The following is a 500044-nucleotide window of genomic DNA, read 5'->3' as shown; positions in this document are numbered from 1 at the left end:
TAAGTGTTAGGCTCTCACACAAAAGGTGCTTCCCACCATGGAGTTAAAACTTTTGAACTCACCACTGTGCTTGTAGTAGGTATTGTGCATGGAATAAGACTTTTCAGAGGGCAAAAAGACACGTTTTCACAGGGATATCTTCTTCCCCATAGACACCATCCAGATAAATACCCTACCTTTGCACCAAATCTGAAAATGCGTGTTCTTACAAAACAGTTGAAAGAATTTATTTAAAACCAGCAGAGTGAGTCAGTTTTAACTGTTTTTGTTCTTGGAAATGCCTAGGACTTTTTGACTGAAGCGTTCCTGAACAATTCATCCTGATTCTGATGCTCAAAATGGAGACTTCTGGCCCAGAAGGGAACAGCTTGGCAGTGGTGTAATTGGCAGCACATTATTTCCTATAATGAAAAGTGAATGGCAGCCTGAACTATAGTTATGTACTTGCTAAGCGTAAATATATAATTGTGAGCTATATGGAAATAGGTTTGTGATCATCACCTACAGCCTGCAATTAGCAACCAGAACTGCACAGCCTAGACTGCTATAATGATGTTAGATAATCACATTCACTGTGAACAGAGCAGATGTTAGGCCTGTGAGAGTCCTGCGTACAGTCTGACATAATGTTCCCTCTCCCTGCTTTGAATCCCTGGCCCTGGTAGCCCTCCAGCTTTCCCCTTTCCCTCACAGCCTATACAAATCTGCCTGGTTACTCTCCTTGAATGCTGGTTCTGGGAAAACACAAGCACGGGAAAACCAGAGAATGATGTGGGCGTGCCTACCATTAGGAACATCCAGTGTCCCACACATTTTTATGCTAGTTGGAGAATGTCTCACCTTGGGCTTTGTAACCTGTGGTGTGTCTCAGTATGCTGTTACAAGAACAGTAATGTTTCAGGGTCGCTTACCTGCAGAATTAGCTGCTTTCTTTACAGGAAACACGGTTTCAGTTTGAAAAACATTAGTAAATCCCAAACGAAACAGAAACCCTGTGGAAGTTCCTGTAAGTAAATGCATTAAGCCAGGTTGTGCTTTATTCCCTTATCATTCTTTTTTACCCTATGTATTTATTAAGCACTCAGACTATGGCTTAATACAAAGCAGAAGTGGCTCTGATACATTTTGTTTGCAGTTTCAGTCTATGCTCTCAAAGATAGGTGGTGCATTTCTTCAGTCTGCAGACCTCTCCAAAAGTAAATGGGGAGTGTGCAGATACTCAAGATTCTGCCTTTCTTCCAGGCTAAACCATTTGAACTGTAATCAAGAAGATGCTGGGTGATGCAGCACTGAGGTACTGACCAGTGTGGGTATGCATGGCAGAAGCTGTCCACTAGTCAAGCACAATAACACACTGAGACAGCTGGACAGTGAGAATAGCTTATGGTATTTGGGGGTCTTAGGGGTAAATGACAGCATAATGCTTCTGTTATTTAACAATAGGGCCTCAGATAAGATATTGTTAGGAAGAGATTTGAATGTAGATTCTGTAAGCATAACGAAATGGTGTCCTGGTCATTGAAGGGTTAGCGCAACAATCCCCAATTCCCTTAGAATCGCTTATTCTTTTGCATGGTGAGGGCCTACGGTAGCACCACGAAAGGAATTGTGCCAGTACCGTGTCGATACATCTGTGCATGAGAATTTCAGCTGTGAAATCTCTTTCTCATATCTGTCTGAACAGCTTCATTTCAGAAGCGAGCTCTTGCACTGCCCTAACGCCTAGATGTTTCTGTTACCTCATTTCACCTCCCCTGATGTGTTTTGCTTTTGTACTCTTGTTCCAGAGGCAGGAGACTAGAGACTGAACGAGTGCTCTCAGCTAACCCAGCCGTCACAGTGGTAACGCCACAGGGGTTGTGTGCAGGAGAAAGCTGAGACAGTTTTGCCAGGAGCTGGCTGGTGCCAGTGAAGTGCCTGCCTGGCAGTGCTCTCACAGGCAAACTTTGCACCCACATCAAGACTTCTGGCTGCATGTTGCCTTTTGTACTGAATTCTAGGTCGATACACTTTGTTAGCTGACTCAGAATCTGTTCTGGAGCTTGGGAAATATGGGAAGTTACAGCTTTTGGTTTCTTTCAGGGTTACTGCTAGTTTAGCATTAAACAAAGACAGGAGGCTAATCGGGATGGGAGGGACTTTTTGGACAAGGAATTCTTCTCGTGGATTGGCAGCCAACATCTGAGATAGTTACCACAGCCAGCAACTACGATGGAGGGGGAAGGATCAAAAAAGGCACAAGACTGCTGAGCTCCTAGCATTTACCTCATTTGAGCACAAACCAAGATGACTTCACCCTGTCAGTGCTTAGTCCTGATATAATCTACTCATATTAACTGTTTCCCTTGAGGACTGTAACACTTCAGGCATGTCTACGCTGTCAAATAACTCATGGCTTATTCCCAGGTCCTGATCCTCGTATTGCCCACACTCCACAAATACTTGATGGTGCCCAGGTTCTCTGTAGATATTAATTATAATATCTGTCCAAAACAAGCTCAGAAAAAAAATATATATATTAGACTTGATCCATCGTTATATCTGTGAAAGAGCAAGGAGTTTTAGGCAAGTTTTTAATTGCCTCACAATGCAAAAGAAGAGTCAAAAATACTGATTACTGGTAAGGGCTCTGTGTTTCAGCCTGTTTCATATTTTCTTCCCAGGGGACAGATCTAAAAGGTAGGTAGAGTACTCGAGAGCCGAAGAGCAATTATGTATTATGCAAGATGTTTAAGAGCAGCTTCAAGGCCATCTTGCCAGTCTCTTCTATAATTTTTTTTTTTCTTTCTTTCTTTTGGAGAGGCTGAAATCTCTGTCTGAAGCACAACTGGCTCCTACAGGAGATCCATCAGGCTGTTGCGCATCCCCTCCTCACGTTGCAGTCACCAATTTTCTAATTAACTTGCTGTGCCTGCCCCCATTAAATCAATCAGAGCCTTGCCACTGATTGCAAGGGGAATGGGAGCAGGCTTTTGCAGCAAGGCTCAGCATCTGCCGGAGCCAGGTTTTCCAAGTGGCACCACGTGCGAGTCACCGTCCCTGGGGGAGCCACCAGCGAGTGAGTTTTTGCCATGCTGCTGGCCTCAGCTCCGGATGCAGAGCACTTGAAAACAACTTGAGAACCCAGCAGTGCCCCAGTGAGTGTGACAGCAGTGACGAGCTGTCAGCAGCTCAAGGAGAGGCAGTCGGCACGCTTCCTCTTGCCTGGCTGAAGCTGAGGGTTTGGTGAGTGGTTGAAGAGGAACATCCAGGCCCCGAGGTCCCAGGGACACGTCTGAAGTACTTACGCTCTTAACAGGGAGGGAGAAGGAAAAGCTGCTCATCCTGAACACCGGGAGGAATTGAAGTTCTGGTGGTGGTGTTTTTAGGAACAACGGGGTGTTTGTTGGGTGTTCTTACGCCCAAGCCATTGCTAAGTTTGCTAGCAGCTGTCATCAGTGGGGTTTTCAACAAACTGCCAGGCTTTCCCAGACCATGTAGCCTTTTGTTCTCAAAAAACAAATGCCAGCATGTCATCATCTGCTCTCAGTGGCCAGTAAAAGGAATCTCTCACTCTGCCTTAGAGATTTTGCCATCAGCTGCCGAGGGCTCTGGTCTCCGAGAGCCTGTGGGGTCCACCAGGGACAGGCATCTCCTGGCAAAGGAGAGGAGGAATTGCTGAGTGACCCCCCCAAGTGAACAGAACTGATGGGGTGCAGCAGGTTTAGCTAATTCAGCTCCTGGATATCATAGAGTTTATAGATGCTTTAGCATATAACTGGTTTAAAAAAAAAATAATAATAATAGGAACTTTATAATCGATTTTCATCTTAAAAAATCAATTTTTTAGTCAGTAAAACATCAGTTTTATGATCCCCTTGATTGAAAAATGATCTTGAAAAATGTGTCCTTACAGTACACCACATACTCGAACACATCCATGTCTGTGGCTGTGCGGTGGCAGCAATGCAGTTATCTGCACTAACATCTGCACCGATATTTCCTTCAGCTACCTGATTCTCTTCTTACTGCCCTTCTCCTGGATCTTACTGGTCTTACTGCTGGCTCCTGGACAGGGCTGCTCATGTGCTTACTGACTTGGCTGAGTTCTGCCACACTCCATTCTTTTTCTCTTAGTTTTATTCTTCTGCAAATCTTACAACTTAGTAGGATTGATTATCCTACTTACCTGTTTCTATCCATGCAGCCAACCTCCATTTCCAACCCTGACCATGTGTGATTCTGTGAATTTTTTTATTTTTATTTTTATTTTCTGAAGGACTGAGAGTCAAATCCCTAAGATACCCAGGTAACTGACCGACATGGAAATCAAGAGGACCTTATTACAAAAAAAAAACTTTGATACACGTTGGCTCACCAGCCCACGGTTTGTATCCAAGGGCACCTCTCACATTTGAGCTGCTAGATTGCAGTGTGGGGAAAAGCATCACGGATTTCCCCTTTGCCTGAGCATTAGTGGCCATACAGAAGAGTCAGCATGGCTTGGATTCAAATCTGCGGGGGAAATCAGCCTCTGAAATAATTACTCATCTCAGGGAAATTGCAGCAGGGTTGATTATAATTAGTCTGACTAGTAAATGTAGCGTTCCTTAGTTTTTAACCTCCAATCACATAGGCTCATGCGCTTACATTGGTCAATATCTTCCTCCCGGTATTTTTATTCAAATGAGACATTTGATAGAAATCCACTCCTACAAACTTGTATGTCTGATTTCTCAGCATTTCATGCAGTTTTCTCAGAAACCTGTTCTAGCAGTACAACATTGTACTTTTCAGCAGTTTTCTTGTACTTTTTCTTGTACTATGCAATGTCAGATTGTACTTGTCAGCCTCTTTTATTCCTCCTCTAAATATACTTTCTAAAAATGTTTAGGTTTTCCCCTTATGGTTAACATCTGTGGGACTTTCACGTATGCCGGTAGTGATCAGGAAACATAAGCCAAGAAGCAACAATTTCAGATTGCATTCCCCATGTAACAGTCCTGCCTCTGTTACAGGCAGAACACACATGGGTCTTCATCGTGAGGCAAAGCCCGGATCAACTAGAATTCAGGGAAGATGAATAACCAGAATCAGAGATAAAATTCAAGGCAACTTACAGAAACTAAGCTGTTAAAATGCTGTGCAAAGCATGGGAGCTGTCACTGGTTTGAGATTTGTAGCCCTTTGCTTGTAAAGCCCAAACATTTAGGTTCATTTACACTGACTGTTCACATTTCAGGATCTGAGACATTTAAAACAGCTTTTGAAATAACCTGGAATAGCTCCTGCTTTTTTCATTTATTTTTTTTTTCTCCTGCACCGTCACCTTGTCGTTTTAAAAAGTCTGGTGTCTTGGGACCTCATAAAGCTCAGAGAGCAAGTGCTGTGTGAGAACGATCTCCTGCTTCCCCAGCAGTACAGAGCTCCTGTTTCTACTCCAGAGGAGACAAAGCCTGTGAGATACGGCTGATGTCCATCTTTCCCTTTTTTGGGTCAGCAGGTAGGACTCCAGAGCTGTCTGTGTCCAACATTTGAAATGAAGGACTGAAACATTTATTTGTCTGGCTGTGGCTTTCAGAAAAGCTATGGGAAGCTGCTCCTCAGAGCCTTGGAATATTATGCCTATTGCCAAAGAAGGTGGAGTGGAGGGAGGAGAAATATTATGTGGGCAATAAAATGTAACAAGCGTATTGTGTTTTATGGCTGCTGCCTTTGCATTTATGGTATGTAGATGTCTGTGGTCTGTATGTGCAAGCAGAAATGTCTTTGTGTCTTTGTATTATCAGATACTAGCAGGGCACAGGCTATCTAATCCATTGAAATCATAGTTATTTTTTCCTTTAAGAGCTAGAAAGAGAGCTTTATTTCTCAAGAAGGGAAGATGATTTAACTAGAACAGTTACAGGTGACTTCCTCCATCGCAATCAGTACATTTCTGAGCTCACAGTAATTGCTTTAAGGGTGTATTTTGTTCGATTTTCCCGAAGACATTTGTATTACTGTAGAAAAAAAAAAACTGGGTATTTTTCAATTTGTAATTCTAGTCTAGTGGCAAAATGTTAAACAATTTCATACCGAGGTGTATATTCTATTTTCAGCCCTTCAACACTTGGACTGTAATGACTTAGTTCCCCCACAGCAGTTTGCTGAGGGAATGTGTTTATTCCTCCAGGGACTGAGCATATATATGCCTGGGACACTGTCGGTCTGTGGCAATTTAAGAAGTTGCTGTTTGCAAGATAAGGTGCTGTGGATCATGCAAATATTCCTAGTTTACCCCAAAGTGAGATAAAATTCCTTCAATTAAACTGCCTTCCTTTGGGTTTAAGCTACGTGCTTTATTTAACAATTGGAGCAACCCAAGAGAACTTCTTCTGCTGATGGCAGTGGGTCAGAGAAATAGTGAAAACTTATTAAGCCACCATAACTCAGTTGTGTTTAATCAGGTGCCCAAAACCAGGTGCCCCTGCTCCACACCTGTGAGATTCTACCCTGCTGAAGAAGGCAGTGGCAGTGAAAATGCAGAAGGCATCCTCAGATCTATCCGGACACGGAGTGGATGGCTCCAGCAGTTCTGGAGGTGTGGATGTTCAGCTTACTCATGTACACAAGTAAAGGTAAATGCTGTCAATTCAGAATTTTCCTTTCCGGATCCTAACAAAGGTTTCTGTTTACTCCGTAGAACTTTAAAGTATTTTACAGCTGCCATTACGTTCCGTAATCCCTCCTCCATCATTTTCCACTTGAATCAACCATGTACCAAGCACTAGCAACATGATTTGGCAGCAGTTTCCCAAGAAGTCAGCGAACACACTGGATTCTCATACCTAAAATATTAAATCTCCAAAGTAGACTGCAGAGAATTATTCAGTCTTAGTCTTCCTTGAAAGAGACATGGGCCTCAGACTCACTGTTGTGTCACTGGGGTTTCATAAATCATTGCTCATCTACTGAGCTGCTGTAGCTGTCCTCACACAGGCACACATAGCTTAAATCTCTTCTCTTGTGGACTGAACTGAAATCCACTCATTTTAGGAGCACACACTTCATCACTTGCTGCCAAATCGCTGGGTGCACGGCGGCATGGTGATCAATTCTGACTCACTCAGGAGTTTGAGCCCTTAATTCTTTGTGATCAAGAATGATCCCAGCAGCATTTTGCAAGAACAGGGACGTTTTTACTGGAGTCCCATGAAAGGAGAGTGTGTAGCTACTTTCTTGAAAATTTTCCTTTGCATTATCAACTGAGTATAATTTTCTTTTTTTATGGTTTTGGGTGAAGTTCCTGTCTAATGTTAAACAGCTGCTTTGTTACATTCAAGTGATGGATGGAGTTATTCCTGCTGAGATGCAATTTCTTAAACACTTTGGCATCTTAATGAATGAAAGATGCTCTCCACTGAAGGTAAAATCACTTAGATCACCTCAGAACTGAGCTCTGAACATATGACTATGCTGAAGCCTGGGAGCCCAAGTGCTGAGCCACTGAAATATTTGGGGTGGGAAGGAGGAATTCCACCATTAGCTAAAATAATATTTGTGTTCTTTTTCTTTTTCTTTTTTTTTTTTTTTAATTATGTTTCTGAAATATGCCTTCAGAAATGTGTAGTGCCTTTAGAGAGGCAGTAGAGAGTGTGGGGTGGAGCAGCTCATGGAAAAACACAGCCTGTGATTTCTTCTTGCAGCCCACAGCTAAAAGGAAGGGATGCTGTTGGTCCTGTACCCCCAACACACAACCACAGCAGTGTTAGCAATCCCCATTCCTTGGATTTTTGGGCAGGGACAGCTTTAACTGTGACTCTTTCTGAGTGGCTGCTACAGGGCTGGGGAATGCTGCACTGCTGCTTCCCTCTTGGCAGGTTATTCCACCCTTTATCCTACCTTCTTTTTAAGATTAGCTTTCTGGAAATAAATAATTCTTAAAGCCAGGACGTGAATTAAAATCTGCATGGACCAAATGCACCCTTAGCTGTCTACACAATAGCCCCTGAGATAACTGTTCACGGCTGATGACAGGTGATTCCCACAGGTGTTGTACCGTTTAGCCTCAGTCCCAGGGTGGAAGGTTGAGCAAAGCCTGTTCAGCTATGGCATTTTGTTGCTCTTGAACAAATCTTGCCCTTCCACAGGTGTCCTACAACTCAGGTTTCTCTAAAACACAGGCTTCAGCTGTGTGGTTTTTAACAGAAAAGAACCCCAAAGAGACATCTGCTTCCTCCATCTGGGGCCATCCTCATGCTCATGTAGAGGGGAGCCCCTCCACTTTGACCGTATCAACAGAAATGCATAAAAGCAGAAGCAGAAAGAGCACTTTTACACTGCATTCACCAACACATTAAAAAAATAAAAATAAAAAAGTCCATCAGGACCAGTTATGGGCTTGTTCCATTGCATGTCACAAAACAATTGTCTCTGTGCATGCCGGTGCTTTTAGAGCTGACACTGCTGTTGACTTACAAGCTGTGTTCATGACGTCTGCCCATTGAGTACAGATTTCCATAAGTACAGCACCACGGTGAACAAATCAAACATACACTCACACCACAACCAGAGAACTGCTGTAGGAAGCACGTCCACCTGAGCCTCTCACATCCCTGCCCGTGTCTCATTATCATAAAGTGAAAATACCAGCATAACGTCACCAGGTTTTCTGTGAACTTAATCACAATGGCTTGGCAAGCATCTTTGTGTTGGTGTGGTACTGACACGTTGCTGTTATACAAAAAGTGGCGAAAGAGGAGTCTCCCCAAGCTGGGGAACGCTGAGCTGGTGTTCAGTAGCTCAGTTCCTCGTTCTGCCAGAGACTTGCACTGTGGCCTTGGCTCGGTTTGGATGTATTGGATATGTGTGGATATACTCAGACCACCTGCTTTAGCACCAAAGATAGATACAGATGCTTTCTCATCCAGGTTCAGGAGAGATCTTGGGGCCATATCCAGGCTGCCTTTTATACGTGCTCATATTGCTATCACAGCTACACCTTGGCCGGTCTCACACTGCCCCAAGAAGCTTTCTGGTGGCCATCTAAGTTCCTGTCGCAGTCCACATGCCACGCAAGGCAGTCTGAATACAGCCCTTCATCTTTTGTGCCTCAGCCCCTTCATCTTTAATGCAGGGACAGTAACAGCAAGGCTACGGAGGTGTTCTGGTCCCAGGAAAGAGGACAGCACGGCTACTGTAACAGGCAAAGATGTGCTATGCTGCAATAACATAAGGGGACCTGGTTTTAGAGGAGCTCGTCATCTGCAAGGGCTTACTGCAGAGCTTGACACTACAAAGAGAAAATCCAAGAGTTAAAAAAGAGATAGAGAAGTGAGCAAGAGTGCACCCTGGCATCTGTAGCAGCAATTTTACATCGAATGTGCTGTATTCCAGCTCAGCTATTTCCAGATGGCACTGGAATGTATTTTACAATTTCCTCTTGCAGTTGACTACTAACATACATACCTATAGTACAACAAAGATACACACAAGGGTGAGTTATTGCCTTTTCTTCATTGTACACCCTTTCCCAAACATCTGGAGCTTAATTTCTGTGGCATTTAGTCTTCCTCAGAAGAGTATCTCTGCCTGGAAACACAGTATATGCAGCAGCTACAAAAGATAAGGAGAAAGAGCACGGTATGGCTGATAATGAGCACACCAACAGCAAAAATGTACAGGGTTTTGTCACAGTAATCCTGAGGCTGGTGGAAAGGTGGGATGAAATTTGGCAGGTACACGGAGAAAACCCAGTAGTTCCCAAGAATGAACCAGAGGAAGAGGAAGAGGCTGAGGGTCAGGTGGATGTAGTATTTGTGAGCGTTCTGCCTCCAGGGATATTCGTCGTCGTCGTCATCATCAATCACAACAGACTTGGAAAGCAGCTGCCTCATCCTGGTGGAGTCGTACAGCAGAAGGGTCACCTGGAGACATTGGGGGAGAAAAGGCAGGAAGTAAATTGGGTGGGGAGAGTCTGAATACCTCCTGACCACTGCCAGCTTTTTGGGCAAATTAAAATTGAGCCCGGGAAAATGGTGTAAGAGGAATCAGAGCAGCCACAAATGGGGCAGATTCTGCTGGAAAATAAGTTTTTGCATACAGTTGATTCACCAGTGAGATTTAGGGCAGACATGGGAAAAAAACTTGCCAATGGTGAGGACAGAAAGGCATGGGAACAGATTACATGGGGAAATGGCAGCAGCTCTCTCACTGGAGATTTTAAAGAACAGATCAGAGTAACTGCTAAATTTGTTGAGGAGAGTAGTTCCTGCCTTGTAGTGGGTGGATTTGTCTCTCCTAGTTCCATGTAGCATTGCCATATAGGTTAGTCGGGTGGGCATCCTGGGAACGGGATTCTCTTGCTCTTCCCTGTCAAACTGACTGCTCCATGCAGCTTGTTAGCTTCGAGGTGAGCTCAGGACACAGGCTGGTGCCTGTGCTCAAGCCTCATCATGCTCAGTGATGGAAACGGGGTTAATTAGTGGATGAGCTTCAGTTTGGAGGAAGTCAGAAAGCCCTCCCAGCTGGATTTATAGATCTCAGCTGTATCTGACAAGTTTTGGAAAAGTGCATTTAAATCCTACATTCATTGCCTTGCCAAGCTGCGATTGAAGCACGTTCTGGCTGTTGCTCACATTATTAATAACTGCAGAATATCTGCTTATGGAGCACCTCCACATGAATTCAGCAGGGCTCTCCAGGCACTGTAGGATGGTTCGATTGCCTTGGTGAACACCTACAGGTCACCACTGCCTTTAAAAGATTGGAGGTCCTAAAGAAACGGATGAGAAACCTACAGATCTGCCCAGATCCTGACAACCAGAATGACTTTTAGGTCTCTGATTTCAAGCTAGCCCAACGTACTGCTCAGGCACTGCTCCCATCACCCAGGACCAGTCAGTGCAGAGTTTAACAGGGTAGAATTTAGGCAGTGGAATTTAGCTGGAGATGAAGCGCTATGAGATGACACGAGTTAGGCAAATCAAATTCCGACCAGATATATCACCAGGCTGCAAAATACGCAGTCCTGCTGTCAGCTGAAACCAAATTCAAGCCATCGTTTGATGTCAGCAGGAATTATTAACCGACCCACTCATTTTGGTTGAGAAAAACTGGATTCGAATCAGCAATAGCTAGGAAATCGTCAACGTTTTTGATGAATGCTTCAATTCATTAGCCTGAAAATTTCCTTTCAACTCTGATCTAATCTTTTCTAAACCATTATTAAATGAATCTTTGATTATACAAATAGGCCCGATGCTGTGATTGAATGACTAAGCATTTGCCAGGCGAACTCACAGCGTAGCAAATCCATACAGCCAGATTAAGCACTTTCTTTGTTCCCCATTTACTTATTTACTGACCAGAGGTCCTCGCAGTGATGATTCATTTCCCAGTGATGTGCTACAGTGTGGTTACCACTGCGAAAAGAGCGCAGGGGATGTAGAGACCTGCAGGGGAATATTCTTTCCCCCTTCTTTCAATCCTGGCAAAAGAAAATGAGCTAGAAACATTATCAAAGGGGCCATCCTTTGCCCTGGAGCTTATGCAGAGCTGAAGCTTTGTTATAGTGCCCAGGGTGTGACACAGATATGGGGGTACCTGGACTTGTCAAGCTGCCAGGCTCTGGCTCAGCAAAGATAAAAGTATAGTCTACTAGAAAATGGGGAGCAGTGGTTAGAAAATACTGTGCCTAAATTAATAAAGCCTGCTTTTTTCCTCAAGGAAACAGGACCCCGTTTGCCACAGCCAGCCACGTTCTGCAGGCATTTCCACCAGCAGGGATGGTAGCACAGATGCTGTGATGCAGGAGAAAGTCACACCACGCTGTGTGGGACAACGCTGAAGAAAACTCATTAGCATCTCACTTGCCTGATGGGAGCTTTAAGTGATGGAACAGGCACGGTTCAATCCAGGGAGCTGCCTTCAGAGCTGCGTGCACGTAGCTGTCTGGAGCCATCATTATGTCTTAACTAGCAAGTCAAAGTCTAGTCACACAAGATATTTCTCACACATACGAGGCACATTACCTTTAAGCTGCCAATCACGCCACCCACCAGCAGATATAATGGAATTAGTGGCTGAACTGGGCAGTCTTCCAAAAACTTCATTCCTGAACGGCAAAAATTAATAGCGTTTGTTATCTCGAGTGATCAAATAGTGCAACGAGCTATGCAGTGGAAATTAAAGGTGCTGCAAGAGGAGCACAGTTAATCCGAGCCAGGTATGCTGCTCCTTAGCATCAGCCACCTCATTTTTGTTGAATGAGCAGTTGACTTTGCTGGGTCAGGGAATTTTCATCGGAAGTAGAAAATTGAAAATTAAAACCATTTGTGAAAAAAAAAAAAAAATGAATTCTGATAAGCTTCTCCCAGGTCTTTCCTGCTCATTAGCTCCACGCGTGAGGCATGTTCCCAAGTCAGATGCCTCAAAGCTTGGGTGCCAGCACATGTGGGAGCTCCTGGAGCCATTTTAGCCTCCCCACCAGCTCATGGGGAACCAGAGAAGCTCAAGTTTCCAGGCTGTTTGGGTTGCTGGAGGCTAAAAGCGCTGGTTGTTATGGAGCCAGGGATCCTGGCAACCCTCAGATCTACTGCTAGAAAGCTGAGTAGGATTTAGGGAAGGGAATATATGGCAGTGCAAGGATGATGTTGGCATTAGACACTGAAGCTTGTGATACAGGTCTGTGGCAGTGAGACTCATCTGTCCAAATTTAGATGTCTGCAATGCAGGCATCTATATCTGAACTAGTTTCCTAGACTCTTTATAGTCAATAGGGAGAAATAGACACTTCGAAAATTCAATTCCTCTCGTCCTAAGATAGGCGTTTAAAATAGGTCAGATGAATTGTGCCCTGAAAGTGCCTCTTTCTCTCTATAACTATACAAGGAATCTAGACAGCCAGCTGTAAATACCTAAAGTTAGCAGGGATGAATCATTTGCCCAAGTCTCCTACCCACTGGCATCTTTAGTCAATTTTAAACTCTTCATTACACTATAATTTTGTTGTCATTGATCCCATATTTCAGGACTTCTGCTGATCAGCTGCAGAGGCCAGAAGAGATTTTCTGTTTTCTTCTTGGTGCATAACTTGTTTTCTAGGAGCATTTTTGACTTCCCTCTCAACAACTGGGGTTCTCTAGATGCAGGACACTGAAAGCAACATGCTGCTCTCAGTGCTAAACGTCTCTTAGGTAGAACATCTTGCCTCTATGTTCAGAACTACACCAAAAAAGACACAGGATAAGGAAAGAGGTACCAGTGCTTTCTGGTTTTGTTTGTTTTTCCTGCTTCTATAGCTGTGGTCTTCTTCAGCTTTTCAATTTGCCCACCAAATCCACTCCTGTTGCTGGTCCAGAATATTGCTGATGCTCTGAACCCCTCCCACACATTTTTCATAGCATAATATAGGTGTCCTGCATTGTGGTTGCTTGCTAATTTTAGGTTAGTTGTAGGATGCAGTGATCTGCCGTGTCTCTGGGCTGAGTCCAGTGGATTCTCCTAGACTAAACATTTATACCAGTCTTCTTGAAATTCAAAAGGGTTGGACTTGGCTGGATTTGGCCTCTCTCCCTTTTTGTCTGCTATTCCCAAAGCTGCAATTTTTTGTCCATTTTGCCACTATCTAACACTGAGGCCTGCTCAGACTTTCAAATGTAAAGAGGTGGGCAGCAGGGACATCACTGAAAATTATATCTTTTTCAGAAAGCAGCTGCCAGTGTTTCCAGAGTCCTTGGCCCTGCAATAGCCTGCCTCAAAAGCAGCTGGTCAGGGAGCTCGAGGAATATATTTCAGTTTAGGAACCCAGGCAATTGTTATTTCCAGTGTATTTCCAGTGTATTACTGAGATTTTGATTTGAGGGGAAAAAAAAAAAAAAAAAGGAAGAAAGAAATCAAGAAAACATGCCAATATTTTTATTGGAGCTAAGATTCTCTTTCCCAGACCAATCTGTTATGGGGTCCTTTCATATATGTAGCATGACAGCAGTCAGTCTTGGGAACAATTTAAATGACAGGAGAATATTCCAGACAGATATGACAGGAAAAGAGGAGGTGAAAGGAAGTAATGCAGTTGTAACTTCAGAAATGCAGCACTGTGGGTGATAAGGAAATATGGACCTAGTGTTGGCAGATGGGCAGTGCTGCATGTTACAGTGAAATCTGGGTGCATGTGTCTTGTGCTAAGCAGTTCACACACAGCATATGCGTGATTTATTTGGGAACACCAAAATGAGCAGGAGCTCGTTTCGGCTCTTAATGATGGGGTAGATGGACCATGGGAGATCAAAGCTCTGCTTTCAGTCGAGTGCTCCCTGCAACCTGTCCTGGCTCCAAGCATTGGCCTCATTTTAATTGCTTTACTCTTCCCAGGCAGCTGAAAATCACTGAAATGCACCTCGATGCACCTCGTACCAAAGGAGGTTGGCTTCGTGGCACCGAGGGACATAGTTTAGTGATGGCACTCTGTAGGTCAAGTTGACAGTTTGACTTGAAGGCCTTGAAGGTCTTTTCCAGCCCAAATGATTCTATGATTCTCAGGTAAGATCAATCTGATGTCTGCTGCCTGCTCCCCACCTTCTCACCAGGCCTTTTTCTCTTGTTCCTAGGGGATGGCTGCAGCCACCATCGCGTAGCCCAGCCCTCTGGCAGGCCTGGTCTGGGGGCCTTACCCTAGGATCTAGGTGCTGCAGAGGATTTATTGCAAAGTGAGTACCTTGGGCACCATTTTATCAGAAAACGTATCAGCAATTCAGGGGAAACTCACAGAATCCCTGCAGTGGCTGCAGGAATGAAATGCAAGGAAAGGTTATGTTAACAACAGCCACTAAAGATCAAGACTGGCTAAACACAGTACAGAGTATCAGAGCAGTCTTCAGACAACTATTGGGAGCACTTGAGGGTTGAGGAATTATTTAATTTGGTATAGACACTAGCACAAGGAGTAGTACTGTGTTAAATTTGAACAGGGGAAGACTTCGACTGGCTACTGAGACAATGATGTCATCAGCCTTCAGATCTGATTTAGCTGCCCCTGGGGAACACTGCTCATAAAGACAGCCTGGACAATGCACAGGATTGTGTTATTGGGAGCAATCTTTCACTGTCCAGAAAACTAGAAAAAATCTCCAAAAAACTAAAGTCTAGGAGGTCCTTCCATCGCTGTCATTATTATTGGAGTGTTTAATGAAAAATGTATCAGCCCTACCAGTAGAAGTTAGAAATTTGCTGAACAAGCCATGGCTCAAATGATGTCACAAGTCTGGAGCTTGGAAAATGTTGTGACTCCTTTTCATGTGTCATGACTTACACTGTGATTTACAGTACTCCTAAAATTGTAAAATGTATGTTATTCGTGTATAATTATTACCAGAGCTACCAGTTATTCATCTCCATTTTTTAACTAATATTATTATAATTTATTTGTTAACGTCTGAAAATATCTCACAGTTTTCCTCTGCAGAATGCAAGAGCCAAAATGACTGGTGACACATCAGCAAGTTATTCTCTGAGATCATGGTAACAGACTGTTATAAAAAAAAAAAAAAAAAATCAGAGGCTTTTGCTCAGATAATAAATATCTGCATTTTCCTTGACATTTAGTTTTCCTAAAAATGCCTTTGCAGATATATAGCTGCTGGAAACCAACATCCTCTGACAACACCATATTACGGTGACATTATCTCTTAATTTCAGTAAGTCTTCAGTAAGTCTTAATTTCAGAAAAAAAAAAGGGATCTGTATCTGATGGAGGAGATACCCACAGCTCCAGGCTAGTGTCTTAATTTACGCTTTCCACTTCTCTCTGATCTTAAAGATCTAATGAAATATTCCTAAGAAATGATATTTAAAAGTGGTCAGATTCCAGCCACGTATTCATTTCCAGGAGGCTAGCTGTCAACATGCATGCAAGCTGTACTGCACTTGAAATTTTACCTTCCCACCCCTATTCCACAGCTCAGGCACATTCAGCCTAGGGAAAAGCTAAAGCTGAAATCCTCTTATGGGATAAATAGCAATTTTAAGTCATGGCTAAGCAGAAGAGCCTATGTGTTGAGATGTAACAGTTCAGCCCATCTCCCTAGCTCCTAATTGCTTCTTAATCCCTAATTAGAACTCCCTAATTCTTAATTAGGACACCCAAATCAGAGTCCTGCCACAGCCATCAGTGGTATTCAGAAGGCCCCAGCTGAAGGGAGCAGTGCCAGCCTGTAGCTGAACACATTTTTACAGTTCTGGCCAAATTCTAGATGCCTACATTTAGGCTGGTTGTCCAGCTCCCTTGAAAGCCATCTCCTCCCAGTGCAGACATCTGAAGGAGGCTGTGGGACTTTGGCTGCCCAAAATGCCCATCTCTCTTAACTGGCTGCAGGGGAAACAGGCAGCGCTGAGCTTGGCTAAAGATGCGTACAGTCCAGAGCCAGGTGGGATGCATCCTGCCCACAGCATCTGCATGCAGAGCTCGTTTGTGCCAGGCCATCGTTAATAATGAGGCAGAAGGTGGGCAGGTTCTCAAGGACACCGAGCTGGAATGGTTGGTAGGGATTTTGAGGACAAGACTTACAATGTAAAGTGACCTGGATACTCTGGAAAAAGACATCCAAAATCTATGAGATGACACCTGATAAAGTCAAGCACTACGTCTGGGAGAGGAAACTGAAATGTAAGTAAAAAAAAAAAATTGAGGAATGTCTGATAGGGAGCAGCACTGCCAAAAAACATCTGGGCTTGCAACGCACCATAAACTACAGCAGAGCCAACGAGTTGGTACGGAGAGCATCCTTCATTCTGAGGTGCATTTACAGGAATCCTGCAGGTTAAGCAGAGGAGGAAATTATCCTGCACCGCTCGTTCCTCAGGTCTCAGCTGAGCCTTGTGTTCTGTCATATTTTTTTTTTGAGGGGGAAAAAAGTAAGTTCCAGAGGCCAAAGGAGGGAGGCAAAAGAGCAAAAGAGCTCTAGAAAAAAAGTGGCCTGTGAGGTCAGGCTGAAAGAATCGGGTTTTTGAGATCTCTTGGGAAAAGAGAGATGGAGTGGGGTTGTAACAGGAACCTTCAAGTACTTCAAAGCTTCTCGTGGGTAGGACAGCAGCCAATCTATCTTTGTGATCACGGGGCGTAGGACAGGCTGTAATCTGTTTCATTTGCCATGGGGAAGATTTAGATTGGATGGGGGGGGGGAATATTTTGTCTGTGAGAGCAATAAAAGGCTGAAATAATCTCCTTGAGAAGCTAGGGAATTTCCTTGAGTAAGGACAAGTCTGATGTCTGCTGGGGTGCCCTGAGCCTGTCTGAAAGGGGAGGGAGCTTCTGCCTCCACCGACGTGTCTCAAGTGTGGGTCACAGCCCCTGGGGAGGAGGTAGAAGGCCCAAAGGAAGCAGCGAAGGGTTAGCAAATACATTATTTTAAAATCTGTATTAATGATAAGGAAAAACTGCTGCTCAGGGAAGGAAAGAGCCTCACACGGTTTAACAAAGTATAAAATTATGCAAGTCAAAGTCTTGTTCTTTCCTTTCTTAAATAGTTGATTTTTAATGCTGCTTGCAAATCCAGCCTTCAGGTGGCTATAAAGAGACAGATGAGCCAAAAAACAGGTCGAGCTTTCAAAAAGGCGGAGAAATAGCAGCCTAGATGATCTTTTCCTCCCTTCCAGCCCTATGCTTCTAGGATTTTTGTGGCTCAGATCCTGATTAATGAAATCTTCTCGTGTCTCGGATGCTGAGCTTCCTCCCACAGACCGAGCCCAACCACCCCCAGCCCCTTGCCAGCTGCTGGTAGCCTAAGCAGCAACTGAGCTGAAGTAAATACACTGCTATCAAAGTGAATTAAAACAGGGCTGAGGCTCAGAGCATGTCAGCAACTTCACAGAATCACAGAATCACAGAATTTCTAGGTTGGAAGAGACCTCAAGATCATCGAGGCCAACCTCTGACCTAACACTAACAGTCCCCACTAAACCATATCCCTAAGCTCTACATCTAAATGTCTTTTAAAGACTTCCAGGGATGGTGACTCCACCACTTCCCTGGGCAGCCTGTTCCAATGCCTAACAAACCTTTCAGTAAAGAAGTTCTTCCTAACATCTAACCTAAAACTCCCCTGGCGTCTCTTTTCATGGTGAAAAGAGAGCACGGAGTGGTTCAGGTTGGAGGGGGCCTCTGGAGATCACCTGGCCCAGCCCAGTGATGGGAAGTGTTTCAGATGCCCCTGAAATAAGCCATGTGCAGCCAGAAAATTCAGAGTTATGGGTAAATATAGAGAAACTGAAACCTGGTTAGGTTCCAGCGTGTATCAGTAAGGCCTCCAAATGTCCTGACCCCTGCCCTGTGCTGAGGTGGCTCACACCAGAGATGTATTTGAGACAAACAGGATCAAAATTCAAGAACTGCTTGCTCCCCGCCATACAGCGTGGGCTGTGCTTCTCTGTCTGAAGCTTAAATACCAACACACGGGGCTAACAGTTGGGAACTTTAAGGTCGCCTACTCATTTCTCCCACAGGATAACGTGCTTCACAGCGTCAGGAAATTCATATTGTTACATTGCTGTAACAGTCGACTTACCTGTGAAAGTCATGGACAACGGCAAGGCAAGGAAAGCAAGGAGCCCGAATATAAAGCACGCTGTGAATGGAAAAAAAGAAAGAAAATACAGTGTTATTGGGGCTGGTTGAAGTTTAAAGATCAGAAGTGCCATCCAGTGCTTTCTGGATGCTGCTTATCCATAAAGATGTGTAGCAAGAAAAGCAGTGCAGTGGGGGGATGCCATGTTTGTTGTGCAGTGAGGCCTCACAGAGGGATGCTCTTGGGGCTGCATGTGAACTCTTCCCTGGAATAAGTGGACCTGAGGTGCTCAGTTACTCCTCAGAGAGCCTCTGGTGTGTCTGAGCCCTGGTACTTCCCCAGCACAGCCTGCTGCTGCAGAGGATGAGTGCTTACCTTTGCAGAAACCCAGAAATAATAGCGTCAATAACAGTGCGAGCGGCCTGTCTTTTACCAGAGCTGTCACCTCTGTGCCTAATCACGAGCACTTCGCAATATTAAAGCGAGCTGCTGCTCCAAAAAATGAGGAGGAAGCATAATGAGGAAGTGCTGTGGTGAGCATCCCTGCAGAGTACTTCTGTGTAAGTAGCTGCCCAAGGAGGCAAAAGAGCAGGACGTGGAGGTAGGCACAGATTGCACAGGGGCTGAGGAAAATAAAAAAAAAGAGTAGGATGTCTCCTTGGAAGCTTATGAAAAAAATCCCAGCTCGTGGCCCAGAACTGCAGCCTCTGCAAAACAATTTCTCCTCCTGTTACAGGAGGATAAACTGAGGCAGGAGACACAGGGGCACCATCAAAGTTCAGGCATCACCCGTATTTTTGAGGCTTCACCTCCTCCTCCTGTGTGGTGCATGATCTGCCCGCAGGGATGCTGTGGGGAGCTCTGTAAAAGGCTCGCCAGGACCCGCATTTATTTGGGGCTGTGCATCTGGCTCACAGGTGGCCGGGTTTGCGTCTACCCAAAAGCTGGGTTTTGGAGGAGAGAAATGGGAGGCAGGGACCGCTCGCTGCTGCTCGGGAGGGAAAGATAATGGCTCATTAATTCCCCTCCCAGAGCAGTCGCCGGGAATGTATTTACTCATTATCTCCCCATTCAGCTCCAGCCTCTCAGGTCTGGAATTGGAGGGGCAGATGCGTAGTCTGGGAAGGTTTCCAGCTCCGTGCTCACCAGCGTGAGACGCAATTGCCTACACAACTGGCAGGGCTCTGCGTGGCTCTGAGCGCTGCTAGCAGCATGGAAAAGCGTTTCCCCCAAAATGTGAGCGTGGAGGGGCGGTTCGCAGAAACGCTCCTCAGGCAGGACACACGCGTGCTTTGCCTGGATTTGCCTGGCTTGTGCTGCCCCAGCCTGGTCTGAAGACAAATTGCTCAGGAAAATGATATTTGCTGCGAGGGCAGCCCAGCTCTGCAGAGAGGGAGCTGCTCTCTGCGTGGTTTCACACATGATGGCTTCAACTTGGGGGTACCACCACTGGGCAGAGACACCCCTAGACCTATTCTGAGAAAAAGTAGCAAGAAAAAAATAAAATAATAAAACTAGTAGTCTCTAAAACCACAGGCAGGTGAGGGAAATACTCCAAGGCATGGCTCAGAAGAATATCTGCTCCGAGGAGCTGGTGTCAGGGCATCAGGCAGAGCGTCACCGCTGGGCACCTCTTTGGTGTTTGACATGAGCAAGGTCCTGCTTTGGGAGGCATCAGTGAGCCAAGTCCCAGTGTGCAGTCACAGCAGGGAAAGAGGAGAGGAGATAGCTTTATATCTTGCACATTCCTTGAAATCTGTGGGTAGGAAAAGCAGCAGGGTGGGTGCAGCCCCTGCCTCCTGCCCAGCAGGACATTTCGCTGCCATAAACCCCCTGTTCAGTGGAGCTTTCAGCCTCCTGCCAGAGCTCCCCACACTCTTCCACTGCAAGGAGTAAATGAACTTCCAATCACCACTGACACCATGGCTGTGTCATGCTCTCTCTTCCGTTCTGGAGTGATTTATGGGTGTAAATCCTAACCTACCCACTTCTTCGATGGCACACTGATATGGCAGTGGGCAGCCTACCCAGTAGAGTGTGTGACAAGCTCCCTGACACCAAACACAGGAATAAATGGGGTGTTGGGTCCTTTAGCTATCACTCTCAAATGCTGTTTGTTCTGTGGCCTGCCAGGTTTTTGCCACGAGTCTATGTCCTGATAAAAAAGGAATTATTATTATTATTATTTATTTATTTTTTATGAGCTGCTACCAGCTTCCAACCAAATTTTGCGTTCACCCCTGGGTTTGTCTTCATGGGCAAGCTGAGGAGCAGAAGCCTGGGTGTGAATTCACATTACTCCCTTCTGACACCCAAATTCGGGTGCTGGGACCTGGGACGGATCATGCCTTGGGGCAGATGCACATGACAGTGTGGGTGCAGCCTTGGAGATGACTGGAAATCAGCAGGAAGCTGGCAGCGTACCAGCATGTGTATGTGTAGCAGGTGTCTTCATCCCCAATTTATTCCTTCATGGTATCTGCAGGAATCCCCTACAGTACCGAGAGGGGCTTGGGGAGGACTCCAGCCCCAGTACAAAGCCACCATGGGGAGCAGAGAGCTGTGACAGAGCTGACTTGCAAACCAAATCCAGCCTCAGAGATGCAGCTGTTTGCTGTGTGCCATCACCGTCTGCTTAGCAAAGCTTGTGCTGCTGTGAAATAGCACCTGGGCACCCAGGTAAGCAATGTCAGCACCACGACACCTAGAAATTAAGTTGCTGGCTCCAGCACTGACACCAGCAGTGCTTCTCTCACCTGCAGTGGTGTAGAAGAAGGAGGTGCTGATAACCTGGGACCTTCAAGCTGTTGGGGAGGGTTGTAGGTACTTTGGGGGTTAGGCAATGCTGCAGAACAGCTTGCCTGAGTGTTATGGCAGGTCTCTAGCTACTGAAGTAGAGCCATGTCACATTTTCAGTCCTTTATTTGGACCCTTGTGATTAATTTCCAGATGTACTTTTTAAACACAATACAGGCATTGCATAAAGAGCCATCGGTTTGCTTTGCGATAGACCCAGCATAGTGAATTAGCCTTTTATTTTTTTTTCCTTTCGGTCAGTTAATTAAAGCTGCCCTGATGTTCTGAACTTAAATTGCTGTGCCAACAATGAAAAGAATTTAAATGATGCTGCACAAGTAGGTTGTCTCTTCAGAGTCGTTTAAATACCAGGAGACCATAGGTACAATATGGGGCTGTGCTGAAAGGCAGTCTGAAAAATATACCCAGGATGATGAGAAAATGTGAAATTGAGCACCAGTGCACTTCAGAAGGGCTTGCATTTTAATGAACAGAAAATCAATTTGGGATGCACTGGCTGATCCATTGCTAAAGCTGGGCTGATTTCAAACTTAAACGTAAAGAAAAGCTAAAGATGATGGATTTCTTGGGAGGGTATTTTCCTCATGCATGGGTGACTGCGTGTATCCAGGAGGGTGCTCCTGATGTAAAGGAGCACAGATGAGATCAGAACTAATCCCATTCTTTCAAAAAACGTTCAGAAAGATTATCTGTTTTCTCAGCCATCCTAAAAGCCCCAGTGGCAATATAATACCAGGAGGGAGCAGTAACCCTGGGTGCTCCTTCAGTGCCAAACCCAAGAGCAGCCCCAGCTGCTTTCCTGAATTTTGCTTTTCCCAGAGCCAGTCACACTGAAATGCATTTGGGAGTCTTCGCTGAAGCTGTTTTGTCTGAAGGCCTGCAAGACAGCCAGGAGCTATGAGGTTTAATCCCTGTAAAAGTTCATTCTGAACTTGGAGAGCTGTGCAAGTGAAGCCAAGGCATTAATACAGAAGCCCCCGAGGTAACAGCCACGGGCTGACAAGTGCAGTTGTTTGCGTGGGTGAAGCATCGATTATGGGGAGTGGTGGAGTATATTAAGGAGTTTTCTTCCCCACATACTTGAGTGGAATTAGAAGTTGTTACTACCAAAAACTGAAAGTGAAAGGCATTTGTGATTCAGAGTAAAAAGGAGATACAGTCAGTGGGAGTAAGTTGCTTTAAAATCCTTGCATTTTAACCTCCTGCCGAATCTACTTTAATCCAAATAATACAGCTCAGGTGGGTGTTTTAGAGATACAACTGCTAGTGGGTGCTCTATCAGCACCCAAAATTGTCCAGAAAAGAAAGCAGAAGGGGAGAAAGAAAAGGAAACTTCAGGTGGGACTTGGTATTACCTTAATTTCATTACATATCTCTATATATTAGCTACAGGTCTGTTTAAATGCAGAGGGAGGTTTCTCCCATAGCTGCCTTACCATTGCTGGCAATTTTGGAGATGCACCGGTGACAAGCTTTCTCCAGGCCGGCCGGCATCGTGAAGCACCTTTTGGGGTGTCTGTGGGGATACAGAAACAAACACAGTTATGAAAATCACAAGCAGTGTCTTCAGCTGACTCAACATCTTAGCCCAGAGGGGCTCACACACTTCAGCAGGCTTTCACTACCCCAAAAACCCACAAAGCCATGTGGGGGGGTCCCCAGAGCCCTGCTTTTGATTGGGGTGGAGGCAGCACAAAGTTTATTTGACTCTGTGAGAAAGCCCAGCGAAACAGGTACAGTTTGCTACACGACACAAAGCTCTGTGAAGATTATTTGGTGAGCAAAAGCGAATTCAGGGAAGAAAAGGAAGAGGGAGAGCGGGGAGAAAACAGTTTTCAGATCAAGGAAGGTTCTGAAGAGGAACGTGGAATAGAAACTGCAAGCCCCAGGGAGCCCAGAACAAGATGCCTTTGATTAAAAAGTAGCTGGATTAGAAAGCTGCTCTTTGTGACAGAGAATTTTTATGAGGTGGTGTGAGGGATGAGCAACCAGCTAGGCATTCAAGGCCGGGGCATAAGACACCACTAGACAGTTCAATAGCATCCTGTGTCTGTGGGAGTGTTGGTGGGAGTTCAGAAAGCTCCCTCACACACACATGCCCATGCTCCAAGCCTCTAAGACACCACAGGTCCATCGCCAGCACCAGTGGCATGAATAGGTGGAGAGAAACAAAGCTGGGTGCAGGAGAAAGATTGACCAGAAAGGGGCACGTGTGGTGATGGCACAGGAAAGAAGAGCCATCCCAAATCATGCCAAATCTCCCTGTGGTCTGCAGGACCGACCAGACCAGAGGTCTTCTCCTTCAAGCCCCGGGGCCTGTGAGTTTCAGCGGCCCAGGACCCTATGCTACCGTGGGGAATGGGATGGGGCCTGCTCCCTGCCCATTGCCAACTTTATTTCCTATCACATCAGCTGTAGCTACCGTAATTAGCCTCCCAAATCTCGGTGGGCATCACAGTGAGTACTGAACAAATTTGGGGAGCACATATCCCTCATCCAGGCCTTCCTCAGAAGAGCAAGTCCTGGGCCTTTGGACGACAGGTATTGGCAAACGCTTTTGGGGAGGACATGAGCTCTGTTACATGCTCAGGGAAAACTGGAAGGATAAAGGGAAACTGGTAGCTTTCACAGCCAAATTTCACCTTAATTTGAAGCCTTAAAACATTAGGTGAAGATTTATTCTTGAAAGTGCACAAGTAGACATTAATTTTGAGTATACTACTGGCTACTGACATAAGTGCTCTAAATTATGCACAGAGATCAATAGGATTTGTCTTTATGCGTATCTTCATGCCTGGAATTACCTTTGTGGCAGTAAGTCTCACGGAAACCCAATAACAAAATGCCACGTTAAAAGTTGGTTGAGCACCAAATTGCCATGAGCAGATCCGTGTCTGGATAGGAATGCTGTATGTCCATAACCAGAGGGTAAAAGGTATGTTTTGTCTAAATTTGCTGGTTTTTTTACATTACATGGGGAAAAAAAATGGTGAAGACAAACCGAAGGAGGGCTCGGTGTGTGTGAGCATGTCCCCACCTAGTGATGGAGCCCCGAAATGACGGTGAGCCAGAGCCCTGGCATGCAGTTGTGCCAGGTAAAACTGGGTAAAATCGTGGTGGTTACACAGAAATCCTGCTCACACAAGGGCACAATGCACATAACCACTAGGAGGTGGTGTCAACTCATTCCTCAGACCCTGGGTTTGACTCCTACAAGACTGACAAATCCCTCGAAAAAGCCGGTGTTTGCTGGATAAATGCATTTTGCCCCTTCACCCCAGCTTGTCAGTGAATCTGCAGTAGCTACCGTGAGTGTTAAAGTTAATATTTTATTTAATATTGAAATATTTTCCTATTTGTCGGTGCACGAGGGTGCTGGAAGTGCAATTCAGCTGGCAGGCAGCTCAGGAACAGTTTTGCCGTTGTTGAAAACTATCCCTGCCAAAGCTGAAACGATGGCTGGAGAGTTAGAAAAGTCACATACAATGGAAAACTCAGCCAAAAAGGAAAAAATAAAAATAAATTAAAAAAAATAATAATAAAGTGAAACACAGCCAGCTTCTGGAACTTCTCCCAGAAGTTGTTCCCTGGGGTCACTACCACAAGGTGACAGCACTACCCTTGCATTCACAGATGCCAGCGATGTGGGGGACAAGTTGCTGAGCCCCTACATCTCTCCACGTTGCCACTTTTTGGGGTGGCAGGTTGCAACCCAGGGAGCACAGAGCCACGGCACCCCTACGCCTCCTGCAGCCTGTCCCAACACCACTTCTCTGCTCTGTGCCCCCTCTGGAGGTGGCCCTAACGCTATGTCCCACATCACTTCTTTTGTAACTCTGCTCCTTGTCCCCAGCAAGCAGCAGTGATAAGCCTCTGTAGCACGGACCCTCCAGCCTGGTCTTTTCTTTATTTCAGGCAGTTTTGGCTTTGAACTGTTGTGCTGGTCATTATTCTCACCCTAAATATTTAGGTTACGAGGGACAAAAGAAAATGACCACTTCCACACCTGCCCTACAGCACTCAGTCTCTGCTCAAACTTAGCTCTGCCCTCTGCCAGCTTCAGGTGCCCCAGACAGGACTCAGGAGCACAGCAGGCAGATTTGCCAGCACTTCCCAAAACCCCAGCTCCCACCCAAAACTGTCGAAAGGTGCAGGGTCCTGCTGGGACATGGCCAGTGCTCACGGTCCAGCCAGCACCTCCAGGGCAAGGGCTCTTCTCCGAAGGTTGCTAGAGAAAATGTTTTTTCTTTGTTTCCTTAAAAAAATTCGCAGCCAAGTGAATGTTTAGAGAACAATCTGAATTAAGGTAATTCTAAAGTAACTCCAAAGCCAGTTTCCTCCTGACAAACCCCACAGCCCCACACTGGCTTTTACCCCACACACCTTTCCAGAGCATCCTCCACCTTCCCCCTTACCTGCGAGCTCCGCGGGACCCAAACCCCTTCACCGGCACTCCTGGGAGATGGGGCTGGGGAGCCACAAAATCCAGCCTTGGGCAGAAGCCAGGAGGGAGAGCGTGCCGGGACCCTGCCCGCCGGGATGAGGTGTGGCGAGGGCTTTCAGGTGCTTTTCTTCTTCCTCGTCTCCTGTTCGTGCACCTCTTGGCAGCTGGAGGGGCTGCGGGATGAGAGATGCGGGATGTGGGGTGCAGGATGTGGGATGTAGGATGTATGATGAGGGATGTGGGATGCAGGAGATCTTGCTGTTGGAGCCGATCCTCCTTCGTTTCCCCACTCCCACGGCTGGCTGCAGCCACAGCCCACCCGGGCGGCTCCACAGTGTCAGCAGGGGGAAGCAAAGGGCCCCACAGAGCTGTGGCTGTGCCGGAGGAGCAAAGACAATTCCTTCTCAAAATCTCTTACTAAAAAAAAATGAACAACGCTTTACGTCTATAATCAGTAGTGAATATTGAGTCCTTAGTCCATCCTTCATGCAATTTCCCCCCTTCCTCTTGATGCAATTGACAGAGCTCTTTGCATAGCTAGGAAAGCTGGCTGCTTTTTCTCTTGTGACTACAGGAGAGGTCTGTTTGTTAGCTGGGTGCTTGCGTCCCATCAGCAGGTGACAGCTTGCCACCTCAGGTCTAATTACGCGTGTAGCATCACCTCCTGGACAGCCCTTGTTCGGTGCAAGAGAAAAGTGGATCTGAGGGACAGCGCTTCGCCAGGATAAGCGACAGCATTAGTGAAGGTGGACGTGCATTTTGAGCCCTTTCAGAAAGGCCCCGCAGAGAAGGGATAGGTGACGAGCTGGCAAAGGGACTGCTCTCGCTCAGAAGGGACAGTCCTGCCTTCAGCTCTCAGGGTGGTGCAGCTCATCCCAGCTGTAATTCCCAGCTTACGGCTTTGATAATTGTCAGGAAAATGTACAGGTGGGGGCTTATTATAGCAATAAAGATAATTGCTAACGTGGCTTTCTATAGAAGTCTGGAAGCTTGGAGAGTTTTGGCTGAGGGACTTTGGCAGCTAAGACAAAGGCTTTTATTCACTGCACTCAAGCAGAAATTTGAGCACTTAAGCGGGAACCCAGTTCCTCTGTATGGTCAATGAAGAGAGAGGGGAAACTCCCCCAGGCAGCGTGGCTTTGTGTGGTCCCAGTTCTTCTTCGCTATAAGCTAATAAAGCTCCTTCTTCCAACAGAAAGCCACTCTTCCCAGATGTTCCCAGGCACTGGCACATCACTAGAAACAGCTGGAACATCAACAAGTCTTGACATTACATCTTGAGTCTACGCCGCCCACCTGTTTTGGGGTCCTTTCTTTCACCCTCACCAAAAGTGAGTGCTTTTGCCATCAGGCTTTCTCCTAACTCACTGGCTCAGAAGTCGAAATCAACACAAAAACAGTCCCCATCTTCTACATTTGCTGTTATTTTCCAATTGGAAGAATCTGACTTGGTTTTCTTAAGTGCTGCGTGTGATCAGGGATGTCACATTTTCTTGTAAAAAATGTCCTCGTACATTGAAATACAAACAGCTCATGGGAAAGAAATTCAGTTTACATTTAATTTCTTCCACTGTTCAAGGCGAAAAAAAGTATACTTACGTGCTGAGAAATGCTCTGCTAGCTCAGGGGAAACCAGTCATCAGTACTGACTTCCCAGCTTTTTAATGACCAGCTGTAGGGATCCCAGAAATTATGGCATTCAATCATCACAAAAGATCACGGCGAAAAATAGCTGGGACCAGGAGTCCCTGTGGGAAGCGCCACCCGCGCTGGTTCTAGCTAATCTGCAGTGACACTTTGGGGTGCCATTAAACTGCTCCATTCTGGTGCTTTTAAAGGAAGATTTCAGGCAGCTTTGAGGAGATGCTGACTGTGGCCTGCTGGTAGTGCCGTCGGGGTGGCGAATTGTCGTCCTTAGTCCAAAGTCTCCAGGCAGTGTGAGCCAGGAGGTCGCCGTCTCCATCTCCTGGGATGTCTGGGAGCTGCAGAGCTCCGTGCAAGGAGGACTTTGTGAAATGCTTCTGCCTGTTGATACACGCAAAATCAGACAAGGCACTTTCTTCTCACCCACATCACGACGGAGATTTTTATGTGTGTGATTGTCACAGTAAGTTACAGAGCGGCCTGAAGCCTGCCACTGTGGCTATTTTGGCTCCTCAGCTTCTTCCTCAAAGACTGTCTTGGGGAAGCGAGCTGCATTTGCTGGTCTCCATGGCAGTTTACTTGGCCAATGCCCAAGAGACAAAGCAGAAAATGAGAAAATATCAGACTGTGTGCTTCACGCTTCTCCTTACTCAGGGCAATTTATCCTAAAGTAATCTAAGAAATAGATGGAGAAAGGACCAAATGTGCTGGATAACTGATGGGAAGAGTAACTTTATTAAAGTCCAGTAAGGGATAGCTCCAAATATGCAGCACACAAGCAGAGGAGGACTACATTTGCCTAGGAAAGTAGATTATGAGCTACAAAGATACCAGCTGTGGCTAAAGACATCTGCAAGCCTCTAGTCTGGGTGCTGGGAGATCATCCTAAGAAAGTACCAGGAGGTGTTTTCTGGGTCTGGAGCCTCTGTCCAGGTCAAGGTGTTCTGGCCTCATTTGCTTGTGCCTTTGATGCTTCAATGACTCTATCAAATGGGAAAAATGGTTAAAAAAATGACTTCCTCAGGAATGTGTGCTGTTTTCCTGTAGAGAATAAAGAGCTTTCTGTCATTTGTATTGAATTGCATTCATTACAGGTTGTCATTCATCACTGGCAACTTGGGAGGTGAACCTGTGAGATGTCCTGGGCAAAGAAAGCTTCCCATGACATAACACATGAAGTGATATTAAAAGTCAAGTCCTCATTGCCACTGCTACCTACCAAAGTAACGAGTTGTGCAAATTAATCTGAGCAAAATTCACCCATAAGCCCTGAATATTAATCAGGAAATTCCTATGTTCTTTAAACTTGCAATAATAGAAAGTGGAATTACTTAAAATATGAAAACCAAGGCTCCTGCTGGGGTCCATGTGTTTGTTTGTGCCACTGTGGAGATGCTAGACAAGTGTGTAGGGTTTGTAAAATCCTTGGGGAATCCCTGAAAAAATGGAGTGGGGGAAAAAAAGGATTAGCTCCAACGACAAGGGCATCATAAAGCTACTGAACATTTCTCTCTTAATTGTGCTTCGTGCTAGAGAATAAGGGAAAGTCATCACAGCTGAATAAAACGCTGAACTCTCTTAGCAGCAAAACACCTCATTTAGTATAAGAGCGGGAATAAACCTCTCAGATCTAAAATATGGTTGACAAAAACACAAAAAGTTAATAACTCATAAAGGTTTTACAAACAATGAAAAAAGCCAAAGCCTGTAAAGTTACTACGCATAAAATATGATAATCTAAAGCAGCAGTTTAATTTGCACTTCTGCAGATCAGAGCTGATATTCCCACTGTACACAGCCATAAATAAAATATATTGTTCTGCTGACGACAGACGAAAACACCATGCATTTTCATGTGTTTTATTTGATTTTTTTTCACTTATAAAATATGCCTTTTGCCACCTGTCAGTGCATTTAACTCAGAGGATAACAGAACAAGCTTGACACCATATCTGTTAGCAGGACTGCTGACACTAACCCTCCAGAGGCACGGACCCAGATCTTTCCCTGTAGTCTTATGGGGAAACAACCATACATTTATTGTCGAGTGCTTACAGTGTGCAATAAAAAGTTGGTGAAGAGTTTCAAGGCAGGAATACTGCAGAACAGTTGAGTGACTCCAAACAGGTGGAGGATGAGGTTCACTGCAGCGCTCAGATACATGGAGTCGGGAATCTCTGGTGCAGTTGTCTACCCACGAACTTCCATTGGGGCCAGGGTAGAGCAATTAGGGCCATGCTGGAGGTGCTGGACCCCCATATGAGGGAGAGAACCTGCAGAAATAACCCTCAGCTCTGCGTATGTTTGTGTGTGTATTTAGGTGTGAGGTGGGAGTCCCTGCTCATGGTTTGCTTGTGAGAAAGGGGCTTTAGCCATGAGTTTCCATATGCAGAACATAGCATTGTCTCACGGCTGGAGAAGAAGGCATCCAGAGCAGGACCAAGAGCATGCTCACCTGCACGGATCACAAGAGGAGGAGAGCATTTTCCATGGAGCAGATAACAAGGAAAGACGGAGCTCAGCACCAAGGAGGAGTGTGAGTGTTAAGCAGGGGAGGGAGACAACAAGGGTCAATGAAGGCCTTTGCAAACAAAATGCCTTCTGCAACGGTGATGTTTCCTTCCAGGCCAGTTTCTATTTCATCAAGAGCCCAAGAGGATCCCCTGTGGTCTCCAAGGTCTTGCTCTGCAAGCAGGAGGTTGTCACAGTTCTCTAGACACCTGGACACGCCAGCACTGGCATGGCATAACAAGACCTGTATTTTGGGCTCTCTTTGGGTCTCTTCAAGAACTCCGTGTATCCTGAGTTTCAAGTACCAAACACAATTTCAGATCTAGTTGCAGATGTATGAAAGCCAGGTAAGGAGCCAGCTCAGCCTGGAGCTAGAGTAAATTGGGCTTCTGGCTGGTATGTGAGCAAGCAGACTCACTTGTGCAAATGGTCGTTTTTGGTGAAATGCTAGGCCAATCATTGCATCTCCTGTTTCAGAGGTGTGCTACCATTTGAGGCCCTGTTATGAATTCTACTGTCCCAAGGGTTTTATTTTTACTTTGTGAGTGAGATGTGGCAGTGCTTGTTTGGGCTGCACGAGTACCTCAATTCTCAGCAGATGGCACTATGCTCAAAGGTTGACTCTGGGAGGCACAGGGGAGGACCAGGTCCAAAGAGGAGATGTAGAGGTGTTTTTATGAAGTTTGGGTGCATAAGCAAGTTCCCAGTACCTGGCTGGCAAGCTGCAGCCGCTGGTGCACAACCTCAGCCTGCCGAAAATGGGTCAAGAGTGGGACAAGAAGTCTCGTTCCCCTGGGGAGAGCATGGCTCTGAGTGCCTCCAACACAGCCCTTTGGGGAAGCACCACTTCGGTGCAGTGCTCACACAAGATCAGCAACCCCATTCATATGGGCACAGGTGTGAATATGGGCTGTGGGTGCCTTGTATTCTCACACCATCTCTTCAGGAGCAGCACTTCTGCTTCCTTGGTCCATGGATCCCCTCTGCAATAACAGCTTGCTCACAGGCTTCATTCACGTTCCCCACATGGCACGAACTGAAGAGCTGTCTCAGGATTGGCAATTCCTGATGCAAAGAAATCGATTTAAAATTCAACATAGTCCATCATTTGAATGGAGAAATAAAGAGTGGGAAGAAGGAGCAGGAGGGATGGGGGCACCAAGCAGAGGTGCTGGATGTCTTGCTGTTAACAACATGCTGTTCTGCTCTACATCTACTTTTGCTTTGCTTTTTGTTTTGGTCTGAGAGTAAGCAGAAGACTGAAATAACTGAGGTGCTTTTATATCTTGGTCCTTTCTTATTCACAGGAGGAAAAGAGAACAGCAGCAAAGGAGATCCTTGGCATACATGCTGGCAATTGCAAGTAGCACAGACAAAGCTAGTTTCAAGGGACACCAGATTCAATACAGGCCTCGAGTAGGGTCCCCAGCAGAAACCCAGCACATAAGGGTGATCTCAGTGCTCTTCTGCTCTGAGGCAGAATAGGTTATTCACCATTTTCTACTAGTCTTCAAAAACAGCATGCATATGAGGCCCAAAGCATTGATTTGACTAAATTTGGTGCTTCCTGCCTTTTCTCTGAGTTACCGCTGGGGTCACAGGATCCTCAGATCTGTAAGTCCAGCACAGGTGGACTTAGGAAACAGCAAGAACTAGCTAAGAATGATTTAGGACTGGAGCTTCCCTCACCTGCAGCCAAATTAGCTAAGAAAGCATGTCATAAGGCCTACTTAATATCTTCAGGGGGTAGCAAAAGAGGCACAGAAACCAGAGTGTGGAACTTTTGTTGGCCATACCTTGCCCTGAGTATGAGGGAGATCTGAGCAGTAACTGAAAGAAAAGGTCTGTGTCCCTTTTGGAGCCTGCTCAGCTCACACCTGCCTGTATGTAACAGGTACCCATCTGATCCCAAGCTAAAATGTAGAAAAATGATGGTGTGAGGCTATTTTGGTTCTTTTTGTTTAACCTAACCATTCGGTGTGTTGCCCTCCGTGTTCACCTTGGAGGTGTTACACTACAGAAACCTCTGTGGAAGGTGTTCACAAGGCCTGTTCCTCCTGGTGAGCCACTGTATGAAGCCTGAGGTCCTTTTTGTGCTGTCTTCCCTCAGTGCACTGATTACCTCAGGTTACTTACACCCTAACACTACTTACACCCTAACCCATAACATTTCATTTGCAGAAAACTTCATCCTTGCTTTCCCTGAGCTCTTGGCCATTAGTTTCCTCCCCAGGAGATACTGAGTGCTGGTGCTGTCCTTTCACATGTGCCTAGTTCATTAAGCCATTCAAGGTGCCACCTTTTATTTGATTTTATATGATAAATTTTATTTTATTTTATTTTATTTTATTTTATTTTATTTTATTTTATTTTATTTTATTTTATTTTATTTTATTTATTTTATTTTATTTTATTTTATTTTTGCTAAGGCTGAGATTTACTAAATGGGATTGTAACCAAACCTTGGCTTTGATACACCACTGGAAGGTCCACAAAGTTCCTTACACCAAACATTAATGGCTTTTATATGGCATATAGGGGGCTCTCATTAAGGTCAGTTAAGATATTTTGTGATTCTTCATCTCTCGCCATCTCATTTTCTCTCTAAAAGTACCTCTTCCAAAGCCCAAGGACACCTGAGCACTTGCAGCAACAACAGTTGATCCCTCACTACAGTAACATTTCAAGGAACACAGATGCTCCCTTGGACGACTGAGCTCCATGTGGAGAGAAATTAAACACTCCTGACAGGTGAGAAAATCTGGCAAGGTGTCTATAAACATCGTTTGGAAAGTGATTGATGCCATTTTAATGAAGGATAAAGGGCCGCCAAGGCAGAGCAGCCACTCACCCACCCTGAGGGCCACTGGTATGTGGTGGAAATGTCACCAAAGGGCAAGCCTGCCCTCACTGCACCGAACCATCACCGGGACAGTGACACACACACACACATAGAAATCATAGAATCACAGAAATCATAGAATCATTAGGGTTGGAAAAGACCTCCAGGATCACCTGGTCCAACCATTCCCCTACCACCAGTGTCACCACTAAACCACGTCCCCAGGCACCACGTCCAGCCTTTCCCTGAACACCCCCAGGGACGGTGACTCCACTTCCTCCTGGGGCAACCCGTCCCAGTGCCTGACTGCTCTTTCTGAGCAGAAATGTCTCCTCATTGCCAATCTGAACCTCCCCTGGTGCAACTTGAGGCCATTCCCTCTGGTCCTGTCACTGGTCACCCGTGAGCAGAGGCCGACCCCCAGCTCCCCACCCCTTCCTTTCAGGTAGCTGTAGGGTTGCTCATGTTGGCTAGGTGTGGTTGATCCTCAGGGCTGAGGCTTCCTCTTGTGCATTGCCTGACAGCCAGCAGCACTGGGACCACAATCTTAACCGGGACCTCAGGGTGCTTCTGTGGTACAACCAAGGGGGGCAGAGGGGTGCCAGGGCTGCTTGGTGCTCTGGGCAAACGATCCTTTTTGTCTCCCGGCACCTCTTTGTCTTCCAGGTGTTGTTGCCATGGCAGCAGCCGCCTGTCATCGCTGCACAAGGTGAGGAACGGGCGGTTCACAGCAAAAACATCCCCAAAACCCTCATCCATACACAGAATCCAGATAAATTTCCAAGTCCTGAGAACACCTCATACTTTCCTATGTCCCTTTCTCCCCCATTCCTTCTACCTTGAGAGGAAAATTGTGTGTTTTCATTTTTCACCAGGAAATTTTTGTTGAAAAGGCAAAGGATGAGCAGCTGAATGATGAAAGACCCTCTTTGTCCTCTTCAGCACCACAACCTACTTGGTGAGAAGGAAAGGGACTACTGAAAACAAAATCAGAAGAGGAAGAAACAACATGTCCTGCTGCAGCAACCCTGTGGATTGATGGTGAGAGCTGGAATGACAAATTTATTTTCACCAAAAGTTTCACCAGGCCACCTCTGCACTCAGAGCTTATTGTGCTGCTTATGTTGCTTGTGTCACCAAAACCTCTTGCCTAAAAAAAAACAAAACAATTTTTCCTTTAAAGCTCAGACAGCAGTAGACTAACTAGTATTTCTTCCATCATTGGTGTTTTCCAGTTATGGTGTTGAACAGGGAGCTATACCAGGAACATGCAGTACGCAAAAACATTCTGGGAAGAAAGTCCCTGGAGGCAGGGATGAAGCAAACCTAAAAGGAGAAAAAAAAAATAATAATAATCAAAGGCAATCCACTTGCAAAGAGGGAAATATCTCATCTGGGAAGAAGAAAAGGGGTTAGGGGCAACAAGAGGCTTGCCAGGACAGCAAGACTTTCTCAGTAAACAGAATTGTACTTGAACTATTCCATGTAAAACAAACAAACAAACCAAACCAAACCAAACCAAAGAAACCAAACAAACAAAAAACCAAACACATAGTTTCTGACGAGGAATATCAGAGCCATTCCACTAGAAAGAAGTATTTTGGTAGAAACTTCTTCTAACTGAAGTATTCTGACCTTTGAAGGTCTGAAAGAAGTATTTTGGTAGAAACTTCTTCTAACTGAAGTATTCTGACCTTTGAAGGTCTGAAAAAAAAATAATTGAAGATCTGAAACAGCTTCCCAGAGTTGTCTCCTACTAATCATGATGATTTTAATCCTGGTTTCTCATGCACTCCTTTTGAAGCATCTCATTCTTTCTACCTGTCTTTTCTACCTGTTGCCAGCTGAATAGTTGTTTTTATCACCAACCAGGCTCAATTACTGAGATTAATTTGGCTCAAGGTCTCACGAACAGAGGGATTCCTGTGGCTCACAGAAGCAGTCTGCAAACAAACAGGAACTAAACAGCCTCCTCTAAGGTTTAATACAATTTCAGCAGAAAAATAGGGACAATACCTTCTGTCATAAAGTGCCTCTTCCACATTCTTACATTTCATGTAAGTGCTGTTCACGTCTTCCAGCAGGTATCCCTAAAGCAGGAGGGGAGGTGACGAGAGCAATACAACCCACAGGTGGGTGCTCGTCAGGAAGAAACAGGATGAGAAGGAAGCGAAGCACCAGCCTTGGCTCAGGCTGTGCCTGGAGCCCGGGGACTCCTTTCAGCTCCACCTCGCATCACTTGGCTTTGAATGGGTGGTTTGAAGCTTGGTGAAATTACATCACTGTAGGTGCCAGCGGGTCACTGTCACCAGTGGGCGTCAGATACCCAGGGGCCATAAAGGACTGCACTTCTGTAAGTATTGCACGTCTCTGTTAGAGAGTTTTACAAATGCTAAGTCTCCCAAAAGCAGGACCACAATCACTTGATATCTTTGGGGTCTTACATTTTTGATGGTAGGAGATGCTAAGAGCGAGAACAGGAGTTTTAGGAAGTAAAGGGGTCGTTTTATCCATTTCATTTTGCATCTATCCATAAGACTTCACTCCAGTAAAAGAATGGATCTGGGCTTGGATCAGATTTGTCAGCCATTAGTTCTGCACTCTTAGAGATGCCTGCAGAAACCCAATTATTATTATTTTGATGACAATTGAAAGAGCGTTTGCAGACTTGTGGAACAAAATGATGTAATTCAATCATTTTCTGTGAGATCCTAATGATGCCCTAATTGAAAAATGTACTCTGATGTAATTACCCCACATCTTTATAAGCCTGCCTCCGGAGCACAGTAAAAGAACAAATGGGAATATTTTTACTGTACCACGTGAGAAAAAGTCCTCAAAGTTTTCCTTGTATTATGTCATGAACGTTCTGGAGATGGAAGCCTCATAAAATTAAAATATTTTCCTCATTTGATTTGGCAGCCTCTTGGGGCAGGATCTGAAGGCAGCTTTAGGCACGGAAATCAAAGACAGATTTAAAGGAGGGACTAACATAAACATGTGGGTGCCCTGTGCCCTTGTATGTGTTCGGGTATCTCCCTCAGCTTCCACCTGCAGCTCCTGGAGGATGTAGGTCTCGAACATGCTACCATTTCCCAGACCACCTGCAGATATAGGTTAGATATGGCCGAGTGCCTCAAATGGCACTGGATGCCTGCGTTTAAGTCCCTGGGATGCTTCCCCAATGCAGGTTGTTATCCTAAGGAGTCATTCAGCTGAACCCTGGAAGGGCAAGAGGGAAGAGGATATGACTCCTTCTTCTCCACTTCTCCAAGTGGGAGCCACTGGTGGGCCCAGAACTCCCAGAGAGTGAAGCAGAAGATGGCCTTCCTCCTTTCCTGTCCTACCGGCACCCACAAAAAGCTCCTGCTCCAAGAGGAGCTTGAGGAGCCAGGAAGCAGCATGAAGAGAAAACAGCAGAACCAGAATTTTCCTATATTGACCCAAAGAGCCCCAGAAGGTCCCCCCCAAGCACACTCCCTGCCTTCTCGATCATCACAGAGAGTGCGCACATCTCGCCATCATCTGCACTGCATTTGCTGCCCCTGGAGCATTTCCTGATTATTCAGTGAGGGATAGACAGGCTCGTAATATATTAATAAGCAAGTTTTTTGTTTGTTTGCTTGTTTTTTATTTATTTATTTTATTTATGACACAGCCTGCTCCCTGCTCTGGGCTGGAGGCACAATGCAGTAAGTCATAATAAATCTAATGAAACAGTATAAATAAGTAACCAGCTTTAATCCCAGCTGCAGAATTATTAGGCAGGTTAATGAATGGAAAATTATATTTTTGTTTTCATTGTTCAAATTTCTCTGGAAGCTGTGATTTTCAGGGTCTTTACGTAGGACTCTGTGAAGGGGCAGGAGACAGCCAAGAGGCAGAGAGGCAGCAGTGACTCGAGCACCAGAGGGGAAGGCTGGTGCCACCGTCCTTCACTTTGGGACCAGATGAAGTGGGGTCAGGGGGAGCAGTGTGGTGCCACCAGTTGGGGTCAGCACAGACAGCTCCTGGTCCCTCTCAAAAGCAGCAGCACCTGGGGTCACACTGGGAAATGACACAGAGAAATCCTGGCCTTTGTCCCACGTGGCACCAATTCACTTTTAGGTACCACCACAGCAAATGCTGGCTGAGACCTGGGCAGGGATTTCTTTTTTGCTCATGATAAATGTTTTTATTTCTGGTATAATGCCATTTTAAGCCAGCTGTGACGTAGGTTTGGATGATAACATCACTCGCACCCATCAATCTTCTCTCCTTTGGGCCACAGAGTGAGAGGTGGGGGCCAGGCTTGGTCTCTGCCCCCTCCATCAGCAAGGAGCACCATGAACCAGAGCTGCCATTCCCAGGTGATGTCCTGCTCACCCTATTTCTCCTTACGCCAAGAGAAGCTCCTCAAGAAGCTGCAGGCTGAGAAAGCCTTTCGGGAGGAGGTTCAGGGCTTTCAGAAGACAATGAAGAACTTTCGGGAGAAGATCAATGCGTTTCGAGAAAAAATCAGAGCTTTCAAGATGGCCATCCAAGCCTTCTGGGAGGAGGAAAAGCCCATCTGGGAGGAGGAAGCTGCCTTTTTGGAGGAAGAAAATGCTTTTCAGGAGGAAGCAGAAACCTTCTGGAGGGAGTATTGTGACTTCTGGAAGCACTCGAATGCATTCTGGAAGAAGGATGCAGATTTCTGGAAAGAAGATCAGCTCCTCTGGGAGGAAGACAAAGTCCTTCTGGATGAGGACAGAGTCCTATGGGAAGAAGAAAAAGCCCTGTGGGCAGATGAAAAAGCTCTCCTGGAAGAGGAGAGAGCAGTCTGGAAAGACGAGGAAGCACTCCATGAAGACGAAAAAACCCTTGAGGAGGATAAGATATTGATCTGGCAGGAGGCCTTTGGTCCCGAGAGAGAGGACGGGCTGCTCCTGGCTGTCGCTGGGGTTGGTTCCTGGGGTGTTTCTGCCTGCAGAGGAAGAGCGTAAATTGTTCTGCTAGGCTTGGAAACATGAAAGCCACACATATGGGCATTTATTTAACAGTGCTGCACTTCAACCACTTCTCTGAAATAACATCTCTAGATATATGTGTAAATATGAGTAGTTTGCTTGTTTGTTGCTGCTGTTTGCTTTAAAGCCATTGCACACATTTTCAGGACATCATTTGTTCTTCTGAGGTCTTGCAGTCTGAGCAATGGGTGGGTAAAGCCATGAGGTGAGGGTTTCATGGCTGAGATCATGTTCTGGAGCTCAGAACTGCTCAGCTAACTTTTTGAAGTTTCTACCAACTGAGTCAACAGTTTATGTAGAATCACAGAATAACAGAATCACTTAAAGTTGGAAAAGACCTCTGAGATGATCTGGTCCAACCATCCCCCTTCCACCAGTGTCACCCACTAAACCACGTCCCCAAGCACCACATCCAACCTCACCTTGAGCACCCCCAGGGGCAGTGACTCCACCACCTCCCTGGGCAACCCGTCCCAGTGCCTGACTGCTCTTTCTGAGCAGAAATGTCTCCTCATTGCCAACCTGAACCTCCCCTGGCACAACTTGAGGCCATTCCCTCTGGTCCTGTCACTGGTTACCTGTGAGCAGAGGCCGACCCCCAGCTCCCCACCCCTTCCTTTCAGGCAGCTGCAGAGAGCAATGAGGTCTCCCCTGAGCCTCCTCTTCCCCAGCCCAAACACCCCCAGCTCCCTCAGCCACTCCTCACAGGCCTTGTGCTCCAGGCCCTTCACTAGCTTCATAGCCCTGCTCTGGACATGCTCCAGGGCCTCGATGTCCTCCTTGTAGTGAGGGGCCCAAAACTGAATGCAGCACTCGAGGTGCGGCCTCACCAGAGCTGAGTGCAGGGGAATATCAACTGATAAATGACGACCTTCCAATCCTCCACATTTAAGAGTCGCAGTGAAGACTCCTATGAGTCTTAATGACAGAACTCTTGCTGTTCCACCAGGTTTGGATTCTGACTCCCCACATAACTTCTCAGGAGCATGACAGGAACATTGCCTGCTTGGTTTAACCCCACACAACCTCTGCTTAGCTGACAGGGGCAGAGGATGAGATAGAAGTGGGAGAGATTACAGGAGTCAGCAGCATGTGGGAACCATGCAAGCTGGAGGGAAAGTTGGCAGCAAGTCCCTCAGCAAGGGGGAAATAAATTTAGCTGTGTGAGTATGTATGTGTGTGTAAGATCAGGAGAAGATACACACAGGGATTTGGGCTATTATTCACCTGCTGAGCAACTACTGCCAGAGCACCCCCTTCTTCTGCAGGGTGCAGGAGTCTCTTGAAGAAAATCCTTGATAGCTGCAGAGCAATACATGGTGGATGTTGAGCAATATTTTATGTGGTGTGAGCACAGACCTGGTGCCTTCTGCTGGTAAAAGCAGCTGTGGCGCAGAGCTTGCTGTTGTTCTTGCCCTGCCTTTCTGATATGTTGTTTTTTTGTGTTTGTTTTTTTTTTGTTTGTTTGTTTGGTTTTTTTTGTTTAGTTTTTTGTTTTTTCCAAGGATGAACTAAATTCAGATGTTTTGCTCCTCTGAAGGCAGAGCTGGAGAGGCTGATCTAGAGGCAAATCTCCCTGTGATCCTCTGCACATCCAGGAGAGTGGGGAACAAGAGCAACAGTGACAATTTCTCCTCCTCTCAGTCAAACCAGGCTGTGATCTTTCTCTGGTATGCTAGCATTAGCAGCTCACCCCCCTTATGGGATATAATCCCATATATATGGGATTTTACACTGAAAAGGCTCAAGGACACGGTGTAGAAGCCTTTACAACTGCTGCTGAAGAATCGAGTGACTTCTGCAACTGCCAGGCATGCCTGGGCTGTCACTCAAGTTCAGTCCTTTGTGATCTGCTGCGGGATAAGGCTGGGTGTCCTGATTAATTGCGCTCAGGACAGATTATGCACTATGTCTATCCTGAAAAAAAAAACATGAATATTTATTACTCAGTGAATAACCAGCCCATAAAAAAGCCAGCTGATTCAGCCGTGGTAGGAATGCTTTGCAACCTTTGTTATTATTATTCTATTATGTAAGCTGGAGATGAAAATGACCTATTAGACCATTCAGTGCAACTTCCTGCAAATTCAGGGGACTTACGCATTCGAGCTTTATCATTTAGGTGCTATAGAGAGAAAGAACCTTTCAGAAAATAACAGTATGCAAAAAGCCCTTGTCACTTAATATATTTTAATGTCAGAAAGCCAAGAATTTATCTCAGTTATTCAAATCCACACGTCAAATTAACATCCATTTAAACTAAAATTAGGTATGTTTTCTCTCACAAAGAACTCGAAGCACATGAACTGCTCTTATGAGAGCTCCTATTCACTTCCCCCTGCACAGGAGAGCAGAGCAGCGTTTCTCTGGTGAGAATGCTGTCAGTACCATACAATGGTTGCGAAACTTGAGACATTACACATTCCAGCAGAGAAGAAACCAAAGTTTAGGCAGGAAAAAAGGGTGTACTCATACACTTTTAGACTGCTGGTAGCTCCCCCCAAAATACTGCACCCATCTGGCATCAGTGCCATTCAGTGGCACTTGCTGGGGTGACATTGCTGGAGAGAGAAGCGAGCCATGTACCCAGGACTTACCAGGGTTGGGATTTCTTGATGGGAAATTAGGGGACACCTGCTCAGCTCTGGACTGAGGATGAATTTCAGGCATGAAGCTGGTCTTTGCTGACTTTCTGGACTGACGAAGATGACAAGAGGAGTAAATAAAGCAACCATTGTTGTGGTTGAAGTTTGCCACCTTCAAAAGATGCAGATGGATGCTGTAGAGCCGTGAAATTCAGAGTAAAATAATACACAAATACATGTCTCTTGGTAGAGTTGTTTGCTGGGGGGCAAGAAAGAAGAGGACATGCCTGAAGAGCTGAAGAAGTTTAAAGCATGGACTCATCTGAAGGAGGGTGGAAGGGCCTAAAGAAGCTGACAGATGCACCCATGCCTCAAAAGCTGCCATACCTATAATGCTCTGCCCAAATGCTTGTCTAAGCAGTTTTTGCTTGCTTCATCCTCAACGCTGGTGTGGTACAGCCACCACCTACCTTCTAAGGCTTCACTCATTTTAATATTTTCATGGTATCTGAGGTGAATCTCCCTAGTTGCACTTTGGATTTCTTACCTGTAGCCCTGTCCACTGCAGACATGGAGAAGTCTTTCTCTTTACCTTTTATTAATTTGTCTGACGCCTGTTTCTGTCTTCTCTATCCAACTCTCCTTAAACTAACCTGTCCCATCTCCTGTCCTCCTTCACTGACCACACACTTTACATATCTGGAAGGCTTCTGGCCCTGCTTCTGGCCCTCCCTCCAAACAACTGAAAAAACTGAGATAGATTGCAGCATCCTGATGCAATCCCAAAGATGTCAAAACTCTAGGTTACAGCAGAAGATATTGTTTTGCAGATGATATTTGTCAGGCAAAAAGAAGAAGAAAAAAAAAAGAGTACAATTTGTGTAATTTCAGAGGGATAACACCTAAATACAGGGAAACACGGTGAACCCAAACACACCTTATATGTTGGCAGTGCCAATCACTGGAAGCCGATAACTCTCCTGCTCTCCCTTTGGTGCTGTGGGAAGGCCTGGCTTGTACCAGAGCTTACCTGTCCTCTGGTGTGGCCAATGCACTTCTTATCCTTCCCTGGAAATCCTCTGTAAATTGGAGAAAAATATGGAAGTATTTCGGAAAACATTACAGAAAAATTATGTCTGGGCTTCATCCACACTGAACGCCAGCCCTGACCTCAGTCACAAGCAAACTGATGCTGATAAACCTAAAACTCGTCTTTCTAACAGATACTCAGGAGTTTTTCCTTTCAAAATTTCTGCTCAAGGGATTCACAGCAGGCTATTTTGTGTTCAGGGCCACAACGGTGGAAGTGACAGACTGCAACTTTGTACCTCTAGAAACACAGAACCACCCAAAGCCCAACGTGTCTTGCAGAGGGATGGCACCAACTTCCTCACAGAGCAGTATAGAGGCTGAGTCATTAGTGCCAAATCAGCATAAATATTTGAATGGGAGAAATAAATAGCTCCTGAGCTCACCTGCACGTTTGTAGAAATGCAGTCATCAAAAACCATTCCTGATGCATCCGCGGAGCTAACCTGTGGGAGACGCAGAACAGGAAAAAATGGTGAGGAGTTATTTAAGGCAGCTGACATGTCTGCAGGTGTCATAAGCTGGAACAGAATAAAATTAAATCTATTCAGTATATGTGTGTATATATATCCGTGTATGTGCGCGTACATCTATAATTTCCAGCTCTTTGTGTCAGTCATTGCATAGGAGGAGTGTAAAAGAGCTGTGACTCATGTGAAATTGGAGGTATGGAGAGCATCCAGCCAGAAATACAAATCCTGCCACTCTGCCAAGAGGCAAGGCTGAGTTGTTGAGGAGTCAATGCAGAGGGTGTAACAGAAAGAGAAGAAGCAAATTAAAATCAAATAACAACAAAAAATAATCATGTTTTTGACCTTTAGACTTCAACATCTACTTTGAGTTGGAGAGGAACCACTGAGAAGATGTATTTTTTAAACAACTCTGTAATGCTGAGAATCTCTCCTCTCTTTTTGCCTTTTCTTATTTTTCCATTACTTATTGATTGAAGCAGGAAAATTATTGCCAAAGAGGGAGAGAACTGCGGATTCTTGAAATATGGGGACTTTGGGGGAAGATTTTGGTCCTGATCCAGAAGTTTTCTCAGTCTACGCAATCCCTCAGAGTACTCAGAATATCCCAAGGCCTCATCTAAATCTCTATATAAAAATACGAAAAAAAAAAATAAAACAATAAAATAAAAATCTAAATCTGTATTTAAAAAGCTGTGATTCTGCTGGATCTTCAGAAACCATGGTGGCAGTTTTAAAGAAAAACATAGCTTGTGTCTTGGATCTTCAGCTTTGCACTACACTACCAGTGACACAAAGCCACCAAGCAAACAACCAACCTCCCTTGGCTGCAAACTATCCTCTTCTTTGTGATTTTTTTGCCCCCTGCTCTACTCATTGAGCTGTACTACCTCTGCTCTTGGAAGTGGTGCTTTGGTTCCTCCCACCAGGAGCCATGCACCTAATGATGGGCCAAATCGCAGCAGTAATGCTGGGGACCTCAGCGAGGGGCTGTGACACCGTACCTTTCATGGCACCACCTTCATTAGTTCTTCACCATGCTGCTCAAGGACAGCATGCCAAAAATTAATCTCACACAGCTATCCACCCTCCAAGTCTTTAACGTGAGCTATAGCATCACGATTTTCTTATCCTGCGGCACAGCTTTCTGAGCATTTTCGCGTGGGAGCTCTTCCAGTAGAATTACTGTTATTATTATTATTCATGTGAACACATTTCCAGGGCGCTGCTCAGGTAGACTGAGAACACTGAAATAAAAGTTGGGATGAAAAGCTGTAATTTAGCTGCTCATCCTGCCAGTAGATTTCCAATTCATGCATGTGTTTTGTTTTTTTTCCCCTTGTCCTTACAGATGGACCCACACACTCGCACCCTGACTGCCTTACTACAGGCTGAAGGAAATGAGTAAGACCAAAAGTAAGCAGGTGCCTCTTTTGTGAGCACACACAAAAAAGCCACTTTCCCTATAGGCTCCATTACAATGTCAAGCTGCAGCCCAGACACACAAAGTCACACCGCAGAGAAAGCTGTAAGTTCCCCAGTCGCTTCACACCTGCCATATGCACATTTCATTTTTCAAGTGATTATTACTGGACTTGCATCCTACCAAGATACGTGGCCTTTTCTTCTCAGCACCACTCAGAGATGCATCTGTGCAGCCTGCAGCTAGGTTTAATTTAAAAAGGCAGCCCAAACAGCAGCCCGAGGGAAAGTCATTAATACTGTGCAGTAATTAAGAGATGAAGAAACAGTTGCGTGACCTGACTCTTCACACAGAGCAGCCAAGGAGGGACACCTCCCCAAGAGGAGACGTAATCAAGGATAGATGGAGACAGACACAATTAACAGTGTGGATACAGCTTGAAATACATCCCCCTCCCTGCAAAGCAGACATGGCCCTGGTAGGGAGCAGCATGGGGAGAAGGAATTTGTGTAAACCGATGAAGGTGTAAACAACAAGGCCTGCAAGGATCCCTCCATGGGGAAGCAACAGCCCTGCACCACCCTGCTCAAAAGCAGCAGGATGCTTCCCACCCAGCGCATATCATGCTGCCCATTCAGGGGTTTCTGCCTTGCAAATCCAAGGGTGACGACTGCCAGGAGTCCCTAGGAGACCCCTGCTTCCCAGGGCACAGCTCCCTCAACCCTGCAGCCACTTTCTTCCCACAGCACCAGCTCTGGAGAGGGCAGTGGGCTTTTGTGTGCATCTTTGGCTGGTGGGTTCATGGCTGGGGGAGCAGCTCCCTGGTGCTCGTCTCATGTCCCCACACCTAAGTGACCCCACAGAACATCTCAGGAGTGCACCACCCACCTCCTGGGTTCTCTTCCAGGCACAGACCCACAGACCTGGTGCACTCATCAGGGATGGTGGAGGACTGGCGCGGGCAGACACAAACTGAGCCAGGAGTTGGGACATGGCTATGGCTTCATATACATGGATGGAACGGACCAATCCTGGATTTTAATGCCAGAAACCGGTCTTTACAATCACCTGGCATTTTTAGCATCCAATCCAAGAACCTCACAGAACAGCATTTATAACCTACTCCAACCAGATTTGACTGGGGGACAGCAGGTGAGGAGATAGCTACACCACCTCTGCATACTTATTCCCACATGTTGCACAGTTGCCATCTCCTCTCTCACAGACATCTGTGATTCAGCTCCCATCACAAGCACTTTCTACCAGCTGAGCATCTGACACCCTCCAGCAGTTTTATCCTACTGCTCTTCTGTGCACTAAGGACTAATGTGTCTGTAACAGGCTGGAAAATGAGCAGTCTGTGCTACCAGTGTGCATGGCCTGGGTGAATACTGTTGCCATCCTGGAAGACCAGGGGCACACCAATGTCCTTGCCTAGAGTGCTGCAGTTTACCTGGGAAGGAAACAGGCAGACATAAGAGACACAGATAGGTCTGGATGTCAGGGTAGGACAGCAACCACAATATAAACCTAAGCTCTGGACTAGGATCCACAGAGTCAAAGAGTTACAGCAGGGCTGAGGCTGTCAGGGAGCTCTGGAGGCCCCGTCCCCAAGCCCTGCTCCAGCAGGGCCCCAGCGCAGGGTGCCCAGGGCCCCGTGCAGGCGCCTTGTGCCGCTGCCAGGAGGAGCCCCCACAGCCTCTCTGGGCAGCCTGGGCCAGTGCTCAGCCGCCCGCCCAGCACAGAAGTGCTGCCTGGTGCTCAGAGGGAGCCTCCTGCCTGCCCCTTGGTGCCCATTGCCCCTGGCCTGGTATCCATCTTCAAAAATCTTACAGGAGACAGTGTCAAAGGCCTGAAGGCCTGAAGGCCTGTCTGACAGCAGGAACACATCTCTCAGAGGGCTGACCCTGGGTTTTGGGACACTACACAGGGCAGTGACCACAGTGAGGCCATGGCCAGGAAAACCCAAAGAGACAACAGCTCCAGCCAGGATAACTCTCCTCATAACGTGCCTACTTGCTGCCGAACAGCAAACAGTGAGAAATATATGCAATGTTTGGCTGCTGAAATGATTTGCATTTTATGTAGTGGTGCTGGGCCACTCTGTTGAGTGCTGGCATGTGAAAGTATCAGTTCACAACCTCAAGTACAGAGACAATAGCTGGTGCAGCACACATTGCCATTGGTGCATATTTTTAGACTGTTGTAGGCGTTTGCAGCCATTTTGAAGTGCCTTGATAATTTTGCAGATTTTTTTTTTTTTTTTTTTTTTTTTTTTCCAGCAGGAATTAAGATTGCTTCCTGAGGGGTCATATAATGAACAGTGTGCAAAAAAATAACCAAAAGACTCCGTTTTCCTCTCAGGTCAGGGCAGGCCTTTGGGGCCTACTGCAATGCTGAGGCTGCACAGCCATGGCTTCTGCTTGTTTCTCTGAAGGGCTTTGAGATGTCAGACACAGCGTTTTGTGTGACTCTGCCCATTTTACCATGCTCTCAAGCATCCTCCCTTCGCTCACAGATGGTCACATCCAGAAGCTTTCTTGGGGCCAGGGACATGTTTGAAAGAGAGACTTGGGCTATTGGGCAAGGGAAGACTCCAATACACAAGAGGCATTTGCCTTTAAGGATGTGACCTTAAAGGTAAGAGCAACCTTAATTCTCTTTCAACCAAGTTCTGCAGCTGGCAGCAGTTTGGTGCTGAGCACCAGCCAACCAGCCCCTTCCAAGGCGCTAGAAGTTTTCTAGCACTTAAAAATCCATCAGAGAAATCCTGCAGATTTGTTAAGTCATTGCACTGTGAAAATCCTCCCATGCCAGAGGGACATCTGAACCAAAAGGGACATCCAACGTCACAACCAGCTCCATGGTTTGTCCACAAAAAGAAAAGGCAGCAGCGTGACCCTGGTGACAATAAACACTCATCATTTGGATGATTAAGTCCTAACCAACCCCCCCAACGTTTGTGTTTCTGTGCTGGATGCCATCAGTAATTCTGTCCCCCCCTCACTGATTAGTTATTGTTCATAATGAGAATCCACTTTGCCAGTTTACCTCACCAGGCAGCCTCACCGTATTCATCATCACAGCATCCAAATATCCACCACTGCAATTGCAATCAAAGTGAGAGATGATCCGTGATATGGTTTTTCTCTCATTCCCCAGAGCTGGCCAGAAGGAAACAGCAGTGAGAGACAAAATGACCCTCTTGCTTTTAAACATGCCAGGCACAGCCTTCGGGGAGCTGGAAAAAACAGACCTCTTGTATTGAACTGTAAATTGTTGGTGCGGGATTATGTTGGGCTATTTACATTTTACTGCATTGGCCCAGCATAGGCCTTTTTTTTTTTTTAATTTTAATAAAGGAGTTGGCTTCTGAATGTTATCAGCCAAGCTCTTGAGGATTTGAAAAGCATGCCCAACCAGTCTACAAAAAGGAAGAGCTGCAGAGGTGGAAGCCGTACCCCAACAGGCTTGCAAGGAGCAAGGCTGGAAGCTGGCTACATATCCTGGCTACTGCGGGTAGCTGTTGTAGTTGTTAAAGAGCTCGTAGATACTCTGCCCAAAGCATGGTGAGAAGGCAAGTACTTACAAGTACTTATTGAGGGGGAAGGTCCAGATGGCAAGATACTACATCAGCAATAACACTGCACCAGTAGTCCACGTGCCACGTAGCTGTCCTATGACACAGTTGAAAATATAGCATAGCTCAGATTTTACTACATTTTATGGGTTTTCTCAAATACCTAAGAGTAACTTTGGGCCCAGATAAAGAGAGATTCTAGCAGGGCTTAGGCATGGCCTAAAAACAGCACTATTTTTTCTCAGTATTATTTTCATCCTTAAGGAGAGCTTTAAAAGTATTTCAGGAACATTGAGTGTTTCCAGTGAATGTGCAGGTGGATGCCCTGAAGCTCTCAGGCAGGCATCCTCCAGGCCTGGCCATGCCATGGGGAGATGATGCCAGCTTAGAAAGACCAGGGCAGCAACTCATTCAAAAAGGGCACAGCCATGCAAACGCTTTCTGAAGCAAAGTGGGTGGTCACCCATAAAGATATTTCTTCAGTGTGCCCGTGAGTGTTGAAGAAGGCCTGCGGTGCTCATCGTGGCAGTGAAGCCATGAAGAGACTTGGAGAGAAGCTGGTAAATGCTGGTGGATGTTCATGACCTCTTCCCAGCTCTCAGCTTGTAGGTGCAGGGACAAGCAAGATCTTCTGTGGTGAAAGGTGTAGCCCTGGAGGATGTGTGATCCCAGCACGGTGCCTGCGGTCCTCAGCACAGGGCCAGCAGTGGTGGGAAGAGGACATCTGATGTGGACACAGAAACGGGATGTCCATGTGCGGCTTTGTGGCTGAAATGCCTTCTCCAGCTTTCTGTGGCCATGGGAAATGCTGGTTCCTGTAGCCAAGCCAAGGTTTTTCTGTAGGAAAACCACCCACCAATTCCTTGCTAATTGCTTTTTGTGGTAAATTCAGTGGGGGCTGAATGCCACTAACAAGGATAGCTGCTCTGCAATTAATTATCTTTGGAAGGAACTGGGATTCAGCCAAATACCAATGAAGTCAGAGGGAAATGGGAGCTGCACCACGCACAAAGCAGTGAAAGAGTTTCACCTGCAGTCTAAGAGCTGTAGCGTTCCCTTCACAAAACCAGGTGGATACATCTTTCTGCAGTTCTTTGCAGCCACTTGTCACACCAGAGCTAGCCATTCCTTCTCCAAGTGGTGTCACTAGCATCCTGTGCCAATATTTTAAAAGAGAAACTTACCTAAGATGAAAGACTAGCAGAAGATGGAAGGAAACATTACCAGCCAAAGAGAATGGCTCATCCAGCACATGGGTATTGACTATTTGGATAAACAGCCCAGAGGTCTTGCCTAGGTCTCCTTTGTATTTCAAGAAAGCTCAGCCAGCCTTCTCTTTTCCAAAGCATCCCGCCTCATTAGAAACACCTTCTTTTAAGAAATCATTTGTGTGGAATTGCTTTCAAAGCACAGGAGAGGGTAAGGCAGGCAACCTTTCTCTGGGCTAATAGATGAGAGCTGTAAACATCAGACAAGGGAAATGTATGATCACCCCAATAAAAAGCACTCTCACAGTCACTGCTGAGTTACTGGGAGATAAGCAGTTGTCTTTGTTCCCCGTGACTCTCGGCTGCTATTAGCCAAATGAAATAATTACAATTATTCAGACCAGGCAGTTTAAGATTCCTTCCCATGCTCCTGCTCCACTGCCTCACTGATCTTTGTGTCGAGGATTTACAGGTCTGAAATTTGTGAAGAGACCCTGCAAACACGCTCAGGGTTTGGCACAGTAAGAGCGCACGGGATTTACTGCACATCCTGCCTAAATCTTACCTGCAGAGGGACCATGGCCATTTCTTCCAGTTTCTAGGAAGAAAAAACCCTACCAAATCTGACTTACATCAGCCCCAGTCACACCTCGGGTACTACACCTGAGTCCTGCTGATCTGACCAGGCACATCCCAAACTTCAGAGACTGCAAGGAGGTTTTTTCTCTCTGTCAGCAAGGCAGGAGAGGGGTTTGTTTGTTGTTGTTTGTTGTTGTTTTTTTTTTTTTTTGGTTGGGCTGTTGGTTTTTGCTTTCTTTTTGCCAAACTGGGGGATTCATTACAAAAACACCGTGGCCATTTGCAGCACCAAACACGCACATATGCAGCACAGGAGATCGAACGAGGACAGTGTTGCTGATAGGTGCAGTCGTTCTCATTACACCTGCTGCCATCTCTCACGAGTGTTTTAATTCCTAAAGAAGTAAGTGGAAGGGCAGCACTCACAGCCAGCGCTGTCATTAGCGCGGACGGGTAAATGTAACACTCGGGTATTGCAAATGCTCTGGCAGAACTTTTCATCTGCTCCTTTCATTACCCTTCAGGTTTATTAGAGGCCTTTCCGGCGTGTCTCTTTTCTGACTTATTCATCCAAGAATGACACCGAAAATGCTTCAAGAGCCGGTGAGGATGGAGAGGGAAAGAAGCTGTTGGAGAAGGAATGATCCGTGCCTGAATCAGAGAGTAATGCTTTGTCTGCTGGTGAGCTGTTCAGTTTGTTCATGTGCTTTTACGAAGCTAAGTGAGCTCTTTTAAAGTCCCCTTTTTAATTATTTTATTTATTTATTTATTTTAAACAAACTAGCCAAGCAGGGCTGTAGCACAAAACGTCTGCTGCCTGCTGGGGCAGGCACTGCTCAGGCCACTCAGCCCCTGCCGTGGCTCAGCCTCATGCAAAACACGACCAACACTTTCCTCGTGGAAAAGGTTTGATGTCTTATTGCTGTGAAGCCTCTTTATCTCAGGGCTTTCTCTCATTACTTTGATGATTGCTCAAGAGCAAGCCCACGTTTCTACTGCCTTATATTTATCTGAATTGCTTAGCACAAATGCTGCTGGTGTAGACTTTCTTACTGCAACTTGACCTTGACCAGGGTGGCGTTGGCCAGGTCACCTTTACAGCCAAAACCTGCCTCCCTGCTAGGCATGAGGAAAGCAGCACAGCACCCAGAAGCCTTCCTTCCCTACCACTGCTTCATCCCTCAGATGGAGAAGGCTCAACCTCCGTTTTCTACAAGCAGAACAACCAAACGACAGCCTCTGAGCAAGTTACTTGTGGCACGAATATATTGGCAGCTGTACGTTTTTTTTGTTTTGTTTTGTTTTGTTTTTTTTTTTAATCCTCCTGCCATACAGAGAGGATAAAATTCCTGACACAAACGGCAACTCTGCAGCAGGTACCTGCCATAATTACAGTAATTATGTTGTCTCCTATGAATCGGTGACAGTATGGGCTTAATGAGCCGCTTCCTGTTCGGCAGGTTGCTCCCAGCCCCTCGGATTTGCAACTGCAATGCAGAGCTGTCTCCGAATAACGTTAACCCTTGCGAGGGATGTGAGCACGCTGGGGATGTGCCCCGTGCATGGCCAAGTCTCCCTCCCTGCCAGGAAAGCCTCCACAACCGCACCAACCTTCCCTGCAAACCCCAAATCCCCTGCCCTTCGTGCTGGAGGTGCTCAGCCCTACAAACCACCCCACTGACACGCCGGGAATTGAGGAGGATCGCGCCGTGTCCCTCAAGGGACCTCATTAAATCCACAGGCTTGAGCGTGATGAAGGTGTAGGGAGGAGCGGACTCCTCATCAGATGCAATTAAAATCTGCTGTATTATTAACATAATAAGGGAACGGTGCCGGAGGAGGTCTCAACAGGAGAGCAGGACTCCTCGTGCCTGCTGGTAGCCCGATGGGGACAGGGCATGGCAATGCATTCCCCCAAAGAGCCTAAAAATATAACAGAAGTAGATCGAGAAATGTGAATTTTAAAGCAACTTGCTTTAAGAGAAGCTGAAACCAACCATCCTATAACCAAAGGAGGCTTGGGTGATGCTCTCAACTGTGCGTATCCAGCCCCTGTCCCATGTCCCACACTCTGTTCGGGGTAAAAAAGAGATGACGGTGAAGGACAAGTAGTTTGGTGGACTTCTTTCAAACCCAGCCCATCTCTTTGCTTTTTAGAGAATTCATCTGTAAGTGTCTGGAGGCCTCAAATGTTCAGATTTATGCCTACATTTGTGTGATAACTCCCATGAGAGGTGCAGCTGAGGAGCGTTGAGCACGTGCCTCCAACTCAAAAGGACTGACAGCAGGATCGACAGTCAGCCACTGACTGATTTCAAAAGGATTTACATTTGGGCTTGGTGTGACTTCTCCCAGATTATGATTCTGCGTAAAACAGAAGCCAACCAAACAAGAAGTCTTGCACCCTCGGGTACCTGGGGAGCTCAAATTTCTGCCTGAAGGCGTGGGTTGGTGCTGAGCACACAGCCAGGGACAGGACACTCAGCCTTCCTGCAGCTCTGCTCCTCTCCTTACATTGCAGCTTGTCAAAGGGAAAAAAAAGAAAAGAAAGCTAACAATAATTTTAGCAGACAGCACATGCGGAGCTGTCAAATAATACAACCAAGGTAGCAATTCAGAGCTCCGTGCAAATAAATGCTTGCCTGAAATCCTCTGTTCCCCAGCTAGATAATGTCAAGTCAACCCAAAAATTTAGGCACGCTGTATTCTTTGACTTAAGCTGCCCCCTTTGCATCTTCCTTCCCCTCGTGGCTAATGAGTCAACGAGCACTGACTGAGCTGGATTTTCAGATGCTTTGCAGATGAAGGGGATTCTCCGCCTCGGGCCGAGCCTGCAGTGACATCTCGTGGTCCCCTGCGATGTGGGGTGCTGGCTCCAGGTGGCACAGCCCCAGCCAGGGCCACGCAGCCACCTGGGCTGCTGCACTCACTGCTAATAACCAGCACACATCTCCCAGGGGAGTTTCCTTAGCCTGGGGCAACTGAATGCCCAGGCAAGGAAACAAAACGCACACCTCCTCATGCCAAATCCTTTCCCCTTTACCTGGGGAAACTCCAGAAATGATCCTTTTGTGCATGAACAGCTCGTGAAAATCAGATCATTGCTCAGAGAGCCTGCAGCTGGGCTGTGCTTGCCTGCAAAGCCCCGGTGCTTTTAACTCGAGACAAGCAGAGGAATCATCTCCCTCCTCCTGCCTTTGTACCTGTCTGGGACTCGCATACAAGCAGGAGGCTTTGCCCTTCACCTCTTTTGTTGTGGCTCTCAGATGGTTTCCACTGAAAACCAGCATGCTTGGGGGTGGTGTCTTAGTAGAGGAAATTAAACCGGACATCTCAGCGTTATCTCATTTACCATCCCGCACTCCACCGTATTATTTCGCCGCCTACTCATTTGTTTTCCTCACGCACGAGCCCATTCAGAGAGAATCCCATCTCTCTAAGACTGTTTAGTCATGCAGAGGATGCGATCAGCCTGCACAGAACTGAGATCACACCAAGGGAATCGCTTCTTTTCCCTGAACTCAGGGCACCAACATTGTTATGCAAAACAATAGCAAGAGGAGGAAAATGGTTGGAAACCATCACTGAAACACTACGGATCTGCTGCACTAAGAATCCCATGGAAACCAAAGCAACAGCAACTTATCCTCTAAGTGTCTTCTGTGTTAATAAATATATCTATAAATATATACAGGCAAAGACTCACTACTTTTTCCAAGGCAAAATAACTAGACGGCAGCAAAGATTTAGAGAAAATAATGTCACCCCTGCAGCACGGCTGTGACATTCCTGTGTGTTGGTTTATCATCAGATAAATCAACGTTTAGGCTCAGATCTGCAGCACCTGAGTCACGCCAAGGGAATGTGCAGAATTTAGACACTGAAGACAACAATTGGGATTTGAAAAGCCTCTCCGTGCTCCCCAATCCATCAGAATGTTTAATCCTGGGAAAAGGGAGGTGTGTGGTGTATGAACGAGCAGCCAGGGCACTGAGCTTACCTGCTTACGGCTTACCTGCTTACGTTTCTTATTCTCAGGTCCTTATGTTCGCACATTTTCTAGACTTCTCCTAAGTCTCGTTGCTCTTTTCTGAACTGTCTACAACACTTCCTAACAAGCGTGGCATACAAAACCAGAGCTGCAGCTCCAGCTGATCCCTCACCAGAGCCGAACAGTTGTTTTATGTCATGTAGGTGACAACCTTTACGCACCTCTGTGTATGTGTCCACTTTACAGCACCACAGCGCTGCTAGAACGGGTCACAAAACAAGCACAAGACAACCACTTGACCTTTTCTCCTGCCAGGCTGACCTTTAATTCCTCTCTGTCCTCTCTGCAACATTTGTCAGTCCTGTCCGATTTCTCAGGATGATTTGGGATTCTAATTCCACCCTTCAGCATGCTTACAACCTTACCTGCCTCAATGCACGGAGTAATTGTCTTTTTTTCTGCTTACTCTGCCTGAACTAGATCTCAAAGCAGTCACTCTAATCAGCCACAAAATCTCTTACCCGTCACCATAATTTTGGATGTGTGTATAACGTGATTTTTGGCTTAAACTATCTTTCAGACGTGTTGCATTAATAAGCAGAAGACTAATCGAGCCAGCAGACTGGTCTGAAGTTCCAGAAAGCGGTGATCAAGTCAACAATATAATCAAGTAAGCCTTGGTTCTGCTGCAGTCTATCACTTTATTTTTGGTGCACCCCTCCAAAACCCAACAACAACAAAAACCAAGACACGCAAAAAAAAAAACCACCGATTTTTTACTGTAAGCACTGGTAAGAAAACACAACGTAGTGAACCAGTAGACCACCTTCCCTACAAGGCCATCTGTAGGCACCTGTGGCATGTTTGAAAAGTGCACGCTGTGAAAGTAATCTCTGCATATAAAGACATTTTACAGTTTTAAAACAGATTCGTAATTATATTTAAGGCAATGCTGTTGATGTTTTCCGAGGACAGCTCAAACATAATATTAAGAGGAAGAGAGAACAGGAAGACCTGCCTGATGCTTTAGGAAGAGCCTTCTTCCTGACTTGTAAAACAAAAACCATTAAGAGGAGCAGGATTTGAACCCCCACGGGAAACAGTCCTATATGTAAGTCAGTGAAATTAAATGCTTACTTCACATTGCTCAGCACAATAATTTCTGTTCTTTTACCTCTTAAACCAGATCATAAAACTCTGGTCTGCTTGCTTCAGAGTCCCACAGTCCAGCAGCACAGCACCACGGGACCAGATTCAGCGCACTGAAGCAGTCGATTGCCCTGACTGATCCCAAAAGGTGTTAAGGGTAAAATGTGACATTCAGAGTTACAAAGTTACTGCCAGCTTTGGTAAAGAGGTTAAAGTGAAAAACATTTGTTCAGCACCTTCATTTCTTATTAAACGAGAGAAAAGATGAAAATTAAAACCAATTCAAAACATGAAAACCCATTTGCATTCAAATTCAAGCTATTGCAGATCTTTTTAGCTCAAGCCCTTCTGTCATCAGAAACAGTAAATTACACTGCAGCTAAGTAGAAGTCCTGCATTTTAAGGCTGCTTTTCCACCACGTCCCATTTAACCTTTTGACTCCATTTTAATCAACACACAAACTGGTCTTAACATGCAACAAACTTGCTCCATCCAGCCATGCTGGAGTCACACCGACATCAGACCTAGTCCTGCTTTCAGTCACTCCATGGTAAATACCCCCTTCACATAAATTCTTCACCCAGTCCGAGGGAAGAACAAGCCAACTGTCCAATTGTCCAGGACGTCAAGGGATTCTGCAAGGTATCCACAGGAAACTGCTGTGCTAACTTGGACCAGGAATTGCATTAAGAACGGAATATTCCTAGTGACTTTAAGGAGTTTGTCCCAAACAGGAATATCTGTAAACGCAGTCAGTGAAACACTGAAGCATTTTTGGTCCAATAAGATGCACACGAATCCTAAGTATAAAGTGCTCTCACAGTAGCGTGACTAGTTAGGATTCTGCTTAAAAATACAGCTTCCAACCACAGAGCTCCTTATGCCACGGATATTTTCACTTGGACAGAGAAATTAGTACTTGGAAGCTCTGAAAAATATTTTTGCTTCACGTACTCTTGAAAGAATAAAGTTAAAAACAGTGAAAAGTATGAAATTTGGTGCCCAGCAAGCAGTCCAGAAGAGAGAAACTCCATTAAACTCTGAAATTTTACATTATTTCAGTATTTGCTGTGTGCAAAGGAGCCAGTTCACTACAGAGCCCCAGATTCTTTCAGTGACTGGACGTAACTGGTGGCCTGAAGGAATCCACAACCCATACAACTCAACACCAGACTGAGTTGCAGTCGTTTTGTGAGCTGAAGTAACAACTTTGCTCATAACCCTGAAGATCTTGATGGCATAACTCAGCTCCTCTCGTCACTGGGATGTTTCCTGCAGCACTAAGAACACAGTGCTTCAGATGTACTGCTCTTCATCTCTGCCGTTCATGAGCAGCGACCACTTGTCCCCTTCCTCCTCAAAAAAGCCATTATGTCTGGGCAGCTTGTCTGAAGTCAAAGAAGAGAGAGAGACTTGACTGATCTGATCCCAGGGAGCGGGTCTGGATGAATCCCTCCTCCTATCATCCATCCCGATGTGAACACTGATTTGGGAAGGAGTCAGTGGCTTCATGCGGCCTTGAGCTTGTGCCTCGTAACTTTCTGTGTCTGGCTTCTTATAACTAAGAAGAGAGAGAGAAAAGACATTTAATATCAAAAGGTCAATGTGTGGAAGTGACTTTGGCATTACAGTAAGTCAGAAACTTCCCATAACCTGATTGCTATCTGCACTTCAGACAAAATATTAATGGCTAAGAGTGGTGATCACATGGCATTATGACAGTTCAAACAGTAAACAAGAAGGTCTCTCAAAATGAGGGTTTTATTCCAGACTGTGATCTCACTGAGCATTCACAGGATCAGAATCATGATGCAGTAACAGATTTCCTACATTAGTTGACACTGCACTGTACACTACAAAAAGCCCAAGCCACAGTAGAAATATTTGACGGTTTGGACTAATTTCAGAAACTCTAAAAATTTTGATTTTAAAAAGATGCGTGTTCACAAAGCTCTTCAAACTAGGTCCATTGCAACTGCACCCAAAAAATGTAGAATAAAATTTAATAGAATTTGAAAAATCTTGTTACATTTCAAACAGTCACTCACTTCTAATAAAAGAAAAGCAGGATGCTTTCACCAGCTGCAAGGGCCAAAAGAATAAACATACTTTGCTTCTTTTTCTCCTTGGCTAAATTAAAAAGACTAAGTAATAAAAGCAGGTGCAAGTCTTTCAAAAATCATTTACTGCTACTTTATGGAGAACTCTCATTTGAATTATTTGTTCGGTTGATATCCACAGCAAGAACAGCACCAATCATTACCTCCCTTGGTACTGAACTTGGTTCACAGTCTCCAACACAGCTGCCCTTGTGGCATCCACTCAGTACTTCAGCTGATAATTAAAGGCTCAATATAGTCTTAAGTCTGGGTGTGTTCATGATAGTGACATCCATCTCTTTTGGAGCCAAGAATTAGACACAACAGCCCCATGCTAAAGGGCTGTCAGGTGTTTTTAGGTATACAAAGCCCAAACTACTGTCTCGTTTGAGCTGCTGACAGCCCCCCAGTTGCTCAGTGTAAGCCCACTTGCCATTTCAGCTGCAGGGAGGACAGCACGACGGACACAGAAGAGGCTGCCATCGCAGCTGATCCCATCCAAGGCTGAAGCACGAGGCCGACGGGCATGAACACACCTAGCAAAAGAGCATATGGACATCAGCCAGGGCAGCTTGTCCCATTGCAAACATTTCTGTCCCTGCGTATCACAGAACAGAGCGATGTGACTTATTGAGACCTCTAGAAACACAACCAGATAAACATGTATTTACTTAGTTTTAAATATTTCCCTTCAGTTGCAAGGGCTGGGCTTTGCACAGATTCAGCTACAAGACTGCAGCCACAAGGTGAGCCTATTTGTCCCTTCTGCACGTATGAAAAAAAGTAAAAGCAATAGAAAGACAAAGCAACAGGCCAGGCAAACGAGGGAGATCTTACTGACAAAGAAAAAGAGAACTGCTCAAAATAAGTTTTAAGTTGGAATTTGGAGCATAAGATGTCTGACAGAAGCAGGGAGAATCTAAACAGTATGAGAGAAAATGTGCAGTTCAGGCTGAATAAAAGAGCGAGCACCAAGAAGTGGGATGATTTCTCTCATTAGAGGTGGTTTAAAATATACTACAACTGATCCCCAAGTACTGCTATGTAAAATAAGAGCTTTTTTAATTTTGTTTTTTAACATTTAAGAATTCACTCATAAGAGCTTAAAATTTGGAGAATATAGACTTCTACCAACATAAACATCTATAAACGTATGTATTTTGTCCTCCCTCCCTCTGCCAAGGCTTAGATGCTTCAGGAACCTCTTTTCAGTTCCTTGAGCAGGAAATCCTGCAAGAGACACCACAGAGCTGAGCACTGCTGCTGTCTTCCTCAGGCTGAGCTCCAGCAGCCACCCACCTGCTGCTATTGGTATTCCAAGCAGATTATAGATTAAGGCAAGAATCAGATTTATCCGTATCCTTCGTACTGTTCTCTTTGATAAGTGAATACTGGCAACAACATCTAGCAAGTTGTTCTGCAAGACAGAAAAGCATCGAAAGGTTTCCACACGCTGTCTTCAGAACACCGAGCTAAAAAGAAGAGCAACAAAGTGATGAAAGAAGCCAGGTCAAAACCGTAGTGCTCACTCGGATGAGAACAACGTCTGCTGCTTCAATGGCAACGTCGGTGCCCGTTCCAATCGCAATTCCAATGTCAGCCCTGGCTAGTGCAGGGGAATCATTGACTCCGTCACCAACCATTGCAACCTTCCGCCTCTCGTTTTGGAGCTCCTGGACCTTTGCAACTTTGTGAGAAGGAAGAACCTCAGCGAAGACTTTTTTGATCCCAACCTACACACAAAGAAAGAAACACGTGCTTGTTGGTGACATGCTTCACGCCAAAAGGAAAGGCCACCTGCTGTTCTTAGGGAAAAACAAACACCCAAACTAATTCTGGTCAAGGCCACACTTGCAAGTGGCACAGAAAGCTGATGACCAACATGTTTTTAGTGTAAAAAAGGGATTGATTACAGTCCCCTTCATCATTACCACAGAGAGGCGGGCAAACCACACACTGCCCTTGGCACATGTCAGAGTCATCAGGCACTTACACTAGGGAAAACACACATCAACCTAAATATGCAAGTCTCAGGGAAACTGAAAATAAAGTAGATGGCTGGATAAATTTACCTGTCCACACCTCAACTAACCTGGAGATGCTTAACCAATAGCTTAGTGCTGCATGTTGGAGAACAGAACAGAGGGGGGTGTACTAAAGAGGGCCGTGATAACACCCCTGGTCAGGCTGCTTCATCAGGTAGAGATCAGCTTTTCACTACAAGAGGTAGAAGTTATCTTTTTACGTTTCAAAAAGTAACATTTTAAAAGTGGCTCCCCATTTTTCCATTGGAAAGGAAATAAGTGACAAAATTTCAGTGAAAACGTGGGTTGGCACAGAGTAAGCTCCTTTGAAAACTTCACCTGGGTGCCCGCAGCCATAAATCAAAGTCTGTTTCTGAAAAACTTCTTCCCGTAACAAAGAAAGGTGGGGTGGGGAAGCACTTGAAAACAACTGAATGCAAAGATGAAAGAGTGAATTAAAATACGATCCCAACTTCCAGATCCCAACTTCCCTTACTGGGGACAGCACTGAATGCTTGTCTTCACTGAGGTCTTAGTGCAGTCACTGGACTTTACCATGCCCTACAACTCCACCTGATTTTCAGTCCAGTTCAACAGAACTTAATCTTTCTTTAACACATCCAGGGAAACTCTGCTTACTCCCAACCCACTGGAACAAGCAGATCCTTGGAAGCCCATCACACATTTTTTTTTTAAATGCAAAAAGGTACCTGAGTAGCAATGGCTTTTGCAGTTTTTCTGTTGTCTCCCGTTATCAGCACCACGTCTATTCCCATGTTTTTCAGCGTGTGCACAGCAAGGGCTGCCTCCTGCTTGACAGTGTCTGCTATGGCAATCATTCCACACAGGGCACCTTCACAAAGAGACATCCTGCGTTAAAAACAGCTTTGGGCAGCAAAGGGGCAACAAAAGTGTAGGACTTTCCCTCCATCACACCACGGTGGCTTGTAAAGCAACATTTTCTGAGCAGGATCGGCTTTCAGAAGCCTGAACCACCATCTGAAGTTTTCTAAGCTATGGCCCCTTTCTTACACACACACACACCTCTCTTTTATCTGTTCCAGATCTAACAATAGGCTCCTTTGATAAAACTCCTGGACCAGGAAGAAGGGGAAAATAGGGGAAAATAAGGGGGTGGCTTTTAAACACGCCCAACTGATAGGTTTTATGGCCTGGACAAATATGATTGAGGGCCAGAGAATGTTTTGTGCCCAGGTCAGGTGCTGAAGCTATTCCTCCAGGACGCAGTGCATTTGTTTTTATATCCCCTAATCTTTCAGGGTTGGATCTCTATCACAATTAATTACTTCTCTACAGGAATGCTGTGCCCAACTTCCAACACATCGACTGAAAGGCATTTCCGTGTTTTCTTCACGTGACTTACAAAAATCCCATGCTGTGTGACTGCACGTGACTTACAAAAATCCCATGCTTACTTTTTCAAAAGTAAGGCCTTAACAAGGTTTCAGTCCCCAGTTTCCCCGGTCACTATCACTACCAACAACAGGAACTCCAAGGGTCCTGATTTTCAGCATTTGATTTTGCTGGACCCTGACAGAGCCCCAGTGGAGACATGCAAAGGCCTCTGAAAATTACTCTGTGGGCACATCAAGATTATTTATTCACTGATTAATTCAGAGGCCCCAAATCAAGATCACAGGTGCACTGGAAATCTATCACCATTACAGCAGCTTCTCGTATTAAGGTGTTGTCTAGGATCCCTTTCGGCGTGGCACAGAACAGAAGCCCTCTGGAAAAACTCATTTAGTCTGATCTAGCATTTCTTTTATACTTGAACAATCTAATGAACTCCCACGTTTATTCATGAAGTATTTTGAGATCAGTAATGCAATGGGTCAACCTGAAATCCTTAAGTGATGTAAAATCAGGGTGGGACATCAGTTTGTGGTTGCACACCCTGCACCAGCACTGCTTTTTGGAAGCAGGAGGTTCAGAAATGAAAATTTAAATTAAAAATTACCCAACAAGATCTTTAAACACTGAAAGCAAATATTATTTATAACATTATAAGTTACTGTGATATTATAATATCATAATTGTATCATTATATATAGTATATATATATATTGTATTATTATATAAATACTGGAAGTAATAATAATAAGTAGTAGTAGTCGCTTGACACTAAGTTACCAATGACTTGGTTCACTTTGTTTTTATCCTTTCCATGGTAGAATCATTTGACATTGATTAAGTCTCTCCAAAGAACAGCAGTTACCATCTATAGCCACTAATACAGCAGTCTGTCCTTTGGTTTCGTGGTCTGTCATTGCATCATTTACATCATTTGCGATGTGCAAGCCATTGCGCCGCATCCACTCGCGATTTCCAATCAGCACCGAGTACACGTGGGAAGCTGACGGACCTTCGTGGAGAGAGAAAAGAAAAATGAGAGACTTACAAAAAGGAGACATGCCAGAGACATTATGTTTGAGAACGACAGTTTCAGGCTGCACTAGCTATTGAAACACTCTGCAGAGGTTTTCTTTTGTGTGAGTCTTTGACTGGGAATGGCCACATCCAAGACACTTCATCTGGGGGCTTATCGAATGAAATGAGGCTTATTTGAAGTGCTGCTGTCATGGCCAAACCCAAACGCATAGCCACTACCTGCTGACAGCCTCACAAAACTTTCCTCCTTCAAGACTCACTTCTGAGCCTGTTTATACACAGAACTGTGTCATGAACTTAATGGAAGCATTTGCACATATTTGCCTCTGTGAGTTCGCATTGTTTTTCTGGATAAGTGCAGCATGCACATTTCCTAAATGTCACGCCCCATTGTTCTCACAACTAACAACTTCTTTCAAATATAAAGGCTATTTTTGGTAACAAAAAAAGTAGTTTTGTTCTAACAAACAATGAAACAGTATGGAGAGCTCTTCATTAAGAAGTCAATCCAACTTCACAAAAGCCATCTGAAGCAAGAGAGAAGCTATTACATCAACACCATTCACACATGGCACAGTTCTGACGATTAAAGTTCTTATTTTATTTAATTCTTCTAATAGCTTTCTCAAAAAGGTCAGAAGAGACACAGTCTTCAGAGAACTGATGAGCTTCTTAAAGAAGGCTTTCAATATGTATTCTTTCTCTCGTACAATAACAAAGATCAAAGTGCCTTTCACAGAGCCTGAAACAAAAATAAATTTGTTGGCTAAATCAAAAACATTACGCACTGAAACTTTTATTGTGCACCTGCTGATTATTTTTTTTAATTAAGTGCCTTGAGAGATATTGAAACAGAAAACAAAAGGTCCAAGTTATTACAGAACTAAAAGGTAGGACATAAATGTAGCAATAAGATAACGTATGTTAAAGGTAATTGCTCCAAGTAAGAAGATCATGCTAATTGTCAAACTTTGCTCTCTGCTGGGCTATTCTTCTGTCCAAAAGGGACCTTGCTGACTATGGCTTATTGCCTAGGTATTGTGCAGACTTTTGGAGTACTCAGCACTGTAGCATCCAGATCCTTAATTAGGTTTCTGAATTCCAGAGCAATTGAGAGTAGGGGAGAAGAGAGTTCGAATTTTCATAAAGGCTTATTTTTGTCCCTCATATTCTTTGTCTCTCTCTCCATCCTTCTGCTGTTCCTAGTCTGGCAGGATTCATTAGCCCCTGGGCAGAAGTACCTTCTGATTCAGGGAGCGCGATCAGTGCGCTATCTTCCAGAGGAACGCTGCTGTCCCCACTCCTGTTAGCATCCAGCTCACCCAGCCCCTCCTCGGCCATGCCCAGGACAGCCTCAACGCCGCCAACTTTACAGCTGATGCCACAGCCTGGGACCGCCTGGAAGTTGGTGCAGTAGCCCAGGCTCTGGGTGCCAAGCTCCTGCAGATGTAAGCAGAGTTCACCGTCAGTCAGCGCGTGGTACAAATATTAGACAACTCCCACCAAAAAGAGACCTCATTCCTCCTCTTGACAAAGACTTAAAGCGGCATAGAGCAGAAATTAAAACAAGGATGTCCTAGATGTGCCGGGGTTTTCAAATGCAAAGAAGTTACAGTGTTGGTTCATGACCTCAGCCAAGATTAGGAACTAAAAAGAAATACTACAGCAAGCCATACAGCCTCTGAAAAGAGGCAACTTCTAATTAGCTTCACAGACAAGTGGCTGTGTGGCATCAGCTCTTATGTATATACACAAACACATATAAGGACAGTGAAAAACTGCATCTAATCCCTGTGATCTGCTGACCTGGTGGATGATTTCCTTAGTTTCTACTAAGGAAACTGCTTTTTTGTTTTGTTTTGTTTTTGTGGAGTGAAGGAGAAGCCAGTGAGTACCTTCAAGATGAGAAAATGAATTATCAGAACCCTGTAGTGTTTTTTTTTTTTTTTCCAATCTTTTTGCAATTCATTCATTTATAACCAAGTTATTCTGGCTTAGCTCTCAAAGTCAGAACTGTGTGTACCTTTCAGTGACCTCATTACAATGTCGAGATGATAAGGCACATGGTAAGAATACCTGCAAACAGTACAGCATTTGAATTCATATAACCATAAGCCACTAATAATTGGTGCACGTGATAATGACATAAGTATCAGGGAAACTAAGACAAATTTGGAAACAGAAAATGTTATATATAAAGGAAGCAATTGAATCACTACCTACACTCTATTTTTCCTTCTAAATTTACATGTTAACTTCTAAATTTCACCACTGAAAGATCTATCATTAGTAAGTTTCAGATTCATCAACTAATCACAAAAAGCCCAGTGACTTCTCTTAGCAGCAAGAAGCTGGTTATTTTTAAAGCAGGTTTCCTATGTTGGTTTCTATTTGTACCTTCATTCTTCCTGAAATACTTGATGAACACACGCGATATGTAAGCGACCTCTACGGATCTGCACAATTTGTGAAAACGTGAGCAATCTATTCATTCATTAGTGAAATTCACACATATCACAGGACAGTATTCATGTTTGGTTTAAAGCTGTTTGCTTAATCTATTCAGATAAGCAAATGACTAACAGAAGTCATAGAATCATAGAATATCCTGAGTTGGAAGGGACCCTTAAGGATCATCAAGTCCAACTCTTGACACCGCACAGGTCTACCCAAAAGTTCAGACCATGTGACTAAGTGCACAGTCCAATCTCTTCTTAAATTCAGACAGGCTCGGTGCAGTGACCACTTCCCTGGGGAGCCTGTTCCAGTGTGCAACCACCCTCTCTGTGAAGAACCCCCTCCTGACGTCCAGCCTAAATTTCCCCTGCCTCAGCTTAACCCCGTTCCCGCGGGTCCTGTCACTAGTGTTAATGGAGAAAAGGTCTCCTGCCTCTCGACACCCCCTTACGAGGAAGTTGTAGACTGTGATGAGGTCTCCCCTCAGCCTCCTCTTCTCCAGGCTGAACAGGCCCAGTGACCTCAGCCGTTCCTCGTACGTCTTCCCCTCCAGGCCTTTCACCATCTTCGTAGCCCTCCTCTGGACACTTTCCAACAGTTTCATGTCCTTTTTATACTGTGGTGCCCAGAACTGCACACAGTACTCGAGGTGAGGCCGCACCAGCGCAGAGTAGAGCGGGACAATCACCTCCCTTGACCTACTAGCGATGCCGTGCTTGATGCACCCCAGGACACGATTGGCCCTCCTGGCTGCCAGGGCACACTGCTGGCTCATATTCAACTTGCTGTCTACCACAACCCCCAGATCCCTCTCTTCTAGGCTGCTCTCCAGCGTCTCATCACCCAGTCTGTACATGCAGCCAGGGTTTCCCCGTCCCAGGTGCAGGACCCGGCACTTGCTCTTATTGAACTTCATGCGGTTGGTGATCGCCCAGCTCTCCAACCTGTCCAGATCCCTCTGTAAGGCCTTTACGCCCTCATTTGAGTCCACAACTCCTCCAAGTTTGGTGTCATCAGCGAACTTGCTCAAAATACCTTCTATTCCTACATCCAGATCGTTTATAAAAATATTGAAAAGTACCGGCCCTAAAATGGAGCCTTGAGGGACCCCACTGGTGACCGCCCGCCAGCCTGACGCAGCCCCATTTACCATAACCCTTTGGGCCCTGCCCGTTAGCCAATTGCTCACCCATCGTATGATGTTTTTATTTAGCTGTATGGTGGACATTTTGTCCAGTAGGATCCTATGGGAAACCGTGTCAAAAGCCTTGCTGAAGTCCAAGTGACTACTACAACCAGGTAATATGTGAAATGTCACCACATATGTTTAAAATAGCATCGTGAAGTAAATATAAGCATTCTTCCTGCATATATTCTGTAATCCTTTTTTTTTTCTTTTGTTATTTCTGGGAAAACTTCGTAAGATCTTGCCTGAGGACTCCATAGAATTACCAGAAAGCCAAAGCTTAGAATATGCCTTCTAGGTATCACTCAGAGTAAGATGCACAATCATAAAATCCGCCAGCTTTTCAGCCTGTTACTTTTCAGGGAGGCCTGTCCCTCTGGAACTTGCTCATTTCACACAACATCGCTGCATTCATGTAGATCCCTTCAACCCTGAGGTGAAACAGAAAGGCTCAGCACCTCTTTGCAGTATTTAGTCACTGCTACTCCTAAAGGATGCTCGCTGCTGGCTTCTGCAGTGCCAACCACTGCCAGGACCTTCTTCAGAGAGAGCACAGCTGTGTCTCCCAGCAGAAGTACCCTCATCACTTTAGGAACTCCACAGGTGATGGTCCCAGTTTTATCAAACATCACGGTCTTGATCTGCAAAAAAGAAACCACAGTTACTACCTAAGCTGTGTGATCGTAGGAATGTTTGCATGCTTTAGGCACATAAATGCAGGCAAGAGATCAATAATCAGATTAGTGTAACCAAACCACAATGAATAAACCTACAAAAGTCAGGGATTCCTGTACTTTGAACTGTCTGTGCAGGACTCCTCATGCCTTCTTATTCATTGCCCATACAGCTACAGTACCATGCTGTACCTGTATCAGGATCTCAGACAACACACTCACTGCAGGACTTGCACTTTGTGTGTATGTATTCTCATGCAGGATTCATGTAATGGCACCTTACTCACTTTTACCACAAGGTATGCAATACAAGGAGGGCTTTTACAACTCCTGTTCCAAATAATTAGCAGTAGCATTTAGGAAAGAGGATTCAAAGTTGTTTGGAGATAGAGCGGGTGGGAGAGAATTCAAGAAACTGCAACAAATTCAAGAAACAATGATCTAATCAAAGCCAACCTCACCAAATTCAGCAATCACTGGTTAGCCAGCCCTGTGGGTCTTGAGGAATCAGCAAAGAACCAAGAAACACGGCCCCACATACACCAAAAATCAAAGCTAGATTCTAATCTTGAAAAATAAACACAGCACGGAGAAACACATAAACCAAAACCCCTAAAGTCAGCACCATTTCCATTCGCAGCTATTCCAGCCCATCAACCCTGCAGAATTCAACAAGTCACCTAATTTTCCAAGCCCTGACCCAACTTTTCCCTGTAATCCAAAAATCCAAACGAAACAAACAAAAAAAAAAAGCTAAAACAACATTAGAGTATTTTTCATGTTTCTTTTCTTTTGTAGTTGTTCCATTTTGCCGTTACTTTGGTATTTGTTGCTTTTTTGTTTATTTTGCAGAGCCTTGTAAAGAGCCTTCTGATCTCTCATATCACAATTTTATCATGTCCAGTAAGAACAATAATTATCAGTCTGATTAACTTATTCTTACTTATCCCTTTCACTTAAGTTATTCCGTTTATGTCTAATCCAGTCTCCCATAACATAGTTTAAACTCATCTTCTTCTTACTGGCTTTGGACACGTCAAATCCTTTTTCCTCCTCCTCTTTTCATCAGTTTTCTATGTTGCAACAGCTGGGTAAGCTACAAAAGTACAAATGAAGCATTAACCTTGTGTGCCATTTCCAGGGGCTTTCCCCCTTTGATGAGAATACCGTTCTGCGCAGCAACTCCTGTGCCCACCATCACAGCTGTTGGGGTAGCCAAGCCTAAAGAACAGGGGCATGCAATGCTCAGCACGGTGATTGAGGTTTGAAATGCAAACCGCAGTATCAGTTCAGCTTTTGTAACGTCTTTGTTCTGATTCTGCAAGAGAGGGGGGAAAAAACAAACAAACAAACAAACAAAAAACAACAAAGAGATGCATGTTTGCTGATAGAAGATAACACACATGTGCATTCTTATTCACTTCAAAAAAAAGCAACACACATTTACCCAGAAACCTCCAGGATAGGAAAACAATCTATTATTGTTACTGTAATGATAGAAAAACATCAATATTACAAATTGTTTATGGCAGTATTTTGTGGCTTTCTTGCTACTCAAGCACACATATGCTTCAGGACTTTCTGTTGGACACCACCTATTGAAGCAACACAGCAGAATTACCCCTTATATTAAGTGGTTTGACAGAGTGACTCTCTTTTCAGGCTCCTGGATGATTGTGTAGCTTCCTGGCCTTCCCTTCATGATTTACCAAAGGAGAACCCTACATCCAGGTGCATGGATTGCCACAGTTGCCGAGCATAGCAAATATACATCCTAAATATAAGAGATCACCTTCCTTCTAACACCAAACCCACTATCTGCCATGGAAAAGGATGTTCAAACAATATTTCAAGCATGATAGGAACGGCTCAGTTCCTTTCAATACAGTTATAGATAATGTTTAATCCAGAAGAAATACCAATAATTTCAGTTTGTAAGAACCCCATGCAGAAATGAGGGCTAAAAGTACAGGTATATTTATACCTGCAAATATATTTTAATTAGTTTAATTATCTACTCTGTGTAGAAAACAGCACACTGTACAAAAACAATATCAAACCCTACACACCAAAGGTACATTAATTTCATTGGGAGACTTCACTAACAACAAAATCCAACTCTTAACGAAATTACTTACAGGAAAGTATTTCTGAATGATATCAAACTTTATAAAACCAATTGTGATCCATACTAACAAGGTCACTGTAGAAATAATGATGATAAATGGAACAAAATATCCACTAAACCTATCTGCCAGTTGCTGGATAGGTGCCTACAAAAAGAGAGAGAGAGATTTGCATGTTTATGATCAAAACACAAATATGCAGAATTCATGAAAGCAACAGTCTTTATCTGATTCTTTTTTTGAAGTCTGGAAAAACAGCAGTTTGCTGAATGCGTAAATATGTCAGAATATGGGATATTTTTTCTAATTTAATCAAAATCTGTGAATAAGGCTTACTTTCTATTACTTTTACCTTTGACATCTGAGCTTCTTCCACCAATTTCACGATCTGTGCTAGGGTGGTATCGTTACCAACATGGGTTGCGTTAACAAGAACCGAGCCATGCGCATTTATAGACCCAGCGATCACCGTGCTCCCAGGCTTTTTGGTGACTGGCATGGCCTCCCCTGGAAAGAAAGAGTAAGAATAGATGTGCCAGACCAGTGCAAGCACCTCTAATGACACTGAATTTAGTCCATTAGCACACAGCACATTGCATGCTAGCAAAATCAGCATGCTGAACAATAATGACATGAAGTCACATCTTGTTTTTGTCTTCTGAAGCTATGTTTAAGTGGTGTCATACTTCTATAAACCTTTTTCTGGGTTTATTTTTGCAGCAAATGCCTTAGCAGACGTCTCTGGCTCTTCCTTTTCAGCCTGCCTGAGATCTAGGGCTCTCATTCTCTGACCTCCAGAAACATAATCCCCTACAGCCTACAAACGCCAGTGCCCAGATTTTCCTAAAATAGGCCATGGTTTCTCATGCCTTCACTGGAACTTTGAGACACGTGGGAGGGGAAATAATCTTTCTGAGTATCTTGGCTAAGAAATGCATCACAAAATAAACAGCCAAATGGACAGGGTCACTGTGAGAGAAGATAGCTAATTTTGTGGCACCCAAAACACACGCTATTAAAGTAACAGAAAAGATTTAGGATACATTTTCTGTGTATACTATGTTTATAAAAAACTGTGAATTGGCACCAGCAAAGTGCCAAAAAATCACGTAACCTGGAGACTGAACAAGAAGACACAGCACAGCTCCTCAAACCACAGAATGTGGAAATCGTGTACAACGAACAGATGGCTCAGTCACCTCTGTTTTCTGTGATTCTACTTAGCAAATGGGCCAGAAACTAGATCTTATGCTTCATTCTTTCCTTTCCTCAACCAAAAAAATAAATTAGCATTACTATCCCTGCAGATAAAGCATCAGTCATCTCATTACCTTCCCAGCTTTTTATTAAATCACTTAATTAGTGAAGGAATTTGGGCAAGGCTTTATTTGATTAACTGGACAATAATCAGTTTAATCTTCAAAAGCACAACAAAGTTGATCAGTCCTCTAACAAAGCCAGCCTGCTGACTGGAAAAACACAGCACTGCTTGGTGTGGTAGTCACCAGCAACTGTAGAAGCTGGGGGTGGACGGAAATCCTACACCTTTCCCCAGAACAAGAGAGCCCGAACACCTGGATTATGAGAATCCCTCTTTGCCATTTTGCTCTGAACCTCTGAGCTACAACTTGTCCTGACCTTTTGTGAGACCAATAATGGAGGAAGAAGCTTAAATTTCCTTAATCCTAACCCTCCAGCATGCCATCCCTCAAAAGGGCCAGGAACAAACTGATCTTAAAAGGAACCTCTATGAATTTCTCCAACTGATATTTTGTACAGCCATGGGAGTTTGGACATTGTCTCCATTTCTTCCACCCTCAATTTTCAAAGACTACCAAAAGTTGTCTCTGCGGCAAAGCTCCTGTTCTCACATTGTCTCTTCAAGAATCTCTACAAAACCTTTATTTTCTGTTCATAAGGTAAGTGATAATGACTGGTTCTCCTAAAATTAAGGGTGTCCCCTCCTCCCTAGGCAAAGAAATACATAACTACATCAAGCAAGCCAATGACAATGTAGAAGTTACAGACCCTTTAAGTTATTTATAAAAATAACACAATCAAATAAATCCTTAATTAACAAAAAGAAATGAAATTTTCAAAAATTATGAGTAAGTCCCATGACCCTTAATGAGCCCCAAGGTGTGAGGTTTGCTTTCTCTCTCCTTGCTCACTTGGCAGTCCCTCTTGGAAGCCCTGTCTGATGCCCATGCATATAGACCCCAGTATTTCAGCTGTGTCTCCACTGCCCTTTAGAAGTTACTTCTGAAAAGGTACCACCTCTGCAAATATAATCCTGGGGAAATTGCTAACATCTCTCTGGAATAACGACAATAGTGTTTAGCTTCCATCCATCCCATTAATACATCAGTAAAAGTCACTGAATTGAGCTGAGATGCTTTGTGTTTTTGTTTTTTTTTTTTAAGGGTGCGTGCAGACAGGATTTAGACTGAAGCTCACAAAGCCCAGCCACAGCGTTCATTAAGCTGGGAGGTTATTCAGACAACACCTTTTGGTTTGGGGCTGTTTTCTTTTCTTGTATGAAAAAGTTACAGCAGATTTCACATCCCTGAGTAAGTTAAAAGGAAATTACCAGTAATGAGAGACTCATCTGCCATAGAACTGCCTTCAATCACCTTTCCATCCACAGGGAACTTTCCACCAGGAACAACTTTTACAATATCACCCCTCTGAACCAGTTCAACAGCTACTTGCTCCTCCCTGCAAAAGACACAAGTAGAACAAGACAGATCGTTTAGGCCAACAGCTTCAAAAGAATAATGCTTTCACATTTACTCATCAAGCCTAGGCTGAGCTTTTTTGGTTCATGAATACCTGATGATAGAGTGGTCAGGTCCAAGAGTCACCACAGTGGCTTCCGTGGCTTGAAGAGATATAAGTTTAGCAAGAGCTTCTGAGGTCTTACTCTAAGAAACAGAGACACATGATTAAGACATACTGAGATGTATAAATGCTGATGCCTACTGAACATGATGATACATGAACTTTAAATGACCATAGTACCACAAATATCAGAAACATCTGACACCAAAATTAATCTGAATAGTTTTATTCTATTCTCTTTATAAAAGCACGGCATTTTCTGTGGAGATGAGTTACCTTTGCTATGTGTTCGAGCCATCTCCCAAGGGCAATGAATACAAACAGCATTGGAGGAGTGTCAAAGAAAGTGACAGGACTTTTCTCTGCCTTTTCAATGATGGCCACCATCAGGATCACACAGGAATACACATAAGCAATCGTCGTGGCCAGTACGATGAGCACATCCATATTGGCTGTCTTGTGCTTCAGGGATTTGTAAGCTTGCAGGTAAAAATACCATCCACCAAGAAACTGTTGGCGTAAGCGTGGACAAACTCATGTTAAGATCACAGCAGTGAAAGCAAGGAGCACATAATACCACCTATTATAATAGAATTATGAACATGCAGTAGATAAGGGAAGGGATTGCTGTCCCGTGTGAGCTTTATGTTGCAACTTCAGTCAAGTCATCTACTCGGAGGTTGATTCCCTTGTCATCCTCTCACTCGCCCTTCCTTGCTCTCTGAACAGCTCTGCCAGCTAAATACCACCCTTTTGCTAGAAATGCAAAATAAACAAAGCACAGAAGTTGAAGTGATTTATCTAGAGTTACCCAACCAGTTTGCAACCAATCAGGTATTTAATTGGTTTAACATTACTTTCCCCTCTTAGAAATGCAACCGGCAAAACTGTGGCAGGAGTAAGCGCTGTGAGCAATTACAGAATTGGCATTTTGCAGAAAAGTCCTGCTTAAGTCTATGTAGGTGGTACAGAGAAGAGTGAAGGTATAATCCATTAAACCCTTCCAGTCTCCTGTCTTTATCAGATCAGATTATGTAAATGGGAGATGAATAAAAAACAACCCCCTAGGAAATATTCTGGACATACCTGAACAAACGTGCACAGGACAAAGAAGAGAAGATTTAATATAGATAATCCAGGAATGAGATTCTGTTCCAGCACCATAGACCCATGGTGTCCGCCGTCAGGTATTAGCATATAAATCATTAGGATTAAGACAGGGATACCAAACACTAGGCTGCACAAGAAAGACTTCCTCCACCTGAAAAGTAGAAGCTGTAAATCCCCGGCCATGGCACACCCCATAATACCCAGGCCAAACACCATGATGGTGCAGAGCGAGGGTATTAGTGCTGTGCTAACACAAAGCTTCAGGATATGTGGGAAAGATCCAGCACTTCACGACAACTTTAGTGTCTCCTACATATATAAATGTACAGAGCTTTATCTGTTAAAAACTGAGGCTAATCAAAGTAATAAAAGTATCTGAACCAAATAGCAAATCATAAAATAAAATATGCTTTATACAAGGATAAGCTAAATTAACTGGGGAAAGTGAGGATGGTGAATTACAAGAGATTATCTACATGCACTCATTACTGAGAGAGGAAGAGAAATACTTACTGCTGTATTTCTTTTTTATGATCCAAGTTATGTGCATTTGGAACTCTTCTAGACACAGAAGCATGAAAGCCAATTTCCTTTTTATTAAAAGGGGAGGGAAGATGAGTTAGCTTTGATTAAACTAACGATATTACTCATAACATACTTAAATGACACTACTTTTAGAAGAAATGTCAGAAAAGGACACTGTTCCATATTTAATAAATGCCATTTTCTTATTTATTTTCAGATCCTGCCAATGTGAGATCATATATCAGCCAGGACTCAAAACATGGCCTATAAAGGACTTTTGTTATCTACACACAGACAAAATCATGATGCAGTCAGTATCCTGGCTTCTTAGGCACAGGCAGCTCCCATAGCTGGAATTCTGCTGTCCTCCTCTTCAAAGGAATTTTACACACTTTCCTCCCCACTGGTATGAGAAACAGAAAACACCACAAAGGAAGGGAAAAATGTATACAAGCCTCTGGGCTAGTAAACCTTGCTAGCATGGATGCATTAGAACAAGTCCAGAGGAGGACTTGAGATGATCAGAGGGCTGGAGCACCTCTCCTATGAAGACAGACTGAGGGAGTTGGGGTTGTTCAGCCTGGAGAAGAGAAGGCTCGGGGGAGACCTTCCAGTGCCTGACGGTGGGATAAGGAGGGACTCTTCGTTGGGGAGTGAGAGGATGAGGGGGAATGGCTCTGAACTAAAAATGGTAGATTTAGATTAGACATTAGGAAGCAATTCTTTACTATGAGGGTGGTGAGGCCCTGGCACAGGCTGCCCAGAGGAGCTGTGGCTGCCCCATCCCTGGAGGTGCTCAAGGCCAGGCTGGATGGGGCTTTGGGCAACCTGGGCTGGTGGGAGGTGTCCCTGCCCACGGCAGGGGGTTGGGACTGGGTGTGCTTCCAACCCAAACCAGTCTGCGATTCTGTGATTCACCTTGTTAACAGTACAGTTCATAGATACACCTGAAGTAGAAAACGGGGACTACCAGATTCAGTTTTAACCTGCAAAGCTAACCACAGGACAAAGCAAAGGTGCAAAAAGCCAGTTCTGTCTGACACTTCAGTGAGCTGCTGCAGTGCAACCACTCCCCGACAACCCTCAAAAAAAAATAAATTGAACTCAAGAGCTGCATTATCAGATGGTCCTGTGGCAAAATGTACTTCACAGAACTACTCTACCAGCCTGAGCAGCCTACTACTTACACATTAACCACTGCTGCTACATCAGCTATACAGACAAAGAGCTTTTTCTGAACAAGTACTCTCAAGTATATGAGAGGAAGACAGTCTCTGCTGTTCTCCTGACTACTTTCTGTGTGTGGCTCACACAACAAGTTCTCTTCCCCTTCTGCCAAAACAAAAGAAAAAGCTTTGTCACCTTTGGCACCTGGGCCATGATAAGGGCAGACTTTATGATCTCTGTGGTTACTGATAAGCCAGGATTTTTTCCCTTTACAGGCTGTATCACATCCTGTTTTGGTTTAAACAGCTTCTCTCTGAATTATTATGGGAATAAATGCCAGTGTATACAGAGATGTTTAATACTCATGGTACGAACAGGGTTTAGCTCCCTGCTGTTACAAAACTCCCTTTACAGTCTCTTCCAGTGACAAGAGAAAGTCGTAGTTTCTTCTGATGTAACAACACTTCACTGAAACAACTGGAAACTGGCGACACACGATTCCACATACAGAACAGCCAGAATGGATATAGAGACACTTATACCAGATAGAGATTTAAAAAGTCTGGGTTTTTATGGTAATTTTTGGAGGGTGTTTTTGGAGCAACAGCCTGGGATGCTATGCAATTCTGTGAAGCACAGCAGCTTCACCACACAGGCAAGACCGTACACATACAGCAAACACCATACATTATCTGCAAAAGTCAGCAACACTTCCCAAATATCAGCTGTTTTATTTTCTTTTTAGCTTCAACTTATAACTGTTCATATATTATTTTTTTTTTCTAAAGCCCACCTACCTCAATTATTTTTATAATGTCTCGAGGTCCTGTAATTTCAGGATCAAACTGGATGTGAGCTTTGCAAGTAGCCAGTGCAACTGAGGCGTAGAATATGCCGTTTGTTCTCATAAGTTTGGATTCAATGTTGTGAACACATGAAGCACAAGTCATCCCTGCAATCTGAAGAAAACACAATTTTAGGAACAGTTTGCAGTCTTTGAAATTAAAAGCAGCTTCTTCTCACTGTCAGTGTTAAGAAGGACCAGCACAACAGTTAATTAGCTTTAGCATTATTGATGCAGGTTTCAGTGTTCAAGGAAGACCATTATTTTTCTTTTTAAGAAAACACTAATGACTGTTCAAACTCTGCTGGTAGTGACCCAAGCCCTCAGAATGAAGAGTTTATAAAGCTATCTTAAAGGAAACAAAGCTGAGAATATAACTGTCCACTTTTATTGTAAATTTCTGCAACCAGCTAGTTTACTGAAATTTCCTGGTAGCTTCAGTAAGAGATGTTCCCTCTTTCTGATCTATTAGCAGAACTGCAGACTGTTGTTATCTTTCTTACAATAGCTGTATGTCAGAGAATAAAAAGACTTTTGAAGAATCTGTCCTCAGCATGAACAATTTACTAGTATTACCCAACCTTCTCAGGCCTCTTCTACAAACCCCCTGACATTCTCATCACATATTTGATGATAGACATTTCCTGTTCCATCCGTTTCATTTCCTCTTGTTAACAAAAGCCTATTTTTTACATACAACTATTAATTATTTTTTTTCAGCCCCTTTGGACAGGTCCTTCTAAGATAATTGCTGAAAAGAGAAAATCAAGTTAAGGAAAATTGGTGTCACCTGACAGAACTGACCCACTGAGGCAACAACTCCTTAAACGAAGTGTTTATAAGAAGCTGCTTCTTCCAAACCTGATATTTCCAAAACCAACATACAGTTTCAAGTATACATTACTTACAAGAAGCTCCACATTTCCTTCTGTTTCTGCATGATCTTCTATGACAGTAGCCTCAAAACCCAAATTCTGGATCAGCTGTGCAATTTCAAGAGGCTGTATGAACTCTGGCTTGTATTTTATCTCTGCTTTACCTGCCATCAGGGCTACCAGCACTGAAACAATTCCTGTAGAGGCAATAATAAAAAAGGTTAGATAACATAGTTCCTTTGAGAGGAAGAAAAATAAAATATTACAAGTGATTTCTGATGTGGGCTGTAACAGCTTAGAGTCTTTTTATGTCTAGTGATCTCTCTCTGCCTCCTTCTAGCGTTGTTCCCTGGTCACAGCAGCAGAGATTTTTACTGAGATGAGACCATAGCACAGTTCCCTTTAGCAATGACAGAAGCTGCAATAGGTACACTGGAAAAAAGATGAGTCTTGCTGTGGTCTAATGAGACAAAAAGAAAGACCATAAGCAATTTCTACACCATTTGCTACAAGCTCTACCCTGGACTCTGAGTTTGGAAAGCCCTAAACAAATTCCACTGCACAATGTTCGGCCTTTTATTTTTAAAAAAAATCTAGACTTAGAATCAAAAACCAAAACTGATCTGAGGTGGTAGTTGTTTCCTGATTTGTTACTATTGCAGTGAGCATCACTGGGAGACTGGGTGCACAGAAATCTATAAGCAAAGCTTTCCTAAATCATGCCAACATGCATTGCAGCAGACAATACGAAGGCTCATCTGTTCATGTTCTGTATGGTCAGGGCAGAGGTAGCTCCAGAATGCAGAGTTAGAACCTAAGAAGCCTTGCTGTGCCTCAACCAATTACCCAGGCACTGGAGCCACACATTTATTTGTACTTGCTTGTGCAAATGTATGCTGAAGAGTAAGTTTCACATCGCAAATGTGTCAGACAGCTCTGGAAGAGGTGGATTGCTCTGTAAAGCAGTAAGGCCCTGAGAACACAATGGGAACAATGTCTCTGCTCTTGTCTTGAGCCTTATTTGAAATGTCCATCATATAACAACAGCTTCCTGTTGCAAAACAACTACGTCCATAGGTCCACCAGTGCAGCGGGATAGTTAAAACAGTGACATGGTTACATTAGCACTAACAAAGAACACGAAGTCTGTGCAACCTCAAGATGTTCTACCACAGCCCCTGAACACCTCCTCCAACCACTAGACCCATCCAGACTCACGAGAGGAATGTCACATTTATTACCGTCTTCCTTCTGCAGTTTCCTTTCGATGGCAGACACGCACGACGCACAGGTCATGCCAGTGATTTGTAAAAAACACTTCTTGGCTTCACCGGGCTGGTTTGGCCCGTCGAGGTGAGGACCCTGCAGAAGAGGATCTGAGGCACGATCCTGGTGAGGAGACTCCGGAGCTTGAGGCTGCACCGCGGCATCGCTGGCGCCAGGCCGATGCTTGTGTTCTCCCGTGCCAGTATCTTGAATAAACGCACAGTAAAGTGAACAAACACTAGCTGAAGCGCGATACGATGACACAAAACTACAAGCAGGCCGTATTTATCAGTCATGCAAAGTCTCAGTTGTTTGAAAGGTGATACGGCAATTATGGTTTCTTCATGGAAATGATGTAGATTGCTACTACACAGCTCTTTTTCCACTTTCAGATGGCAAATGGCTCCTTCCTATTTCAATGTCTAGACCTGACAGTTACCTCTGCTCAATAAACATCTATTGGGATCTAGAGTGTTTTCTGGGCTCCCCAGTACAAAAAAGACAGGGATCTCCTGGAAAGAGTCCAGCGGAAGGCCACAAAGATGATATGGGGCCTGGAGCAGCTTCCCTGTGAGGAAAGGCTGAGAGACCTGGGGCTGTTCAGCCTGGAGAAGAGAAGACTGAGAGGGGATCTCATCAATGTGTATAAATACCTGAAGTGTGGGAGGCAGAGGGATTTAGCCAACCTCTTTTCAGTGGTTTGTGGGGACAGGACAAGGGGCAATGGCCACAAAATGGAGCCCAGGAAGTTCCGCACCAACATGTGGAAGAACTTCTGCACGGTGAGGGTGACGGAGCACTGGGACAGGCTGCCCAGGGAGGTTTTGGAGTCTCCTTCTCTGGAGATATTCAAGGCCCATCTGGACGCCTACCTGGGCAGCCTGCTCTGAGGAACCTACATGGGCAGGGGGGTTGGACCCGATGATCTTTCGAGGTCCCTTCCAACCCCAACAATTCTGTGATTCTGATCCAGCACAGAGAACACAGCCCAGCCTCACAGTCACTTTGTCCTTGCTGCCTTCTACACAGAGCTCATAGCACTTCATCTCTATCAGGGAAAAGGACGAGTTTCTCAACAGGTTTCTCTTTCTGGCATGATGTTTATTGTGCAAGTACTGCAAAATGAGTAGTGGGAGATTTGCAGCGCTCAGACCTCCACACACTCAGGCCCACTGTGATCATCTTTGTTCTTTGCCAGATTACAGACACCCAACAACTAACCCTTCCAGCTGCACTCACAAACCAGATCTCTCAGGCAGAGTATTTGTATAAAGGAGCAAGAGCTGCCTCTGAATGTGTTAAACACAGGAGCTCCCCTCTTTTTCCAGAGATAGATCTGGCACTCTCCTACAAGTTCTGAAACAAATCATAATTAAATGTCATATATGGACTCCTCATTCATAGCTGTTGCATAGATTCAGAGGGATTGGACACACAAGAAAAGCTCACAGGAGTGGGAAAATTGGGATTAAACCAACTCATTCCAGGTAAACTACATCTGTATCTGAAAGGAAATCTGTTCTGAGCTGAAGCAAGTAAATATTGCTGCTTTTGAAATTCACCAGAGAGATTACACACCATAGCAACTTCTTAAACATTGGGCACGTGTATGAAGTGTACAAACTGTGCTGCAGCTGACATGTAAAAGCACTGCCTGCTTCCCACCAAAGGGTACATGTACATGCATCTCGGCACTTACTTTGCTGAAAGCAAGGCTTAGCTCTTGGATAAAGTACTCAAGAATAAAAATCAACAGATTAGGACACAGTTACCTGTTAGCACAGACGCATCAAACCCCATGTCTTCTATGGCAGCTCTCAAGTCTTCTCCATTTGTGACAGCTGGATCATAACGTATGGTCCCAGTCTTGCCAGCTAAAGAAACTGCTACGTGCTGCACACCTTGTCTCTGCGATATCGTCCCTTCTATGGACTGCACACAGGAATTGCAGGTCATACCATCAATCCTAATAACAGCCGTGCACGTCGTGTCGTCCAGCGGCTCTCCAGCGAGACCGCACGGCAAAGCAGGCGGTGGAGATGCTTGGTTATTTGCTTCTGAATCATTAGGGAGGCGCACTTTAAAGTTTCCAGGTGGAAGTGTCTCAATAGCTCGCTGCAGAGCTGACAGGGTAATTAAATTTGGGCTGTACCGTACAACAGCACATTTACGCTCCAAAGACACGTTAATACTTTGCACGCCTGGAAGAGAGGATATGTTTCCTTCGATGTTTCTGACACAGGACTTGCAGTGCATGCCTTCTATCTGCACAGCCACGGTCGCTGTGCCACCCATCCTGGCAGCCTGTGGCTCCAACCCATCACTCTCAAGACTCGCCGGTGTCTCCTTGGGGTCTGCGCTCTGCAGGCGCCCAAGATCAAGCACACCGAGCTTCAAAGGTGCTGATTTACTCTTAATGGTGCAGTCATACCCCAGGCTGCTGATATGGCTCTTGAGTTCCTCGGGCTGAATGATGTAAGGCTGGTAAGCAATGATTGCCTCCTGGTTAGCGAGCGACACCTTGATTTTTGCCACACCATGCAGCTTCTTCATCTTTCCCTCGATGCTGGTGACACAGGACTGGCACGTCATGCCTTCTATCCGAAGCTTTATTACCGCTTCCCTCGAGCACGGTAAACTTACAGATGCCGGTGTCAACCTCTTTTCTGCGACATTAGCGTCAAAACCCATGTCATGAATTTCCTGGCAAATCTGTTCTGGGCTAATTTCTGACTGCAGGTACTTTACTAGGGCATTATTCTGTTCAAGGGAGACTTTAATGCTCACGACGCCCTTCACCTTGGAAATCCGTCCTTCTACTGACTGCACGCAGGACTGGCAAGTCATCCCCACAACCCTGACTGCAACAGTGCACTCCTGGGAAGATGGCGAGGGCAGGGTTTCAAAGCTCTCCTCGTAGCCCATGTTGTCAAAAGCAAAATGCTGTTTCATTGTAGGTTCCAGCGCACAGCTAGGAGGGGAATCGGCGTCGGACAAAGCCTAAAGAGAAAAATAAAAGTAAAACACGTGTACCTTTATCACTGTAAAAGCAGCAATATTCTTCATAAGCCCTCAAAGCAGTCTACTTCCACCAAAATGTTTCATGATGGTAACTTACACTTTGACTACACTACCAGTTAGCTATGCAGCATGAATCAGGCCTCTGACACTTCCCATGAGCAGCACTTTTAGAAATACCCACATTTCCAATCCAATCATTTATAACTTGTATGTTGCTGTCGTGCAGCCCGAGCTCTGCTTTTCAGAGCAGACTGCCACCGGCACAAAGGGTCACAGGAGAGCGCACACTGAACATCTCTCCACAGACATCAGAAGCCAACATTTTGGCCAAGCCACTACCAAAACAAAATAATATGCCAACAGAAAACAGATTCAGGAATTGCCGGAGCCTGAAACCAGGCAGGACCAGTTGCATGATACCTGCAGCACCATAGGTGTACACACAAGGGTCTGGATTGTCTACAAATATACAGATCTTAGAATTTAAAATCTACTCACAAAGATTTTAAAAAGACATATGTATGCAGATGCTTCCACTATAGTTTAGTTTCACCTTCCTCGCTGTGAGGTACCTAACAAAGATCAGATATTGAGCTCCAAGAGCTCGCTGCTTTGATCCAACACCAATTTTCCGAATGTCACAGCCATTACTGGAGGAGATTAGCCTGAAGTGGATTATCCATTAGTCAAATCATGGCCCACAATACTGCAATTCTACAGTTCAGTGCACTCAATTCAATTGAAAAATGCAATATTAATCAAAATTATAAAGGCGATGCTTCTCACGGAAGAGGTAATGAGAGCACAACTCTCCGTCATCAAAGGACATCACTGACACCAAGCAATGGGGAGGACTTAGAAGGGGAGGGACAAGCCCAAGATCTTCAGGTTTCATGCAAAGAACTTTAAAATTCTTGTTTGGGACGTAAGGCAAATTTATCTCCTAAAGTTTTAGATGGAAGTTGTGACAAATCTATTAACTTGCTTGTGAAGGGCTCTGCACTGCTTAATAACACAATACGCGTCTTCTTTCTACTAAAGAGAAAAAAAAAAAAAAAAAAAACTTTCTCCTCAGTACAGCAGCACAAACAAGAAGCATTTAGGCTGCTTATTAACACTAGACTGCTCCCAGTTCATTTCACGCAACATTCAAAATTCATTAACTTGATTTTGTTTCATGCTTAGAGAGCTTGGGAATAATGATGTCTGGGTCACGACCAAAATGGCAAAAATTAAAACTAAGAAATTTGCTTTCAGTCTTCTCTGTACTGTATTTATTAGAACTGGAGGAGAATACTCCCTGGGAAAACAGAAGTGCTGGTAAACAGACAGAGGCCACCGCTTCAGTCACACGTCCATGCAGCACTCCTCTGAATCTCACCTTCAGGTGAAGGCAGAAATGGGTTTCCTGATGAGCCCATCGCCTCCTGCTCTACACAACAGTTCCCTGAGCCTTTGCCATGGACATTTATGGAGGCCTCTAAATAAAAACTGAAAGTAATCGAGTCTTCAGGCTTGACTCCCGTTAGTGGTACAAGCTTAGTTCACAGCACCACAGCAGGGCTGAGGCTGTCAGGGAGCTCTGGAGGCCCCCAGCCCCAAGCCCTGCTCCAGCAGGGCCCCAGCGCAGGGTGCCCAGGGCCCCGTGCAGGCGCCTTGTGCCGCTCTGCCAGGAGGAGCCCCCACAGCCTCTCTGGGCAGCCTGGGCCAGTGCTCAGCCACCCGCCCAGCACAGAAGTGCTGCCTGGTGCTCAGAGGGAGCCTCCTGCCTGCCCCTTGGTGCCCACTGCCCCTGGCCTGGCGCTGGGCACCCCTGAACAGAGCCTGGCTGCGGCCTCTTTGCCCCCTCCCTGTGGGGATTCCCAGCCCTGGGGGAGATCCCCCTGAGCCTCCTCTTCTCCAGGCTGAGCAGTCCCAGCTCTCCCGGCCTCTGCTCACAGGAGAGGTGCTCCAGGCCCTCCATTGAACCCTTTCCATCACATCCATGTCTCTCTTGTACTGGGGAGCCCAGAACCAGACCCAGCACTCCAGGTGTGGCCTCACCAGCACTGAGCAGAAGGGAAGGATCACCTCCCTCAACCTGCTGGCAATTCCACCTAATCCAGCCCAGAGCCATCAGCCTTCTTAGCAGCAAGGATCATGTTCAGCTTGGTGTCCACCAGGACTCCTGCTTTAATGTCACCAGGTCCAGCACAACCTGGTTGGGCATGACCTCGAGATAACTAATAATAAGTGAGGCAGCCCCTCACTATCCTGGCATGAGCCCACCCTCTGCGCCCCCTTCCCTCTCTGCTTGTAGCCTCAAGGCTACACTCCAGGGATGCTGGGGAAGAGTTATGTGCATATTTTAGCTCCTGTGTCCCTTTTACTCCTGCACACCTGGCAGTCCCTCTCTCCTTGCACTTTCCTCGCCAGAAATTACTGAAATCCTCAACGTAAATGTAAAGATGCAGCCAGCCCCCCCCTTCAAAACAAAATACAAATGATTAATGGTCCCTATTTAAGTGCAGAAAAGACAATTCCATGCTTATTTCCTCTTATTTGTGCCCTCACAGTTTAAAAATAATACGGCATCATATATGGGGAAGAAAACCTGTTTGAAAAGGAAGACTGTCTCTCACAGACTTTATTTCAAATGCTGCATAACCTTAAACATTCGTTTATGTTCATGTCTACTTGGAGAAGCCTATTTCAATACTGTCCTTTGTCTCCTCTTCCCTATCTCCAGCTCCCATGAGATTTTGGTCATAGGGAGAAGCTCTTATCTTCACGAACACCCAGAAAAGCAAAAAGCCTCATGCGTGCTACAGGAGCTCACTGCATGCATTTGCTTTTCCTCGTACAAAGGCATTTGTGTTCCTCATTCTTTGATGAAACTGAGGAAGAGCGGGGCAAGACACGCAGCCTCCTCGCCTGCTCCTATCCAACATGCTTCTGGGAGCAACCTGCAGATGGAAAACAGGCAGCACCACAGCTCTTGGGTCCTTCTCTGCATCTCCCCTACCCCACGCTCACTAAGCATCTCCATTTTCCTATGTGCCTACTGAAATAAAAGTGATTCAAATTAAATGAAGCGATTAAAGCGTATTTACTGGCACACGGTCTTCAGAAAAACATAAAAGCAAGGACTGATTTTACTATTTCGATGTATTTTTAGTCATAGGAACATCAAAACTTGGCCATCAATTGATGTTTTGGATTAAAAGATGCACCAGCATTTAGAAGAATAGGCGATATTTTGTTCATTATTTGACAAAAACTGGCATTTGTGCTCTGCAAGAGAAAACATCCTTACACACATTTTTTTTTAATTAAAAAGAACAAAAATAAAGGGGAGTAGATGTAAATACATAAATATACATATATGAATGCCCTTTAAAAAAAAATCTAAATAATTTGAGAATCTCCCCCCCTCCAAAAAACAAACAAAAATGTGTACATATTCAAATGCAGTATCTAGAAAGTCTTCAGTATTTTTTTCTGTTTTAAAAAATGCTCCCAGGAGAAGGAGCACAGCCCTATCTATGGGCATATCTATGCAAAGGGGTGTTTCTACACCAGATGAGAGGAAAACAGCAGGTTCACGTAAGGAGCTGGCCAGCAGGCATGCAGAAATGCGCACATTCCTACATACAGCATGTAGTCTTCCTCAGGCACACACTAAGTTTCAAAAGAGGGTTTCTTGGTAGCAGCTAACAGCTGTACATTAAATGGCACCTAGGAGACTATCAGAGAGACACCACCTCCAACACAGCCCAAGCTGGGACAGCCAGGTAACATCACCGGGGCCAAAGTCACCACACAAAGCTCACCACCACAAAGAGAACGGCATCTGGCTAATCCTGGTGCCTGACACTTACCAGGGATCACCCCTCCTGCTTGCTTCTGCCCAGAAATCTGAATGAATCAAAGAAAAGTCATCTGTCTGCGTGTCTGAATCTCAGCAAACTGGCTGCAGTGACCAACGCTTTTTGCCTAACATGCCAAAGGAGGCCTGCTTACTTTTAAGGGGACGTGTACACAAGGTCTGTTTGCTCTACGGGACTCCGGCATATTTTTACAATGACTATGTGAAAATTATGTAAATAATGAAAACATGAAATTAGGACAATTATTTCCCTCCCCTGTTTTGCACATAAAAGTTGCCACTCAAAAAAAAAAAAAAAAAACAAAACAGAGGGAGGATCTGGGCTGAAAACTAAGAAAATCTCATGAAAGTTGAGCTGTGAAGATCGTTTAAGCAACAGCCCTTAAATAGAAAAATGATTTTTAAAGAAGGGAAAAAAGTTAAATGGGGACCTATTGGAAGAAAAGCAGCAATAGTTGGAGATGGCTTTAAAGGAAATGCCAGAGGTGAAACTATTCCCATCTACAGCAGGCAGCTCTGACCAAGCAGCATCTGAAACCATGAGTAAGTCTGATCCCAGCTCCCAGGACAAGGATTTCAGAACAAACCCATCGGTGTCAAGAGCTGCCCTCCTTGCTGTCTCAGGCAGGAATCGAGTCTCTGTGGCTGCCCTGGAGAAAATCTGGGCCTGGGGGCAGCAGGAAGAGGCCAGAGGCTCTGTTCCCCTGGCAGGAAGATCATTGAACAAGAACATGCCGCGGGGCTGGAATAACTTCTTGGGAGAGCGAGGAGGTGGAGCAGAGCAGGGTGACACTTCTGGATTGGGAGTGCCCAAGTCTCGAGTCACAGCGTGATGTGCAGCAATTTGCCCTGTGGTGTCCAGAGCTCGGTGGCAGGTCCAGGGGAAGAGGCGGCTGCTGCCCGTGGCCTGTGCAGCTGGTGGGGTGAAATGGCCCTCGGAAGCCCAGGCTAACCAACATCCCCAAAAACAAGCTGCTTCTTTTGGGTACTCCCGTTCAGAAGTACAAAGGCCAAGGGTTCAACACAGCGGTGAAGGGCTACAGAATAAACCTGAGGAAAACTGCTTAACTGGATGAAAAAAAGACAACAAAAACCCACACAGCACTGGGCAAGGCCCTCCCTCACACATGGTGACCAGCACGTGTCACCTTGTCTTCCCTTTCCCCCTCACCTCCCCTGCCAGGGAGGTGCAGCCACCTCCCAAATGCTGGTGTAAAACCCTCAGTCTCCCAAATGTGACACCAACTTTCATATCCTAAAGTTCAAGAACCTCATCACGATGCCAGGCAGTTAGCTGGCAGGGAAACGGGGCTCGGCCCACTGAGCAAATTCCCCTCTGATTCTCCCCATCTTCTTGCCCACAAATGCCAGATCTCAGCCTCTCACCTGGTGTCTCTGAAGGTTTTGAGCTGCTCTCTCCCCCACACATCCGCAGGCTGAAACCAGCTATTGCCCTCCTCCCTTGAAGTGCACAACTGCCGAAGAATTACCTTATCTGTCACTGCTTTACCTTCCCTGCTTTGCTCTTTCACAAGCTGCTGATTCACGGCTTTGGATTCAGGCAGGCAGTAACGCACAACCAAAAAGCCACATACTAGTAATTAAATACTTCAGATGTTTTCCCAGTTTGTTATAGGCTGCCAGCAAACAACAAAATGAGGACAGAACAGCCTTGGGAACGTCAAAGGTCCAGACTCTTCAATTTCACACCTCTAACAGCGTCATTTCTGAGTGGGCCGGAGGCAGAAATTCAGCTCTCATCCTCCTGAACAAATCTCAGCTCAGCCCGTCCATCCATCTTGTCAGCACATTCTGTTTAGCTGCATCAGGTCATAAATGGTTGGTCTTCCTCCCCTCTTCCCCCTCCACGCCTCAGGGAGATCAACACGTGAGACCCTACTAGTGTCAGTATCTAGTTCTGACACAGCTTATGTGCTTGCACCCAGTGTTACTGAAATGATACCCATATATGCCATATTTATTAAGCTCTAGAGACCTAAAAAAGCATTTTTAAACTAAAGAGAGCTATATAAACCATACTAGGTTCAGTGAGAAAGAGGAAAGCCTTGTCATAAATGGATAGTTTCTAATGTAGAATTAAAGCAAAACTCCTTGTGGTGTTCTTCACTGCTCCGATATGAGCAACCCAATATATTCCAGCAAACTGAATACAGAAAAGAGATCTTTTGGCAGAACAAAGTAATTTATGTCATGACTGCTTTGTAGCAAACATTTATAGTGTGAGAAGTAGAGACAGGCAAAGCCTTCACATATAGTTGGCCTGCTCTCGCTGTTGTTTCATCCCAGTCTGACACTAATTATTTAAGCCATTCTAATATACGCATTTTCAAAGAACATTTTATTTATTCTGACAGGTTGTTTTCCTTAAACATCCACTGATCCAAATTACATTATTATAATTTGTAATATAAACTTTTAAACAGCAAAACCTCTTATTTAAGTAATAAACCTCATAAAGTTTTTATCAGCGCTTATCTTTCTAAACCTCTTTTCCATAGCAGCCAACCTCCAAAACTACAACTCTGAATTACAAACGAAATAAAATGTTGCCACAGGTATATTATCGAGAATTTCTGTTAGTATCCACTTACTAGTTACAAATAAACTACTTACCTACAATTATGACCTCTTAAAGTTTCTAAAATTCCAGGGAATAACCCAGCACTAGCTGATGTCAAACTACTCAAGCAGTCACAGCTCAAGAGGAGAAATGTTTCCTCAGTAAGAATCACCACTCCGTATTACTAGAGGTGGAGCTGGAAAAATGCTCATTAGCTAATATAGCATACCTCATTATTAACATTTGCTTTCAAAGATTAATTTCAGAGGCTCTCAAGAGGAATTGGCATTTCTGTACTACTTGTTACAGGACACAGATGCATGCTGGGGATGGAAATAATTTAGATAAAGAAGGTTTGAGCACATTAATATACAACCCATGTCCAACATGCTTGGTTTAAAATTCTCCAGTTCGGCATCATCTCTTCCCTCCCAACACAAGCAACAGCTCACTGACCTGTCTTTCAATTGTATTGACTTCTGGCATCCCCATGGAGTTACTTTGCAAAACTTTCTCTTCTTTCTGCAAGTTACTGCTTGCTTCTACCGGAGATCCTGCTCTGGGTTTTTCACCGATAATCAGTAGTTCAGGCACATCACGAGCTGCCTGCTGCTTACGAATAGACACCAGGGTTATGTTTTTGTTGTTTAAAGTAGCTAAGCAGGACAGTTCCCTTCTTATTTTACTCTCCCCTTTCCTCTCCATTATCTTTGCAGGCTTTAAATATTGCAACGCCAAAGGAAAGCTTTAGGAGAGCAGTTAGGCAGCGTGCCTTATCAGCAACTCTTCTTTCAGCTGCAACGGCCTGGGGAGCTCTGCCCGCCTCATCAGCGTGCTCATTAGGCATTCCTAATGAAATCCCAGATGTAACCTGTGATCTTTGTGTACGCTGCACTCAGCTACCTCCTTGGCCTGCCAGCCCAAACGCTCCCCACCAATTGGCAGTCCTTGCGCTTACCAAACCGCAGTCAGCGCCGCTCGGCTTTGCGCACGGCGTCGCGGGCAGCTCAGCCAAGGCTGCCTTTCACAAGCTGCTCAAACATGACCTGTGTGCAGCCAGCCGGTGCATAATTAACTCAGACATCCAGGCATTAGCTCCTTGTGGCCACGGGCACAACCACAGCTCCTGCAAAGGGCAACGCTGCTACTCCGCTTCCCTTTTCCGTGAAGTGACCTGGGATTTTTTGGATTTTTATCCAGGAAATGGTCCCCTCTAACACTTTTAGCATGCTTATGATAGCGAAGATTCCTAGGCTGAGGGTCTTTCATTTATTTAGGGTACAAGGACAGTCGTTCCTGGTTTCAAAAGGGAAAAGAAAAAGACTGAGTGCAAAACTGACGCCTTTTAAAGCGCAGCTCTTTACCATCCCCAAGCTTAACTAAAAATAAACAAACAAACAGAAAGCTAAACCAGCAATTAATGCCATGAAGAAGAGAAAAAAAGAAAAACTAAAATTAAAAAAAAAAAGTATTCCCTCTGGCAAACCCCTTAGATCCTTTCATCAGTTCCAGGAATGTCTAATTAGACAGCCATACGATAGGCACCATCGCTAGAAGTGTTTAGAGCCAAGCTGGATGCATTTCCCTGGGGCTGCCTGCCCCAAATTCACAGCGCTGTTCTAACCTAGCGAGCGGGACCTCGAGTTCCCTGAGCATCCAGCAGTGCAGTCCACTTCTAAAGGCACCCCTAAACAGGCACCTAAAGACTGGCCATGAAGGGAAATTACACCATACAGTCAGTGTGTCAGCAAATCACACCCTCCAACTATGCACTGACCTCACTGTGCAGGCAGGCCTTAAAATAATTACTTTATTTTTTATCAGAAATGCTTGGATTTGAAAAGAAAATAAATCACTAAATGCACTCCCATGCAGAGACCAGCACACAGGATCGGAGTCTCAGCACAGCTCAGTCACGGCAAAGAAACCTGAGGACACACATGGCACTCCAGCTGTCTGGCAGGACGAAGTCACATTCCTTTTACTTTTTTCCCTTGACATCTCTCACACCCCTGCTCACACCACACAACAGTTGAGAGTTCAGAATCCTCTTTAGAAAAGGAAGGTCTTCTGCCAACGAAATGAAAACCAAAATACCATCATAGCATGACTGTGTGTCACTGCCTTAATACACAAGAACAGGGATAACATTAAACTGGAAAAAGAAAAGTGAATTTGAAAACGTTTTGAGAAATGGCACTTCAAAAGAGCTTTACAAGCATGTGATGATGCCAGTACAGTTTAGGACAGGTCCAAGAGAAGCTTTGTTAGCTACGAGGTCAGTGAGGGAACACCCCACAGCAGCTCTTTCTCCACTCCCCGTTCTCTCCCAAGTGACTGCAGAGACCCAATCTATATAATGTTTCCAAAAAAAAGGAAAGAGGTCAGGAAAAAATCACTCCCATGTTAATAAAGCCAGGTGACCATCCTTGGGACCATGCCTGGGAGGTGGGCTCCCCACGCTGTTTGTCAGGTGCCCAGCTGGCAGCGTGGAGGTGGCTCTCAGAGGAGCCTCTAGCAGGGTCACGTACGGTATTACCTTAGCTCAGAAGTGGGGGCTGGAAACCATCACAGGCTGCTGGCTTTTACTCAAAAGGAACCTTCCCTTTTCCAGGCTGCTCAGATCTTAAATACTAATAGTTTTACCACCATGCTACAAGGCGTAAAGCATCTGTTCTGCATTTACCAATAAAACTGGTTAAAAAGGCAGCTGACTTCAGTTGGGACACTTTTCTTAAAAGTTGCTTTTAATTCTTCAAAATATTTCACCTTTCTGACTTTAACTGGCTTTGAAACAACAAACTGAAAATCCTACAGTTTGACTTATGTGAAATATAATTGATATTTCATTACCATGTCTTCAAGTACTATGGCTACATCTACTCATTAAAGACACACACCCAAGCTAAGAGTCTATTTTTTGTCTTTCTAAGGCAAACCAACGCTCCGATCCCAAATCAAAGATACTAAGAAACTCAGCTCTGAGTACCAGAGCTAATTTCTGTTCCAAATAATGGAAAATTCAAATTCTAGAATATCTTAGGGAACACAAATTGCAGTTTCTGGCCAGCTCTAAGGTAAAAACTCAGTCCACTCACCTCAGACAGTATCTTTATTATTCAAAATAGCCCAAACCCCTACCTGGCACGTTGCTACAAGTGACTAATATTCATGAGATATCATGTGATGAAGCTTGCTGTCTGAGGTTCACCCTAGGTTGAGGTTTAACTTCAGCTGAAGGAATAAAGAGATATTTAGTAAGTCTTCTCCCCGCCTCCTCTCGTCCATCCAACTTCTGAGCAATTCTAAGGTAAAAATCTCTTTGCTTGTTCCTAGTAGTGGAAACAAGTTCTTACTTAATGCCCTCACGGTCCTCCTCCTTCAGCAGTGCTGAATGCTGACTTGGAGCTGGAGGAGAAGCACACCAGGCTGTGTTTTGAACACCTTTACCATGTATTTATATATAAATATATATATATATACGCTTTTATGAGGTATTTACCTACATTAAGAAGAATTATTTTGCTGAGAGGAGAAGACAGTTTCCTATAGCTCTTCAGATGAACGGGGTATAAGATGTATTTCAACACGGCTGACTGATGTGGAGCGTCACATTTAGTAGGCTCCAGCAGAGATCCGTGGCAATGGTGACTGAAAGCCATGCAACTGAGTAACCAGCAGCAGCTCTTGGACAAGCACTGCCATTCACAAAGCAGAAACACCCAAGCATCTTGTAAAACAAAACCCAATTTCAAAGTACCTTAACAGAGCAGGCTGAAAGCTCAGAGGCCCTGCCCAATCCCACCCTCTCCACAACTCTTGTGGCCCAGGAGCCAGTTCAGAGGGATGCGAGGTAGCACCCTGAAGGCAGCTACATCTGCTGGAGGAGCAAGGCAGCTGCTTGGAGTTACCCACACAAATTGTTTTCCCCATTCTGGCTCCATTAATTGCCCCTTTGGAGCTGATGCTAACTGTGTCAGCTGCTAACATTTTACTGAGGGCTGAAGGAAGGAAGGAGCTGTTGCCTGTCTCACCTGGTAACAACAAGGTGCCCTGGTTGGAGGCTAGATGTTGCACAGCTGAGGAGCTTTACCAGGAAAAAATCACTCAGGAGTGGTAGGATGGGATTCAGATGGCAAATACAAAATCTGGCTGCTGCTTTTGCAGCTCTCTGCTAATGCTGGAGGAGATATTTTCATTGTCATTCAAGAAAATACAGAACATACCAAGAAGATTAAATCCCTTTGACTTAAAGCTCATAAAACTCAGCTCATAAAACGTGTTTTCCCCTTTATGCTACTTGCTACCACCAGAGAATGTATTAAACCCACAAAAAGTACACGTCTTTGTGTAAATTATGCTTCCTGGGTGCATTCATCCCTGGCTTTATAGGATGACTTGTCCTGTGCCTAATCTCCCTGCCTCCTTGTCCAAAGCAAGCATGTTAAAATGTTCTTAACAATGCCTTGAAAGATGAGAAGCTTGGGAGCAAGTTAAAAATCAGTGGCCTGGAGGTAAGGGGGTCATATTGCCTTCACCTGACGGGCAGACAAGAGGAACTGGTTCAGATACCTGAACAGCATAAAGTGTAAAGACAGGCTTCAGTATTTACACTAAACTAGAAAGCCAGTCTGCCTTTGAATGTAAAAATTACATTTTTCTACTCTCCTTATCAGATGCAAAGCTCCTACACACATTACAACCCAGCCAGAGTGTGAAACCCAACGATTTCTCCTCCCTCTGCACCCTCTTTAAGCCAAAAGAGGAGTACTGATTAAATGTGTGCACCACTTCTTCAAGCAAGCCCCTGCTCTTGCCCAGCAGCCACTTTCGGCCGGCCGAAGCAACAGCTGCAGCTGAAAGCTCAACAGAAGCTTGCTCACATTCATGGTGCACAGCCACGTCCTTGACTTTTCTGAACTGACACTGCTATTACAGGAGAAAAAAAAAAAAAAAAGAAAGAAAAAAAGACCTTTTTATAATTTAAGAGGGAAAAAACTAGTCAACTTTCCCTCTTCAATGGCATTTGCTTGCAGTTTTGAGCCATGAAATGAAAAAGACACCTCCTTGGCTACAATGTCCTAGGAAGGCTGGCAGCCATCAGGTATTTCTATAGGGTCAATGGTATTCAGATTCCTCTCAACAGGTAAGGAAGCGTGATCACACGTAATAGCATTTCTTAGGCTGTAAGGAAAAAAAGGAAACCTTTCAAAACTCTGAAAAACAAGGAATCAAATTCCTACCTGCCATGAATAAAATTGCTTAAGAGTTGATGACCTCATTGCAAATCAGATCAGCTCAGACTTTGGCTCCAGCTTTTCAGGAAGCAGACTCAATCTTCTCTAAATATTTAAAAACGGTTGTTTGCTCTCAACCGGCAGGACTCGGCGGTGAATCTCTTTTGTGGCAGGGCCCAAAAACGCAGCCTCATTTTTTCACTCCGCAGCTCCTTCACGACCGCAAATTGTGTGGACTTGGTACTTTGTCTGCTTTTAGCAGCGTTGATTTCAGCATGATCATTTCTGTTATCTGTATTTATACTGCAGGAATTTGTTTTCAAGTGCCTGGAAACTACCAGGCTGATCGTATTACCCCCGGAAAAGGCACACCTTTTGGGTCAGAGTGCAAAGAACAGTTGCCATCGGGCTGAATTAATTCCAGTCCCGCTCCCCAGCAACATTTGGTCATGTAGCAGGCGTGTGGCACCTTGTCGGGTGGAGGTGGCACGAGTGTGGCAGAACTACAAACCCAGGATTTGCACTGCTGTGCTCCCACTGCTCTCCATTCTGATGTTGTCTGTGCTGCACCCAGCTCAGAGCCTGGTTTTGGTTGTAAAATTCAAGCAAAAGCCTTTCTCAACTCCACTCAGAGAAAAACAACCTGCATTTTTTCCACCTCGACTGCAATATTTTAAATAGAGCTTGAGAATGGATAACACTACAAAAGGAGCAATTTTCGAAGGCTAATTTGAGACGACAAAATGACCTGTTTAGTACTTGTGAACTGTATCAGTCACTGCTAAAGATCATAGCTTTTGCCAGCTTGCTTGGCTCTCTACATTTAGAAATAAGCCTCAAGTTCTCAATTCTCGTTTTGTTTCATAAATTTCCTAGTATTTTTTGTGAGTTTTTAAAAACACGTTCTACATTTGTTTGGAATAAATACTGAGTCTCTGAACTGTGATTTAAGTAACTGGGAAGACTGAGGGTTTTTTTTTTGTTTTGTTTTGTTTTTAAGTAAGCTACTGTTGACCTTGTTGCAGGCCCTCTCAAATCTTCAATTAATTTTTCCCCTGTACAGATCAGGAATGTAAGCCTACGTCTTCAGTGCCATTCATCTCTATTAACATCCTCTAAATCTGTCCCTGACGGTGGAGCCCACAATTTAATGTACTTATTAGTTCCTTCCCAGCACTTATTTCCAGTCCTTCTTGTGGTCATGTTTGACAGGCTGAGATTTCAGCTTGATGAGCCGCCTGACACTGTGTAAAGCACACAAAGCACATCATATTTGTAAAGCGTTAATAAAATAAAGGAAAGGAGAGGGAGAGGGGAAAAGAAACCAACTTGGATTTGAGCCTGTATTTCTGGTTCTGCAGCTGGTGTTTAATCCCAAGTCCAACTGCTCAACCTTTGAATAGGAGCTCGTTTCATCACCTTCACTTCAAGAAAGAAGTGAAAAGAACCAAGAAAGAAGAAAGAACCATCCCTGTGGGCTGGTTGCTGTTACTGGGTACAAAAACACAAGAGGGTTTGGGGACCTCTCAGACCCCAGGTGACCCTGCTGGCAGGGGATCATGATGACAGGGCTGCAGTGTGACCCGGACAGCCTGCCTGTGAGGCCAGGGCTCTGCCACAGCCCAACCAGTCCAGCACAGGGGCCCTGCTCGTTTTGGAGCATCCCAAACTGCAGCTCTGCCCTTGGGCAGCTTTTTCTCCCCGACCTGGAGATCAGAGAGCTGCCAGCCCTCTGTCTGGCTCCCTGCGCCCCGGCAGGCGAGAAGCGAAGAGGGCAACTTCTGATGAGGACACTACAGGCACACAGGGGCATCGGGAGGTCCAAACCATAACACGTGAGCTGCTGTTTAGCTAACCTATTTACGCTGTCCTCCTGCAAAACTCCTGTTTGCTCTTCAGGGCCAGGAGCAGCACTGCACTGCCCAGGTCTAATGCCCGGCGTGAGCGTGCTGCCAGCTCGCGGTCAGCAGCCCCAGGCAGGGAGGTCACGGCTCCTATCAGTGGACAATTTGTGCTTCCACAGCTGACCATGAGATCACGTAGCCTTGGCCTCGATAGAGCGACGCTGACCCACTGCAGAGGCTCATAGACACTATGAGGGAAGATCAAGATGAAGAGATGCTTGCTGTTATTTTTTTTCTCTGCTGGAATATCTGATAATTCTGTAATTATCTGATGATAATTCTGTCAAGTAACAAGTGGCAGCCTACGAGACACAGTGAGGAAGAACAGAGGTGGAAAAGTCATAGATAACGTGGCACTGAGGGAGGGATGTCACACAGCAAGGCAACTGCTACTGACTTTAAGCTCTCTTTTCAACTCAAACACATGCTTCAAAAAACATCTGAAGGAAACAGCAACAGAGAGAACCTCTTTCTGTTTACAAAAAAAAAAATGTATCTGAAAGATGTAACACCTGGACTGAAAGGCGCAGTTAAAACCCTGCTTTGAAATGCGCACAGCGTTTCTCAGGTTGTTTTCCGTGGTATAGGCACTTGGCTCTTCAAAACTGCCTGTGGAAGTGGTGCTTATTGACTGCGTGAGCACCCAGAGGAAACTGAACATGTTTGAGTCCTAAAAAAAATAAAAGAGCTCCTGGGAGCTCGTTTTGTGACACAAAACGCTTTCAGGCAGCGAGATGGATGGCGTTCCCAGCTCTCAGCCACCTTGTCATTTCCAGAGCTCACCTCAGTCTGCTCTACAGAAAAAGGATGTTTCCTCCAAGGACACTTTTAGGCAAAACTGATGCGTTCTGCAGCTCGGTGTAAAAGAAGGTAACCGTCCTGGGAGTTGCCAGGCAACCTGCTGAGATTTATTCACTGCCCTCAATTCCTAGGAAGCAGAGATGCCAATCCATGGAAATTCAGGGTCAATTGATTTATTATTCCCTCCTCTTACCTCTGCTCGTTGAAAGAAAAGGTGCCGCGTCAGGGAAGGACTTTTAAGCAGCCCTAGTTCACTCCCCAGAAGAGAATCTCTGAATCTGCGCCATGGGAAAATTGCCACCCCTTCAAACTTCCTTTATCCCCAGCACAGAAAAAGGTCAGAGGAGGTGGCAAGGCACAGTGCCTGCATTTCTCCTGTAATTCTCTTCTGTCCCGCTCGGCAGCCAGTTTCTGGCTATTTTCTCTTCCCTGATCCGTGCCAACGAGCCAGACATGAGCACAGAATGCAAATCCTGACTCGTCCTGGATCCGCATGAACCAGTTTGGGTTTGCACCCAAACAGTTCTCCCCCCTGCCCCCTGAACCAGGCAGAGGGACGTGCACACAAACGCATGTGCACAAACACATCCTGAACAAGCCAGGACAGGGTTTTAGTTCTTCAGTCTGTGAACCCTTTAAAGTCTGATGATAGGGCTGAAAAGATAAATAAATACCGACTCAGTGAAGCTGTGCATCTTCCTGAGTGGTTTCATAGTTGATTTAAACACATATAAGTTGATTTTCTTTTCAGTTGATAAGTTTCATAGATGAATTTTAACAGATATAATTTAAGGTACTGCTGTGAGAGAGAGGATCCTTCACGATCTCCTTCACATCCTGACTAGGTGCATATGGCCACAGAGACATTAATATCTGCGTAAATGGGGGAGGAAAGAGATGGGGGGTTAGGTCTGCTATCACAGACACTCAGAAATGCTCACGGCCCCTCAGGAACCCAAAACTTCCAGCTGGAAAGGCTGGGACTTAAAGTGAGCCCCCGTATCCCTTTGCAAGCTCAGGGATGTCACTGGTAGGGCTACAACAGTTACCAGCTCATTTCTGCCTGTGCTCTGAGTTGCTGGAACGTTTCCTTCACCTGCCCTGAAAATGTCAGACATTTTTCCTGCTGCTGGCTGTTTAGGAGAACTGACAGGAGGCCATGGGAAGTTAAAACACCGGCCCAGCATACAGAACTGAACTCCAACAGTGGAATCGATTTGTTTTCCTACGCAGTCCTTGTCCAACTGGGACAACTTGTGTGAAAATAATTTTCTATTAATCAAAACCGGTGGGTTCCAGCAGCTGGAAGTTTCCTGGTGATGCAAATAAAGGTATTTCATAGGAACTCTTGCAAAAATTCTCTGTAGATTCAAGCTGCTTAATACTTAATGTTTTTGCAATTCTCCATTGCTTCTGTCAAAAAAAAAAATAAAAAAGGGCAGTTTTTGCTCACAAACACACAGTGCAGGCATCCATGCCCTGGAACATCTAGCTAAAAAGCAAAGCTGACAGAAAAACAAAATCCTAGAATTGTTTGTAGTTAGCAACTTTAATATTATAACGTATCAGTAAAAACTACCCCATGGTGTTTTGCCCTAAATGTATATATGCCACAATTTATTTCCAATACTTGCTTTTTGCTTCATGGATGTTCAGTACAACTTTATTTCTGCCTCCTGTTACTATGCAACAAAGAACATTTCACAACATTTCACAACCTAACACAACAAACATGCAAAAAAAGGAGAAACTTACTGTGTGTATGAACGATACAAGACTCCTCCTGCTAAAAACAGTCCCCAGCATTTTGGCAGCTACGAGAGAGAAACTTGTATGAGAAACGCGGTACCACACAGGGTGTACTCCAGAAAGAAAGTAACCGACTGTACAAGAAGGTATAAAAAAACCACATGACTGTCATATGAATGTCCTTACACAATATTAATCCAGTTTCTTTGTGTTTATTACTTGCCAGTGGTCTCATTTTAGCAACTTTCTTGTATGTGGAGCACTCACTATGAATGAGAGTTACAAAAATGTACTTAAAAACTACCTCCAACGCCTCACAGGCTTGAGGAGAATGCATTCTGAGTGGATTCTGCTGTTTGTTTTGAACACTGCTTACTTGTTTGCACTGATCTTCCTTCAGAGTGAGGACCTTAATCAGGAAAGCAATTAAAACAGGACAAAAGTGCTTACAGAGGCTGCAAAAGATGAAAAACTCGGTACATCTCTGAGCAGGTGAGAACAAAGCCAACGTCATGACAAGGCTCGTTTCATTTCTTTGGCCTGTCAGCCACGTGGAATTTCTACAGACAAGATGTTTAATAGCATTCCCCCTGCTGGAGCAGGAATGCTAAAGGCAGCTCAGCACTGCTCTTGCTGACGTTATTGGCAATACCTTAAATGTATCCACCCAGTATCTGCTGCTACGTATGCATTAAGGTGGGGAAGTTGTGAAGTGATGACAACCCAGTTAGTCTGCGTTGGATATTCACACATTAAAGGCATCCTTTGCAGTCTGTAAGGCTGTCAGCAACACAGCTTTCACAGTGCTCACATCAAAAGCTGAATACCCTGTGATTAAAAAAAAAAAAAACTAACGAAATAAAAACTTTGGAAGTATTAATACAGCTTGTCTTTAATTACCACTATAAGGACTACAGAAAAAATAGAACAGATCAGCAGAACAGAGGAGCAGAGCACCTCTCCTGTGAGTAGAGGCCGGGAGAGCTGGGACTGCTCAGCCTGGAGAAGAGGAGGCTCAGGGGGATCTCCCCCAGGGCTGGGAATCCCCGCAGGGAGGGGGCAAAGAGGCCGCAGCCAGGCTCTGTTCAGGGGTGCCCAGCGCCAGGCCAGGGGCAGTGGGCACCAAGGGGCAGGCAGGAGGCTCCCTCTGAGCACCAGGCAGCACTTCTGTGCTGGGCGGGCGGCTGAGCACTGACATGGTGTTTCCTGGATTATTCCACATGGAAGTACCCGTCAAGAAATAAGTGCACATTATAAGAAAAAGGGCCATGAAGTTTCAAAAAAAAAATAATAAATCATCAGAGAGAGCTTCTCCTGCCAAAACAATTCCTCTGGCCTATCTGTTGTTTGCCTTGGGAGCAAAAGCAAGACACAAACAGTTCTATGAATACTTTGCTCTTGAACTGTCACCAGGAAAATTACGTGACTGTAGAGGCTTTGTAGCGCTAAAGCTGGCCAGTTGATCTGCATCCGTGCAAAAATTTCAATTTTTCTGGGAAGTGCCAGACCGACGTCCCACAGTGGCGATGCTGTGCACAAAGCATGCCTGGCTGTCCGGCTCCCTGAACAAACTCTGAGGCTCTCCCTGCTGGAAAAGTTCACGCACTGCAAATTCAGTTTGCTGCTACATGGCAGCTGTTTCTGCTGTGCCTGCGGAGATCAGTCTTTTTCTTCCATTTGCCAAAATGCACAAACATATGCATTCCTTAACAGGAGATGTTGGGAACTCACAAAAAAGTGATTATACCATTTCAGGAAAAGCAAAATATTTTGTTGGGCTCAAGCTAAAACATGCTCCCGACACTTAGGAATCCCTGAAGAAATGATATGCCTTGTGCTGGGAGCTCTGTGGGATCAATCCTCACTTCTCCTCCCCACTACCGCTAACCTTGCAATGAGCCTTGACTGGAAAGAACAAGTTTCACTTTTCTAGCCATATGAAGGCAAAGGTGTCTGATGACTGAACAGCAAGTTAAATTCAAAACACGGCATCTGCCATGTATGGCTCTGGCAACAAAATGGTATGTAGATGGCTACCTCTTTTTTTACTTGCTAATCAGAACTCATTCAGTCTCATCTTAATTAAGCTGTGGCTAACTTGTGATCCATCAGCTTCATAAATAAACTCAGTCTAAGACTCATACCTTCCAAGGGAGTGGCCATAAGCTCCTTTTCAAGTCCTTTTCAGTGGAGAGACACACAATTTTCATCATCTAAAACAGACTGGACTGCTTGCTCCCTAGAAGAACCATGCCTCTTCTCTGAACCCGGGCAGTTAGCTTCAAATGTTGACATTGCAAGAAATGTGTCTCAAGTTGAGAGGTGTGAATCCAGCACAGGTCCCTTCTGCAAACATCTGACATGCTTCTCGGGCAGCTGGTCTGTTGGGGAAGAGGAGAAGATTAAGGGGAAGAAACCAGTGACCGCTGCACCCAACGTATGCGAACTGTTCGGTCAGAAATGAAATGTCAGGTCACTCTTGCTGGCCTTCCCAACACAACTGTTCCAATGTAACTGCTCAAATAAAGGCCCTTGAAAAAAGTACAGTCCTACTACAACCTTAACTTTCAGGGTTTGACATGTTCCCAACTTTGATCCCCATGTGGAGATTCCCTGTAAGCACCAATTAATCATTACTTACACTCAGCTCTTCCCACTTCCACCACAGCAGAGGCTTTGTCTCTTGGCTTCAGACTGTAGCAATGGCTGAATAAACTCTGGGCCCTACAACATTTGCTGATCAGGAAGCCACTAGGAGGACCTTTACAAGCATCCCAAACAGCCCCAAGACCTCAAAACGCACCAAGGGCTATGACATGGAAGAGAGCGCTTCAGCCTCAACAAGACTGAAAAATCAGGGTTTGGGAGAGGTAGCGCATGTTTGCAATACCTTCAAATTTTGGATAGATCAGCTCTGTGAGAGGCTGGAGACAGACTTATCTGCATCAGATATGCCCCATAATTTTAAGGAGATGATGGGAAGAGAAGTAAATGCCTACCTACATGACAGCAGATCAATGTTAGAACTACAGAATCGCTAAGGTTAGACAAGCCCTCCAAGATCACCTGGTCTAACCATCCCCTACCACCAGTGTCACCCACTCAACCATGTCCTCAAGCACCACGTCCAGCCTCTCCTTGAACACCCCCAGGGACGGTGACTCCACCACCTCCCTGGGCAACCCGTCCCAGTGCCTGACTGCTCTTTCTCAGCAGAAATGTCTCCTCATCGCCAACCTGAACCTCTCCTGGCACAACTTGAGGCCATTCCCCCTGGTCCTGTCACTGGTTACCTTTGAGAAGAGGCCAACACCCAGCTCCCCACCCCTTCCCTTCAGGTTCTGGCAGCCAGGACCACACTGTGTAAGCACTCCCCCTCACCTAGCTCTCGGCAGCCTCACCCCGCACACGGTGAGGGGACACACGCTGGGTTTCTCACCCCGCTCCCCGGGCGGCCATTTTAGGCGCTGCACGACGCAGCAGCAACAGCAGCAGCGTTTGGAAAAGCAGCACAGCCCAGCTCATCCCTACACCGCCCCTCCGGCGTGTGAGTATCCCCCGGTGGGGACAAAACGGAAGGGGAGGTAAAAGGGGAGGTAAAAACCCGAGATCCAGCAGCACCCCCGCGGGCCCCACAAACAGCGCCCCCTCCCGTTGCCCCCACCACCCCCCTCTGCCTTTTTTTCCCTCCCCTCAGGCTCCCGTTCTATGCCCCGCCTCCCTGCCTGTCCATCTCCCGCGGGGAGCCAATGGGAGAGAGGCACCGCCCGCTTGGCCCCGCCCCCGGGGCTGCCTTCTCTTCCGTCAGGACGCCACAAGATGGTGGCGGGCGGGACGGGCAGGTAGGGGGGGAGGGGGCCGCGGCTCCTCTCAGGGGAGCGGGGCCCAGGGCCCGGGCCGAGGCTGTCCTCAGCAACCTGAGGGAGGGGAGCCCGGGGGGGGGGAATGGCGGGGTGCAGGGCCGTGCCCTGAGGGCAGGCAGAGCCGCTCTGCGTTAATACAGGGCCTCGCGGGGCCGGCTCGGCTGAGGGAGGCTCTAAAAAGGCTGTTTAGGGGCTGTTTGCCGCTTTGCAGCCTTTATATGCCTTCTATATATCTTTATGTGGTGCGTATGTGGGTGTATATTCTATAATATAACGTCTGTGTATGTCAGCTTATCGCCCTGATAATATATATACCACATATATGTGCACAAATATCTACTATTAATAATACAGAATTGAAAATTGGAAAAAATATTTTCCCAAACAACATACTTTTACCATAATTGTTGAAAGGAAACACCAATATCAGTGATCTAACTTCAGATATTGCCCCATAAGCCCGTCTCTCCACAGAATTTCTAGGTTGGAAGAGACCTCAAGATCATCGAGTCCAACCTCTGACCTAACGCTAGCAGTCCCCACTAAACCATATCCCTAAGCTCTACATCTAAACGTCTTTTAAAGACTTCCAGGGATGGTGACTCCACCACTTCCCTGGGCAGCCCATCCCAATGCCTAACAACCCTTTTGGTAAAGAAGTTCTTCCTAACATTCAACCTAAACCTACCCTGGCACAGCTTTAGCCCATTCCCATTCATCCTGTCACCACACTGTCTCTTCTATGCAATTAGAAGACGTAATTAATTATTGAACTCCTCGGTTTAACGCTTTCTGACTCGTTTCAGGTTGCTGTGCTCGCTGCTGGTGCCGGCGTTGTTTCTGAGCGGCGCTCTGTGCCTGTGCGTGGCGGTGCTGCTGTGGGGCGCGCGGCTCTGGCTGCAGGCGAGGAAGCGGCGGCTCGGCCCGGCGGGGAGGGACGGGCAGCGACCCGTGCTGGTGGGGTTTTTTCACCCCTACTGCAACGCAGGAGGTGGAGGGGAGAGGGTCTTGTGGTGTGCCATAAGGACGCTCCAGAAAAAGTAAGCACGCGTCTGTCAAATACCACGTTTCACGCTCAGCTTCTTGAGGTGTTCTTTATGCAAATTGTGTTGGTTTTGCATATTTAAATGGGTATCGTTAATGTACGTGCCCTAAAGGTTTTTTTTAGATCTCTGTTTCACCTGGTTGCACCTTCTGGCTTCAGCACTCTGCCTGGATTTTATTCTGTCCTTTGTCTTCTGCACAGCTGCAGCACCTGTTACTTCTTTCCTCCTCTTGCATCGTTTTTTTTGGTACCAGTATGGGACTTTTAGGGACGCATCAGTTACCTGCACACAGGTTCTAGTTTTGATACTCGCCTCTTGTTGCAGGAGACAAAGTTAATATCTGAAGTGGATATTAGCACGGACACAACCCCTGGCTTTGCACAGCCTTCTGAATTTTGCAGCCTTCTGCATTTTGTTCATGCTGTACTCTAGATGGACATCTCCTAACATAGCGCAAGGCACTCTTAAGTCTGATATTGATTAATACTGAGCTCCTTTATCTTGTACTCTAAAAAAAAACCACAGTCTTCATCCATCATGCTTTACTGTAGATCAGAAAAAAATAAAATAGAAATATAAGGGAAAGAATTCATAGAATCAATTTAGTTAAATCAAAATCATTTCAGAGCTAGGCCAGATGTTTGTTTTGTGCATACTTTCGTATTAATTTTGAATGAATAATGTTTTAGTTCCATGTTACAAAATTTGATGAGAACTTGTGAAATTCTTTTTCTTTACTCTTACAGGTACAAAAACATAACGTGTGTTGTTTACACTGGTGACAGAGATGCCACTGCAGAAGAAATAGTAGAAGGTGCTTTCAGAAGGTTCAATATTAAATTAACTCATCCCGTGAAGTTTGTGTTTCTAGAAAAACGCTACCTCGTGGAAGCTTCTCTTTATCCTCACTTCACTTTGCTGGGACAAAGCTTAGGCTCTGTGTTCCTTGGCTGGGAAGCTCTTCTGAAGTGCGTTCCTGACATTTATATTGACTCGATGGGTTACGCCTTCACGCTCCCCCTCTTTAAATATTTAGGAGGCTGTCGCGTCGGGTGTTACGTGCACTATCCCACCATCAGCACCGATATGCTGTCGGTGGTCAGGAACCAGGACACCAGGTTTAACAACGCAGCCTTCATCACAAACAACCCGCTCATCAGCAAATTCAAACTCGTCTACTACTACTTGTTCGCGTTCTTGTATGGGCTGGTGGGTTCCTGCAGCGACGTGGTTATGGTTAATTCCTCCTGGACGCTCAACCACATCCTTTCCATCTGGAGAACTGGGGCTTGCACTAGCGTGGTGTATCCGCCGTGCGACGTTCAGACCTTCCTGGATATTCCTCTGGAAGAGGAAAAGAGCACTGCTGAATGTTCCATCGTCTCCGTCAGCCAGTTCAGGCCTGAGAAAGATCATCCTCTGCAAATCAGAGCCTTCGCCAAGCTGCTGAAAGAGAAGAGACCGGGGCAGCAGCCATCACTCAAGCTTATTTTAATCGGAGGCTGCCGTAACCAGCAAGATGAGGAGCGTGTAAATAACCTGAAACGTCTCTGTGAAGAGCTGGGGGTTAGTGCCAACGTGATGTTCAGAGTAAACATTCCCTTCGAGGAGTTAAAGAAACACCTGGCCGAGGCTACCATCGGCCTGCACACCATGTGGAACGAGCACTTTGGGATCGGTCAGTATCTCTGCTCATTTTTCAGCTGCTTGTCTTAGAGGTTAGAACACAGCTGGGGAGGGTTTCACCGCGTGGTTAAGACTCTTTGGGGTAGTGTCTGAGCACGGAGGCGTGCACAGCGAGCAGCTGCCCTAGGCCCTGGTGGTGATCTTGCAGAGGTAGAGCTGTCTGTACCCTGCGGCGCCTCAGAAGGCTGTAGCAACTGCTACAGAATAGAAATAATGATTTCTGAGATTTGAGCCCCCATAAAAGCTTATCCCCCCCCAAAAAAAGCGATACGGTTGCACTGTGCTTTTGAATTTCAGCACGATTTGACAATAATCTCCAATGGATTTATACCTTTATGAAATCTGTTCTAAAACTTCAGAGCATAATCTACAATGGGTAATATTTGAGCTAGTGGAACTTAATAAAAATCAAATCAGCACTGAGAACAATCAGTAATTAAAGTGATTGAGCTCTTACTTGGAACCACAGAGGAAGGATTGATGTATATATTGTGTGCTATTCCTATCTTGCTGCTTTTAACTGAGCAAAACTTTCTGTCAAATAGCCATCTCATTAAAATTTCTACCATTAAGAATACAAACGCTGTGATAATTTGGCAGGACAAACGTGCAGATCTTGTCAGAAGCTGTAAAGATGTGTTTATTTGCAAAACACTGAACTTCTGCTTGAATATCATCCAACTGATACGAGTCCAATCAGCCTTTCTCTCAGATTATCTTTCTAAATCTTAAAAACATTCAGTCAGACTGAGAAAATGAATGCAGCTACATGCAGCTCTGTTTTGTAATTATTTTTTGTGGCTGCCACTAAGCCATAAAAGCAGGTTTGTTTTCAGTCCAGCTTTGCAGTGTTCTGCCACAGAACTACTTTCTGTCCTCGTCTTTACATTCATTTCAGCATCTAGCTCTTTATCACCATATAATGTATCTCTTATAGATCACGTGTGCTACAAGAACCCGAAATTAACCAGTTACATCTGATTTCTAATTTCAATTTTATGTTTAAGGGAAACTTATTTCAGTTACATTTACGCCGTATTTTTCAAACTGATGTAAAACTCCAGCCTGTAGTAACTTCTAGGAGAGTTTTATTGCAGTTTTAAATTTGCAGTGCACAGTCAGAAGCTAAAGTCTGTGATGTCCCCATTCACATCGGCATGTTTTGTATCTTTCACAGGAGTGGTTGAATGCATGGCAGCTGGCACAGTTATCCTGGCTCACAATTCTGGAGGCCCCAAATTAGATATTGTGGTACCCTATGAAGGACATATTACAGGCTTCCTAGCAGAAAACGAGGACAATTACGCTGAGAAAATGGCTTATATCCTTTCTTTGGCTCCTGAAAAAAGGTTGGAGATCAGAGAAAATGCTCGCCGCTCTGTGTACAGGTTTTCTGACCGGCATTTTGAAGAGACATTCCTACTATCTGTGGAGCCATTATTTAAATAAATGTGCGTGAATAAAAATGCGTATGAGTAAAACTGTCTTTTTATATTTGACCAGGTATGACCTGTACATGTAAATATACGTAATTTATGATTCCTGGGTCCCATTCAATAAAGAGTTTTTTTTTCTTTCTGTCAGGATATCTGCTTTATGTAATAGAAATCTTTTGCTGGGAAATACTTCACTGGGAAATAAATGCATCTGAAAATGTTGTGTTGACTCTGTGACAGTACGCTGTCACGTGTACAGTACAGTGAGCTGCAAAACCTTCTGGATTCACAGTGCTTTCCTGGGTAACAGAGCTACATCTATAAAATCTTTTAATATTTTGTTTTCAGTGAGTCTCTACACATTTCATGATGCTTTACCTACTTTTAAATCAATGTTTTTGTTTGATTGCTTTTGTACCCAGAAGTTTTTGTTTTTTTTTTTTCTAGCAGTTAATTAGCTGGTTCTCAAATGGGCTTGAATGAGATTTCATCACCTACAGCGATTCCTCTAGATCAATCCTATGGTATTTGCTTGCTTGCTTTTTTGCTACACATAATAATTGCACTTGTCTATCCTCCTCACATTAGCTATTACCTTGTGTCCTTTTACAGTAGGATAAGTGGTATTTTTCTAGCCCTATTCTGAAGTTTTCTGTTCCTTGGGAATAGAAGGGTCTAGATTAGAGAACATAATTAGATGGTATGCAAATAAGAACTTTGAAGCTCTAAGCTACTGCTCATTATAAAAGAGAAGAAAGTAAACATATTAAAAACATCTGCTTTCACAGCAAAAGTGGAGACTTTGAGCCATCACAGCAGTATTTTATGTTGCATAGCAAACTAAGAAGTGCAGAACGCTACTGAAATCACTTCAGAATGTGTTTTTTTTCCCCTTTATTTAAACTTCATCTGAATTAATGACACTGTTTGGAAGAACTCATTGTTCAACCATTGGAACCCTGTTCTATGTTAGGAACTGGGGAACACGTGATTCTCATGGTGCTAGTAAAACCTTTTACTCCTACGGTATAAAACTGCTCAATAGTTGGAAGTACTGTGTGCAGTCTGTGCTATGCAAATTAAACTATTGGAATTACAAAGCTTCATTAGTGCTACTCCGATTATGAGAAGCTGTTAAAGCTTCTTAAAACAGGATGTTGATCTATCTACAGAAATAAAATACAGAGTAGGAAACGTGATACAAAAATGGTTAAAGAGTATGCAGTCAGAAATTTGTCCAAACAAGTGTTGTCAGAAATGTCCCAGGTAGTTTAGAACAAGAAAGAAAAGTGCATTTTAATCTGGATCACAGTTTTTCAAATAGTAGACATCTAAAATTAGCCTGATTATTTTTTTCCTTCTAAAAAAATGGCAAAAACCCTTTCAATTTTAATTGTTTTTTAAGTGTTGAAAAGTAGTTGGTTTACTTGGCATTTGATGTCAGCTACCTGTTTTTTTCTAATTTTGTCACTTCTGCGGTTAAAATTTCAAGGATATTAATGGTCTGAAACAGTAACCATGCTGGTACTCTATGTAGCTGTTGCTTCTTGCTTGACTTTTTAATTATTTGTGTCAATACTAAGTGACTCACAGTTATTTTCTAAATCACCATTAGCTTTTCCAAACAGTTTGCTAGGTAAGCTCATCTTTTCTTCATGTGTTTGACCTCTATTTATTGAAAGCATAGAAGACTCTATGGTTCTCTCTGTTGGAGCAGTTACCACTTTTTCCAGAGATTCTTCCAGATCACGTCTCAGTTCGTCTTCAGAATCTTCAAAATTCCTGAAAATTTGAAACAAAGTTTTATTAATTCTATGTATCTGTTACGAGCATTTCTAGTTTAAAAGCCTTCAAGATTTTTTTTAATGTGTTATAAAAAATATGTAAACTACACACAAAATATGAACTGCTTCTTCACCCATCTCTGATTGTTTACCTATATTTATAAGGTTAAAAAAAAAAAAACAGTTGCAGAGCCATGTTAACAATTCTGCATAACATTTTTAATGTCAGCATTGGCATTTGACAAATTAGAGAATTGAAAATCAGATCAGCAGACTGTAAAACAATTTGTCTTCATTTATGAATTTAAAAGAACTGAGGAGAAAAGCTTTAGGCAATGCATCCAGTCATTTCATGTGTATAGCTTTTTCTGTTGAAGTGCTTGACTTACGTGTCCTCATCATCTGATCTTGGCTCAAGTCTGCCATCATCAACAGCAACACTGGAGCATGATTCTGAGTCATTTTCCCTGCTTTCTTTTGGTGACAGGGTTAATTTCCCTTCTGGAAAGGGAGAGAACATTCCTTTATTTGTATTACACATGTATTATAATAATTATATATATAAAATATAAATTATTATATATAAAATAATTATAAAGGTGTATGTAAAGTAATAGAAAATAAGTAAATGCTTGATTTTTTTCCCCAGTGACCAATGATGTAAGTATCGTGCATAACTGACTTGATCACACGTGTTTTAGTCAGTGGTTTATAACTTCTGTTCAGTGGAACCTCACATGTTTGTAGGCTGTAACCACAAAACTATAAAGGGTAAGAAAAGATAAATCTGATGCTGGTAGATTCAAGTTCCTAATCCACGGACCTGCACTTTCAGTGGAAAACTTAAGGGACTACTGTTTGGGAAAGACTGAAAATTGCTGCTTGAAGGCAGCAGCTGTGATTCCTTAGAAGTTCTCATTTTCAAAGACTGAAAGGCAACCTCAACATGAAAGGCGGGAGAACAATGACAAGAGTTGTTGTTTTAGTACCTAATGGCTAAATGCTGTGTGTAATCCACTAGCAACCTGTCCGCTTGGGTACAAATGTGTTTCACAATGTCAGCTGGAGTAACAGGGCAGAACTGGGTGTTGAGGGAGCGTGGTATTTTAATAGATATAATAGATAAATAAAAAGATAAAGAAAACCTTTAATATTGGCAGTAATGGACGTCCTACCTGTTTCTTCTTCAAGCTGGATGAAGGAGGCATTAGACAGCTCTGCTTTTGCTAAGATACTCAGGAGTGTCCCGGGTGCTGTTTGTTTCCATTGCTTCCTGTTTTCTGTGATGTCTTCAGGCAGAATGACACGGTCAGCTGAAGAACAGGAAGGTTTTCAGATCAATAAATCATCACTGCGGCTTGGCAATTCTGCTAGAATTAGACTTTCTAATACGGACACTGATTTCTTCCTTTTGTGTAATGCTAGAACCTGATTTTTGTCCCTTGTGGAATATTTTCTCTTTTTTTTTTTTCAATCAGATCAGTATTTGATCTGATTGATACTGTGGAGGGAAAAAAAATAGTCTAGACTATTTGTCACTAAAAACTTCTTAATGCCAGTTCTAATGCTCAAGTAATAAGCATATTAGGCCTGGAATAGACAGGTGCAGCTTCATTGAGCTGTCCTTATTCACAAATTAGTGGCTTCTTAGGGCTGAAAAAAAATCAGAAGTTCCTGTTTTTCTTGCTCCCAATGTTCATCATCTAAGGCAAAATGAACAAGAAGTGACACACTAACAATGCTCTGCTTTGTCTTGACTATCCATGCAAAAAATTCATGTTGTTCTTGTGTGTTTGGGGTACTGGAAGAATGGGGGAATACTGGAGCCCCTTGTTCCCAGCCCCCAGTCACTGGAGCTGCCTGGCACTGTCAGAAAACGAGCAATTCACCTCCAGAGAAGGAGCATCACCACGGCCAGACCTGTGTGCGGGTGCACTTGCGTCTGTGCAGCAAAGCTAACGGGTGGTGTGGGAAGCCAGAACTCCACCATGTTCTTGGCTGGCTGGCCACAGACTGCCTGGGTCTTGTGTATCATCAGCTCAAGGCCCAAGGAAGCAGTGGTGTTTAGTTGCATTGACAGGCGTTTTCAGCCCGTTACCGAGACCAAAGAGTGCTTCAGATAAAAGTCCTTCTAATTAAATGCCTGTCAGATAACGTGAACATCCTGGTACGGAATTGTTTGCAAAAGTATGTAGTAGTCTGGCTGAATTTTAGTAGCTCCCCAACATAACTCACTGCAAAACATAAAACTTTCTTACAAAATTCATTTTCAGCCATAGGATGTACAGATGTGACATCAGCATTGGCTAAAAAATTCAGTAGTGTCTGGGGGGTTCCAGTTTGCCACTGCTTCCTGCTTTCTTCAGTATCACCTGCATCACTGGACTCTAAGGGGAAGAAAAGAGAAGGCAAAGTTATTTCATTTTTAAAAAATAGATTTCAGTGGAATTGTGTTGATTATAAGATATTATAATGAGAGAGAAACATCAGACAAATTTGCTATAACCTACAGTTATGAATTTACCTTACCCTTAACTAATTTTCAGGATTAATCCTAAGTATCACATCTCCATAAGAAATACCTGTTTGGTATCCAGAAAGTTCTTCCAAAGCCCCGTCCATGAGATCTTCATAAACTTCCACCAACTTCTCCTTAAGATTATGCCCGTCCATGGAAGTCAACATCTCATTGACTTTATCTTGTACCTGAAAAAACAATAGAAGGAGAAAACATATACGGGAGAATAACTCACTTCCATTATTTCCAAATAACACCTGGTTCATCACAATAATATTCTTGCTTTGTGATATAATCCTAGTAAAAAGAAACAGCCGTGCTAATGTACTATTGAAATAACACAATTACCAAGCCAAGCTTTTAGTGTTACTGGGGAGGAGGGTATTTTAATCAAAGAATGGGCAGGAACTTCGTTGTATTACTGTAAGACAACCAAACGTTCCCCAGAAAGGATGTAAAAAGCCTCATGCAAGCCAAAGAGAATGACACCTGAATGAAAACAAAACAAATGTAATAGGCTTAGAGAATAATTTTGAATAACAATTGTGTACTTCACCAGAGAAACCCTCTGCTCAGTTGAAAAATCCCCTTTCTGAGCCATGGATAGCATGATAACATTGTCAGGTTCTCCCCAGAAACTGTAACAGGCAGAAAGTTAAATTATGGTCTCATTTCTCTGCAATGATACTTTCTTCTTGCACAGCTTTATTAATGCTGTTCCTACTGATAGTATAAATCCTGCATGTGTCTTGGCCATGGTCACTCCCTCAGTTTTGACCTATTCTGAAAATGAAGCAGCACCAGAAGGAATAGCCTGAGAAGACTCAGGTTCTGACCTTGGACTTGCGTAGTTTATACCCTGCCAGAGGCTACTGGTCTTGCTTGCTCCTTTTGGTCTGTTACATGCATAAGCTTCAAGCACAAGAGAGCCCTCACAGGAATTTCTGGTTTTGTAGTGTTCACTGGTATAGACTGAGTCACATCTGTAGTTTTCTAGCATATATAAACTGATATGGATTTTGCAGAGTTAAGTTTTCTATAAAAGTGTAGTAAGTTCTCATTTTCAAGAAGTAATCACCACATTTTTAAAAGCAGTGTAGCTAATAATTGTAGAAGTGGCCATTATCATTTCAGAAAATACTCAAAGAAATGTACTAAATTCACAAATCAAATCTGGCATTTGCAGACTAATGCACTTTTGAGATGTGTTTTCCCCCTCAGCCCAATTTACAAAATTAAAATATCTGCACCACTTCTCATGTGAAAGATTGACCCAGATACCATCCAATTTCTCAAGCAATTATCTCCTCGCAGAAAGTCAGATATATGCAATATGTCAACAAAGCCTCAAGGTGCAGCTTCATTATAACACAGGTAGAGGGTGACAGTAATATAAACAGTTAAACCTGACCTCACGAAGCTACTGTCATGGATTCAGATTACTGAAGAATTAAAATGCTTTGAATATAACCAAAGCCTACCTCTGCTTCTTGAACGTTGTCTTCCTCAGGAACACATTCATCTAAATTAATTTCAAACTTTATTCCTCCCTGAAGAAAATTCAGACACTTCATTAAGATAGGCTATTAAATAAAAACATTTAATTAAATGTACACAGATGACATGGAATTTAAATGGAACTTGGAAATTATTTTTCTATTAAAATAACTTCAATTTTCTTCTATCAAACAAGATAAGTTGAACAAACAGGACAAAAATAGATTGCTCTGAGGTACACTTTATGGATATTTTCAAATGACTGCATCCACTAGAGAAGGCTGGAACATTTTAAGAAAAGATGCCTTTGATAATCATTTCATTCAAATCCTTGCAATACACGGAGTTGGTTTGTACAGTTGGTTCCCAGCCATTATTAATATTTGAATACTGCACTGCTTCACTGCAGAATTTCACAAAACAGCCTTGGACCACTTCAGAATTATGTTATTGTCTTATTATCTTATCAGAATATTTCCTAATATCTTATCTGCATTTCCATTCAATTCCCAGCCCCTTTTACAATTTAGAAGCATGATAGAGAGGAAAGTTTTACGAAATATATTAAGAAATTAACGATGGCTTCACTTAGAGTTTGATATAAAGTTGAGTAAGTGGGGATTGATTACTGCCTGAGAAGATTTAGAGGGAGCCTTCCTCAAATGACCAGAAAGCTCTGCTATACGTTTCTTTTCTTAATGATTCTATCCTGTCACAGAAACTTTCAGCAAACAGCAGTAGACCAGCACTCTTATCTGACTCTTAAATAACTTGATTTCCAGAGCTACTGTGGCATAACAGAATCGTTTGAAACGTACAGATTTAGGAAGAAAATGGGGGATAAAAACCACACACACACAAATAAAAAATAGTAAGTATGGATACCTTTGTGCTATATTCCTTCTCTAAAATGTTTTGACCTTGCTTATCCTGGAGTCTGACTTGTTTAAACTTTTCTTCCACTTTCTGGAGGTAGAGAAAAAAAAATCAGCAACTTTAAAATGTACACTTTGGAACCAGTATGTGTATATACCCTATATAAAAAGACTCTTTTTAGTAATAAATGTTACCATTGATTTCCTTTTATATATATCAATAAGAATAGTTCATTCATTGCCTTATTTAGATTCTGATACTGAAAGACATAATTCTGGCTTATCTAGCAGAAAAACAGGAAACCTTGCACAAAGTGCAACCTCTAATTTTTCAAAAACATGTTTCGAGGATACAGTACTGTGTCCAGAAACAATGCATCTTTTCTTTTCTATGATCATATGCAAGATGACTCAGGCTGATTTCATTCCGGCAGACTTTGGGAGTGATGAAGATCAAGGTTGTAATTGAAACCTATACCCGTACAAAGTCTAGCCATGTTTCATATTATCCTGTTTGCTGGTTAACACCTAAAAGCTATTTAATTACCTTCTGCATATTCCTGCGCTCTGTGTTAGAACATGCCACATAAAAGCAAAGTAAATAATTGCATACAGCTCCTTCAGTGACCTCCTGCTATGAGGACACGTCCTCAACCTCAGGTGAAGCCACAATTCACAGGTTGTACTTTTTGGAAACATCTATGCACTTTCTCCAGTAGGTGGACTGCCCATGAATTAAGTGACATCAAACAGGTGACATCAAACAGGTATAAAACCTTTTCTTTTATTTATTATTATGCTTTTCCCATGGGAATAACACTTCTGTCCAGTTGCAGCTTTGATGGTGTACAGTGCAGCTTATCCCACCGAATGATGTGTGGTGTAATTTTAGTAAAAGCCAGCTCCAGGATCCATGAATATCACTGAAGAGTATCCTACTTATATTGGCAGCTTTGGCACAAGTTCCAGCTGCAGCAGGGTAGCAATGTCTGTCACCAGTTTATGTGGAGGTCTGCCCCTTGCTGCTGAGCAGTGCAGGAAATCCTGCACTACATGAAGCAAATTCTGCCTGAAGAATCCTATTAGCTAGCTCAGCATTGTTTTCCTTTCAGAATAAGCTGGCATTTTGCATACTGAAATAAATTTTAAGAAGCTGAGGCTTTCATTCTTTTCACTTGAGGAGAAGCAGACTTGTTGCTGCAGAACTCCATGTGGTCTGGAAACCTCATCTGGTTTTCATCACACCAGCATTTTAAAGTAAAAGTGGAACAATGCTGAAAATCCATTCCAGTGCCTGTGTTGGTAGTATTTGATGACAAAGAAATGATGGATTCCTGTAGCTGAAATCTTTAGTTCTGTTTCTTCCTCCTGCTTCTCCCAATCTTCTGTTTAAGTAAGGAGTCCACACAAAACTGGATTGTAACATACGCCCTACATAGGATCCTTACAGGAAAAGTACTCATGTTCTACTCTGAGCTCGTGCTTACCGTATCTCCTGCACACGATTCTCCTGCAGGTCTGCACTGTGAGTGGCTTCTTTACTTCACTCAGAAATCAAGGAAAAGAAATACACCACAAAAGGAAAAGAAGCAAAAGTACCTCCCAATAAGTATAGGGGAAAAAGCAATTACCAAAACAAATCAGAGCTCATCCCAATAAAGTTTCCAGGCTATTCAAGAAAGGAACCTAGGAAGATTTTCAGATGTGGCGCAAACATCAGGTAAGATTTAAGCTTTGGCATTTTTCAGGACTCTTGCAGAATGAATCAAAGGCCATGCATAAAACGTTTTGTTTAGACTACGAGATACCTCAAGTGATTCTTTTGTTCCAGCTGTATCTGTGGTTTCAGACGGGTTCTCAGCTTTCCCTTGCCTCACCAGATAGGTTTTGTCTTGTATTTTTTGATTGTCCTAGGGAACAGGTTTATAAAATTTTCATTTCAATTATTAATTAAGTGTACTACCTTAAAAAAGGAGAAGGAAAAAGGACTGCATGCATGTTTGAGCTTTGCTACCTGGAGTATTCCTGCTCTGAATCTGAATTCTTTTATATTGCTGTGGTATTCTTCCCGGATTTTCTGTAACTGTTTCAGGTACTCCTATTAAACAACAGTAAGGTAGAATACATATTTATTAGAAAGACATACAGAAACAGCACTAGCTGAACAAAATATTCCATGGATATCAAACTGTGTATGTGTGAGAAAAAAGGATCAGTGTTCACTACTGCCAATTTTAAAGATTGCTTGATACTTCCTATTAACAGGAGATTTAGGAGTTATAACTGTTCCAGACTTTAACCCTTTTGAAGCTTTTCTGAGTGTTTTATGCTGGATTTTCTGTCTAGTTACACCTAAAATAGTCAATTCCAAGAATAAACTAAGGATAGTCTGAGTAATGACTCCAAATTCACAATCATAAAAGAGAGGACTGGAAAATAGTAGGACAAAAAAAAAATTATATACCATTTATTGTATTGCAACCTCCTCCCCAAAATAAAACAGAATTTGGCAGTCTTCTATTGAAGAAGATTCACCATTCCTGTGCTCTGAAGCAAAAACTTCAAATTTGGCTGGAAGGTAAAAGCTAATATATTTATTCTAACAACAATTTTTTATAAATCAAAGATATAAGGATTAAATGTATTTACATGTTTCCATGTATTTAGATTTTAATGTATTTAGATTTGTTTGTTTGTTTGTTTATAAATAGATTTATTTCCATGTATCTAGATTTAGATTTTCTAGATTTTAAAACGATTCTGGAGGTCAGCTTTTGTGCAAGTCCTCACTGGCTTCTGCAAGATGGAACCAGATGAGCACAGAGCTTATATTTTCCTTGTGGTCCAATGGAAAAAAATAAAATCTCACATAAAGAACACTATTGTCAAGGAGTGTAAGAAAACAGCTTTGAGCAACTCGGGAAAATATTTTATTTACCTGTTCTTTCATTTCATTCTTTCTAGACATGTCCTGATGATGCAATTTGAGATGCTCTTCCATTATTTTCTGCTGCTGCATTTGGTCATGATATGGGTCAGCAGAGGATGGCCGCAGTCCCTGTGGGTGTACAAATAAATCCCAGAGCAAAGGAATTTTCATTTCGAATCCCTTTCATCAGGGCCTGTTCAGTTCACTTTTCCTCTTCCCCTGAAGAGTGATGTATGACAAGTGTATATTTTTGCAGGTAAGAGCCACAGTAGAATTTTACAATGCTATAGTTTGATACTAGAAAATAAAACCTCAAGATGACCATTGTAGAGCAGATAACAGATCCACTAGAGCAGAGCCTTCTATCTGACAGTGCCACAGTCTGTTGGAAAGACATCAATTCATCTTCAGGATTTTCAATCAGTTTCTTTCACAGATTTTGTTCTGTGGTTCAGTACTTACTTACCAACTGTTTTTCCACTTTAATCTTGTACTGCTGGGCTTCAAAACGCCTTTGAAGATATTCTGCAGGCCTGAGAGAAGAAAGCGATGTTCACATACTATATTTTATTTCACAGCTTCTATCTTCTGCACAAATAATTCTCTACCAGCTGTGTTTGTACTACATAAGTATGGATGGATAGATCAAATTTGTATAAATATGGACCAACAGTAAAATAACAAACAGAAAACATACTGACTTGGGCCATTCCCCTTGCTATTATTTTGGTTACATTAGTCTACTGAAGTGCAAAGCTCTTCTTCACCTTCTATTTGATAAATAGTACGTGAGACTGTTAGTGAAAATAAAGTTATTTTTCCTGATCCTCAAAATATTGATAAATCGTGGAATGGACAGACAATCTCAAAAGTAAAAATAAAAGATTCTACCTCTGCTTTGTAAAAGAAAGACTTTAAAGTACACAGACTGCTGGAGAACATGCCTTTATATCTGAAACCAAAATGTAAGCTCTGCAGGAAGACAACATTTGCGTGGCCTGCCTCCTACTCTGTTCCCTGAAGTACAGAACAGCTTTTGCTCTTTAGATCTTTCTGATGCTGGTGGGAAGGAAAGACAGTGCTTATCTTGAGTTTTACTCCACATCTAGTGAAACGCTGAGATTGGGGAGACATTTTGATAATAAAATTTCAAACATCAGGAAAATGCATTCAGAACAGAAAGAGGAGTTACACTGTCCAATAAACTTAAGTAAAAAAAATTATCAAAGAACAAGCAGAGAAGGAATTATACTGAATGAGTTAATCGGGAAGGCTGATAACTCCAAACATGCAGAACTGTTCACTACTAATAAATAGTGAGAAAGGTTTACCCGTCAGGTGGGGGGGGTGGAGGTGCAACTTGTCCTTTTTGTTTATAGTATTCCTCAACTCTTTGGCTGATGTGAGACAGGTCATAATGTGCATTACGTTTCCTCTGCAGGTTGTCAAGTTTATCATAGTAATGACCGTAATGGCCATGCGCTCTGATATTTTCTGGCCTTTCTGCCATCTTAAATCTGGAGCTCTGTGGCTGAAAATACAATAAAGAATGTTAATTGCCCCATATTCATTTGTATCAGTACCAGTGTGAACTATTTCCTGTCCTCCCCATGATGAGCTGCATGGTAATACAGGCTGTGTACAGTAGAGTTAGTGTTACATTCTCCAAGCCTTTTCTCAAATAAAGCAGAAACTTCCTAATTTACTACATACAGAGTGTGTTTAATCTTACTGTGGTCTCTCCCTTTTCCCCTGTTCCATCAGCTCCTGTGGTGAAGCAGCAGCCCACGCTGTGCGAGTCAGTCAGCGCGGGGCTTTGTACCCTGCACCTTGGTTGCCCTTGAGCCACGCCATCGTTCTGAAGCCCAAAGCACTGAGTTAATTCCAGGAGAGCTTTATTTTGACATGTGACAGCGAGAGCAACCTGGGAGGTAGTTGTGGGCCATAAACATGCAGACTGCTGCTTTCAGGGAAGCACTGTGCTCGTGCATAAGCTCTTTCATTATGTGCCTGTGGGAGCTTGCCTTTGATTTCTCCAAGTCCTTACTGTGATGAGACATTCCTGTATTTCTGCTTTGTGACAAGGCTGTCTTTTCCATCTCATAAGAACAATGAAGAGAAAGGTGATTGTCTAGCTGCTGCTGCATGACAAAAAAGAACTGTAGTATGACATCCACAAACATTTCCATGGTGGGAGACTAAAAATTACTACGTGGTGTATGAGCAAAATGCAGAATATTGCTTATTTTTCTTGCATAAATTAAAATCAGCTTGGTATCCCTTCCTTAGATGGTAAATACATTAATTATTGCTCCTTAGAAACACTGAAAATAAGCTCATCTACCTACAGCATAGTCCAGATTATATAGATTATATAGTCCAGCACAATATAGATTCATATCTATAGAAGAAAATTTTCCACTGCCAGTAATGATCCCAAGGAAGAGGGAATTTCAGGGAGTGTACGTGTTGTCCCTCCCTGAATGAAGTTTTAGAGTACGGTATCCAGAAGTACGGCAATCTCGAGCAGTAGGGAAAACAAATCAGACCATCTAAATAAGAGGGTTGAGAACCATGAGCAACGAAGCTTGCACTCTTTCTCCCCTCCAAGAAAGTCTGCAGCAAAGAAGATATACCCCTGGTGGAAGAGGTTCAGGGTAGAGAATACAAGAGCAAACTGGACAGAAGTAAGTCCACTGGCCCTGATGGGATGTACCCACCAGTGCTGAGGCAGCTGGCAAATGTCATTGCGAAGCCACCATCTATTATTGGCTTTGACTGATTATGGCACCTGTGAGAGGAAAGCAGATGCCAATCTTATCTTCAAAAAGGGCAGGACGGGGGACTCACGGAACTACAGGCCCCACTGTCCTGGAAACCATTTCCAGACACGTAAAAGACAAGAAGGTGCTCAGGAGTAGTCAGCACAGATTCACAAAGGGAGGTCATGCTTGACTGACCTGATGGCCTTCTACAAGGAAATGAGCAGCTTGGAAGACAAAGGGAGAGCAGTGGGAACTGCCGGCCTTCTCTCCACTACTTTCTGATGCCGTCTCCCAAAAGATCCTCACAGAGAAGCTGATGAAGTGTGGGCTGGATGAGCAGAGAGGTAGGTTGAAAACTGGCTGGCTCCAGAGGCGATCATGTTGCAAAGCCCAGCTGGAGGCCAGTAACTGGCAGTGTACCCCAGGGGTCAATACTGGGCCCAATCCTGCTTCACATCTCTGGTAACGATCTGGGTGATGGGGCAGTGTGCTTTCAGCAAGATGCTGATGACAAAAACCTGGGGAGAGTGGCTGACATGCCAAGGGTCATGCTGTCATCCAGAGGGACCTCAGCAGGCCGGAGAAATGGGCTGACAGGAACCTCCTGGAGTTCAGCAAGAGGAAGTGCAAAGTCCTGCACCTGGGGAGGAACAACCCCAGGCATCAGCACAGGCTGGGGGCGCCCAGCAAGGAAGAGGACCTGTGGGTGCTGGTGGACAAGCTGAACATGAAAACTTGTGGCAAGAAAAGGCTAACGGTATCCTGGGTCGTGTTAGGCAAAGTATTGCAGCAGGTCAAGGCACAAAGTGAAACACAGCAAGTTCCAGCTGAAAATAAGCAAAACATTTTTTACTGTGAGGGTGACCTCACAGTAATAAAGAGAGAGGTTGTGGAATCTCAGTTCTTGGGGATGTTCAAAAGTCATATAGCCGTGGTCCTGGGCAAGTGGCTCTGGGTGTCCCTGCTTGGGCAGAGACATGGACAAGATGACCTCTACAGGTCCTTTCCAGTCTCAAATATTCTGTGATTCTGTGAACCCTGAAGCAGCTCATTCAAAGCATGACACTATGCAAATATCCCCACTACCCTGAAAAAAAACAACCACCTGTTTTCTTCATTTGGATGATGAAAGACTGTGGGAACATGTGATAACATGTTCACTGACAACGTTAGTGCATGTCTGGCAGATCAAAACACTGTGGACAAAATTCTGCCTCTGATTACAGCAGAGCACGATGAAAGGAAACTCAGCCAGCATCTCTGCACTTGCATGGATATGCACAAATGGAACTATGAGGAAAACCAAGTCCTGTGTTCTGCATTGGGCCAGCACTGTCCTCAGGCATCTAAATGACTGCTCGTGGGCTGCAGTTCTGGGAATTCCACAGATCTCTACCATCAGCTAATCTAACCTAACTGCAGCGTGCAATTACTGCTGGGAGCTCCCGGATCCCAACTGTGCTTTGCTCTAGTTTGTCAGCACCCACGAGAGTGCTACACACTCTTGAAGGTGGGAAGTGATACCAAGTAAGAGGCTGGAGACAGCACACAGCCTGAGGAAACAATGAGGTAGAAAATGAGGGAGGGACACAGGTCATTGTGAGGAATTGGGGCTTCCTCACAAGGAAGCTGTAAGGTTTTATCCCAGTTTGTTTTAATCGTATCTGAAACGAGGGCACTGGGCACCACTGGTTTTGCCCACAAATGGGCCCTCAGGAGGTGTGACATAAAAGAATCGGTATAGCAGATATTATAGCTGATATTTTATAGCAGAAATGCAAGCCCAAAGTTCATTTGCCTGTGTGTAAACATAAATGCAAAGTGTGCCTGACTGCTTTTGTTACAAAGGACCAGGCTGAAGCAGCCTAAACTCCGTGTTTCCCACGTACGCTTTCTAAAATGCCTCTTCTGAGACTTCTGGAGTCCTTAACTGCCTCCACTGACCTGGTGTAGGCATTAGGTTGGATTTAATGTATCTTAAAGAAGCCTTCTAAAGGACCTCTTCTAACAGCAGGAATTTGCCTTCTAAGATAATTCAATGTTATCAGCAATGTGGATGCACTCTACCTGAGGCTGCTGCCCTCCTGATGGTTTCCATTCATTTCTTTGAAAGAATCCCTGTGTCTCAACAGGCGCCACCATTCCAGATTCTGAAGGAACTCGGTCTTGCACTCTCCTTTTTTGAAGCTTACATTCTTTTTAAAAATAAAAGATTAGCAAGTTACCTTCTGTGCTTTCTACAAGATTTCAGTTCTCTCCTTTTTTTTTTTTTTTAATTTCCAAATTTTTCTGAAGCTCTTGTATCCAAATGTGCAGCAAAGACTATTGGAGAAAGTTATCACCATCGAGTATATCACAACTAGCAAATGTTAGTGTAGAACCAGTGTTAAAATCATTAAATATTATCTTTACCTTGTATCAGCTTGGCTTCAGGCTGTGATGCTGAAGGCTTTCTTCTATTTATCAAAGTGAGACTGAGTTCTTCCTGTGTTAACTATCAACAAAAAAGTATCAGACAGAACTGTTTATAACACAATACACCTTTCTCTCTTGGCAAGCAGCAGTACAAGGCACTCACCTCAGGGGGCAAAAATCTGAGAACAAGCTTCTGCAAGAAAGGCTTCCTCAAAATAGAATTCACCGATGGTCGATCTCTTGGAGATACTTTAAACAACTGGGAAATTAACGCCCTCAGATCATACGAATATTTGGGAGACACGGGCTGAAAATATCCTCTGCAAATCTTCAGCACCAGCTGGTGCAAGCTACTGCCTTCAAACTTAATCAATGAAAACAACAGAAAGAGGACAATAAGTACTGCTGATTGGAAATGATGGACTAAACACCCAAATTTGAAAAGGGTACTTGTGGACAGAAGCCCTGTGCTATGCAATCACTTCAAAAACAATTTCTCCCTATCCATAGTTTGCTGTGGGAGATTAACAGAACCACTCTCTGATTGTACTTGCTGGTTACGTTCTCCTAGTTTAAGCTCCATGACTCAGCAGGTCTGATAGCTTTGGCACTTGGAAGAGGTTTTTCATAGTGTCACATGTCGTACAGTGTCATACAATAACACAGACACACTTCTTCCAGAATTAAACATCATGATTTTTGCCAAAAGCTGTTCAGCAGAGACGCACATACATACTGCTTGCAGAGGGTTCACCTTTAAAACCTCGGTTCCCACAACTTAGCCTCTGTGGTCTGTGTTCTCTCAGGATCCAGGATACAACCTGATTTTTAACAACTGATGCCACTCAGCTGACTCAGTCCTCTCTGGTCAGACGATCTCTTAATACATCAGCATCAATCTAATTTTTAGGGCCTAAGACAGGCAAAACTAATTTTGAAAGCAACAGTTTTCTAAAATTATCATTGTATTTACTTAGATAATTTGAAGGTGTTGTAACCCAAATTTGCTCTTGCATTTCCCTTCTACATCAGCATCTAGTTCCTGCCTTCAAATTAAAAAAAAAAAAAAAAAGGCAGCAATATGAAATAGAATAGCTAATATTCATAAGAAGAAATTATGATTTTTTTCTCACTTTGTGAAATCTGGAATATTCCTCCCTTGTTCTCAGCTCAGCACAACTGCTCTCCCTGCCAGTGCTGCTCTGCCAGCTTTGATCACATTGATGCCCAGGTCAACTTCGATTGGGCCCAGGAATCCGACCCTTTTCCTGTTGTTGGGATTAGTCTCTGCTTCGCTCCCTTCTCCACATTCACAGGCTGAGGATTACTTGAGGCTTAGATCATACAGAGGACAGCACAGCTTCCTAAAGATGCTATCTCAGTTATCTTTTGACAATAATGTGCTTCCAAACAAAATACGACCTCTAGGAAAATGTTTCTTGAGACTTGAAATGCTCTCCGGGGAAATGTAGGTTTCAAACTCTTTAGCGAGTACAGATTGGTGTTTTCAAATAGAAATGAATAAAATGATGTGCCTAAAGCCTTGAAGTACAGCTTTAATTCTTTCCATCTGCCTTTTCAGAAAGTATAGTACTTATTAAAGAGTAAATATATGTTCGACAGACTTATATATACACATAAAAATTCTAGAAATACAATATAATATATTGTATTATAGTTTGCTCAAAAAATTCAATACAAAATATTAAACACTGGCATTCTTTAATATCAAGAAGTAAATTGAAAATAATACTAGTAGCTGTCTATGAATATTGTTATAACTACATATATTCCAGGCTGTTCACTCTATTTTCAATAATATGATATTGATCTGATTCTAAGATACTTACAGGATGCTTTAGTGCACACAGCTCATAGAGCACACAGCCAAGAGACCAAATATCTCTGTAAATAAAAGGAATTCAGGTTTCAGGAAAAGCCTATAATATTTTCATAGATGTAATAAATTTTTTTTTTCAGCTCTCGAATTTACTAGCATCATTCCAATGAAGATTAATATTGGTGCAACATTTGATATTTCTTAGTATGCAGTGAAAAGAAAACCTTAAATTTCTTTTTTTGTTGTGGCACCAATGTTTCTACAGTACCTAACCAGGTACTATTATTATTATTGGAAGAGGCACAGGATATAAACGATGCCTGCTTAATATTCCTAGCGGGATTGAAGAGCAAAGCTACCTCTAGCTGATGCATGTGAAATTCCTGGTGCCCTGCAGAAATACAGATTTAAACCATGACATCATTTACGTTAAGTTCTCTTGTGCCTGCACACCCTCATGAACAAGCGTATGAAGAAAACAAAGACTCACGTTTTATTGTTATATGGTCGATTTTCACAGATCTCAGGTGACAGATAATAAGGGGTCCCTACACAGGTATAGGCAAACTCCATAGTGCTGATGAAACACAGTGAATAAAAAGGGTTACACATTGAAAAAGTCTGCAAGCAATTGAGTTAGAGCCTGTGGGGGATATTATTCCTGCTCTCAAAATAGTTGAATAATAACTTAATAGAACAGCCCAAGAAACACTAAAGTACTTCCCATTTCTGTGTAAAAATGACCAACTGTTTTAATACAGTGTTTGCATTTCAACAGAAATCACGAGAATTCTCTTTTCCCCACTTTTCACCAGCATTGCAATCAACATTTGCAAGGAACGATGATCATTAACACATAATTCTGAAAGCTGTCAACCACACCTCAAAGTATTAGAAGCCTCCAACATACTCATTGAAATAAGATCGTAGGTGCCAGTCAGTCATGCAAGCTAGAAACTGTGGAAGGAGGAACAACTGTCCAGAAACTAAAGCAGGAGTAAATGAATTCTATTTCCATCTTTGCTGCTGACTTGTAATGTAGGTATAGCAAATATAAAAAACTTGTTGGATTCATTTCACTTGCTTTTAGTTATTTACACTGTGGATGTCATCAAGAGTCACTGGGAAGTCAGTGAAGAGAAAAAGAATCACATTCCTCTCACTCTACAGCAGGTGTCAATAAAAGCTGAATGTCACCCTCCTTATTGAGGATATGAAATCTGACTGCCAGAGCTTTCAAGGATACCTAACAGAAAATAAAAGTATTGGGCACTATCTGTAATTCGGAAGTGGAGAATGGAGATTAAAATGCCTTTGTGTATCACAGGGGATGGGAGGAAGAGGGACTGAGAAAACTAATTCACTTGTTACATGTGAAAAAGTACATTCAAGCTCCAAATATTTTTGTTTCTAAACTCCCAGATACCTATTAAATACTCCTCAAAATGCCCAGACTTGCACATTCACATTCTGAGGTTTACTTTCAGCAAAACTTCCCAGCTCTGATGCACCACCAAACTTTCAACGTTATCTAGGCCCCATTCCAAAGCAACCTGATGGGGCCTTGACAGAAATTACCTATGCTGTACATTCGCCCAAAGAATGCATTAAAGTATTTTATACCGGTACATAGTTAAGTAAGTCTGAAGAGAGTGCACAAATTGTCTATGCTGGTTAAAGTCTTTATTGTGTAGACAGGAATGTGATTCAGCTTGGATTAATTTAATTTGGGGATAGGAAAAGTTGCAATGAGTGAATTGCAGCAGGTGGAGTACAAAGCAACTGAGAAGGACTGACAATAGAAGGACAATCTGCAAAACGATCATCAGAGGAAATTACATTTCCACAAACCGTGGAACTTCATTGCCACAAGATCCTGCCAAGGTCACAGATATCAAGAGGCTCAAAAAGAGATCAAGTTCAAGCACTGTCCTTTTGTTAGCATGTTAGACATGTTTTGACCATGTCAAAAGGCACTCTCCTAGACAATGTCTGGCCACTTTGTAGGTTAGGCCAACCTTGTCCCCAGAGCCAATAAAGAAAAGACTTCTCTTTGGCAGAAGTTTAGCCAGAGGGATGCAAGCCGTGACATATCATTTATTCTAAGGGCCAGGGAAGAATGGGTTCTGGCCTTTTTTTTTTTTTTTTTTTTTTTTTTAGTATAGGCACAGTTTTGAAGAACATACTAAGAAACGAAATAGTACGACCTGAACAAACTCTTTTCTTACACTATTTCCAAACATTTAATGCTGTTCACTGCTTTTTCTTTTCATGAAGCACCAGAAGTGATTACCAAGCACTGCAAAAACAGTTGCACCTCCAGAGTTTCTCAATGTCAGTTCTATAAGGAACAGGAAAAGATTGAGGGAAAGACCCTCTACCAAGAGTCCAGTTACAAGGATCTGTGGTTATGTTCAGGATGGCACATTTTAGGATACCAGAAAAAACATATAGTGACAGACCCCTGATATCCTAGACCAAGCACAGCCCACAAACAATTTGCACATTCAGGTTGCATTCTGAACATTCAGAAATAGGTACATTTGGTGTAGATCATAGACTAATGAAAGAGGTGCTTACTTGGTCAACTGTCTTGCTATGCCAAAGTCCCCAAGCTTTGCTATCCTTCCATTATTGCTAAGAAAAATGTTCTGCAAACAAAGAAGAAACTGGTGTGCAAAAATTAAACATGGCACAGCTTCTCAAGTCTTTTGACATGATAAAATCACCCCCCTTCCAGTTCTAGTTTTACTACCTGTGCTTTTACATCTCTGTGTAAAATCTTCCTGTCGTGAATATGCTTCAGGCCCAAGGAGATCTGCACAAACCAACTCAAAATCTGTGGTGAAAGACAAAAGGAATAGGTATCTGATAAATTTGATATATACATGTAGATACACTTGCATGGTTCTAATCTCCAGCAGGACATTTTAATGAAATATGTACAACAAAGACAACTACAAAATCTAAAACATGTCAATCACACACACCATGGAATAGTAGGAAACAATATTTTTGTATGAGTAAAATGAATGCCATAGTTTTGCTTTCCTTTCTCAGTACTATCAGGGAACTAAATGAAAATAAATATCGATTCCCACTTTCTGTATCCCAGTCAAGTTTTCACTATGACAAGACCATTACCTGAGCAAGGACTGAAGAATCATGTCAAAGAGTTAAGAACACTAGACCATTATTTAGAAATTAGTTCAAAAAACAAGCCATAAATGGGTGGTGTCTTAATCCTCAGCAGTGTAAGTCATGCATTTATAATATTTGTAATCATACCAAATGTGATCCGGGAAAGAAGAAATAGAGGATGAAGGTCTGAAATGTGATTAAACAACATAGGTATGAAGAAAGTTGTGATAGTAAGTAATCACAACAGTTCATCCTTGCCCCAGGACAACTCTTAAGCATGTATTCAATTCCAGATATACGTGATTTATTGAATAAGGGCTGCTGGACTTAATTCAGAAACAAAAGTAAGATGTGCTTACACACTCCTATCTTAAGGACAATTGATGATCATGGAAAATTTTAATTCAAGTAATAATCTTCTATCTAGTAATGCTTAACATTTCACAGATGATTTCCTGAATAGGGCTGATGTCATAAATTAGACTTTCTTAGGCATACACTTGAAAATATAAAGATTTTTTAACAAAGTTATGTTAAATTTTTTGCTCTCTGTTCTTGATTGTCAGATGCATCTTTAGTTTCTATGATCCTTTCTTTTGTCTGTAATTCCTTTGTCTTTCTTTGGATATGCCACATTCTGTCTCGGCAAGGTTTTTTTGTGCGTTGGTTCCCTGTTTTGTCTTTTCGTGATCTGTGATTTTGTCCTCTTTTTATTTTCTCTCATGTTCTCTCTGCCTTTATTATGACTCCCAATTGGATCATAAAATTCACCACTGCTGAACCAGTAATTCACTTCCAACTGACTTCTACACTAAGGAGTTTCTCTTTTCCTACTGAAGCGAGAAAAAATGTCACAAAATTTCCTTTTTTCTTTTTTTTCCCACTTCTATGCTTTAGAGTAGATTTCCACTAACACGTTAGATATTGTCTGTCTAGTATCTAGGTAAGTTTTCATTGCAACTGCAAAAGTGAAAAACTGCACAAAATTAAATATCCTTAGCGTTCCGAATACTAAGTCCAACATATAAGAGAAGATTTCCTTCGGAAAGCTAAAGTTAGTTAAAAGATGAAGGAATAAGTAAAGGACTAGTAGGAAATTCTGTTTCTGAGAACTGCAATACCTCTCACATGCGCCTATTTACAAACTGAAATACCTGTGAACATGCTCCAAAAGCAGTCAGAATCCTGGCCTTGTTTCTCTGTGTCAGTTAAACAATTTAAATGGCATCAGAGAATTCTTGACGCAAATAAAATGAAAGAGAGATTTACCACTGACTAGTATAAATCATGATATACTATGATGTAAATAGCAGAAAAGAATGAAAAATTCATATATAATACATCCCCTAACACCTCTAAAACACCTTGTAAAAGTAAAAATAAAGCCGTTCTGGCTAAGCAGGTATACTGCTAAGAAAAAGTGCCTCCAGTATAGAAGGAGCAATGGAAAGAATATAATTGGCATCAAAATACTGTCAATAAATTAATTTAAGATCTTAAACAAGTCTAAAAGGAAACTCTAAATTCCCACTAAAATTATCAGTTTCTTTAAAACATTCAGTTTTTATAACAGGTCAGAAAAGAAACAGTAGCAAGCACTGCATAATTCAATGTGCTCTACATAAAACATCCTTTCCTCTAAAGGTAACTTCTTTCACCTGGTCCTCATCAAACAGTACTCCATGCTGCATATTTATCCGCTTCATTAAATCTCCACCATCGCAGTATTCCATCACGATATACAGCTTGTTGTTTTCTGAAAGGAAAAGTATTTCTTTCCTTTATTCCTTTATTCCTCATTAATACAGCAATAAATTATTAAATTTCACCTGAAACATACATTAATTGCATGCTCTCTATGGACACTAGCCTTCATCTTTGCTTCACAGGCCCTCCAAAATCCTGCATGAACCTGTGCTGGAAAGCCACTCCACTCCCTCCCTCATTCCCAAAGTCCAAGCCAAACCTTTTCTGCAACCTTACTGATACCCCAAGATATGTTTTATTTCCTATTTTCCTATTTTTCCTAGTTTCTCATTAATTTTATCTCCTATTTCCTGCTGTGCTCAAAAGCTCTCTTCTTCTATTGCAGCTCCTGGGAAGGTTTCACAAAACTCTGGACCTCTGTTGAAGGTCAAGATTAAAGTTCAAGGGAGGCAATGCAAACACCTCAGGATCTAGTGTTTGCTTCACAGTACTTTTGGTCCCACCCACCCACAAGGAGAAATAAAGTACTGACTGAACCTGGTACCTTGTGTTCATTTTTAGGAGTCGGCACCTAGCCCCACTGATAAGTAAGGTGCTGGGGATAGGCTTATGGTTGGGCAATACGAACAAACTAGTTTCTGCTGCCTTTCACTCCTATAGTCACAAATAAAACAAAAATGTTAAAAGTAAACCTTGCAAAGAAGCAAAGAAGGTTACTATATTTGCATGCTTCATCTTGGCCAGAAGAATGACTTCTTTCTGTGAGGCTTCTTTTTCTTTCACAGGCATCTACAAAGAATTAAGGAACTACATGCTAGCAATGATGCATTTAAGTCACTTCAAAAATAGCTGTCAAATTGTGCCAAGGTGATGCAGAAATACTAGAACTATGATGTACATACATTTGCAGCATATGTTTGTAAATATACCGGACAATTCTATTCAAATGTCCTCTTTCATTTACAAAAGTAAGTTTCTTACTCTCATTCTTAAGAAATAATTTTGAAATGTAATCCTTAAAGATTCAAAAATCAAAAGGTGAAAATAAAGACACACACAATCAACCATATAAATGACATACCACATACTAGAAAGACACACCCTACCGCATAAGAAAAATCATACTACTTTGAAGTCAGAATTTTCTGTAACCACCTCTTGGTTCTTAAACAACTTGGATAAGTAATAACACTCTATTAATTTAAATTTTTCTATTTTGCATACATCAAAATATGAGATTAGAAATAACCAAATTACTGGTCCTGAACACAGAGAAACCATTTTTTATTTAGTTGTCATTGCTAGCATATCAATTTTTCTGGGTTTGAATCTGAAGGTTATGTAGCTTTTCCTAGAACTGACACATAAAAATCATGCTTCTGTTATGATTCTCTCATACATTTGAAGTTCACTAGTGCAACACAGAGTGTAAGAGCTGTCACAAGCATGTAGACACTCACTGAAATTGACTGCTGAATTCCCTGTACTGAAATCATATGGAGTTTAACTGCATGTCTTTTTGGAACTAGATCTAGGAGTGGCATTACTCTGATTACCCAAGCTAGCTACCCTAACCTACCTTTATAGCCCACAGAAAGAAACATGGAGCTTATGGACCAATTCACCTTCTTCTGAAACAGAAGTCTAAAACAGCAAACAGCATCCCTTGTTCTCAAAGAAAGGGAATTAAGCCATGTAGCTGAGATAATGACAACTACAGAAGGGACACTTCAGATTAGATGAAATGAATCAAAATGCCTTACACATAAATGAGAATCAGAAAGACTGCTGTGTATTACTCATACCTGAAAATATGAACTTTAAAAAAAAAAAAAAAAAAAGGAGAGTTTAGAGAAAAGTGTCACAAAATCATGGCTTGTTATTTCAGTAGTAAGTTTTGATGTACTTGAATCATCTGTTATAAAGCTTAAATCAGGTAGTGCCATGTATGCTAGGTAAAGCTTTGAAAAAAAAAAAACTGTTAATATAAAATCACATATTTAGTCTATGTTTTTAAAATTAGTCAGTCAAAGAGTACAGTCTTTGGAAAGTTTATGTCATCAAGATACAACTACAAATGTGACACCTAAGCTCATAGATTAGCTAAATGCAGTTGTCATAATTCTGTAAATAACTATTGTTATCATCCAGGTTTTGTTGTTTTACCTTAGTTAAATCAATCTCTTTGATGACACATTGTTCATTATCCACTTTTCCTTTTGCCAAGAATATTTTGCCGTAAGATCCTTCTCCAATTTTCTTAAGGATTTCATATTTGTCCATGATGTCTTTATCTTAAAGCAGTGGCTAGAACAAAAGAGTCCCCAGATTAGTATTGCATGTAGTCAGTGCTAAAACATCTGAGTTTGTCTACTGAAATAGAAACTACTTTTAATGACTGTATTTTTTCCTCACATTTTTATCACATTTTTATTAATGATGCAGATTTGTCCTCAACATGTCATCTCCTGGAAGACTGCAAATTATCGTGGATCTGAACTTAAGCAGCAAGTTTGAGTGTCTCATAAAGGAAAGCATGAAACATTGTCCTAGCACACCCTAAAATTAAAAAATGAGAAGGCAGCAAAAGTATTATGGTGTGGTGTTATTACGGCGTTATGGTATGGTATTATTCTTGGAGGTCTTTTCCAACCTTTACGATTCTATGATTCTGGGAAGTTTGACGTTATTTACTGAAGTTAATGATGTTGCACACTTGTTCTCTTAATGGAAAACATAAAATTACAGTGTGTTTCTTGTTGAACTTTGGTAGAAAAGACCAAGTATTCTGGGTCATTACCACTGCGTATTCACAACCTATCCGCAAGCAAGCTTAGAGGGCTAATACACACGCACACTCCAAAACTGTTCTTGTTAGCTGGACTAAGTTTTAACCAGGAAGATTTGGTGAGACACTGCACTTTTCCTGTCAGGAAGGAAAGCCAGGCTCGGTAGCAGACCACCTCGGCCTGCGTGAAGCCATCTCCGCGGCCCGGGCCCCTTCCCGCCCTGCTGTGGCACCGTCGCCATGGCGACGCCGCGCACGGGGGGGGCGGCCATGGCCGGGGCCTCCCTGAGGCGAGGCGCGGGCAGGGGGACGCGGTACCTGCGTGTGGCCGCCGCCTCCGGAGCCCCCGAGGCCAGCCCGAGGAAGAGGAGGAGGAGGAAGATGAAAGATGAGCAGCCTTCCCCGGCTGCCCTGCCCTCGGCGGGGTGTGGCGTCTGTGGCACTGCCCTCGCACCCCTCCGGGAGGAGGAGGCTGCATTGCCCAGCTGTGAGGGGCTTTGGGTGTGAGCAACGCAGGAGAAATAACAGCCCTGTTCCACATCTTGACATTTTCTAAAGCTTTTCGTATTCATTTTTCTCCAGTATTATTTAACACAGTCCAGAAGCACCTCCCAGGGAGAACTGTACTGGGGTCATGTCTACACTTCCCTGTCAGGCTTCTCATCACTATTTAGTAGCCAACAGCCAGCCAAAATAGCACCATTAAACTTAAATTACACATAATGCGTCCTGCAGAAGTTTATCTCCTTATCAAAATGGGGAAAATTGCCCTTTTTAGTGAACAAATGAGGTTTCTTCCACACATGCAAATGGCATATATAAAAATCTTGTCATTGAAGCCAAAAGTTCACCCTCAGGTATTGTCAGAGGACTAATAGCTGCATGAACTATGCCTCAAATAATTAGCATAGCTAAATGTTTTCCATAAAATGCCCTTCAGACAAAATCAGTTATTCCTGCTATGCAGTATTTCAAGATATTGTCAGAAAGAAAAACTTCATGCACAACTGTCACATCACCTCTTTGAAATAAGACAAAGAAGGCAATTAAAACAATGCTGTTAGCACTAATGGTTTTGACTGAACATTTCTACGAAGCTATTACCAACTCCAAATATATTTAATATCTACTTTTTTGTTATTTGCAAGTGTTCTAGCTAGAAAGGTTATTTATTATTCATCCCTCCCCTTAGTTTGCCATACAGAAAACCTGCACACAGTTTTTTTTGACTAAGAACATTTTATTAATAACTACAACTATTATCAACAAATACAACCTGGATTATACATATTGGTAAGCCTAACTTTCATTATTGTAGAAAAAATTCCAAACGTAAGTTTTTCAGTCACTGTGCTTCAATACCATTTCCAGTTCTGACACCCAATCTGGGTCATCTTCCTCAAAGTCCCTAAAAACAGATTTCAAAATGTTACTTTGCAAAATAATCCCACTTCATAAAGAAATATATATATATATATTTAAATTACACAATAACTAGGAGAAATACTGTTGAAAATCTCAGTGGAAGAGGCTTATTTCCTGCACTACTGCAGTTAAGGAGCCAGTAGGGGTTCCATTTTGAATTTAACCACATAAGTTTTTACCAGGAGCAAAGAATCATACACCAAGAAACTATGTATGTGTTGATATTAATGGCTTGCAGTTGAACTGCAGTAACGTACTTAAGCAGTTCATGTCCCAGTGCCACCAAAATAAGCAATGACATAGACTAAGGGTTTGAGATCCTAATTCCCACCCCCCAAAGATACACACATCTGTAAAATAGAGCATTTCTGTTCAGAACATGTTGACATACTTTGCTTTTTCAAAAGCAGGAAAAATAGGTCACATAAGCAGAACATACAAGTTGAAAAGTCTGTACAAATATGTCTTCAATAAGTAGGTTCAAAAGTGATTTTATTGCACTGTGCATGAAAGAGTAGGAAAGTTAATACACAGATACAGCAAACATACCACTAGTGAGTGGTTTTGCTGTTGCTTATCTGATTTCAAGGTCAGAGTACAAAGACGATTCATGGAAGAAGGGTTTGCACATTACTGTGGATCTAATTTCATCTCATACTTTAATTTTTGCAAAGTCACCAGCAAAACTAATCTGCTAATAACAAGCAACCTGTTTAATCTCAACATCATCAATAACTATAAATGTAGCAAAGAAAGTATTTAAGATATTAAAATTTAGTAACATTTGATATCATTATTTAACAGAGAGATGAATTGCAAAAAATACCGCCTTTTTTCAAGGGGAATTTTTTTTTTTTTTTTGAAAACTCACTTTAAGGAACCAAAGAAAAGAAAAATTAAAGGATGTTATTTGGACATACGTGTCATCTTCATCAGATCTAGGCTCAAGTCTCTCAGGATCTATGACAATAGCTTCATGTTCCCCATCTACCGTATCAGATGCTTCTGATGCTTCAGTTTCATCAGCAAGTGGACCTCTTAATGTATTTTCAGAAGCTTTGAAATGATAAAAATAAGCGTCACCAAAATCCTTAATTTTAGAAAAATAAAATTAGACATATAAACAGGTGTCTTTCAAATTTATCTTCAGTTTTATGCAAATTCCAGTACAAGCTATTACCTAACTGGGGAGATAACTAGTAACAAAATTGAGGCGGACACCAAATATTTATGACTGCAGCTATGCATATCTACAGACTACAATTACCTTTTGCCATGCCATCTTACCATCCTGTCTTCAAAATAGGGCAGTACTGACTCAGTGATGGTGGATTACCTGGAGGGGTTACAGCCCCGTTATTGCACCTTCCTAACACACACACTGTGCCAGTTAGCAGGATGGAGACTGTATGGCTCTGCTGTCTCTGCTGTAAGTGACAAACTCATTCAGTCTTCAAGCCGTAAGTAAAAGTCCTTCATAAAGAGATGTACAAAGACTGGAGATGTACAATCACTCAGGAATTCTTGGTTTGGATTTCCCTTTTTTTTTTTTTTTTTCCCCAAGTCCACTTTTCATTCCATAAACAAACAAACAAAAACCAGTCTGTTGTGACATGAACACACAATCTCCATGCATAGGGCCTACATATCTTAGAAAAATAAGTCTCTATTGATAAACATATTTACAAAACCGTTTGGGGATTTACCTGCTTTATAAATTGTGTATGTTTTAAATGCTAAGCTGATTTCTGCGTTACTGAGAAAGTTCATCAGGGTCTGAGGTGTTTCCTTGTTCCACTGTTTACGTGGCTTATGTTCACTGTAGTTTATGACAGAGCCATCTAGGTATAAAATCATTAATAAATACTTCTTAGATGAAATTGCATTAGCAGCACGGATTGCAAAGAGCACATTTAAGAAAAAGAAAAAAAAGGAAGAAAGGAAGAAAAGTTGCAGCCTGTTAGCACCACTGGCCTCTTCTAACATACTACATTTGACATCTAGAGCAAAGAAAATTACAGAATGTAACATTGCAACTTCTGTTCTCAGGGAGCCAGCAGAAACCAAGACCTCATGTGAGGAGCCAGAGTCTCTGCAAGCTTATTTGGTGGCTCTAAGAAGCTCACAAAAAGGAGCCTGTGGCCATTTTTGTGCCTTTTAATGGCAGAATATCTAAATACATGCATTTTTCTGTCTTCTTTCACTGCCCTTGATATTATCAGCATGTAACACTTGCATCTCCTATCTCATCTGATTACTCAAATCTGTATGACTTATTTCACTAGCATGTATGTATACACATTTACTTAGAACACATCTCCAAAATCAAATGAAAATTTTCTAACAATCTAATATGGTAGGGGTCAGTTTAAACCTGCGACATTTGTCAGAGGAAATCCCATATTAAATGTTCCTGTTAAAAGCTGTTAGTACAGAAGAAGGACAAATCTCTGCCTCACATCTGAGGTACATCATTAGTTGTTCTTGTCATTGGCATTATCTGTACATTAAGTGACTACAGAAGTAGAGGCAGGGATGTTACGTGCTCCCAACAGAGTGCTGTATTTGAAAGACCAGCAGCTGCATTCTGCATCAAATTAATTTTGCATGGTATCTTCAGGATTACACTGACAAATGGCATGTAAAGAGGAGGGTTGGTAGCATAACTTTTTATCGATGATTACAGTTTTAGGGTTTCTAACATTGTCTCTGGCTTTGCAGCCCTCCTGTCACCCAAGACCACTAAGAAATTATTAGTGTCAAATGTATCTTCATCACAGTGGACTTCTGGAGTGTTGGTTAGTAGAATATTTTAAAAATATTTTTACATCATTTTAAATATTATCTGTAATTCTCTGGCTTTTAAAATTCGTGAAGAAGTACTGATATTACTTAAATTAAAAATGCATAAAGACACATTTAATTAAATCTTACTTTTAACGTCTTCAGATGTAAAACTGGCAGAAAGCAAGGAAGCATTTTCCAGGACATCCACTACGGTATTAAATGACCTCTTTTCCCATTTTCTCCTTTGGGGATGTGATGAATCAGTAATTCCTGGGAGGACTTCAGAAGTTTCTGCTGTAACTGCAACAACACCAAGATGATAACCAGCATCTAACCAGTTTTTCATTGTTTTTTCAAGCAAGTACTAAGAGTACAGCACTTCATATTTAATTCTATGGGTGTAAGTCACAACCCCTTTTATTAAGATCAGTAAAACGGTGTATTTACTCCATACCAAATGTTTTCAAACAATATGTTTTAAAATAGTTTGGCCAAGATTAATACTACTTTTAAATCTCAGATGAGCGGTAGGAGACAATATATTAATTCCAGACGTAGCAGGCAGTGGCATGGTTTTATACAGATGCAGGCTTGTATGCTTTACCTGTTTAAATGGCTGGATCAATGACATTTAAATGTCACTACATAGAGCGACATTCATAAGCCTTAAAACTGTAAGACTTACCCTCTGCATCAGTTTTCCTTTGCTCCTTTGTGCATTTATTCAAATCCTTAGAAATATTTTCACTTTTCAAGTTGCTATGCTTGCTGCTTTCATCTTTGCTTTGCTTTAAAAGAATAAGGACCACATTAATCTTTATCTTTGCCGTCCAGAAAAACAAAGCAGTACTATTGGCATGGCATTAATTATTTTAGTTTTGCTACAAGAGAGCTGGCCTAAGGATCTGAAAACTAAACTGCTGACACCATGAAGGCAATGGCAAGTGCTACATCTATTATTACACACTTCATGCTGTTTCCCTTTCTTGACACACTCTGTTTATGAAGCAAAGCACAAATGTAGTGTTTTTTTTTTTTCCTAAACAATTGAAAATAGTAGCAGAATCAAGATAAATGAGTCATATTCCAAGAGAAAACAAGATGCACCCAAATATTAAGATTCTCAGATTGACAAGTCCATTAAAAGAAAAAAAAAAATAGCCCTCCTGGCAACATATTTTGAAAAATATACTCAATTTGGCTGGGACAGGCTGTGCTACAATCTATCCAGAAGTGATTTCTTGGTCACCTGTGACTTACTTCCCTTCACCTGGAATCTCACATGGGCACTAAAATCTGAGAATTGTGAGAATTATGTCCAGACTGGACTGTTTCTACAGCAGCCTGTTCAAAATGTGTCCCAAAAGCAAAGAAAATACACTATTTTATGCAGTATCCCAAAATTTACAAAAACAAGAGAGGTGTTTTTATTTATTTATTTTTGACAGGTCTATAACAAAATCCACTTTGGAACTCAGCTAAACGTGGAAAACATCAAAATGTTACAAAGGTGTGAAATTGAAACTGCAGCGGAACTTTGCAATTTTGAGTGCAGATGACAGCTGACATACTAGATGGTTTGGTTTAGCCTACTAAGTTTTCAAAATGCTTTTTTTTTTTTTTTTCTATAATACAGAACATTTTAAATTGCTAAAATGTAAATTTCATATTTATATCTGCATACGCACCTTACTTTCTTTCTTATTTGAGCTTCCACCAGCCGTAACGCTACCTGACACATTAAGGGACAGACACAGGAGTTAGTACGTTTGGCAAACCTCCATGGTAAAGTGATGTTTGAGAGGTATGGCATCATTACCACTGAACCAGGTGATGAAAATTATGTGAAAGCTTCTTCACGCTCATGTCAATGTATCTCATCCTCAACAGGGAGTCCCTGTATTATTAATTTCCTCTGAACATTTCTGCAGTAAAATAGTACTGCAAACATGTGGTTGTTACAATTTTGGGTGTAGTTAAATTTATGCAGAAGAAAAAATCCCAAATCCTCTATAAAAATTAAATTGTAGGAAAAATAACTTGTTTCACCATATTCTGGAAAAGAAAGCTCTGTCATTTAAAATAGATGGAATAACTACAAGTTTTTCTCATTTTAAAATTGATAGCTTAATTCTAGCAGAACTCTAAAATTTAAAAATGTATGTATTGTAGCTCTGCACTGTATTTCTGGTGGAGGGAAGCTAATGATGTACAGCACTCAGCTATGCCCCATTAAAAGCCTTCTAATATGAAGCCTCATGTTGGAATGCAACATACACCCTTCAAGCATTTTCCATACAAGTTCAAGAATGTTACATTTTGAAATAATTAAAATTTGATTGCAGCATATAATGTTAATGTTTTATAGTTGTAATTAAGATCTTACAATTCCTAGGCGTTTTATCATTCCTGTATCAAGAAAAAGGTTGCTGACTTACCTTGTGGTCTCAGTGCCGTGCCTTCATGTTTCCTGGTTTCCTTTAATGTCTGCTTGAATTCATCTGCCACCTGGAATGGGTATGTAAAGACACCAGTACAGGACCATTTTAATCTTTCTCTAGTTATTGTATATGTTATTTGTTAAAAATGGACCTACTATACAACAGAATTGTGACAGCAGTGTCTAATTTCAGCAGCATCAGGTCAATACTCAACTTTTCTTTTTAAAACAAACCCTTCCTACAAAAGTATTTACAGCTTTTAGCATAGGACCTACACAATAGAACATTTTTGTTATATATACACTACCAAATTACAAAATAGATCGATTTAGTATCTAAAAACGTAGATACTACTGCTCAAACCCAGAGACAAACATTATACCATACCTCAGGAGGCAAACAGTTTTTGATAAATTTGGCCAAGCAACTCCTTTTAAGAATCGTACTGGCTGATGGACGATCCTTGGGATTTCTCTTAAACATCTGTTTTATTAAATACTGAAGTTCATAGGAATAGTGACATGGTAGTGGATTGTAGGATCCTCTGCAGATCTTTAGGATGAGGTGTTTCCAGCTTTTTGCTTGAAACTGTGTTAAAAATAAATGAACATTAGAGCACAGAGTTTAAGAATAAGGTAAGAAGAAACTGATGTGATTTCAGAGCACCTTTAATATTTATTATACAAAAACATGTGGTATGCATCTACGTAGGCTCTCTATAACCACACTGATTTAGATCCCAATTTGAGAATTTCAGGCCCGTAATTCAGAGATGTGGAACAATGACCCTGTGTGAACACATCAGTAACTCCTTCATATTTTTGAATGAAAAAATCTGGTTTTAGTTGAAACTTTATATTGTGATCACAATACTTCTTGCAAGTAATAAGAATGAATAAGAACTGGTAAGAATGAAGGGTTTACTACTACTCTTGCCTATCTGTATGAGATAGCTTAGATATGAGTATGAGATAGCTACTTTTCCCAGCTGTTACCAGCCTTCAGCCAGGAGTTACTGCTGTCAGGCACAAGTCACTGGACAACTGGAGTTATCAGTGGGGACAGCTAAAACCAGACAGCAACAACCTGAGCTAAAACAGCTGAGAACTTCTCTCTCCATGCACAAAGAGCGTTCTTATGGTAGACCCCATTGGCTCTGCAGCCGAGCATCCATGGTGTGCAGCAGCCTTTTATATCACCTCTGACAGGCTATGCAAGAACAGGTAGGACCGTTGCATAAAAACAAGTACGTAACACTTCACTGCTGCCAAAAAGGAAAAGATGCTCCACTCCTTGATACCCCAGCTCTAAGCACTGCCTAAATAGCTGTCACACTGCCACAGACATACTCAGGGTACCACACGTCCATGCACATGTCCCTATTACTCAGTCACAAGCAGTATGAACTCCTAAACTCTTGTCCTGCTAGCAGCTGCAGCTGTAGAAAATGCTTGGCTAACACACAGGATTTCAAGGTACAGGAGTAACTTGATGAAATGAAACTGCTGCTTACAAAAACGTAAGACAGAATGACCTTAAATTAGGACAGCCCCTTTTTCTTGCCAAAACAACTTATCCTGAAAAGGCCCCTCATCTTTGCCATGTGTCTGTATATAGGAGCCAGAGGAAATTACCACATAGGAAGCACGGCATCAATGATGTTTAAACACAAGTGTCCCAGAAATGACAGACCTACAGAACCGTATTTCCAGCTTCTCTCTGTCCCAGTACAACAGTGACTTGTTTGATTTGCCTGAATAAGCAACAGGTGTAACAATCAATCACTGATGTGAAGCAGCAAACTGCTTACTACTTATTAATATTTTGCTATAGTTGCATACGATATATGCTTGTTAACAGAGATTTTCAGTGTCCTTGCCTCCATCTTCTGGGATCACCTTGATCCCATAAAATGCAATGCTTGTTCCAGCGTCCCCACAGGTACCTCGAACCAGTCCCGCACCCACTGGACTTAGTAAGCCCCAGATCACCTCACTGACAGTGAAGGAAACCAAGCTAGCAAGAAAGAAAAAACATATTTTCTAAAAATTTAGGAGAATGATTGTTTCACCAAAGGGTTCAACAGGTCCATGAGCTGCTGAAACACAGAAGGCACGTAAGAGAGAAGGGTTGAGAAGGGCAGAGCAGTGCTTCCCTCTTTCATAAGCAGCAGCAACAAATACATCAGTCAAATATGTAATTGGCTGTGAACCCATCAAAGTACAATTAACTGCTATTTGAAGTTTTAGGAATTCCAACAGTGCTCTACTAGCAAGAAAGCCATACTTACTGGATGTGTAAGAGTGCACAGCTCGTACAGAATGCATCCCAGAGACCATATATCGCTGTAGGCACAGAGAAAGATGAGAGAAAATTGGAGCCAAAAATTGAAATTTAATAGCAAATAAAACAGCCCAGCAAAAGTGTAATTCACTACGTGTGCATAAAGGAATTAAGTAAACTAAAATAAATGTAAGTAATCATAAAAGTCAATACAACAATGTGTTTAGCCTCTCCAGTGGAAAGAATCTTGCTTATTTTAACCCACCCTAAAGTAAATAAGGGTGACTGCCATACAATTGTAACAGACTTCTCATTCCCAGAACGTCTCCTAAGCGATTTGCTTTGGTGATATTTATCTCTTTCTGTACTACAAAGCCTTTGTGCTACATGGCCCTAAACAACAGATGGCAGCCGCGGGATCCTAGTTCCGAGAGCTGGAATTCTGGCCCCTGCCAGTAAGCATTCTCCTGCTGGGAAACCATCGTGTTCTTCCACAGCAAGCAAGTAGTGCCACCCCCGCAAAAAAAAAAAAAAAAAAAAAATCAAGTTACCCCTTGCTCAATTCAGACCAAATACAGATCGGCTGCATAGCCAGATTTAAATAACAATAAAAAAGATGTAAGTCAGTCAGGCATTATTTGTGACCCCTGAACACACAAATACCTTTTGTTGTTGTATGGCATGCTTTCCCAGATTTCTGGAGGAACATAATAAGGGGTTCCAACATATGTGCAAGCATATGCCCCTGGACTATTGAAACGACAAAGAAAAGTCACATGAAAAGTAATGCCTTAAAACATTCTGTACTACTTATATATGATTAAAAAAAAAACTTTACACCACTGAGATCAGTGGAGATATCCACATACTGTGCAAGAAGACGTGCAGATCCAAAATCCCCCAGTTTTACTTTTCCATTTTGGGTGAGGAAGATGTTCTGCATTTCAACAGAAGAACAGTTTTACACACTTAGGTATCTGTTTTTCTAGGAAATGTTTCTGCAGTTTGCATACAAAGAAAAGGAGCAGATAATAATTTCTGATCTTTGATATTTCCTTTTACTTGCTTCACCTAGTACTCCTAGAAAAAAAAAGTTAAGAACTACGCTTTGTTTAAAGGCAAATGGAACAGTAATACAGGCCCAAAGCATTAGCAAAGAAAGAATCAGACCTTAGAAATGCCTTAATCTCACTGCTGCACTCAGAACCCTAAGGACACAGTTTCTTCTGAATTTCTACCTTGTTGCTAGGAAATAGTAAGAAAAAAAAAATAAAGAAAGGCAAGATATTTACAAACTGCGTACTCCATACACATTTTTCATGCTTCTGTTATTGTTTTAAGTTACCTGCAGCCTGCCACCAGCAATTGGTGCTCTCAGCAGTGTGGATATGAAGGGTATAGCTATACCTAGGTGATGTTTAAGGCCACAACGTTCCATCATTCCATACACCCAGCAATTTCATCTACTTAATATTCTCTAGTTCAAATGGAGAATATAGCGTGTAGCAGTACCAGGAAATTATGACAGAGGGATTTGAACATTTGCATGCAGAGGAGCTTGTAAACGGCAAAAAAAAAACTGCACACTTCACCTTGGATTTGATATCCCTGTGCAACACACGTTTATCGTGAATGTGTTTCACACCCAGGCACATCTGCACAAACCAGTGAAGGATCTGAAAAGAGTAATGGAGAGTTATAATGGTTCAATACTGTATGTAATGATTACTTCACTCATAGATTTAAAAAACAAAACAAAACAAAACAAAACAAAAAGGCATGTTCAGAATACCTGGGAGTTAGAAGTAACTCCAGCACAGTGTCCTCTGGTTACCATGGAAGACTGAATTCTTTAAGGTAAAGTGTAATTTCACATGGCAGAAGGAATGCTTACTGCATCTTGAAAAATCTAATAATATGTAACAATAACAAAGCTAGGGACTCACTCTCTGATGGTCATTATCACAGAATGGTTGGGGTTGGAAGGGACCTTAAAGCCCACCTGGTCCCACACCCCTGCCATGGGCAGGGACACCTCCCACCAGCCCAGGTTGCCCAAAGCCCCATCCAGCCTGGCCTTGAGCACCTCCAGGGATGGGGCATCCACAGCTTCTCTGGGCAGCCTGTGCCAGGGCCTCACCACCCTCTGAGGGAAGAATTTCTTCCTCATATCTAATCTAAACCTATCCTCTTTAGTTTGAAACCATTCCCCCCTTGTCCTACCACTACACCCCCTGACAAGGAGTCCCTCCCCACCTTTCCTGTAGCCCCCTTCAGGTACTGGAAGGCCGCTGTAAGGTCTCCCTGGAGCCTTCTCTTCTCCAGGCTGAACAACCCCAACTCCCTCAGCATGTCTTCAAAGGAGAGGCTCTCCAGCCCTTTGATCAACCTTGTGGCCCTCCTCTGAACTTGTTCTAATATGTCTAATTATAATCATGACAATTACAATTTCACAGCAAATAAGCAGATTAAAAGGCTTGCACTGAGATAATAGATTATTTCTAAAATGAAACGTATTATATTTAAATTTACAAAATAAAGTTCCTAGAGATACTCAGACAATCTAAGTATTACAGTAGGTGAGGATTCTGTTCTTTTCATTTGAACTGAGATGATGCTTCTAAACTACAGGAAGTCATTTCCAATCACTACGGTGTAACTTTGAACCTTCTGTGAAGTAACTTTATAGCTTCTCTGATAAAAGGAGTTCATGCACGCTGAATGCTTCAAACGTTTAACTGCTACACATTTTATTTAGTCTCCTGGTTATTTTCATGTATCTCATCAGAGGGTCTTATTTGCTTCCAGTTTGCAGTACCTCTTAATAGGCTCTAAATTCTGGCTGGTTTGTGTTAAATTTTTACTTGATAGCGTAAATTTATGCATTCAAACCTGTCTTTATTTTTAACAGCCTGTGCATTTCTCACATACAGACAGCAATTTTTTTCTTACTCCTTTTACAGTCCAGTAATTACCTTGTTCTGCTGGACGTTATCAAGTAGTAATGTTTCTCTCCTATCTATAAGTACCTTGTTTCATTTAAGGTGTCTGTATATCTATGGCTTGTTTTCTGTGACAGAGTGTGCTTCAGTTTACATGAAGAAGGATTCCTAGGTCCTTGTTTCAAAACTATTTCTTACCATGTCTTCAGGGAACAACTTTCCTCTTTGGTGCTTAATCTTTTCCATTAGATCTCCATCATCACAATATTCCATCACTATATACAGATGTCCATCAGCTAAATTTTAGGTAATTTAAGAATAATTAGTAATTTAATGAACAGGATAATTATATTATCTTTACTATAAAGCTCCAAATACATGCTATATATTATGAATTACATGTATAATAAATATGTATTATAAACATGTGCTTTGTTTACAACATTTATGATAAACAAAAAAAAAACAAACACACTGATCCCCAAAGAGTACGCAACTTATAAACAAATACAGATACTTCAAATTGTTTTATTTACCTTCAAATGATTCCTTATAGGCAACAATATTTGGGTGCTTCATTTTAGCCAAAAGAATAGCTTCCTTCCTAGAGTTCTCTACATCAGATGAAGACTGAAATGAAATGTACATTTATATAAAGGTTACTCTTGTAGATTTTCATATATATATGCATGATGGACCTCATTTATTTTCAGAATCATTCTTCAATTTACTTTTTTTTCAGTTATTTTAAGAAGTCTTTTAGAAACTTGAAAACTCCATCATTTTTAGCACAAGGGGTATTATTAATTAAAGACTTCTTCCTGGGTGTCTTCCTAGTTCAGTTAATGATTTCCTATTTTAACAGCATAGAACTATGTAACAACAAACCAGCACACACCGATTTTGGAACAGCTGACAGCCATACTGTGTGAACTCAGCATAAAACCAAGTGCCCAGGTATTAGCTTAGTTTCAGCCTCAATACAGCCAGTGCCTCCCATTGTGTGATTTTTTTTGGTTACCTAAATGCAGAGCAGGTAACCTGAGTAAGTGCTTTTCAACAATAACATAAAGCTAATTTCTTCATCAGGTATTACAGATGAAATCTAGATTCTAGTGAAGTTGATGAGAATCCAGTCAAATACATCAGGGGAACAAGTATTTAATCCTATCACATTTTCTGAAACAGAACAGATTTTACTATTATTATGCATATCAAGTCAGACACAGGTGCAGCCCGGCTATACACCATGCAGATGCCTAATAAATTGAACCCTCAGCAAAGGCATTCAGAGTTTCCAAACTGTATTGAGAGTTATGTTTGTTTTTAAAGTGGATGGGGAGGTGATGCGTGTGTAATACCTACCATAGGAAGTCTTATTTCCTTCATTGCATACTTCTGGTCAGTAATTTTGTGATGAACGAGGAGAGCTCTCCCGAAGGATCCCTCCCCTAATACTTTCAGCACTTCATATCCTTCCATTCTGTACAAACTTAGGTTCAACGCTTCTTTTCAAACATTCCCCTTTATAAGATTATCTTCTAAATTTTGTCACGAACTTGATCCACTTTTTTTTTTGACATTTGTTAATACAATCTGCGTGAGAAAAAAAATAAGGGCAGAGGATAAATGTGGTATATTGGTACCTACAACTGCTCAGCGTTATCGTAACACAGTTCTCATCGCTGCTATCATGACTGATGAACGCTTCAGGAAATTCAATTCAAAACAAATCTTTTTGTTCCCTGTGCTTCCACAGATAACGGCACACAAAACACAGATGCACAATAATGGACACGATAAACTCCAAGCTTTCAGAGACGATTCTCACCCAAACCAGCAAGAAACTGGCTTGTGCAAGGCTGGTGGTGCACACATGCAAGGACCCCTACAACTAGCAGATGCACAGAGCGTGTGGTTCCCTTAAAATGTAGGTATTTTCAGCTTTCTATGTTTCAAATATCACTTTGCATACACGGCAGCACTCACAGCTCAACGCCTTGATGAATCGTTTCCGAAAGGAGCATCTCAGGGCACCCTGGGGGTTCCCGGTGGTTTCAGTACCTGTGGTCACCGCTTCGCTGCTTGGGTGAGGGGGAACCTGAGCCCCCAGGGGACCCGAAGAGACCCTAGGGGACGCGAGGAGCCCCCAGGGGACCAGGCAGGGACAAGGCCGGTCCCTGTGGCAGGGTTGGGGCCAGGGCCGGGGCCAGGGCCGGGCCGTGAGGGGACGAGCGGCGAAATGGCCGCGGGCGGGCTCTGGGAGAGGCCCCGGCCCCAGCCCCGATCCCAGCCCCTGAGGCGGAGCCGCCCGGGCAAGGCGGGGCCCGGCCGCGGCGGAGGGTGGGGGGTCGGGGGCTGAGGTGTGGGGTTTGGGGGTCTGCTCTGTGGGGTGCTGGGGGCTGAGGTGTGGGGTGGGACCGGGGAGCTCCTCGGAGCAAGGAGGGGGGCTGAGACCCGGCGTTGGTTGGTAATGAGGTGCCCGCAAACAGCACCGCCCCCCCCGCTGGTGCCTTCAGAGTCTCCTCGGAGTCTGTTGCATAAAAGCCAAAAGACTAAGAACGGAGGGAATAAATAAGTAAATGAAAAACTGGGCACTGTCTGCTTCAGCAACACACCCTGCGGTCACGAAGATCCCTCAGTGGGTGCTTGGATTTCCCTATGTGATCAGGAGAGGTCTCTGAAGAAAATGTAATGCAACAGCACTACAAGCATCTAACAAGAACCCAGGCTTGAAATGAACAGAAGTGTCTTTTCTGCAAATACAAGGCCCTACCTGGCTGTAAAAACTTGAGTCATTTTAGGACTGAAGGCTAAACGTAAAACATTTCATGACATTTTGCTTTGACAGCTCACTTTCAAAAGTCAACTAAAATAATTGACTAAAATATAATTTACTCAAGTAATCTATCTGGACTTTTCCAAAGCATGTGATGCCATCCCATATGACATCCTGGTCTCTAATTTGGAGAGACGTGGATTTGACAGATGGACCACCTGGTGGGTAAGGAATGGGCTGGATGGTCACACTCAGAGTTGTGGTTAACAGCGTTATGTCCAGATGGAGGCCAGTGACAAGTGGCATTCCTCAGGGGTCGGTACTGGGACCAGTACTGTGCTGGCAACACACAGTGGGATCGAGTGTGCCCTCAGCAAGCTTGCTGATGACACCAAGCTGAGTGGCGCAGCTGACACGTTGGAGGGGAGGGATGCCATCTGGAGGGACCTGGACAGGCTTCAGAGGTGGGCCTGTGTGAACCTGATGAGGTTCAGCAAGGCCAAGTGCAAGGTCCTGCACCTGGGCAAGCACAAATACAGGCTGGGCAGAGAATGGATTGAGAGCAGTCCTGAGGAGAAGGAGCTGGGGATTCTGGTGGATGAAAAGCTTGAAATGAGCCAGCAGCATGCACTTGCGGCCCAGAAAGCCAACAATATCCTAGGCTGCATGGGAAGAAGCACAACCATTAGGCCAAAGAAGATGATTGTCACCCTCTATTCCGCTCTCATGAGACCCCACCTGGAGTACTGTGTTCAGCTCTAGGGCCCCCAACATAAGAACATGGACCAGAGGGTGACAAAGATGATCTGAGGGCTGGAGCACCTCACCTACAGAGACAGGAGTTCAGGTTACTCATCCTGAAGACGAGAAGGCTCTGGGGAGACCTTATAGCAGCCTTCCAGTACCAAAGAGAGACTTTTTGTCAGGGAGTATAGTGATAGGACAAGGAAGAATGGCTTTAGACTAGATATAAGGAAAAGTTCCTCACTGTGAGGCTGATGAGGCACTACTGGAACAGGTTACCTAGAGACAATATGGATATCCCTGGTTGTTCAAGGCCAGGTTTCAAGGGGCTTTGAACAACCTGGTCTAGTGGGAGGTGCCCCTGCTGTGGGGTTGGAGCTAGATGATTGTTAATGGCACTTCCACCCCAAACCATTCTCCAAGTCTGTGATTTTAATTTTCAGGAATCCAGTCTCAGGACTGTAGACACGTTCCACAATTAGTTTCTAAACCAAAGCCCCAAAACAAAGAACAAATACAACTCAGTTGATTAGTTTAATAAATCTGCCATATTACAGACCAATGCAAACCAATATTATAACAGTCACGTAGTAATTAGTGTATCGGGCCCCATCTAAAGTAGATTAACTGATCGTGAATAATCCATTTAGATAATGGGATTATACTCAGTTTCGTTGAAATACCCCGTAAAAATGGATACCGCAGTTCAAGCTAGTTGTACACCTACCTTACTATCTGGTTTCAGTTTTCAAAACTAAATGCTGCTGTAGTAGATACTGCCCTACTGGAATTCCTAAGTTATTTTTGTTCCTTAAACTACAAGTTAGAATATGCAATTCTAAATATTTATAGGAATTGTAACAGGAAAACAGTTGATATTATATTACAATCACTGAGATGCGATATGAAGTGTGTTAAATCTAATTCTTAATTCAGTAAATAACGTCAGTCATATTTAACATGATGACCCTGACGTTTGTAAGTACCAGAACAGACCAATATATTTACCACAAGAGTTTGAAAGCACAGAATACACATTTAGAAGTTTAGTGACTCAGTCAGATTTCATCCTAAGCCCTCCCAAGTTTTAGATACCACCTCTCTTGAAGCTGCTAAAAATACATAAAAATCCCACCCAAGCTTCCTTAAAAAGGATCCAAAGGATCTGTCCCTCCCATGTAGTGTTGATACTGATTTTTACTCTTCCACTTCAACGGTTTCTTCCTTCAGCTCATTGTTCTGGTTGTGGAGAAGTGCAGCGGCTTTGGGTTCCAGTTCTCCCAGTTCAAATGAAGAGATGCATGAATCTTTATCTTTAGGAGTATCTAAGGACTTGGACATCTTCTCCCGAATGCGTAGGGAATATCGCAAAGGGGTCACGATTTTCAGGTCTTTAACACTGGAGTCAGTCGCCTCATGGTGCAGCTTCGCACTTAAGAAAATTAAAATGTTATTTAATGCAGGCACACAATCATACAAACTCATCTAGCAGGAACAGGTCATTACCCCTGTTCAATACTTCCATGTTCCCATAGACAAAGGAAACAGCAAACAAACCCTTTCCTATCCATGCAGTTAAAGCTGGACATACAACTCTTTTCTTGGCAAAATATTTTAATCTGGTAAAACTCCTGAGAAGTTTCTAAAGGAGGATTCCCCCCCAACACACACAGTTCCATCAGAAAACTACTGTTCCCCTTGTCAGGGACAGCAGACAGCTGCCAGGAGCCCAGCTTCAACACATTCCAAAACTGAGCACAACTTCCTGGAGTCTGTTATCTCAAACGGAACTTTGTAGAAAAGGAGAATTCAACTGTTATCTGTTTTGTCCTAGGATTACCATCCAGATTCTTGCATTAAGAGACAGTTAAGATAATTTTTACATGACAGTTGCATCTTGTTTACTTTCCCTGCACTTTTTGACATATAAACACATTCATATTTGAGAAAGGACAGAATAGAGGCACCAAACTTCCCTTTATGTAGCACAGTGTAGAACAAAGATATTTGATTACCCTGCATTGAGGCATTTCAAAGCCAAGCGTTTCATTTGAATTCAAGGAAACCCATGAATTTATTTTAAAAGACTATTTTTTGAAGGAACAAGAAGCAATCCTACAAACTTAACTTCTCAAGTGCTTTTAACTCACAGAAGCAGTGCCTCCCTGTTTCAAAATGGCCAAACTTACTGTTGCCCCACGTACTGCAAACTTTCCAGAGTTACCTTCTGTAATCTTACCTGTCCAGGTATGGTGTGGTAGGTGGGTTGCATCTCATCATGGAAGTTGTGTCATTCTTCTTCTCAGGAGAATTAACTGCTTGGGCTAGCTCTCTCACCCCATCTTCATTCTGCTCTTCTGTTTCGCGTTTTCCTTTGTTTTTTGTACGTGCTTTCGCTTTGTGCTTCTTGTTCTTTTTTGGCAAGATCTCTCCTTCTGGTTTCAAGTCTATTTCTTCTTCTATTTCTTCTTTTTTGTTCACTTCATTGCCAGTCTCTGCCTTCTTATCATCACTCTCTGCTTTCTGGTCATCACAGTTGAGACTCTTGAAGGTCTCCTGAACCTGCTCGAGAGATGAATTGGGTTCCTCGCTGACCTCCTCTGCCTCTATCTGAGCTTCTGTCTTGCTGACCTCCTCTGCTTCTGTCTGAGCGTCTATCACAGCACGCCCTGAAAATAAAATATTGAAGAAAGTACAGCTGTGAGTAGTTACAACTAAAGAGAAGGTAATATTTTTAGGGAGATCTCTGTATCCGTGAAGTTTTACAGAAGAATGAAAGTAACCAATGCTATGCCGTAGCAAGACTGAGCATCTGCTATTGAAACAGCTTGCACAAAGAAGCAACTGACTTTTAGCTCACAATATCTTTTTTTTTTTTTAATTTACTATTTGATACTCAGGCTAAAAAGGCTGCACAGTGTTGATTTGAGAGAGCTTAAGCAGGAAGTTTGAATATAAAAGCATCTCCACTACCCATCTTAACATGTCCACAGTCAAAAGGGATGATTTTAGACAAGGTTCTTTTCATATTAAGTACAGAATGATCACAGAGAAGCTTCCATAAAAGAATCTGGTATAAGCATAAATAGTGTAAGCGGTTAATTTGTGTTGCCAGTCAAGCCAGGCATTTAGCTACAATAAAATATTCAAACTTACCATCCTCACACTTAATCAGGCTTTCGGTGTTTTTCATAATATCTATTAGCATGCGTCGTAGTTCATCTTTAGGCTGGAAAAAGAAGTTTTATTTTAGAAAACAGTTCCAAAATTATTTACTATTTCAACTTATTTGGCTTAAGTTAAAGTGGTACATCCTACACAATGTTCAAAACCCTGTAATGCTGTTCAAACATAACTCAGAACAAAAATTAATCCTGTGTTTTCTGTATTGGGTGCCCTAAAGCTGTATTTGATGCCCTGATATCTTGCTGGTAATAAAGCAAAGGAACTAAGCTGATCAACAATGTAAAATTAAGTTCTGTTTGGGGTTTCTAGTAATACCAGAAGTCTCAATCCTTTATTTCTTTAGGCAGAACATCATAAGATACTTTAATGATCCTAAACCTTTCTTCTTGAAAGCAGTTAGGATCTACAGTTACAGAGCAAACCAAATTCAAATCTGTGCATTCAGATGGTTCAGATGACTTCCTTATCATACAAGCATTTATTGAAATCAGCAGTACCTGTATTTTACATGCTCTATACTTTCACGCCTTTTTATTTGTTCATCTCAGACTACACAACAAGTTGCTCACCATTGCTCCTGCCAAAATAGCCTCCTCATAGACAGCAACAAGCTTTTCAGGAGGGCCTGTCCGTTCAAGATGCATCCAGCAGATCCAGTATTTTGCAAGCTTTTTAGCCCCAGGAGTGCTCTGTATCAGATCTTGCAACATGGCACGTACTTTATCGCCTTCACATCCCTAAAAGCGACATGACAGAAGAGAATCAAACACAGTGAACATCCCTAGGCACTGTGTTTTTTTACCAGTTTTGACCTAAAGGAGTTGTTTTTTTTTTCAAGAGCGACCCTGAAAGTTGAAGATAACAAGCATTTACAAGACTGAACTATGAACTTGAGCACAACTGTCATTCAGCTATTTATACCATTTATACCATCCCTTTTACATCCAATGCTGACTAGTCCATAGATAGTTTCAGAACTACTTTAAAAAGACTTTCAGAATCCAGACAAGTTTGTGCAAATGTAAACATGTTTCAGATGACTGACTTCATAGCTATTCTCATTACTTAATATCTCTTCTAATTTATTATTTTACCGTTATTGCCTTATCTCATTGGTAGTTCAATGAGTTAGTGAAGTTGAGCAACAACTGTTTGTTGTTTTTTTTCATTTGTCAGCAAAAACTATGATCTTGCTTAATTTGGGGAGCAGTTAACCCCCTGCATCTGATTCACAGGTCCATCATCATGTCCATAGGATTTTCATGCTGTAGGGGCCTACGTAAGTAGAATTGGTAGGCAAGAGATTGAACACCTGCTCAGATAACTGCAGACATTCCGCAAGAGTCTTGTTGACTTTTTCACTGTGTAACGCGTGATCTAAGGAACCGCCAGCAGAAGAAAATTCCTGCTCTTCACTCTTAAGCCGGGTTTCCAGAACCACGGATATAGGTGGCCTCTTCATCACTTTTCCTCTGGATGCCCTCCATTCAGCCAGGCGAATTCTGCATTTAAGAACATTATTAGTGGTAGTGAAACAGAAATTAGATTTTTACATTAACTGACATTAATTGGGTAGTCACACAAAGACACACTTTTGTATCCAGGTGGTCCTCTAATCCTCCCTCTTTAATCCTATGAGGCATCCTAAGAGGCATATTGTTGCCATTTAGGTCTGCACAGAAATTTCAGAACCATGCACATCACCCCACCTACTTCAGGTACTTGACAAGTCAGGATTCTTTCATCTCTCCCTTTTCAGCAGCAACAAGAGTCTTTGGCTATAGACCCTGATTTTTAGAGGGTAAAAACCACCCCTGATTCATTGGTCTGTTGCCTGTCTTCTGTAATCTCCATCACCCAGTTCAGAGCAGAAAAACTAGAACAAGACTCTCTAAAGACACAAAACATTGAGACCAGCATAAGATGACCCTGTCACAGAGCCTATAAAACCTGAAAATCGTGCATAAGTGTAATTCAGTTCATAGAAGTTTCATTTCAACCCCATCACCCTACAATCAGGGGCTTTTGGTAAATGCAACTTTTTCCAAGGAGCTCTACCAAGAACGCCGAATAACTTCTAAATTTAGGAATCTTTACCCTATCATCTAGGCAGCATTCACCAAGCTGAAAAATATTTAATTGGAAAGTGCTCTCCTCGAGTTCACAGACACTCTCACTTCTATATACATCTTGCAGCATTTTTTATTTTTAAAAGCACTGCTGTGCAGGGGCAATTAATTTACAGAAGCATCCATCATGCTCAAGATTGTCAGAACAGTTTGCCTAAAAACCAGAGTGCAAACAATATTGAACTTTCTAACTGCATAAATACAAGCTGTAAGCCTGGAGAGCTACTGCAATTAGTCTGAATCCTAATTTCACACTATTAGGTCTACAGTTCTGGTCTGCCACCTTTCAGCATCAAGTTCAAACACTCAGTTCTTAACTTTCAGTGCATCTACAGCAAGAAGTAATTTATTTATTATTTCTTCACTGAAAATTAACAAGTTCTTGGAAAGCAGGTGTGAACACCTCACGAGATCAAGCTATAACACGGTGACTATTCAGTTACCTTCTCTCTTCTGCTGACTCTTTCAGCAAAACAGATTTCCTGTTGCCATTAATTTTAGAATCCTGCCCTGTCTTCATGCCAGGAAGAACTGAAACTGCTTTTGCTGGGGCTTCTGGTTTTGCATCTTCACGGCAATCCACAGGTTTCTTCACTCCTACTACTCCACGGTCAGAACTGTTCGAAGCAGCCTTCAGTGGCTGTGGTCCCCTTCCAATCGTTTTTTGGATCATTCCTTTCTTTGGTACTACACCGTTAGGTTTCACAGAATTAGAATAATTTGTGACTTTGATGGTCTTCAGAACTACATCGCAGTTGCTTGTGGACAAAGCTTTCACTGCTGGCTTGGTGGTAGAAGTAACAATTTTCTTGTCTGGCAAAGAACTCTTTTCCCCTTCACTTTTTGGTGCTTTTCGGAAGGAGTTTATCTTGGATTGGATAACTTTGCCACGATACGTACCAAGCACCGGTTTCTTTGTTAGGCTGACATTTGAATTCTGCTTTTCTGCAATCAGCTGCTTCTCTTTTATGCTTTTTATATACAAGAAGGACTTGGTAAGTGTTACGTGCTGTGATTTTATTTCAGTGACTTTATCCTTGGAAGTAAGATCTTCACCATCATAGCTTGTCCCGGATGCCAGTGTTATCACAGAAGATTTTAAAACAACATTTTCTTCTGAAGTTGTACTTGATTGGTCCCATGAAAGTTTATTAGCATTCTCTTTATCCTCCTGAAGTGAAAAGCACATCCACAGAGACGTTAGATGCATGTTCATGCTACGTATTACTCATGTTTCTAAGAGACTTTCACTTGTTTATAGGAATAGAGTATTTAGCAGTAAATGCCAATGTAAAGGAGGCAGTATTTATACAATTAGTGTATGCATGCACACCAAAGTAGAACATTTGTCAACTATTATTCCAGAATTCACATCCCAAAATCCAATAAGGATTCTTTTAAAGTCTGCTTGGGAGTAAGGGGGCCCAACCCAAGGGCTAAACTCCTCTTACAGAAAGAGAATTCCTTTAAAGCAACTGACAGCTTTTAACTGCCAAGACTGCCTTCCAAGAGAGTGATAAGCTACGAACAAATATCTCAGTTTGAATAACCCATCCCTTAATGGCAGCACCATTCCTCCCCTTAGCATGGATTGCTGACTGACACCACGTAGTGAGTAAAACCTTTAACTAGGTCACTAGGACATGCTACCAAAGGAGGGAGAATCTGTTAAAATGAGATGTAGGATGCTGGGGATAAAAATGGACGCTTGAGTTTTACACCTCATGACCTCTAGCAGAGGAGAATGTGAAATGGGATCTGGTCTCTTCCTCCAAAGAAGTTACTCTACAGCAACTAATACAGCATTGTCCAAATGGAAGCTTATGGCATAGTGAAAGATTCAAAAGCAAGGGAAAAAAAAACAAACACAAACAACATGAATAGCACAGAGAAGTCTACAGAAGCTGTTATTCTTCTTTAATGAAATATCCTTGACTGTAAGAACTGTTCTGCATCTCATTCTCCGATCAGTCATTCAGGATTAGAAGTTGGGGCTTGGCCAGGCCAGTAACTAGTTCTCAAATACAAGTGCTGCTATTTATTTATTTTATACTACGTGAAATCCCTGTCATTTAAGTCATGTTTAAAAATCACAACACATTAAAATGGACCAAAATACCCCTCTTCAAGAAATTTCTAAAAAAAACATTCATACTTTGGAAAGTGCTCACATTTGACATTTTTTCCAACACTCAGTTTTGAGATTTTAAGTTTTTTGCTTTTCTCTTCAAATAATGGTAGGTTTCTCAAGTCTTTCAGATGCCAAACTGAAAACAATCTAACACGAATACTGGCTTTCTGTCGAGTTTTATTTTGCCCTTCTCATGATGACAGGTCTGGAGAGGAATCTGCTATTTCTAGCAGCACCACCACATACAACTTAATTCTGGAAAACTTAAACAAAATGATATCTAATGACATCATTAATATCAATATCTTAAACAAAATGATATCTAATGTGTACTCACATTAGATATTCAGCATCTACTTCCGACTGCATTACAACTGACAAACCACGTGTTTAACAGTGTTTTGTTTTGGTTTTTGTTTGTTTTTAAAGTAACCAAGCATACTATATGAATCATCTGCTGGCAGAAGATTTTGCTCAGATTTTACATAACATCTCCGAAGGCTGAAAATGCATATGAAAAATTCCAAGAGTCCCAAGAAAAGGTGACAAAATTGAATCATTACTGGCAATAATCCCTCCTCCGGTCAGGTACAAACTGAATACCAGAACAATCCATTACATGCAGCCCCGTGGCAGCTCTCTAAAAAGCAAATATTAAGCTGCCACTGAATAAAGGCTTAACTAAATGCACCTCTGCACATGCAAAACTTTCATGTTCTGGAAATCAGGTATCTTAAATGTGGTTTAAGAGAGTGGAATGTTGCAGCCACAGAAACAGAGAGCCATCAGTATTTGAGTATCAAAGACTTACCATTTCTGGCTTTGGAGATGCTGACAGGTTTTTGTCTTGCAGTTTATTGCTGACTGCTCGCCTAGTTCCGCTACTGCTTAAGAAACAAAAAATAAAACTTAAACCATCCTGCAATGTAACAGAAGAATGTATTTTTTAAAGTAAGTTCATATGGTCCAGAAGGCAGTCTACAGGCGAAGCATTTCTGTTCAGAACGTGCTCGTCCCTCAGAAAAGACAAATGCTAAGCAAGCACCGGTCATGGCTCAGACTGCAAAACATCCCCTTGTGCACCACAGAGAGCTGGCTAACCGAGGCAGGGAAGGAAAGATAACAGACCACATTTACTGCAGGTGCCATTCACATGTTTAGGGATGAGCACCAATCTGCATGGCATGATGCATCTGCTACAGAAGGTCAAATTCCCTGCTGCAGTTGAAGTGGAGGGAGGAATGGCTGCCTGCAGATGGAAGCTGAAGCTCAGCTACTGCAATTAAGAGGCCAGGCCATTTGAGTTGAGTCTGAATAAAGATACGTCAACATAGATGGCCAGTCTACACTGTGGAATAGTAACGGCCTCAAGAGAGGGAAATAACTGCAAAATAAAAGCATTAGGCATAGTCACAAGCACGATGGCTCTGAACAATGAGTTAACTGAAGGCCATGAAAAACCCTGGAGCTTCATAGCCAGAGAAGAAACGGAAAGCAAGGAAAAGTAGTAAAGTAGATAGAACTACACCAAAATTATTGGCAGAATTAAAGTAGTCAGCACTGGTTTTCTAAAGCAAGACAGTTTTCTACAGCATTAAAGCACCTGCCTTTTCCAGCTACATGGAGCAGGTATTTGACAGATGGTATTTATCCTTGCCGTTTATGTGTATGTTATATTCAAAGGTCACTGCTCAGTTAGATTTGTACTACCAAGAAGTTCCGTGTGCTGTTGACCACTACGGGACCTTAACACTTCAAGCACACAAAATGATGAACAACACTTTCCATTTAGAGAGGAATACGTTTCGAAATTAAATTTACCACTTGCAAAAATATTGATGTGACAAAGCTACACCAGAAAGTACTGTTGGAGCTAGAATCCTCTGTACTTCACAACACCACCTTCTCTAAAGAAGCTTTTCTTTCTTATTGGGAGGTCTGATAATGAATGCCCCAGCTTCAGAAAACAAGATTAAATACAATAACAATATAACAAGTCAATAACAAGTTAAGAAGTGCTAATTATGGATGATAGGTGTCTGCATGCTGTGTATAGAAAGTTATGCCTGTCTACCAGCCATCACACAGCCTGGGTTCTATTACAACAATATTTTCTGCTAAAAGCAAATGTAAAGTAATAGCTACAAAATATACTGAAACTAGGTAACTGGATTGTGAACACATGCTGCATAACCTGAGTAGAAAAAGAGAAAAAAGGTGTTTGTAGAAGGTAGGTTGTAGAGGCGAATAGTAAATTGGCATCTGAAATAAGATGTCTGCCATGCAGGTGTCCTGTTCTGTCTTAGTCTCCAGTGGAACAAGTGACACACTTCCCAGCTTGCATCTATTAAGACAACGCACTTGTTTAACAAAACCTGTCAGTGCTTGCTGCCAATAAAAGGACTTTCAGCAATCCAGGTGTTCACCAGTCTTGTTACATGGTCTCACCTTTTGATTGAGCTTTGCTGTAAGTACTGCTGCTCACACCTTTCCCACCAACCACGCCACCTCCTAAAGGAACAGAAGCTAACAGTAACAGTACCTGATCGGTGTCTTGTTTTCTTGAATGGGCACGCCAGAAAAAGACTTTTTTCTTGACAGATACTCTTCAACTTTTTGTCTTCTCTGTTCTAGTGGGTTTAAAAAGAAATCGTATTACATTCTAGTACATTTTCATCTACAGTGGTAATGCCTCTTCGAAAACTGGAAGAGTTACAAAAATGTGTAGTTAAGAAAGCATCAAAATATTAACAGATGTGAAAGACGCGCACACGAACCCATCTGGCCAGGTGTAAAATCACTTCCTTCTCTTACAGACCAAGCATGGGAGTTAATTACAGTGTAAAATGATCTTGAAAAGGCCTTAAGCCAGCCCCCACTATCTTAACGCAGAAAGTCATCCCAGAACAAGATGCTATTTCCCGTCTTCTTGCTGGTTGACTACGGAGCAGACTGTCAGCCCTTCACAGGTCTACATCGCTGATCTGTAAATTTTAGAGCCCCTGTCTCCACACATGACCTTGGCTTGCTGGAAGCAGCTGGAATAGGATGATCCTGCCCAAAGCAGAACCGAAGCACCCACACTGTCAGTCTGGATGTTTCATACTTCAGAAATCTCCATCAACATGTTCCCTCAGCACTATGACATTTCTGCATTACTGAAGTTCAGACAATAAAAGTTGTTAAAATACTGTCTTTGAGACCCCAATGTTAACCCTGTAAGGCAAGAAAAGAATTAAGCACTCAACTGAGCAATCTGGGGTTTCAAAATAATAACAATAAAAATTGTCATCCCACAGAATGTGGTAATTGTCCTCAGAGCCTCCTCCTTGCATGGGAGAGCTGAAAAGGGCAAGTTTTCTCATGCCCTGACACACCAAAGCCAGTAGACACACAGCCAGTAGAACAGACTGAGACCTAGGTGTCTAAGTTAGGAGGAAGGAAAGGAGCTTGCAGAGGCAAGTCCTGCAGAGATGTCTCTGTCAAGAACGTCTGTAGACGTGCGTGAAGGCTGCCACAGCATTCTGCTTCTTAATTTCAGGTTAATTTCAGATGGAGAGCAATGTACTATTTGTAACTGAGCATTTGCATTAGGATTCAGCTTCTGTTTGGATCATAATAAGCCTAAAGCCGTTTCCATTGCTTTTACCGTTTAAAAGAATATTTAAGATTAATTAAAGCCTGCAGCCTTTTTTCAAGAAGTGTTCTTCTCTTAATGCCCTGCATTAAAGAACAGAACAGAAAAATACAAAGCAGCAAGTAATTTGAACAAATACTTAAAAGACTGTTTACATGCTTAGTGCAGTGGGATGTGCAAGGTTCCCCTCTTGGAGCTCAGGCTGTGCTTTTGCAAAGTGACTTGTGTCTGGACATGACATACATCTCCCTCAGGAAGAGGCACTGATTCTAGTGTGCCACCTACCTCCTCCATCGGCCACAGGGAGAGCCACAGAACCACCTAGGTTGGAAGAGACCTCCAGGATCACCGAGCCCAACCTCTGACCTAACACTAACCAGTCCTTCGCTAAACCATATCCCTAAGCTCTACATCTAAACGTCTTTTACAGACCTCCAGGGATGGTGACTACACCACTTCCCTGGGCAGCCCATTCCAATGCCTCACAACCATTTAGGTAAAGAAGTTCTTCATAATATCCAACCTAAACCTCCCCTGGCACAGCTTTAGCCCATTCCCCCTCATCCTGTCACCAGGCATGTAGGAGAACAGACCAACCCCCACCTCGCTACAGCCTCCTTTAAGGTACTGTAGAGTGCGATAAGGTCACCCCGAGCCTCCTCTTCTGCAGGCAGAACAACACCAAAACCTTACACGTATTTCCCTGACGGGGCAAGAAGCTGCCGTGAGGAACCACCGCCGCCTGGGCACCGCCAAGCAGCCCTCACACCTCCACCTCCCCACAAGGAGAAAAACCCCGAGCCCCACAGGAAACAAAATAAAAAAACAGAGCACCCCAGGCACACAGAGGAAAGAATCGACCCCTGAGAGGTGCACTTCTCCCTCAGCCTTACCTCTGAAGGCGGGCTCTGCCCTGCGGCTGGGGGGAAGCCGTGCCGCCATGGCCGCCGCGCCGTTTGAACCGCCCGCCGCGGGGCTTGAACGCGCCAATGGCCGCCCGCCCCTCCCGCCGCCGCCCTAAGATGGCGGCCGCCGCCGAAGACGCCGCCAGGGGGAGCTGCGCCACCGCCCTCCTAAAATGGCGGCTGCGCCTCAGGGCGCCGTTAGGGGGTGCTACGTGAAGGGTGGCTCCGCTCGCTCGGTTCTTCGGCTTGGGCTGATCCCCGGGAGGCTCCCCTCGGGAGGGGAAGGGAGTTTTGGCCGCCATGGATCGGTTCTGCTGGAGCAGCGGGCTGCTGGAGCTGGGGGAGACGCTGGTGGTGCAGCAGCGCGGCGTGCGCCTTTACGACGGGGAGGAGAAGGTGATGGAGGCGGCCCGGCCCCAGGCACCCGGCCATGGGGAGGCCGAGCCCGGGGGGTGCGGGCACCGGCGGGGCTCGGAGCTTTCAGGAGCTCCTAAGTGAGGGGATGAGGGGCCGTGGGGCTACAGGCAGCTGCTGGGGGAGACTCACAGTGTACCCATATTTTTCCCAAATACTGATTTCCTACTAATAAATACAATCACTTCTCAGCAATAAAACAGGAAGAAATGCTCCTAAATGGTAGGCCAGAGGATTTCAGGCCGGCCCCAGCTTGTTCTTACTAGGTTGCTTTTGTTTTTGCAGAGCTTCTGCTGTCTCTGTCAGCAAATAGTGTTCCAAAGCCAACAGCCCTTTTAAAAATACGATAATTAGGGATGTTTGTATATCTTGCATGGCATATGGAGGGAGGATCCTTCAGGATTTCCGGGGGGAAAGTTTATGCAGTTGAAAAAGGAAGCTTGTGTATATTCATATACTCCCTTTATACTACTTTTTTCTATTTTTTCCATTAACATAATTTATTGTGTTTTCTGGGAAAAAAAACAAACTGTTCTCAAAATAATGGCTTGTTGTATCTGATTCTGATGTTGTCCTAATGTGTAATGTTTCCAAGTTCATTGTTTATGCAATGTAGTGGTTAAAAATGTTTTTTGACCTGTTTTATTTTTCTTGTTTAGGTGAAATTTGAGAGTGGAGTGTTACTGCTTAGTACACACAGACTGCTTTGGAGGGATCAGAAGAACCATGTAAGTCCCACTGTTGTCTCATGCATGTCAACTAATTGTAAATTTCATTATAAGCAACTGGTAGTTTGCAATGAAAAAACAACATACACAAGTTTTTTTTCCTTCTGCATATGCTTTGTCTTACATATATAGTCTGTTTTTTGGTTCGCAGTGGAAAGATAGTTATGTACCAGGAATGTTCTTTCACCCAATGCTGCTTTAATTAAATTGCGTGCAGAGATGAGGAGGGGTGGAAACAAGTCATACAACTTTTTCTTCTTTAATGGCACACAAATAGAGTAGAAGAGTCTTGGACTGTGTACTAGAAATTGTTGGTTTTGATAATGAAGGTGAAAATGTCACGCAGAATGCTTCCCCCATGCTCCTGGTCTAGCAAGGCCCTTTTTTCCTCACTGCATTTCCAAGTACAAGGTTTCTTGTCTTCTGGTCCCAGCAGATAGCCCCAGACCATGGTTTGATGATAGGAATTATTTGGGGGCAGTATTAGTTTTTACAGGTCTTATCTTTCCAACTGCCTCTTGTTGTGCTGAACCATCTATTCAATAATCCAATACGTCTGTCTGTACTTCTATGGAAAACCGATTTAGAGGTTAAACGGCAGTGTTAGAACTTCAGAGTAATACTGCTGTTGGAGCCACAGCCTGAGTTCCTAGACTAGAAATGGGTATGAAAAACGGACAAGTAAGAAGCTCTAAGCATAGACTGGAGCAATGTATACCACCTTACAGCTGCAGTTGAAGAAGTCCTTCTCAGAACCAGCTTGAATTATGTTTGTCTTGGACACAGTCTTTTAGAAACTTTAGCCACGAAAGCCAAAATCTAGACAGAGCATACACAGATGAGAACTTTTCAAATGTGTGTTATACTCCGGTGAGCTACCTTTTGGCAAGAGTTGCTGCAGTGCCTCTGCACTCAATGGTAGGGCCATTCCCTACCAATTATCACATCCTTGCTCCAGAGCAGGGAGCTACCAGAGCCTTCTACACATGTGGTCACCAAGCATGTTCTGAATTTTGGCAAAGTAATATTTTTTTCCCCTGCAGGGATTGTTTGCAGGAAAAGCAGACCTATTCGTAGTTGAAATTTTTCAAAATGCTTTATTTTGAGACCTTGTACCTAGGTTGGTATTACTGTTAAGCAAGTCAGGGGTTGATTGTCTGGGTCATGAGCTATTTTTTAAACAATAGCTAAATAAAGAATGTGTGGTTTTTTGTTTTTTTTTTTTTTTTGGAGCAGTCAATGTGAGTTAATATACCTGTTTTAAACTATCTATTCACCCCTTATTTCTTCATTAGCATCTTTCTGTGACAGGTGGGCATGCAGGGGGATTTTATTTTTAAAATAAAATATATGGTACACAAATAACTTTGTTAGTATGGTAAATGAAGCTGATTCTTTCTCAAGCTTTTAGGAGTGAAATGTGTAGCACAATGCCCTTTTATTTTCATGGTGAATTGTTGGCTAAGCTCCACTGTGATAAAACAGCCTGAGAAACTTTAGCTAGCTTACTGAGAATAAATTTGTAGAGTCCCTTTTTACTGTATCAACAATCTACTAGTAAATGGGGCTGCTTCTTGTTAGGTTGACATTGCACAATTTGTTATAAAAACACCTGTGTTTTATAGTTGCTCTTGTTACATGCCATCTACAGTTGAAAAGTATAGAAAAAAAGTGACTTCCAAAGGAAAAATTATGTAGTTCTTTTAAGTTTGTTACATAGCCAGCTTTGCACAGCATTACCAATCATAAAATCATACATAATGTCAACACTGGATGTTATTGTATCCAAATAACTCTTTTATTTCATCTATCCACAGCATTTTTAACTCACCTCTCATGTAGTATTGCTTCTTGGGAAGAGGGACACTGGGAAGGAAGGGGTGATTTGAAGTCCTTGTATTAGAGTAAGCTTTTAACTTTCTGGCTGTGAACTAAATGAGTGAATCACTTTAAAAACAGAGGTATTATATGTAATTGGTCTCTTTTTCAGAAACTTATTTTGTTACAGAAGTGTTTTTTTGCCTATATTTAAAGTATCTGGAGTTATGTGTTCATTTTACAAATTGCTCTACTAGTGGCTAACTCTGGAGCCACAGAAGAATCTAAATATTAGCTAATATCTAAATATTAAGAGTTGCTATAATAGGAAGTACAACCCATGTTTTTTTTCCCAGTGAGATTTACTCATTAGGAGGAGTTCCTGAATGTATACTTTCCTAAGTTCCAATTTAATGTGCATTTAATGGTTCCATGCAAAGAACAATTTTGGTAGTAGGGATTGAGAGGACCCCATAACAGTGTTTACTATAACCTGGTGTTAGGGACAGTCATGTGGCAGATGGAAGAGAGACTGAAAGAGGGAACGCAACCCATGTTTCTGGCATTCTGAGTGGCTGTCAATTACCAAGCTGTCGTGTGAAAGAAGACATTCATCAAAGAATATTCACCAAAACAGGACCAGGCACATCATTAGATGCTTTGAATTGCTCCCTTGAGCAACTTCTGTCTCAAAAACATGTAAGAAAAGTTTAGCCTGGGTAGGTTGGTCTCCCACAGGTGGTTACAGTCTTGTTTCTTGCTCTGCTTTGTTTTGTCTAAAGCACAGCTCAATAAATACGTGTTGAGACTAAGTTTGTGAGGATGGGGTAGATGGAGACATTCCTAACTGGTGTATCACTACTCAAAGGGTAATCTGTCTTTTAGACATTCAGTACCGAGAAGACTGGTGGGTTTGGGTAGCATTTTGGCTCCCAAAGTAACATCAGTGCAAATGTTTTGAGCACCTGTGAGGACTGTGCAACAACATGGATAAGCTACTGTTGTGTAGAAATTTTAGTGTTTGAAATTTGAACTCGGATACTGAAATTTTGCTAGATTTCTGAGCCTTTAATAAATCTAGCCAGAAATGTCTAAAATCATTTACACTTAAATTTATTTTGGTCATCTAGAACTTTGCTTCCAGTTTATATTTTTTCTATTCATATTTCTCCTTACCAGGTAGTTTTTGTTCTTACCAACATATTTCATCTGGTGTGTCTCTGGCAGCACCTGCAAAAATCTGTACTGTTTGTGAAATTGGAGAAGAGAACATTTAAGAGAATGAATAGTCAGGATATGGCTTTGATTTCTCTTGTGTTTGCATTGATTATTCTAGGAATGCTGCATTGCTATACCTCTGTCTCAGGTTGTCTTTATTGAAGAGCAAGCAGCTGGGATAGGAAAAAGGTAAGGTGATAAACATTCTGTTTTTTTCTCAGATAGGCAGTTAGTCACATATATGTTACATAGTAATGCATGGTAGGTTCCATTTTTAACCTGAGTTTACAGATTGATAGCCACTGACTTCAAATGCATAAGAAAGTGATGACAAAGCAGCATTTGATACAAGTTGTTAAATAACTGTTTTGTAATACCTGAAGTAGGTATTCTACCGTGCTGTTTCCTTTGAGTAGTCATCAACGTCAGTGATGTTGCTGAATCTAAATTTGAAAGCTAATTTTAGTCATTTATACCACATTTATAGAACTGGTTGGGGATAGCAACCCTGCCAGATCCGGTACTATATAACTTTACATGACCATACGATTGGTTTTGAGCTTGGAGCTGCTAGGGGTGGTTAGAAGTAATTAGTGTTTCCCCTCAGTTGGGTAACTACTTCAATATGTTACATGTGTGAAGAAGTTTTGCAAGAAAAAGATTAACTGGAGAAATTATGTAGCTGACATCTGATTGCAGCCAGATGAATAGATGCAGTCAGATAAATAGAATATGATAACATCCAGGGGGTACCCAGAACAGATCAGGTAATTTACTTATGCCAGAGAAGTCAAATAAAGACCTACAAAAAAAGTCTGTAAAATGAAATTGGAATGGCAGACTTGCAGCCATGCTGTGACAGTGGCCTAGTATATTCCTAAAATAATGCTATCTCAAGGTTTGTTTTGGTGATAGATGTCATTTTAGACTGTTATTCCCATGCACATTAGCTTTGAATGTTGGTTTTGGACAAATTCACATACAGTGTTTGCAAGTGGTGTATACAAGCTAGGCAGATTAAACATAATATTGAGACCTTCCATTTTCCTGTGACAAAGATAGTTTATTTTGGCAGTAATTATTGCAAGGCAAAAGCCAAATCAAATGCACTGCTTGATAATTAGTTTTTACCTTAAATAACATTGTCAGAAATTCTTGTTTGCAATCTGAAGATCTGCTGCATTTAATTCTTGGGAATTGATGGTGTCCACATTTAAAATTTGTGAAATGTTGCTTTTGAGGCTACAGGAGTTTTTATGTATGCAAGGTATTTAAATGAGGCAAAATATTTAAATGTTGATGTGCAAACATAAAGCAGAATTTGACGTCCATCAGTTCGTACGTGAGATAAAGCTGGTACAGATTTTGATTAAATGGTTAACTTACTAATTTATAGAAAAAGGTGTTTGTTTTTTTTTTTTTTTTGTAATAGAAAAAGCTGCTTATTCTCTTTTAACTTTTTTTTTTTTAGTGCCAAAATAGTAGTTCATCTTCATCCTGCTTCCTCAAACAAAGAGCCTGGTCCGTTCCAAAGCAGCAAATATTCCTACATCAAACTTTCTTTCAAAGAACATGGGCAGATCGAGGTAAGGTTTGTAGCACACAAGCCCAGTACATCAGATCTTTGGATGTGCCTTTCTCCTCTTGCTGTGTTAGTGATAATTTTCCATGATCTTTCCATGTTGACTTTTGAGGTGGAGCTTTTTCAATACATCCTTTTTGAAGACAAACACTATGAGCCTTCAGGATTCTATGCTTTGGTTAAATAACACAAATAGAGTTCCAAAAATGTCAGGAGGTACTGTTAGGCTTCATCCTTACTTTAATAGTTTTAATAAAATCCTATACTTCCTATATTATGTTTTAAATTGAACACAATATTTTCCAAAATGATGGCTCTGCCATGTTTAACGGAGTCAAAGATGTTTCTTTTTATCTAACACTCTACTGAATAGGAACCAAGCAACTTAATCATCTCTTATTTTATTGCTGTAAGATTTTGGTTGCCTCATAGCTTTGTTTCATTTTGTTATTTTTTTTACCTACACCTAATCTCAAACGCTTTTAGCATTCTGAAAAACAATATAATAGACATTAAAAAGTATTTTCCTTATTTTTAAAAAAAGGAATTGTCCTCTGTAAAGAAATTTCACAGTATAGAATCCTCGCTCAAGACAAGGTTTTGACTTGGAAAGGTGAAAAAAAAAACATACAATTTTGCTGCAGAATATGAGTTAAGTTGAATTAGTTGTAAAGGTCTTGTAAATGCATTTGCTTCATCAGACTTGCTTTTATTTAGGACAAGTGTGGATTTATGCATAATTTGAATTGCATAGGTGTTTTGCCTAATCATAATTTTATTTTAATGTGAATGTTCTTATTTGAAGATGGTGACCTAGCATACCAGTAGCAGTCTTTTCTTTATGACTTCAGAATACCTGCCTGTGAACTTTGAACAACTATAAGATCAGACTTTTCTCTAGATTTTGCTCAGTGGTCAGCACTGCCAGTTCAGCTAATCAACTAATGCCTCCTGGTAGTATTAACAGTAAACAAATAACTAGGTACATCAGTTACACCTGCCTTCATACTAAGTTAACAGATCAATAAAAATTGGATTGATTAGCTTTCCTTCCTTTTCAAAGCAGGCCTTTGAATAAACATTGTCATTTTTAGTTTTAGTGTGTTTTGGAACACTTTGAATATCTGAAAAAGTATTTTACAAGGGAAGTACTCATGGAAGTTTGCAACTGCAATAGGAACTACACCTTTCCTTTCCAATTTTCAAGAATTTACGGTAATGTTGTAGTGCGGACATGTAGGTGTTAGTATACTTCATCTTACTGTGAAATTTGATTCATCTGGGAGACAAATCAAGATGCTAAAATACCCAGACATACTCTGCATAGTTCGTGAAACATCTGTTGTCATTCTTCAATGTTTGCAGTTCTATAGACGATTCTCAGAAGAAATCACCCAAAGGAGATGGGAGAACATGCCTACTGGTCAGACCTTTCAGGTTGCCAAGGGTCCACAGGTATGTGCAGAGCTTCTAACATCCTTCTGCATGTCACATGTCAATTTGTTTAGTTTGAAATTGTTATCTGTATGTAAACTTGTTTCCAGTTAATGCCACCCCCATATACTGCACCTGTCAAATACAGGACATAAAAAATATACATAATTGTTTAGAACCTGTGATTTAAACACATTGATATTCTAATTTGACAATCGTTATTATGGAGAATCTTTGTCATATGTTAGATTACCTTTTTTTATATTTGTCTGCATACTTCTAGATTAAAAATCAATAAACATGTGGATGTTTTTTCTATATGAGCATGCTGTATATATGCATACATAGCATATGTAGTAGTATGGATGAAATAGAATGACTTACATGATTTGACACTGAGCAATCATTATGTCCTTCTCTGTAAATATAGCCCCTATCGAGGCAGTTTCCTCATCCATTGAAGAGCTCAAAGCCAGGTTTGATGTTGCTTTGAGCAACTGGTCTTCTCGGAGGTGTCCCTGCCCATGGCAGGGGGTTGGAACTCAATGGTCTTTAAGGTCCCTTCCAACACAAACAATCCTGTGATTCTGGGATTGCCACATTTCATAGACTGATGGGGAAGCTTGTACCCCCTGCCACAAATCACATAATGAAAATGCCTTGCTTTCTCTTCTTGCTGGGTAACAGCAAGTCATTAACGCTCATGCTAAGATTTGCAGTCAGATTTGAGGGCTGACACTAGTGCCACAGAAATGCCATCCTTTTGAAAACATTTAGCATTAAATAAAAAGTTCACCATCGCCTCCATGCTGATGCATCGCAGCAAGGCAAATTAGACTGCATTTAGCTTTGTGTTTCTGTGGCTATGTTTCTTCAGACTCAGTTTCTTGAGGTAATCATGTTTAGATGCACTCCTGCATTTCCATGGTGTGTAGTATAGATTTTCACATGGACTTGGGAGGCTTTAATTGGGATGAACTGGAATGCTCAGTCAAGATTGTGCTATTAAGCATATTCAAATTAATAGCTTTAATATAATAAATATAATAATTATTATCTGTTTATACTACAGCAAGTTCATACTTGCTTTACGCATATTGTTTAATTTTTGAGTCTGATTTAAAAATGTACTGTCAAGAAATACATGAATTATTGTATGCATGGTGTCAACTCCTTGGAGGAATATTTCTGTCTTATACAAGCTTTTACACACTGAGGCGGATGAGAAAACTTAGCATTTCCTATTTTGATTCTTTACATTATTTTCTTTTGCAGGCAGGAAGAACAAGGGCTATAGGAATTGTAGGGATCGAAAGGAAATTAGAAGAAAAAAGAAAAGAGACTGACAAAAACATTTCCGAGGTAAATACTACTGTAGTTTCAAGGTCAGCCACCTGTCTGAGCTATTTACATTTATTCACACTTTCTTTTAGGGACAGCTGAGACTATTGTTTTTGTGAGAAATCTGAATTGACTAGGAGTATATATTTTAACATTATTTTTTTTATGGGGTTTTCACAATATATGAGGTATTTCATGTGAACAGTCGTTTCCAGAAGATTGTTGTTTGGAAATACTGCTGAGTGTTTATGAAATTAGTTTTGATAGAATTAGAAATCTGAGTTCAGTGAGTTTTTCATCAGGAGAAGCAGAACACAGAGGCAGCTACAGACAGAGACTATTACGAGTGTCTTTTTCTGTTTGTACAGGTAAGGTTGGTTTCGGTTGAAAATTTAATACGCAGTAAGAAGAACATGCTGAACTAAGAGCACATAAGTGTGGTGTAGTTATGTTTTCATCATACAAATATTCACTTTTTAAATGTTAGACTTAGGTTTGTAATTATAGCAAAGTGCTCAGTAGTTGAGGCGCCAGCGAGATGTTACAAGTATCTATGCAAAGTGTGTGGGCTAGATGGAGACTGTCCTTTTTCCCTGAAATAAAACGGTAGCTGAATTCCAGATGCCAATACTGATGGACAACAGAATTCATTAATCTTCATCGCTGAAGATCTCTCACATGTATCTGGGAGCGATATCCTCAGAAATAGTCTGGTTCTGTCTTGTTAATGGAGATTGATAGGTAGAGTGATGGAGAAGTGCTCGCAAACTGTCTACAACAGATGGATTTTGTGGTGAAGCTTCATGGGATTCAGCATGGCACGGTAAAAAAGGCATTTGCTATTCTGACGTATAAGAAAATATATATAGCAATTTGCAGGCAACATGCAGTTTCAGATACTCCTAGCATTTTTTTATGAAGAACAACATAGTGAATGAAGTCCTGTGTGCAGTTCAAAAGGCATTGTGGTTGTATGTGTGCCTGTATAGTTCAAACAGTATTGTCTGGTTATTTTTTCCGTTCGTAGCTTTTTCAGAGAGTAAAAGAAATCCATTTGTAAGCGTTGTATGAACGGAGGAAAGTCATGACTGGTAAAATCCTGCCTTCCTCCAGCTTTAAATGTTATAGATGACTTAATTTTAAAAAATGGTGCCCTGGCTTCCAGGAAAAGGCTTCCTGCATCTGCTGTTCGCCGCTGATAAGAATCCGGTTCTTTAGCCTTTTGTTTATCTGAGGAAGTTCCTGTTAGGTGTGTGCACATTCCCCTTTGTTTCCAGGCCTGCCCTCGTGAGTCAGCCAGAGGAGGAGTCAGACACAGCATGCTGTTTATTTAGCTAAATCAAGGGTGCTTTTGATCAGCGGTGTTTTCATGCGCATTGTAGAGATTAGAAAAAAGCTGGGAAATGCCTTTTTAGAAAAGTTTAATATCATATACAAGCACAGTAGAAGGACCTAAATTACACTAAAGATCGGGAAGTCTAGTGTAAATCACTGTATTTGGCAGGTTGGGATGCAAGAAGAAATATTCCACTTAATTTTGGATATGGAACTGAGGTACCAAGCGTTAAGAGGCTAGACTGTTGAAATCAGTCACTTGCACCATTAGGAGGGATTTGGATGAAATCCAAATCTGTCCCTTCCCAGAGTCATCTCTTTCTCTTCTGGGGAGTCTCAAACCAACCAGCTTCTGAGTCAGGTGCCTAAATGTAAGTGGGAACAATACAGTGTTACTGCAGAAGTTCTGCTAGAACTTGTTTCTCTAGTGGGGGATTAGTCAGAAAGAGCTAGGAAGATACTAAATTGCACAGAAGCACTGGCTAGAAATTGTTGGCAAGATGCATCTGTTGTCATTTGATGTACTGTAACTGAACATCCTTCTTTATTTGTGGCTGGAGAGATGGGGCGCTGCTGTCAGGCAAGCTTTACTTGAAAAGGCTCTTGAGCTTTTCCCACACCAGTTGTTCAGAAAAGGTGGTTTGGAAAGGTTCACCACCCAGGCAGGTTGTCATGTGCTTGAGAGCTGGGCTGAAGGCTCAGTGTTGCTGAGGCTGGCAGAAATGAGAGTTGCTCTTAAGTAGCTTAAATGTATTTGTTAACTTCTTTTGGTTGAAATGCACCATTTTTATTTTTTTAATGCCAGTTGGTTATCATTACTGAGGCTTTTAACTTTTACTGTACTTTCCGCTTGCTTTTATGTTTTATTCAAGCCTGAAAATGCCCTTTGCAGATAGTTGTAGATTTGTTGTATTTGAGACAATCGCCGTTTGCTAAGCTTAACAGACTTGAAGTCATTATGGTCTTATGATGAGTGTCCAGTTTATTACATAGTTTTGTGGAAACAGTAACATTTCTCAGACTACAAAATGTACAGATTGGTTTTTACTTAAGCATGTATTTTGCTTTCTAGGTCCAACAACTAGAATTTTCAGAAGTTTTTTAATCTTATATAAATCTGATTGTCTCATGGGCATTATTTCACTTATTTTAACTGTTTTTGTTTGTTATGGGAGCATCACTGTTCCTTCGTATGAGGTACATAAATGAAAAGATGTTGACATGTTTTCAGACACTTTGTCTCTTAGGTATAGGTGTGTCTCTTCTATAGATGTGAAAGAATGTATCATCTTCCTTGCTTATTTTAAAGGAACTACATACTTTCTTACTGACTTAATAACATCTACACAAAGTAAAATTGTCTTGTCAGGAGGATTTTTTTCTGTAGCTTTACAGCTGGCTAGCTGTTGTCCAGAAACAATAGATATCTCTGAGGATTAACTGGTTGAAGAAAACCAACCTCAATATCTCACTGTTCCTTCCTGTTGTATGGGCTTTATAAATCATAATGATCTAATGTTCACAGTAGAAAAGTGTACAGTTGCTTGATTTTTGTTTTCTTGCAGTATTTGTTGTTTATGGATTGTATCATTTTGATTTGTAGACCTGTATGAAACAAAGTTTCCATACATCAAGGAAGTATATATAAACTATCACATAACATACTAATCTATAGGGGTGGCAGCTCTTACAATTAGCTCAAACAGGTGTACAAAGGCAACTCACTGTATCTGGGAAGCTGAACTCTGTAATGATACTGATCTGGAATGTCTTGTTTATCATTTCAGGCTTTTGAGGACCTTAGTAAACTAATGGAGAAGGTATGGCATGTGTGACTTAGTGTTATGTAGACTTACTCTTGTTTTCTCGGTTTTAAACATATTTTCTCTGAGCTGAAAGTTGATTTACATGTATCTGTGTCTTCCTTAATAGGCTAAGGAAATGGTGGAGTTATCCAAGTCAATAGCTAATAAGATTAAAGAAAAGCAAGGTGACATCACTGAGGATGAGGTAAATGAATTTTGTTTCTAGAATCAACAGAAATGTTCCTGTGCAAAGCAAAAACAATCCTTTTAATAAATTCTATGTTAATAAAGAATAATTGAATACTTTTCCTTTTAAATTCTAGTTAAAGAGACTTCAGTGTTTGATGTTAGTATTTATTTTGACCCTTTTTTGTTAAACAAAGATTTTGCTGCCTTTGCATAGAGAATGATGACAGTTTTCTGCTTGTTACAACGTAAATTGTATTAACATTGCTTTTGCTTTGCTAGTAATTGACTTTATTGGTAGTAAACTGCTTGGATTTACTCTCTGAAACTGTCTTGTAGTAATACAATCAAAGTGTTTTAAAAATGAGAATCACGCACTAGCTGATGTACTTTTATTTATTTGTTTAGACCATTAGGTTCAAATCATACCTGCTGAGTATGGGTATAGCTAATCCAGTCACTAGGGAAACGCATGGATCTGGTACCCATTACCACATGCAACTGGCGAAACAACTAGCTGGAATGCTGCAGACACCATTAGAGGTAAAGTACCTAATTTTGCACAAGTGTTTTCTGTGTGTTGCTGAATTTGGATGTAAATATGTTTTGGGTGTATTACAGTGACTCTTTTTAAAGGCTCAGAGTTAGCAGCCCAGCCTTGTGTATTCAGTATTTATGAAAGGAATGTATATCCTCTTTCCAAAAGAGAAAATTTAAGTGTAAGAATTTTTGTTCGGAGTAATGGCATCTTGGCTTCTAATTCATGAAATGCTGGTGGTATCTAGTAAATCACATCAGCAGTCTTTTCTGTTTGAACAGCCTTTGTCTTCCCACAGAATATTATTCTTTTTAGAAAGAAATGGTAACTTTGAAAAGATAAGCAGTCATTCTTCAAACTGCTTAAAAATTCTATACTTATTTTCTCTTAGTAATGCATCATATTTTAATTTATTTGAAGCTCTCAGAGTTCAAGATTGCTGCCAAAAACCTTGATTTCCTTTTGAAACTTCGAAGTCTACGTGTCTCTTAAGAAGCAAATAGTATGTTTTGTGAAAGAAATGTGCTTTCTGCTATGATCAGAAAAACAAACTATCTGAAAAGTAAAAACTAAGTTGATTGATAGATTTAATATATTGAAATTCTTTGTTCCTGTGACTTATTCTTTATGGTAAATCAAAGTAACTCTCAGTTTCTTGATATAGTATCAATTATATTTTAAAACAATTAGAGAAAGATACCACCTAACAAATTAATGCTAGAAATATGTGGTATTGTAGCTTTTTCATTAAAGGCAATCATTTAGCTCCTGTTTTAGCTGCTTAATCACTCAAAAGCAAGTTAAGATACCGTGTTTACTAGATTAATACTATTTCTCTTACCAGTCTTGTACTTACACAGGAGAGAGGAGGAATCATGTCGCTCACGGAAGTGTACTGTCTGGTAAATCGTGCACGAGGATTAGAGGTGAGAAGTTGATTTGTCTTAAATATTTTGTAAAATGTGCTTCCTTGATAACGTAATTGAAGAAAAAGTGCAATAGTATTCCCTACCAATTGCTCGCTCTACCTTTCTAACAACACAAAGTGATAAGCCCTTCATTAAAACAAGGAATTTTCACCATTTTCCTTTCTCTTTCTTCTGTGTAATGGTTGTGTTCTCTGTAGGTTGTCATAATGTATGCTGCATTTTATAATACCAAATAAAAGGAACAATCCATCTTTATCTAGAAGGAAAACTGTAAGGACAGAGAATACTAAAGAATAGGGTTGTTTTTTTTTTTTCCAAAATGCATCAATTTTTTCTCTGCAAATGGGCAAGAAGGAGTATTACAGAAAACATAGCAAAGGATCAAGAAGGAGTGTAGAAGCCAAGAACAGAAAACAGTATAAAAGAAAAAAAAAAAAAAGAACAAAATTACGTGATCTGGTGTACATGATAGCTGTAGTTGTTGTAACTGTTTTGCTGATACTGGAATTTCAAGCTGTGAATAAATGTTTTACTATTTTTAGTTGCTCTCACCTGAAGATTTAGTAAATGCTTGTAAGATGCTGGAGTCCCTGAAATTACCACTAAGGTAAGAGATTTACAGATATATTTATAAAACATGGTGCTCACAAGTCAGGCTTAATACTTTACCTGCAGTAGCTATTTTTTTAAACAGTCATCCAGGAGCAGCTTAATGCAGCAACATCCCTTCTGTGTTAAAATATTAATTCTTAACCATCTTTCACTTTGTCTGCTATGGATATATAGAATATGTAGCAGTATGAATGAAATAGGGTGATTTAATGATTGCTCTGTATCAAACCATTTATGTACTCCTTTGTTGATATTGCCTATCAACGTAGTTCCCCATCCCTGGAAGTGTTCAAGGCCAGGTTGAATGAAGTGGAAGGTGTTCTGCCTGTGGCATGGGGTAGGAATCAGATTGTTTGTGCTGCAAGGCACAATTCTATGATGTCTTTTGAGACTGGGAAAAGTGTTTAACAACACCAGGCATATGCCCAGCTCTTGCCTGTCTATTCAGACTTTGAAGATGCTTTTAACTTTAAGTTCATTTTACAGTTTTTTTTTTTTTCTTTTTGAGTGTGGTTATAACTGTGTGACCATAAGTAATGTGCAGAGCTTTTAATTACTTTGACTCTTCTGATTTTAGGCTTCGAATATTTGACAGTGGTGTGATGGTGCTTGAGCTCCAGTCTCACAACGAAGAGGAAATGGTAGCTTCTGCTTTAGAGACAGTATGTGAACTTCACTTCCTTCAGTGTTCAGGCTGTGCTGGGGATACTTAAATACATTAGGTATAAAAATGTAAGATACAGGATCTCCTTTTGAGGTTTTAAAATATAAAATATTGCACTTCCAAAATCTTCTAACAGTAATACTTAAATAGCACTTCTCATCTTCAAAATGCTGTGCAGGCAGTAGCCTTAGTCACTGCTTTCTCCTTAAGGAATAAAACACTTCATGTATTCTCAAACTTCATTAACCTTTGACCTTCCTCCAGATCTCTTGTGCTGTAGAATAAAATTCATGGTGTATGTTAAGCATGTCAGTTAACAAAAGTGGACTTCAGTCTCTGTACATGGTGTGCTTAAAGGCAGTGAAAGTAGCTCTTAAATGTTGATATAGCTGGTTGTTTGGTTTGGGTTTGTTTTGTAAAATAGCACATTGCATGTGTAACACTTTTATACTGAGTTTGCTGTGAAGAGCGCTCAGTCAGAGTAGTACATATAGAATTAAGCTGGCTTCGTCGGGACTAAAAAAAATAGCATAGATTGCTAAGGGTGGTAAACATTTCTGGTCTTGCATGTCTTGACTCTTTAAAGTGCTGCTGTCCCATTAATATGATGATTTTCCTATGTGTTTTCCAGTGGAATGTGAATTTGTTTTTCACAAAGCTGAATGGAGGATGATTGGGTGTATTTAAAGTTAAACACAAGTCAAAAAGGACTTTGACTTGGGCAGTCAAAGAAGAAAAAGTAGAGCTATCACAGGCATCTTCTCACTTGATAAATCAAGTGGACTCTTCAGTGTGGCTTTGTGTTTGGTACTGTTAGAACACTCTTACCAAAAGATCTTTTTGATAAGAATGTTTATACCTGTCTAAAAATACCTTCTTAATTTATCAAAATTAAAACACTTAAATTGAAACGATTAACATATATTGAAATATTTATTTTGTTACATTTACAGAAAAATGCCTAGTCCATTTCAGTTTTTTAAATATGTATTTTTTTCAAATTAATTTCTTGCCTTCAGTAAGAGGGCTTATCACTTGGAAAGGAAAGGAAGGGCCTTTTCTTAACAAATGAGGTCAACCACAAAAAGCAGCAGCTGGTGGATTTATTAATGAAGTGCCTTTTTTCTTTTATTTTCGTAACATGGGGCTTTGACTTCATAGAAAAATGGAAGGGAGAGGCTTAGAGTGAGGAAGGCTAGCCCATAAGGGAAAGGGAAGATGAGATCAGAATAGTGGCCAAAAGCTCCCTGTGCTTAAATTGTAACGTGCAGAAACTTGAAACTTCTGAGAAATAAAAATGAAAGGAAGTCAGGATTTCAGAGAGGAGAGTGGTGTGGTTTAGAACGGCTGGTGAAGACAGGAAATGCCATGGAAGTCGATGGAAGCCAAAGTCACTCTTGATGAGAGTGGTGGTTTGGGAAGGAAAAACAGTTAATGACCCACATGCCATATTAAATTGTAGAGCTGACTTCCAGTACTCAAATTCAATCATTTCTGGTCATAAAATCTGAAGTCAGGACTAATTCGATCTGAGTTTCTGCAAAAGGATTACTGCTGCTCAGGGAGTGCTCGGAATGACGCAGAGCGAATCCCTCCCCAGCTGGTTATGTGGGAAGCAGGAAATGGCAACTACATGTGGATACGAATTTGCTTTAATCAGTGGAGAAATGGAAGAAATAATTTGTAGCTAATAAATCAAATGTTTATATAGGGAATATTAATGCAGTAATAATCCCAGACTTAACATTTTGTATTTTAAGTGTCCACATGCCAACCTGTGTGAGAAGGTTTCATTTTAGCACGTATTAACTAGCGTGATTGAGACAGTAGAACCAAAGTTTTGAGTGCCAAGACTGAACCTGTCTTTTCTGTTATCTGAATGTGATGGTGGCTTTTACTGATCCCACTAGTAGGCCATAATACAGGGTGGAGCCCTAATGTTTTGGGATTTAATGCAGCCAGTTTAGATGTGTTAAATCAACTCAAATTCCCCACCTCTCTTTGAGATGACTTGAATTTCTAAATGGATGGCCTGTCCTGCCCTGCTGGCTTTTATTTCCTCACTTGAGCTTAACTGTCTGCGGAATCCCTTAGTATTTACACAGCTCAACCATACTAATTGTTACAGAATACTGCTGTCTATGAGCTAATCTTTTTTAATGCAAACAGACTTGTCTTCACAAGAGAGACGCTATCAATTTATCGCTTTACAAGGCTAGGCCTGACTGAGTTGCTATTTTAATGCCCTTGTTTATTTGTGTGTTTGTTTTTGGTAGGTATCTGAAAAAGGTTCTCTCACAGCTGATGAGTTTGCAAAGCTGGTGGGGATGTCCGTTCTCTTAGCCAAAGAAAGGTAATCAATAACTGTTGTGTTTAATAACACCTTCGTTATCAAGTTGTCCTCAACTAATGCAACAAATCTTCTGCTTTCTTTAGGCTGCTTCTCGCTGAAAAGATGGGCCATCTCTGCAGAGATGATTCAGTGGAAGGCTTGAGATTCTACCCAAATTTATTTCTAACACAAAGCTAATGTCGTTTGTGTATAGCTGCTATGTCTCAGTTGAACATGAGAGCAGAGGGCAAAACCCTTGCCACAACTGACTTCAAAAAAATTTTTACTTTTTGTCAACTGCAACGGTGATGAACATTGCAATGCTTTACAGTTCTCAGGTATTTCAAGTACTGAACGAATCATCTTATGCGGAACCAAAAGGAAATAGGAATCACTAGGTCAGAAACATAGTAATTGTCTCAAGCTGGCTAGCTCGTGTTTCGAGTCTTATTTGATGTGCTCTGTAGCTTTCAAGAAAAATGAGATGAGGATTCCACGCAAGTGAAAGTGGAGAGAATACCCCTGTAGCCTGCCTTGAGCGTCGGCACCCAGAACATAGGTTATTGCCTACCCCAATTTCAGTTTATTTATGTCTAAAGCAGCAAAGCAGACAGATGCATCCGTAGCGATAAGAATAGTGACTTTGGTGTGCACCGAGGTATAAGGAACAAAACGGTGTAGCGTAACCCCTGCTCCCTGCAGTGATGAAGTATTCTGAGAGGACCTTGGGATTCTTCACGCTTTGAGACAGAAAGAACCTGCTGCAGCAGAGATTAACAGATGTTATGTGAATCTAGAAAACACTGTGCGTTTTGTCATGTCTTACTCTAATATCTCAGATAGAAGCATTGTTAGTGCGGACTTCCTCCCTTCTCTTTCTTTGCCGTCTCCCTTCCTGTCTCATTGTGCTGCACTTTGGGTGCACTTTCTCTGTCCTCTCTCTACGTCGTGCGGTGTAGTAGCCTCCTGTCACTTTACCATACTCAGCTGGTAAAGCTTTAATGTGCTTGGTTTTTGTCTTGTGCTTTAATGAAAGATCAGGCTTCATCAGCCTGTTACTGTTTTGGAGAGACGGTTCTTTTTGCTCGTGCCTCGTATGCCAAAATTAATGCGCTTTCAATACTGAAGGGAAGAGGAAGACTATCGCCCTGTGTTTAGTAGTCACGAGTTATCTTTTTGTGTGGTATTCCTCACCCTGTGTTCAGACTGAATGCAATTTGATGGCCTCAGCTTTCATAACTCCAGTGGAGTTGTTCTATTACTTGAAAATCTGTCATGGTAATAATGGTCAGGGGATGTTTATGATCCATACCAGTTAAATTTTCAGCTTTTTAAATGACCAGTTTTACTAAATGACAAAATTAATTAAATTATGGGCAAGGACAACATACATGCGACAGCATTGTGGCTGTAAAGCCAAATCAGTGTTACAAAAAAGGTGAGAAAGGTGTGTGTTTGTTTAGCAGCCTGAAAATGTTGTCAGAGCTGTTTGTTACTGTAGCTCAAACAGGGTTAAGAACCTGGGAATAATGGGTTCAGCGTGGAGATCCCTACAGTGCTGATGCTTTTGATCTGTCCAATGTGCATTTAGATCTAGAGAATTGTATCCTCTTCTTTTTGTCACTAGCAAACTTTTTTCTGCAGTGCTTTCTTTAGGGTGGTTTTCCTCTGTTTAATGAAAGTGGCTAGAACTAAAGGATTTGGTGCAGCTGGAAGAACTATTCCACACCATTCTTGCTGTGTTAACCATCTAGTATCATCTGTCCAGCAGCCGTATGGCCCGCTGCTTTCCTTCATCCTCCCCACAACCCACAGAAGAGGTCTATGCGAGGCACTTCAGGCAGCATCTGTCTAAGAAAGGACTGGAAATCGAGAAATGCTGAAGCAAAAAGCTGGTTCGTGAGAGCTGTTTCTCTTGTGTGATGCCCAAACCTGCCAAGGGGAGTGCAGTGGTTTGTGGGCCTGAGCCTCTCCCCACAAGGGGGCATGTCTTCTGCCAGCAAGCACAAAGACAGAAAGGAAATGCCAACTGTAAACTTCCAGCCTCTGTTGCTCCAACACAGAGCATTTCAGTATCTTAATTAAGCAATAACAATACGATGTATTAAGAATGATGGTACCTTCTTGAGTGTTTTCTTCCCAAGATTTTCCTTGATGTTTTTTTCTCCCTGTAGGGAAGAAATCTAGAAGCCAGATCGTAGAGCTGGTTTAAAATTTAAACGTAAAGAGAAAATGACTGCCAGAAAGTAATAAAAATTAAAAGATTTTTCTTAAATAGACTGTTCTGTGAGTTTTTTCTTCCTAAATGTTTTTGGGCAGCTTTAGCACTTCTACAAATCAAAATCTTGTGGTTCTGTGTTTGTGTTTTTTTTGTGTGTGTGTGTGTTTTTTTTTTTTCAACCTTGATGTTTCTATGACATGTTTTTGCTGTGTCATTTGTACCCAGAAGGGTAGAAGTCAGGATCAATTTAAAATTAAAAGATAGAATTAAACACAGCTAAAATGCCCTGGTTCTGTTGCTTAGTAGCCTGTGATCTAGCAGAGGCTAAAATCACAAAACTGTAGATGTCTGTGGAAGCACAGACTGGCTCCCTCGTGAAATCAGAGTCAGACCCAGACATACACCCTGTGCTGGCATTGGAAAGGCCTTGGACACATTTAAATGTGTTTTCCCAGCTGATAGACCACAGAAATCACGTATCTGATACCCACAGTGAGCCAGCTGCTGGCAGAACGAGTATAGTGGCATTATTCATGGGTGTGTGATATCGGGGTAGCACATCAGATTGTCCGAAGTTGTCAGTGCCCAGTCCTGTTTCCACTGCTACTACTAACAAAAAAACAAAACAAAAAAAAAAAAAAAAAAAAAAAAAACACTATTGACTGTATTGATGCAGGATTATGGAAGAGAGGAGACTACAGCTTAGTACAGAAGGTGCTTGTATGAATCTCGTTTTCTTACATGTTTTGATTATTCCTAGGACGTTTGTGTCATACTATGATATGTGAGCACTGCCTCGCTTTGCCAGGGTGTCCAACGATGCAGTCCTTTGAACAGAGGCTGGTAACAGAGCTCCATTCAAAAAGCCCTCACCCCTTTATGGAGTGGTCTTAAACGATGATTATGCTTTTCATTTGAAAACACAGGCTTTTTTTATGCCCCTGGCAGGAAAAGAAGGCTGCTCAGGAATCTGTACATCTTTTCCGCTTCTCCTTTGCCTTTGTTTTCAGGAACAATCACTTTATGCCCAGCCTATGGAAACATGGATCTGATCTGAACTGTGCTTCTGAAGGGCAGACTTTTTTCTGGAGTGTTACATACCTGTGTAGGTATGCGGATTTGGAAGTCCTTTAGAAGTGTATCTTTAATAATTGCTCCTGGTTGTATAGTGATTAGCTGAACTCATCGATGTTCAGCTTTTCTAACAGCCTTTATGGTTTGTCCAAAGGATCTAAGTCTGTGTGTTGTAAAATTAGTGGAAGTGTTGGCACCAATTTGGTGAAGGCCCTAGTGGGAGCCAGCAGGAGCCTGCTGCCACCAGAAGTTTCCTGCTCCCTAAAAGCTGGGGTGCCTTCATTTGGAACGTTGTTCCTCCTATTTTAGCAGTTCCCATTTCATCCTAATTCTCGCTGCTTCAGGGATTTAAGTGAAATGTGAGAAACTCACGTTTCAGGTCTTCATCTGCTCTCTTCTACAGAACAGGTCTTATGAGGAACCTGTAGCTGTAGAGCTTAGTGGCATGGTTTAGTGGTGGACTTCTCAGTGCTGGATTAACAGGTGGACTAACTGATTTTAGAGGTCTCTTCTAACCGAAATGATTCTCTGATACTAAGATTTAAACTCTCATTTTGTTGTCCCAAGAAAGCTGCGAGTACATGTGCTAAGAGGATATAACAGGCATGCCTGTTGGTGATGTTTGTCTTTACTTTAAGGAGATACTTAAAGACTTTTTGGAGCAGAGCCCAAGTGGCAGACCTCCCAGGCAGGTGTCCTGGCCAGCAGGCTTGAGAGCAATTTTTCTTTCTGGATTGGAATTCAAGTATTATTCAAGTATTTAAAAATAATAATTAATAATAAAAGACTAAAACTTTGAGAGAGAGTGGGGAGTCCTCAGTTTCAGAATACCCCAGAGCCTGCTGGTTAGCGCACACTCCTGAGAGGTAAACCTGATAGAAGCCAGCTTGCTTCACATCCCAGCTCCAAGACAAAGGCTAGGTATGATTTGGGGTTTCCTCTTTCCCTCTGGATTGTAAATGCTGTAACTTCAGATTCCTGCAGACGACGAGGACATTAATCCCTGCTCTGCTGTGCTCACAGCAGTGACCGAGAACAAGCTGAAGGTAAAAGGGGCTCGTGCAGCCAGAATATTCATGACCCCTCTCTGAACTTAGCTTTTTGCTTCTACTTTTAGCCTAAGAGCTCAGAGCATCCAGACGTTTTGCATTGTTTAATTCACTTTTTATATACTTGGATGTTTTCACTTAGATGGCAGAATGATCTCAAGGGAGTGAGTAAAGGAGGAGACTGATGTAATCTAATCTAAACGTTGTTTCACTCTTTGTACTTTGAAGTCAGCAGTCAAACAAAGAAATCGGCGCTCCTGTGCCCCTCCATTCACATGTGCAGAATACTCCCGGAAACTCAAAGGCAGGACTTGTTATTTTAACCAAAAAGTTAGCAGGAGGATACACTCCGTGTGAGGGCACTCCCTGATGGGAGGGACTATAAAGGCAGCACGGCCACACTGAATAAATTTGTCTGTTGCTGCTTTGGCGTTTGTATTGTGGTAATTTCGTGATTTAATTTAGGTAGAATTCATTTCAAATGTTGCCTAAACGTGACAGCATTTGACACTGCCTCCTGCTCTCAGCCAGAATCGGCAGCTGTGTGTGTGTGTGGCACAATTCCCCCGAGTTTCACTTAAAATCCGATGGGGAATTTGAGGCGTGTCCTTAAATTGCAAAGATCTTGTGGTCTGATCCACCCATTAAACGGGAAGGGCAAAACTCCCACTGCCTTCACACCCAGCCTTCCTTGGAAGCAGACGCTGACCAGCTCTGCGAAGAGGTGCCTCAGGTAGGGCTGGGCTCTGGCGGCAAGGAAGAGCTTAAAAAGTGGTCTGCAGTAAGATCCCAAAATGTTTTGGTCTTTTCAGCAGAAATACTAAACGAGACATAAGTGATGCAAAGCGACCAGCTTTGATCTTTCTGCTTTCCTATTGTTTTTCCCGCAGTGTTTTGGGAAAGCCCAAGATAAGGATTTTTTATTTTAGTTTAGTTTCCTGCTGGGACAGTGATCCATTCATAGGTTACAAGGCCAGAAGAAACTCAGACCGTCTGTCTTGACCTCTTGGGTACCCGAAGCTGTAGCACTTCCCTTCGTTAATTTGTGCTTGAGCTCCTCTTTCACGAACAAGAGGCCTTGGTTTCTGGGAAACCCCACAACTCTTGGCAGCTTTTTCCAGTGACTGTTACCTGTAGTAAAAATGCTCTCAGCACACATAATCAGAGCTTGTTTAGCTTCAGCTTCCAGGGACTGGATGTTATATTTATTGAATCTGCTATCACAGGTGTGTTTCCCCATAAAAACAAACCATTTGGAGTCCTTCTGCCCACTACATTTTCTTTTTTTTTTCTGCGTAGATGCAAGCGTGAGTCAGGCTGCAGCCTCCTGGTGGGCTCTCACCCCCATGGGGACCTTAAAAAAGAGGGAAAGTGGGGTTCGAGGGCGGTGCCCTGCACGAGCTGCATTGGGCTATATGCTCTGCAGCTCCCATTCCTAATTAAAGCTAGACTTTTTCTTCAGCTCAGTATAAAATCTCTGAGCCCAAACCACAGCGGGATTATTAACAAACAGCATAGGTGGATAGTTTTGGGGCTTAGCGTGCTGAAGCCTGCCCTGCAGGATGGCTGGCAATTTACAGAAGCTTTCCCGAAAATGTGCTTCCTCCTTGGTTGTCCTTCAAGTGAAGCCTATTGCTCTTAGAAAAGTTCTCACTGTATTTCACTTGAGAACCTCATCATTGATCCTGTATCAGAATGAAAAGTACTCTCCCCAATTTTCCTACAAGTTTTGTTTCCTCAGAGCGGTTTGACCCAGATCATCTACCTTGCACTTGGTCATAATACTTTTAGGCGGGATAAATGGCAAAAAAAAAAAAAAAAAGTAAACCAAAATCTTTCTCTGCTCAAAACCTGTGAGCAGCCGCACAAAAGAACTGGATGTGGCAGTGGGAGCTCGTGTTTAGTTAACGAGAGCGGGATCCCCAAATCCCTTTAACGTAATGAGTGCCCAGGAGGGAGCTGCACATCCTGTAAAGCACGTTCTGTGTTCCTGGATATGTAATTTTAAGGGAGATGCTTTAAAATCTGTATTGCTTGCTAAAGCTTAGTGTGCTCGCTCAGTGGTATTGACCTGCCATTGGTCACTACCAATTTGTGTTTTATCCTCCCAATTTGTGTTTCATCTGAAAACTTGAGAAGGGACAATGTTACGTCCTCTTTTAGGTCTCTGACAGAAGTTTTAAATTGCTAAATCCACACTTAGATCTTTAGGTAAACACGTCTCGTATGAAGATGACACATTAAAATGACATTTTGAGACCAGTCAGTCAACATTTAATCCCTTTAATGTACGCTGTGCAAATTTCGCAGAAATTTCCTCGGTGGAAATGTCAAGCCAAATGATCTATGGAAATGCAAACATTATTACATCAAAACATCCCTGCCTTTATTCACCAAACATAATTTTATCTAAAACACCTTTTCCACCAGTCTTCATGAATTGGCATTGGCAGTGGTCCTCCCCTTTTTTATCACCAGCTTTTCCATCGCTATGCCTGCATTCGCTGTAAGGCCACCAGGTTTGTACCAGCCCGGACTGCTCTAACTTTGCAAACAAACCAAAATAAAACCCCACACGTGAGTATTCTTCCAGTGGTCTGAAACTTCTGCAGCATTTCCAGGCTGATTGATTGGAAAACCCATGTTACTAATCGTTGGAGGCAAGTTTATCCAGACCCGCTGATTTTAAATTGCTGTACCTTGAGCTGCTCTTATTTTATGTTCTCAGATTTGTATTGGAACAAGAAGTGTTTGGGATATGTCTCTATCATCTGTTTTCCCCTCAAAACAGAACAGAAATATTTATTGAACATCTGTGTTTCTTTTGCATTCCAATTGACAAGTCAGTTCTTTCACAAATAGGACTTTTGCCATTCTTTCATTTAAGATACACATTAAAATCAGGCAAACCTTTATCACTCAGCACTGCTGCCTGCAGGTCTCGTGTTTGTTTGAGTTCTTTACCAGATTTATGCATCTGATTTCTTCCAATTCATGTAAATTTTGCCTTTCTTCTCATTATTTTTATACAATTGAAATGCTTTCTATAGTTAAATTACCAGTATTTGAGTCAGTTCTCTAGCCAAGAATGAAGGTTTTTTAACCAGTGCAACCTTTTTTTATTTATCATTATTTTTTATTTTATTTTTGATAGCTTGAGACATTTTCTTGAGTAATTTAGAGTTCTCATTTCCAAATGGACATGCTTCGGCTTCCCACTGCTCCCAGCCTTCTGAAGTTTCCCCCTGAACCATCAAACATTTACACTACTGTTTCGGACCTTACCTTCTTCATTCATGACAGATTACTAGCTTGTATCGGAGCCAGCACCACTTTGGGGTTTTACAATTAATTCTCCTTTGTCAGTGTGGATGAGGGCAGATAGAGATTCGTCTTGTTTGCATGGTTCACTTCCTGAGCTCGGATATTATTAGAACTCCCACTAGGAAGCTTGAGGTCACTTTAATATCCACAACAAGCGACTTTCAGCGTATTTTGCTCAGATAGAAAACACACACACCATGTCGCATCTCTTCCCCCTACGCGTGGCAGAGTTTTTGGTAGCCAGCCGTTCTGCTCTCCGGTCTGGTGGTATGCAGTCAAAATGTGCTAGTACACGATCTTGGGTTTACGCCAAAGGAAAAAAAAAAAAAAAGACATTTTCTTCTCGACCAAATTGTTCTGACAAAAGGATGAAAACCATCACAGCAGCCTATGCCTGCTGAAAACCAACACTGCCAAGCTGATGGTGGTGCTCCTCACCTGAACACCCTTAATTTGGCTTTGGTAAAACCAGGTAGCAGTGTTTCAGCTGGTGGTAGGAGCCTACCTGATGGATCTGGCCCAGCCACTCTCCCTGTACCACTCAGTCCAACCCTGCGGTCAGTGATTTCTGGATGATGAGTGGCAATGTTCAGCTCACGGGTGGAATTTTTCCCTGGCATCCATCAGGACAGCTGCCCACTGCCTGTAGCTACACGTGCAAACATTTTCCCTGCAGCTGGAGGACAGGTGATCCTGTTTTAACAGGCCAGGATTGCTTTCGCTGCCTGACCTTCCCGTGACAACTGCCTTGAACGTTTCAGTCAGGCAGCCCGATGGCTGCTCGAGCATCATCACTTTGTGCTCTCCCCATTGCTTATCACACCTGCTGCTAATGCTGCAGATAAGCAATTAAAGGTCACTTTCTCTTTGCATCCTTTGGTGTCTAAATTCATTTTATTCTCAACTTTATGGTTCTGGGCTGAATGAGTATTCATTTGCTCCCTCCTTCTCCTGTCCCTTCTGTTATTAGTTTGTCGCTCTCCGGGGAAACCAACTTGAATGGCAAGGAACCAGACATTTTTATCTGCTGCTAACCAGATGCCTCAGAGATCAGCTCTGCCGAAGTATTTTAATGAAAAATATGTTCTTGATGAAATTTGGATGGCGCGTTAACAAAGACAGATCTTAGTCCCTAGCATCACAGCAGGTGTGTTATGTGCAAACACAATCCAGTATGCTTCAAAGGGTTTAATAATGTACTCTGTGTATTTATCCTGTGCTCATCCTTCTGTTCTCTGGGTTCTTTACAATTTCTATCATGTAATCATAGGGATGATCTGTGTTTTTTAATCACTATTTTTGGACTGTATCCCCTTTTGGAAATGTTGACACAAAGGGGAGATGGGTCTAAAGCAGACATGAAGACGCAACACTGTGACCCGAGTTGCAGTCTTGATCTCATTTCTGGCTTTACATTTTAAGAATAATCTCAGTTTACTCTGGCAGAAAAATGAGAACAAATGAAGCCTTTTTCATCAGGAGTAGAAAACAAAGAACACATATAACTTGTACAATACTTTAAAACCCTTGGATCAAAGGCAGTATAGTAAGTGCAAAGTACTGCAATATGAATAAAGCATTTTGCTGCATGTTTCAGGCTCTTTCCCGCTTTGTAAATTTATTTTCTCCTTTGTATTACAATGGAGGAATGACTTTTTTTTTAGTGACTAAATTTTTTAAAAGTGTGTTCATAGAGGAAAAAAGCCTGGCAAAACACTCACCAACATAAATTTTTTTCAGATGTTAAACATGGGCAGCAAGTGAGACTTGAGTTTCAGTCCTGGAAATTCAGAGGAACTTTCAGAGCAGGGAGTCATTAGCAACATGCTTCCTTTGCTCTACTTCCTTATCATCAGTAATCTCTTTATAGTATTATTTTCTTTACTAGCAAGCATGATTTATTACCAATTTCATTCAAAACAAACCCAGAACCATCTTGGTATCTTAAACAATCAATATGAAATGAGCTTCTGGCATGACCATTCCTCCCCAGTGGTACTGTTTGCAGCTGAATTCCTGCTGCCAGGCTTCTCACACAAACCAGGAGCAGACACAGGGAGCTCCTCGGTGTTCAAAGGGGTTGAACGATATAATCACAGGACATGGCACAAACCAAGCAGTCCCATGCTCTGCGGTGTCCTTCTGATGGTGAAATGCTGTGACCTTTCTATTAGACTGGTTGCACACACATGCATATTCCTTCTCCTCTGAAACATCAAACAAAATTTACAGACAGCAGAAAGGCTGAATTAGAAAGCAAGTTTAAAAACTGCACACACCTGTGTTAAATAAATAAATGAATGAATAAGAGAGAATATTAACGATTTGGTTTATTCGAATCAAAATGTTTAAAGACATCCTGAAAAATCGGCGTGGCACACGAAGAATTTACTCTTTCCCTTCCTGAATATATTCCAAGCTCCTCGGCAAGTGCTGCTCTGAATGTGTTTGCCAGTACTGCAGGTGGCAGTCTGCCTTGGACGCTTCAAGCACTGCAGACGGCAGCCAGCATATGGAAAAGATATTGAGCGTGCCTTGATCAAAACCGAGGGAAAGTGAGAAGGCAGGGGGCGACGGAGCCTAATACAGGCTGCTGGCTGTAACCTGCTGCTTGGTTCAGCGTTCAGGTGAGGCAGGGAGACTCGTATTTTATGGAAGTTTTTATTTTCTTGGTCGTATAGATGACAGACGTTAACTAGGAATGACAGCTTGGTTTGAATTTTGGACATAAAAAGTTGAAAATTACTTCCTCTTGAGTCTTTATGCCATGTCCATGCTCAATTACTGAAACGGGGAAGATTTTTTTACACAACAGCCAATGTAAGTGCCTCTTCAAACGCTTCTGTAGTTATGCAAGTGTGAGGGGATAGTACCCGTAGGTATGTATTTAAGTCACAGGCTACACGTCTGGGAAATGAATATGATAGTGGCTTGAGATAAACGCGTAACTTTGTGCAAAAATAAATGGATTATTTTCATGTAGAAGTCTTTAAAGAAGAGGATGATTTCATTCTGTACCAGCGTGTCCTGTCAGAACAGTCCCCAAGCATTACTCGTGCAGGCTGGATGGGAGCAACACCCACCCATACGCAAACTTTGGCTGCAAACGGGCACTGGAAGCAGCTGGTCCCTGTGGTGAGATCACTTGGGGCCCTCAGTTCAAACTCTCTGAGCAGAAAGGGATGGGGCAGAAGGGCACGGAGCTTACGGGGGTGCCCTGCAACAAGGAGAGGTGCACCCCAGACACGGAGCCTCCCCGCCTCACGCAGCCCCCTCACAAAACGCGGCCACGAGGCCGGGCCGAGCGCCTCAGCGGGACCCGGGGCCGCCACACCCGGCTTGGGGCGGGCTGAGGGCGGCCCTCAGCGGGACGGCTCCGGCCAGGGGGGAGCCTCCAGAGCCCGGCTTGGGGCGGGCAGGGCCGGGGCGGTGCGGGGCGGCCCCGGCAGCCTCGCCTCGCCTCGCCTCGCCTCACCGCCAGGGGCGCGGGCTGCCCCCGCACGGCGGCCGCCGCCAGCCGCAGCGCCATTTACCCCGGCCCCGCCGGCCGAGGGAGGGAGGGAAGGAGGGAGGGAGGCTCGCAGCCCTCCTGCCCTTCGCCGCCACCACCACCACCTCAGGCAAATAAATAAATAAATTTAAAAAAAAAGCCTTCGTATGGGATCGCTGGGAAGCCCCGGAGGCGGCTGGCTGCAGGGCGTCCCGAGCGGATTCCTCGGCATTTCGGCTGCGTCGCCACCGCGCCCGCTGCTCCGCTCCTCAAGGTAAACTTCTGCGGGGGTCGGGTTTACCAGAAAAACGTCACCTAAGCGTGAAAATTATATTAATGATTAATTAATCAAACGGGAGAATGCAGAGAGCAGACGGCTGCGCTCGCCCCTTACCCCACGAGGTGTGTATGAGGTATCTTAACGTGTTTAATTTCTGTGCGTTCCTTGTTAACCGCTCGGACATCTTCCCCCAAGCCTCCTTATGCTTAGTAAACTTATTTTCGCCGCACGTTTTCCAAAGTAAAGCTCGTCCGTGTGTTCGCTCCGCTGTAGCCCTCCAGTTTCAGGGGCTGGGCATTGCTGGCCAGCTCTTGGCTTGCTGAGCCGTCCTCAGTAGGGGCTGGGGTTTTGTCATCCCAGCCCTAAAATATGGATGAAAACAGGCTTTAGCAGCTAATTATTCGCTCCCCTGCACGCAGGGAGATCTAGCGCTGTCAGATCCAGCCTGGCGAATGTAGACGCGTGATTTTAATAAAGCCATTATCCGGCAGCGACGTGAAACCGTCTGATGTGTAAATAGGAAGGGAAGGTGCCTGTGAGGATGGCAGCCCAAATCCCTGCTGAGGCAGGCAGCACACACAGGTACCGTGCTCTTCTCCCTCAACCCCATTCCTCCCCGGGAGGAATTGGCACCGTTTGGGCCGTGACCGCTGCGAGTGGTCAGCAGCGACTGGATTTGGGATAAGGCGATTGGGATGAAACGTGACGCGCACCTGAGGGGCTCCCGCTTTCATGTGGGGAGGTGGAGGAGGAGATGAGCAGCGCTGAACTTCCCAGCAGGTGGTAGGGCTTCAATAGCCGCCTCATCTCGCAGCGCGGCGAGCAAAAATAATTAATCTCTTTGCTGACGGACAGATAAAATACCGTAAATTCGCAGAAATGTTGCGGATACACGCTTCTTCCTCGCTGCTGGTGCTGCTTGGCCACTTCCCCGAGGGAAACGTAGGGAGGATTTAGGGACTTTCAGGACTGGAGTTGCTGTCTGACTGCCTGCCTCTCTCATGCATAACCCCAATTGTGCAAATTCCAGGTTGCAAATGTGACTGCAAAATGTTTATAAATTATAAACCCCTTGTAAAACCCATTGCAGGGGCTTGGCAATGAGGAGGGCCAAGGGTACATGGGGTCAGGGTGAGATACAGGCTCCAATGCATCTGTACTCTCGTTCATGGGGTAGCTGATTGATTCCTGACGGTCCCTTATTAACTGCAGCCTCTCCTCTGCTCAGTGAACGGGGAATGGTTGCTGAGTGATGCATTGATGGAGCTAGGAACTGGTTAGCTGTGCTAAACCAGCGGGTCGTGGCACCCTGAGGAGCTGACTGGTTTGTGAAACATCAGATCTGTTCTGTGGCCTTTGATACTGCTGGAAAACCTACTGGAAGTCATAAATCCAGTCGGTGTTGTTGTTGTTGTAAAACTTGTGGACTGTCCAGAATGAGTACAGAATAATTAATTTTAGTGACCTAGAGAAATAGGGGTATTATTTGAATAGGTGAATGTGTGTGGCACTAAGTCAGTATGTAACCTGTCCTATTACTTCTTTATTTGGGGAAGAAAAAATGTTGTGAATAAAATTGTATTTTTGGTTCTGACGCGGCTCCTGACACTGCAGTGCCTACAAGCCTCACAGTTCCTGGTGGATTTCATCTCAAAATACCTGTACCAGGCAGTGAAGTGCTATTTCCAGTGAAGAGCCAGAGGAAAGCTAAGTGATGAGACCAAGACCATACAGGAAATCTGTTGCAGAGCAGGGACTCGAAGTTTTCCTGTGTCATTTACTTCACACACGAGCCCCTTGGTCTTCATTCCCAAGGCCCTTTATGGCTCATCCTCTCCTTATCTGTCCTTTCCAATCCACTTTGCAGAGGAAGTCTTCCATTTCCAGTTAGCCCATTATACCGTCTGGTGGAACAGAAAGCATCTTCTTCTGCTGCCGTGTGCCTGCTGCATCTCACACAATAGAGCCTTAGTCCCCGCTTGTCCACCAAAGTAATAAATTAAAAAAGCCAATTATTCAAAGCCTGAGAGCCGCCTCTGTTCAATCGCTGCTCATCTCATCAAGTTAATGAACTCGAGGTAAAAGATCTGCATAGCGTAGAAACCACTTCAGATACATTGTCTGCCTAGAAAGGCAGGATTTTCTGCGGGTGCTGGAAGGGGAACAACAATAGAGCTGGGGGCAGGAGGTGAAGAAGTGGGATGTTTTTGAGAAGGGAAAAAAAAAAAAAAGGGAAGAATTGTAGGAAGAAGGTGGCTGAAGGGGAAGAGATGTGAACCAAGCTTGGTCAGTGTAGCGTTTGCACCAAACAGGGTGGAGGGAGAGAAAACTGGAGAGGAGCAGACACAAGGAGATAGAAAGAGGGGAAGGAGAGGAGGAATGCTATGCTAGAAATGGGTGGGCAGTTCTTAGGTCAAAAGCTGCTATTAGAAATCAGCTGGCAAAGGTGTAAAAACTCAGGGAGACTTCGTGCATGCATGTTAACCATGGCTTTGTTCGGGGGAGCCTCAGCCAGGTTAGAAAGTCAGGGGACTCCAGCTGCATCCAGTGACTGCAGAGGGAGAAGTATCCCCGGGCTGGGCTTGGCGAGGCACCTGATGGAAGTTAGTTTTGGTGCCGTTTCAAATGCTCCAGTTGCAGCTTGGGTGTTGCCTGCACTGCCCGCCAGAGCCTTTTCCTAAGCCAACCAAGATAACACAGATGAAAGGGGAGAGGGGAAGAAGGGTTGGGGTCCGGTTCATGAAATGCCCAAAGGCCCTGGTGCTGGGCTGTGTCCGCAAACTGGCTTAGAAGGAGCCTCTCCTGAAAAGTTCTGCTAAAAACACAGAGCAGGAGAGGGGGGATGAGGAGGGGGGGCGGATTAATGATGCGATTTGCTAATATCATACATCTGACAGTGGCAGAAATAGGAACAGAAGTCAGGTCTCCTGCGCCTCACTCCGGTGCCCCGTCTAATGAACCATGCTGCGTTTCCATCTGTCAGCTTGACACGCGCAAATTAAAATGTATGGCAGCTATCTCAGGAGTATTCTCCTGCTCAATCTTCCTTCTTTCTTCCCTGGGATGTATTCCTTCTTCCCTAGCTTTGTGTCTCTCATTAGGCTCGGATTAAGATGATTTGAATTTTACCTGATGCTGCGTGATTGTCTAAAACCAATATTTGTAAAAGACATTTGAAGAATACGCAGCTAAGGAAACCAGAGATGGAAAGGACCCATTAAGGCATCCAGCACCATTGTGATTACTGCCCATAAAGCATTTTTATGTCCCTTCTCTAGTTCAGTACAGTTACAAGCAGTGCCATATAACTTACTTACTGTTTTCCTTGAGTGATTATGCCGTTGGCCAAAGCATCTCTTGCGAATATTTTTTTTAAACCTGCTTTTTCTTTCTTGGATCACTGTTATTCGTTGTTTCTTTTTTCTTTTTCTTTTTTCTTTTTTTCCTTTAAATGCCCAATTAATGGTTAATGATGGTTAATAATGGTTAAACCCTAGGACCACCAGCCTATCAAGCCTCCGACAGGACACCACGTCTCTCTCCGGTAGCCGGTGCCGCGTGCTGCAGAGGAGAGCCAGCTCAGGAGCCCTTCAGGAAGTACGCAGGGAGCAGCAGCCCCTAGGAGCAGGCTGGCCCTCCACCACTCTCTGCCATCAGCCTGCCCCTGGCTGGAGCCACAAGGTTTGTCTTCCTGTAATTTACAGCACAGGGAATGAAACTGGGGGTGTTTGGGGTGTCGGCGTCACTGCCTAAATCGTTCTGGAGCCCTGTCAAGTTCCTGGGCCAGGTGGTGATGATTCCGCAGTAAATACGTACAGCTATTATTGTAATGGGCCTTTGCTGGGCAAGGCTGTGCATACTCCTGTTAATCTTTTCTTAGATATTACTCTCCAACCACTTGAATTAAGTGTCTGTGAGAAACCGGAGAGAGAATTGGCACAGAGAAGATGGGTGAAGAAGCTAAAACAATTTAAAAAGCTTTCAGATAGCACAATGGCTGAATCTTAGGTCAACAACCCTTAGGTCAATAACTCGATGTTATTGTTGAAATATCTCATTATTTTTGTGATTCCTGAAAACATACCTGATCTTTGTCACGCCCACTTCTTGCGTTTTATGTTTATGTTCTGCAATTTTTTTCCTCTCCTAACTTACACGTGCTCCAGTGCCAGTTTTCTCTCATAAAATTGGGTTGTAAACTGAACAAGAATTTTCTTGCATGTTTGAGTGGCGGTAAGCACAGTAAGGCTTACTTTCAGACACTCCTGTACAATACAAAAGAGAGCAATTCTCGTATTTTGAGAAGGACTCCTTTGAGCTCGATCTTCTCTTTTTTGATTCTCTCTTGCTTCTGTTTCTGGAGCAAACTGTAGGTTTTGCTGCTGTCATTCTGCTTCCAGCCTGTTTTATATGATTGCTATGAGACTCGTAACGACTGGTTTAAAGCACATTGAAATAAAATTGTGAAACCTTTTTCAAAAGGTTCTCTATTTTTGTTGGCATAACCGATGCTATGTAGAATGTAAACTTAAAAAAATGATGGAGGGAAAGTTGGAAGTTAGCACTTTCTCCAGCAGATCAGTCTGAATGACATGAAAAGCAGTTACAGATCTTTTACAGAGCCTGTGAGATAACTAAATAATATTACTAGACCCAAAAAACAGGGCAGTTTAAATTGTGTAGCAGCAATAAACCCGCAGTATCTACAGGTGTTGAGGTCAGAGTTACATTTTGTATAAAATACTTTGCAGTTGTGGGTGTTGATCTTAATGTAAGACATGCACAACAGCAGTTACTGCAGTGCAAAGGTAAATTGTTGTGACAGGTCCTTACTGTTCTGTCTCAGGACTTGACATTTCAAGAGGGAAAATGTAAAATAAATTGGAGTTGGGCTTATCTATCGATCCAGTATTAATAATGGTTAGGTAAATGAGAGAAAACTGTTAATTAATGGTGTAGGTTTTTTTTTCTTACTGGTGGGATGTCTTTCTTCTTGGATTTTACAAAGCAAGGTCAACACAGCTGAATTTTTTAAACTTTCAGGTGTTCCTGAAAAAAGTGCCTGCACTTTGGAGCTGAAGAAGGACATGAGGAGTAAAAGGACCTGGGATCCTACTGGTCAGAATGAAACAGATGCTGAAAGATTTTTCAAATCTGTTGTTAGTGGTGCTCTGTGACTACGGTGAGTACTAGGGCTTTCAAGGGAAAACTGTGAGATGCATATTCACAAAGTGGTTTTGGACAGTGTTGTTTGCAGGGTATCCGCTGAAATAAAATGTCCCGCAAGCCACCATTGCACAGAATATAGTCGAGGTCTTGTGCAATAATGTAGGTGGAAAAGACAGCTCGGCTTGCATAAGCTGCCCCTTTGGATCTAGCAGGAACCTTTCCTGCTGTGAATTTGCTCAGAGAAGTAAACAAGATAAACGAGCACATTTCTGTGCGCATCATCAAGGGGCTGGCTGTGTCAGAAGCAGTAACAGGAGCTCTGCTCTCTTTTGAGACTTGTATTCCGTAACATTTAACGTGTATCTTGGAAGCCAGGACTATTTTAGGTGTCTGTACTGGGGGGGGAGGAACCACAACATACAGCTGCCCGTTCCTCTCCGTTAACTATAAAAGGAACCTGTGGAAACATCTACGGTGCAGGCAACTTCCTCTGACTGTGTGAGACCCCATCTGATGGACCTAAGCTGTTGACTCACAGAACTTTTGAGAACAGCGAGGTGTTCTCTCCTCTGACCACCTAAGAAGCCAAGGGATGGGATTCATACCCATTCAATTTCAGTCATGTACAATGAGGCAGCTAGTCTGAAGCAATCGCTGTTGTTTGAGTCACAAAATGGCACATCTTGAGGGCAGCTCCAACCCACCTGCAGTGTGAGATGTGTGGGTTGAGAAAGCAGCTCCTTCTCTCCTTCAGCTGTCAAGGGAGATTAAACACCTCGTTTAGCTTAGACAGCTACAAGTCTGAGGGGAATCCCAGGCAGGGCATCTATCTTTTCCAAGAACGTACTAAGTAGAAGGTAGGTTTGCAAAGATGATCAACTCCTTACTGCACAGTGATTTAGAAATGCTGAAAATGGGACTCTTAATTTGTAAATACGTTTTCAAAAATTACATTCATAATTTAAAAGAAGGTGTTATGGAAAGAAATGGACCAAGAATGTGTGCAGTTTGCTTTTCCTGTGTACGTGAGAAAATATGCTCAGCTACCTGTACCTCTGTTCTTGCTCCATCTCCACTCTAGAACAAGGGGTCACTGAACACTATCAAGAACCTAGAATTGGCCTCTCTTAGATGAGCTCAAGTCTAGTAGAAATGGAAACTCTTGTCTGTGGCTTTTAGTACCACGTGTTGCTTTAATAAAACAAAGTTAGCTAGCTAAGTTAAGAACAGTGCTCCGAGTGGGTAACGCAGTGAAGATAAGTTTTGAATTCACTTAATCCAGAAAGTGAGGTGAATGATTGCAATATCCACGGCTTCTTGGTGAGCCAGTCCTGCAGGCACTCACAGCTAGTTGACTCACAGGTAAGAGCTATTGTTTGGGAACTTTATAGAGAGTGGCACAGTGAGTAATTAAAAGGTGCAGTTAAAGAGCTAAATCTCTGTTGCAAGCTTCAGGTGCATCATCTTTTCCCTTATTTCCAGTGAAAAGCTAGTCCCTAATTCTGAAAATAACTTCCAAAGAGTACACATCTTTGAGTATCACGTGTACATACTGTTTAGAGAACTATTTCCCTCATATTCTTCTAAATGTTACACCAATACTGTGTTTGAACAAGTATATTGTGGAAAATCACTGTAATGCTACAAACAAAAAAAAAAGGTTCTAGCATACAACAAACCAGTATTCGGTATTCTCATTTCTTACCAGTTTTTCTGATGTGTTTGTTCTTCGTAGCTCTGTTGTGCTGATGGCTGACAAGCCAACATCACAACCCAAGCTGGCTTGAACACAATTAAAAATAAATAAATATCAGAACAGCACCCTCAAATAATAATTCTCACTCTTCAGAAGAAAAACAAGGATTTTCCTTTTGATCTTTTGAAGAGGGAGCTCTTGCAAAGGCTCCTCTGGCAGGTTGTTGGCGCCACAGCCAGACTCCATTCACTGAGAGACCATTGTAATGGCAACCAAAAATATACAAACGCCCTGAAAACTGCCCCTGACTGGCTGCCCAAACAACTGGGACCAAGTTTTGGCTTGTGACAGAGCCGTGCACGCACAGGAGGCTGGAGGGCAGCTGAAGGAGCACACGGTGGAAGCTGCCTGCTTCTGGCTGGCGACTTGTGGAGCATTGTGGAAAACTGCCACGTGGGCCACCTGTGAGCGTGAAGTTGTGTTATTAAACAACGAGGGGAGAAGGGGTGCTGTGACCTGAGGGGTGCCAGGCAGAGCTCTGCAGTGCTGGAACAGCATCCTGCAGGAATGTTCACTTCCCTCACTTCCCAAGTGACCCATATTAGGGTGGATGGGAGCTACATGGCAGTCCGCTGGCCTCTCTCCAGTCCTCCCACACGCGCACACAGCGCTGTTATTTCTTCTGGTGTGGGCCAGGCCAAATAAAAAATAGCGCAACTGAGTAAGGAGAGGAGAATGGTAGGTGTAAACATCAGTGCTTTTCATTACTATCACATCAGGGATTTTGTTGAAAATCTGAAGCCTGAAGTTGAAATTTTTCACGCTGGGTTTTTGCCATGGCCTGATTTCTTTTTCCCTTATTACATCTCAGCCAAGTTGAATCTGGCCAATTCCTTTGTAGAGAAATGCATCATTTTGCCCACGTTCAGAGAAAGAAAAACCCAGCAACTTGCAACCATTTCGCTTGGAAACTCTAGTGCAGGCGTGGGAACTTCATGTTAGAGAGCTCACGAGGCTCTGGAACATGCATTTTCTTGCCTGTACGAGGATGTGGTCAGACTTGGTCCATATGTAAGTCCTTGCAGATGAGTTAACAACAAACCTCTCTGCGGGGTGGAGCATGCTCCAGCTCCCTTTGGCTCCTCTTGCCAAACAACTGTGCTGCCCAGGGCAGCAGCTTTCCCCGTGTTTGTAATGTCAGGCCCTGGAGGTGCTTGTTCTGTGCTCTCTGCTCCCCTTGCTGGTGTGCTGGAGGTGAGCAAAAAGGGTGAGAACTTGCTGGAGTTGAATTGTTGAGGTTGTGAGGAACCTCTGGAGGCCCTCTGCTCCAACCCCGTGCAGGCGCCTTATGCCGCTCTCCCAGGAGCAGACCCCACAGCCTCTCTGGGCAGCCTGGGCCAGTGCTCAGCCGCCCGCCCAGCACAGAAGTGAGAAAGGCCAGGTAGTTCGGAGAGGCCCAGGTAGTTGTTGAGTTGATATTTGACAAGTTTTCACCTTTGTGTCTGTGCCCTGGTTCCTAACACACTAAAGGATGGTGACATTTCCTCATCTTTCAGGGCCATTGCAGGGACAAAATATTTCTAATATACCCATACACTATGATAGGAGCACAACAGAAGAGTCCATGGGGGAAGTGAATAATTCTGTCTTATCAGGATGGATTTGGGATGGTGTGCAGTCAATAATACATGGGGCCACCCATGGAAGGATGAGACTAAAAGAGCCCTCTGGTAACGGGCACCATCCATCTGCCAAACGAAGCAGGATCTTGTGGAAAAAATTGGTATTGACTCATGCAAATGAAAGGCTGACTTACAGCACATGTATGTAAGGGCATACACATGATTTATATGTGTAAAGCCGTGCCTACAACCTTCCTTCAGACATCAGGGATGTGGTTGGAGCTGGTTATTTTAGCCGCCCGTTGCAGCTGGCGAAGAGTAATAGGCTGCTGTGGTGCAGGCTGATGTAAATGGCTACAGCTGCTCAGATGAATTGCTTCCTGAAAATTTTCTCTGCTGACAGGAAAGTGAATCCAAGGGGACGAAGTCAAATTGAAGCTCGCAGTGGTAGTTGTCTTGTATTCTGTGAGATGAGTCCTGCTGCTCCCAAATGCTGAGTGCTTGCCTTGGCACTTGCAGTGTTTTTCCAGCACAGCTTTCTGAGAGGTAATCTGAAGACAGATGTAACAGATTGAACAAGTCAAAGTATTGTTAGTCGATACTTCTTACTGAAGTATTGCTTCAACTGAAGTCTCACAGATACATAGCACCTTCCATCCAAGCCTCAGAAGCCTTTTTCCAGACGATTTATTACATAAAGATGTCTCACAGCACGTTCTGTATCTGGAGTAAATGTATGCAGTTCCCTTTTTTCGGGTAACCTTTCTACGTCTGAAATCCTTAAGTTTCAAGCAATGCAGAAAAGCTAGCTGAGCTGAGAAGAGAAATGTGATCTTCTCAATCCAGTGCTTCAGATATCATCTATCCCCACTAGTTACAGCATGTCTCGGGATAATTTGGCAACCTGCACAAACATGGTCATGCAAGAAGTGCGTTCAAAAAGCCGGTGCCATTTATAATGAAGTGATGTCATTTAGACATGTTGCACCACATCTGAGACAAGAAAAGTGCTGCAGTCACCATCACTGTTATTTTCAGCTCTTTCACTCAAGTGTCTCTGTGATGCAAATGAGCAAAATGAAAGATTCATAAGACAGAGCAAGAGAAGAGGCTTCAAAAAGCATCATGCAGACTTTCTATTTTATTTAATTTGAGGGACATTTTTCATGTTTCTGTATTAAGAAACTACTGCTTTTTTGTTTTTGCTAAAATAAGTAGAACAGCTGGCCCCTGTGAAGTGGGCTTTAGGAATCTACGAGTGAAAGAAGTTGAGATTTGCATGGTCTATCCCTCGAAATGACGTTTTCTGTGAATGCTTCTTTTTTTTTTTTTTTTTTGAAGCCTCGTTTTTAACCTTCCTGAGCGTGTTGCTACAGTGAACTTTGAGCCGTTCCAAATCACATCCCTGCACAAAGAGCTTTAATTGCTCTAGTTACAACTTTTTTTTTTGGTGATCTGATTCCCTTTTAAAAGTTTGAGCGCGATTTCTTAAATACCCACTTTATAAATATGTATTTTCTTCTGTGAGTTACGTAAGCAATCCGTTGTGCCTCTGTTTTTTAACGCTGTTTTCCTTTCAGTGCTGGGTGAGGCGGAGTACCTCCTGTTGGAGCGCCCGGGTCATGTAGCCTTCAGCAACGACACGGTGTCTGTGGAATATCGGCACCACGGCGGTGGGAATGTGACGGCAGAGAACCTCTCCATCCTCTTGCTGGATGCCAGCACCAACGAGATCATCGCAAGAAAACAGCTTCCCGTCAACCAGTCCCAGGGGATGGTAGAGTTTGAGTGTTTCTATTTCATGAGTGCCGGGGACTTTTTGTTCAGGATGGGCTCTCCCAGCGGTAATAGCAGTGCTGCTGCGAGTGGAGGAGCGCCCACCCTCCGCGTGGAGTGGCCGGTATTTCACATCGACTTGAACAGGACCTCGGAGCTGCCTGGAAGCTCCCTTCAGGTTGGGCTTTTTACAAACGAGCACCTGTGTGCCGTGAACAAGACGGCGGTGTCGCTGGAGGTGATCTTCACCAGTGCCCTTTATGAACTAGGGAGAGTCAGCTCTGACGAGATGCTGGGTGTCAGAACTAGCAAAGGAATCCCGCTGTCCAGCTCCCAGTGGGTCGAGTTTGATTGCCCGCCTGTTGGTCAAGAACCTTACATCACCGTCTTACTGAAATCGTCAGCGACACGTTCCCTTATTGCCTCCATGGGACCCATAGATCTCCTCCACAAATTCGGGTACAGACTGGTTGTGGCACCAGAAGCGGTGTGCAGAACTTTGCTTCAGGTCTTCGTCGTCTCGCCACCGTGCACGTCTGGCGGTGGCAAAATCGTCGTCTATAAAGAGGCTCTCAGGCATCCCACTCTAAGAACATCTTGGCTCTATGAGAACACCCTTCACCCAGGAGACAACAGGACAGAATTTAACTGCACTTTGTTTGACGTGGGGAAGAACAAATACTGCTTTGACCTCTATAATTTCTCAAACCGAAGCCATTTCCCACCCAGAGTTAAGGAGTGTATGATGATCCAAAGGAATATGGGTTTGTACCGACGTTTGTTTTCTTTTAGCAGGAATCAGCACTCTTCCCAGCCAGCATGGGTAGCGATAAATCGGTTTGATTGTAGTGTCTCTTATTGAATAGCTGCCTTTTGGGTCTTCTGCACTGGCAAAAATAATTGTAAAGGCATATACAGATGGGAGCAAAATGGAGTAGACTTGTTTAGAGGCGTACACAAGGACGTTTGGTAACAAATGCCACAGTGATAGCTCAAAACTACGTAAATTTAAGGCTAAGTACCAACCCAAACTGCTTGGGACCTTTTGAATGATGGATTTATCTAGTTCCAGTAAAGCTGAAACTTGGCTTTCTGAGTGATTTAAGTAGCTACCACAGTAGATCTGGCCCACTGCAGACATCTGTACTGCATTTAACTGTCTAGAAGCCCAATGTCCAACACGAAGTAGCTGCCTTGCTGTTGAGTTGAGAGAGGCAGACATCTCCCAGGGGTGATTCATCCCATCCGGAGATGGGCAGAGAAGATACAGGGGCTGAATCCTTGCCTGGCTGAATTCCTTCCTGGCTCTACCCTGTTTGCTGTGGGAGTTTAGAATCCTACCTGCTAGATAGACAAATTTTGATGACATGAATCAAGAGTTGGCCGTAGCGAAAGACACTCTTGTGTCCGTTGGGCAGCTGGAGGGGTTTTGCAGCAGCTTTTCAAGCCATGTTTCTGCTGCTGCTGCTTAAAACAGGCCACACTGCATTTCCTGACCCATAAAGCCACCTGCCACACTATGGGTCACATCCATAGAGCTAAGCTCTTTTCTTCCAAGAAAATATTAGATTCATACAACCTGCCGTGTGGGGACAGAGTCTGTGTGGTCTGTGGAGTCCTTTGGCTGTGTCCAGGCATGCTCTGGGAGAGGGCTGGTTGGCAGAAGCCAACACCACGTCCAGGAGTAGGACTGATCATAGTTAAAGGTGGTCACAAGACAGAACTTGAGCCCGTTTCTCAGTCCTGTTTTATTTTTTATCTCTACAACTTACATAGGTGTAGCCTCATGGGCTCTTGGGGGTAGTAGTCCGTGGTTTGGCGGGGTCTTCAAAGCACCGTAGCATGGCAGAGGAGCCAAATGTCCTCTGGTTTGTAGAAAACTGTAGCAAGGGATGGGCTGCGTGTGCACAAGGGGATTGGGGTTGGCTTAGGTTGTGTTGCCCACATCCTGGAAGAGAAAAGTAAATGCTCTGAAGTCCTGGAGCAGGCTTGCATCCCTAAGTTATGAATTAGTCTCTCCCATGGGCACGCTTCAAAGAGCTTGGGTTGAAAGGCTGGAGATGTGTTCTGCGCATCCCCACCCTGGGCTTCCTGCAGAGGAAGTGCAGCTCGAGCCAAAACAGGGTCCTTGCACCTCCGAGTGGGATGATCAGGAGACCAGGAGCACAGGACGTGGGCCAGACACAGCCTACCTAAACTAGGTTTCTAGCGTTGTGTGGTTTGTGCTACTTCATTAATTCTGACGTTGTGAGCTCTTTAATTAACGCTCTGTACTAGGAATGACCTCTGTTTTCAGCACATGCCAAGCCAGGTACGTAGTTCTTCTCTGCAGCTTAACTTTCCATCTCTGTGTTCTCCGTTGGTGCTCTCGGGCTTTGGCACAGGGAAGTCCACCTAAAAATGAAAGCACGCTTCCTTCATCGAGATAATTCTCCAGGAAAAAGGAAGAGAGAACTCTCTTTCTTTCTCTGTGCTTGGGTGGTATTTATATGGCACACAGATACTATCTAGCTAATTGCCCTGACAGATGAATAAGTAGGATATGACACAGCTATGCTTCTGCGCCCGATCTTTGCCTGGTTTTAATTGTTGCAATCCACCTTGAGCAACGCCCGCGAGTCGCTTTGTTTCCCGGAGCTGCACGTTAGCCCCATCCCCGCAGCGGCAGCCGAAAGGAGTCAGGCTGCTCGTGGAGAACGCCTTCAAGTCAACAGCTGGCAAGTTGGAAGTGTCACGTCGATGGAGCCGATGAAAGCGACACCACGTCGCCATAAAGAAAATGTCAACCCGAAATTAATTAGCAGCACGTCTGCCTCCGCGGCCGTATCCGTGAGACTTCAAAGCCCCCAGGCAGCACCGAGAGGAGCGGGGTGTTTGGGGCGGAGCGCGGCAGCCCGAAGCAGGGGGAACCTCCTGAACCTCCGTGGCCTTTGGGGGCTGCAGGAGGGATTTTCCTGAGCCCTGTGGCAGGGCAAAGGAAATGAGGTGCATTTCTTAACGAAGCTCATCTAGCTTCAGCCTGCAGCGAGGGGCTCTTGCTCTGCTGCTCTCTGCCAGACGAGGCAGCTGTCTGCTACCCATCGGCTTCCCCCGCAAGGCGTTGGCGCATCCAAATTGTGTCGGTCCTCCCAGATAACCTCAGTGTTCTGTTTGATAAGCTGAACAGATCGAGGCTTTAATTGAAAGGGTTTGATTAATGTTCTGGCTCTTTTGGGCCCCATTTCTATTCCTTTTAGCAATCCTTTTTACTTGACAACACAAGTTTGGGTGTCACCTTCTACCGTCCTCCTCCCTGATGCCGTTGGAGCAGTAGCACTCTCACCGAGCTCCCTGCTTCCTGCTCCTCTGCGCCTACTCCCACAGATGCCCTAGCTGATTTTGCCGTCGCTTTCACCCTGGAAAGCCTTGAGCTGTTCTTGCACATGACCTTTCAGTTCCGCAGCCTATTCTGTGGGTACAGCCTCTATTCCTTCTGCCTGCGTTTTGCATTTGGCTGATTTCTCCACTTTCTGTGAGTTGTCCTAACTTGCCACGGAGCCCACATTGCTCCGTGCAGTTGCGCTGTCTCCTCGAGCCATCACAGCAGCGACATATTGTCTCAATAACGATTTTCTATTTATTTTCCTGTCACCGAGGCAGGCGTTGTGTAGCACCAAACATTACCCTTATCCCTTTGAAATCTCTCCAGATGCATTCCCGCTCAGTGATGATTTTCTGTTGACAATTGCATATCAAACCTGTCACTCCGCCAGCTCTTCCTCTGTTTAGCGTATGCTCTGTCATTATGAAACAAAGATACTCCCTTGTAAAAGATGAAAGCTCCTAAATCATTAAAATTATCTTCCTCCAAACCACAGCTGATGAGATAAAGGTGATTTTGCAACACCTGCTTTCCATAGATCGGGCATCAGTTATTTTCCTGACCCTTCGTCGATCCAGCTCTTTATCCCTCATCCCTGGCAGGCTTGGGACAGCCCGTGGAAGAGGAATCTGTCTGGTGCCTGGAGGAGGAAGGAGAAGGCTTCTGGTGACCCTGGGCAGGCCAGAACAGCAGCTCTTCCAGCAGGGGCCGTCAGCTTCAGAACAAGTATCACCAAAAAAAACCCCACAACCCTGTGTTTTCCAAGGCTGCGAATCTATTCAACATAGGGAGTGCGTTTATCAAACGTGAGCCCGTGCTCGTGGAGCTTTCTGTAGACTGCAGCTGGGGAACCTGTGAAGAAATAACAGCGCCGTGAGTCACCTCATTCACCTCGGCACGGAGGTGACTCAGAGAGAGCCGCGCGGCTGAGATTTTCCCCACGTCTGACTGAATGAGCTGAATGTCTGAGAAAGAAAGCTCTGCTGGGTCGTTTTAGCCAGCAGCAGAAGCGTGGCTCTGCCCTCATTCATTTCAACCCGTTAGCCCGTGCTTTGCACGGTTGGGATTGGAGCGACCCCAGCAGTGGGACCTGGGCTCTCCTCAGGACGATGTCCCACGTCCTGCTCGGTGTCTGGCTGGAGTCAGTCGGGATGGCTCTGATAAAATTAGTAGTGCTATGCCATATAAACAGGCACATTTTATTCGTATTTCCAGTGTTAATGAATTATTTTTTTTCTTACAGTTCTTAGTTACACTCCCAAACCCAGTTTCAACCCCGGTGTAAATCCTAACGAAGCCTGCTGCGCTCGCTGTCAGCGGGGATGAGTTTTGTTGCCTTCTCTCCCATCTGATTTTTGCTATCTGTCAGAAAATACATGGGAAGGTCCACAGGGCACAAGCAGAGCTGTTGCCAGCAGAGGGAAAGAAGGTAGGAAAAGCTTTTCTGGAGGGAGCAGCAGTCCCTGCGTGTGCAGTACGGAGTATCTAGGGGCCGGGCGTGGGCACAAGGCTTGCATCAAACTCTTGCTCCCTGCGGAAGGCGGCGTGAATCAGCCCCTGCCTGCTATCTGCGCGAGGATCTGGGAACCAATTAGCTCTGTTGCCTCAATCCATTTCTGCCTTGCATTTGTTTAGAAGCAGCCTGGTGCAGGGAGGCTGGCTTTGTGCTCCAGCCTGCTCCGCTTGTGGCAGCGAATCCTTCATCTCCGCATCCCCGGCATGTGAGGAACAAACGGGGTGCTGGGGACTCGCCGGGAGAGCTCCTGAGAAAAGATTTCGGACAGTGCCCCTGCGATTCTTCAAGTTGTCTGTGGGGAAAAGACTGTAATTAGCCCAGGCAGAGTCTGGGTTTTCTTCTTTCAAGAGGCTGATCGGCCATTCGTTGTCCAAATGAGCGACCTGTCGGAGCATGCCACCGTTTCAGTGCACCCGGGCTTTCTTTCCAGGCAAACAGAGGAGCACGGGATGGCTGAGAAGGACAGTTTGTTTCCCAGCTCTTACCCAAACACCACCACGCCTGCTCGCAGGACCTAGAAACTGCTCTCAGCTTCCATACGTAGCCTGCAGGCCCCCAGGCTAGCAGGTTTTTGCATGGGCCTGTAAATAATGAGTGATTTTATCCCACGTTACTGGTCTTGGAGCGCTTTGACCTACCTGCTGTGGCAGGGTGATGCCGAGCATCCCGCACCGGCTGTGCTGCGGGACAGCACCGCAGCCTCACGGCCCTGCTGAGGCTGAAACAGAGGATTTTGGGGAGAGCTGCTTACGCAGAGCACCAATTAACACAAGTTAATTGCGTTTATCTTTCCCGTTGGCAGATCTGCCAGCTCTTCCAAACTTAACTCATCAGTTAGATATCTTCACGTCGATAATTGATTCCTCAGTTGCCTGTGAGAAAAGCTGACACTTCTTAGAGCTGCTTTGCAGTACGTACCGGCTGCTTTCTTCCCCTGGCGCTTTGGATCTGTCTCTCTTAAATGGAGGTTAATTATTTCGTTTCCTTGGGGGAGAATCAACTACACTTCATTTTCTTTCACATGCTGGTAATTGCAGGAGGTTGCAGAGCGGGTTGCAGGGTTTAAATCTCCTCTTTCACGGGAGCTGGAGCATTTCCTGCTCACCTGCTGCCGAAGGCGCACAATCGTTGCCCCAGAGCTATGGATGCCAAGAGCTGAGGAACTCTGCGCCTTCTGCTGAAGCTGAAGTCAGTGAAAAGTGCCTCAGAGCAACAGGCACATCATCGGTTTGACATCAAAATTAGAAAATGACCCAGCCTAAATGTACGTTAAAGCTCACAGCCTCCCTCTGCCAGGGCTGGGGGCACCGCTGGAGTCCGTCGTGATATCAGGAAGGACACCGTGACACCCCCAGCTGCTGGTCTTTTGGAAGAGGGATCGGTTGGCTGTCGATGTCCGTGCTGTGTGCGAGGCCAGGCAGACCTTCTCCACCCTGCATCCTCACCGACGTGCCTGCACGTGCCTTACAGCCCTGGCTGGCAGCTGAAAACCTCCGGGCCCCATCCTGCCAGGCACGTGGGTGGCTTCGTGTGGGCAAGGAGCCCCGCAGGTTCTCTCACGCTGCTCACAGGGACGTTCCTTCACGCTGGCGTGCCCACAAAAGTTTGTAGGGCAAGGCCCAGCACAGTTACAATGTGACATTTATTAAATAACGCCTGTATTTATTTGTTGTTAGGGACTTTAAAAAGTAATAGCAGGCTACGAATAGAGCAGACAATATAAGGTGAAATCCCAAAGCCGTTTCCAGTCACCAAGCACTGTCTGGTCCTGGAACATCACAAACTGCTCGCTGATGGGCAGCGCTGTGGCATCCCAGCAGCAGAGCAACTAGCTAATAAAATCAAACATCATGACCCGTGTTGGCAGTAGCAACCATAAATTATTAAGAAGAGAAATCTAATTTGCTTTTTGTGATTTATCGGATTTTCTGTTTTACCTCCGAGCAGGGAAATGGAGCGACTGGGCTGTTGTTTCTCTTCCTGATACGTTTTAAAGCCAGGCCGTTGAGTGGACTGACCCACAGGACAGTTCCCAGGGTACCTGTCCTTCACCTGGACTCATCCCTTGTTTTGGGATTTTAAGATACTGTCCTGTCTCAGCATCACAGGTGTGGGCAGGGATGGTCCCTTTCTGTCTCGGGGTCCTCACTGCTCTGAAGTTTGAGTGCTGAGCACAGGATGAGTATGGGACCTAAGCAAAAAAGGGATTGCATTTAAAACACGACAGCATCCGAGTTGGCATCAGAACCTGAGCCTGCCTCCGCTTAAAGTAAAACAAATAAACCTGTGAAATTTCATCTGGAGTTAATTGCCTCTGTATGAGCAATAAAGCAACAGGGACCCGTAAAGCTGTCAGAGGAACGACTCAATAACACGTTTGTGTGCTAAGAAGATCACAAAGAGGAAAAGCAGGATTGCCTCTTCATTAGGTCTCGTAGGCTTCTCCTCCCTTCCCAATCACACAAATCAGGAGTAACTAACGCTCGAGTCAGTGGAGCTGTTCTGCTGTAAAAGCAGTATTTGTCAGGTAGGGATTGGGCTTTATGAATATATAAATTAGGAAGCTGTTAAAAAGATTTGTGGGTTAATTTCCATCCGCTGTTGTTGCGGGCAGCTCCTGCAGTGCCGCGCGGGGCGAGGAGAGGAAAGCAGAAGCGGGAGCCGTGCCCCAGACTGATGGGAACGGGAGCAGGTCCCTGGATCCTCTTGCTCTTTTGGTGTTGCAGTTTGCGTTGTTGGGTTATCTATTGCTTTTCTTGAATGAGAGGAGACAGTTCGATGCCTTCTTTGTCTTTAGGGGGGAGGCGGACGCGTTCCTCATTGCCGTGAGCTTGTGTGTTTGCAGAGACGTGGAGCCTGTGGCAGCCCTGGAGCCCCTGCAGCGTCACCTGCGGAGATGGAGTCCGGGAGCGCTTCCGAGAGTGCCTCACCTCCTCGCCGGCGAACCCAGGCTGCGCTGGACCTCCGAGAGAGACCTCCTCCTGCTCCCTGGAGGATTGTCTGGGTGCGTAGCTCTGCTGTCACCGGCCTCGTGATGGCTGAGGGTTTGGGAGAGATCTCAAGGCCAGGGGAACAGAATCTCAATCACGGGTTAAAGATTCCGGGCAGTGGAAATCTGTTAAAAATGTAATTTTCTGGCTTGCAACTAGAGGAGGCGTGTATTTTCGGTGTACTTTGGAACAGGTGTGGAAAAGTCTGCTGCCAGCACTGAGACTATCTGTAAAAGAGCTTTAGATGTGTGTAATTCCTGAAACGCGTGGTATGGTGGGATTCGTGACAGTAGCTGATGCTGAGAAGTTCTCCGGTGTCTCCAGCACAGGACCTCCTGTTTTTTCTAGCTGAATCTGCTCTGCCACTTCTCTGTTTCCTGTGCTGTTTCGTAATCACCTTTCAAATTTTCTTTGCTCTGGTGGGAGAGCCCAAAGGTCTGCCTGCTCAGACACTGAATGATCTACAGGCTCCAGTGCCTTCGTGTGCCACAGCCTGGCAGGGGTGGGGATGGGAGGCAATCAGGGCTGTGCAGAATATATTCCATCGAGGCAGATTTTTCATTTTGTCAATTTTCGTGCAGCACTTGAGATGTTTTAACAGATCCTTGTTAAGGTTTCTGCTGCTTTTCATCACTAGAAAATGCTGGCTGTGCAGGTTTGCTTACATTGCCAAGCTGCAAGTGTCAGCAGAGAGGAACAACTCAGATGTTTAGGGGCACAGTTTAAAGCTCATACCCTGCTCTAGGGCCGCCTGTCTTTTCTGTGCCAATCTCCATCAGAGTGCTGAGGGCAATGGTGACACCGGAGAAAATCCACGGGTTAGGTGGTGTTTTTCTAGAGGTGCTACTGAGCTCTCCTGCTCTGTGCCTTGTATCACCTGCCAGAGGGGTCAAGAAATCCTGAAGTGGCTGGTTGATTGAACTCCCCCAGCTGCCCACCCCTTCCCGGAGCAGGCTGTGGCGCCGCTCTCACTGCAGCCATCAGTCCAGCAGATGGAGCAAATGGCTGAAGAAAGGAAAGCAGGGAACGGCCCGAGGGCAGCGGGAGGTCGGGTGGCAAGAGGAGCAAACCTGGGGAACTACATCCAGGTTCAAACCTTGCTGCTAACTTTCTACTCCGGGTGATGTAGCACAATGTGCATTACAGATAGAAAACCGGGTCCTTGATAAATAACTGAGAGAAAAGGGGGCTGAGAGAAGGGTGAGCAATGAATGAATTGCTCTGCACCGGCGCTACTGAACAGGGCAAATGTGGGTCCAGCCTTCTCTCTTGAGCTCGGAGCAGCAGTGCTCCTTGTTCTCTGGGCTGAGTGTCAGTTTTAGGGACCCTCAGAAAATATTCAACAGGCAGCGACGTTGTTCTTTGTGCTGATGTCTCAGAGTGAAGTGAAGATCAAACTTAGGATCATGGCAGGGTTTTTCAAAGGTCTTGGGGCCGTCTTACAGCCCTGACTCAAAGAAATGGGCCTCCAGCTCACCCGTTATTGTAGCAGCCTGGGACCTTCTGGCCTGTGTTTGTCAGTGCAAGACATCCTGCACACTTGATAGACTGTCCGTAACCCTGATGGGAAGCTGTGGGTTCTGGATAAAACTAGGGACTGGGGCAAGGTTGTGAAGTGGTTTGGTTTGAGCTCACAGCTTTATGACTGTCTCTTGACACCCACATGTGGTGTAACGTACAGGTGAGAGGTTTAACTAGGGCCGTGAAAAGCTTTGAGCTGTTGCTGTTTCCAGGTAGCAGAGTGTTCCCTTTCGAAGATCAGTCTCCAGTTCACAACAGAAGAGCCCTAATACCAGAATGCCCACGGCACCACATCAGTAGGACCTCAGTTAGGATCCTTCTGATCATTGGAAAGGTTTTTGTCCTCTGCGGGGGCCAACACCGGGCAGCAGCTGAAGAAGCACCCCCAGATGGCTGCTCTGAAAAGTTCCACTTCCACTGCCAGTGCTCGCTTCAAACTGCAGAGCTCACAAGTCAATAATTCTCACGCTTCCTTAAGCCATCCTAAAAATAATTTTGAAGTGATACCTGGACGACTAGCATCACTAGGGTTATTTTTACCCCTTTGCAGCACTTCTCACCAGGAGATCTCGATGTACTTTGTAAAGGAGGGCAAGTATTATTATCCCATTTTACACAAATGTAGGAGTGTCTTCTGGAAAGGGCAGAACAGGCAAAGGTAACGATTACATCTGGAAGGTCTGCGGGCCCCTTGGTTTAAAGTGAGTGATCTGTTCCTGCCAGTTCAAAGTGATCAGTAGGAAGTCGTTTACAATGAGCAAATCTTACTGTACTGTATTAATTAGTTTTGCTTTGTAGTAGCCATCCTAAAATACCCAAATGCTGATGACGGTGCAGCTCTGCTGACAGACACGTGTGCTCTTTGTTACAGCTGTCAAACCTTCCACCCCGCCTTCTGTCCAGCCGGGAGAGGACCAGAAAGCAAACAACATCGTGACCATCACGGGCATCTCCTTGTGCTTGTTCATCATCTTTGCCACTGTCCTCATCACCCTGTGGAGGAAGCTCTGCAAAGCTCAGAAGTGCAGCGCCGCTGTGCGCCGCAACTCCGTCCACTCCCCTGGCTTTCGGAAAAACTCCGACGAGGAGAACATTTGCCAGGGCAGCAAGCAGCGGGACAGCTTCACCGAGGGAGGGGACGCCCCCGTTAACATTCCTCTGACCTACAGGCGAAGCCTCCAGTTTGCCCAGGAAGATGAGGTCTCCGGGAGCGAGAGCTTTCAGCCGAATGCCCAAAAAATAATCCCCCCGATCTTCAGCTACCGCCTCGCGCAGCAGCAGCTGAAGGAGATGAAGAAGAAGGGCCTGACCGAGACCACCAAGGTGTACCACGTCTCTCAGAACCCCCTGACGGACACGGTTGTTGGTGCCAGCACAATGCTTCCCCTGAGTGCCGAGAACCCAGAGGAGGCCGCGGCCAACAAATTTCGGCTCAAGTCCCCGTTTCTGGACCATCCGCCTGCTCAGCCCAAATTCCCGGCGGAGGGCTGCAACCCGAGGCTGGATTTCCCCTTCTCCCAGGCCAATCCCGCGCTGAGCCCCACGCAGACCTTGGTGAGGAGAGCTCATTTCAAACACCAGGACAGCAGAGGGGAGGCGTCGGAGAGGGGCTGCCCCAGGAACCCGCAGTTCAGGAGAACGGCCAGCTTCCACGAAACCAAGAAGGCCAGGCCCTTCAGGGAGAGAAGCATGTCCACCCTCACCCCCCGGCAGACCCCTCTTTACAACCCCAGGACCAGAACGTGGGAGCAGGGCTTGGAAGACAGAGCACGACCAAAGCTGAGGAGCGCCCACCCCACTGGCGACAAGCTGGATCAGCCCCACGGCGAGCCGCAGGGCCGCAGCACCAAGTGCCACCACAGGGCATGTCCCCCGGGGAAGAAAACGGATCCCACTGCTGACCGCCAGCCCGCCGGGCAGGAGAGGGCAGCTGAAAAGCCCGAGGGCGGCCGGGGCAAGCGGGGCCCTTCGCCCAACCCCAAAGGTGAGTGGCGGAAGGAAGCGGGCTCAGCTGGCAAAGATAATTACCAGAGGGGCCTAACGATCAGCCCCGCCCAGTACCGAAAGGACAAGTGCCAGAGCTTCCCCTTGGACCCTGAGTTTGCCTTTTATGATAACACCACCTTCGGTTTAACCGAGGCAGAGCAACAGATGATCGACCTGCCTGGGTATTTTGGCTCGAACGAAGAGGACGAAACGAGTACTTTAAGCATCGAGAAGCTGGTGATCTGAGTGAGGGGCTCGGTGCAGCCCTGCGGGAGGGGCGCGTGCAGGAGAGGATCTGCAGAGCCTGCTGGCTTCCGAGGGAAGGAGCAGTGGGAATTGTGTTCCCTCCACTTGGAGAAGGAGGGAATTCCCAAAGTCTGACTTGTGGGAACGCATTCCTTCCTTGTTACTGGAAAGTGCTTCTGTGTAATTATTTTTTTGTATGTGTGTACCTAACAGTACGCACGTCATACCCTGGGAAAGCTTGTGCCAGTGAAGGCATGACACGGGAATAACCCACGGGGGTTTATTGCATAAAGCAGTCACATTTCATACATCCTACAAAACAAATCCCATTGATCTGGCCTTTTTCACCTTGTGGAAACCTCATGCTCATAGATTACGGTATCCTAAAAGATCCGTTGTCCAGCATCCTCAAACGTCTCTCCCAATTAGTGAATCCTTTCCCATTTAGGAAACACAAACCCCAAGTTGTGAGCAGTTTCCATCGTTTTTGTGGTCATTATTGAACTGTGTTGATTGGCTGTAACTGTTCAGATAAGTCTCGTGGTGCTGTGGTCGGATGAAAGTGCAAGCACTGAACATTTGGGGAGAACTTAACACTGAGGGGGTGTTTTTCATTACTCGAGACTGATATTTTCTTTCTGCCAGTATTTATTCCAAGAAAATACAGTGATGTGCAAATATTTCTAGGAAAAGGGTAGAAAAGAGCAGGCTATTGGGAAGTGCAACAAAAATTGATGATCAAATTTTAGCCCTCAGAAATGTTATTGGAGCATTTCGGCACCTGTAAAAGGCAGGAAGAGAAGTGTTTCATCCCACAGCCTTTCTGTAAGCGTCTTCGCCTTTATTAAGCATTTCATTTTTGTGTGTGTGTAAACGAATGGACAATAATGCTACTGCAGCAAGCTCAAAATAAATTATGAACAAAACCAACAAACAGCACGTTTATTTCATGAACACCAGGTTTGCAAACACAAAGGATAGGGGCTTGATGTCTGATGATTCCCAGAGAATCTTAAGGTGAAGCCCAAATGTTACGTTGTTTTTTTCCTGCTTTAAAATCAGAGTTTAAAAAATCGGCGATTACACACTGCTGCAAGTATTCAGAGCTGGGTTGAAGCCCCAGTTGACAGCAGAGACAGAGCTCGGGCCAGCGAGAATGACTCAGAGAATTTGCTTGCCGTTTGTTAGGGTTCAGCCTCTTCAGAGAGTTTGCAAGGAGAAGGGGAGTGCTGCTGGGCACAGTCACTGAAAGAAAAGGTGCTGGCAGTGGAGGATGGAACGAGGGAAGGTAGGCTCAGGCAGAGAACTGTCAGCCTTCAGAAAACTCTCCCAGATGGAGACTGATTTTGATGGGAGGGCCAAGGGAGGAGCCAGCACCTCAGCGTTTGGCCGCCAGAGCCAGGCTCAGCAGCTGGAGCAGCTTTCTCGATGGGTGACGCTTTCCAGCTGCTGCCAGAGCACAGGATCTGGCTCTGGGGGTGCTGAGAGGCAGCAGGGTCAGCAGCAGCGCCGTGTTGCCATTAATTGTCAGCTTGAAGTGCCTCTGAAAGCCTTTTAGAACACATCCATGCTTGAGGACCAGAGCTAATCAAACATAACCAGTCTTTAAATTGACTTAAATGAGCTGGAAATCAGCCCTCTAAAGCACTTACTGCTTAGCTTACTTACTACTCTTGTGCTGAGGTGAATGTGGCTGTGTGCAGCGTGTTTGCCCTGAAGCAGTGACCTGTCAGCTGCAGAGCTACAGCACTGCGAGGCGTACTCACAGCCATGGTGAGCCTCGGCGCAGGAGACCCCTGAGAAATGAGTGATCAAACGTGGGGCACAGCAACATTCAGGAAGACACAGTGTAACACAGGGCACAGTGCAGCTGATTTCCGCCACGCAGAGGTGAGTTTCACCTGGCTGTGATCTTTACCCTGCTTCCCTAGCCCTTCACCGGTGCGGTCTCGCTGGGACATGGGCTGTAGGAGCACACCTCGCTGGAGCACGGGCCCATTGCTCACTGGTGTTCATTTTCAGTCATTGGGAATGAGTGAGAACGGGGCTTAACTGCTTGAGAAAGCAGAGGAACCAAATCAAATTTTACACCGACTATTCACGTCTGCATTGTCTTCAGGACAGCTCGAGCCATGGAAATAAAAGCAGGAGAGCAGGTGCAAAAACACCAGAGACAACAACAAAGCAATGACATTCTTCCATTACGAGTTATCTCAAGATTTTCATCCTAACTTCTGATCAACTTCCTACTGTTTAAGAACAGATAGAAGGCACTAGGTCCTACTCAGATGCTTTTATTTCACAATTACAGCTATATAATACAAATTATAACGTATATTTTTCTAAAAGCAATTAAATGGAAAGGAACTATCAGTTGAAAACTTGCTGTAATTCAGAAAAAAACAGACCTGTCCTACAACATGGTAGTTACATTGTTTGCATCAAGCTGATATTACTGTTCATTTTAAACTGCAGTTATTAACTAGTGGAAAATAATTTTTCAGTATTCTGTTTCTTTCAGTTATTTATGTTGCTCTTTAGTTTCACTCAGAAGAGACAGCGAAAGAAGCGTGCCTTGTGTTTCAATCACTTTCCACTTTGCTTCTTCTTTACTAAATCAAAGGAGTCTGGTAAATGACACGAGAACGTACAAATGAATCATGACTGCCTTTTTTGAACTCCTAAGAATATCTGTGCTCATCTTAAATTTAGTCAAATCTGCCTAATTTAAATCTGGGACTTAAATTTGGTTGGCAGCACTGTCTTTGATTGCATTAGCATGTTGCAGTGTGCTGTATAAATGGATCTGCAGAGGCAATGAAATGCCGTGTGGACATTGTCCACGTTGTGGGCGCTTGTTCCAAAGCAGCCCTGGAAGCAGCCTTACTTGGAAGTAGCGTGGATGGTTGTTACAATCAAGATGAGAAAGATTTAGCCCTTGAAGGGTACAGGTAGCTAAAAGAACACACTTGAGCATTCAGGGTCCAAGCTTTTCATAAACACTCTACAACAAAGTCCCAAAACTGCTGAAAAAAAAGAAAGCCACGGTTATTTCAGGACTGAGATCCATGTATTTTCCATTAGACTGTTGGCTGGCTGTGCTCAAAAACTTGCGACTTTTGCCTCAGCTAGTAGAAGCAGATGCAGCTACAGTTACCACAGTGCAGTTCTGGCAATTGGCAGCAGCAGAGGGCTGGCTATTAACGCACACGACTCGTTACTTCCCAGAGCAGCAGATCTCAGCTGCCCTGGCTGTTCTCGCCGTCTCCGCTCTCGCTGTCAACAAAGAACGGGGCGCGGATTTTCATGGCCACGTATCTGAGCGAGTACCACGGCCCGTGCCACGTCGACCAGGTGATGCCGTTGTCGTGGGAGCCGTTGTACCTCCCTGTTTTGTAGTACCGCCCGTTGAGGTTCACGGCGTGGCACCTTGTGACAACACGGAGGAGGCAAAAAAGAGGTTTTGTTTAGCGTGCAGAGACATCGCGTCATGACAGCAAGGTGCAATTTTCACACAACATAGAGAAATACTATGGGTGGCATTCACAGACAGGTCCAGACACCTAGATATATCCATACTGAACTGGTTATGGTCCTACTATAGTCTATAGGCCTACTACAGCCTATGGAGAACTGTTTAATACAATCCATGGAGCCCAGAGGACCATGTGGGTCATCCTAACGTAGACACCTACTCTGGTCAGATGATTCAACCTTTTGGCTACATTGAGTGCACCGACCAGGGATGTGATTCAGACCGACCAGGGATGTGATTCAGATACCTGAAGAGAGGTGCGTGATGCCATTTGGTAGCCGTCAGCTCAAGTATAGGCAGCTAAATATCAACACCTAAAAATGCAGATGTCTTTTAATCAAGTTGAACCTCACTATCAATGTACATTTTTATAGGTCCACTCATTTTCACTTTTTGTGCTCAGGACAGAAGAGGCTCATCCTGCCCTAAAGCAGAGGAAAAACTCCTGATACCGGGGTGTTTACATGGGGCTGGTGAACCCACAACCCTATCTGATGATGTATGGAAAATATACCCTCAGGAACAGTAAGGGGTATCTCATCCCCTAGACATGTTCCATAACAAATTCATTTGTGCACGCTTCATCTTCCAGTGGCTATGACTTTTTTTCTTTCACAGAATCACAGAATTTTCTAGGTTGGAAGAGACCTCAAGATCATCGAGTCCAACCTCTGACCTAACACTAACAAGTCCACTAAACCATATCACTCAGCTTTACATCTAAATGTCTTTTAAAGACCTCCAGGGATGGTGACTCCACCACTTCCCTGTGGCAGCCTGTTCCAATGCCTCACAACCCTTTTGGTAAAGAAGTTCTTCCTAACATCCAACCTAAAACTCCCCTGGTGCAACTTTTTGGAATATAATCCAAAGCACTTCCAAAGAATTTTCAACTAGGCTTTTTTCCTTCGGGGCCAAAAGTTTCCTTCACTTTTATTCCGGCCCATTTTCTTAAAATAAATGCAACTTACCTGCTTGGCTTCACAATGAAAGCAGCAGATTGCTTTCCTGCTGGCCTCAACGTGGCAGACTTTGCCATGTGAGGTGAGGTGCTCGCAGCAACCTCCGAGTGCTGTAAGGCGTGTAAGGTGTCTGGGCTGTGCAGCCACCCACACCCTACGCCTCTTCCCAAGGGCTCAGCCATCCTCCCTACCTGTTAAACCACCAGCCACCCTTGTTCTCCAACGCGCAGTTGCCTGCCAGGAATCGATCGTGATCCTTGTCAGATGTGGTGAACTGCATCCCTTTGTGCGAGGCTGACCACTGGTCAACAAAATTGCTCCCCCCAGACAGAGCGTCGCCGGCGTTCCCGGAATAGGTGCCAAACCATAGCCTGTAGTTGTCCTGTAACAGTATGTGAAACACGTCTTTACATCAGCTCTCATTTCTGAGATTTCCTCTCCCCATCGTATCCCCTGTCAGAGACATGCTTGTTGAAATCACAGCTGACTTCTAGCTCCGTGCTTTAGTGGTACACGCGTAGATCACCACTGGATTTGAACTTCCAGAAGTGGCTACCAATTACTACTGCTGCTTCTGAGAGATTCAGGTTTTATCGTCTTTTAATACTCACTGGGTACACTGCACAACAACCTGGAAGGCTTTCCCTGCCTTGTTGACAGCACCTGTTGCAGGAAAATGTGCCAAGTAGATGCTCTCACAAACTGGCCATGGTTCAACTAGGGCAACTCCTGTAGGAATTTTGCTCCTCCAAGGCCTGGAAACCATCTGAATTTTAGCTAAATGGCCCTGTTCTGGTAGGAATACTTAGCTCCACAACTAGCAGATCTGGGAGACATGGGATCTCCCTGCACCCCGTGGCAGGGAGCTGCCCGGCGCTGTGCAGATTCAGGTGCCCCACCCTCAGAGATAAAACAAGCAAATCGCCACTCTCCCCATTTCTTACCTGCTCATTGTTGAGCTGGAAATTTTCATAGACTGCATAACGTCTTTCCCCATGCCAGTCCATCAGGTCAATTTTTAATGAGCTCTCTCCTAAACACAGAGCAGAGCCCTTTTAGATCAACTATCACATGCAAATCGGAAGGAAAACTGTGTAAGGAAAATACTTGCACCTCTAGTGAGCAGGTCATAGATGTGGTCGTTGCCCAGCCAGTATTCATCATTCTTGCCTTGGAATTTTCCAAATCCCAGTTTGTAATCGTCCCACTTCCTGAAGAAGACACAAACATCAGTTTCAGCATGCACGGGTAACAGCAAGTGTCACAGAGTCACAGAAGGGTTTGGGTTGGAAAGGGCCTTAAAGATCAAATAATTCCAATGTCCTTGCCACTCTCCAATTTAGAGACAAGGATATCATGGGGAGTAGAGTTAAATGCTTTGCACATGTCCAGGTAGATGACTGGAGCCATCTCAGTTGCTCTTCCCCCAGCCACCAATGCTGCAACCCCATCACAAAAGGCCACCAGATCTGTCAGGCACAATCTACCCTTTATTGAAGCCATGTGGGCTGTCACCAATCACCTCCTTATTTTCCATGTGCCTTAGCAGAGTTTCCAGGAGGATCGGCTCCATGATCTTGCCAGGCACAGAGGTGAGACTGACTGCCCTGTAGCTCCCCGGGCCCTCCTTTTTTCCCTTTTTAAAAATGGGGGTTGTGTTTTCCCTCTTCCAGTCAGCAGGACCTTCCCCAGACTGCCACGACTTCTCAAATAGGATGGTTAGTGGCTTAGCCACTTCATCTGCCAATTCCTTAAGGACCCACAGAGGTATCTCATAAGGTCCCATGGACTTCTGCACCTTCAGGTTCCTCAGATGGTCTTGAACCTCATCTTCTCCTACACTGGGGCGTTCATCATTCTTCCAGTCCCTGTCTTGGCCTTCTTGGACCTGGGACACGTGGCTGGAGCTTGTCAGGGAAGACTGAGGCAAAACAGTCATTAAGTACCTCAACCTTCTCCATATCCTGGGTGACCAGGTCTCCTTTCTCCTTCCAGAGAGGGCCCACAATTTTCCTAGTCTTCTTTTTATCACCGATTCACCTACAGAACCCTTTCTTATTGTCCCTGACCAAATTAATTCTAAATGATCTTTGGCTTCCCTAACCTGATCCCTGGCTGTTTGGACACTTTTTCTGTACCCCTCCCAGGCTATCTGTCCTTGCTTCCATTCTAGGCCTTCCATTGCAGGCCTCCTTTTTCTGTTTAAGTTTGGCCAGGAGCTCCTTCTTCATCCATGCAGGTCTCCTGGTGTTCCTGCCTGACTTCCTCTTTGTTGGGATGCATCGCTCCTGAATTTGAAGGACATGACCCTTGAATATTAACCAGCTTTCGTGGGCCCCTCTTCCCTCCAGGGCTTTGTCCCATGGTACTCAACAAAGCAGATCCCTGAAGAGGGCAAGGGGGAAGGAAGTTGTCATCAATGCATTCCAGGAACCTCCTGGATTGCCAGGATTAAATGTCAGTTTGTGACATTTAACTGTGGTAACAAGTAAATCTTCTGCTGCATTTTTAGGTCCTTTTAGAAAAGTGTCTCATTCAGCACAAGCTGAGCTGAGATTTGTCAGTCTGCCTCAGAAGTATGTACGACACACTTTATTCCCTCTCCTGCTAACCCTAGTAAGTTAGATGGAAGAGGAAAGCAGTAGCTGTCATATTTGTCTTCAGCAAAGCATCTGATATTGTTCTTGGGAAGGTCGTAATTCACCTTCACTCCTGGCTGGAAATTAATGTTGCAGTCTAAAGTATACCACAGTCTTAGACACATAAAGCGATGTAGTGAAGAACCAGAAAATGAACAGAACCTGCAAACAAAAGCTTCCAGATGAAGCTGAATGAAAAATATCTGGGTCTGCTTTGTGTTCCTGTTCCACTTAAATCTATTTTTAATTCATTGACCACTCTCACCTCTGCTTCTTTGCAGAATCACTGTTTGTATGTGCCAACTTAAGATGCATACTTACTTTTCATCACAATTTTCTGGCTTCATAGTTCTAAGAGAAATCTCAGGTTGTTCCTTTCTCCTCAGCATTTCATTATCTTAAAATCTCTGTTATTTATGTGCTATCTCTGATATAAGCCTACATGTCCTGCATATTGATATTTCCAGTTTTTGTAACCCTGTGTTTATTCCCTCTCTCAGGTTGTTAGTAGGGATTTTAATTCTGCCTGACCTACTTACCAGTCAATGCTACTCTTCGGGGCAATTTTCACTGGCATAAATTCACCTTTGATGAGAGCTGAACTACCACAGCTAGAGAGCTACCACTCTCTGGTAGAGATCTTAGAGCCAGTTGAGGTACTTTGGAAGTGAATTGCACTCTGTTTAAGAGATGGTGGGCACGCCCTACAAGTGTGTGTGCTGCAACAGGGAATTAATCTGCAGGGGGACATTTCTTCTCTATAGTGTCAGCTGAGCACCTCACCTCCTGGAGACTTCCAGGAGGAAATATGTATAAATATATAAATAATTGGGCTTTTGCATAAAGAAAGGTTGATTTGGACCCATAGCTTTGCATCTTTGTGAAGGATCTGAATATGGAAATACATTTTACATCATGCTGAACATGATTCCTGATATGAGAACTGATAAAAGATTCAGTGGGCCTCAGCCTATGTGCTGGCAGCAGATATCTGCCAATTCGGAGGCTTTGGCAGACAGTTGTCTCCTATCATGACAAAATAGCCTGGATATCAGGAAAAAAATCTGTAGCATGAGGGTGGTCAGACAGTGCAACAGGCTTCCTGGTGAGGTGGTTGATGCCCCGTGGGTGTCACCATTCAAGAGGCATTTGGATAATGTCCTTTATAACACACTTTAATTTTGGTTAGCCCCAAGGCAGTCAGGAAGTTGGACTCAGTGATATCTGTAGGTCCCTTCCAACTGAACTATTCTGTTCTGTACAAATATGCACACACAAATGCAGGCCAGCCATGCAAAAGGCATTATAAATCCATCCTGAAAACAGCCCCCTTCTACCAATACGTACCCGCACTTTGCCCTAATGCAAACAGTTACCATAATTAAAGTCTTGCCTTGCATATCCTGCTTCTTGAACCTTGGGTTTTGCCACCGGTAGGGCCGAGTGTGGGAGTTGGAGGCCTCACTGCTGATGCAACCTTGAGGCACCCACCTGTTGAAATTCTCTTTGCCGTTGCTCCGCCGCTGAATGACGGTCCAGCCACCGCCGTCAGCCATGTCACAGTACACCAGGAAAGGATCTCTGTCTGCTCGGGGCCTGATCCGGTAGTAGCCGTTTTTGGTCTTCTTCCTGCTGTACACCGCAGAGCAGTCTGGGCAGAACGGCATCGGCTCGTTAGGTGGGGGAAAGCAAAGGCAAGAGGAGACATCTCCGAGAGGTTGTGTGGGACACGGACACTTGGCCAGTCTGTGGAAAGCTCAGTAAGCCCAGCAGGGCCAGAGCAAATAGCAGACCTTAATATCATTTGCAGTAAAGCTAATTTCCATGTGGAAGATTACGTTAGCTGTACTTGGGACTGGACTGGGGGGCCCAAAGTTTCTAAAACCAGAGGCTACGCTCCGTGACTGGCTCTAGCAAGGCTTCAGACTTTCAGTGTAATGCTCATCCAGGACAAAACCTTGGCCACAGCCCACAGCTCCAGTCGTGCTGTATTATCAAAGTGACAGCAAGGAACAGAGCACGCACGTGTGCTGCTGCACGGCAGAAGTGATGGAAGAACCGAGGAACAGGGATGCTGGATTCCTCCCAACAGCTTCCAGGGCCTGCAGCTGAGCTGTGCACTTTGGGCTCCCTGTAAGCCACTGTGGGAAAACGGGCTCTTCAAGAGCAAGACCCTTCTTTTCCTGCAGCAGATGTCTAAGGCAGGTCTGATGGAAAAGAGCTGAGAGGTGCCTTTTCCTCTCTGCACTGGAGTCTTGGGCTACAAGCCCAGCTGCAGATGTCTGTGTTGTACCTGGGTGGTGGCTGCCTAAATCTGGGCCAGCTGACTGCAGCCCCAGGGGAAGTCTGATGGTACCAAGGCCACCAGTCTGCCCTTCTCCTTCCCATGTATCTGACTGCATTTAAAAACTATCTGCTTTAAAAATTTAAAAAAAAAAAAAAAAAAAAGGTTAAATAATTTTTCAGCAGAAATAGAATATGATACATAAGGCACTGAAAGAAGAACTGAACATTTCTGCAAGCTGAAGTTTCCACATATGCTACTGCAAAATGTACCTTGGTCATATACTATCAAATTTCCACTGGTTGTGGGTAAAAGCGTCTCATGCTGCGTGCTCCTGTTGCTTGAGAACAGACCGCTTTTCGTTTTATGGTAAGTGTTCTCCAGAATGTCCTTCAGCTGCAGTTCATACAAGTAAAGCAAATCTTGAAGCTGTTTTAACCTTTGTCTTAATTTACTGTTGTCTAGGAGGCAAATATCTTTATCCTATGGAGAAGAAAATAAAAAAAAAAAAAGACCAAAAAGCACACTTCAATCACTGGTAAGAACAGGGGGGCAGTGAGAGAATGAGTGTCTGTCTCCCCTGCTGAGGATCAAGATTATTCAGTGGTAGCCCCTCCCTAAGATACCTGAATCTCGCAGCATGGGCTGTTGAGTCCAAACCAGTGGAAAAGGGTGATTTTTTTTTTTTTTGTTTTGTTTTTTCCAGTGGTCTCACCACTGATCTGTGCATTGCAGAATATCATCAGATATGTAGAAAATTACTTGGGACAAAAGTCATGCAGCTTGATTATCATTTAATGAAATCAAAGGGAGTTTTGCAGGCTATGAAACTGCTCAGGGAAATAAGAGGGGAAAAACCTGGTTCTTGCACTGCAGCCAGGCCAAACCAGTGAGGTTACAGAAACATCTTGTAAAACTGGAAGATAAAAGAGCTAAAAAGCAGTGAGCCTACTGGGATCAGTGGAGTAACTTCAGAGCTGCATTACTGTAACCAAGACCAGAATCTGGCTCAGGCTGGCTGGGATAAACATTTTCAGCAACAACCTAGTCTGCGGCTGATACTACTCCATTAGTAACATCAAGAAAACAGCAAAATCTCCTCCGAGACAACCAAGAAATGGCGTGCACAAGAATTACTTTCTGATTTTGCTCTGAGCAAGCTGGCTTGAGTGATACCAGAGCAGGACCAGTTCTAGGCATAAGAGAAACATGCAATTGCCCAGGACAGCAGGCTGCCGAGCATGCTAAAACACAGTTGCTGAGTTACCTTCTCCTTTTCCTCAGCCTGTTTGTTTTCCTACACAGAGGAGGATTTCCAGGTTGGAAGCACATGGGAACCTGCTGCAGACAGCCTCGAGCTCACCTAGCTCTCTTTGCCAAGCTCTGTACCTCCTTCAGTTGGCCCAAGAGTAATTTGCTCATCACATGAAAACAGATTGCCTCAGACTATGACTAGCTTCTCTTTCCCCTCTCCCTGCTTTTTGAACTGCAGTGAATACAAAGAAGGCAGTTTTCCCTGAGGAAACGGAGTGGAGTATTTTTTTACTGGCCATAAAATCAAACATATTTTTAATTTTTTTTTTTTTATGTTGTTTTTAATTCTTGGCACTGTCAGTACAGCCGTGTGGAGAGTTGCCCAGCCCATAATGCTGTGAAAACCCTATGTTATTAGGACCAAAAGGGTAACCTTCCTTTAGCCACAGGCAGCTCTTTGCTCTGCTCTTGCAGGCCCAAGTCTTTTGTAGAGGTGCACCTACCTCTACATGACTGGAAATGACAACCCACCAGCATGCTGCAGAGAAGCTGTACAGGCTCTAGCTGAGAGATACGCACCGAAAACCTGTGTGCAGGTGAGCCAAAGCTGACCAGGAGAAGGAGCAGCAGCCACCAGGGCATCAGCAGACCCATTTCTTACCGCCTGAAAAGAAAGGTTGACAAAATGCATGTGTGGCTTCTGAAATTCCTCTCACAGCTTATCCCCCCATCACAATCACATTTAATTCTCCAGGATTCATTAAGGAGGTAGCTTGAAACTACAGGCAGGAAAAAAATAGGGAAAAAAAATGCATGTTAGGGAGAGGATGAAGCACCAGTGCATCGTGCTGACACGGGGACCTAGGCTTTGGTCCAAGCTCCCTCTTCCCTGGAGGAATAAACACTTGGTGCAGCTCTCCAGCAGCCTCTGCCCCCTCTCCCAAGTGCCCCCACACACGGGAAGTTACTTAGCAAAAACGCCTCCTTGCCAAAGCAGTTGGCCAAAATCTCATCGTTCTTATTCCAGCTCCCCAAAGCTGACAGGAATTTTGCCTCCTGGTTCAGTGAGTGTTGGCATTGCCCCTCTGTGGTCCATGGAGCGGTCTGTCAGTATGGGAGCTGCGGAGTGGGCACAGAGTGGGTGTGGGACAGTTTTGGTCGGATTTTAGTTGAAAAATTGAAAAAAAAAACTTTGCTGCTGGCCTGCCCCAGCACACAGACAGGGCTTCAGCCTGAGAGGCTCAGCTAGAAAAACGCTAAGTGGCCACCACTGGGAAGATGCAGCTGAAAGCAAGTACAAAGTGTTCGCAGCAGGGTGCTTTTAAAAAATATATCAGAAAGAATAAAAGAGCCTGAAAAACAGCATAAAACAACTCCCCCACTTCACATCTGGAAGTGCTGCAGAAACTTGGCTACCCAGATCTATGTTCTCAGTGGCTTGCTTAGTTTCAGCTACGACTCTAGGAGCATCACCGCAGCTGCTTATGGAGCTGGCAGCGCTGCCGTGGCAGGGGAGCTGCCTGAACAGCCAGGCAGGCCAGGGCCCAGAGCAAACAGAGAGAAGAAAAGCCCTGTGGAAGTCACTGATAAAAGATGTTGCACAGGTTTTCACTCCAGCACACGGCATTTTTTTTTCCAGATGGTGGAGAAAAGAGTATTATAGCATGGTTCGCCCAGCCCACGACCACAGGTACTTCTCATTGACGCTGCCCTATGGCTGGGTGCTGGTGCTGCAGTCAGAATCAGGCCCAGTACAGAGAAGGTGCGTGGAGGCAAAAAGCTAACAGGAAGGCTGGATGTGAGCAACAGCTCCTGAAAAATAGATAGGGAAGACCGGAGGGGGAAAAAAAAGCAACTTTGTCTATGCCTTTATCAACATATATTAAAGCCACATACCTGTAACTCGCCTTTCCTTCAGACCTCCTTCTGATAAGATTATCTCCCTTAAAAGTCAACTGCAAAAGAAAGTGGTAATAAACCTGGCTGTATTTCTAGAGGTTGGATAGATTTTTCCTTTCCAGATGGCCCACATCAAGGGCTCGGAGGGACATTTCAGTGCACGAGGCAGTTCCACACAAAATACACTCGCAGTTTTACCCAAACCCTTATTTATCTGCTGTTACCCAATACTCATCCTGCTGCTTCGCAGTAAGAATAAGCAACGGTCATGTTTCTGCCAGTGGTGCTCTCCAAAATAGAGGGACTCTGCTGGTTGCGCCCCATTACCCACCTTATCTGACTGTGAAGCTCAACCAAGACTGACTTGTTTAAGTGTTTATATGAATCACTCAGACTAATGCTCCCTGTGGGAGTTTTATCTCACATTTAATACAGCCAGGCTCGTTTCACTAAGTCTTGCAAGGTGGAATGAACACAGCTTTTGTGTTCAGTGTTTCTTTTGCCGTTTAATCAGGTTTATATGTAAAAGCACAGTGCAGCTGTAATGCCAAAAGAGCTGAAAATTTGAACCAAGAAGTGAACACGGGGATATTAAGCAAGATTTGCTGTTAGACTGAAATCTCCGAAGGTTTGCAGTTGCGTAACTCTCCTCAGAGGTGGGCCATTAGATTTGTTAGTTAGCATAAACAAGGACATTTGTGAAAGTGAGGGGAAAAAAAAAAACAAAACAAAACAAAACACAACAACAGATGGGTGCCTCCCTTTGTGTTATGGACAAGGAGTTACAGATTATTTTAAAGACAATGCTCCTTTTTACAGAGCTGTGGTCAGAGGAGAGACTGCGGGGCCAAAAAGCAAGGCGTGCAAGCCCATCAGAAACTTCTGCTTTGCTCTCGAGTGAAGCAGGACTGCACAGCTATTATAAAGTACAGCAATGCTGTTTATTTCTTAAAAACTGCATTCCTCTTCTCCCTCAAGAGCAGCTGACCCATTTCACTGCCAAAGGATTATGTAAACGGTGCTTTTCTTCTCACTTGTTCCCTACCCCTGTTGTGAGGCGGGTTTTGGAAGCTGTTTTGGAAGCCCCCGAGCACACGGGAGCTGTGTGCTGTTTCCTGGGGCCATGTCGCTTAGTTCTTCTTGTGCTTCCAGCCACAGTGCTTCTTTCTCAGCTCGAGCAAGCCAGACACTGCTTAAGATGCCGTGCACCAATTTATGCTCTTGTCTACGTGGCCAATGTGCATGTCCCCAACGTGTGATGGGCCCAGGCCAGTGGTGGCAGCACTGGAGTCATGGTGTGGGCATGGTGTGGGCAGCCATGGGTGTCCACAAGGCCAGGGAGCAGCAGGCCCCAGGCTTCCAACTCTGGTCTCTGGAGGTGTTGGTAGAGCTGCTGACCCAGTAGGGGAACAACTTGGGCATATATGTTATGTGACTGCAAAAATGTGACTGCAGAAGCAGGACTCAACACCAAACAGTCTGTCAGGAACCCACAAAGAGCCGAGAGGCCTGGAGTGCTCTCGCGCTCTTCTCCACCGGTGGTAACCTCACTGAAGTCTGCAAGTGAAAAACCCAGTCAGCTGGAACATGGTTCTTGCATGTTTTGTGGTAAACTTTTTTTCACAGGCTGAAGGCACTTCAGGAACATCTGAAGCACCAGAGAGGGGCTGCCATGGGGCCGAGTTCACGTGAGGAGGATCTAGCACGAGGGTGTGTTCACGCACTGCTTCACTGGCCCTGAGGTAAAATAATCAAGTCATCATAAAGAATGTGGATAGCATGATCACTAATGTTTCCTCACAGATGTTGAAAGTCTCTAGGCAATGGGGCTGTAAATGCCTTTTTTTTTTTTTTTTTTTTTTTTTGTCTGGAGTACACATGCTTCGCACATATACTGCAGTGCAAATTCCTGTTTAGTTATTTGGAAGGAGATCAAATTCCCTCTTCATAAGACACTCAGTGATCTTGTCAGCAAACAATAACCGTTTCATTAACCCAAAACCTCCCCACCCTGCTCTCCTCCTCCTTCCTTCCAGCAAAAGTACGTAGGTGCTGAATAACAGTCATAAAAAAGCTATTATTCATACATTAAATGCACAGCCAGCGCAGCAAGAATGCAAACTGGTGGATAAACGTGAATGAATAGAGAGGCTCTGGGACAGCTCTTGCTGTTCCTGCAGACATGGTGTGTTGGGCTCCTCCAGACAGAGCTGCCCAGGATGAAGACATGAAGAAGACACCGAGTGGACATTCAGCTCCCCTCCAGGGACTGATTGAACACCGCAGCTGGAAGACTGGTGGCACCTCAAAACTCTCCCAAGACAAATTTATCTTCCAGGTCCTGGTTGGTTGTTTGTTCTTGAAGCAGTAAGGAAGAAACAAGCCAGCTGCCCCAGACTCCAAAGGAGTTAGAGACTTGAGGTTTTCATAGCAACAATCTGACTACTTACTTGTGCCCTAGGAAAATTTGCAGTAGTCCAGAGCCAGCTCCAAGCAAAACAGCTCATTTACACTGAAAGCAGGTGCTTTGTGCATTTGCCATTATTTTTGTACCTCTCCGTCACATTCCACTTGAACATCCTGCTCACTGGGGGAGACCACAGACCAAGTTTCCTTAGGAAAAAATTATTTACTGTGTGGGTGGTCACACATTGGAACAAGCTTCCTAGTGAAGCGGTTGATGTCCCATGCCTGTCAGCACTCAAGATGCATTTGTTAATAATAATATGCTTTAACTTTTGGCTAGCCCTGAAGTGGCCATGCAATTGGACTAGATGACCTTTGAAGGTCCCTTCCAACTGAACTGTTTTCTTCTTTGCAGGTACTGCAGGTGTGGAGGTACCAGCAGCCTTCAGGCTCTCCATGTGCGAGCTACTATTCATCTTCTGTAGGAATGTGGGCTGCCAAGTTTTTTAAGACAATGTTAATTTATGAGGTCTGAAACATTTTTTTTTTAATCTAATGATAAAGGGTTTCATCAAAAGCATGATAAATTTAAAACATTAGGATGACATCAGCCACTGTAGTTTCAATATATTAAATAACCGAAACCAGCATATATGTATTAAAAGTCTGTGGCTTGTTAGCAAGGAATAACCACAGAAATCTATGTACAAAGAAGGAGTAATGGTGGCAGACCATGAAACATGCCAGATCTGAATGTTTTGATAACGTTCAAAGAGCAAAGACATAATTCAGTCTAACTAACGAGTCTGTATGAGGCCTATGAGTATCTAATGGGTTGATACAACAAACATAATTAGTTCGTAAGTTCCTGAGGGCAAGCACAGGTCCAAGCCGATCTCGCTCACATCAGGAATAGCTTTACCAAAGTGAATTAGTCACAAGGCCAGAGGGAACATGTGGATAATCTGTGTGATCTACCTACCTCAGGTCAGAGAACTCCCCTGACCTAATTCATTCCCATTTGTACTGGAGCATCTCTTTGAGAAAAAGATGTTTTGTTGTAAAATATTCAGTGTTGAATAACCAACCACAGACCTTCACATGGTCTTTCACTGCTTAATTACTCACATTGTTAATTATTATTGTTTTTTGCCTTGAATCTGTCAAGTCACATACTCTAGACTTTTGTTCTCATGACGCCTTACTCTGCAAGCTCTCTTCTGCCAAATTTGTTTTTCCCTGCTTAAGGCTAGGTCCAAGTAAATGCAAGGCATGCTCCTGCCTCTTGCTGGGATCCCAAATCCTGGTTAGCTGCTTAGGCTGGGGGGTGTGCGTGCTGGGGGAAAGCTGGGGGAGTCATGGAGCGAGGGGCTGCGTACAGTTTGTCCTGGGCAAGGCTGGGCACCACAACACAAGCACATCCCCAGGGAAGAGCACTAGTGGGTAGGGATGCCATGGGGAGGGAGGAAAGGCAAAAACAAGTTCTGTTCCTGGGATGATTTAATTCAGAGGAGCCTAATACAGAACACACATAGAGCTGCAAAGAGCTTTGGCTAGGGTATTGTGCTGCACAGCGGAGGCTACACGGACAAAATAGCAGGTTCTGAAGGTCTCTGCAGTCTAACAGCAAAGTGCCTAAACAATTTAATTTCCTCCAGGGTTGGGCAAGTGACATACAAGAATTATTTATTTATTTATTTTAAGATCAAAATTTTGATGCTTGAAGTCTGCCTACACCCCCTGCTGGGTACCTAGACCTTTCTCTAGATCCAGCCCTGATCAAATGTGATTAAGTCAGCCATTATCTTTTATTTGAAAAGGTGGACATCTTTGAGCTCCTTGACTCCGGTGTGATGAGGATTGCTTCAATTTCTTACTCACAGCATAGCTCTTCACTCTTCTTTTCTGGAGTCGTGGCTATCAGAAGTGGAGAGCTGAGAACACACAGAAGCCAAGTAAAAAGTGCAGGCAACATTTCCAGCCCAACATCTTTCTGTTTTTTTGGAGCCAAGGCTCTTGTTATGCATTTTGCCACAGAGCCACATGCAACAATCAGCTGCAGCTGGCGACTCCCTAGTGCTGCTCAAGGTATTTTCAGTTACTTGTTTTCACAATACAGCCACTGGTGCTCTCAGTCTGATGTGCCATGGTGTTGAACATTGCTGTCAGGATGACTGTGATTTGCAACACGTGAAAAGTCAATCAAGAAGTGTTTGTGAGCTTTTTGACACACGCACACACATTCCTTGTTCTGATGTCCCTTGGTGACTGTCAGTGGGTCTGTAAGTCAACCACGGGTTTCTTTTAAAGATGTTACATGGTCCTTCAGGTATCAAGGGCTGAAAAACACCATCCTGAGGACCTGCGTACTGAGACTGATAGTGAATGTATGTAAATACAGCTTGCTCACTCATCTGCACGTACAAAATATTAGTTTTCTCAGTGCTAGGCAGCAGTTCTTCTGTCCACTTTTCCATTCTTTGTGTCAGCAGCAGACTTTATCACCGAGCCTTTTATCTGGGGGCATGGTTCAAAACAACACCACACAACATTAAACAACATAAGACTGCTCTCAATCCCTGCAGAACCTCTCTGGAAACAAACTGCTTTAGCATCATTCTCCTTTTACAGTTATTTTAAGACCAGTGTGCTGGGTTTTCACCAAAGTAATGCGAACCAGACTGATTTTGTGTCCTTCTACCTCTTTAATCAATTTTTTTAGACAGACAGTTGCTTACAGGAGCAACAAAATACCTTTATTTTATCAGTAAAACTTATAAGCTCATTTTCAAAGTATGAATTAGTTTCTCGGGAATTATTTTCCATAATCCCATGTTGATTGGCATTATTATCATCATCACCATGCTTCTTTATTATTTTATTAGTGGAAGCCTCTGTCTAATCTGCTCTCATTTTGTTTGGGAGCAAAGCCAAGCTGACAGACTGTCATCATAAGGTCATCTGATCTACCTGCGTTTAACTGGCAGAGAATTGATCCCCCCCCGCTTATCTCCATATTTCTGTTATCCCAAAACATAATAAAAATTGAATAATTTTTCTTGTCGGTATCTCTTAAAAGTATCAGATATAAATGATCCATACTTAGTTATTTTAAAGTCTGCCAAGTTATGCGATTCTGTTTACCACCATTCTCAGTTATTTTTGGAATTTAAAATATGCCATCACCTCTCTGAGATATGCCTTCTTTATCTGCTTTCACACAGTATAACTGGATTATTTACTGAACGTTTCAATCTTTTCTGTATTTTGTTGACAATTCTGTTATTTTACACTCATGAATAATTGTCCAGGGATAATGACTGGATTCTGAGGGTCTTTTAAATGTCAGTATCATGAGTTAAACAGCGTAATATAATGAAAATGATTTACAAGTCATTAATTTAAAAACATTTTTATTTATATATATATTTTTTAATGAAACTTGGGTCATCTTTCTACATTTTTATCTACCAGCTGAGAGCTCAAACACCATTTTTATTAAAACAGAAAATGGTATTTCTACTTTAGCCATCTGACCTCAGAAGTTATAGCTTTAAGAAAATAGATTGACCATTGGGAAACTCATGGAGACACAGCAGAGCTGGCAAATCCACAACAGCATCACCAGTGCTATAAGATTAGATGCATTGAAAACAAAAGTTATGGTGATATCATGGGCAATAAATGAAAAAAATTAGAAGGTTTTTATTATTATTATTATTATTATTACTATTTTTATTTTGAAGGGGAAGCTTTCTATTTAGTCTGCTGTCCAAACTGCTCCATATTCTCAGGACACTCAGATCAACCTTGAAGTCTTAATGGTTTTATTGCTTTTGGGGTATTTGATGGTATTTTTATAGCTATAAAACATGTATTAGAAAGGCAACAACTTAAAAATAATTGAGTGCTGTGTTCAGTTTCGGGCCCCTCACTACAAGAAGGACATGGAGGCCCTGCAGCGTGTCCAGAGCAGGGCTATGAAGCTGGTGAAGGGCCTGGAGAACAAGTCCTGTGAGGAGCGGCTGAGGGAGCTGGGGGGGTTTGGGCTGGGGAAGAGGAGGCTCAGGGGAGACCTCATTGCTCTCTGCAGCTGCCTGAAGGGAAGGGGTGGGGAGCTGGGGGTCGGCCTCTGCTCACAGGTAACCAGTGACAGGACCAGAGGGAATGGCCTGAAGCTGTGCCAGGGGAGGTTCAGGCTGGCAATGAGGAGACATTTCTGCTCAGAAAGAGCAGTCAGGCACTGGGACGGGTTGCCCAGGGAGGTGGTGGAGTCACCGTCCCTGGGGGTGTTCAAGGAGAGGTTGGACGTGGTGCTTGGGGACATGGTTTAGTGGGTGATATTGGTGGCAGGGGATGGTTGGACCAGATGATCTTGAAGGTCTTTTCCATCCCAAATGGCTCCATGAGCAGCTGGGGCTGCTGCCTGCCACACCTGCCAGCCCTCAGTCTGCGGGAGCCGACCCGAATCGCTCTCTTTGAGCTCCCCCTGCTGCTGGGCGCGCTGCAGGAACCCTGCCTCGGAAGGAAAGGGTGGGTGACACGGTGTGGGGTGACACGGCGGGGGATGACAGGCGGTGGGTGACAGGCGGTGGGGTGACCCGGTGCAGGGCGAGCGGCTGTGGGGCGACACGGTGTGGGGTGACACGGTGTGGGAGCGGGCACGGGGTGCCAGCGGCTGACGGGACGGGCTGGCAGGACGGAGCTCGCCCCATTCCCCGCGGGCTGTGCCCCCTCCTAGGGCCGTGCCGGGGGGTCCCCGAGGCTCCGGGGGGGCTCGGAGGGGGGGAAGCGGCCGGGCCCGGCTCGCCGCGGCCATGGAGGGGCTGAGGGGAGGCGGGCGGCGGGGCCGTCGCCATGGCAGCGGGCGGGCCCAGCCCGGCCCCATTTGATCCGGGGTGTGGGGGGGCTGGAGCGTGCCCCCAGAGCCCGGCCTCGCCTCAGCGGGTGAGTGGGGAAGGGGCGGAGGAGGAGAGGGGACGGGGAGGCGAGGCCGAGCCTCAGGAAGTTTAACGCAATTTTCCGCTGAGTCCGCGGGCGGGCTCGGCTTTGAGCTGGGGAGGCGGGAGGCTTCGCTGAGGTGAGGGCGGCGGGGGGCTCCCGGGAGGCTCCCTCCCTCCTTTTATCCCTCCCTTTCTCCCTCCATCCCCTCCTGTGGGGCCATATTCTGCCCGGGGAGCTGCTCTCCTCAGCGAGGAGACCCTCACCCACCGTGCCCGTGGCTCCATCCCTCCCTTGGGGTTAAGAGGGTGCAGGTAGGTCAGGGAGGCTGTGGGCATCCCTGCTGCGCTCCCTCACGGCTGTGTTTCCTCCTCTGTGAGGAAAAAGAGGTGGGAAGGAAGCAGGAGCCTGTCCTGCAGTAACATCAGTGAAAGCTACTTGTAGGCACAGGTGCTGGTGCTCACTGTTGCCTGTACGGGTCTCTCTCTGTTTAGATGTGCTTCTCCTAAGACCAGCAGAGCGACAACAGAAACAAAATGACGACTGTGAGGTACGAACAAGGGTCGGAGCTCAAAGAAGCCTCAAGGTGAGTGAAACGAGCTGCATTGGTGTGTGAGCTCGGAGCTCACGTGTGCTGTGTGCAGTCTTCTGCCTGGTTTCTTGATGCTCTGATCATAGCAAAGAGGAGGCTTGAAGTTTATATACTGTATGGTTTCCATTTTTTTCTCCTTCCTTAAAATACTGCTGTTTGAGAGGAGTGCTACATATGAGAGAAATATATTCTTGTGATTAACTTCTTACAAGAAGTCAATTTTTTTGACAATCTTTATTTACAGGTTAAAAACTTTATTAAAGGAGTATAGGCACTGGTAGAGTTAAGCACAGGGCAGTAGGTCTTGCTTTCTTCTAGCCTCTGGAAGCCACTGTCCAGGTATCCTAAAGGTAGGGTCTGGCTCTGCTATCCTTACAAGTCTCAAGTTCTCTTCAGCTGTGAGTAGTTAAAGAAGCTTATGCTCTCTTTGGATAGTGTGTGGGTAGAAGTTAGGTTCTTCTAGTATGCCCTCTTCTTTGCCTTCTACCCTAGTGTTTAAAGACTAGATGTAGTAGCTTGTGGTAGAGAGCTTGCTTTAGCCTGGGCAACAGGTGGGTGTAGAGTGCTCAGTAAAACAAACTCCCTCTTAGGAAAGCGTTATCCAGAACTGAACCACTGCGTGAGAGCACAGTGAAAACAGTGTGCTTGTCCTTGGTTTCTGTTTTCTTCATGTGCTGAAGATTGTCCTCCTAACCCAAAACACTACTACTGCTCATTCTTATTGGGCTTTTTTCTCACAGTAGAGGATAACAAGCTGGCATTCAGTGCCTTTCACGTGTCTTCAAGGACAAGCAAGTGGTCTGCAGCAAAAGCGCTGTAGCAGCAGAAACCTCTTTTAATAAGTGAAACATTTCTGCTCTATACTATGTGGATAACTCCACAGTGAATGTCTTGTAAGAACAGCTGAGAAGGAAAACTGCATAGCTGTATATTTACAGAGCTTTGCTCCCTTTCTAGGAACAGAGTGAGGATACTGGAGCTGGAAAATAGTTTGTATACAGTTGCTCCTGCGCAAGTAGTAATGATGCCAGAGGCAGAGCCACAGCTCTAATAACACTGTGGCCGTGCTATTATATAGCATAGTATTTCTATATAGAAGGTTAAAATCCAAATTCTTGGGTTTGGATCATCCTGTGACCTTCAAGGCTCTTCAGGTGGCTAAAAAATATCTTGATCCAAAGAGACCCTGTTAAGGAAGCTATGGTAAGCAGCCCTGCCAAGAAAAAAATGCTGCTCCAGCACTAGCTCAGCTGCTGCCCTGCTCTTGCAGTTTCCGGTTTGGTATCCTGCTCTGCACAAAAACACCTCTGTGCTATGGCTTCTCCTAGCAAGCATTCATTCTCTGAACAAGTAGTCTACTGTAACAGCATCAATATTTTCTGGACTCTGCGAAGTAACTTTGCATATGCATGTTTCTAGCAATTCCAGAGTCTGGACTTGGACTCTAAAGGCCTCAGTAGACTCTGGGATGCCTGACTTCAAAGCCCTTTATCCTGTTGCTGAACACAAACGTCTTCCTGTCCTTCCCCTAAAGAAAAACTTTTGAAAGATGGATTGCTAAGTGGAGCTAGGTTAGCACAAGCCAAAGGTTTCTGCTGTAACGACATATGGGAAGCCATTCTTCCCTTGGTGTTGTTCATGTGCTCTGGCCCTGGTTGCTGTTCTCACTGCTCAGGTGACAGTAGTTAATGTTACTGCTTCTGGAATAACAAAGGGTAGCAATGTATAAAGCTGAGACCTGTATTGGTATGTGACTTGTGCTCTCCCTTTGCCAGCTCTCCAACAGCAGAGGAGCCCACGATAAAGATTGATGATGGTCGTGACGAGGATAATGAACAGGACAGCTGTTCCAAGTAAGCTAATGGAATACTAAATGCCTTGTTTATCCCCAAAAGTGAAAATGCCTGAACCAAAATGAGAAAGCAGATGACTTGCTGAAGTAAGAGATAAGCCTTACTTATCTTGCTACTGATGTTTTGATACTTATCTTGATACTCAGAGCATTACACCACTTGATACTGACACTTATTCTAGTACATAATAGCAGCAAGCAACTTCAGGAAGCTGCTTCATGCTTATGGAGATGAAATCTCAGTGCAGGAGTTAGCCACAAATATATCAGATAATGGAAAATGGCAAGTTTAAACTGCAGTGCATGAACTTTCCCAAAGAAGTGAACCTGGGGGAGCACAGAAGAACCAATGCTGCTCAGAGAATGAGGTGAATGAGGATCTGGGGCAACTGGGAAGGATTATGCCTTCAAGACTGAGCTGTCTAAACACGCTAGTGACTTACTGTTCTTGAAGCATTGGTGTGTTATATATTTAGCCTTTTTAGTGTGTGCCTAATAAAGGTGCTTGTCCTTAGGTTGTGGAAGCTGAAGTCTTGGTGTACCTGCTGTATTTACACGGCAGGATTTATTGGATGAAGACCTAAAACCACCAACTGTTAGTATAACTATTGCAGTGCTTTCCTTAGCAGGTTCTCCTCACATTTATACCTAATATCTATGTGCTAGGCTGCCTTGAAGACGAGGCCTGCTATTGCATCCTTGACTTAGACAGGAAAAGTGGCTACTGCAACCTGCTTAAAGATGTGGGTGTCTGCTGGTTCATATTTTTGGACTTCAAACTTGAAACAATGAGAAATGTGAGCTAACTCAGTGAGCCCAGCAAGATGCTTCCTCTTTGCTTCAAAGATGCTTGGTCTTGTCTTAAGGTTAACTCACTAATTCAGTGTATGTACCAAGTGAAATGTAATGCTCAAACGATCCTAGAGGAAAAAGGGTAGCTCAGATAGGATAACTGGGGTGCAATATACATTATTGAACTGATTAATACTTCCTGTAACCGTGGTATAGCCAATGGGGTGGGTGGGGAGGGAAGTACAGTGACTGTGTATAACAGAGAAGGAGGACAAATGTCACAGTACTGACAAAATTCTGGCAGATTCTTCTTGTGTCAGAACTTTTTCAGTAGGTCCTACTGTTAATAACATATTTGGAAGAGGTATTTTAAGTGGCAAAGAAAACTCAGTGCTTATGGTAGTAAAGTAACCCCTAGGTTAGCAGACTGGCAGTATGCTGGTAACTAATCTGTTTAAACCATCAGAGCTTGGGGTATGCAGGTGGAGGCTTTTATGTTAATTCTTGTTGTATAGCCTCAAGTGATTTGTTCAGCTAATGAGATGTAGCTCTGCAAAGGTCTAGCCTTAAACCAGAAGGCTTAGAGCACACTGACCAGGCAACAAGTAGTCTTCCTTAGCTGCAACCCTGCTAGGGCTGAAGAGAATTCCAAACTGGAAGCATTTGGCTGCGGTACCTCATTTAAGAGGTACTGGTCTTTGACCTGAAAGATCAAACTGATTTTCTTCTAAAGGTAGAAGAGGAATTTGTCTTCCTCATACTCTAAGAGCACAGAGATGACAGTGAATCTGTTAACAGGTGCTTTTTCCCAGGCCTGAAGAGAAATCATCTCCTTCTGATACAATAAACTGATATCTTGATCAAGACACTTTAAGAGATGATTATGCTTTAATCTTCCTCTTGATCAATAGCTGCTATGTGAATCTACTTGAAGCTTGTTACTGGACGCTGGGCCAGACTTGTAGTGTCATTGGAGCTGTGACACTGAATAGTGTTGTCAATTTGCTGAGTTTCTAGGGTTTGTAGCTGATAAATATTCTCTTGTTCAAATGACAAAAGTGTTGTCTTCAAATACTGCCTTAACATATTTCATGAATGCAACTGAAAAAAATCTCTTAAATCTTGGATACAGAACTCTGAAACCAAAAGAATGGACATCAGTACCAGTGCTATTGTAGTTAAACCTGTAGCAAAAAGTCCCTTCTCTTGATGCTGGTTCTCTTCTCTTGCAGTACTATTAGGAGAAAAATTTCCCCATTTGTGATGTCGTTTGGATTCAGGTAAAGCATCCGCCTTGTAATGATATGGGAGGGGTGGAAGTAGTCCTTATTTCTAGTGCAAGAACTTGGAGAGCTCCTTAAGCAATAGGGACTCCAGCCAGTTGTTCCTGGGAAGTACGGAATTAAAATATAGTTACTTCTAAGGAACTGCATTCCCTCATAAGTGGGAGGGAAGGTCAATATGCAGGAGGACAAGCTGAAGCTTCTATGCCTTAAAGTATTCAGGTTTGTGCCACTTCTGGATAGCTGTGGAATTACTGGTGAATAACTACAGCTGAGTCTGCAGCAACCACACAGTTCCATGTGGATGTTGTACTCTGCAAATCACTTCAGAAAGTGTGATTTGAATCCTTTAGCTCTTCATACAAGCAGGCCTTGATTTTATTTTTATTTTATATATACACACACGCATGAGAACCCACAGTTGGACCAGCTTAAAATAAAAAATCAGGGTTTGTGCTCTCCAGTCTATAAATGTCAGTATTTCTTTCCTTCTTGTCAAGTTGACTTGTATTTTTTTTTCAGGGTATTTGGAGTTGTGCTTATCATTGTGGACATTGTCGTTGTGATTATGGATCTGGCTCTCCCTGAGAAGAAAAGGGGCATTAGGGAGATTCTCGAAGGCATTTCCCTGGCTATAGCACTCTTCTTCCTCGTCGATGTTCTCATGAGGGTGTTTGTTGCAGGGTAAGGCCTTGGCAAAGATGAATTCAGTGTGGCAAATCCTCAAGCTAGTAAGGAAGCAAAACTTTGAACTTGGGGCTGTGAGTGTGGTTGGCCCTTGGGCTAATCTTATGGTTATCTTTTATTGGCTGTTACCATTGTATAGACTAACCTGTAAAAAGCTTCTGAGACAAGTAAACACTTGGAAACTGCCGTTCTTGCTATAACTCATTCATTGTAGACCTGGTGTATTTCCTTAGTGGGTCTTCAGTGCTTAGTGTTCTGAAGTGCTTCAGAAGAGCTTGTCTCCAGCAGTAGCTTTATATAGGCTCTTTCCTTCCTGAACATGGGTTTCAAAATTTGTTGCCATTCATAGGGGTGTTTGTCTGACTCTCTCCTTTGTTTCAGCTTCAGGAACTATTTCCGGTCCAAACTGAATGTTTTGGATGCATTCATAGTAGTGGGCACTCTGTTAATTAACCTGACCTACTCCTTCTCAGACCTCGCTGCGACGGATCAGATGCCAAGGTAAGAACGGTACCACAACTGTTAGATGTGAGCTCTCTTCCTGACAGAAGTCTAAGAATTTTCTTGGGCATATCTAAGCTAGCTGAGTGCATACTAGAGCACAAATGTGGCTCTGATAGGATTTTACAGTAAAGGCTTCTAAAGGGTAGAAAGATTTAACTGTTCCTGATGGAGACAGGAATGCGCCTCTCAACTACTCATCTGCACTGAGTTTGGATTACAGTGAGACTCTTGCAGCAACCAGGGAAAGAAGTAGAGGTGTTTAAAAAAACAAACCACAAAACTTAGTGGGTATGGGGTGGGAAACATTTCTCTAGAAGAAATCAACTCAGTCTAGTTACTGAACCCAGAGTTGGATGAACTTGAAGGGAATGTTAGCACTTGTTAATATGCCAGCCAAACTTCTGTTTCAAGAAGCAGAGCTGTGAAAGCTCTGTTTACCTCTGACTCCTTTAGCTGCATTTGCAGCCCCAGAATCATAAAAGGCTGTTTCCCTTTAACCCTTATTAAACACCAACCTGAGCTGAATGGCATATCTGTGGCCACAGCTTTCTAAAGAATATTTTTTCCTTATGGAGTCCTGGGCTGCTGTTAGTAGTAAGCCTGATCCTGCATTGATTCTTCCTACTGGATGTTGGCATGTGCAAATTCCTTGTACCTGCTGAATTTGGAGAGGGTTTTGTACAGGCCCAGCATCCCACAAGGTGTTTTTTGTTTTGATGCTCTTAAAAGATACTCAGCTGAGACCTACTGTCTCATCCATGCGACTCTTGAGGCCTTCTATAACGCTTTTGTTAAAGGCTCTTAGTTCATTGCTGACCAAAGCATTACCACCTGGCACTAGAAGGTATTTCAGAACTGGCCAAATATCAGACTTTGAAGAAAAGACAGCCTTCCCTTCCCACCTAATCCTCTAACTTCTAGTAGCCTACATGTTTTTCGTACTCTTCTTTCCTCGCAGCCCTTGATTCAGATGCAAACAGTAGCTGTAAAGCATTTAACTAAAGCACTTAACAAATCTCAGAAGAGCTAGGCTGAGCAATTTTTATGTGGATGAGAATTTGTGTGGCAGTCTGTAGAGGTAACATCCCCTGATGGAGCGATGTGGTGTCTGTTCCTGACCTGGTCTAGCTGGGTGTGGATTGGGATGAGCTGTCTGCTGACTTACAAAAGGACACTCCAGGAATAAGGCTGGGTGTCAGTTTGGGAGTTAATGCCTAACTAGCTGGCTCTGTGAAGGGCAGGAGGCAAGCTGCTGGTATCCTGCAGAGCTACTTCTTGCAGCGGTGGCTCGGGCTGAGGAGAGGGGCTCTGGAGTCTTCACTGCAGTGCTGGCTTGTCTTTGCCTGGCTGCTTCCTCAAGGCAACTCTCCTGAAACAACAGCAGGGTGATCTTGGGCTACGAGTGAGCTGGGGAGAAACTGAAACTCAGCTCCAGGTGTCCAGATCAACTGTGTCTTGCTGGCTTCTGACAAGCTCTGCATCAGTGGAGAGTACTCTGTTTTCAACCAGAGGTGATGGAATAAAGCTTCCATAACACTTTTTCCCCCCCCCTCACTGTAGGTATTCACCTAAGTATTCTTACCTAGGTATATCAGGGCCTAAAACACGTGTGTGCTCCTTAAAATATATGCTCATACCTCCTTAAGGAACAAATGTAGTTGACACTACTCACTAAGGGTATCCCAAAGCAGCTGCCCCTACTCAGGTTGTCTCTGTAGAGCTACTCACATGAGCATCTTGCCAGATTCAAAGTCCAACGGCAGTACAAAGTTTCTCAACAAAACTTGTTCATTTGCTGAATGATTAAACAAAAGGCTTATAAACTGCTCTGTTCTCAGGTTTCCTACTCAATGCGTGATGTCTGGCTTGTTCAGCTTCTCTTTTCAGCTGTTTTTCATGTCTGGTTCCACTTAAAGAGTACATTTTAAGAATAAGCTTGAAGGAACAGCAAAGTAGGGATAGTAACAGTAGCAGTGTCAAAAGAACTTACTGCTTGCTGGGCAGAGATACTGGGAAAAATCTATTCCAGCAAGTAGGGGTGCTTCCTAGTCCTGTTTCGTGTTTGAAACTTGTGTCCCCAAAACCCTTAACAATAAAACTATGGTATACTTCAAGCCTTGCGTCACCCTTCTTACCAAAACCAGCATGGGAGGTCCTAGTTCAATAAGTGAAACAAAACTATCTACCTCTGAAATAACTTTTAAATAGCTTTAAGTTTTGCATCTAAATGTAGTAATGTCTCTTTATGGTGAATCCCTCATCTAGAATGGTCGCTCTCTTTCGAGTTCTGAGAATTGTCATCTTAATTAGAATATTTCGCCTGGCCTCCCAAAAGAAGCAGCTTGAAGTGGTGACCAGGAGAATGGTAAGTTGGCCTAGTAATAAATCTGGTTATTTTTAATTATTTTGCTCTCCAGGAAGCCATCAATAGTGAGCAACAAGACTGCTCACAGTGTGTTGGTCTGAAACTAATACTACTACAGAAGCAACGTGTTGTTTTTGTGTCTCTGGCAGGGTTTTGGAGTTACGCTTTCTATTTCAGTGTAGCTAGCAATGCCTGCTTCTGCTTGAGCAAGCAGCTCCTTGACCTGGAAGACCGGTGTGTCAGGGATTGGGACACCGTGGTGTGTCTTGATTTGATAATTACTGGCTTGTGTGGTACACAGGCTGTTTTCCATCATACATGGGCAGGTTGGAGATTTTTAATGCTTCTGGCACTTATTTGAGGAGAAAACAAAATAGCTTAGCTGTATTGAAGCCCTATCCATTGTAAATGCCTCTGTTACTTCCAGCAGGGCACTGAAGTGATTGTTGGAGCTTCAAGCCCAACCCCTTACACAGGAATAAACAGTCCTGGTTACACTGCCCTTAACTTCCTTCCTTCAAGTTAAGGAAGTCCAGATGTTTTTTTTTTTTTCCTAGTAATAATCAACAAGTGCTGCCTTGTGGTGGTGTTTAGGAAGACTGACTCTGCTCCTTTTTCACAGGTCTCTGAAAACAAAAGGCGCTATATGAAAGATGGCTTTGATCTGGATCTCACTTACATTACTGGTTTGTAGAAGTCCTGTAGCAACAAATGATATTTTGCAGCATGTTACATCCTGCAAAGGCTGAGTGCTTTGTATGAAATACAACTCTTTCAGCAGACTACTGAAACTTAAATATGAATTCAAATCAAGCCTACTCCTTTTCTTTAGGAGTTTGAAATCAGTTTCTAACCCTGTTCTTCTCAAGGGTTAACCTCCTGCTAGGGTGGGTGTACATGCTGTATAGAAATCCTTCTGAGGTGTAGGGAACCAGAGCTAAGAAGCTGTTGATTGATTTAGTGTGTTTGCCTCCAGTTCTATGCTGCCTGGTTAATGATAGCTTATGCTTCAGGAAGGCCTGGTGCCCTGCTCTAGCTATGCAAAATGCAGAACAAAACCTCTTGGAAATGGGTAGGAGGCTTTCCTAACTAGGGTGGGAGTCAGTTACTTCATGATAACATGCTCTCTGTCATGTAGTGCCTATGTTTGGGGAGGGTCTGTCTCCCTGTTATTACACCTGATCGCTGTCTTCTCCACAGATCGTGTTATTGCAATGTCATTTCCATCTTCTGGGAAGCAGTCTTTCTACAGGAACCCTATAAAGGTAAAAATCTCTCATTGTCAAGTTCAGTGTTTCTGAACAGTTTCACTTCAAGGTTTCCATTATCTTGCATGTGGACTAGATTACCAACTCAGCCCTAGTCCTGCTGATTTAGCTGGCTGGAATATTTAAATGGTGGTCTCCACTGTGCTGCACTGCTTGTATTGTAGTCTCTCAGCTGAGCCAAGTGAGATGCATCTTGTGTTGTGGACTCACTGGTCATCTGATGTCTGTTTCTTGGGGAAAATTATCAGAAGCAAATCAATTCTGTCCCAGGCCAGTAATAGTGTGAGTCATATGAGTGATCTACTCAGATTAAAAACACTTGAAATGTCTGCATTAAATACTTCTAATGTCTAAATCTTAAATTAGACATGAAGTCCCTTTTACAGAGCTCTTCTGCCTGATGTCTTAGAAACCTAAGTATGTAGGGCCAGGAACTTGGTCATGGTGCTTTTACACTAGATAAGAATCATAGGAATCAGAACTACTGGGCTGAAAAGCTCTGTTGTTCAAGAGCTGATCATAAATATACTCCCTGACTTCACCTTGGGGATGGGGAATGAGGTGGCCAAGGAAATAAGGAGTTACGCCAGCTACTCTGAACTTGTATCTTACTATTGCTATAGGAGGTTGCAAGATTTCTGGACACCAAGCATGCAGACCATTATAAAGTCTACAATCTCTGCAGTAAGTATGCTTAGTTGCTTGACTGTACTGAAAAACAGATTAACGTCTCTTTAGGGTATGTTGGTGGCAATACTAGATCTTCAGGAACTTTCTATCAAAAGTAATTTTTAAAAAGTACTTAAAACACTGGTACAAGCTTAGACCGGTGATCTTGTGTCATATCCAACTCTGTTCCAAGCCCATTCCCCTCCCTGGCATAACTCCCAGATTTTCTTTATAGGTGAAAAAGGCTATGACCCCAAGTACTTCCACTACAGGGTGGAAAGGATTTTCATCGATGACCACAATGTCCCAACAATACAGTGAGTCTTGGCAAGAAATACTTGCGTTGTGGTAGCTCTCTGTGGGTGCTTACTGTGACCATGCTCATCTTCCTCTTATCTAGGGACATGCTGAAGTTCACTGCCAGTGTCCGTGAATGGATGAGTCAAGATGAAAAGAACATCATAGCAATTCACTGTAAAGGAGGCAAGGGTAAGACTTGTCATGTCTAATGCATGCATGCCACAAATGATACATACGTTAAAAATATTAGAATAAGAAAGTGTAGTCCTAAACCATGGCATAAAGTCGGTTTAGGGTAATTTGACAAATTCTGCTGTTCTGACTCCTGACAGGAGGGACTGGGGACAGGGAGCTACCAAGGCTGCTACTAGTAATTGTTAAGCAGCTGCTCTAGCTCTGCTACCTAGTCACCCATGCTGAATATCCTGCACTGTAATATACCTCAGGCTTCTGAATTTCTGTGGAAATGGCCTAGGTGCTGCTGAATCCTGATTTAAGACACATAAGAAACAAGGTATCGTGAGAAAGCATAATACAGTGTCGTGGGGGCGGGCTTGTGCAAGCTATTGCACACGAACTGGTCCATGAGTGCTATCTGCAACCCTCAGTAGCTCAGGAGCTGCTGAAGTGCATGGATAGCTGTGCAAATAAGCCAAACGACCCTGCAAACATCTGCCACATCTCCAGCCACCTGCTGTTACTGCTACAAATGCTACGGATACTTGGCTTGAAGCAGATGGTTGCAGAAGGGTTTTTCCCACAGTTGTAAAGCCTCCTAAGCTGTATTTCCCAGACTGAACACTGAAGCTACCTGGAGAACAAGTGTAGGGAGGGGGTGATGACCTCAGACTTGAATTCAATACTGAGACAATACCGGGACCTCTGTGCTAGTAGTCTTATTGCCCTACTTAGTAGGGTTGGGCAAAAACGGGGGCAGAGAAGTAACTCTTGCGACTTAAACTGGTGTTGCCAGTGCTTTAGTCTGACACTTGACTACTCCAGTGACCCCCATCTCCCATTATCTCTGTTTTAATAGTTACAACTTCATTTTTCACAAATAATCCCCCAAGTCTTACATTTCAATCTCTCTTACTACTTTTACTACAGGTAGAACTGGAACAATGGTCTGTACTTGGCTAATAGACAGTGACCAGTTTGAGAGTGCAAAGGTAAAAACTAAGTTTTATTTTGGTTCTTTCCATATTCCAAATGCCCTCTTCAGAATCTGACTAATTGCTGAAATGCCCTAATACTCTGTAAAAAGCCTACAGACAAAAAAGCATGGTGTAAACAACCTGCGTTTTAAAAATTTTTTGCAACTCCTGCTAATGTGGAAACTCATCTCTGAAGACTACTCTTGATCAGGAAGAACTGGTAATGTAGGATGCCAACTTTGAAGCGCTTCTTTTAGAGGCATAATAGACCTAGGATCTTGAGCAACTCGTCTTAAGCTATGGGTGCCTTCTGAACATGCCCTACTAACGCCAGTGTCACTCTTGAAGTGGTCTTGTGTAATTCTCCTCCCTACTCTCCTTCCAAGTGGTGTGAGATGTCAAGACAAGGCCACAGGCAGTTCTTGATTGCAAGAAGCCTTTCCAAATATTTTTGGGGAAAAGGAAGAAAGACCAGCAAGTCTGCAGTCAGGAATGATGCGTGTTCTGCTTTGATATATGGAGTGTGGGGTCTTGACCTGAAAACCTGGGTTCCAGAAGGCCCTGATCACTTTAGGTAGTTTGGGCAGAGTATATATCAGCTTGATAACTTGCTGTTCTCTGAGCTTGGGTTGTGGAGATGCAAACTAATGCTCAGTTTTTGTCTGCCACAGGCCCCTTGAGAAGCGTATATGGCTCTGTAGGAATTGCTTAATATGCATATATCTCTCTTCCTTCTGAGAGCTTTATTAGCTCTCAGTTAGGGATGAGAGAGTTAATATACCTGACTTCCTAACTAGTAACTCTATATTGTTGTTAAAAGCCTCCTTCTAGAAGATACCACAACAACTATTGCGTATCCTCACTTGTATTCATTTATTAGAGTTGACTGGTATGGTTCTAGTTTGTTTGCTATGCACTGCTCAGGAAGGGGCATGGTGGTGGGATGAATGTCTTAACACTTAAAAATCTTTCTGTGTAGGAAAGTTTGGACTACTTTGGGGAGAGGAGAACTGACAGAAGCACAAGTACCAAATTTCAAGGCGTTGAAACTCCATCCCAGGTAAGTCTGAGCAGGTCCAGCAACAGCAGCCAAACCAATCCTAGCCTTGTGAGCACTGAAGCTGCCCCAGTTCTTCCTTGTTTCTACTATATGCTTAACTCTTGGGCTTCCTGCACTCATTCTTTAGGGGTTGGAAGATTGCCAATTAGTAGGGTTCATTGCATTCTTCTCCCTTCCCTTGTTAAAGTAATTCCTTGCACTAATTCCATGACATTGTGAAACGGGACTGGTACCTGGGTTCACAATCCTCTTAAGGCTGGAAGGAGCACATTTAGTGCACGTTTAGTCCACATTTAGTCCAACACTGCTGCTTAAGCAAGGTGAGCTAGAGCAGGCTGTCCAGAATCATGTCCAGTTAGACTTAAAGTATCTCCCCCAAACTCTCTGGGTAACCTTTTGCAGTGTTTGACCACCCTCACGAACGCATGACCCTAGAAGACAACTGGGCTGCTCATCAGCAGTGCGCTGGAGGCTGCAGCCTGGCCTGGGGAGGGCTATGGTGCTGCTGTGGTTGGGTGGAGGAATGCGTCCTCTAAAAATAGCATTCACAGGGAAACACAAAACGTGCTATTGCCTCAGAGTACATCTTCATCTTAATTCACTACATTCTGTGAGATGAAGCTGTTGGTAGAGGTACTGTAGTTACCAACACAAAACTGAATGGAAGTATAGCCACCTCTCAGTATGTGCTTCTTCAAAATGGAAGCATCCTGGAGCTTTTTAAGAGGCAGAATGTTTAAACCTAGGATAAAAAAGCTCCCTGCTTCTTGCTGAACTCAGAAGTACAGAATTGTTCTTACAACACCAAATTTAAATAATTTAAAAATGCGGGTGTTGAACTTGTGTAGAGTTTTAACAACCAGCTGTTTGAAATGTGAAAGGGAAAGAACAAGACTCATTTCTTGTTAGCCTTAGACTTGAGGTAGTAAAGAACTTGGAGCAGATCTACTTAATCCTGCTTCTACCTAGAATTAGGTTGTATGGGGTTAACTGCATAATGTGTTTGGGTTTTTTGCATTACAGAGTAGGTATGTTGGGTATTATGAGATCCTGAAAAACAAGTATAACTTCAAACTCCCACCAGAGAGACAACTCAAAATAAAAAACCTCAAAATCTACTCTATACATGGTAAGAACTTTTGAATTTGGGCACTTCTCTATTTCGTAATAGTTTTGTGGTACAGGTAGCTGATCTCTGTACTCTGTCTCTCTTACTAAATCATGTTAAAAATGTAGGCTTACTGGGGTATGAGAATTCAAATAGCACAGATTAAAACCAGCCAAAAACCAACTCCACAAACCTTTGGAGTACAGCTGCCTCGTGTTCTGTCACTTTCTGGGTGTCTGCTAAAACGATGGCTCACATGCAGCCTGCCTTGTTTTGGGAAGGGAATCAATTATATCCATAGGGTTAGTGGGTAACACTTCTCAGCCTGTTATAACTTTCTGTATATATGTACTGGTAACCTTGATGAAAGGCTGACTACTAGAAGTACAGCACATGCTAGGGGGCCTAAAATGCTGTTCTTCAGTTGGTGCAACTGTATTCTGCATGTGCTGTTCCTGAGCCACCAGTAGGATTCTCTGCTACTTCAATTCAGCTTTCAGCCACTCAAGCTTGAGCTGCTTTCAGGTCTTGAGTTCCCTAAAGTCTGTAGCAAGGCCTTCCTCACAAGGCTGTTCTCAGGGAGAGTGATACACTTGGCTTTGATTACCACTTTGTTTCCAGGTGATGTTTTGTGCTCTGGTATAATGCGACACTTTCCTCCTCTTCCTAGGAGTTGGGAAAGGCAACGGAACTGACTTGAAGGTGCAGGTAATAATGAGAAAGCAAGTTGTATTAGAATGTGTCTGTGCAACACAAGGAAACTGCAAGGTGAGCACACTATGGAACTGGCAGCTTTCAGCTTCTGTGACTCAGCTGCCTGAAACTGTTGTCCTGTAGAAGTTAGACACTGGGCATAAAAGTACCCTAGTAAATGGATACTGGAAATTCTGAGGTGAAACAGCCAAGCTTTGTTAAACCATAGAAAAAAATACTACAAAGTAGTAGCAGGCTTCCTAAAAGTTGTTTAAATATTTAAGTCACTCTGACCTGAGAAGCTGAAATTGTTGGTGGCTGTTCTAGCAGTGCTGTTGTGTTTCTGTACCACAAATAAGTAACCTCCAATTGTTCCTCTGTCTCTGCAGTAGCTTTTCATAAATGCAATATTTTGTTTTGTGTGTTCTGTATCCAGCTCTTCTTTGACGCTGACAGTGATTCTGTAGTCATTGGTTTGGAAGACAGCCCTGTGATAAGTGGGGATGTGAAAGTCAGATTTGAATCCCATTCTGTAAGTACAACGGTGTGAAGACTGGCGCTTGAATTTGAGGGCCAGCAATGCGAACTGCAGCTGGTCTTGGCCACCTCAGCTCTGTGGGGCCACGTGTTTCTTCCCCCGTGACTCCTGCTGTGTGGGGTGGCCCTGTTGTAGCAGCTGTAGCAACAGACACCTTTGTTGGGTACCTGCTGCTTCTAACGTGGGGCTCTTACTCTTTCATATTTAGTTTGAGTGGCCTAGTCCTGAAACAAATTCAGTGAGCATGGTGATCTGGGTGGGATATTGGGCTTCTCAAGTGTACTGGTTCTGCCACTGTAGCTTTCTAAACCAGTCTGCTGGAGCCAGGTTGGGTGCTCATCTCTAAAAACAAGTCCTGTTGCCAAATGGAGTCCTTAAACAGAGGATTTCCTTTCAGGATCTTCCAAAAGGCTATGACAACTGCCCGTTTTTCTTCTGGTTCAACACTTCCTTTATTGAAAATAACAGGTAAGTGAGCACAGTGACTGCCTTTAGATCTGAACTTCTTGTGTCTGAGCAGGGCTGATGGTTCCTAAACGTGGTGCTGAGAGCTGGAACAGCTGGCTAATGAAATCAGTCGTAACTTCTGTGTGCATCTCTGACCCTCAGTCCTAACTTGTGAGCCTGCAGTTGGCACACGCTTGTACTGTGCGAGGTGGTTTAAATATGAGATTTGTCTTAATCGGCTTAATCTGCTGGGCTGTTTCCCAGCACTTGAAGTATTGTTAATTAACTGGAACTCCAAAGGTATTACAAACTGCTCAAACCTCTACAGCACACCTGGCAGAGGCTGGAACTTGAATTCAGCAGGCAAGTTAGGTATAACTACTGTTCTTTCTATGACTGGAACAGGACAAGCAATTGTTATTTAATTCTTCCTATCAAAATATGAGGAGTTAGCCATGAATCCATATTCATAACTCTAAACAGAATACCCAGAGCCAGCAATGCACCATGCAGCCTGGGTGCAGGTACCCAGTTAGACCCAAGCAGTGGCAGGAGAAACAGAAACCTGCTGTCTTGGCTCTGCAGCTGGGCTGTATCAAAAGCTGCTGTGCTGGTGTTCTCAGGTGATCACTAGAAATTAATTCAGTAAGCACTGAAAGGGGAGAACGTGGCTGAGCTTGACTGAGTACTGAATCCACTGCCTGGCGTTAGGAAAGCCAGTTATTAAACCTACCACACGCATCCCGTGAGAAGGGCTGCAGCTGGAGGTAACGTTAATTCTGCTGTAACAAGCTTCTGTCTTGGGGCTCTAGGCAGGGGGAAAACCACCAACGGCCAGGTTGGTGTTATGTTTCTCAAACTGCTTCAGATCCAAATCCCCGTGCATGTCTGTCTGAATCTAAGATCTGGGGCATGTTTAATACTCCAGGGCTGAACGTGAAGTTTTCTTTGCTGTCTTGAAGAAAAAGCCTATCTTACGGCCTAAAACGTGCTACTGAATCACTTTCTTTCAGGCTCTACCTCCCCAGGAATGAGCTGGATAATCCTCACAAGTCTAAAACGTGGAAAGTCTACAGTGAGAAGTTTGCTGTAGAGGTGAACTTCACCGAACCATAAGGCTGAAAGAAGGAAAACACTTCAACTCGTCTCTCTTCCTGAAGACTGTTCTGCTGCTTCGGTATCGCGAAGTGGTCTGCCCGTGCTGTACTTAACGTATTTCTATGTAGATACAACTTTCTCAAATAAACTGACCTGAAGTTCTGTTGTGCAGAGCAATAATCCTCTGGAGAATTACTTAATGCTGCTGTCACGGTGTGCTAACGAGCTGTTGGATCTGTGCAGAGGTGTTTACCTACAGGTGATCCCTTCTCTACTACCCGACCGCTGTCTCTAAGTACCCACCACGTTGGTGGGTGGAGAACAGGAGGCTGGGGTGCTGCTGGAGGGCCTGAGGCACCTTCCCCTAGCATCAGGGTTTCTGTGCAGGTCCCTAGGCTTAAGGGGATGCTGGAGATGGAGGAGAAGGATTCTGGCACAGGCAGGTGAGTGTTCTCAGGTGGAAGCCTTGCTGAGGTGGCACAGCTGGGCCTCATCAGCTCAGGAGTGTGCAGACTGCTTGGGTCAGTCAGCCAACCCTCTAGACCCGGATGGGGTGGTTTTGGTCTGTGCTCCTGTAGCTTTGTGGTAATGCTGCAGCTGCTCTCTGATCTCCTGAGCTATACGTAAAGACTTTCAGGATGCTCATTCTGTTTCCAGCAGCCTTTCTCTGGAGACTGTTCAAGCCTTCCTTGATGTGAAGCAGTCCCTGAGGTTAGTTTCTTGGTTGTGTTAATCTGGCTTGGAGTTTGTCTTTTATTTATTAGAAGTCCTCTTGTTAGAGGAGCGAAACCAAAGCTGCACCAGCGGCACTAGAGGGCGACTGAGACGAATGCGGGTAAGGCCTTTGTCTAGACCGAACGCCCTGGGGCTGGAACATGAGGCCGTTTATTGCTGCCGGCAGTGGCTGCTGACCAAGTTCCTTTCAGCTTAGCTCTGGCAACTGGATAGCGCTGCCCCGGGCTGCCCTTTCCGAGCGGCTGCGGGGCAGTTCAGGTTCACCTTCTTCCTGCTGTGAAGCAAGCTCGGCAGGTTATGGGGCAAGAGTAAGGGCTGCAAGAGCAAAATGAGCGGTGTGCTTTACTGAACTGCATTATTTCAGCTGGGGGAAGAAATAAGCAAAATAGCTGTCAAGAGCTGTTGCATCTCATGGCAGAAACCCAACACCCCCCTTTCTACAGTTGGTGATCTTCCTGCAGCAGTAACCTCTGGCTGCAGGGTCGTGGCCACTCAGCCTTCACCCCTGGAGCTGAGGTCACCCAAGTCTCTTCTCAGCGTTCCTCTGGCTGGAACCTTACTCTTACAGCACATTAATCAACAAGCTAGGGTCTTGAGGTAAACCCTAATATTAGAACTGGCTTTCATACTAACAAAGCAACAGAGCAAGAGCTGAACTAGGGCTTTTCTTTTCTTTATAGTAGAGTATGTGAAATCTACAGCTGCTTCACAGCAACTTGTAGGTCTCACTTCAAGTGTGAGGGATTTTTGGAATCAGTAAGGGTTCCTGAACTCCCATTTTCCTTCAGAGGGGTGGTGACACCCATTTCACCCGTTGCCCTGTATGCAGTTAGCTAAGCTTGGTGGTATTGCACAAACAGGCAGTCAGCTGAATCAAACTTTATTCCAACAAATTTCTGTACCAACATTGCAAAGTCCTTAGGTGAACAATTGGTGTGTGTGTACAGCTCAGGTGACTGTAGCTATAAAAATGGCTTAGTTTGACTCTGAAAGGTAAACTCTCAAAATACATGTCTGCTTCTGCCACCAGCCTCTTGCTGTAGGTGGGTTTAAAAAAATCCTGCTTCTCTTGAAGCCTTAACTTCGGTATTAAAAACTGCAACTGAGCTTTAAAAAATGAAAGCAAAGACCAAAGACAAATCTATGAAATAGATTTCAGTATCCCAATGCTATGAACTCTGTCCTTAACCTCTCATGCCTATTGTAACCACACAGAAATGCAGTGTAACTCTTGGGTAGACAACTTTGGGAAGGAGAAGGCTGAGGACTTCGGAAGTCCTACTCTGCTACCTGAATTATTCAAACATTTGGCATAAACTCCTTTTTAAAGAATGGGTTATTCACAGTGCTACTGTCCTTAGTGTGCTAGGCAGTCACGGTAAATCATTACAACAGGCACTGAAGCCTCTTCCATGGTGCACTCTTTTAACTGCCTCTTTCACATGTGTATGAGCAGTCTGTGCTGCATGTGAAGACTCCAGAAGGGGTTGGGGAACTGCACCAAGCACCTTTTTCTCCCCTCCAAACAGGCAATAGCCATGAAGTGGAGTAGCCAGTTTAAGATTACGCTGGCTTTCCTCCAAGAGGCAGTAGATACTGAGACATCTTCATCCATCTGAAGTTTTTCTCTCTGCCTGGGGCTATGAAACAAGCTGTAACGTACAAACCCCAGCTGTTTCAGCTCTGATTTATCACAGCAACTGTAACTTGCCCAGAAATAAGTTGCTCATTTTGGTGCAGCTCTGATGTTGGTGGGTTAAAGAGCTCTGCAAACCCCAAGGGCAGCTTGTCTGTGCCCTCCCCCAGGGCAGCTATGCTACACCACACAGACATCCCTCTGTACAATGCCAGGTCTCAGTTATGAACATTGTTGCTCTGAGACTTGCTTTTTCTTCTCCCAGGACTGGCACTAGGCTGCTGCTTGCAAGGTAGAGCACACTTACATGAAAATCATACTTCAAGAATGGAGGGGGCAGCCAGAAAAATAGGCGTTACAATATCATTTTTGGCTTATGCTAACTGGCCTTACGCTGCATGTTGAATCAAGTAACACAAAAAAGAAGCAGGCACACCCTCCAGGCCTGACAGTAATATGAACAGTCCGTTCACATGAGCAGTTTCCACTCAGCTGAGGAGATACAGCACGTGGCACATGTGGCAGGGCTCCAGTTAGTCTGTTCCACACTGCAGAAGCCTCGGTGTCAGTTGTCTTCAAGAACTCAGCTGGGGCCTTCTGCTCCTCTTCAGCCCCACAAAGGTGACCTGACCAGGAGCCTGCAAGTTACAGCTTTGTACTTGGAAGCAGCAGCTATTTCCAGCAGTTCCTCTTAAGTGTTTAATATACTCTAGCACTTCTTGGAAGGATTTAGAGAACAATTGTTACAAATGAACTCCTTAAAACCAGTTATTTCATTTTTTTATCTCAAATATGGGCGTATCTCAGCTCTAGGTCAAGTGGGTGAACACTTCCTACTCTTTAGGCCCAGAGCGTGCAGTCAGACACCAACTGCACTGATCCTGGACAGGCACAGGGCAAAAGGGAGCTAGAAAAGGAGCTGAAACAACTCACTCACACCCCCGCATGTACCATTAAAACCAACATGTCAAGGTGTCTTTTTAGCACCATTACAGGCAGGAAAAGACGTTTCTGACATGCAACATACCCAGTGCAGGATCCGCAAGCTGGAGATGACCCTGCTGGTCCAACTCAAGCAGCATGTACACATCTCTATAAAAATCACTTCAATTTAGAAGATTACAAATCCTAAACTGGAAATGAGTTCTTAAAATTAGGTCACTGATCTGGCACTGCTCAGACCGCGATGTGATCTAGAGGTTTTTTGATCATTTAAAAGGTTGTTCTCCGTTTGCTAGAAGGCGTCAGTACGAATCCACTTGTTTCATCATAAGTTTCCGGCTGTACTCGTAGGCCAGGAACAGCGCCCCGTTGGCCAGGAATGCACGGATCATGGTTGGCTTCAGTCCAGAATACAAGGCAAGCACACCTGGAAATTAAATCAGACCTGGTTAGCCATTTATTAAAACGCCCATCAGCACCAAACACTCTTCTTTCATCTTTGAAGGATATTGATGAGGCAGTGCTGCTGCCGAGAGGGGCAGGTGCACGCACACAGCTGAACCCTCTGCTGGAGCAGCTCACTGGAGTGCTACTGGGTGTAGCTACAGGAGTATCTCGAGTTGCAACCTGAGTTTAGTCTTTTAAGCTTCTAATGTAAGCACCTGAAGTTAGCTTAGGCATGACAGGGTCTTCAGAAGGATTGCTCACTGGAGGATACAGCTCGCAGCAGCTGGCAGAAAGAAGGGCACAACCACTTTGGGGCTGTGTCCCAAGCCAGACTCCTGCTCTGATGAGTAGCTTCCCCCATAGCAGGGCCAGGAGCTGTGTCTGCTGCTAGCTGCATTCTTACACCACCTCCTGCAGAGCCTGGTACAGGCCTGTTCCAGGGGAGATGCTTAGGTAGAAGCTCCAAGTTGCCAGTCTAAGACTCATTTACCAAGCTGCTGTCAGCCATATACCAGCTTCTAAAGATAAGAAAAAATTCTCTACCAAACTTTACTGGTTCCTTCAATTTTCATTTATAGGTTTGATTACAGGGAATTCATTCATCTGCTTTTAATGCTTACTGAGCTTTTGTTAGCTATATTTTTTGTCTCCTGAACCAAAAGACATGGCACAATGCTGAATGTCTCAATTTCTGGATTCCAAGACCTCCAAACTACATCATTATCAGTATTTCCATTAGAAACTGTTTGTCAGTCTCTAACACACCATCAACAGACAAGATTTCTCAAGCAGTTCTTGGAACCAGAGGAAATAGGTTTGGAACTGGAGCCCAGATTTACTTGCTATGCTTCATGCTCACCTTCAGTTCTCACAACAGTTACAAACGTTCCCATAAAGCCCGTCTGCTTTCCAGCCATGGAGAGAACCTGAATTCTAGATTTAACACAGTCCACGGGATACACAGCGATCCACAGACAGCTACCTCCAAAACCTCCACTTAGCAGCAAGGGAATGGGACCTAAGGTTAAGAAACAAGATTTTAGGCACACCACAAAACATTCACCAACAGAAATATCACGTTATTTCTGAAGTCAAGGAGAAGGCAGAGGGCCCTGCTTATGGCAAAAGAGCAATTCCTGCTTCCCCACAAACTTTAAGTTAATTTTAAGCCACTGCTAAGTCACAGGTCTAGCCAAAGGCTCAAAGGTTATAAGGAGTGCCTTTTAGTTTATTGGCCATGCTAAGAACACACAACTCGGAGCTATATCGTGACTGCGTTAACTAAATTAACTCTACTCCTTTCACACTTATAACCACTTTCCAGTGCTAGTTATGAAACAGTTTAGTGATGTTACAGTGATGCTGATCACCTCTGCAGAGATGATTTTTTTGTTACAGTGGAATTTCTGTGGTCAGTCATTTTTCATAATGTGTTTTTCATTTTGTGTTTCAGTTCAGATTTTTATAGATGTTTTGCAAAAACAAGAGCTTGGAATACATGCAGCTGACATACTAGATGCCAGCAAGACAGAGTAGCTTTGTTCAGTCTTTCAGAAGGAGACAAACGATCTTTATCCTGGCATCTCCTCCTTTTTTAAGGTCTAATTTTCAGCCTCAGTGTTCTCTCATCATTGCAATGACATCTAACGGTCAGCATGCATTTGTACACCCTTCAAGGTGATACAGCTGAAGACTCGAATATCGCTCCGAAGAGCTGCTGAAAGAAGTAGTTCAGAGGTGTTACGCTGCAGTGTCAGATATTTAATGAGTTCTGTAATGCTGCTGCTAGCTCACTGCATTTTCCATTTACAATATATCCTGCTCCATTAGAAAGGGATGACTTCAGTAATTAATTACTGCATATATACAGAGTGCAGATCTTTGTATTCCCTATGCCCAGTTCCCTTTGTTTAAAAGGTGTTTCATGTCTGCTGTGCATCATCAGCATACCCTCGAGGGAATGTGTCCCCCCCCTTACATGCCTCATGGCAGCCCGACAGAATCCGCCTGCAGGACGGGCACCGTACCTAATTCATCTTTTGACCTCCCAGAGGCAAAGAACGTGCGGCTCAGTTCGTACCCCCCGAAGAAGAAGAAATAGCCCGGGACTTCCCGCAGCAACGTGCTGGACCAGCCACGGTAAAATCCAAGGGGCCCGTCCTTCTGGATAACGCTCTTCACTACTGACCAAACTGTGCTGGTAAAGAGATCAATCCAGTTAGTGATGCTGAATAGCAAAGGTTACAAAACAACGAGCTACCGTGGCTACAATTCAGAGTTAGACCAGTGCGTAGACAGCAGGGCTCAAGCAAAACTCTGAGCAAGATCCTGCCTGGAGTCTGTCACCAGCATCCACTTTTACTAGTGCATGTGCTACGATCCTGCCCGTCACAGCTCTTCTCTGGCTAACAAGAAATGTGGCACCGCTGAGCCAGCACAGAATTAATAAATACACAGAGCAGGGATTCAGAGGTACGGGACAGGGACTATACTTACTTGTGGCCCTGCACTATCTTCCCTGACAGCTGCATTTCATGCATGGCCTGCAGCCGGCACTTCACCAGCTCCGTGGGGCAGAGGACCAGGGTGGCAAAGGCGGAGGCGAAGGAGCCTGCGGCGGCGTTCTGCAGGTCACTGCAAGAGAGAAACTGCACAGGGTATTTGGGCACCGGCCTTCAGCACAGCATGGCCACGGCACCAGCAATCAGCTTCTTGAACCTGTACCACAAGCATTATCAAACCAAAGACAGTCCTAGGGGAAAGGCTCTCAAGGGGAAGGGCAGCTCCTTGGACCAGGGAGATGAGGGACAAAGCTCACCCGATCTTCATGTCCAACTCACACACATCTGGAGCTGGAGATAGTGCAGACACAGATGACACCACTGAACAAGACAGCGGCGTGATCTGTGTTAACCCACAGCATTACAAACGGGGACTTCTCGTGGTGACCTTACACATCTTGCAAACACACCTACAGCAGAGATTAATCCTACAATGTTTCACCTCACAGCAGCATCATGAAACTGAAACGGTGACGTGAAACAAGCCCCGTGTCATTCAGATGTTGCAGTGAAAGAACTGTCAGACTGGAGGAAATCAATAACTGTCTGCAGAGCAGCGACTGAGTAAATAGGAAATGGCAACACTGATTACCCAATCCTCCTGCAGCACACACAGCTGGGTGTAACAGGGATCTGAGGTGCTCTAGAGCCCACAACAGAACGAGGCAGAGTTAAAAATACAGTATGTGGATGAGCCCTGCAGTCATTAAGTGATGAGCAAGGTAATGAAGTTAGACACTGAGGAATTAGGGTAAGAAAATATGGGAAAGGTGCCTTCCAGCTTTGTGCTGAGGGGTGCAGAGAATCCTTTCTCCTTCAAGGAAAGAAAAAAAATCAGAGGCTATCAGACTTCAGAGCTCTAACAGAGGTAAAGACCTAAAACTAGACTTCACCATAATTCAGGTCTTTTCTACTTTTGCCTGTCTTGATATTTAACTCTACATCCAACAGTTTAACTAGGCCTGCTGCTTAGGCTTTGGTCTTTAATGTATCAAGCCTCATTGCACAAGTGATGAGCCTTAAGCCTGTTCCCTCTTCACTCAAGTGGGTAATTCAGTACTTTTCCAGGTAGGAAAGTTTTGACCACACAGCACGGGAGCAAGAATCATCCACTCTTAGCACTGCTGCTTCATCTATAAGAGGCATTTATCTTGTTTTTCAAAGAAAGTATCTGCTTAAGATGGCCAGTCACGTACTGAAGAAGTCAAATTGAGGTGAACAAGGATAATAGTTCGCTCAGTTTAGACTTTGGCATGGGATGAGATCAGTTTGGTTGGGCTAAATGGGCATTAAAAGAAGAGGAATTTAGCACTTCTGTCCTTTGGGTGGTCTCAGTTTAGACTTTGGCATGGAGTTAAATCAGTTTGATTGGATTAAATGGACATTAAAAGGAGTGGAATTTAGCACTTTTCTTCCTATTTGCTTTCTTTTGGACTCACGTACCAGTGCCATTTATTCCTTCAACTGGAAAAACTGTTGTTTTGCAACTGTTTTGTAAGGCTTCACATGCTGACCCTAAACACAAGGAGGAAAACCTATTCCCAAGCCACACTTATTAGAACACGTTAATGAAAATTTAACCAAAAGCAAAAACTAATTAATGTAGCAATTGCTTAGGTAATGGTAAGGAAAATGCTCAGGTTCACCTCAGTGTGCGACTTCACACCCTTCTGATTCAGGGTCATACAGCACAGCAGTTTGTAAAACAGCAGAGGCAATAAGGGCAGTGATAGTTCTTGTCACAGCTGAGGACAGCCACCTCAATTCCTTCCCTTCTCTACAGCATGCTACAAGTGTTTCTTCACTCTTCCAAAATGAGAATGGGTGGTGATATCTTGGACAGACCACCCATACTCAGGGCACAACTGCAAACCATGTCAACTCAATTCTCTTACAGATGTGCCTCATTAGGTGCCCCCAAAACAGTCCGGATGAAGACAGCAGCATCAAGGGAAGCATCTTTCAGATAAACTTAAATCCTTTAGTGTTTTATCCTAATACAGCTCTGCTCAGTGCTGCAGTCACACCATTTGTTCAAATAAAACTCAGTGTGTACTTACTCCGAGGATGTGGAATAGTACACTGAAATATATTACTTGAAGATTTTTTGCACTACTTCCACCCTAAACATGCAATCTCTCCATCAGTGAGTCTCAAGAGAAGATCTTAGGAGCTCTCCAAGTCTGTGGGCTCTCCAAGTCTTGGGTGGGGAGGAGAGGCACAGAACAGAGATCTACAAGATCCCAGGTGTCACAGAGACAGTGGCTAAGGACCAGCTGTTCCCTGTCTCGTCCAGTTACAGAAATAATAGTTGTCACCCACAGAACTCCCTGCCAAACTGCACGACCTTACGAGAACTCAAGGGGAGAGTGGACAAGTGCTTCAAGAGATCCAAAGCCACTGATTAAAAAAATCACACCAAGATCAAGAAATCCTCTGATCTAAGAACATGAGCTCGAGCTGGCAGAGGACTCAGTATTTAATACTTCCTTGCATCTTGTCCTTTAGGTAACCACTTATTGCCAGTGCTGTAGACAACACGCTGTGCTGAAGGGATCCTCTGGTCTAGAGACCATTATGTTTGAGCCTTTGAAACTCAAAGAAAACAAACAGTACAAGAAGCAGCCTCCTTTCCTCTTAGTACACCTCACTGTAAGAGGAACCACTCCCCACCCTGCAAAGGCAGGGCAACCTAGGCAACTCAGTTCCTTTGGTAAAGCCTTGCAGGTCTTCAACATTTCAGTTGAGTTGTGATCATTGAAACCAGCCAACTGCAGTGATAAGTAGCTGGCCACATCCTAGCACAAGGATCTACACTCCAAAACATCCTGTGCTGCATATTGATGGAGAGGGGCCTGGAACACCAACTGCACCTGGGGAATCTTTACTAGTAGCAGTTGCATGATTTCCCCCCCAACCCCTATTCCTTTTGAACACAAAAGAGGTTTAATTTACTAACCTGAGCTTTGTTTTCCTGTCTACTCCAACAATTTTTCTCACAATTTGCTGGCAAAACCCGTAGCACATGAACAGGACAGAGTTCTCTGCGATGTTGGCTACCAGTGCTGGCGAGGTCCCCTTGTAGAAGCCTCGAAACCCCACTTGTTTGTAGGTTTTCACAAAGCAGTCGACAATTCCTTTGTACATGTCAGGGAACGTCTGCATCTTCACCTTCGCTGTGTCGAAGGGCTGGCCAGTCACCACACATGCTGTTCCACCTGTGCAAGGTGATTCTCGTTAAGCATTTCTTCACCGTAATAAGGGTGAGCATCTAAATTAGTCAGTTCACTTAGACAGCTACTGAATTAGAGGTATTCCTTGGCAATGAAGTCATTTGTGATGAGTTAAGCAGCGTTTTCACTTGTTCCTTAATGCAGTGGTTCAGACACCCTCCAATTCTACAACCAAATAATGATTTGTAATCAGGTGAGAGACATCTCTAGGACGAGAGGAACACTGCTCAGAGAGTGCTAAAACTGATAACACTATAAATTGATAACCACAGATACAAATCCTTCACTTCAATAGTCTGAATGACTCTTATTTACATTTATTCCCAGATACCGGAATAGCATAGGAGAAGTTTAAAAGGGCAAGAGGGCAAAGTTTCCTAACCCATTATCTTTTCCAAACTGAATTGCAAGGTCAATACCCTAAAAACCTGTGAGATACTTCTATTGGTATTGTCAATAACCTCTTAGCCCACAGCATAACACTCTTCCATGAGATTGAACTCAATTCAGTTGCCTGCAGAAAAAGTTAGATACGCTGTTTTGGTATAAAATATCAGCGTACGCTGACAGCAATCTGTCAGGAACTGATACCTAACAAGAAGCATATGACAGGTGAGCATTATCTGGTTTTGTTTTTAAAAAGAACCATCCTAATACAGGAACTGATCTTTCAACAAAACACTGTAAGCATGCAAATGCCTTAAAGAGGGCAAGGTAACAAGATGCTGTTTTTTCATTTATGTAACTGAAATAACCATCTGTAAATCCAGATAATGTAAAAAAAAAAAAAAAAAACCAAGAAATGTATCCAATTAAGATTAGTTAACTTTCTTCTAAGATGAAGAGTTAAGCAAGTGCTTGTTTAACCACAGTGATTCTTATTTGATTTTACTCTTTGCAAACCCATTTGTTGTTACTCTGCAAAGAGACACTTCAGGTCTTTAAGAAGAATTTAGGAACCCAGCTCCCATAAAACTTGATGCTCAGCCAGATAAATCATCAAGTTGAAGAGCAAGTGATACAAAAAGGCATGAAGAGCTACTTGGTCTGGAGGGATAACCAGGAGAGAGGTAGCTGGCTCAGGGCAGCAACGGTCACTTCAGCCTCAGATGAAAAGCAGAGCAGAGCTCTGGAAAGACAGCAAACACTACCTCCAGGGAAGTCAGGGAGATAGAAACCTTCAGAACAAGTGTTAGGTTCCTGTGTAAAGGCAGACCTAAAATATCTCGTATAGTAAAATAATGGCTGTTGGAAGAAGTGCAGGACTAGCAGTAATGGCCTTGAGCATCCGAAGCTCAAGAAAATTGGGAGTTGAGCTGTTCTAAAAAGAGAAAGTGCTCTTCTTACAGCATCTCTAGAGGGGGCATGAGAAGCTTAGTAAAACAACAAACTTTGTAAGCCTCAAGGTAAAGATTAATATCTCAAATATCTGGTTAATATCTCAAACATTAAGAGGAAAAATTCTTCCAGCCAGAAGTAGAGTCTATAAAATTAAACCAGCCAAAAACAACCCTGCTTGAAAGTTTGGACAAATGTACTCCTAACAGTAACAGTAGCGTGGTGGGAGAGAGTCTTGTTTAAAAGAAGTGATCAGAGGTTGCTAAGATCCTAGGCAAAGGACTATGACCCACAGGCAGGTAGATGACTTATTTATTCTTGCTCAGAATTTACTTGCCCCAGTATGACATCACTTATCAGCTCATTGAGACTGTATCTGGAGAGGAAGGTAAAACCAGGTTATGCATGTGCTGAGGAACAAGCTGTTTGCATAGTGGTTTACACTTCCTAAAGGGCACAGAGACACAAGAATAACAGCACCAGGCACTACCAATGAACATAACCAATACTGAACAAGCATGTGGAAAGAACATGGAAAATAAATACTAAGGGAACAGTAAAAGTATTGATTACAACAGAAGTAGCAAAGAAAACCAAAGAACAAGAACACTGATTTGGGAACAATGAAGTCACGCTGAAAAAGGTCTGAATTCCTCCACCCTATCTGAAATAAGGGGAACTGTATCAGAAGAAGTGGCACAGTAAGTTTTAAGATTCTCTAATCTCTACTGCCAAAAAGAAAACAGGCAAACCTGCATGCAGTTTACATCAACATGGAAGTGTATCACCAAGCAATGGATTTCTAAGCTAGTTTTCAGCTCTTGCAGTAACCAAGGAAGGACACTAAGGCTTCAGCTCAAAGTCAGACTTCTCCACTGCCCTGGATGTTAAAAACAGCATTCCTTAACTGATGTACTGAGAGGGAAAGCAATCATATCTCCCATTTAAGAACCAAGGAACACCAGCAAAACTGTCAAGAACTGCTCACGCATTAAGTTGTTACTTTGCAAAACAGAGCAGGTTAGCTACTTTCTTAAAAAGACCTTCCCTCAACCCCCCAAAAATATGAATGAACAGATTAACAGAAAGATTTTCTTGAGGGAATGAAGGAATAACAGCAGAAGCACTTCCTTCCTCGCAGGGATGCAGGGTGTTGTCTAGTCAATGGCATCGTGCCACGGCTAATAAAGCAAGTATTCGTTGGGCAAAATATGTTGGAAGACCAAATGCTTTATGAAGGTGTCACATGGGGTTTGTATGGCCTGTCTCCCTTTGCTTTCTCACTGCAGTAAGGTTAACTCCACTCTGACAAATGACCTCCGATAACTAGCCTTGAATGCACTTAACACCATTAGCACTGTCATAAAAGGACTGACTGTAACAGCTATTTTAAGGGCAAGAAAAGAAAATAAATCAATTTGTTTAAACCTGTTACAACAGGACATTAGATAAACCCCTCCTGCAACCTTTTCAGTACAAACGTTGTCAAATTAACTGTTCTATCCCAATATTTAATCTCTTCTGAACATCACGTAAGCTTTTGTGATAAACTATAACTAGTACCTCCAGAACTAAGCCTGCCCTCAAGACAGAAGCTTTGCTAGTGCTTCTACATAGCTTTTTCAACCCTCCTCCCTCCCCCTGAGAAGAAGCTTGGACTCTCAGGAAGACTTGTTTGCCCTGGTAATTAACAACTCATTCATCCCTTGGCCATGGGCATTACCAGTATGGCAATATCAGTGAGACAGCACAACTTCCACTGGCTGAGGTCACCTGCTTCACCCCCATATCCTTAAGATACAGAAGCTGATATTTCCCCCGTTCTCTAAGCAACGGGAATTTGCTTTTAAACATTTTGATGTATTAAAATCGTCCCTCAGGAGTTTAGTGCAATTAAGTGTTCTCCAGCATTACCTGCAGCTCCTGCTGTGAGGTCAATAGCAGCCTGAAGAGCAGAGTTGATCCTCATGCCTCACACTTGTTTCTTGGTTACTAGAGTGAAAAGGCTCCCGTTTCCTGGAAGATGTCAATCTGTTTTCCTCCTGAGGGAAAAGAGGACAAAGCACACACAATTTACAACAATAACTGACAGGCAAAAACATCAGATGTATACTTTCACTTCCATTCAACTCGTTTCAAAGCAGCTAGTAACAGAAAACATTTGCTCCCAGAACTAAACTGAGATGTAGCATACCTGTGTTTTGACTACTTCTGACACATTAGGCAAACCCTCTGAAGTATTACTGCATAGCTTTGGTTTATTTGAGCTTTCCAGTCTCTAGTCTTCCTGGATCTCTCACATGAAATCAAGGAGTACCTCCAGGGAACACTGTTGAATATTACCTTTCTATTGATTACAGAAACAGCGTCTCCAACGGGTGTGCAAGGCTAGCTGGCAGGAGTACTTCCCCCTCTGTCTCAGCTCCCCACCTATAAAGCAAAATAGAGAATTGTTCTCCTCATGGTGAACACAAGCCCAGAAAATTATATTCATCATCACACAGGATACAGGCACATTAGGTATTTCTATGTGGCGCCGAGAAGATACGAATAGAAAAAAAAATGAGTATGAACACTTAGAATTGTGTCTGGCTGTCATGTTCCTAGTGCAAGTCCCTACACAACAGTGCATTATAAAGTAAAATAAGAAATATACCTCATCTCTTAGGAAGGCAGCTGGAAAGCAGAAATACAAAGGCAACGGTTTCCAGTAAAACATTCAAAAGAATTCTGTTTTCAAGTTTGCAGCGAGGTAATTTCATGGGGTGAGCTGTTAAGACAAGCTTGCTCATTTGGAGTAATTTGGAGTAAGAACACTGAGCCAGAGAGCTCCCACTGTTTCAGAACCACATTGCTGAGCTAGACACTTGGCTGGCAGTGCTGTCAAGAAAGCTGCATGGGTCTTAAAAAGCCTCACACATGAGTCAGTGCCTCATTGACTCTTAAGCTTATTTTCAAGCAGAGTAAATCAGGGAACAGTATTTTCCATTCTTATACCCACTGCAATCCTTCTTTTGAAGCCTGCTGCCTCCCAAAACATATTTTTGAGTAATACGAACTGGAAACATAACTTCCAGTAAGTCACACTGGAAGAATAATAAGAAATATTGTGTGAACTACTTTTTTTTTTTTTTTTTAAAACAACTTCTGGATTACAAGCACAGGCACTTGCTTACAAGCAGACACAGGCCTGCATACAAACAGGCTTTCTTAAAATCTTATCTCTGAACAGCTTTATTATTCGTGAGCTTCAAGAAAACAGTAGGCCAAATACTGTCAGTCAATTTCATGCCTGACCTGTTTAGGTATGTTGTATCAATCAATGAAGTAGGTTAAAAAAGCAACAGTAGCTGTTTAATAAATTACACTAACACTTGCTATTTCTGAATTGTGGTTACAGGTTTGAACTGTTTCACTGCTGACAACACTGTAAGCTTGATATTATTTCAGAATCAGAAGAGAGGCTCCTGGACCAAGTCTCCCCTCACTATCCTATACACTTCATTAGTGGTCATGCAGCACTCTGCAGTTTTGCTTCTCACTTAGAAGGAACAGAAGAAAGAACGATCTTCAAGAAGGCCTCTGAATGAATGGACTTCACAGAGAAGCAACAATTGCCTGCCTTCAGTAACACGCACACTGCTTGCATCATAGCCAGTGCTTATCAGCTTTTGCCAGCCCCCAAAGCGAGCACATGCCGAATCACCCACAGATACCCACCAAAAGCTTCTCAGCAAAAGGGAAAACAAAGATGCATATAGAAATATAGAAGTTTTAAGAGTCAGGTAAGTTTACTCTCCTGATCCTTAAGAGCACACTGGCACTTTCAGAAGACTATTCTTCAGAGTCAAAACTACTCTGTCATTAGACACGCACGTACCTCCTCTCCAGGGAAATCCTCTTTGTAATAACACTATCAGATTCAAACCTGTGTGTAGGTATTGTGAGGCAACAACTGCTCTGTTACTTCTACAGCAAATCCAAACTCCAAACCTGGAAACACAGAAGTGTCGGTAAGCTTGGCAGGTCCTGCAGAGCCTTCCACCCCCAGCCCGGGATGCATTAGGCACAGATGACTTCCCCACACACTAAGCAGACAAAACCACGAGGCAGCACCGCTCCTTTGAAGGAAGCCAGGCCGTAATTCTACTCCCTCAAGGTCACCGCAGGCCAGCACCACGTGCAGCAGAGTTACACCAGGTCTGGGCCATGACAGGCTGTGGCGTGCACCCCTCACCACCACAGCAACGCACTTTTTAATAGCCGGAATGACCTCTCCACAGACAAACACACTTCTTAGCACCCAGACCGCCAGCTCTGAAGCGGGCAAAGCGGGGAGCGAGCGGGGTGACCCGGTTTCCCCGGGTGTCCCGCTCGCTGTACCGGGGAAGGGTCTGGCGCTCCGGCAGCGGGGCGCACCGCCCGCTCCCGCCGGGGGCTGCGAGCCCCGCGCCCGCCGCCGCGCCGCCGCCCGACCCCTTCCGAAGGAGCCGCAGCGCCCGAGCCGGGCCTCGCAGCCCCGGTACCGAGCCGGCAGCCAACCGCTTCCCATTGGGACCCCCCCGCGGCCCGCTCCGTGCCTTTTTCTCCCTCCCCGGCCTCCAGCACCGTGCTCCCAGCAGAGGCACTCACCGCAGCTCGCCCCCGCCGCCCCTGGCCCTATAAAGGCGGCCGGGGGAAGGCGGCGCGGGCCCCCGCGGCCCCGGGGAAGCGGTGGGCGGGCTGCGGGGCCGGGCAGGGCTCGGGAGGCGGCGGCGGCGGCGGCCTGGGGTGCCCCTGGCGGAGGGGAGGCGGCGTGCGGCCTTCCCCGCCGCCTCTGTGTGCTTCTGCATCGTGCACGGCTCGGGGATGGGGTTTTGGGGTCTCTTGGGAACAGCAGGGAGCAGCAGGGGGTGCGTGCATCCCGCTGCGCCCAAGAGGGAGGCTGCAGCGGCCGGAGCATCGTCCCCCCGCTGCTCCTTGCTGCTGCTCTCCTCCAAAAGAAACCCAGCTCCCAGCCTGGTTCTTCAGGGGCTGTGTGCCTCCACGGGGTGCTCAAGCCCAAGGCTGTTCGGCTCAAATAGCACCTAATTCTCTTGTAAACTCCTTTTTCCTCCCCCCCCAAAAAGTGATTTTGGGGTCCTCTCTGAGCTTACTGAGCACAATAAAACTGAATTTATCAATTAAAACTAAAATATCAGTTATATATATATATTAATCCCCTCCCTATTTTTAAAGAGGCATTTAGCTAGGAATTAAAGTACTTTAAAATAACATCAGAGTTATTTCTCTAGGAATCACAAAATTGCTGTAATTGCTAAGACAGCCATTCATCCAGCAGCAAGAACCTGTCCGGAGCATTTCTTTTCTTCTGCCTCCTGCTTGTTTGCAGATTTTGATGCACTTTTCAACGACATTCAAGGAACGTAGGAGAAGAGAAATTAACTTGTGGCCATTCTTTATTCTATATTCCTGAATAACGGTTCTGTCAAAAAACGACTATTATCTCTTTCCTAAAATACAAATTCCCTGGTAAATTTCACATGTGCATTAGAAGACTAAGTGGTAGAGGTTTGGAGCTATGTTATACTTCAGGAAGAGACATAACAGTGCTAAGTCTTAAATCTAAAGGTATAAAGATAACCCTGACACTATTGATAGTGACTAAAATAAAAAGGATTTTTCTCTTCCTATTTAGGTGGATTGAATATTCAAATAATTGTGGAGACACAACCTAAAGGGTGTTCCTGTTCGGAAGTCTGCTAAAAACTAGCTTTATTTGCATGTAAGAGACAGTGACCTGTAGCACATTATATTGGATATGGACAGACATTTGCAAGCAATTTGCTGCAGATCAGCAAGTGACTTTTAAGATATACTCCTAGATTTTTGGGAATATGAGGTGGAATACAGTACCTTAAGCAAACACCATGAGGTCTAATAACACTTTACTCCACTGAACCTGTACAAAAATGCATTATAAATACCATAAAGTTAAATGCACCATAAAGTTAAATGCACCATAAAGTTAAATGCACTTTTTTTTTTTTTTTTTTAAACCATCAATTTAATGAATTGTAGGCTTCAGGTATGGGTGATTTTTCCATACAGTTCTCTTCTTGTCAAAAGTCCTTTTAAATGGTTTGGGGCTATTCTTCAGAATATGGCAATTATTAAGGAAGAGCAGGCTTACCAAATTGTGAATGGCTATCGCTTTAGTGTAGAAATAATTGCTGAATTTGTGGTAAACATTTAATGACAGCAAAATAATTGTGCATCTCAAATGATGTGAAACACTTAGAGATCATTCTTTCATTGCAAGGAATTTTCAGCTGTGAGTTGATTTTTTTTTTTTGTTGTTTTTAATAGGACTGCAGTGCTGCTGGAAGATCCAATTGGTGAAAATTATCTAACACCTAATGCAGTTGCTGTTTGTCAGCTGAAACATCAGATCTTGGGTGTTTCAGCATGATTGTTCAGAAACATATACTTCAGGCAGACTGCCAGGCTTGAAGGGCTGTAGTTTGGACTCTACGAAAGATGTGAAAGTACTTGACATGTCTGGGAGAGTTTGGGGCTGTGAAATGCCACACTGCAATGAGGACATTGCCACCATGCGGCTCCTTGTGTTACCTGCACCCCTTTCTGCTCAGTCAAAAGGTACTTTTTGCAAGGGTCTCCTTGTAAAACGCATTGCTTTCCATCCTGCAGGATCCCAACACTCCAAGCCTATCTCCTGGGCCCACCATCTCCCGTCAACCATAGGCAAACCATTTATTCTCTGAAAACTATTTTGCCTTTCCTAATGCTTAGGGAAACGTTCACTGTCCAGGAGGATGAACATCAGCTCTTCTGAAGCATCCTCCTGGAATAGCACACAAAGCTACAGAAACCAGACCATCAAAACTCGCCCAGCACCTTGCAGTAGATGTTTGGAGAGGCTATTTGGAGAGGTAGGTCAACCCATACAGTGTCACATGGGGATTGCACAAGGAGGAAAAAGTAAGATGGCTTCTGCATGTAAGGCCATTCTTTAGTTGTGGACAGATTTTGTCCAGAAAAAGAAGGTAGTCAGGTCCTGAATTTTTAACATATAGAAAGCACCATCCAGCTTTTGTTGGTTGTTTATTTGTTTGTTAAAAGCAATTTGGGATCTCTGGAGGATCTGGAATTGTGATGCAGCCCACACAGAGCACAGAAAAAAAGTGTCATTGATACCTTTGCTCTTTTTAGGACTTCAGATTACTCTGTGGGTCCAAGTGGCCAGTGGTATAAATTTGCTTATCTCTGATTCACAGAAACTACCCATTCTGAGGAAGAAAAAAGCTCAACGTCACTTTTTCCCCTTCCCTTTGTGGCATGTGCTTTCTGCATTATACATGTGAGAAGTGTGATTCTCATCTGCCACGCATGTGGTAGGAGAGCACAGGTGTAAAAGCCATTCCAGAGGCATAAAGGACCTTCACTCTTCCCTGGGTACCTGAGAAGAAAAAAGGTACCCTAAGAAGCAAAGGAGCAAACGGGGGTTGGATGCCAAAACAGTGGAAACAAATGTGGAACCAAATACGCACCACAAGTGCACAACTGGATGAAACCAGTGGCTTGGGGTCTTATATCTAATGTTTTCAGCACCACAAACTTTAGAGAAAGGTGAGAGGCACTTCAATAGGCTGGCTGTAAAGGAAGTTACTTTTAAATCTCTTAAAACAATTTATGTTCTGAAATACAAGATCATCTGTCCTTCAGAGGGGTTGACCTTGGTCTTCAGATGTCACCACAGGATGGCTTGGGTTGGAAGGGACCTCAAAGATCATGGGAAGGGATGCCATAGTACTGTTCTGGATGTTATCTTTTTGATTTGTTTATATCTTTATTGATAAAATAATAAAAAAAAATAGGAAAAAAGACACTTTTTGGAATTTAAATAATCTGTTGGCAAAAATATCGAGAAACGCATACTTATGGGGGATCTGGCGTTGGTAGGCCATCCTCCCATTGAGGCACAATTGGTGTCGCTATCCCAGAGCCAACTTGATGACTATTCAGTGATGGAAATAATGAGAGCTCATTAACAGAGCCATCAATGAACGTGAATCTATTTTCCTCCACAAAATCTTTCAAGGCAGGGCCGCAGACAGAAGCCGCTACAAGCACCTGGTCTTGCCGACTCCTTAACGCCGCGCCTTCCCTGAGCACACCGCGCCTCTGCAGCATGTAAAAGCTTTAAAAACTAAAAACTTCCCAACAATTCCCAAGCTCTCGCTGTGCTGGGGACAAAACGCGACAAAAAACGCGACAGGGCAAGGCGGAACCCTCGGCTCGGGGCTGCTGTTCCCGGCCGGCGGCGCTGCGGCGGGGGCCGGGAGCTCGGGGCCGGGCAGCGGCCGCCATGTGGGGCCGCGGGGCCGGGCGAGCCGCCCGCTGCTCCCTCCTCTTCCTCACCGGGCGGCCTCGCAGGTACCGGGCCGGGCACCGCGACCCCAATGCCCGCAGGGTGCCGGGTGACCGCGGGCAGGCCGCCGCAGCCCCTCGCTGTATCCATAAGGCGGGGATCTGGCGGCTTTTGGGGTTGTGGGGGGTTGTGTAGGGGGGATGTCTTGCCCTCTGAGGGCTTTACAGCGGTGTAAGCAGGATCCCTGAGTGGTTTTACACACTGTGGAGCCTGAGGGCATGGAAAGGAAGGTGTTTGGGGAGGGTGTGCGGAGGGCAGCCCCGTCAGGCAGCAGGGATCCTCACCAGCGTGGCCCCAAAACCATGCCTCTGTTAGCCTGCCGCATTGCAACAGTGAGATTTGGGGTTTAACACTGGGAATTTAGTGATTTATCAAGTGTGGAGTGACTGGAGTAATACTGAGGTGCCCTCTGATAATACTAGTTATTTATTGTTATTTTTTTGAGAGTTACATGGGAGAGGTGGGGAAAACGTCAAAATTGCTGCAGATCAGCTGAAGTATTTTGAACCATTTTTCTTTCTTCATTAACTTGAAGGCGGTTCCTAAAAAGCAGTTTTGAATTGAAAGATTTAAATATTTCATTTTATGTGGTTGAAGAGAGCCATTCTTTGGATTTTATGGTACTTTTTTCCTAAATAATCCAATTGCATCCATGTTTCAGCAATATCCTAAGCAGCTCTGTGCTGCCCCTGGCTTCCTGTACTCACCTGCACCATGCAGGTTTTGGCTTCTGTGCAGTGGTGAGATGTGGTCAGCTGGGCAGGGGAGCTGCTCCATATGGAAAAATAACCAAAAAAGCTGTTTTGCGTGTAGCCGGGTGATTTTACTGCAGGATCTGGTTCCTCTTATGGCTGCACAAGTGCCTGGCTGCACGATGTAGGGTTTGATAAGTTTCATGCTTGTAGGACTGCGAAGGTTGGATGTGGTCAAAGGTTGGACATGGTGCTTAGGGACATGGTCTAGTGGGTGACAGTGGTGGTAGGGGGATGGTTGGACCAGGTGATCTTGGAGGGCTTTTCCAACCTTAGTGATTCTGTGAAGGATCAATGTGAAAGGACATGGGTGTGAATACGCACTGATGTTGCCAAATCTTTTTTTTTTTTTTTTTATGCATGGTGGCAGTGATCTCTACTGCGATATTTTAAAAGTTCCAGTGAGTTTTCTATAGTACTAATGAATTTAAGTATTAGGTACCAGTAATTTTTTTTTTTGAATAGTCGTGCGATTTGTTACTTTTTTTTTAACCTAGGCTCATGCAAATTTACGTTTATAAGGTCATAGTACCTAGCACAGAATAAACCCAGCAACAGTGTTAAAATGTAGGGATTTTGGGTAGTCTTAACATTTTGTTTAAGTTCCTAGATTAATCAAGAGTTTGTTTGTAGAGGGAATAAAGTTGTTCATATGCTTTTTGTTCTGAAGAAGCCATAAATAGCCAAGGGTTGTAAATAAGGGCTTTAGCCCTACTTGAAGAACCAAAAGTACATTTAATATGTTCTTAACGTACTCAGTTTGCACATAATTAGGCCTAGACAGTTGTAAATAATGTTTTTGTTTTTTTTTTTTTTAATGTAGGCTTACAAAATTCAACTGCGGAGCCTGTTCATAACTTCAGATGTGTTTATTTATTTGTTTATTTATTTACCTTTCTGTATTATCTAGCAAAATTCAGAAACTCTTCAGCACTAGCAGTGTGCTGTCTACAGAGAAGGACAAATCGACCACTTCCACAGGCAGCACCAATGAAGTGGCATCAAAGAGTCCGGAGGGTGCAGCAGAAACACCAAAGCAGAAGTTGTTGAACATCATTGGTAACATGAAAGTAGAAGTGACCACCAAGAAGAAATTTCAACAGCTAAAAACGCAAGAGATCAAGAAGCAAGCCACAGACAAGCTGGAAGGCCTGGACAGTAGAAGTAGCACGTTTCAAGGAGCTGCAGAAGACGCCCAGCGGTAAAGTATAACATATGCGCTTCTTAACCAATGTTCTTTTCTTTTTTTTTTTTAGATTGTTTTTGTTGTTATCTAGGACAAAATAAAGCATCAACTGGTGTTACCAAATACAGAAAAGAACCTTGTGAAGGAACATAGCTTACAAATGTAGCTTGTGGTAAATCGTAGAATTGTAGAATGGTTTGGGTTGGAAGAGACCTTAAAGATCACGTAATTCCAACCCAACGCCATGGGCAGGGACACCTTCCACTGGACCAGGTTGCCCAAAGCCCCATCCATAACTGCTATTTCTGTATTGTCATTTTTTATTATATTTAGGCTTTAATGCTTTTATATTCCATATCTGTTTTGTCTCTTGACAGAAGCAAACCTTTGAATCGGGAACTGGTGGAAGCTGTTTCTGCAGTAGCATCTTCCTTACCACGCAGCAAGGAACAGACAGAATCAGAACTACTCGCACAACTAAGAAGACACGAAGAAACCACAGATAAACAGAGAAAGGGGGGAACTATTAACATACGGTCTGTATACTGAACGCTGTTCTCAGTCATACCTGAAGTTTTGATTTGGCATCGTCATCTTGAAGGTGGCTGGATTCTGTGTTGGAAAGATGGCCCTAAAAGACAGGTTGTCCTTGGAATTAATGAATAATGGGGTTATCATTGGTCTCGTTTACTCCATAAATTCTGGCAGAAATTGAACTGTTTTCCTGTGCAGGATCATTATTTAATTATTTTCTTGGATAGACTAGTGAAATAAGGGCTTCTTTCTTCTTCTTCTTCTTTTTTTTTTCTTTTCTTTTTAGTTTCAGAAATTTTCACGTAATGGAGGGACTTGTAGACGTTTCAGACGCTCTGTCTGGACCGGTGAATTTTCATGACAGCTCTGAAGAACTGAGCTGACCTAGAGCAACTCTATTTATAGCCCCACCCTTCCTTTCAAAACTTTCCAGTCAACCCAAGAAACTCATCTCTTGGCTCCAGTCCGTTTCCAGTGTGGGTTTCAAACAGATGAGAAACATTTGTTTGGAAATTGAAACAGTTGTGCATATTGCTCTTCTTTTGGATGACAGCTAAACACAGACTGTTTTTTTCGGCTAGTATTCAGATAATTACTCAGAAAATAAGGCATTAAATCCAGATGAAATGCTGAACTAAACAGAAAGCTGTATCTTCAGCAAAATAAGAATGTGAAGCCTTTATTTATGGCTCTTTGCAGTGTGAACTGCAAGAATGGTTATTATCTTAGGTTGAATTTATTCTGTGGAAATGAATTTGTCCCAAACCAGGATTTAAGTTTGGACCATGTAGGTTGCTATAGGGATTTGTAAGGGATTTGTTTGTGCTTTGTGTGTTTATCAATGAACTGCAAGCAGAGTAGCCAACAAACTAATGATGTTTGCTGCGGATGTCTGCGTTTTAAGGGAGTGAAAACTGAGGAAGAATACGACAGATGGTTGCAAATAGATCGAGTAATTGGGAAGCACAATGCTCAGTGAAAAACTCGCTTAAACAAAGTGTGTGTTCTTCAGGGGTTGTCAAAGAAAAAGGGAGAAGCTTTGCAAGTTTCCCTTTTAGCCTGAATTCAGGATTTTTCCACCAACGGTTGTTGTGGAGAGCAGAGTGAAATTCTCTCCAAGCATGTGAAGTCCGTGCTGTTACACTGAAGTACGTTTTTAGGTAATATGCACAGGCATCTCCAAAGGCTGCATGTGTGCTGTTTTCATAACCTCCTCTCAGTCTGAATATGAGAGACCTTGAGAACTTGACAGAAGTTTCTCCCTCCACAGGCTTTTGGAGCCAAACTGAATAGCTTTGAAGGTTAAAGATCTGAATGCTTTACGTAAAATCAACGCGTTTCTGCATTCTTCTTGGTTTTGTTCAGTATTACCAAAAAATGTGAGACGCTTCCTAATATAAGAATAACAAATGAGGAGTGCTTTGTATAAGGAACATATTCATTACACTGGTCATTAGCAGTGAGGTTATTCCATCTCTGTCCCTGGGGTTTTTGGAAGAGTAGAGTACACAACTGCCTTAATAATGGTATAGTCTGTGGGTGGTCAGCTTCAGTGTAATTACAGCAGCAGTTCCAGAGAAGATGTTGGAGGGTCATGCTGTTACTGACCAAGCTAATACGTGCGGTGGCTAACCTCATGTGCACCTGCACCTCTTTCTTAAGATACACACGCTCTAAATTTGGTGGTTTTGCTTCCTGGCAGTGAGGTCTCTCTCTAACCACCCATTGCGCTTATCCTGAAGGACTTAACGCAGCTGCGGCTGCTGTGGAAAAATGAAAGCGTCCGAGGAAGGTACAGTCTAAGCAGAGAGGCTTTGTGCTGTTAAATTCTGAAGAAATTTAAAAGCTGAAGTCCCTGCCTTGTGCGGCTCTATGCAGTTGGTAGAGGTGGTAAGATGTTAAGATGGTTAACATCTTGTGGATGGATTGCTTTGGGTAGAAAAACGAAGACATTCAAATGCCGCTATGGTTACAAAAATTTCCTTTTGCACACAGCCTTTTAGTTGGTGAGGAATGTCATGATGGGCTTGCAGTGCTTTGAGTTGGCACTTTCTTTGACTCCCTGAGCCAGCTTTGTGAACTAGCTTGTTTCCACCTTGAAAAATATCTTAGTTTTTTTTTTAACATACGCTGAAAAGTCAGTTTTTTTCCTTAGTAGTTGGGTAACGCTTTGAAACTAGCAGTGGTGGATGGGTTGTCTAGAAAGATAAATAAATCTTGCTGATTGTCATGACTGAAAACTTGGCTAACAGCAACATTTCCTAGCTGGAATCTGAGATTAATTTGGTACTTTTGGCTTTCTGGTCAGTATTAAAAATGTTGCTTTAAAAGGTCCAGTAGCCCTCAGTCTTGCTTGGGCATAACTTCATTTTCCAAAAGTACCTCTCTCCACACAAAGCACACAAAATGCCTTTAAAATATTAGAAAGCAATTGCTTTTTTTTTTTTTTTTTCCAAATAAGAATTATCACAAAATAATCATGTCTGTATAAAAAGAGAATAATGGCTGCTGATCTTTTCATAAAGCTTTTGTATTCAATATAATTAAATTATAAAAGCCAATATATATTCCTTCTTTTATTTAAAAAAATTTAAAGATGAGATATCATCATAAGTGTTAGAACCAAATAATGCTCAATGGCAAAAAAAAAAAAAAAAAAAGAGACCTCTATTGCCATTTTTGAGAGTATCAAATATATATTTTGTAAATCTTTTGATTTGTACTATTTCTTTTCCAGTATCGTGGCCTGACCTCCAGAGGTCACTGTTGTACACAGCTGTCTCTCTGCCTTGTTTTGTAGCCGTCCCGAGGACAGCCTGTTCACAAGGAGGGGAAAATATTAATGACACAGGAATTTATTTATTTTGGTGTGGAATGAAGTTTCACGCAGTGGAAATTACAACAGCTCTATACCAAAATAAAACCAATGGCAACGCAAGTTGAAATTTCAGCTCCTGTTTTGGGTAAAAAAAAAAAAAAAAAAAGATAAGTAATTTGGAGCTTAAGTCTAAAATATATCTCGAGCTTCCTGGATCTTTGTTTTTAGGGTCATAATTAACAGTTGGTAAGCAGGATGGAGAGAGGACCTGTGTTTGTTATAAAGGCTCAGCCTCATCCCATCTCTGGAAAGCAGAGAGATCCGGGAACTTAGGTTCTTAGCCTCATCGTGGGGCTTGAGGTTTTATCATGCAACATCCAACCACTGTAGATACTTTGGGGCTGGAATATGAATTTATAACCTGCTGTTTTTCATTATAGAAGGCAATGAAAATGTCTTTGTGGTTTTATTTTTAGGGAATGGAGGGGTGCTATTAATTATGGAGTGATGAATATTGCTGCCAATAATGCGCCTGTACCAGGGCTGGGGTGACATTGGGACTTTCTGATGAGCAATCTGATGCCGTCGACTGTATGTGCTAATAGATGGGTGGCATAGTGTGTCCAGAAGGATGACCCCCCGTGCAAAACCCCAACTAAATCGAGTTCTGTCATGAGGAGAGCTTCTTGGAAGAAGCCTGATCCCCCCCATAGCACAGGAACAGCACAGCCGAGTCGAGCTGTTGGGCTGGGCCCCGTGGGGCTGACCTTAGGATTTACATTTGCCTGACCCTTGGAAGCGTGTCGGGTCGCTGGCCCTACTCCAGCTCGCTGCTGCCAGCAGGCACTACGGAGGGCAATTTGTAGTGTGAGAGGCGCAAGTCGTCAGAGGTGGTTTTTCCTTTAAGATTAAAATGAAGTGATTTAAAGCTTATTTTTGGATGCCTGTCTTTCAGAGCAGGTACTTGAAGAGCTGTGCTACTCTTGTTCTGCCATTCAAAACCACATCTAACGCTGAAGACAAAGCCTTATTGCGTTGCTGTGGCAATTAGCTTTTACAATTTTGGAGAAGTATTTCTTGCTAATAAAATCCCTTTTAACTTAAGATATCAAAAGCATAGTTTGAATTAATAAAGCTTTTCGTAAAATGGATACACAGTGTTTTTTACTCGGCCTGTTTTTGTTTTTTGAGACCACCTTGATGTCTTCAAACTTGAGCACTGCAGTTTTGGATGTCTGCACGTTATCGGAAGCAGTTAGGAAAGGAGGAATAACCACCTCGGTCTTTACCAACCCACAGACACAACATTTAAGGGGGCAGGCAGTCTGTGTGTTTCATCCCTTACGTTCAGAACAAGTGCTGCAAAGTGCACTGGAAAAGATAGGAGCGTTAGTTCTTCCAGCGTGATTTTGGCTACAGAATTGTGAAGGAAGATGTGGCCTGGTAGTGCTGTAACATGATTATGCAATGCAACAGATTGCAGTGGATCAGGAAAGGTGACCTACTTATTAGGGTGGCATGATTGACCCGTGTCAGCTGATGTGTGAAGGCAAGCTTCTTTTCAGGCTGCAGCAGCACAGCTCTGTCCCTGGGCAGAGTTGACTCCTCTCCAAAAAAATTGGTTATTTTTACTTCCTTATTTCAGGATATTCCTTGTATCCAGAGAAGTTTCTCTTGTACTTAAGCAAAACCTACCTAATACACTCTGTGAATATGGGTGTGCAGATAAATGATAATTTTCTTCTAATTGGAAATGAATAAGTTTCAAAGAAAGCCCTCACTGTAGGCTAAAATAGCACTTTTCACTTAGAATATAACAACCGAGATAGTTTTAAAGAGTAAGACTTAAGTATATGATGAGTTAAAAATAGATGTATTTGGTGAGGAATGTATAATTATGAAACCTATGGAAAGTAGATTTTCTGATTGATACGTGTGACAAGCTTCATTCCCGTGTCAGTTTGTTGACTTTTTACTTTTACATTTTTAATTTCAGCAATGTTATTTCAGAAATGTCAATTAAAAGGCAGTCACCAGCTCAGAGAGGTGTGATGATATCCAATCGCATTTCCTTGGCAATGGAGGAGGATGGGCAAAGACTCAAGCCTGAGAGACTCTCATCTCGCTCTTTTGACTCAAGAAGGTATTTTTTGTTGTGTTGTCTTCCATTGCCCAGAGGAGGAGTGTGCAAAAAATTACTAATGAGGAATATTTTAAATGTAGTCCCATGTATTCATGGTACCATGATGCTTCAAGTTTTAAAGGAAATTTAAAATTATTTTGCAAGAAGTGCTGTTAACATTGAAATCAACTTCTGTGAGAACACATTGGCTAATGTTAACAAGGTAATCAACATATTAATGCCTTTCTGATACTAGATTTTAATTTCTTTAAAAAATGTGTGGTGCTGAAAGGTAATTGCATTTCTGTTTTAACCAGTTTAAATAATTCTCACGTACAATATAATTGTATATCGCTTTGCTAACTTTTTGTGAAATGGGTGCTTTGAAGTCTTACTTCCATCTAATGGAAAACTGATAAACGTCCTGTTCAGAAAAAAATATGTGTTCTGTTGGGGTTTTAAAGAGATTTTGAGTGCTTTTATTTATTTATTTATTCATCTTGATTGCCCATGATATTATAACTGTCTGTAAAATGAACTTAATAATTTATATGGAGATTTCAGGCTACTTCATAAAGTTCTCCTGCCACTGTTTTTACCTGGCACGTCTATTTCTTCATTCATTAAGGAGTGCTTTTTACTCCTATAAGCTGTGCTTTCATGCCTGCGTTCTTTTAATTTTCCCGTGGCAGCTCATGATCACGTTCCTTCTCAGTGGCTTCTTTCTCTTGCGGTTCTGTTTTTAGTGAGATTAACTTTAATCATGAACGTGCAAATTGACACCTTTTTCTTGGGGTTAGAGGCTGGAAGCTGAGGGAATAATTTGTGTTTAGGGTGGATAATCCTGAAGAAAGAATTTGCATAACTAAGAAAAAAATAAGCATAAAGTTGTAGGTGCGTAGATGTACAGCAATCTGCCCTTTTTGGCTGAGACATCTAGTTCAGTATTTCATAAACAGAATGATGACTTCCCACAAGGAACTAGTTGGAGCTTATGCACTGAGCCATGCAGAACGTGCAAAAACCTCAAAGTGTGTGTGGCCAGTCGTTAGAATCACTTTGCCTGCTTGCTGAGATGTTTCTGCCTAACTTCCTTTTTCTTGAGCTACCAAACCGTTAAGGTATGTTAGAAGGTGTGCAGTATGTCCTGGGACTTCTTGTTGTTATAAGACCAGGAACATCCTTCTGTGATGTAAAGTGCAAGAGGTGCTGCTTTTGTTGGAAACTGAAAGAAAAAAGTGGAACGAGGTTATAGACCAAGCCCTTGGTAGCTTAGATATTTCTGCTCTGGGATTTTCATTCATTCCATTCATTCTGCTATGAACTGCTTAAGGAGCAAGGGGACAGCCCTCATTATCAGTTGCTGAATAATAGCTCCATAGATAGATATTTTTAATCCAGGGATAATTATCAGACAGGGTTGGTAGTCAGGTGAAAGTCATTTTGTTATTAAGCTGTGATTCTTGACTGACTGAGAAATAGTTGATTTAAGGTGTTGGATTAAAAGATTTTCCAAGTTTGAAAGAATAGAAATAATATGATCTGTAAGTATATGCTGAAAGCTTGAACTACTACGTGTTCACACAGTGTATATTGTATCTTTGATAAGATTTTCATTTATTAATATACTGCATAGTAAAGCAGATTTCACTTGCATTTGAGAACATTTATTATGTTTATGGTATCTGAGGAGCCATCTCACCTTCTTTGTGTGATGAAATTCTCTGTGGTATATAACTTCGGAACAATACTTTAAAAAAAAATCTTAAAAAGATTTTTTAACATCTCTGTAATGAACAAGCTGGTGGCAGTTTCACTCCCAAGTTTCCTTCTGCATCTCTGAAATTCTGGCAGGTGTACTTATCTATTGATAATATGCAAAGAACGGGTTAGGAAGAAGATGTTTAAATGGAATTAGTGCGTTTCAATGAACGGGATGATGTTGCTTTATAGTAATTTGAACTAGTCATTTTAAAACAAATGTTCTTCCAAGCCATGCTTGTATCTTCAGCCAATGTTTTTGGGAGTTACACACAGATAGGAAAATATAATCCTAAATCAACATTCTTTCAAGGCTGTGTAATTAGATTGCTCTATGCTGGAATAGATCCAGGGTAGTTACATCAGTAAAATGTAATATGACAAGAGCAGGTTTGCAAGAAGTAGTTGTGGCCGTCAGAAATCAGCAGTAAAAACAGAGAGGTGAAATTTTTATGGTCAAGAAAGGCAGGTGTTGCCAAGGTAGCAATAAATATGTGTTAACATAAAGTAGGAACTATTAGAATCTCAGTGGAGGTCTGCACTAATAAAGAAGATCGCGTGATTAAAAGGATCATTTGTTCTGAAGTTCAGTGTTTTACAGTATAGGCATTGTTTTCTCTTTGTTTCCATTTGTAGGAGAATTTATCTTGATTAATTGTTGAACCCTTGGAATTTTTGAGCTTATTTTTTAGTGTAGGCTAATGCTGAAGATAAATATGTTTAAAAATAGATGGTCAGAATAAAATATTTTTATACTTGGAAAGGAGAGCACCAGGGTGATGCTATTTAGAATATATCATACAGCCCGGTTTTGTGTGTTTGCCATGTGGCACGAGAGGTGGCTGTGTAATCTTCCAAAAAGGCTATTTATGTCAGAAAGCAGGAATTGTATCATTACGCTGTTGCCTTTTCTCTTCCTGAATTGTGCAATATTATTTACAGGAAAAAAAAAAAACAAATCACCAAATTTCCTTGTTAGTTGCAACTTTGTGAAATTGTTTAAGGACTGTAGTTTGATACTGTTTAACTTCATTCAGATTTGTAAATATTTAAGTGAAAAATGACTGCGAATATAATTGATTTATGCTCATTCTTTCACATAGAAATGTTCTGGGAAGCTCTGTTACAGAGTAATAATCCAATCATAAACACTCTGTGGTTAAAAGCCTGAGGATTTAAAGAGAGCCACTATCTCTCTCTCTCTTTTTTTTTTTTTTTTCTCCAGAGATCTGTTAGATCATAAGAATATTTTGTGCTTTTAAATTTTGTATCTGGCAGTGTTGTGAAGTGTTGCAAAATACTAAATATCGTTTTTCTCTTTTGTTTATAGAAGTCTTAGAGAAGGAAAGAGGCTTAATATATTCACTAAGGCTCCTCCAGAAACGGAAAGCGCGCTGAAAACAGGTTAGTGGAAATTCAATAATGAAAAAGCCAATGAAGCCAAGTTCTGAATTTTTAGAATATCAAGGGATTCACTGTTGTGAAAGAGACTCATGACCTGTTAACTTCCTGCTTTCAGACCTGTAAAAAATATACTTTAATGGAACTCTGCTTTTTAATGAACAAAACTTTCACACAGGGTCACACGTTGGTGTTTTCTGTATTAATTAGAACATTCTCTTATTGAACTTTGAAGGGTAAAACCAACTCTTTGTCACTGTGATTGCTTTGGAGAGCCTTAAACCAGTCTGGAGAACAGGTATGTGGGCTCCGTTGGTGTGTTCGTTCATTTTGCAAACTTGTTGAATTCATTTAATGGCAAAGAAACACAAGGCTGTGGTGTCAGGGAAACAAGCTAGCTCTACAGGTGCCTGTGCCAAAGCAGTGTGGAAACAAACTCTACTGTAAGCCTGGTTGCTTTGTGGGCTTCTTTCATCTGGTGTTACGTGGGTTGCTTAAAAGATCCTGTAGCGCCCAACAAACAACACCTTGCTTTACCTACTGTGGCTAGTGTTTCACACATGAATACTTAAAATCCACACCAAATCTCCTGTGAGATTAAACTAAAAGAAGACTGGTGAAATGGATATGACCCACCTCCATATATCTCTGCAGGAAGAGTCTCAGTTGCCACATCAGGGGGATGGATTTCACACGTGAAGTATGACTCAGCTTTAACACAGACTGGGTTTTGGCTAAGGGTGTGTGATTATGGGCAAGAAATTTAAAGTCTCTCCCTCGCTTTTGCCTTCTGAACAATGAAACTGCATTCCTACACTAATCTCTGGTACGCTAATTGCTCTAAACTATCCTGAGATGCTTTGGAAAAATGCTTTATTGCAGTGTAATGACTTAGAACTGTATAGAAAGCTAACATGTGCAAAAGAAATAGCATTCTTCCTCTCTGGTAGCTTAGAAAATGGAACTCTTTTTTTTTTCTTTTTTTTTTTTCTGTTTCAAGAGTAAGATTATTAATTTTTGTCAGCTTCCAGCTTAGTAGTTTTCTCTCTCTCTTTCTTTTTTTTTTTTTTTTTTTTGATTTGAAACTACAGGGAGAAATTAATTGGTTTATTTGATTTCTCTAGGAAAATGTCACATGGGGCTATTTGCCTATTTTCAAGCAGCTGTGAGCTTTCTGAGTGTAGCCACCTCTGTGGTGGACTACGAAAGTTGCTTATTAAAATGGAATTCAGTTTGCTGTTTTTTTTAAGGCAGTCAACTTCCTTAAAAATCTGTCTCTATTTCAGATAAAACCACAGTGAATGCTGCAGGATTTGGGTTTTTGTTGTCGTTGTTTTTTGTTTGTTTTATTTTAGTTATCCAGACCAAAGTGGTACTCAAGTAATTGATATTTGAGTTGAAACAAATTTACTGAGGTCAAACGATGAGAGCTTAATCTCTCTTTTTTGTATGGCACAATGTAGACATGCTGGCACGTGGTCGTCACACCAAATAAAAAGTGAAGATACAAAATTTTTGCATGGTCCAGTTCTGTTAGAAACGGTGTAAGAGAGCAAGTGGACTTTATTGGCTTTATAAGTAGATAGAAAGAAATAAGGTTCTTTCAGCTTTTTTATGTGGCATTTCCCTGTTTTATTCCAGGTAGCCTTGAGGAAATCTACCATATATTCTAAGCCAGAAAGCTTATTAAATGGCTTACTGACTAAGCCTGACAACCTCCCTCCCCCCAAAAAGAAGCCTTAATCTCAGGAAATACCAGCATGATACATGATACCTTGATTCATCTGCTTTCACTTTTCTTGGCTCGTGTTAGCTGAGATCATGAGTTAAAATATTATTTATAAATGACAGAGAAGCAAGCTCTGTGTTACATAATGAATATTTATTTGGAAAACGTGAATGTTAATGAAGTAAATTGGCATCCTGAAAAAATAGTTCATAACTGTTAGTGTAAAATCTCAGTATTATTTTCAGTTGCACAGAGGTGAAAATACCATTTATTTATGACCTTTACTGCAAGCTTGAGAACATAAGTTTCATCTCTCCTCTATTAGAAGATTTATTAGCAACACATTGTTAGAAGGTATTATTTAAGATGTGGACAATAATTTAATTCTGGTATCATTTTCTCATGTTTTCTTTTATCTGTTTATTCCTGCCTCCAGCCCTCAAATCAAAGTAGGCAGCTGGGGAATATAGTTCTGCAATTTTCCCTGCTAAGTAAGAAGTAATTTGAAAAAGTATCTTCTGATTTGATGCAAAAAATGAAAACACTTTCCAGCATACAAAAATACTGTTTGCACTTTGAATGTTTTCTTAAAAGGAGAGGGAAGATTTTTATTTTTTTAAAATATGAGTTGTAAGCCATGGAGCCAAAAATGAAATTATGTCTTCGTTTCAAATAGTTAAGAGTAGTAAAATCATAACTGATTGGCCATAATCCACTTCAAATGGACTGTAACACTTGAATTCACACCAAAATCTCTGTCCTGGGGAGATTAGGGTGAATTGGTAACGGGAAGACAAGAAAACAGAGGGGAGCAGGACTTAGGCCAGCTCATGAAACAGCACCCCAAGGCACTCCCAGCTGTTCCTCCCTGTCCTGTGGTAACAGCTTGTTCCCTTTGTGTTCCCTTCGTTTCAGGGATGCGGTTCAGTCTGGGCTCATAACCAGTTCTCCGAGGGTGGAGGGGCAGGAACTCCCTGAGAGTGACTGCTGCCATGTGAATGCACTTGGATTTTAAAAATACACTCGGATTTATTTAGCAGGTTAGATACATCCCTAAAGGTGCTGTTGGACTGGCAGAAAAATAGGACATCAGGATTTCTCAAGCCCAGGAAACAGAAATCAGGCCTCCTAGGGTGGTTGGGGAAGGGGTTGCCATCATTTATAGATTTAAAGTTGTCTTCCTGAAGGAGAGTGGAGTTGAGAAGTACCTGAGCACTGCTGTAGTAAGCAAGGTTGCTGTAGCAGAATGCACCAGTCAGGTTCAGAATTTGTTATATATACAAGCTGGAAGACAGAAAGGGAAGAAAAAAAAAGTGAAAAAATCTTACTCTGGGTGAGGAGCCTAAAAATATACTGTCCTTTACTGGTTCAGAATTGTTTTCTTAGATGTTTCCTAGTTCAATGAAATTTCATTTCAACAGACAATTCTCACACAAAAAAAGTGATGCTGGCCTCTAAGGTAGAAAAATTTGCATAACTGAAAGCACCTCTGGAAAGGTTAAGGCTAAAGGATATACATTTTGCTAGCCAACGAGAAATTTTTGACGTGCTGATAGATCTTTAAAAATTTTTTGTGTTTTAGTATCTTCACCAACGATTTGGGATCTGGAATTTGCGAAGGAGATTGCAGCAGTGACTGACCAGCCTCCCCGAAACGGTTTTGAGGAGATGATCCAGTGGACAAAAGAGGGAATACTGTGGGAGTTTCCAATTGACAATGAAGCAGGTATGGGCAGCGTTAACTTTTAATATTTGTCTGTATTTATCATTTTGGGGAATTAGTCTGTGTTCTGAGACTTTGACTGTTTTAACACGGTGTTTTGGATGATGAATCATGCATGTGATAGTAAACAAATGCAGCTTTCGAACGGTTCCAAGTCGGAGATTCTTCAGCTGAACTCATTCTGGCACTCCTCAGGTGAAGTCCTGCAGGTGGTTTGGCTGATCTGAGGGCTGCCTGCTGCCAGTGCCGGGAGTTCTCCCTCCCTCCCTCCCTGTCCTGGTGCTTTCAACACCAGAGGGCTATTCAAGTCTGTTACGTAATACCTTTTACTATGAAAAAGAAGCTTCTAGCAGAGGAAGGAGACTCTCAAGACTGCCGTGGGTTTTATAATGCTTATTCTGTTCTTCAGTGTGGTTCTTGGACACGGCGACTAGCCAAAGCCTAGTCAGCTGTTTGCCAGTTCCGTATCAGTACTGGCTGAGTGCTAAACAGTCATCTGCTCTCTGTTTTATCAGTTTCATAGGAAAAAACAGTCTCAATATTCACTCATTCTGGGCATCTATCTTAACTAGATATCTTTGTGCGTTGTATTTGCTCCTATTTCCATTTATTAAAAAAAAAAAATCCTATTTCCATTTAGTAAAAAAACCCCAACCACCACCACTAAGTAAACAAACAAAAAAAGCCACCTCCCTGAAGTAAAGCCAGCAGAGAAAAGAGAGCACGTTAAGGAAGGACTACAGAAAGCAAGTGTACGCTTCAGGAATGGGGGTTTCATAATTTCAGGGAGAGATTGAGTGGTTTCTTTCTTTATTTTTTTAAAAAAGACATCAAACAGAACTACTTGAGAGTGATTCAGTCACTGAAAGCAAAACAGGTTAGTATCTGAAGCTGGGAGTCTTTGAAAATCTGTCCTGTGCTGAATTGCAAATTGCATAATGTGCTTCATTGTCTCTTCGTATTTATGCTCATCCTATTTTGGCAGTTTCTTCACAGAATTTAATCGCTGCTCCCAGAATCGATCTGTCCCGTCATGTAGAAGTCCAAGTATATTCCAGTCGTGTTTTTGCAAGCTGAAAACCGCTGCGGCCGATGGTTTTTCTGTTGTTGTAATGTGGCTGGAACCCTGCTGTCTGGGGCCCTCAGCGGACCGGGCGGCTTTGGCGGCCGCTGGTTTGGAGCAGCGTGGCCGGAACCGTGCTGTCTGGGCTGGGATGGCACGCGGACAAAGAGCCTTCACATATAGTTAGACAGGAATCTTTATTGAGTTGTCCACAAAGACCGGTCATGTGGAAAATGCCGGCGGAGCGTTCCGAAATCTATCACCTCTCAGGTTGAAATATCAAGGCAGTGAATTGGGTTCGATCAAGCTGCCAGCTCTGTCCTGGCGCAGGCTGGTACTCAGACCAGCTACGTCCAAGTACAGTCGAAAACTTGAGAACCTCCTTCCAATTATTTCCACACACTGCACTGTCAGTTTGCAGAAGATGCCCCTTCCCACCGTTAGCTCTGCAGTTTGGTAGCAGTGAGCTCCCTCGATAGGAGGACGTTACCTCAGCTTGTTCTCCATCAAGAAATGTGTGATTATTTTTTTTTTCTTTTATGCAGAAGCAAGGGGCTCTAAAAACATCTCTGTAATTAAATTTTCTGTTGAGAAAGCTTGTGTGTTCAACTTCTAGCATTATGAAAGCCTTTAAAGTTTTAAATGAAATATGAAAAATAAGGAAGACAGCTTATAACTGCTTTTCTTGGCTTCAGAGCATCTCCAGCGTTCTTGTCTGAGTGCTTTACCAAGACACTGTGCTGAGCTTTGAGGCATCAGGGCAGGGTCATGATGTTTAAAACTTGTCTGGCCCTAATAGGAACATCTGAAGACGTGGCTAGACTTACTGGCTTGCTGCAGCAGCCAGTAAGTCTTCCCCCTTGCCCTGTTGTCAGCTCCTGCCTGCGTTTCTTTCCCTTTTCTGATACAGTTGAAGTCACTGTTAGGCAGCAAACTATCTTTTTTTTTTTTTTTTTATTTCCTTTTCTCCTGCCTCTGATTAATTTTTACCAGATTAGCAAACCAGTAGCATGGCTTGCATAACATCATTCTCGCTCCTCCTCCTGTCTGGTTGCCTCTTCTGCTTCTAGCAGGGTTAGCTCCACTCCGTCATTTGCCGTGGCAAAAAGTTGGGGAAGAAGTTGATTTCTGACCTTTTAAAATGATGCCTGTGTATTCATGCCTCGATGACTCAAATCCTGAGGAGTGCAGTGGTTAGGAGGGCCAGCACGTGTTATTGGTGCTGCTTTGCTTTAGCAACCCATCCTGAGGAACAAATGCTGCTGGTACGCCAGAGATAGTTATGGCATAAGCAATAGCTGTAGTGGAAGTCGTAGAAAATTACTGCCTCTGTTGCCTCTGATGGCTTTTGTAGGCAAAAGATTGCCAGGTCCTGCTCTGTCTGTTTTGCTGAGATGCTTTTCCCAGCATTGGGGCAGTTTACCAACAGAGGTGGCAAATGTTACGCAGTCATTTTAGGGGAAGGGATTGTTTTGCTTATTTTTGGTCTGTTCTAGGGGCCTACTGTCAGGGCATGATTTATCTTGCTCAGAAAATATTTGGTCCTCTATTTACTGAGAATTTGCCATCAAGACACCCTATAAGAGTAGACACCCTATAAAACACCCTATTTGCATTTGAGATGTTGCCTTTAAGGGAAGGCTGACCCTTTGGAAGGGTTAATGTGTTAGCTAAAGAAATTTTCACAGAATCACAGAATTTTCTAGGTTGGAAGAGACCTCAAGGTCATCGAGTCCAACCTCCAACCTAACGCTAACAGCCCTCCACTAAACCATATCCCTAAGCTCTACATCTAAGCGTCTTTTGAAGACTTCCAGGGATGGTGACTCCACCACTTCCCTGGGCAGCCTGTTCCAATGCCTCACAACCCTTTCTGTAAAGAAGTTCTTCCTAACATCTAACCTAAAACTCCCCTGGCTCAACTTAAGCCCATTCCCCCTCGTCCTGTCACCAGGCACGTGGGAGAACAGGCCAACCCCCACCTCTCTACAGCCTCCTTTAAGGTATCTGTAAAGAGCAATAAGGTCACCCCTGAGCCTCCTCTTCTCCAGGCTGAACAAGCCCAGCTCCCTCAGCCGCTCCTCGTAGGACTTGTTCTCCAGGCCCCTCACCAGCTTCGTCGCCCTTCTCTGCACCCGCTCAAGCACCTCGATGTCCTTCTTGTAGCGAGGGGCCCAAAACTGAACACAGTACTCGAGGTGCGGCCTCACCAGAGCTGAGTACAGGGGGACGATCACCTCCCTAGCCCTGCTGGTCACGCTGTTCCTGATACAAGCCAGGATGCCGTTGGCCTTCTTGGCCACCTGAGCACACTGCTGGCTCATATTCAGCCGACTGTCCACCATCACTCCCAGGTCCTTCTCTGCCTGGCAGCTTTCCAACCATTCCTCTCCCAGCCTGTAGCTCTGCTTGGGGTTATTGCGCCCCAGGTGCAGGACCCGGCACTTGGCCTTGTTAAACTTCATGCAGTTGACCTCAGCCCATCGGTCCAGCCTATCCAGATCCTCCTGCAGAGCTTTCCTACCCTCAAGCAGATCGACACACGCACCTAACTTGGTGTCATCTGCGAACTTACTGAGGGTGCACTCGATGCCCTCGTCCAGATCATCGATGAAGATATTAAAGAGGACCGGCCCCAGCACCGAGCCCTGGGGGACGCCACTAGTGACTGGCCTCCAACTGGACTTGGCTCCATTCACCACGACTCTTTGGGCCCGGCTATCCAGCCAGTTTCTAACCCAACGAAGCGTGCGCCAGTCCAAGCCAAGAGCAGCCAGTTTCTTGAGGAGAATGCTGTGGGAGACGGTGTCAAAAGCCTTGCTGAAGTCAAGGTAGACCACATCCACAGCCTTTCCCTCATCCACCCAGCGCGTCACTCTGTCATAGAAGGAGATCAGGTTCGTCAGGCATGACCTGCCTTTCATAAAGCCATGCTGACTGGGCCTGATCGCCTGCTTCCCCTGCAAGTGCTGCATGATGACTCTCAGGAGGATCTGCTCCATGAGCTTTCCTGGCACTGAGGTCAAACTGACAGGCCTGTAGTTTCCTGGGTCTGCCCTCCGGCCCTTCTTGTAGATGGGCGTCACGTTTGCTAGCCGCCAGTCGATTGGGACCTCCCCCGATAGCCAGGACTGTTGATAAATGATGGACAGACTAGACTTTCTAGACTTTTTTTTCTAGACTAGACTTTTTTCTAGACTTTCTCTTCTGCAGTACACATGGAGTTGGAAATAGGAGGTTGAGAGTGACTTTTTGCTTTGAAATTGATAAAGAAAATCCTCTGCTTTAGGCTCCCACCATGCACGTCCTTTCAAATGAGGTTTCTGAGGACAGCTGAAGAGAGGGTGAGGGACAGGCTTGTTCATCCCCTGCAGCAGGAGGTGTGACTTGCTGGGAGTGGGGCAGTCATGCGAAAGTATCTCAGCTAATCAGTTCCCACCAGAGGTCTCGTCCTCTGATGCTTTGGGCAGTTGTGGTCTCTTTGTGATGCATGCTTTACTTTTCTGAGGACTGAAACATGTGGTCTAGCTGAAGTATTTGGACGTAGCACTTCATCCCCAAACCATGTATCATGTCTTTGACAAATGAGAGATCACAACAGATGATGTAATGTTCCTCCTGACCTGAATTTTTGTGTGAGACTATAAATGATTTAATTTCCTTTAGATTAGAGATGAAGATTGGAGAAACTATTAACTAGACATACTCTCTTCCTCTACCCTTTATGTCCAAAAGAAGAGCATGAGAAGAGCCCACACTTACTGGCGGCATTATTCAGATTCTTTCAGCAGTGGGTTCATTGGTTTATTTCTCTTGGATTTTTTTGGCCAACAGAAGCATGAAATCTGGAAAGGGTGGTAGCTTGTGAACGCAACCATCAGCATCTAGGTACGGGGAGATTCCACCTCCCTGGGCTGGGGGAAGGTCAGTGTGGGTGGCATGGTAAAAAGATCATCTCTGTGCTTCTCTAAGTAGATGTAGCTTTTCAAGCATCTTAGAAATACAAATTCTGAAGCTGCTGTGATCTTTTTTTTTTATTTCTTTTAACATATCAGAAACAGGAGAGAGCTTGTGGAAGAAAGAAATACACTTTCTCTTTCAAAGATGAAGAGGATGAGTGGCATGTAGCTGGCACTGGTAGACACTGCACATATTTCTGGGAAAGATGTGCAGGGAAAAATAGATGCGTTTCCCAGCTCCTTCAGGCAGTGCACTACCTAATGGAGGAAAGACAGAATGCAAACTTAATGAACGCGATAACACAGGTTGAGAGTCTTCTCCATCCCAGTATTATACACCTAAAATTGAAGAAACTTTAACATATAAGGAAGCCTAGGACTGAGCTGGCTTCATTTTCTCATTTTTAATTCTGATGATTTAATGTTGGCAAATAACATATCATACCTTAGCTACTATAAGGAAAAAATGTACATCCGTGGCGAAGACTTCCCATTTTTGTTGTGTGGAAGAGTTCATGTGCAATAGTTTTCTCTGATAAATTTTTACCCAAAGTTGCAAGTGTCATTTACAAATACGTAGCAGATTAGGATCAAGTAAAGATTTTCATACATCTCTAACAGAAGGAAAATGTTTCAATTGCAAATCCCATTTTTCTGTTTTTTTTTTTTTTTTTTTTTTTAATTTTTTATTTTATTAAATCTCAGGAACTGCAGAAGCAACCTTTTTTTCTTCTATATGAATGAATTTGTGCTCTAAGTCTTCTCGTGTATGCTAGCATCATCACATGAACATCTACAGCTGAAATCCACAGGATGGAGGACAAAAAACTGCCAGAGGATCTGAGCTATATTTGATCAGAGATCTACAATAATCCCCTGTTCTATGTTTCTATGCAACTGAATGCTTTTGAATGCAACATTTTTTGCATTGGTCACTACTTACAAGTAGCAGCTGGTGTGATAGACAACATTTTTGCATCAGAATATGCTCACAGATTTGAAAAGCATTAGGAAAGCAGTTTCCCCTACCCATTTGGTAGCACTGGAGTGCTAAAACTGTGACTTGCAATGAACATGCAAGTTTTTTGTAACAGTTCTGTATCAGATACTTCAGGAAGTTGCCTCCTTCATTCAAGATGAGTTTGTATTCTTCAACCCTCTGTAGAATTACATGATCAATTCTTTTTAAAAATAGTTTATTAAAAGTGTTGAGAGTCTAAAAGGTGATACACCTTATGAATAAAGGTTTCATGTATTGAGCAAACTTTTTTTTTTCAAGAAGATTGATTTTTGGCATCAGCCTTCAGCAGTGTTACTATTAGATATCCTTGTAAATGGGAGCACAAAGTGGAGATAATATGGTAGATGGATAGGATATATGCTGACGTATTCTGTGTGGAGGGAGAAATTAACATCTTAGAATTCTGAAGTTTCTTACACTTCGTGGTTTGTTTAATGCAAAAGGATTAAACGGCACAGAACCATTAATTTTACTAATTAAAGGTTTATTTACAGGCTGTATTTTTTTATTTTGTTAAATTCACTGTTGTATTATGATAATGACTTTGTCATTTTGTGTTCCTTTTGGTAGGGATGGATGATGATGCTGAATTTCACGAACATATCTTTCTGGAGAAACACCTCAAAGACTTTCCCAAGGAAGGACCTATTCGCCACTTCATGGAACTTGTCATCTGCGGGCTTTCAAAAAACCCATACCTCAGTGTTAAACAGAAGATCGAACACATTGAGTGGTTTCGGAATTATTTTGACGAAAAGGAGGAATTTCTTCAAGAGATGTGAGACTTGGGAAAGTGCTTAACTTGACATGAAGAAAATGAAATGAACGAAATACTGTCGGTGCAAAGTAGTCATGTCACCGGAAAGTTGCATTTTAAATAAAAAAGATCATACTTTCATGTGTGTCCATGCTTATGCAGATCTTTTTTAGGAACAAAAGAAGGAACTGAAAAGTATAGATCTAATAGAATGTGCGTTTTAAATGTAGCTTATCAGAATCATCTTTTAAACTTGAAACTAATCTTCTGACCTTAGAATATATTAAGACTAATTCCAGTTCTTACTCACTTCTCATTTGATGTGTATCTTCACAGGTTTGTTCATCTTTTACGTTCTTGAAAACTTGAAATGCTTTCATAGCTCAAAAATCCTGACACAGCTTTAATTTTTAAAAGCTGTTACTGAGACAGTAACGTTTCATTTTGGTAGCTCATTATACACTGGTGTTTGGATGGTATTTGGAATACCATCTTTCATTAATCATCTTTATTGTTTCATTTAAAAAATATTGTTCATTGAATTCTTTCTTGTTTTCTCCCATTTACAACCATTACTTTGGTAGTTATTTGCCCTATCAGTATGCTCCTGTCTTTGTTTTTCCCCTGTATTTCTTTGTAATCGATGTAGGAAGGAGGAAAGTTTGGAACAAAGGTAAAATACTGGCTTCACATGCAAACTATTTCAAATCAGAATTGCACCAAAGGAAAAAAAGTAAAAGCTGGCCTTTTTCTATGACTTAGAGTATTGTTGCTGTGTTATGCTAAGCTGTAGGATGTGAGTTTGCTTGTCTGGGAAAGGATGAGACTGGGGTCATGGAAGGGAGAAGCAGCTCTTTGATTTTTTTTTTTTTTTTTTTTAACTGTAAGAGCAGCAAGGTTCAAATTTCTGTGGAAATCTTCAGAGGCTTCCTGGCTTTGGAATGGAGAAAGCAAGAATTATTTCAAAGTATTTCCATTCAGTCCTAGAATAGTTTTAATTTTCAGTTCAATGCCAAGTTACATTTTACTTAATAAATACCATCCTTCCTACATGCTAATGATGCTGGGAGCTGCCTGAAGAGACCCAGAAAGCCTGCATGCTGCTCTGCTTCAAGTCTTTTTCTAAAACCAAGGCACTGAATTCACCACAGGCTTTTAGAAACAGCCCATCTGTGTATTTTCTTTGCATCAGTCCAGGGTTTTGGTACGAAAGACAGGGCAGCCTCACAAGTTGTGCCCTCACTGGAAGAGGTTTGGGAGCTTTAGCTGTGTATGAAAGCCCTGAATTTTGCAGCACTGGGAGCAAGGTGAATGTTTTTGTTTAAACTGATTCGTTAGAAGGTCACTACTTCGACAAGCTCTTAACAAGAGCTCTTGGTGCTTAGGATCTTTGGAAAGCTGTAGTAATGCCTACTTAGGTGCTTAAATATAGATTTGGGAGTTAATACTAGGCAACAGGATTTGAATAATCAGACCTAGCTGCATGGATGTACGTATGCTTATTGGGGCTGCTCAAAGCATGTTAGAGCCCAAGTGGCAGCAGTTTTATGTCCTTTTTTTTTTTTTATTTTTTGAGGGGGGGAAGGAGGGAAGGGTGTGCCCTTCTTGATAGTCCCAAAGGGGAAGGTTTGTAGGAATTTAAGGCATTGCTTACAGATTTGTCACTTAGAAGCCAGCGTAAAAAATACCATTTTTCTCTCAGCCCAAAGGATAAAAGCTGGCTGCTGGCGTGTTCAGAACAGAGCTAGTGCTGGAGCCGTGGGTTCCCTCACTATAGTCTTTTGGGGATTTCTTACGATGGCTGCTTTTCCCTCCTTTGACTGGCTGGGTGGTGTTACGTGCAACTGAATGGATTCGGCATTAGGATCTGTCCAACACAAAACAGCATTTGTTATGTGCTGCAGTCAGACTTCCTTCTTTATGCATGAAGCTGAGGTGGTGTTAATGCGCTGCTAATGCCATACCTCAGCATGCCTCATACCCTGTACCGTACAGAGCTGTGGCTGCAATGGGTACGTAGTAGGAGAGCCGCTGGTTGAGTAGGGCTGGCTGAGCCACGGCAAAGTTGTGCCAGAGGTACAATGGTGTGGTGGGGTTTTCTAGCAGTTTCAGAGGGTTTCTGCCCATCTCAGAGGAAATGCAGACACTGGCCATTATGGTTTGGTGTTGGTAGAGTTGTGACCAGACGCAAGCTGATGATCCCAGGTGCTGGCTGAGACGCGGTGCCTGGCTGAGCAGAGTGGATCACGAAAACTGTGTATGTTGAAAACATGACAGCTTGTTCCCCTATGTGCCCGTTCCCAGCCCCAAACCAAACCCACACAGACACTGGGTCTGGTGAGCTTGCCTTTGGCCAGAAGACGAGGTGTGGTGGCAGGGTGGTGTAATTATTCTGGGTTGTGCGGTCGTTCCCTTCTCTATTTCAGTGTGGATACCAGAAGAAAACAAATCAGAAACTAAACCATGGGCTGAAGGTTAACGAAGCGGTTCAAGGCCTGGGATGTATTACCACCCTATTTCTGCCGTTCAGCTTCTTTATCTCTGCTTTCCAAGTGCTGATCTTGCCCTGCCCCCTCAGTGGCCTAATTGATTATTGTAATGAGCTTAAATTCAAAGCACATGGTTGCAACTTAGGGTTAGCTGTTTTTTTTAGCTTGTACTTAGCTGGATGAAGTTTGCTGCTCTGGTTTTGGGGTAGCGTACTGAGTAGATACTCTGTGGTGGTTTTTGGTTTGTTTGCTTCGTTTTCACAGGAATATCAGGCGCTCCTTCTCCTGACAAGCCTTGCTTTGTTCAGAGCCTCAGACCAGGTTGCAGCGGCATGGTGCTGTCTTCAGGGCGCAAATGTGTGTTATCCCATGTGAGGTGCCTCTTGCTCTCAGCACCCCTCACTCTGCTAGACGCTTATGCTCCTGGAGACAGACGTCTGCTTACGGTATGTGTGAGCCTGGCCACTTCACCTGTTGGGCTGGGAAAAACCAGGCTTCTCAGGGCTGGTTCCTTGCCCAAAGGGAGTGGATGAAAGACCCACGAAGGGCTGAATTTCCTGCATTAACACAGTGGGTGTAGATGCCACCTGCTTTGCTCATATGCCAACCCAACTCTTGTCTCTGTCATCTGATGGCACCCTCTGTCTTTTCCAGCCTATTCGATAGGAGTGGTTTGCTAGAAACCAGATGTAAAGCAGTTTCATTTTTTTTTTAACCACTTATGGAGCAAGCATAAACACTTGCTCCCCATTGTGGTGTTAGAAGGAAGCTGGAGGAATGATGCTTGGTTGGAAGGCTTCATCTGTGGTGGGATTTCAGCTCCTGGTGTTAACCCCTACCAATCAACAGCACTGATGCTGCTTCGTGCTCCTTGACTGCAAGGATGAATGCTTCCCTGAGTACTGGAAGTAAGAATTAATTTCTTATACCTGATTTCTTATAATAAAGGTGACTTAATTTAACCCTTCTGACCCTGGCAGAGGAGCTAAAATGAATGGGGTGAGTAGGGAGGAAAGTCTTGAGTGTGTTCCCGAACTGCAGGCAGTATGTTTTAATTGCTTAAACCATATATTTTTTTGATGAAGAGGAGTGGTAAAGGATTCCTGGAGTGCTACTCAGGTCCATTTTCTTCCAATGCTTACAGAGATAATAAAATTCCAGCATGAAAATAGCTCCTCCTCGGGAGCTCGTGCTTTGATGTGAAGCCTGAAGCATCATGGCTCTTATGAAAGAGGGGCCACACCATTGCTATCAGCAACGATTTAAAAGTAAATAGCTTCATTTTAGCCGGGATTGTGAGTTTAGTTGGCTTAACTCTTCTTCCTGACTGCTTGTGGACAGAGCGCGATGACTTCTGAGGTTGAAGGGCCTGCAGATGGACGTCCTCCAGGCCTGAAGGTCCTTCGGGAAGGCCGTGAGGTGGGACCAGGGTGCCCAGCATGGCGGGGTGAGGGACGAAGGTCCCTCAGAGCCCCCCGTGTCCAGCAGGACGCGGCGAGGCTGTGAATCTCACCACAGTGCTCGGTGGCTACAGGCATTCTGGTCCCGTGATCTCCACAAGATGTCAGTGTAGATTTATTGGATTAGATAGCAAATCCTTGTGCTGTTCCCCCGGCAGACTGAAGCCAAAACTTGTTTCAGAGCAGCACAATCGGGTTGATTGTGCTCGGGAATGCATCGCCCGTGGAGGAGCGAGGCGGCGTGCGCTGGCGTACCGGGAGAGGTGCGCGTGGCACCCCGAAATGAGAGCGGGGCTGTGCAAAAAAAGAGTAAAATTTTGGTAAAATCGAAGGTGCCCAGACTGCATCGGGCAATCTGAGCAGGGGAGGAGTCTCGTGGGTGTCACTTGAGTGATAAAGTGCTCAATTTTGTGTCCGAAGTAAAGCTGGAAGCCTGAACAAAAAGCGGCAGGGCCAGCCTAGGTGGAAGGAAGGCTCTGAGGGCAATGGGATCAAGGCGCCTCTGTGGGGAAGCTTAACGGTGTGGTAGCCAAACACCCCCTTGGTTTCCCTATATACAAAAAGCCCCCTTTACGATGACAGGGACGAGGTGGGATGCTGCCAAGGGACCGGGCCCTGTCCTCTCTCACATCCCTTGTGGCCTTAGGGCTGCTCAAACCCAACTGCCCGGCCGTGGGTGGCCCTGCTGCCGCCCGCCCCCGGGCCCGAAAGCAGCAGCGGCCGGGCGGCGATGATTCATTTACGGTCCCCGGCGCTGCACCCTGTCACCCATGAGGGAGGGGAGGCAGCGAGAGGTGACAGTATTTGTCAGCGATGGCAGAAATAGCCGCCTTTCGGATTTCGCTGGGGAAGTGGGGAGGCAGGGGGAGGGAGAGCAGCGCCGTTCCCAGGCCGGCCTTGCAGATGGGGTGGAAAACCTGTGGTAAAAGCAGTGCCCCGTATTCCTCACGGGGTCCAGCTCCAATAGCCAGTGAAGTGCTAGCCCACCAAAATTTGCCCCCCTGCTGTATGAAGCAACTCAGCTAGAGACGGGGATGCAAACTCCCTCTCCCCTCTACACATTATCTAAAAGCTCACCCTGTGGGGTTTTGGGGAGATCAACCAAGATGTGCTCCTGGGATGGGGGATTCTCTGCAAAGCCTGGTGGTTCCCACCACTAACAGGTAATCTTTGGAGCTGATTTTTAATAAGATGAATCTTGCTACTCCACTCACTGTATAAGGGAAAAGGTGCAAACAAAACAGCTGCCCCGATTTCAGGGCAAAGCTGTGAGCTTGCTCCTCAGGTTGGCAATTAGCCCCTGAAATCAAGGACTGCTCAGGCAAATTACTGTTTTGCATATATGAAGATTTTACTGTGAACTCACTCTAAGCCTCCCTGGAGAGGGGATGTTTGCTGGGTGCTCTCCAAGGAGAAAAATGGAGCTGTAGGCACACACCAAAAGCTGGCCATAGAAACCTCTGAGTCTCTTGGACCAGGGGACAGAGATATCAGGGAACACAAAATTGTATAAATCTGGTCGTGCATGTTTCTCACAAGTGATCAGACAAAAAGGAGGAAAATGGAACAAATACTTCTAATTTATCCCAATTTTAAGCTGTAAATGAACATCATAGCAGCATTGGTTTCAACATGATCAGTGGATGTTTTCTGTTCAAAAAGTCCGTAAAACATCACTGATTAAATTATTGGATATTATTTTTTTTTCCTCCTGAGGGGAACTTGATATTGCAAATTTTTTATGGGGTTGTTTTAGGACAGTCACAAGATAGGCAGGCTGGAGTGTGGCAGTGCTAAATCAGATTGGCATTGATGCCCAGCAGCGCTATCCAGACCCAAATACTGTGCCAGGATCTGCCTTGTGAGGGTGTAAATTAGGGTTTCCAATGGCTCTGAAAGCCAAAGTGGCTGCCAGGTGCATGATGGAATTGGTTTTGCTATTGTCACAAGCTGTGTGATTTACTAACCAGAGGGATAAAGCTGCCCAAAACCACCCAGGGCACAAGCTAGCACACTGGTGTGGGTGGCTGGGCTGCCCCGTGTCCCACTGGGATGCAGCAAGGATGTGAGAGGTCTCCTGTCATGCTTCAGGAGGCAGTGGTCCCACCCAACGTCCACCTCCCCATCTCCTGGTCCCAAATGATCTCCTACTTCTTAGTGAAAACTCCTGCAGATGTCTTAGAAGTGATTTGCAAGCTTTGGATGCTACTTTGGAGGCTGATCAGCTCATGTCCTCGCCCTACTTAGAGGAAAGAACCTAATTTGAGGAGCATTTGCAAGTGTGAAAATTGTTAACAAATGAAGCCAGGCTACTTTCCTTATCTAGTAATTTTTGAAGATCTGGTGTTGCAAAAATAGCTCAGTGGTCTTTCCAGGTGCCTGGTGTGCCTCTTCTGTCCCTACAGGGTTCAACTCTACCAAGTCCTACTACTCACTTGGAGAAGTCGTGGAGGTGGCATTTGGGGCCTGGCTGTTGGCTGACTTTTACAGGAGCTTTGTCACTGCTGCTGTTGGTCCCAGCATCAATCCCTGCGTGAAAAAACGACCAACACCCACGCTGGGGATTTCAGACGTGAGTCACCCCCGCTGCTGGGCTCCTGCTGAAGGAGACTTTGCTCGTGTCTTGCCTCACATGAAGCTCACCATGGCCAGAGGAAACATCTTTACGGGAGACCTGTGGTATCTGTGGTGGCTGGTTTGTCTGGGGCATCTCATGGCTGTGCATGCAACAAGGAGGAGTGTTGGAGGGGGTGAGCCTGCTCCACACGGCGCTGATCCTCTGGTACTTGCATGCCGTGTAACACGGGGGTTTGGTTTTGGTGTAACTGCCGCTCCAGGCAGTTTTTCTGCAGTGCAGTGATAATAGGACTGACTAAAACTGTAGCTAAAATACCCAGCCCCGACATTTTGCTGTCACAAAACGTGGGGCTGCAGACAGCAGGTTTTCTGAAGCCTCTGCCTGGGCTGGGCTGGGCTGCGCAGTTGTTCCTTTTCTGCATTGAAAACTGTGGTGAGAAGGGTGTCCTGAAATCCAGGACAAACACAAAGCCCTGAGCCTTGAACCCATGAAAAGTTTTCAATGAAAAGTCAGTGACCTGTTGAAGGGACATGTTTGGGTCTGGCACTGGGTTTGGGTGCAGATCCTTGAGTCCCATCCCTGTATTTTCAGAAGATTTTAAAAGGAAATTGTGTTTCTCTCAGCAGTAGCATCACCTGGAGTCTGAAACAGGCTGTGTGATGCTCGTTTTGATTCACCCCAGCTGTTGGCAATAGCTTGTTCCTTTTCGCTTCTCCTTCTGCAAGGCTTCCCCCAGATGGGCAGTTAATTAGATGCACATGGGGCAAGCAGACAGCTTTCACTAGTGCTATCACCAGCCCTTGAATACTTAAACCATTCTGGGTCATGAAGGGGCCTGTATCCCTCCCTGAACCACCTCTGGGGCTCATTCAGGTGTTATTTTGGTGATCGGAGCAGGCCAAAACTCCATCCCTGGGATGCCCTGGCTTGCAGCTTCTCTCAATTTCTATTCCCCATGCTTGGCCCTGCAGTGTGCCTCTTGTCCCAGCAGGCTGTAGTGGCAGCAGTCATGGCAGCGGAGGAGTTTGATGCCAAAGAAATGACAGGTGAGGAAAGGATGGCCAACTTGGAGATGGATCGGTGGCCACCAGAAGACTCTTCCAGACACAGTTGATGCAGCTGCAGTTTTGGAGGCTATCTGAGGGCACATAAGCCCATGTTTTGGGGATGGGAATGGTGGGACAGTCCCAGGTACTGCTCTGTAGGTACCAAAGCTGGAGTAGTGCTTGATTAGGGGACCATGGGAGTGTCTGTGCTCTGCACCAGGATCCAGCCCCGTGCTTTGAGACTCAGCAGCAGCAGTGGGGTGAGCACCAGTACTTTCCCACTTGCTCTTCCCTCTTCCCTGGGGAAAGCCCTGTTAATCAGCTCTCACCACCACGTGGAAATGGGGAAGGGAAAACCCGCTCCCCTCCTCTCCTGGCTGTGATGGGAAAGAGAAGCAGCATTTACTTTCCACTGCCTTATAGCCAGGAGGAGGAGGAGAAAGGAGGATGTGGAAAGGAAGAAAGGAGAAGCTCGTGGCATGGGGGGTCCCTGCTGATGACCACGCTGGGATCCACTAAAACCTGAAATTGGCACACAAGAGCAACAGTCTGCAGTGTGGCTCCCGTACTTGGAGAGGACTTGGGTATTCAGTTACACAGAGCAAACCAGGAAGGCAACCCGGAGAAAAATCAGTCCCATCTGTGGTGGTTGTCACAGGTGCTGCTGGGTGCTACTTGTAACATTTAGTTGAGTGGTCAGAGAAGGCCGCTTGAACCACTGCCTTGGGAAAGCAAATGGCATGAAGCTGTTTAAAAAATAAATACATAGAAGGGGAACTCCTGCCTTTTTTCTTTTCATAATCCTCCCATTCTCATTTTGGCAGGCACCGAGATTTCCTCCACACCTCAGGTGAACGGGAACTGAATGTAGCCATTAAAAAGACATGGAAGGGCTGAGCAGGACAGAGATGGAGGTGAGATTGGATTAATCCTTGCCAAATCTTAAAAAACAACAACTAAAACTATTAATTTGTTGGTGACAGAAGCTCCAGGGGTATGTGCTTGGAGAAGAGCAAGTGCCTCATGGAGAAGGGCAAACAGCCTTACCTCAAACCCACACTGATGAAGGAGATATTCGTTGTGGAGAAGGTGACCTATGGAGGCAGGTCTGGATGCAGCTATGGGGCTACCACCACGGCTTCTGTCCATGGTGTTTGGGAAGGCTGCAGGTACTGTAAGAGCACCGGGCTCCTCATTGGACCAACCTGACCTGTGCGTGGGCTGCAGTTCTGCCTGGCTCTGCTTGTTTTCCTTTTTGTGCCAACACCTTCTACCCAAGGCTGGAGAGGTTGTTACTGCTGGAAGAGGAGGCAAACCCAGGAATCTAATGTGAAACATGGGCAGAAATTAAAATCCCACAGCAAGTTTTCCCTCTTATTTTTTTTATTCTCCTTAAAGAAGAGAAGCTCAGTGGGTTGGGAGACTGCAACAAGCCTTTAGCTTGGTCTTTTGGCTCCAAACCTATCCTATTATGAGCACAACCCCCATAATTTGCTATGGTCTGGTGTAACTGGTGTGGGATGTAACGTGCACAGCCTGCTCCGGCAGGGTGACACTGCCCAGGACTAAATAGCTCTGATAAAAATTAAATGTTGCTCTTAACATGCCTTTCCTCACTCTGATTCTCGCAGTTGGGCCATATAGAGCAACTGCTAATTTGAATAGTTTCTGTGGCTCCCTTCAGACAGTCTCTGCAGCAGTTGCGTGTTTTAATTGGCCTGTGGAAAGACATTACACCCTCCCGAACCATTTGAGAGACCTACTCACCCCCACAAACGGTGACATATGATTTTTTCTGCACAGAAGCCAAACATAACAAATCAACAAATACCCCATGGTATCTGATAATTCATGTGACATATGTGAATAATTGCCTAGAAACTCGCAGGAAGACACTCAAACTTTTTTTTTTTTTTTCCTTCTGATTGTGACAAATGAACTGTGAGTATCAGGTTGTGTGTTTTGGCTCCTAGCAGGAGCAGAGCTAATGCTTTGAGTCCAGGCCATCTCAGACTAACTTGGGTTGATTCAAAGGTCCCTACCAAGGGCTCGTCTACGGGATGGATCTGCTTCACCCTCTGCTAACGTGGCCCTGAATGGATTTAGTGACGCTGGAGGTAAGGCTGTCCACACCATGCCGTGCCACCACAGAGCTCCTGCGTTCACCAAGACCTTTTGCTCATAGCTTGTGAAGTCCAAGTGTGGCAATACAGCCCACTCATCTGATATCATGTGCAGCCCAAGCCAGTTGGCTTATTAGCTTCAACTAGAACATAGTTTTTTATTATGTTATTTTTCCCCCAGAAAAACAAACAAGCAAGCCAGACGTTTGGGACTTAATAATTTCCAGCGATGGAGAGCGTACGGCATCGCTGGTAAGTTGTTCCAGCAGTTAATTACGCTGATGAAGTCAATGGAGTTACTGTAAACTCGATATATACCACCAGTGTGACTGAATACAAAATTTGGCCTACTTACCAGAAGGGAGCAGCGCTTTGAAGTCTCTGTATATCTTCAAATAAAATTATTCTCCTGCGGAAGGCACGAAAGCGCAAGGCTTCTTCTAAAGAAGCTGTCAATTGGCCTCCAGTACACTGCTGGAATATCGCTACCAAGTACAAATTGCACACATATTTAAGGCAGTTAATTGGGTTTCTTTTACACACGCGAGCCTGTGTCGTCGTTAGGGCTATATTACTGCTGCCTGTGATAACATTTTTATCTGTTAACTTCCAAGCTGCTACGACAGACACCAGCTACTCGCGGAATGAGTCAGCTAACTTTCCTTTTAACCGTTTGTTCTGCTCCCTGAAGGTGTTATGAATGTCGTGTTATGACAAGCTGGTCGCCACTCGCTCCTTTAAAGCTTGTGTAGCAATTTTTTAGTCCCAATAGGCTGTTTTAAAAAATGGGGCTAGGGTTTTTCAGTGGCTGGGCGAGAAGCAGCTACTGCTTCAGTGCAAGGACCTGAGTGAGAACAATTGCTTTGATTTATTTAAAAATCATCTTGCAATGGAAATTAATGTTACAATATCCAGATTTTTGCTCCCACAGGAACAATTCTTACAGGCTCTCTTCTTTACCCGTTAACTGTCAAGGCAGATTTATATTTAAACTGAATTACAAGAAAATACACCGCAAACCACTGCAACAAATCGTTACTAATCACGATTGATCTACGTGATTAAAGGTTTGAAATCTCTCCTGCAGTTGCATTAACGAATTAGAAATTACACTAAAATTGCACTGCAGTTCTTGGTTCCAGCCCCCAACCCCATGTATTTGAAGGCTTTCCCTTGAGCCGATGTCCCAGTAAATGACTTTTCCTTCCCAGGGGAAGCTTCTCAGGAGGATGTGGGACATTTGTCTCCGGAGAAAGAAGGGACATAGGGATGAAGGGACTACACCATAAGGTGACATTGTCCCCTGTGCTCCAGTAACACCCTGACTCAGGTATGATGCTTTCAGAGTGGCTAACTTATCTGTTCACATTTAAAATGTCTGTGGTATTCTTCTTGACTTCCTGTGCCTAACTGCTGCTGTTAATATTGCTGTGCATGGCCAAGTAGCTGCTCCTTCCCACCCAAGATGCGAATAAAGCGACCCAGTGTATATTTAACTCTTCTTGGATACTTCCCAGGAGTATTTTGAAGCTTATTAAGCTGCTCTGATGGTGTCTGCTTGATGTTTCAATAACCTCTTGTGGAAATGCTCACAAAGGATTATTCTTCTCTCCAGTCCGTGATTTACTTACTCTTCCACCTCAATGTTTACTTCACGGTGAGTACAAGGGCCATAATACGCTGCCACTGGCACACATTGTTTCCAGAGGCCACTTTCTCTTTGCTGGGAGAATGCAAGGAACCAAATCCCAGGCAATGTTTCCCAGGGCAGGACAGAGCACATTCCCATGGCTGCAGAGAGGAGTGACAAGGTGCCAAAATCCCATTGTTGGCCAGAGCTGAGTGGGAGCAGAGGGACACAAATGCTCTGTTCATGGCTGACAGGATCTGAGGAAGCCTCCATAAAGCATAATCCTTAATAGCCATCCTCTTGGGAGCCAGAAAAAGCTGACAGAGGAGGTGGGATGTGCATGGGAGGTGGAACAGAACATCCCCTGGTGGATGGATGTGAGTGGAGGGAGGCAGGAGATGTGAGCGTAGACACCTGTGCACAAGCCTGGGCACCACGGTGTTACTGCTCACTGCTGTGTACATTTGTTTTAGGGTGCTTCCCCTCTTTACGTGTTTCTTTTCTGCTTAGAGAGGAGGTCCTTAGCCCATCCCTGTAGTCAGATAGCTTTGCACAGCTCTCCTCAGTACAAGACAAGGATGCTTGATGACAGGAAACCCATGCTCCCCAGGACCCATCTGTCCTCTCGGCTGTCCTGTTGTCTGGTGCCTTTCAACACCTACTCTATCAGCTGCTGTGTCACAATAAACCATGTCTGGAATCATGGTGAGTGGCAGCATCTCGGTGGGGTTTCACAGCCTCTGGAAAAGGCACTGTTGGGAAGAGCTGCCAGTACCTGTTTGGATGCTCCCATATCCCGGTAGAGCAGGCATCCCTCAAAGGCCAGAAGTGACCTGGATCCAGTGCCACACATCTCCCTGAAGGATACTGCTGCAAAGTGGTGCTTCGTCATGCAGTTGCTTCTCAGTGACTGGAAGGAGGTAGGTGTGATATGATGAAGAGCAACTTGTGCATCACTGTGAGCGTCCATGTGGAAGGCTTGCTCTGCTGTGAGTGGGTTTGCCCCACTCCGCTGGTGACCCCTGGTGCTGCAGCATTGTCCCAGTGGCTCTGCCACAGTCACCAGAAGCTCTCCTAGTTAGTGGTGCTGGTGGTGGTGAAGGAGGTGATGACCTGACATGTTAAGTACATTATCTTTTGGAGCAGTGGATGAGAAAATATTTGAGGAGGAAGAAACTAGCCTGGGGAGAAGAACCTGTATTTGTCACGCTATCAGGGCTGGGCTAGCAGGCTAATGTGAGCTAGGGCTGTTTCAAGCCAGAGTGTTTTAACATGGCAAAGGGTCTTCTGTAACTGTGGAAGGGCCACGTAGGCTTGCTTGGATTTAATAATCACCTAAAAGGAATCAAGAGCACCTCCACAAGCACCCAATGCTTTTGTGAGCCTATGGTTCATCCCTGCAAGCATGCACGTGGTTCTGAGTGTGCTAAAGTGTGCTCGTGTGGTGTCCTAGAACACTTTCTGCTTCATTTTTCACAGTGTTTGTATGAATTCCCTGTTTTTACCCTCAGGTGTTACTCAGTTAGAGGGATGGACTGGCAGAGGATATTCATCCTGGACCTGGAACACCACTTTAGAGACTTTGTGACCTGTTTGTTCTTACTTCTACGAGCCCATGTCCCATGTATATCTTCTCCGTTAGAAACCTGACATCTGATCCTAGCATTGCTCCTCCATTTCCACAAGCAGTTCCTTGGTTGGCATGTGCAAGTCTGTGTTCTGCCTTTCTGAGTCTATCAATATGCTCTGCTGGAACAATCTGACAGCTCTGAGCCGGCCACGAGATGCTGTGTTCAGCACAATGGGGTTTGCGCTTCAGGACCTCTCCTGCTGCCTCTTGGTGCTGCGTTGCTTTGTGAATCAGTAGCTCACTTCTAGCAGTGAGGTTTCCCATTCACAGTCAAGATGATGTTTCAGGCACTAAGCCTAGCTAGCTGCCTTCTGAAGCCTCTCCTGCTCTTGTTGAATCTTTCCCTTTGTGACTGTGCAGCTTGTGCATCCTCCTGTTCCTGAGTCTAAAGATTCTTGCAAAAAGGTTTTACTTCTTTTAAATGAAATAGCTCTTTGAAGAGCCAGACGCTGCTAGTGTGTATATTTCTTTCTATGCTTTAGACCATCTTTCACACCATTTCCTGTAAGTTCATTCTCAGTGCTTCTTGCTGGCATCTCCCTGAATTCTCAGCCTGTAGCCCCTTTCTGTGCGCTTTGCTTCAAAGTAGTTCTTCCTGTCTTCATGAAAAGACCCCAGAAAAAAACAACCAACCAACCAACAACAAAAAAGAACCTCTCACAGCAGTCGGTGCATTCCCGAGATGTTTTGGCCCCTGTTGCTGCTGTGTGAGGTTCCCTCTCGGCTGGTTGCCCTTCCTCCCCACCGCTGGTTGCATGGCCGCTCTTTGCCCTGTCTCCACCTCTGATAGGAAATCACCCTTCTCTGCTAGCAGATAAGGGGAGCCCCATGGCAGAGCTTCTAACAAAGACAAATCATTGTTATAATAACAGGTTTACAGGTAAAGTGGGTAATCCGAGAGGGAGAAACCTACCTGACCCTGTGGAGGTGGTAGCACCAACTGGCTGCATCTGCAGCTCTTCCAGGCAAGAACAGTCTGCTCTCCGAAGGCTACAGGTGACACCGACTATAACCACACTTTAAGATCAATCTTCTCTTCCTTTCCACAGACACCAGCTCATTTTCAGGTCAACCCCTTTATTTTTAAGTTGCTATTAAGTCTACCGCGCTGGCGTGGCATTTCAAAGTAAATTTAGTAGCAGAGGTTGAACAATACTCCCAGATTAATAATTTATTACTGATGACTAAATTACTACAATCTTCCTGCCCTTTCCAGGAACACCGGTCCAGTCCAGGTTCACACTTGAGTTTTTAAGTAACTATTAAGGCTTCAATACTGACATGGCATTCCCAGATTACTAATTAATGTGGCTTTTACCAAAGCAATGTACACAGGTGTTTTTAAATAATAGTGTATTTTATTAATACCACCTATACTGTTATTACACAGTACGATCAAACATACAATTGTAAGTTTAGCTGTGAATTCATTTCACAGGAAAGGAGATGGTTTGTTGTTCCAGTTGAAGATCTTCCTGGTTAAGATAGTGTTGTATATAGCATGGTTTCATTTCATAGAATCACAGAATGGTTTGGGTTGGAAGGGACCTTAAAGATCATTAATTCCACCCCCACTGCCATGGGCAGGGACACCTCCCACCAGACCAAGTTGCCCAAAGCCCCATCCAGCCTGGCCTTGAACACCTCCAGGAATTGGGCATCCACAGCTTCTCTGGGCAGACTGGGCCAGGGCCTCACCGCCCTCTGAATGAAGAATTTATTCCTAATATCCAATCTAAACCTATCCTCTTTTAGTTTAAAGCCATTCCCCTTTGTCTTATCACTACTGTCCCTGACAACGAGTCCCTCCCCACCTTTCTTGTAAGCCTGCTCTGTGTACTGGAAGGGCCACTTCTCTGCAGTCATGTGATTTACTTTTGTATAAAGCCAATGCCATGTCTTCATTGCTGTTGGGCACCTGCAAGTCATCTCACAACTTACCAATATGTGAAGGCTTTCCATCCAGAACTGAAGAAATGGCGCTCCTCAACATGTCGCTGTCAAGCACAGAAGTTGCCTCAGAAGTATCAATTGATATGTGATGCAGACTGGATCCAGAATTTGACAGGTCTTTAAAGAAATGCCAGTTGACCGACAGATGTGAAGGCAGATAACTTTTTAAATACTGCTTTGAAGAAGGACTTTCCTGGTCAATGTCTGGCTGGTTGTGTTGCTGTCAAGTTTGAGCCAGAACCACAGCTTACCAACATGCACCTTGACATGCTGTGATGTCTGATTTTATGTAGACTGAGAGGATTGAGGTTACCCCTGGATATTGAAACAGTTTGGCTATTTAAAAAGTTGCAAGTATTTCTATGGCCTACAATTTGGGCTGTTTTTGCACTTGGTTGTGGAGGTTTGAAGGTAGCTCGTGTCCAGACCAGCGCTAGCTCTTCTGGGTTGTTCCTTTCAGTCAGAATAGACAGAGGCACCACCAGAGGACCGCTTGTCTCTCCTGGATTTGGATAAGCGAATTTTCTTTACCTGTTTTTCTTCCTCAACAACAAGCAGAGCTGAAGGTGATTGGCAAGTTTCGGATGCCTGAGTCACAGCAGGTGAATCTTACCCACACACCGAACTGCCGGATGGAGCTGGGTGCTCCCCAGAAGCCTTGGCTAGCCCCAAAATGGTTTGAAAGCCGCTCTTCCACCTCATGACTGTGAAGATTGCAGGTACTTTCCCCTTTGCCTGGAGATATTGTTAGAAGGCCGCAAAGGCCCGTTTTACTGCCATAAGAAGTTAATTAACTCCATTTTCCCCCAACGAAGCCGAGCAGAGGTTCTGTGCGAGCCACATGCGCTATGTTGAGAATTAGGGCTTTTCTCCCATGCTCTTGCTGTGCCTGCAGTGATATGGCTAACAAAAGCAGTCGTCTTCTCAAAAGGAAAATCGCACTTCTGAATCGCTTCCAACGGCCCGGATTGCTCTTTTGGTTTCTAACTAAACTTGCTGTATTAGAAGAAATTCCTGTTGTGAATTGCCTGCTTCCCTCACCAAGCCCTCGTGAATCATCTACAAGGGAGCAACGCGGCGCTGCTACCGTGCTGAGCGCAGCAGCTGCCAGGCTCCTCGCTTCGTCTGCTACGAGGCGATGCCCAACAAGAGCAGTCAGCAGCTTCCCTGGGTCATTTATAGGACTTTCAGTATTTTTGCGTTCCCCCCTAATATATTCAAGGAAGATATGATGCCCGTGTTCTGCAAGGTTTCCAAGTAACTCTTTTCATAGCAGGGTTGCCTGTGACAAGATGTGTAAAAAGCCTCTGCAAATCAGGAAGCTCTTCTGTGGTGCAGGCTGTAGAGGAAAAAGTTCACTTTAAGCTTTTGGTGCTTGGCTCTGCCAGTGCAAGATTCAACATCTCGCAGCTTCGATTTCTGCGAAGCACTCTCAAAATATTTGTCACAGACTGCTTTTGCTTGAAATCTATGGGAGCGTAACAAGCTGTGCGAGACAGTATGCCAGCATGCTTGTGAAAAATCCCTTCTGGATGCTTGTCGCTTCTCTGCTTAGCATTTACCTCTGCACTTGCTGCAGCCATGGTCTTGACCTTGCTTTTACCTCCATGGTAGTTACCCACTTCCTTGTTCAGCTGCACATCTCGGTGGCTGGCTCCAACGTTGTTGCACAAGCAGCAGGCTGGCAGCTAGACAGTAACCCCACTGAGGAAGAGATGTGCTTATTTCATCTGACATTGGCACATGAGTTTGCTTAAAATATCAAAGGCAGAATCCATTGACGTAGATGGTTTTGAAGACCCATTTGCACAACTTCACATAAATTTGTCAAATAGATGCTGTTTTTTTTTATTTATTTATTTTTTTATGACTACTGTAAGAAAATTCTGGGTTCAGTCACAGGGGAGTCGCCAATACCCATGCTGCAACACTGGTATTAGGGATTAAGGGTTGTGAAATCAATGTGCCAGTGCTCCACAGCTGACGTTTTGCAAGCCACCCATCTGGCTGCTGAGCTACTTTGGCTGCTGCTTTCACGGCACCAGCAAGTATTGAGTCTCCTTTCTTACCTGCAGCTGGATCACGCTGAAAGCTAGAGAGTGGATGGAGGTGATCTGGGCCACTCCTTCCAAAGGGACTTTCCTCTGGGCTGCGTCAGGCCATAGGGTAGTTTCCTGTGTTTGGAGAAGCAAGAATTGAGGGGAAAGATTCTAATGCAACCCCCCAGTGCTACCAAACTGCAGTATCACAAAGATATATTCCTGAATTTCTGCTAGAAAAATTAACAAAAATGAGAGGGTTTTTGGTAAACCAGAAATACTGGGCAATCACTGTCTGGAGCCTACAGGTGTTGATAACCATTCAGCTGCTAAGAAATTCAGTGTGCTCACAGTACGTTTTACGATCACCCTTCTCAACTAGCAGACCTTGATAGTCTTTTAGGAATATGATGGCATCTTCTTGGGCTTCTTTGTCCTTCTTCTTTTCTTATGTCAGCAAATAAGCCTGTTCTTGAGCCTCCTTCCCACCCTTTGCAGAGACTTCTGCCAGACGCATGAATGCCACCCTCTTTGCTCTTTCTCCCTCTCTTTAAGCTTGCAGATGATCAGCACTGGTTAAAATCAGTGCATTGAAGGGGTCTGAATGATGCAGGAGCCAACACTGTAAGATAAGTGTAAAATGCAATTATTGCCCATTGTTCAGTCTCCAAGGTGACAAATGGAGATTGTTAGTGATGAACCAAGTCATCTCCCAGCCTTGGAGAGGATGAGACCCTTCTGTGCTTTTTGGAGAGCTGCAGCAGGAAACCTGCCTGGTTTGGGAAATGTATTTTAGTGGTTTACTTACTGCTGTGCTGGGTTTCAGGTCTTGAGGAGGCTGTACACCTGATTCATACCATGGGTGCCCTACTGCTGATGGTGGTGTTGAGGAGGAAGGGTCCAGAGAGGGTCAGACTGCTGATTGCATTGCAATCCTGAAAGTTTTTAACTAGAAACCCCTGTTCTAATATTAAAAAAAAAAAAAAAAGCAAACAGAAAACACCCAAACCACAACTCTTTAGGTTCACATGATGAAGCAGCAAAGAAAGTCCCTATTTATGGAGGTTAAGGAGAATCCAGAGGGATGCAAATTGCTGTTATCTGTCTGAACAGTGCCTCCTGACATCACGAGTGGCTGAAAAGGCTTGGTCAGGAACAACGGGGACGGGAGCTCTGCCTAGCTGTGCTGAAGCCTTCACACAGTGCTTCCAGCAGCAAGAACTGCATTTCTTCTGTTTTGTGATAGAGGTACGCTGTCTGCATTTGCAGTGAGCTTCATGCACAGAGAGAATACCGCTGTTGAGTCTTGTGGGAAAAGCGTGTTCCCTGATTGTTTCCAAAGTGACTTCTCAAGCACGCCCCAGAGGTTTGACAAAGAGAAAGATTAGGTGTATAAGTAAAAGAGGGGAAAAAAAAAAAAAAAAAAGAAAAGATATCAACTGAAAGGAAAACACATCTGGCAGATGTGGAAAAAAATAATCAGTCCTGCTTTTCTGCACCGGATTTTGCATGTATATTGCGGTTTTACAACAAAACGATGCAAGACTCAAGTTTTTAATAAATCCACTTATGTTAAGGAATTCTTTAAAATTCATTTTTGTCCCTTCACTTTATTTTGACTCCTGAGTCCTCCTTTGAGTGTCTATCTAAACACTGAGTAGCCATCACTCCCGAGTGCTCCTGGGCAAAATACTGGTAAGAAATACTGGTGGGGCCTTGCCATTTATTTAGGTGGGTCAGGGAGAGAGCAGCTGGCTGCCCGATACATCACCTCATTGAGTCCCTGGCATCCTTGGGATCATCCTTGGGATCCCTGGCATCTTCATCCTTTTGACCTTGCAATGGTCAAAAAATGGATCACGGGAGTTCCGCAACAACATGCGAAAGAACTTCTTCATGGTGAGGGTGACGGAGCACTGGGACAGGCTGCCCAGGGAGGATGTGGAATCTCCTTCTCTGGAGATATTCAAGGCCTGTCTGGACGCCTACCTGGGCAGCCTGCTCTAGGGAGCCTGCCTTGGCAGGGGGGTTGGACCCGATGATCTCTTGAGGTCCCTTCCAACCCCTACAGTTCTGTGATTCTGTGATCCTTGGGCTTGTACATCTTCTCAGAGATGGAGGTTGATACTTGGCCTTGCTGAAAGCACGAATAAGCACAGAGGCTGCAGAGCTCCACAATTGCTTCCAGCTCTCAATCTATTTACTACTCGATAAATGTCTGGAAGGCAGGCTGTGGAGAGGACTTGCTGCTTCGTGTGTGGATGTAGCCGGGGTGAGTCCTGTAAGAGGCACTCATGAAGACCGGCCAGCCTCCTGCAGAGCTTGCCTGTGGTCTGCGACGTTGCTCGTTCAGCACCCTGGAGTATTCTCGTGGGTTCTTTATTTTGCAAAAGCTGCAATATGGGGGGCTTTGATACATTGATATCCTGCATCCTCTTTCTTCACGGACTGGCAGAGTTTGATCTCTCCTCATTTCTTGGTCATTTTCCTCCTTTCTATTTTTTTTTTTCTTTTTCCTTTTCCTTTTCCTCTCTTGTGGCTTATTCCCTGCGTTGTGCTTTCTTTTTATGATGTCCTTATCTCCCCCCACCCTTTCTTTTGTATCTTTTTTCTCTCTGCTCACCTTTTCCCTTCTCACCTTTCACTATGTTTCCTGTTTTCCAGCAGCTCTGGCATCCGCTGGGGAGGATGCAGGGTCCTCTGCCCCAATGAACCGATCCCCTAGCATCAAAGAGGAGGTAATCAGAGTCCACAGTGCTGCCTGAGCCTGCACTTCCGTTCTCTTTCCCTCTCTCTTTCTCTCTCATGAGCTGCTTGAGCAGCCAGCGAGGTTGGTAGCCACAACTTGAGCAAAGAGTGAAAGTGGGTGGCTTTCAAGGAGCCACTGCTGATTTCTCTGCAGCTGCAGCAGCATTTCTGTAATGTGTGGGTGTGTGGATCCGAAGGGCCCCTTTGCACCTGATGCTCTTCTTTGCCTTGAGCCCCTTCCTAAAGCCCATCGATGATCCCTATCTCCTCCCTGGATGAGAAACAGCCAAGCTACCTCCTGCCATCTGCCTTCTTACTACTGCTGATGTGGCGTCAGCTCATCTGATCCTAGTCAAGGTTCACACTTCAGTACTTGGCAGGTGCAAAACTGAAACTGCTGGTTGCTCTTTCTATCTGTTTTCATGCTGGTATAGGGCGTGCTTCTGAGTTTAGGAAGAACCTGCTGCTGGGACCTCGCTGGTTTCAGTACTGTCTCCCTGCAGACCAGGGCTAAGCAAGGTTTGCATTTTCAGCACCAGATCTCAATGCACTTAAACCCGTTAATGAACAGGGTTGCAACAGACAGACTGTACTTATATAGGTTTCACAGAGGTAACCAAAAGTGCAGAACTACCATGAATTCACCCCAAGAGAGTACATCTGCTTGGATTGTCATTCTTCTGCTCTGGCCCCTTGGCCTCGCTGCATTTATGGCATGGGCAGTATTTGCATGGGATGTACCTTACCTATTGAGCATCCCATTCAAACACTGCCTTCTTTAATGTCTTAGTCACCAGCAGAGTAGGAATATATTCATGTATGTCAAAATACAGTCTTACTATTATTGCCTACCCATGCTTCCATCAATATAAATCTAGTATAAAATGTATATAATGATACCATGCATATGCATATGTGCAGCGTACACATAATGCACTGATTTGTATGCAGATACATTGTAATGCAGATACAAATATACTTTTCAAGCGAGAATTCAACAATGGAGTAACGATTGTTTTTACGAGTGAGCCTTTATTATGCCACTGTCTCTGTGCTGATTCTGGAATATACATTATTTTTCTTGTTGATGACAGGTAGCTATCACTTTTCCAGTGAAATAAAGGAAAAGAAGATGAAATAGTTGTCAAGCATTGCATTGTGCTGTGCCATGAATTTTCCTTCACACAGGCTCAAGAGAAACCACTGAATTATACCGTAACTGTCAAACATCCTGTTTTTAGTTTGTTGCTCAAACACAATAAAATTATTTAATATACAAAAGCTATCACATGAAGCCAGTCAGTTTTTCCTCAAGCAATATATAAAGGAAAACAACAAACGAGAAAGGCACCTGAAAATGTTGAAACACTGACTGGAGGATGTGGGAGAATATTGTAATGGATCGTATTTACGACAAAACAGAAACCCAACACCCTGGAAAACATACGTGCTGCTCGAGCTGTGTTTACTTCCAGGCACATTGGCCTTTGCATAGGGGTGGGCCGGGTGATTCAGCTGAATCTGAAACCTGATAAACTCTTGCCTTCTGTTTTTACATTGCGCCCAGTGGTTGCACATGACACATTGAAAACAGATAGAGCTGCTCAGACGCTACCTTTGGTATTTATTGTATTGATCCTGGTGAGGATCATTTCTTGGGCCCATTGCACTTCAGTCTTTCACCTCGGCGTGCGTGCACGTGGGTGTGAGATGATGCATACCGAAATGTTGGGTCCTGGGAGACTGGACTGCCATAGACCTCAGGGAAGTTTTTGTGTCAGATATTTCATTCATCAGATATTGCCTTCCTCTTTGGCTTAAGAAATGTGGTAGCAGCTTGCGTTCCCCAATAACGTACACCTCATTTCAGCTCATTCAGTGAACAGGATTTTGTCCTAACACTAATACTTAGTCACAGTGCTGAGCCTGCTGGAGTTCAAGAAGTGTTGGACAATGCTCTCAGACACGTGGTCTGATTTTGGGGTGGTCCTGTGTGGAGCCAGGAGTTGGACTCAATGATCTTCGTGGGTCCCTTCCAACTCAGGATATTCTATGGTTCTATGCTTCTAAAGCCATGCTCAGTAGGAATCTGAGCTGCATTAATCACAGCAAACAGTAAAGTCGTATTATTATTTCTTTTATTTGACTGGAAAAAAAAAACACAACGTACACAAGGAAATTTAAATTCCAATTCCTGCAAACAATAAAACTTAGAAATGTTGTTTCCATGAAATCTTGTCTTCAAATCTTAATTGCTTCGTATTTTTGCAGATGATGAGAATGAAAGAGGTAAGAGCAACATCAAAGGGAATGGAGGAAAAAAAGCACAGTAAATATTTGTACTAGCAATTTGTAATAAAATCAGACTTATTTTTGCTAAACGTTTTATATATGTATAAAATTTATTTATTTCCTTGAAGCTAGAGTGGCCCAACCTGAGCAGTTGCTAGGTCTGTACCTGGATTTTGGGAGCCCACCCCCAGCAGCAACATCTCCTGGCTTGGTGAGCTCAGTACCATCTTTGCCCCTCTTTGGCAGCTCACTTTTTGCCCTGGTCATGGCTGCTGAGCCCTCCAGCCTCCGTGAAGGAGGCAGAAGTTGGCTGGAGGTGGTTCTTGCTGCCCAGGATTTCCACCTGTACATAGCAGAGACTGGGTAGCTTCAGGTACGCTAGAAACTATTTGGTGGAATGAATTTTTTTCAAGCCTAAGGACTGGGACTCAGTGGACCTGGATGCAAAGCCTGTTTCTGCACATGCATCTCTCTGTGGTGCCTGGTTATCCTGTTAGCCAAATGCTCTGGGGCATGGTCACTGTTGAATCCAGGTGGGCTGCAGCCCTTCTGGGGTGTATGGGGTCAGCAGTGTCTCCTGCCCATCACTTCTGGTTTGCATTGGTCAACCAGCCACTGAGGGAGCCTTGAAAATCCTGGGAATTTCAGGGGAATTAGTGGTTACACATTTTTCACATGCTGAAAAATGTGCTATAAAATCAGACACTGATGAGAGAGGGGGGAGGAAAAGGAAGGTGCTGAGCTCCCCAGTCCTTTGTCTGAAAGCCATCTTTCTCCCAACACAACAGCTCCTGTGATACCAGGCACAAAAATGACACTTCATCACGGCTTTTTGTTCTGTTAAAATGTCTGTGCTCTCTCTCTGTGCACATACATGTAGAGAAGGGAGCTGTACACAGAATATGAGTCTCGCAACTTCATGTAATCTCCTGCTGAATGTGATCAAAACCTCAGAAGGTGAATTATACATACAGTAGTAAAAAGACAGTGCAGATCCTTTATTTTGGCTGCCTCGAACCCAGAATATGAATAAGAGGCTATGCTTTTTTCCACTGATGATAAAAGGCAATCTTCAGGTCTTTCATTTGAAAAAATACAAGTTGATGCTAAGGATGATAGGAGAAATTGCATTGTAGAGGAGTAGAAAATGGGAGCAGGAGTAGGAGGAGAGAAATGAAAAGGTGGAGTGTAGGAGGAGGGCCGTGGGAGTACAAAATGAATTGTGGTGCATCCATCAGCATTTAGGCATTGTGGGAGATGAGATAAACTTAACGCTGTCATTTGTAGATGCAGTAAAATTTTCTTGCACTGAGCCAGCGCCGTGCTGAGCTGTTTTGGAAGGAGGAAGCTCCCCTCCAGCAGCCAAATGGGACATTTGGTTTGTGGCAGGGTTTCCAGCGGGTGGTCAGCTGGGGACACAAAACCCCCTGCAACGCTCATCTTGCAGAATGAAACCTGCCACACTGTGAATCGCTCGGCCTGGCTTGCTGAGCAAAGGCAGCAATGTGAACACTCAGCCTTTATTGCTCCTCACCTTGCCAGCCCTCACCTCTCACTACAGGCTGTTTTCTAACTGTATTTACTGCTGCAAGCAGGCGTGGGACCTGTGGCACAAGCGAGGGCCCCTCTGAGAAGGGGAGGTGAGCAATGGCAACGTGATGCAGGGCCAAGAGGGAGCAAGGCAGTGCTTGCCCTGCACGAGGATGCTGAGCTGAGGACACTCCAGGGCTCACTGAAAGCCCATCACAGCAGCTTTCTTCCCGCTTGGCCCAGTTGGTGTCTTAGGAAAGCTATTTTTTTCAACATCTGTGTATACCAATAGAGGTCAGGGAATAACAGCTAGATTTCTGACCAGAGGAAAAAAAAAAAAAAAAAGAAAGAAAAAAAAAAAGAAGCAATGAGCACAAGACCTAAAAAAAAATCCTTTGAAGAAAGCCTGATTACAAATCCATTTCCTTCAGCCTGGCTCCTAGATTTTATTTTATTTTTTCAGATGCCAATGGCAGGAAAGTAAGAGAAAATGTTTCAGTACTCCCGGGCACTTCTTTTGCTTTGGCTCCCTTTTAAAGGTGCCTGATTGCCACATGCCATGGCTTCCCCTCATGCACACCTGCATCCTGCGGTCCCTGCTCCTCCTCATCACCGGGGTGCTCGCCTGGGCTGCAGGGCGACTGCAGTGGTGCTGGATAACGTTGTGGGACAAAGCTGTTCCTAGCTGAAACGTGGCATACATGTTATTAGGTTGATCAGGAACTATTTTGCTATTAAAAAAAATTAATATATATATATACATATAATTGCTATTACTGTTTTTAAATCTCTGGGCTAAGCGATACAGACTTGTGGGCTGAATCCTCCATAGGGCTTGGACAATGTAGAAGCGGCTTTAAAGCAACGCAACTCTGAGAACTGCCACGCAGCCAGCCTGTAATAACCAGGTTTGGCATCTGGGGAAAGAAACATGGCAAAAAAAGATGCTTTCAGATTCGATCAGTTACTCCACACATGTGCATACGTGTGCTGAGTACATAGCTGGGTGTCATCACGTGCCTTAAGAAGCGTTTTCATAACAGCGTGTGCATGCAGACGTACGACCTGGCACTAAGTTGCATGCTGTGGGCCTACGTCCAGTCTTGTCCTCTCCCTCCTAGTGATTGTTCCGCATTTTTGGAAAAATATTGGTAGAGGCACAACGGGCTGCAGTTAAATAACACTTCCACTCGCTGCCTTGGTTCGGGGGGATGAGGAACGGGCCCTGGACGGGGACACCGAGTGCCATGGTGCGGGTTTTGGGGCTCCCCCAGCCTGTTGGTAAAAGCCCTCTGCTACCGAAAACAAGGCAGATTTTCTACAGGGTTTGCCAGTTTGAGGAGAGGACTCCCATCCCTGAGCTCGCTTGTCCAGGTTGAGGGAACGTCTCAATTTCAATGGAAAACTTCTGTGTCGCCTCGGACGCACCTCTGGGCGCTTCGGGGCTGGGCAGAGGGGGGCAGCACGTCGCGGGGGCTCGTCCCGGACCCTGTACCGCTTTGGGGAGGGGGTACGAGCCTTGCGGGGGGGGAGTACGGACTGGGTTCCCCTGGAGGGAAATGAGTACGGGGCAGAAATGAGGCGCAGCCCGTCAAACCTTCGCGTGAGCCCACCCCGAAGCTCCGGCAGCCGCCCCGGGAGCGCGTCCAGCCCGGGGCTGCCCTGCGGGGACAGGGCCGGGGGGGCCGCGGCCACAGGAGGGGCGAGGGTCCCCTGGGGAGCCGTCCTGGGGACTGTCCCCGCACCAATCGCCCCCCCTCGGGCTCCGCACCTCGCCGGGACGGCACCGACTGCCGCCCCCTTCTCGAGCTGAAGGGCTCTCGCTCCCCGTCGAGGGGAGGGACCCCAAAATAAGCCCAAAACAACCCCAAAACACAGGCAAACACACACACACGGAGCCCCCCCCGGGAGCAGCCCGGGGGCACCGGCACCCTCCCGCCCCGCGGCGGGGGGCGGCGCGGCGCTGCCATTGGCGAGGCTCGGGCCGGTCCCTCCCCGCCGGGAGGAGGAGGAGGAGGAGAAGAGGAGGAGGAGGAGGAAGGCTGGAGGCGGGCCCGCGCGGGGCGGTCGCTCCAGTCGGTCGCTGCCGCCGCCGAGGAGCCGGGCAGGGCGGCGGGGCCGGAGCCGCGCCGGGAGTCGGCGGCCGCGCCGTCGGGGCCGCGCCGGGAGCCTGCATGGGGCGCTGAGCCGCCCCCACCCCAAAAACCCTCCCCCGACAACCCCAAAAGCCTCCGCCGAGCTCCCCGCTCCCGCTCCCGGCCCCGCCATGGCCGAGGCTCCGCAGCTGGTGGACATCGACCCCGACTTCGAGCCGCTGCCGCGGCCCCGCTCCTGCACCTGGCCCCTGCCGCGGCCGGACTTCAACCCCCCCAGCTCGGCCACCTCCAGCCCGGCTCCGTCCTGCGGCGGGGCAGGAGCAGGAGGAGCAGGAGCAGGAGGAGGAGGAGGAGGAGGAGGAGGAGGTGGCGGGGGGCAGCCCGAGGGGGCGGCCGGCACCGCCGCAGCCGTCGCTGCCGCCGCCGCCGCCGCTGCCGCCGCCGCCTCGGGGGCGCTGGGCGCCGACTTCATCAGCAACCTCAGCCTGCTGGAGGAGAGCGAGGACTTCGGGCCGCTGCCCCCCGCCGGTCCCCCGGAGGCTGCCGCCTGCCGCTGCGGGGACTTCCCGGCGCCCGAGGCCGGCTGCCGCCTCCACCCGCCGGGGCCGGTGCCTCCGGTGCCTCCGGTGCCCCCCGCGGCCGTGGCCGGGCTGTCGCCGGGTCCCGTGGCCGGGCAGCCCCGCAAGAGCAGCTCGTCCCGCCGCAACGCCTGGGGCAACCTGTCCTACGCCGACCTCATCACCAAGGCCATCGAGAGCTCCCCCGAGAAGCGGCTCACCCTCTCGCAGATCTACGAGTGGATGGTCAAGAGCGTCCCTTACTTCAAGGACAAGGGAGACAGCAACAGCTCGGCCGGCTGGAAGGTGAGGGGAGGGCTGGGGGCACCGCCGGGACCCCCCCGAGGGGCTGGGGGGCTGCGGGGTGCTCGGCGCCGCACACGCCGGCTGCGCTGCCCGCCGCCCGCTTTGCAGCGTGCGTGTGCCTTTCGCATCTTATTTCATTTTTCCCCCCTCTTGTTTTAATTTATTTGATCGTATTTCATTTTATTCTACCCTAACGTGTTTTATTTCATCTTATTTTTGTTTTATTTCGTCTGATTTTATTTACTTTTACTTATTTCATTTCGTCTCGTCTCGTTCCGTTTCACTTTTATCCCGCTCCGTTTCACTTTATCCCACCGCGCTTCATTTATTTTATTCCCAAAAGGAAGAGGGGGGGGGGGGGGGGGAAAAAAAAAAAAGAGCCGCTTCTGCCCTCCCCCCGCGGGGCTCGGCCGGGGCCGGGAGCGGAACGGGGGGGGGCCGGGGCTCGCCTCTCTCCGCCTTCCCCCCCCCCTCCGCCCTGCCCCGCCGAAAGCAAAAGTTCACGCCGTGTCACGGCGCCGGCCCCAGGCACAGAGGATGGATTTTGGGGGATTTTGGGGGCTGCCAGTGTTGAGCCCCCCTCCGTGCGGCGGGGTGCGAGGGGCGCTGCTCGCCCCCGGGACCGCCCGGCACCACTGGGAGGGGGACCCGGGGAGCTGGGGCAGAGGCAAACGGGGCAGGGGAAGGAGAAGGGGCAGGACAAGGGTTGCAGAAACACCGTGCGTTTAATGAGTAAGCTGGCTTTGCCTGGGTGGCTGTGCTGAAGTCGGCGTGCGGGAGCGGCTTTCCCATTAATTTGTGGGGTTTTGTGCGCTCCCGGGGCAGGGAGGACCGGTGGTGAGGAACCTGTTGGGCTGGGGGGGGTTCAGCGCTGCCCAGCTCGGCGACACTTTGCTTGGGGCTGGGCACCCACCGTGGTGGTGTCCACCCCCATCCCCGTGTCACCCCCATCCCCCTACCACCACCCCCAGCCCCTCTTCTCCCCAGCCCCTACCCCAAATCCACCCACAACAGACCCAGAGCGCCCGCTTTTTCGGCACCCCGTTGTTGCGTGAGAGCGCTGTCAGAGCGAGCTCCCGCTGCCTGCACGAAGGCACAGCCTCCTCCTCCTCCTCCTCCTCCTCCCTGCGAAGGATGGCAGCAAACGTGCAGGGTGCATGTGCCGAACGTGGGATCGGCGTGTTGTGCTGCTGTGCTCCTGACTTGGCTCCAGTTGGGGCAGTCAGACTGCCGGTCGTCGAGTTTTGCTTGCCTCACCTTCTAGTATCTGTAATATTTGCATTTTTTTTTTTTCCAAGTCAAATCCTGCATTTATATAGATTTTTACATGCACAGCTAGGAGGGATTGTTACGTCAGATTTTCGTCAACGTCATGTTTTTACGGGGGGGGGCAGCACCCTGCTAGGGAAATGCAGATGGATCTGAAACTCGTTGTCAGCTGAAGGCTTTTAAGACTTTTAAAAAGTAATTTGTTAGTTCCTATCAATGTGTTTGACTAAAAAATTTAAAGGATAATTGTCTGAAGACATCTTTCATGAAAAAGGCTTAATAGGAGGGGAATGATTGATAGCTGACAACTTTTAGATAAAGTAAATTGTCACCTGAAAACGCTGTTTTTTTTTTCCAGTGGTGTTTCAGTCTGTCAGAAATAAAGCAAGCCGCCTCGAGTGCCTTTGCAGAGCGAGTCGGAGAGAACTGAAAGGAAAACAAACAAAACTAAAATCAGAGCAGAGAACTCCCAAGTTCAAGCAGGCACATCGGGAGCTCTGCTAGCTGCCTAACTTATTAGGTGTTTCTTATTTTATTGCTCCTCTTCCTGTGTTGCTTCAGCCTCTGACAAGCCTTGCACACCTCCTCCTGGCAGAGCGGGTGCTGCTGATGCCCATGCACCCACACTGCGCTGCAGCGGGGAGAGCTGGTGCTGGCACAGTCCTGGGATGGCTGTACCCTGTGGCAGGACGCTGTAGGAACCCCAAAAACACACACGTGCAGCCTACACACTGCCCTCAGGCCTCTATATGGCCACATTATGGGCAGGCAGCTCAGAAAGCTGCTGTGTTGGATTGTGTTGGCCCCATGCTGCGTGGGTTTGGTGCTGTGGGTGCTGAGGTCGGAGTGGGGCTGGAGCTGGCCACGGCCCCTCAGAGCCGGAGCGTCACCGGGTCGGTGCCTGGGGTGTGTGGTGTGTGGGTGTTTTGCAGCCTGAGAAAGAAAATGTTTTGTTTTGCTCTGCTTTTTCCCTCCTAAATAAAGCTTCATCTTGTTGGAGCCTGCGTATTTGTAAGTGTAAACAAGGCACCTTTCAGATTATACACAAACTCCATAAAATACACGAGGACTTGTAACAGAATGTGCACTTTATGCCTGGTGGCAGGGCTGCGTTCGTCACCCAGAAGTTGAGAGCTGCCTACTGTAATGCTTGTGAATCAGCACGGCCCCCACTTAATATCTGATGTTGAACTGCTTTTGCATTTTTTTGCTGAATAAAGAAGTTCAATGGTGTTGACATTATCTGGTGGGAGCTCGGAATAGCGTCCAAGTTCTTCTGAGCTGAAACTTTTAAGCGGAAATGTCATCTTAAATAAGGGTGGTAAAGGTAGTAAGATAAAATTCTCACTGTTAGCTTACTGAAGTAGTTAAAACTGCTCTCAGCTGTATGTGCAAAATAGTTTACTCCAGACTTTCTTAGCACAAACTCTGATTTAAAAAAAAAAAAAAACACAACAAAACATCCAAAAAAACCCAGTTGAGCTCTGGGGGAGCAAGGGCTGCCCGCCCAGCAGCTGGGCCCTGCCAGACCTGCCGCAGGGGTGAACGTAGGCAAGTGCCGATAGCGAGCGGTGCTGCTCAGAGAAGGCTGAAGCAAGAACAAGATCTGTTTCCGAGATAACTAAGAAATTGTTGTGAAAGTTGCATGGAAGAATGAAACTTTTGTCTTGTAGCAGTCAAGTGAAAGCGGTGTTTTCTTCTACCTGTGCGAGTGGGAGACTGTGCATGGGGCTTAGGGCAGTTTGCAGTCCCCAAATGGGATTCATCATGGCCGTAGATAACTTTTCCTTTGCTCAAATCTGATAACTTTTTGGCTGATCATCATAAGCAAGAAATGAAATGCCTTTGTGGCGGGTATATTTCATGATGTCTTTGCTTTATGTCAAAATGGTTGCGCTCTGCTGTGAAGGAGCCGTCAGAGTTAAACTTTCCTGAATGGCCTCAGGCTTTCAGCCTCCTATTGAAAATATGTTTAAACCACAACCTGTAATATTATGTTGGCTACATGCAGTGACTGTTTGGACAGAGGTCTTCATTAAGCAGAAAACACAGGGTTTTGGTGGCTCCCATCTCAATGTGGCCGCAGTGTTTGTTTTTCCCAGCGGCAGGTGTGAAGGCCACACGTGCATTTACACCTCCTTGACTTCTAGTCCTGAGGAAACTTGATCACCCAAATATATTTGTTGCCATTGCTGAAGGAGTATAGATGATAGATGGTATTGAGCTGCAGAAGGATGAATGGACGTAGGTCTGAGGACAAAATGGGTGTGGGGAAGGAGCTTCGGGTGGCCTCACCATAGACTGGCTCTGTGGTCTCCTCTTTAGTGAATCGGCCTCCATGAAAAATCAGTGCTGGGGTGTGGTATATCCAAGTCTAAAGCCGCACGTGTGTTATCAAGTATTGGGAGGCTCTGGGAAATCCAGAGTGATCTTCATGGCTGCCAAAAGTTTTTGGTTCTAGATTGGGGAATAATTTAAATCAGAGAAATTTGTGTAGAGCTCAAGTAGTTGAAGAGGAAGAAGTAGATCTCAGTGAGGTTTTTATTGCACATTTCTATTTCGACGTGGAGATGTCACTTTAATTAAAGACTGCCTTGATGAATTGCTCGGTGTTCCCTCAGTGCTGGTTGCATACCTGCGGGTATTTAACTCTCTCCCAGCGTAGTAGATCAGATGCTTTCCTAGGAGGTTTGTGGACCCCTAGCGTTGTGTTACACATGCATACAACACACATGAGTGTGCATATAGGTATGTCCATGTGTTTGCTTTCCTATTTATGGGTTCTGCCAGGTAAATCCTCTCACAGCCATGCCTTTTTACATACGGCACTGGTTACAGCCTCAGCACCTGGAAGATGCAGTTGTGTCTGCTCTGTGTGAGCTGCTGCAATCTCTCTTCCAGACCAGTTCCAGCCACTACTCATCCAGCTGTGAGTTTTACTTTTGGTGACTCGTGTACCTGCTCGCTGCCACTATCAGTCCTCAGTGGCAGCCTTCACCGCCTGCCTCTGAGTCACCAGCCTGAATCCTGCTTAGTAAGGGAAAAGGTTCACAGCTGAAAGTTCACCTTAATCGTTGCAAGGTGCCTGCACCCTCGTAACTAGTGATAAAGCTCCATGCTAACCCTTCATGGCTTGTTCCTTTTAAACTTAATTCTCTTTCTCCATCTATATTTGCCCTTTTTGATCTTAAACCTCACTTGAAGGATAAAGCCTATTCTGTCCTTAGACCTGTGTGCTGCTGCCCCTGCTTTCAGGCTTGCGCTGCCTGCTGTGATGCATCCTGGCGATCCATCCCAGGTGGTTTTGAGCTTCCAGTCCAGGCCTTGAATTATATGTTGACAATACTCTTAATTTTTTTTGCATGTCTTGTATTTACTGGAACTGTTGCAATGCTTGTTCAGTTTCTTGTCTGGTTATGGGCAAGATTAAATGCCAAAAGAAAGCACCTGAGAGGCTTTGTGTACTGACACAATGAACTAAATCTTCCTGAAGTGACGGGCTTTGAAGAAGTTCAATACAAAAACAAGGCAACTGGTCTCTTTGCCACTGTACTCCTTACGACATACTTGGCTTCGTTCTTAATGTCATTATTTCTTTTTTATTACATTACTTCACAAGGGGTCAGCGGAATTGGTTGATTAGGGAATGGGCTTTTGCTGCCTGGGATAGAAAGGGGAAACAGCATGGTACAAGAGGATAAAGATGGTTAGGTGATTTTATTTTATTTATTTTTTTATTAAATATAATAATCAACAATAAAGTAGGCAATTTATATATATATAGTATATATTTTTAATAAGACTCCAGAAATGGTGTACTCTTGAGATGTTTGTTCAGACCTTCTTCAATTTCCAAAGCATAATGCTACCTAAATATATGCCACTCTGTTTACACAACTGGTGAATATTTTGCAAAAAGAGTGCTCAGCTTTTGGAGCAGAAATGATGAGACATTTTGCAGCCACAGATTTGTGAAATATGTAGGGCTGTGGCCACAGCCTACAGAGATTCAAACTTCAGCCCCTTCTGCTTTGGGAGAAAGTTAGTGTTTGAAACAGGGATTTCTCATGGAAATGATTTTGTAACCTTGAGTAGTGAATTCTAAAGTAAGATAAATTAAAGATACCCATTAAATAATTTGTTTTCCTCTTTCAGAAATATGTAAAAGATGGATACATTTACTTTATTGTTAATTCCTATGAAGAGAGAACTTCACATTCACTGTTGGTGGCTGCAGCTAAACTATAGTTAAGCATATGGCACTGCATTCCAATATTTTAATGAATTTTGTAGTGTTCTGTGTGTAAGTTTGGTGTGCCAAAGTGAGTTTTAAATACAGGGGAATACTGCTTTTCATAATGAAAGGCTGCACTACAGAAATGGATGAAGTGTGCAGGGCAGTCACATTTTGAAAAACGGCATCTGTGCTGCTGCACAGAGCTTCAGCATGAATTACGTTCACTTCTGAGGGCAAGTACTATTCACATTTAAGTTATTTCTAAATATATTTGTTGAATGTTACTCCTGTGTGTTCATCAAACAAAGCTGCTTCATTCCTATGCTTTAGTTTGTAATGTGCAAACATCTTCAGTTAGTGCAGCAGCTGTATTGTGCTGTTTCTTGGTAGGTCTCCGTTTCTACTGTAGGAGGTGGAGGAATAAAAAGAATGAAGTCAACTGCTTTACTGTGCTGATGATTATCTCAGACTAAGAACTTCATTAGGCCTTGTGATTGTGCTTAGATTTTGGTGGTGCTGCTGATCTTTACCAAATAATATCTAAGGAGGTGAGCTTATTTAGTGTGGAAGCACTTCTGCAGTAAGTTGCAAAGGTTTAGTAGTGCTTTCCCTTGTGATACGTGGGACCAGAGGAGAAAAGTCTGAAAATCTGCTGGGACTCTGACAGCTGCTGCATCTTGCAGAAAGTTGCTGAAGAAGTATAGGGCCACGCTCAATTTGCCCCAGGCAGCTTGTTGTTGCTCACGGCATCGACCATCGCTACATGGTATCAATGATGTTACAGTCCTGTTTGCAAACACTTCTTGTTCTAGAGTTAATTCAGCCTCAAGGTACAAGTCTTCTCTTGTTCTAGTGTTCGAAGGCAAATTTTTGGGAATGCTAGGAATCCACACAGCTGGAAATGCTCTCGGTCCTATTGCTGCTCCACGCCAGCGGGCCAGGGATGGCTGTGGTGGCAACTGAGCAGCCTGTGTTCCCCCGACGTGTTAACTGTGTGCTGGTGTGAGCCTGCGGGGCTCCTTTTGCTTTTTGTCAAGGCTGTTTCTGTGGTGTAGTTTAAGTTTTGAAGCCTGGCACATGCATAGTTGAGGGAACACAGCATGTCTGTGTGGGGCATACTCTAAAATAGCACCTATTCAGATTTGACTTTTGATTGATTGTCATTTTGATTAGTGCTCGCAAGCAGAGGTATCCTTTACCTATAGTGTTTGCTAACTAAATACCTTCTGCTACCTCTGCTTTGTAATATGCAAGAGCTCTTATAAAGAGCTCTTATTTTATAAAGAGCATCTTTATTTTTTCTGGGTATCTGTCATTCAGAGGCCATTTCATGCCAGGCCTCCGTGCATCTCCTGCATCAGGATGTGAAAGGATGAAGGGGGCAGCACTCCGTGTCTTGCATGTTGGCATATCCCTCTAAAAATGCTGGAGGCTTAATCCCCGGCGCTACATTTAATTTAGTTAGTACCAGAGTGAGATCTCTTAAATCACGCCCAAAAATCAGGAAATTAAAAACTTTATGGAATGAGATGTGACTGGTGGTTGGGCCTCACTGTCCTGCAGCACCGCTAATGCTGGAGAGGAGGAGGGCAGTGAGTGAGCACAGGTGCTTTTCACCCAGGGCTGTTCTGAAGTCTCCTAAATCTACTTTTCTACTTTTGTTGTTGTTGTTGTCCTTTTTGGCAATTACTGTGAGTGGGCAGCAGAGATGTTTTGCTTTTGCCTTTTTTTGGAAGGGGAACTCCGGAGCATTGGAGCACAGACATTCATTTTATGGGGAAAAATGAAAATGCAGATCGTATGCTTTTTATTTTTAATTTTTTTTGCTTCCTTAATAAGGACTGTTTGCATAGTTCAGAGAATGGACTTTAATTGTCCAAATGCTGTCTGCAGCAATGAAAAAGTCACAACTTCTTCAGTTTTCTTACACTTAACTCCAGAAACTGTGACGTGGGTGGAGTTTCACTTACCCATCACTGACTTTTCAAACTACGCAGTTAGATAAGACTGAAGCAACTCGCTATAAATGTGGTGACTTGTTAGACCGCATTTATTGTGCAAATGAGCTTACATCCTGCAAGATCAGCAGAAATGCTTAATGTTTGCCTGGCTGGAAATTAATTAAAGTTTGGCGACTGAAATTAAAGGAATGGATTTGTTGCCCATTGTGTTATACAGAGTTGCCTTTCAGTTCCCATAATATGAATTAGCACGGTTGCAAATGGTTTTTGGCATGTGTGAGTTTCGGGTCCGAGCTGGTGCTGTCTTCTGGCATCTGTAGTGTTTTTAGATTGAAGCAAAACTCATTTCGTCTTGGATGCTGTTCTGTAATGTGTGTTTGAATGTATCTGAGGCAGCTAACGGGAGTAAGGATATTAACAATCCAAAAATTTACTCCTGTGGGGTGATGGGGGGGCTGATTTGCCTGTAGCTTGCATTTGTTTGAAACCGATTCAAGTTAATATCCTAATTTGAATGTAATTGTTAGAATAAAAAATAAAGTACCTGTGCCGTACATATCTTGCACATATATTCAGATTTAAATTTTGATTGCCAAAAGCTTACAGACTGAGAAATCTTTGGTGTTTGCCAACTGAATTATATCTTATAGCGAGGCTTTGCAATATATAGAAACTCTTAATTAGGTATTCAAAAAATGAAGACGCTGTTATTCAGAGATGCTTCATAGCAGGCCTCCGCAGTTCTCCGCTGTCAGGATGTGAAAGGATTATCTGCTCTGTGCTCCCGTTTGCTGTTAACGTGTTGATTTCTCTTTCCAAAAATACTCTGTTCAAATGTGAACTTTCAAATTAGATGAAATTGTTTGCAGCCCCCACAGCCCCTTCTCCCAGAAAACCCAGCTCTGAAGGCATCCTGGTGGTGGGCCGAGGGAAGAGGGATTATTCCTGCTGTCGGAAGGCGTGAAGAGGTGGGGAGGTGCGAGCTGGCGGCTTTTGGGGAAAGCTTGGGGCCTGGCTGCTGCCCCAGCCCTGGCTGGATGCTGCTGTGTGGATTTCTGTGTGTGCTGGAGCCGTGATGCAGCGGCTGCTCCATGCCACAGACGAGCCTGTTGGAGCTGTCCCGCGAACACTCGCCTCCATCTGTCAGGCTGGTGTGCTGCTGTTCCTCTAGTTGTTCATGTGTGAGCAGGAGGAATGAAATCTCCTGTTACAGCAAGAAATATGTAGTAATTCACCATATATAACACTATCCAAAGATGTTAGGGTATGTATCCCTCAGCCTCTCAGGAGGATGCCCCGCTGCTGCGTCTGTCTTTTGCTGAGGTGCTTCAGCTTCTGAGGTCCAGGCCAAGGAGAGCAAGGGTTGTGCTGAAGGGAAAGATCCATGCTGCAAATATTGTGTTTATTGATCATATTTTTGATGAAATATTGATCAAAAAATAAGTGGTTATTGACCAAATTCTCTCAGGTGTATTATTACTTTCCTCCAGGAAAGGTGAGGAGGGGCTCTTTATCAGGGCATGTAGTGATAGGACAAATCTACCTCGTTTTTTAAGCCAAAAGAGGGTAGATTTAGATTAAACATACGGAGGAAATTCTTCACACAAAGGGTGGTGAAGCACTGGCACAGGTTGCGCAGAGAAGTGGTGGATGCCCCATCCCTGGAGGTGTTCAAGGCCAGGCTGGATGGGGCTTTGGGCAACCTGGGCTGGTGGGTGGCATCCATGCTCATGGCAAGGGTTTGGAACTAGATGGTCTTTAAGGTCTCTTGTAGTTATTTGTAGTGTTTCCATCCCTGACACCTCTGCTGCACTTGTCCTGCCTCTTCCCCACCTCTTGCGACTGAGCTCTGCTCTACTGATGCATCTGCAGGTCCAACAACAAGGCATTTGAAATTCAGGATGAGGACACAGCCTCATGTGTGACTGATCAAAATACGTTATGTAATTCAAACATAAATAAAATTGTACTAAATATTTTGTAGCTAGCTAGATAAATTTAGGCATTGATTAGTATCTAGAAGCCTATAGCGCAGAAAGGAATACCAAAAACTCCCTTCCCCTCCCCAATATAAATATAAGTATATATATATATATTGTTTTTTTTCAGATGTGAAAACCCATAGTGTGACTGCATGTTTAAGTCAGACCAACTTACTTTTCTGTGTAGTTGTTATGGTGTCTTGGTCCTGCCATCCTTGGGCCAGCATTGAGGTGGAGCTCGAGGCACTCCTGCGTGCAGGTGACACGATGCTTGGAAAACTCAGAGAGTGCCAGAGAGGGGTGAAGTCTTTAACTTTTGTTTGAAATGGGATGATGAATTTTTTTTCCCCCCACCTTATTTTCCCTTCTACCTTGAGGAATATGTGTAGCCTCTGAGGAGAACTGCACTGTCAGATTTTTATGGCCCTTTGTTGCAAGAGCTGAACATTTCCTAATACAACATGAGTGCATATTCCAGCTAGCGGAGCAGCAATATTGGTCTAGGGTCTGGTCTTTGGTGCTGCTGGTGCATTATGCCCTTGTCCACAAATGTAGTAAATCCATAAATGTGCTGCTGAAATAAATGGCAGGAGAGGAGGTTAAGGCAGTATTTTAAAATGCAGCCTGTTGCAATTGATTTTTGAGAAATAAGTAGATGCTATCTTAATGCAGAGTGCTCCATGCTTGTTAGGAAACTTGAGTCGCTCTTGAATAATCCAGTTTGTTTAGTCTATGAAAACCTGATACTGCACTCTTGCCTACTTCTTCTTTACAGTTCTATGGCAATTACATAGCAATAAGCATTAAAAGGAGAAACCATAATCTTCTCTGCTTGCAGTCCAAGCCAACACCAGTCATCTGCTGATGCTATGAAGTCATCCTTTGCTTTGAGGTTGCTCCCTGAAGCCTTGCTCCAGATGTCTGCTCCAGGTGAGCAGTTGTGTTTTACTCCCAGTGTGTCCAAGCCCTCTGCAGGGCATCCTTCTGGGGCTGGCCCACGGTGGAGGAGAGGAATTCTGCAAAGTTCCTCCTGCCATTTGATAGTCCTCCCTGCTTCCCCATTCTGGAACACTGGAACAAAAATGAAGATGTAAATGAATTTGCAATTATTGCACAACCGGGTTATGCAATGAGGCTGACGTGTAGGGCATACACACGTAGAAAACGCCTGCTTGAAGAGATGGCATTAAGTGCAGTTTCACCACCTTCTACCCAGAGATGAGGCTAACTGTGTTATTGGCTTCACCCCCTCCTTGGTTAACCTGAGTATTAAAGCACACAAAATATTCTGCTTCTGTTGGCTGAGACATATTGTTGATGGAGCAAAAAATAAATTAGTTCTTATGGACTGTTTATTTTGGAAGGGCTTTTTTAGCTTGGGGCCCGGAGTCCAGGCAATTAACGTTGCAGTAGTCGATCCTGGGGACGTGTGCTGCACAGCAGTGAATTTTCGTACTGTCAGCATAGTCTAAAGCATCTCCTAAGTGCATGGGGATTTTTTCTAAATGAGGGATGGAGTTTCAGTCAGAGACATTGTATCCAACAGGTCTGTGAGTGAGCCCTCATCTGGGAACTACATTTGTTATTTCCTATGTTTTAGTATTTCTCTGGAAGAAGTCACACCGTTGGCTCCAGCCCTTCATGTGAAGGAGGGGGATGGATGGCAGGGTGCTGTAACTGCATTTTTGGGGCAGGCTGGTTGGTGAGGCTTTCTTGACACCGATTGTGACACTTGTGTCCCATCCCTGGTGAAAGCAGAACGATACCACAGAAGCGTGCCTTGAGCAGATCTGTGTTCAGCTTCTGGGCTGGTGTAAATTCTTATCCCAGCTATCCCAACCTGCCAGAAATGACTGGTGCTGTTGTTAGTATGATGTACTGTGGCTCCTGGCTTGAGTTTCATTGTACTTTTTTACTTCTCTGTGGGAAAACAACCTCTCCCCCCTGCCCACCCCTCCGTTGCCTCCCTTCTTGCCCCTGTCTGCGTTAACTCCTGAGAGGCGCAACAAGTACGTGGTATCTCCATACGCAACGCTTATTGCTGATTGAAAGAAAAATTCTGCAAAATAAGCAAGTAGACTGACCTGATGACTCCTCATGACAACAGCCTAGTTGAAGTTAACATGCAGAATATTTTTATCCTAGTTTAATCCTTGGAGGCTAATAGAGGGAATGCTGCTAGAGTAATTTTAAGATGAATCATGCCATCTGCCATACACGGTTTGCTGTTTCAGCAGTAGAGGAGCAGAGGGAATACATACATACGGTGGTCTGAAACAGCATGTTTGCTTTCACTGTAAAACTAATTTGAATTTCAGAGCTTTTTTTTTCTCCTTTTTTTTTTTTTTTTTTCCCCTTGCAGGCATTTCATATCCCCTGCTTTGGTTATCAGTTTAGCACATGGCTCCAGCACTGATACTGCTCTGTCGGATGGTCAGTGCCAAATTTTGCAGCCTCTTTGTTCTGCTGAGACTTGGAAGGCACACCTGATCTGGCTTGCTAGTATCTTGAAGTGGACCACTGCGAAGTCCTTTTTTGAAAATACAGTGCAAATGTTGACCTATGGGACTGCCAAACGGAACCAGATGTAATTTGCACCCCATTTAAAAAAGAAAAAAAGTAGGAGTAGTAGTACTACTACTAATATTAATAGTAATATTAATAACAATGAAGTTGTAGACATATTGACCTGGAGAAGGTAGCCTGGCAGTGTACTAAGGAGGATCACTTGTGGTCTGAATTTTGTATGTCTGATGCTAAGACTTGTTCTTCCAGGAGCTCTCCTGAGCCGGAGGAGGAGCGTCCCCAGCACGTGGCTGTCTTCCCTGTGGGAAAGAGCAAGCTGGCATTTGGAACTGAAAAGTCATAACCACAGCATAGCGTTGAGCGTGTCATGTCTCATCTTGTGTTTTGTCCAGGAGCAATTATTTTACAGACCGGCGAGTCCGTTAGTAAGGTTCATGGGTTGGGATTTGGGAATTGAAAGGGGTGGAATCAGAATCTCAAGGGGTTTGTACTTCAACTCTATCCTGCCTTTGAGGACAGGCTATGATATTAGATAATGCTTTAATTATTACTAGGGTGAGTAAATTCTTCTGTTCTAATATGTTAAAAACCCTCCCTTGCTATCTCTCCCAAAGATCTAATTTTCTCATAAACTGATAAGGGTGGTGAACTGTTGCACCAAACAGTACTAATAGATTTTGTGCTTTGTTCACGTCTTAAGCTTTTTACAAGAATTTTATCTCATGCACTTGTTTTGAGTGCCCTGACAAACTATATTTGAAGAAACTGAGAGTAGAATATTGAAGCATGTAGCAATTAAACTATTTTCCTCCCTTTCTTGCATTTCAGCCCTTGCCCCTCAAGGGAATTATATATCTGGTAAACTGCAGAATTAATTATGTGAGGTCAGCTGAAGGCCTGAACAATAGCATGCTCTCTTTTTCAGGCAAGAAAGACAGTTTTTAAATGCCAGGAATTAAGAGCAAAGCTTGCTCGCCTTTGGAGAAGAGTTGTTGTACCAGATACTGAGCTGACATGCAGGCAGATCTCTGCTACCCTTAGAAGAGGATTAGTTTATGCCCTGAAGCAAATGGGTTATTAACTCTTGTAATTTTATTTTAGCATGTTTAACAACAGATACTGTTGTTTATAAAATCCATTTAATCCCTTTTTAATCACTGCAAGTTATTTTCCACTAGCTATCCTGCAGCCATGGGTTCCAATGGTTAGTTATTTACTGAGCAAAACATTGCATTTTTGTGTGCTTTTTAAAAGTCGTTCTTTAATGCCTTGAATTAAAGGGTGGTTGTTTTTTATTTTATTTTTCCCCTAAATAAGTTGGGCCTCTACTTTTGTTGCATTCTCCTCCTTCTTCATTACCCAGCTCATTGAATATCTGTAGCAGCCCCTTCTTTTGCTCTTTGGACCATCTCTGCAGAATCCTCATTTCTCTTTTCCCAGGCCACTGCTGTTGCTATTTTTTCTAGCAGATTTTGTTTGCTTGGGCTTTGCTCTGCACCTCAAGGCATTTATTGATAAATAGTGGCCTTGTATTATGGGATGTATAAACACAAGCATGTGACTGCCCTCTGCATTGGATATGAGAATGTATGAAACGGCAGCAGTGGTGGTGTCATGATGCTTCTCGGTATCTTTTAGAGCCTGTGGTATGGGGTGGGGAAAGGCTGGTAAACTTTCAGGTGTTCAGGAGGTTCTGTGTGCATGAAATAAAAGCCATCAACTTTGGGAAGAAAGAAACATATGCACCAGAAGTCACACTTAACAGGTGAAGTGTCTTTAGCTAGACATGTCTTGTAAAAGTAGCACCAAAAGATGCTTGCATAAAATACAACTCACAGCAAGGTCTTCAGGCCACTTACATGAGCTCTTCTATGGCCCCGGGCAGTGCCATGGCTGCAGAGATTTCTTCTGAGGTGGAAATCTCCAAACTGCTCCAGTTCTGACGAACAGCAGGGCATAGTAATTCACTAGGGTTTAGTAATTCACCTGCTGCATTTGTGGTGGTGGCCAGGGTGACATTTCATTTCCACGATCCAGCTCTTGGGTGATCCATCCTGCGGTGCCCAGTAGCTGGTGGCTGTGCCTGGTGGGGACCTAGTGATGTGTGCTCATGCAGCAACTTTACCTGCAAAGTTTTTGGAGTGAGTGATGTGAATCCTGTCTCCCTTCTTCGCTGGAGCTCAAGGAATGGGAAGGCTCTTCTGGATGTTTGGATCCACGTACGTGGGCACCTACCCTCAGAGAGGACTCTCAGATGTGACTGGGAAGTCTCAAGCCTTCCTGGGTTTGTCACACAGTCCTGGTCACGATGGGATAGTACGGGATCTTTGGTACCTTGCAAAAATCTGGCCTCTCTGTGCCAGCTACTGGGATGCAATATAGCAGTGCTGCTTTGCATGTGGGAGTGAGTTTTGTGGTCTCTCTGTCAAGTGTATGAGCTGAAATACATGCCTGCACCCTCTGAGCTACTTTCCAATGCAGTGTGAAAGATTATGAATGAGAAGGAGACAAGGATAACATTTATGTCTTTCTGGCCGTAGGAGCTTTGCCTCTTGGCTGTGATTAAGCTCGCATTTAGCCCATGAATATTTTTTCTTAACGTTGGGAGATCTGCTATTACAAGAGATTTTGCCACTGGGGCTGGCTGGCATAAAGCAAATACCTGACTGACTTGAAATAATTTGATTAGTCTGTCTTGCGCTGGGAGAATCCCTTGCTCAGGCCTATCCCAGGGATAAATGAATCATGCAGAGGAGAAATCGAAATTGCCAACCAAGGCTTTACGTTTGTTGCTATTAAGTGACAGAGAAATGAGCTTTGCTGTGGGAAACATGCCTTTTCCCAGAAATATCTTGAGCTTGATCTGAACTATACTGAAACGTGAAAATTCCTTTCAAATTAAAGGGAAAAAAAAATCAGGAGGCAGCATGCACTTTTGTTGTCAGAATCTTCTGACCAAGTTTATTGCTTGTGTTGCTGCTCTGCTGAAGTACCTCTTACGCTGAATTTTGTTACATGAAGTATAGAAGTAGAGTAGCAAAATGTGTCCATATTGACCTGAATATTCCTCCCCTGATAACATTTTTTTTTCCACTTCTGTGTAAATCTTGCATGAATGTTCACACAGGTAGCTTTGGTCAGAAAAATAGATCTCATTTAACATCTAAGATACAACTTTTCATCTTCTGTTGGTGACCTGAAGATTATGGGTGTTGCTGCTGAGGGAAACCTGTTGCGTGAGAGACTGATGTGGTTCTCAGAAATTTCTTAGGAATGTCGAAGGTTCATAGTGGGACATAGAGATTTATTGTGTGCTTCTGATCAGCTAGCTGGTGTGGAGACCACAGTCCTCTTCTGAACTCCTTCTGAGGTTGCCTGTAGTTAGAAAGCCTAGAAATTGCCTTCAGTTAAGTCTAGTTGGTCCTTCCCATGCGTTGACCTCTTGATGTTTCAAGGAAAGCCTTTGGTTAGACAAAAAGGGGAAAGAAGACAGCTAAATATGACGAGGGTTATATAGTCTCCTTTTGGCTTAAGAGGCTGGTCTGTTTGGGATCCTTCTGTAGGCAGTTGAAGGGTGGCAGGTTCTTGCTTTCACTGTCCACGAGGTGAAACTTCATGAGGCATAGTGAGTAACTCCTCTAGAAAGGAGGCAGCCCTTGTGAACATCCCCACAAGTCCTTTCAGGCTCAAATTATGAGACACCATCAGTTTAGGGAAAAGGCCAAGGGACACAGCTTCAATTGCTGACAAAACAACCGTGTCAAATTCAAGCCTGTAGTCCTGAGTGCATAGGACTAAGATGGTATCTCAGACCATGTTGTTTCGAGGACTTAAGTGTTTTGGCTCCATGAGGAATGGGCTCCATTTGCCCTGTCACACAGATATTGAGAGTTTAGAAACCTCTGCATTTCTCTTCGTACAGGCTGTGCTTTGGCAAACTGATTTGGAAACCAAGCTCTGTGCTTGTCCATACCACAGTAGCTTTGGGTAGGCCATTGAAAGACTGGGGAAGAAGGAAGGCTCTCCAGGAAGGATTAAAACAGCAGGAATCTCCTAGTCTGTAGAGAAGTAATGGGTGTCACATGCTGCAGCAACAGCCTGCTCCTCCAAAGAGTTGGAAAGGTGATGGGATTTGCATGGGGTTTAACCAGCACCCGGCTCTTTGGCCTGCCAGCACGAGGAAGCCTTAGCTCAGGTCTCATACAAGACAGAGCCCAGCCACACCATTTACACATAGCATAAGCTGTTTTTCAAATAAATAGCATAATTTCCCATATTTGCAGTCTGCAAGGGTTCTCCCCCTTCTCCATTTGAAAGTAAGATGGGATACAATATGCTGTGCATCCTGGTTGCATGGGGAGAAATATGCTCCCTGAGCCAGAGATGGCCAGGACGTCTGTCAGTCCAGCCTCCGGGACAGACGTAAGAAATATCTCAACTGCAAGTTGTTTTGTGCTTACTAGAAAGCCTGCAGAGTGGATGGTTTCAGTACGGGGATAAAGGCTATAAAATACTGGTAACCTCAGTGGGTTGCAGGGAAATTTCCTCATGTTTGGGTGCAGTAGAGTTTTGAAAATCAAAGCAAACAATTGTGTTTTGGTTGTGGTGTTTATAAGAAAGGGCAACAGAGGAAATGAGAAAACTTTGAAAAGTGAGTTAAATAGGGATTGGCATGAGATGTGTTGTTTTTTTGTTTTTCTCTCTCTCTTTTTTTTTTTTTTACTTTGTAAATTCCTGCTTTCTCTTGCTGAGGCTTAGTGAGGAAAGTTTCTCTTTCTAAAGAGAAGACAACATGTGTCATAAAGAAAAGGAATATCTTAAAGGTACGCAGCCTGTTATGTAATGGAAGATTTTGTTATGGAGAAAAACTGCAACAATAAGATCTTACAGGATTTCCTATTAGTTCAGGAAAAAATACAAACTTTACCTGGAAGCATGAACTCTTCAATAACATTGTAGATGCAGAAGTGAATAATAAACATAAAAAGATCTAGAATCAAATGAATGTTATAAACAAGCTGAAATTAAAGGGGAATGTAACTTGCTGTGAATCATATTTAAGAAAAGGCAGAAAATAAAATAGCAATAGGAGTCAAAGCAGGAGCCTGTGTAATTCAAAGCATATATGCTTTTTTCAGGTGTTGTTAGTTGTCCAATACAAGGTCTGTCTGCAAATCTTGTTTTTAGACATTTATATTCCATGATATTTGTGTCTGAAGGAAGAGATTTTTGCTCTTATTGGTGTGCAATAGAAAAGAGCAGACTTTTGCTTGCAGAAGTAGTTCTGTGTAGTGTCATTGGACGGATCTGTTCACATCATTAGCCAAAACAGGAATAAAAATAATCCAGCAGCTTAAAATGCAACATTCTTCTGTACTTTTAAGGACTGAAATCCAAAATGTGAAAAGGATTAGAAAATTATAAACAGACACTAATTGATACCCATCTGTGTAATATTTGTAAAACCTCATTTCTTGCCATTCTAAATACTGTGTGCTTGTGCATCCCTGTGTTGTTATTGAAACTGTATTGATTTATAATGCTTTTTGAACAGTATCTCAGATACAAAACGTGGCCCTGAAATTATGGAAACTTCACTCAGGTTAGATTTTTTTTTTTTTAATGAGTCATAAGGCAGTAATGAATCCAACTTCTGTGCTCGTTGCTCTAATATTCGTTATTATGGCTAACTGTCATAAAACATCATCCAAAAAAAAAAAAAAATCAGATCAAGAGCTAAGTGGCCATGCCTGGGATGGCATCTGAGCTCTGCTGGGGGCTTTGTGGCCCCGTGGAGGGGTGTTGTTGAGGAGGGACTGAAGTCTGTAGGAAACCATGGCTTGGCTTGTGCTTGCATAGCCTGAGTAGATCAGCCTTTTGCGTGCTGGTATTTTCACTCATTTTGACCTGAGTTTTGATGGAGGACAGCTGAGAGGAGCAACCCTGAATGTGCCAGAAGCTCCACCAAACACCTTACAGAAAACCAGTCTGAAGCCTAGGGAGGCCCAAGAGGAGTGGGATGTCGGTGCCCTCGCTGGCAGTGAGGGGGCAGCTGAGGAGGACAGGCAGGAGGAGAGGCTGGGACTGCTCGAGGCATCACGGTGGAACCTGGAGCTGAAGCTGGGGCCGTGAGTCAAAGTCCCATGACTCCATCGCAAGACCATTAGTCCTTTTAAGTAGCTGCGTGAGGGGCTGCCAAGAATTAGGGCTGATGGATAGCACAAGAACACAACTCGAATTATTAATGACTTTTTTTTTTTTTTCAATCTGGAAAGCAGCATGGGGTAGAACCAAGCACTGCTGCATGGCTCACAGGCAGACCCTGGCATGCTGAAGGGTGCATGGGGAGAAAAAGTCTTGCCTGTTGCAGTTGCAGCTCTGAGTCCTGACCACGGTTACCCAAAGGATCTTGTGGTTTTAAAGGTCATGATAAATTTGAGTTACCAAAGCATGCGTAAAAGGCTGCAGAAAAGACAGGCAAGGCGTTGTTGAAATGGTTCATTTGTACATTTGAACTGCATGTTTAAAAACTTTGCAGTCCAGAGACAACCCTTTAAAAGAAACTTTGTACTTTTATCTGCCCTTTTTTTTTTGCTACAGTATTTGGCATTTGGTCTTAAATAACTTAGTAGTTATTGATTAGCAGTTCTATAGCAGTGGTGCTCTGGGAATTAACATTTGCTTTTCATACTCTGGTCTACAGCATTAATTTACAGCTTGTTATTTTATGCATAATGCATAAAAAATAAATCATTTTTCCACTACAATGAAATATTGGAGAAATTTTATATTTTCAATAAGTGTTATTTACAAATAAGAATGCATTTTTTAATGTCTAATGTCACTTATTGTGTATTTCAAATATGCAGTCTCTTTGAGACTGTGCTCAGGGGAAATATCCATCAGGGCTGTCTTCATGATATTCACTCCAGATTTTTTTCCTTTTACAGTTTGTGCAACTTCTGGTCTACTTGTATTTTCTACTACTTTTTGTATTTTTCTTTCTTTCTCTTTTTATTGATTTTTTATTTGATGCTACTTAAGTTATCTATATGTGTATTTTTAATTGATTTTTCTATGTTATTTTTATTTTTTCTATATTACTCTTTTGTTCTAAGGGTTTTATGTATATGCTACTCTGTGTATATGTATAAAATATACATGCTGTGAATTTGAACTTGAAATAGCCATCTTAATACATCTGTGCCTCTGGTCTAAGTATGTAGAATGACGATGCCTATTTTCTTCTACTGGTTATGATTCCTTTAGTTTCTAAATGGTGTGAGGACTCATTGCACCTTGCTTGCAGTACTCCTGCCATTTTATGTACGTCTGTGTTAGGTAAGGGATGAATATTTTGTGGGATGCTGGTGTGTTATCTCTCTTTTCATACTCTACAGTGAAGTTTTTAAGCAGTGCATGGGCAGACCTGCCAGAAGTAGGGCCCTATTTGCTTGGTAGCAATACCCAAAGCAAGAGATGGCACCTTTCCTCTAGAGTTTTCAGCCAGGGGTCCTGACTCTGCCAATACACAGTGGAGTAGCTTTGAGCATGTTGCACTGGAACGTGATTAAAGGCAACTTCTTGGGAGCAAAAGTGCAGGTGAGGTTAGAGCCTCGATCCTTACCTCAGCTCAGGCAGCCAGTTGTTTACAGGAGTGAAGTGGTGGAATCACTTTGGCAAAGAGGCTATTTGTCACAAATTTCATATTCTTTGGCTGTTTGGGCAGTATTTTTTCTTGTGTATTTTTCCTAAGGTATTGTTTTTGCAGACCATATTGAAAACATGCTTCTTTTTCTTTTCTAATTTGATTGTAATAAGGGCTTTGTTAATCAAAAATAAGTGCAATAAGACAGAATGAGTTGGTTATTTTTACATTTTCCTGTTTAAAAGAAAAAAAAAAAAACCAGCCTCAGTAAGTGAGCCACAATGAGCCGTGATGTATTTCCTCCATCAGGATGGAAAATAAGCCATTTATTATTTCAGCTCTGACTCACAGTGAACCTGCTGACACTGAGACATTTTATAATCATAAGGAACAGGTTAGGGCAGTAACTTGGACGCCAGGCTGGGGATTACCTACTTATTACAGTGTTTTACAACCTGGATGCTTTAGGTTTTCTGGCAGAAAGTCCTAAACCTCACACTAAACACCATGTTGTTATTGTACAATTACTGCTTGCAGGTCTTGCTGTAGGTGGTGCCAGCTAGACAGATGCCTTCATTATAATTATCCTTTTTACTATATATAAAGATTTCATCCCTTTAATCCATGTAAATTTTACTGTTCTTGAAAGTGACACTAATAGTTATACTCTGAGCCCTTCCTCCTTGTCCCATGTTCCCAAAGTGACTTGGGGATGGGCTTGGTCAATACAGAAATGGGAGATTTCCAAGGAGAGCCCAGGTCCTGCAGGAAGTGGCGCTGATGACTCAGTAGACAGCACTGGTGGTCATTGCATGGTCCCCTGACACAGGCTGCAAGAATAGCAGTGCTAACTCCAGCGTCCTGGCCAAACTCCAGCTGAATAATTACTTTCTGCCTGCCTTGAATTCCTCCGCAGCTTCAGCTGGAGAAGTTGAGCTTCGTTTCCCTTCTTATAAACAATCCCATAGCGTTCGTGTGGAGCGGTTGCTCCTTCACGCCTTGGAGGTAACTGTATTTTGATGCTGGGTAGTGACTTTATCCTCGCACTCATGGATAGCCTGAGAAATGCCAACTCCTAAAATCTCATTTTACTATGAAGAGTATGACAGGTCATCTTGTATTCTATTTTTTTTTTTTCCTCCAGTAATAGCTTGTGAATACTATTGCATTTGCTGATAAATGAAGGCATCTTTGAAATTCATGACCTTTTGACAGCAAGATGTTGAAAAACGACCGAGGAAGTGATAGTGAGATCCTCATTAGAGTCCAGTGAGGCAGGAAAACTCTTCCTGCGTAGCTGTTTAACACCACTTACTGGGTCTTGCTCTTTGACAGGCATCAGAGCTGGATACCTGTAACTGGATGTCTCTAGTCTACTTGAACCTGCAGCTCCAGATGGACATATGGACAAGTAGGGTGGTGGGTCAGAAAGTGATACCTCTCCTTTGAGAGCATCTTCAGAAATAAGGGCATAGCCAGAGCTCTGCTGTGGATGTTGGTGTTCAGAGAGCCTCATCCCATTACCCTAGGAGGATAGCTAGGTTGCCCAGTGAGAAGGACCAGTCCTGCCTGCAAGTGGGCATTTTGGCCCCTTCCTCTGCCAGTATTTCATCTCTCTCTTTCCTGTAACACAATGACTTGAGGCAATCCGCCAAATTGTTGTTTGCTGGTCAGTTGGTTTATTCTGGTACCTGGTTAATGCGTTCCCTGATCTGCAAAGCTGACAGACCCTTGTGTCAGCTTGATTTTGTCAGTGAGTGACAAATCGTGTGTGATTCACATGTGCCTTTACTCATTTAACATGAGCAAAAGTTACCTGTGAGAAACAAACTGTAGGTAGAAGAACTGGTTGACAGGACTGAAGGCCATGAGCCCCCAATTTTGTGGAGGAGACCCTGTGCACAAGAGCTGAACAGCTTTCTTGTGAGGGAGGTGGAGTAGCTAAGCTTGGTGTTGTGCTTATCTGATGGGGCCTGGATGAGCTTCCATTTGTCAGATATTCGGTACATGTTTGAATACAAATACTAAGCCAAGATTCAGTGAGACTTCCCTTGCATACAAGAGCTACCTTTTTGCTGTTTCTTCTCTTGAAGATGTTAGGCTTTGAATAGTCCACTCTTAACAGTCCTTTAATTGCTTCATCCTCTCTTCTTGATCAGGAGACTACTCATGACTTCTTGAAGCCTGCTACTTAACAGCAATCTGTAGCAAAACACCATATCTTCTTCATATTTAACCCACACTTCACCATTTTGTCTCCCTCTCTGTGAGTGCTCTGGAAATACAGTGGTGTTGCAGCATTTGTATCTTGCAATGTTGGGTATATGCAATGCTGGATGTTTGATCAGAGTCAAAATAATTGGTTGCTTAACCTACGCAAGTTGCCTACTTAGCTGTGCAGGGCAATTTGAGCAAGCCATCAAGAAGAGTGCTTGGTAGGTTCCTGTAACAAATTCTGTTTGCTGGTTTGTTTTGAAACCATCTTTTGAGAGTATATGGTACTTAACGTGTTGTCAAAATCAGGACAAAATAAAGCGTATGGATTAATACTTAGCAGAAAGAATCTGAGAGCTTCAGGCTCTGTGGAAATGGCAAAATGGGAGCTGCGAGCACTTCAGAGTAGCCCAGGAATTTTTATTAGCTGTGTTTAAGCTCCAGCGTGTGATAGGTTCAATACCAAGAAAAATGGGTGCTTTCTGACCATCAGTATCTGTGATAGCTGAAGGCATCGTATGAGAAAGGAATATGATAGTGAACATTAAATTTCTATTAATAAATAAATGTTAATACCAGACTTTATAATTTATTGTATGTTAGAAAAAGCAAATAATGTTATCAGTCTCCTTGCTTTCCTCCTTTTCTTTTATTTTTGAGGCAGGGAAGATCTGTGTATGAATTATGTACTTTAAAATGCTTCTTCATAAATACATGATCTCTGCATATTTGCATGCAGAAAAAAATGAACTATGCTATGAGTGTAGTTCTCCTTAAATCATCTGAGGATCAAAAACCTTATCTGTTTTTATTTTATTTTTTATTTTTTTAAAGGATTATCAGCTCCCACTGCCACGGGTCTACACAGATCTTCCAAGATGAAGAGGTTGTACTGGAGTCTAGGCTAAAATACACACTGGGGTTATCTAATCTGAAAAATCCCAGTATGGGAAGAGGTTATACAAAGTAGGCAAGTGGAAAGGCAGTGTGGGCCCGAAGGGAGAATTTATATTATAAACGTTTTATTTATCATATGAAGTATGTGGGCAATCTGTTAGTTACTTTAATGAATGATTATTATGATTATTTTTTATTTGGCCTGGAACTCAGGTTGAAGGGAGAACTGGAAGGCACAGGTTTTGGGAACAGCGGCTGACTGCATTGTGGCAGAACCGGAGCACGTCTCCCAGTACAGGATTAACATCTCAGCGCCACCGGCGTTCCCGTGTGAAAGAAAGGTAGCAATTTGGGAACCCAGCTGTACTCAGTATGTGCTTTCTTTGGGGTCATGTGGATGTGTGTGCAGGAAGAGTCGCCTAATTTGAGGAGTTATTTAGAGTAAGAAATTGATTTCGTATGTGTATCAACAAGGAATGGTTAAGTAGATGTTCTTTGGGAGTTACAAAGTGTTTTTTTTTTTTTTTTTCTTTTTTTTTCTTTTTTTTTAAGCTGAGATTGTTGTGTTTGTTGTCAAAATACTTTGTATTTTCTCTCCTGCTGTTACTTGGTCTGGCTGTAGCACAATGTTGCATATTTGTTACCACAAGTCCTTTTCTAGGCCAGCCACATGCCCAGCTAGGGTGGAGAGAAAAGGTAGTGATTTATAAAGTATTCCTGTAGAAGTATGGGTTAAAGACTGTAATAAATAAAGGTCTTTTAAGTTGGACACTGCTAGAAATTTATGTAAGTGTAAGTAAGAGAGTTTTCTGCTTGATATTTTCTTTGAAACTTCAAAAGACAGATGCAAATAATTCTATATAAAGAAATGGTAAAGGTGCTATTGCACATGTTTGGGGTGAAAAAACGGTGAGATTAGAACAACTCAGACTTTCAGGGACTAAACTCTAGGTAAGTTTCCTCTTAACTTTAAGGAGGAACTCTTTAACTGTTAAGTTTACTCATTTAAGTAAATGCAGGCTAGTAAAGAAAAAAATAGGGGTCTTCCCTTACAACTTCCCTTAGTAGCGTGGGGCTGGATAATGAGCAGCTTTATAATCATGAAGCAGGAATGTGGTGATGATTATATGTGCTAAGCGTCTTTCTACTACAGTTATTTGATATGATTAGCTTCACACTTATTATGAAAGACTGGTTTAAGGCTAAGAATGAATGAAATCCTACCAACCCCATCTTCCCATCATCTTCAAAAGCTGGATTTGCATTAGGCTCAAGTATTTGGGCCTCTCTCAAGACATTTACTTTATGATAAGAATTTTTGCTGAGAATCTGTAGCTGAATATATATGTACATTTTAACCTGTATTTCTGACAGAAACAAGGTGTGATCCTTGTCTCCAATCACATCATTTCTTTGAATCGCTGCTTGCTCCTGAATATTCATCTGAGAAGTCTCTGCCCCCTGCAAAGTGATATCCAGGGAAAACTGGAGAAGGCAGCAAGAAGTCTTGAGAAGTTGTATTGCAGGAAATACTTAGGTTTGGGTTTAATTCTTTCTCTGTGTGATGTGGAAATGCTCCTTTCTTTTTCTTAACTGTAGGGTGTACATTGGGATGGAGAATACCATTGCTTTCTGCAGCTCTATTCCCCTCCATTTTTTTTTTTTTTCCTTTAAATTTAGAAATAGCTTGTTCTTTGTTCTACAGCATTCCTGTTAGCATCCCTCTGTTACAAAATATACACCCAGAAAATGCTGCTTACAGAAGGAGACTGTGAATTGCATTTAGTGGCATTTGCTTTCTAGCTATGGGGAAAGGGACCTTCTAAGCAAGGTCTCCACAAAACTCAGTAAAACACCTCCCTACATCCCCAGGTACCTGCCCTCAAGCAAGAGTCACATTGGGATGTCAGAGCCTGCTGTCACAAGGGTGAAGCCAGCAGGGTGATGGCCACTGGTGTTTGGACCAGAGACCACGAAGATGGACCTGGTGCCCAGATGGCTTATTTTGTTTTTCCTCTGGACAGCACTCTGTTGCTTCAGGAGGAGCAGCCCACATTTTGATGGGAGGAAAGCCCTCCTCAGCAGCATCAGTCATCACTGCAGATTCTTCAGACTTCAGCAAAAGAGGAAAAACAGATGAAAACTGCTTTCCCCATTTTCCACTGCCTCATTTTCCCAAGGCAAAGCAACCCCCAGCCCTATGTTTGCTCCCCTACTGCAGTGGCCATGATTAGGGACTGCAGCAGGGTGAGGAGGAGGATGAACAGCTGCTGGGGAAGGACAGAGGCTCTGGCAAATGTGGTTAGTTGAGTCTGGGTTTGAGAAGATGGGGTGGGCATGTGGGAGTGTGTGTGAGCTGGATGTATGGGGGATGTCATACTGCAGGGAATGGAAAACACCTTTCGGGGGCTGTCCTCAGCTTACTGCTTGCCACCCTGCTAATGCCACCAGATTCAGTTTTACCTACGCTGTTGAGAAACCTTGAGCTGGTCCTAGGCAAGTATCAGTCATCTGTGTTTTGTCTGGGTCAGGGTCTGATGCCAGAATTGCTAATCGGATCAGGAAGTCTGGGTATGCTTTTTTTCTGTAGCAATGTGTGGGCAGAATGCCGTGCCTTCTGTTCCCTCGGGTGATTGAACTTGCCGGGTTTTACAGCTTTGAGACTTTGGCCTCTATCACATGTATCAGCATGAAAGTGGTGCCAGGCTAGAGCTTCTGAAAGAGGCGTTTATGTGGGGAGGCTGAGTTCAAAACCACCCTTGCAGTCACTGGCTGGAATGGCATGCTAGAGGGGCTGTAAAGTGCAAGGGAAGCTGTTACCAAAAATACGACAATATGCGCAGCTAAATCCCAGCGTTTCTGCCTTGAATAGGCTGGGCAAACAGAAGTTTCAGCTGAAATGGGATGGAGAAACACAAGTTCAAGTGGTATTTTTATTCCAGTACGTATGGGCAAACAAATCGGAGGCTTTGTCAAGATGGGCAGCTTTTAGAGGATTTTAAATTCATGTTTATATTGGAATTTCAGAAACTATAAATAAATGCATGAAGTTAAAAGTGTGGAAAACAGGATAGACACATGACCGAGTGTTTATGAACATCTATCCCGTCCCAGACCTGCAGCACAGCATGTGATGTTGTTGTTTCTCCTCCAGCAGAAGGTGAGGGGAGACTGCAGTCACTAGAGCAGTGAACACAGCTTGCTTTGGTGTGACCTGAAATCCTTTTACAGAGATTGCTTCAATTCAGAGCACATGGCATCCTGAATCATTTAAAATAAAGGTATATATTTTTCAGAGATCCTTCGTAATCCATTCTGTGTTGCATGCTCCCTGTTGCAGCCAGTGTTCAGTGATGTTAGAAGACTGCAGCCATTCAGTGCTGCATCTGAGTCTCTTGGAAGCCACAAGCCTGTGTTTTGGTTTGGCAGATGCTTTTCTGCAAAGGACTAACTTGTGGCTACTGCTGGAAGTCTTCAGAGGAACCAACCAGAGGAGTCCTTCCTCTGCGTAAGGCAGTGCTGAAATTTTTCCCAACTGGAGTGGGAGAGATGCTCAAATACCTCTCACGGTGCTAAAACACTGAAAAGCAGACCCTGGGACAAATTTTGCAGCAGCACAGAGCCAGGCAAAGTTGACTTTAAAGCTGTAAAGAGCAAAGTACATTTCCGTCTCCTCTTCCCTCCACTGCCTCCCGAAACCTGTGGCTGCAGAGGGGCCCCGTGGCGGCCAGGGCAGGGTCCTGGTCCTGCTATCGTTTCCTGTGTGAACCTCTGCCCTCCTGTCCCCGGGCACCGTAAATCCGCAGCCAGGCTGTCAGGAGTCCTCTTCCTGTGATTGTTATCCCGACATGGGCCCTCGGGTTTGTTTTAAAGCACAATGATGGCTAACACAGGGAGGAAGGAGCGGGGAGGAGCTCCGGTCCTGAGCTGGTGTCCTTCCCCCCACAGCATTGCTGTCTGTCCAGGCAGTGCTGGGCCTGGCCTCCTCCCAGGCTGGGGGAAGGACTGACGGACAGGGGACAGGTAGTACCCCATGGTAGGGGGTCTCTGAGGTGGAGCTGATGGGGACAGGAGGTGTTTCATCCATCGTGCTTCATGTCTGGATTAAAACCAGTTCATACAAGCGCAGTTACCTCTGTCTGCCTGCAGGCTTGGTTTGGTGCCTGACTGTAGCCAAATTAAAGTGAATTTCAGAATATAAATATGACTTTTACATAATATCCTTCTACTCCAGTATTTTTCCTGGGACCTGTTGTACTTAGAGGTGTAGTCCCAAAGCACCTACAGACAACAGAGTTCCCTGTCAAGACACATATCTGTCTAGTGAGACACCTTCACATTCAAACAAGGTTTGCATTTATTTTGTAGAAAGTAGGTGATTATAACTTCAGGTAAATGATTAGGTGCAACACACTGCATTTTCAAGTTACGTGTGTATGTTCCTCAATAGTATATTTAGGTTTTCTTAGTTTGTCGTGTCAGATTAAATGAATAACAAATAATATTAATGATACCACAGTGGGTTTCTTAAGTATCTTCTATCATAGAATCACAGAATGGTTTGGGTTGGAAGGGACCTTAAAGATCATTAATTCCACCCCCACTGCCATGGGCAGGGACACCTCCCACCAGCCCAGGGTGCCCAAAGCCCCATCCAGCCTGGCCTTGAGCACCTCCAGGGATGAGGCATCCACAGCTTCTCTGGGCAGCCTGTGCCAGGGCCTCAGCACCCTCTGGGTGAAGAATTTCTTCCTAATGTCTGACCTAAATATACCCTCTTTTTTAGTTTAAAGCCATTACCCCTTGCCCTACCACTACACTTCCTGACAAAGAGTTCCTCTCTAGCTTTCTTGTAGGCCTCCTTTAGGTGCTGGCAGGCTGCTACCCCCCAGAAGTAGTATTATTCTTAGTTGTATGCATAACATGCTTGTTAAATTTTACAAATTGAGAACTATCAAGAAGGTACTTGCTGCTCATTAAAACGAAGCAATCTTTTTCTCATTAAAAAGAAGCAATTATGACAATATTAAAAAAAAAAAAGTGAATTCTCCTGTTTGTTAAAAAAAAAAAAAAAGCTCTAAGAGTCAGTTGTGGTCTATAGTAACTTTCAATAAAACCATTGCAGCTTTCTTAGAAAAGATGTCAACTGCAGATTCTCTCAAGTCCTGGAAATAAGAAGGCAGAATAAGGCTGACTTGCATGTGCAGACACGTTGCAAATAGCAGCAAGGACAGAGTTCACTTGTCAGCTGCGAATGGACTTGTGAAGACAAATGAAAATACTATGGGTTACTTAATTTAAACCTTTGGTTAAATACGAAGTCGGAGCAAATGTGGTACACAAAAAGCAATTGAAAACACGTGGCAGGCAAAAATGTTCTAGAATTTGTGTGTTGGCATGTACACTGCATGAGAGTAAGTGATCTGAGCCTACCCCTGCTGGTTCCTTTGGGGGCTGAGCGGGGAAAAAGGAGGTGACACCAGCTGTTGTGCAATGTAAGGCTGCAGGCTGCCTCATCTAAACAGCTAAAGATATACTTATATATATACACACACACACACAATCTTGTATATCTATAATATGTTTTGTATGTAAAATATTTCAAATGTTAGTCTTTAGATGATAACTTTTATATGATGTGTATATATGCATGCATATGAAAAAAACAACAGGCAAACAAACAACCCATCAAAAACATGTAAAGCGGTTGATGCCCAAATAATTGTCCTGCTACAAAGGAAGATACTTTAATTCTATGAAGTCTTTAAGAGACAAGAAGCATCTATGTGCCAAAATCCTGTTTCTGCAGCAGTTGTCCTTGTGTCATGAATGTAAAAGTGGAGCGAGTGCATTGTGTTGCCGTCTAAAGATTAAGGTGAATCAGACTTGATACATTTCTGCTGGTTATGAGGCCTTTCGGTTTTGTAGTCTGCTAAGTTTCCAGGCAGATACTTTCTTTTTGAATAGAAACTTATGTTGCTCTCAACTTTTCTCTGTACCATGGGTCATAGTTATTTTCAATCTGCTGACACATTGTTTAATAAAGACCATTCTCATAGGAAATCACTGAGTAAGAAATACTGTTTGAAGGGTAAGATTTAGCTCTGATACAGGGCGTTGTTTTCTGTTCTTATGAGATCGCCACTAGATTTAATGCGCAGCCTAGGAGAGCTATTTTCAGTAATGTCTACATAAATAACATGGCTTTAGCAGTATGAATGGAATGAAGGTATCCCAAGACCCAATTTCAAGCTTAATCCATTTCCTCTATTCACTTTTCATTTGGTCTTTAAGGATAGAAGATATTCTGGAAACAGTCATAATCATGGAACTTGAGAGATGAAGAGGGATTTTCACTGGATCACGTGACATAAATAAGAGCAGCCTGTACATTTTGCAGGCAGAATGATCTGCTATCCCAGCACAATTTTCATATGCAGCATTTTAGAGGAATCTTTGCAGGCACCAAAGCAAATGAAGCTGCTAGCTGATCAGCTGATAGCATCTAGAAGATGAACGTCCACTTTGATTTTGCCCTTGCAGTGTAGTTTTCTGATGCATAAAGAAGAAAATGTCTTGAAGATAAGCCAGTCCTCTCCTCCATTCACATCTCTTTGGTTTCTCAGACAGTGTGGTGGTGGGAGGTTGGTGCAGAATTTCTGTCTACAGCTCAATTGTGACTTGTAGAAGAAGTCTTAATGGGTAGGTGTAGATGTTCATGGGGATGAAGGCTTGTTTCCACTGTAGTATACATAGTACATAACATCCTCAGTCTCTTTTTGTAGCCTGATTGTCTTGGGCTGTCAGCTTTTTGGGTGACTGACTCCATAAGCCTCAGTGCCTGGCACAATGAGGCCCCTTTCCGATCAAGGTCTCTGGGTGCTACTGCAGTACAAATATTTAATGATAAAACATGCTTATCTCCCGCCAAAAATCTGGCAACATCCTTATCGAGATATTATTAAATTGTCAGTTCAACCATATGCCGAGCGTTTTAGACGAACAAATGTTCACGCTGGCTCTCGCATGATACGTGAAGACTCAGAGAGACAGGTGGCCGTGTTTGCACCATCAAGTACTGCCCGGTTCCTTACAAACAGAAAGTTGCATTAAGTGGCTCTTGCTTTATAGAAGCCTAAAAATTTATGGACTTGATATGCTTGAGACAATGTTAATTTGATTACACTTAAAATGTTAAGTGTAGATTGGTGGAACCTATGCGGTTTGCATATTAAAAATGTCTCTGCACTTCCCATGAAAAAGAAGTGGGAAAAGCAAATTTTTTAGAACTTCCCCACCAAAAAAAGCTTTTTTCAATAAAACATGTTTTTAAGTTTAATAGTGTTGGTTTTTCCTCTCAGAATAATTAATAAAAAAAATGCCTTCATCCATAAATTTCACTACTTCTAGTATGTAACATTGATAAATGGTGAGGAAAATCCTTGTGCTCTTTAGGCATTCTGTTCCACCTTTTCATCTGTTTTCTCCAGATAACATCACTTACTATTTTACACTGGTTCTTGGAATACGTGAGCTTTAAGATACACAAAATAATTGTCAGCTCTTTCATTTTATCTTCGGTTTGTCTCTTTTTAGGAATGAGAAGTGGAGATGTTGTTCTGTCACTGTACTAGCATTTTTTCCCACACTTTTATTCTTGGAAGGTAGCCTGTCTGGCAAAAAATCAAAATAGTCTGATTTTTCGAACATGCTTGGAATTTTCTTTCAGAAATCTGTAGTAGTACAGCACAGTCTTAGCTGTGGTTAATCAAAATGATATTTTGATTCATTTCATTGCTGAATAATTTTTTCTCTCTTATGGTCTTGCTTGAAAAATAAATTAATAAATTAGTCCATTGTGAGAGCTATCTACTATGACAGCTACATGTATTTGCATTTCTTTCACTAAGAACTGTATTCTGTTCTGGGGGCCCAATACAGCTTGGGAGATTTGATTCCTTTTGCTTTTTTATCTTTTCTTATTTGAGGATAAACTTTAAAAAAATATTTTTTTTTTTTTTTTTTTTTTTTTTGAGGATAAACAGTTTTGCCAAACTTCTGTAATGATAAACGAGAAAAGAGGGAGACATTAATTCTTCTTTCTTGTCTTTATCAGATGATGGCTTTTGAATGCATCAAGAGGTAATGAACTGAAAATGAATTAGAGTTTATACTGAAGTTTTTCTTCAGAAAAATAAATGTTTTTGGAATGCATAATTCAAAGGACTTTGAATGAAGTTGCTTTATTGATGGATATTCCTTTGTAATAATTCTGTTCTTACTGCCTGTGTAATTTGTTTGGGAGAAAGAATTTCCTATGCCAAAAAAAAAAGTTTTTAAATACAAGCATAAAGGATATGAATAATTGCAACCTTTGATACTGTTTTAGGGGAGCTTCCCTTTCCCAAAGCACCAGCTTTACCAATGTCTTCATTATTTTTCTGACCTGTGCAGACTGTGTTTTGCTGGAATGAGAGCCTGTGACCATAAAGCTGTGGCACAGCTTGAAAGTAAGAGGAGTAATGCCATGAATGCTGTCACCGAGCAGCAGTGGCCTCCTAACACCTCCTTTGCAGGCTGAATCTAAAAAAGCATGGCATCTCCATTGAAAATGCACCTGGATGCTCTCAGAGCAGCCTTGCTGCTGAGGGACACCCCTGGGGCACAGAGGGAGCAAGGAGAGGCTCTCTGCTGCTTTGAGCAGAGCTCCTCTAATGCATGCTCATAGCTGTGTAGGTCTTTTAGGCTGGTTTCATCTTTATCCATGTAGCACCTGGAACACAGCTTGCAGTGACTGCATCTGAACACTGGTTCCCTAAGTAGAGAGGTGGTAAAGTAGCCCATCTGTTCTTCACTCCATCCTGTGCTCTGTGGAGTAGCTGCTGTCTGACTACTGTATTCTGCAGGGGAAATCTGTCATCTCACTGAAACTTGCTCCAGAGCAGTGTAAACCAAAGCTGTGCTGGGCCAGCTCTGTTTCAAGGAATAGATAAAGTATGCAGTGACATGGTTTTGGAGAGCTTGGGCAGTGATGAGTCAGTGTCCAAGATGGTTTGGGAACATGAGGCCCCTTGTAATTTTCCATTTAAGTATTTGAAAGCCTTTCTTGCTTTTCATAAAACACAGTGAGTGCAATTTCTTGTGGGCCAAGTTGTCAGAAGAACACGGAGGCAGCATGGATCAAAGTGCTGTTGCAGACAGGCTACATGGCCGTGCCTCCTGTGGCAGTGCTACTGCCTCCAGGGTGTTCACAGAGACCATCAGAGGAGACAGAGTAAAGGAGAGATCACAGAGTTGCAGGGTTGTTGAGGCAGGAAGGTATTTCTGTGAGATTGTCCAGTCCAGGTCTTGCTTGGAGCTAGACCAGCTGGAGCTGTGCTCAGTACCAGGTCCAGACAGGTTTTGAAGATCTCCAGGAAAGAAGACTCCACAGCCTCTCTGGACAACCTGCACCAGCGTTTGACCACCCTCACAGCATAGAAGGTTTGTCTTAAAACAGGGAAACAGTAATTTCATAGAGAAAAAGGAGAGGGATAGTGCCAGGCACCTGGCAGAATGGTGTCGTGAAAGCAAATGACTGCTTTTGGAATTGCTGATGTGTCTGAAGTACATTGCAAGCACATTGGAGACCAGTGTTTAGAAGCCAGAGGCTGCTTGCTCTGCAGTGGCCCTGTGTCTCTGGTCTTGAGAAAATCACCCTGACCATGCTTGTGTCCATTTGCACTCATAGCCCCTTCCCGTGCCATGCCACATCCTGCCTAACCACCTCCTTCTCCCTCCTCTGTTTGTCGCATCAGATCTGGGTGGCTCATCATCCCCTTTCAGGGCCTCATTGAACCCACTGTTATTTTCCCTTCCACTTTTACTCACTCTTGTGGTGTTCACACGAACCTCTAGTTCACCTGCGGTACCTGTCTCTGTTGCCTGCTTCTTTACAAAACCTATTTTCATGGTTTCTCATGTTGGAGAGAAACCTTCAGCAAACCTGCTTCTGTATTCCCATTCAAAAGCCCATTTCAAGTCTTTGTAGTGTTTTAAAGGCCTAGATAACAGCCCAGGTTGCTGGTGAGCTCCTGCTGCTCCCTTACAGATACATGTTCCCCCATTGAGTCCTTGTTGTGCAGCTCCCATGTCCCTGAGAGGCCACTGATTTTATCCTTCTGCAGAAGGCCTAATGGAGTGGCATGCAATCCCTACGTTGATGGGATAATTAATAAAACAAGGGAGTAATGATAGATCTGTGACCTAGAGACCTATTTTTTTACCTAGGTGAATTGGGATAAATGGCTCCCTTGTGCCTGTGGCCTAAAGGGTACAGTCAAGCTTCAAGGTTAAAGTGCAAATTTGTAAAATGAAAAATCCTTTGCAAAAGAAAAATCCTAAGTACTCTCTCAGGTGAAGAAGTCTGAACTCTTCAAAATGCTGCAGCAAACCTGGCTTTGGTTTGGGTTGTGGGGGGAACGCTTGTGGTGTGATTTGATCTCCACAAAGCTGCTGTGAATCAGTTTGGGCAGAATTATTGGGGAAGATCAGTCAGATGAAACCCACAGAAAATAAAACAGAGCAAGGGTGTTTGCTGGGGATTTGGACATAGATCCACATGTCTTTACTCAATGTCCTCCATCCCTGGGTTTGGGGCAGCACTGTGGTCCTGTTGCCCTTGGTGTCGTGACCAGCTAGGTCTGGGGCTTGATGGTGTAACCCTGTCCTGCCTGTGGTTGTGCTTGTAAAGCATAGTGCCTAGCAGCTGGCAAGATTAGGTGTCTGTGAGCCCTCTGATTGCTTTGCTAAAGTTTCCAGGTGTTTTCCCCCATTTTAAGAGGAGCAATATAGGTAACATCACTATATATAGAACTGGAGTGGTCTTGCGACAGTAATACAGAAAATGAATGTTTCTTTCTTCCTTCTTAAAATGCATCATCTGTGTATCTGTGGCCTAAAGCAGGAGTTTGTTCTTGCCACGACTGAGATACAACAGAAGTACATGACACTGAAGTGGGTGAATGAGTCCATTTAAAAGCAAAGTCACCTCTGTTTGGAAGCACAAAGATGTCTCCTCACAGCTGTGCTTGGGTGTTTTACTAGCAGCAAACCAAACTTTGGGATACTTTAGTAGTCGCACAGACACAGCAGTAGTTAAATGTTGGCTTTGAATAGCTGAGCTTTTTTTTAGTTATCCATTATGAAATAACTTCTGACCAAACTGTCCATTCGCAGCTCTTTATCATTACGATTACTAGTTTTAATACACTTTGTAAAATTTTAAAGGTTGAAATTTCCAAGAAATATACCGTAACGCACAGAGGCAAAAATAAAAGGTTTTAGGAGGTGATTCTTTTGCTGTTAGAAGCTATGCATACAGCAGGTCACTTGATTGCCTTTAGCCGCCCTATGGACAGCTTTCAGGATGAGTGTAGAGCTTCTGGTGTCCTCTGTCAGCTGGTATTTGCATGCACATGCATGCTTCAGGAGTCTGGCTTCTGCTTTTCCCGGTACTGAAGGAAGTCGTCTTCAGTTTATCAGTTTTTAAGCTCATCCAGTTTTGCTGAACTTTGTCCCCAGATGAGATAGGAAGGGAGAAGTATACAGTGAGGTCTTATTTTATCGTGTTGCCATCTTTCCTCTTTATCAGAGAACCTTCTTCCTGCTTTCCTTGAAATCCAGAGCCTCTGCAGAAGAATTTGCCTTTCTATGGGCTCCAGAAGGACTGCAGACAAGGCTTTTTATTTTGTGTTGCCACTGAATTTCCCTTTCCTTGCTTCTCTTCCAAAGACAAAAATGTCATGGGGATCTAGGGCTGTTTGCTTATCATGGGCCTTTGGGTCCTTGCAGGTTTCCTTGTGCTCGTGTAGTTTCCTTATTCCTTATTTGAAGCTGTGCGTTTTGTAGCACAATTTTTGGATTTCTGCTGCATGGCTGTGAGGCAGCCTGAGATGGAAGTGCTTATATACTTTGGCTGAACTACTGCTCTGCAGCTGGCTGTATTCCTCTGCCCTTTCTGTGGATTACCAAAGGGGCGAGCGTGAAGGGAAATAAATGAATATTCTTTGTGCTTGGGAACTCAGACCTGTATTTACTAGATTATAAGAGTGACTCAAAGTATCTATTTTCAGTTTTCAGTTGACTTGTACATTTATTGAGCTATTTTTTCTCATTTAGCCTAATTCTTCAAGAAAGAAGAAAGATCTTTAAAGAAAATATTTTTTTAACTGTGATAAAAAGTTTTGACTACTTTTGCTTGACAAAATTTTGAACTGGCATGCAATGCTTCCTGACCTGAGTAAGCGGGTCAAGAAGAGCCACTGAATGCTTATGTAGAAGATTGACACTGAATATTTGGGGCAGAGAGCCTTACCTATAAATTCAGGCATATCTCTTGGCAGACAGTACAGATGTCTACAGATTGTGTCCAGTGGGCTGACCTGCTTGAAACAGTTACATTAGATGAGCATTAATTCAAGCCTTTTTTTTGTGTCTTTTTTTTTTCAAGAGGAGTTTGCTGTGTCGCTTAAATAAACCTTAAATGTGTTGGAAAAATAAAAACTGTGTGTGACTATTTTACATGAACAAACATATTTGCTTAAAGTACACTGGATATGATGCAGGGACAGTAAAATGCTGGGAAGTAGTAGGGTTTTTGAAGTCATCAGCTTGACATGTTTTTGTTGACTTTCTTGGGAACAGAAACTAAGGTTTGGTCTAATTGTCATTTGTCATAATACTGATAATGGTTATTTTTCTTGAAAGCTCAGGATTTGAAGTTGGAAACTTACACTGTGTCAAACAGTAAATACATTTCTCTGTATTCCTTCTTAATTATAATAACATAGTTGTGTACTGTATCTGCTGATGCTATAAGGTGCCAAGTTTTTCTTTACTCTTACCACATTCCTTTGGGCTCTCTTGTGTATAACCAGGCTTTCAATTCAATGTAACCTCAGAATTTTATGTCATCTCCTAAACTTCCAAGAAAAAGTTTTATTGACTTTGTATATAGAGGGAAACAGGGAAGGGAAGAAAGGAAGGGGCACCATTTGCTTATGTTCACCAGACTGAAATGGTCTCTGTTATCATGAAATCTCATTATTCCATTCTTGTTTCACTTCTCCTTTCCCCAGATCCATATCACATTTTTAAGCCTTTTATGCAAAATATGACAAGCCAGTTATTTAATCATCTAACGGAAAAGTTTGGTCTCGGTTGAGTGCCAAATTTCAAAAAAAAAATTATATTAGCTTTTTCATGTTAGGCTAAAACTATGTTAATATATGCCTGTCTCTTACCAAACATTACTAGTTTTGCATAGCTTTTATGAACAGTATTTGTATACGAAGTTGGCCATTGCTGAGAAAGACAAGCCACCACTGAAAAGCCTGATGAAGGCTTTAGAGAGTGGTGATCTAGATCACACTGACTAAATATGTCTTTTAAAACAGGTGTCTATTTTCTTACTCTTGTTTCAAAATATCCTGGAATTCCCTATCAGGTCAGTAACTATTGACACTGAAAACAAAAAATATAGTAAACATGGTTGCCTGGCTGAGTAAAGTTTTCAAAACCAAACAGAGCCTTGAAAGCAATGCATCTCAAAACCCAGGAATTGTTTAAAGAAAAGTCAGTACTACCTAGTGAACTTTGCTTCTGATGCTATCGCTTATAGAAGGAGAGAAATAATATGCAGTTTTTAAATCTCACTGTCTCTGTTTATTATAGTAGTCTCAGACATCTGTTTCTGCCGCGGTGCAGTCATGCTCCGGTGGCACCCCCTGAAGCATGACGTCTCTCTGTGCCCTGGTTCACACGGCGCCCGCCCCGGTGTTTTGGGGACAGCGAGCATTTTGGAGGTGGCCCCAGCTGCACCCCAACAGGCTGCGAGACCCAACCTGGGTCCCCACGTCCCCCGAGGGCAGGCGGGGACGTTGCTGGTGCCGCTTGGTGGGATGCTCCCTCACCTGCTGCAGCTCTGAGCTGTTGTACGTGGTCCCCGTGCAATTTTAGGTTCAAGTCTGTTGACAGCAAAATAGCTGGCTACACGTAGCGTGCTGGTTTCTGGGTTACGTGGCCAGGACGCTGGATTTGGTTGTGTTCCCCCAGTCTCGTGTATGTAGCTATAACTGAGAATTCAGAGGCTTGTGGTTAGCAAGTGCCTCATGTGTGTGGCGAGGGTGGGACCCTGGGGAAGGACTGCAGTGCCCTGTGAAATGAACATCCAGTTTTTGTTTGAATTTAACTCTTATTTTTGGAACCACGGGTGACTTATTCTTGGAACCCCATTTTTCAGAAACCCATCTGCACGCAACGTTGCCAGGATTTCTGGTACAAATATTTTGTCATTTGCTCTTGAGACAATCTGTTGTTTCAGTCCTGGATGAAGTTTTGTAATATGTTGCTTGAGATATCATGGAAAAGTATCTAAGTGGTGGTGTAATCTTCTAGGTGAAAACACAGGGTTATGCATTTTTAGTAGAAAATGAATCGTTTGCTTTAATCAATAAGTAAAATCTGCAAAATCTCCATACCACTTTTCTTTCCATATCCAATTGCAGCAGTTAGACCAGAGAGATGTGAGCCACTTTTTCTTTTGCAAGGAGCATTTGGAGTTCTCACATTTGGTGCTCATTTTGCTTCATCCCTTCTCACCGATTTCACTTGCTCAGAGCATTGTGCCTGGAAGCCCATTTGTTTTCATTTGATTTTTTTTCCTCTAGTGACAGGGCTCGTTCCCTTCACTATTAGGTTGCTTAGTGTATGTACAAAATCCTGTGTTTGCTCAACAATGATACAGTAGAAAATGCTAGACAAATTTCCCCCATAGGTATATGTACAGAGATGATACTTTGGTGTGCTGTTTCGATAAAATGACACTGTACTAAAAGTAAATGTTGTAGGGAACCTAATCTGAATATTCTGAGACTTATAATCATCACCAGTGCTGGGCTGTCAGTGTTGACACCTCGGGTGTTGCCAGTGATGTGATCCCCCCCTTGAGTGATTGTGTGGGGGAAACAGGAGGATATTGTAGGCTGGCTTCTCATGGTAACCCCATGACTGCTACATTAAATGGTGACTGGTGAAATTCTTATTACAGGATTATTTATGGGGCTACTAATGCCATAAATAGGATTATTGCAGGATTTTTTTTTCACTTTTCAGTCTGTGAAAAGTGAACATTTTGTGTTTTTCTTTTTTTCTTCCAGCCCAAAAGAATGAAATGGAGAAGTCCCCTTGTAAGGGTAATGTCAGGATAACTGTTTTTTTTTTTTTTTTTAATTACTTTTAGTATTTTTTTTTGTTTTGTTTTCTTGGAGCAGGAAAGAAAATGAAATAAAAGCACTTGCAATGGTTGATACTGGAGTCCTCTTGGTTCTCCTGTTTATCTGGCAGGGTCTGAAAAGTTAAATTCCCAACGTCACAGGTAGTTTAAGATTTCAAGTTAATGGAAAAAAAACCCTCTTAGTCATCCAATATAATCTTCTGGAGATGAATCTCATTGAACCTGCAGGCAGGCAGTTCCAACACCTCTGGAAGCAGCTCCAGGAGGAGCAGAGAGAAATGGGAGAAAACTCCAAAAGTTTTTTTGGATTCGTACATCTGGGAAAGCCGTGGCGGATTGCATTGTTAGCCATAAAGACAGAACACTTTCCTCGTGCTCCAAAACTGGAGCATGAGTAGAGTGCTTGCCAGGTTGACTTTGGCATAAGAAGCTCTGGAGGTGGTGGCTGGTGTTAAAGGTATGCTAAGAAAAGTTCCCTTCTGCAGTTTAAGTTTGAGAAAGCTTTGCATACTCATAAAATTCATGTAGAGTGCTTGCAAATACTGTTCCTTTAGTTGCTCACCCCTCTTCCCATTCCCGTAGCTGGCCCTAGGAGTGGTGCTCCTTGCATGACCATTGCCAAGCAATTCTTTCTCTGGGTGCTTTGCTTGCTCTTGTTTTGCTCTCTGGAGATACCACGTGCCTGGCAAGCTTTCAAGCTTCAGTGAGTCGGTGCAGGAGAGGTAGGCAGGGCTGACAGCACGTAGCTTTGCTGCTGTCCTTAACTTTCACTTGTCTCCTCTGTGGAAAATAAATAAATAATTGATGTGTGAAGGGGAAAAGCGTGGGAGGAAAAATGTCAGGAAATTCAAAGGTGAAGCTATTTCCTCCCTAAGTAATATTTTTTTTCCTGCATGTTGTTTCTTCTCTTCAAACAATGGGGTGAGTTTGAATCCATTCTTAACTATCAGCCTTGCCATTGTTTATTCATAAATCCTTTCATGTGTGTGACGGACATTAGGAAAATCCCAGACTTGACTTGGGAGTCCTCTGGGCAGTCTCAGTGCGGTACAGAGCCAGTCCTCATTTGGGGTCCCTGGGTACCACTGCATTTCATATTTATGGTGGAGCACAACAACCATGTGTGTGGTTTAAAGGTGTTTGCTGTTAAACTGGATAACACTGCCAAAGCCTAGCTTTTTAAAAAAGGAAGCAAATGGCCCAGATACTCCGAATGAGGATTCCCAATGTTAATTACTTAAGCGTAACGGTGTTTGTTAACTTTGTGTGTGTGCGTGCATGCACATACTTGCATTTGGGGGAAGGGGTGTTATGCTGAAACAGGTGAAAGTTAGCTCTGTAGTATAAAACAGGAAGCAGATGGGTACTAATTAAAGCTCTGTTGATGATAAAAAGGTGACTGAGTTTTTGAAGCAGCTGCTTTCCTAATTTTATACATAGTTGGTATGTACTTCATATAAGAGCCGGCCTCCCCACGCTTCATTGTTTTCTTGAAGCTGGAGGAAGTGCGTGTGCATGTGCGTGCGTACGGCTATAGCTGAGGGATGGGGCTTGCAGAGCTTGTTGTTTGCTTCCTCCTCTGCGTTGGAGAAAATGGTGTTTTCCAAATGTCTGACAAAGGTGCTAGGCACCTTTTCATCTCCCTCCTCTTCTTTGTCTGCCTTTCCACACACAAATAGGCGCAATGCTGGTGGGAGCGCCTGCTAGCAGTGGCGTTGTGGATAAGGAAGGGCAGCACTCCCCTCGTATTTCAGGACTGGGTGTCTCAACTCAGTTAGGAGAGGTGCATCTGGGAGCCAAAGTTATTTTTCGTGACTTTTTGTTATTGCTCTGTTAGACTTTTGCAAAGTTAGTTGGAGAGTCAACAGCCAAAATACCAGGGAGGGTGTCAGCCTCCTGTGTGCATGACCTGCGGTCATCATTATGGACTTTAGTCTTCACAAGTGCCCTTTATTCCTCTTTTGCTGCCTTTTATCATGAGGCTTGTAGGATGGGTTACAAACACATCCTTAAAAAAAAAGATAAAAAGAATCAAGCATGTTGTATTGAAATGTAGATGAAGGAAAAACAGCACCAAAGCGGTGCAGATCTTAATATAGCAGAACTTTGTTAATTGTATTATTGTAATGCCCTTACTAGAAGATGAGTCTTGGAATTAGAGAAATAAACTGTAAATTTTGCCTTGAGTAGTATAAGTTTTGTCCATAGTGAGCACATTAAATCATTGAAACCACTTGGAATTGGTGTAGGGGATTTGGTTTCTTTGTTGGGGAAAATGGCTGTGTTCAGCCCAGGTGTTGGGGACGTCATCATTCCAGGAAATAAAGAAAACTTGGGGTGGGACAGGAGGAGGAAGAGGAAATTTTTGATCAGATGCAAGCTTGAGTTGGGTAACTGGCAGGTTCAGCAGATGGCAGCTGAGGTGTGGAGGAATGCTGTCAGTACGGGGAAACTTTTTTCATGGGCAATGGTTGGGAATTGAGATTATGTTCAGGTGGAGCTCTGACCAGGAGACCCTCTGTAAGCCCATTTGAAGAAGCAGCCTTTCTATTGTGAAGCTGCTGCCTGGGCTGTAGGTTCCTGATTTCATGTGAATTGACAAAAACTTGTCTCTGAGTGGCAACCTCAGCTCCTACCACCCCATGTGCTGGAGTGCTCCCCCACGCCTGGCCTGTGACTGACTTGGTGGACCTGAGGACCTGAATTGTTCAGGGAAGCATTGCCTGGTTCAGCAGCTCACACTCTTCCCTCAGCATTGCTGCATGGATGTCAGGCAGAGGAAGTCTTCTGGTGACACCAGAAAGGCCTTCAGTGCTGGGAGACTTGTGCTGGATCAGAAGTGTTGACTCCAGCACCTCAGTCACTTGTCCAGTTTAAGCTTTTGTAACTCAGCTTGCCTGGGACTCTCCTTGCAGGCTTCTTGGACAATCTTTGCCTCCCACCCTAGCCTACTTCACGTAGCTTTGTGCAATTAAACCCTGCAGTCATGTCATGCTAAAGGACACAAAGCACTGCTATCTGCTGCAGCTCGTAGAGCAGCTGTGATGAAACTGTTGTACAACCCGAATCATGTTCTTTAAATCCTTCTTTGTTAGTGCTGCTCCTGTGGGTTATTCCTTCAATATCTTTTCACTGGTAGAATTACTTCTGCTGCTGGCTTATTTTAAACTGAGGAGAACAGGAGCAGTTACCTTCCTCACCATCCTTCCTGCTGCACATCTCCACCACGGGGGCATTCAAGGCCTGATTTTGGTGTTCAGGCCTGCATAAAGATAAATGTGTGGACATCAAATGTATCAATGCCGATCGCACCCCAGGTAACCACTGCCATAACTGCCATTAGTTACTTGCCATTTGAAGCAGTGGAGTATGGAAAGTCTCTTTAACGTATGATGGTGGTGGCAGTGGTGTAGTTGTGAAATGGGGGTGGCTGCATTGCTGGTACGTGTGGAATGGTAGGGCCAGCCAGGGTGGCAAAAGGTGAAGTTTCTTGGTGACAGCTGTATGTAATGTTTAAATAAACACCAGAGTGCGTGGGGTGGGGAAGGTGACCACAAAGAGAGCTTTCTGTTGCTCTTGTTTGTTGCTTGCACATGAGGGTCTGACAGATCCCCTCCTGGGACTCACCCCATCAGAATGATTCCAAAAGCTGCTTGCCCCAGTGGCAGGAACGAGAGGAGGCAGCTGAGGAGTCTGCCTCCTTCCTTGTTCCTATCCCTTGATAATGTTGAGGAGTAACTTTTGGATGTCCCCTTCAAAACTGTGCACTCCTCTGCTACTGGATTGCTTCCTCCTCTCCTGGCAGGTGAAGGGAGAACCATGGCTCTTCATCAACCCTGGCTGCCAGGAGCGGCCTGGGAAACCAGGCCCAAGGAGTGTGGAGGAATGGTCATGATGCCTTGCTCCTTGGACAACATGGCTCTCTTCTTGCAGGGTTTGCTTGCTGTGAAGTTGTCTGGGTTGGCTGTGTTTCTGGCTACGGGCTCGGTGAGCTGAGTTTACCAGGTGCCAGAACCTGCTCCGGGAGGGCTTTCCTTCATGCACATGCTGCACAGTTAGGGGTTGTTCTCTGCAGAGTTGGTTTCTTAAATGTTCTGGGTTTTATTACCCCTCACTGTTTGTCAAGACGCTGTTGCTGTCTGAGTGTACTTTGACATTTTACTCATGTTAATCTCCTTTGGGCTTATCCTCTAAATCAGCCTTTTGACAAAGTCTGGGGGCTGGGTTTAATATGAGTTTGTTCTTGCTCCATTTCTAGAATCAGCAGCTTAATATCATTTTTTCTTTTTGCTGGTATAGGATTACAGGAACACCACTGTAGTCCTAGAGGACATACAACTGAGCCCACCTTCCCCACCTGCCTTCTGAAGGCTTTTAAAAGCATTTTACAGGCCTCAAGGGTTTCTTGGGCTTCAAGCTGAAAACAACTACAGAAGAAAGGATATGTGTATGTCTTGAATAAAAAAAAAAAAAAATTATAAGGAGTGACAAAAGTGGGCAGCCTCTGTGACAATGAAGAGTCACGCAAGCTGCTAGGCGTTAAAAGGCTGTGGTGTGCCCTTAACTGTGCCAGGAAGCAAACACATTGTCACTGCTGTGCTCTGGCAATTTCTTTCTTAAGGTGAAAGGGCCTTAAGCCTGTTTTAAACATGTTTCTGTGGTTTTTATTAGCCAACCATACAGTGCAGAAATTGCTGCAGCTGGGGGATTTGTATGTGTTAGAGACTTTTCTACAATCCTCCTTAGGGGTGACTGTACATCTTAATCTTCTGTTGATCATGCTCGTTCTTGAGTGTTTTCACATTTCAATACTTAAAAAAAAGACAAATAGGTGAGACTTGTTAAAGATTTCATCCGTTCTGTTTAAAATCTCACTTCATTATTTTTTTAAAGATGTAGAGCAAGGAAAATTGTGTTTTTTTTTGTTGTCAAAACTGCTCGGCTGCTGCTCCCCTTGGAAAATCAGTCAAAGGTGTTGAATGTATGTGTGGGGAGGGATGTGGGGGATGGCTGTTGTTTGAGCAAGATAACTCTAAGCTTCCTTATCAGATGTCCCAGAGAGACTGTCTTTGAAGGAAGTAGGCAGCAGTGGAGGAGTGAAGCAGGGTTCCTTGTATAATTGATGGAGGAGAAAACAGAAGGATTGAGCCCACATCCCTTTTGCCAATTTCCATTATTTGAACCTGACGTGTATAATGAGTTTTTAAGTGATAGCTTCTGAACTCAGCTGATGCCTTGAGGATTTCATTAAAAGGTGTATATAACGTGGTACTAAAATCTGTTAAAACAGTAATTGGTGCAGAAATATCATAAAGGTACTGTGTCCAGATCCTTCGCTCACTGCTCCAAAGCTGAGTTTTGGAAGTACGTTTCTTACAGAGTCTTCCTTGGAAGAAAGCTCCCTCCTCTTACCAGGTAGATGAGGAGCTTTTAGTTAAATCAGAACAGTTGCTAACTGTAGTCTTTTTAAGACATACAGACTTGAGCTTGTAGCAAACAATGACTAGCTTCTAAATGTTGAAGCCAAGATTTGGCTCCTGTTGTTATCTGCTCTGCATTTATTATTTTTATTTCAGTGGGGGAGTAGCAAATGCGGGAAGAGAAAAGGGGGTAGGAGGGGTAGGGTAGATAAACTTTCGTATTATTATTTAAGGCCAAGCACTGTAAAGTGGATACATTAAATATTGCTCAAGTGTAAAGCAGGTAAACTGCAAATATTTATGCTTACTTTCAACTTCTACCAGTGCTTTTTTGATGCTTCAGACACCAACTCTGTCAGACGGAAGCTCCAGTACAGTATTGCTTTATTGGTGAGATGCCTTTGATGCAGCTTTGTGAAGCTGGCATGATTAAATTTAATTTAACATAAAAGTAGAAGATGGTGATGCCTGATGTCAAGCCTGGCATATGTACAACTGATGGTGGGAGACAAGGAAAAGAAAAATTAGTGGGTTGATGCACGTGGTCCTGTCCTTAGGAAAACTGTCTTTGCCCCAGTTACTATTATCCAGTGGGCAGTAATAATTTGGCTCAGTCCAATCTCCAGTTGCTGTGCTTCAGGGCTGATAAAGCAACTTTGTTCATTTACAGCTAGAAAATGTCCATGAACTATTCTGATTTACAGGCATGCTGATCTGCATCATTCCTGCAACTCTATTTGTGCTTTTATTTAGTTAAACGCTTAAAATCTAGGGAAAGGATTTTTTGGATAAATATTCTCCAGGTAAGTCAGCAAGTATGTTCCAGCTTCAAAGAAGAATATTTTTGGATGGATGTAGTTCACTGAGATTTGCTCAAGTAGGTTGCAGATGTCTGTGGGAACAGGGGTCTATCTTGCCAAACATCTTCATTTCTAAGTGTCAGAAGTTTTTGTTCTAGAAAACTTGAGATCTTTCAAAGTTCATGGTAAGAATGATCCAAAATAAGATGCTTTTAGGTAGGGTTATTCTTTCTGCCCATTAAGAACAGAAAAAAAAGCTGGTTGTTGGAGCCTTTTTGTTTAGAGGACTCTAGGTATTAAAATGTTGCTATGCCAAAATTCAAACTCTTAAATGATAAAGATGTGTTTTTTCCCAAAGATGGCCAAAAGAAACATGCAGTGAAATAGTCATGTTTCCTTCTAGCGGGGCAGAAGTGGAAATCCTGCTGTATGAGAACTGAATACTTGAAAAGTAATGTCCATCTTAGCCCTATTAAAAATCCCTGAGAAATTCTTGACATGTAGTTCTGAAAATTCAGCACTGGAGCTGAGATAGTTTTGCATGGATCGGTGTGACTTTTGGAACAACATGTCTCTTTTTGATAATCCAGAGGGCATATGGAGTCCCAATGGGTCAGGAGCAATGTCCAGAGCAGACTGAGACCTGATGGGCAGTGGGGATGGCATGGAGTTCACAGACTTCCAAGTCTCTTTTCTAACCTCTGTCTTAGTGTCAGGATGAACCTAGGCAAACAGTGCTGTGCCAGGGATCTACCTCTTCCAACTGGCCTGTGCTACCTGCAAAGCCTGTGGCTGTGAGCTGACTCCAGAAGAGCTTTGTTGTTTTTCCTATAATTTTATAAGTCAGCCTCCAGCAAATACAGTTATGTTATTTTATTTTCTTTTTACACTTCCTATTCCTTTCTCCTTTTTGTTTGTGTTTTGTTTTGACCGGGATGTGAACCAAATCATAACTTTGTTTAAATGTTGCAAAGCTGTGTAAAGTTATGGATTATCTTCTTGCTGTTAAAAGTCAGCAGTAGACAGGAAGAAAAGTTGAAAATACTGAATGGGCAGCACATTGCTGCATAGGCATTTAATGTTGTTACAGTGTGATATAAGGTAAAATATTGCTTATTTCCTCCTTGCTGTTCAAAACAACCTAAAGCATGTTATGACCAGCATCTACACAATAACTGAAGAAGTAAAAACAAACATTTTAACAGAGAAAAGCATGGCCTGCCAAATACCACGTGTAATTTATGACTATATGAATAATCAACAAACAAAATACTTGAAAACACCTGACTTTCCAAGTTGAAGACTTTAATTTCTTTTTAAAACAAAATGATAATGTGGAAACATTCCCTGTAATATCTTTAAAACTGAAAAAGAATCAAAAAAAAAAAAAGAGGGCTGCGATGTCTGCTGGAGTTTGCCAGCAGCTTAATCAATCTGGGAACATAAATCCATAGATGTATCAATGACAAATGATTACAAAACTTCATAAACAAACTTGGCTAGATAAATAATATTGGAAAACAAGCTTCAGTAAACATGGTTGCTTTTTTTTCTGTTTCATCCTTGTTTTTAAAGAGGCCCTTATGTGATCCACAGAATAAATAACTTCCTGTCTTGATAGCTATTGCAAATGACAGCTCCTACTGCTGACATTCCTGCTATTTTTAATCTGATATAACTTTGTGTCCTGTGAGGGTGGATTTTTTAATTTATTTTTTATTTTTTTATTTTTGAGATGAATGCCCCATTCTGACCTAGCAAGCAAATGCTCTCAGAAGAGAGCTTGTGCATCTCCGGGTCTGAGCAAGGTGCTGTGTGTTGCCTTTCAGAGCATCTACAAGAGGGAAAACTAAACTGCAGTACTTCAGAAAAAGCTGTCAAAAGGAGATAAAAACTCTGAGCAAGTCCCTTTGGAGCGTCTTAAGGTTTTCTTGCTGCAGCCCTTTGAATTGATTAGGACACTTCAGCTTGCTTGTCTCCATTGTGGTTTCACCATAGTGCTTTAGTGCACGGCTGGGGAAAGCTAGAGGAGAGCTCCTCCACCTTCCCATCTTCAGGCAAAGAAGATGGAGAGATGAGTGGCCCATGGCAGCCTTGGTGATCAGCAAGTTGGATGTTGCAGTCCTTAAATCCAAATAAGTAGCCAGGCAGGCTTTGGCTGCCCAGAAATTTGCACCAAGCCTTCCAGGAGGAGGGAACCTAATCAGAAAGCCAATAAAAACTTTTGGGGTTAGCAAAAAGTTAGGTCAGGTTCTGTTGGGAGGAATGGGAGAATGAGTGAAATCTGCTCTGAGCAGCCAAAGCGAGGCCAGTCTCTTTGCATGTATCAAATGGAGAGAAATAGGATGGAGGGAAAATTGGGCAGACCAAGTTAGCAGAAGAAAAATAGGAATGACAGAATACAAAATACCTGACAAAGCTCATTTTGGCAGAACAATGTCTCACTCTGCTCTCCTAGTTTGTGTCCAGCGTGGTTTATATCGTCCTCAGTGTAATATTTTCCTTTTTTAAAAGTATTTTTGGGTGGCGTGATAAATGCTGATGCACCAAAGCTCTTGGGCTTACTCTATTAGTTCCGTTCTTGTCATTAAAAGACATGCTCTCCTCTTGTCCTTTTTACTCTTCTTGTTTGGGAGAGAGGAAAGCAAGTAAATACAGCGCTGATGGTTTAAATCACTGCTGCCAGATGACATTCTATGGGAATGTGGACTTGCCAGTATGTAGATTGTAAATAGTCCTTTGATTTAATAAGGGTCTGTTAAGTACAGAGCACAGCCTACAGTAGTGAGGAAATAGGAGTGCTTCCAAAACTGGTGTGAGGGAAGAAATTCTCCTTTAGATTTCCCTCCTCTGCATGCCCAGCTTGCTCTAAGAAACAGCGTTCTGCTTCCCATAGATAGCAGAAACCTGGGGCCTGAGCGTGTCCACAGGTAACTTGGTTTGTTGTTGGTGCTGCCTGTTGGGCAAGATTGGGTGATCGTGGCTTTATAACGCTGACCAGATGTCATAAAAAACAGTGATGAGTGCCAGCGTTTCTTGAAGCTGCAGTCTGGAGAACGTCACGGAAAGCAGTATTCAAGAGGAAGATGCTGGCATGAACATTGCAACCACCCGTCATGAGTCCTTGGAGTCCTGAGACCCCCTTGAGACTATAAACTGAAAACCCTTTAAGTTTAGACCACACCTCATTTGAAATAGGGGTGGCCGCAACTGGCCAGACAGTGGAGGGGGCAATGTACAGATGGAATATAGCTCAAGGTTATAATGAAATTGGGTTGATGGCTTTTTGTGGGCATTGCAGTAGTAAATCATGTTATATAAAATCTGCTGGGCTATGGGACCAAGCTTGGACTGGAAAGAGCTCTCCAGAAGAGACTGTGCTGGTGGTCTGGCATGCTTCTATAGTGGGGAAAAATGTACCAAGACAAATTGTCTTCAAAGAAGCTGTGTAGAAACACAATACCTAGTATATGTGCTGCTTCTTGAGGACATGCAAAATGGAGCAATTGGAAATCAGTACTTGCTTCTTGTAACTTTAGAAAAAAGAAAAATATGAGAAATAAAACTCAAAATGAATGAATATTGACTGCATATCCTTTGTCTACATATCTGGAGATGATGCAGTAGTTTAACAAGAACTTAAGTCTGATCCTGTTTCAGCTATTTTAATAAAAACGTAGAAATCTGTTTTTTCTACTGATATTTTGTTAACAACAAAACAATACTTTATTTTTTTCTAATGTGCAAGATGGATGCGGGAAGAAATGGTGAGAGGAAAAATAAACAGTAAAAATAGTGACTTCATGCACTGGACTGTGTTCATGTACAAAAGAAACCAAAGGGAAGAGAAATGTCCCTGTCTTCTTCCCTCAGTTTCTCTTGGTTACTACAGCAACATCAGCAACACTAGGTGAGGGTTGTTTTCCGAAATGGACACTGTCCCCTTACAAATGTAAGACGTTCAGCATCTTTTCCACTAGGTGTGGTAAAGAACCTCTAAAGATGCACCGAAACCAAACAAAACAAATCGACTCTATTTTATTTTCCTTTTTGTAGTTTTGGGGACTACACTTACATCTTGGTAGCCTATCATTGCACTTCATTTAGCCAAAATAGAGATCAAATGCACAGTGAGATGTAGTGTGAGATATTGTTCAGCCTGTAAATGGAAGGCTTTGCCCTTCTTTTTACAAGACTTGCAGTTTCCTTCAGCCAGGGATTTCCTGTGGGGCACAGCTAACCCTGCTGCAAAGGAAGCTTGCTGCTTTCATTGACTCTTTGTTTCTGAAAAACTAGTATTCAGTGACACCCATGTCCGGAGAATTTGGTTTCTTTGCTTGCTTGCTAAAGGAAAAGAAATGCTGCCTCTGCTATACTGCTACCAGTACATGTTTTTGGCTTTTTTCCTTTTAATCTGCACAAAATCAAACCAACGTTTTACTTCATGGCAACTGTACATCCCTCTTGGTATGTTGCTTCTCGAGGTAAGAAGTACAGGCAGGCTTGGTGGCTTCTCTGCCAAAAACCCCAACACTTCTCTTGTGCTTGTGGGAGTCATGAGCGCAGAGCTGCAGGTGTGCTTGGCTCTCTCCGCAGACCCACGGCTGGAAACTGGTGTCTGCTCCTTCTCTGTCTCCTTAAGAAGAGGTCTGTGGTCAGGCAGTGGGAGTTGTTGCAGGTGAAAGGAATCCTCAAGCCTCTCCATTGCTTGTAAATTCATCAGTTCGTAACAATCATTCTAACCCTCTATGTTAGAGATGGTTTTATGAAAGCAAACGCTCTTAATCCATGAAGATGAAGAGAAGATGTGTGGCTCCCTGGTGAAGCATCCGAATGAAACCAAATATTTCGGGTTAGGTCTGCTTGTGCCTTTACAAAGGCAAGTGGCAAATGACTGCTTTGGTCATTATCCAGGGCTTTTAACATGCGAAGTTTATGTGAATACTCAGGCAGAGGCTTGGATCTTTCCAGTTGTTTAACTTAGCCTATTAAAGCCTTTGAAGTAATCTTTTGTAATCTCTCTCTCTCTCTCTCTCTCTCTCTTTTTTTTTTTTTTTTTTTTTTGTGAACTTCTCTGAATGTCCACAAAAGCCCGTGTAAAAACTGAGCCCTATTTTCGGACGATGGTTTTTCTCACCTCAGTGCTTTATGCTGAGACTTTGGCCTATTTCTCACCTTTGTGCTGCTTGTTTGTCAGAACGTGTTTCTAGTGCTCCTTATAACATCGCTGCTGGGCTAATTGGTATTGATATATTTAGCGTGTATACACATTTGTGCCTCTTCATTAGAGCTAACGAATGTCAATAAAAGGCAGCTTAGATTTAAAAAGAGAAAAGAGGGAAGCTTTCTATAAACAGTGCAGCAGTCTTTGTGATGAATTGGGTGTAACCGTGGAGAGTGGCAGAGGTGAAGCAGGCTGTCTGTTAAACAGGAAACGAGTGATTAACATTTTTTGTCCTACCGATCGTAATTATTCCCACTGGCTGAAAAAAAATAAACACCCCTCGATCTCTCCTTATGGTAGTCAGAGAATGAAATTTGACGTTATTAGTCATTCTGGCATCGTATGGACGAGCTGCTACTTTATTACTCCAAGTATTTGTATTTATTTTAATAAACTTATAATTGTGATTTGTGTCTACCTTACAATAACCTGTCTGTGCTCTGCATTCAGCAACAGCTTTTGCCTTGAACTATTGCCCCTGCTGCCATGCTTGTGTCCTCTGCATAGCTTCATTCATGGTTGTTGTATTAGAGCCTGCAGTGAGTAATTGTAACGGGGCCACCGGTCTGCTGCAAATCACAGCGGCCTTCCTCATGGCTTATTGCGCTATAGATAATTCTAATCATTTTAATCCCTTTGATGAGTGTGCATTAGAGGCGCTGAGTAGTGCTAATCTTGGCTGTGCTGTCATTCGGAGTGGCATTGAGGTATCTGCAGGTCTTCTTTATCTTACCTTTCTTGAGAAAAGTAGTAAATTATTCAAAGAGATACATTTTTTGGTACATGTGATAATATTCTATGGGGCTTTCTTGGAAGGTAATAATCATATCCCTTACCTCTGATGGTTTATTAATTGAGTTGTCCATCAGCTTTTCTATTATATGACCTGGGACCGATGTCAAGGCACCCAGGTTGTGTTACCCATCCTCCTCCTCTGCTGCTTTGCATTACTGACGTGATTGCAGCAGAGGCTGGTTCTGAAGTCCAAAGGTCTGAGAAAGCTTTAAGAAGGAGGCAAGGAGGTCCTGATTATCAGGAGAAATTGACTTCAAAATGTCCCTCTTCAGTGAGGCTTTGTCTTGGCTTGCTTTGTCACTAATGAAGTTAGGAAATGCTCCTTCTTCATCAGAAGCATATATGCATAAATATATGCATATACATATATTTGTTCCATATTTGTGGAAAACAGAACTGTCTATCTATGAACAGGAAGCCTCGTATTTGTCAAACACTTGTCTTTGTCTGTCTGTCCTAACAGCAGTCTTAAAGCTTCAGTTTTGCAATGGCAATATTGGGATTTGTCTAGATCACAAAATACATAGTCACCCCTGCTAGCTTTGCATTATTTTTTTCATCTGATACCCATGTCTTCCCTTATTTTCTACTATTCACAACTTTTATTTTATCCTGGTGGTTATTTGCTTTTACGTTTTTATATTACTGTGTTGCTTTCTTAATGTTGCCTTTCTTTTACCCGTTTCATACCTACAATTGATAGTTTTTAGACAAACCTGTTATCTGTCTTGGCTTCCCAGATGATTTTACCAGAGGTGGAGGAAGTTCCATTTGACAACCCCCTTTTAAATATCCCTCAATTTTCATACACATTTTCGTCTGTTGTTTTTCCTAATCAGTGTCACTTGGTTTCCTCGTCTTTGAAATGCTAACAAATGTTTGTATTTTTGGTGTGTGCTGTGTTGGTATTGTATCATGCCTGTAGTGTGGTTATTATAGAAATAAATGTATTTATAAGACACAGAGTACAGAAGGGTGGTCATGAGAAGTTCATGTTGGGGGTCATGTCAATTGGAGCAGTCTCCAGGTGCATGCTAGCCTTGTATGTACGCTTCTTATTTTATGTATTACACAGTTCATGGATTTTATACTCATCCTTTCTAAATGGTTGTGTAGAGAAAGTAGGCAGGTGTTGCCATTTTATTAGAAACGTCCAAACTGCTATTATGGAAAAGTGCTTTAAATGAGTCTGCCTAGAATGAAGATTAATAATGTATCTGGGAGTCGTGGTTGGGAATTACTCAAATACGTGTCAGTAGAGCTGCTGGTTCTGACATGTACGTGTGCATAGCCAAGTCCCTTAAACATCCCTGGCTGGAGCTGTGCGTGTATTTTCTGTTACTACATATTATGTTTCAGAGGAGAAAGCTCCAGTGGTTGTGAAATCCCCTCCAGTCCCTGGTGCCACGTGGGGCAATGGGATGCAACCTGGAGGATGGCCAACCCTTCTACAGCTGTGGAAAGGAAATGCAATAGGGTATAAATCTGCGGATTTAACTGCAGAAGGAGTAGGACTTAGATTAACACCAATGAAATAGGGGCACAATAGGCCTCCTCTGTCCGTGTATAGTGATCGTACACTGGTAATATACAATCTGTTACATTCTTGTATATTCACGGAAGGAACAAGGGATTGCTGAAATCTCATCAAACGAAACGGTCTGTGAAAGTACCTCCATGTTCAGAGATGATGTTTCATGGGTGGTGCTCTGGGAAAGACTCTCGCTATTGCTACCATCAGTAATGAAAAGCCCAGAGATACAGTATGAGGTCCCCGTAGGAGGGTTGAAGTGTTTCTGCAGCTTTTCCAGCTGAAACTTCTTAGCCACGTAACAGCGCAGGATAAAAATGAAGTCAAACAAAGGCACCCCCCTAAGAACAAAGGACCTAAAAAAGCATGACCTGTTTGGGAGGAAATCCTGCCTTTCCACCTTCATGCAGCTGCAGGTGGCAAATTGCCAGCCTCTTCTAAATACGACTGTTTGACCTGAGGGTAAGTGACATGCTTTCTGTCCGTGCTCTTATCAGACAACCGAGAAGGTTTCTGAGCCGTAAGGAAAGAATGCAGCAATTGGGTGGCAAAGATAGCTATTCCATTAGCAACTGAAACCTCTGACACTGCAGCCAGATGTGTGGTCATGTTGGTGAACACTGTGGTATCAGGAACCCTCTTGAGAGAGAAATATGGCCTAAGGCTCTTTTATGAACAAGTGTGCTATCATTTGACCAAATATTTTTGGGTGTCAAACACCAGCTCTGAGCCAAGCCCAAGCACGATATGCAGTATCTGCCTCTGAACTTTTCATATCTCATAGTTAAGACAAAGAGCCTGCCTTACAGCAGACTGTCATGCCTAAAGAAATCTTGCTACATATGGAGTTTACAATGTGCTCTTCCCTCCTTTGTCTCCTCACCATGCCCCTGCAAACTTGGCAAGATGGCTGGAAGGCACAGCAAAGTGGGTGCAGCATAACTATTCCAAGTAGACTTGCCTATTTTGCCAGGCATGGTCTAACTCAGCCTTGAACAGATGCCACGTGGTGCCACTTGCCATGGTTAGCCCCTGCTGCTGTCTGGTTGTTAATGTTGAAGGAGCCCTGAGCATGTCCTGACAGTCCTTTGCATACTTTCCTGGGAGTTTTTTTTTTATATGACTTATTTGTAGAGTGGATGAGGCTCCAAGAGGAAGGCGATTTGAACATCTGGAACTGCTGTAGAGTTCCAAGACATAGACCTTGAGAGGTGGGTCTGATGTCCTCTGTGACAGCATAAGGAAATCCTGGGGTCTCCCTTTTGCTTTAGTGCTCTTTCCACAGAGGGACTCTGTTGCTTCTGCTTCCTTCTGTAAGATGTCAGTAATGTTGGTCACTGACACGTATCAGCCAACAGTGTTCATGGCATGCACCTCTCAACAGTGATGATGCTAATTGATGAGTCGATGAACTTCCATCCTACCAGTCCTCAAGCCTGACTTTCTTACCAGGCATGTTCCTGTTGCAATATTCTCTAACTCTTAATTAAAATAAATAAGCAATCTCCTGCTCCACCTCATTTTTCCCCCTTCATTTACAGTTATCTGAGAGGGTCATAGCAAAAGCAGTCTTGAAGTGTCATATTTACTGACAGTTTCTCTCCACGTTACAAATCTATTTCAGATTTTGTTTGGGGAAGTATGAGAGTTACAGTCAGGTACTGTACCCAACCTGCATTTGCAGCCATTTCAGCTGATGGCAGTGCAAACTGACTAGCAGCACGTGTAGACCATCCTCTTGAATAAGGCATAGGAAGCAGTGGACTGCTGAAATGTCTTCTGAGTGAAAAATTGGTAGGCAACTGGGACAGTTGATTTTAATACAAATACTTGACCTGTGTATTGCGGATGCAGTATTCCTCTTACCTTACTGTCTCCCACTTCATTACAACTGCATCTTCCTCCAGAGGTCAACTCTTTCTGCCTTTGTTGACAGTTACTGATGAATATATTTTCCGAGATGCTCTGGTGTGCTTTATTGCAATAACATGAGTATCTGCAGCTTGGTAGCAGATCTGTGATACAAGATTGTTTTTGTAAAAAATACCAACCGTTGCATCCATTCCTTGCTCTCCCTTTTTTTGGTGGCCATCACAGCACTGTAGCTGAACAGGGAGTGAAGGAAGCTCAGTATGGACCTTCATGGGAAATTACAACACGTGAGTCTCACAGCTCCCTGGAGTTTGATCCACAGTTTGATCCTGGGAAAGTCTGCAGTGAGCCTGGGTTATTGGTGAGGTCGGCAGTAGGGTTATACAGGAGCTCTTGCTCTGCTTCCCTCTCCTGTGCATACTCCAAGGAATGCAGTGGACAAAAGATGGCCAGTGTGACTCTCTGGGCTCTCTTTAAGTAAAAGTCTACAGTGTTGTCAAGTTCAATAAAGCAACTGTGTTTTCAAGTGTGTCTTTTTAGTAAGACACCAAACCAATTAAAAAAAGAAAATATACTTCAATTTAAAGAGGGATATGACTTTTTCAGCAGTTAGTCAGGGTAACCTTAGGTTGCATGTTTTAATATAGGTACCTCATGAGTTTAAATACAGTACTAGACATCAGCATTGCTACTGGCACCCAGGGATTAAATGTCTCAGACTTTTATCATTTTAAAATGTAGAGCAGTTTGAGTTTATTTGTTGTTTAGAAGAACAAGCCGGGTGTTCTTGCTTACAGTGTGGTTCAGCTTCAAGAAATGTTGGAAGAGCAGATGAACGATATAAATGTGTAGATTCAAATGAATCATTTTCTTGGCCTCATTAGTTTTATTAGCTGGTATGTGCTCATTACACTACATTTAGCAAATATTGGTTTTGCATATTTTGGCTCTTAATCAGCAAGGAATGATAATCATATCCATAGCTGATAGTCATTCTGCTGAAGAAGTATGACTGAAGTATGAAGTATGTGATGAAGTTTGAAGGCCAAACAGGAGCAGAGGCTTCCAGAGCTTCATCTCAAGCACACAAACTCAGTCCCAGGAAACACCCCACAGGTGGCAGCAGTCCTGCCGGAGTCATAACGTGGGTCTGATAAAATTCCAGCGGGGATGCTTTTGGAATGACCTGGCATGCATTGCCGGTGCATGGAAATCTGGCTGGAGATGCAGCCAATTGCTTTCTGTATCCTTCAGGTGGGATTTGAGAGACTTTGCTTCAAAGTCCTGCCGAAAGCCGCGGTCTGAAGCGTCTTGCAGCGTGCTGAGGCGGCAGGGCTGCGGCTGGCGGTGCCGCTTCTCTGGCTGCCAAGATCCACTGCTGAAACTATACTTTTTTATCAGGTCATGTTTGCGTCTGGCAAAGATTTGTAGACACAACATCATTAACAGCAGTGCATATTTTCACAAGATTTACCTCTTCAACACTTTTTTCCAAGTTAGTAAATCATAGCTTCTTTAATGTCCTGCTGGCTGCGTGAAAAACAGGAATTTATGTAACAAGCTCTGGGCCGCAAACCTTTTCCTGTTAGGAAATTTTTTTTTTTCATTGTTGGCAGTGTTAGGAGACAGCTCTGTTACTCAAAGAGCGACCTCAGATGTCCTCAGTACAATAATACCAGATTATGATATTTTTGATGACTAAGGAATAGCAGTAATTTCTTAAATATTTAACACTTCTTTTACAGAGGAGAGGGAGCTGAGCACTAGCATGGGATTTTTTCTGCCTGATGTTTTGCGTGTTCGATATGCTTATTTTGATAGTAAACAGTAAGCCTGAGCCAACTGGGTATGTTTACAAAATACAATAAAAAAATGAACTGGCGCAGGAGGTTTTTTAATCAACAGACGTGCAGAACAACTTTCTTGCGACATTGCTAAATCTGGAATTGTGTCAGCCTTTAATTCAGCTGTGGCCCTACAGTGAAAACAAAGGGCTGGCGGGGCTGGCTCCCAACCCTCCCTGGCCCTTACAACCACAGCCACGGGCAGGTCCAGAGATGGATTTTGGGGCTTACCCTCCTGACACAGCGCTAACACTGCATTACGAAGACGTCAGGTGGTGGGGGAAGGCGGATGCTTGCCTTGAGCCCCGCAAGTCACTGAGCATTCGCAAGCCTAAAGCTATGCAGAGGCGAGCCCCAGATGATATTTTTACAGGGCCACATGTGGTGAAAATAAAATTTCAAGGTCTTCCCTAATGCCTTGTCGCTAGATAGAAGATGAGTTTTTGATTGCAGGGTTAGCATAGACTGACTGCAGTGAAGAGACACGGTCCTGTGGCAATTAGTTAATATCAGAGAGATTGGCTTCCTTTCAAAATTAAAAGAGAAAATGCTGAAATCATCACTGGTGTTGATTTAACTGGGATAATTTGTTAAAGATGGTTCTCCGGATTGAAAGGAGAGGTTGGAAAGGCTTCTGAAGTTAGGCAGATGCTTTGACTCCCTGCTGTGCTGGTTGAACCACGCTCTGCCACGAGGCTGCTTTCCCCCATCTTCTGCTGTCCAGGAGGGACCCGTTTGGTGTGAGGCTGTGCTCTTGGGGTATTCTCACAGTACTGCTGCATATAAGGTGTTACAGTCCTGTCCAGGACTTCTTGCTGCCTTCATCTGCTGAAGGTCTCCTCTTTGACCCCAGAGTAAGCTTTCCTGTTGAGCTCTGCAGATGGCCAGGCCTGCTTTGGCCGATTGAGCTTCCACAGTCCACAGTGTGCCATGGCCATGGCAGAGAGTTTGAGCCTCAGCTCTCTGGTTGGAGGCAAGCCCCATTAGATGACTGTTTTCACCTGGTGTGGCTCCTTCTTATGGTTGTTGCTGCTTTCCTTCTGTCAGCTGGATGTATTGAGAATGAGGCAAGATGTGCATATTGGCAGTATCTTGGAGAAAGGAAGACCCATTTCTGGAGATGCTCCTGTCACAGGTGGCATTCTGGGCTTGGGAAATGCAGGAGATAATGAAAAGCTTGAGTACTCCCTGGTCTGTCTTGGCACAAGATATCTTGTGCCATCAGGTATTACAAGGGTCAACATTGCTTGTTAAAATGTTGATTTTGAAAGAGAAAGATGTTTTAAGACTGAAGTCTTAAATGCAGTTTTGTCTGTGCTATTTGCATTCCTTTCTGCCTCATGATTTCTTAGACAATTTGTGGTTTTTATATACAAAAATTTGAACTTAGTCCTCAACTGATTTCTGTAAGTTTTTTTCTCACTTAACACAAGTAATATAAGCCTCACTAATGTTCAGTGGCAATATGCATGGGCTGGCATGTTTGCAGGGTTTAGAGATGTATATGATGAGATCCCATTATAAGGACCATAAAACAGGATCTAGCATTCCTGAACATTGCATAAAATAATAATAATAATAAAAAAAGGAATTGCTAAATGCAATCAGGTTCAACTCATCAGAATGAAGCTGATAATGAGATCTTCAGTGGTCTTTGTTTTCTGATATACTTTGTCTCTTATATGGGGGATCTGTAGTTCCTCCTGTATGAGGAATCAACTACTTCAGTACTTTTAACTTTTCATAATGTCAAATGTGATCTTGCCAAATGGCAGACAAATTAATTTGGCAACTCTCTGCAAGTTTTAGCCAGTTCTCAGTGGTGCACTGATAGAAATATTTCCAGACGGGCATGTTTTCCCATTTCACAATTACCCCTATATTTTCTAGTGAAATTAGAGTAAGTTTGCAAAAGCAAATAAAAACATGCCATAAAAGAAGCATCTTTTCTTCGTTTGAAAGAATCAAAACTGTGCAAGCAAGGGTATTAGCATGCAGTGGAAGTCTTGTTCATTGCAGCAGGTTTTCTTGTAAGGAGAGTTGATGTGAAAGACTTTCCTGAAATGTATGTAATGTTCAGCATGTTAAGTATCTCCTTTTGTACAGATGAATGTATAACTGGGGACCACAGTTAGGAATATGGCATTCGGAAATGTAGCTTCTGAAAGGACTCAGTTCTGAAATAATTTTTTCCTGAAGTGCCTCTTACACATGTAACATTATAAGAGGCCTCTCTTTCAACGCCCTCAGAAATGCATCCTGTGCTCTTACACCTTATTTTGTTTTTCAGAATTCAATCCGTCACAACCTGTCTCTGCACAGCAAGTTCATCAGAGTGCAGAATGAGGGAACAGGGAAGAGTTCCTGGTGGATGCTCAATCCTGAAGGAGGAAAGAGTGGCAAGTCTCCGAGGAGGCGAGCGGCATCCATGGATAACAACAGCAAGTTTGCAAAAAGCAGAGGCAGAGCTGCCAAGAAAAAAGCCTCCCTTCAGTCTGGTCAAGAGGGGAATGGCGACAGCCCTGGATCGCAGTTCTCGAAGTGGCCTGCAAGCCCCAGCTCGCACAGCAACGATGACTTTGATAACTGGAGTACATTTCGACCTAGAACTAGCTCTAATGCTAGTACAATTAGTGGAAGACTTTCTCCTATTTTGCCAGAGCAAGATGATCTTGGAGACGGGGATGTGCACTCCATGGTATACCCATCATCAGCCACCAAAATGACTTCTACTCTACCCAGCCTTTCAGAGATGAGTAATTCGGAGAACATGGAAAATCTTTTGGATAACCTTAATCTTTTGTCACCTAATACGTCAATGACTGTGTCAACCCAGTCTTCATCTGCTACCCTGATGCAGCAAACACCAGGTTACTCATTTGCATCCTCGACCACAAGTATAGGTTCACCAAATCCAGACTACAGGAAATTTACGTATGCTCAAGCTAGCATGAACTCTTTGCCCCAAATTCCTATGCAGACTCTTCAAGACAGTAAATCAAGCTATGGATCGATGAGCCAATATAACTGTCCTGCAGGACTTCTGAAGGAGTTACTGACTTCTGATTCTCCTCCGCACAACGATATCTTGGCATCAGTAGACACTGGTGTTTCCCAGGCTGGTGGCAGGGCGCTGGGCCAAGGTGTGCTGATGGTCACTAACTCGGTGATGCCAGGTTATGGCAGTCAGCCACCCCACAACAAAATGATGAACCCTAATGCCTGCCCTCACCAAGGACATAACCAGCCAACACCTGCAGTTAATGGTCGTGCCTTGTCACACACAGTGAACCCCATGTCACATACTTCAGGTCTAAATCGCTTGTCGACAGTGAAGACTTCGTTACAAGTGCCTATGAGTCATCCAATGCAGATGAATGCTATGAACCCGTATGCCCCTGTTAACAGTTGCAATGGCTATGGAAGGGTGGGAATCGTTTCCCTCCACCAGGAGAAGCTTCCCAGTGACTTAGATGACATGTTAATTGAACGGTTGGACTGTGACATGGAGTCAATTATTCGTAATGACCTTATGGATGGAGAAACATTAGATTTTAACTTTGACAGTGTATTGCCTAACCAAAGTTTTCAGCACAGCGTAAAGACAACCACACACAGTTGGGTGTCAGGCTAGGATGTAGTAGGAGGTAAGCTGTGCTTTTTATAATAAATCTGAAAAAGAGCTTAAAGGGAAAAGAGATGTCAAATGCTTAAAATCTGGGTGATCGCTTGTGTTGGCATGTGAAATGCCTCTGTTATAGTCAGTGATTTTCCAGTCCTTTATGAGTTTGTAAATCAGGTTTGCACTGGTGCATTAGGATTGCCATGTACTGACTTCTGTACTTCATGTGGAGCAGTAATGTAATGTTTTGCCATTAGTATTTTAAACCAAAAACTTTCTGGTAACTAACAATTAATGAAAACAATTTTTCCCCATTTAAGTTATTTTAAAGCTAGTTTGCGCATATTTTAATAGAATTAATCTTTTGGTGTGAATGTTAATTTGTTGTTGTTGTTGTTGTTCTTTTTCCTAGGCTACGGTTAAATTCTCCAGACTTGTCTGACAGCAGGAACTGAGAAAAGCAGTACAAAGATGTCCTTCACCTTCCTTTTTAATTTTCTTGACAGAGCTGTGCGCATGCACTAGCTTTTTTTTTTTTTGTGTCTTTTTTTTCTCTTTTTCTTCCTTTCGTCAGAGTTGGCAGCAGACAGAGTATTTTCCTGTACAGGATGTTTGCCCAAGGTTTGCAGGTTATGTGCTGCTGTAGATAAGAACTGTGCCATTGGAAATTTCATTACTCTGAAGTGCCAAATTCACTACACCATATAATCACAGCAAAGACTCTTACTTACATCATGTTGTGCTTTCAGTTTTGTACAGTATGATCTGTAGAAGAAGAATTGTTTTTTAAGACTATCTGTTTTGGTCCAAGAAAAGTTTATAAACTTTTGTAAGAATACTGTGATGATCTCATGCCCTAAGTAAGTTTAACCTTCATTGATGTTACCTGTGTTCTGATGAATTGAGATAACTGTGGACTTGCCTTGCAGCAGTATGAACTGCTTTATTTTACTTAAAATTGCCACACATTTCATATGGGAACAGAACAGCCTGTTAATATGATCCTAATAAACTCACTGACTATTTACAACAAACAGTAGGTTAAATGCCATTTGATAAGTTACCTGTATTCATGTAAATTTATGCAAGAATATATCTGGATTTCATTGTCAGACTAATGACTTTGTTGTTGGATTTAAGATAATTTTTGGAATACTTTCCAAGCTATTTTTCTTATAATTAAAATCTACTTTTGTTACATAGGCAACTTAAAAAAAAATAATTCTGAGATCGGGCAGCATTCATAACCTCTTCATTTTGTACAGTATTTTAACTGGATTAAGTACATGTTTTTATAAATTTCCCTAGCACTTGGAAGTGCTAATAAAGGAAAAGCTTAATAAGTATCTTGAATACAAAACATTTCTGTCCCTTTTTTTGTTGTGTGATGTATAAATATAGACAACTTTATGTTTAGGAAATATTTAATCAGTTTTATATATGCATTTTTAGAAATGTCATCTGCTTCTACTATCATTTTAACTCTGACTACCACAAAGTGTTAAGAATTCATTGTTAGGTGCTTGTACAATGCTTCTCATTTATATTTATTTCATGGAGGTCTCATAATGTTTGTACACTCAAGAGCAGGACCATTTGGAGAAAATTCATAATTTTAGTAAAATTAATGACAAAATTCCCATTTTTATCAATTAACACTAGTTCTAGTGTCGGTGTTTCTTTTGACAAGTGGTATGTTTAAGTCAGCAGAAGTACTGCTTTTCAATGGAAGGCTAAAATTTGCATTGCCCCCTGTTCCAGGAGAAAAAAAAAAAATTTTGAGTAAGAAAGAAAAAGTAAGTCGAAAATACAAGAACTTTAGAGAGAGCATTAATGGTAGAGGCCTCGTTCCTGTGGAAACACTTGCTCTTGTTTGAGTAGGCACATTGACCAGAACATTTTCAGGGTTGCATCTTGGATAAGCGATTTCTGACTTTTTTTGCAATTAAATGATGCAGTTTTCAAGGATGTGTGGAGTATGGGCCTCACCACCTGTCTTTCCATTGGTTGCTACACATCATTTGTGTTAGAGAAATCTTTGGAGCCGATGGGATGAACATTAACAGTTTTTGTGCTAGGGCTGGCTGTTGTGAAGCAGGGGAATGAAATATTTTCACTGACTTCTGTTTTATATATGTACCCCACAACTGGAAAATATTCTAACTTAAACTCTTCTTCCCTGTAGTGATGGAGTATGGTGGAGAAAGAAATGGGATGTGCCAAGAAAATGAAGTTTAGCAACAAGCCATATATTTAATGATCCTGTTATGACTTTCCTAAAACTCTTCAATGTATCTATTGATGTGCTAGCATTTAGCTCCCTGTTGGGCTTAAATCACTACTAATTACAGCTGGTCTGAATTTTTAGATATCTTATTACAGTTGTCAGCAATTCCAGAGGCTGATGTTAGGCTGTCTTGTGATACAGGATCTCCCCCTGTGTGGTAGAGGTCTTTGAACTTCTGTTGAGCAAAAGAAATGTTTGTAGTGGTGAAGTCTCAATGAAACAGCCTGCTTTTAGAGTGAATCTCTCTAATAGCATCTCCACTGTCAACTTCACAGTCTCTGAGACTCAATGGTAAACCCTGGCAATGGAACAAGCAAAGGGCTCCCATGTAGGTTTCTGAAGACCATTCTTTCTGCTACATGTGCAAAAATGTTTGCTCCCACATGGGCACTGATATGCATAGGCCAATGTAGTCACAAAATTCACTTTTGTGTGCCAAGAAAGCAGCACCTAATGCTAAAACTCCATCGGGTTGTAGCTGAACATGCTACATTTAACAATATACCTCCTGTTTATTATTTACTGCTACTGTATAAATTCCTGCATACAGATATTTTCTTTATTTCTTTTTATAACTATGAAAAACATAAATGTAGCCGTTCCTGAGTTACAACAGCCTGTAGGAAGCCCCTTTTAATTACTGACAGAAAACAATTGTAGGTAATCAGAGGTTTTGGGTTGTGTGGTCAAATTTATTTTCTTTTGTGTGGTGCCATTCTAATATTTTGCAATTGTAATTCTGAAATACTGTGAAGTCTGATGAAGGGCATATTGTCTGCCTTGAAAACAAACATTATGTGACCTCTAGTAATAAATCCTTTTTCAGTAAAAGTACCAAGTTTCTGGAGTAACTTAGTTTGTCAGAATTGTTGTAAATGATTGGTTTGTGAATTGTGCGGATGATCTTACCTATGCAGCCTTGTTTTTGACTTTTCTCTGGTTTGTACTGTTATTAAAAGTTTATTGTATTATAGAGCTGTTCAGATATTTTAAATATAAAGATGTATTGTTTCCATAATATAGCTATATGATATATGTTTAGGTAGTAGATGCATTAATTGGAAAGCTCTGCTTTGATAAACTGACAATTTGCCTACACTTATAAGCAAAATTCATATTGCTTATTATTGGCTTAAGTCAACAGAGCATCCCTAAGAAGAGAAGATAAAATTGGACCAATTATAAAAACAGTATAAAATTTGCACTTGTTAAACCACTGGATGTATGTTAGTACTTTTTTATTTTTTTACTGATTTGAAATTCCTATTTTCATTATGAAATTGCTAGGATCCTTAATTTATGACTGATTTTAAATAAGGTATTCTCATTGTTATTATTTTTTTTTTTTTTGGTAATCATAATGTAAAATGCAGCATGGTTTATGCAAACAAAAAGCAAATTACTTGGCATTAAAACTGGCCTCCTTTTTGAGGGTGTTCCACAAACCAGCAATATCGTGAGACATTGGCATGTACATACTGCTAGCTCTACTTGCGAGTGGTGTGACAGCTCTTCAACGCTTCACTGCTCTGACTTAGTCACATTGCAGAATTAAAATTCAGACGTGGATATTTTCAGAAAAGTGCCTGATGTACTTTTACAGACACACGAGAACAATCCCTGACAGTTTGTTGTATAAAGCCATAAATGTATATAAATTATGTTTAAAAGGTTTTGTGTCCTTTCTTGTATACGGAGAATGAGATTTGTACCGGGATTCTACTTGTGATTAGTAATCCTTCTGCTCAGATGTTGTTGTAATCACTTTCCTTACCACATAATCTTTTTAATGATGATGATCCCATTTGGACAATCCTGATGGCATTAGCAATTTTATACGGAAAAATACCTCATGGTACCAAGTCTTGTGTCTGGCAAGATGATACCATATTAACACGCAAACACTAACTGCAGAATAGTTAAACAAAATTTCCATTACTTGGTATAAAGGAATTTGTCTTGGAATTACTTCTGGAATTGGAAGTGTAGCAGGTACAGGAACCTCATAGGGCTGTGTTACAAGTGTTTTATCACAACATAGAGTGCTAAAAGTAACTTGTTTACAAGTCGTTGAGACTAAACGCAAGAAGAATCCATGCCTGACTCTTAGAGCTCATGAGAGATTTTGTGTAGAGGCACTTTGTTACTGGACGCTGCGTTATACAGCCTCAGACCTTGTTGCCAGTGCTTCAACAAGCCTAGTTCAGAGAAAATTACAAAAAAAAAAAAAGAAAAAAAAAAAGTCCTGAAATCCTTTCAGAATGGGTATTTGTAAGTATAAGCTCTTAATAAAATTGCTATGACATGAGATGGTAATTAGTGTATCAGAATGTTATGTAAAACATTGTTAAAGAAAATAAAAGGGGGTTGGGATGGGGGACGGACACACGACACTAACATCCATCAAACCACAGGAAAGAATTAGTCTTTTAGTCCAAATTACATGTTAGATCCTAATGCTATTAAATGTGGGAGGGAGCCAGCTCTGGAGAGACATTTTTGTCTTCCCTCTGCTCATATTAAAGTTTGACACTTCACAAAGGCCTCTTGGCCCTCTTTTCCCTCCTTTTCACCTCTTGCCTTCCCCTGCCCCTCCTTCCTTCCCAAATTATGTACTTTCCCTAGAAGTAAGAGTTTCTTTGCCGAGCTTTTGCTCTATGTAGGCCAACCTGCACGCTGCTGCTCCTTTTGCAGCCGTGCTTTACGCTGCGGGAGTGCTGATGTGAGCGGAGAGAGCAAGAACATCTAAATTTTTTTTTTTTTTTTTTTAATTTAGATTGTGTTTCAAAACAGAGCTGGAAGAAAGGAGGAGAGGCTGCCAAAACAGACAGCCAATAACACCCACGCCACAATAGTCTTGTGAGGCCCAGATCCCGGCTTGCCTGCAGGTGGGGAGGGAGAGGGGTGGTGGAGAGCAGGCTTCTAATGAATTGCTGGCAAAAATGCCAGTTTGATCTTAAAGTGAGCAGAGGTAGAACTAAAAAGGGTGAAAGAATGCAAGAGTATTGTTGCACATAAAACCAGAAAGACCTTAAGATATTTTAAGAGCAACTTTCCCTTGTATTTTATATCTTTATTTTAGCTTTGCTCCTTTTTCTTTGGTATACATTCTAGAGGTGTTTTTTTTTTTTTTTTGCATGTTGGGGAAAAACAAGAAGCTGAAGGTATCTTCACTGACATTTTGAAAAGCCTCACTTATGGAATGGGAGGCTAGTTAAGATCCAAAGATACTCCGTCTGCGTGATTGCAAAGCCGTTGTTGGAAAGGATGTGCATCTAATTGGTACATGAGTAGTTACTGCTGTCGGGAGAGATAGTCAAAGCTTGTCTCTTGGGAAGGGACTGGCGAGCAATTTATGCCAATCTGGCAAAGAGGGATTTGAATTTGCTGATCAAGCATAGAAGCCTCAAAGCATCCTTGTGTTCTGAGTCAGTCCTACATCAATGTAATAAACATGTTTTTGTGTAGAAACATCAGCTATTATGTCATGTCAATTGATAATCCAATTAAAAGTACAAATAGCTGTAGATGTTGCAGCCAGTTATTCAGCTGGTGTGTGAAGACGGGTTTTGTGAAGATCCTGAGAAGGAAAAACTTGCATGGAGCAGTGCCTGTGGTCATGACCACTGGTGGAATTGCATGCAAATCCCTGTTCATTACCTGCTGATGTTTTTGCCTGGGGTAATATTCTGGCATGTGCCAGAATGATAGCTAAAATGAGGAGGCAGTGGCAGCGCCCCATCCTATTTTATTTTATGTTTTTCTGCTCTCTGTTGGTCCCTGGGGCACTCAGAAATTTTGCATGTGTTTTTTTGCGAGTAAACTTCTTGCGTGGGTGTTTATCACTGAGATGGTGGGAAAAGGGATGAGGGCTTTGTGCAGTGCATCTGGAGGAAGCTTCTGATGGGCATATGGCTGTGGAGTGAAGAATCAGACAAAGAGCCTGTTCATAACTTGGAGCCTCAACATCTTACATCCTTGCTGTGTGCTCATCTAGAGCTGCTCTTGCTATCCTTAAATGCAGAGGCCTTTACAAGCAGTTGTATTTCCTTCTCAGTGCCATAGAGTGACATTACCTGAACAGACAACTGCACAGAGCATGCACAAGACTTTGCTGCATTCCCAGGGAAATACGGAGTTTGGCAGGGATATGTAAATTGTTTATGAAGTATTCAATTGCCTTCAATTTTGCTGAAGCCAGAGGATTGCAGCTCAACATGAAAAAAGCCATCATAGAAGTGCATGCATATGACTTGCAAAGGAGTGGAGGACGAGAATTTCTGCAAGTATTCTAAGCTCTTTCCTGGCTGGTGGAACAGGGAAAGTGATTGTTTCAAATAGCTTTGTTGGATTTCTCTGGGGTGAAAATTCTCACTCAAACCTAGCAAGAAAAGAGCTTCATTTCTATTGCTTTTTGAAGTTGTGTCCAGTAGCAGCCACACACGCCACAATGTCCTGGGCTGATGTGTTGCTTGGGACTTTCTGACCAGGTAAAAACAAATGATGAGCTGTGAAACCCTCTGAGAGCTGGAGTCTCATTTCAGGAGTCCAAATAAGTTACCACTTCCTGCTCCTCCCTTTCTACCCCCTTCACCCCAACAAGTTAGAGGAGTATTTTTTTTTTTTTTCCTTCCTGCCCCTGCTTAGAGCAGTTCAGCTATGCAAGACCTCAGGCCCTTCTTTCAGCCTCAACCACAATGGCTGATCTGCCATAAGGCGGTTCTTTGTCCTCTCCTCCTCCTTCAACCTCCTCAACAGAGCTATCAAATTAACAGCCAAATGAACCCCAACGCCAGGGGCGATTCACTCCACAGGTCACTCCAGGAACCCTTTGAGGTGAGACATCTTGTCCCACCCACCACTGGCCCTCTCTCATGCTGCCTTGGTGGGTTTTAACCCTTGAACTGAGCTTTGGTCTGTGCAGTGGAGCTTTCACTGGAGGGCTTTCAGAGCTGGGTTTCTGCAGGCCTTCTCTTCCAGAGGAGGGACACAAAGACGATCAAGGAACTGGAGCACCTCTCCTATGGAGACAGCCTGAGGGAGTTGGGGATGTTCAGCCTGGAGAAGAGAAGGCTCTAGGGAGACCTTACAGTGGCCTTCCAGTACCTAAAGGGGATTTATGGAGACTTATGAGGGGGAATGGTTTTAAGCTAAAAGAGAGGAGATTTAGATTAGAAGTTAGGAGGAAATTCTTCACTCAGAGGGTGGTGAGGCACAGGTTGCCCAGAGAGGCTGTGAATCTCCATCCCTGGAGGTGTTCAAGGCCAGGCTGGACGGGGCCTTGGTCAGTCTGATGTAGTGAGTGGCATCCCTACCTGTGGCAGGGGGGTTGGAACTAGATAGTTTTTGAGGTCCCTTCCAACCCAAACCATTCTGTGATTCTATGATTCCATGTCTTGTTCAACCACAGACAGACTGCTGGTATAAGGCCATGTGTCTGGAAGTTTATTTTTGATGTAAAATAAGTGCATCTCTCCTGACTACGGACTTCTTGGGCAGTTAGTTGTATTCATCACAGCGGTCCTGTTGTGGTCGGTACAGCAAACCAAGTGTCTGCTGGTGACCAAGCAGAACAACAGGTGAATGAGGCTTATATTCATTCCAAAAATAATATTGAATAGTAACGTTGAATATAATAGCATTAAATATACTGGACTCCAATATAACTGCTGTGAGAGCCGTTGCTTAGATAGGATTGAGTGCCAGATAAATAAGGTAAAAAAAAGATGATGCCAACCTTCTGAAAGGTTCCTAGCATGATTGCAGGAGCTAGGTTTGACCTCCACACAAGGTAACTTCACAGAACGTGTAACACAGAGTTGTCGGCATCATGGAGTGATGGGGGAAATGGCATCCATGTTTCTGCTGGAGGGGGCTGTGCTTCACAAATGTGGTAGAGTCAGCAGGTATGAGAATAAGGGTGATCTGCATAACCTGTGTGGTTTTCCAGTGTCCTCAGGAATTTCCCTCAGTGAAGTTCCTGAAAGAAACGGGATGTCATGCAGGTCCTCTCAGCACCTGCAACTGCTTCAGAGTGCTGTTCAGTGAGTTTGAAAAATCATCAGCAGAAGCACTTGATGACTTAAATTGCTGAGCATCATACAGGACAGGGAAATGTTGGGCTGTGCCAAGAATTGTGGAAGGGTTCCAGGATATTCTGCGACTAGGTGATAAAATGGCAGATATGATTAAGTGTTGATAAATGTGAAATATATAATGCTCAGGGGAGACGTGAGAAGTGAGCCTAGCACATACATGTAAGGATGCTTAATGAACCCTGGATGAGCTGCTACAATAAGAAAGACATTAGAGTAATTGGAAAAATATCTTGCAAGCCTCAGCTCACTGTTAGCTGTGGACAAAAAGAAACAGCAGAACTAAGTTTGTGGGACAAGAATGGTAAACCTCTGTTGTGCCTCTCTTTGCATGCAGAATGTGCCTGTATCATAAATACTGCATGTCATTTGATTTTCAAAGATGGTATTGTGGGGCTACAAAGAGTCAGGAACAGAGACTAAAAAGAAAAAAAAAAGGTGTGAGTACAGGTGAGTGAGGTGGTAGAGGTTTGTAAAACTGTGGATGCTATGGAGAAGGTGAATAGAAAAATGATTAATCAGTATTTCTCAGGACACAGATGGAGGCACCCAATGAAATGATCAGGCAACAGGTTTAAAACAAACAAAAGGAAGTAATTTTTCACAGAATACATAATTATATTTTGTACCTCGTAGCCACGGGATGTAGTGGAGGCCAAAAGTATAAATGGATTCAAAAAAGGATTATATAAATTAATAGAAGATAGGTCCATGGGTGGCTATTAAACACAATGGTCCGGATGCAGCCTCTAGCTCAGGAAGTCTCTAAAGAGCCAGTTGCTGGAAGCTTGGAGCATGTACCAGGGAAGGGATTACTCAGTCCGTGGCCAGTTGCTTACGCTCCTTTCACCTACGCATCCGCTGCCGGCCACTACCAGGGGCAGGATATTGGCCTAAGTAGACCTTTGATCTGACCTGGCAAGATTGTCTTCACCTTCTTCGTTGTGCTGGGAATAGGTACAGACAAAAACAGCTGCCTGAAACTCTTCTGTGAGGAGGTTTCAAACCTCCATGTGGACTTCTCAGGTCTCTGACAGTGGCCACGGACAGGCTGTCTCTGCACTGGGAGACTTATTTGATATCTTTCATGGAAAGACATCAACTGAGATTGTGTTGTCACCCTACAAAGTTGTGATGTAACGAATGCAAATTACCCAGCCAGATTTATAAGCTTTTAGGGCAGAAAAAAACTCACAAGGAAGAGAGAGGATCAGAGAAAAGCAAAATCTGCATTCTTCCCAAGCAGTTCTATGGAGGTTGTGCTCAAGGTAAGGATAAAATCTTGTTACATATCCCAGCCTCTTCCCTACACTGATGACTAAAGCACTACTTTTTAATTTTTTTAATTTTTTTTGCTTTTGTACGTATGTAAGGGGTTAAAGTCATTCATGTGAGCACCTGAAAGCCTTTCAGAGATAGCCAACAGTGATAGTGGACAGTGAGTCTAGAAGAACTGGTCTGGAAGTAATGGTGTGTCAGTGGTAGCAGCTTCTCCCATGCTGACAGCTGAGGTCAGCCAGAAGAGAAAAGTGTGTGAAATATGCGGTTTTATCTCTTCCTAAATATTTTAATGATGTAGGATGGAGTTCTCCTGGAGGAGAGAACAGCATTTTCCTGCTGGATCCATAATTTGAGCTCTTTCCTTTACATGTCAACAGAATGACACCAGGCTTGTTAACTCACTGCAACTGATTAAGAAATGCTGACCTAAAGATGCAAGGAGAGAATAAGGCTTGTTATCCTGCCTATAGCTGAGACAGTCCAATATAGGACTTCATGTGAAGAGAAACTGGGTAGACATCACAACTGAGTCTTGAATGCCAGCAGCTATAAATACTGGGTGAGAGTGAATTTATGCTGTAGCTCACCAGCCAACATGCAGGAAATCACAGACTTCACTCAAGTGTTGAAAATATAATGCTAATGGACTGCCATATGCATTGCAAACTTAGCTTTCTTTCCTTAGATCTGTGTCCAAAGCTGCTTCCTCTGTGAAGCTTTGAAATGTGAAGTCTGATCAATGCTGACTCTTCTCAAAACATTCAAAAAGAATTTTTAAGAAAGCTGTCACCTCTGTATGTTCCCTTCAAGAGCAAGTGGTTATTTTCTCTAAATTTCAACCATTAAAATTGAATGTAGTTATCTAAAACTCCATAAATGCAACCTGTAGGTTGTTTCAATTGACTTAATGTTTGGCACCTCAACTGACTGAAACCTGGACTTTTTAATGTATTTTGAATTGAATAATGGAGAACCTTGCAATTTATAAAACACTACTTAGGCTTTTGAAGCAGATTCCTTTTCTTTTCTGTCTTTTTTTTTTTTTTTTTTTTTTTTTTTTTTTTTTTTTTAATCTCCTTGAAGGTAGGTTTGACAATGCCTTCATGACCCCCAAAACAACTGCAGTGTCACAGACTGGGCATCCAGAGCTGCTTCCTATTTATATTGCCATCTACTATCAATTAGCAACTTCTCTTTTACTTGCTTTTATTAGCAGTGCCCACAAAATGTGAAGCACTTTCCAAGCATGATAAAAATGTTCCTGTTCTGGAAAAGCTTGCAACTTTGCAAATTTGTAATAATTAATGGGTTTTCTATGACTGGTTTTGAAGGTTGCTGTGTCTCTCAAAGTTTTCTGGTTTGTCCTGAACCTTATTTCAGCTGCATTAGCCATTAGAAATGTTAGGATGTGTTGAGGTCATTGTGAGAGGCTCAGGAAGCTCTCTGCCACCCTCTCAAGAAGCTGTGCAGACACTCTGAGGCTATTCCAAATGCATAGTGGAAAGTTTGAGCCTACTCCCACTAAACAACCTTAATGTAGATGTGATTTATATCCGTTCATTTTTCTTCTTTTTTTTTCTTTTATTTATTTATTTTTTTTCCCCCCATGGACAATGGTGTGGTGGTATTCAGACAGTCATTTACTGTGGCTGTGTGGAGAAATGGTAACTTCTATCAAGCAGAATTATGACTTCTTGTAAGAGCCTCTGGCCACATAAAGGGAACTGGTGACACAGCTGACCATGATAGCCCCCTTATTCACTACGTTTCTGGGCATCTTCACAATGCAACAGAGGAAGTCCTCATAATTCTCCACTGTAGGAGGCATTCGCATACCAACCTTCCAGTTGTGTTTTGCGCATTAGTTAACTGAGTGATGATATGAAGCTGTTTCTGGCAGCCAAGGAGATGAAGTGCAGCCGGCAGACCTGCTGGCGCAGGGTCTTAGGCAGGCAGCTCTCCTCTCTCCACATCTCCAGCACTGCTGTGCTAATTGCTGGAATGCGACTCCTACCCATGGGGCAAGGGCAGAGCATGAACCCTGGCAAACAAAGGCTTGCCCAGCTCACTGCCAAAGCCTTGGCCACCCCCTGCTCCAAGGGCTGCTCTGCTTTGGTAAGCTGCCCTTCCAATGCAGGCACTCAGGATCTACCCAGTGAGAGACCTGACCCTTGGCACAAAGTCCTCAATTTTCTGTTTTCGTCATAACGATTTAACTCACCTGGCTGGAAAACACTCATCAAAGGCTGTAGGTTGGATGGTCCTTGATTCTGTGTGTTAAGGTTTTGGTTTATAAATTGTGCTCAGCGGCTGTAAGAGCAGCCTGCAATTTCAGGTTCCAGCACTGCTGAAGTTACAGGCTGCTCTGGGAATATAACAACCAATTTTTTTTGGGGGTGTTCTCTGCTGAAAAAAACGACCCATTTCTCCAGGGGACTCTCATTTTTAGCAGTGTTTTAAGACTCTAGAAGTGTTAAGTTCAAGATGCACTTACTGAGTTTTAAAATTATTTGCTTATTGCTCAGGTGGGATGGATTCTGATATATTGATAGGAACAGGTTTAATGAGAAGGCAGGGATTTTTGACTTATTTTTCTCAAGATGAGAAAAAGACCTCTCTGATCAGTGAATTTAAATAAAAAACCAAACTAACTGTATTCATTCAAGTTCTTTTGGGTTACAGACAGTTCTGAAACATACTTTAGCTGTGTATATGAACAAGGTACACCTTAGTTATTAGGTATATGGAAAGAAATATTCAACTTTTAGCATGACACAAGCAGAAATAAATCCATCAGTAATGTGGAGGACAGATATAAATGTAGTCCTTGACACATGATGGAAATCAAGGGGTGCTAGGCTTTTGGACACCTGGTTTAATTCAGGTTCCTACAATCCTTCACTCTTTGGAGAGTTTTATAGCACTACTTTTCAACATCGTACATGGGGGAATGGGGCCCCGCTGGGTGCGTGTTGGAAAAATCTACTCCAGGAAATCATTTCTGACTTGCAGCCTTTATGGTCTTTGTTGCAAAAAGGGAAACAGGGTGGGGAAAACAAATAAATTGATTTGAGTAGCTCGCTGGCAACAAGTGTTATGATCCAAATCTTTTTTATTTGTATTTGGTACGTGTAGCAAAAGAGAAGCTAAGGGGAAGGAAGACTGTAAGAACATGAGTTGCAGAAAGGAAAAGAAGTAAATGAAATGGTATTAGGAAGGTGCAGACTTGGAGGGAGTAGGCTAGTGCAAGCTGCTGGTCAGGGCAGAGCAGAGCGAGCTGAGGAGAGGTACCAGGCGTTCACCCAGTGGCTGGGCAAGTTCCCTGGTCTGAGGGTTACTGTGGTCCAGAAAGCCAGCAAAAATTTCTGGTGCAGCATGATCTCAAGCACAAGTCCAGGCAAAACCATTTCTGAAGCAGTCGCTCCCATGTCGTGGTGTATAGACTTAATGCCAAAACTCGTAACGCACCCAAAGCAACAAGCTTCATATGTGTGTTTGTAGCTATATGTGTGACTGTATAATATTAATGAGTGCATTAACAGTCCTGTATAAATGAATAGTTTAGACTAAGTGTGGAGAGTGTTTGGTCACCAGACTGCTGGGAAACCAGGAATCCCAGCTCCTGGAAGAGCCCTTAATAGTGTTTGTGTGGTTAATCAGGTGTGAACCTTTCCAATCAGGTGTGCACCAGGCAAGTGACCACATTTTTAGTTGCCGGAAAAGTCTGACACTGAGTATGGACATTCACAATGTGAGAGTGGTACCAGTGGAGTGATTCAGCCAAAAAGTAACTCACCAGGGAAGAGGGCCTGAGCATTACCGAGTTGGAGGAGAGTAGCTGTGGCTTAGTGATAGAACTCTGCTAGGTCAGCATTTCCTCCAGAGCAAGGCACAGGGAAACCCAGGCATTACTACCCAGTCTACAAGGCAGGTGCTGAGACCTACACTGTGACCTACATGTACTTATGACTGTGCTTGTGAACATAAGTGACAAAGAGCACTGGCCAAACAAGGAAGCTTTCACATTTTTGAGAGCCCATAAGGACTATGGGCTCTCATAAGGACTAAATATTACTTCACCCATGCCCTCCACATTTTTTCCTCTGCAAAGTCATGTCCATTCGATCAAGAGTACTCCAACTAGTGCTTCTGGTGTATTCTGGTGTAGCAGCTTTGGAGTAATTTGCTCTTTTTTTTTTTTTTTTTTTTTTCCCTCTTACCAACCTATTTCAGTTGAGAGTGAGACGGCTGGAAGCTAAACAAATGCTGAATCTGAGCCCTTAAAACTGGAAGACATTCATGGATTTAGCAGCTTAAATTTTCTAACAAGTTTATTTCTGATTTGGGGTTTAAACTTTCTCTTGGGATGGGAGCTCTCCAGTGCTTGTTCTTCCAATGCTGCTTTGAAAAGTTCAGCCTTGTTTATGGTGCTGGCCATCACATTCCCATTTGTTTGAGAGAATTCATGACAATTGACATCCCTCCTCCCCCCTTCACCCCCCCAAGGCCTCTGGTTCACACAGTTTAACCCTCTAGAGAAATTAGGAGAAACAAAGACATACATACTTTGCTATGTAGAAGGATTTCTAGGAGGCACTTTACTTTCAGAAATGGATGGAGCCATGCAAAACAAGACTATCTGTATAGAGCCCGATGCTCAGATTTACCCCCAGCTCTTCCTAATTCTTTTGGAGGTAAAAGCCTCCAAGAAGGAGAAGACTAAGTCTTTTTCCTCCTCAGATTCCTTCTCCAGGAGTACAACCAGGTGTAGCAAGTTGCTGTTTCCAGTCTAATGACCTGTTCAAACATGACTTTGTGATAAGGCATGAGCATGCCCATAACACATGATACTTGGAATAGGTCACTGTTGGGATATTTTGCTGTGCTTTTATTAAACTGGCTGATGTCCTCAGTTTGAACTGTCTGGTTCTAGCAATAAAACTCAGCAGCTGTGAAGTCTATCAGGTGCTGAGGGACCTTTGGGCATAGGTTAAGCCCAATGTCTTTAGGTCTGAGATGTTCAGCTTTGGAGACTTTATGCTATAAAACTGCATTTGCTGGAAAATTTAATCTGCTAAATCCACAAATGTGTTCCAGTTTTAAGGGCTCACATTCAGCATTTGTTTCTAACCAGCTCACTCTCAGCTAAAATGGGATGAAAAAAAAATGAGTATAAATGACTCCAGAGTTCCTACAGTGTCCCCAAAGCCATGGGTGTTCCTACCCGTTTCACAGAAGGTTTTAGGAGCTTAATTAATGAAAGATTCTAAATATTTTGAGTTCTTCAGATGAAAGTACATGTATATTCCTGTATGTTGTTCCTACAGAGGTCACTTCCTTAGACTAGAGCTTCCCTCTCTTCTTTGTGCACAGAGCAGAGAGGTGGTTGGTGTGTGGTACAAGCACCTTGCACAGAAGAAGTGAAAGATTCTTTGGCAAGTCCCTGATATTTCCAAGGGACTGAGCTGACACAGCAGGTGTTTGAGCTAACTCGCAGTTTTGAAAAAACACAGGGAAAAAAATGCCTGAAAACTCCTCGGCTTGCAATAGAATATTTTTTGTCACCTGGCAATATAGAAAGCGACCAGACGTCTTCTGTTCCAAGCAATTTTTCTTAGTAACACTATCCTCTCCCTGTGGTGGCTCAAACATTTGTTAGTGGATTTGTCTCTTGGTCGGCAGCTGTTCTTATTTGGTGTAACAGTGACCCAATGAATCTAGCTACATGCTGTGCTGAAGAGAAGATTTCACTTGGTAGTTTGAAACCAGTCACGTCACTTTTTTTTTTTTTTTTTTTTTTTAATCCCATTGCTTTATTATCTTTGTTTCTTGGGCTGCTGAGACAGTGAGAGTCCCAGTGCCAAGCTAACTTGGACATATTGAGCTGATTGTTTGCCTCTTGGTCACACATGGGACTGTAATAGCCCTTGGCTGGGTTTCAGAAGGCAAAGGTGTGCAATTCCATGGCAGCTCCACCCCAGCCAGAGATGAGGGAATTATTCTCCATAATTTACAGCAGTGAGAGCAAGCGTTCCCTCCCACAAAGTTGCAACACCAGAAGTGAACTGGCCTAGCTAACGCCTGCTTTCCATCTGGCTTCTGCCTTATGCCGAGGTGGAAACTGAAGAGCAGAAAAACAAGTAACTGGTGTGAGTGTTGTTATTGGAGATGCTAGGCTGGTCTTTGTAAGGATCTTCTTTAAAAATCTCAGTTTTTACCAGGAACATGGACAAACCAAGAAGAAATGATAGAAAGACGTTATGTGTAGTTGCTGACATAGACAGTGATTGCAAAAGATCTTGAACAGTCTTTTTTTTTTATGTGTTTCTGCTGCAGCTCCTGCCTCTCTCGGTTGAGGAGAATGGCCACCACTTCAAGGGGGGCCAATCCTCACCACAGTATCCACAAACCTCACTTTTATTTTTTCTTTTCTGCATATTAGAAAACTGGTACTTGAACACTGTAAGTGTCTAGGTGGAAACTGCTACTCTTCTGAAGCAAGGATTGGCTTGATAAAGGAAGCCACCAAAATCCTAGATCCAAGTGTACTGGAGTGAACACTCTAGCTTGCTCATTACTGATCAAGATTGAGACTTAAATGTGAAAACTAAGTGAGAGTGTGTGTGTATGTTATATGCATGTGTTTATGTATGTGTATACAGGCACACAGTTTTCATTTAAATCTGCATAGCATAGACACTATTTCATGGCAATAGGCAGCAAACAAAGGTTGATGGTGTAAATAAAGGGAATCGCTCATGTGAAGAATTCAAGCTGCCTTGCATGAAATTTAGCCAAATGGGGACTGATGGAAGGCCAGAAGGAAGCACCGCAGCAGTGCTGTCTGTCCACCTGCACAGTGCAGCCATGGGACTTGTCAAACAGCAGTGCACCTTCTGACCCCAATTTAGATGCTGTTGCTGAAGGAAAATCTACTCTCTCTCTAGGTATGTTGTCCCAGTGCTTAATGGTTGCCAAAGCTGAATCTGATTTCCCTTTAGGCTAAGTGGGTTTTCTGCCTCCCAGCTTCAAATGTCTACAGCATGGATATCTAGATCCAAGCTTGTTTCCCTTCCAGATTCTCTATCTGATCAATGAAGAGATATAAGTACTTTTGAGGTATATTTCATCCTAGTTTAGACCTACCCCCTAAAATGGGGGTAGATGAACCGCGTGCTCTAAGACCCTATGTTTGTCTATTGACTATAAAGGAATTCTGAAATGGCCAACCTTGACGTAGACGCTAGACTAGTTGCCTAATCTCTGCATTCAACCCTTGTCCTAATATTTTCTGATAGAGTAGATAAATTTAAATTCCCTGGTAAATATTGTGGTTTTCTCACTTAAACTCCTATTAGAAACAATTTGGAGTGGTTGACAGGATTCTTCATAAGGCACATTTTTAAAGCTCTTTATTCATTCCTGGACTTCCTCTCTGATTTCCAGTGTTTCCATAAGAGCTGAGTACACTGAATCAGCAGCAGTCATACAGTTCCCAGAAAGGATGTAGTACAAACCTGTTTGTAAATCCAAAGTGTACATTTGTATTTTGGCCTTAGTGTATTACTGCAAGCTTACATTATCTATCAGAGTCAGAGATACCTGAGGGGTTTCCCTGTCTATGAAGCATTCCTTAAGGCAGTTGCTTGATGGTTATTGACATTGACATTTTGACATTATCAGTTTTGATGAAACTTGTCATGCATTTTATTGATTTTATCATGCATTTTATTTATTTCTTTATCTTTTGCCTTCCTGTGTCCAGCAAAATACTTTATATACATATAAGTAGTTCTACCACATCTATTACTGCTATTAAAAAATGTGTCATGTTAGGACATCAATTTAATTTGATGGGATTTATTTTCCATAGATCCACGTTGCTTATCATTAACTGTATATAACTCTACACCATTCTCAAGCATTTTATCAAAAACTCCATTATTTTCCTGTATCAGACTGATGGTGTTGATTTGTTTATTTACCTTTTAGACTGTCAACTAATATGACATTGCAATTTGTCCATTCTCTGCCTCTTTTTCCAATTTTCTTCCATCTTTGAGTGCTGAGGTGTTTTGAAGTCCTGATGCACCTCTGTCTTCAGCTTGTCTGATACCTGTATGTTCAAAATTTCTTATTGAAGAGTAGAAAGGCAATACTCAACTCTGAGTTGAGTCACACAGAAGTTATGGCATGAGGTAATCAGAGATACGACTATTTGGACTCTCTTGATTATCTTACTCCACAAACATCATAGTTGCTGAAGACTTATAGTTTTTAAGGTTTTTCTTCCTCTGGTAGCATGAAAATATTTGGCTGAAAGCATGGAAACTAGGCTGTAAAACAGGAGCAGTGATTTTAAGGAAAGTTGTTGTTTGTCTGCAGATACATAGAGGTAAATATTTTTTACAGAAATTTAAGCCATGTCTGGACTGTCTGTATTAATAAAGTCCACATTAAGGATTCCTGAACTGATCTCTGAGGCTATGGTGAGTACCCTTTGTATTTCACTGGCACAACATATTTACCAGCCACAATGGGATGTCTTCTCTTATACTGGGAAAGATGGTATGATGCTGATGTGCATTCTGGTAGTAGCCCACCTTCTTCAGCCCCTTTGAACACCGCCCCTTCACTCTGTGGCACAATCACCTAGGACCTAGGAATGAGCTCTGAACAGCAACAAATTTTGTGCCTTAGCTCTTTGCAGCTGGTAGACCTCTGCAAAACAGTCCTAATTATCACAGAACAGTCACTTAGAGGCACTGAAAGGCACTGCTGTTTGCTGTAAAAAAGGGTGTGGACCAAGATATACTGCTAGATTTTTTGGAGGCATAATTAAGAGGCCATCTACAATGTAAACAGTACCAACAAGGTAGGCAGAGTCACTGCCAGAAGCTAAGCAGTGAAAGCCAACTTAGCTTATGTTAGCCCACTGACTACATTAGCTTATTGTCCTGAAGTTAAATCCTTTGCAAAGGGTTTAATGATGTTGTGTATATTGGATTTTTAGTTGTGCCTTTGGGTTATAAGGGTGTATCAGGCTAAAAAGATTTCAGAAACAAAGGAAGAAACCTGTAGACCTGTCTGACTGGTTGATCTTGGAGGCAGCACAGCTATCTAAATGAAAAATATCCTTCTAAGGATATTTTATGATGGAAATGGAGTTGTTTAGTGGGAGGAAATGGATATTATCCGGTCGAAGCTATTGCCAAGGTCCTTCCATTATTCACAGAATCAACATATTCCTTGCTCTAGGGAGAGGTACTCCACCAAACAGGGTTATAATCCAGGAGTTATTTCTCTGGGAACAATAGGAAACTCAAAAATGTCGTGAAACCTGCAGAGGGGATGGGATATTTGCTCTCCAGGATAGTTGTTTGTGAGCAAGCCGGGTGCTCTCCGTGGGAGGCATCAGGCATGTCTCTGCTAGCAGGAGCTAAAGCACATGTCACCCTGCACACCTACGCAGCCGGGTGCTCTTGCCAGCTGGGCACTCCACACTGGAGGAAGCCTCTGGTCCTGGGCCTGTGTTATGTGCGTGAATCTGGTGGGCCATATCCACCTGATTTTGCCCTATTTGGGCCAGCAGGGAGAGCTTTCTGCTCTGGCATAAGAGCTCTCGCCACCTGGATAACTTCTGGCTCACTACATCATGATGCACAGTGTCAATTGCCACATTGGCCTCCCAAGACAGCAAACTTAGCTCTGATGGAGAGATGATGGCAAAAAGCAAACCAGACAATGAAAAGAGCAATTCAGAGGCTCCAAAAGCATATCCATGTCTGACAGATAATACTTTGAAAGCCTTAATTCACTTGAGGAGCATTTTATGACTACCTTGGTGCTGATTTTCAAACCAAGTAGTAATGGTGCATGATAGTAGAGACAAAATGGAAAAAAAAGAACACCCTTAAAACACACAAACCCTTTAGAAACTGAAGGGTTGCTGGTGCACTTGTGTCTCTGCTGTGAATTTTATGTCTGCCTGTAGATCAGAACAGGAAGCAAGGCTTTGAGAGCTTTTGTCAGAAAACCTCAAAGCTTTTGATGGTATTATAAATGTCAACTATATTTTAAAAAGGAGGAAAGTACCAGACTCTGTTCTGTGCAAGACAATAGGGACTTTATAATATTACAGGAAGCTGCATGTGAGAATTGCAAAGAAGTTAAGGTCTGTGGTATTAATGCACAGTAATAACTGAGCTCTCAATACATTCAATTTATCCCTCTTTTGGTGTATTCCCAGGCACACACAGTATCGCACCGATTGAACTGTGAAGTGTAGACTTGTCATTTAAGAGGCACTTAAAAAGAATTTTCCTCCAAGTTATGGTCCTCTTAAGTGAAAAGGTTAAAATAAAACAATCAAACCCAAGATTGTACATCAGATAAGTTCGTCATTAAAGAGCATTTTCTTTACCTGCTGGTCATGAGAAAATGAGAGAAATGGTGATGTTAGAAGGCCTGAGAGTGGGAAGGTAGATTATTTCTGGACCCTACATGAGGGGTGAGCTGGTAATTGTTCGTATTTCAAAGACATTTGAAGTAATCATGGAAGTAAAAATTTCTGTCTTGAACCTGGATATGTACTGAACATAAAGAGCTTGGATTACAATATGTTTGGACATACTGTAGGAAGCTCAGAATAAGAAGTGAGCCTGAAAATACTTCAGCAATCTTCCACTTCTTTGCTGCTGGCCTTGTACCAAGCATCTACGATTCCGTCTTGGCTGAACTGAAGCAGAACCTATTATAATCCACCCAAGAGTAAATTGTCTGCAGATAATTGGACAGCGGAGAAACTGAATTATAAAGTACAAATGTATCCATGGGAGAATATAAAAAACACATTAAGGAGTCCCGAATGAGTGTCCTGTCTACCTTATTTGGCAGCCTTTTAAGAGAGTTCTTTGTTCTTCATTTCTTACCATAGATTGTTGTGGGGAAGATTTCTGAGCTGATAATATACACGGCCCAAAAGCACTATGTTAAGCCTTTCAGAGAATTTTTCTCCTTTATACCAGTAGGCCAATATTGACTCTGTATAAAAATGGATATATGTAATTAACCAAAAAAAAAAAAAAAAAAAAAGTTGTCTTTGTAAACTGAGAGAGAGAATAACAAGTGGCATGGACTATCAGAGATCAGTGGGGCTATTTCTAGGCTCTGTTATGTTGCTGTGAAATATTTATCCAGTTTAATGAGTAGAAGGGAGAGAAGGTATCCTGTAAACTTAAGGAACTTCTTGTAATTTCTGTAATTTATGGGCTCAAGAAGAACCCCCCCTTTGTCACCCTTCTGAAGTATTATCCTTTCCTGCTAGCCTTGCTGGAACATGCCAAATCCCTCAGACTAATAAATTAGAGAATTGTAGAAGTGGTGAGGATAAAATTTCCTGAATGACTGGTGAGCACTAGGCTGAGCTGTCACTTTTAGCTGCTTTGTGCTTTCTCCGCAGGAATAAATGACAGGCTGCATCATGGCTCGGGAGACCCATTACTATTTTTCCAAGTGGTTTTGGCCATTGAATTATTTTTTTTTTCTGGTCATGTCCGTCTTCGGAAGAGAGTTGTCACCTTGGTGGACAACTGCCTTGCTTCTTGGAAACTTGTCTGTCCATCCCTTAGGGACTGATGCAATGCCCTGAAGGGAACTTACCAGCCTTTTCTGACAACTCTCTAAAAGTTTGCTTGTCTCTGCCTGTATTTGAATCTCTGCCTGAATCTGAAGTAGGAATCTTCCCAGGTGTAAACCAAGGTCTGCTGCAGCCAGTAGCGAGCCTTGCTTGCAAGATGGGTCCTTTCCTGCAGCCAACTGAAGCACGTGCATGACAGGTAAGGGCCCAGGGATCATACATGGACGTATCAGAGGGAGATGCCTGCAGGTCGTTGAGGACAGGACTTTGCAAGAGAAGCAGCTGAAAAGCAAGTTTAGATTGGTGTAAATTCTAACTCATTTACCAGCTGGTATTTTTGTATGCTTGTGTGCAAGGGCACATGTACATGCTTCTCTAACTGTGTCTTTTGCTGCTAGAGAATGAAGAGGAGAGAGTCAAAAAAAAAAACCCACCATGCATAATTTTCAGGAACTATTTTGAAGTGTTATAAAACTAACCTTCTGGTAAATCCAGGAAGTTAAACTTCACAAAGATATTTTGATAATTTATGTTTGCGTCTTGAGATTTATCATGTCAGAGACTTGCACTTGCTCAGTATTACTTTACTAACTGTGCTGAATCTCAGTATCTTTACATTTTATTAGTCAGATCAAATTCCTGGTGCCTTGAGTAGGATTTGTGTAGGCAAAGAATGAGGAAGATTGAAGTCTTGGTAATCATTATTATTTCAGCTCTGCTTTCATGCCTTCAGAGGTCATAGAAATCATCCCTTGCTGCAGATATTATTTTTCACACACTAAAAGGAAAGATTAGAGTAGCTTTTTTTTTTTTTTTGTCCTGGACTTAGTGAAAGACTTTCAGGAAGTATATTTCCCTTTCTCGAAACAAAAATATGGGGTGATTGAAATGCAGGGAATCATTTTCATATTGTTCATTTCCCACTGCGGCTCAAACAGATCACACTTCGGAGCTTCCCAGATCACAGAGGTTTTGATAACGTTAAAGATATGCTCAAGATCCAGTCATTCTTGAGTTAAAAGGATGCAAACTGTCTCGCAAGCATGGCATTTCCATAGGAGATTTGAATTGGTTTGCTTTTGTAGTGCTGTTGCAAAACAGGCACACAGAACCACCTCACAAGCAAAACAGAGGCATCAAAAAGACAATATACCTTCCTTCCTGAGGCAGATATTTCAGGAGTTGGGGAAACACAGTTTCCTGTGTTCTCACACAGATTTAGATAATGAAACTCTTGGCTGGTTCAGGAAGAATGAAGCACTGCACGGTTGCTTGAAAATAGTGCTATGTTATTGTACAACATGCCGCAGCATTAATCTGCCAGCTGTAGTGAAATCTGTGTACATGTCCTAGAAAAAAATCCTAACCCTTAGCCTGGGGATGATGTTTCCACAGTGTACTCAGGCTGGGATGGGAGGTGCTGGAGAAGAGTGGCAGACAGGAAATAAAAACCAAACCCTTGGACCAATAATGAGCAATAAAAAGGTTAGAAATGGCCAGTTCATTTATACTCTTTTAAAGATGTGATTGTAGGTGGGGCTGGTAGCTTTAATTATTATTAAAGTCATGTGATACCTGGCAGTTCCAGGCTGTTTTTAATTATTACATTCTCAAAGCTCAACCATGTGGGCTGAAATTTTCAATGCAGTGTGCCTACTGCCATAAGGTAAGTATAATGAGAAATTGAGACCAGGATTTTTATTTTTCTTTTTTCAAAGACAGTTCTGATAAATTCAAGATTTTTAAAAACTTTGTCAACATTTTAGTGATTTTTGAATGCTTTCATTTCCATGTTTCCCTGTGCTTTGTAACAGATGTTCAAAATGCAATAGGAAATTGTTGCTTTTCTGTCAGAGGTGTCTTTCCCTGTGAAAAATCTCTCCAGGCTTCATCAAGTTATAAGCCACTTGGAATGTGCATTTTCCTCAAATTTGATGAAGAAACTTGCAGGCCTTTTTAGAGTTCAGATCTCCTGAGGATATATTCCTCACTGGCCCTGGCCATACTCCAGCCCTGACAATGTCTCATGTGCATGCTCCATCTCTGCAAAGCATCTGAGTCTGTGATGGGTTGGAAAGTATCTCCCATAGCTGTGCCTAGACCTGCTGTGGGCTGAGCTGGGAACAGCGGCTGGAAGTGAGAATGGAAAGGAGAACTGCTTTCCTGTTCATGGTCTTTTCCTGGCACCCCAGCTGTGGGGAGGAGAAAGCTGTCTTGTCCCAATGTGAAGGGGTAAAATAAGGACCTCGGCAGGTATAGGTGATGAGGGGAGAGAAGCAGTGTTGGGAGGCTGAATGGGGGAAATTCAGTTTAGGAGGATGAAGGAACTAACAGGGAGGTAGGTGGGTAGGAAGGCAGCAGGGGTCAGATATGTGGCTGAAGAAAAGGGGAGACTGGGACTGATGATCAAGGAGAACTGGAACCAGTGAAGGGAGGCAGATGGTCTGGAGTACAGACTAGAACCATTGGGATACAGAGACATGAACTGGGTAGAGGAGCATGAGTCAAGAGTACATAAGATAGGCTGGGAAAGAGGCATTTTGGAAGAGTTTGGAGGAAATTAACCAGTGTATTCACAGTACCACTCAAAATCAGCTCTCCTGCTACTGACAGGTCATTTCTGTGCTATCCAGTCTGCATCGTTTCCACTCTTCCACTGCTCTTTTAAATTGGCCTTATACTGCTCAAAAGGAAGAAAAGTTCTACACAATTTCAGACCTTTAAAACCTTGAGTTCTAAATAATACTGATATCACATGAAAGCTCATGGTGTGAAACTTTCTACCCAGCACATACCATTACAGATAGATGGGCCCTTCTCCAAATTTCTTTCCATCCAGAAGCAACGTGAAATGAGAGGCTGCCCAGGGAGGTTGTGGAGTCTCCTTCTCAGGAGATTTTCAAGACCCATCTGGAAACCTACCTGGGCAATTTGCTCTAAGGAATCTGCTTTGGCAGGGGTGTTGGACCCAATGACCTCTTGAGGTCCCTTCCAACCCCTACAATTCTGTGATTCTGTGAGAGACTAATACAATGAGAAGGATGAGGAAAGTACATACAGCAGTGACTACACACGCAGTGCTGGCAGACACTGCATACACTAAGTATGCAACTGCAGAAACAACATAGAGAACTCACGGGATGACCATGGGCCTTGATGGTTGAGGTCCATTTGGCCTCGGTGTGATAGAAATGTTCAGTTTCCAATGTTTGATGGATTCTTCCTACTGTGAATGAGGGCAACAGTGATGGCCTTTCATCTTCAGATAGGAGCCTGACCTGGAAATGTTAGGTCCTTCTCAGGCTTCTGATGAAAGGGTCACTATTCAAAATGGCCACCATTTTCTAAAAGAACGTGAGAACATGGAGAACCGTAATGACACTTGCTAATATGGATTTGGCAATAAGACCTCAAAATGTGGATTTGCCAAGAGAGGCTGTGGATATCCCATCCCTGGAGGTGTTCAAGACCAGGTTGGATGAGGCCTGCGGCAACCTGATCTAGTAGGAGGTGTCTCTGCCTATGGCAGGGGGTTGGAACTGGTCTCTTACAACCCAAGCCATTCTATGATTCATTCTATGAAAACACCTGAGAGTTTCTCAGTGCTGGATGGCATTTTTGCAGTACTTTGGGAAAACAGCTGAAATGATAAGCTCTGACTGGAAATAAGTTCCTAAACCTCTTGAAATATTTCCGTTACTGCTGATACATCTCTGGAAGAAAAATGGGTATTTTTGTCTTCCACCTGCTTCATGTCAGAGCCTTGCTGGAAAGAACACAACACAGCTGTTATCAAGAGGCTTGAGTTCATATTCAGTTGGAAAATTTGGTGTACATGGTGCTAAACACTGCTGAGCAAGCATGGCATCAGTGGCACTGCCTCTCAGACTTGGCCACTGCCTCTCAGCATCAGGCCTGGGACAGCTTTTGGGTAAACAGTTTGTCCTGTCTTTGAGAGCATTGCCATGTCATGTTTCTTCTTGAATAGAAAAAAGATCTTGCTGAAAAAGTTACTGAACTTTGGTTTGTGGCAAAAACATGGAAATTTTAGGCAATGGTAATCAAAAGATTGCCTCGACAAACTAGGTGAAGTACACCCAGGTAAGGTAAGACTGCATTAGTAATTTACTGGTGGGAACATGAACCTATAGGGGTTGGAGTACATCTAATTGTAATGGGGGCTTCTGTCAGCTAACTCTGCTGTAGAATGATGGTCCCTGTTTCAATTTTGTTCTCCCATTTCCTTTTTCTCAGTTCAACAGAATTAGAACTGATGTGTAAAGTGCTTATATTACTAGGAACAACAGTAGGAAACCCTTTGTTAACCTTAATTTCCCATCTAATATTTCTCTGCAGCGTCAGCCAGTCTCCAAGGAGATAGGGTTGTTGACAATAACTCCAAATTGCTATGTAACTGTCAGATTGTGCAGCTTCTAAAGAGCAATTTGTTAATTTTACCCTTGCTCTTTTTTTTTTTTTTAATTATTTTTCCTCATTTTCCCAAGAGATCATACAATATCCAGAACTTGTCTGTTCACATCTCTTGAATATTAAGTGAATGAAATATCTGATTTTCCTACCAAAGAAATAGTATAATTCTATTTCTATCAAGGATTAAATCCAGCAGGTTGCTGAGATCTTACTGTAAAGCACTGAGCATCCTGCATGTTCTAGGAAGTCAAGAGAAGGTGAGAGCACATAGTATCATAGGAGTTACACAGTCGGGTGCAGGATCTTGAATTTGTCTTTTAAGATAGGTCTGTAGCATTTCAGATGAAATCCTAAGATATACAGAAAGCCTGCTTACCAGCCAGAAAAACTGAAGGCATCCAGCATGGTGCGAGATCCCATTTCTGGACTGTATGGAGATGGTTTTGAGAGTCCATTTTGGAACGTATCCAGAAGAAACACGGGTATGTCAAGTTCTTGAAACTCTCTTGCTAATTACAACACCCCAAAGTGTTTACTCAGTTTTGCTGTTTTACACAGTCCCATTGATGAAAGAACCTTGGCATTTCATGAAGGAGCAATTTCATATTCTCAGGATGTGTTCATAAGTAAAACAATGAGTTTTCAAAATGTATTTGGTTCAACAACTGTAATCTTCCAACAGAGCCTGTGTGATTTCCTCTCACCACCCTTCTTTCTTACCTATGGTCCCTGCTTTCCAAGGCTGTTGGTGTGACTCTCATTTGCCTGACAGGAGGAAGTGTTAAGACTGAAACTCTCAGATGCATTTCTCATATGGGAATGGTAACAAGGTGGTCAGCTCAGGTTTTTTTATGTATTGCTGGGGTGTGAAAGCAAAGCACAGACCCAAAATAAGAATGTGTCTTACCTCTGTGGCAGAATGAAGAGCTCTTCTACCTGCTGGAAAAGTGGTAGGTGAAACAGGAGAAAAGCATGAGTCCATATTGTCATTCAAGCTCCATCGAACTCCTTGAAAAGAATGTAGCTTCGCAGAAGTTATATTTTATGTACATGAAAACACAGACAGGTTTAGCATTTTGATGTTTTAGCTGCTTTTAGCCATTAAGTAGATTTATGAAGGCTGGAACTTCCAAACACAGGTTTGGAACATCAACATACTCTTGGAAAGGAGAAATAATATCTATAAGAACATGAAAATAGAAAGATGCAAAGTAAGGAGCAAAACAAAGTTGATTTTTTTTTCTTTCCTTCACTTCTGAAGGAGAAAAAAAAAAAAAGAGTGAGGCAATTCATAGAAACAGTGACTCAGAGCTGTAATGATTAGTGAAAGAAATAATTAGTTTATGATTAGCCTTTTTTCCTGTGTGTTCTCATGTTTGGGTAGAGCATATTGTTCTTACAAATGTTGAGCGGACATTTATCACATCCTCTGTCATAATTATTAGTGACAAGTCAAGTCTCAAAGAAAACAAATGGAAGAAGTAAATGTTTATCTCACTGTGAATTCTTTCTGATAATGTCTCGTGAAATTCTTTCCATCTTGTATTTGCGGGAACTGAAAGAGAATTTTGGCTCTGGGACATACAGGGTGTATTACCGTCTTTAATTGAAAAGGGCATCCCCTTTAACTCTTCCAACTGTTAAAAAAATAATAAAAAAGGCCAGCTTTATTCCTGAGAACGTTGTACCTCTATTGTTTTCACATATTTTTTTGTTGAATTGTACTTAGCTGAATAGTACCAGGCATACACTTAGTGCCCACCCTGCTCATAAAACACCCAAAAGTGTTTCCAAGTTTCATACTTGGAGAGTTAAAGCTTACAGTTTCCTCCCGTATGAACTGTTTTTCCAGATGAGGAAAATTTAGAGAGGATCTAGGATTCCCTCTGGTAGTGTGGGACCAATGTTTTGAAGAGTAGTCCAGTGTCTAGAAAGTGAGAACAGATGAAGCCTCTGGCATTACTGGTCATTCATTTTACTAGTGGTGCATTGGTGCTGGGAGTTGTGTTGTTTATCAGTGGAGGAAGGAAACAAACCTGCTCAACAGAGAATTGGATTAATGCTATTACTGTGTGTTTGCTTCCAGAGACTAGACCAGACAAGGACAAAGAGGGTGTAAAGGTTGGGGGACATTCATAAATGCCCTGTAACGGTCACTCCTTTTGAACTCTGTGGTAAAAAAAAACAACAAAAAAACCCACACACATGGATTTCAGAAGTAGCTTTGTCCTGAGGAAAATTTTAATTGTTTGGGAAATTTATCCTAGGAAATATCGAGCAGTCTTCATTTCTGAAGTCATCTGGCTCTGGGGCAACCAGGGTATCACAGCAAAGAGCTCCAAAGTTGCATGAAAGAAACTGCTTGTTTTTCTTAGTGTTTGGATAATGTGCTTGAGGAGTTTTGTTTTGAGATGCTCTAAGGCATTTTTACTTAAGGCACAAACTGAACCAAAATTTCCCAGGGGTTAAGGAGTGCAGTACCTGAGCATTAGGCAGTGTGCCTGATAATGAGGAATGACATTGGGTGCTTTTCATGCTGTTGCAGGAGAAACACTGGAGACCACTGTCAGGAGGGCTGGGACACTGTATGTATTTGACTGCAGGAAAATCATGTGAGTTCAAGCTGATCATGAGTCCTCTTGGGCTTTCCTTACCTCTTTATAGCATGGCTGCTCTCCAGAACATGTCTGTTGGACTGGGAGAACACAGAGACTGGGGGGGCAGCTGGCAATTTCAAGTTGCCTTCCCGTGCGTTGGGAAATGAACCCCCACAACCAGCTATTAAAGGCAGTCTCCTTTGGAGGGAGAAGGACAGTTTTGTAGGCAGGCCCAGGAAAGCTGCTCTTTCCCTCTAAAATGTGCCAAAAGGTAGAGTTATCTTTATCTGCTTTGATACCTACCAGTCAGCATGAAACAAATCATCATTTCCATGTTGATTGATCTAGCACCAAATGACATAAAGTCTCTGCAGTCTTAAGTGCCTCAGGAGCTTGGTTTGGGCTCCTAAAAGTTGAGTGCAGCAATAATAAATAAAGATCTCTTTTTAAAGTGATGCTTCTGTCCTTGGCGTGTTAAGAAATGTTCTGGGTGTTCATTTGGGCACAATACTGACTTCTTGATACTTTGTTATGGGGTGGGGTGGCTGAGATGTGGGGATGTGAGAGTAGGGATCCTGAGTATTAAGCCTGAAAATCGGGGAAATAGAGCTTACGCTTCAAGACTGTGATTTAGATGCCAGGTTTGAGCCAGGTTAGGGAGAGAGCATCTGCCCAGCACACAAACATGACATCTGAGTCCTGCCCAGCATAGTGGGCTGATCTGTAGCAGCGGAATTAGATATGTCAGATATTATGTGGGTAATCTTGGTTGGACTCCATAGCACATGGTGAAAGGAAACACTGCTGGGACTCAGCTGCTTGTCTTGATGCTTTGAGACCTCTGTATAATCCTGTCCATTGCATTGGCCTCTGTTTTGGAGGGTGTACTGTTTTGCAGAAATGTGGTGCCAGCAGTGTGCAAAGGCAGTGGAAACTTTGTTGGAGCTGCTTCTGCTGTCTTTTCTTGTATGTCTGTGTGCATCCTGGCACTTCTTCTCATGATCCTGCTCAAGAGCAGCTCTGAGATTCCTTCCCCTGCATTCATATCCTCCCATAGTCAGCATCTTGCAGGTGATTAAGGCATCTGTACCTGGTCATGAAGCTTTCCCACGTCAAATCCAGGACCAGACCTTGGCCCATATGGAAGTGTTGGGTGAATGCCCTCCAAGGAGCTGGTACTGGAAGGGTGCATGCTCAAGGCTGGCAGCCTGGTTGGAGAGAGGTGCCAACCCAACCCCAGAGCAGTGACCCTTACACAGGTGTGAACACAGGTTGAGTATGAACCTTTTGTCTTTAAAAGCCAGCTGCATTTAATTTGCTTGCTTTTGGGGAAGTTGCCTCAGCAGATGAATTGAACTGGGAAAAGAAAGTGAACTCTTCTGGTTTTAGACCACAGCCACTCTGGAAAAAAAAACAGGGGAGAGAGAACTATTTCATGGCGAACTGTCTGAGGCTGAAATCAAAGGTGTTTCAGGAGCAATGAATTTGACTGTAGCAGCTGGTCATCCTTGGTTAGTCTGTGGCACAGCACCAGATTGGACTGGACAGATCTGTATATATGTCACATGAGTCCTTAAACAGGCAGCTTTCCCGAGGTGAACAAACTGAGATTCCTTTTAGGCCACTGTTCTTTCTTTTTAAATTTTCAGTCCTTGGTGAGCTGAAAATACAGTAAAAAATATTTTTTTTCATGTGGTATTTCTCTATTTTCCCTCCTTGTCTGAACAGAGGAAGCAGAGAAGAATAGGAAAATAAATAAAATCAAGTAAGTTTTTCTGGAAGATCAAAAGAGTTTTATTTGAATTTTTGGGCAGAAGCTTGAATCACTTCTTATTTTCTATGAGTTTATTTTCCTTCCACCCTGGCTCTGAACACTGTGTACTTTCAAGATAACATTGTTCAAAATCCTATGAAATTTACACATAAACTGTCTTGAATGAAAGGGAATATTTAAGTTTGGAGATAGTTGTAGAGTGTCATGATCTAATTACAATAGCATTTTTGAAGGATAACAAGCGTCAAAAGAAATAAACTGGATGTTACGGAAAATAAAATTAGGGCCAAGAATCCAAGGCTAGTCAGAGAAATTAAACATTGAGGCTTTTCCTTTGGAAGGTTTTAAATCAATTTAGTGTTGGAGAAATGTGCCAGATTCAGAGCAGAGGAAAATGATGCCTTTTATTTATTTACAGGCGAGGCTGGCATGCGCCTGTGGCAGCATCTCTTCTTTAGGCTAGCAACGTACTTTGACGCTCAGCTGAGCTGACCACCAGGAAAAGCAGCTGAAAAGTCCTTCTGTCTCTCTCCCCTTCTGTCCTCTGAGCTTGCCAGCAGCCTGACTACGTGTTACTTATGAAAGTGTTTTCAGTCATGTGGATCTATCCATCAAGAGCTACGCCGAGACAAATGACTCCTCGTGTTCAAGTCCAGGAACAGCTGTTGGATGGTTAAAAAAATCACAGCTTTTTTTTTTTTATTTGCATGCAAATTCAAATGCCTGTGGATCAACCGAGGGACCGGGGTCAGAATTTAATTTTTTTAGCACACACGTTTCATGCCTAGGTTTATTCACAGTGTGTTTCCACCATGCAGTGGGAATAGCAGGCAAGGAGACCCTCCACAGATGTTAGCTGCCCTGCAGCGAGGCAACGTGGAGAAGTGGCTAAAGAAGGAAAGCAGTGTTTTTCAAACTGCTTGTAAAGAGCACAGATTATGATGGTCGGAAATACATCTCTTAGTTCTTCAGAGCAGTTTTCTTGCAGGGCTGAGCCTTCAAAATTGGCTAATGCAGCAGTATCTGCAGACTTTGTGCAGTCCCTGTGGGACTCCTTGTGGGAGTCCTCAGGTAGTAAGTTAAGTTGGAAGATCAGGAACTGTTCCATAAAACCTATTTTCTTTCTTTATTTATTTTTAAATGATGTTTTACCTCCTACTGAATGTAGAATCAGGGTTGAATGAGGGAATTCATTTTTGCTGGATGTTCAGTGAGTGGCTGAAAACAGAGTCCTTTCATAGCCCCTGGTTTCAGTGGTGGGGGCTTGATCATGGTGGGAGGAGCACCCAGCTACCTGGCTGTCCCCTTAAAGCCCATCTCCTCTCCAAAACGCACAAATCCAAATATTCTGTGGCTCACACAGCTGTTAAGATATCAATCACGTCTCATTTTCGGGGAGATTTGCCAGCCCTGTGGTCTCAGACTCCACATAGCTGGCTGCTAAGGAATCAGGCCCGAGATACTCAATATCTCCACGTCACTCGGAAGAGGGGAAAGCCGGCAGTGCCTGTCTGCAGCTGCAGATGACACGGCTTTGAATCATCAGGGCTACTGGGATCCACTGACTAATTGAATGTTTATAGTAGGCAGCCACTTGCCAGGGAGGTGAGGAAAGGGAAGGTCTATAAGGAACTGGTCTCCCTCTCTGGCATGTGGTACCACGGATGCTGCAAAATTTGGCTTGGGATAAGTCAGGGCAGTTGCACGGAGCTTGTTTTGCATCTGGGAGCCCAGGGCCTGGGTATTACAACAAAGGCCGAAAAGGAAATGGTGATCTGGTTTGAAAATGAAACATGATAACGCATTGCAAGGAAAGACTGGAGGGGAAACAAGTGCTCAGAGGGCTGTTCCTCAAACAGATGAAGTCAAATTCCTAGGAAGAGGGCAAAAATAAAGAGAAAGGTGAGGGAGCTCTGGGACCTGTTATGTCCCTGGTGTGGACAAGAGAAGAGAGGCTGGCCTCAGGTTTTATGTTCTTGATTGCAGCCAGTGGTGGGGTGATGCCCACTCCCCATCCAAGCTCCCCTGAACCCCAGCCCCTTCCTGCAGAGTTTCTGTGCTGCTGCAACCCCAGCAAACTCCCTGTGACTTGTGGCTCAGGGAATTGCTTTGTTACACTGAACAGGGGGAAAGATCAAGCCCCTGATTCCTGTGGGTGGCTGGCTGGCTAGGGATGGTGCTGAGAGCTGGCTGCCTCTTAGTGGGGTCAAGTTTTCAAACAGAAACCTTGCCTCTGGGTCTTTCAGGAGGGACAGATGTCTCCCTGAAGAATTCAAGAGGAAAACATGAAAGTATTCCCCCTGCCTCTGATAATAAACTTGACATAGCCAGAGGAAGAAGTACTTAGTGGTCACAAAAATGTTTGGCTCATGGAAAAACCCTGGAGACTGCAGTACTTCACTGGTTTGTATAAAGGCTCTGCTCTGGTACAAGGGCTTGCCAGCTTTCATGCACTGCCCCACCAATCTAAATTAATTTGAGATCTTTGGGACTGACTCCAAAGGTGATAAAGCCGGTCAGCTTTCATTTCCTTTCATTCTTTGATCTCTCTCCTGAGGCTGCCTTCAATGAAATGTAATGAATTGATTTTATTGTTATTCCTGATGATGAGATGACATGGCCCCAGTGGGAATAGAACAGAAATCATGATTTTTTTTTTTTTAATTTTTAATTTTTCCCAGACACAAGATTTCAAGAATTATAATTTACTAAGACTGTGTTTTAGGGAAGCTGCATTGCTGTCTGCTGATCTCTTTTCATTTACATGGAAGATGGAATTTCTTTGTAAGGTGTCTATAGCTGGGTGCTGTGAAGTCCCTGAGACTCTGCAGTCTCATTTCTTATCAATGCCTCCTATATTCTTGAAATAAAAATACAGATGTTGGTTATCAAACCAGGATCTGGATATTTCTCTGACTGGCAGAAGATGGTGCTTTGGAAAAAAACATATATATATATATATATATATTTTTTTTTTTTTTTTCTGCACTGAATATATATATAAAGTAATCGCATAAAAATATTCAATGTTTAAATGCATTTTTTTGCACACATCATATAGAAAACTTACATTAGTTTTTCCTATTTAATTATTTTCATATTAGGACTACTTAACAAAATTTATGTGTAGTCAGTTCTAAATCCTTGCTCCTCTGGAAACTGGAGTTCGGCTGGATGATTTTGGCACCAAAACACAGCCTTATCACTAGTGTTGCAAATCTGAGTCTTCAGAGGTTGCCAGTGATGTTAATGAAATTGGCAGCTGTTTGACAGCCGAGGTAAAGAGAGTTTTACAGGAGTGGAGTCTTTCGAATCAGGATTGCCATCTCTACTGGCACTTTAGAAAGGAAGACTTTTACTGTTCCTGCCTGTGATACAGGATCTCTTTGAGTATACGGAAATGTCTCCTCCCAGTTTTCTGACCTCCCAGGAGGAAAGAAATGCCTTAAATTTGCCTTACACTTCTCTGAAATGTGCTTTCAGTATGCTGGTATATACAACAATATCTTTTACTATTTAATTCTCCAACATGTATCCTCTAGTGTTCATATATCAAGAGAAAGGGAAAACTGTGAGCCTGAGGACTTGTGGAGACTTTATTTTTATTTTTATTTTTATTTTTATTTTCTTTAATGTGGTAGTAGTCTGAGGTTTTATAGACACTGAGGCTGGGGAGAAAAGAAACAGCAAAGAAACAACAAACAAACCAAAGACCTACCAAAAAGCCCAAACCAAAAAGCTTTGTTCATCCTTCCAGTGCTTAGTTCCATGCTTCTGTTATCTGACCTACTCTAATCTGGGGTCTTTGCAGTAACGCTTTCTCTTTCTACACAAGGAGCATGAGGGGTTTAGTCAATCCACAAATGCTTAAATGATTTAAGTATTTAAAAAGTATTGAATTATTAAAATGTTTGGAGATTATGTAACCTGCTCCTCCCACCACTACTTTGCTCTAAGGTAGAAGGATTAATGTAGGCTTCCTACTCCCATGTACCTCCCAAGCAAATTCTTCATCTGGTAATGGCTCGTTCAGGCAGGGAAACTTCCCTGAGTAACCAGCAGCCAGCTTGCCAGCCAGTCTTCATTCCTCTGCCTTCCCCCTTTGTGTATGTTGTTGGTTGGTTTCCTCATGTCTACATGCAAAGAAAACTACTCCATCCTAAATGAAAACAGCATTGCCCTTGGGAGGGTCTAAATGGAGCTGCAGAGGGAACTGGGGTGATGTACCTCGTGTGTTATTAAATGCATACCTAGGTGGGGCCTTCCTGTGTTACAAATCTCCCAGTACTGCAGGCAACCATCCTTTCACGAACTGACTGTGCTCCATCTGGGAACGAAGATCGTTTTTACCTCTTTCTACTGAAATACAGCTCCAGAATCTCTCAGCCCCCAGCTTTTTTTAATTACTGGTCTGAATTTATCCAAGCCTAATTTACACCCAAACGCAATTCACATCTTTATCCTAATACTGTCTTTCATCCTCAATAACTGCTCCTTGCCTGGTGCTCTCAGTGATGTGTACAGACAGGAATCACACCTTTTCTTTTAACCTCAACGTGTATGATGGACAATCCATTTCTCTCATTCTCTTAGACTGATTCTATACTTCAGTACTCCTTCAAGGTGAAGTTAATGTTCCTTGGGCATGGATGACTGAATCAGATATGCAAACATCAGCTTTATACTCATTAACAGCTTAAAAAACTCATTAAAAATGAAAACAAAAACAAAAAAACAAAACTATGCCACTATGCCATAGACTAGCTATGTCTAAATCTGTACTTGACCATTCCTTGAATGCTTAGTGTAAGTAATCACACTCTTCTTAGCTTTGAAAGAGTGTATTGAAATGATTAAAATTCAGGGAAGGGTACCGTGGATGATCAGGGATTTGGGGTGACTGAATACATGGGGCATGTTCAGCCTGGAAGAGAGGTTGCTTGGGAAGATATGCTAGAAGTCTATGAAATTTGGGAAAAGGTAGTTGTGTACTGACTGTTCCCTGTTTCATCCAGCGCAAGAATTAGGAGCCACCCACTAAAATGACAGGGGACTAGGTTCAAAATGAAAAATGGGGGCTGATTTTTCATGTGATAAGCAGTAAATGTGAGGAAGTCCTTGCCAAAGGGCACAGTGGATGCAAGGAATTTACAATGGCTCAAGGGTAGAATGAGAATCATGTGGAAGAAAAATCCATTGTGGGTTGCTTAATAGTCAAACCACAACTAGCGAAGGAAATCCCCTGAACTGAAAATGTTTCGAGGCTGTGAGAGTATCAGAGGGAAGTCTTACAAGTGCTTGTCCTATTCTTATTCTTCCTGTTCTTTCTCTGTCCACTGTTGAAGATGGGGTAAAGGGTTTGGAGGACCCTTGGTCTGAAGTAGTGCAGCGATTTGTATGCTGTTACCATTCCATGTCGCTCCACTGTTTTATGGTATGACAACTGTTACCTATCTCTTCTGGAAATGCATTGACTGACATATCCTAAGATCACATTTGCTTTTTCTTACACTTGCATCACTCAGTAACTTAAGTCATCCTATAATTAGCTAATACTCCTGGCTTCTTCTCCTCCTCAGTCATCTCCAGTTAATGAGCTCTCATCTTATGGTAGCAATTCTCATTATTACTCTGTGAATATATGATCTTGTGTTGAGTAGCTTTGTGTTGAGTAGCTTTGAATTTCACCTCATTTTTATGTTTCCAGTCACCTTGCTCCTCCAGTTCAAGGAGGAACCTTTGGAAGCTTCCCCTAAGGAAAATGGGACTTTGAGCACACAAAGTGAGCACACTCACTTTGTTTATCAAGGTCACTTGCAAACACATTAAACAAGACGGGGACAAGGCTGCTCCCTGAGTAATGCTCTTGGTAGCTTCTCTACAGACTGATAGTTCCCCTTTCATCAAAAAACTCAGTGCTGTCTTTTCTTCACCTACTTCCTTCCCACTTCGAAGTTCTGCTATTTGGGCCATGATTTTGCACAACCTGTCAACCTGTGCATGTGGAGCTCAAGGACAGGGCCTTCTGGGCTTGGTCTTCAAAGGCAGGTAACACTACCTTAACTCTGCTCGATGGTAATCAGCAGCAGTCACCCACGCCCTTGACTTCAGTGCTGGTGGTGATGGGCCAGCACCAATATCACAGAAAAGTGCCACTCAGGTCTTTTTTTGAAAGAGCAGACCTGCTTTCATAGCCAAATATTTGGTTTCTTTCATGCAAAAGCATGGAAAACTACATTAGATTCAAATTACTGTGTTTGCTTCTCTCCCATTTAGCAAAATTACACAGTGGCACTGATAACCTTTGTTTAAAACTTACTTCATTCGCTTCTGAACTACGTTTACCTATGCGACATTAATTGGTGGGCTGTGGTTAAAGCCAGAAGGCTTTGCTATCTGATTGCTATGATTGCATGGAACAGGAGGCAAATTACAGGGATGCTGCTAGTTAATTCCTGCAAGTTAAGAGACATTTTTGAGGGAAACACACACCCCTTAAAAAAGGGTCAGTAATAACTGACTGTTTTTGTAGAAGAAGATGAGGACAGCGCTTGTGAAGATGTCACTCCTGGAGAGTGAAGTTGACTTTGGAACAGATGCAAAAATTTAGCAGATGAAGATGCACGAGGCATTTTGATGTTAGTTAGTGGTTCCAGAGATCTGACTTCAGTGATAGTGGAGCACTTTTGTGCTTCGATCCCCATTCCCTTTCTTTCAGCCTTTTAAGTACTTTTTTATGTTGAAAGAGACATTTGAAATTGTCTCATAGATCGGTGTGTAGCTATTTCTGTGCACACAGAGTAGTGTATTTTGGGCACCAGCACTTCAGGGGTCTGCACCAGAGGACTGGTGAGTGTGGTAGTGCAGGCATTTTCAGGGATGCTAATTTTTAGGTGCCTCTCCTGAGGGGTTGCTCCTAGCTAAATTACAATTCATCTTTAAGACTGTTTGTTAATCTGCAGAACAGGACCAAGAAGTAGTTTCAATGTAAAGAAGGCAGTGTCACTCTTTGTCTTGGCAGGCTGTTCCATGTTCCTTGAAAAGTAGGCCTTTGAAAGAAGACAGTTTGGCAGACCTGGGGCCTACAGCAAGGCCCCCACTCCCCAAATCCTTATTTACAGGAAGCAAACAAACAAAAAATGACTTTTGATGGAGTTACCAAGGGAAGTAACACAGGGCAGGACAGACTAGCAATAACAACTAGAACCGTCTAAAATTCCATCATGTGTCAGCTGCTTTTTTGGCAGGAGTGTGTAACATACTTATAGCTTCAACCAGTGAGCTCTGTGGAAGTGTGGTGATGGAGGTGAATGTTCCAGAAAATGTCTTTTGCATGCAGGGGCATAGCTGCAGTGGCTGCCCTCCCAGCCAGCCTCGCTGTCTTGCCAGTGCCGCTCACTTTGTGTACTACACAGTGCGGCTCCAGGGAAAACTAAATTACTTGCAACTTATCAAAAGGTTGCTCAGCTACTTAATCATTGTAATGGCTCACTTGCAATTTCCTCAACCTGTGGTATGTGTGTTTGCATATTACGGAGACTCAAACAATGAAATTCACATTGTTTATAATTGGATATCCCATTGGCAAAAATGGACAGGACACCACGGGTTTTAGGATATGCACCTTTAAGGAGCAGTGCGGGGTCTACAATTTAATCTTCTGCCTTCAGAGAAAGGGATTTTTTCTACTGTCTACACTCAGTAATTAATTGCCCCGTGGCCTTTCATTGATTGAATACAAACCCATCTATTTGAGAGTGCTTGCATTTAATTTGCAGGAGTGTGATAGCAGCTGTTTAGTTACATTACCTGTCATAGCTGATGTGCACAGCAAGGACTGTGGTTTTACTGTCCCTAGTTTAAAAGCAATTGTTTGGATCATTTAGTGCTAGAGGCAGTGATTTCTAAACAGCTTTAGAAACAGCATTTCTTCCTCTCATGGCATCTGGTCAAGGGTGATTTACAATTATGCTTTCAGTGAGTGAATGAGAAGGAATTAATGTTTTCCTTCGCTACTCATAGTAATGCTGTTTCCTCGCTGCTAAAGGAAGTTCCAGCACGGTGCTGATGTCTCTTTCAAGTGTTACGATCCCTCAGCTAATACTTGGCACTTATCTCATATTTTTTATGTTTGTAGATCTCCAAAGAGGGTAAATATTTTCACCTCTGTGACTGAATCTGACAGAGACCTATTCAAGTCAAGTGACTTGTGCTGGAAAGAAAACATACTCTTCCCAATGTTTATGCACTTGCCATCACCTCTAGCTTATTGCAAATCCCAGCTCAGCTCCTTTGAAGTGAGCTGAAGTGGATGGAGCTCAGCACTTTACCTTCTGTGGTCCCTTATTCTTAGCTATCATGAAACAACGTATAACAGAAACAATCTTTCCTGATGCCAGTAGGCAAAACTATATCTTGTATGTAAGAGAGCAAGCAATGACTCCTCTCCTCTCCTCTCCTCTCCTCTCCTCTCCTCTCCTCTCCTCTCCTCTCCTCTCCTCTCCTCTCCTCTCCTCTCCTCTCCTCTCCTCTCCTCTCCTCTCCTCTCCTCTCCTCTCCTCTCCTCTCCTCTCCTCTCCTCTCCTCTCCTCTCCTCTCCTCTCCTCTCCTCTCCTCTCCTCTCCTCTCCTCTCCTCTCCTCTCCTCTCCTCTCCTCTCCTCTCCTCTCCTCTCCTCTCCTCTCCTCTCCTCTCCTCTCCTCTCCTCTCCGTCAAAAGCAACACTTTTATGGAAAAATTGTCCCTAATTCCAACAGTATCTCTGTAGCCACTTCTTCACCTGGAAGGGAGGAGAGTAGCCATTGTACTTAGTAGTTGCCAATAGATTATATTTCTCTCCAATCTCTCCAAGTTTTATAGATTATATTATATTAGATATATTAGAATATAATAGATTATATTTCTTCCCAAGCTCTCCAAGTTTTCACAAATTCTATGAACTTGTTACATTGGCTTTTTAAACTCATGTAAATGTTTAGCATCCACAACAACCAGTTGCGAGGAGCACAGCTGAACTCGGTGTGTATTTGTGAAGTATTTTCTTTTGTTTGTTTTGAATCTGCCATCTGCTAGTTTCATAAAATGCCCCCTAGCCCCCTGCATATGAGGGGGAAATGAAGAAGAGTTCCCTGTTTTGTCTATACCATTCAGGATTTGATTTATGTGTCATTATATATGATGTCATATTCCCCCTCAGTCCCTGTTTTCCCAGGCTGATGTGTTCTTGTCTCCTTAGTTGTTACTTATACAGAAGCTGCTTCATATCTTTGCCTTTATATCAATCATTTACTCCTCTGTTTCCAGTCCTACTGTGCACTTTTTGAGATGGAAGGGCCCAAATATGCTGCAGTTTTCAAGATGCATCTACATCGTGAACATGTGTAGCAAGGGTCACGCTCACTCAGGAGGCTGAGGGGTCCCCATAGGTGAGGTAGGGTGGTGGTGGTTGGGGAACAAGACCCGGAGAGTGCATAGCCAGGAACACGTTCTCACCCTGGGCGATTGCATTTGATACCATCAGCAGTCTGCAAATCACTGCGGGTGCTGCTCCTTTACTTCTGTTTAATCCACTGGCAAAGGTAGATGAAAACCATGCTTGGAAGTAGATAAAATGATTGAATCCTCTCTGCTGACCATGGTGCAATGAAACTAGGTTCCTTGCTGTCCTTGGGTAAAACATAATGCCAATTGATGTGTCCCTCTATAGAACAACTTCCTCATTCCTTCAGCTAGCTAGAAGAGAATGCTGGGTTTGCTTTTCTTTTGAAAAAGACAGGATAAGAGAAGGGAAACCTCTCATGCCCAGACACAAAGCTGACAACTCAACTTGATAGCTTAGGCTTTGCATGGTAAAACAGACATTGCTGTGCTCTGAAGCCCTGGACTTGGAGATGGGACCTGACCCACTGTTCTGAAATGTGTCTCAATCTCATTAAAGTATCATTTTCACAAATACATGTAGTTATAACAGAAATTAGGCACACCACCTTTTCTGCAAAGCATAGTATTAACTGAGAAAAAAAAAGAAGTGATTGAAAGTAAAGAATGAGCTCTGTGGTGAATCATCTGAAACTATTTAGGGCTCTTGTGTTTTTGTTCCAGATTTGGTCTGTTAGATAACTGCCAATGTTAAAATCATTAATGCCAAGAAGACCTATGCAGCAAGAGGCTGGTGTGTAGATAACATACACCCCACATTTCTTAGCTATGCAAAGGAAATATTTTATGGAAAGCTTAATTTAAGCAAGATTTTTTTTTTTTTTTTGATCAAGTATTTCAGATCATTTAGCAGAGTCCATTTGACAGAAAATCTGCAGAGTTTCAGGTACCAAAAAATGTATTGTCGGTATGTCTGGAGACAACAGCTCCTAGCTGACACAATTAAAACTGATTCTGCTGGTGTATTCCCTACAAGAGAAAGTCTTGGAGGATAGTGCAAGATCTTGGCCAATTCAGATGAATGCCAGGCCTAACTCTAGGTCAGGTGAACCACAGCCCTTTTCTATCTTTGCTTCTTAATCTGTAAAATGGGACAAATACATTTCTGTGCAGGAAAGAGTTGGTGCTGTTGCTCATATCAGCAGGAAATGACTTCTTTCTTGACAGTTAAATCCACCCAGCTGAGGCTGTTCATGAGTGATTCTCACGGAGCTATGGTGAGCAGCTGGCTAAGGTGGAAGGTCTCACTGAAACCCAAGGTCTTTTCTTTCTGCTTGTCAGGCTCACGCAAAGCTCTCCGGCTGGCCTGGCACTCCAGTCACTGCAGCAGGACATCTGCAGAGTTGCACCAAGGAGACAATTCACGATGTGCAAGCAAAGGGGAGGAAAGGGTTTGTGCTTGCTTTGGCTTGTCCATTCCTCTGCCGTTGCAAGGGGTGGTGTTTTGTGTGTGTGTGTGGTGGGGTTTGGGGCAGTTATGGTTTGCCTGCCCAAAATAATACCATACTTCTTTTAGCTACTATCACGTGCTCTCTAAACACACATATTTCCATATAAACATGATGTGGCTAAAGGGCTTCTCTCGTTAACACAAACCTTGAAAGTCAAAGTGGTAACTAGGAATAAGTCACGGGGAGTCTACGTTATTTTTCACCCCGTATGACACCTGCAGACCATGCCCTTCCTGGGTAAGAGGCAGGAAGTCTTCATAACCAAGCACACCAGCTACACGCTCACCCGTTCTGCACACTATTGGTGTGACTTTCCCAAAAACACGCTGTGCAGTTGTTTTGTGCCGACATGGCAGGGAGGGGATAAGCATGAGAGGTCTGGCTGTAGACTGCAAACAGCAGCAGTGAGATGGGTTTGGCTGCAGTGTTGAGGTTTGCACCGGTGAGGTTAGCAGTCTTGCAACCTCACCTCTGCGTTACGAAAGGTTTTGTACAGTAACTTGTCATATGAGTTTGCAGCTAAGCTGATATTCACACAGATAGCATACCACACATCGAAGCAGATCCTTCACCAGACGCGCTTCTTTTGTAACTGCCTCATCTCTGCTACTTTTCCCAAGCACGAGATCATCCTGCCAAAGCAGTTTTTTTTCAGCATCATGCTTTTCTCCAGGCAGACCTTTTAATTTGTCAGGATCGAACAGCTGAGGCATTAATGGGACCATTTTCTCTTATTAGTTTCTCTCATCATTTCTCTCATCTCATAAGTTTCTCTTATTGCTGAATCTCACTTTGCTCCTGACAGCAGCAAAGGTGCTCATGTGTTTTCCTTGATAGCGGTGGCTCATTTGTATGCTCAGGAGATACAGACCCTCAATAACTCATGCAAATTTGTCTTTTAAAGTGGTCAAAGTGACGGTTTTCACTACGCCCTATGCAGAAATTTCTGTTTCTACCAGATGATGAGGTAGCAAAAACTGCAACCTCAGGCTGCTGTCATGTCCCCCTCACCTGAAACCTCAGGGTAGCCCCTGACAATTTGATGGGCTGGGGCACAGAGCTGGGAACTGGGATCTGGACTAAATTTCCTCTCTCTTATTATTTCACAGGGCCATACAGCAGGGATAATTTCTCAGAAGGGCGAGCCCAGTGCTGTCAGAGCTGCACACAGCACTCTGGCACCTTTTTGGCTAGTGACATCTCTCTCAGGAGGCTCTCGCATCAGGTGCAGATGCTCTGGACCACTCTGTTGTGAAGAGGTTGCTCCCACAGCCCCTCCCAGCTGTGCGGTTTGTGGTTTATCAGGTCTGCTGGCAGCAAGGGGAGGAAATGTACTTGCTGCTCAGCCCGCCTTCCCGGAGCTTGCAGACCTGGTCCTCAGATATGAAAAAGCGTGCGTGCTTCAGACAGCACGTTAAGGGCTGGGTCCCCCAAAACTTGCCAAGGGAACCCCCCAGATCCTCAGAGGCTGCTTCTGCTCATGCAAGGGCTGCACCCCAGCTCCCTTTATCTCTCTATTAGCTGCATAGCTGTTTTCCAGAGACATGCCAAGGGGAGATCTTGGTGGCAAGAAGGGAGTTGTTTTTCCAGCAGCTGCCCTAAGTGAGATGAAGCTGTTGCTTTTGTCATACAGGGAGGGCTGGAAAGTGTGGTACAGCCTGTCCTGGCAGGTGGCAGGTTTTGGTTTTGAACTCCCTGGGTGCAATAGCAGGAGAGGCAAAGGCACAATCCTAACATCAGGACAGCCTCAGTCTAGTGCCCAACTCCTGAAGAACCTGTATGTAGGATGCATTTACATGTGTTCTCTCCCTTGTCAGCTGCATGAAATCACCAGGACAGGCTACTGCAGCTAGGGAGCCTTTTGCTTTACCCGTGGCCTTGCTGCAGGCTGGGGAGCAGCAGTAGCTGAAGGACCTTGCCCATCACAGTGACACAGGGTTAAGTACTGCTGGGACACAGGGCTGCTTGCATGTAGGACTTTTCCTCATCTGGTCTTTCTTTTATGTGTTCCTAGCAGAGTAAGCCCTAGTGTTCAGGGTATATTTCAGTAGATGAAGTATGGTGTAGGTATAGTTTCTTTGAAGATCAAGGGAGGGAAGGAGGAGTGGTGGACAGGACTGAAGGCCTACTACCTTGCCTGTCCCAGTCATACTGAGGAAATCTGGCCCTTTTGTAACAAGTGGCCCCTTTAATCTGCCATGGCAGAAGAATCTGGTCATTAGCTTTATCAACTTCACATGGAAACAGTATGAGCAGTGTGGGGTATGGGCCAAAATGGCTCTTCAAGCTGGCCAGCTGCACCATCCCAGCTCTGTTTTGGCCAAGCTGCAGCTCACAGCAGTGATGATTCCACCTGGAAGAAAGCACAAAGCAAACACTGAAGCAGAGGGAGCACTGCAGTCAGGACATGCGTGCCTCATGGCTGTGAAGAGAGAAAGTGTCACAAACAAGAGGCAATAAAGGATGCTTTCCTGGAAAACTGCTGATGTGACAGGCTGGACTGAGATCTCTGTGAGGTGGGAAAGCACACCTGCAACTGATGGGATGGAGAAAAGGAGGGGGTAGGTCATTGACTAACATCACATTATTTTGTACTGAGCAGATTGCTTCCATGGGGATACTATTTGCCATGATCACTAAGCTTTACCATACTCCTGCTGTAGGAATGAATGGGTATGTTTATGCTAAGATGCTTAGCATATTCTAGCAGCTCTTTATAAAGATCATTATCTATAATTAGGTAAGTGTGCATAACTGTTATTGCTCTTGTGCTAAAAATTGCTGCAAATGGAGCTGAGGAGGGAGAGAATTATAATTTAGACATCAGATAATTGGACTTAATTTGCTTAAGAGAACTACTGGTTGTGGCCACTTGAAACAGTAGGTCTTAAGCTAAGGAATAAAATGCTTTTCTAAAAGTATTTAGTGTTGCTGTTCATATCTGTGTCAATATTTCCATTAGAGATAAGTGGTTTTGTGACTGAAACTTAGCATGTGAAAACGTCAGTCAGAGCACTGCTGAACATAATAGTCCTGATTTTGCCTTTTCTCACAGATGTCTGAAATTAGAAACAGGCTGCTGTTTCCTAAACTTCAGCCAGTTCTGTTGATCTCTTGTGAAGTTCACTTGCCCCTTTCACACTGATTAGATTTCCAGGCAGGGCTTAGAGTTGCAGTTGCTACTCCTGTGGTCGCAAGTGTGGTAAGAGTGGATTCAGATGGGGCTATTAAAGGCACTGTGAAGTTAGTGCGTGTTTCCTAAAGGCTGAACTTCACCTCTCTGTACTAGCCTCGCCCTAGGTCTAGATTTCACCGATGTTTTGTGAAAAGTTGTGCTGCCTTTTCTTGCTTTCAGAAAGGAATTGATAAGCGAATGCAACTGCCCACAGTACTTCTGCTGCACTGCACCAGTACCCAGCTGCCCTTACACCTTCTGAATCCGAGCTGGGACCAGCACTGCTCCTGCATGGGCTGACTGCAGCAGCGTTAGGGTCACAGTGCATGGGATGCAGAGTACTCAGGGCTGCATGGACTGTCATCTTCAGTGCAGCCCAAACTTGCTGTAGATGTCTGCACAAGGCTGAATTTTGTTCTTGCTCTCTGTCCTCCAGGTCTGTAGCTTGTTCAGATACCTTTTTCAGGATCCTGAAATACAGCCATGCTGCTTAAACAAAGCTGACAGTGTATAATATTCAGGGCTTAGTGTTAGCCCCTGGATGTGAGCCAGTGCTGACTAAAGAGTTGATAATTTTCTTTAATTCCTGTGCTGGAACCTAACCTCTGGAGTGTGTAGGCAATACGGGCTGATGGCCTTCATGGACAAGCCAGTGGTGGACACTCAGAGATCCCCAGGGATGCTGGCCTGCTGCAGGCTGTATCCTCCACAAGCCTTGTAACAAAGGCATGCTCCTAACTCCAGAATGAGTGAGAAATCCTGTGAATATGAATCCAAAGTTTTCACAGAAGATTATTGCAAGGAAGTGGCCCATATGGACCAAAGCTCTGTTCACCAGGTAAGCAGCCATGGCATGAAAGCCCTAGAGATTGCTAAATAGTGCTTGCCATGGTACCTTTCCTGCCATTACTGCCATCGTGCATGAGGCCTTGAATCTAAAGGTCCTCCAAAAAACTTCTGTTGGTGTCTTCAAAACCATGGCTGCTGAACCCCCAAAATCAAGCCCTAAGCACACACATAGGAAGGGGTATGGATTACAGGTTTCTGCTGTTGGGAGCTAAGCTGCCTCCCGCCATGGTGCAGATAAAATTTGGTCAAAATTTGTGTGTGCTCAGAGTGCCTTGGTGAAGGCTGTGCATCCATCAGGCAGGAAAAACAGAAGCCTTGTAGTTAAACCATCACCCCTTGGCTTCAAATCCTTCTCTTTGATGTATGTAACAAGCTGAACTTTTCACTATGGTGACTTATGGCACAAAGCTTTCTTAATCTTACCTGTTGGACACTGTACAAATGGCTTATGAGGAGGATCTGAACCTATCTCTTGTATCTCAGATGAGAGCTCTACTGGGCAGGTTGTAGAGGCAACCACCAACAGACATGAAATAAAGGAAGAACAAGTCAAATGGCTCTATCTTGAAGCTCACCTGGAGTGTCTGAAAGCTTAAATTGAGATGTGTTTAGTCTCTTCCAGCTCAGGTAGAAGAATCCTACAGATCACCAGGTAAGTAACCAAGGAGATTTCTGTGTAAAGATAGATTTATTTTTTTTTTGTTTTAAATACCATCTTCTAATAAAATTATATAAAAGTCATCTGAGAATATGCAATCATGTTCTGTGTATATGCTTGCTATCTCTCCTCCTCCATCCCCCATTAAGTTTTAAATCCATCATCTAATTTCAGCTAAATTCAGTAACTAGAAAGAAGTCTCAAAGGTACAAAATTCCTTTTTTTTTTTTTTTTTTTTTCTCTGTACAGTGCCTTTGCACTGTACAGCCAGGAGACCACTCATGGCTCCTAGTGCCATTCTTTTTCTCCATGAGAAGAGGTTGATAGGCTCAGCTGGAAGCCAAGAGAGGGCAGCTGGACAGACAGTACGTGTGTGAATGCTCACTGGACACACTGCTGACCAACTTAGCCACTCAGTCCATGTCTGTACTTTAACTACTGTACTAGCATTTTGTCTTGTTGGATTTGAAAATAAAGGTATTGGGTGTGAAGTAGTATACGTGCAATATGGGTGGCAAGGGGACTAAGATACAGGAGTAAGCAGGGGAGCTAAGCTTTTAGATAATGGAGACAACCCACATGTACTTTAAACATGACCTCTTTCCTCCGTGTCTTTGCTAGCTTAAGTGAATCCCACCTTGGCTGTTTTTCCAGAACCCTTTATTTAGACCATCCATGCTTCTTGGTGGTTATGTGTACCTGGGGATGAGGATTCCACCAGAGAGTGGGGTTCTCTGGGGTCAGACGTTAATAAACATTGTGTACCTTTGAGGGCATAGGCTGAAGCAAATGATGGAATGAAGGATGTGAACATAAACATTTAATCTAGAAAAGAAGCTGCATAATATTTTTTTTTTTTCTTTCCCCCAGCAGTGATTTCATAATGAGTCTTAATGCCCTGATTAGGTGTGGCTGTAGCAGAGAATCACCAGCCAGCCTGAGCTATTGCGGCTTAGCAGAGAAATGACTGAAGACATAAGGTAACTGTCTACTCCAGAACCCGTGTGTATTACCACCACCTGAGGAGCAGGGAGATACAACTGAGTATCCATCTGCAATAGTCATTGTTGGCTTATTGGCTTGATTATTCTCCTTGGATATGTATTCACTCAGCAGATCACAGCAACCCCAAAGAGGTTAATTACGTGTATTTTTAAATTCCCTAAGTGCATATTTGCATAACTAGCATTTTTAAATATTCATAAATACATATTTGCTTGATAGATTGTAGCGGCATCATTTGCAGCTTCAAAAGAGACATTCACTTAATCAAACCAGAAATGGTAATCATTTCTTGAGGCTCAGACATATGATCAGCATATTGTGGCACAATAAATAGATTGAGCATCAGCTGGGGCATGGTAATTGAGTGCATGCTCCTGGCCTATGGCACACGGGAGGAAATCTGACCCAGCTTAACCTCCTAGCACTGTGGTTTAGCTGGACCCTCTTTGCATTTACTACAGACAGAAAGCAGACTCATAAATTACAGCCATGGATCAGCTCATTTGGGTTAAGTGGATTGTACATCCTTGCTCGTACTTGCTAGCTCTGCTTCCCCAGTGAAAAAGCCTTGCAAGGCCACTGCTGTGGGCATTCCTGCAGCGGGTGTGTGCCCACGTGGCCCTGGCACTCTCAGCCTCAACGGGTATATCCATAGTGTTAAACAGAAGAGGTAGGAAGCAAGCATGAACCCTCAAGTCATAACTGACTTTACTGCTTAACCTATTCCCTCTTTCTTTCTAACTCCTTCAATTATCTGAATCCAAGGCACAGCCCCAGCAGAGTCCTGGGGACAGCTCGTGGTGCCCACCCAAAGTGCACCAGGTATGGGTGCCTCCACCCTATGCTACTGTCCAGCGCAATCTCGGGGGGCTTTGTGTCCTCACACACTCCTGGATACCTTCATGCCACATCAGGAGTACACAACACGGACTCTCAGTGCCATGAGACCATGCCACTGGGGTGGAGCAAAGTTCTCGCTACTTCAGAGTGAAGAAAAGCATAAGAAATCATGATAATACTGTTATAGGGGACCAGAGTGATGGAGATCCAGGGTCTTGTGCTCTATAGTATAGACACTGTTGGCCATAGAGGTCCTGGTCCCCAAACACGGTGAGTGCAGGCTGGTCTGTGCCATTTGGGCTCCCTCCACTGTGGCAGTACAGCCAGAGCTGCTGTAGCCCAGAGCAGCTGAGGGTGCTTGTATCTCAAACCGACTGATTTGCAGTTCCCTGGTCCCCACTCAGCCTGGCTATGTGCTTATTTAATTCTGATTGCAGGGAAGTACTCCTGATTGTCTTCAACTTGAGAGAAAGGGGAGTGTAATTTTTATTCATGCAAGCAGATCATGACCAGGTGTTACAACCAGAAGGGCTTCCCCCCAGTCTCCCCCCCCCCCATTTTCCTTTGCACTGCTCTATGAAGAGTCTTTGCAGTATCAAAGCAGGAAACCTCAAAGCAGGGTGACAAGGAAGTTAACTCCTTCTGAGCCTGCCTGTGAGGTGGTGAGTCAGATGTGAAGGGTGGTCCCTTGGCAAGCAACCGAAAAGAAAAAAGAAGGGCAACAGCTGTCCCCACCAGCTGAGTTTTGAGCTCAAGTTCAGGAAGAGAGGAGCATGAATTCATAACGCACGAGCAATGCCAAAGCTCAGGCTCACATCTAACAGCCTGAGCTCTCGTGGCTAGGAGGTGCAGGAAATGGGGCCCCAAGAAAGGATTAAGAAGCATTGCTTGCTTCGTGTGTCTGCTGGCTGTGGGGAGCAGGGGGAAGGCAGGACAGTGGTTTTGGAGGAGGAAAACCCAGAAAGAGGGAAGGAGGATGATTCACACACTACAGCATCCCTGAGCTCATGAAGAGGGGGTTGTGAGTCTGGGCTCTTGGTCCTGAACCCATGGGTGATTTCTGGTGTCAGTAATGGCTGAGTTCCTGCACATCTGCTGTCCTACCCTAGGTGTAGGCAATGCAGTACCCTGAAGAGCTGTCGGCTTGCAGGGTGTTTGCCTGGGAAGAGGAAGGCCACCATGAAGGGGGAACCAGTGACCTGAGCTGGTGCGTGATCCCTCCTCAGCAGACCACATCCCTGAAACCCCGTTTTGCTGAGTCAGTGTGGGACATGTGCGCTTTGAGCTTTTCCGCTGGGTGATATTGCATAAACTATGACATCTACACCAAATAAGATCCTCCCTGCCTTGGCAAGTGGGAAGCGAGGCTTTGAAAGCAAAGCCTGCTTGGCAGGTTGCCCCCAAGTCAGCCTGATGTCCCAGTGCTTGTATTTTGAAACATTTCTCAGCTTCACATCCCAGCAAAACCGATCTCCTGACTTTAATCATCCAGGACAAACTCATTTTGGGGTCCAAGTTTATTTGAGTCTCAGTAGCTAAGAGTTGCATTTCCTTTTAAGAAATTATTGGGGTTTGGTTCATTGAAAATAAAAGACAAAATGCAATTTTGTATATCATTTTTTATATTATTATTTTATCATTTTATTAAAAAATGGATATTTCTTTATGGCTGTATATCAGCCCCTGCTCATTAGAGTATCCCCTGTAGCCACTGAGTTTAGAAGCACAAAAATTCCAGTTAATCTTAACAACAGTTTGATCACTGAGAAATAAATAAACTTTTTACCATAGCTGAAGGCTAATCTTAGCAGGTATCTGCATTTGAATAAATTTTTGTCAGGAACCTGCTGGCCTTTTAAACCTCGTAGCAGAGTGGTGGAAGATCCTGAGGCATCAAAGTTTCTGTCATTTGTATTTCACTGCCAACAGTTCCTTTTTAGAAGAATAAAGCCACCTCTATTTTTTAATTGGAGCTGTAAAGAAAACCTACCCCTGCAGTTTTGGATGAGTCAAGACTGTGGTGGCAATGAATGATTAATATTAATTCCTGCTTCAGTGGTACTGAAATAAGCACCCTACATCAAAGAGGAAAAGCAGCCACACATGGAACAAGCCCATCTGACCAGGCCTCAGCAAAGAGTGGAGGGAGAAGAGAATAACAAAGTGGGTTGCTTTCTAAATTTATTTTTGTTGTTGCTTTTTGTTGTTGTTGTTTTTCCTCTCTGTACAGGTTTGGTATCTCTGGATATGTAAACAGGAGGAATCTGGTGGTGGATATAAAGAGGCTGCAAGTTACCAGACCCATTAATTAACCTTTCAGTTCCCACCTGATTAGCTTCCCTTTGGATGTATGTATATACCTGTTATAATTTTGATGTGGCTGAAACCTTGGGGGACCAAAGATTCTTGGCAGTGTCAGACCTGCAGTGGTGCTGGTCTTAACCAAGGATTTAGGGAAATAATGTCAATTGTTCAGCATAAACTTTTTGGAAATCGTGATTATTTTTTTTCTTTTGCCCACTCTAAATCCTCCTAACTTTCTGCCTGAACAGATTTACTTTTATCATTAGCAAGTAATCAGGGTGCAAGATGAAAGTGCACATAATCATTCTTTCTAAAATAAGTTATTAACTAGCCTTTATTAGGATAAGGAACCAGCTCTGGATAACTTCATGGTGGAAAGGAAAAAAAAAAATAGACAACTTCAGTCATTTCTTTTTCTTCTTTTCCTACCTATTAGTGACAGGGCAATTTTTGCCATTCAATACGTGGAAGACAGACCAGTTAGCAGTTCTCAGGTTATAATCTTTAGGTATATTTTCCATCAATAAAATTTAATATCCCTATCTAACCATAATTTCTAGGTCTGTTTACCATCAAAAAATAAGCTCTCATGACAGTGCACAGGTTGGCAACACAAAGCTTCTCTTAATCACTAGTCATGACCAAACCAAGATTAAATAATACTTCTTTCTAATTTTTCTTTCTTCTTATGATCTCAGTGATTTGGGCAAAGGAGCATCCCTTGAGTGGTGAGGACCCTCTGCTTTCCCTGCACTTGCATCTCATTGCTTTTTCTTTTTGTGCTAAGAGGAGGTGACTGGGATAGGACCAAGGACAGAGATGATGGGTAAGGTGCTCCCAGACCTACAGCAATGCGTCTACCCTGGTGCTCAATGTGGAAAGCCACTCAGTTCAGCGGGGAGCTTGCTCCCACCTGAGCAGCAGCTGCTCTTAGGGCAGGCTGCTTGGCAGAGCCCGCTCACCCAGAAAGGTGCTTTCCCAGCACCTGGGGCTGTGCTTCCCCCGCAGGCTGCACGGCCCCGGGACATGCAAGCAGACATTCTCTTGGCAGTCCTCTGTTGCAGCCTGAAATATCAGCCTCAGGCTGGGGACAGGGAAAAAGAGGTAGTGTGACATGCAACTGAAAAACCACAGGCTGAACTGTACTGATCCTGTGATTGCTTGTCCTCGGGAGCCCAGAAAGGTTGAGTTCAAAAGATATGGGGATGTTGCCACAGCCTCTCCAGGCCACAGCCTCAGTGCTGCAAAATGAAGAGTCTTGGTTGCAGCCAACCATAAGCCCTCTTTAATGATCATGTCTGCAATATGTGAACACTGCTAAAACGCTGGCTATGTCCCTGCTGTCAGAAAATGAGAGGTTTGATTGAGAACATGGGATACATTTTCTGGGGACAGTCTTGACTTTAGGTTTTTAGATCCTTGGTGCAGAAACCGGAGGAAAAGTCACATGGAGACACGTATATGTGCTCATACACACACATAGCCAGAAAGCAGCCTCTTACTGGGTATTAGTTCAGTCACACTGCAGGACCTGTGTTATAGACACATTCTGATCACAGCTACAGAGATTAACTGATCACCCTACCTGCCAGAATGAGGACTAGATGGCCCAAACCAGACAGAGCTACTCTGAATGCCCCGTGTCTTTGTGGTTACATCTGTTTTGTAGAAGTAATTGTTGAAATACAATCAGAAGGAACTTCCCCAGTGGTTCTTTTATTGTCTTTTTTTTTTTTTTTTTTTTTTTTTTTTAAGGTAAGTCTTAAGGAGACGGGGTTGCTATGTTGTCCAAGTCCTGGAGAATCTAAAAGGGGTGAAAAGTCCTTTCTGTACTCTGCATTCAAACTCTAAACTTTCTTAGAGGTTATTTCTTAAAATAGTTTATGGGTCTCTCCACTTCGTCATAGGTCCCTGTGTCCCTCGATTACCACCTCACTGCAAAAGGTGCCTAGCAAAAATGCCCTGTTTGCATCCCACTGTGCAGTAAGCCCAGACTGCATCCTATCTAATTTTGGACACTAAAGGAAGTTTCTAATTGAGGAGCCTGAATGCTCCAAACTTCCCCTGCTAACAGTGGTGGAAGAGGGAGACCTCTGTGAGCAATGCAGATCCTGGGTGGGGCAGGAAATCTCTTTCTCTGTTGACTCTGAGGTCACCAGAGGTGAAGGAACACTTCAGTTACATGTCTGAGTTGGAGGGGTTGAATCCAGGCATAGGTCCCATGGAAGTTTGTTGTGGGACCACCAAAAAAACAGTGCAGTATTTATCTGCTCTCACATCTAGTTTGTTTCATGTGCCTTCTGCTTCTTCCTTGAAGTTGTAAGGTTTTCCTGTATGCGTAGCTTCCCTGTACATGTTTGAGCCTTCACACAAGCACAAGGCTTGCTGGTTTTCTTGACGCTTAATGGAATCAAAAAAGTAGGTGGCTCAGCGTGCTCTCTCAGCCATCATTTGGATGAGGACCAAATGAGTGCTAGGATCTGAACAGAATAAAATTTTAATGGACGGCTTGTGACTGAAGCTTGGAGTTTCTGTTTTGTTTTGCTTATTTTTTTTTCTTTCTTTTTTAACCCTCATTATCTGGTTTCCATGGAAAGCTTTTTCAATAGAGTAGGAGAAGAGCTTCAATATTTTTCTTACAAAAGTTAACGAAGAAATACGATGCATCTCAGTCTCTTTCTTTTCTCAGGAATTTCAGGCATGGAAAATTGAATTAGCTAAAATGGATTAAGAGATCATTTTTTTGCAACTTCCATTCCCCTCATGAAATGTGCACACCAAAAAGGGCTGCTGGTCAGAACATTGTTGGAAATGGCTTTTCTTTTGCACCATTAAACAACTGCTTTATTTTTCTTGCATTTGAGCAGCCGTGCACAGAATATACATGCATTCTCTCGACTGCCTGTCACTGAAGTTATGTGATTATGTTGCAGGGAGTGCCAGTTTAAATTAAAAACTCAGCAGACCTTCTTGGAAACTTCTTCTTGCTCATTGGCAGTAAAAACTTGGAATATATATTTGGCCTAATCCAGTCTAATCTGATCTGTTTCACAACGCCATCTGGATCTCATCGGGGGCTGGATGCTTTCACTATTTGATCTGGGCACTTCTCTTTTCTTATTATTTTTTTCTTTCCTTAATGGCTATTCTTTAAGAATTAAGTATTTTGGAGATGTGCTGGAACCAGTTCATTCCTATTCATCGTGTGGAAGATATCCAGCAGCAGCAGCCACTGAGATATTTATTGCCTCTAAGGAGCCAATGGCTGACTGAATCTGAATCAGTTGCTATCAGTTGCTGCCTTGGGAGTGGCTCAAAAACATTTCTGTATCTTTCAAGAATGGTGTATTCCTGACCAAATGTTAAGCGTAAGTAAGCACCTGGTGGATTTGGATGACAGCACAGCATTATCTCAAAGCATTTCTCAGCAGCTATGATATATCTTCCAGTAGATGATCCTACATACCGAGAAGAAAAACTTTCTAATGATAAGGATAGTTATGCCCTGGCACAGGTTGCCTAGGGAGGTGATGAAATCTCCATAACTGGAGATTTTTAAGAACAGGTTAGACAAGCAGCTGCCAAGAACCCTTGACATATAGTCAATTCTGCCTTTGGGCAGCAGTGGATGACCTCCTGAAAGCCCTTTGATTTTTTTGATCACTGAGCTTAGATCTGAACTATGAACCAATCTGTAAGAAATCACAGCCAGGGAATTGGAACAAATAATTTGTGTGTGTGTATTTCTCTAAGACTTAAAATTATAAATGGAGTAAAATCATACTTTATGTATGACATTCCATTAAAAAAAAAAAAGGAAAAGAAAAAAAAGAAAAAAAATCTGAATCACCAGAGAAAGAGGCATTTACAAAGATATATACCTAGGAAGTTAGGCACAAATGTGGGAAACCCTCTTTTCCTATTCCTTTTTGTGTTTTCCTTTATCTCTTTCTCCCTTTTTCTTTTTCCTTTCCTTTCCGTTCCCCTACCCCTACCCTTTTCCCTTTCTTTTCTCTCTGTCTTTCTGTTCCCTTTTCTCTCCTTCTCTCCCTTACTTTTTCTCCCTTTCTCTTTTCTTCTTTCTCTCCCTTGTAAAGGGCAAATGAGGGCTGTAGGGCTCCCCTGTGAGGTAAGGCCAGGACTGCCCCATGCAGGACACAGCCACTTCTAGCTGGCTCCAACAGCCCTGCCTCAGGGCCCAGCAGCCAAGATGGTGGTGCTTCTCGAAAAACATGCTTAAGACAGGGCCAAACAGCCAGATGAGCATAGTGAAGAAAAGCGGTGACAAACAAAAATTTGAACACCAGTGAGAGGGAAGGAGGCCAGGGAGGAGATGGGCCAGGTGCTGGAGCCTAGTCCCTTGCAGCCCGTGACAGACCCTTGCTGGAGCAGGTTTATCCTGAAGGACTGCAGCCCATGGAGGACCCTTGCTGGAGGAGAGGAAAAGTGTGTGGAGGATGGAGTGGCAGAGAGGAACTGTTATGGACAAACTGCAGCCCCCAACCCTTCGTGCTGCTCTGGGGGGTTGCAGGTGGAAGAAATGGGGATGAAGATGTCAAGTTGAGCCTGGGAAAAAGGACAGTGGAGTGAAAGGTGTTGGTTTAATTTTAGTAGTTTTTCATCATCCAAGTCCATTTTAACTGTCATTAAATTAAATTGATTTTTCTCCACGTTGAGTCTGTTTGCCTATGATGGTAATTAATAAGTGATATCCCTGTCTTTATCTCAACTCACGAGCTTTTAAATACTATTTTCTCCCTCAGTCCTGTGGAAGATGGGGAGTAAGAGAGTGGTTGGGTGGCTGACAAGCAGCTATGGTCAACCCACCACACTCCTATGGCACACCCAAGCAGAGGGCCATGGAGAGCTTTGGGTGTTGTTCCTGTGCACGGCCACCCGCACAGGAGTGCCCACCTTTTAACCAGTGCTTGGTGGTAGGAGATTCTGAGTGACACAAGTAGTGACCCAGTGCTATGGAGATCTCGACAGACTCCTGCTGGTGGGGCAGGGCTTGCATGGGTGCTCAGGAGCAACCATGTGGCTATGCCAAGGGGGCAGACGTGGGTGCATGTCTTCATCCTTTTCCCTTTCACAGAGAAGGTTGCATCTCCATGATGGACTGAGGCAATTTGGAGGTGCAGACCTTTGTTCAAGATCAGTTTGGGCAAACAGAAAGCCTTCCTGGCTTAGGGATTTTTCTCTTTTGCTGCATTCTACTATCCATGCATATATTTTTTGAAACCTCTAAATAAAAAGTTTCAATGCTTCAATCTCTTGTTAAAAATGGTTAACGTGGTTGCCTGACTATAATTATTAGCATGGACCAGAATGTCTTTTTTTTTTTTTTTCTTTTTTTTTTTTTCTCCTGCTCCTTCTTGCTCATCTCTCCTTAGTATTGACTGACGTTAGCAGTTCTTCCCCATGAAAAGCACAAATCCACATGTTACCATGATGCAAAAAGCAGGTTCTACACTTTCAGGATAGTTTCTCCATTCCCAAGTGAGGGTTCGTTAGTGTCATTAAGGCTTCTCACTTGCATATGACCTCCCAGAATGATCTGGCAGTAGCGCTGAGACATATGCAAAGGAAAGACAAATTTAAGAATAGTCATGTGCTAAACATGACAGTTTATGAGTTGGGTGTATAATACATTGCTTCATAATTCAGGAGGAGATTTTGTTCTTTTTTTTTTTTTTTTTTTTTTTTTTTAAATTTTAGCTAACCTGTGTTGCTTGCTTTGTGTGAAGGCCACAGCATTAAGACACTGAAGAAAGAATTAGGTGGCAGCGTGACTGCACTCCAGCAAACCAGAATAGGGCTGAAATTCAGTGCTTATGGCTGGGGATATAACATGGCAAAACTTCACAAGGAGGGAAAGGCAAAATCTTACTGCTTTCAAGCTTCTTCATGTGTTCATCCAGGGGTTTTGCAAAGACAATGAAAGGTGCTTGACAATATCTGTATATTTCTGTTCAGTTACTAAATAAGTTTTGACATGTAAAAAAGTATATCTCGTTCTCCCTCCTCTGACTAGATGGCATATTTATGTTTGGTGCAGTGCCTGCTCACATGCAGGCACAACCTGAGCTAATATATTTCTGAAGAGTCTGACAGAAGTCCAGATGAACTATGTTTGCTTCAGAAAGCAAATTTTGACCCCATGAGAATTCTCTGCCTCTTTCATCCCTACTGTTTATTTATTTATTTCACATACAGAAAATATTTGAACAAACTACCCAGATTCTAGTGCAGATAGGAATATGATCTGTTTTTCTACTCATTAGCATGGGCACAAAACTCTCTGTTAGCATTTCTAAGATGGTGGTGTCTCTCCACACAGATTATTCATTCTTTTTTATATCCCCCCTTTTTTTTTCTCACAAATTTCAGAAAATTTTAAATTTTAAATACCCATTTTGAAGGGCCAGATTCATGACCAAAAATGTGTAAACGTTTGTGATTTGAAAGTGGAATAGGAAGTCAGAAGGAAAAAAGAAGTAATCAGTTTTGTTATTGGTTGGATCTAGGCCCAGAGACTTAGCCAGGGTGTGTGTGAGCACAGCTTCTATTTCACTTAGCAGGTGCATCTTTTTATCTTGCATAAAGTGCTGGTCCTATCACTTTGGTTTTCACTCAGATGGTGTAACAGCCCATCTGTAAACCAGAACAGCAATTCTCAATCAAGTTTTACTTTTTCCTCTCTTCCACATAGATTTTCATTCAATAACAATTCAATTGGATAATAATTTCCATTTCAGTAATTTGTCATCCTTTCTCTAATCCTCTCTCCAGTCTCCATCTTCCCCATATACGTGACATTTCCCTGGGTGTAGCAGTTGGTATCTACTCATACCACTTTCTCTCCATGCAGCAATCCTTGAATTCCTGTTCTGGCAAATCCCTATATGTGCCTGACCCCAGATCCCACAGGAAGATTGGAGATGGGACTGGTCAATGGGCTGGCTGCATCAGCCTTGCCATGTCTTTGGGCCCACTTGCCTCTAGCTCCTTGTGAATCAGCTAATCCTTCAGGAGGCTGTCAGGGAGAAGGAAAGAGGGTTGGGGAAATGAAGTCTGTATAGTCTGCTCCTGGGGCTTCTTCTTTCCCCTCCTTCTCCATTAAGAGGACCAATGAGCTAGACGATTCTTCACTGGGGTGGTTTTGCTTTTAACAACTAAGATCCTTGGCTTTCTGTACAAAAGGCATTTAGGTTGGCAGAATGCGTGATCTCTTTTTATTTGTTACTTCTGTTTAAGATAGAGGCACTTAAATGATTTCTTCCAGTGTGTCAGTGACCCTCTTTTTATTATATTGGAAAAGCATTTCTATAGGCTGACAATGTCATCTGTATTGCACTGATTTATAAGATTCTTTCCTCAGCTCTTACTCTGTGTTTATCCAGACCTCCCATTGACTCTCCCATTGACTCACCGAAATCAATGTGATCCAAGGTTTTTTCTTTTTTTTTTTTTCTTTTCTTTTCTTTTCTTTTTTATTTTATTTTTTTATTTTTTATTTTTTATTCTTATTCTTTTATATACCTTTGAGGACTGATTGTACAATGGAACTTCTCTGATTAGGCTAGGCCTAACTAACTACACAAATCTCAGAAATGTGTAGCAGCGGGTCTGATGGGAATTCAGCTAATTAGTGGCTTAAAAGATGTTAGAGTTTAGCATGAAGTGGATAAACCATCTAAATAAATGGAACTGAAGCGTAATGCAGGAGAAGTATTGTTGCAACACTGAAAACGTATTTTAGGTGCATATCTCTCATTTGAGCAGTGTAAAGGAGTAAGGGATAATGTCACATGTATTCAGTGGCTCATGAGCAGGGTGCTCTGGTCCTTGCATCACATTTAGATCAGTGGCCCCTAATTGTAGACTGCATTTTGTATCATGAATCTCTATAATCAGTTCATTTGTGCACTAGCTTTCCTAACTCATTCATCTGGTACATATACATGTCTTAATATTATAAGATTTAGACCAGAAACATTTTAGAGATTAAAGAGATCTTCTTTTTACACGATGGAAATTTGAAATTCAGAATTATCAAAGGGATGCATATGTTTCCACTCAGTTTTATATCCTGCACAATTTGTTGTAATTGATGTGATAATAGGGGTAAGAGGTGATAGATTTGTTTTACAATCTGTTGCTCTCGTAATCAGCTGATCAAGGAGTGCAATTTGCAAAGACCATTGATATGAAACCAAATGCTTTTTTAGGTTATACATAATAATTTCTTTTAATTAGCAAACAGAACTGGTCCACATTTAAGGTATAGATCAATTGGCATACTTTCTCTATCTCTTCTTCCATATTAAGTCCCATGCATTATGAAATCAGTCGTGTCTTAAATCCACCCCTACAGTTTGAAACAAATCTGCCAGAATCTATTAGCTTTCTTTCTGCCTTTCATATCTTCAGAACGTACAGCTTTCCTGGGATGTGTAAAGCTTTGACACAAAGAAAATGTACCGAACCCTGGTAAGGGGGATGTTTTGGGGCACAAATAAAGATATATGGGAGTGAGGACTGTAGCAAAAGGTCAAGAATCAAATAAGAATATTAAGAAGTGGAGGGATAGTGAAACTGAAGATTTTGACAAGGAAAGAAAGCTGACTGCAAGGAAAGAAAATTAAACAAGAAACCATTGTGCAAGGGTTGTGTCTGAATGAATGGCTGGAGACAGGAAAGATGGTTTTGTAGGTTGGGTCTGTGCCCTGCCAATACAGTTCGTACAGCTAGTTAGTCTGTTAGTCTCAGTTTTCTATCTGTAAAACATGAATGACAAAACCCTTGCTAACTCATCAGGGTCTTTTGCAGCCTGTTTGTACTATTTAAGAAACAGAGTGGGGAAGAAGGGTCACCAATGTTACAGGAAGAAAGCAAGAAACAACCAAAACTAAAGAGAGAAAAAGGAGAGAAAGAAGCTTCTGAAAGACTGAATTAAGACAGGCCAGGGGAAATCTGGCTGGAAATCACCAACCTTATTATGGATTTTTCCTCCCAAGATATTCCACATGCTCTATGTGGCTGCCTTGCAATGACAGCTGCTTTGGGGGGAGAGAGAGGGAGGGTGGGAAAGTCAGGGCACTCGGCAACTCAGCTTTTGCTTTACAATGCACCAAAGTCTTGTTGAAAGCAGGGAAACTTGAGAAAGTCTCAAGGCTGTTGCTCTCCCTCAAGGATCTTATGGATTTAACTATTTGGAGCACTAAATCCTTGTTTCTTTTCAGCAACAGCAACCATTGCAAGTTACGGTTGTTGTTCCCCTCTTTCAACCCTCCCGGCTTCCCTTTCAGCTGACACTGAAGATTAGCTTCAAGCTCTAAGACTGTAATGTCTTTGAGGAAAAGCCTTAATGAGGATCTATACTTTTAAACTTTGATCTAATTACTCTTCGAGCAATGTTTCTATTTTGGATGCTGCAAACAGATCAAGTTTGCATGTTTGAAGGTGGCACCATTCGGTGGACAAGAAGTAAATCCCACCCTGTAGGTTAAATAAATTTTCATACATAAATAAAAACATGAATAGCACCTATGTAAAGTAGCTGGCATTATTTCAGAGAATGTTTGAGAGCTGAGCCTGGGGAGCTACTGGAATGCAGAAAGATTTTTTTCTCCCCTTGCTGTATGTTTACCAGTCAAACGGTAGCAGAGGATATTTGAGGCCACAGTGGTGTAATCCATTGAGTATATCAGCAGGGAAAAAGGGCAAAGAGGACTGGAAACTACAGACCTGGCCATAAAGTTCGCTCCAGAGTTGCACAGAAGCATTTTCTTGGGCGTGATTAAAACCTCATAGGCTCCAGCCCAGTGATAGAAAGAAAAGCAAGCTGAGTCCTATAAGCCAACACTTTCACTTGATCTGTTGTTGCAGTTTCGGTGTTTTGCATGCTTTTTTCATGCATTTTTATCACCTCAGTCAGCCACTGCTGTGATTTGAATCTATGTGCTGAGCTCCAGCCGGTGTGTGAAAGCTGGTTCCCCTCTGCTGTCATGTGCACTGGGCAGCTTTGCCCAGCGTGGAGCACATTTGAGCACATACCTGTAGAATAAGTGCTGGCAGAGAAGAGCTATCTGAGAGTCTGCTGACCGGGACATGGTTGATTTACAATCTTTGAATCCCCCCCATGCTTTCTTTAAGAGATGGAGGAACATTGCCTGCTTTCCTGGCTGTCCTTGTGTGGATCCCTGTGCTGCTGTTTGGCTTGGCTGGCAGCCTCCTGAGTGTCAAATGCTACCACTGGCAAGTCAGGTGTGAAGCGAATGTGCCATGTTCTGCTTAATGGGGTGTTACTGTAACTTCAAACCTTTGTGGTGACCACTTCTAGGTTAACACCCTTCAGTAACTAACCAAAACACAAACATTAAGCAGGAGGAATGTTAAAATGCGATTACGAGCCATGGTTTTGTCCAATTAGCAGACTGTGCTGCAGGCTTGAGTCAAGTGGCTTGTCTATATAAGGATGTATTAGTCATTTTCTTTTTTTATTTTTTTGACCATAAAAACAACAGATGTGATGCTCTGCGGTCAGCATAGATGAGAATGATTCATGGCTAGGCATATTTAAACCTCCACTAGAAAACTATCCATCTGAGACCCTCTTCACCTCTTCCCCCTCGTTCCAGACAACCAGAGCCAAAAGCACCTGTCACATGATACATCTCAAAAATTATCAGTGATTCTCTCCATATGTCTTAGTTTTGAGGTGGCCAGGAGACATCAGCTGCTCCTGCCTACTCTCTTGGGACTGCCTGGACTTCAGCAACACTAAGATAGCAATGGAGAAGAGGATCCTATGTAGTGTTGATGTGGGTGGTCATAGGAGCTGTTGTGGATGAGCAAGGATCAACTCACACATGGTAACTTGGTCTTGTGTAAGGTGGCAGGCTGCGTTCCCATGTCTGCTCTGGAGCCATCTCTGGAGCACTTTGGAGAGGAATTCAGCTAATGTTAGAGTCAATGCTTTCAGCTGGGGATGTGGGAGTGGGATGGGCTCAGAAAGTAAGGAAAGGGGTCTGTGGACATGGAATATGGAAGAGGTCAGCGGTCAGGGCTTCTGTAAAGTAATTGCAAGGGAAGCAGGAATCATGGAAGGGGAGCTGTGTGTGGAGCAGTAGAGCTTTGGGCAATGATAGAATCAGAAATCCTCTTCTGTATGGCTTGGGGATCCTTGCATGGGAAGCTGAGGTTTGGGATGGAGTAAGAAGAAAGCAGGAGAGAGGAAAAAGCTGTTATCTCATGACCATTTTGGTGGCAACATTGAGGCTGCTTGGTTATCCTTAATCCATAGCCATATCTATGAGGAATGGCCTGGAGCCCCAGGAAGAGTGATCTGCCCAGGCTAGGATGTGTTTGTGCAAAATCAGCCACAGTACAATGAGCTTGGTCTTACTTATGAAGTGGGAATGGAAAGCTGGGGCTGGATGTACAGTTGCCCTCTTAGTACTGCTGCCAGGTCTGAGCTCCTCCTGCTGCTCCAGTAGTCCCTGGCTATCTGGTGGCCTCTGAGACAGGCACACCAAGGAATGGCCTGCTAATGGTAGCTCACATCTGAAGGTCCCATCTCCAGAGGAAACTAAACCAGGAGTCCCACTGGTCTGAGCCCCATGGAGGGCGGGGAATAAGCAAGAGACACAACAGCATTTAAAATGCTTGGAAAACATAGCACAATGAAGTTCAATGTAGGTAAAAATAAACCAGCCCTCTAAAGGTGATGTAAGGTCTCCTCCCACGGAAAGGAGAAACTGGTGGAGCAGTAAGCTTGAAAAACTAGGATGGGGGACAGGTAATGGAGATGAGGCAGCCTTGATGAGCCTTGTCTGACAACAGATCAGATGTGAGATTAGGTGCTGTAATCTGGAGCACAAACAAGACAGGCCAATGAACTTTTTCAGCTGAAGAGTCAGAAGCAATAACTCACAAAGAAGGAAAGCCATGATTTTGTACTCTTGGCTTCTGTCATAACCCGTCCTGTGCTATAAAGTACAAATGTGCATGTGCACAAAGCACATTACAAGAACTCTGGGGCTGCAAAATTCAGCTGTTTCAAATTAAACCGGGAATAAAGGTTCCTTTTGGACTTTTAATTTATTAGCAATTTACTGTAATCTCCTGTGCCTATCTCCTGGCACAGTCTTTAACTTCCTGATGGTGGGCTCAGAAGCACTGCTTACTTCAGTCTATGGGATCAACACATCCTTCTGCTTTGTCCTGTGCCAAATCTGGCTCCTGTTCAAGTCCTTTTCTGCATGTCCAGCCAGCTTCCTTCCCTCATTTTCAGCTCTCCTGTCCCAAATACCAACTTTCTTATTCAGCAGGTCCTGTGATAATTTCCCACCATAAATTCCCAAGGCAGTTTTGACTAGAACTGCTCACTCCCAACCTGCCCCTGCAGCATCTTCGTGTTGCCACCAGTTTTTCTTTGTCACTGAGTTCTTCCCTTTTATCATTCTCCTTCTTCATTTGTGCTCCTGGTCATTTCTCCATGGGTTGTTCTCTCACTGGGGTTGTTTGTCTAATGCCCGTGTCCTGCCCCAGTGTGAATCTGCTCAGATAGTTCTAGTTCTCATGCTCAACACAGCTCTTTGTCAGGGCATCCATTGCCTTTCTCTGAGCCACAAATTTTGCAGTCAGCCATGGGAAGGGAGAGGTTCTCCCTGGCTCTTTCTCCAGTATCAGGCTTTTTTGTCATTGTTTGGATTCCTGTTCTTCTTATTTTTCTGCACACTTTCAGTTTCTCTCTCTCTCTCTTGCTCATGCCAGTCATCAAGGCATGAGGACATTTGATAAAGCCTTGCGAAGGAAAGGGCAAGGCTTTTTAAAGTGGAAAAAGCAGTAGGTAAAATTAAAAATCCATCCTCCTCTTTTCTTGAGAAGAGCAGATTTCTCACTATGCATCATTTCTAATGCTACTCAGGTTCCCTGGATTCCTTGTGATCTGTACCCGTTTGGGTGAGCTCTAAGCAAGAACCCAGGAACCTGGTATCATGTGGAATTTGTGAAGTCTACAGAATGACTGCTGGCATGAGGTCAGCCCACAAACCTGCCACCACTGTGTTGGAGGCAGTGTCTATATGATCAGTGAAGCATTTAGAAGGGTCTCTATAATGGCTGGAAATGCCTGGTCCTTGCCTACCTCCATAAGCTGAGGCCATCTCCTGTCTCTCCATTCTCATATTCTTCTAGATAAGCATGCCCCAGGTAACCTGGTAGATTAATATGTTTTACCAACATGTGGTGAGTCCCTGAAAAACAGCCAGGTAGTTACCCAATGCAGAGAGTTATCATTGACAAAGATAACTCAAGAACTGAAACTGGACAGAAATTTCGGTGATTGAGCTAGTTAATCCTAGAATTACATTTATTTACTAAGGTCCAGAGCTGTGCTAACATGACTCTACTGCTGTCAGTGGCTGTGCTAATGGTGCTAACACACTGGGTGGTGGGGTTGTACTTGTTTGGTCAGGAAGCTTGTGGGGATCTCTGAACTATGCAATGAGAATGGAAGTTCCTGCAGTAATCAAGTCTCTGTTAACTAAACTGCAGAGAAACCCACACAGATGATACCAGTGATAGATCCTAAGCTGGACACTGTTCAATGACATGGAGTTTATACATGATAGAGAAATGTGAGATCCATTCTCCTGTAAGTGCTTGCAGAATGAAAGTCAGGAAGAGAAAAAAAAAAATCCAAACCCAAGAAAAAGCTGTCTTGTAAAAGTAACTTTTATGTAGGTTCTGAGACTGTTTATAGGCTGAGGTGATCATTAAAATTACTTTTTACTGAAGGAATTATTCCCCTTGTTCCTTTGCAGGTGCACAAACAACTCTGCTATAGATTTTTTTTTTTTTTTTTTTATGAGTTGAATAGTTGCAAATAAAACTATTTATTCTGGTATCTGGCAGAAGAAGTTAGGTAAAACACCTAAGGGCACTTTATTGATTCTATATGAAATGTAAATTTTTCTTTTGGCCACCATAGCTGTATTTCACACACACTGGCACTGCATCTTTTCTGGGAGGCTGAGATCCAGTCTCAGGTAAGCCCCAGCTCTAGAGGCCTTCTCTGGTTTTGCATGTGTTCTTTCCAGTTGTTGCCAAAGTAGTTTGGGGCATAAAACACTCCTTCCTTTAAAATTTGTATTTCATTTGCTGTTCTTGTTTTTAATACTTCCAAAAGCAATTTCATTAAATCGTGGTGGCAGGGTAAAGAACCACAGTTTTGTCTTTGTTGATTGCAAAAGCTGAAAACCAGTCCCAGAGGCACATTTATTTTTAGTTTTACAGGACATAGTTTAATCGATCAGAAATGGTCGTGATCACATGAAAACTGTTTACCTTCTGAATCTATGCCAATAACATAGTGAGATGGCACTCAGGACCTTGAATAAGCTCTCTGAATTGCTCTGAAAAGACTTTGTAAGTGCCTGTCAGTCCTTATTGATTCTAGATACAAACTTAACTACTATCCCACTTTATCTGAATGTGGCCCTTCAGGCAGTATCCTGTCTGCCTTTTAGAGAGCATCACACAGGCTTAGCTGACATGCTAGTTACAAATGGTATGTTTGAGAGAACTGAGAGCTGAAACAAGCTGCTTGCTATCCAGGGCTGCAGAGTTGGCTTTTTATCCAGCCAACAGGGATGCAGGGGCTATTTTCCAGCCGATACTTATAAAGTGCCTGACGTGGACACTGTGTCTATTTATCTCCTAAGGCTCTGTGAGGAGCCAACCCAAACCAAATGGCTCCTGTTCCCTTGAGCTTTGACTCCAAAGCTGGAGTGTTTGGTGCTATTTTAGGTAGGCTGAATATAGTCCTAAGCAAGTGTTTGTTATAATAGCAGGCAGTAAATGTTTGGAATTAATAATGGTACTAAGTATGAGCTGTAGTTTTTATAAGCTTTCGGAAGTCCACAATTAACCTAGTACTCTCAGAGTTTAAAAACATAAATAAAAATATACCAGTGTGACCACTCCTTTCAATCCGGCCTTTGGAGAGAGTAGGCAAAGAATGAAGACAAGGGCCGGGTGCTTGAGTTGGTGTAGCCCGAGAGATAAACAACAGGGCAGATGTATCAGATATTACCTGCTTGACAACCAGAATGTTTGCCAGGTATCAAGAATGATGAATATACAACAACCAGTTAGGTTAATCGTTTTTATTTATCAGCAAGAAAGCTTACTGCGCCGTTCCATGTCAATAGGCTACTGATGTAACATAAAGTGAGTTTTGTTTTCATACAGGGGTGGTGACATCCCCCGTGCTCCTGCAAAGTAGCAACAAACAACAACAGGAGGCAGCAGGAGGCTGAAGTGAGCATGGGGTCTGCAAGCAACAGGAAAGCCTGAGCAGGTCTTCACACCATGCAGCTCATTTCTGCAGGGGCTGCTACTTATCTTCCTGAGGGCCAAATTAAAAAGCAGTCTCTGTTACCAGCCTGACAGACACAGCATTAACTGCCTAAAGGCACTCTTTTGTTTAATACCCTCCTTGGTGAGGCCCAGAGATAGCAGCCATGCTGCCACAGGCCCTGTCTGGGAATCATTCCTTGAACAACCCAACTCAGTGGCTTGGAGACAGTGCTGTCCCCTCAGTATCCAGCAGAAAACATGTTTATGGATAGGTGGGAAAGCAGTCCTTGGTGGATGGCCCCTTTCCCTGCTGTGAAATGGAGCCACACTGGGATATGCACAGGTGGCCATGAACCAAAAGCACGCCAGGAACCATCCTCATGGGGTAGTCACTAAGTTTCTGTGCCTGGGAAAGTTCCCTGTTATATCAGTGCAACCTGTGCGTCACCATTTGCAGGGTTTCAAGAACAGAGGAAGCTCTTGTATGAAACCTCTATATGAACTAGACTTTGAACTTCCCTAAAATTGGAGTTATTCAGGTCTGAGGTTTTGCTTTGGGCCCCTCTCAGTGTTGACTTTTTCTTGCATTTGGACTGTCTAGGTCAATACTGGATCTTTAAACCCTTAAGAGCACCTATTTTTAGTTACCAAAGGAGACAGTTTTATTTTTAGGAAAAAAAGGTGGTATGAGGAGAGGTTTAAAGCTGTCCATCCAGATACTGTGGATAGTGCCAAAGTGTTCTTTGGCACTATTACAAATAGATTAATGCTTGGTGTGCTGACGTTTGTCAGCCTTTCTGGTGACCTGCTAGTAAATGAACAGTTCCTTCACAAGTGACCATCGATTTGTTCAGCAAATAGAGATGAAAGCTGATGGGACTGTTGCCTGTATTTCAGCTCAAAATGCAAGAGGTTTCACGAGTCTCCATTTTGAAAAGTCAGTTATAGCTCCATTGCACTTATTATTACTTTACTGTTATAATTATTGCTACTAATAATCAGTAGGAGTTTAATATACTGGTGTTGTAATCAGTGCCACTTTTAGCTTTATTGAAATGCACTAATATTTTAAGTATCCCAATTTATTTTCAGAACATCTGGAGGTCCCAGCCAGGCTGGGACACCACAGCATGTGATATTATTTAAACAAACAGCAAATTCTGATTTCTACTACAAAAATCTTGTGATCTTTGCTTAGGCTTTGTTATGCAAACCCTATAAGCTTGCCCCTAACTCTGACTATGATGTTTTTCAACTGTGGCAACATATTTGTCTTAAAAAAAAAAAAAAAATCTTAATGCATTTGAAGCAAGATAAGTGCCAACCAGAGGACAAAACTGCCAGATATTTCTTTGTAAAACACTCCTGGCAAGGATGGGAAAGTGTTTCACACAGCTTTTAGGAGAGGTAGTGTCAATGGAAATGTCTGAGAGCCCTAGGGACTTCTGCCCCAGCATCTCCCATGCTTGCAGCAGGAGCTGTGGCAGGGCACAGGGACCACAAGCTCTCACCAGTCCCTACTGTCATGTGAAGAAGCAGCAGCAGCAGGAGGAAGGCACTGCTATAATGCGTCTACCTCCCTCAACTCCCTGGCAGTGGGAGAGGAGCCTGCTTCTGCTCTTTGCAGTCATCTTCAGCTCCATCTGTTTCCAAAAGCTGCAGGTGGGGATTGGGCATTCCCCCTCCCCACCCACTCCCCACTTTTCCTGGCCAATAATTTAACAATGGAGAAATGCAGTTTTGAGCTGACTCCGATATTCCGTAGATTTGAATCAAATTAGTGGAACAGATGTGATGGAAAACCTTTCTTTGGGAGATACACAAAATAATGGGGGGACAATGTGCCACTCTTCATCTGCTAGAAGTGGTTATTTCTCCCTCTGCTTTCCTATGGGACTGGGGTGCTCCTCCTTCCAGTTGAGCCCTTTGGGAAGGGATTGGAATTGGAATAATGTTGTATTCTCCCTCTGGCAAAGGAAATTTGAGGTGTGTCTGAGTGTTTTCATTGACAATCTGTCAGTCAGCACGAGTTCCCTCCTGCAGTCCCATTGCGCCACCCTCTACGGTGTCCTGGCAGCCCAGGTCACTCTTATGGGTACCTTCCCTGAACTGCCTGCACTGCTGCTTGGCACGTTTATCAATAAAATGACTTAAACCTCTTTCATTTGAATTTCATGGAGTAGATTGATGCTGCTGTTCCTAAAAGTAGATTTTCCTCAGATAAATTGTGGAAAATGATAGCAGCAAAATGTCAAATTTAGAAGAAAGTGGGTGGAAACCTGAATTTTGTCACTTCAGCTTACTGCTTCAGCTAGCAATAAATTGGAGTTTTCAGCTCCCCGCTCCCTCCCTCACCTCCTTCACGGCAGGCGAGTGTGACTGTGCCTAAATTTGATGCTGTGAAAGGGTCACTGTGAACTCCTCTTCCCGCGCCCAGGTGGAACACGGCGTACGGAAGCGCTGTTGCACAAACATGAGCTCCTAACACTCGCAAATGTTACACCCAGCTACGGTTACAGGGGAAGGGTTTCCATGATGCATTCCTGGTCCTCTGACATAGTTGTGGTGATTTATATGCATGCTGGGGTGAGGCAGGGGAGTTTGGGTGAGCAGCAGGTGTTTTGGGGAAAGCCACTTCCACTGGCTCTGACCCTGTAGCCTCAGCCTGGCTCCTTGTTCCTTGGGAGCTTTTTTTACTCCAAGGCAAAGGTTTTTGTGTGAGGTTTGGAAAGAATGCAAGAGGTGATTTGGGAATATTATATAAGCAGAAGTGAAGATATGGCAGGCCTTGTGGTTTGAGAGGGTGATATGAAGAGAGGCTTGAAGCCCACTGAAAACTGGTAAATGTAGCCACACCAAGGGCGTGAATGCCCAAACAGGACCACTCAGCACGTTTCCCGGCTGTGGTTTATGGTCCAGGTATAGCAGCCTGACTGGTGCCATTGGGTGAGGATTGCTAGCTCCCAGGGGAGATCTGATGGGTATCCTCTGCGCAAGGCACTTGTTCTACGCACCACAAACCAAAATCTAAATGTCCTCCAAACATTTAATGACCAATCACACCATGGGGCCTGCCTCTCATCCAGCAGAAGGTGGTCCAGAGTGCACTCTGCTGGCCCTCCTCATTCCCTCCTGAATGTCACATTTGTTTTTCTTGTCTGCAAGGAAGGCTAAGTGCCTCAGTTATAATACTTCTTTATGTCTGCCATATGACCATGACAGAGATCTAAGAGTCATTGAAACAACCTAGACTTCATGGCCAGGCATATGTGGTTATGAACTTGATATGGTGATGTGCTGTGACTGGCATGGAGAAGTCTAGCCTGAGATGCTCCATCAGTCACCCACCCTGCCTAGAACTAGTGGATCCTCAGCTATGAGAAACATCTGGGTTTGGAAACTGGGCTTCACGACAAATGTACACCAGTCAGAGGGAATTCAGAATAGGGCCATGTTAGTGGTCAGTGGTTTAGAAAAGCTGAGTTGTGGAGAAAGACTGAATGACTGGGGTGGTTTGATGACAAGAAGAGTGCTGGGGAGCAGAGGGTATTGTAACAGCCTTCGGATATCTGTAAGACTGATGCATAACAGACAGAAGCAATATGTTTTCCATGTCCACGGTGAGGAAGATAGGTTGGGTTTAAACAGCAGCAAGGGATGTTGAGGTTAGATCAACAGTGGGGATAGGAAAGTACTGGAGGGAGTTGGGTGGGGAAGATGTGGATCCCCATCTTTTGGTGCTCTGAGGTATAGGTTGGACAGATAGAGGTATACAGTTAGGAGCAATCTTGCCTTGGAAAAGCTTCATGACTGGCCCTATGACACTGTTGGAGTAAAATGACTAATGTGACACTGAGTGTAAGGTTTCATAGGTGTGGGAAGTGAACAGAAACTGAATCAGGATGCTGCACCAGAACACAGGGAGCAGCTAAACAGGCTCACATACCACAAATGATCCTTAAAAGTATATGAAGATATCCCCCCAGCTTTTCCATAGCTTTCTTTCATGTCATCCTTACATTCTTTTAACAAATTTTCAGAACATTACTGTGACTTCTGTGAAAAAGGCATGTTGTGTGGCACTGTGTTCACATACTGATGCCATATAAAAAATGTAGGCTGTGTGGGCTCAGCATTTCAGCTCACTAACATCTACTGAATCAGAGCCAGCAATAAATCAGGCAAAGACCTGGTGTGGGCAGTTTTTTGACCTTGTTTATCTAAGGTTTGGTATGGTTGGCTGTAAAGTCCACTTCCTTGTGAGAGCAGAATTTGTCTGTTTGAAAGCAGGGGTAGCAAGTCGTCATAATTTTGGAGCTAAATTAAATTTCTGGGTAAATGATATTATGCTGTATTTTATTAGCTGTGATTAGCAGTGTGAATAGCCCCACTATTACAGAATTTGATGGAGATAGTCCTGTTAACCATACCAGAATCTCCTCACCTGCCTCAAGTGTTTTACTTTGTCTTGGAGAGACGTGAAGAAGGAAAACAAGCAAACAAACAGACTCATCCATTTCCAAGAGGATCACAGGGAAAAGAAATAGTTTCATCCACATTAAAAAGCTCTGGTGGCCTTTTCTCTGAGAACATTTACCTCCCCTGCAATGGGACATGGATTCAAAATTTGGCAGGCTTGTGATGGTCTTACATTAGGGAGGCACCTTTGTATCTGTGTGGAAATCTGCTTGTGACTGCAAAACTCTCATCCCTTTATAAATAGCCAGCTTAGTGAGGCTTTGTGACTTAAATCCATAAAGGCTTTGCTCCTATCCACATGGTTGTACTGAGGGGAGCAACTGAGTCAAGAGGGATTCCCCCACAGCCTGACATTCCTCCTCTGCCATGTCCCTGTCCAAACACAGACATGGGAAGTCACAATTGTATTTCTCATTTACCCTCAGTGTTTTGCCAACAGGGCAGCAGAAGCAAGCTTTGGGAGAGCTGGGTGAGGAAATTTGGACTATGTGGGTTGGCTAGCTAGTGGGAAGGGACTGAAGGGGAAATGGGAGATCTAGGAGGCACTGTGTGCCTGAGAGGATGGTGGGTTGAAGAGTGACTGAGGATAGAGGAAGAGTAGAGGAAAGAAGCATGGTAACTAGAAGGGAAGGCAAATATGAGCTGTGGGTCTCATTGCTTGAGAATTTTCTTTCTCTCTCCCTTCTTTTGATCCATTAAAAAAATAAATTATATATAAATAAATGCTTTCCCTGAATATGTGCACAGGAAATTAAGGAGCTAGAATCATTGTAGATACAACAAAACAATGAACCAAACAACAACAAAGAAAGAAGTGGGAGAGACTTTTACTATTTTCTTAAAAGACAATAATATTAATAATCAAAACTCAGGTTTTATATAGCATTGTACTTGAAGATGTATCAGAACAAGGCAGGTATCATTATCACTGGCCTGTGGATGAAACTGAAATGAAGACTTGCCAAAGGTCAGCAGGGATGGAACTAATCTCATATAACCATACATCTTCACCTGAACTAGACACCTACACTCTCTTAGTAGGCAATAGAGAGCAATTGGTACTTCTTGAGCCTGACTCACTTGACCTATTTCAGACACCTACTTTAAGATGGGGTGAATCTCATCTTAGAGATGGTTGTTTCCCTGCAGTGCGTACCAAGGGCAGCCCTCGGGTGACCATGTCACCTGGAAATGTCTCTTCTGTAGAGGTTTACAGCTAGATGAAACAAACCCCATCCCGCAGTCAGGATCAGTGCCAAAGCCATAGCAAAATGGTGCTGTAGGATTTTGGCATGTGACAACCACCTCTCAGTACAGAAAGCCTGTCAGGCTGGCTTGCTCTTTTCCAGCTCTTGGTTCTTATGGCTTGCACACTGATAGTGTAGAAAACCCCTGGTGTTAGAAACACAAAATGGGATGTTTCCCTCAGCAGCACCTGGGTCTTTCATTTTTCTCTAAGATCCCTTTCTCGTTGAGGAATCACCTCTGCTAAGGGATTGCCTACACTGCTAAATTCAATTCAATATAAATGTTCAGAACAGGGTTCAAATACAGTCATGTTGGCCTTACACCCAATTCAGCAGAATGACTCAGAAGAGTAAAATCTAGCAATCTTGGTTCAAATGGCTTATAAGGAATTTTCCAATCCACCAGCTCCAGAAATACCGTGATCTGGGAATGGTGCTTGCTTTCCCTTTCTTTCTTTGTATGCATAAGGGGGAAAAGGGAAGTGGAGACCTATGTGCAGTCTTGTACTCCTTGTTACTCTTGCATTTGTTTGATATTTTCCATTAATTCCTGTGTTTTGTGTTTCAGCGCCTTTGTTTTCCTTTCCTCTCTTTTGAGGAGGCTGATGGTGAGCGCTATGTTATTATTAGGTTTGGCATTACTTGATTAATTTTTTTTTTTCTTCTCTGCGTCTCTGTGATTGGGATTAAGTTTTTTCCTGCCTCTACATTGTAATGTTATATTTGTTTTTACAGTCAGCACCTTGCTGTGCAGTTGCTTGAAGGAGGAGGAGAGCAGGCACGTTCTTCGGCTCATGTTTTGCAAGACATTTTTAGTCCTCTTCCATGTGTTAGTAACCTGGCCTGCTCCTGCCTCCTGGCCTGTTCCCATTTTGACAGAAGTAAAAAAGCCTCCTCTCTGGGACTGTGTCACTGTTAGGGCTTTCAGGTTTGACGGGGCTGAGTCAAAGTAATGGTTGTTGAGAGACGTGTTCCTCTGAAAAATGCCACCACCAACACACCACAGCAGTTTGGGAAGCAAAAACCTGTGACATTTTGTCATTATTCACTCCAGTTGAGATGATTTATGAGCAATCAGACAGCTAGAAGCTGCATTTCAGGAGTTAAATGAACTTGCCCAGCTCCGTTTCCCCACTTGCAGCTTTGGTCTTGCAGGGCTGGAAGGGAGCACCGCTGCCTGCATCTCCCACACGCCCCCAGAAGCACGACCACCCCAGCTCCTCCCAAAACCAACTTTTTTGGCTCCACACTCATTTCACACTGCAGAACAACACGTTCCCTCTGCCAGCCCAGCCCTTGGGTCTTTGTACAGCCAGCCTTCCACTGACGGCGGTACGAGTCTCTTTGCATAGAGAGTGGGTGCAAGAGCCTCCCACTCCCAAACCTCTCTGTGGATGGGTGCCAGCCTCCTCCGTAAATCATGGCTCTTCTCATCCCCCGCCCCTGGAAAAGCAGCCTCCCTTCAGACCGCCTAAGCACTGCTGGGGGCTGAGCCTGCCCTCAGCATCCCAACAAGTCGCATCAGCACTGGTGCAGCCCCACTGGTTGCTAGCTGCAGAGAGGCTGCCAAGGTCGGCTACCCCTAGGCACTCTGAGCTGTCTAGACCAACTCTGAACAGAGCCAGGACATTGCCACTGGAGCAAAACTTCCTGTATTTGCAAATCCATCTACCTACTCGGATGACCCTAATCACCATACATCTGTATAATTAAATCCTCTTTCTAACTTATCTTTTTTCTCAGCCCAGCTCAAGCTCCTTGCCCTGCTTGACTTTGCTTCTTTGCCTATCAGCTATCATTTGGCTGAATGAAGCACCTGGGAATTCAGTTTTTAGGAGGTGAAGTGTATATTGTCCCCCGAAGGAAGGGAGCTTGGGGAGGCAGGATGGCAGCCAGCTCTTTCCTGGCAGCGATGGGAATGCTGACGTGGAGCTGCCAGTCGGTGGGTGGGCGTAGCACAGCTGCCTCCTTCGGTTGGGTCCAACCCCTTTGCAAATGCGGGTGAGGGAAGGAGGCTCAGGGTGACCAGTTCCCCCTTCATGCCACGGCTGAGGCCCTTTTCTCCTCCCAGCTCCTTTCTGGTGACAAGCCGGTGTCTGCGCTTTGGTGCTTCAGAGACATGTAAAGTCAAAACAAAATAACGATTTTCAGCAAAAAAAGTTCTTTGCATGGTGAGCGTGAGTGGCACAGATTTCTATCCCATTTGTCCCAAGCCGTACGTGTCAGATGTGGTTTCCATATGGCAGCTATATCTCTCAGTACACCCACACTGGATGTATGCATTGGTATACCAGTGGCTGTGCTGAGCCGCAGATAAATGTTTAGCATTCCTTAGTCAACTGGAAGCTCTGTGTGTATGTATAGGGTGTGCGTGGGGGTGAAGCCCAAGGAATATAAAAACAGGCATATGGCATTTTTTAACTCATCACACAGATAAAAAGGAGAAATAAATATAAGGCAACACACTAAAATAGCATCAACGTCTTTGAAGTAAACCCACTAGTAAGAGAAACTGAAGCGGAGGCTGCTGCATCAGCCCACAGCTCCAAGCCCAGCACCTTTTCCTTGCATTTTTTGGTGCCCCACATTTGATGAGATCTCAGGATGTGCTCCCTTAAATAGGGAACCTTGGACTCACAGCACTTTATGCCTCATTGGCACAACCATGGTTTGGACACACCAAAAGTGACTTTATCATTCTTCCAAAGCACGTGGACAGCTCTAGTTCATTTTACTGAACGGAGGTTGTGCTGAGTTAAGCACAAGACCATCACTCTGTATCCTACCCTAGGCAAGATGCCTGCTGCATACATCCCATAGACCTGATGCAGTTGTTTAAGCCTAAGCAAGCAGTGTTGCCTGAGGCACCCTTGGGTTTTGGCATGTCCTTTGGCTGCCTTTCTAGTAGGGTATGACTGTCTCTGTGCTGATGCTTCAGACATTGTGGGGAGCTGGAAATAGCACCGCTCACCTGTGCTTAGCAAGTGAATCAAGCTCTCAGCCTTGACATAGTGCCTTGTGTTAATAGAGAGGCTGAAGTTCATCAGAAACTGAAGTTCATCAGAAAAAATGCTCCAGTGAAGTGATGGTGCATGAAAAGTTTCACCAGAAGGTCTTTTTCCAAAAGGTACAGAAGTGCAAACAAAAAGGCCACTGAAGAAGCAGGGTCAGCCCCTTCCCTGACAATTTGTTTAAGTGTGAATTTTTCTATACCACACATGAAATTCTGGATAGACGTGCTATCAGCATTCACAGTATTGCTACTTTGTCTGCCTGGAGATATCTCCCTTCCTCCTGCTTGGAAATACCTTCAGCACGTGTCCTTGTAAGATGGAAAAATCGCCTCACGGTGTGGTCTTGGATTGAGTGGTTTGAAATGCAGGGAAATTCCTCCCTCCTCCAGCATGGGAGGAACCAGGAGAGAGTGCTTATAGTTAGAAAGATGGAAGTATAGTTAGAAAGATGGAAGGGTGGGGAAATTCCAGGGCATGAGCAACCCCAAAGGGTTCACGGGATTCTGGGTTTGCCATGGTGATGGCTCTCTCTGAGGATGCCCTATGCCTGTCTTCACCTGCCCACCCTTCTCCTCACAGACCCTGTACAGAACACATGGAGAAACCTGAAAATCAGCTCTGTATTTCAGGGGAGTGAACCTTGGACAGTGGGATACTCCTGAAGTTCTGGAAGGAGGACCTTCAGCCTGAGTCTTCCCCTTGAAGGGGAAAAGATGGCCTTGCCTGGGCTCTTTCTGTTCCTGGTTGTGCAAAGACCTTTATCTTATGCTACTTTAGGCACTACTTGGGTCATTTTGGGTTTTACTGGCTCAGGGTTAGCAGGGGGAAGAACCATTTGAACAAAGGCCTTTTATCTTAGGAAATACTCAATTCATTTTATTCCTTTGGGACAAGTGAAGCTGTTGGTGTCTGTTAGTGGATTTGACATAGCAAAGGTATTTTTTATTTTCTTTTCTTTTGCCCTGAACTGTTTTTCTAGGCAGAGTCTGAGATCCAGATATGGGATGCCTGTGTGAGGAAATAGGCAGTCTGTGTAATGAAGCACTGGCCTGTGTTACGATAAATGCAAAATGATTAAGAGGTGAGAGGAAATAGACTTGGGAGAAAAAAATAATAAAGAAAATAAGGGACAAGTGTTTTGTCCGTCTTGGGGGGCAATGGATTTTATTACTTGCTGAGGGTCTATTGCAGGGCAAGGTGCCAAAACCCAAATGATTTCCACCATCTGAGTAGGGTAGCAAGCTATCAGAATCTTGTTGCCCAGGTCACATTCATTCCTCACATGTGCTGGAAATTCATATGGAGAAGAAAGAGTGTGAGAGAAGGATGTACCAGGAAGCTTAGATCTTGATGTCAGTGACACCCCCGGGGACAGGGCATGTTGTCCCTGGCTGGCCATGAGGGCCAGGGGCAGGCAGGACAAGCCACATGGGAGCTGATAACACTGTTGGTGTTCATGTTTCCCTCCTGAGCTGATCCCTGTGCTGTTCAGACTGCCAGCATCCCTATTGGAGCTGGCCCCAAGCTGTGGCCTATAAGGAGGAAACTTTCCAGTGGTGGTGTGGTCATGAAACCACGAGCAGATGAGTGTGTGTGGGTGTGATTACACAGCCCTGCACAAACAGACTGAAGATGGAAACGTGCCCTCCTCTCAATTCCGGGCTGCAGAGAGGTATTGGATTTGGGGCTCACAGCTGGGGGTAGTGTGGTGCACGAGTTTGGAGACCAACCCTCCTGCAGCTTGGGTGACAGCATGACAGCATGTCACACAGGGATGTTCTGCTGGTGGTACAACAAGGTACCACCCCCTGGGCAGGGATGGAGAAAGCCCCCAGTCAATGTGCGTCCAGAATATGCAATTATTAACCTGAACTGTCTTATTTGGTTAATGCAATCAGCAATAATGCATTACAACTTCAGATGCAAAGGACTGAAACCTTAAATAATTGTTGTTGCTCAGTAAAATAGTATGGCTCCAAGAGCATCAATTAATTGGTTGATGGGCCCATATGGAAATCTTTATTGGTGAAATGTATTTTTTTTTCCTCTTTTTGTGGTATGTGATTTGGTCCACTGCAAGCAGCTGAACGATTTGCAAAATCTCAAAGCAAACTCAGGGCTCAGATGTAATGTCACTCACCAGTGCCACAAAAAGTCATCAAAGGTAATTGTCCATGTGTGCACTTTCAGCCTTAGACAAATATAAGGTATTTTGATCAACCGACCACAGCTCATGAGGAATCAGTCAGATGACTTTGTGTGTGCCACTGGCCAAAGATGCCAAGTTAACTGATTTCATGATAGTCATGGCTTGATCTTGGGCCTGAGCCCACAGATTTAATTCTCCAATTTTATGTGAAAAAGGAGGTGTTTCCTTAATTTGGGGCAAACCTGCCCACCAGCCAGGTTCATTAAGTAAGTTTGAAACCATTGGTGAACCCACGGGTAAACTTGCTTCTGAGTTTTGATTTAGCAAAGCCTAAGCTTTAACGTATCCTGAAATGATTTCTTGAAGGGTTTGATCTTTGCAAAAACACGCTGATGGCAGTTTGGTATTGAGATCACACACAAAAAATCTAATAGACCAATACTTGATATAGTCATTTTTTTCCGAGCAGCGGTTTTCCTGTTTGGAAGAATTTTTCTCACACACTGGCAATTCTGTCTTTTGCTGGAGCAGCTCCAGGACAGACGAGTTAATGCCCTGTGTAGTTTGTTTTCATATTGAGCAAACCCTGCTGAGAAGCTGGAAAATAGCGATTTGAACTGATAAGCTTGCAAAAGACAGCTGACTCATCAAGTGCCACGAAACAAGGATTCCCACACTGTGATACACCTGGAAGTGTTGAACTTGTACAAGCCCAGTCCTCCACCCTTCTTCTGGAGGTGTTGGGGAATCACCAGATGCTTCTGCTTGGCCAGGGTAGAGTTGCTACCTCCTATCACAAGTTCTTTCTTCTAGCAGTTGTCCCCAAACAAATGAAGGTAACCCAAACCACAGTGTTGGTGCTGTGTTTGCAAATGCAGATGGGACTAGACAGTACAGCAAACTCCATAACTACTTTGGGTGAGAGCAGGGTTGTAGCAGGTGGCACCATTTGATCTTAGGTCTAATCAAAGTTTTGAGTGAGATTTTGGGGCTAAAAGATACGAAATAACTTCATTCAGAATATATTCCCTGGGGAATACTGCGTTGCTGCTTTGAAACAGACCCTGCTTTCAATTTGCTCTGCACCAAAAGACCACTACTTGAAAAATAGTAGGTATGGATCTTGTATGAGGCATATTATGAATCTCAATCAGAGGGCATTCTCTCAACAGTCAAAGTGCCCCTGCCTTTTTCTTGATCTCACTAGGGCAGACTCTCTACTCCCATGACAGAGGATAAATGGAGAATGTTTGGGGTCATAGTCAAGACTAGGCTTTGGTTATTAAATGAGAAAAATGGTGGCATCTTGCTTCTGTATGTGGAGCTTGGTGGACACGACCAGGCCCAGCACCATTCACATTTCTGTGCTTGCAGTTCCTCCTCTGAAGGGGGTTGCACACCTTCCAGCAGGTGTGGTCAGCGTGTGGTCTTCTAGCCAGCACCTGACTTGCTGTAACTTCATCTTGCTCCTTTCTCTGGAAGTGTTGCTGTAGTGGAGGGCCAGGGAAGGCTCTTGGTCTTCTGGGAATGTGAAAACATCTTCACTTATGTGCTGACAGTTTATCTGGGTTGTTAGCACATGGAAAGGAGGAAAAGCAAGCCTATGCAATGGGGCATGACATCCAGAGGCTTTCCAAAGAAGCCTACTTTTTCCAGAAAATGTGTTAAAATTTTGAATTATTGTTATTATTATTATTATTATTAATGCCAAAGCACAGCTTCTTCTGACATGCCCTTTGGAAGTTTTCCCTGTGACATTACAGGTACAGGTAAATCATGATTCTGGACAGAATATACCTCTTAGGAAAAAGCGGAGATTTTCTGCTAGATATGTTTCTGGCTCTTTTCCTGATCACACGCGCATTTAAGTGCCTTCACTTCACGGTATCATGATCCAGAGTGAAGCTATCAGCACTTAGTGCTGGAGGAGGCCGAAAGCCAAATGTCTGTGAGAAGGAAAGCTACAAAATTCGTAACAGAATGAAGTTTTACTTGGAAAACATTCTGTGATTGATTTATTTTTTTTTCCCCACTGAATTTTGTAAAAAGATTGTACATTTTTATGCTTGAAAATAATTTTTCTTTGCTTGGCAAGAACAACAACTGCCTAACAAAGACATGATGGATGATTGCCGGGCTCCTGCATCTTTCCTGACAGCACCTGGTTATGGCCATTTAGCTTCCCTTGTACATCTGCTGGGCAGCTGTCAGACTGTTGCAGAGTGACAGTTTCAGAGGAGGTTGCTCTGCCTACCCCATACCTCTCACCTGTAGATGAGATCAAAGAAAAGAGAAAAGGGGAAATTAACTCCAAAGAAGCAAAGCCTGAAATTGGACAAAGCTTACACAAGCCAAGTTGTTTAAAGATGTAATGAGAGTTTGTAAAGGAAATAAAGGCCAGGGACAAAACTATCAGTGGACACATGCACAGGGCAGCCCAGAGCAGAGGAAGCAGCTCTGATTCCAGACCTGTGCTGCTCCCACAAAGCACCACCAGCTTGACTAGTCCCCAGCCTGAGTAATACACCTGTGAAGGATCAAGAATTACCTATGCTGTCTCTACTGTCTGCAGTGTCTCTATACTGACGTGGTGAAAGAGAGAAAAAATGCTCTGTTTGGTAAGGGATATCTCTGAGTCATCTGCCACATCAAGGTGTGAGAAGATGCATGGTGTTTAAACTCAAATTCTCCTGTAAGATGCAAAGTGCTTTTCCTTTACTTTGTAGTATGCTCTTACCTCCAACAACAGCTCAAAATTTACTGCACAAGGATAAGTTTTTTTCTAATTACTTTGTTGGTAATGCAGGACACCTTGTCATTTTATCCTTGGGAAAACTCAAAATTGTATATCTCTGGTATTTTTTTATTCATTAAGTCCAAAGTGTAAGGTGTTCCCAGCATTCATACAGATGGCAGCAACTTCGGTCAAATTCTGAACTGGATTATGCTTGTGCAAGGAAGGAGAGTGATGATGCTGATGTCTGAGGGGCCTGTGAGATCCCTCATGGTGATCTGCTCTGTGGAGAACATGCAGTCACCAAACCCCTACCCAGTAAATGCACCTCCTAGATGACAGATGTTAATTAAAAGCCAAACCCAGTTTAAAGCCACTTGAGACAATGACTAAACTTGTGTAGAACAGCCTGTTGACACCTGAAAATGGCTGAGCACAGCCAGCCACCCACATGCTGAGCTGTGATGCTGCCGTGGCATGCCTGGCACACTGCTTGGTGTGGTGAGGTGAGGAGGACCCCTGGCAGCCCCTGCATTGGGCTGTGACTCTCCAACAAGGGCCTTTTGGCTGCACACCCTGATGAGATGCATCCTTTGGCTGTGGCTAGCTAGTAGCGGCTCAGCCAGCACAATCTGCCTGGTTGGGATGTTACAGAGTGGGACAGAGGCTCCAGCACTTTGCTACAAGTCGTAGAGGATATTCCTTGCCTCGGGGAACCTGGTGTCAGTGCAGTAAACGACGGTGGGTGCTGTACAAAGCATTTTGTGCTACGTCCCTGCTTCCACAACAAGCAGTAGCTGGTAGATGGAAAACATTTTGTTTCTGAGATGAAAGTAATCTGAGTTCTGAGTATATTACAATATCCATGTACTTGAGGTTTGTAATTCAGCCTTCTTCAGGATATTGGAACATCTGTTTAAAAAACGCATGAGAAGAAGGGAATATCTGTTTCAACATTAGTACTGAACATTCTGGGAGTATATGTGCACAGAATTTAATTATCTAAAAGATGAGGACACAAGGGAGGTTCTGAGAGGTTTGGGAGGTTCTGGGAGGTTTAAATACTACTGCTTGGATTCACTTGCTGATCTGTTACCAAATGCACTGATGAAAACTGGAATAAGATAAAATGTGAATGTGACCAATTACCTGTGCTTGTAGACAGAACCACACATCACTATGGTTCGAGACATAGTTGGCTGTCTTTGAGTGACTGCCCATTTCGAAAGAACACAATGAGGCATTATTTCACAGTGATGGGATGTAGAAGTGGGTGGAGATTATGGATAAGGAGGCCACATCAATAGACAGCCAGCTGATTGCATATTCCTCCTTTAATACCTTGTTTCTAAAACACCACTGGCTTCTGACTGTGTTCACTAATCAACATAGTTTGAGCCACTGGCCCGCAGAAGCTCAAAAGGTCACAAATGGAGGTATGTCCTCTCCCCAGATGGTTTTCCTTTTGTCATTGTGCTTCTGCATATGGGGAACCCTCCCCCAGTTATCAATAGCTGATAGGTAAGCTGATTCTGAGATGTCCGTGGACTGTAATCCAGCCCTAGCTGCTGTTTCTGGAGGGTTTGTTCACGTTTTGTGTATCACCAGTTCCTCCAGCAATGGCTAACCATTAATACCTCTTCCTTCATGCTCTCCACATTATGGCTTATGTGTTCTAGTCCACTGTGGAGGCAGGGAAGGCAATGTTTTGGAAATGCAGGACAAAAGTGGAAACAGCTGATGATGACGGGATTCTGGAGTTGTTTTCTTAATTGCAATTAGGACTCTGATGCATTTGCTTGGAAGGTGGGTGTTTTTTGTGTCTGTTTCTGTCCTGAGTCACTTGTATGTCACAGCGATCTCACTCCAGACAAATCAGTGACGGTACTGAAAATAGCACAGTGCTCTTCGTGATGAGGACAAGGAGTGGGCTTTCACAGGGAGGCTGCCCCTCATCTCTGCAGTTACCATGGATGAAGGACAACCCTGGCATCTGGAGTGCCAGAAGATGAATGATATAAATATGTATCTACTTGTTTCTTCTTTCTTCTCTCTTCAATGACTGATGAAGCCATGTAATGTTTTCTTCTTATAAAAACATACTAGGAGGGTACAGCACAGGTGGGAAGGGAAGACGAAACATTGGAGCCCAAAATAATGGATTTTGGTGCTTCTGCTCAGGCAGTGTGAATCTGTCAGCTTGTGTTCAAAAAGCACAAGAAGTTTCCACAAAGGGCTGCCAGAGAAGAAGAGGGACAGTGACCAGTGGCAGGCTCTTGACTGTCCTGGAGCTGGTGGGTCATCTTCTCCCTGTAACGCTTCAGGGAAGGACACTGCTACAAGCTGAACAAGAACAGTGGAACTACCCAGCAATACCTACCTTGTGTGTTAAGGCAGGTGAGGGCACAGTAAAAAGGTGGGTGTCCCAACCAGTGTAGTACGAGATATCTGACATCTGTACTTTGTGCCATGCCTCCTTTCAACTTGGTGGATCTGAGCAGATTTGGTCCTGGAAGAGCAGGCAAGTCCTCATGAGCCAATATGTAAGGTGCAAGGCAGGCCTACAGCTTAAAACCAGAAAAGGTGCTAGCAACAGCTGGTGTGCTCCACTGAATTCCTGAATTGCATTTATGAAACCTCTTTCCGGATGCTCTGGGTGTTCTGCTGAATTAAACTCAATTGAATTGACCATCCATTATAATCACTTAAACTACAATTAACATTTACTCTAGAAATAAAGGAAGAATAAAGGAAAACTTAACAATGAACTCCTTTTTTTTTTTTTCTTTCTTTTCTTTCTTTTTTTTTTTTTTTTTTTTTTTTTTTTTTTTTAACAGAGATAATTTGCTTTTCTGGGAAATCTCAGTGATCTGTATTGGAAAAAAACACAGAAGCAAATTGTGCAAGACATCCCAAAGGAACACCAGTCCAAGCTTCTGACACACCATGTGCTCAGTGGCTGCAACATATTTTAAACAAAACCTATTAGAGAAATGCTCAGTCTTTTTAAAAATAGCATTTTCCCACTATTTTTTTTTCATGTGTCTTACTTTATGAAAGCCAACCCCACCTCCCACCGCCCAGCCAGCTATCTCAATCTGGCAGGGAATAATGGTTTATGGCCAGCAAAATGTTAGCTCAAAATAAGTATCAAAATTTATATGTATGTAATAATATTATGGTTTTAAGGTCTACTAGATTTGTCACCTGAAAAAGTGTCTTCCATTGTGAAAGGTGTTACTTGTTTGTGAGAGATTCCTTTCAATTAAAATAGACTTGTAAGTCATTTAAAGGCTTTTCATTGTTTTTTTTTTTTTTTTTTTTTTTTTTTTTTTTTTTTTTTTTCCCTAGGCAGAAAAAGAGTTCTAAAGAAAAACATTTGCTTCTTTTTTGCTTCTTTCATTCACTTCTGGTCTCATCTCTGATTAAGATCTCAGGACCCATCCCAATGCTGATTAGCAACTTGCACGTGGTGGATTACTGGACATGGAGTACTGCTTGACTTCTGTAACACTGCAAGGTACTGAAATGGAGCAAAGTAAATCTTGGCAGGTGGTTATTTTGCTTTATATGATTATTAAATATCAGTAATTTGAATCTGCTCAAATCGAATACTATGTAAGTGGATTAGTGTACAAAGAGCAGGTGAGGCTGTCAAAAATCAAGTGATTTGTTGCACTGCTATGCTCTGTATGCCTTTTGCCTCCATAACCACAAAGAGTATAGCAGGAAGTAATTTCATCTGCACAAATATTGATGCTGTTTTTATATAAATGCATATATAAGTATGTAAACACATTTATCTTTAGTTTTAAATGGATGTATATGTGTTTATCTGTGAATATAAGGCATATCTATAATATGGATTGAATGTAAGAAATACATAACCACCAATATACATGTATTTTTCTATGCCATCACTATTGCTTCAGCCTGGCATACTAGTTTTTTTACAAGGCAAAACATTCTTTTTAATAAACTTTACTTTACAATTTATACTTAACCCTCAAAAATATATTTGGGAAATTCTGTTGAAGCACAGCCCATTGCATCAGGGAAAAGCACAGCTCTTGTCTGAAACAAAGTTTTTGGTGCATTTTCTTGAACTGGGAATTGTATCCCAGTGAGTGGTGACCAAAACTTCACATTCTGGACATAGCAAACCTTCCCGTTTGTGGCAGAGGCAAGGAAAAAAACAAGAGGGAATCAGGGGAAATAGCTTCAAACTAGAACAAATTGCTGGATAACTCTGTTGTCAAAAGGTCACATTCTTTCCTTAGGCAAACCTGCACAACTTTGCTTAGGTCAGAAGAAGGAGTATGAGGAAGAGGAAAGCATACCAAGGAAATAATCCTTCCTGTATGACCTCTGGGTGCTGCTGCTTGACCTGAGTGCAGCGCAGATGAAGAGAAGAACTGGAAGAAACACACACAGCTTGAAATTTATCAAAATGTTGATTGGAAAGGACCTCTCAAGCTCATCCAGTTTATCTGCCTGCTTAAAGCAGGACCACCACTGGTATTAGGTTAGGTTGGCTTTCTCCAGCCAAGCCTTTAGGACTGCCTGAGATGGAGACATCAAACCCTGTCCTGGTAACATGTTCCAGTGCTACCTGACTTTCCCAGTTGAGAAAGCTTTTCTAATGTCCTACCTTGAACCTTCCAAGCTATGTTTTTTTTTTTTATTATTTTTATTTTATTTTTTTATTTTTCTGTTGCCCATTGCTGTACCGTCTGTCACTACTAAAAAATTTGGCTCCATCATCTTGGTAGGTGTCCTTCAAGTAGGCTGCACTTTAGCCCTCTTCTGAAAATGACCGTTGAAGGTGACTGCAGAAAGCAGTCATGGGACTGCTCTGCCAGCCCTGGGAATGATCTTTCCTCCCAGCAGGCATTTGCTGCAGCTGAGCTTTTCTGAGGTGGTGTTCATGAGTCAAAGGTAAATGTCTGGGAGGTTACAAACATAGAGGAAAATCATAAAATGGAAGATGATAGAAAATGAATCTGCTGTGTGAGTACAGAGAAGAGCGTTGCTACTCTATATCAAAATACGTGCTACAAGTATGGTAACATAGACTTCAGCATGAAATATTATGTCTACTGTCTAACAATCCATATCACAGAATCACAGAATCACAGAATTTCTAGGTTGGAAGAGACCTCAAGATCATCGAGTCCAACCTCTGACCTAACGCTAACAGTCCCCACTAAACCATATCCCTAAGCTCTACATCTAAACGTCTTTTGAAGACTTCCAGGGATGGTGACTCCACCACTTCCCTGGGCAGCCCATTCCAATGCCTAACAACCCTTTCAGTAAAGAAGTTCTTCCTAACATCTAACCTAAAACTCCCCTGGCGCAACTTAAGCCCATTCCCTCTCGTCCTGTCACCAGGCACGTGGGAGAACAGACCAACCCCCACCTCGCTACAGCCTCCCTTGAGGTACCTATAGAGAGCGATAAGGTCACCCCTGAGCCTCCTCTTCTCCAGGCTGAACAAGCCCAGCTCCCTCAGCTGCTCCTCATAGGACTTGTTCTCCAGGCCCCTCACCAGCTTCGTTGCCCTTCTCTGCACCCGCTCAAGCACCTCGATATCTTGCTGTTACACTGCAGTCTACACCTATAACAACTCTTTTCAGGATGATCCTCTTGCATTCAGCAACCTATGCCCATGCTGTTACGGTTTCTTATCTTCCAGATAGAGACTGCATCTAAATTCCCTGTTGGGAATGGATCCTGTCTTATCCTAAGCCTCAAATCAGTCTATGGAGAAGGTTATTTGGCAGGAGCCTGAGCCAGGCCAGTGACTTCTAACAGCAAAGATGAATAAGTTCTGATGTTTGGGAGTACTCCCTCACACTGTTTAATGTCTAGACATGGCCTCAGTGTCTAGGTTGGTTGACAGAAGCATTCTTTGTTTCCTGTGCTGTGGTTGTCTTAACATAGGGTTTGTTTTTTCATAACAGCTTAAAGTCTCCTTCTTGTCCATATTAAAAGCCAAGGTCTGGCAGGATGTTTGGTGATTTAAATGTGGACCCTTGTTAGTGGAGATCTCTTTTGCTGTAAGGAACTGTAAGTCATAACAAAAGCAGGGTTGCATTTAAACTGGGCTCATCTGCCCCATGGGTGCACATGTAACTGGAAATGAAGGATGGCTGGCCTCAACAGATGGGACCACAGCAGCTGACTTCTTCCAGGAAGATCTATCAAAGACCTGTCAGTGGGCAAAATGGTAAGACATTGCCAGGAGTCATCCGACTCAGCTATGCCTTCTCCAAACTAATTGTACTCCCTCTGCAGTCAATGCACCTCCAGGGGGTGGTTTGCCATCCTCCAAAAGGCGTCTAAAAGAGACAGAATGAGTTGCCTTCTTAAAATACCCATTTTTCTCCATCATCTGCAAAGAAAGCTTTAAAATGACATGCTTAAACTAGCCACTTAACTTCTGGAGTGCTAGCTTTAGGTGAGGCAGATCTCTCCCATCTGAACTGGATGAATACCAAAGAAAATATTTGCAAACAAAGATTTGCAAACTTGTATTGGCTTTCAGAACCTCTTTTATCTGGTTTCCATAAACAATATTTGTAGTAATATTTTATATGAGAATATTTTACAAGCAAATGCACTATTGTGGTGAAAATACTTGCATGATCCCTGCCAAACTGCAGGTGAAAGCTTGGCAGCTGGGGAGGTTTGCAAGCTCTTTTGCTAGATATAAAAATTGGCTTCAGTTTTACCCCCTGAAGATCTCTGGAATTTTTACCATCCGAGTCAGGGAGGAGGAAAACCATTGTGTGTCTCTGAAGGCCAGTCTCTCTCTGCAACTTGCACGTAGTGAATTCTTAAGTCACTACCCACAGTGAACAGGCTGACATTTGCTTGTGGAAAATATTTGCTGGGTCATTACGGATAACACGCCATTTTCTAAAAATCTACGCCCTCTTTCTGATTGCTACTCAAGCAGAAAAGGCTAGCTTAGTTAGATATGTGCAAGTGGCTCACCTCACTTTTGTTCTTGCTAACCTTGATTCTGCCTGATTTAGTTACTGGGAAAAGATGACTACTTCATCTCTGAAGCCATCTGTCCTTACTCCTCCGGATAATATTTTTATTAACGCTCTTTATTTTATTCCATTTTATTGCATTTGATTTTATTGCATTTTATTGAATTTTAAATCTGTCAGAGTGATTGTTCTCTTTGTAAAATGGATCATTGCATTTTCAAAATTTAATACCTGCACCGTCCACACACAGTCTGGAATTTAAAGCAGCTTTCTGTAATCTGTGCTAGTAGATATAATTTTCATGATTTCTGAATGGATGTTGGTGTTGAAATAAACTAGGAAATGTAATTGCTTCCAATACCACTACCATTGCATATGTTTTTTGCTGAAACTAGCTAGTGTTAATATCTATCTGTTTTCATTATGCCCTTATTGCATTGATGGAAATAGCTCAACTCATAAATGACATTACAACCATCAGTGTTAGAATCAGTTTAGAGAAGGGATTTAATTTCCCTGGTGCAAAAAAAAAAAAAAAAAAGGAAAAAGAAAAAACACGATAGTCTCTGAACTTCTGAATGTTTTTAAGCTGCTGTTGAGAAAGCAAATACCAAATCCATACATAATCCTGCTCTGAGTTGTCAAAGCTTCCCTTCTTTCTCCTTCCTTTCTGTGACCAATCTTGCTTTCTTTTGGGGCACGTTATACCTTTTTCAGCTAAGGTCTTGTAAGCTTTTATGGAAATTTTCTTAGGTATGTTTTCTTGGAGTGGTGAATTTTATCCTTGTGAAACATAATGTAAAAAAAGCTTTTTACCAATACCAGAAAATGTGTATTACTATTTTATAAGATCTGATGAGATGCCGGTCTTGTGTCCTGTTCATTCTTAAGCTGTCCATGCTGAGAGCTGTCCTGGTTAATTTGGGGGTTGGATCTGTTACTTCTTTCAGGATTTATATCTTCAAAACACATTTCATCAAAAATATTTCCACTGTTTTCTAGCAAATTAAAATTGTGTTAAATTCTTCAGCCGCAAATTTCTTCATCAAAGTCTGTCTGGGGTCCTTTCTCTCTTCCCTATCCCTTCCAAATCCATCTCCTTGTCATTCCTGCTTCCTCTTTTCCCCAAGGCTCCATCAACCAGGTGCATGCCAAAGGCTTGTTCTATGGAGCTACACACTTGGTGTTCAAACTGCCATGGCAGTACTTCTCAAACCGTGGGAGGAGAAAGCAAGTGGTTGAGCGTATCTCATGGATTAAAAAAAAATATCTGAGAGCTGTTGACAGAGGACATTGTAGTCTTCCAGCAACTAATCTGCAGTTGAGACAGATAAAAAGACATAAGAGCTTCATGCTTTTATTTTTTGCCAAGTTTTTCCTTTTACTTAATATGCATCATTGCTACTTTGGGGAAAAAAAAAAAAAAAAAAAAAAAAGCAAACATCAACAAGCAAGACTCAGAATAGCAGTTTCACAATATTTAAGGCTTTAGTGGCAATCCCTGCTTAGGCAGTTCCCTCCCAGCCACTCCTTCTCTCATCAAAGTTTGCCTCCCTTTTTGACATTTTCATCTATAAAAGAAAGAAAAAGAAAAAAAAAAAAAAAGAAAAAAAAGTCAAAGAGATCATAGTTTAACCTGGATTATGTCATTCATCCAGGGCATCACATTGCTTTACAAACAGTTGTGTTGGCACAACCGAGAGGTCAGAGAACTGAGTTGCAAAGGCAGGAGAAGGGAGAGGGGAATTTCTTAAGCAGATACTGCCGCCAAAACCAAATTATTGTGAAACTGCGCTGTCACATTCCAAAAAAACACTTTCTCCTAAACCTTATGAGACTATAGGAAATGGTGAATATTGGTGGAGAAGACCCCTTTGGACCAGGCTGAATGCTGTTTAAAGCCTGCTGGTAGCTGCAAAGTGGACCAGGATTGTGAACACCTCTCACAAGCCTCGGCCGTTGGTGGTCATTCAGTGCTGAATAAGACAACATGAATCCTGACCCCTTTCAGATTAAAACCATGGCTCACACAGCCCAGTTCAACTCTTACAAAACTGAAAAGAGTGAATTATATTCTTGAATACACACACGGCCACCCAAGTGAGGTATTCCCACTGGTTTGAGCTGTGCAAATGAGGCCAACATCTGACCATAACAGCGTAAGAACTGCCAGCGTATCCAATTAGCAGGATAAAAGTAAGTGCCCTCCTGGCTTACTAATTATTTTCAGAATACACAGTGTGATGGAAACCCTTCCAAAAATCAAATCTGTCTTACAGCAGTTTGACTTACAGGCGGTGCAGAATGGAGCGTTTCTAAGTGCATTGCAATTAATTATGCTTTCAAATGCACTGACTAAATTCAGCTTTGCAATTAGATAAATAATAACTGAGAGGAAAGGTTGTATTTTGGAGTTACATGTCGCAGTAGATGAATACGCCTTTTGCCCCAGCTGTTTGTGCCTGTGTCATGGAAGATGTCTTGCTGTGAAGCCCTGTCTGTTGCAGATGAAATGCCTGTACAAAAGCAGCTTCCATGTCCATTTAAATGTGCAAGAGCCATACTCATGCAGTCAGCACAAGATCCTCCTTTAATTTCTTAGCGTATCTGCCTCGAATATCAAAGAGGATGACATTTCATCAAAACTACGACCAAACTGGTAACATCAAAGAGCCTGACTTGGCAGCCTCCACCTTTTTTCAGGCAATATTGACTCAGGTAGTGGATGTCACTGATTTCAGTCCAGGTGTGCCAAAGTGACAAATTGGAATCCACATGCCGGAGCCCTCCATGCTGAGCAAATGGGTAAAGGTGACTGACACACACACAAAACATTGCTTTTTCTTTTTCTGCCTTCAAATTACCCATCCATTAATTGTGCAATTCTTAAATACAGCCAATATTAAAAAATGTCCCACAGCTGTTCAACAAGCAGCTTTGAAAATACAAATTGAAATTATTGGTTTAGCTCACAAGGATCTAAGCACTCATGGTAGGAGTGTATCCTTGGCTAAAGGGGAAACCACAGTAATGGGAAACAATGTCCCTATCACTGGAACTTTCGTTTGTGGATTCCCACAGGAATGATTCCTTTTCTTACCTCTTTTTAATACTCGTGACCACCCATAAGGTGAAGTGCTTCACTAATATTAATTGAAGTGCTAGAAGCAGGAGGCTGAAACATGTATTAGTTGCATTTATGGCCACCCTGGTAACCTTGTGCTTTCAAAGGGCTCAGCTGCAAGTGGAAACCAGGTGGCAGAAGGTGAACTTGAGCAAGTGAGTGTTGGTGAGCAAAGGGAACGTGTTTCATAGCCTTGGTGAAGGTTTGGCTGGAGGAAGGATATGCCGGGGACTGTTGATCAGCTCTGCCTATAGTTAAAGGATATACTTGAATTCCTGCCTTCACGAACCAGCATCAGTGAGTAACACTTCCCATGAGCTGGTTCAAAGCCCACATCCCACCCTTGTCAATAATAAACTCACTTCAACTATTCATGGTTTTTCTATGTCTTGTATGGACTGCAGTAATTCAGATGGGCTAGGGATGAAGCCCTCTGAACCTAGCCCTGTGTCAAACATAGCAGTGGGACAGGCAGCTCAGGCTTTGCATAGCCCTTCAGATCTGCTCTCCGTTTTCTCCACTGGCTTTGCATAGATCATTAAATCAAGTTCAAAGTCTCCTACTGAGGCCCAGAAAGGTATGGAGATCTACTGACTACTACAAAAAGCCCAGTTCCCACTGACTCCAAGCATGGGATTAATCACGCCTCCTTTTAGTTGCCAAGCAGATGGACATCTTGTTTAATCCAATTCTCCATAGTCAATAGGTAGAGGAAAAGACATCTCCTCTCTCTTTGGGATAGGGTAAACTGTTCCCTAAAGAAACCTGTCTTTCTCCATGGACAGTTGGGAAAGCTTAGATCCTGAGTTCAGGTGAAGCACCACACTTTCAGATAGATCAAATGAGGTGAGAGGACTGCGTCCCAGCTGAAGTATGGTTGAAGTGCCTAAACTTGCTCTTTCTGGACACATTCCTTGGTGCCTCTGGAAGGCTGTTTGAATTGCTGAAGTTCCCAGATGGTCAACCTCGTCACAGATTTCACTGCTGGAATAATGAAATACCTGACCATTCAAACAAGCTTCAGCATGTTATCTGAGCATCTAGAACTAACTGCTCTGGGAATTAGGGCATGTCACAAATCACACCTCCTTCTGCTCCAGGTAGAAGCGCCATTTCTTTGCTTGGTCATTTCTTTCGTGACCCCTTTCACAAATGCACAACACGTCAACAAAAAAAGAACCATGTTACCAGTACTAGATGCTCTGCTGCATGCATTTCACCTGAAGAACAGATGAAAGAGAAAACACCTCAGGACTAGTAATAACAACACTGCTGAAGGTCTGAGGGGGAGGTACATATATGCGGTGGAAGAACTCATAAAAATGGAAGAGGTACTGAAGAAGGAAAGGTGCTTGACATCTTTCCATGAAGTATGAACTGGCCTGGAATATACTTGAATTTCCATGAGTAATTTCAGAGATTGGTTTTCACTACTTGCATGACTGGCAGCTGTCTCAAGATCTTACACTTGCAGCAGTTCTGACTTAAATGGGTAACTCTTAAGTCTTTTCCTGAATATTACACTTTTATTTTGAAGATTAATGGAAGTCTAATTCCATATCTATGGAACACATTTCCAGGATGAAAAATGTGGAAATGCATGAAAAAAAAAAGCCGCCTTTGAGGTAGACTTCTTTTCTACTGCAAAGCAACACAAATGCTTCTAATACTATGATGAGCAGAAAGCTCTGGCTGCTTAACTGCTGCTGAGCACTTCACTTTAAAAATGCACAGATTTGGACCATTTCCCAGATGTCGCATTGTCACTTCTGAATGACACATTGGAAGAGGAAGTAGAATGAGGAAGCGGGTTGAGGAGCAGAGTGTGCAGTGGGTCCCTCTTGCGTGTGGGGGCCCGCCAGGAACCTGGCAGCTGGCTGGGGGTGGGAGTGGGGGGCTGCAGTCAGCATGTTGATTTTAGATGCCTAACTTAGATGCCTTCTTCTCTCCGTTGCCTTTATAAGGAATAGAGTCTGGCAGCCACGGAGCGTGGGGAGCCTGAATTACCCATCACTGTCTTACTAGTTGTCATGGCAACTCAGGCAGGCACCTAGAGGAGATGGTCTGAACGTGGTCCCAGCCGACTTGCGAATAGATGCCGCAGTGTGTGTGCAAGGGAGGCAGCTGTACATGTCCCAGCTCACAGCTGACACTCCTGCACACCAGTGACTGGAAGGAGATGAGGCTTGAGGCTGCCCTTTGAGAGCCTCAGCAACAAATCCTTGACTCTCCACATGGTTTTGCTCAGCATTTTGGGCAGACATGGTCATTGAGGACACCTGGTGCAGCAGGAGGCAAACTCCATACAGGGCAGTGCTTATGGAGCTGCATCACTGATGGGAGGGAAATGAAACTACTTTATTCATGGGACACACTCCTACCTTGGGAGATACCCTTGTGAAGCTGGCACTGCATCCCACGCCTTCCTTTGTAAATTACAAGATAGGCTTTGAGCTCCTTAGGGAATTGATCAGCTAATTAATCAGTTTATCTGCCTCTGCCCTACATTTATATTTAAATCTTTGTGGAAATTCCATTCAAATCTCTTAAGCTTTGCTAAAAAAAAAATAAATATCAGTAAGCAGAAGAATGAGTACCCTGCAAAATACTTCTCCCATGAATCAGATCCATTTCAGTTATTGAACCATTTGTGTTATTTGGAGATGCTCTTGCACCTGCAGAGGCTAAGTTCACTCTAGATTATTGGAAGAATTGTGCAAGTGATGGAATTGGGCAATTTCATAGTGATGCAAACTGTGTAGTTTTCTATGAAGTCATTAGCAAAGAGTTGCAGGCATTCAGAATTAATTTCAATAATGAGCTGGGATTTCAAACCTAAATATTCAGTTTCTAACTGCATTGCAAATTCATCCCCAGAATCTACTCGGTATTACTCATCACCTTTTGCAGCCTTTAACAATAGTAATAGATTTCTTTTTAATATGCACAAAATAGCAATACAAATAGATTTTAAGCACTGCTAGCAATGTGCTTGAGATCAGCTATGATCCTGATATCTAGAAACTGCTAAAAACCAAGATTTTTGTTTTGTTCAATTGTATATTCAGGGAAGAGCCATGAAATTCAGAAGAGAGGCTCAGGTCATGGTAGGGATGTTGAGATGGGTGTTGAGCTTTCAGGTGTGCTTGTGTCTCCTGAGTAGCCTGCATAGCTCTAATGGGGGCTGTAGATTTTTCCTTTCTGCTTGCTTTGGAGCTGTTTTCTCACCTGTATTAGAACTACATCCATCTGAATCAAATATCTAGTGTCAGGTTACAAACTTTGAATTGCAATTAATCAGTGTTTCAGAATAGTTTTTAATTTATTAATGTGCAGATCATTGTTTCCAAAGCCCTACAACACTGTGCAGATCCAGTTGAGATATTACTGTAGAATGAGATGTGATTGTTCAATGGCACTTGCAACAAATGTCGTCTCTCAAGACAGGAAACAGGGAATAAAATTTTCAGGCTAGTACATGTAAAACTCTATAAGCCTGTGAGAGATTTTTGTCTCTTTCTTGCGTATAGATTACCAGGTTTGATGTTAACTATTTGGCTCATTAATAACTGATTTACATTTCCCAGACAGCAAATTGCTATCTGACACAAATTTATAAAAGGGCTTCATATTATGAAATTCCCAGGTACAGTGACTCCTTTGTGATTTTAGCTTAAGGAGTTTGTGATTAAAATTTTACTGTAATCATTGCAGTCTCCTGGGTTGCTTAAGGAAAAGCAATTCTTATTTCCTGCGTCTTAGAGCTCATCACGGTGATTTATTTTAAATGCCATTGGCGAGGTTCTCTCTACTTTGAAAATTAGATAAAATAAAAGTCCCTCAAAACAACTGGAGAAGCTAAAGGATTCAGTCTCAGCTAAGACATGAGGACTAACCTGTTACATGATGTTTCATGTTTGCTATGTGAGCCAAATTGTCAGATCAGGCTCTGCAGTACACTGTAAAACCAAGAATAGGAGGGGTAAGGAAAAGGAAGGTATTAAGCTCCATTCTGCCCCCTTAAAAGCAATATTTGGTGGATACTGGCCAGCTCACCTGATTAAACCAGATCTTGGTTTGCTGCTTACATCCTTAGCAGCTGCTAGCTCAGAGCAGGATTTAGCCAGTAGCTGAGGCTAATGGATGACCTTGCTGCGCTGCCTTTCTCCCAGCCCTTGCTCTCCACATGGGTTAAGAGGGAGGTGGTATGGGAGTTGTCACTGGAGGTGATGCTTCCCATGGGAAATTCACCAGCAGGCAGATCTAGCTTGCATTACTGAAGGCATCCCAGCTCTCCAATTGGGACTAATGACCAATTTAAGAAACCAAGTGTTATTGCTTCATTTATGATGCCTTTGTTCTACTCATCCATGGTTCTTTGTGAGTTCTGTCATGACTGGCTCAAATGTGTCCTTTCTGGGAAACTGTAGGAGGATTTTCTGTCCACAGCTTATTCTCTGTAGGTACATGACATTCAAATCAAAATGCTTGGGACTGCTCTCCTAAAGCCATGCTGTCCAGCTCATTGAGGGAATAGTTGAATGTAGCTATTAAAGTACTTTTTTTTTTTTTTTTTTTTTTTCCAGTGCACATTCAATGTTATTATTAGCTATGGCAGCACCTACAAGTGTTGGTCAGGATTGTTGCTTGCAAAACCAGTGTTACATTAATATGTGAATATATATATACCTGCAAGCTGATCAGATTCCTATTGCACTGTCTGGTTTGGTATGTGCTAGAAACCAAACAGGACAAGGGAACCAGCTTGAGGATTGTTTCATGAGTGTCCATACTGCTGAATGATTGGCATGCTCCCTGGCACAGGTTTGGCTGGAGCGCACTGGTGTGCTCCCTGCCAATGCCTTGGCATGATTTGTGGGACAGTGAAACTTGTATGGCTGAAGCCCTTGGGAAAAGGGTGTTCAGCTTTGTGAATGCAAGCTCTGCTTTTTCGTTTGCATTTAGAGCCAGAGACAAACCCTGGTCCTGTGTCTTTGCTAGTATAGACGTGGTCTTTGAGTCCAAGTCCTTCAGGATGATTTTAAACCTGCATTTAGACAACTAGGGCCCCTGTGGAGGTCCTGCTACTTCTGTTGCATAACTACCTCAAATTTTATAAGAACTGTTCTCGTAGGAAATGTCTTGCCTTTTATTTCTCCTTTCTCAAACCAAAAATACTTGTCATGTTTCATTGGAAAATACTTTTTCCCAAAATTCAAAATCCCTTGTTTCCATTCATTTTCCCTCTCCTTTCTGCAGTGGCAGATGGCAACAGGAGATAAGGATTCGGTGGCAAACAGTAGGAGATGTATACACAAAAGCTTTCCAGGTTTCACCTGCCAGAAGCTGTGTCCCCTTCATTGCAGTCCTGTTAAGTAATTCTCCAAGTAGCAACTGTTGTAGGATTATCTTGCAGAGTTACTGTGTGCTCTTGAGGAAATTCAAGAGAAATGATGTTCAGGTGCAGAAGTAACTGGGATCCTAACATGCATGCGGGAGGGACTGACTTGCCCCATTGTCTTGTCATGTGAACTGCAACAAGGTGGAGCAGAGGATACAGCTAAGCTGCCCTGATTGTTATCAGCTGAGAGTCAAATACCAAAAGCACCATTTCCCAAGGCTCACATACTTTTTTTTTTTCCTACTGTAAATATTAATAAAAAAAGTCTTGAGAAAGCAATCGGATGGAAAATAAAATGTCTTTATGTTGCCATTTACACATGCAAATGTTGTTGTTTGCATCAAAGGTGACTTTTTAGCAAGGTGGTTAAGATATCTTAATGAACTAAAATGGAAAAACAGTAGTTTTTAGTTTGGAAGCTGGTGGCATCTTCACTGCAAAATGGTACCACGTTTTATCTATTAATCATGTTTGAATATTCTGAACATGGTTCCAGTCAAGTTTCAAGTACACTGAAATTGAGCCAAGAACATAAATTTCAAGTTGCATTATTGTGGTCATGTCACTTTCCAAAGTATCACTAAATTGTTCCTTCATTTTGTCCTTTGCCAAAGAGGTAGGAGACTGTGTTGTTCTCTGGAAAAATGCCTGCCTAGAAGTAGAGGTCCAGATCTTTAACAAGGGCAAATTGGCAAAACCCCACTGATTGTAATGGAGCAATGCCGATTTTTGTCAGTTCGGGATCTGGCCCATCAGATTTTCAACTGTTATCACCACAGGCAGAATTCAAATTGACACAGCGTGGGCTAACATGATTGAATGCAGAGCAGGCTGCCTGGTTTCCTAAATTATTTTAATAACAGAAAGAATGTAGCTGGAATGCCAGGCTAAGATCTCTACCTGGATAAGGGCCCAGATTTTATTTAATCTCTAAAAGTCTCTCTCTCTGCTATTTTATTTATTTATTTATTTTTAATAAATAAGCTTGTTGCAAAGTCATTACTTTTTCATTATGGAGATTGTCATGACAAGGTCCCCAGGAAGAAAAGTCTCAGATTCCGTTCAATGCTGCATAATCCCACAGCTTCAGGTAGAAAGAATAGGTCTTGTAGAATAAGTGAACAATGGAAACAGAGAAGGAGCCTGCCTCCCTTCAAAACCTGTATTAGATCAGCTACTAAATCCAGCTCTCATACATACCCAGACCAGGTATTACGTTTCTAGGGACTTTGGTGGGTCACCAGTGCTGTGAACCATCCAAAGACATGTGGGATCCTGGTGTCCTCTCTCTGGCCATGTCCACGTGGGCACGTTTCCATTCCAGTTGCCTGTGGGATCTGATCCACAGTGCTGCTGAGAACCAGCCTTGGGAGCCCACATCCAGCATGATGTGGATGGTGAAAGGAGGGTGGGATGTCCTCAGAGATGGGTGGGTAAGAGGTAGACAGCTGGAATATGTACTATCTCTGCTGACTGACCATGAGTCTGTAGGAACAGTGATAATCTGCACATAAATAAATGTGCCCATCGAAGGAGCCAAATTAAAAACAAAACCATAACCATTTGATTTCTCCCCTTAGGAGAAAAAAAAAAAAAAAAAAGAGTCGTGTTTTTTCTCACATGAAAGAATTTAAACATTTTACTTTCATCTGCCCTTGTTGTGCCTTAACAAAGCTAGCCAATCGCTCGATATCTTGGCTCTGATTTTGGGGACTATTTTTTTATTCCTCTAAGAGATTCAGAGGGTGGTAAAAAGCTTCATTGTAATTCAGTAATTAGTATGTCTCCTTCTCTTGACCAGGAATGCAAGGGTATCCTTTTCTGTGAATGTCATTTTCTCTCTGGGCTCTTGTGCTTTAATTTCTTAGATGTGAAAACAGGAACAGAAGATGAATTAGGTATTGAAATGAGAGGACATGAATATGACTCTGTTCTCCTACAGAACTTTTTCTTTTAAAGAGAATAAACTTTTATAGTTAAGCAAAACAGAATAAAGGGCTTTATAAGTCAATTGTAATGAACCAAATGTTTTCATCCTTCTAGAACTTTATTCAGGAGAACAAACTTGGTTTAAAGAAAATCTGAAGCTTTAGAGCACTTAGTTCCTGCATATTTTCTCTTCTCCCACCTACCGTCTCGGCAATCTGGCTTTTTTTCTCAAGTTATTCATCTGGGTTCTGTGGTTTAGGTGGATAAATATTGTATCCACCAAATAAAATGTTTATGCCTAATACAGGAGTGCTTAATAAGTTAGTGATGCACAAGTATTAAACTAGAAAGGCAATGTTTGGTGCCTGGATGAAGAGGTCCTGGGTGAGATGAGCTTGTCTACCTCTGCTTTCAGATGCACAGGAATTAGTTTGAAAGAAATGAAATATAATGAAAAAAACAGGACACTCTAGCTGATGAAGGAGTGGACTCAAACATTGCTAAGATTTGTTTTCTTGGCTGTACGTATTTTTTTTCCTTAAAGGCACATTTGCATTCTGCCTTTCCCAGTTTCACAGGGGGTCTGTCTCATCCAAGCTCCACCAGTGTATTGCCTTTCACCACCTGCCCGATGATGGCTGAGCTGTTGTGAGGTTGAAAGCCCCAGTGCTAAAACATCGTGGACAGTGTGTGAGAGGGACATGTGCCTGTCTCAGCACTGCCCGTCTCTCCCCTGCTCCATCCCTGACCTCCCTAACACTGCAGTGCAGATGGGAAGACTTCACCTTGCTTTAAAAGTAGGCTTCAGGATTTTTAAGGGATTGCTTCATGTCTAAATAATTCTCCACATCCCTGAATCATGCTGAATCCTCACAGGAGATGATTGTCTTGCTGGTTGCAGCAGAGATCTCTTTGTGAAGGAGTTGGGCTATTCTCGGGGGTAGCCCAAGGATGTGGAACTCAGCCCAGAACAACCGCAAATGTTGCTGCTTTCCGGCACGTACAAGTGATGTCTTTGCCCTCCCATCCTCCAGAACCAACAGGGGCCTGAATTTTTTATTCCAAGGACTGGGCTGGGACCTGACAGACCCTTGTCAGTTCTCTGTGTCTGTTCACTGTGCTTGTGTCTGGGACAAAGACCCGAGCAGACGACGGGAAAAGGCACCATCACCGCTTCGCCGGGCTGCGAGTCCCTTGGACGTTTCTGAGCATGCCAGATGCCTGGGTGCCAAGAGCTCTGCTACTCATCCCAAGTCCTTGTCCTGATCATCCGAGGGCTTCCTGTGACGTCTTCCTTGGTAGTCAGAGCAGGGAGTATTCACAGCAATGCTGCTCAGTAAACACTCGTTTCATGGAAAAAAACAGAGGCTTTTTCTTTTGTTGGAAATATTTCATGAATTATTTTTGTTTAGGAAAACATGATATCATTCTGATGGTAAGAAAACAAACCAGCAGGCCAGCTTTCTGTTACTCTTAAAATATCACCTCCTATTTTTCATTTAGGAATATAAAAGAAGAAAGTGGAGAAATGAAATAACCAAGACCAAACCTTATGTCTGCTTCTTAGCTTTTGCTTCTTTTTCTGCCTTTGGCCAATGCTTTTAAAAAATAAAAGTGAGGAAGAGAGTGTGAAAAGAGTATTTTTTCCCCTTGCAATTTGAAAATGTAAAAGTTGAAAAAGAGTGGATTGCTTTTCATTGTAAAGTTATTTTTTTGGGGGTAGAAAATTTCTTTTAAATCAAACCCCTATTTTTCGGTGAAGACGTTTGAACCAGTTTGGCTCACCACACTTCATGGCTCTGCCTCCTCAGACCACAAATTATAGATGTCATAACAAATGTCAAAAATACAGCAGACATAATAAATTATATATGCACAGACAAAAGTGCACTCAGTCATATATACACACACATGCATGTGTGTATATATATATGTATATATATAGTCATCTGTCTGTGTATAAATGCATGCTTGTGTGTGCACAATGTGAAGTAGACCTGAAGTAGACTTGCAAGCCAAGGAAGTCCCTGAGAGGTCCTGCTTCAGGAGCGTCTCCTTTGGCTGTTAGGAAGATCTCTTTCCGTACAATATTAATCTGTGCTCTCCTCTGTTTTTACAGGTTCTATCAAATTCTCTGATTGAAATAAAGTCTATCCAGCAGCACACATTGAGGATGTGTTTCAACCAGTTGCTGGGTGCATATATAGACTATATGAGGAAAGCCCAAAAGCTTTGCTTGTGTCATGAGAGAATGGCAATACCACCTAGACATTACATCTGAGGTGGGATATAAAAATTCATTCCTTAGAAGAGAGCCTTTCAGATCGGAGTGGGAACACTTCACACCTGCCAGTGCATTTCATTAGGCCACGTGGTGACCATATGAAGAAGGGAGGATACGTGAGATCCAAGTTCCTCCCCTTACACTTCCTCCACGGGGCAGCCAAGGCACGTCTTGTGCCCTTCTCATCTTCCAGGCTGGCTCCCAAGGTCTGGGTGGACCAAGGCAGCTCAAGGCACGTGCATTGCAGAGCATGATGTAGAAATCTTTGGCTGAACACCGAGTGACCTGGTGTGTACTCTCAGCATGACTCTAGGCAAACGGGTCTCTTGGCAGGGCTTTTTCCCTCTGGTGCAACTTTGAGCTGATGTGTTTACACTGCCTCCAATTTCACTGCCACCTCTGTGGCAGTTCTGGGATGTCTGCTCTGCACAGCACTGTGTCTTCAAGCCTGTCCTGATGCTCTGAAGCCACTGTTTCAGCTGGGCCCAATTATAATCTTAATTATAACAGTTATAATCCCAAAGCACTGGTGAAAAGCAAGCTCTGAAGACAGCTCATGCAACTTCTTTTATCACTGTAGGGATATCTGGGTCCTAAGGTAATGGCTTCCTACTTGGCTTTCAAAGAGAGACATCAAGAATGAAGCAGTGACTTGAGATGCTGGCAGTTTCTGCCCTCTACCAGTCTTCCATGCTACTTCAAATTTTGCAGCCGTTCCTCTGCACAGCACCAGGACCGTGACTGCAGACCCATTTCCCACACTGCCGTCAAACATGAGTCCTGCAAATAACAACAGATCAAGGGCGCCTGCCCCCCACCCAGAAGCTTTTATTCCTGGATCCCTCCTCAGTGCCCAGCAAAAGGGGAGGTGGTCCTCACAGCATGATCTGAAGAACATTTGGGCTCTGACAGCACAAAGGGAAGTGAAGGGAGGAACAAGTACTTGAAATGAATGGCCTGCATGCACAGCTGGGTTTGCAACACTGTTATGGTCCAGAATATTTCTGTGCCAAAAAAAAAAAAAAAAAAAAAAAGCTCCCTTGGTTAATGATTCTGCTTCACGTTTATTTAAGCCTTGTATTTTGTTGTGCAACCCTTCATTGACAGATGTGCTCACAGCATTTAGGGTATAAGCCCAGTACTTTTTATCCCTGTTAAATATCAAAGAGGGACGTGAAATGCAATCTGTTTTTAAAAGACATTCGTTGAAATCTATTTTTGTTGCTGCTAAAAATATGTATTTATTGTGTGTCTAGGAAAGAACTTCTTGGTCTGGCTCAGCAGCTGCTCTGAGCCATCTGTAAATGTGCTTTCAGCCTCAGGTACAAAGCAGTGGCCCAGGGACTCTGGTTTGCCCCTCCAGAAGTCATCTGAGCAGTTTGGCAAGTCTGCAGTAGAGCTATGGCATTTTCCCTCCCAGTGAGCTACTTTAGCTACTCAAAAGGAGTTTCTGCTGCTAGGCAGGTACTGCAGTCCCCAGTGTGCCCTCCTATGTATAAGGTAGGTACAAACCTGCTGGAATAAATCGGGCTGGCCTTGGAGCAGCAAGGAAGGTTCCCAGCAGTCTGAGGACAGGAGCAGCCATGTGGAGGAGGAAATTCAGGGCTTCAGGAAAGACAGAGAAGAATACTTATCATGCAAAGTCATCCCCCTTAGAAATGCAGACAGGCAGAGCTTCCAGGTGTGTTGCTGTGGGGATGACATCCTCCACGAAGCAGCTGAGAAGGTCTCTCCCCAACACACAAGATGTGGTACAGGCTATGAGCTGTGCTGGGTGGGACTCTGCAGGGATAAGGAACTGACTGTTTCACCTTTCTGACTCTTACTCTTGGGAGCTGGTGTCTATCCCTGTTTTTTTTGTCTGTCCCTCACACTTCACAGAGCAGGTGCGTCTACACAAGGGCTTAGGGACACAACAACATGCAGGCATCTCCAACACCCTCATGTTTGGAGAGGGATTCATGTGGACCTCTTCTGCCAGGACATACAGCTCCTTCACAGTTTTCCTTGTTTTCCAACTGCACTTCAGAAGCACTGAGATCCATCCCAGGGAGGTACTGGGCAGGTACTGTTAAAGTATTTTTCATCCCCTGTCCTCAATATATAAAAAAAACAGCATAATCACATACTGGCAAAGAGGCCATGTCTGTATCTACCTGAAATCATACATGACATAGTCATTTTGTTTGGTCAGTAGAAGGAGTTTTCATCTGATCTAAAGACACCATATTAATATAAGTGGCTGACTGACCTATTTTATTATTTTTATTTTATTTTATTTTATTGTATTTTATTTTATTTTATTTTATTTTATTTTATTATTTTATTTTATTTTATTTTATTTTATTTTATTTTATTTTATTTTATTTTATTTTATTTTATTTTATTTTATTTTATTTTATTTTTGTGTGTAGTTAAATAATCAGGTGGTGGTATTTATAGCACTTAAAGTGCTATTTATAGCACTTTGCACTGATAATGAGTTTGGTGGTTTGACATAACTGCTGGGTCACACTTGGGATTTGTTCCTTTCATCACACCTGGCTTGTTGGATTTGCAAAGTCAGCTGGGCTGGGTGGTGCTTTTAATTAACTGAATGCTACACTGCTGTCCAATGCAAAAGGCAGTTTTACTCTATTGGAAGGGGTCCCGAGTGGCTCAAGTTAAATAAAACTACTTGATGTATTCCTTTGCTAAATAATCTCAGAGCTACTTCTTGCCCCAGTTATATTGCTTTGACGTCAAGCAGCAAGCATTGCTTGTGGTGCTGAAAACTAGTTTTTAGTATTTCCTATAAGCTCTCTAATACTTATATTTTTAGAGATTTAAAGCAGGTTGTTCTTTTCAATGTTACAGTTTGAAGGGGATGAGTCTGCACGGGAAGGCCGTTTGTGCTGTGATGTGGCTGGACTGTGAACCTTATAACACATAGTTTGCTTCACTTTTCACTGACAGCTCTGATGCAAGAGAAAAGTCAGAGGGCAAGACACACATTGTATGCAAACAGGAAAATCGTTTCTTCTGGGATCTGTTCATAAATGGTAAATGGCTTCACACCTTTGCTGTTATGTGTTGTCAGTGACAACAGGGTGCGATGACAAGAACAGTACACAGAGAAAGGTTTTTGGTTAAATTAAGCCTCTGATAGTAAGAGAGACCCAATATGCTACCTGGCTGCTCAAAGACAGAGGCATATCAAAGAGAAAAAAAGGAACATGAAGAAATCCTAAAAGCAACTCTTGTTGGCTAAGATCCAAGAGTTAAGGAACAAACCTGGCCAAAAGGATTATGAAGAGATAAGTGAGAACAAAAGCAATTTAGTTTTATAATTGTTTTAAAATTAAGCTAGTTACATGCTATTTTACTGAGAGAGGCAAAAAAAGCAAAGCAAAACCTGGCTTGAGATATAGAAACATCTCTCTAATGGGACCTAGGACAGTCCCAGGGTTATTATGCAGAATAAATTTCAATATTTTTGTGCCAGTGGGGTACTGGTTGGAGCCCTGGAGAGAGCTGTGGTCAAGCACTTGGTGGGGTGGTCATGGACAGGCTTTTGAAGGAGCTGTAGCTGAAAGTAGCCAAGGTGTGAGCCAGGCTGTGCCCCTTGGCCCAATAGGATGGAGAGAGGTCCTGCACAGTTTTTAATTTAATGCTACAGGCATAGCCCATCTGATCAATGTTCTTGTGACTTGTTTGAGCTCCTTGATCTCAAGGAGGAGCCCTTCTCCTCTCCCTCTTCTCTCCTACAGGACAAAGGAAAGGAGTGTATCATTTGCTGCACAGACAAGGGCCAACCCAGCTTCATTCCACACATCAGAGGGTTGAATCAGAAAGGAAAGGATTAAAGTTGCTCAAGCAAAGCTAAATCTGTCATTTCTTAATTTTGCATGTGAAACACTGTTCTTATATGTAAGCATTAGTGTTATAAGTGCTTTGCTGTGCAAGTGCTGAGTATGAGCCCAGACCCTACCTTACAGCTTGACCAGGCAATGCTTTGTCTTTGATGAGCAAGTGCTATTGCTTGAGTCATTCTGAAACAGATAAAGGAAGCAACAGAGAAATCACTAGGGAGGATGCAAATAAAGAGCATGGGTCACTTTTGGGTTCCCACAGACTCTGCAAAGATGAGGAGCTTGTTTTTGGTGCCCTTATCTAGAGATACACCTTTGATGCCTGCTGCAGCTTACCTGGGGATTTTAAGCCCAGATGATACCTGAGTGGTCCCTCTTTTTCATGGAGACCATAGTTTGGGGTGGCAGAAGGGGTATACATATATGCTTGAGCCTAGATCCTGGGGAGAACGAAGTTTGGTGTGATAGGGTGAAGCAGGAAGAATAGCAAGCTGTTGTTTTTGCTGAGTCCCTTGCTTTCTGGTAGAGCAAAGCCTGGCCTTCCTTAGACAAGTTCAACGTGAGCACTGGTCATGAACTTAGGAAAATTAGTTTTAGTATAAAACAACACTCATGGTATTCTGTCCCTTCCACTTCCTTCCTTTACTGCTGTGTTAAAAGGTCAAGGACAAATGTTGAAGCACTGAAGAGTTTGTAGCAAGTGTTTCCTTCTCTCAATTTCACCCCTTCGATGTGTTTAGGTCTCTTTATGTTAACCTTGCAAGAAGCTGCTGCAGTCTGTGAGTAGCAGGAGATCTGCTTAGAATTGGTTTGTGAATACAATTTTGGCTTTTGGCTTTTGGTTGAAACCAACCAACCAAACTGAGGTAACACAAATTAGTGTGGGCTTTCTCAGAGTTTTGGCAAAAATTGATACAAAATCTACTTTTATTTTTTTTTTTTCCCCAAGGAAGTTCTGAGTTTGGACCCAAAACTGTTTGGGTTTGGCAATTTTGGGGTTGCAGTTTTTCTTTTCTTGACATTTTCAATTTTTCATTGGGAAAGCAAATGCTATGAAAGTTATTGTTAAGATGAAAAATCCCCTTTCCTGTGGTAGTAATTTCTTGTATGGTCTTCCTCAAAGGAGATCAGCTGGCAGGACTTCTGACATGGGGCAGGTGGATAGGAAACCCTGAATGCTTGTGTCTTAAACGTTGGCAAATGACAAAACCCTCAAATGGCCTTTGCTTCCATCTTCTCATCTGACACAGAGACCCTTATTCTGTTCCTAGCTCTTCAGCTGGTCCAGAAAGGCATGAAGGTATATACAAACTAACCATTTATTTAAGGATACAGTCTGATTTCAGACTCTTTAGGGATGATGTACTTGAAACTGTTCTCCAAAAATTCTGATATTTAAGAGCTTGTCCTCCAAATAGACCCAGAAATAGATCTTAGCAATGGTGTCTGCTAACAGTACAAGCGTTGGCTTACCTTGGCCACCAAATGGTAGCATTGGTCTGGATTTTGCCTGACAAGCAGCTGCACTGGGAAAAAACAGTGACGTGAGAACAGTTATTTATTCCTGTGTCCTTGAACCTAATCTCCAAATAGATTTTTTAGGTATACTGACATATCTAGATCCTCTGTTCTGAACTCTGTTCTCTGCTTTTACTCCCTGTTACTCAAAGTGCAGCTATTCAACTTACGGAGTAAGTTATTGTGAAGGTGAACAGGTTAGCCAGGGGTGCCGTCTTCATTTCTCCTAGCTGCTCAAAAGAGGCATGACTAAGACAGCTTATGGCAAATGAGGCAGGAATCATGAACAAATGTAGGACTTGAACTACTGACACCCAGCGTGGACCTGTACTGCAGCTGTGGGAAGCATGATCTCACACAGACAACACCTTTCTCCTCTCCTCATACCCCGTCCTTGGTAAGGAACTCCACTGACAGACTGTGTCATCCATGGGGTGTTGCCCTTGGTCATGTTTGATTTTTAAAGGAAATTTGGCTAGGCTAGCAGAAATTGGAGTGGTGGAATTTCATTATGACAATGTCATGGGAGCATAATGTCATAGCTTGTCAGAAAACCTGTGCTAATGGACTTTGCTGGATATGGAGAGGTCTGTCATTAGATGTTCACATAGCTTTGAGTTAGGAACTGTTGTGGGTAATGATCTGCAGACAGTCTAACACAGAGTCATCAGAAAGAGGAAAGAAGCCTTTTGGCTTCTGTACTACTGTTAACTCTCTACCCAGATCTGCTCAAAGGGAAGAGGACTACTTCAGGCACTCTAAGTTGTCCAGTTCATGTCGCCTGTACTCACTTTTTCCATGTCCCTTTCAGCTATTCAGTATAACCCCCCAAAATTAAGCCTCTCTTACACCTGCTTTGGGCAGCTAGGATAAATGAAGATGGCACCTTATGCTATTAACTTCTGGCCATCCTGTTCATCTCCACAATAACTCACTCCATAGGTTGAATATCTGCACTTTGAGTCACAGGTCTTTTCTAATCTTTTTATGCCCTCTGCTGTATCTCTGTTTTGTCCCTGTGATTCCTCCTTGGGGATCTGTTGTCCTGCTTGTCCAGCATGTGAAACAGGAGTCATAAAGGTAATCTGGAAAGCCTGGACTGCTGTGAGAGGTGAGCCCAGATTGAGAACAACAGAAATATACTGGGAAAGTAAAAAAACAACAACAAGGCTAAAAAACATCCCTGCAACAGAGGGGCCATTCCAGTGAAGAACAGTTTTACCTTTCTTGAGTGAGGCCTGCATGAGTTTCCATTTTTTTTTTTTTTCTTTTTCAATTCAAGGTATATATCTATACTGAGCTACATCTCTAACTTCCAGATCTTTTTTTTTTTTTTTTTTTTTTTCTTTTTTTTTTTTCTGTGCTGCCCCAGACTCACCACTGTCTGTGTGGGTGCCCCTCTTCTATCAACAGAATACTATTGTCAGTGGGATTTTGGGTTGGCCTCAGTGGTCAAGAAGCCAGTGTACTCCCTGGCTTTGTTTAGATGCCTTCTGTTTCTTCTTTGGTACTGACCTCAGAGATGGCTGTGGCAGATGACTCAGACAGCAGGGTCAGTATCCTCTTGCTCAAGTGGTTTTGGGAATAAAGAGGTGACAGATTTAGAGAAAACACTGATAATTTTTATTTATTTATTTATTTTAAATCTATGCTGTACCTTTTCTACTTTCTCTCATTCTTATTTTTTAAAGTAATTTCCAGCTCTCTTTTTTTTGTCTGTCTGTTTGCTTGTTTTGTTTTATTTGTTTTTCCCCTGGTGGTGTCTGAGCTTGCACTTATTTTAAAGCCAAGCAGCCACTTACATGACAGACAGTTGTATCCTCTGGATGTCTGTTATCAGCCAGCACAAACAGGCAGCAATGCAAATCTGCACACCCCGAGGGAGTACTCTCCTCACCTGGATGATCACAAGTGCACGGGGGCATTCTTAGCCTGTACACATCACTTCTCAGGAGGACTGGGCAACGTGCAATGTTATCTTGTACCTTGTACATCATGCCTGCTGAGCCATCACGCATTGTGTTCCCAAGCTGTTGCTTTGTCAGCCTCTGGAAACACGCTGTCTTCAAGCGGATTTAGGATCCCGGTGATTACTTCCAGGTTCTGACTACTGCATGAGCTCTGTTATGCATAGTTGGGGGAAATAATTAGCTCAGATTTTATTGCTGTCTGCTGGAAGGCAATCAATTGACATTGCACTTTGATCACATAGGATACAATTCTTCCCACTCGACTTCTGATGTAATTACGGACTTAGGTTGCCTCTGTGGTTGGTGGGGCATTGACACTTTGAATTTGTCCGATTTTGAGATGAGAAGGCTACACTTCGCCTTTGGCTAAGAAGGGGCCTGGTTCTGCCTGCCAAAAGCCCTGCCAACTGCAGCAGAACAGCTCACTGAGGAAAGCATAAGGTGGGAAGGAGGGCAAGGGCAGCAGGGTCCTTGGTGATTCACGCTGAGAGTGAAATTGAGCTTAAATCTGTGAGCAAGGGGAATGTCGCATACCTATATCATGCTCTTGATGATCACACAGCTGGCTCCTGCCTTCTGTACCCCTGTCTGAAGCTGACACTGCAGCACAGCCTCTCCATCACCCCTCCATCCTGATGCAGCTGCTCTCTGGTGCATCATCGACCACTTCAGGTCAATTGACAGGGCCCATCCAGGGGTGTGTTTTGAAAGGTCTGTGATACCAGCTCACAGGTGAGGCTGAGTATCCTGGTTGCCAGTCCTTACCAGCCGCCTTCTGCAACTTAGCCCCTCACACAGTCTGAAGTACTGCACCCACCATGCTCTGTGGACTACATGATGCAGGGGTCTCAGATACTAGGAAATCTTGGAGGTCTGGAGAAGGAAGTAGGCTGTAGGGAACCTTCTCCATCCTCCCACCCAGGTCTTTTGCCCTGGCTGGTTGATGCTCCAGCAGTCCTTCCTGGAAAAGACTGGGTGTGATTCAGCCAAAATGCCTTCTTAGACACCCTTTGCAGTGCAATCTATGTGTTTGCCAAAAGGGTGCAGTTAGTGAGGTGAGAGAGAAATTATTTAGGGTATTTTTTTTCTTTTCTTTTCTTTTCTTTTCTTTTCTTTTCTTTTCTTTTCTTTTCTTTTCTTTTCTTTTCTTTTCTTTTCTTTTCTTTTCTTTTCTTTTCTTTTCTTTTCTTTTCTTTTCTTTTCTTTTCTTTTCTTTTCTTTTCTTTTCTTTTCTTTCCTTTCCTTTCCTTTCCTTTCCTTTCCTTTCCTTTCCTTTCCTTTCCTTTCCTTTCCTTTCCTTTCCTTTCCTTTCCTTTCCTTTCCTTTCCTTTCCTTTCCTTTCCTTTCCTTTCCTTTCCTTTCCTTTCCTTTTCCTTTTCCTTTTCCTTTTCCTTTTCCTTTTCCTTTTCCTTTTCCTTTTCCTTTTCCTTTTCCTTTTCCTTTTCCTTTTCCTTTTCCTTTTCCTTTTCCTTTTCCTTTTCCTTTTCCTTTTCCTTTTCCTTTTCCTTTTCCTTTTCCTTTTCCTTTTCCTTTTCCTTTTCCTTTTCCTTTTCCTTTTCCTTTTCCTTTTCCTTTTTTTTCCTTTCTCTTGCTCTCTCTCTCTCCATTTTTTTTTTTTCTTAAACAAAAAGAAGTAGTTGAACTATATTAACAAAGAAGACAATACAAGCTGAATATCACAGGGGAGAAAAGCCCTGGCTGTGAGACTTCTCTAATCTTCCAAGGGAAATGGTGGAAACTGTATCACTCAGGACATTAAAAATAAGCAACAAAGAGCACTACAAAAAAATGCTGTTGCCTTAATTGACAAGTAGGTGGACTGAAATGGCTTCATGTATCTTTTACATTTATCAATTCTTCTCAGAGCTATCCTCGGCATCCTAAAGAAATATCCTTTGGCTGCGAGCACTTTGTCTCACAAGTAATTAAGTAGAAATGAGTATATCACTAAGTACATTTCAATGTGTGTCCTCAACTGGCTGGAACTCAACCCGGGGATTCAGGATCTGCTTGTAATTAACATTCCATAGTAAGACTCCACACCCTCTATTTGTCTCTTCCTAATTATGTGTTGGAAATGCACATTTCTCCTGCCATTAGAGATTTCAGCAGAGGAGTTCTAACTGGGCTTTAAATTGCCTTCTACCTCAATTTAAATATTCCCTGTTATTTTAGGTTTGTAGACATTACACAAGTAAGCTTTTTCTCAAGGCGTCACAGGAAAACAAACCACTGACTCGAAAAAAAAAAAAAAAAAAAAAAAGAAAGAAAAAACGACATAAAAAAAACAAACCAAAAAAATGCTGAACTGCCTCTTGGGTTGGCGATATCACGGATTTAGGCTGCGATCTGTTAGTTCTTGTGGGTTTCAATGCTGGCTGTTAAATGTATTACTCCCAATTAGCACAAGAGCCTGTGGATGCGAGGGGCAATTGTGAATGGGGCTGCTCTGGGTTCTTCTTTCTGTGAAACTGCTTTTCCTGCCAGTTCATCAGAGGAACATTTTCATGGCAATGTATCAGCTGGCAGGGATTGTTACGGGGAAGGTTTGACTGCGTTAGGAAATGGAGAGATGGAGCACTTCAACTTAGGCTGAATGGAGGCTTTAACTGGGGGCTGGCTGAAGGAGAATGAATGGCTCATACTCCCTGAACTTGCTGTGCCCAAAGGTATATGCAGAGGGCTGGGAGGAGATGTGGTGTGTCACAGCTGGCACAGCTGGCTGGGGACTGGCTGATAGCAGAGTGGCAGCAGTAGTCCTTACACCGCACCTAGAAAAAATCCCAAAAAATCATCTCTGCATCAGCAGAGAGACTTACCACCCCTGTGCATGTCTTATGAGGGTCCCCAGGGAGACGGGAGGAAGCATTGGCTTCGTCCCTCTTTCTAGCAGGAAAAGAAGGAACCCCCCCAGCAGAGCTCCTCTGGCTGGGTACTGCTACCACTCCGCTGCCAGGGCCGTGCTGGGATAATGCGTGTCTGAGGGAAACCAAAACAGTTTGTTCCCAGACTCCACACAGCTTCTAGTGCCCTTGACTGTAATGGTAATTAAAAGCAAACAAATCTGGATGAGCCCTGCGAGGCTGCCAGTTCCCCACAGAGACACCTCAGCTTTCCTTTATGTTTTGTATGGTAATAGGAGGCCTGGTGGTGAACTCCTCACTGCTACTAGTGAATGGTGACATATGAGATGTCATCCTGGAGCCAGTGGATGAAATTGTGGCTCTGCTGAAGCTGGTGGCAAAACTCCCATAGAGTTCAATGGAGCCAGAGCATTTTGTGCAGTTATTTTCCATATATAATTCATTCGGGGGATATCCACACACACACAGCCCAGAACTTTTTTTTTTTCTTTCTCTGAGTTTTTTTTCTCTAATAAGTTAACAATAAGAAAAAGGCTTTTTATTTTTATTTTTATTTTTTTTTTTCTGGAATGGTTCATATTTGGGAAATCCAATTCTGACCTACTAAGGCTGCTCTGACTGTTTTAGCCGTGAGGCAAATTTGCAAACTGGCCTAGGGAAGCTGGTACTTGTTATTGTTGCTTCAAAGACAGTCTATGTGGGAGAGGGAATGAGATGTGTTGGGATTAAAATACCCTAGCCGTAAAAAGCAGTAATAATTACCGTCTACATGTGGGCAAGTCAAAAGGGGTTATTACCAAAAGAAATTTAAACTCTTTCTGTTTGCAGAAAAAAAAAAAAAGCCTGCCTAAAATCCAGCGTTATTCATGTGTGCAGCATAGATTGTTTTTAAATACTGTTTTCTTCAAATGTCACTTTTGTGAGGCCAGTTCTAAATGGATCAAGATGACATTAAAACATTTGGCACCAGGTAAGTGAGGGTATAAAGGGAATCACAGAGAGCCCTTGGACATGGTGTGCCAGTGGATTCACTCCTGTGAAAGAGCACAGCTCTCTCCTGAGAGGCAGGCTGTGGGCTCCATATCTCACCTAGAGCCTGGGTCTTGATAGGGTCAGTATGTGCACTGAGCAGTGCATCTTTTAGCACCGCATCTTGCTGTCCTCTCCTGAATCCAGGTCAGGCAATCAATAGATTGTTAGATTTGTAAAGGACCATCAGAAAATCTGGGGTGACTTCACACAGATACTGTGCACTTCCATATATCCCAGCCTGGATTCCAGTAACTTGCGATCGAATAGTTTGTGCCTACCCAAAACAAGTCCATCCATCATATAAGAATACTGCTGCTCAGTACACCTCATAATTTCATGCTGATTAGTTTTGCACCCGGTGTCTTCTCATTGATTTTAGTGAAAATATTCCTCAGAATTATTAAAGGAAATTGGAAAAGAATAAAATTTCTGCAAAGATACATGCTAATGGACTTTGTGCTGTCCCATCTTCTGCATGGACTTTGTCAGAGAACTATAACAGAGATCTGTTGGTTTTGCGGGGTTTGGGCTGCTCTGCTTGTTAATAAAATCACCAGTCCAACTCCAAACATAAGGATTGGTCTATGTGGTTGAAAATATGAACTGAAAATGTTTCGATTATGAAAAGAAGGGCTTCTTCATCTGCTGTAATTAGTAGGACAGTTTCCTAACCTACAGTTGCTTGTGTGAGAAAATTCCTTATGCCTGAAAAATCTTGGCTGAGGATGCCACATGCCATTCCTCCAGCCTCCAGTTTTGTGTTAGAAGTTGAAAGAGTGTGAAAGAGTGTGTGTGTGTGTAATGCCACCGCTTCATTATAACTTTTACTCATAAAACGTCATGCCACAATTCTGTCAGCTCCAAGATTAAGGCATTTAATAGCGTCATTTGGGTTGTGTCTTATACCAAGATTCAATCAGTTCTTTGTTGCATACGCTGTTGGCTATCATTTGATTGGGCAATGCCTGAATGTACATTGGTTTGGAAAAGCTGTTGCACAATACTCTATTCCCTGTTGCTTCATGGAAACTTGGACTTCCTCTTAGCTTCACTTTCTGTGAGCTACACGCTGCTGGGGAGCTGTCATTGAACCAGAAACCAGTCATGATGAGAGCATCTGTTTTATTTGTTTATTTATTTTTTCTATTCCAGGTCCACAAACTCACTCCAGTTACACATGGGTTTCATTTATATGGTTATCAAAACCTATTTCTTCAGTTGCTTCCTGGCTGTACATGGGGCAGAAGCCAGAACATTTTCCTTCCTTAAGGCCCTCTTATATAAAGTTTGGCAAATATCTTCCTTTTATTTTATTGTTACATGTATCTTTTTCTTGCCATCTGTTGAAAAGATTTTGCTTATATAACAACTGTTTTCATCATTTATATCACCACAGAGTAGAAATCGCCTATAGACACAGAATTTTTCTTGCACTCGCTAGCTATTTCACACCCACCTGTTTATGAAGTGGTTTGAGTATGTATATCCTCAGCAGCTCATGGATCCAAAAATATCCAGCTGCTTTACAGATCTAATGAAAGCTGCACTTGTGGACATGAAGAAATAAAGCCCATGAATTTTGCTATGTTTTCATGAGTCCTGCTGGTTCACAATGGGGTGATCCCAGAGGTTTCTGAGACTGTCTGACTTCCTGCCCCCCTCTTTCTGGCAACATGAAGGGTTTCTAATGGGTGCTAAGAGAGGCTGGGTGGGCCTTGCTCTCGCTCTTGCATTCCCATGAGTGCTGCTGCCTTCTGTGCTACTCTCTGTAGAGAGAAATAGCACCTCTTGGGTACAGCTTATCACATCCTCGTGCAGATGTCCAAAGAAGACCAGATGGCTTGTGTGCTAGAAATGATCTGTTTCACTACCAACGATTATACAGGGATGCCAGGCCACTGGAGTCATTGGTATTGGCATGTTAAGCTGAATAAGATGAATACTGCCCAAGTATCCCAACTGAGTAGATGGCTCTGTTACCTCCAGCAAGTGTCTGTTTATTCTTACAGTACTGCTAGCAAACTCATGGTTGCCCCTGTTCCTGAAGGACCACCGAGCATGCAGAGTGCAGAGTCTAACTCATGGCAACTGTTGAATAACTGAACTGGGAGGCCAGGAGCATTCAGAGAAGGTAATTTCATCTGGTAACCAAGGCAATCTTTGTACTGTACTGTGATGACTCCAAACCATCTGATGGAGATTTTACTGAAAGCAAATTAGATAGATTTCCGTCCATGTTTCTGCTGACCAGATTTTGTCTCCAAGGCAGCTCTGTTCTTCACTGGACTTGGATCTGTGTAAGTTGTAGGCACCACTTCTCCCACACAGCTTTGGCATTTTGAGGTTTTTCTTTTCTCTTGTGGGTGCCGTAGCAGTGTGTGGTTATGATGCACTGGGATTTCAGTTGCCCTGACATCCTTGTCCTGGGTCTCTCCCTTTCTATCTGTACTCTGCGAAGACTCTTTGGTTGTCACTTGCAATATCTCTTGTTCCAGTAAGTGATTCCTTACAATACAGAAAAGCTGCCAGTAGGTCCCCAAGGCAATTGATATGTTTGTGCCATCATCTGAAAATTGCTTAAATGGCCCAAAAATCAACACTTGCTGCCAGCTGGTCACTTTGAAATCAGCAGGGCCTTTAAATCAACAAACATTTACGGCCTCTTGTGTTTTCTCCATGCCATGAGCTGAGAAACAGCTGTTTGTTTTTCCCATTTTCTTTCCCAGCTTTTATTTGCTCCCTTGCTGTGCAGTTGTCAAGGCACTTTTACTATACCTATACAAGCTCTTTCTTTGTCCCAATGTGGCAGCTCTCCTGGATAGTGACGGCTGAGCTGCAGTAGTTGACAGGCTCAAGCATACCTTCTGCTGTAGGCAGGAGGGAATTCTGAATGCAAGACAGAAATGTGGCAGCTGTAGGTGTGCACCCTTGTGGTATGAATTTGTTCCTGAACTAAAGAGAAAGGTGTATAGATCAACCATATACATACAGGATCCTCTTTTGGGATCAGGGAGACAGATCAGATGGGCCACCTCTCTCCAAGTCCTTCCCCAGTCTGTGGTTCAGTACCATGTTGATGAATGCGTAATATGTGATCTGGACTTCCTGATGGTCTAATGAATGTTAACCTTAGAGCAGAAGTGGAAAAAAAAAAATAAAAAAAAAGTGCATTACTTTAATATTGAATGCTCCTAACTTGAAACCTTTGGCTGATGAAAACAAAAGCATATGCTGCTGCTCTTGCTCTGCACATTCTGCAGAGTCAGGGTATCCCTGGTGTGGATTGCTGAAGGCCAGGATATTTTAGTTAAAAATAAACCCAGAGCAATCATGACAGGCTTGTAAATTAATGTGGTGCGTTCTCTGAGCACCAGCTCTCATCAGGGTTACTCCGGTGATCTTTCAGTGTCGTCCATCACCAGGGCCCTATCGCTCTAATGATGCATTTCATATTAAAGTGGCTCCAGTTGCTGGGAAGAGATTCTGCACACTCAAATTGTAAAAAGTAATACTGTTGTTAACCTCAAGTGTTCTCCTTTTTCCAATGGTGCCCTGGAGAATACAGCAAATAGCTTCCACAGACAGAAATCCTATTTATTATTTGGCTGCATTTAAAGCAAAACGTTTTCCTTTGCTGCAGCCTTTCAAACTCTGTTGAGAATTTCTGATGATTAACTGATGAACTGTGTTGTAAAGCTGGTGCTGCCATCCAGATTAACTTTTATTAATAGTTTTTTGGGCTGGACTGAAATAATGCAATCTGCCCTTGAGACGGGGGCAACCATGTGATTGCCTGGGCCAGCAATGCCATGGGAAGCGAGTAGTGACTCAGAGTCTTGCTTTGGTGGCTGGTTCCCCTTTGTTCCCAGGGGAATTCCTATATATTAGCTCCTTCCCAGACATGTCTTACTTCCCTCTTTGCAGTGGGTCTTGCTGGTGGAGTTGTCTGTGAATTTCCCCTGCTCCCCCCTTGCCGCTTGTAGCCCTCCTGGGCTCTCCATTGCCCCTGCTCACATGTGGTCTTGTATCAGCATACGCTGCCACATGCTGTTTCCACTCCTTTAGACAAAAACATCTCCTTTGTACATGCAGAAGCAGGAAGTCAGACGTCTGAGTAGTCTTCCCACAAATTTCAAGAATTACTCACGTTCATTGTCATTCTCTCTGCACTGCACTGCCCGGGGCGGCCTCGAGCTTTGCTGAGATCTGAGGGCACACCCATTGATGTGAGGAAGAGCAGAAACGTGTTTATGCCAGGCAGACACCAGCCACCCGTCACTCGCATGCCCCAGATCTCGTCCTGCCCCCGATGCCCAACGCATACTGGATCCACATGCCCTGGGCCTGAGCTTCCTCCCAGGACACTTTTCCCACCTCTCTACTGGGTGGTGAAGAGTAGGTCTGAGGGCAGGCTTAAACATGTTTAAACATCTTACCCTTGTGTTTTCTGCCTGCACTAGATTGGCCACAGCTTCTCCGTTTGTGGCTTGGCTGCATGGTTCCTCTTTGTGCTGGGAAAGACCCCTGCTGCCTTGCTGTGGAGGACATAAAGCCCTTCTCAGAATGGTCATTTGGGGTGGGATTCTTACCGCATGGCAGAGTCAGGTTCCTGGTATAACCTACTGGTGTGGGCTAGCTAGGCATGCAGCAAGGAGAGATGGGCATCTCGGGAGGCCGATTCCTCCCACCTGCTGTAGGTATTTGTGTTGGAGTGGAATGACTCATCCTCTGGACATGCCTCTTACCACTGACTACAAGGAAAGGCTGGACAACTGGCTAAGACAAGGCACCTAAGGTTTTATATGTCTTCATTTAGGTCAGATGAATCCCTGCTCTAGGTGTCTTAGGATGTCTGGTAACAACTTTGTCCCAAGCTGTCTTTGGCCTACATGTGTTTGATCCATCCAGGCTGACTGGATGAGTGATCACTGGTCTACAAACAGCATGGACGTGCTGTGGCTCCTCATCTCCAACGTAATGTTAACTACATGAGCAGTGTGTGGGTCTAGTCCTCAGAGCAGGCTTGGACCAAAAACCTGTGTATTTCGTGACCCACTCAAAAGTGTGGGCATATGTGTAAACACCTGCTTGTTCTGGTCAGTTCATGGTCATGCCTGCCATCTTACCTCTAAATCTTCCAGACCAGCAACACAGATCATCCTCTTCAGAACATACTAGTGTTACTTCAGAAACAAGAAATGGCCCAAATAATTTAGTGTATATACAATAGTGTAGAGCTTCTGGTTGCCCCCACTGGCTCCCTGCTGGTTGGGATATGTCCAGACTTGAAGAAATGTGAGGTAAATGTAGCCTGAGTTTCTACTGTGGTCTGTACCACAGATCTGGACAATGTGCAGCTGATCATGGCTCTGCATACCAAAGGTATCTTCCCTTTGGTATTCTGAAAGACCAGCTTTCAGAGAGAAGGTTAACTTCAGACCTGCCATGTGTAAGGCATGTGCTGACTAGTGTGTATGCAGTTCAGCAGCAGTTCGTTTTATACATCACGGAATTAAGCCAAGAAGCTCCTCAGCTCTGTTTTGCAGGCTGCTTTCTCCAAACAATCAGGTATTTCAAACTTCTAATAAACATGATGATAGTAGAAATGGATGGTGACTTGAAGCCTGTCTCCTGGTCCTCTGAATTCTCTCTGTCTCTGAAGCTTATGTTGACTCTCTGCTACCTTTTGCTTGAGAAACAGTTTATAAACTACTTGGGGTGCAAGGCATTTTTATTCTATATTTGTCCACTACCCTGAACAATGACCCTGCTTGGGCCCAGCACATGGGTTCTGAACCATGCTGTTAGAGCAATATAATTAATAATCATTTAAAGCTTCTGAACCCACGGAATTAAAACCGCATGCAGTATTCGCTATACAACTGTTTTGGTTTGAGAGATTTGGTTAAATACTGACTCAGTGATTAGGATATGTAGGTTGGGATTAGGGTGATAAACAGTTCAGCATTACATCAGTTAGTCATAAGCAGCAACGAAAAAGGGCCCACACTATTTCTAGTGCTTCCCTGATGTCATTTAATTGGAAGGAACTGGGTTGCCAGAATGCATGTTGAGATGGTCTGTGTTTAGTCTCTGGCGGGTCAGGGGGAGATTTCTACTTTCATACCATTGTTTTTGCCACAAATAATGTTACCAGTAACTCCTTTTTTCTTGCCTATCAGTTATGTTTTGTATAATTAAAACTAATTACTAGGTATGAATAAATCTAATTCTGGTGGGAGTAAACTGCATTTACCATATTTATTCTCTCCATGAGTGACCTTTTCTGTGAAAGGCTTTATAAATCCACACTTCTGAGGCATGGGGAAAAGTGTGCTTGCTTCTGTGTTGACTGATTTGCAATGCAGTTCAACGCTACAGAAACGCATATAGCCTTAATGACTCCAAATCACAGCCACTGGAGCGTAAAAAGCTCCTGTTGAGTTCAGGACTGAAAAGAGATGAAAGGTAAGCAAGACACCTGGTTCTCATCTACAAGAAGGGCTCTTAGATGCTAGCCTGGGAAGAAAAGCAGGTTTGCTGAAGACATTCTAGCTGTTTGTATGTCTGCTTTCCATTTCCAGCTACTAAATGACATGAAAAGACAGCTGTCAATAGGGAAAGTATTTTGCTTGTTTAGTGTTGCATGTGACCTGGGACTGTTGCCATTACTGGGATGTTATCCCTTCACTGGGGAGATTGTGAATGGAAGAAGATGGGGTAGAAGGAGAGGAGGATGCTCCACATGATGCTGTCTTTTGCAAAAGAGGTTTTGGCACCTGACAGCAGTAAAAAAAAATAAATATAAAAAATAAAATAAAATAAAATCTTACAAGTTGTGGAGGGGATGCCTTTCTGGGGAGAAGATACTCTGTGATGCCTGACCTAGTCCTACCTTGTCACCAATGGGTGAAGTCTTTGCAGCACCCCACTAATGATGAGCTGTGTGTGTGTTATGGGGAGAAGAAAGGGCTATATCTATATGGCTAAGACTTTAAGCTAATTACCTGGCTTCTCTGCATACACGTATTTTCACAGAATATCCCCAAAGTATCCTGAAATAAAGCATGGAGTGAGACAGATATTTCAGGAGCTGCACTGCTAAGATTTTGACTTTTTTTTTTTTTTTTTTTTTTTTTTTTTTTTTTTTGTACTAGACACCTCCATTTCCTCCTGCTTTCTGAACATTGTAAACAACTCTCAGGTGGAAGTGACAACTGAACCCAGGAAAGATTGAGAAATTTTGGCTGGGCAAGCAAACTCCCAGTCTTCTCACCCACTCAGTTCACACTGTCTTCGAAGTGGCCTTTCTTTCTCTGCCACACATCCACTCCTACATGGGTTCTTCCAGCACTCAAGGCCAAGACCCATGCTGACTTTTGCTCTCTCCTGATTTAAACTGTGGAGTTCTGAGCTGCAACTCACGTTTGCTCAGACAGTGGAGATGTAGATATGACATAACCAATTCACCCTGTTTCCTGTAAGCACAAATGGTTCCCAGGAAGTTGTGTTAGGGCTAGCAGGTGAATTCTTGACTGGTCTCAGTGCTGGAACCACCTGTGCATCCAAAAGAGCACTCCTGGAAGAAGGTCTCCTCTGATGGTGGCTGTGGGTGGCCTTGCAGCTCTACCAGCCTCAGAGTGGACCCAAGGACCGCTGGGCTGCACCTTGGGGATGAGTGTGTTTGTGAAAGTCCTGAGCAGGCAGATTGATGCTCCTCCAGCCTGTTTCATTTACTATAACAAAGATCACTCTGTAGGAAGAGAAGGAAGCCTCTTGCCTATTCAGGAGTTTCACAAGCGTGGTGCACTCGTGTTTCTAGTTGTGGGAAAGCCCCAGAACGTGGGTTGGGTTGAAGGGACTGTGCAGGTGATTTTACAGAAGTCCTACCTAAGTCCCTTAGTTGCACAAAAATCTCATTTTTCTTTTAGGTTTGCACATGTGGCATTCAGACATGCAGTGACTGTGGAGAATAACTCATGTTTGTCCACAAAAACATTTTCCCACCTGTTAGCTGGAGAACAGTCTGAACCAGGAGGAGATCCTAGGTACTGCTTTTTTTAAGAAAGACACCAAATACAGGAAATGGGGATGGTCAGAGCTGAGTGCAGCCTCAGTGACAATGGTGATGCTGCACAGACCCTTTATCTTCCTCCTCCACTCACCCACTGCAGCAAGTCTGCATTGGACAGAGCACTCGCACTGACCATGTCACTTTTGTGTGAGTCAACAGGATGATAGGAGGAAAAGCAGGAGCTGCAGAAATAAATTTGAACACCAGAAGCTGTGTGACGCTGGATCTTGTAGTAATATGATGCAAAATGCACAATATATTACCTGTCCAAAGGAAACTGACATACACAGAATCATGCACAGTGGTTATTCCTGCTGATGTGCTCATAAATGGCCACCCTTAGCACTGTGGGCTGGATTTTGGGCCTGAGCTATTCCTATGGACTGATATAATGGATGTAAGTTATCTTTGAGGCTGCTGTTCATAAAGAATACCTTTGGTCCATGGCAGTTGCCCTTCTTTCCTCTCTCTTTAAAAAGAGTTTGGGGAATGGCGACTCCAAGTAGGAGCTGTGCAGACCTATTAGGTGCTCTGAACTGCTGCCAAAGCAGCCTCTCACCCTCCATTGACTACAAAGGGAACCTGTGGAGACTAGCCTTTGCAGGCTAATGTTAGCCCTTGTGATTATTGCCCTAGGCTCCAACCATAGTTACTGAAGAAAGACAGCAAGCCACCTTTGAGTTACTCCTTCCCAACCTTTGGAGCCTTCATGTCTCTTTTTTTAGTACAGGGAGCAATACTTGGTGAAAGCACCTAAGTGGGATCCCCCATGTAGGTGGTGTGATTCCTCCCTCAGATTTGTTGTGTATGCTTTGGATCTGATTGGTTCTACAGATCAACTTCCAGCCCAATTTAATTGAATAGAAGGGATTTTTGTCTAAATGGACCTTCTGGAGGTTTCAGGTCAGGAGAGCAAAGCAGGTGCTACCATGAAGAAGAGGGTCAGGGAAAGGAGAATTTGCTGGGCCATGCTCTTATTTTAGCTTTCAAAGCAGAAACAGCTTCTGGATCACATCATGTGGAATGGAAATTGGAAGCAATAAGATTTCCCACATCTGTCACCCCAACAAGCACAGCTCTGTTGTTTCACCAGTCTCAACTTCACTATTGCACTTTAGCCACTAAAGGATGGTTTCAAGCTCCAAAGTGCAGAACCAATTGTGTCTATATGTGCGCATAGGGCAAAGTGGCTTTCACCTTCAGGGGTAGTTCTGGAAGATCTTGGAAGGACTGAGGAGGAAACAAGACCCAAAGAGTTCCTCTGTCCTGATCCAGCTCACATGCTGGGTCTGAGGAACACGGTGGTTGGTGTTACATCAGTTTGCTTTCCCCCCAGTGCTGGGAGGCTGGTGCTGTTACAAGCAGTGGACACTGGCATTCCCATGCCTCTGAGGTCAGTGGAGCCTGGTGGAGTGCGATTTCCTGGGATGACCTTTCAGCCTCACACGTATCAAGTCTGAGTTCACAACATAGACTGCTCCATAAATCTTGTGTTTATTTTCTGGTACATCCTGTCCCAGCAGCCCATGCACTTCATAATGTACTGCTGCAGAGGGCAGCTCTCAGACAACAGAGGAAATGTATCTTAGGCATTCCTTTCTCGTTCCCATCCCAAAACTTTTCCCCAGTTTTGATCCCTATTGTTTGGATTCCTTAAAAGTCTCTAGAAAACCTCATCCTCTGGTGTCTCCCAGGACTCCTCTCCCAGGATTTCAGGGGTTAATATCCTTGAAGCATCGCATTGGGAAGCAGTGCAAGTCTGTTCATGCAGTTGACAGTGCCCTTTTATTATTGCTTCTATCTCTCCTATCAGATGTCTCACTCTTAAACAGGGTTGTTATTAAGATAATTAGTTAATGTGGGTTATTTTATTATGGTAGTCTTATTTGGTTTGATTGCACGCTCAGCTGACACATGTCATAAAAGCAACAAAAGCATTAAGAAGTTGCATAATTGGCAAAACTGAACTGTCAGTGCTGTGGAGTCCAGAAAATCGTGGAGGGGAGAAATGTACAGACTCCATAGAGACGCGGGTCCTTCAGTGAACCTTGGATTTCTCCTCCGAGCATTTATTAGTCAGGAAAATGACTGGCATTTCCTCTTCTGTGTTTTAATTTTCTGTGCTTGTGCTGTATTTTCTGATCTTTGCTTCAGCCTGAAGAGGAAGGCAGCTTAGTCTTGTTTATCTTTGCCAGAGATTCCTTCGTTTTGGGAACCACATCGGAAATAACTTTGGATGAAGGCAGACGAAAGGCTTTAAAAAGCATCTATCAAGTAATCAAGTCGGTCCGTGTGTCATATTTCCTGACCATCTATTGCCTTGGTATCTGCCGCTGGCACACGTCCCAGCGCCGTCAAACTAGTGCAACCCTATTTTCATTTATATCCAGCATTCCTCTCTTCAAATCCAGCTTCATCAGTATAAAATCCTGGCAACTTTCATCTCCTTAATCTTGTGAGTCTTCCTTGTGCACCCTCCTGACATACAAGCTGAGGAAAAAATATTACCTTTTCAGCCCTGGTCTGAGAAGCTGCATTTCAGCGCATCCCAGCATGGCTCTGCTCTGAGCTCTGACCTGTGCAACCATCTCTTTGTTTGTGTCCATCTTCTCCAGGCTCGGACTGGAGCTGCAAGTGGAACACTCCCAGGTTGCTAAACTCTGACCAATTTGCAGCCATGTCGACCTGCAAATATTTCCTCCAGAGTTTGAGATTTTTGGCATCCCAAGTTTCCTGGATGTGCTTACATCATCCCTGTGTGGAGGAGGACTTGGCCGTATGGTTAGAATGTGCTCTGTGTAATTGAACAAGTTCCCTCAAAAATACCCCAGCAATTTTACCAGTTCTTGCCCTGGGTTATGAGGCATGTGATGTAGCCCTTGGGACAGGAGAGGAAAAAGCCCTCCCAAGAGGCATTTCCTGAGCTAATTTGATAACTTTAGGGTTTGAAATGGTGGAGAAAGAAAAATCTCAAGCAAGAAACAAGCTGGTAAAGCAGCATGGGCATATAAATAATGTAAAAAATACATCTTGATGTTTCAGAGCGTGGCCAAAGGAAATTGATCCCTAGTGCATTAAACCAGTGCCAGTGGATTACGAGCAGTCTATATCCAGAGAAACTGTGTTCCAACCATGGGCACTGCTGCAGTGAGGGTTTGGCCTTTGAAGTACCCTTTTGCAACTGCTGAAAGAGGGATTTTAGGGACAAGCGCTGCTGCATACAAAGAAAGCCTGAAAGTCCCTTCATGCACACTGCTCTTTCAAGGTGTTCTCCTGAGGCACAAAGCACCGGAGAGGAAGGCTCCTGTCAGCTTTCCGAGACACCGAAAATTGGGCATTATATATTTTAGGTCATCACTTAAAACCCAAAAAAGCAGCAAGGAGGGCACACAAAAGCATTCTAGCTGGAGCTCTTCTCAGTCTCCTGGAAGAGACAATGGGAGCAGTTCACGAGCAGAGGCGCACAGCTGCAGCGTGCTCGGCGGCTTGCTGCGCACAGGGTAGAGATCAGAATGCAGAACCATTAACCAAGTCGCCTGATTGTTACCGACAGATTAGAAAAAAAACACCCTTCTGCCAACTTTACACATTCACGGCCTCTTGTCTTTGTGAGTCAGGAGGCAGTTCCCGTTGAGAGACACACACGCTCTGTAGTACAGGATGATTTTTGGCAAAGTCCGGGTGATCGCGAGCCAGACGGGGCGGGGATGACATTCCAGTTTTATAACACAATTCCATAATAGGAGACAGCATTCTTTTCATATTAATGTTCATACAATAGGAATTTTAAACCCCAGCTTTTGGGTTATGTGGGAAAAAAAAAAAAAGTCCTATTTCAATGCAGTAACAACATTATTTTATAACTCAATGGAGAGAGCTGCAAGTGGACCAGCCACTCAGAGTGCAGTGGGCATTTTATAGGATGTTTACGTTTCAAGAAAAATCACACTGGAAAGGACTTACATTGCTATGTGCTTGCTCCTCCACCATGACGTCCTCCTTGCATGGTTTGCAGGTGCTCATTCCACCTGCTGTGGCCCTTGGGGGAAATCCATGCCACCGCTTTCTGCACACTCCTTGTGAGCACAGTGAAGCATTACTGCTCCAGAGTTTTCAGGCCATCAGTTGTGCAGGCATCTCTGTGCCTTTTGGTAGCACAGACCAACATCTGGCTGCTTCAGGACCAACTCTGCCATGCATATCACCATGCACACTTTCTACCTCACCTGTTCTGATGGTCCAGAGGGGAACTTGAGGCTTTGCAAGATGTAACTTGTGCCCTGACTTAAATATCATAGTGCCTTGCTGGGACTGTAGAAGGTTTAAGGGTAAATTTCTCCTCTTGTGTTTTTGAACAGTCTTTGAATTTCACAGCAAAAATGACCCTGTGCTTTTGAGAGTCATCACGGCTCTTAACTCAAGGCCCCTCACTGTAACTCGGATACCTCGCTGTTGGCATCAGTGATAACGGGTGAGGAGGGTGAAGAGACTCTCCACCTTTTTCTTTTTCAGACTGTGTAGTAACAGGAAACTCTTTAAGGCTTCCAGAAACACTTTGGACCCCCCTGATCTCTGTTAAAAAGGAAACTTTATAAAAACACGTTTTTGGCCAGCAGAATGCCACCTCTTAAACTAGCATCTGCCAGGCTGCCAGTTTCCAGCAAAGCAGAGACATGGGATATATGAAATACCTTTTCTCACTCATGGCATCTTACTGAGACTTCGCAGAGGGCTTTCACAAAAAGTTCATGTTATCCTAAACTAAGCTATTAAATTCACCAGTGCTTTAGATGAGCAAAAATGAATGCTTTGAAAAAGGTAGAGTTATCAGTAGTATTTGGAGACACACTGGTACACCCAAAAGAGCAGAATAGGGCTTGTGAACATCCTGAGAGGTTGCTCTGCACCTGGCCTGAGCTGCTGAGGGGCTATGGATATCAGTGAGGGTAAGCACGTGTTGGGGACGAAGTGACTCCAGGTTGGGTCTGGTCCTTGCAAGAAAGGTGGGGTGGCATTCAGAAACAGAATGGGAAAACCTCATTAAGCACATGCATGCAGATTTGGTAGGTGCCAAGAATGCTCTGACGTGTGTTTTCACATACAATGCTGATTTCAAGGGGAAGGTTTAGTGGTAGCAATTTTATAACGACGGCATGATATTTGGAGAGAGTCCAGTGATAAACAGAAGTCTTCAGGACATATGTTCCTGCAGGAGAGTGTATCAGTAGGGTTTGGCAGCTATGGTTTCTGTTTTTCAGGCGATGTACAGCACCATGGTATGGTTGCAGGCATCACTTTGGGTAGGTAAGATTTCGGACTGAGGTAACAGAGAACCTGAGCCTGTTACCAAACATCACTGAAGGACCTGCGATCTCCAAGCCAAGGGTGGCAGCCCGGTCCTGGGCTGAGCTGGGGACAGCCAGCCAGGGAAAGAGACATCTCGGGACACTGACGTGAGCACAGCCTTTAAAAAAAAAGGGACTTCCTGCCTTAGTAGAAGTGTTGAAACGTCTCGGTGTGTTTCCCTGCCTTCAAACAAGAGCCTCATGCACCTGACGTCACTTCCCCGGGCTGCTGGGCCGATAACAGGATGAACCTGAACTCCCCCTGAACCAGAGGTTCCACTGTGTCACCGCTTATTGTGCTCTACAGTGGGGCCGGAGACTTAGCTACCAGCATTGTTTTTGTAGCTTTACGCTTCACGCACACTTTCCCCCCACTCCTCCCCAGCAGTTTGGAAGGAAGCGGCATAGGAACTTCTGCGATGTGCTTGCAGGCACACACAAGCAATGTGACTCATCAATAGACGGGGCTTTGGGAGCCGGTGCCTGTTACGGCGTGAAGCCAGCCTGCTTCTTCACAGAGCTCCGAAAGGCAGCTGGCTATGTCAAAAGGGCAGAGAATAAAGCGCGTAGTGTAAAATGGAGACACAATTAAGCAAAGATTAAAAAAAAAAAACAAAACAACAAACCACCAACAAAAAACTATGAAATTTTTCATCTCTTCTCAAAGTTCCCTCGGGTGGCTTTTGCTGAAACAAATAGTTCTGCAGCTTGTTACTCTAAATAGTGGCACATAGATTTCGCAATAGTGCTAATTTATTTTTAAGCATCTGAATGAGCAATCATATGACATCTACCTTCACATGCACCGTGCTTATCATAGGATATGTCTTTATCAGTTGGTAGCACTGAGGAAACAGCATTTACAAGATATCTCTATAAATCTTATCCTTTGCAAACCTTCAAATGTTTCTACCTCATCTCAGATCTTGTACTATACTCTAGCCAGTGTGGATTTAGTGGATAGTTTAATGCAATTTATCAGTGTGGTCACAGGAGCCTTGATATAGTTCATGTTTCAGACCAATTTAAAGGGATACTTGTACAGCACTGTTTGCATTTTGAAACCAGGAAAACTGAAGCACTTTCTCTGGAAAGGCAAACGAGATTTAGATGCCTCTATTTGGTTTCAGGCATATAACTGCAGAGAGTTGCTAAGCTTGGGCTTTGACACCATTGCTTCTGCTTATCTAAGAGGCGATATTGCAGTCAACCCCAGTAATTTGTTTGTGTTGGATTGTGAGGCTATGCCTGTAGCTATGGATTTCTTTTACACTTTTGGAAGTCCATGCTTCTTCCACTCACTAATGGAACTTGGAATAAATGGAGGAAAATACATGCCAAACCTTTGAAAACAAATACGATCCTCCAGCCTGGCATCGCTTGAGACATTGAGATTAGTCTGAAATGACCACAAGAGTCAGAAAGATGTAAATTCTGGCATTTCTGATTTCAGAGTAGTAGGGTTTTTTTGTGCATATGATTGTATTACTTGATTTCTAGAGAAATCAAATTTCTAATTCTCCCGAGATGACAAATTCACAAAAACAAGTGCCCTTGTTATGTTCCTAGTTATAAACTATGTTGTTCCAGTTACAATGGCTGTATTCACATGTCATGGGACAGCAAGGTCAAGTAATAAATACATCCTATAGACATGCCCAAGGTTATCATTCTTTGACTGGTTATCACTCAAGGTCATCTTCTGTTTGTCATTATAACAAAACCAAGCAAAATAGTCTCTTTAAGAATAAATAAGAATAGCATCAATTCTAGTAGTTCACCTTTATTTGCTGAACTAGTTGCACATTTTCCCAAATTTTCAAGTATCCATTAAAAATAAAAGACAGCCTGCTTCCTGCTCACTTGAAAGGACAAGTGTCAGGCTGCTCTATTTCTGGACACCCTAGACAGTTTGTGAGCCCAATGCTTTAGCGTGGTTAGCAGTCCTGTGCCTTTTGTACTGTGAATCACTAGATAAAACTCTTCACAAGATCCTGAAATATTCCACTGTGAGCTGTGCTGAGGCTTGGCACTACCACATAATAAAAAGAATAAGTTGAATGCTAGGAGAAAATATTGCTCATGAATAAATTACCTGATACGACAAATGACAAGGTCTGAGACAGATTAGTCATCTAGTTCCAGTCATCACCTTGGTTTCTCCTTCTGACAGCTTTTGGAGTGTTTCTGCGGTTACGTAAAACTGTCCACAAGCAATAGTTGGTTGAGGCTTGTATCCTCAAGATCTTTTTCTCCTTTTCTTCCCCAGAGCATAGTTAATTTTCCATCACTATAAAAAACAGACCCTTTGAGTAAGCCTATCTATCTTAAACTTCACAGCTTTCACTTCAGTTTTATCTTCCTTGAAGGATACCTTTTTTCAATATGTTCTTGTCACTGGGACTGGGGAAAATTTACGTTGACAAGAGTATAAAATTCCACTGGTAAGCAACTTAAACCTAGATGCTTTCCCTGGAGAGCGTGAAATTATGTGATTATACTGTATATTTATGTACCCTTGTAATTTTTCTCCTTTTATAGTCTTCTGAAATTCCCTCTTGATCCCTTGAGATAACTTAATGCTACCCACAAAGGAGCACATCCCAGATGCATCTGCACACAGAGAGTGACAATAACACTCAGCTGAATGCTGAGTTCAGTGAGTTGGGGACCAAGGAGTCTCTGTAACTCTCACGTTCTCGGTATATATTCCAGATTAATATGTGTCAGTCCTACTTTGATTAGTAGTCTTCACAACAGAGATAAAGCAAGGGAGATGTTCCTGACATAGTGAATTTTCTGAGGATGTTCACAGGGGTCTGTGAAAAGAAATGAAGGTGTCTTTTAGAAGAACAAAGTCCTCAAAACATTTGAAAGGACAGGTGCAGAAAATTTTCCTTGGACAGGTATTTTCCTTTTAATTTGTAGTGTAATTCATTTAGGCAATTTATTAAGGATGTGTTGGAAGGTGAGTGAGAAATGGAATTATTTTCCTGGTTTAAAAACAGCTTGTTTAACATTTATGCATGCTGGGCTGGGTCTCCAGATGGTAGAAACTGGCATAGATCCATTGAAATTAAATGGATCTATGCCAATTTCCAACAGCTGAGAATCTTGCCCAGTAAGTCACTTTTGGTTGCATGACTTTGATTCAGTGCTAGTAATATCTAAAGAGTCAGTCCCTGAAGTAATGACTTTTTTTTTTTTTTTTTTTTTTAACTTTACCAAAATGAACCATTCCTTTTTTATGATTGTCATACAGCTGAGTGAGCACACATAATCTATTCTGAACAGACACAAGTCCATTTTCCCATCTACCTTTCATTATTGGTGGTGTGATAACTAACTGTGTGTCTTTCTTCTTCAGCAAGATCTAAATGAGAAGAGTTCCACATGCATTAGTTTTGTTATAGTAGCTGAATTTCATATGGAGAGCCTGAGAGTACAGAGCCTCTGAACTGCGCTCTCCCCAGGAGATAAATGGGGAGGTACCCATGGAGATATATGCTTTAGTGCATACATGGATCTAGCTTATACAATGCATCTGCATTAGGAACTCACTTGACCATCACAGCAATATTTGATCATATTAGCTTTTAATATATTCAACTTGAGATATTCACTGTGTGATTATAAAGACAATGCTATGCAGGCTGTTAATGCCAGGCTCTTCTGTGATAAAGGCAGGCCCTAGCATAATGTTTCAGCATCTTCAATGAAACTTTGGAAGAGGGGCAGAGACTGAAGATTCAAACCACACTTAGGCTTTTGAAACACTATTTCCTCCTGAAAACTTACTGCTATTGAATGTGTGGTGGGGGTGACCCTGGCTGGCAAGCACCCAACCAGGTGCTTGTTCATTTCCCCCATCAGGACCGTGGGGAAGAAAATAGGAAGAAGAGGAGCAAGAAAGCTCATGGGTCTAAATAAAGGCAGGGAAATCACTCGCCAGCCGCTGTCATATGCAAAACAGAATTAACTTGGGGAAATTAGATTAATTTAAAATGTTTAATTACTGATTTGGGTATTGGGAAACAAAGATGATAAACTTTCAAACACTTAGGGAAAACACCTTTTCTTCCCCTTGTCACCCACTGACATTGTTATCACCACAGGTGGTATCACTCTACTTGGTGAGGCGATAGGTGGTGCAGGACATTTACATCAGGGTGTAACAGTTTCTTTCTGCCACTCCTTGTTCCTTGCTCTTTTCTTCTCCTGTTCCTTCTTTATTGCTTCTTCTGCTCTGGCATAGGTTTTCTGTGGACTGCAGCCCCTTTGGGGAACTGTTGTGGGGTCAGCTAGAACTGCTTGTCTGGCACACGGCAGCCCCTCACCTCTTCCCACAGATGTATCCCATGCTGTGCCTCCCCCCTACTCCCACCCCTGACTGCCAAAACCTTGCCACAGGCACCCAATATAGTCTAGAAGCTATCTTAGCAGCTGAGCAGAACACCTGAGCCACAGGTAACTGGGTGGTAAGAATATCACCACGTGCTTCATTTATGTTCTTCATTAAAGGTCTGCTGTTGGCTTTCTTACAAGACAGGATACTGGGCCACTTTTATCCTTGGAGTGACTCAGTTTGTTTTGTTATTTTACTTAAAGTTACATTATGATGCGTTATTTTTGTCATCCACTGAAGATTAGCAGCCCAGAACTTGTGTAGCACAGAGCAGAGTAACACACAGATGTCTTTGGAAGTGCAGGGACAGTGGCTTGTCTTAGACCACAGAGTTAGCTGTATTCAAACTCAGCAGCTCCATTGTAAGGCTATACTGATGTGTTATCTTCATTTTTTTTTTCAGTATGAATGCTGGAATGAAAAAGAAAATCTTAAAAAAGTTTTGCCATCTTCATCCCCATGATCAAAAATTGCAGCCATTTCAATAACATTAATCTGCTGAGATATTAAGCCATTGAATGAGTAGTTTTGATTTAATGAATTTCTCTCATCTCAGCTTATTTTCTACTCCTCTTCTAGCTTTAATAGCTAGCTGCTTAATATGAGAGCTGTTCCATTTCATTACCTTTCTCCTGTTTTTTTCTTGAGGTGGAACTAATGCAATGCAAATTATGATGCCTGTCTCTGATTTTTCTATTAGGCAACTTAGGATTCCATACAGCCTGTGTTATTGAGTGTGGAGTTAGAAATATATTAGAATTTGTGATGAAACCCTGGAGTTTGCAGTACCTCAGGCTTGGGGAATTTTTTTCAAATAAGTAATGATATTCAATGATACTCAAGTTCTTGATGAATGCCTTTTCTGCCAAATATGTTACACACACACACACTTCAGTTCTGTTATTTCCACCTGATGCAATTTCATATCAACTGCCATATAAAATTTCTTGCATAGAGCTAAGCACAGTATGAGCCCAATAGCGCACTAACGCTGCAACAGCACAATATGAACTCAGGAAGACTGCATTGAACTGCTAGTTAGGGCTGGCAAAACCAAGTAGAGGAAACAGTTGAATGAGTTGTATCATGCCAGAAGGAATGGGAAGGTAGCTATTAACACACACTGGTTCCTGAAGAGCTAGAGTTACCTTAGCAATCAGAGCAATTTCCTCTTTGAGTAAAGAGGAAATAGTCTTTGGATTAAGCTCTGTAACATATGCATATGCTCTTTGACTATGTAGTCTGTGCAAGAGATGCTACAAATTGCTGCTTTTGAAAATCTTGGTTGTGGTGTGTGTCTCAGTTAACACTCTTGCCTCATTAGTTCCTCACTTTTGTCTTATTTCAGAGAATAAATCTTGAAGGGATTTTCTGGGCAGTTGTCCTGGTCAGTCATATCAAAGAGAACCCCTTTCATGTCTGTCTTGAAACTGGTGAGTTTCTTTACTACAGTATTTTGAAAGATGGGTTGTTCTGCAGCCTCACTTTCCTGATGATTAGAGTTTTTATTCCAAAATGACATTTTCAATGTATGCATAGCCAGTCTCTTTTTATTTACTTATCTTTTTTTTTTTTTTTTTCCTGCAGTAAATTTATGATGTTCTCCCTTTAGAATTTTAATTCCCTTTTCATAGAAAGCAGTCCTACCCCTTGTCTGCATTTGCTTTAATGCTAAGTGAGCCAAACTGTTTTCCCACTCTACTATAGCAATGCTCTTCCTGAAAGTAGCAGAAGCAATTGGTGTAGTTTCCCATCTGGATTACCTAAAATGCCTCTGATCCCTCCCAAGTGGAGAGAAGATATTTTTTTCCTCCCCAGAATGTTTTAATTTCCTTTGCTGACCCAGATCATCCTGAAACTATGCTTTCCCTGCACTCTCTGTCTTATGAGAAGCAGCTTTCTTTGCTGACTGTTGCTTTTCTTCCATTCCTTGCATGTTATCTGCTCTTTCTAAGAAGTTACAGAGGAGCTTTTTCATCAGTTTAGGTGTCTAAACTTGTTCTAAAGGTTTATTTCCTTTTGTGGAATATGGGTACCTTTTCCTGAATAAACATCAAGACTCCTTTACTGTACTGTTTCCCTCATCACTAGATGCAACAAGGGATGCCCGTGAGAAAATGACCAAGTCACGACAATGGACAGCAGGCAGCATTTTATTGGTCAGGAAAGGGAAACTCTAAGGAGGTTTGGGGAAACCAGCAGAAACAAAACATGCATAGAATACAGGAATTTGCAAGGGAACAAAAAGTGTTACTATTTCCAGGAAGTAAATTTTTGGCTTGGTGGCAAGGCCACTAGGAAATCCTATAGAAGTGTTAGACCATGAACATATTTGGTAACTATGCCTGAAAGGAAACCCTCAAGACAAACTTGGCTTGTGAATACCCTATGAAATTGGAGAGAACCTCAAATAACCCTCGTGATTCAGGAAATATCAGAGGATACAGATGTTGCATGAATGAATTGGTTGAGTGCCTAGAAGGAGGATGAGCCTGATTCTTGAATGGGATAATCCACTTGATTGGAAGAGAAATAATTGCAAGGAAAAATTGTAAGAAAATATGTCTATTTTCACACTGAGGTCAGGAAAGAATTCTTTTTTTTTTTTTTTTTTGTGTGTGTGTGTGTGTGTTTATATCTTGCTTTAAGGGATTCCACTCTAACATGTCAATGTTATAATCAAGTACCAGAGAATCATCAGCAATTATATAAGAACTGGAAACAGTGAAACTCATTATCTTAAAACTGTATCATAGTGTCTTTTTTTTTTTTTTTTTTTCTCAGAACATGTGATGGGCTTTTTCTTAGGTTAAATGAACAGATAGTTTGGGAGAATATAACTTGTTTCATCTTGTAATTGTGGTAATTGTATTTTGTTTTCTGTCTGTGTATGTGAGAATGGAAAGAATGGGAAACATGAAATTCAAAGGTTTGTAAACAGGCAAAATGGGAGTGAAAAAGGTATTGATGGACTAGTTTCTTATTTAGCTTAAATATTTCTCAAATCTTCTTTCAAGTGTGAAGAGACTATCCAGATGCAACCTTTGGCTCAGAATGTCTGTATACTGACTCGTGTGGAAATGATCTCTATTCTGAAGCTGTTTGTTTACTCTGTCCCTAAGTGTTCAGTGCTGTCTATTCTCAGAAGATATTTGCCAAATGTACTTTTTGTCTGGCCAAGTACAGCTGTTCTGATATAGCATTCTCAAAAGTCTGTGGGGATACATGCTTGCAGATTTGGTCTATGTGATAAGCTCTAATGCCTTGGAAGAAGCATCTTCCGTATCTGTAGAAACTTCTCCAACTGAGCCATGAGGTGGAGTGTTTATGGGTCTCAAATATCAGGATTACTTCTGAACAGTTGGGCTTGCAAGGTGGGAATACAGAAGCCATTCTGCAGAAGCCAAGTCTAAGACCCAGGCAAGTTTTAAGGAACAGTGGAATAAAATTCTAGGAAGAGATTAAGGAGATCTGAAGAAATACATGTGAGACCTTCCAAGCTACAAAGGAACACACAGTGCTTTGTGATCCATATTTTTTTTGGCTGAAGTTACAGACCAAGTTGTTGATTTGTCCTGAGAATACTTCTAATACTAGAGTTCTAAAACAGTACAATATACTGTGGCAATGAATGTAGGTAGCTACGCCCAAAAGATCACTTTTGTGCAGGAGTGATTAGTTTGACAAGCTCTGACTCATACTGAAACCACTGGGAATAGCTGGAGAAGTAACTGGTTACTAACACAAGTAAAGACTTTGAAATTTGCATCCACTGTCCCATAACTTGGTTCCTATCTGGGATAATTTTTGAGTCCTTAGTGGTTTTTCCTGCTCATGAATAATGTGAGCTTCCCAAACACATGGTGAGAAATTTTAGCCACTTAGTTTTTGCATCAATAATTTGTAATTCATATATCACATGCTTTTCCATATTTGATCTAATGTAACGTGTTTAGGACATTTGCTTAAAATAAATGATTACTGAGGCATCCTGAGCTACAGAAGGTAAGCTATCATATTTGTTAACTTTACATATTATTCCATGATTTTAATACTTTTAAAAAATCTGTCCAGGATTTCAGATCCATATTGATTGAAACACTTCCTAGCACAGTAGGTCAAAAAGCCCTGCTGAAATTTGTCAAGGCAAAACACATAACTCATCTTCAATTCTAGCAAATGTCACAATGAGTTTTTACCAGATTCTGAAGAGTGTGGTGGTGGCTTTTTTTGTGTTGTTGTTCTGTTGTTTTTTTCCTTCCAGCTGAACCAAAGAGGTGTCAGAGATGCTTCATACCTGGCATGCAAGTCAGATACCAGATGCCTAACAACAGCAGTGCTCTGCAACCCCAACCCAAGCATCTCATTAATGCTTTCCTCAAGCTTTGAATAAAGCTGGTTTTCAAAATTTGGCTCTGGTTTATCAATGAAAATGATCCTTTCTGATTCTGGGTGTTGAAACAACATAATCAGGCCTGCCAATTTATACAGTGATAAAACAGAGATTATTTGGGGTTCAAAATGAGGAGATGAAACTATGGCTCATATGTTGCTGTTTCCATGACTTGTGACCTGACCACCTGGTGACATGACACCTTGTAAGAAATGCCAGAGCAGAATTACAGTCCTAATGATAATTAAATGCTGCTGCTTTACTTTCAGAAAATACATTTTTTTCCTTTTATTTTTATTTCATTTCCTAAAAAGAGAGAAGCAGGAGGGCGGGAGGAAATTGCTAGAGGCGGGTTATGATTTTTAATGTGTAGGATACATACATTTGTGCTGAACTATCACCAGGTGACCTATGTAGCATATGAAGCGTATTATAACATACTCTACCTACTGGAGATGCTGCAACAATACTGTAATGTTGTTTGCTTGAGAGGTTGTGTGTAAAAATTACTGAAATGAATATTTATAAGAAGTGATGGTCATTATCTATCTATATTCTAAGAGTCCCTAAGAATGCAAATTAAAGCCCAGTTACCCTTTACCTTAGGCAATGTCTCTTCAGTCTGAGGATGTGTGACCTATGGTCACAAAATCACAAAGGTTGCAGTGCTGTTTCTGCAGCAGTGCTTGCACAATCTATCCTTGAATTTCTTCCCAATCTTACTGTTGTCCATGTTAAGGTCCACCATTATGCCAGCCCAGCCTGCAGTCATTGTTGCTACAGGTATAATTTTGTTCTTGGCTTTACTAGACTGTCTTAAAAAATCAGCTAGATAGACTCCAATGACATCTCTGTCTTCGTCATTATCTGCTCTTTCTCCCATCACCATCATGTACAAATTTTGCCAGCAGTAGTTCTGTATCAAATCTTAGGTTGTTGTCAAAATGTTGCAGAACATTTTGCCTGTCATCCACCCTTATAGGAACCTTTATTCAATGATCAGCATTCATCTCCATTCATGACTTCTTCAGATTTTCCCTCCATTAATCCTTTGCACATTTATCATCACTCTATTCATATCACCATAGAATAATTTAGCTTGGAAGAGATCTCTGGAGCTCATCTGATCTAACCCCCACTCTGAACAGGGCCAGCTATTGAAGTTAGAGCCAGCTATTGTGCAGTACTGCTATTTAATGAGCGTGTTGTGCTAAGTCAAATGGATTACGGTCTATCATATGTACTGAGTTACCTTCATCAAACAATGCTTCAATGAGAATATGAACCCTTAGAGTTCCTTCCATACCTACTTTTCTGTGTTTCTAGTGATTTGAGAGGTGTCAGGGAAAACCTATTTTCCATCATCCATTAGAGTGTCATTTATTGTATTTCCCACTAACTGATTCTCATAGCAACAAG

The 500044-nt window shown here is 43.3% G+C and overlaps 14 protein-coding genes and 3 long non-coding RNA genes across 43 annotated transcripts; 9 read left to right on the top strand and 8 right to left on the bottom strand.

Annotated features, from left to right (window-relative positions):
- Window positions 1-9307: 9307 nt before the first annotated feature.
- Window positions 9308-26156, bottom strand: TMEM272 (transmembrane protein 272). Of its 2 annotated transcripts, XM_084506174.1 has the most exons (5): window positions 25754-26156; window positions 22775-22854; window positions 18522-18581; window positions 11994-12076; window positions 9308-9887 (listed from the first exon to the last, which is right to left on the bottom strand). In XM_084506174.1, the coding sequence occupies exons 2-5, from the start codon at window positions 22830-22832 to the stop codon at window positions 9525-9527; spliced, it is 564 nt and encodes a 187-aa protein (XP_084362300.1). In that variant the 5' UTR covers window positions 22833-22854; window positions 25754-26156; the 3' UTR covers window positions 9308-9524. The 2 variants fall into 2 exon arrangements, with proteins under 2 accessions (XP_084362300.1, XP_084362301.1); XM_084506175.1 differs by lacking the exons at window positions 22775-22854; window positions 25754-26156 and adding an exon at window positions 18897-18973.
- Window positions 26157-37131: 10975 nt separating this feature from the next.
- CCDC70 (coiled-coil domain containing 70) lies at window positions 37132-37743 on the top strand (the record flags this gene model as incomplete). Its single annotated transcript, XM_084506542.1, has 1 exon — window positions 37132-37743. One exon carries the CDS (start codon window positions 37132-37134, stop codon window positions 37741-37743), a length of 612 nt encoding a protein of 203 aa, XP_084362668.1.
- A 15630-nt stretch (window positions 37744-53373) lies between these two features.
- Window positions 53374-98219, bottom strand: ATP7B (ATPase copper transporting beta). Of its 10 annotated transcripts, XM_084528577.1 has the most exons (24): window positions 97991-98219; window positions 96754-96990; window positions 95262-95437; window positions 94616-94674; window positions 77221-78448; window positions 75424-75654; window positions 74216-74379; window positions 73261-73422; window positions 71285-71361; window positions 70748-70922; window positions 69938-70171; window positions 69653-69744; window positions 69411-69538; window positions 67173-67327; window positions 66833-66967; window positions 65818-66012; window positions 64479-64661; window positions 61619-61817; window positions 60205-60351; window positions 58676-58818; window positions 57471-57674; window positions 57241-57358; window positions 56375-56477; window positions 53374-55403 (listed from the first exon to the last, which is right to left on the bottom strand). In XM_084528577.1, the coding sequence occupies exons 4-24, from the start codon at window positions 94664-94666 to the stop codon at window positions 55139-55141; spliced, it is 4389 nt and encodes a 1462-aa protein (XP_084384703.1). In that variant the 5' UTR covers window positions 94667-94674; window positions 95262-95437; window positions 96754-96990; window positions 97991-98219; the 3' UTR covers window positions 53374-55138. The 10 variants fall into 10 exon arrangements, with proteins under 10 accessions (XP_084384703.1, XP_084384701.1, XP_084384702.1 ...); XM_084528575.1 differs by lacking the exon at window positions 95262-95437; XM_084528576.1 differs by lacking the exons at window positions 95262-95437; window positions 97991-98219 and adding an exon at window positions 97251-97344.
- LOC311441044 lies at window positions 89000-90467 on the top strand. Its single transcript, XR_014695762.1, has 2 exons — window positions 89000-89432; window positions 89595-90467. It is a non-coding gene; the product is annotated as an uncharacterized lncRNA (long non-coding RNA).
- Window positions 98220-98377: 158 nt separating the features above from the next.
- Window positions 98378-102861, top strand: ALG11 (ALG11 alpha-1,2-mannosyltransferase). Its single transcript, XM_084528668.1, has 4 exons — window positions 98378-98451; window positions 99279-99512; window positions 100265-101196; window positions 102382-102861. The coding sequence occupies exons 1-4, from the start codon at window positions 98429-98431 to the stop codon at window positions 102651-102653; spliced, it is 1461 nt and encodes a 486-aa protein (XP_084384794.1). The 5' UTR covers window positions 98378-98428; the 3' UTR covers window positions 102654-102861.
- NEK5 (NIMA related kinase 5) lies at window positions 102608-127542 on the bottom strand. Of its 3 annotated transcripts, XM_084528644.1 has the most exons (24): window positions 127218-127542; window positions 126527-126670; window positions 126278-126418; window positions 124804-124900; window positions 124063-124160; window positions 122019-122102; window positions 121844-121914; window positions 119754-119840; window positions 119274-119328; window positions 117587-117787; window positions 117421-117502; window positions 117076-117203; window positions 113575-113774; window positions 112710-112776; window positions 112253-112372; window positions 111329-111412; window positions 111123-111224; window positions 109325-109405; window positions 108424-108492; window positions 107007-107130; window positions 106683-106811; window positions 105600-105737; window positions 104814-104925; window positions 102608-104422 (listed from the first exon to the last, which is right to left on the bottom strand). In XM_084528644.1, exons 3-24 carry the CDS (start codon window positions 126392-126394, stop codon window positions 104200-104202), a joined length of 2469 nt encoding a protein of 822 aa, XP_084384770.1. In that variant the 5' UTR covers window positions 126395-126418; window positions 126527-126670; window positions 127218-127542; the 3' UTR covers window positions 102608-104199. The 3 variants fall into 3 exon arrangements, with proteins under 3 accessions (XP_084384770.1, XP_084384768.1, XP_084384769.1); XM_084528642.1 differs by lacking the exon at window positions 126527-126670; XM_084528643.1 differs by lacking the exon at window positions 127218-127542 and having other exon boundaries at window positions 126527-127170.
- A 576-nt stretch (window positions 127543-128118) lies between these two features.
- Window positions 128119-141061, bottom strand: NEK3 (NIMA related kinase 3). Of its 4 annotated transcripts, none has more exons than XM_084526004.1 (16): window positions 140767-141061; window positions 140143-140373; window positions 139314-139407; window positions 138976-139073; window positions 137428-137511; window positions 136705-136772; window positions 136499-136585; window positions 135843-135897; window positions 133940-134140; window positions 133550-133619; window positions 132800-132843; window positions 131797-131899; window positions 131259-131411; window positions 130031-130165; window positions 129245-129380; window positions 128119-128307 (listed from the first exon to the last, which is right to left on the bottom strand). In XM_084526004.1, exons 2-16 carry the CDS (start codon window positions 140257-140259, stop codon window positions 128241-128243), a joined length of 1512 nt encoding a protein of 503 aa, XP_084382130.1. In that variant the 5' UTR covers window positions 140260-140373; window positions 140767-141061; the 3' UTR covers window positions 128119-128240. The 4 variants fall into 4 exon arrangements, with proteins under 4 accessions (XP_084382130.1, XP_084382132.1, XP_084382133.1 ...); XM_084526006.1 differs by having other exon boundaries at window positions 131259-131405; window positions 140767-141060; XM_084526007.1 differs by having other exon boundaries at window positions 131259-131405; window positions 140842-141057.
- Window positions 141062-142821: 1760 nt separating this feature from the next.
- Window positions 142822-154372, bottom strand: CKAP2 (cytoskeleton associated protein 2). Of its 2 annotated transcripts, none has more exons than XM_084537035.1 (9): window positions 154277-154372; window positions 152289-152376; window positions 150558-150630; window positions 148059-148786; window positions 146799-146988; window positions 146056-146223; window positions 145457-145529; window positions 144540-144969; window positions 142822-143732 (listed from the first exon to the last, which is right to left on the bottom strand). In XM_084537035.1, exons 1-9 carry the CDS (start codon window positions 154323-154325, stop codon window positions 143498-143500), a joined length of 2034 nt encoding a protein of 677 aa, XP_084393161.1. In that variant the 5' UTR covers window positions 154326-154372; the 3' UTR covers window positions 142822-143497. The 2 variants fall into 2 exon arrangements, with proteins under 2 accessions (XP_084393161.1, XP_084393160.1); XM_084537034.1 differs by having other exon boundaries at window positions 150558-150633; window positions 154277-154364.
- Window positions 154373-154466: 94 nt separating this feature from the next.
- VPS36 (vacuolar protein sorting 36 homolog) lies at window positions 154467-173504 on the top strand. Of its 2 annotated transcripts, none has more exons than XR_014698302.1 (14): window positions 154467-154684; window positions 155362-155430; window positions 158585-158655; window positions 159938-160052; window positions 161414-161503; window positions 162758-162844; window positions 165946-165978; window positions 166091-166168; window positions 166558-166692; window positions 167548-167613; window positions 168159-168223; window positions 168806-168950; window positions 171169-171245; window positions 171329-171440. XR_014698302.1 is itself a non-coding variant. In XM_084537044.1 (14 exons), the coding sequence occupies exons 1-14, from the start codon at window positions 154589-154591 to the stop codon at window positions 171420-171422; spliced, it is 1161 nt and encodes a 386-aa protein (XP_084393170.1). In that variant the 5' UTR covers window positions 154468-154588; the 3' UTR covers window positions 171423-173504. The 2 variants fall into 2 exon arrangements, 1 of the variants encoding a protein (XP_084393170.1); XM_084537044.1 differs by having other exon boundaries at window positions 154468-154684; window positions 168806-168890; window positions 171329-173504.
- Window positions 173505-182451: 8947 nt separating this feature from the next.
- Window positions 182452-205479, top strand: THSD1 (thrombospondin type 1 domain containing 1). Of its 2 annotated transcripts, XM_084506328.1 has the most exons (6): window positions 182452-182656; window positions 186160-186259; window positions 187706-187844; window positions 192730-193689; window positions 200648-200806; window positions 203185-205479. In XM_084506328.1, exons 3-6 carry the CDS (start codon window positions 187787-187789, stop codon window positions 204543-204545), a joined length of 2538 nt encoding a protein of 845 aa, XP_084362454.1. In that variant the 5' UTR covers window positions 182452-182656; window positions 186160-186259; window positions 187706-187786; the 3' UTR covers window positions 204546-205479. The 2 variants fall into 2 exon arrangements, with proteins under 2 accessions (XP_084362454.1, XP_084362453.1); XM_084506327.1 differs by lacking the exon at window positions 182452-182656 and having other exon boundaries at window positions 186160-186343.
- A 1347-nt stretch (window positions 205480-206826) lies between these two features.
- LOC311429992 (fibrinogen-like protein 1) lies at window positions 206827-217522 on the bottom strand. Of its 2 annotated transcripts, none has more exons than XM_084506329.1 (9): window positions 217450-217522; window positions 217116-217174; window positions 215799-215883; window positions 214238-214448; window positions 213173-213332; window positions 210156-210253; window positions 209987-210075; window positions 209234-209424; window positions 206827-207974 (listed from the first exon to the last, which is right to left on the bottom strand). In XM_084506329.1, exons 3-9 carry the CDS (start codon window positions 215871-215873, stop codon window positions 207785-207787), a joined length of 1014 nt encoding a protein of 337 aa, XP_084362455.1. In that variant the 5' UTR covers window positions 215874-215883; window positions 217116-217174; window positions 217450-217522; the 3' UTR covers window positions 206827-207784. The 2 variants fall into 2 exon arrangements, with proteins under 2 accessions (XP_084362455.1, XP_084362456.1); XM_084506330.1 differs by lacking the exon at window positions 217450-217522 and adding an exon at window positions 217343-217427.
- Window positions 217523-223758: 6236 nt separating this feature from the next.
- LOC311429921 (phosphatidylinositol 3,4,5-trisphosphate 3-phosphatase TPTE2-like) lies at window positions 223759-241052 on the top strand. 7 transcript variants are annotated; one of them, XM_084506167.1, is made up of 19 exons: window positions 223759-224057; window positions 224960-225051; window positions 226833-226910; window positions 228934-228981; window positions 229507-229668; window positions 230053-230172; window positions 232441-232540; window positions 233163-233226; window positions 233741-233805; window positions 234432-234492; window positions 234713-234794; window positions 234878-234966; window positions 235885-235946; window positions 236911-236991; window positions 238015-238120; window positions 238770-238867; window positions 239229-239324; window positions 239728-239798; window positions 240791-241052. In XM_084506167.1, the coding sequence occupies exons 2-19, from the start codon at window positions 225002-225004 to the stop codon at window positions 240891-240893; spliced, it is 1536 nt and encodes a 511-aa protein (XP_084362293.1). In that variant the 5' UTR covers window positions 223759-224057; window positions 224960-225001; the 3' UTR covers window positions 240894-241052. The 7 variants fall into 7 exon arrangements, with proteins under 7 accessions (XP_084362293.1, XP_084362294.1, XP_084362291.1 ...); XM_084506168.1 differs by having other exon boundaries at window positions 224032-224101; XM_084506165.1 differs by lacking the exon at window positions 223759-224057 and adding an exon at window positions 224370-224471.
- Window positions 241053-241260: 208 nt separating this feature from the next.
- LOC311429923 lies at window positions 241261-241770 on the top strand. The gene is made up of 3 exons (XR_014688474.1): window positions 241261-241318; window positions 241533-241586; window positions 241657-241770. It is a non-coding gene; the product is annotated as an uncharacterized lncRNA (long non-coding RNA).
- Window positions 241771-242474: 704 nt separating this feature from the next.
- Window positions 242475-256532, bottom strand: SLC25A15 (solute carrier family 25 member 15). Of its 2 annotated transcripts, none has more exons than XM_084506172.1 (9): window positions 256400-256532; window positions 255648-255760; window positions 254111-254197; window positions 253682-253809; window positions 250156-250414; window positions 247132-247269; window positions 246663-246832; window positions 245495-245653; window positions 242475-244615 (listed from the first exon to the last, which is right to left on the bottom strand). In XM_084506172.1, exons 4-9 carry the CDS (start codon window positions 253734-253736, stop codon window positions 244491-244493), a joined length of 906 nt encoding a protein of 301 aa, XP_084362298.1. In that variant the 5' UTR covers window positions 253737-253809; window positions 254111-254197; window positions 255648-255760; window positions 256400-256532; the 3' UTR covers window positions 242475-244490. The 2 variants fall into 2 exon arrangements, with proteins under 2 accessions (XP_084362298.1, XP_084362299.1); XM_084506173.1 differs by having other exon boundaries at window positions 256348-256456.
- Window positions 256533-260075: 3543 nt separating this feature from the next.
- On the top strand, window positions 260076-281165 carry MRPS31 (mitochondrial ribosomal protein S31). Its single transcript, XM_084506164.1, has 7 exons — window positions 260076-260203; window positions 261861-262151; window positions 262514-262672; window positions 267485-267631; window positions 270702-270775; window positions 274084-274227; window positions 280838-281165. Exons 1-7 carry the CDS (start codon window positions 260136-260138, stop codon window positions 281047-281049), a joined length of 1095 nt encoding a protein of 364 aa, XP_084362290.1. The 5' UTR covers window positions 260076-260135; the 3' UTR covers window positions 281050-281165.
- Window positions 279298-291300, bottom strand: LOC311429920. Its single transcript, XR_014688473.1, has 2 exons — window positions 291076-291300; window positions 279298-279504 (listed from the first exon to the last, which is right to left on the bottom strand). It is a non-coding gene; the product is annotated as an uncharacterized lncRNA (long non-coding RNA).
- A 15334-nt stretch (window positions 291301-306634) lies between these two features.
- On the top strand, window positions 306635-371220 carry FOXO1 (forkhead box O1). Its single transcript, XM_084535898.1, has 3 exons — window positions 306635-307501; window positions 365286-366642; window positions 367030-371220. The coding sequence occupies exons 1-2, from the start codon at window positions 306809-306811 to the stop codon at window positions 366627-366629; spliced, it is 2037 nt and encodes a 678-aa protein (XP_084392024.1). The 5' UTR covers window positions 306635-306808; the 3' UTR covers window positions 366630-366642; window positions 367030-371220.
- Window positions 371221-500044: the final 128824 nt, after the last annotated feature.

This window comes from Aythya ferina (genome assembly GCF_964211825.1).
Source record: "Aythya ferina genome assembly, chromosome: 1".
In the NCBI taxonomy this organism is placed as follows: Eukaryota; Metazoa; Chordata; class Aves; order Anseriformes; family Anatidae; genus Aythya; species Aythya ferina.
Note: the sequence above shows the minus strand (reverse complement) of the source record. Positions and strands in the feature narration are given on the sequence as shown.

What these genes read in the sequence shown, in the direction of transcription:
- THSD1 (XM_084506328.1), top strand. Translation starts at nt 187,787, where the DNA reads ATGAAACAGATGCTGAAAGATTTTTCAAATCTGTTGTTAGTGGTGCTC. An exon ending in GATGATCCAAAGGAATATGG is followed by an intron (nt 193,690 to 200,647) that starts GTTTGTACCGAC and finishes GTGTGTTTGCAG; the next exon opens with AGACGTGGAGCCTGTGGCAG. An exon ending in CTCCCTGGAGGATTGTCTGG is followed by an intron (nt 200,807 to 203,184) that starts GTGCGTAGCTCT and finishes TCTTTGTTACAG; the next exon opens with CTGTCAAACCTTCCACCCCG.
- ALG11 (XM_084528668.1), top strand. Translation starts at nt 98,429, where the DNA reads ATGGTGGCGGGCGGGACGGGCAG. An exon ending in GTGGCGGGCGGGACGGGCAG is followed by an intron (nt 98,452 to 99,278) that starts GTAGGGGGGGAG and finishes GACTCGTTTCAG; the next exon opens with GTTGCTGTGCTCGCTGCTGG. An exon ending in ATAAGGACGCTCCAGAAAAA is followed by an intron (nt 99,513 to 100,264) that starts GTAAGCACGCGT and finishes TTACTCTTACAG; the next exon opens with GTACAAAAACATAACGTGTG.
- VPS36 (XM_084537044.1), top strand. Translation starts at nt 154,589, where the DNA reads ATGGATCGGTTCTGCTGGAGCAGCGGGCTGCTGGAGCTGGGGGAGACG. An exon ending in CTGACAAAAACATTTCCGAG is followed by an intron (nt 162,845 to 165,945) that starts GTAAATACTACT and finishes TTATCATTTCAG; the next exon opens with GCTTTTGAGGACCTTAGTAA. An exon ending in TTAGTAAACTAATGGAGAAG is followed by an intron (nt 165,979 to 166,090) that starts GTATGGCATGTG and finishes CTTCCTTAATAG; the next exon opens with GCTAAGGAAATGGTGGAGTT.
- LOC311429992 (XM_084506329.1), bottom strand. Translation starts at nt 215,873, where the DNA reads ATGGGTCTGCTGATGCCCTGGTGGCTGCTGCTCCTTCTCCTGGTCAGC. An exon ending in CACCTGCACACAGGTTTTCG is followed by an intron (nt 214,449 to 215,798) that starts GTGCGTATCTCT and finishes TCTTCTCCATAG; the next exon opens with GATAAAGATATTTGCCTCCT. An exon ending in TCCAGCTCAACAATGAGCAG is followed by an intron (nt 209,425 to 209,986) that starts GTAAGAAATGGG and finishes ATACTGTTACAG; the next exon opens with GACAACTACAGGCTATGGTT.
- CKAP2 (XM_084537034.1), bottom strand. Translation starts at nt 154,325, where the DNA reads ATGGCGGCACGGCTTCCCCCCAGCCGCAGGGCAGAGCCCGCCTTCAGA. An exon ending in GAAAACAAGACACCGATCAG is followed by an intron (nt 150,634 to 152,288) that starts GTACTGTTACTG and finishes TTGTTTCTTAAG; the next exon opens with CAGTAGCGGAACTAGGCGAG. An exon ending in CCTGATTAAGTGTGAGGATG is followed by an intron (nt 144,970 to 145,456) that starts GTAAGTTTGAAT and finishes TTTTATTTTCAG; the next exon opens with GGCGTGCTGTGATAGACGCT.
- ATP7B (XM_084528572.1), bottom strand. Translation starts at nt 85,623, where the DNA reads ATGGAGAGGAAAGGGGAGAGTAAAATAAGAAGGGAACTGTCCTGCTTA. An exon ending in GAAACTGCAGAAGGAAGACG is followed by an intron (nt 74,380 to 75,423) that starts GTAATAAATGTG and finishes TTGCCTCTACAG; the next exon opens with GAATTGTTTCAGTGCTGGTA. An exon ending in GGCTCGAACACATAGCAAAG is followed by an intron (nt 69,745 to 69,937) that starts GTAACTCATCTC and finishes TCTGTTTCTTAG; the next exon opens with AGTAAGACCTCAGAAGCTCT.
- MRPS31 (XM_084506164.1), top strand. Translation starts at nt 260,136, where the DNA reads ATGTGGGGCCGCGGGGCCGGGCGAGCCGCCCGCTGCTCCCTCCTCTTC. An exon ending in GGGGGAACTATTAACATACG is followed by an intron (nt 262,673 to 267,484) that starts GTCTGTATACTG and finishes TTTTAATTTCAG; the next exon opens with CAATGTTATTTCAGAAATGT. An exon ending in GGAAAGCGCGCTGAAAACAG is followed by an intron (nt 270,776 to 274,083) that starts GTTAGTGGAAAT and finishes TTTGTGTTTTAG; the next exon opens with TATCTTCACCAACGATTTGG.
- SLC25A15 (XM_084506172.1), bottom strand. Translation starts at nt 253,736, where the DNA reads ATGAGGATCAACTCTGCTCTTCAGGCTGCTATTGACCTCACAGCAGGA. An exon ending in GACAGGAAAACAAAGCTCAG is followed by an intron (nt 247,270 to 250,155) that starts GTTAGTAAATTA and finishes TCTCTCTTGCAG; the next exon opens with TGACCTGCAGAACGCCGCCG. An exon ending in AAGATAGTGCAGGGCCACAA is followed by an intron (nt 246,833 to 247,131) that starts GTAAGTATAGTC and finishes TCTCTTTACCAG; the next exon opens with CACAGTTTGGTCAGTAGTGA.
- NEK5 (XM_084528644.1), bottom strand. Translation starts at nt 126,394, where the DNA reads ATGGACAAATATGAAATCCTTAAGAAAATTGGAGAAGGATCTTACGGC. An exon ending in TCAGAGCAGGAATACTCCAG is followed by an intron (nt 111,225 to 111,328) that starts GTAGCAAAGCTC and finishes CCTGTTCCCTAG; the next exon opens with GACAATCAAAAAATACAAGA. An exon ending in AGAAGGAATATAGCACAAAG is followed by an intron (nt 108,493 to 109,324) that starts GTATCCATACTT and finishes AATTTTCTTCAG; the next exon opens with GGAGGAATAAAGTTTGAAAT.
- NEK3 (XM_084526004.1), bottom strand. Translation starts at nt 140,259, where the DNA reads ATGGAAGGATATGAAGTGCTGAAAGTATTAGGGGAGGGATCCTTCGGG. An exon ending in ATGCCATACAACAACAAAAG is followed by an intron (nt 135,898 to 136,498) that starts GTATTTGTGTGT and finishes CTGTGCCTACAG; the next exon opens with CGATATATGGTCTCTGGGAT. An exon ending in TGTGCACTCTTACACATCCA is followed by an intron (nt 134,141 to 135,842) that starts GTAAGTATGGCT and finishes TTTTTAACACAG; the next exon opens with TTTCAAGCAAAAAGCTGGAA.
- FOXO1 (XM_084535898.1), top strand. Translation starts at nt 306,809, where the DNA reads ATGGCCGAGGCTCCGCAGCTGGTGGACATCGACCCCGACTTCGAGCCG. An exon ending in ACAGCTCGGCCGGCTGGAAG is followed by an intron (nt 307,502 to 365,285) that starts GTGAGGGGAGGG and finishes TTTGTTTTTCAG; the next exon opens with AATTCAATCCGTCACAACCT.
- TMEM272 (XM_084506174.1), bottom strand. Translation starts at nt 22,832, where the DNA reads ATGCCGGCCGGCCTGGAGAAAGCTTGTCACCGGTGCATCTCCAAAATT. An exon ending in CTCCAAAATTGCCAGCAATG is followed by an intron (nt 18,582 to 22,774) that starts GTAAGGCAGCTA and finishes TTCCATTCACAG; the next exon opens with CGTGCTTTATATTCGGGCTC. An exon ending in GTTGTCCATGACTTTCACAG is followed by an intron (nt 12,077 to 18,521) that starts GTAAGTCGACTG and finishes TTTGCCGTTCAG; the next exon opens with GAATGAAGTTTTTGGAAGAC.
- LOC311429921 (XM_084506167.1), top strand. Translation starts at nt 225,002, where the DNA reads ATGACGACTGTGAGGTACGAACAAGGGTCGGAGCTCAAAGAAGCCTCA. An exon ending in GGATCTCACTTACATTACTG is followed by an intron (nt 233,227 to 233,740) that starts GTTTGTAGAAGT and finishes TCTTCTCCACAG; the next exon opens with ATCGTGTTATTGCAATGTCA. An exon ending in TCTACAGGAACCCTATAAAG is followed by an intron (nt 233,806 to 234,431) that starts GTAAAAATCTCT and finishes CTATTGCTATAG; the next exon opens with GAGGTTGCAAGATTTCTGGA.